Here is a 427,179-nt window from a genome sequence, read left to right on the forward strand (position 1 = left end):
ATTCTGGTGTGGTGGTGGGATTTGGCGACTTTTGGCTAAATCATGTAATTTGAGGCCAGTCGTGGCGCAGGGGCACAAACATGTCTGCAAGACCAACGGTTTGTGGGTTAGATTTCCACTCGATGAATTGCTCTTCTATACGCAATACCTATAGAATTTGGCGACAAGTGGGAACGGCGGTGTCTTATTTTCAATAGTATGCCTCAGCACTAGGTTCCCAGTTCGGCACTAGGAAGAAAATAAATGATAATAAAGGAAAGTCTATAATTAAGTTAACTTTAGAAAAAAATAAGAAATTGATTCTTTTATGAATCATTAATAAAAATTAAAAAAAAATTCCGTCGTGGTGCAGCGGCATAGCTTCTAACTGAAAAAAAAAGTTAAAGTGGCGTTGAGTTTCGCCAATTTAATATTTTTACAAAACCTTATAATTAATTAATTAATTAATTCATAGGTACTGTATACAATATCTCCCACATACTCGTACATAGTACAATGTCTCGTAATACATTTATTGTAGGCCGTCGTGGGCACTTGTGTGAGACTGTAACGCTATGGTTGTGGATTCAATCTCCACTCGAGGGAATAAATTATTATTTATATTTTATTTTTTTTGCTCTGGCACCAAGGCAAAAGCCCGGCGAGGAGTACTGTCGTTCAACATGCAATAATTCGAATAATTCGGTGGAAAATGGGGAACGGAGTGTCTTACCACTAGGTTCCCTCTGCCTACCCTGCTGTATGCGGGATATAGCATGAAGCTATTTTTTTATTTTACTTTATATTTATTATACTACTTAGCTACTCGTACCTAATAATTATAAACAATTTCCATAGTCTACATAAAGCTCTACTAAAGCTCTAGAGTCCGGTCTTATTGAATTTAAAACTTTTCAGACTACCCATAATATTATTGTAAATTTGAAACTGAATCTCTTTGTGTTGAAAGTGTGATTACAATTAAAAAATGAAACAACTTTTCTTTTATTAATAAAAGATTATGAATTTAAAGTCAAGTTAAAAAAAGAAATCTTTTTTTAATTTTTAACTTTGACTTTCAATAAGTCATGTTATTTCTGCATAGCAGGATATAAAGAGGGAACCTAGTGCCATTCGTGCCATAAATTCTACTGACTTTCCGAAACATTTGATTTGAACAGCGGAATTCAACGCAGCGCCTTGTCTACCAGAAATAAAAATAATTTCTCTAAATTAAAACAGAATACAACCATTTCCTTTACAGACTGCTACCACTTTTATACGTAATATTATAACTAAACTAGCGACCCCCTTGCGGCTTCGCCCGCTTTTACTACTGGATTATTCATATAATGTATGTTTGCAAAGCACTTAAGATAATGTGAAAATTAATTAAACTCTAATGCAACCCGCATTTTCGTAGTTCCAATAAGGATTTTCCGATTGTTTTACTCGGCAAGGATTTTTTAGTAGGTATCGTAATTTTAAATCTGTACTACTAATCTTTTCAAGTACTTATTAAAATATATTTAAATGACTATTTTTAGATAGTTAAATGACTATTTTTAAACGGAAGAAATTATAAACAAAAACCTACCTACTAATAACTACTACAAAAAATATGAAACCAAATATATCGCGCTGAAATACATAATACATTCAACTCCAATTATCCAATACGTGCAAACGCATCTAAATCTTCGTTGCTATGCCTCTACAGCGGGCGGGTTTTATTTTTCGAGCTTGTGGTTAATGCTGAAGAGGGTATTCTGTCCCTGATGAAAAGCAAGCACTACGTGGCTGCCTGTGAGGAAAATTAAATAGAATGCATCGGCCGGGAATCGAACCCGGGCCCGCGTGGCAGGCGAGCATTCTACCACGGAACCACCGATGACTGCTCATGACGCGCTTGTATAAGCAAAACGTCGCGGGGCGCGTTTCGCAGCAAGGATGTTTTGATATTGTAACAACTTCTAAAGTACTTATTAAAATGAAAAAAACAGTAAAAGACAGTTTTGTTCTACATTAAATGGCCAACGTAACTAATATACTTATTTATATGCTGAGAGTAAGGGATAAGTAAAACTTAAGTCGGCACAGCTGATGAGTCAACGGCGTGATGTGTCAACAATTAAATGCGTTTTTCTCTAAAACTATTCGCAATTTCGAAATAGTGTAAAAAAGCAAATTTTATCTTCGTTTAACGTACAAAATTAATAAAGTATTTTAAAGGATAAGGATTAATACCATTATGGAAAAATATCCCTCACAATAAAAAATATATTGAAATTACTATTTTTAGACAGAAATATGATCACTACACGTTATCCTTAAAAGATAAAAATATGCTCTCGCTGACTTTTTTGTAGATCTTATTAAGAGGAACAATACTCCAGTACATTTTTTTCATGTAGTACTTACCATTAAAGCAGCGCATGCGCGAAAGTGTCTCAATGGGTAGGACTTTAGACACATTTATCGTATTTATGTTAATTTACATAAGAATGTACAAATAATAAACTATATATAAACCTTCCCTGAGAAATACTCGACCTAATGGTGAAAACCGCATAAAAATCCGTTGGGTGGTTTAGAAGAAGAAGAGTTAGAAAGTTCAGACAGACACGAAAAGCGACTTTGTTTTATAAGATATAGGATAGGATAATATTAATCTATATATATAAAATCGAAAGGTCACTCACTCATCACGAAATCTCAGAAACTACATGAGCTAGGTATCTCAAATTTTGCATAGGAGTTACTTATAGGACGTAGGTGCTCGCTAAGACGGGAATTTGCAATATTCGACTTCTAAGGGGTTGTTTTTGGGGTCAAAAGTTTGTATGAAACTTCGTTACTACAAATGCTAGGAGTCTCAAATTTTGCATAGACGTCACTAGGACGTAGTCATGGAGACAGAAATTAATAATAACATAGTTCATGTGGGTGTAACCGCGAGCGGGCCGCTAGTTAAAAATAAAAGTCAAATATTCAGATAATATTATAATATAAAATAATTACAATTCAGGCTACCTTGGTAAATACGTTGTTAGATCCCTTGGCAGGTGTTTTAACAAATTAAGCAATTAAGGAACCTTCCCCCCCTCACTACCCCTTCTGCCCCACTCCCTGAACTCAATTTAGATATTTCTGAACGTACCCTTCTGTAAATTAGATGTGAACCTTTTTATGAACCATTGCTTTGGAAACCGTTTGCGTATGTAATGACATTTCTTTTATGATTAGGCTTCTTGCTAACTGATAGGTATTTTTTTAAATATTTAATTTCTGTATTGTTAGATTCTTATTTTAGCTTCACGATGCCGCCGCACGCCGCGTATATAGCAGGTGAGATAGGCGGTGGGAGACCAGGTACGTTTTCCACTTTCCACCGTGGGGGGCAATGCGTATTGACTATGATTATTGATTGATTCGACGCCGCGATTACCTCATAAGGTACTAGAACGAGACCATTCGGAAAAATAACTTATTTCTCGAGGCTAGTCATGGCGCATGGGCCAAGGGTGTGACTGTTAGCATGACAGGTTGTGGGTTCGATTCGTATTCAAGAAAAATTAAATATTTAATATTCCTCGATCCGGTGTCGCGGCAAAGCTCGGCGTTGAGTTCCGCGACTCAAAACGCTAGCCTGCCTCTGCCTAGCGGGATACAGCGTGAAACTAAAAAAAACTAATTTCTTTAACTGGCATTTAAATGATCGTCACGTCACCAAACACCTTTATCATTGAATACAAAAATGCTATTTATATCCTTGGTTTTGTTCGTGTATCCCTAATTTAGATGAATTAAGCATCTTCTGCTTAATTTAACCGGTCCGGATAAACGAAATGAGCATTTTGTTGACAAGCTTTGTATTTATCTTTGTTCATGTGTAAATATAATTCTTGGGGTAAAGTCTTGGGTTTGAATTTTTATGAAATGTGCGTATTGGTTTAACAAACTTAGTGTTAAGACACTCTCCATTTTCTTGGAAAATGGAGTCCATTTTCTTTCCAAAACATAGCTGCACCGCTCGTGTGTTCGATTCCCTCTAATACGAAGATTATCATGAATTACTTTCATTTTCACGTTTTAATAATAAGACAAAAAGCTGCGTTGAGTTTCGCCTCTCATCACGGGACATTTCAAAAATCGGGCGGAACTTGAGAAACGGAAACAGAGGGAACCTAATGTTAAGATGAGCAATTGAACATCTCAACACTAGGTTCCCTCCGTCTAACCTGCTATAAGCGGAATACAGCGTGAAGCCATCCACTAATATAAGACCTATATACAAAGCTCAATGACTACCAGTTCAACTAAACGTCACAAGTTGCCGTCTCCTCTCGACTCCGTTACAAATAGTAGGCAATTGTAGGCGGGATTTGCTGAATCATGAGACTGTCGTAATCGCGAACAACCGGCCGATCAGAAAACAAAGGTGTTTCGGTACAACGTTTAATGGAAGTGACTGTCTATTTTATTTTGTAGGGTTATAGTTGGGATTTTATATATTTTATTTTATTATTGTTTTGGCGGAGTCTAGTGTTTAAAGTGCGGCGTTTAGTTCCGTTACTCAATATTTAATTTCAAGAAATGTAGTGCCTTAAACACTGCGTACTACCAGTGTCTTAAAATTAGGTTTCTAATTTTACTATAATCAGGATATAATCAGTGTTCAGATTTTACTTAAAGCTGGTGGAGCTTATTCCTGTACTTTATTTTTTTTTTACAAACATACAAAAATATTGTTTTTTACTTGGATAAAATAAAGAGAAAAAAATTGTAATATTTCCCTTTTGTTCACATTTCTTATACAAAAATAATATTCGAATACTCGTACATAATAGACTAAAAATCCCTCGTTACGACGCTCTTGAAATATAATAGAAAACAAAGCCTACAAAAAAACAGTTACTCTGAAAAATATTTAAATATATATTTAAGGTTAGGGTTAAGGTTAATGGCGTATCATTCGAGTTGTTTGTACGGTAAAGAGCATCAAGAATATGACACTACTGTGGAACTAACTTCGGAATGGAAATGTCCGCTATGCAAGTCCAAAAAGAAAAATATTTCTTCTGATAATACTCCTATAAAAGTGAGACCTGGAACCAAATATAAGGAAGATTCTAACATAACCAAGAGATCGAACAAGCGGTTAGCAAGCTCTTCCCCTCGCAGTGAAGAACCTGGTTCGCAAGTTACTGCAGAAAATATGCAGCATATTATCGAAGAAATTATGGATTCTCACAAAATCGAACTAGTTACGGAAATAACAAACTCAATGAAAAGCCTACTCTCTGAAGAATTACAATCGGCACGTGAGAAGTTTACAGATATGAAGAATTCTATAATTTTTTTAAGCAATCAGTACGAAGATCTTCTCAAGGAACATAAGTCAACCTTAAATACGCTTAAAACATTACAAGAGGAAAATAGCACAATGCACTCGACTGTAAAAAAATTAAGTTACCGAATTGACTTAATGGAACAGCATGCACGTTTAAATAATATTGAAGTACAATGTGTCCCAGAAAACCGACAAGAAAGCATTATAGAGATAGTCACTAAATTAGGTAGTGCAGTGGGTTGTAATATTACGGAAGATACAATAGCAGCATGTAGCCGGGTTGCAAAGTCTAATCGATCCAGCAATCGCCCCCGTTCTATAGTTGTTCAGTTGACATCTCAAAAAATTAGAGACCGCTTATTGGCAGCTTGTATAAAATATAATAAATCGCATTCCACGGATAAACTGAATACATCTCATATTGATATCAAAGGACATAAACAAGCTATTTATGTAGTTGAACATCTGTCACCCACAAATAAGGCATTACATGCTGCTGCAAGGGTAAAATCTAAGCAAATTAATTATAAATATGTATGGGTCAGAAGCGGAAAAATTTATATGAGAAAAGATGATAGCTCAGAGTTTAAAGTAATAAAAAGTTTTGATTATTTAGAAAAAATAAATTAGAATTAATTGTGTTAGTGTAATTCAAATAGATAATTTGCTTAAAATTCTCGTCAATAACAATTTATTATCAAAATGTTCGTGGTTTACGAACAAAAACAAAAGATTTTTATTGTAATTTATTGTGTGTGAACGCTGATATAATTGTGCTTACGGAAACCTGGTTAAATGAAACTGTTTGTAGTAATATGTTGTTTGGGAATAATTATAATGTTTTTAGGAGAGATCGGATGATTGATAGTAATTCTAAAAAGAAAGACGGAGGTGGTGTCTTGATTGCTGTAAAAAAACATATTTCTTCTAAAAATATGATTGAATGGCAAAGCAATTGCGAAGATTTGTGGGTTGTTATAAATACACCTATAAATAATAAACTTTGTCATATGGTTTTATCTGTAGTATATTTACCACCTCCAGTAAATAAAGCGTTACTCGAGACTTTTTTGGCTAATTATAATAGAGTATCTGAAATCCATAATCTTTACACTTGCCTTGTTGGAGATTTTAATCTCAATAACATAAACTGGAGTACATCTAACACTCACTACATTCAACCGATCTCTTCAATTTGCCAATCTTTAGTGGACTTCTGTGCAATGAATAACTTACGACAGTGTAACAATGTAATGAATTGCTCAAATAAAATTCTTGATCTTGTGTTAACTGATATACCAAACTGTAATGTGACAGAATCAATTGACGTTTTATGTAAGAGTGATCCATTGCACCCACCAATTGAATTTAAAGTAAACACAGAAACATCAGATAGACTAACAATTAATACAAATCTCAAACGATTAAATTTTTATAAGGCTGACTATGGTTCTATAAATAAATATTTAGCGGATATAGATTGGCATACGGAATTTTATAAATGTGAATGTATTGATGAAATGGTGTTAACATTTTGCAACATACTAAAAAAATCTATTGACATGTTTGTACCTTTATCTAAGAATAAATGTAATAAATTCCCGGTTTGGCTTCCTAAAAAATTTATTAGACGTCTAAATGAAAAAATAAAAATAAAAGAACGATATAAAATATATAATAATCCTATGGATGAACTAACTCTGAGATTGCTTAGCAGACGTTGCCAGAAATTAGCTTCTGAATCATTTCAGACGTACATTCAAAACACTGAACAAAGTATAAAAAAAAATCCTAAATACTTTTTCAATTTTGTGAAAAATTCTCAAAAACATCAGAGTACATATCCAGCTACTTTAAGTAACGGCAAACGGCAACGGGGAAGATTCTTGTAATCTCTTTGCTCAATATTTTGCATCTGTTTGTAATTCTCCTTCAGGTTCCAACGATATTAATGCAATTAGAAATGTTTATTCTGTTCAAAAAAATAATACCCCATTATCTTATGTAGAAATTTGCGAAAAACATATACTTGATAAGCTCAAAACACTTGATATTTCTAAAGGAGCTGGATCAGATAATATTCCTTCTATATTTATTGTTGAGTGCGCGAGTAATCTTTCATTGCCACTTTATTACTTATATAATGAGTCGCTTAGGTCTGGAGTATTTCCTGTGAAGTGGAAAGAAGCTAAAGTCGTTCCTGTGCATAAGCAGGAAGATGAAACTATGGTCAAAAATTATCGACCGATATCAATACTGTCGCACTTTGCGAAGGTATTTGAGGATCTTATCTATCCTATTATCAATTCCCACTTTAAACCTTCCTTGATAGATCAACAACACGGATTTGTAAAAGGTAGATCAACTATCACAAATCCTGTTACTTTCACCGATTCTGTAATTCAAGCGATTGATGAGCGATTACAAATAGATGCAATTTATACTGATTTGAGCAAGGCATTCGATCGTGTGCCGCATGATATTTTATTAAAAAAACTGGCCGCCTATGGTGTTATGGGTCCATTAATAAAGTGGTTTTCATCATACTTAAAACATCGTTCTTTTTATGTTGTATTAAACGGATATAAATCAAATATTCAAGTATGCTTATCAGGAGTACCTCAAGGTTCCCATTTGGGTCCTACTCTTTTCAATATTTTCATAAACGATATTATAGTGTGTTTTCAGAACTCAAGTCCGTATATATTTGCTGATGATGTTAAATTTATTAGAGCCGTAGGAACATTGGAGGACTCAATTTTACTTCAAGAGGATATTGACCGCCTAGTTGAATGGTGCAATGATAATGGCATGAGCGTAAATGCAGCTAAATGTAGACACATAAAATTCACACGTAATGCACGATCTGTTCCTTCATTTTACTCCATTAAAGAAATTATACTTGAAGAGGTCACAACATTAAAGGACTTAGGCGTAGTCTTAGATTCAAAACTAACTTTCTTGCCACATATTGAACAGACGATAAAAAAAGCATCCAAAAAGTTATGGTTTGTAATACGCATGTCAAAAAATTTTCTCAAACCAAACACTAAAATTATTTTATATAATAGTCTCATAAAAAGTATTTTAGAATATGGCAGTGTAGTGTGGCGACCACATTATGCTACACATATTTTGAGACTGGAACGTCTTCAAAAGCGTTTTTTGTGGAATCTGTCATTTTCTACAGGAAACGTTAAAAAGTTAACTTCGTACAGCGAGAGGTTAAAATATTTTAAAATGATATCACTGGACAATCGTAGAACTTTATTAGATATTCGCTTTATTTATAAAATATTAAACAATTGTATCGACTGTCGTCAATTGTTAAGTAGCTTTAATTTCAAAGTCCCTCGTTGCTATCCTAGGTCTAAAATTGCACCACTATCTATCCCATTTCGTCGCACTGTACTCGGTTCAAATTCAGCAATTCCTCGTTTGAGCAAACTTCTTAACGACTAGAGTATGGTTGCGGATGTATTTTATGATTCGATAAATAAATTTCACAATAATATCTTGAAAAATCTCAAATAATTTTCATTAACTAGTAGGTAGCACTTAAACTGCATACAAATTGATTAGAATTTATATTTTTATAAACATTAGATTTAAGTAAAACAATTATGTGATTGCATGCTGTGTTTACCTTTATATAGTTGTACAATTAAGTTCTTTTTTTTTTTGTATTGCATGTGTTAGTATTATAAGTATCATTGTAACAACTGCTGGTGAACCTTTTACAAATAAAATAAAAAAAAAAAAAAAGGTTTTTATATAATATATCACCTTACAGTGCATCTTAACTTTACATCCATGTAATCTTGAAGGTAGAATTGGAAATCACTTAGTCGACTATTGGAGAGCCATCGTACTCCTTTGAACTAGAAATACGAAGAGATATAGTGCGTTGTATTCTAGTATCGAGGGCTCAGCCAGCTGAACTAAATAGGTCAGTTAGGGGGAAAATTGCCGTACCTATATTATATAAGTTACTTTTTTAGAAAATGGTCAAAAATGGGATTTGAAGCCGCGTCTCATGGAAAACGTCTAAGGGTTTTGACTACAAAGTTGTACGTTCCTGATTCCTGGCGTTAATCAATATTAAATTAAATTAAAATTTTTAAATCTTAAACTTTTTACAGATTTTACGTAATTAAATTAGTACTGGTTTATTTACAAAAGTAAATCGCGCGACAAGCTTTAATGTTCATATAAATTGTGTATAATGAGGTTATGTGTTGATTGTTAAAATTTAAAAGAAAAATGTTATTTTCTCCTTTTTAAATCGTTGAAATAAAAGTTTTTTCTAAAAAAGATTTTTTTCTTTTAATTTATATATCTTAGAGTCCAAGTAACAAATTTGCGGGTGAAGATTAGTAATTTTAATAAAATAACAAAACCAAATAATTTCTATAAAAAAATGTAATTCAAGCTTTATAATAGAAAGAAAGTGAACAATTTAATTTATTGGTAAATAATAAAGTTTCGAGTTCGTTTTAATGGATATTGAGAAATATTAATGTTATTAGACGCCCGCCGCCGTGGCGCATTAAGGCGTCGTCCAACTACCAACGGGGAGGTTGTAGGTTTGATTTATACTTGTAGAATTTTTTTTGGCACATGAAACCTGGAAACCTAGCGTTAAGACAGTTTCGTTCCCCACTTTCCGGTGAATTCTGGAGGCGGAATTCATTGCATGTTGAGTGGCGGCACTCAACGCCGTATTTTGCTTCATCACTAGAGCAAAATATTGAAATATTTCGTTATTCCAAGTGGGAATCGAACCCACAACCGTCGTGTTTACAGTCGATTTTCCTCCACGATGACAGCTTCGGCCTTTCTCCTTACGAGATAAGGCGAAAAATTACAATAAAGCTATATATAGGTACATGCCACAGTAACAAAAAACTTTTATATCTCGAAAAATCAACTCCACAATTAAATTTATAGGCAAATAATAAAGTTTGAACCTCGTTTTAATGGATATTGAGTAATATTAGTATTGATTAACTCGATTGAAATCAATCTTCATCAAAGTTCTTAACGTCAGTGAAGCTCTCATTTGGAACTTTTTGTTACTTACTTTCTTTGTTTAAAAACAAAGTTGGTTAATTAAGGGTCCCTCTTTAAATAAATCGAATTTTATTAAGTGTTTGACGGTTTTAGATGGTTTTGTTTTATTGTATTTATATTAAATTTATTTGATTTTTAGTTAAGCTTTTGTCGTTTACTAATTGTTAAAATTGTTAAGTTAAGTGGGAATGGAATCCACAACCGTCAAGCTGTGGCGGCCTTCAAATTATTTATTTTTACTGATATCGTAAAAAAGCAATTAAAAGCTCAATTTCTGAACTAAGCAAGGATTTAAAATCAAGAACTATGACGTCGATATATGTAAACATATGCCAACGATGTTGCGCCAATGAATGAAAATTATAAAACAAATGAATAGATTTAAAATGAATGACATCATTGTTTTGAGTATAAAGAATATTTGAGTATAAACGTAGAAGTAAAAAGAATATGGGGCCAAATCTTTCACTTTCTAACTTCTGTCAATAAATAAAGCATATTCACTTTTTTTGTCACATAGCTAAGTTGAAAAACGAAATTTAACGCCGTGTTTACCTACGGTACGAAAAAAAAGAAATTAAATATCATCATTCAATCATCGCTCACAATCTCCCATAACAATGATTCTCTCTCTACATAATGAGACTTCATAGAATAAAAATCTACTCAAAAACTCTACATATCACATTTTAAGCTACGAAAATTAAATTTCACCGCTACCGTTGCTCCAGCTACCTACCTACGTAGCTAGTGTCAACATAATTCTCAAAACAACCAAACATCGATCGTACAGCACCAGAACCAGGTACGGTTAGTTAATGAAGTTTATGAAAGTTGTGAAAGTTGTGACGGTGGAGTGTAATTAATAACTTCACTTATTATATATGATAGGTAGTCTTTTATTTGGATGAGAAGTAGATATTGTTTTGTGTGGAGATAAAAGATTTTGTGTTGAGTATTGTTTTGTTTTTTTTTTCAGCTTCACTCTGTATACTGCACAAGGCAGGGTAGGTAAAGGGAACCTGGGGATCTAGTGTTAAGATACTCCATATCTTTTATGACACTTCCGTTCACCAGAAAGCCTCCAAAATTCGGTGGAAAGCGGGAAACGGAAATGTCTTTATCAGAACTTATCACAAGGCTCCTAGGTTCTCTCTGCCTTCCCTGCTATGTTCAGGATACAGCGTAAAGCTATAATAATAGTTTCATGTGACTCGAACAAGTAAAAAAAGTAGGCAGGAAAACATGGCTTTAACACACACCATTCTCCACTTTCTGTTCGATTTCGAGACATTGCGAGTTGAGTGACGGAACTCACTGCCGCACTTCTCTGTTATCAAGCGCATATTTGCTGTTTTTTTTATTATCGATTCAATATTTACTCACAAATATATATTAAAATAATATATGTATTTGTATCTATGTACACGTATATAAAATACAAAATCTAACAATCAAAGGAATTGATCGCAAATCCAGGTACAGTCAGCTAATGAAGTTTCAGAAAGTTGTGTCTGTCACAACCGTGTAATATAATTAATAGCTCTGCGCTTCAACCCCCCCCCCCCCTGAAATTCCGTTATGTTCAACTTGGTACCTACAGTTTTTTTTAGTATATGGTATATATTAAATATTGAACATTAAATAATATAATCTAATCTTTAAATATATACATTTTTATATTTTTATATCTTCACTCTGGTATCCACGAATTCGCCGCAAAGTAGAGGACAGTATATGACTGGGGAACAGATATTCTTGTAACTAGTTCCCAGGCTCCTGGTGGCTCCTCCCACTCTCTGCTAAGTGTGGGACACATCATAAAGCTAAAGCTAAAGCTAAATATTATTACTACACTAAGATTAATACGTTATACCGTAATAGGAAAGTATTCATTATCGTGCAAAACTCAACTAGAGTTAAAAAGTGTTTGTTGCAGTTCATGACAATTTTATATTAGCTTAGAATTATTAAAAACCGCGAACAAAAGGCGGCGCGGCATTGGATTTCACTACTAAGCATGGAATGTCTTAAAATTAGGGGAGAGTCTCACTTTAAGACATTCCGTCGAGTGGTACCAAACCAAAGAAATAAAATTATTCATTCTTCCGAGGCCACAACCGTCGTGTCAACGTTCAGACGCCATGACAGACACAAGAAATCTTACGGGAAAACAAGTTCTATTGTCTATATGTCATTTTAATTTTATTTTACTTTATTACAGCCAATAGCTATATATAAATTTTCATACTAAAATACGTATGCCACCTATCCAGAGACCAATACCGGTAACGGACAGATTTATCTAGTCCCAAGTGGAACACTATCGCCCTAGTGTACACCAAATGACAAACTTCCGAAGCGTCAGCAAATCCGTATTTGTATTGGAATCGCCCGATAAGTCTAGCGACTGGTTGAATGATTTACAATTTAGATTGATATTCTATATATAATTAATTGGATTAATTTAATTATTTATTTGAATTAGTTTCTTGTATAAAAAATATTATATTTTTTAAATTGAAAGAAGAATATCAAAATGATTATTATGGAGATTATCATTTAATGCATAATTAATTATGTTATATGTTATACTTATATAAGTAAATGTGGATGTAAATTTACTTGTTACGCTTTCACGCCAAAACGATTTAACCGATTTTCATAAAACTTTGTACAACAATTTTTAGCAAGAAGATATTAGCAAGGACTTTTTATTAAAAAAATATATATTTATTAAAAAATATCGTTTGCTATAAAATAAGTCATAGCGAGCAAAGCCACGTTTGAGTCTCTAGAAAAATTATATAACTATAACAGTTACTTTTTGAAGCTTTAAGTTTCTATTGTGATGTAATGTTTATAAATTATATATTAAAGTTGTGCACAAGAAATATTGTTGACTAGGTAAATAGGATCTATGTTCTACTGAATATAAAAAAACTTAACAATTTTTTCTATTTACGTTACTTTAATATAACTTAGAAAATAGGACTATAAACTATAAATTTTATTTATTTTATTTATTTACTAAATGTTATATACATATATGTAGCAAACTTTATAAATTATATATTATGAAAAACACAATTACATTTTAAATATACAGTAAATTAGCACTTTACCATTAAATTTAGTTTCAGAAATACCTGTAAATCGAGTGTTTCCAAGATTGATGCCACCAACTTCGTTACCCCCTAAAGCTATCACGGCCTAACAAAACATATTTTAAATTACCCCGAGTGTTCTTGGAGCAAGCACGCTAATCCCCCAAAATAACTCCTTCAAAATCTACCGACCGTTTTACTAGTCCCATTGTGTAAACGTAAACGTTATTCTAGTGGTATTCTTATTGTTATTAAATATTTTTTTAAGTCGTGGCGCAGAGAAACAGGATCTTTTTTTATTTGTTTTTTTTAAGGAAAAAAGATAAGACAAATGAGCGTACGGGCTACCTGATGGTAAGTCATCACCGCCGCCCACGACCCCGTGTGACACCAAAGGAGCTACAGGTACGGTGCCGACTGCTAAGGTGGAGATAGGCGCACTTCGTGAAGGCACCCAGGTCGTATCGACCTGGAACCACGGCCGCAGGTAGACCATTCCGCAGTTGGGTGGCGCGTGGAAGGAAGTTTCTACGAAGCAGTCTCACAGTAGTGGAGTGACACGTATTCAGGTGATGTGAATGGTATTTGAGCTTGTGACATACTGTGCGGTTAGAAAATTCGGTATTGGTTCCCTAGAACACTCCAAATTATGAATGTGGTAGATCATTGGGTCCCCAACGATTCCAACGGCTCTATGCTCGACCAAATAGGTCCAGCTGATACTGAGGTACACCAGCCCATATGAGGCGTCTCTTTTTTTTATATACACGTCTTTTTTTTAAATTATGAAACCGTACCCATTACCGTGTAGAACAATGGGAACACTCATCAAGTTTCAATTAAGCCTACTCATTCGTCCTCGGCTTTATAAGCCTACGATCCTGTAAACGCCTTGTAGATTCCTCTCACTAAATAGTGATGCTAGTATTTCATTTATATTTTACTGTATTATTTATATTAATAGGAAATAAATAAACAAAGGTACATATATCATTTTTACGCCCATGTATATTGTTAATATTAATCAAATGGAACGTGCATTTAAACCTGACGGCCCTTTTTAGCTTTTTTTTTTATAAATTGCTGTATCCCAGGTTCCCAGGTTTCCCTATCCTGCTGTGTGCAGGATAGGGAAAGGGAACCTAATGTTACGACACTGCGTTTCTTCAATTTTCCAATTCTTCCATTTTCCACTGAATTCTTTCGGCATTGCGTGTTGAGTGGCATTGGCTAAAATAGATCTTGATTAAACCAAAGGGAAGAGGCTATCGTGGCGCAAAGGTACAGTTGCGCAACGGTAAATGCAATGTTTGTGAAATCGATTCCCACTCGACAAAATTAACTATTTTAATTGCCATTCCCTGGTAACAACCCTCTGCCGACCCTGCAATATTCAGAATACGGCGTGAATCTAAAAAAGCTCTCTTTTTACGCCAAATGGAAATAAAAAATATAGCAAAACTCTATTAAAAACTCTTTACTGCTACTGAAAACGTTAGACGCAGTTACACAGTTAACTTTGACAAACGCAGCATTTCCAAAAGCACTTATTTTTGTTCTTCTTATTTTTGTGGAAGTGAAAAGCTAGTCTGGCGGGTTAAAGGACGATATAATTTTTCTGTAAATATTGTATGGGGGATGATTCAGAAAGTTCGTAAATAAATAAATGAAAAAACACCAACGCTAAACGAGTGGCGAATGTTTTTAGTATTTAATGGTATATTTTAGACCAGATAATATAAGAATAATCAGTTTAAATTATGAAATAAAGTTATAAATAATAATTAGTGACGATTACAAAAAGGTATAAATTTTTTAACATAACATAATTTAATCGTAGCACTCGAACCATTAAGCCATACATCAAACTATGTCGAAATTGTTATACTTTTCTTTAAAAAGAACTTATTTTTTTACCTTCACATAATGTCAACGATATACATTTTCAAGTGCAGAGACGGCCTTCATACATGTTCTTCATTATGCAAAATAGAGAAAAACTAGTGGTAATACGTCCATTCTCAACTATTTATTCTGGATACATTATATAACACCTAGTTTATCAGACTGATACATCAAATATTCTTTTTTGGCATAGGTAGAGGGAACCTGGGAACCCAGTCCCTTTCCCTTTCCATTATGACACTTCCGTTCTCCACTTCTCACCGTAATCTGAAGACATTGGGAGGAACTATCGTTATTTCTATATATATGTACATCACTAGTCAAATAGATTATAGGCTTTACTTAGTTTGTAGTGCGTATAAATGGATTTTGGAATTACTTATGCCTGTATAATATTGAGTATGTAATGAGGTCGATCGAATTTCTTAATTTATGTATGCCGACGTAGGTAGAGGTACTATTATAGATTTGTTGTTGTTAATATTAAACAAAAATAGTTTATTTTGAGGCCAGTCGTGGCGTAGGGCACAAGCATGCGGCTGTAAATGCGTCAGGTTATGGGTTCGATTCTCCTCCGAGGAATGAAATATTTAATATATACATTTCCTCGCTCTGGTAACGAGGCAAAGCGCGGCGTTGAGTTTCGCAAATCAACACGCAATGCTGTACAGCTCAGTGAAAAGTGTCTAAATATCTAATTTCTTTTGCCAGGAGGAAAAAGCTTGAAACTAAGCTGAAAAGCATCTTTTCTGTCTGAGTGTTTTCTTTCAACTACTTTAATTTCCAAACAAAAATGTTCACAACATTTACTAAAATATATAGTCAGTTCCTCTATTAAAATTCGCACAGAATCAATTTGTTAAATATCGTACAGTCGAATATTCCAATATTTTCAGTTCAAATATATTTTTTCCAACTACCCACATATATACATACATATAAAAAAAAATATTTGATTTTTGTTAAAACTCCGAATGCATTGTTATAGATTTTGAAAAGCAAATAAAATACTTCTGAAACGCTAACAAAGGATGGATTTGTGAATTTTGCGAAATATCTCGCGCTGTATTGAATATATGAACTTTGAAATACGTTACGTGGGAAAACCTGTAAGTGGTAAATTGGGAGGCCTATTCTTGATATTTCATGAAGTTTTATATTATGATGTACATACAGAGGTTATATTTTAAATATTTTATTTATTTTTTTCTTGATTTTATAAGGCCATCGTAACGCAGCGGCACTGTGTCTTACTGGTAACACGATGTTAGTAGGTCCGATTTCCATTTGGATTTTTTAAATTTCATCGTCCTGGTGAAACACTCATCTCAATACAGAAGTATGTGAAAAGTGAGGAACGTAATGTCTTAAAGCTAAATTTTATTGCGTATCCTGATATACGCAGGATACGGCGGTAAGTTATGATGTTATGGTGAAATTTAATTATTGAATATAACGTAACTCTATTCTACATTTTTCAATCAAAAAAAGACAAAACTGTTTGCGCCTACGATGCAAAATTCAAAAGGTAAGTGATAGTTGTGACCTACTTTAATCAGAAGTAGCCTCTTTACTTTTTTGTGGTACTCCACAGAGAGGATCTTTTTTCAAATATGAGGTTAATTCCGTTAGATCTCCTGACTCAGTGCCCCTGAGTGAGAATCGAACTTACAACGATCGCGTTAACATTCAAACGCTGTGTCACTATTCTATATTTTTAATAAAATTTATAGTTAAATTTCAGTATTATATATATTTCAGTTCTATATTTTTAATAAAATTTATAGAATAGTTCCTCAGCGCATAGGGCGCTAAGCGGCTTAGACGGTCGGCATTGAATCGTATTATGACTAGATATCTGTGTAGTGCTTTTATATAAATACTTCTATGTTAAGCTCTTATATGGCATTGGTAAGCTTTTGATATATCTTATTATATATCTTTTCGCAGTATCCAGCCCACAGAGGAAGCTTGAGAGCTTGTGGAGGAGGAGTATCTTACTTCTTTCCCATTAAGATACTTCCATTTCCCAAATATATTTAATTTCATTTCCACAAATAGTAATCGAACCCACAAACTGACACATTTACATTCACACTTTTGTGCTCCTGCGCCACTGGCCGTGACATAAAATGATATCTTCATAATTTACAGGCCGTTGTGGCGCAGCGTCACATAATTGACTATAAGCGCGACGGTTGTAAGTTCGATTTCCATTCGAGGAATTGATTATTTTTATTTATTTAATCAAGTAACAAGATAAAATCGTTGAGTTTCTACACTCAACTCGCAGTGTCTCAAATATTACGTGGATATAGAGGATCGTTCCTCTAAGTGAGAAGCTACTAAAAGTTTATTTTTATAACTAGACGTAAAGTTCATAATAATTTTTTTCATGTTCATAGTAATTTTTAAAATTAGACGTAAACTAATTTTTTATTAGTGTTTTTTCTCTGCAATTTTTTTTTCTGCAAAAATTAATAAATAAATACATATACATATATAGACAAATTGATACATTTCCATTCCAAATCATTGAACTAACAAGATATATGCGTAAAACTACTGTAGGAAAAACAAAGGCCCTAGAGACCGTAAAGAACTATCGTATCTAAAGTTTGACACTTTGAATTACCGAACGTTACGCCGTAACTCGAGGTGGATTTAAGGGAGAAGTTTATTTTCATACACACATATATATTTCTATACTGATATTACAATGTAGAAGAGTTCGTTTGGTTGAACACACTTATCTCAAGAACTACTGATTGAAATTCAAAAAATATTTTTGTCTTAGATAGTTCATTTATTAAGTAATTTTGTGGTTTGTGGGTTCGATTCAGGAATATTTAATATCACCCTGGTAACAAAGCAAAGCGCGGCATTGATTTCGAGAATTTGGCGAAAAGTGGAGAACGGAAGTATCTTAATGGAAACAAATGTGCTACGTGCGGGATTCAGCGTAAATCTAAAAAAAGACATCATTACAAAAAACCGACAGAATTCTAACCACATAAAAAATAAATAAAATTCAAAACATGCATACAATACAAAATTCTCATACTATAAAGTGTAAACCCAGTACGTAAACGTTTTTATTGGCATCCCCCACTCTCCTTTGAGAATTTGAGTAAAAACGGATATCGAATATCGCTTACAAATAAATATCTCTAGAGTATTGCACATTTCGCTTCAGATTATTGTACGACGATCTTTTTAACGAAATTCTGTATATTTGTTTCTTTAAGGATATTTTAAAAAGAGGCTGTGAATTTAGTAGAGGCTGCCTGCAATCCGTTTAAGTGGCATTTAAGGCATAACATATATAATCTTATTATACGAAGAAATAGAAAACAGAGTGTCTTAACATGATGTTTCCTCTGTCTACCCTGCTACATGCGAAAGGCAGACTAACAGCGTGAAACTGAAAAAAAATAATGATATGATAGATGCATATTTTTCAATACAGACAGCTTTTAATGATTCAGTATATTGTGCTAAATACATCGTCATCGATGGTCAAGAAAAAATAAAGAACTGTCCCTTATATTAGGGTTGTGAGTCTATAAAACACATTCCAAAAGCACATCCCTACACATACTCTAAAGAACAGTGCAAATTTATTTTTACTACACTAGTAGACCCCGAAGTGAGTATAATAAAGAAACAACATAAAAAACAGGTAAAAATGGCTAAAAAAGAAGAAAACACGATATTAGTCCCATGTTATTCTTAAAAGCATCGTTGCATTAAAAAGGGACGGCAAGGAAAATCACAATACCATTATTTTCAGCAATTTGTTCCCTACGGAACCAAGAATTAATATAACTTCCGTCTGCCACATCTGACGTGTAATCGTAGGGTAAACACACAGAAGGTGTTCGTTTTGGAAATGTCATCAATTATTTTAAGCTATTCTACTCGTATATTAAGGTAATCCGTAATTGATCCATTGAATATATAATTGAATCGATCCATCATTATTGAATTGATTCATAATTATGCTTAAAATTTTTGACTGTAAACGGTTGTGGGTTCCATTTCCATTCAGGGATATGAACAAATTTATAAATAATTCATATTACCACGCTTTGGGGAGCGAAATTTTATCGAGCTACGGGAAAAATTAAAAGGAGTCAATATAAAATAAAATAATATCGGAAAAATATGAAAAAGATAAAGGTTTTGTGATTTTATGTATAGTTTTTTTTCTTATAATAATAATTTGATAAATAAAATAATAATAATTATTAATATTGTTTATTGTTTGCTATTTTGTTTTTGTAATTAACAATGGAAATGGATTGGGCACTTTCTTAAAATAAGCCAAAAAGCTAATTTTTTTTTATTAGCTATCTAATATCCTACGATAAAATAAAAATACTTGAAATGAGAAATTTTTCTCTTTGAATTGAAATCATGAAATGATATCCATAATGTTTGCTTAATAGTCAGGCATTCATAACTGAACCACAACTGCATCAATTTTATGTATTGATGCAATTCAATATAGAATATAAAATTAAAATATAAATCCCCATAATATAATTTCTTTAGTTTCAAGTTATATAACACATATAGCAGAGTAGGCAGAGGGAACCTAGTGCTAAGACAATCCCTCCTCATTTTTTGCCCAATTTTCTACTCATTGCGTGTTATATGGCAGAACTCCACACCAAGCTTTAAAGCTTGTTAAAACGTAGCTAAGAAAAAAAATCATTATATGAATTTTAGTCTATAACACTTCACTAGGATCAAACCTCTAAGTGTAGGGTAAAAACGCCAATTATGGACGCTCGGTGATTGACGTCGACCCGCAAAGTACTTTGCGCTGTCCGGGGAAAATGTTTTCGTTGCAAACCCCTTCTACAGCGAGGGAACGATTACTGTAGTTTATGTCTCTATTATTGTACGTTTACTTTCGTCACTATAGTTTTGGACGTGTAGATTCGTGTATAGAGGGTGAGGACGAAGGTAGCGGGATCGATTCATTGTTTGAGTAGATATTTGAATGATGAACATTTATTTTTATGAACATGTATTTAAGTGTTATTTCAGAATTTAAAACGATATGTGAAATCGGTGAAAAAATATTTAGAAAATTTGATCAGTACAATCCTTTCACAATTTTCAATTTGAAATATAATTTTTTTTCTGTAATAGTTTTTCAATTGAAAAAGAATTTTGAATATGCAAGAAAGTTTTTGAAAATTTAGTTTATACTATTTAGGATTGAAATGTTGAAAGAAAGTTTCTTATTTAAAAGTTCTGTCATTTTTGAAGCTAGAGCTTCTTCTAGTTCTTCTATTTGACATATTTTTTGTTCAACTGGCAAGCTTGAGACCTACGTCATTACTAAAAAACTGAACTTTATGACAACGAAAACGCAGACTTACATTTGTCATTCGTTCTTTTGGTTCAAATTGTATTTCGCGTATAGCATGTTAAGCAGATGGAAGCTGGGAACTTACTGTTACGATACTCTGTTACCATTTATACACTTTCGTTCCCCACTTTCCGCCGAATTCTGAAGGCAAACGTGTTCAGTGGCGGAACACAACGCTGAAGGAGGTGAAAATATTAAATCTTTCATTTACTCGAGTAGGAAGAGTGAAGGGAACCTAATTTTAATTCACTCTACTTCCCAATTTTTGACATATTGCTTTTTTAATGTCGAGACTACACGCCGCGTTTCAGCTAAGGAAGTAAATGATAATAATGTATTAATTATTATTAACATCCTTCTGATATATTGAATAGGATATAAAAAGCTATAAAATCCACCACAAAGACATCCACCGTTGTGTATGTCTTTTCGTAATGTATGTTTTATTATGTGTGTTATTTAGTGCAATAAAGAATCTTATATAAAAATAAAGAAAACTTTTGTTCAAACCGAAAATAAACATTACGTATAAAATAATTAGACAGTTAGTTAGTTAATCATTTAGGTACAAAATAGACCCTACTCTATTATGTATAGCATATGCACATATTATATATATAGAAAATCCGTAAATTGCTAAATTGATTTAGCTGACCCCTACAGCCTAGCTAGTACCGCCGTAGGGCAACCGAAGGGGACGCCGGGGTCGTTTGTTAGACATGTCAAAGTGTAACGTAAAAAATTAATTAAAAAATCGCTCGCGGGTCGCATACGAGTACGTTGTAAGAGGTAACTTGTTAACAAAATATAAATATCACTTGTATTGAAAGAGATTTGAATACGTTTTTACTAATTATTATTTGAAATTTCTGATGTTAAATTAAGATTTTAAAAGGTAGAATGATCCTGTATAAATAAAGATACATTATACACTTTTTTATCATTCACGCTGTATCCTGCACTTAGCAGGATAGGCAGGGGGAACCTGGAAGAATAATGTTAAGACACTAGACTCTACTCACTCTACTCTCTATCTAGACTAAGCGAATATATACTTAGTTCCAGTAGGTTCCGATTCCTAGTATACAAGGAAACTTAATTTTTTCAGTTCTTAGCTTACGGCAACTTTCACAAAAAAAACTTTTCCAAATAACAAATGTAACCAGCTCATATATAAAATATAATAATAGTAAGTCAAATTAAGCGGCACTACGTGGTACGGAACGCCTAATAACTTACACTAGCTGCTATATACTCGTACGTGTCAAAATGACAGACAGAGGGCGAATTTTAAACTTGTCAAAATTACACAAGCTGTCGCGAACCACGTTTGTTTGGGGGGTGTATTCTGTTAATTATTGTTGAAATTATAATATTTAACCGATTGTGGATAAGAGTATTATTAGATTGATAGATTGCTGATAACTGGTTGACTGCCATTTTATTATTATTATGCTCGCTTTTGGCTGCGGCTTCGATCATGTTGGGAAATTAAGTAACTAAACCTTTTATTCTTTATATTCATATTAAGATTAGCGTATTCAATCAATCTAACTCTTGTACTAGGATGTATTGGATTCATAATTCAAATAGATTTTTCATAATCAATTACCTTTTGTTAAGTTATCGATGAATATAAACCTAACAGCGGCAGTTGAGAGAGATGGTAACAAACTGGTTCTAATATAAAATGAGTCAATCTATCTTAAGATAGATTAAGACATCTTTTATCATCAAACACTTCCGTCTTCCACTTTCTGCCGAATTCTAGAGACAATGCATATTGAGTAGCGGAACTCAACGCCGCATTTTATTCTATAAAAAGAAAAATATAACATTTACCATTAATATCGAAATATGCTAGAAAATAAATAAGATATATGACAAATAAGAGTCCCTCCCAGAATAAGTCCGCTTGGAAGCCAGCCAGTGACATCAAGATGATCCCAAGTTATTCAGAACAAGTCTCGAAGCACCTGTGAAGAAACAGTCGAGAATATTAATGTGGAAATTTGAGTGTTTACCTACTTCATATGATCTATGATGTGTTAAATGCTTAATCATCTTCTTCATTTTCTGTAATTTTAGGCTTAACTAGTAATCTTGCCTTTGTAGAGTGATATAGTTTTAAAGTTAAAGTATCCATATAAAGTGGTTATTGTGTGATGACTATAGATTCAATTCTAGCTGAACAGAATGAATATCATTTCTCCATTTTGTTAGAGACTGCTCTGGTAAAGTCTGGTCTGGTAAAGAAGAGTAATTTGCATACTTTTACCAATAAATGTCGGTGGAATAAATGGGACATTGACTTCCTTTGTCCATACTACTGCGTATATTATTCTAGTGGAAAGCAGAGAATATTAGGTTATTAATATAATTTATTTTCACAATTACAATACCACGAACTACTGCAAAATGTTCGTAACTTCGGGATATAGATATAATATTAGTATACACGATTAATCCGGTGAAAGATTTTCATTTAAAAATCATTAATAGAGATAACTCTCTATCGACCTGCTATATGCGGAATATAGAGCGAAGCGAAAAAAATGTAGTTCAAGCAGAAGTAGGCTGTAGGCTTGAAGGGCAGGTTATTTTTATTTTTAGCTCAGTTTTTCATTTTCCAGGTGAAATGAAATATATAATCTGTAAGTGATGGAACTCAACGCTTCGCTTAGTTTTACCACAGTGAGCAAATAAAATTATTCGTTGCTTCCACTGAGGTCCGAATTCACAACTATCGCGTTAATAATAAGACTTTAATCCATTGCGTCACGATGTACTCGAGTTTTAGAAGATATATTCAAAAATATATACTATATACGAGTATATATAAAAAACCTTTTACTTAATACATACTATGACCCACATTGTTAAGTTATAATGTAAAGCAACAATGGCCGTAGAAGCGGACTCTTTTCAAAATATGCGACAGCGACATTTTAGCCTCGAAGGGGGCGAATTCTGAAAACTTTTTGATTAATTACATTTCGCTCGGAGGAAATACAGCGTTCAGGTGAATGCTAGATATGATAGACCTATAAATGTGTAGACACGAATTATTTTTATTTTCTTTCTAAATATCTTTTTCAGCTTTACGCCTTATATATTCATAGCACGTTTATACAACACGTTAAGCAGAAATAACTTATTACTAAGACACTCCGTTTCTTACTATTTTTTTTGTGCAACACAAACGACCATGTCGCCTTTTATCTTACCGCGGTGCAATCACATCACAATATATCAAGAAAGCTTATTATTAAGCATGTTGTTACATTCGGTGTAAAGTAATTGTAGATACTTTTTCTGACATAATTACGTGTTTTATAAAAAAATGTTTAAATATTTTTTTAAATAATGTATCAATGTCATATATATATTATATTTAAATATTTATATTCTAAACATTACGGGGGAGTTGCGCTGTTGTGGCGTAGGAATGTGTTCTCGTCGGTTTGTGTAGTGAATTGTGTAAGTACGAGGCTATGTGCGGTTAAGTGTCAAGTACGTGATTATACTGTGTTATTTTTCTCTGTTTATATGCCAGTTGACTGTCCGCAGAATATAACGGAATTCACTGAATGTTTGAGTGAAATGAATGCAATAATTGAAGACTGTAGTGTTAATATAGTTTTTATGTTAGGTGATTTTAATGCCCATCCCAACGAATTATTTTTTAATGAATTAACACATTTTTGTAAGGAGCAGTATTGGGATTGTGTCGATTATGAGATGTTATCAAGTAGTAACCCCAACACTTATACCTATACTAGTGATATTAACGGGTCATCGCGTTGGCTAGACCACTGCGTTGTAACTAAGTTTGCTAAAAACTATATTATAAGTATTAATATTTTGAACGAGGTATCGTGGTCTGATCATTACCCTTTGGAGGTTATTTGTAGTTTAAACATACCAACTTTGTTAGATAAGTCTTTGCAGTCAAAGGCAGAAAATAATAAAATAATATGGGGTCATAGGGATAACAATCAGATTAAACTTTTTACAGAACTATGTAATAAGAGATTAAGGTTAATAGAATTACCGGAAGAAATGAGGGAGTGTTGTGATAATATTTGTAATGATTCTAACCATAACATAGTGATTAATAAATTATATAGAGATATAATTAGTATATTGCAGGAGGCAGCTATAGCCAGTTACAAAACAGTTGTAAACAATAAGAAAAAATATGTTACAGGGTGGAACAAACATGTAAGGCAATTTCATGTAGCGGCTCGGCAATGCTTTCAGTCTTGGGTATGGGCGGGTAAGCCAACCTATGGAATGTTTTATGAAAAAATGCATTACGCGCGTAAGGCCTTTAAAAATAAACTTAAATGGTGTCAGGATAAAGAACAGCAAATTAAAATGGATATACTGGCAACAGCATATAAAACTAAGAACTTCGGTAAATTTTGGCGCTTTACTAATGGACTGAATGCACGGCCGAGTCGGGCCGTCGAGGTGGGGGGAGTTAGTGGCTTTAAAAATATAGCGAATATGTTTAGGAATGAATTTGCAATAAAACCAAATAATGTCTTATGTAAGAGTGACACTAAAGACACCGTGAACAGTGATAAAGACTTGTTTATTTTTACTCTTAATGAGATTAATAAAGTATTGCAGGGTTCTAAAAGGGGAAAATCACCAGGTCACGATGGCTTGAGTATTGAGCATTTGAGGTACGCTGGTGTACATCTCCCCAGTGTCCTCAAGTTATTGTATAATCTCTGTTGTAGACATAGATATCTCCCAGATGATATGTTACGGACAGTTGTAGTACCTATTATGAAAAATAGAACAGGTGACGCGGCAGATAGGGCGAATTACAGGCCGATATCTTTGGCCACAATCACTGCTAAGGTGCTGGACGGTCTGCTTGATGCTCGTTTAAATAAATCACTTAAATTACACGATGCACAATTTGGTTTTAGGCCTAAACTTTCAACTGAAAGTGCGATATTGTGCCTCAAGCAGACAGTTCAGTACTATACTGAGCGGAAAACGCCAGTATTTGCCTGTTTTTTGGACCTGTCTAAAGCTTTCGATCTCGTACCATATGAAATATAGTGGAAGAAGTTGAAATCACGCTCTAGTCTAAATTCTCACTTAATTGACCTATTTAAATATTGGTATAATAATCAGACAAATATAGTTAAGTGGGGTAATGCGTTTAGTGACCCGTACAAATTGAAGTGTGGGGTAAGACAGGGGGGCCTTACATCACCTAGGCTATTTAATTTGTACATAGACCCACTAATTGAGAAACTGAACAGAGCTGGAGTAGGGTGTTCAGTCGATGGCATTTCCATGAACAATATAAGTTATGCGGATGATATGGTTTTATTGAGTCCGTCAGTCAGCGGGCTTAAAAAATTACTGAAAATTTGTGAAGAATGGGCGGAGGTGAATGGGCTCAGGTACAATAGTAAAAAGAGCGTCTTTCTTTTGTTTAGAGGAAATATAAAAAATACTAATTATAAGTCAAATTTCGAATTAAATGGTGTTCCGCTTAAGCAAGTACCTGAGTACAAATACCTCGGCCACATTGTAACCGAACGTCTGATTGACGATATTGATATGGAGCGGGAGCGCAGGGCGTTGTCAGTTAGAGGAAACATGTTAGCGCGTAGATTCACACATTGTACATTACAAGTAAAGTTAGCCCTATTTCGAGCCTACTGCCAATCTTTTTACACTTGCAGCCTGTGGTCTAACTTTACTCGGCGAAGCTACAACGCCTTGCGTGTCCAGTACAACAATGTGCTGAGGGCGGTGCTAGGGAGGCCTCGTCATTGCAGTGCGTCAATGATGTTTGCAGAGGCAGGTGTTGATGATTTTTACGCAATCATTCGGAAGCGGGTCGCTTCTGTAATAGGTAGATTCACGAGCAGCACTAACACTCTCCTCAGCACATTGGCATGTAAAATGGAAGGCCCGCTATGGAGGCACTGGAATAATATCCATGTTAATACAAACAAAACTATAAATAATAAATAATATCAATTACTAACGTAGATTAAGCAAATGTATACTAACAAAATTTTATATGGATTATGGATGTCCGAAATAAAGATTTATTATTATTATTATTATTATTATTATATTTATATACTAAACATTATATAAATTTATTTCAAAAAGTTTTTGTTTTTACTAAACATTAAAAAAATCTGTTTTAAAAACATTTTTAAAGTGTTATTCTACATTCCAAGAGGCACGAGTTCGAGTCCCACTACAATCAAATTTTTATACGTTTTCTAAATAAGTATTTTCTAAATAAATGCATACTTAATATAAAATTATATATTTTTGTATTTAGAAATAAACTTCATAATATATCATATCTATAACATTTTGTGGTCTTCATTGTAAGTGTGGCGCGAGACTTTCGAGTTTATTACCTGACATGTTTGAAATACCAGTTTTATTGCTAAAAGGGAGAGTTTCAGCAAGTATTTTCTATCTATATACATTTAAACATCGTTCTTGACTTTGTGATATCTAATCGACATGCTTAAAATATTCACTTTAGGTACAACCTTTTGCTGGTTATATGTAAATTTAAGTAAAACTTGTAGGTATGTACGTATTTCTCGATTATACGATACAGGGTGCTTACATAATCAATCTGTCAGATATGAATTTAAAAACCCTGACCGTGACTGTCGTAACTCAACTCTCGACTCTCAACAGAGTGAAAAAAAATAACTCCCTTCACAAGCAATTTAACTATAACCATTACCACGAGCGGTAATCAAACCCACAACTGGTGCATCTACTGTAACTATTGTAATCAGACACTATATTATTATTTTATTATACTACATAATAGAAAAAATAATTATATAACACTCTATAAGAGACTATAGTGTAGACATAAAAATTATGTTTCGTTACAATGCCTTTACAATCTAAGGTTGTGTTTACACTGATTGTACTTGGCGCTGCTCCAACGCAATAAAGCTCACTGAGCTTTCATTTTGACTTCAAAGGATAAATTAGACGTTGAAACACGTATTCTTTCTGTATAATATAACAAGTGATAAAGAATATCTTCAAGTTATTTCAGCGTCAGTCTGTAAACGTTCGTGGATCGTTGTGGGTTCGATTTTCGTTAAGAATAATAAATCACTTTCATGTCTTCGCTCACAACACGCAATGTCTCAAAAATTAGGCGTGGGGAATAGAGTGATTTAACACTAGGCTCTCTCTGCCTACTGCGCTTTTTACTAGATACAACTAAAACCTAAAAAAATTATTATTTCAAAGAACAGACATTTCTGTTAATACATTTTTTTTCATTTAGTTTACTCTTTAGTTGTAGAGTTGACGTATTTTATTGGTTTTAGATTTGTATAAAGTAAATAAATCAAATAGGTTAGTATAAGGGCTAATCCAAGTTGCATCAAAATCGGTTCATCTGTTTTATTTTTATGGGTGTCTACATATTTCTGGAAAGGACAATGTAAAATACAGATATACCTAGCAATCTAAAGATGTTTGAAGTCAGTTTAATTTCTTAAATTATCTCGATTACAAAAATTAAAAAATTATATGAAACATTTACTAAATAATACGAGGCAGTTCCATAACTGCCTCCAGACTCCATAGTCTACTGCTGTCGGTTCTATCGCCACTCGGAGAAACGATTAATATAAGGTATTTCCATTTCGCCACACTGATGGACATAACACGGTGTTCAGCTCCACCACTTAACATATAATGTCCCCTAGGTTTCCATTAGGTTCCCTTTGCCTACCCTGCTATTCGGACAGTGTATCCATTATTCCAAAACTTATTCATAGAAAACAACCGTTAGAAATCTTTTAAAGCACAATATTTTCTACAATCTCACATAAAATAAGAACAAAAGGGTTAAAGATGAAATAAGTAAATAATAAATAACTACATATACTTACAGACACTATATATATGTATGTATGTATGTACATGTGTTACAGGCAAAAGTTGTAAGTAGGACTGCCGCTTGGCTGTAGTCCAAGGCAATATAGCTGTATGTAGAGATAACTGAATGTTAACACTTTTACTTATTGAAATATTGTTGAAGAATAATACGGGAAACTGTTATACGGGACAAATGTTATTTATTAGAGGATGTATGTTTTTTATTACTTTCACGCTATTGCCCGTACACAGCAGGATAGGCAGTGGAAATATAGTGTTAAGCTCATAGTGTTAAAAAGCTGTTTACACAATACACATACACAAAACCAACGAGTAATTTTAAAATTTGTGTCTGTTTATCTGTTTGTCTGGGCTAATGTCCGGAACAGTTCAACCGATTCTTATATGTAGATCTAACAGCGAAAGACAGAGGATGTTGTGGAGCAATATATATGCTATTATTTATCTCATAATTCCTGTCGGATCTGGATTGATGAACACTCTATGTTTTGAATTTCTGCGGAGAGTGGAGAAAAGAGTGTTTTGAAACTAGATTTTCCCTGTAATCTTGTTAGAGCGTTAAGTTGAAGTTTATTATTCTTAACTACTTTTTAAGTATCATAAGCTTTATACCAAGAAAAGCTTTGTGTAAAGAAAAGTTTTCGAACTTTCAGTTTTGTAAAGGTAGAGCTAGTTAGATGTCAGATCCATACATGTTCTTTGTTTATGACGATGTTTATTTTAAATTTAATTTGATAATATTACACCAATTTCCAAACATAGCTTGTTTGGCAGAATTCGACGCTGTTCTTTGTATTTTAACTAGAGCGTAGAAATGAAAATGATTCATTCCCCTTAATAAGAATCGAATATAAAACCCTCATATTTTATCAAAATTCTACAATTTTTCTATATAACCACCATTACACCAAGTTTAAACATTGTTAACTATATCTGTCGTATAGCCGGTAAGCTGGTAGTATTTTCAAAGGAAAATAAACCGGGATAAAGCTAAATAAGTACGGAGAGTGCTTTGCTGAGATTTCTTTTAATCTCGGCACCGAGTTCTAAATTGCCGACATCAATCTCGACTGTTTCTTTTCTACTGTACCTACGTACCTACCTACGAGTATGTTCATTGTTTTTTCTAAGGCACCGCTAATATTGTTTTAAGTAAGAGTTTAATTAAGTTATCTAGCTTAGCTAAATTTAGTGTTTTAATTTATTATTGTTGAAAGAATAAATATCTTCCGCAGCGTTGAGTTCCGACACTTAAAAGGTAGTGTTTCGAATTTGGACGCGAAGCTGGGAATGCTGCTTAACACTAGCTTTTCTTTGGTCTCCTATCATATGCGGGATAAAGCGTGTATCTAAGAAAAAATTAAATTATTAATTGTACTGAAAAGTGATCAGAACATTCTTCTTTAAAATTAATCAACTTAATTGATATATAACCATTGTGTGAGATTAAAAAATATGTATATAATTATATATATAAATACCAGTACATTAGTAGAGAAGATTTGTCTAACAATGATTACCCTTGGATCCAATCGATTATCGTAATGACAATTTACTAAGTAAATGATGGCGATGGAGGCCCTGGAGGCTCAGCTGGACACCGACTCTTAAGCACGTTGGTAATGGCTTCATTTCCCAATGGAGGGAGATAAATTATTTACATTTCTCCGCAATGGTGAGAAAAAATACGACGTCGAGTTTTATCACTAAAAATAGATATATGAAAAAACGACGAAAATGAGGAATGGAGTGGTTTAAACTCAATTTTTTTCTTTTTCTACCCTGCTATATTCGAGATAAAGTAAAAAAATCTTTGTTTTTCTTAAAATACACTTTAAAAAAACACAAAACAAATCAATAACAATACATAATATATATCAAAGGATTTTCAACCATACTTTATTATAAAAAAAGTACACACCACTTCAAAAACACTAACCTATCTCAACAAAACAATATGAAGTATCATAAAACCACAATACACCTATATTTACTAAGTAAAGTACATAATTATTAACGGATTCTTAATTTTATAGGTATATTTGAGATCCCTCCGTTTGGGTCCCGATGCTTGGTTTGTATAAGGGGTGATATAAAGAGTGGCGGAACACGTGAAGTTATCCCTCGAAACTACCCCTGTAGTACAGTAGTGCCTAGGGATGCTCTAGGGTAAAATGGGCATAGAGTATAAATTTAGGAGAAATTTATAGAATTTACATTTGTGTTTTTTTTTCTTTCTCTATTCCGAGTTTAACACAAGAGGTATAAGAAAACTAGTGTTAAGAACTTAAGATATTTCCACAATTTTTGCCCAAGTTTTGAAAGTGATGAGTGGCGGAACTCAACGCAGTGAATTGTGTTGATGTCAGAATGAGAACATGAAAATAATTTGTTCTCCTAGTGAGAAAACAAGCCTCCAGCTGCTATAGCTTAAAGCTGCCCCGTGATGACCGCATTTTTTAATATCTTGTGGAGTAAGGACGTATCTTATCGTGCTTGTCGGTTAAAAGTGTATATTTTATTCAATTCCGCAAGAAAGCAGAATATATTGCTTGATTCATATTTCTTTTATTTTTGCATATCATGTCATCATAGTAGTTAAAAATATTATGAGTCTTAGGAAATTTTATCATGATGCATCTTTCGTATCTTATCGCACTTTGGTTGGTAGTTAACTGGTGGCAAAGTAGCAAGTCACACTCAGCTCTCCACTTTCTGCCAATTTGGAGACATTTATGGACGGGGTAAACCAACATCGCTATTTATCTCACCAAGTTATAAAATAAAAAATGTGGTAATTGACATATCTTGCTAATAATAAAATATCATTGTAAACTATAAGATTTTAAACAATACTATATATAAATGACCTCTCGGAGACAAACCCAATAGTCGTATTAACTAAACACTTTTCTTATAATCACCATCACAAAGTACTTTCCCCTTGACTGCCTATTTGCAATGAACAAAGTTTACAGCTCCAAATTCGCTTATTTCCAGTTTTACTCAGTATTTTTTCTACCTCTTGAAACATCTGTTGGTCATAGAACGTACGTGCCTTCGATACTTTATATTTAGAAGGCAGACTCGTGACTTTTCTTCAGCTTTTAACGAAATCTTTTCAGAAATTTATATTTTCGAATTGAGTATATGCACATTTTCCAGATTCTCGCTGTACACCGTATCCAGCAGGGTAGGTAGAGGAACCTTGTGTGCACTCCGTCCTCTAATTTCTACCGAATTTTCGAGACATTGCGTGTTGAGTGGCAGAACTTAATGCTGCGCTTTACTTCGACACCGGAGCGAAGAAACGAAAAGAATAAATATTTAATTTCCTCAAATGGAAATCGAACCTACAACCTGTTGCATTTACAATCACACGCTTGTGCACCTGCGCCAAAATTAGCTTCGTTAAAAATAATGAAAGCCTATTAATATTCTATTACAGCGTGTTAAGTTTCGGCTCTCCACACACATGTCTATCCTGCTATATGCGGGATATAGCGTGCGGGATACAGAAAAAATATAATTTTATTATACAAGAACAGATAGTCTAAAAATTGTTACATGTAAAATTTTTTCGTACCTTCCATAACATCTGTAGGTCATACTTCGAACGTGTTTATGATACTTTTTATTACATTTTTTTATGTGTTTGATGTAATTTTTTTATTTTCTCTTAAAATCATTATTTTATTTAAAATTACAAAATGCAGTATAACTTTCTTTAGATTTAAATAGTATTCTTAACACGATTACATTAGGTCGATTTATAAATTTTTAACTAAATAATAAAATCTAAGAAATTGTATTTGACCCAATTAAAAAAGAATCATAAAAATTAACAGTTTGACAAAGCTAGATCCAATAATATAGTATAATCGAGTTCATCTGATGATGGACAGTAAGAATCTTTTTCTAAAGCGGCAAAGTGTCGCAACGTTGACTATAGGTTGGGGTTTATTTTACGCTTCAGAGCGATATATGCTTTTTTTAGCAGCGGCGTAGAGTTCCACCACTCCACGGGTAAAGTCTGGAATTCGGGAAGTGGAGCGACAAGTCAAATATGCTGTTCTTATATGATTTATATGATAAATCTATAAATTATTGTAACTATCTTTTCATAAAGTTATTTTTTTTTAACTTCACGCTGTAACCCGCACGCAGCAAGGTAGGCAGAGGGAATTTTGTATGAACTCCGTTCCCCATTTTTGGACCAATTCTAGAGACATTGCGTGTTGAGTGGCGGAACTTAACGCCACGCTTTACCTCGTAAACATATATTAGTTGGTAAAGAAAACGTAACTTTAGGTCACTCTGTTCTCCACACCTATTTTTAAAACGAAACTAATTTATTGAAACATTGTTTCATTTAATTTCTAAAAAACTTGTAGTTACATTGCAGTCTCGCTGATCAGAAGCGGAATAATTAAATCAATTTATATTTTTACGCGAATAAGCTACAGGGGAACTCCACGTTAACGGGTACAATTGCTAACGAAATCTGTTTTTAATAATTATATTTTATCTTTAAAATATTAATTAACAAAAACAGTTTAAAAGCTTGCTCTCCTGATTTTTTATACTGTGTTGTATTTGACAAATCAATCTCTTTCATTTAATATCCGTGTTTTACCTTTAGTTAACCTATATATAAAAGTGGTGCAAAAATTGATATTCCACAATTTTTTGTGACTGCCATTTTGGATTAACAATGCTTTTGATTATAATGTTATTTCATTGTCAACTGAACCGAGGCCCTAATCAAAAGGGTGTGACTGTTGTTATGGGTTCGATTCCCATTCGAGGAAATGAAATATTTACTTATTTATATTTGCATTTCTCCTCTCTGGTGTCGAAGCAAAGCGCGGCGTTGAGTTCTGCCACTCAACACGCAATGCCTCTAGAATTCGGCAGTAAATGAGGTACGGAGTGTCTTAGCACTGGTCCCCTTTGTCTATCCTGCTGTGTGCGGGATACAGCGTGAAGCTGATTTATTTTATTTATTTATTTATTTTATGTATTCCAGCGGTATAACAGTGTCATGAGACTCGATAAATTGAATGCTTCACACAGAAACGAACCTGTGACCAAAAACAAGCAAAAAAATTGCCATTTAAAACTATAATAACATAAACAGGTGAATTTTAATTTTCTCACCGACCATACAGAGGGGAGGCCAGACGTCAGTTATCGATTATTCGAGAGCGAACAGTCATAGCATTGCGTTTACTTCCTTTAAAATTATATATCTTATTACTTAAAGCATAAAGCTCAAATTGGTACATCAAAAACTTAAATCTCACCTTACTTGTCTTAAAAATACAATCAAAATACAGCTTTAATACCAACAATTAGAGTTTAAAATTGATAATTAATAAATTTTATGTCGCGATGATACGACGGTAGTTTCCAAAGGCTTTCGTTTCAGTAAATGCAGTTTCCAAACTTGTGTTACGGTTTGTACTGATGGGGGCTATTGAAAGTCCACTCGATTACGCATGGGATCAATTTGATTTATATATTAAATGTAATATCAATGTTATATTAGGCGTAGTAAGTGTAACTGTAAACGCAACAGGTTCGATTCCCACTTTTCCCATTTTTTTTTAGTTCACGCTACAGCATGATAAACATCTTTTTTTTTGCTTTCACATCATCATTAATCAACATTGGCGGAACTCTGCCGCGTTGAGTTCCTAAAAGAAACACTATCACACATTCCACAAACAAGTAAACTCATACAGCGAAACCAGATTACACCAATTCCATTACACCCATTGTATACATAATACATCCATTATAATGAAGACTTGGAGGTCGCGGGATTACAACTAGACTCAATATCAACCTTTGATCTGAACCAACACGTACACATTCATTAATTTAGTTAAGCGTGGCTTTAGTAAATGTAAGTATAGATATATGTACCTATGCCAATTAATATATATGTTACTAATATAATATATTGTTTTGGAGACCCACTGTGTTCCGTACAGAGCAGGGTAGGCAGAGAGAACCTAGTGCTTAGACACTCCGTTCGCCATTTTCCGACGAATTCTGGAGGCGTCGCGTCGTGCGTCGAGTGGTAGAACTTAATATTGCGCTTTATGTAATGTGTGTAATGTGGAGGACATTAGAGCAAAGAAATTAATATTCCTCGAGCGGGAATCGAACCCACAATTGTCACGATTACAGGCGCGCGCTTGTGCCCCTGCGCCACGAAGGCCACAGGTTCATGGTTTTATGGTTTTATAGAAATTCCGCAAACACGGAGATCAGATAGCGTGCGACGAAATGAGTTGACAGAGCAATATCACTAATTGAGGGTAGCGCTATCGAAATTCACCATCGGCTTTCAAAAACGTTTAATATAGATAAAATACAGATAGTAATTGAAAGTTTTCATTTTGCTAAATATTTTTTTATTATTATTATTTGTTTTAGTACGAACTGTATAACGTTTAAATATATAGGCTGCGGTTGTGCTTTCGATTCCTGCTAGGGAGAATGGACATTTTTTTTTGTTTTTAGCTTCACGCTGTATCACGCACAAAGTAGGATCCCAGGGGGAATTTGGAAAACCTAGATTTAAGACATTTTGGTCCCATTAGGACACTTCCATTCTCCATTTTCCACTGAATTCTGGCTGCGACACTAGAGTTGCTCGTTAACAGTCACACACTTTTGCCTCTGCGCTACCACTGGCCTATACGGTTAGGCGGGGAAAAGCAGCTACTTTTTTTTGAACACAATTATATAAACAGAAGAACAAACATCTAAACAACATATCCCATAACTAAATTCCCGCTATAATATAATATATTATACATACATACATACATATTATAGTCAATATTTGGCAATTAGAACTCAGACAGAGATCTCCAATTACTCTTGAGTATCGGTGCAGTCGTGTGCACTAATAAGAGGCTTGATTGTATTGTACTACCTAACCATACCTAACTATAAATATTTAATAGAAATTATTGAATGTTGAAGCCAGTTGCAATCTGGGGCATAAGGGTGCGACTGTAAACGTGGCAGGTTTTGGGTTTGATTCCCAGCTTCACGCTGTATCCCGCAAGTAGCAGGGTAGACAGAAAGAGCCTAGTGTAAGACATTTCGATCCCCACCTTCCACTGAATTAAAGCTAAATCTTGCTCATACTCACAAAAAATACAGTTTATACTCCGTTCCCGTTATGATTGCGTGTTAAATGGCGGAAATTAACACTGCGGTTTGCCTCATTACCAGAGCTAGAAAACAAAATTATAAAATATTTGTTCCCCGAGTGGTCACTGGGCTCAAAACTCACTTACCCACTTATATTAATATAGTTAATATAAAAATACTATTTTATATGAAAACAGGAGCAAAATATGCCTCCTTTTAGGTACAATACAATATAAAAAGTATTTTCGACACAATACCGTGATAAAAGTTTGATAGTTTCTCTTAAGATCCCCGACAGATAGAACACGCACCGAACTATTGGAAAATATATATTTAAGTTATATGTACCTACGTATGTGCGTTTTATACACTAGTCCTTTATCGATGGCTTTTTGTTCTTTTTATTTTATGTTGATATAACTATTTAATCGTCGGTTGTAGGTTCGAACTCCACTTCTTGCGGAACTAAACGCCATATTTTTTGTTACCTTTGTTTGTATGGTGTTAAGTTCCGCTGCTCACTGTGATAATGGACAAAAAGTAGTATAAACACTTCCTGAACCTGAATGGAAGAATTGAATCTGATTGAAAATCAGTAAGATTAGTAGCAGGATACCTATTCTGCTACTTTAAGTAATTGTCATTTTTGTGATATGATCGTGGAGCAGAGGCACAAGTGTGTGTGACTGTAACGACAGGTCGTGGGTTCTATTCCCACTCGAGGAAATTAAATATTTAATAATTTTATTACTTCTCTCTGGTGTCGAAGCTCACCACTCAATGAATACAAATGCTGTTTTCTATGTATATTTATTTAGTACTACGCTTATTTTTCATAGGAGCGCCATCTATGAATTATTCTATAAACTGCTGCAGTGATTATGCTCTATAAGAAGAAAGTGCAGTACATAAACCCATAACAAGATGTCTCTTAACATCTGTATATATAAAAAAATGTAAATAATTGAATGGAAGTAAATAAATAAAAGTAATACGACTAAAACAATGACTTTTAATTTTTATTTTTTTATTTGTCCGTTTTTCTGTGCGTTTGTACACGTAAATTTCAGAAACTATTTAATCCATTTAAATTTTGTATTTAAGGAAACTTTCCTTAACATTTTGCGTTACTTTTATTTTGGGAATAGAACCCAAAACCGCCGTGCTTGCAGCAAAAATATATATTATATACACCGTGAGAAGCCGGGGCATATCGTTAGAGAAAAATAATTTGCTTATTTAGCACAAATTATAAGCAAACCACGTATTCTTTTGAATACATTCAGTGCAGGACGCGCTATGAATGACTTGCTTGAACTTTTCTCTACTTTCTAGATTTAATATAAAATACCTACTTGCATACAGTCACGTCGCTTATACTCGAAGTTTGCCTTATAAGGATATTTTGAGTGAAAGTCATAATTTCTATTATGCTCCTAGTGTTAAGACACTCCACTCTCCATTTTCCGCTCGAGTTTCAAATTGCGTGTTGAATGGCGAAATTTAACGCCGCACTACAGCGGAATAGCGAAACTATTTTTTTTTTATTTATTTCATTTCTTTCTTCTTCGCTGTTCCACATGACGCCCTCACTAGAAAAAATATTTGAAACAAAAACGTTTCCTCATCAAAGAATCGAACCGACAACCATCAATACACCATTCACTCAATATACTATAACGTATATCATTTTATGAGATAGTTAACAAACAATTAGTATTATAAACAAGTGTTTACTTTCCCGCCTTGTTCAATATTAATCAATTAATTCAACTATCGCACGCATATTGTAGAGATATGTTTACAATGAAATATATAATTTGGAGCTGTCTGTCTGTAAAACACGACGCGTGTAGGTTCGATTCCTATTTGGGGGAAATGATTTTTTTCTTTTTTTTGGGTGGTAGTATTTTAAAACAACAAGATTTTAAAACTAGGTTTGCCTGGTATGCCTACCTTGTAAAATGTGAGATACAGTGTGGAATGTCATAAAATACAGTGTTTATTCACTATATTTTCTAAGAAACAATAATATTGACAATGTAACACTGGCACTATTTCTCACATATTGTTTTCCAATGAACCGTCTCACAGTATTGATATGCATTTCAAATTACATCTTTTTATTACTATTTGTATTGTACAAATAAGTAGATTGATAATAAGTTTTCTTTTCAATTGTTGTTTATAAGAATAAATGTTGATATAACGCCTTTACTAATGTTACAGGTTCGAAATTTAATGTGAATAGAATTAATGAATATTTTCAGGGTTCCGTAAGAGGAAAAGATTAAATTCTTATATCATTTTGTTGTTCGGTTTTCAATACAATTTTTCTCAAAATCGTTTGGTAGAATTAATTAAATTCGTCGCGTAGTTAAAATCTATAGAGAACTTCCCGTAGGTCAAAATTATAATATTTGGCAAAAATGAGAGCTTACTGTATTAGTAAAGAAAAAAATCGAAATATGGGAATTTATTGGGATGTCACAGAAGCAATTATTATAAACGTCACATATCAATCATGAAATTAATACGGAATACTCGGTGCGTGAGTCCGACTTGCACTATGTATAAGAATAAATTGCGACAGGTTGTGGATTCGATTTCCACTGGAGGAAATAAAATAATATTTTTATTTCTTCGCCCTGGTGTAGAGGCAAAGCGCAGCGTTAAGTTCTGTCACTCAATACGCAATGGCTGTAGAACTCGGTGGAAGATGGGAGTGTCTTAACTCTACATTCCCTCTGCCTATCTTACTGTGTAAAGCTAAAATAATATTACAACACAAGTGAAAACAAAAAGTCGTTAGTTTCTTACGATCACATTATATCACTACATATATCATAATTTGTTTCGCTTTTCTGTACGGTCTTTTGCTAATATTGCATAAACACAATGAAGTGGTGGAAATAAGAAACATATCGTCGGCTTACAGCGTAAACCTGCTAAATCCATTTTTTGACGTTTTATACTCGAAATTTGACCTGTATTTTATTTCACATTAGCAACACAAACGCGGCTTCGCTCGCTTAAAGTTATTATTATATTATAGACAAATTATACAAAATCTATACATAAATTGTAGCTTATGTGTTTTTCTGATGTACATATTATATACTGTAAAGTTTCATCTAAATCTGTTCAGTAGTTTTTGCAGGAAGATGAAACAAACTTCCATCCTCACAAACTTTCATATTTACTATTTTACTAATATTTTAGTAGAAAGAAGGATAATAGAGAATACAAATCAATATTCAAAATTGTGAAAACCTGATTTTTTGTCTCTCCTAAAAATTTGTTTAATTGACTTTAGCCCTTTAGCAGATTTACAGTCTAAGCCGACTATGTTTTTTTTAATTTAAAATCACGGCGCAGTTGTGTGCACTGTTTTGTATAACTATAGATATGGTAGTAACAAGTTCGATATAAACTCAAAAAAAAATCATATTTTATTAGAGAACGCCACCGCCCCGATTTCTACATAGTACCTCTTTCTCGTCGTCTACTATCATCCATCTCTTCATACACATCCTCCGGGAGTCATTATGGTCCTTTTACGTGACCTTCCTCTAGTATCTTTGATATTGTATTTCCGAAGGTCGACCGAGGTCTCTCCTTTCCTTTTTTACTTCTTTGATGCTTATATTAAAGTTATTTCCATTTGCCCGCTCTGGTAAGACAACACCTTCAATTTTAATTTTTGATGGGTGATACTCAACAGTGCCCCGAAATTGGGCGTAATGAGGAGATATGAAAGTCGAGGGTTCAAGTCTGGCGTGGGAAAATATTTAATTACTATAGCTTACGTTGCGTCGGTCTTAATTTTGAAAGACAAAGTTAATAAATTAATTTGACAAGGATTAATTGAAAGTAGATTGAATCGCTGATAAACTTTTTTATTACTTTATTTAATTATTTTATTTTTGCATGAGTGTTTTAGCTACTTAAATTTAACTTAATTCTTGTCAATAAAAAAAATAGTTAAAACCAAAAAAACTGTATTTTAATATAATGAAAAAATCTTAATATTTTTTTCTTTTACAGCTTCACATTCACACACATCCCGCATATACTACGGTAAGCAGACGAAACCGTGTGTTAAAACACTCTGATCCCATTAAGACACTTCCGATTCCAACTTTCTGCCAAATTCCGGAAGCATTACGTGTTGAGCGGAACTCAACGCCGCGTTTTGCCACCTTACCAGAGCGAGGAAAATGAGAACATTAAATATTTCACTTCCTTGAGTGGGAATAGAACCCACAAACTTCCACGTTTACCACGACTAACTTCAAATATTTTAACATTCCAAAAACTGAACACCAACACCGGTAGCAAGTCCTCAATCAGAGCAAACACCATGAAATTGATCAAAACGAGAATTTACAGAAGTTTACTTTTACTTGCAATATTGTAAAGATTTTCTTAGTAGATTACGCTCCAAGAACATTTTATATAGCGTTTATAGCGTCGTCTTAATACGTTGTCGTGTGCTATGACGGACGGACGTATTGAAAAAATATTTTTATATATACATTGTATATAGATATTTCTATAAGAATCTTTTTTTTCGTAGTGTCTGTGCAGTGTTTGATTTTCTATGGAAAATAGTGAATTTTGATATCATGTAAGTTAAACAGATTCTATACGTTTTTTTAATAATGAAAATTTGAAATTATAGTTTTTATAAAATAAAAATAGATATTATATTTTATAATATTAGTAAAGTTTAATATTTAATTAAGTATATTCTATAAAAATATATATATAAACTAGCGGAAGCGCGCAGCTTCGCTTGCTTATTGCTTAGGGGTGAATTAAAATAAACCACGAAACTTATGTTCAATGAAATATTTTTAAGAGTCTAAATTAAAAATTTTATAATAATCGGTGGCGTTTTAAAGATTTTTCCATACAAACTTTCAACCCCTTATTTGCACCCTTAGGGGAAGAATTCTAGAAAACCATGAAACATGTGTTCAATTAAATACTTTTAAGAGTCTGAATTTCAAATTTTATAAAAATTGGTGCCGATTTTTAAAAAATTGTATACAAACTTTCAACCCCTTATTTGCACCCTTAGGGGGAGAATTCTAGAAAACGATGAAACACGTATTCAGTTAAATACTTTTAAAAAATCTAAATTTAAAATTTTATAAAAATCGGTGCTGATTTAATTTTTTTTCCATACAAACTTTGAACCCCTATTTTACCCCTTTAGGGTAAAAATTTTTCAAAATCCCTTCTTAGTGGATGTCCAGATTACGAAAGTAAATATCTGTCCAAATTTCACGTTTCTACGCACAGCGGTTACGGCTGTGCGTGCGTCTTACCTCAGTCAGTGAGGACAAGTCCTTTTATATATATATAGAATAGATAATAGAATAGAACAAAAAACGGTTTGTCATATGTAGGTACACTATGTTTGTTTACCTCTACAAATCTGCCTCTTTTTGCGTTGATTATAGTTTGGGGGTACTCGCTCATTTACCAGCATGGTGGCGAGTATTTATTCCAACCTTTTCCCTTTTTAATATCATATATGTTTTTTTATAAAGCGAATAAAAATTTAAAATTAACAGATTTGAACCTACATCTCTTGTATATTTTCGAAGTTTCGTTCAGATTGTTATACGTTTTCAAAAAAAATATTTTTTTTATTCAAGTAAAATAAAACTTTAAAGTAGTTTAGTCGGATTCGAATTTATAACTAAATCCTTTAGTTTTCACACGTTCCAAGTTCCACTGGAATTGCACACTGCACTATAAGAATATTAATTTATTTTAACTCTTACCTTCTGGTTTAGGTGGTAAACTTGTAAGGCTTAAAAATGTATAGTGTTAAGTCACCTTGTAATTAACATTTAATTACATATGGAAACATAATAATAGGTTTATGTTTAACTTACAATAAATTGGTACATTAGTGTTTTCGAAAATATTAAAAAATAATATTTCACCAGATTTCTTTCTTTTAGTATTTTAGTATGTAACGTCTTCAATATATCTAGCAAATATACGCTAAATTTATAATACAATATAAGAATATCTGTTTGTTCGCATATATCTCGAGAACTAAACAAAATCTGTTTAAACTTTCACTGTTTTCGCCTACGTGCTTGACGTTAAGGTAATTTACTTGTAAAAAAGCTTAAAAAATCTAAGCTGTAGTACAACCGTGGTGGACGTATCGTTTTTTGAACTTTTTTTTAGCTTTTCTCATAGTGTTTTCTTTTTGGAAAATTTTACTTAATATAATAAAAGTAAAAATGTCCTCTCTACATTTGGTGATTATGGTTTCCCATGGTATTCCCACTCATCGATTTATAAATAAACAAATGCATAAAAGCTATAGTAGCGCAATGGCACAAGGGCTCTATTGTAAACGTGACGGTTGTGTGCACGATTCTCAATCGAGAGAATGAGATATAAAATACTTTGCTCTCTCTCAAAAAAAATGGCACTGGGTTCCTCAATTCAACAAGCAATGCCTCAAGATTCGGCAGAGAGGGAGGAACGGGAGTGTCTGAATAGGAACGGAGTGTCTTAACACTAGGCTACCAGGTTTTTCTCTGTTTTGTGCTGTAATAAGCACAGTGGCTACAGTGTTAATAAGCAAATATATTTTAATTTTTATTTGTTTCCCAGCTCTTATGACGGAAAGAGCTGGGTTGGGTACCACCATTCAACATGCTATTATTTAAAAAATAAGCTAAAGCTTAATAAAAAAATATTAATCGTAAAACTCGTAAAACAAAAATACATCAACATATAAAAAAGCATGTTAAGAAAATCATATTTTTTTGCGTGGTGGGTTGAAATCTTTCGCAACACTTTCTTCATATAAATCTGTCATTGTATAACAAGTCACTTTCATTTGCACGAACATTATTTATGGTGCGATTGTTCTGTATAATTTAATTTTGCCTATAAATTTGAATAACCTATTGTTTAAACTGTCTTTTACTTACGTCTTACGTTTACTTAAGTTTTTTTATTTCTGCAACTTGCAATGCTATCAGATTTCAGCGGAAAGTGGAAAACGGAGTGTCTTAACATTAGGCCCCCTCTGCTTATCCTGCTGTGTGCGGGATACAACGTGAATAAGTGAATTGCAATTAAATCTGTAAAGCCGTTTCTGAGATTAGCTTCAGCAAATGCACAGACAAACGTATTCTCGCGTAACGTATTTTTTTTTTCGCGGGTAGGAGGTCAAAAAGTCTATATCATTTTTTCTCCATTCTATAATACTTTTTTTTATTTATTTGGAAATAACAGTTTTTAAAGTGAATTTGCAAAAGGAAATGATTCAGTAAGTTGTAATACCCACTAGCTAGTGTTATTTTCCTTTAAAAGAAACATATAGTTGTTTTTTTCGAGTGTTATAGTTTCGACTACCACTACTGTGTAATATGAAAGGAATAAAAGACTCACTTATTGCTATGAACGAGATGTTCAACATGAAGATGAACGAGTTCCAAAACGAGTTGCACAAATCGTCGTCTCCTATCACGGCATCTTCTCTGGCGGTCGATTTTAATAACTTTAAGAGTTTCCCTCTCTCTGCACTGAATACCCTGCAGCGGCAGGTGGAACTTATCAGCCACGAAATGGATCGTCAGGAGATGCGTCGACGGAAGAAAATGTTGCTGTTCCATGGAGTCGCAGAAGAAAAATCAGAAGATCTTTTAGATAAAGTAGTCACTGTTATAGGTGATAGTTTAGACCTAACCGATTTTTTAAGCTCCAGTATAAAGTCATCGTATCGGCTAGGACATTCTTCAAAGAAACTTCGCCCCGTTGTCGTCAAATTTATGGATATTGCTACGCGGAATAAAGTTTGGTGTGCCAAAACCAAATTGAAAGGTACTGGTGTTACACAATCAGAATTTCTCACAAATCCTCGACATACGGCGTTTCTTGAGGCAAGAAAGCGCTTCGGTGTTACCAAGTGCTGGACAAGAGACGGTAACATTCACGTAATAAAACCCGACGGAGCAAAGCACAAAATTGAATATTTGTCGGAACTGGAGAGCTTATCTGGCTCCAAACCACCACAAAACACAGTCCCCGTAAATAAAACTGCACATAAAATAGCAACTGCACGTCCGAAACGACTTGTCAAGAAATAATAACTATTTGTTTACATCTGTTACCTACTAATTTTAAGTATAATTGCTAACCTTCTATTTTTTATATATATATTTTTATACTACCCACATGTTCTAATTAATAACATTGTTACTAAAATAACAGTTTGGTTTTTATAGGGCTTTCATTTTTGTACAAACTAATTGTACGAATCTTTAAAAATTTGAGATAATTATTATGTTATCGTTTTTTAATCAGATTATTTTTGATGTTATTATTGTATAGTATATATATATTGTATATTTTAATATAATTCTTCTGGCAACTGGCAGGTGGGTTAAGAAACAGAGAAAAAGAAACTTGTTAATTTTTATTTTATATACATTTATAAATTTATTTATATTAATTACTTACCTATTATATACTTATAAGTACATTACAACTTTTATATTATATAACAAACTTATAATTTAGATTTTATCGCATTGTATATAGTAGTATTTTTATTTATTTATTTATTTATTTATTTATTATTATTATTTTTTTTTTTACATATATACCTGTTACTATATATATTTTTTGTCTATATTAATAAGATTTCATTATCGTTATTTAAATGTCTGAAACCTCCCCTGATACAAATCCTTTTCTCTCTTCTTCTTCTGTTTCAGAAGATTTATTTAACAACAGTTATCAAAGCATTCCTTCTTTAAATGAGTGTCTGAATTTTCATCTTTCTCCTTTTCCAAAAAATCTAAATGTGGTTCACATAAATGCACAGAGTATTCCAGCTCATTATCCTGATCTTCTGTCCTCTTTTGAAAATACTAATGCGCACGCCATATTAATTTCAGAATCATGGTTAAAGCCCTGTCTGCCATCAATAGCTTACTCGTTACCTGGATTTCATCTGATTCGAAATGATCGCACAGGGCGCACTGGTGGGGGTGTTGCAATTTATCTCCGCTCTCATATACCATTTACAGTTCTCGACTACTCTCATTATAATGCAAGTGACGCCGCTAGACCTGAACATCTTTTTATTGAACTGTCGTTTACACATACAAAAATTCTTCTGGGTGTGTACTATAGCCCGTCACTTACTGTGGATTATTTCGAATCTCTTGAAGTTCTGCTTGAAAAACTGAGTCCTTCATATGAGCACTCAGTTATCATGGGAGATTTTAACACATGTCTGCTGAGAAATAATAGCCGATCGGATCGGTTAAAGGCCGTTGTGAATAGTGTTAATATGCACATTCTGCCTCTATCCTCTACTCACTCATTTCCTAACTGTACTCCTTCTCTTTTAGATTTAATCTTAGTCTCTTCCATTGATCATGTTGAAATACATGGTCAATGCAATGCCACTGCATTCTCGTATCATGACCTCATCTTTCTGTCTTATAAAGTTAAGCCACCCAAAGCAAAATCAAGAATTCTTCTCCAGCGTAACTTTGCGAGTATGGATTTAGAACATTTGCGAGAAGATGCTACAAAAATTGATTGGAACATAGTCTACAAAGAAAGTACTGTAGAGCATCAGGTGTGTGCTTTCAATTCACTTATAATCCAACTGTACGATAAACATGCACCTATTAGACCTGTACGTGTTAAGCATCTACCAGCTCCCTGGCTTACAGAGGACATAAAAAAATTACAACAAAAGAAAATTATTGCCAAAGCTAAATACAAAAACAACTCTTCAGACAGTAACCGTGAGAAATATCCTAAGGCTCGGAATCGTTGTAACATGGTGTGTAGGGATAGTCAACGACGCTATATCCATAAATCTGTTGTTGAAGACAACACAGAAAAAATCTGGAAATTTCTCAAGACACTTAGAGTTGGGAAGGCAAAGCAGTACACCAATCCTTGTAATAATTATCTGAACAAATTAAATAAACATTTCTCCCCTTCTGTTACAATTGATGTAACCACTAAATTAAGTTCCCAAAATCAAATTCGTGCCTTGCCCACTCCTACTAACCTGTTCTTACCGAAATTTTCAACCTTTCCATAAACACCAGTACCTTTCCTCCAGCTTGGAAAGAAGCCCAATTAACTCCATTGCCTAAAAACCGCAATCCTTCCTCCATGTCAGATTACCGGCCTATTTCAATTTTACCATTCCTTTCAAAAATCAAACAATTTAGTAAATATCTGGTAAGCAATAACCTACTTAATTCCTTACAGTCCGGCTTTAGCCCTGGTCATAGCACGACTACTGCACTAGTTAACGTATCAGATGATATTCGTTCAGGTATAGATAATCATCAAGTTACCTTACTGATTTTGCTCGATTTTAGTAACGTCTTTAATACCATAGATTTTGATATTCTATTGTCAATGATGTATTCTCTTAACATATCTCCTAAAGTGATTGATTGGTTTCACTCTTACTTGTATGGTCGCAAGCAACGTATCCGAATTCAGGATTCCTATTCTGAATGGACCTCGGTGCGTGCTGGTGTTCCGCAAGGTGGCGTGTTGTCTCCTCTCTTATTTTCTCTTTTTATTAACTATTTCTGTCACAATCTTGCTTCTCCCTACCATCTTTACGCTGACGATCTTCAAATTTATCGTCAATGTCCGTTGCATAATCTTCCGAATACTATAACAGTATTATCTCAAGAACTCACTAATATTTCTACACGAAGCAAATCATTAGGCTTAATTATAAATCCTAAGAAAACGCAAGCTATTATAATAGGTAGTCCAAGGCTTATTTGTCAAATCACATTTAACGATTTACCTGATATATTGCTTGACGGAGTAATAATTCCTTTTACTGAGAAAGTTAAGAATTTAGGAATTATATTCGACCAACATCTATCTTGGAAGCCACAAATCTGTGAAGTAAGCAGGAAAGTTTTTTCAGCTGTCGCATCACTACGTCGATTACGTAACTTTCTACCCATCCCTACTAAAGTTGCGCTGGCACAATCACTCCTACTACCAATTCTTCATTATGCCGATTGTTGTTACCTTGACCTAAAGGAGGAGCAATTAAATAAACTCGAGCGTCTCCAAAACGTCTGCGTAAGGTTCATCTTTGGACTCCGCAAATACGATCATATTTCCGAATTTCGAAAAAAGCTCAAGTGGCTCCCTATTCGATTTCGCCGGAATACTCATGTTCTTTGTCTTCTGTATAACGTTCTGTTTAATCCATCTTCCCCTTCATACCACAAAGAACGATTTAAGTTTTTATGTGAATCACATAATTTCTCCCTCCGCTCCCAATACACATTATCTCTTAAAATCCCTTACCACTCTTCTTCCTTCTTCACAAATTCCTTTTCTGTTAAATCTGTTCGCTTGTGGAACTCTTTACCCGTTAAAATAAGGCAATCTCGAACTTTAATGACCTTTAAAAAAAGGCTGAAGGAATATTATTTGACACTTTGAGAATCTTAAGTATAGTTGACAAATTTAATTTAATTAATACGTTTACTGTTCCCACAAAATCTTATTATATATGTATATGTGTTTGTATGTATGTATGTGTATGTATAAGTGTATGTATGTATGTATATGTGTATATATTTGCCCATTTATATATTTTATTTGGTACTTAGATTTATTTAGTACACCCCTCCTAATTTAATGAATGCTCTCCTCTATCCAAAGGTTGCCTGGGAGAGATTGCTGGCTTAGCAATAAGGCCGCCTATCGTGCTGTTTCTTGTATCATTATAAACATATTTGTAATTAATTATTTGATGTGCAATAAAGAATATTTTACTTTTACTTTTACTTTACGTATAAAATTTATCATTGTTTTAGGTTCTATTACATTGAAAAATGCCCCCAATAATACTTTTTCTTATCAATTTTGATTTTAATATAAGAGAGTCTTCTTCTTCCCAATGTGCCTCTCCAACTAGTGAAGGTTGGCAGTCAACTTCGCATACTTAGTCCTGTCCCTAGCCAAATTAATCAAATCTACGGCGTTTTTAATTCCAGTCCATTCCTTGATGTTCCTTAGCCATGACTTTCTTCTACCACCGGTTTTCCTTTTCCCAGAAACTTTAATAAGAGAGTACGAGACACAGAGTAAGCTAAAACAAGTGTTTACATAGAATATTCTCTCCCAATATAAGCACGGTAATAAAATTTCGTTTCACGCTCATAACAGTGCCTTTATAGGCACTTATTAATAATCGTGTTAGTTATTTTTTTTATTACACTGTATAATAAACCTAGTTATGTAATATATCCGTTTTATTTTATTTGAAAAGCACAAGTTCAATTTCCGGTTAACGCAATATGTGAGTTATTAAGTAGTAAATTTATTAAAAAAAGCAGCTTCACGCATTTCTCCGCGAAACCACGGTCAGGACGGAAACCTAGTGTTAAGATTTTAAGTTCTCTGTCTTTACTGTTTTTTTAAGACTTTCCGTATACAGTCCACGCCGAGCTGTTTTTACCAGAACGGGAAAATAAAAATAATTGTAATGCGCCTAATTAAAAATATAAACATCTCGTTTACAGTCATAGTTTCAACCACGACGATTTCGAAAATAATAAAATAAAATCGTTAGTGTTATAAAAAATATATTTATTAAATATAAAAATTTGGATAATACCGTTTAAAATGAAACTAAATGGTTGAGGTAATGGTGTAGAAAGTAAGAAACGGGAATGAAGTGTATTAATACGGGGTGCTCTGCCCTCTTCTCATTATATGTGCGAGATCAAGCGGGAAGCTAAAAAAATAATTTAATGCCACTTTTGTTTGAATATAATATTCTATTTTTACACAATAAGCGATTTAAAAAAGGCACAGGTTCGAGTCCCGAGTGTTAAAAAAAAATTACGCTTTCTAAAATATTTTTCTATGTTTAGTGTGGAAGTAACAAATTAAAGATTTTAAAAATATGTAACACATCAATCATCATCAAGTTTTTCCTCAAATTTCTGTTAACTTTCTTTACAAAAACATTATTTCTCTCCATAGCCATGCAGTGTGTACGGAAAGCGACCGGTTAGTTTTCCTGTTTCCGTTATACATTGCCTTATATACGAAAAATGAATTTATTATTAGAATTAGAAATACTTGCGTACTGTCTAAGTAGTATAATGTACTATTGTGTAGTTGAGGACACCTATTAATGTAGTTTAGTTAGTTTCATCTGTTTATCTGTGTATTTCTGCATGCTAAATTCAGAAACGGCTTAACCAATTTAAATACAGTTTTCACTTTTGGATTTTAAAAAACTTCCCACAACATTTAGTAGCTGGTTTATTTACATGAGTTCATAAATAAAAAAGTTACCTATATCAATATAAAATATTTTGTTTGACACAATTATTACAGATTATTTTTTATTGAATTCACTGGAACATTAGTTTTCAATGGATGGATATTGTTTTTAATATAATTCAAAATGGTTAATAAATAATTGTGTAGTTCAAGCGGGAGAAGCCGCAAGCGGGTAAATAAATATTCTCTGTAAAGAACCCACACCGATCGCGTTTATAGTCACGACTGTGTCAGAGGTACAGTTTTCACTGACATTCAAACAAAACAAAAAAAAAACAATGTTCTACCGTCAGTGTCTCAGAGATTAAGTGTTGTCGTTCCAACTCGAGGATTTCGCGTCAGATTTTTATCATAATAACAGTAATCGAGAACATAGGACCGACCTGGTTTACATTTACATATGTGATGTATGTATGTTTGTTAGGTATTACGCGTTTCTCAAAAATAGATATTTATATAGGCTTCGATAGAAATAAATGGTAATAGTATAAATAAAATATTACATTATATTAATAAGTACGCACCAGCCAGGGGGAACTGACAAAGGAAACCGATAATGCTGCGTTCACTTCCGCAACTTCTCCCCACGGAATTTGGGTGCAACAAAATATCTTGACTTTCTAAGTCCCTACATTGATAAGGAAATTCAAGCTTGAAAAATTGAAATCAAAGAAAACCAGGTAGAGATACATATACCTACCTAGTATTTGTAGTAGTAAATTGTTCTATAACATCTTACTACTATATACAACTACATCGATTTGATTGTTCCACAGAACTCTCTCCGTTAACCTTCTCACCTTATGAACTCTTATTGTGTGTTATTTGCAGTTTCAAGGACAGTTTTCCATGGAAAAAGCTAAGCTACGTAGTAATATTTATCTTATTTTTATGTATTTTCCACATTTTTAAAGTAAAAAAAATGTATTTAGATATTATAGTATAATTGGGAAATTATTGCAATAAAGTAAATATGGCGGAACTTAACGCTGCATTTCTTAGTAGGGCAGAGAAATTATAATAAATCTTTGTCCAAGTAGTAGTATCTGTACACAGTAGGTAAGTTAAGTAATAAAAAAAAAGAATCATAGTATGAAATGCAAGTCACTTCAAATTGTTAATTCATTAACCAATATAAAATCGAATGACATGCATATTGTAAGCTGATACCTACTCTATAATTAGAAATAATGATATAAGAATTATACAATCCGGCATTTCTTCTTACGATACGGTCATTACATAGCTTTTATTGAAAGAATTAGGTAACTAGTAGAAAAGACTTATGTGAAATATCGACATTGTGATGCACAGCTGGATTTGTCTTGGACGGTTTCTAGGAGCTTGCGGTTCAAATCCAGCTTTGTTTAAAATATTTTGAGAAAAAAAATTTTTTTAGGGAAAACCCTAAGTGTGGATAAGCACATTAAAAATGTTAAAATATGTTTAAAGTGTGAAATTTGTAATTTCAATTAATTTTATTATTATACTAGCGGACGCGCGCAGCTTCGCTAGCTTATTTAGGGATGAATTCTAATAAACTAAATTTCGAAAACGTCTAAATTTCAAATTTTATAAAAATCGGTGGCGGTTTGAAGATTTTTCCATACAAACTTTCAACCCCTTATTTGCATCCTTAGGGGGTGAATTCTAGAAAACCATGAAACATAAGTTCAATTAAATAATTTTTAAGAGTCTAAATATCAAATTTTATAAAAATTGGTGGCGATTTAAGAATTTTCCCATACAAACTTACAACCCCTTATTTGCACCCTTAGGGGGTAAATTCTAGAAAACCATGAAACATATGTGCAATTAAATACGTTTAAGAGTCTGAATTTCAAATTTTATGAAAATTGGTGATGATTTAAAAAAAACCTATACAAACTTTCAACCCCTTATTTGCTCCCTTAGGGGGAGAATTCTAGAAAATGATGAAACACGTATTCAATTAAATACTTTTAAAAATCTAAATTTCAAATTTTATAAAAATCTGTGCCGATTTAAATTTTTTTCCATACAAACTTTGAACCTCTATTTCACCCCTTTAGGGTTACAATTTTTCAAAATCCCTTCTTAGTGGATGTCCAGATTACGAAAGTAAACTTTTGTCCAAATTTCACGTTTCTACTATCAGCGGTTACGACTGTGCGTGCGTCTTACCTCAGTCAGTGAGGACAAGTCCTTTTATATATATAGATTACTAAGTTAAATTTGAAATTCTTAATATAATTTCATTTCTTCGCTCTTGTAATGAGGCAAATTGCGAAATATTCTAAGTATCCAACGTAACTCTGACCGCAAGTACGATGTGCTAGATCGAAACGATTAACGTAAGTTATACAATACAGCCTCAAATAGAATTAATCGATAAATAAACAATTCATAATAAAAAATATTTAAACCAGAATATTATTTTTATTATTAAATATTTATTATAGATTAAATATAGTTTATACGAAATTATAGTAAGATTTATTAAATTTAGAATTTTCAAAGTGCATACAATACAAATTTAAACCAAAGTAATAAATAAATCATTTATACATAATAAACACCGATCATTATATAGAAATGAAACTCGACTTACACCTTTTATTTCCATGAAACGCTAACATTATTGCAATATTGAATCTGAAGTCTTAAATCAATTTTGTGATGAACTATAAAATTAAAATTTTAGTTTTAATTCTTTTTTTTGGACAGAAATGTCCAAAAAAAATATTGGACACAAATGTCCAATTTTTGGGCAATTGCCTTTCAAGTGCGGAACTCAACGCCACGCTTTGCCTCGACAACAGAGAAAAGAAACGCGTTTAGTGACACACGCTTGTGCTGTGCCACAACTAGCCTCATAATGTGTAGACTTATAGCTATTTTCTACTTAAAGTTAAGTATGAAATCATCAGCTGACCTCTACCCTCTCACATTCACCTCTCAATCCAACCACAATGGAACAAGATAAAAACTGTAATTTCGCTACACTGTATGCAATTTATATTATTATTGAAGAAGCTTATAATAATCTAATTATGTATAAACAATGGGAGAATATAGGTAGGTAGTCTTTTGGCTACTTTCGTTATTTAGTTTGAAAGTAAAAGTATTTTAAGCATTTTTATAAACAAATATTACTTATGTCCATTTCGACAAAAATATGAGGCCGAAAAGACCTCACCAGCATAGCTATTTTTTTTTTAAATAGATGAACATGTTAAAAGGCATTTATCTTTTTTAAATAAGAACAAAATATCTTAATTTCCTCCGTGGTTAATATACCAAATAATTGAACAAGTTCATGAAGTTCATATAAAATGTATGGCAAAATGATAATTACTTTATAACGGCGAAGGAAGCGATCGTGACTTAAAACATCGTGATGAGCTTGAACTAAATACTAAAAACAAAAATGAGTTAAGCGTTTCGTGGCCTCGATGGTTAAAACTAACTACAATTATATGAAAGAAAAGTAAAAGTTCAAAATATGTGACTCAAAATTATTAGTTAAATTTATTGTAGTTCTATGTAGCTGCCTACGGCAGTAGGACCTAGTGTTAAGGTCTAGTGTTAAGTTACGCGCTTTGTTACCGGGGCAATGAAAATAAATAATTCTGAGTGGGAACACTTAACTGTAGTGCTTATAGTAAACGCTATAGAAGGACTTGAACCTGAACTTCCCTGTAAGAAAAAACGATTTACCCTGCTCATAGCAGGGTAGGCAGAAAGAAATAAGGGTTAGGCTCCTATTAAGACACTTCCGTTCTTACCTTTCCACCAAAATTTTGAGTATTGAGACATTGAGTATTGAGTGACGGTACTCAAAGCCACGCTTTGCAAGTTTTACATTACCAGATAAGCTTACTATTAGCATTTACCAACTGCATCACAACGGTGCTGATGATAATAAATCAAATTATCCATGATTACCGTTTACCGTACAAAAGTACAACCGTGACATATCGTTTGAAAGTGAAACTTTTCTTTTGCAGATCACTATATACAAGAAAATATACAAATTAACCAGTTTTCTAACTTTTACTTCGAGATAAGCTTCGAAGCTAATACATGCAATTAGAGAAGAATTTTCTCATTAGCTCAAGAAATTAAAAATAAATCAAGAGGCAATGGACTCGACGAACTGTAACGAAAGTGAAGGAGACATGATGAAGAACCGAAACTAACGAGGAGGGTGTCAAAGCAGTCGATATCGAACGCGTTAATGTAATTTACGTGTACATCGATCGAAGGATTGAGGAATTATGTTACTAGGTGAGTGTTAACGATAATGATACGTGTAGCGGTACAGAATATTATAATGTATGAAAAACTGTGATTAATATTATATTAGTACAGATTTTCTATTAGTTTTTGTTGATGGGTCATATCCTGATATTATAGCATAGGTAAATTAGATATTTTTTATATGTATGGATGTTATTAAGCCAGTCGTGGCGCAGAGGCATAAGCTTGCGATTGTAAGCGCGACAGATTGTGAGTTCGATTCCCAGTCGAGGGAATGAATAAGTAATATTTTTTATTTCCTTCGTAATTCGGTGGAAAGTGCGGAATAAAGTGTTTTAATTGAGAACGGAGAGTCTTACCATAAATATTTTTTTACTTTTTAAATAGTGGTTTTAAATATTTTAATTCTTCAGCCCATATGGATTTTAAATCCTTGACATGTCTTCACAAGTATATATTTTTACTAATTAATATACATGTTTTTTTAAAGTTTTCTTTAATTTAATATTATGTAACTTATACAAAAATATAAGTAAGCGCCATCTAGTGAAATATATAATTACTTAAAACATAGACAGCGCCATCTTCATTTTTAATCATGATTTCATTATCTAGTTCCTATTGTACAGCATAGATGGCGCGTTCACCTTGTTTACTGAATCAAATTATTGCTTTTCTGTTTATCTTTGAACGCTAGTATAGAACAGTAATTATTGGTAACTTTGTGCGATTTTATGTTCAAAATTGGGTGACTTTTTTTTCACATTGTATCCCGCATATATTACTGTAGACAGAAAAAACATACTGTTTAATAGTAATTTAATTTAATAGCCGGTGGAGGTGAAGGTTTCATAGAAGCTTATAGAATGGCCTACACAAGGCAGTGTTTGCAGGTCGATATGATATGGGTACCTTCAAAAAACCCGTCTACTCAAAGGCTGGCAACGCATCTGTAGCTCCTCTGGTGCTGCACGGCAGGTGACCCGTACGCTCGTTTGCCTTGATTTTTGCATAAAAAAAATTACCATATGAAGCTAAATAAAAAGAAATTTGAACTTATATCGTAATTACTCTGTCACGTCCCATTTACACTACGATGACGTCAAAGAAATCAAATCTTCGTAGTGGCGCAACTATGCGACGGTTTTGGGTTTGATTTTCACTTAAGGGAATATTAAATATTTCATATATTCATATTTATTATATTAATATATATTAATATTTCATATTTAATATTCTCATTTCCTCGCTCAAGTAAATAGGTAAAGCGTGACAAGTGAATTAACCAGTCACCACCCAGTGCCTCGAAAATTCGGCGGGAAGTAGTAAAACTGTAAGAGTGATAGAACAATTTACAATCGTGATATACCATTTATATAAAGGATTTGTTTAAATTGTTACTTAGAGGTCAATGACCGCTAAACATTGAATTGATAAACAAAGAAAGTGACGCGTTATTTTTCTTCCTTAATTATATATATATTCTTTATTGCACATGTAAGAAAAAAGTAAGAAAACAGTTAAAAAGATATGTTTATTCATATTGTGTGTCACGCGTTGTAATAAATATTTACTTTTTTTAGCTTCACGCTGTATCCCGCACGTAGCAGGGTAGGCAGAAGCCACCCGGGACACTTTCCGCCGAACTTTGGAGGCTTTACGTGTCGAGTGGTCCACCACTTAAGTGTTGAGTTCCAACTCAACGCCGTGCTTTACCTCGTTACCAACAGGGCGAGGAAATGAAAATATTAAACATATCATTCCCCCGAGTGGGAATCGAACCCAGAACTGTCACGTTTACATTCGCTCGCATGTAAACATGACAGTTTTGCGTTTTGTCGCCTCTTGCGCCACGGCAGCTTATGACATGTGTCCAACGTGTCATAGCAGGATAGTGGTCGAGAGGCATTGGTTATAACTTCAATACTCACTTGGGGATGATTAATTTTTTAAAATTATTTTTGTTATCAATATTTTTGGTAGGAAGCTGATGGGCGCACTTGATGAAATATTTCTTAATAATGAATTATAATCGGAAACTTTTATACTATGCAGATATAATATTATTATAATTAAAAACTTAAGTACATTAAATATCACATTTTCCAATTGGTGGAGTTCTGTGCACAAATAAAGTGTCACCGTACAATTTTTCGGAAAGTGGAAAACGGCATTGACTTGATAGGAATAGGGAATCTTCACACTATGTTCCCAGATTCCCTCTACCTACCCCGCTATATTTACGAGATACAGCATCGCAACTACCAAAGCTAGAAAGCTAGCTGAGTATAGAGGGTGGACAGAAGGAATGTCGTGTTGAGACACTCCGTTCCCATTAAGACAATTCTGTTCCCCAGTTGTCGTTCAATTTTCAAATCTTTATTCGAGTAGAGTAACGCACCTCCACGACAATTTTTGTTTACCAGAGCGATCAAATATAAATAATCTATTATCCCTAATGGGAATCGAACCCACTAACGTCGCTTGTACAGTCACACCTCTGCCTTAATCAAAAATCTTATCATATAAATAAACTTATCGTATCGTAATATACTCGTATAAGTAAAACAAGTACCGCATCGGAAGTAGTCCGATATACCGTTGGTCGTAGAAGCTGACAGTTGAATCGTGTACCTTGTGTCCAACGCGTGTGTGCACCAACGGGTTTTTGTAACGGTAAGTTAGAAATTGTTTTGATTTAAATTATCTTTTTTTATTTGGGAAATTTATAATTTTATGAAAATGGTTAATATCGAGGAGTATAGGAAATGAGGAGAGTTAAAAAGAATATTTTATACGGTACCAATAAAAATACATTTTATATTTACATTAGGTATTTAATAACCTAATGTTCCGTTACAAAAATGACATAGGTAACTATTTCCAAAGCAATTCAATATGTACTAGTTCAATATCCAAAAAATATAGTACGTAGTATATTACGGTAAAGAGTGTAAAGCTATTTTACAATATTATACATAACTACATACAGTTTTTTGCTACATTTTGAATAAGATTTGATAATAAAATACATAGGCAGTCGTTAAAATACATTTAGACTTAAGTAAAATATTAATAAAATAATCATTGGTAACAAGGTAAAGCATATTTTGATATATATTAATTTAAAAAAATACGTGTTTTGTTATCCTCCTACGGTATATGTTAAGGTCTGTTTAAAATGCAATTTATCGAATTCGGTGCTAAAATTTAAAAAAAAACTAAAAAGTTCAAATACTATAACAAACTTTGCATTTCCATACATTCGACTCTACCTCTTTTATAAGTATAAGTCTCCTACTAATATTCTAAATCAACTTAAACCTTCCAGAGGAGGGTATGTAACTATGTAAGCTGTGATAGCTAGAACTAGAAGAGATTTCTCTAAACCCAATTACTATAACATGACTCATTTCTTACTTATTCAGTTTGAATTTCAAGTACTTTATATATTACGAATAGATAATTTAATATACATATTTAAATAAAATTGAAGTGTCTCTCTAAGATTTCAAAATTGTTTTTCCAAATGCACACAATTACTTACAAATTACGGAAAAGCTGAACCGATTTTCATGGGACTAACAAGGGAATATAGAGCAAAATATAGGTTATATATTATTACGGAACTCCCACTGGATATATTATATATCTATAAATAAATAATAATATAAAAAATAAATAAGCCTTTTATTCGGATATAACAGAATATACAATTAACTAGTTGTTTCACTACTACAATATAGATTCTAATACAATATAATATTTATTAAAATTATTCGTATATTTGATCCTTTTTCATTTTCTGTAAATCCGTTTGCCAGTTAGCAAAGGCCTCCTCCAACCTACTCCATTCTATTCTATCTTTAGCTACTCTGCTCCATGTTGTGCCTGCGACCTGCCTAATATCATCGTCCCATCTTTTGTGTTGTTTACCTCTCTTCCTTTTGCCGTCCCTTGGGTACCATTGTGTTACTGTTTTAGTCCACTTTTCGTTTCCTCTAATTATATGTCCCGACCACTTCCATTTTAATCTTTTTATTTTTAATGTTACGTCTTGTACCTTGGACTTACTCCTAATGTTTATGCTCCTTATTCTGTCTTTCCTCTTTACTCCAAGCATGCTTCTTTCCATTGCTCTTTGGCAATAAGCAACTTTGTTGATTACGTTTCTTGTTATAGCCCACGTTTGGCTTCCGTATGTTAATATTGGCAAGATGCAGACATTGAATAATTTGCTTTTTGTTGCTATATGGAAATTTTTGTCCTTCATTACTTCCTTTAGGCCCCAGTACCTTCGCCAACTGTCTATCCTTCTTTCGATTTCTTTATTTATGTTTTCTGTGGGTGATATCAGCTGTCCAAGGTATATATATTCCTCAACATAACTAATTTGTGACTCTCCTACATTTATGCTGCTTTTGTATCCATTAGTCATTGCTTTTGTTTTTTCAGAATTCAATTTTAATCCTACTTTCTCACTCTCAGATGCTAAATCATTTAACATTCTGTTTAGGTCTTCTGGTGTTTTCGCGAATAACACAATATCATCGGCAAATCTTAAGTGTGTTAGATTGCGGCCATCTATGTTTAGGCCTAGATTGTCCCACTAGATAGATAGATATATAATAATCCTCTCTCTATTATATATCTAGGTAGATGCAAAATAATCAAACGAATAATAAAACGACTTTTTATACGATAATTATTGCGAGCAAAATCAAGTCAAATCATAATACTCGTATAATGTTTTAGTCTTTGTAATTCTAATGTAATTTGTTATATTTTTAATTATGTTTGCTTTTGTAAACCGAACTTCAACTAGGATGATTAATTACATATTACATATACATACTCGTATGTACTAGCTGATTTCAGTATAATATTTGATTAATATTATAGTTTTTGTTTTTTAAAAAACTGCATTACAAATGTTAGATATACCAAATACAAATACAATAATAATAACACTTTGAAAAAATAATATATATGGTAGCACGTTATATAATTATTTTTTAAAAAGCCCAGGCTCAAATCCCACCACGTTCAAATTCCTCTTGCAATGCAAATACCTCGCTCTGGTATCAAAACAAAGCATGGCGGCCATACAAAACGTTTCGAAAATTTGGGTGATACGTGAAGAACACCTTCTAATGTCTTAACACTTGATTCCCTCTGCTACACACGGGATAATGCGTGAATCCAACAAGAGCATATTGCATTACACAAAATGGCAAAAGTAGGTGAAAGTGGCATCTCTAATGAATGTAGGTCTGTGGTCAGTGTTGTGTTTCCCGATATTAGGGTTACTTTCGCTCTGTCTTAGCTTATACACATCTTGGTAGAGAAAACAGCAGCCGGTGCCGAACTATCGACTATTCAAAGTTTTCATATATTGCTCTAGTTTTAAAAACAATTTTGTTTTAATATCTACAGTATTATTTAATTAATTATTAATAATGAACGATTAAAGAGGCCGTCGTGACGGCATAGCCAATTCTAATTTAAGTAATGGTCGTTGGTTCGATTCCCACTCGAGGGAACGAATTAATTTCAATTTCTCGCTTTGCTTACAAGACAAAGTGCGGTGTTAAGTTCTGTCAATCTACCAAACATTATATATGGGACAAAAAAATATTGGTTAAGTGCGAGTCTAATTTTTTAAGGTATGAAACTCTAAAAATGGTCAGAAAATAGTTGATTCACGAAGTGATTTGTCACTTAGTCCTCTATAGTTACCTAACAAATGTATTAAGATAAATCAATATGAATCAGGTCACTCAACTAGGTTATAGAACAAAGTGGGCATTTAAGGCTATGTTCTACATTCCATACAATTCGTGAAGCAACGGGACCAGACATTATGACATTAAAACAATTGATTCCTATACTAAATTAGTCTTATGAACTTTCATTTGTTGATTGTCATGGTACAGTGGTTATTGGTTTAACAATAAAGGTGTTGGGTTCTTGTCTCGAATGTTTGTTGAGAAATGAGCAAAAATTCTTCCACTTATTAAACTATTCTATATTCTTTATTGCACTAATAATAGTAATTCATAGATAATGGAATATATTATTCAGTAATTTCATTTACAACAGGGGATTATCTCTAGACGAGTTCTCTTCCACCCAATCTGTGTAGGTAAATAAGTACAAAATTGCGAAAAAGACAAAACAGTGTAGTGAAAATAAAAATCCCATCAAAAACATAAATGTAAAATGAAAGCCAAGTTCTGTAATAAAATGTATGCTTTCAGCGATAAAAGAAGTGAGATGTAAATGTATGCCAAGTTCAATGGTCAGTCCTGAAATTTATTTTTAACAGTATAAAATATTTTATAACAACTGAAAATGCCCATTCTTCTTACAACTTGGAGACTTTATTTATGTGTAATATCTGACTTGGCTAGTTTTCATATGAATTTACAATAGAATCTGAATAGAATAGAATAGAATTTGAATACATTCATTAATTTCGATGTAAATTAATTTTAAAACTAGCCAAGTCAGATACTACACATAAATAAAGTCTTCAAGTTGTAAGAAGAATGGGCATTTTCAGTTGTTATAAAATATTTTATATTGTTAAAAATAAATTTCAGGACTGACCATTGAACTTGGCATACATTTACATCTCACTTCTTTTATCGCTGAAAGCATACATTTTATTACAGAACTTGGCTTTCATTTTACATTTATGTTTTTGATGGGATATGCTTTACTACAAATATTTATAGAAATCATGAAGTAAAAGTAAGAAAAAACCCTTGAAAGACCTTGCTTTCTCCGCTTCAATACCCGTTCGATTTACCCGCTGCAGTGATAATAAAATATTTTAAGGAAAAACAAGTAATTTATTACATAACACGATTTACGATAGTGCTCCCTCATAATTATATAATTTCTTCGAGTTCACACTATTTGTACAGACTGACCACTGCCTACCCTGTTACGTGCGGGATACAGCGTGAGGCTAGGTCTTATCATTTCCCTGAGCGTAGATCGAACCCAAAATCATCGTGCTTACAATCAGACATTACTTTACTGCACCACGATAGCCTTCCCCTATCTATACATAGTAGATATATATAGTAAATGGCCACACGGTCGTCCCAATATATCACTAAACAATAAAAGCTATAAATTTTGCAAGGCAATATTTTTCGTAACGTGACAGGAAGGAGTTTTGTTACCGGGCTTTACACGTTTTAACGGTGAATTTTCAGCTGTTATCATACGATTTAAGAACATTTAAAGATATTTTGAATAACTTTATAAAAAAAAAAATTAGAATAGGAAAATCATAACATATTTCAATATTTATATATTTATTGTAAAAGTAAATTATTTTTTTATTTACACATTCTTTTATAATGTTGTCTTTTATGTATTATCTATTGTCTGATTTAAAAATAAACTTTTCCAAATTTTCAAGGCATTGCGTGTTGTGCAGTGAAACTCAACGCCGCGTTTTGCCTCTCTACCAATAATTGATTTCCCGAAATGGAAATCGAACTCACAATCGTCGTGGTTACAGCCACACGCTTCTACGTTTCATTCGAATATATTGGTCACGAATGAAAGGTTAAATACATTAGTAATTTAAATATCCCATCAAAAACATAAATGTAAAATGAAAGCCAAGTTCAGTAATAAAACATATGCTTTCAGCGATAAAAGAAGTGAGATGTAAATGTATGCCAAGTTCAATGGTCAGTCCTGAAATTAATTTTAACAATATAAAATATTTTATAACAACTGTAAATGCCCATTCTTCTTACAACTTGGAGACTTTATTTATGTGTAATATCTGACTTGGCTAGTTTTCTTATGAATTTACAATAGAATCTGAGTAGAATACAATTTGAATACATTCATTTATATCGATGTAAATTAATTTGAAAACTAGCCAAGTCAGATATTACACATAAATAAAGTCTCCAAGTTGTAAGAAGAATGGGCATTTACAGTTGTTATAAAATATTTTATATTGTTAAAATTAATTTCAGGACTGACCATTGAACTTGGCATACATTTACATCTCACTTCTTTTATCGCTGAAAGCATATGTTTTATTACTGAACTTGGCTTTCATTTTACATTTATGTTTTTGATGGGATATCATTACTTTTTGTACAGAAATCATAAGTAGAAAGGTTTATAATGTAATCAAAATCAAAATATTCTTTATTCAATTTGGCCATTACAAGTACTTTTCCTATAGGAAGCTACTACGGCAAGAAACTCAAGAGTTGCTCTTTTTAAAACATAGTTTAGAGTAAGGGCTTCATAGGACATTTCTGTTCGCCGAATAAACCAAGTAGGACACCATTGTGATAATACACTTCTATCTATATCTATATATATAAAAGGACTTGTTCTCACTGACTGAGGTAAGACGCACGCACAGCCGTAGCCGCTGTGCGTAGGAACGTGAAATTTGGACAGATATTTACTTTCGTAATCTGGATATCCACTAAGAAGGGATTTTGAAAAATTTTTACCCTAAAGGGGTGAAATAGGGGTTCAAAGTTTGTATAGAAAAAAAATTAAATCGGCACCGATTTTTATGAAATTTGAAATTTAGATTTTTAAAAGTATTAAATTGAACACGTGTTTCATCGTTTTCCAGAATTCTCCCTCTAAGGGTGCAAATAAGGGGTTGAAAGTTTGTATAGATTTTTTTTTAACCGGCACCAATTTTTATAAAATTTGAAATTCAGACTCTTAAGAGTATTTAATTGAACACATGTTTCATGGTTTTCTAGAATTCTTCCCCTAAGGGTGCCAATAAGGGGTTGAAAGTTTGTATGGAAAAATCTTTTAAACGCCACCGATTATTATAAAATTTTTAATTTATACTCTTAAAAATATTTAATTGAACATGTGTTTCATGGTTTTCTAGAATTCACCCCCTAAGGGTGCAAATAAGGGGTTGAAAGTTTGTATGGAAAAATCTTTAAATCGCCACCGATTTTTATAAAATTTGAAATTTACTCTTAAAAATATTTCATTGAACATAAGTTTCGTGGTTTATTTTAAATCATCCCCTAGGGGTGTAAATAAGGGGTTAAAATTTTATATAGAAAAATCTTTAAATCGCCACTGATTTTTATAAAATTTGAAATTGAGACTCTTAAAAATATTTTATTGAACACGTGTTTCAAAGTTTATTAGAATTCACCCCTAAGCAATAAGCAAGCGAAGCTGCGCGCGTCCGCTAGTACTGTACAAATCTACTGCAGCCTTTATTTCGGAAGTAGCTCCGTACGTAGTTAAGCAAAGCATGTCTTCTTTAGAAGAGTAAGGATTCCCGTTTCGAGCGCTAGTGTAGATACTTAAATCATTCCAGTTACGACATACGTACTCTACTATAGTCTCGCGCAATTTATTAGTTTGTTGTATATCAATACGCTCAAACGAAGAATATGCAATAGCATGGAAGAGACAGCTCCCATCGGGAGGCATTGGAACAATTCGGTGTAAGTTCTTGTTTCAACCACAAGCAATTCTATTGAACGACTCATTGTTCAACATGTCTTGGAAAAAATATAAACAATAAGTTTATTAAGTGCTGACGGTACCAATCTGAATTGATATGATCCCAAGGTCGACTCCGTTCTCTGCCGTTTTCACAAGTGTTCCTAAAACCAGTAAAATCATGAAACTCAGGCCAAAAAAACCATTAAAATATGAGCGGCTTCGTACAATAAAATATATCTAATATAATTAGATATTTACTTTTTTATTATGGTCAATAATATTATGTTTTATTACTCTTAAGACGATATTTAATTATATATGAAAATAGATTATATTTATCTATGAATCTCGACTATAGTTTTTATTTTGTTGATTAAATGACAGTTGTCAAATTTGAAAGTAATGAATGTATGCTGCGTTTAGAAATCTGATATATTAATTAATATTTTTTTCTAATTTTATTATTTTGTTGGAATAACTCAACACGCAATGCCTCCAGAGTTCGATGGAAAGAGGGGAACTGAGTGTCTTAACAGTAGGTTCCCTCTCTCTACCCCGCTATGTGTGGGATACATCGTAAAGCGGATTTATTTATTTTTTATTATTTTGTTTAAGTAATTTTTAATTTTCTCTTTTTTTCTCTTATTTTTTTTATTAACAATTACTTAAATTTTTACTGTTAATAATTACTTTATAATTACTTCTGTTAAGATAGCTGGTAGGCTGACAATATATCAAATTAAAAATAAAATCAGCTTCACGCTGTATCCCGCACACAGCAGAGTAGACAGAGGGAACCTAGTGTTAATACACTCAGTAACCCCACTTTCCATCGAATTCTGGAGGCATTGCGTGTTGAGTCGCGGAACTCTCCGCCGCGCCTTGCCTCGACACCAGAGCGAAGAAATGGAAATATAAGTTTAAATAAATATTTCATTTCCTCGAGTGGGAATCGAACTCACTACCAGTCGGTTTAACAGTCACACTTTGTGCCCCTGTGCCACGACTGACCTTACAGATAGTATATTATTCTTAAATTTTATATGTATTTCTATCAATATAATTATTTTTTTTATATTTATTTTTTAGTGTATTTTTTTTCGGTTTTAGGGTTCTGTACCTCGAAAGCAATAAAACAGAACCCTTATAGGATCTTATATAGGACTTAGTACTTAAATATTGTAATAATAATTTAATATCAAATACGTTAATCGACTATGCAAATACTCTTAGTATAATAAGTACTAAAACATATGCTTAAATTATAATAAATAATAATGAAGGATGTTAATCCATTTATTATATTTTTATAGTTTTACGTGAAGCCCTTGAAGTCCACATGATGGCAGGCTTTGTCAGGACATAAATTAGAGGCATTTTCAGCTACAAATGGAGACATATCTTATCTTAAAATATACTTGAAAGCATCGTGTTGTTTTAGATGGCTTACGTAAGTAATAGTGAAGTTAGTCTACAAAACAAATAAAATATTTACTAACGTGTGACATAAATAAAAGCAAATACATATAAATAATGCATTGCTCTTATTTTGTTGGCAGGCGCTACACTATAAGTAAATGTTCCTAATTGAATCTATTTATTGAAAAATTATAAGAAAATGTTAAAAAAATACTAGTTTCGGATTTTTTCCTTTACATACACCCAATTACTTAACCGGATGCTAAATTTCACCATTCCAGGTCATCTGGAACTTGGTTAACATTAAGGTCTATAGGTCAGTCACCCCCCTAAAAATTAACGATTTTTGGACGTCATTATCTAAATAACTGTTTGAGCTGTGTTTATGAAATTTTATGCACGTATACAGGTAGGGGGTCTAAATATTTGAGCCAAATATGACAGCTTTAAATGGAATAGTTTTTGAGTTACGAATAGGTAAAAAGTGGCTTCAAATGGTTCGTGTAAAATAACACACGGTGCTGCTCGCCAGTTTTGTTTGTAAAAAAACTTGGCTACGCGCGGCCGCGCGTTTTAAATTTAAATAAAAAGGCAGGTACATAAATAAACATAAATACAATATACATATTGATTCTTTCTAGAGAAATACAGAAATACAGAAATACAATACAGTAAGTCGTTAGTGTCAAAATATAAAAAAATTGCTTCGTTGTCCTCCAAATAATTTTATTTTTTATTATTGAAACGGCCGAAGCGAACTTTAATAAAAATAATTTAAATATTATTTTCACCCGAGCTGGGATTGAACACACGACCTCGACGATTACAAGCAAGCGCAATCCTCCTCTACCGTAGCTTCTATAATGTTCACATACATTTTGTAACACAGTAATAATATTTCGAAGGAAATAAATAAAGCGTAACATAGGACTCTATCATTACAATGGTAACCGCCCATACAGTGACATAAGCTGGAAAGCGTTTCCGTGGATCGCTCTGTTATTACTGTGACAACACACGTGTTTGCTAACCCCAAAGTACTTGGAGGTAAATAAATATGTATACTAGTCGCCGCCCGCAACTTTGTTTCATTAAGTTTCTTTGATTAGAATTGCTGAGATTTCCCAGTAATCTAATATTTGTCTTGGGAATGACTCACTTCTCTTTTGGATATATTTTAGTTTAACTTATTAAAAACGATTATTGATAAAATTAAAAGAAAAAAAAACAGGAAAAATCTTGTAAGTTAAGAACGTAGAGTATAAGAATTTCAAGAAATCGTCTTTCAGTGCTACCCTATACTCCCTAATATACTTGCATATCAAATTCCAATTTTTTAAGTTAATTTTCTAAGAGTATTTTAGTCTGTGGGTGGGGAAGCACCAAATCCTTAGAATGATACTTAAGAATGTTGCAATTTGAGTTCTCTATTGCAATAAAATGGACTGTAAACATAGGTTCTTGAAGGTACACACAGTATAAATAACGAAGTATTCAACAAAAAAATAATAAGGTTAAATAAAAAAGTAACTTTTAAATTCTTTTTTACTAAAAATTATCTTCATCAATTGCCCCCGATGTAGCGTAAAAACGACAGAAAAATTAAAATTGATAACCACTTAAATTTAAGGCGGATTGGCCTGTTATTTATATCTTATTTTATTTTAAAACATTAAATATAAATTTCTTAGTACAGAATATTTCTTATGTCAAGAATAATACACGTTTGTTTATAGTATACAGAAATATATAATAATGAGTTTTAGGGTCCCTCTTTTAGCAAACTAAGCTAGGAGAACTTAATGTTAAGACACTGTTTTCCTCTTTTGCAATTCGCTTTGTCTAACTAATCAGGAAATTGAAGATAATATAAGTGCAATGGGAAAAGAAGGCACGACCACGCCATGATTACAACAAAAATTACACACAATTATCCTAAAACTAAGAAATAAATAAACTAAAATACCCTTAAATAAACTTAAAACATTTAAAAGATAAAAGATTTTTTATTGAAAAACGCTCTCGCAGCATCTTATGAATTGAACCCAAGATATGCCGACCATGACCATTATGTTAATCATATAACTGGAGACGCGCGCATCGGAATGCGTTCTCATTTCTACTCGATCCGCTGGTTTTCCATGTACAGAAAAGGCAAACTATATTAGGTTTGCCGTGTTAAGCTTAAATTTAATGTATATTTTGATGTTGAGGAAGTTCTTAAAGAATTTTGTTTAATAGAATCTTTATTTGATGCTGAAGAATAGATGTCAATCATAAAAATAAATGTAGTAAAGGTATTGAAATAGGGAATGAAATATGTATTCTTTTTTATTTCTTCTCTCTGATGACGAGAAAAAGCGCAGTGTTGAATTCAACTACTCCGCCCGGCATAGGGAATCTGGGAGCCTAGTGTTAAAGCACTCTGTTCCTATTAAGACACTTCTATTCTTCAGTTTCCATCGAATTCTGTAGGCAATGCATGTTGCGCAGTGGAATTCACCACCTTAAAATTTAATATAATTTGTTTTCTAATAAGACCATGTTTAGTTTAACTATTTTTTTTTGTTTAATATTTTTAAAGCCTTGTCGCTTTTAAGATTATATACTAAAAATATTACATTAGTAAGAGAAACAATATGATATGTTCAAAGAAACTGAACGAAAGTCCATAAAAGTAAAAGTAGGTTGCTGCTAAAAGGATATCTTATAAGAACTTAATGAACCTAATGTAATGAATCATCAGCAAGTTCAGTTAATTCAATTAGATTTGATTCTTTTCAAAAATAAACTAGAGTTTCTAAATTTTAGTTTCATTGTTCTAATTATATATTTTTCATATCTGTTTTAATTATTAGCGGTGGTACTCAACGCCGCACTTCATTTTACAAAACAAGGATTACCTCAGTCTTTTTTAAGCTTCACGCTGTGAAGGTAAGCGGAGAACGTAAGTTTCTTAATTGCAACGGAGTGTTCCTGTTTCAGAGGAACTCCTAGTTTGCAGAGGCCTACCCTGCTAAGATACAGCGTTAGGCTATGAAAGAAGCTTTTTAGCAAGCAAAATCCCTTAGGCTGTGAATGGGGATCAGAAAAGAGACATACAAAATCGTCACGGTTTTTAATATTACCAAATCTTACAAATCTGCCCCTGCTTTCTGAATATCCCATATTGTTGCTGTATTTTTATTTAACATAAAAATAGAAGTGGATATTGATTGATGGTTCGCATACCAAATTTTCAAAAATACAAGTGAAAAAATTGGCACATTTAACATTCTGTTGACTTTTCATATAAAAGAGTTCAACGATATCATATATTTGTGAGTTTTTTTGTTTTTATGTATTTAATTTGTCTCTAAGATACTTCTACTTTTTATATAACATAATGATATTAAATTAATAAACTTAATTAGAATTAGATTTAAATATTATAAATGATTTACATTGATTTTTCTTCACAATTTCCGTAATAATCCTTAATATAATAAAGCGATGCCTCTGCCAGCTCTTCTTTAGTAAGTCTTTGGGTAATACAAAAATAAGATATTTTACACATATCTAATATTAAAATATTTCTTTTCGTTCTTCCTGACCAATTTTTAGACATTGCGTATTGCGTGCGCTCAAGCCATACATAAAATTTTCTTAAATATTTTTATTTATTGAATTAATATTAAATTAGTATTAAAATTAAATTAATAAAGTTTTATAAAAGTGGCATAAATATTTGGTAAAGACCTCTAAATCGGAGACTGCAAACTAGTTTCGTTATTCGGTCAGTAATGTTATTCCGGTTTCGGTCAGGGCCGTTAGGTCGTTAGCCTTTCCGTAACGAAATGTCACGATAACGTAAAAAATGTTTAAGATGAAAAATAAAAAACGACAAGACGTTACACGTTGTTTTCTGTCCCCATTTTAAGTGTCTTATCTGGTACTAGAAATTTTAATATATTAAAAGATATAATTGTAAGTACGTATATAAAAATTGATATGCTATGCCTACGATACTATGTGCTAGGATACAGGTAAAGCTAAAAAACGTTCAGATAGAGTTACCTGACTGTAATACAGTGGGCCTGGGTTGAATTTCCACTCGGAAGAATAACTTTTAAATGACTATCATTCTTTTTAAAAAAAAATCTAAGCACAATGAATTTAAATATTTAATACTTTATGTACTAAAACTAAAAAGCTTTGTTCTAAACAAAAAATAAAAAAACTTTTATTAACAAAGCTTAATGTGGTGACGCATACCACTAGGTAGGCATTATGCGCAAATGAAAGTCTTCCCAACCACAAAAGTGAGTTTGTTGAATAACAATATTTGATTTTCATATTCTCATCAACCACAATATTTTTAAGTAAATATTTATATTTTTATGAGAAAGGCTTGAGCAGGAGAGTCTTTAAACGCGACGGTTGTGGGTTTGACTCCCACTCGAAGGAATAAATTATGTTCTGAAATGAAATAGTTATGGTCGAAAGCCAGGCGTAGCGTTCCACTACTATCCTATACGTCTCATATCTCTTATACTATCCTATAAGTATACATATACTATACGTCTCGAAACTTGGACGGAAAGTGAGGAACGAAGTGTCTTAACGGAGTGATTTAAATCTATCTAAATGCTACACGATGCTGAGACAAGTGGACATACTGAGACACGTGGATCGTATGTTTTGGTATTTTTTCTAAATTGTACGCTATATATTTTTCTTTTCTTACTTAAACTTTAAAAATAATTATATTTCAAATTCAAATAATTTTATTCAAAATAAAGAGCTACATGTTTCATTTTTTGTACGTCAAATAATTTACAACGTTGTTAATACAGGAAGTTATGAATATTACTCGTTATAACGGAATATCATACGACGTTAATTAGATAACGGTTTCAGTTTACCTATTCGAAAGGTTTATATATTATATGTTTTTTTATAATTCCCGTTGTGGACAACGGTATAAAACACTAATGTATAAATATAAAGACATTTCTTAAAAAATATTTTGATATGGCCATTTTATTTCTGAAGCCGTGTCTAAACACAGATCCCCTTTCGTCTACCTGCAATACGTCGTACGTACGTATGCGTATGGTATACGTACGTACGAAAACCGTCAAACTGTAATATCTATATAACTTCACTAATATCCATATTTTTATTATTCGCTCTGGTAACGAAGCAAAGAGCGGCGTTGAGTTTCGTTACTAAACGCGCAATGCCCCAGAATTCAGCGGAAATTGGGGAACGAAAGAGTCTAAATGGGAACGTTCACTCTCTCTGCAGTGATATGTGTGGGATGCAGCGGAAGTTATAAATTAAAAAAATATATACACGTATACATTGCGTGCAACACATAATATCGTTTGGAGAACTACGTGCAAAACGATACCTACTATTATATTTAATTTATTTTTTAATAAGGAAATAAAAAAGAGTGCTAATATGTTTTTTCTTTTGATTTCAGGTACAGTTCGTGACGTCAAAAATGTCGCGGCAAAAAAGTGATAGTGTAAAGTGGACTCTAGTTTTAGTGTTAGTTTTATTTGCTCAGCTTATATATACGCGACCTCAAATCGAATCAACTACTTTAGAAGTTAATGTTGACATCGATAAATCAACCGATGTCACACCAAGGTATAGTTATAAGCATAGTAATGTTAGTTTTCAATTACCCTTTGAGTATATTTTAAGGTTAAACAACATAAACAATTTAAGTAGGACATCTTTAGTCGATAATATATCTTTAGAGAGTGCTAACAATTTAAATGTATCCTTTATTAACCCAAAATTAAGAACAAGTCGTGTTATACGTAAAATAAGTAAAATTAGGTTAAATCATGCCACACAAAACAATCTAAAACATACAAATTACCATAACGAACTTTTTCCTATAAAAAATGCAAATAAGCCCGTAATTAAAAAGGTTGTTACGAAATGGACGGACAATACAAAGTATGATGACTCAGACATTTCCCACGACACTACTATATCAGAAGAAAGGGAAAGTACTTTAGTAAATACATTAACAAGTGTAAATATACCGTATAGTACTAGTACTGAAATGCATGATGACTCTACAGAAAATACTAAAAACTTATTGTATACACAGTCAAATAATAAACAATACACTGTTACATACAGTAAGCCCCAACCACAATATGAAGAATCTCATATATATTCTTCTAATGTTCACATAGCAGATCCTTATGTAACACGTCCAAATTATGTCTTTACAACACCTAGGCCGACACCTATTATAACAAATGTTGGATACCCAAAGCCTTGGCCTGACCACATTAATTACCAACCCAATAAAAGGCCTAATAAAAAACCTATAAAAGCTAATAAACCAAAAGACCCACCCAGTTACCACAGCGTTAATAACTTCTCCCCATATCCCTCAAATACTTTTGATGTAACAACATTTCCACCTGTAATGGGTTACACAGACAGAATAGTCATTAGACCTGAACAATATAGCGGTTCCTCTGACGATTGTCCTACTATATTTGTAACTCTTAATAATACTTTTCAAGGTCAAGGCAAGGAAGCTTGTCCTGACCTTAACATAGCTGTCAACACTAATGTTGTAAACAAAAATGTTGTAGTTGAGTCTGAGGAAGATACAGATACAACTTTAACTGATGTTTTTGGCTTACCGCTAGATGATTCTAGTAGTGATGAAGTACCGGCTGACTATGAAGAATCACAAGAAAATGATGAGCAAACTGAAGATGTTTCCAATGAAGAATTGGAATTATCAAATTATAATGCTGCTAACAATGTAGAAGCAGAATCAGCAGAACCAGCTAATTTTGCTTCTCCTACTTCTGCACTATCCACATACACAAAACCAGGTCGACCAAATGATGACGATGATATTTTTTCCTCTGTTATAGAGTTCTTTAAGCCCGCTATTAGCGTATTTAGTTGGCTAGCAGCTATCAATCCGTTCAGTTTTAGTGCTTTATCGTTTATTTTAACCCCAATTATTTTATTATTTGCTGGTGCTTCAGGTTTAGCAGCTCTGTTTACACCGTGGGCCTTTTCTGCTAGAGAATTACCAGAATATCAGATTTATAAGCCGTACTGGGAATGGGACGATTACAACAAAGCTTGGTATTTAAATTCTTTTCCTAATAATAGAAAATGGCAGCCAAGTATGAGAAGCGTTATGGATAATCACAGCGTTTACTTTCAGTTTCCATGGTTTGATGTTGTAGCAAATCTATTAAAGTCAATAACCAAGAACCTAAACGTTCACAGAAGAAATTATAATAATAATAATCACAAAAATCGGAAGAAAAAAAAGAAATGAAATTATAAATTTGTACACACACTTTTTAAAAAATCTCATAATTTTGTGATAAAATAACATAAAGGCGTCGAGATAGATTTGGATTTTGAATCAATCTCATTAAAGCGTGTATTTTATATAGGTAATCGAATATTATCTATCGGCGATTTGTTTATGTATATTGTATATACATATTTATAATGTAGATGTTTCTCTGGTCTGTCACAAATGGATGGACAGATCTATTATTTTTTTACTCACCCCGACAATAGGAGATACCTAATCATGAAAGTTATGTTTCGGAGGACTTTAAATTAATAACATTTTTCTCTTGCTCTTTATTAGTAATAAATTTATTTTCATTTCATAGAGTTCATGTTAAAGAAAAATGGCAAAATACAAAATGATTACTTTCGAAATGCATATAGCAGAGTAATATTTGTTGTTTTTTTTGAGCGTCAACTATATCCCGGACATAGCAGGATAAGCACATAATACACATGAAGCACATAAGACACTCCATTCTCATTTCTGAGTGGCGGAACTCAACGCCGCGCTTTGCCTCGAAAAAAAAAATATATATATTTTACTTCCTCGAGTGGCAATTGAAACCCACAACCAGTCGCGTTTATGGACACATTTTGTGCCCTTGCGCCATGATTGGCCTTCATAAAGCGAAATAATTTTTATGATATATTTAATTTGTATATTAAATATTCTTCCCAAATCGCAATATTTTCACCTTTTTTAACTTTACAGTCCCAATTACTAATCGTATAAGTAAACTTTAAAAGTATTATACCCATATGGTATAGGATGAAGACTTTACCTTATTTAAAAAAATAAACATTAGTTGTAATTTTACATTGACACTTTTATTCTTATAAAATTCAAACATATTACTAAAGTATATTTTTTTCTAAAGTAATGTTGCAGATAAAAATATGGTAATATTTTTGGCTGTTTCTTTAGAACTGTAACAACTGTACATAAATTATCTTATATTAAATGCTTAAATCTTAAGTTCTCATAATGAAAGAAAATGAAAATTTTCATTTTTTTTCATAAAATTCAAATTCATTCATAATATTCACATCATAACATATTATATTTTTATATCTATTACATTTTTTTTATATATAATATATTAATTAAATGAAGTAATATTTGTGATATTCTTAGGAGCTTTGTACATATATAATGAAGCATATAATTACAAGTTCAATTTATTTATTTTTTAATAAAGTATTGAATAAATAAAACATTTGTTTCATTTTGAAGGTTTCCTTTAATTGATTTCATAAAAACAGCAAAGATATCCTTACATAATATATAACAACCTCTAAACTATTTTTTTTTAAATTTCAGTATCAACGAGGGTCATGAAAAGAAAAATGATATGCCAACAAACGAAAATACTGCTAGAGACGTCAAGAATAAGTTACCAATAATTGGAGAATCTATTAAAAAAGTTGCAACACAATTACTAGACAAAAATAACCAAACTCATACAATTGCAGCGGTGCCAGACATCAGAATACCACCAAAATTAAAAACGCAGATCGCTCAGAAACAAAAGATTAAAACTAGAAAGGACGACAGCAATGAATCAGTAGAAAATTCGCATGCAGGTGTCGCAGTACCAGTCACGATGGAAGAATTGGAATTAGAAAACAGAGAAGCGTCAAATGAGTCTTCAACAACTAAAGAAGGAATATCTACTTGGATATTATTAAGCAATCCTGTCAACAAAGATAACGATTCTGTTTCAACGGAACCAACAAAGATAGAAGAAACTCAAAAGAAACAAAAACCAGTAGTAAGCAAAAATAAAACGAAAAAGCCACAAAACAAAATATCAAACCCAAAACGACCGATTATTGGCAGCACAAACAAAGCTGACTTAATAGCTGGAGGTTCAGCAATAAACGAAAATGTTTATAATAAAATTAAGGATACTGTACTTTCTAACGTTCAAAAAAATAAAAATTCTGCTACTCGTACAAGTACAGTTAGTACAACCACTTTAGCGCCATCAACTGAAGCACTTACTACAAAGCCACTAGTTTCTGTCACCCCCGTTGTAAAATCAACATCGAAACCAGCCAAGAAAAATAATAAAAATAAAGTTAAAGTAAGTACTACAACAACTTCAGTAGCTCCAGTTTTTAGTGAGTCAGCGCTGTTGCCCGCAGAACCTAAGGAACAAGAAATTGAGTTAGAAATTAGTACACCTGCTACGACAACTAAAAAACCTAAAAGATCATCAAACAAAAAGAAAACGAAAACAAAGAAACGCAAAACCACGAAACCCGTCGCTGAAAGTTCAACAGAAACATCAGTTTCAACAGAAGTCAAAACTGCAAACAAAACTGCCAATAAAACAAAAGTAAATAAGACTACAAAGAAACCAAATACCGGTACGGGGCCATTTACTACACAAATATACAATTACCTTTCTAGAGAAGTAATGCCGTCAGTCGGTGTCGGAGTCATAGGACTGGCTGGTCTTGTAGGTATTGCCAGTTACTTTTTGTATCCTTTCGCTACACCAGTAAGGCGTACTATTGAAGTCGATAAAAAGGACGATATTTACAGGCATAATGCCGAGGAATACGCAAGTGAAGGTAATGGACAACCTGAAGAAGAAATGCTTGGAACTGTCCTTGCTGGTATGCCTATACATTCAAAGCAAAAATTCAATCCTTACGCCGGCCAAACAGCTTACATAAACAGATATCAGCCAGCCAAAAAAGATCAAGATATAAGATATCGTCAAGTAGCTAACAATTATGATCCAAATCGTAATGTGCATTATCCTCAACAAAAGACAGGTATAGCACATGGTGCTGTATATCCTGAACCTATTAATTATAATCGCTACCAGTATGAAACTCGTCATGCATACACGACAGAAAAGAAATATGAAAAACCTCAAACGTATACACCTTATCCTGCTGTGGAACCTATATATGCAGCTCCTCAAACAGGACCTTCTGCTATATCGTCATATGGAAGTGACATGTCAAGCTCTGTAGTATATGGTGTAAAACCTTCCGGAGACGCTGATTTCAAACCTGTATACCCGTATGATACTCAATTTTATGGTGAATCAACTAGTAGCCCTGTGACTTATTCCCCTACATCGATGTACTTAGGTTCAAATAGTGAGGCAGAAGAAGCGGAAAACGACAAATATTCAGATGAAACTAATACTGACCTTAGAACAGCTGATAATAAATTCGTAGTAGGAAATGTACCAAAGGAATTAACTGAATCAGCAACGCCAGTAGTAGTACCTGAGCATGGACCAAGGAAATTAAGTAGAAGACGCAGAAATGTACTTCGCAAACGGAGTGTCGTTGGTTCAATTGAAGAAATTCTGAAAGCAGCTAGAGAAAATAAAGACAACGAGATTTTTATAAGCAATGAAATTGACGATGGATTATTTGGACCAATATCACCCTCGCCTGTAGAAATGATAGCATTAAAAAAAGATGACGCAACAACACCCGAAACGAAGAATGTTTTCACTGTTTACGCTGTATCAGTAGATCCAAGTAAGGAAGAACAAACAGATGTATCAAGTACAATAAAAAATGAAGTTATTGAAAGTATTTCAACTCTCCCAATAGATGACAAGAAACAAAACACAGAAACTGACATGTCCAACGAATTAGATGTAACCACTAAATCTTTTAAAGTTTACGAAGTGTTCCCAACAACAAAATTGGAGGAAGAATATAGTCCTTTGATAGTTGATAGCAATTCCAAGGATTCCACAGTTAAAAACGTGAAAACAGAAACTACAACTGAAGCCAAGTCTGAAACAACGCCATCTATTCCATTTGTACCACATCGACCGAAGCCAACGTATGCACCAGAAGTTATTACATACCCTCCATTAACAAATGGTGGTATATTCGACTTTATTAAAAGACTGGTTGAATTCAAATACAGATTGGGCTTGAGCATCTTGCAAAGTACATCGGAATCTTTAAGTAGATATTTACGTAATTTAGATGATAAATTGGTGAACTAATTATAGAAAATATGATACTCACATTTTGAAAATCGTAATTATTAGGGAAATAATAAGCTAAGTCTAGAATGTTTTCCCCAAAATAGAGAAAATTTTAAATATCACTAAAGTAAAAAAAAAAACTCTATACGTTAGTGTTCCGTACACTTTAAAATAGTTTTCGGAAGGCTTTTAAGCAATGCTCTCTTTTATACTGAAAACGGCAGATTTTAAACTATATTAACGATATTAATAGACAGATAAGGTTATGTTACTGAAATATTCTACATATAGTAAAGTTATTTCGTAAAAAAATGCATTTAATGGGTTATATTAAGTTTAAATAAATATAATATATACTTTCAGAACTTTTTCCTCGAACTTTTGAGGGCGATGTACTGAATCTATATTGTGATATGGAGATTTTATATATAAGAAAAAGAGTATTTTTTTATATTAGACTTACTATTTGCATATAAAAAGTAAGTTTTATAAGATACATTTGAGCAATATTAATGAAGATTATTTTAAACCAAGTATGTTTGTTATGTCTATTGTATTACATGATATTTTATAGTTCGAAAGTAATTTTAATTCTTTCTGTGTAATTTTTGAATAAAATCGAAAACTCATAAGAAATGAAAAATCATGAGACTTAATAAAATTTTTGTAAAGGATTTTTTGAAATTGTCTTCATTAATATACAATAAGTTCTATAGTTAATACATATAACTGTAACGTGTAAATATTAAAAGTATAGATTTTTTAATATGAAGATGTTTTATTTACTCTTATATTGCTGACAAATTTGACAGTGCAACATATCCGCTTAATTCATTTAAGCTATCTGAGCGGCGTAATGTTTGACTATAAATGATGACGACGTTTATGGGTGTTGATTCGACTCAAAACTCTTTTTCGGCACTACAGCAGTGTATGCTGTATGCCGGATATCGCTTATAGTAAGTTTATAGTGACTAACATTGTGGTTTTGAGGAATTGTCTTCCAACGGCACATAATTATGAGAAAATTATTCATAAACTATATTTTAGGTTTTGTCAGTAACGACATCTGTAAAGCCTTTTGGGAATTTGCATGTTTTGATTCTTGATTTGAGTTTAGACAATGTCATTATTTTTCATTAAGCACTTATAGATGGCGCTGTAGATGAAACAATTTTGTTTTATTTTATTTTTTTTAACTGTCCTTTTTGAATTCAACTCTGCATTTCAATGAAAAAGATTTTTTATAGCTTCACGTAGTATCCTGCATAAAGCAGGATAGGCAGGGGGAACGTAGTGTCTAGAGGTAGACACTATTATATAGCTATTAATATTTTATATTATTTATACTACAATATTTCAATAGATGACGCTGTTTGGTAAATAGCAAACATTACCGTGCTGCAAAATCGACTGGTTATGGGTTCGATCCCCACTCGAAGAAATGAAATATTTATTTAAATTTATATTTTTATTTCTTCTCTCTGGTGTCGAGACAAAGAGTTCTATTCAGACAGAGGCTTCATCATTGTACCAACTGGATGATATATTATATTGCATACGTCTCGTTATTTTGCAACCGTATCATATTGTTTCTTATATAATAAAAGTCACAAGTCGACCTAATGAAATATTAAATTAAAAATAAATAAATTTAATTATTTTTAGCTCTATCCCGCACACAGCAGAGTAGGCACCGTTAGCCTAGTGTTAAGATACTCCGTTCCCCATTTTCCGTTGAATATTTCGAGGCATTGCGTGTTGAGTGGCGAAACTACGGGCCTTGGTGCCACAGCGAAGAAATGAAAATATTAATAAATAATAATTCATTCCTTCAAATCGGGATCAAACCCACAACCGCCCGTGTTAACGTCACACCCACACACCACAGTTAAAAATATACTTATGCATAAAAATATATATAAAGTAAGTAAATCCGACGTTGCCTCGACTTGAAGTAACACCGTGTACCGTGGGAGCTCTTTAGCAGTGCCCTAAGGGATAAAAGGGTTTTTATGCATAGGACAGTGATGCGCACATCCGACGGGCACGTTTACTAATTTCACTTTATTTAAGAATTTTCATGTTTAAATATACTTTGTTGGGGTGTTTTTTTTTCCAGCTTCACGCTTTATCCCGCATATAGCAGGCTATGAAAATTCAACCTGCAGGCTATGAAAGTTAAAATTTGTGAGGATGGATGTTCCACTTTAACACAAAAACTACAGAACAGATATAAATGAATATCAAATAGGCTACAATTTATGTAAAGATTTTGTATAATTCAACTATACTGTAAACGTTTAAGCGGGCGAAGTCGCGAGAGGGTCGCTACTATATAATACTATGTATAATAATACTGATTTTCCTCCACATTTACTGTAATGTCCTCAAGGAAGTGACCTTTTCAGTAATTTCACATTGTAATTTCGTTTCATCCCCATACAGAAGTAAAGTAAAGGTAACAAACCACTCATTCCCAAGTAAAGTAGTTAAGAAGACCGCAAGTGATTTGGAATACGGAAACAAAGGCTGTTACAGGATTAATGTTGATAGCGTATACTATTGTAGATGTATATATTTTATAGTATAAATGGGGAAGGAATAGAATTTTTGTGAGTATTTCCGTTATTAGTGTTAATTGCGTGAAATTAAATCTGCTTCGATTCTCATTCTGGGAAATAAATTATATTCATTTCCGCTATCTTATAAGACAAAAAGCGGTGTCATCATTAATGTAATTCATTCGAATGGCAGAGAACGGAGTGTCTTAGCGGTCCCTGCTATATGCGTGATAAAGCGTGATGCTCTGCGTGAATCACTTCATGTAGCCTATTACAACTTTATGTAAAGCTATAATGTCAAACCCTTTATTTAAACCGAACAATAGGCCTTCATTTAAATGCTTCACTGCGATTTCGTTTTCGTTTTTGAATGAATTTACGCGAACGTATTTTGTAATTTTAATTGTGAATGTAATGAGAATATTTTAATAAAAGTTAATGAATACAATGGCTAAAGGGTATATTTCCTTGAAAACATTTTATTTCGTGGTATTGGTAGGAGGAGGCTCTGGTGGCTAGTGGGTAAGCGTGTGACTGTAAACGCGACGTCTGTGGGTTTTACATCCACTCATGCTTTCTTTTATATTTTCATTTCTTCGCTTGCTATCACAGGCCAAGTGTTTAGTTTTGCCAAGACGCAATCCCTCGATAATTCAATTCAATTTTTCAACTTCTCGAAATGACGGGAAATGTAAAAAGCATGTGAATACTAATTTCTCTCTTTTCTCTACTGTTTGGGAGATGCATGAAGCTAAAACAACAGAGGGAACTTAGAATTAAGACACTCCTCATGCAACACTCAACTTTAGAGACATAGGGTAGGCAGAGTTAAGGCACTCCAAACAAAACCCTGAGCAGGGAATCAAACCCATAACCGTCGCATTTACAGTCAGACGCTATGGTCTTATATAAAGTAAAATTATAAAAGCAACCTACATTTATAGATTAAAAAAGAACAAGGTTGATTTTTTTGAATCAGTTTTTCAAAAATCATTATTTAATGTAACTGATTTCGTCGTATTTATATGAGAGTGAGGTAAATATTCAACATCCGGTATACTTATTCAAATAAAGGAACTCAAATAGCAATATTTATTTGCAAAAAGAGTAAATTTAATAATATTTTACTTGTTATTTAATATTAAAATGTCGGTTAGGGGTAATATTTCACATACATACATACACATACACACGCACGTACGAGTAAAATTCGATAACAATCCAACCACAATGACTTCAAGTAGTGAAGACAATGAAATCCGCATTGACGGATGCGGATTTATGGACGCAACATTAGATTTTTATTGAACAGAATTTCAATGGAGTAGCTTAGTATAGTTTAGTATATAGTTTTTTTCAGCTTTACGTTTTTTCTCGCAAATGAGTGAAGGGTAAGTCTTTGTAACTTAATGCGCTTTGTCTTATCAGAGCAGAAATAATTCATTGTCTCGAGTGAAGAAAGGATACAAAACTATTGAGTTAACAGTCAAAAGCTGTTAAATTCTGCCACTACTTATTTTCACGACAGGTTGTGGATTCGATAACCACTCGAGGAAATGAAATATTTAATATTTTTGTTTCCTCACTCTAGATTCACAGATTCCCTCTTCCTAACCTGCTATGTTAGCGTGAAGCTAAAAAAATATTTGAATTCCAATGTCAACAGATTTCAATGTCGAATACATTGAAATTTTAGCATTAACTTGAAAGTTGTATAAAAAAGTACATATACAGGTGGCAATTGTTTTTAAAATATTATATAAGATTTTACAATTACCGTTCCAGCAGAGAAGTGTGATCGAAAAAAAAATATCTACAAATAAAAAAAAATAGCGACTCCATTCATCTCCACACAGAGCTTACGGGACATTACTCTCGACGGGCACCATTCGATAATATTCCCATTTTATTTTATTAAATCCCGAACCCTCCTTTCCGGTCCAGTGGAGCCCTTTCAAGCCCTTTTGAGGATTTTGACACGTTATTTGTTGACTTCGCGATATCTATCATTAAAATTCACGGTCGTTGACCCTGATTTATTTTACTTGTTACTTAAATTGCACTTATTACTTGTGTTGAGGCGGTTGTGGCTACGTGGTCGACGGTTCGACGACAACTAGGGGGGAGGAATTATCTTTTCATCGTTCTATAATTCAATAAGAGTGAGTTGTTGAGTTTTGTCACTCAACGACAATTCTGCGAAAGTTGGGAAACGGAGGGTCTTTGGTATATAGTATTCTTCGTTTGTGAGCGAGGGGAACCGGCACCAGCACAAGCTCGTCAAGCATTGCACCAGAGACGTGAGTGTCGTACGACGTGATGTCATAGTGTGTTAGTGGTTAATGTCTCTTCGTGCAGTATACTCTCCTACCTTTAATCCCCCTGTTCGTTTGAGTTTTATTTACAAATTCAGATTGATATTCTATTTAGCATTTAGCTTAATTGGTCAAGGTGAAAATTGGAAAACACAGTGTCCCTAAGGTTCTTAAATTTTTAAAATATTTTTTGTTATTTTCAGTGAATTTGATTAGACTAATGATAACAACAAATAAATATAATTTATAGTTAGCCAAAAAAAATATCTTTTTGCTTCTTCGTTAACAGACATCTTATCAAATCTAAAAAAATATATAGGTTTGAAATTCTCGTTTCTATACAAGTTACACGTACATTCTCGTATAATGGTATACATAAGTGTCATTTCATTACTTTTATCTCAAAGTAACGAGAACACAAAAAACAACGTAATACAATATAGTAGTGTTTTTGTATAACATTTTGAAACGATTCAAAGCTTTATGTTTGTATAGGGCCAAATGAAAAAGATTATTAGTTCGATTAATTTTTAAATGTCGTTCAATTGTTTTTTTTAATGATTTTTTCATAAAATTTCGCCACATTATATAGCAGACCGCGGCGTTGAAGGAACAGAGTTTTAGCACGAGGTTCCCAGGTTCCTTCTGTCTACCCTGCTATGTGCGCGATACAGCGTGAAGTTGAAAAAAAGAAAAAGCCACGTCTCAAATTCGGAAGCACGGAGTGTCCCTCTGCCTACCCTGCTATATGCGAGATAAGGTGGAAAATAATATTTTTTGCAGTACAATTTATTTCGTACACATTTATGTACATAATACATAAAACTCGACTAATTCCGTGTATTTTCGCATTTAAAAGATAACGCCTGCACAAGCATTAATTCATTAACATTTTAATTCATTTTACAGAAATAATGTGTTTTTATCCTCTTTGAAGGGATAAACACTTCTCTTGTGCACATAATGAAATGAAAGTACACATTTAAATATAACTTTGCTATTTTATCGATTTGTTATGTTTTATATGATAACATCTTGAAGTATCGGTGTATGTACATGTGAGATATATAAAAATAATGTTAAATTTTAGTTTATTTGTCTGTGCGTTTGTTTACGCTTATCTTAAAGACAGTTTGACCAATTGAAGTGTAGATTTCATTGTTACATTATGGCAAGCTTTTTTAACATTTATCTTATTGTTTCAAACATAAAAAAGTTACATAAACATATGTTCACACTCAACACACAATTTCTCCAAAATAAGTGGGGAAGAAAAGTCTCTTAATAGCAGTAAAGTGTCTTGTAACTAAAAAAAAATTGTAGCACAAATGGGAAAACCTTGAAAACGGAAGAAAAAACCTTTATTTCATACAATAATTACACTCAAAAGTACACAGCTAACAAAAGTAAGTAATAAAGCGATCAAATCAAGTTAGTTTCATACTAAAATTCAACATTACATACAAATCTTTTCGCCCGTCATACTCTATTAAATATTTAAATTAAGTTCTTTGTAAAAATCCAAGGGAACCTTTCATATTCTCCTGTTTTGTTTTTACTTCCCAGAATAACATGTGTAACGACTTTAATTTTGTTTAAACAGCTTTACCGCGGCTGAAATTTATTATGTAGTGCTGAAATCTGCGGCTACTCCATACCTTAGTTTTACTTGAGTTTTTACATCATGAAATTTGATGGTAAATTTTTGATATGGACGCAATGGTGCCGTCGTGTTGTGAGTGGTGTTTAATAATGAGAGTTACAGATTCGAGTTTAATTTAAATAATGTTTATGTATATATATGTAGAAGGAAGAGATTAGAACAAATATTATATTATCTTAGATGTTTAATGATTAGCTTTAATATTATTATCTGTAGCAACTGTTTATAATATGACTAGCTGTGTTCATTCAATTGTAGAATTACGATTGGCTGAGTTATGATTGTTAGACTCCTATATGACTTTTATTAGACCAGTGAGGTAATTTGACCAATAACGCGGAGGCTTATTTTTTGAGTAGAGTCGTGACGTGTGAGGGTGAAGTTCGATTTTAAAATAAGGAGGAAGTTGACGATCGTAGAATAATTTAGTCTTCTGATGTTATGACGATTGTGAAATGATTTAGTCTTCTGATGTTTTGGAGAAAGGAAGGACTAGTGACGAGTGTCACGAATCTGCTGCGTTATTCCTGCTTGCATTAACTCACAATGGAGCCCACAGGTCCAATAAGAGTCATTTGCAAGCAATCTCCTACATATATATAATGATATAGGTAATGTAACCATTTTTAAAGTAGTGAAATCTTCAACTGACAAGTTCAAAACATCAATAAAAAAACACAACAGAAACAAACCCACGACCATCAAATATTTAACTTACTTAACCACTACAGCTTTCCTTTATGCAAGCAAATGAAACTTTTGATTGAGATATTTATTGAAGTGAGAGTAAACACTACATAAATAAGTTAGATGAGTTTGTCTTTCGACTTGCCGTCTTTGTACACAGTCTTTGAGAGATCCAAATCAATTTACCTGTCGGTTGGTCGGCCAGAGCTGTGCTAAGGAACGGTATGATATTCCTATAACTTTAGAATGGAATTCGCTTTCTCAACAATGTTAAATAGTTATAATAAAAATCGAAGTCAGTAATATGTAAATGTGGGTATTTGTAAAATAATCGTTCCCCACTTTCCGCAGATTTCCGGAATACAACGGGAAGCTGATTTAATTCAATATTTATTTTTTATTTATATTTTTTGTATCAATATTAAATGTCTACTGATTGTTAGAAGTAGTTCCTTAAATTGAGCTTCATTCTCGTAAATAGTATTTACTTTCATGCAGGAATTTTTAATGAAAATATTGACTATATCATTTACTCGAGTGGGGATCAAACCCACAATCTGTGGTAGCGCCACGACTGGCCTTAATAATATATTCTTATTCTGAATCTCTTCAATATGCACTTTATAATTTATAGGTCGCGGTCAAACGCACTAGCTTACTGATTAATGTATTAGACAAATTGATTTAGGACAAACACAGTCAGTTACATTGAATAGTAATGACATCAATATTGAATTACATAGTTAAGTATTTATTGAGTCGTGGGTTCGATTCTTTTTTACGTTCTATATCTTAAATAGCAGGGTAGGCAGAGATGACCATTATTCACCCCGTTTCCCTCTGTCCGTTTAATTTTGAAGACGTAACCCGTTGAGTTCAGTCACCGTCGCGATACAAAACATTAAGACATTATCATAGGGGAGCGAAATGCCTAGGTTCCCTCTGCCTCCTCATCTATGAAGTTGATAAAAATTAAAAAGATTCCATGACTAATCATTTTAGGAAATTGTTGCATACTTCACTAACATTAATTATTTTTTCTAAGTACTTACGCACAATAGGTGTTAAATGTGACCAGGAACTATTAGAACCCCCAGTCAAGAATCGAACTAACAACTACAGTTAAACATTTTTAAATAAACCCAACAGACCGGTACATTTTAATTGGCCAAACAATCGTTATTCTAATGTCATTTAGTCATATGTTCACACAAAATTTTAGTAGCCATTCCCAACTAGGGTTGTGTTTATGGTCCATACAACTATTTACGGTTCCCGCTATAGTGTTACATGGATAAATAAAATTAATTGCTCATGCCATTTTATTGATAGAATATGTGATTTTATTTCGTTTTGTCCATTATTTGATCGTTAGCAAGTAATTATTGTATGGATTATTATCTATTTTTGGTCATTGTGGCGCAGTGGGAACTTGTGAGTTTGTATTCCATTGGGGTGCTTATTTTCATTTCTCTACTTTGGTAGGTTAACAAACGCACAGCTTATCAGTAATTTATTAATTTAACATTTTTTCAACTTCACTCTGTATCCCACACATAGAATGGTAGGCAAAGAGAACTTAGCGCCCTATTCTAGGTATCGACACCAGGGCCGGTATTGAGTTTCATCACTCTACACGTAAAGAGTAGTCTATTTAGCGGTAAATGGAAGACAGAGTATCTTAGCATTAACGTTCCCTCTACCTACCCTCTTATATTTTGAGATAAATAACTAAGGCAACCTATAAAGGTTTCATTTTTTCTCTTGACGTAAAGCCCTAAAATTAATAAAAAACGTCCTTCATATATAAAAAAATATATTTTAAATTTTAATTCTCATAAAACAAATTCATAATTTAACTAAGATTGCAAGCATATCGCCATAATACGAAAGTGTTAAAGTGCGAGGATCCCGTAATGCACGTAATATCTCTGAAGCCACAAAGTTGCGAACTTTACTGCATTGTAATAAGATTAAGTTGGTTCGTGGCCTCGATCACGTGGTATTGGTTGGGGAACAGAAAACGATTTTCTGTTCCAAAGTTACTGTTTTAAATACTTTTAACTTTTCACGCCATAGTTATAAAAGAAGATATGATTTCAAAAAGTGCAAAAACGTCATTGTTTAGTTAGGTATTACTTATGTACTTTTTATCTTCACTCTTTGTCCTGTATATATAAAATTACACAGTAGGGTAGACACAGAGAACCTAGTGCTAAAACACTCCGTTCCCAACTTTCTGCCGAATTCTGGAGGCATTACGTGTTAAGGACAGAACTCAACGCAAGTGGATAGAGTGACATTGATAGATATAATAAATATAATTGATTGCTTCACATTCGTCCTTTTCAGATTTGAACCCACAACCGTGTTTAAACAAACTATATGTCACATATACTATATATCTGTACATATATTAATATATAATTTATAGTCTCACACAATCAATTCATCAATGTCTTATACCAATCTCGTCATACATTACAGTATGAATTAACATACTAACAGTCTCCCCATAATAACGCGTCTACAAGAGATAATACGTTGAGGTCTATTCAATCGGGCCTACGGCCTTTACTCGTGCACCGAGCCGTGTTTCAATTTACGTTATTTAACCAGTTACGATCGTTTCTCGATATAGTTTAGTGTAGGAAGATGGAGATAGTGAAGGTATAAAGCAGCTTCTCTCTTTTTGCCGTATATCAAGCTAGGGGAAATCAAGTGTTAAGAGACTTCGGTTTCTACCTTCCACTCAATTTTTGAGTTGAACACGAGTGGTATAGCGCGTGGTATTGAGTCCACCTCAATGCCGCGCTTTTACTGGATTGGGTAAATTAATATAAATAATATCAAATTTACAATAAATTAACATTATAAAATAAAAGAAGTATGTAAAATGTATTATTCGGTGGTTCAGTTGGATTTCTGTGCGTTGGATATGTGTTTATATTCTGAAGTGTTGATACGTTAGTGTACGTAAGTGTATACGTAAGTGTTGGTACTTATCTAAAGTAATATTATTTCAATTCAAATAAAAAAGTTAATTTTGTGTTATATAATTTATATATTACCTCGGAAGAATTGAGAATATTTCATACTCAACTTTTACTTATTTCCATGTGACGACATGAGCGAAGCCACAGAAAAAAGCGAATAAAATTATGTTATATAGGCAAAGATACAAAGTTTATAGTTTAAAAAGAAAAAAATATAATAAAAACAAAAAATGTGTTTATGTTCACAATAATACATTTACATGAACATTGAACAATGCTGTTAGTATCGGATTTGGTATTAGCAATTAACAGTGCTATTGACAGTAACAGCGTCAAATGAAATGGTAAAATGACATCAGTTTTTTGTTTATTTTTAAGGATTAATTATATTATTATATTGACGTTTTATTGTATTTTTAATGAATTTTAATAAAATAATAGAAAACTAAAATGATCAATCAAAAGTTTACACAAATACATACTACAACAACTACGGTTTACCATATTTGAATCGAGTTCAATTAGTACAAAACGCCCCATAATTCGTACTGTCGGTCAAACCCTTATCTTGACTGACATGTCCCTAAGTAGTCCTCCAAATTGCCCTTTTGGGAGTTGACCGTTCAGGAGTCGTGGAACCTTTCTATGTAATTTGAATTGCCTCCACGCTAGCGATAAAACTGATTTGCTAATTAAATGTTTGTGACATGTGATCGGTTGGGATCTCTTTAGAATATATGTTTTTTTGTACTGATTTTTGTGAATCTGGCAAGACTTTGTTCGTACATGCATTTTATGTTTTTGATAGAGATTCAAGGTTTACCCCGCATATAGCAAGTAGTAGTAGCATAGTGCTCAAACACTCAGTTCCTCATTTTTAGCTTACTGAAAGTTCAGTTTCGGAAAATTAAGTAAGTCCAGATATAAGCGAGGAAATCAAAATAATTAATTCACCCGAGTTTAAATTGAACACACAGCCATAGCGTACAGCCAGATGCTACGCTACGACGGTCTCTGTGATAGAGATGATTAGATATATAAAAACAATATTTTTATATTTATTTTCCCATATTTTCATTTTTTTGGGACCTTTCTTGTCCGTCTCCCTCGACTATCTACCCTACTGGGTAAAAAGAGAAAACTTAATATTAAGACTACTAAAAACTGAAAACATGGCAGGAAAATGAAATATGTAATTTTTTCATTTCCTCGCTCTGGTAATGGGTAGATCGCAGTATTGAACTCTGTCACTCAACACGCAACGACTCCTGAATTTGGGAAAAAGTGGGGAACTGAAGTGTCTTAATAGAAACAGAACATCTTAATAAAAGATACCCAGGTTCCCTCTGCCTCCCCTGCTATGTGTGAGATACAGCGTAAAGCTAAAAAATGTTAAAACTTAATAATATAACAGTCTACTGGTAGAAATCTTTCTTGGTCCAATTTAAAACATCCAAATATCTTTTCCAATCCAGTAACCTTTCCAGTAACGTTTTCAAAGTGACCGGACATTACACATACTATTTACCTAATATTACTTTACTAGGAAATTTCAAAACCATTAAATGCACTAGTTCAGGTCTCCCATGAATTATCACATTGATTAGACAGGTATTATTTCACTATTATATCGCACCAAGTTAATGAGAATTCGATAGTCGTGGTAATACCGCCTAAATTAATGAATATGCTTATAGAAATACACTTATATTTACTGATACAAAAGCATGTGTTCAATCTCCCTTTAGAATTGAATTAAGATTTTTCTTAATTCAATTCTATTCTTTCTTTTTCTACAAGCCAAGATTTTTTTATGATTCGCAAGGCTTTTTATCTTTGGCTGGTTACTTGTCTATTAAATACCCTTTCATTACTGATATGAGCGTTTCCACAACGAAAGATTTTTTTCTTTCAAAAATACACTGTACATATTATGTATGATTAAACCTGCCATTAATTTTATTTTTGTACAATTTGTATTCTTTCCATTTACTCTTTTAGCTGGGATGAATCCTACCAACTTTTCAAATGTCAGCTCATGTAAATCACTATAATTATCTAAATATCCTATGCCATATATCCACACTAAAATACTCTCTCATGTGAATCTCGTTAGGCTATTAACAACGTTTCACCCATCTAGCGAACTGTACGTGGCGATTTGAATAAATTTAGTGTTAAAATAGCCCATCACTCGTTATTCTGCCGAAGGGTTTGCCTCATTGCCCCCATTCCGCTCTGCGAAGCATAATAATTTATTCAAGATTTTAATTCGATGGCCCACCAACGCCAATAGTAGGAGCAAATATAAATTGATATTATTGGAACAATCTGTACGTTTGTTAATTTGGATTTTCTATTGTTGTTTGTTCTAAATTAGAAAGATAAAGAATAAAATGGTGATAGTTTGTTTGATATTTTGGATAGTTCCAATTTTGTACAATATTCTATTGTAATATCATGGAGCTGAAATTATCGCTTAGTAGAACACTTAGTTTAAATAGTATACACTAGACACACATTCTTCTATTAGATACATCTTAAGTTAATGTTATCATCATATTTTAACAAGTCGACTGGACCATCCTGTTATATTGGTAATCTCTTCTCTCATTCTTTTGAAATTGGTTAAAGAGCAGGTGTATCTGTTAACAAGGAAAGTCACTCAGAAGAAATTATTTTCTCCATATATTATTACATCTCTGTAGGCAAAATATTCTCTTTTCATTACTCTGTATGAAACGCTTGAATTTCATAAGCATTAAGTGAACTAAACCGTGTAATTTAGGCTAAAATTTATACTTTGAATACGTCGCGTCGAGCCAAATTTTGTCCTCAAAATCCTCTGAAACATCATACTGTTTGATGTTTAGACAGTTTGTTTTGTAAAAACGGTTTACAAAACAAAAAATTTACCAGATTGGGTGAAGGTTTTTGGTATTTTTTTAGCTTCATGGTTTATCTTGCATGTTATGGGGTAGGCAGAGAATATAGAATTGAGGCACTCCGCTCTCCACTTTCTGCCGCAATTAAAGACTGTAAGGTGAGTGATAAACTTTAACATCGTGATATTCCTTGTTGTCCCAGAGAACCTAATGTTAAGGCAATCCGTTCCCATTGAGACACTTTTGTTCTAACTTTCTGCCGAATCCTGGAGCCATTGCGTGTTGAGTAGCCGAACAACTCAACAAGCAATGCCACATAACGCCGCACTAAAATAATATGTAATAAATTATAAGCAAAAAATCATTTTTAGAAAAAGCTTTTATTTAAATGCTCTAAAAAGAAGAAAATAAAATTTGTCTTTTAAATTTTAACTATCAACTCATAACCTCATTGTACACAATTTATATGATCATAAAAGCTTGTCGCGCGATTTACTTGTGTAACTAAACTAGTGCTAATTTAATTATGTAAAATCTGCTAAGATTCAATTTTTAAAGTTTCAATTTAATTAAATATTGATTAACGCGACAAGCTTTTATGATCATATAAATTGTGTACAATGAGGTTATGAGTTGATAGTTAAAATTTAAAAGACAAATTTTATTTTCTTCTTTTTAGAGCATTTAAATAAAAGCTTTTTCTAAAAATGATTTTTTGCTTATAATTTATTTTTTACTTTTTAGTTACCACTGGCTAGGTTTCTCACACTAGAGACATGTACCACGATTCCTCTTCTATGGTTAGGAATGCTGTTGGCGACACTAGACCCTTCCCGATTACAGTGGGGGTTCACCAGGGCTCGACTCTTAGTCCGTTCTTATTCAATGTAGTGCAGCCTCCATGGCTGATGATGTATGCCGACGACATAGCACTCATTGACGAGAACCGACTGACGCTGGAGCGTAAAGTGAACCTCTGGAAGGGTACGCTTGAGAATGGCGGTCTTAAACTAAATGTGTCGAAGACCGAGTACATGGCCTGCGGGAGCCCGGACTCGAGCACGATCCTTATAGGTCCTGAGCCAGCCGTTAAGTCAGAAAAGTTCAGGTACCTTGGATCCGTTATGCATGAGTCTGGAGGCATCGATCACGATGTCCATGGCCGGATAAGTGCTGCCTGGGCCATATACAAGAGGACTGATATACAAGAGCATCATACGACCGGTTCTTTTATACGGGAGCGAATGTTGGCCAGTACTATCTCGGCACACCCAGGAGCTTCACGTCACGGAAATGAAGATACTGAGGTGGATGTGCGGCGTAACGCGGTCTGACCGCATACACATACATATAACACATTCGTTCGAGGTAGTCTTGGGGTCCGTCACGTAGCGGATAAGCTCCAAGAGCGCCGCCTGAGATGGTTTGGCCACGTTACGCGCCAGTCTAAGAACTAAGTCGGATGCAAGTGCCTTGCTATATCAGTTCCTGGAGTGAGACCTCCTGGACGCCCAAGGAAGCGCTGGTTGGATGTCGTGATGCCGGATATGAGAGCCAATGGTCTAACCACTGAGGACGCTAAAGACCGCGTAAAGTGGAGTTGGTTGAGTAGGAGCCTTCCTACTATTGTCAGGGTCCCGGCTATTGCCAGGGTCTGCCTAGACCCTGGCAATAGCCGGGATTAATGCCAGGAGGAAGAAAGTTTTTCATACTAGATGTCATATTATTTTTCTAATTATTCTCGGCAAACCCTTTCATTTGATACCCGTATTCCAGATGTGCATAAATAATAACTATTCCGCCATCTTAGATGTTCCGCCATATTGGATTTAGAAAAATGTCACATTTTTCGAGTTACTCTCAACGAGCCCTTTCAATAGATATTCATATTGTAGAAGTAGACTAAAATTACTACTGACTATTCGGCTATCTTGGATGGTCCGCCATATTGGATTTAGAATGACGTTAGATTATTTTTCGAGTTGCTCTCAATGAGCCCTTTCATTTGATATCCATATTGCAGAATTGCAATAATAATAACTATTCGTTCATCTTGGATGGTCCCCCATATTGGATTTAGAATGACCTCACATTATTTCCCAAGTTGCTCTCAAGAAGCCCTTTCATTTTATACCCATATTATAGAAGTGCATTAAATATAACTATTCCGCCATCTTGGATGGTCCGCCTTATTAGATTTAGAATGACGTCACATCATTTTTCAAGTTGCTCCTAAGAAGCCCTTTCATTTGATACCCGTAATATACAAGTGCATCAAAAATAACTATTCTGTTACTTTGGATGGTTCGCCATATTGGATTCAGAATGACGTTACAGTATTTTTCCAGTTACTCTCAACAAGCCCTTTCATTTGATACCCATATTATAGAAGTTCATGAAATATAACTATTCCGCCATCCTGGATGGTCCGCCATATTGTATTTAGAATGAAGTCACAAACCTTATCGTGCATTGTCATCCAAACCAATCGTGTATACAAAATTTCAGCTCAATCGTACGAACATACCTTTCATTATATGAAATCACAAAAAACTTGAATCGTGTCGATTCTATTGGATTTCAAGTGATGTCACATTATTTTTCTAATAGTTCTCGGCAAGATCTTTCATTTGATACCCATATTGCAGAACTGCATAAATAATATCTATTCCGCCATCTTAGATGTTCCGCCATATTGGATTTAGTATAACGTCACATTATTTTTAGAGTTACGGTCAACGACCCATTTCATTTAATATCTTTATTGTAGAAGTAGACCAAATAGATACTCGGCTATCTTCAATATCCTCCTTATGGGATTTAGAATGACATCACATTATTTTACGAGTTGCTCTCAACGAGCTCTTTCATTTGATACCCATATTGTAGAAGTACATTAAAAATAACTATTCCGCCATCTTGCATGGTCCGCCATATTAGATTTAGAATGACGTCACATATTTTATCGTGCATTGTCATCCAAAGTAAACGTGCATACAAAATTTCAGCTCAATCGGTTGACTATATCTACTTCAAAATTGAGCTCTAAGATTTCACCCGAACCCACATACATACATTGCAAGTTAAATAAAAGCTTTTAAAAACTTTTATTTATCCATAAATGGGTATCATTTATTTAAGCTATTTTTATTTTGCTTAAAATATAAAAATATTATCCATAAACTAAATATAATAAGCATATTAAATTTCACATATAAAATTAAAGTTAACAGAAAATAAACCCGCGTCTCTTGGATATGTTCCAAGTACTGAAGCCAACTAAGCTATAGGTTCACATTGAATGAACGTGTAGAGTGAACGCGGGCGAGTTATTTAAGACCATCTATCTAAATAGACAATTTATCCCTTATGTTTTCACTCTTACAGTACTCTTCACGCCATATCCCGCAGCAGGGTAATCTTGACACTGGATTCCTCAAATCACAGTATCGACTGTTTGTGTGTCTGAACTCGCCACGCTTTATTTTCTTGTCTTATATGCTTGTTACAACTTATCGCTGCTAGCGTCTCCGTAGGGAGATTTTTACAATCTTCCACTTGCCAATTTCCTCTTAGAAACCGGTTTCCGAGAAGCACGAGTTCATATCCCGCTACATTAATTTTTTATACGTTCTCTAAAAAGATTTTTTCTTTCCTAAGTGTGGAATAATAAATATAATACTTTAAAAATGTAAAAGAATATTTAATATTAGCATTCTCTCTCTCCAAATGATTATTTAAGAAATTATTTTTGTTAAATAATACACTGTTTATATTTAAATGTAGGTAACCTAACAAAAAACCTGAAATTAAGGTTCATTTGAGGTTTATTCGGTAAAGTTCTAAGTAGGCCACGTCTACATCAAAATTCATTTCTCAAAGACCTCTAAAGTAACATTTTTTTTATTTCGACTACTGTGATTGCCATTTCATATCCGTAGTTACACAAATCAATGCTAAATGAGAACTTCAGTGAGCGGTAAAATTGCCAGTCCATTACATCTCTTCATGTCTGAATTGAAATTAATTTGAGAACTATTTAAAATATTATATTTTAGCATAAACTGTTTGCGTATTTCACTAAATGTTTTAATGTAATGTTATTAAATATATTAGATTTTTGTAGTTAGGTCTTGCGTTTTCGGAATTTTTCAATGGATGTCTAACTAAGAAATCGTTCGCGGAGATTAACACTGCATTCTGATTACTATAACAAAAAGTACGTAAACTATGTCATAATTAAAAAAGGTAATTTTCTTATCAATTACTAGTTACACAAATATTTCTGCAATTTACAGTCTGTAAATCACCGCAGGTCATCAAAAAGGACAAAAAAATTAAATGTAAAGAAAAAAAGAAGAACGTGTTTTGGTGGCTTGGTCACTACAAGAGAATGACTTATAAAATAATGATAATAGTGACTGCTAAGAGTGGCAGAGGGAACCTCACCTTGAAAGAAGGTTTCACTGCACTCTCTCTGGCTACTCCGCTAGAGCCTCAAGCCAAAATAAAGAGATAGATCACTACATCAAAAAACAAAAACCTTAAGCACAATTCAATATTCACCTGCACCAACACTAATTCCATTCTAAAAGGCGAACTAATTATATCAGTCAACACAGGATGAAAGGGACTCCAAAAGATTCGCTAACTCAATACATTTCCAGATGATTACGTCTTTATCCAACCTGATTAGCCGTAGCCGTACAAAACGTGCCCAATATATAATATAAGATTTCTCCCCCTATAGTTCTCTTGTCAATTATATGACATTATTTCTTTTAACGCATTACTGAGTTCCCTATCGTTCGTGAAACAATTTTACGGTTGCGTTGCTAGCGTTGTAAGAGATTTTGAATTTATTTGTGAGTAGCTTTTCATTTTGTATCGACATTATGGAGTTTTTACCTTCTCACCCGTATTTAGCAGGGTAGGTAGATGGAATCTAGTGTTGAAACACTCCGTTTTACATTTTCGGCCCAATTTTTGAGGCATTATGTGTTGAGTGGAGGAACTAAACGGTATCCTTTGTCTAGAAAGAAACGAAAGTAATTCATTTCCGTTTGTTAGAATCGACACAATGCAGTGTTGGTACCGACGTGTAACGACTACGACGACGACCAAATTATTATGGGATTCCTAATATAAATAAATATTTATATTAAATACAAATTATTAAAAAAAACAACCATAAAATTAGATAAACAATCAAGAAAAAGGACAACACAAACTTCCACCACAATCTGTACAAAACGGAAATTTGACAAAGGCTTCTCTCACTCATTCAAACAATAAATATTTCTTAGATTTAACAAATGATGAGAAATTCACTGAAATTCGGTACAATCTCATACCCTACCGAGCCCGACTTCGATCAGAATTGCAAATCTGACACTAAATTTACAAAGAATACAAGGAAATTATGCGGGACGTTTCCAACCGTGGCTTTTGTATCCGATAGAGCGACATCATGATTATATTAATTAAAGGAAAACTTTTGGACCTTTTCGTTTTGGATGGATGTTTGAGGCCGTCGTGACCCTATGGCACATTCGTGTAAATTCGACGGTTGTAGGTTCGATACCCGATCAGTGAAATTAATTATTATTTATTTATATTTTGCGGCGTTGAGTTTCTTCACTCAACAGGCAATATCTCGAAAATTCAGCGGGAACGGAGTGTCTTAACACTAGATTCCCTATGCCTATGCTACTATATGCGGGATACAGCGTGAAGTTTTTTGGATATAAGTGATAAATATTTTATAATATGTATTTTTTGTAGATTCACGTTGACGTGACGTTGACTTCGCCACTCAACACGCAATGCCTTGAATATACGGCTGAAAGTGGGGAACTGAAGTGCCTTCCCAGGTTCCCGTTGCCTACTCTATTGTTTTAGACATTAACACTATTTTCTTCTACAAAATCACATAACACTATTTAGTTTCACAGTTGGATAAGCACTATGAATTGTATTCGCGAGGGCTTGGCCTTGGTATCGCGATCTTGACAAATTGACCCCATCTGTCTGCCGCTATCGCTTCCTAATAGACCATACTTTGTAGAGGCGATATAAAGAACTATTTTTTATGAATCCGAGTGTTTTATTTTGTTAGATTTATATATGTTTTTTGTAGCGCAATTTGTAGTTATAATGGTTTCTGTTTTACTTTTTGACGGATTTTAACTTGTGTTAATTTTCTTGTAATAAGAGTGAAATCCAAAATTGTGTGTATTGTTAATGTAACTAAATTTTCTTTGTATTAATTAGTCACATTAATATTTTTCGTGAATTATTAATCAATTAAGTCTAAACTTATTTTCTTCCAAATTACTAATAGTGATTTAAATTAAATTATTTGAAAGTAGACTTTAAAATAAATATAGCTTTTAATTTAACTTCTAATAAACTTGTCATAACTAACAAAGAATAAGTAATAAGCAAAGTACATCAAAAATTTAATTTGAAGTTTAAAACTAACGTATTAGTGAATATATATACGTCTCAGATGAAAGCGATGGTTAGTCTCATTCACTAACAGAATTAGTAGCAAAGTTAGTCACTTTGTTTATATTTCTAAGTTTAGAACTATCATCAGTTCATTTCTAGAACTTATTTCAAAGACAGTATTAGCAGGATTATTTTAAATTTTATTTGCTAGTGAGAGAAGCTCGATTTGTGAATGCAAGCATTAATTTGCTGCTTAAAAAGGATTTAAATATACATAATCACATGGTTCGCAGGTCCCAGAAACAGCTGTGTACTCCACCTCCTTCACGATGGACCCAGCATCGCCATGTCAGCCCGCGGAATGCTAAGGAGTTTATTCTTGATAGAAAACCTGAAAATCTTTACACATTATACCAATAGGATTAGCAGAGTAATTAGAAAGAAAGGAAAATTATTTCTTATACTACCTAACTAGTGAACTATGTAGTTAAATACAATAAACTTTGATTTTGTACCCGCTTTTGTAACATCTGTACGTTTAATATATTTTGGAAACTGAAGAACAATTTTTATTTTAAACATATCTGGCTATTTCAAATAAATTGGGGTAATCTAGGTTCCCTCTGATTACACTGCTATGTGCGAGGAGGTAAAAAAATATCTTGCTAGTCAAATTTTACATGTAGCTTCACATACGTTTCTTATTTTGTGCCTAATCTTCGTTAATAATTTTAACTAATACCATAGCGAGAAAATGAAGGCAGTTCATTCCGCCCTGTGTAAATCGAACCCACAATTGTCACATTTACAACCAGAAGCAGTGCCACATCTACTCAACGGCCTTTATCAATTATACTCTATCAATAATCATTTGAATGTGTAAATTAGAATAAAGTTTCACAATAATTTTAACATCAATACAAGAAATCCAGAATTTTTTGGGTCTAAGTCTAAAAATGGCCTCGAAAGCTCCCGTTTGTCTTCGTTCTTATCGCTTAAAGTACTTTCAACTTTATACCATTGTTATTAGATATACTTTCCTATAATTCGTTTCTAACTAAAAACTTTGTTTTCACACACATTGATGTATGTAATAAAATGAATTTTAACTTTATAGATATAAGGTTCAAATTTGAATGTTCTAGTCTAGGATATAACTTCACAGTACCGGGTGGTCGACCGTTGACAGATGGCAACACAGCGAGGCTCTTTCTTGCCTTGTTTCCTTCGTCCCTAACTAGATTTAGCTAAATGAATGCTGTGACTTCGTTTATAGAGCGCGAGTGAGATGGTACATGTATTTAGTAGTGGAATTAGATAGGTTGTTTGGAATTGTGGTGTTATAATGTTGGTATTTGTAGCACGCTGTATCCCGTTTATAGTAGGGTTGGCAGAGGGACCCTTCTACAGGGATCGTCCAATTTTCATAATATTGTGTGTTGAGTTGCGGATTTCAACGCCGAACAACAGTTAACCTTGAGTGCAAGCACTCACACATTACGTGTTGAATAGAACTAAACGCCGCGATATGGCTTATTACTAAATATTTTTGATCAATTGATTAAAATTCAATAAATAATACTGTTATTTTAGCTTCACATTGTAGTTATCCAGCATATAGCAAAGTAGCAAAATTAACTTTAACCCAATTTGAGGGAGATTACAATATGGTTAATGGTGGAACTAAACGCCACGTCATTGTTACCAGAGCGAAGAAATTTAACAAATAAATCTCGCAAAAGATAATCGAACTCACAACCGTCGCGTTTACAGCCATATAATAAACCACTGCGCCACGTCAGTCTCGAGGAATACTTCTGAAGGCCAATTCAACCGTACCTACACTTTTGAAGATAGATTGGTCACTTTCAAGAGATTTCAATTCAAGTCTTTCTCATTACTGGAAAGATTTATAGCTCTAGGCGCCATATTTTTTGTATTTTCCCACCAAAATCTTATATCTTCATTTTGTATTCTCAATTTACAAGATTTTAAAATTGAATCGTTCTTTTATGTGTAACATTTTTATTTTATTCCTTATACTAACATAAATAATGAAATGATAAGGTAATTCCCTTTCCTTGTCTATTAAAAGCATTCAATATTAAATAACGTAACTTAACGCTAAATTTTCCACGCCCAGACAAGAAAAAAAGACAGTTTTACAAACACTATCTTGAAGATGATGCACAAGATTTATATGACCGTGTATATAATCAGACACTCAGCAAGGCGGCGTAACTTTGAAATATAACCCAAAAACAAAAGCTTACCTACAAAAACTTGGAGAAACGCTAGCCCTTTTCTTATCCGTTTCTATGACATATGTTGTTATTCTGATATTTTATGGGTGGAAAGAGGCCATCACATATCATGGCCCATCGAGTTATGAGAGTATAAATCAAGACCCAAAGAAAATATTCTGCGAACGTGACTATAACACTATAACAGTAGAATAGTAGTGATTATTCTCTATAATTGATATGTTTTTTCTTCTGTTTAGAGGAAAACAAGTTCATTTAATTAAAAGTGGTCTCGCCAGCCACTAAGCCGGGGCTGCGGTTTTTAGCCCGATAAGTAAGTAGGAGATCTATTTGATAAGAGACGGTATTTCTTATGGATAGATTATGGTGGGCGGTGGTGGAAAAAATGTAAAATTGTTTGTATTTCTAACAATTTTAAAGTATAGAAGAAATATATATTTTTTTAGAAAAGCTATGAAGAATGTAATAGCGGTATTTGAACCCGCACCTCTCGGAAACTGTCCAAGTTCTCTTACGTGGTAAGTTACATAGATAAGCTACGTTCTTATCAAACTTATTATATGTTAACAACAAAAATAAGTTATTGTCAGACCACTCGGACGATTTCCAAGAGATTTAAAAACAGGAACAGAGGAAATGAAAATATTAAAAAATCTTTTCCTCGAGTAGGAACCAAACCCACAACCTGTCGCGTCTACACTCTCAAGTTTGTGCCATTGCCCAAACTGGCCTCAATATTGATAAAATTTGGAAAAAAAATAATTCGATTTTAGACATTGCACGTTGAATAGAGGAACTCAACGCCGTGCTTCGTTTTGATAACAAGACGAGGCGGCGTTGAGTTCTCTGATGAGCAAGTAATTAAAAAAAAATAACCTGATTGGGAATCGAATATATAACCCTTACATTTAGCATTAAGAAATATAAAGAAAAAAAAACCGAACCGCTCCATACTTGTAATTGGGACACAGATCGTAATCACCGACAACTTTCTGGGCGTCTCACTATTGATACTTAATGACAAACGATCGTTCCCAACGAACGTTTGAATAAAAACAATTTCTTTTGGAGACGAAAATAAAATCCGTCCGAGTCTTAGCGGCGTTCCGCGTGAGGCTCTCGTGTAATCTTAGGAAATTGTCGGGATATTTATAAATTACAGTGATTTTCCGATTCTGGGTATTGTGTTTGTCTAATATTTTGTTTTTGTCGCTTTTGAGGACCGAGCTTTTTGCTTATCCATACCTATATTATAAATTCGAAAGTAACTCTGTCTGTCTGTCTGTTATGTCCGTCTTTTACGCAATCAGGCCCAAACCGCTAATTTAATTGTGATAAAATACTCATATAGAGATACTTGAGGGTCTCGGGATGAACATAGGATACTTTTTTTTCATATCTGTAATATTTTCAATATATACCAATATATTAAAATACTCATTAATTTGACATGCAATTTATTCGACCATGTTAATAACAACCGTCGCTATGCGACCGTTGCTAAGCAACGACTTGCAAAGCTTGTTGTTAGAAAACATGACCCAAAATGACCTTTCTTAACGCATCTCTCTATTGAAAATTGAAAGTAATTTCATAAATATATTTAATAAATATCCGTATAGTTCAAGCGGGCATAGCCGCGTTCGGGTCCACTAGTTACGCTATATATTAGGTAATACTTCTTAGCTCAAACTATTTATTCGAATTATTTTCTTACCTTTCCCGTAACTATATATTTACTAGCGGACGCGCGCAGCTTCGCTTGCGTATTTAAGGGTGAATTCTAATAACCCATGAAACATATGTTCAATTAAATATTTTTAAGAGTCTAAATATCAAATGTTGTAAAAATTGGTGGCGATTTAAGATTTTTCCCATACAAACTTTCAACCCCTTATTTGCACTCTTAGGGAGTAAATTCTAGAAAACCATGAAACATGTGTTTAATTATATACATTTAAGAGTCTGAATTTAAAATTTTATAAAAATTGGTGATGATTTAAAAAAAACCTATACAAACCTTCAACCCCTTATTTGCATCCTTAGGCGAAGAATTCTAGAAAACGATGAAACACGTGTTCAATTAAATACTTTTAAAAATCTAAATTTCAAATTTTATAAAAATCGGTGCCGATTAAAATTTTTTTCCATACAAACTTTGAACCCCTATTTCACCCCTTTAGGGTTCAAATTTTTCAAAATCCCTTCTTAGTGGATGTCCAGATTACGAAAGTAAACTTTTGTCCAAATTTCTCGTTTCTACCATCAGCGGTTAAGGCTGTGCGTGCGTCTTACCTCAGTCAGTGAGGACAAGTCCTTTTATATATATAGATTACATTCTTTACATTGGGCGTGGATAGTCTACTCAATATCACGATTTTCTTATGGATATTTTCTATATATTTTAGAGATACGGAAATTTAATTTGCTGTCATTGTGTGGGCACCTAGTGTAATACTTCGTTCCCCACTTTCCGCCGAATTCTGGAGGCATTAAGTGTTAAGTGGCAGGATTCAATGCCGCGTTTTGTCTCGAAATCTGACCGAAGAAATGAAAATATCAATTGAAATAAATATTTCATTTTCTCGAGTAGAGATCCAGCTCACAATCAGTCGCGTTTATAGTCATGCCGATGGCCTCAATTATATTATGCAGTACGACCTTATGTTAAAGTTCAGTTTATTTTATTTAAACTAAACTTATTACAGCTAACATCAAATCAGAGGGTGTGATATCTAAAAAATAAATCGTATATTTCCCCCCAAAATAGACGGCATTCAACGTTTGCATTCACATTTTATCAGATTTCTTCATCAATACCAATACAACAAATTTAATTTCTTGTGAGCGACATGGGAGTGAAATATTAGAGTAGAATTTTATATTCTATTGGATATGGCATCGATTGTAAGTTGGGTAAATCCTAAAGAAAGATGATACAAGGTTAATAAATTGTATCTCTCTCTCTTTTTTACATGTTATTTTAGGTCAACCTGTATTCGTAAAACTTTACAATAAAAGCTAGGAGACTAATTTTAACCCCCTTGTAATAATTGTATCATCTTGAAATATATTTTTTTTAGCTTAGGTCACAATACAATAATATGATATCGTTTACCTGGTCTGATGATGAAGCCAGGATCTGAAACTCCCTAACATAATTTAATATTCATCTAAACACAAATAAGAAAAAATATATATCTAATTTTGTTACGTTTGAAATTCGGAAAAACTCATAGGACTTCTGTTTCTCAGTCTGTATAAGGAATTTTTTCACACTCCACGAAGGAAATTTAATATATTCCTGTATATTTCAAAAGAACCTGGTATCTAATTTAAGAGGGGAAGTAATAAATAGTATAATAAATGTTTATTTGTATTCTCAAATATATTTACAAATGATTCTACTTGGGTCTGAATACAGTTGGAAATATTAGAAATTTGCTTTATTCTAAAGGATGTTTTAATATTTATTTATTCTTTTGAGGTATTCATGGAGCAGCAGCACTGTGTGGCATTGTGGGTTCGATTCCTACTCGGAGTAAAGAATTAAGTTGAGCGGTGCATGGGGAACGGAATCTCTTAACACGAGTTAGTATTTTTCTTTTTACGTATATGCGCGATATAGCGCGATGCTTAAAAATAGTTAGTGGATTTATAGCGGAAATGGAGAAATACAGTTTCAGGTCACTAAGTAGTGATCAAACACTTTATTTTTAAAATATTGTATTGTATATGTTTAATATAACAGATATCATAATTTAAACCTATAAACATCACTTTCATTAAGATTCAATAGTAAAAAAATAATCACACATAAACAAAGTCACACACTTTAAATAGTTAATATGTAAATATTCCGCGATCTTCAAAAGCTAGCAATTTAAAAATGTCGAGACAGGTGTATTTGGATAATCAAAAAGTCGTCTGCTACAAAATTGCTATAAAACGGTGGCAAAATTTCATCGTAAGATGTGGAAATTCTAACCATATAGACTGCTGGGTTTCAGTGTACGTCATATTTTTATACGATACGACTTTCTTTTTTTTTTATATAATCGTATTCATTACTTTACACCTCTGCCTCTGCTTACCTTGCTAACACAGGGTAGGCAGAGGGAAGTAAGTAGGTAGTAGCCTGAGATCAATCTTGAGAACGATCTCATAGTTGAGAGCAGCTTATTAATACTGGCTTTAGTGTTAAGACCTTTCGTCATCCACTTTTTGTGTTGTGGGAAGAACTAATGTCAAGAAAGTAAGAAATTCAAGTAATCTTACCAGAGCTACAAAATAAAAACACTTTGTCACCAAGGCCTGACTTATTTAATTAATTCGCATTATACGAATGGCCCATTTATTCAATCTCTCAGTTGAACTACTAAATAAACTTTATACTTTTCGATATTTGCCATACATACTTGTAATATCGAAAACGATATCTTATAGTATATCTTATATTGGAAGGAAGATTCGTTTAGAAACCAATATAAAATGCTCGAAAATCTGATCTTATCAGTGGGTGGTTTACTGACAATCAGTTAATAGAATGTGACTAGATAGAAGAACGCTAACGATAGTGTACTTACTTAATAAATATTAATAAATAAAATAAAGTAAAAAAAACGCGATGGATTCGATTCGCACTCGGAGGAATGATATTTAAATTATTTTCATATTCCTGCTCAGTCAAAAGAAAAATATCATAATTCAAAAAGTATCTGTAACGACCCTGAGAACGGAATGTCCACACCAAGTTCCCAGGTTCCCTCTGCCTACCCCGGTTTATACTGGATATAGCGCGAAGCTTAAAATGAAATTATGTGTGATTAAATCGTCAATAGAAATATTTCTTATTGAAAATCGAAAGTGGGTGGATGATACTAAAGAAAAAATGGTTTTAAAATATTTATATCTAGCTACGTCACCAGTAACTTGATAGTAGCCTCACGGATGTCCATAATAATATTAGCGTCATTCACAATTTGCAATTTTATGTATATATAGAATTGCATTAGATCTTATTCACTTTCATTATATCTATTTGTATCGGTGATTTAATATCAGCTTAAAGTCCGCGCGCGTCCGCTTTTGTATCAGTTAAAGGCTAATAAATAATGAACGGGTAATGTCAATCTATACTAATACTGTAAAAAGTAAAAACTGTAAAAAGTTTGTAAGGATAATCGCGCGAATCTCGAAAACAATTCGCATTGAAGTTTTTTTGTATTTTTTCATTTATTTACATAATTTCGATGTGTTTCACAGCTGCCAATACCTGCCAAAATATTATTGTGCCTCTCTCTATACACAATTCTTTATTTCCATTCGACCACGTACACATATGTATGTATGTAGAATATGGGGAATGGAGTGCCTTAACACTAGGTTCCCTCTGCCTAACCTGCTGTGTGCGGGATACAGCGTGAAGCTCATTGATTTGTTTACTATCCAAATAAAAACTACTTAAATAATTACAAAATTCTGCGGTTTCTAACAAAACAAAATATATTATTTTTGTTAGTAATAAAAGCCAAAGGTCGAAATCTAAACTATTACCTTTGAACCGAACCTACGATTTAAATTGGATAAACTTTGATAGAATTTCTTGAATTTTGGTTTATTGAAACGCTTCATTTCGCTTATCAGTCACCTTTTAACAGTGGAATAGTTATTTCTAACCTTTTATCAGATCTCCACTCGGTCTCGTCTGAAAACTTTTTTAATATAGAAAATGTATAAGATACTTGTTGTAATACAGATTCTTGTATGATACTCGCTATCTTGATTATTGAAACTATTCTAGTTGATTCAATATAAAAATGGCTTTGCTGAGCCCATCGTGGCGCAGCGGCACTTGACTGTTTGTGACGTTATGGGATCAAATTCTGCTCGATGAATTAATTATCTTCATGTTCCTGCTCAGGTAACAAGACAAGAGCGGCGTTGAGTTCTGCCACTCAAAACGCAATATTCTTGCGTATAGTTCATAATTTTTGAAAAATTATCAGAAAGTTGAGCCCAGGATGCATAACACTAAATTTTCTCTACCTATCCTTCTAACTTCGTGGAACAATTGCACCACGAAGATCTAATACTACATACATACATACAATACATATTATATAAATAAATATGAATTCTATTTTGAGTTAGCTATCATCCCTTCCCAAAATTGAGACCAAATAATACGTAAAACGTCAAATTATCCTAAACCTTCGACAGTTCAAAGCAAACAGCCTACATAAGCACTTTGTCACACATCGGGTCCCAAGACCTTATAGAAAGTTAAGACTTGTCTCCAAACAAAATGTCTAAATAAATTGCCATACATGGATTTATCCAAAATAGCCTTTATCCAATTGATTCAAGACCCTCAAGTCGAAATTTTAAACGCAATTACAAAGCTTGCATTTCTAATTTCTGTACAAATTTCTGGATTCATTCGAAAAAGTATCGGAAATTCAAATATATGTTTTAAATCTAGGTAATAAGATCTATATTGTTATTTAGTGACTGTATTGTAGGTCTAGTGTTAACTATGAACGTTCGAATCCGTTTGAAACCCAATTTACATGTAAATCATTGAAGTCGCTTCAGATCAACTTTGTTGAAGAGTTAGGACGTGTTAAGGCACTGCTGTAATGGATTGCTTTTAGTTGACGCGTGATGGTCGAAACAATTGATTGTTAAATACTGGGTTGTATGGATGGTATTTGTAAATGTAGGTTTTTTGGCGCCAGATATTTTTTTTTGTTTTTCTATGAAGTTATATATGTAGTAGAATAGTTTCCAAAAAGCAAATTAAAAAACATATTTTCTTTTTTTTCTGCATAGCTGTAAAAGCAGAGGGAAAGAGGAAGAAAGGAATGAAAAGAGGTTTTAAGATACTATTCTCCACTTATTTTTAAGATAGCGTGTTGAGTATCGGAACTCAACGCCCCGTTTTGAGTATTTCTTTTCTTCGGAGTATCTTTTCTAAGATTTTTACATTAAGAAAAAATATATATTAAAACATTTGTACGTAGAAACTTTATTACCAATGTGAATATAAATGTATAGCGAATGAAGTAAATAGAACTGTCAGAGCTCGCTAATTAGTCCAATACTTGTGAATACTGTATAGATGAGGGCGTCGAGGTCGTGGCACATTTTATGGACTTTAAACTGATAGATTTCTTAGTTTGAAAATTTTACACTATACTATAATTATTAAGTATATTCATTTTAAATATAGATATAGAGGCCCGTCGTGGCGCAGAGGTGCAAAGCGTGACTGTAAATAAGACTGGTTGTAGGTTCGATACCTTCGATAATTTTAATTAGATTTAAATGTTTCAAGAACCAGACTGACATAATCTTAAAATATTTAAAGGGTAACTACCGCAATGGGGTTCGTCTCGAATTGGAAACATATTTACGTTCATATTATCTGACTTATTCAAAAGTAGTTTTTAGTTAGTTATTATTTGATTATGATTAAAAAGGAATAGTTCAACTTTAGTTTTGATCATATCTGTCCCAGTTTATGTGAAACATACAAGAACAGATAAGTGACACGAGCACAAGTACCTCGAAGACAAACTTAAATCCAAACTGCTTCACGCTACACTTTTGCTTTATTCACACGTCGCGGTTTAAAAGCTCACGTTCGTTAACTATTTGTATTAAGTTCTACAATTTAATAAGAAAATCAAAACTTTGACTTTTTATTTTTCTTATGGATTATAAACATAAATACTGGCCCTGAGTGGGAATTGAACTCCCAACTCTATACTCAGAATATCCAATACCTTTCCAAAACACAACGCACAAACAGCCTGGAACAGCTATTTATGCGACGCAAATTAATTAGGCAGCTGTGTTTTGTAATCAAAATAGACTGGAAAGTACGCACCGATATCAAATTCAACAACGATGTTTGATCAAACGCTACTACATATTTGCTTAGGACATCAAACGCAATCAAACATTTACTTTTAGCTACAAATATTTATGTTGAATGAATGTTTTAAGGCATTTTCTGTCTTTTTCTTCTCTTTTTTTTGCAGATTCTGAGTAAGTTAGTTTTTGTATTGGTTTTAAAAAGTTTTTGGGGAGCGTAGAGATTTTGGGTTGCTATCGTAAGAAAGGATCTATAAACTGATTTTGTACAAATTTATATTCATGATCCTAACTGCTGTATTCTTAAAAACACAAGAGTTTTTCTGCTTTCTTATCATACTTGAATTTAAAATTAGGCATACTTACATATGCATAATAATTGTAGCGATCAAAAAAATTGTGGCCGTAACGTTAAATAACACATTTTAGCACTATAAAAATTATAATTCCAATAGAAACAACTCTGGCGTTGCAAGAGCTGAGTTTTGAAGGTTCGCGCATTTGATGCTGGCAAAAGGTCTTTCACTGAGCTGAGTTACATGATCCTGCAACATCTCCATTAAGATGGAGACATTTCCAATGGCTTTTACTGGATCCTTCGGATTCATCCCCATATATCTATCCCTATATACCTATCTATATATAGTATAGTATAGTATACCTACTAAACTTGTGAAAAATGCCAATGGCAAAAAAATACACTTCCTAACCACATCTAATTATTTCAATATAATATATTTATGTAATTATACACATATTACACAAAAAACATTTAATATTCGCAGGGTTCAAATGACTCCAGGGTGACAAACCGCCTTTCAGGGAAATCAACGTCTTGATTTACAAAATCACGTCGCATCCTAAGTAAACTAGTGTGTGGACTGAATAAACACAGAATAGTTTGGATTTCAATTTCGCTTCGATGATATTTGTATATATATTATACTATTGTCGTACGGCGATTAACCGCGAATTTTGATTGTTTGTGCAACAATTGGTTTTATATATTAAAATTTTATTATTCAAATTCAAAATATTCTTTATTCAAATAGACTATTATAAGTACTTTTGAATTGTCGAATAGCACTATTCAGTTAATTAACCTTATTTTATTGGCCAAGGCTAAGTTCAGGCGAAATTGGGGAACGGAATGTCTCAACACTAGGTTACCAGGTTCCCTAATTGGTGCAAGATACACCGAGAAGCTAAAACAACAAAAGATAAATTAATGTAAAAATTACTAATAAGTTTCCAAAACACGAAAAAAATACGTATTTCCTCACAGTTTTTCTACTTATCCCTACAAACCCTTATCTCTAGTACCAACACTTACATTACCAAAGTTAAATAAGACTGTAACAAGGATATAATATTATATAAGAAATTATATCACATATTGCAGAATGCTATTAAAACTTTAGTAGTAATTTATTTTTCGGCCCAAGCGGTAACTTTTAATGATGTTAGCCGAGTATTTTGTGTTACGTAGGAATTTGTGACCGAATAATCTTTTTCCTTATAATTTTCTAGGATATTTACATCGGTGTGGATAAAAAACTATAAGTTTTTTAGCTTCTTGATTATTATTTAGTTTTACAAAAATAAAATTACCAGTTGTCCCCAATCGTAGAAATTGCTAAAAAGTCGACAATTTTCGACTACTTTTCAACAGTCCGAAACAATTTAAGTAATTGCAATTACAATATAAAAAGTTAAGTAAATATAAACTATTTACTTAACTGTTCATAGTACAGATTTGTTCTTAAAAAGTTCACACAACAGTTGGGAGTTGTAAAATTAAAATGATATCATAAGGTCCGCTGAACTAAACGGAGCATGTTTAACTTTTTTAATTTAAAACTTTTGTTCATACTTTCCAATCATAAAAATCATGTTAAAGAATTAATATGATATTTTTTATATTTAATTTGGAGAGTCACGCCGTTGTGACGCAGTGTCTGTTTATAAGCGCGGTTATTGTGGATTCAATTTTGGTTCGATTCGATTATTTGATTGTAAAGATGATATGCTTCAATCAAGTATTCGTATATAGCTGATCTAAGATAATATGTTAATTTTATTGCTTTTTTAGTAGTTTATGGTTATCACTTAAAGTCTTATATATATGTCTCGATATGTCTTTAAAATATTATCACCGACTATACGAGTATTCCAGGATAGGGATATTACATTATAATATCTCAGTCTAGTTTACCTCCGGCGTCGTACGTCGACGGTTATTAATTTCAAATATTATTTATATTATAATACTTCAGTCGTGGCGCAGGAACACAAGCGTGTATCTTTGAGAGTGACAAGTTGTGAGTTCGATTTCCACTCAAGGAAATGAAATTCATTTCTTCGCTCACGTGTTTACCTCAGCGTTTAGTGCCCCGTTCACTCTGGCTTCCTACTAGGGATACAGCGTGAAGCTAATTTAAGTTAACTCATTTGATTATATTTCAATAAATTCAAATATCCCTTTAATGGATATAAAAAATATATCGCTTTTATATCTTAACCGTTCTTCTTTTGAAATGTAACTGATGTTTGATCTAACCCAAATCCAACACGAAAAGAACAATTGCGTCGCAAGTAATTTTTTTACCAAATGATTAAAAAAAATAATACTTCAGAAAAAAATCTTCCAGTTCCTGTGTACCTAAGGCCTAAATAAAAAACCCGGTCAAGTGCGAATCGGCGAGTGCCTACTAAGGACCCGTAAGTAGAGATTGTATATCAAGTAAGGAAGGAATAAGTAAGAAAGTACCAACAACTTTAAAAAAATATGCAGCTATATTGTATGAAATTACTACATATTTAAGTTTCTTTGTATAAGTTTGTTGTTTTCTAATTATATCCATAAAAAATCGAATTATCAGATTTTGTTTTTTATTTTTATTGTAAGTACTAGCTCCTTGCGATACTTCATAATTCTAGGTTAAAAACGAAGCACCTGCAGGATTGCAGACATTTAATATAATTTTTAGGTTGGTTGACCTCTACATGAAATTCATTAAAAATATTTCAACAGACCGACAACGTTTATATTATATTTTTTAAGATACGAATCCTTAAAAATTAAGTGTTTCAAAGAATTTGCCAGAGATTCTCTCACTCAATCTTTGTTTGAATACAACCTATCTGTAGATGCCTTTGTAGATTTAACAAAAGTGACCTAAATTCAATTTGTGCCTATTGTACTCTTGATTGCCACTCAGACTGTATTTTTTTTCTTAAGTTTAGCTATTATATAACAAATAAATGTAAATTCACGAGATTTTTACTGTAATTTAATATAATCATCTTTATAAATTATATTTATATATATTTTTTCTTATTATATTTTCCAGATACATTTGGAATAATATATAAAAAAAGCATACGCTTTTCTACACCAAGTCCTACAAGATGTGAATTGATTGAAACTATACTCATTATATTAGTTTTCTAGTATCCTCCACTATTGAAATCCTGGCTTCATCGTCAGATCAGCAGGGTGATACATTGTTTTTTCACCAACACTATAACAAAACTGGCAGGTTTCATGATGATATAATTATTAACTTCTATAACTGGGTCAAAATCATTTGCATACATTTTATTACATAGTTATGAGTGAAAGTCATTAGAAAATGTTACAATTTTAAGTGGAGTGAGTTGAGTTGACATACTATTGATGATACGGAAAATATTATATTAAATGAATGTAAATTGAATGTAATGAAAATATTAATATTTATAAAATCGTTTAGTTACTTAAAAGGCAAATATTTTATATATACTAGAGACACTTAGATACTAACATCTTTCGGCCTTTCTCGCTATATTCGAGCTAAAGCATTAAGTTAAAAAAATGCATACAATTAACATTTTTTTTACCAAAAATTATAATAATTACTGCTGTATTCATATTACTTTTAATATTTCTGTGAACTCAAACTTTATATTACTTTTAATGTTGATTCAGCAAATTTACAATGCAGTAATTTAAAGTTTAATAAATCACTGTTTAGTTTGGCCAGGTCAGGTTACCTGGGGAGCTTCGTAATCAAGGTCCAGCCGCAATCCACCAACTTTTAGCCTTTATTTTTCACGTATTTTAGTGAAAGGATTCTTGCGAACGTTTCATTTCCACATTCTATAGCAATTTGTACGTAATTGAGATTGAAATTTTAATTTTGAAAATAAAATTTTGTGGGTTGTCGTTAATTAAATGACACTTTTGTTTGTTTAATTGTTTTTATAGGTTCGAATCTTTATGTGTATGTGCTCAAATTTAACGATATTTTAATTGTGGTGTGGTATTTAGCGGAAAATGGGGAACGGAAATGCCTAAAAGAGAAATGGATTCAGCGTGAAGATAAAAAAGAGTAAATACAAATAGCTAAACTAAAACACAAAATCCTAAACCTTCTAAACTATGACAGTCGTTACGTACAAACGTAAATAAAATAAAATGCACTAGACTAGTGAAGTTAAATTCTTTCACAGTGAACTAATATTTGCACCGGAACATTGTAAAATTACGTCTCAAAGTCGATGTCTCCATTTGTGAGAGACGAGGGAAAAATTGGTCAAAGTGTGAACCGTACCTTTATATAAGGTTCAGTAGGTATTTTTTTATTTTTATAGGCTTTTTACGTGTATTTTTTTCGAATAAGGTATTTTATTTAGGTCTGTTAAAATGACGTAATATTATTCTTCCGCTTGTTATTGTAGCCAATTATACGTAATTTTCATATAAAGTTACAAACTTTTCCATTTATAATACTGTAGGCCGCATATATCAGAGCAGGCAAAAGACCGAAAGTTAATATCTTAACAAAAGCATTCTCAATGATTTCCCCATTTTCGACAAATTTTCCAAAATTTTTACGGAAACCAAAATAAAATGTTAGTTTACCGTTTACAGTCCACGGAAATTATGTAGCCTTAAAGGCCTCAACTCACATAAGATAAAGCATTACCATTGATGGATAGATCTTTCCTGTGGACAATGGATCCCTAAATAGAAACGTTCCAATTTACTGAATGACACTATCAGGGGAATAGTTTTATTTAAGCAACTCTTTCTACTGACAGATGCATAGAAATTAATTTTGCAAAGAAATTGTATTAAAATTCTTTCTTTCTTCTAATAAAGATGTTGTTATAAAATTTTGCGAGTCGTGCGACTGTAAGCGTGACTGGTTGTGGTGTGATTCCCACACGAGGAACCACTCATCACACAATGACTTCAGAATTCGGCAGAATGTGTTGAACGGAAGCGTTTTAACGGGAATGTAGTGTCTTAACACTGGGTTTCTGGGTGCCTACTCTGCTATATGCCTACGGTATGTAAAAACTTTGTATCAAAACACTCCGTTCTCTACCTTTCCAGCAGGACTCAAAGCTATAGTCCTAACGGAGTAGCCAGCAAGAATAGGACGCCAATAGCACTATCAGCGATACAGTCTTCTCGAAAGTCAATCGAGATCTCCGCCTCTCTTACGACTCTTTTTTCATTTTTTCTATCGTTTTAACCATTCTTTCTTCACTCATTAAAATATTTTTTTAGGAAAAATGGCACTTTGTGTGTGCCAACAACAGAATTTACTCTGACAAATACAATATTTTTATTTAAAGTTGTAAAGTTTAAAAAACAATGTTTTATTTCTTCGGCTCCATACAAATGAAAATATTTGTTCGTTTACAATTTCAAAATAGAAATATGACTTTTTCACCAAAAGCTCGGGAAAATAGGAAAAACACTAACAAAAAAACTTTAAAAAATATATAGCTGCTCTAACACCGGGAAAACAAAGGAGTAAAAATACACGAAGGTATGATAAAACATATAGATGAATATGTACGTACTATAATATTAACGAAGCCAGTCGTGGTGCTGGGACATAAGCCCGCGACTGCTGTGGCTGTGGGTTCGAATCCCACTCAGGGAAATAAAATCCATATATATAAAAATCAATTGCTGTTCGTTTGTCTCTCCAAAACTCGAGAACGACCGGGCCTATTTCGCTGAATTAGTTTCAAAATAATAATCCAAATAAAATTATTTTTTATAACTTTATAATATTAGTATAGAAATATAAATAATAGTGTAATTAGCGTAGATTTGAAACAAACAAACCATGTAGGATAAAATTATATGAGACCATGTTTATTCCATTCAAATGCCCTCGCCTTTGCAATGGTCAGAAACCATCCAATTTATATAATGAATAGAATCACGTGAGTTAAATGAAATGTATGGGCGTGTGGCCGGCACAGAAGGATACCACATTAGTAACATACTGTATATTTATACAGCTAATTGATTTTTGTTTATATTTGTTGGTTTTTTTTTTAATTTATGTGAATGATATAAATGAAAAAACGTAGTGTTCTCTGTTATATGTACATTTGGCCCAATATTAACCTACTGTCCCATTTTGGCCCACTTTTTTTTATTTTGGGGGTTAAGTAGTACCCAATGCCACAATTTATATAACCAAACTTAGGAAAAGTAAATAATAAATAAAATTATAAATTTGAAATCTAGCGTTATAAAGTACCTAGATTAGCGTTAGCCTATGTAGCGTTGTTTCTGTTGTTGTTGTTTTGATATTTTAACTTCCCCGCGTTGGTAATGAGGCAAAGCACATCGTTGAATTTCGCTACTCAACACGCAATGCTTTCAGAATTTAGTAAGTAAGGCACGGAAGTGTCTTAATGGGAACAGAATGTCTGAACACTAGGTTCCTAGATTACTTACTTATTGTATGCGGCATATAGAGTGAGGCTAAATTTGTTTTTATTTACTTATTATGGTAACAAGACAAAACGTGACTATGAGTTCCTTTACTAGTCTCAATTTTAAAGGGCGAACCTTCTGTTAAGACACAGACAGGTTCCCTCACGACACAACAGAAGGTTCCCTCTACCAACTTTAATATATGTGTGTAACTAAAATTAATTAAAAAATGACACTAGCTCCAAACAGGAGAGGAGAGGAGAGGTAGATCGTATACACTATAGTGTACTTCGTCGAACGGTCAAAAAATATTTATTATTCCATGCTTATGTCACTTATAAAGATTCCCCGACAGTGCCTATTGAATTTATTCATTCGCTTGATTGTAAATTGAAAATGGATCTGCAATGCAAATTGGATCTCGAATCTGAAGATAACGGAATTATATTGTTGGTAAAACGGATTTTTTTTGGAAATTTTATTTCACTATTAAAAAACCTTTAAGGTATTTTTTTGGGGTGTCCATAAGATTATTTAAGATTATTATACTACTTTTTTTGTTATATTTATAACGAAAGAATTGAGTAACGAACTGGTAAAATCATTAAGTTGAAAGTGAACCATCGCCCACGTGGTGGAATACAATCATACATTAGATTTTTGGGTCATTCCGCTTTGCAATGTTGGCAAGAAGAACCAAGTGTGAAGACCCTTCGTTTACCATTTTCCGTCCGAACCTAATATACTGTCTCAAAAAAAGAGAGAAAAGAGATTGAACCCATAACCACCGCGTTTACAATCAGAAGCAATACTGCAACTCCACCTTGGCCACATAACTATTTCATATATTTATTTAATATACTCATAAGAAAGAGCGTCGTGGCTTAGGGCACTAACTTGTAGGTTCAATATCCGTTCGGGGAAATGAAATGTTACGAGAAATGTCTTAACAGACACAGAAGATCTCTATATCCTATTGTATGCTTGATATAGATTAAAGCTAAAAAATAATTAATAATAATTTTCATTTAATTTTTTCTCTTCTTGCAATGTAGTCTGGACCAGACGTCAGCCGTTGTCTGTCCACGTAATTTCGTTATAGTGATGTGTTGCATACGTAATTGAAACTGGGTGGAACAAGATCAAATTGACTTTTTCTTAGAATTTTCTATGGAATTAAAGTTATAACGAGGAGCCCCATTTAATTGATACCTAGCAAATCTTGGGCACTGTTCCTCCCCTGCTAGGTGAAGATGGAAGACAGTGAAATCTTGATATTTTAAGCAGTTTTTTCTTATATTAGTATTACAAAACAAAACCTCAACATATAATAATATTTTTTTTCTTCATTTTCACGCTGCATTTCTCAGATAGCAGGGATGAGATACTTTCGTTTCTGTTGAATTCTGGAGGTATTGCGTGTCGAGTGGCGCAACTCAACACCGCCCTTTGTCTCGACCCCACATCAAAGATATAAAAATATTAAATATTTAATTTTTTCCAGTGGGATCGAATCCACAACTGGTCACGTTTACACGCACCTACGCTAAAACTGGCATCACACACAATTCACTTACAAATATTAGGTCATATAACTAAATTGATATTAAAAGGCCAACAGCCTAAGGGAAGATTTTTAATAAAAATATTATATAAATTAATGAACCCATTTAAATGCAAAAACAATATTTTCATATCGTTGAGGCGGACGTGGATAACGTATGAATCACACAATTTCATTGTATACTTAGGTTTTACCGGGTCTTATTAATAAATAGATTTATATTTGAAAGCTTTATTTTACATAGTATATTAATATTCAATATTTCTTGTAATAAAAGTATTTTTTTATTGAAATATATATTTTTGATCGGGTTGCCCCATACTCAACTACATGTAGGCAGAGAGGGAAGCTTTTTTTTTTTTCATTAAGACACTCTGTTCTTCACTTCCGAAGAAGTTTCAAGGCATTGTGTGTCGAGTAGTGAAAACACAACGCCGCGCTCTGCCCGTTTAAAATGAAAATATTAAATATTTCATTCCCCCGAGTGGGAATGGAACCTGTAACCAACGTATCTACAACCAAACGCTTGTGCCACTGCGCTACGCTAGTTAGTGCGTATGTATTTAGTGACAGATAAAGTTAGAGCGAAATTATTTTTGATCCACTTTAGGAATAACCAAAACGGAGAAGGGGAGACGAGTTGGGCCATTACAAACCTGACTGGTGCTCAATAGCGCGAAATAGACCAGAGTGGAAGAAGTGGAAAAAAGTGGGCAAAAAAAGGAATAAGTAGAAAAAATATTATTAGAATGGAAAAGCTATCCCTTATTTTATTTAACTACCAAAATTTAAAAAAAGTCTCATGTATAACTAACATACCAAAACCATAAACCCATTCCTAGCTTTAGACAGTGCTTGATAAGTCCCAAATGCCAGAGATACGACGCGACAGTTGAGTTACTTCAGCTTGTTATTCGTGCGACACATCAAATAGACTTGGTGATTGTGTTCGCCTGCTATTGCCTTTTGAGATTGACGATAGTCCCTTGGCTTATACGTATATATTGTATGCATATTGTATATTTGTATATTATATATACATATATATAAAATATGCTTAGTTGGTTATATTTAATTGGCGTCGTACGTCTGACTGTAAATATAATGGTTGGGAGTTCTATTCACGTTCAGTGGAATGATAATATTTAAGTTGTTTTCAGCTCCTCGCTCTGGTAGCACCATCAAAAGCTGGGCAAGAAGAGACTGCGATCTGCATCGCGTTGGACACTCTTACGATAAATCCTTGGAATTCTATGTAGCTTCTTTTCCACACTATTTCTTATGCCCAACTTATGAGAAAGACATCTTCACCAGAGGCAAAAAAATAGAGTAAGGCTTTGGAGCTGGAATTTCCTTAATATACGGTATAGTGATAATTAAACTAATGATCGTCATTTGTACCGCAAATAGCGCGGCACTACTTCTGACTGTTTATTGACTGGAATGAAACTATTGCTATTTTATGTTTAGCCTGTCTATTTATATACAGGATGTAGCTCGATCGACGGATCAACGATGGTTTATGTGTAGGTGACTTCAATACCTATCCATTTCATCCCCATATACGTTCAGCAATTTTTAGTGGTTAAGCAGATATTTGGGAATTTGTATTTTTTTGGAAACAACCAGGATTCTTGAACAAAATTAGCAAATGCTGCCCAACTATTGGTTGAAAAAATTGAGAGCAGCTCAGTAATGGGCCTATCGTATCATATTACATATATTATTTATATATTTATTATAACTTTAATTTAAATTTATTATAAATTTATTATAACAAGGCAAAACGCGGCGTTGAGTTCTACCATTCAACACTCAATGCTTTAATAGTTTAGTGAATAGTGGGTAATGGAAGTGGTAAGAGTGAGTGATAAAATACTCCGTTTCTATTGAGTAACGGAGTGTCTTAGCATTAGTTCCCAGGTTCCCTCTGTCTACACTACTATATGCGGGAAGCGGTTAAGGAAATCAAATGAATTTATCACAGATTCCTCCTATCACAACAAATGATGATACTTAGTTTATTTAGGCGTTGCCTTCTTCTTGCAAATTGAATTCGTTCCCTTTTAATTTATTATTATAAGTCCATTTGATTTTGTTTCCATTGAAAATGATAATTTATTACAAACTCTGTTGTAAAAGGTTAATTGACTTTTATTTACATTACTTATTATGAATTGAGACCGCCGTGGCGCAGTAGCACAAAGCCTAATTTTAAAGCAACGGTTTTGGGTTTGATATTTAAAATATTTTCAATTCCTCTCTCTGGCAGCAACAGAGGTCTTAACATTAGTAAGTTCTCTTTGCCTAATCTAAATGCGTGGAAAATCGTAAAGTTAATTTTTGTTAATTTATAGTTTTAGTCCTTATAACCTCCAAAACGATAAATTACTATCAGATTTCTAATAAGTGCAATTGTCGCAACATAACTACTGGTGGAATTAAACGCTGTATTTTATCAGAAGAATACTCGGATAGATAGCAAAGAATTGACTTTTAACCATCGCACTTCAATGCTAATAGTTTATTATCTACCTTTTAGGTTCTCTTTGTATCTCGCACTTAGCACGGTATATCTTCTGCCAAGGATGGAACCTGGGAACCTATTGTTACCCTGTTTATATTAAGACATTTCAACTTCTACAGTAACAATAAATTAGTATTCAATATCCAATAACTAGTATAACAGCAACACCACTAATAATGTATCTAAATTAGAAATTCCGAACAGGCACTATGAGACACTCGACGCTCGCTGGCAATAAATTCACGATTATCTGTCAATTCGTAATTATTACGCGGATATACATATTAATGAAGTGTGAATTGGTTTGATTTGCATAAACCTATCGAGTTACTTAGATTAATCTGTGCTTTACACGGAGTTATGTGTTTTTTATGTGTTAGTGCACACAGTTAAGTATATTGTGTTTGGTGGAATGTGGTATTTTTAGGAACTAAAAATTCGAATTGATTTTTTTTTTCTATGTTTAAAAGTCCGTTTTTAATACTAGATTCTTTTGTTCCCTCTGCTTATACTGCTTTGTGAGGGATGCAGCGTGAACCTAACAAAAAAAGAATAGTCTGTTTATCGAAAGTGGCTATAGGTTATATTAAATTACGTTAATCGTTACTTGCAGTAAAACTAAATTTAATTTGGATATTATCCAATAAAGGTTCTCTTCTCGGTGCTGAAATCTGCCACACTACAAGCAATATTTGAGATAAAATTGGGTGAAAATAGAAAATGGAATGTCTTAGCATTTAGTTCGCTCTGCCTATCCTCCTTCGCGGAAAGAGGATAAAGCTGTTTAGTATTTATATGAAATATATTCAAAATATATTCGCGACTTGTTCACAAAGCGTAACCTCACTTTACTGATTAAACATCAACACTGTTACCGAATTAATTGTCTTGTTTTCTTTGTAGGCGATCATTTGCAATTCAAATCCGGCGGCGTCTTGTCCAAGCTTGTTGGGACGTATTCATGGCCTTACCCTTAAGTGATCTATCTGGGGTTCTGAGACATTTGAATTGTTCCCTTATAGCTCAGTGGTAATAAATATTATATAATATTTACCTATTTACCTACCTATAAAATATTGCATGTGTATAGGGGTAGGTAAGCATTGTGGGTAGCTTAATATTTTTATTTACTCGCTCTACGCAACTCGCAAAGCATGGTGTTGACATACGCCAATACACGCAATGCCTATGGAATTCTTCGAGTTAATGGAAACGGAGTATCTTAACACTAGGTTCCCAGGTTCCCTCTGCCTATCCTTCTATGTGCGAACAGCGCAGATTTAAATCCATTTTTCAATGCTGTACTTTGCAAAATTTCCCTTAACATTTACTGTTTAATTTATTTAAATTGGTTTATTTTGTATCGACAAAATTACTACAATTTTAATTGTAAATTCATTTTAGTAATGAAATAATGTGTAGTTCAAGCGGGCGAAGCCGCGAGCGGGTCGCTATTATTATTTTAAATGTATAACTTATAAGACAAAAGTTTATACCGTCACGGTGGCGTCTTTTTTGGTTATTTCTAGATTCGTATTAACGAGGTCCATTATCTTTGATCTTTTACGATATGCCAAATAGAGTCTAGACAGGTCTTCGTATCATAATTTTAAGTAGCCAATTGAATATTGTGATTGAATATTATAACTTATGACTTTTATAAATAAATAAATAAATTTCTAGAATTCTAGAGTTTCTTTTTCGAAAATATATTTCTAGAGACTGTCCTTGTATAGCGTTTGCTTGAAAAGAAAATATATTTATTTCCTCGCGCTAGTAACACATATAAAGCGCGGTGTTGACTTACGCCATTCAAAATGAAAGATATCGAAAATTGGGTAGTAAATGGGAAACGTGTATCTCCTATTGATAGGTCTCTAAATGAAGGACAGAATCTACGAGCTGCTATTTAGCTTCAGGCTATATCGCGCAAAGTCCTCAAGACATTTTGTTCTCCACCTTACCCTTGAAGTCGGATTATTGTGTGTTGTTTAGCGGAACTCAACGCCACACTTGTAAAAACGAGCAAGATGGCTTCATAAAAAGTTAAATATTTAAAATTACATATAAATATTAATACATGCATGCACATACTAAACTCGCGAATAAGCGAAGTACAGCGACTAAATTTAAAGTTACCAACAAACTTAACTTGTGTTATACTTTCTTGATTTATATTTCTAGAAATATAGTTTGAAGTGACTGTAAAATTTCTCGATTTACGACTATTTTGAGTTTTATATCGTCATATAAGTAAGGCTTCAGTTTTAAGTACGGCAAGAATTTTATAGTTCATATACTTATTGTACCTATATACTCGTATAAATTATGAAATATTTGCAATAAATAATGCTATTCATTGACTTTGACTTTGTAATTTTGGTAAATGTAGTACGTTTAATACTCACGAGGCGGTCGAGGTCAGTTTTTTACGTAGATAGACAAAGAATAAAAATCAAATCAAAATCAACTTCAAGCTGTCTCCCGCACACAGCTGGATAGGCAGAGGGAACCTAGTGTTAAGACACTCCGTTCACCACTTTCTGGAGGCATTGCGTGTTGAATGGCGGAACTCCACGCCGCTGTTATAGACAAAGATGTTTAATAAAATATATAACAGTAACGGACGCGCCCAGCTTCGCCTGCTTATTTGCACCCTTAGGAGGTGAATTATAATAAATCATGAAACACATGTTCAATTAAATATTTTTAAGAGTCAGAATTACATTTTTTTTTAAAAATCGGTTCCGGTTTACAAAAAAGTCCATACAAACTTTCAACTCCTATTTCATCCCTTCTTAGTTGTCCAGATTACGAAAATAAAAATCTGTCCAAACGTTCACGTTTCTACCATCAGCGGTTACGATCACACCAATTATCTACTACTATGAAATTTAAAATTGGCTAAAACAGATAATATAACAAATTCATAATCATTTCATTCACCAGCATTTGATAGATTATTACCATTCATATCAATTGGGATAATTGAACTAAAATGCGTACAATTTGGAATTTCTATTGCAATCAATTTTCAATTTCAATCGAAGTTTTAGATATATCTATGATCTATAAGTCTTCTGCACCATAGATATATTTTCCAAGTTTTCGCCTCTAAAAAGTTAATAAATCCTTTATGGGTCTAAGTATACGTGTATATAATAAAATTCCGCAGTGTATTCTTAATTTGCCACTAACAAAATTTAAAATATCTGTAAAAAAAATTCTAACAAGTAAAGCTTATTACACTGTTCAAGAATATTTAGAGGATAAAGATGTATGGAATTAATGTCTATTGAATGTCAGGCAGGATAGCTGCCAGCTAATGTAATAGTAAATAATAATATAATAATATACCATTGACTTTAAAAAGAGCAACTGTTGAGTTTCTTGCCGGCTCTTCTCAGCAGAACTGCCTTCCGAACCGGTGGTAGCTTTTTGTTGACATGTACATTCGACGATTCAAAATTGCTTATAAATTTTATTTGAATAAAGAATATTTTGAATTTGAATTTGAATATAAATCAATTTCTTTAGATATTTGTACCTAAGTGTCCCCCTGTCTGGGATTCCAGTCTACAACCATCGCGGACAGCATGGCGTGTTCCACTGCACCATGACGTACTCTTGTCTAATTCAGTAACAACATTTTTCATTTTTATATAGAGTTAATAAACATAGGCATACTTTCTACGAGTGAATAAAGTTATCGATATTTTGAGCACCTCTCATTTCGAAATTCTAACTGAATTTGTTTTTCAATAGTTGAACTGTAGGTGCGAACCCAATTTCGTATGCAAATAATTTCTATATATATAAGAGTTTAGTAGGAAAATATTGATATTTTTATATACTTAAGTGGCTCATAGTATTTGTGGATATCAATTTGTTAAATTTAATTTCAATAATATTTTAAGTTTTACAAATAAAAAAAGTAAATCGAAATTTTCAAGTACGAATTAAAAATGTCACGAATGTCAGATACTGTATCTTGCCTCCAGAATTCGGAGGAATTGTCTTAATGGGAGCGCAGTCTCTTAAGATTAGGTTCCCAGGTTCCCTGTGCCTACCATGTCATGGATACAGCATGAAGCTAAAAACAATGTTATCTATAAAGCTCAGTAACATTAATCAATATCTCATTAAATTGAAACAAAATTAAAACTCCAGAACATTTTTTTACAAAACTCATAAAAGTTACTTTTCATATTATGGAATGATCGAAAGTTCGATCACTATTACAAAAATACACCTGCATATACGGCGAAAGTTTCGCGAACTTTTAATAGGTGCCCATCGAAACTATGTTTCGGGAAAACATAATTGTCGCCTCGGGTTTTTGAAATTTATGAACATAATATATAAATTATGTATGAAATATTTATGAAAATATAAATTATTTTCTTATGTAATCTAGAGGATATTGTATTAATTTGTATGACTGTAAACGCAATGGCTGTAGTAAAATTAATTACCATCATTTTTTTTCACATTCGCGTTCTACACATACTTTACTACTATAAACATACATACATTATCTAATATTTTTTAACCGACTTCTGTAAGAAAAGGAGGTTATGAATTCGACTGTATTTTTTTTTTTTTTAATTTTTTTTTTAATTTTTTTTTTATGTTTGTTACCTCATAACTTTTAACTGGGTGGACCGATTTTGATAATTTTTTTTTTATTTGAAAGGTATAGCTTCCCGAATGGTCCCATTTTTTTTTGGTCCATGTCTGAAAATGGTACCCATGAGAAAATCACATAAGTCTGAAATTTGCATTATGCATGTGCGCGACTAATAGCCGAATAACTCAATGTCGCGCCAACCGATTTTGATGATTCTTTTTTTATTTGAAGGGATACACTTCAAGTATAATTTGGTGAAAGTTTGGTTAGGTTTCGATTATGGAATCCGGAGAAAATTGAGAAAGTTTGTTTTTTTTCGTCAAAAATTAATTATACAGTAATAGTTACAAGCAAAAACTTTTTAAATTGATGTCAGAAGTGAGATTCCTGATCGTTGCATTTCTTTTCAACCAATCTCAAAAAAGAGGATGTTCTCATTTTCAACCAACTTCAAAAAAGGGAGATTCCGAATTCACCCGAATACTTTTTATGTTTGTTCTTGTCAATAGGTATATTATATATAGGTATATATATGTATTTTTATTTAGTCATATAGGTATTTTTGGTAAAAATGTAACTTTGCACAAAAATAATAGCTAATTAAATGAAGTTTTACATAGAACAATCACAACCACTCGTTGACAACCACTACCACCACCATCACCACTCGTTCATGAAGCATCATTTTAAGATCTACCCATCACTAAAAATCGTAAAATAAATTAATTTTTAACAAAAACAAAAACCGACTTCTAACAACGAACTAAAAAGTGAAAAATAATTATATAAAGGTTTTATAATTTTGAAGTCGGTGCCAAGCTAATGCTACAACACCCTCACTACAATATCTAATTACTAAGCCTGTTTGTTCTACTTGGCACCGACTTCAAAATTATAAAATCTTTATATAATTATTTTTCACTTTTTAGTTCGTTGTTAGAAGTCGGTTTTTGTTTTTGTTAAAAATTAATTTTTTATTAAGCTCTTCATCACAATTCGAGATTACATTACGTATGGAATGCGGTACTTAACGCCGCTTTTAGTCTTACCCCACTAGAATCAACTATCATGGCATATACTGTCCCAGACTGTTCTATTCCTCTTGACGATTATAATAGAATATACTATAAGACAATTGAATAAAAATATACCGGATTTCAACCTGTCAATTTAGCTTATCAATAGACAAACGCTATATAAAGATAATTCTGTTCAATATTGATTTCGTTATTTATATGCAACTTAACAAATCCTTTTAAAACCTTTTAAGCTTAACAGAAAAATATGTTTTGTGCTTTTCATTTCCTTTTTTTGCGCTCAAAATCCATTCAGTCCATTTTAAAAATCTTTTAAGGATTATTTTCCTTGTTATTTAAGATAAACAAACGAAAAACGGAGTACCGTCTGTACTGAGGCCGGATTGATGCAGCCTTACAAGGGTGTGACTGTAACGAGACGGTTGTGGGTTCGATTCCCACTCGAGGAAATGAAATATTTATTTACATTTTCATTTTTTCGTCTCCAGAATTCGGCAGGAAGTGGGGAACGGAGTATCTTAACATTAGGTTCCCTCTGCCTACCATGCTGTCTGCATCACTGGCTGTGTGTGTGATACAGCATGAAGCTGATTTTCATTTATAAGAAACCAAGCTATCAATATCCGTATTCTACGCTAGGAATAAAGCAGGAAGCTACATATGAGTAAAGCTACATTACTTATGTAGGGTAGGTATATTCTATATAAGCAATGATCAAAGACTTAGGATTTTAATATAGTTTAGGAAAGCGCATCTCTTAGGCTTTACTCTCAAAGCAAAATTCTATTAACTTAATGAAATTTTATTTTAAGCCAGCTATTAGCTCTAAATCGGCTTCGCCAGGATGGTAGAATGGTTGCTACCATCTACCACTAAGAACTAAATATGATACATGGCTGATCGAAGTGCTTGTAAGTTAGATCGCAGGTACAGTGGGTTATATTACGTGATATAATATAGCCTTTGTTGGCCTTTCTTGACGACTGAGAACTACGTCTCCCAATTAACACAAAAAAAATTTGAAACTGTAGTTTCTGAGATTAACACATTAAGCCTAATAAACTCTTCCGATTTTTAACATAAGTATACTTAAAAAGACAGCGGGAATCCGCTGGATTCAAAGGGCGCAGGACCGGACGGAGGGGCGAGAATTGTGGGAGGCCTATGTCCAGTAGTGGACGTTGAAAGGCTGATGGATGGATGGATACTGAACTGTTATATTCTTGATGTAAATAACAGCTTATTTAGTTTTCCAAATAAAATACGATCGTCTTGTGATTTTCACCAGATATTTGGGGAATATGTATTTAAAAAAAAGAAATTCTTTAAAAAAGGATGGCAAATACAGGCCGACTGTTACGTTAAATAGCCACACATAATAGTTCGAAACAAACATAGTTTTATGGTCTCAAAAATACCCAAAGACTCTAGCGAAAAAATATATGAGTGATTTAGTCAGTTCTTAAAAAAAAAACATAATTAATATAAAACTTACTATAGCATCAGTAAAGTTTAAAAGTCGAGTGACCCAGTACTTAGTCGACACTTCAGAAATCCAGCGAGCGAGGTTTTCGTGAGACTGCAAGTTAAACTCGGGTCACCTTTGAGAATGGTGAGTGTTAAAATTTAAAATTTTCAAAGTACCAACCAACCTACCTATGCAGGGAAATAAAATGTCAAAGTTGCATTTATAACTTTACACAATTTATGAGATTCCAGTTCCAGTTGGATTTGATTTCTTGTTAGTGTAAAGAATTGTTTTTAGGTAGAGTTTTAGTTAGAAAGCTATCATATGGCTATCACTAAACATTCTGCTATGACACTAATTTATAATAATGCATACTTGCTTCGATATGAATAAAAATAACAATAATTTGTAATGTAATTCAAATATAATTTAAATATAGTATATTTTTTAAATATATTAATTTTTTTTTGATACTTGAGAGGATCAAACCCACGACCATCGCGTAGTCACACGCCGTCTCCGCGCAATGATGTCGTCAATCATTAAAATAATTATATAAATGATAGATAGCCCATGTATACATTGACTATCCATATGTAATTATGTATATACACTATGCAACGCAAAATTTTTTTCTATTCAAATAATTTATTCCAATAGCTGTTGAGATTAATATCAAGTAAGTCTTGGTCTTAAGGAAAGTTTTTTCATTGATTCGATTCCCACTCGAAGAAATTAAATATTGAATATTTTCATTTCTTCGTTCTAGTAACGAATCGAAGCGCGGCGTTGAGTTCGGTCAATCAACTCGCAATGTTTCCAGAAAGCGACGGTAAGTAGGTAAGATAAGTGTCTTAATAGAAACGGAGTGACTCTGCACTAGGTTCCCAGGTTTCCAGTGTCTACTTTGTCATATGCGGGATACAGCATGAAGTTAAATAATAAAAAAGTAAATGGTCACAATTTTACATTATATAATACAAAAGAGACCTTCCATCACAGAAATTAAATAAATGTCAAACCTTTCAGATTTCTAGGGAGAATATGTAGAATTTGTCAATCAGTTGGCGTATTCAATGGCCGCGTTTTATTAATACCCGAATCTCCATCGAATCTCCTCTAATCTTAAGCCGTAAAAAATCTTTTGAAAATGTAGCTTCGCAATTTCGGTTTTTACGTAAAAGAAAACGGCCAAGTGCGAGTTCTATTCGTCAATTGAATGTTCCGTACAAATTTCATGATTGCAGGTCGTGACCTGACAAACTTATGTTTTCGGGTGTATGTACGTATTTTGTACGAAATTAATTACGATTATAAATTTGCAGTGTGATTTCTGTGATTTATATAATATTTTTTTCAATATATTTTTCGCCATAATTTATATTCGTTGACTAAGAAAGCTTAATTTTTCTATGCTCTAGTATAAACCTGAATATATGATATTAATTTCAACATGACACCTCCACGCGATATAAAGTAAAATGGTCCTTATAGTAAGAGAGACAGTTGGACAACAAGTGATTCTATTAGGGTTCCGTTTTTTCTTTTGAGGTACGGAACCCGAGAAAGCCAAGATTCTACGTTTAAATCGTTTTAAGATGATTTATGTTGGAAATTCAAGGTAAGGTGACTATAACATGTTTTTTGTCGAGGTAATTTTGATTTGTTTGTTTATTTTCTGGGTGGAATGGAATGGGATTAAATGAAAAATACTGTCCCCATTTTTATTTGCTGTAATCTTTCTTTATTTTTTTCTAAATGTGAGTGTTTGATTATATAAATAAAGTATACGTAGTTGTAATATTCGTTAATTTCAGTTTCATGATTCAATTTTCTCAGTTTTATGCCGCATATTAGGCTTCCTTGGCCTATCCTGCTATATGCAGGATAGGCCAAGGAAACCTAATGTTAACGTACTCTATTCCACATTTACCACCCAATTTTTGCTTGTTGAGTGGCGTAACTCAACGCCGCCCTTGATCTCTATCTTCAGAACGAGGAAATGATAAATATTAATCCTTCCGAGTAGGAAACGAAAACACAGCCGTCGCGTTTACAGTAAAAAAATAAAATCGACACAAAATATACTTGTCCATTTTCGAAAATCAAACAAAAGATGCACGATCCATACATACGTACATACATATGTATATAAAAAACAATATAATTGAAATTCACATATATTGTTACAACTGATATTATAAATGAAGAGGCAAATAACGATGATGCATCGAGACTCTTACCGACATGTTTCTTTTCAAAATATAACATTATTATGTATATTATTTTTATGAAATTTTAAAATTCAGTCAATTGTTGTATCGAAAATGACGAATATTTTTGTAATTGTTACTATATGTATGTATATATATGTATACTTTTAAGGCCAATCGTGACGCAGGGGTTGAAGCGTGCGACTGTAAGCGCCACTGGTTGTGGATTCGATTTCTACTCAAAGGAATGAATAGTTGTTTATTAGTATTTAATTTCTTCGTTCTTGCACCAGAGAAAAGCGCGGCGTTGAGTTACACCACTAAACACGCAATGTCTCAAAAAAATTACGGAAAGTGGGAAAAGGAGTATCTGAACAAGTCTCTTCCCTATGCTTACCTTGCCATAAAAAAGATTATGACTTGACTAAGATTCGAACCTACAATCAACACTTACAACTTTCCATACAAATAACAGTTAATAAAGAATAAATTCAATTACATTTTATCTACTTTAGTATTAATTACAGTTAGCACACTAGTGACCCGATAGCACTCTAGAGAGTGATTTAGATACGACGAAACCTTTTTAAAAGTAATCGACTTCGAATTATTTAACTTCACTCTGTTTGAACTGACTAGTATTGTTTGATTGTCTAATTTAGTTTGTTTATAGCTTGATTTACCCTAATGTTGCTTAGAATTATTATTCTTCAGATTTTTTGACTATTTCTCGTCTGGCTGTCAGCTTGTTGTTTTTAGGTTTGAATCCCTTTCGGAAAGGAACCGAGGTATGTAAATATAGTTTTACAATATATATTTTACTTTATTTTCACAGTTAATAAGAATAAAGAGTGCCTTAATGGGAACGGTGTATATTACGATTAGGTTCCCAGATTCCCTCTGCCTACCCTGATATTCCCGAGATACAGAGTGAAGCTAAAAAGTATAAGACAACATTGCTTTATAAGATGCAATAAATGTTATCGATTCTTAGGATGGGCAGATTTTTTAATATTAGTATTCTTATCTGTATAGTAAGCAGAGTGACATACCACCTTGCTACTTACAAAATATTAGCATCAGCATAAATTTGATTTTCAATTCAAAATTAATAGCAAAGACACCTCTTACTCTCATATATAAAGAAAATACAGTAAAAAATAAAGAATCACTAATATTTACCGACTATCTTTATATTTATACACATTTTAATTAATTATATTTAACAAGAACGAATGAATGAATGAAACAAAATCGTTACGTTACGACATTTCACAATAGTCCTCCAGAGGGCAATTCTACATTGGTTGAGAGGTTTTTAAAAGTAATTGACTTTTGAGATATTGCCTTTAGGAATTATTTGTGTTTGTGTTTTCGTTTGAATAACTTATTTTAAGTACTAAGGCTAAAATTATTAATTATTTCTATGATATGTGATATACAGTAAAGTGTATATGTGTGTATTATTATGTATGCTTATATTAGTCTACAGTTAGCGCTAAGCTGAGCTTTGCATTTGTGTGAGTGTACATACATATATAGTGTAGATGTGACGTAGCTGGCAAGCGCAGTAGGTACATGTTTTGCTTGGCCTAAGTTTGTTAATACTGATTTTTGCGTGACAAATTTTATTTTTGGGTTCGATTTATTATTAGTGTAAGATAAGTAATAATTTGGTCCAATGAATATACAAAAATGTAAAAATATATGAAACCAGGAAGATTAAAAAAAATACAATAAAATACGAGCGATAATATACGCGCCATAATAACCTTTCTTATTTCCTTTACAACATTGTAGGGGTATTGCACAAGTATTATTATATTCCACAACATCTATAAAAGAATTATAAACAGATAAAATAATTATATCAAATATAATACATATTTAGTAGGAGAAAACACTTTAGTAAAAGATATAACAGAACTATAGTTAACAGCTAACTCGAGACAACAATATAAAGCAGAAAGAATAAATACGCTATAAAGTTCTCGTTGGGAGACTCTTAGCCATAAAACCTCCATTGTCATCATGTACAATTACAAAACACGAGGAAAAAATGTGAAATCTAAAATGTATTTGTCCTCATTTTAAACATCGTCGTCGTCGGCCTTTGTTCAATAGTGTGCCAGTATGAAATCTAGATTTTAGTGTAAAGTGATGTTGATGGAACTTGGTGAATTTTTTTGCTTGAAGGTAGGGTAATTATTGTAACTAGGGTTTTGTGAAATATCTGAAAGCTAAAAATGAAAATTTTTCGAATATTGAAATGAAATGGAAAAATATTGCTTAAAAATGTTAAATTTGTTAGTTTGATAATACGGGTATATAAACATAATATTTATATAATTGGAATAAATATATATTTTTTTACCTTCCCGGTGCATCCCGCAAGGTACGCAGAGGAAACTTATGTTTAGACAGTCGGTTCTCCATTTTCCGCCGAATTTTCTGATTTCAACGGAGCGCTTTACTTTTGGTTACCAGAGCTAAAAAAATAATATATTAATAAATAATAATTTATTCTTCTCAGTTGGAATCAAATCCAAAATATGCTGGCGTTGAGAATATAAAAGATAAATACAAAAAGCTGACAAAATCCACATATTGCAAAATAAGGGTGTGCCTATTAATTTTTAACTATTTCGTTCATAATAATAAAACGTTACTGTGTCAGCCCCTATTAAGCTTGGTAAGCAATTTCATATGACATAATGGACCGATGTTAACTAACCCGAACTCTTGCTGAATAATCAATTTGATTGATTCCTTTATAAATGTTTATTTTGTTTGCTGATGGACGTTGTTGAGGCCGTTGTGGTTCAGTGGGGTAGAGTCGGATAATACAAAACGCAATGGAGATAGTTGTAGGTTCGATGACCATCTAGGGGAATGAATTACTTTGTTTTTCCGTAAAAATAAACCAAAGTGTTCTGTCCACCATTGAACCTGCTGTCTTGAATTTAAGCACACTTGTTTTTCTTTTGGATTATGTTGGTAGTTCTTATACGGAAGGATGAATTATTTTCATATTATCGTTCTTTTTTAAATTAAACAAAGAGTGTTGAATTGCGACACGTAAACAAAACTTACCCTAATTTCACTCAGTTCGCGCCGAATTCGAAACACTACCTACGGAATTGCAAAACTAAACGCCACATTTTTTACCAGAGCGAAGAAAAGGAAAAATATAGAAAATAAATAATTAATCGAATCCACAACCACAAAAAAAATACAACACATATAAAAAAAAAACCCAAATCCACTCAAATCGCATCCACGCCAACGTCTCTACAATCCCAAGCCTAATAATAGAGTCGATGAACACTAAATGCTAGAATGGTCCTTACTTTGTAATCGATACCTGCACCAATAAGCTGCTTTTACCCACTTTGACTTTGAAATTATCCACGATTATTGACAATTGACTACCATTGACAGATATTCTGATGAGAATTCTGTATGAAGCAAATAATGCACTATTTCAATCTAAACGGAAAATGAAATGATTGGAAATACTAGGTTTCATATTTGTTATAAAAGTAGAACATGTCTAATAGGTGCTTTGGATTTAACGAGAGGGTTGTATTTGATTCCCACTCGAAGGAAAAAATAGCTATAAGTGAGGAATGAAAGCGTAACTTACTGAAAAGAAAAAAATACTGTTAAACTTTGCGTTAACAACCTTTACAGCCTGCTCTATATGAATGCGAGAAGAAGCTAAAAATATCCAAAATTTAAACTTCCTCTCGTTAAAGTTGGACAAATAAAGATAATAATCTTATATCAGTTTACAAATTGATTTCTTACTTCCATACACATTTGTACCTATATTTATTTGTGAAAATAGAAAAAACGAAAATGAGTAAAAGATCGTAACAAGTAAAAATGCGCAATGTTGACACTGGAGTTGGATTGGGGGAATATTACCCAAGTACACATTAAGGGCACCCGGGGCGAATAATTTATTCATTTCTTTGTAACATACAAACATACATATAAAAAATGGTATATTAGTCATATGTTATTCGTTTCTCATGTTTGATTTATATTTAAGTAACATAATAACCGTCTTGGTGCAGAGACTCACTTGCGACTGTCAGCACGAGTGTTGTGGGTTCGATTCCGATTCGGGGAATAAAATGTTTAATATTTTTATTTCCTTGCTCTAGTAACGAGACAAAATGCTGCGTTGAGTTTCGCCACTCAACTTGTAAAGCCTCAAGAATTCGGCGGAAAGCTTAGCCTTAATGAGATCGGAGTGTCTTTACACTATTTAATAGTTCCCATAATGATAAGAAAAAGCATAATAAGACTGGAGTTAAGTTCCCTCATCAAGATGTAAAATCTAAGAATCTTTAAAAGTATGTACGTCATTTAATATGTTTTCTAAAAAAATGTATTTTTCTTTACCTAATGTGCAAGTGTTTACCTAATGTGCAATGTGCAAGTACTCTACTTCAAATTTTTTTTTTAGTTTTATTATTTTTCAGCTTATTTTTTTATGAGAACAGGTATCTGTCCATCTGTGTTACCTTGTAAAGGAACTAAAACCCCTAAGTATTTTTCACCCCTCGGTTAAAAGTATAAAGTATTCCCTTAGGATCTTTAAGAGACTGCTTAAAAGTGAGTATTATGAAAGTTTAGTTTCTTGGGGACTCAAAGTTGCGCCTATTGTTTACACAGAAGAATTACTGAAAGCTATTGTTGTGCGTTATTTACAGTGTTAAAGAGGAAACCTAATGCCATTTTTTTTTAAGAAAATATTTTTTATTCCCTTTCATGCTAAATCCCTCCTCCTACCTACATACCTCTAGAATTACCCTGCCCTGATACATTAGCAGGGCTGATTATATTGTGTGTTGAGTGGCGGTATTTAACGCCGTGCTTTGCCTCGTTGCCAGAGCGAGAAAATAATTTTTAATATTAAAAAAAATTCTCGAGTGGGAATCGAATCCACAATCTATAGTGTATGTATCAATTCACACTCTTGTGTCCATAAAATACTATGAAAGCATTGAGTTCCCCACTTTCCACCGAATATTCGAGAACGAATATTCCACAATCTTTGTCGTTTACAATCTGCAATTGGCCTTTTCTAATAATTAATAATTATCCATAGTACTTTTTATTTTTATTTATTTTATTTTATTATAATTATTTATTATTCTTTGACCAATGTACTTACCGTACGTACTCAACATATAAAGGCCATCCTAGATTTGGGTGCTCATTTAATTGCGGCGTAGACAGAGGAACATAGCGACACCTATATACATTAAATGATAATTCGTAGACGCGTAGAGTCATTTGTGGTTTGTGGTTTAATGGTAGTGGATATTTTATGAGAGACTGTTGTGGCTTATTGGGCAGTACCTCATGTATATGAAGTGATTTTCGGTTCGATATTCGCTTAGGGGAATTAATATTTATAATTGATTTCAGTTTCTCTACTCTAGTAGGATTGACAGAGGAAAATTAATGCTAAGACACATTATGTGTTGAGTGGCGGTACTCATCGCTAAGCAATATCTTGTTATTAGAGCGATAAAACGAGAATATAAATTTATTCATTTCAGAAATTTCAGAATCAAACACACAACTATGGTGCTTACTTGGTTGACACTATGCCACTGCGTCGTGACGGCTTTGGCGCATTTTATTTAACAGAATAAATTGTACTGTGACTTTTATGCAATCGTACGTGTATGCTCTAATATATAAATAGTGCTAAGTATCTCATTAATTAAAATATTCACTGCATTGAATATCAAATATTTTTATTTTCACACAAATATAAATAGCATAAGAAAGTTTTTGAATAGTAAAAATGTAAAAATAAGAAACTTCCTTTATAGGAAGAAATGGTACATGGTGATGACATTTTATAGTTCTCATTGCACAAGATCGTAGGGTCTACGAGTGTCTCTATATGGAGCATCTATAACACGATTTAAGAAAAAAAATGTAAAATTGAAATAAGTCAATACAAAACCCTTAAAAAATAAAAAAAACTTACTCACTTAATATATTGTCAATGTTATACCAAAAAATATTCACTTTAAAACACAAATTTGCTTACATTACAAGAATTGGCAGAATAAAATACATCTATGTATTGTATTTTATATAAAACTTGAAAATTTTAAAAAACTACTTTACTTACGTTATAGTAAGATTGGCCAGTATTGTACATTTCAAAGTTTTTAATGCACAAGTTGACAGGGTGTCTCTCCGTAGAGCTTCAGTCGCTCTGTAGACGCCGAGAGGGTAGCGTCTCGCTCGCGAGTTCGTGCTGTCGTAGTAACGTAATGTTTTTGTGAGTGTTTTTTTTCGATTTAAAAGGATGCTATTGGATTAAAGGTATTTATTTATATTTTTGTTATTTTTAGTATAGATTTGTGTTGTAAATTTTGGCAGGTTTTCATTTTTGTTTAGTGTTCTTTTTTAAGTTTAGTAATTACTGTGTTATAAGATTATATACGTCAAAAATAAGCTTAATATTTAAATTGTTTCGTATATTTCACAAAAAACATTATATTAGATAGTAATACATAAAAATATTTTTAACTATTAAAATTATTCAAGATTTCATTCATCATTTTTCTTTGAAACCAAATTTAATACTTTCAGTAAGAATTAAATACTTTTACTTCATATTTCTATTTTAATTTATCTAATAAACAAATAAATATAAGAATAAATAACAATTTTGATGTATAATCAATGTAAATGGTAAGCATATTGTTGATTGATTCGTTAATTACCTTTACCTTGCCTGTTTTCATTTGGCAGTAATTATAGCGTTTTCACGATATCGAAATAACGTTTCGTACAATTTTATTCGTATTTTAATTATATTTTCAATAATAGCGAAATTGAAACTTGTATTTCTCTCGTTTTATTTAATAACTTAGAATCAAAGATGATTAAGAATATTAGTTATTCATTATTTTATTATTTAATTGAAATTTTGGATAATTTGCTATTTGTTTATTATCCTATTTTTAAAAAAAAATGATTTATATAATGAAGAATCTTGCAAAAACTTACTTTAGTTAATTTTATCATACATAATAACTATTAAGCAAACAATATTGCGTTTATAAAATATTAATAACTAGTGGCCGCGCGCAGCTTCGCCTACTTATTTGCACCTTAGGGGGATAATTCTAGAAAACCATGAAACATGTGTTCAATTAAATACTTTTAAGAGTCTAAGTTTCAAATTTTATAAAAATCAGTGGCCATTTAAAGATTTTTCCATACAAACTTTCAACCCCTTATTTGCACCCTTATGGAAATAATTCTAGAAAACCATGAAACACGTGATCAATTAAATACTTTTAAGAGTCTGAATTTCAAAATTTATAAGAATCGGTGACGATTTAATTTTTTTTCCATACAAACTTTGAGCCCCTATTTTACCCCTTTAGGGTTAAAATTTTTCAAAATCCCTTCTTAGTGGATGTCCAGATTACGAAAGTAAACATCTGTCCAAATTTCACGTTTCTACGCACAGCGGTTACGGCTGTGCGTGCGTCTTACCTCAGTCAGTGAGGACAAGTCCTTTTATATATATAGATTAGAGAAAACTGTTTTATTTCAAAAGGAAAATAAACAAATTTGAATTATTAGAAAACTTATAATGAATATATTTCTATATTGCTTATTATAATTCAACACAATATTGTTATTTTAATTATTAACTTCGCTCTGGTGTCTAGGCAAAGCGCGGCGTTGATTTCACCCACTCAACACATAATGCCTCCAGAATTCGGCGGAAAGTGAAGAACGGAGTGTATTGACACTAGATTCCCTCTGCGTACCCTGCAGTGTGCGGGATACAGCGTGAAGCTAAAAACAATACAACTAAAGAATTTGAACTAAAAAAATTCTATTGTACAAAATAGCCTACATCTGTCAAGTATGATAAAGCTTTAGAAATCGACTAAGTAGTTCTAGATATTACTATGAACAAACAAATAACTTATTTACTGCTTTTTATTACGTTTTTAACTTTATTAATATACTATTTTAAATATTGAGAAAGAAATGATGGTTGAAATTTAATTCGTAGAATGGAGAATTTTATGCTTCGCGCGTTTGTCGTAGCGGCGTACAGTGTAAAGGTTCATGTAGCAAACAAACAAATACTTTTTTCTTTTGTTTTTTTTTTTGTTTAACTTTTAACAAATATTAAATATTTGAAGTATTTCGAAGGACATGATATTTCATGATTGCATAGAAAAAATCAATCTCCACTTTCTGTTTTTGAATCACAAAACTTATTCTCTTTATTGGGAATCGAATTTACAACCGTCGCCTCTCACTGTGACTTTATGTAATGTCGACGTACATTTTTTTTGCTTCACGCTGTATCCCGCAGATAGCTGGGCAGCAGAATTTAGTGCTAAGACACTCCGTTTTTAAATTTTCCGTCAAATTTCCAAACCATTGCGTGTTGGGTGGCGGACCCAACGATGCGCTTAGCCTTGTCAGGGCCACTCCCCCTTTTTCCCGCTCAGCAGGGTAAGCAGATAGTAATTAGTCCTAAAACACTTCGTTTCTCATTTTAATCTGACACCAAAAACCCAGAATAAAGAATATGTCCATATATTTTTTACTTTTACACATAAAAGAAGAGTGTATTTAATCGATCATTCCGTTCCATTGAAGTATAAATAAACTCCTCCAGTTTACACGCGTTTGTGTGAATATTGTTAAAAGTGTCAATTGAAGCTTTTTTATTTAAAATGTTTGAATTTATCAGTGGATTTTTTCTTTTATACGACTAGAATGGGTTAATGCTGAATCAATACTAATAATAAAACCCCAGCGGCGCAGCATCAGATTTTACACGCGACGTTTATAGGTTCGACTCCAACCAAGAGGAATGAAACTGGTAACGAGGCAAGGCGCAGTGTTGAGTTCTGCCACTTTTACCGTTCTCTACCGCCACTGCCAATGCCTCAGGAATAAGGCGGAAAGAGAGAAACAGAAGAGACTTAAAACCAGATCCCAGGTTTTCTCTGCCTACCCTTTTATGTGCAAATACAGCCTGAAGCTATAAAAAATGAATTAACGAATTCTGGAGGCATTGCGTGTTGAGCGGCAGAACTTAACGCCGCGCTTGGACTCGTTACCAGAATGAGGAACACTAAATATTTGATTTCTCCTAGTTGAAATTAAATTCACAGCCTGTCGCCTCCGTATCTACTGCCTGCTTTGTATAAACATATATTTGTATATGTATATCTAAATATTTTAACATAATTACTTTGACTTAGGGTATCCTAATGTTCACTTATCCATCACGCCACATCTCCATATAAGTGGAAATCCACTTTAAACTTTCCTAAACGTAAATTACAATTTGTTTGTAGATGCTATCAAAAATGAAGGGTGAAGAGGCAATTTAACCAGAAGGTTGTAGCCGATTGATATCTTAACACTTTTCAGGCAAGATTTGGGTTATTTAATCAACCGTTAAAGTTGTCGATTGGTAGTTAAGCAGAATAGAAGTAATTAAAAAAAACTTAACTTCACGCTTTATTCCTAGCGGGATAGTCAGAGAGAACGGAGCGCCAAACGCTACGGTCTCTACATACCTCTTTCGCCTCGTCCACTGTCATCAACCTCTTCATACATGCCCTCCGGGGGGTCCTCATGCTTTTTACGTGACCTTCCTCCAGTATCTTTGATACTGTGTTTTCGAAGGTCAACCGAGGTCTTTTTGCCATTCTTTCATTACTTATTAAAAATATATTACAATAATGTCAAAATTTAATGACTTTTTATGTTTTTAAAAATACAAAAGTTGTATAAATATAAGATACATAGTTGCAATAAAATTGCAACAAAATAATTTTATTATTGTATAGGCTGAAATTTTAGCTTTCAATAAGTGGATATTGTCTTTAAAGTATTATCTAAATAATAGTAATAATTAATAATAATGAAGCTCTAGCCGGCGAAGCCGCGAGCGGAACGACAGTACTAAATATAAGTGATTATGTCGGTTAAACAATTTCACTTACAAAGTATAAGACTTAATATCTATTTTGATAAACGAATAAAAGATAGTTTACCTTATTAATTGAATAAAACTTTTAAAATGCTAAAAATTTAAGCTCTCTCTCTCTCTCTCTCTCTCAATATATAATTATATTCTGATATACATATGCATATGTAGGTATTAATACTACGTCCATTACCGTAGCAATTGATGCAACCGCACATTAACATGCTTTAGTGTGTTTCTCTGAAGACTTCTGAGAATGAAGGAAATGATTATTTAAGTTCTAATTACAGAACAGAGTCCAACTGTAAACAGTCGTAGGTATGATTCCCACTCCAGAAAATAAATTATTACCTAACCTAGTGTTAAGACACTACGTTCTCAGAAACACACTTCCGTTCCTGCATTTTCCGTTAAATCCTGAAGGCGCAATGGCGGAATAGCCTGAGTGGCGGAACTCAACGTCGCGCTTTGTCTCTTTACCAGAGCTAGGAAATAAAATTAGAGAGACAATTTGAAGAAACATCTAATAATATTTAATTCAAGTCAATTTTATTTATGAACGTGCAGCGTTAGGTTCCGCCACTCTATATTTTCTCTTGATTCCTAAACAATAAGTCCTTTACAAAAAGCTTGAAATGTGTGAAATACGAATGCTTTAAAATAAAAAAAACAACATATTTTACAGCTTCACTTTAAAGTAGACAGTGTCTAGATACTTCTCAACCGTACCCTCAAGTGTACTTCCAAGGCGTCTGACTTAAAATGTTTTTAATTTTACATTTTAGCGGTGCTAAAACATTTTTTTCTGGACAACTTTCTTTATTTTATAGTTTGTGGTACTCTAATAAGTTTTAAAAGATAGATAAAAAACTTTTTTTGACTGGAAATTTGTTTAAGTTGACAACACTATTTTTTTAAACTGTGTAACAAATATCTGTCGTGAAAAACTATATGATTAAAAAATAAATTTTTAATCATAACGTTTGTTGTACTATCCAGACTGTAGTTCATTTTATTATGGTTTCTATGGTAAGGATAGAAAAATATTTAAGAAAACGTATATAAAACTGAAAGTACATTTCCTAAAATATTATTCGAAGATAAAATAAAAACAAACGAAACGACTAATCAATTAAAAACCTTAAAAATATCGCAAAATTTTCATATTATTTTTCAACTGTAAACGCTGGAGTTTACAAGCTTTGTAAATTAAATTATTCAGCAAAATCTTGTTTTAATCAAAGGGTTAAAAATCGTGAATATCGATATTCATCGGGGCCGAGATTCCTGAAGTGTGAGAATCGATGTTTTGGCGTGCGAGTAATTGCTCTGATGGAAACTAATGGGGCGGTGACCTGAGGCTTTCAGCTTTTATACTTAGACCTTTTTTGAAATATAGTATTATTTATAGAAAAAAATAATATATTATTATATGTTTATATATTTTTCCTTTTATTCTCTAATGGTGCACCGTCCGGTTGTAAACACAATGGATGTATATTGAATTTATATTCAGAGGAAGAGCTATTTTTATCGCTTGATCTGGTGTTAAGACAAATAACAGCGTTATGTTACGCTATTCAACACGTAATCTATCAAAGATTGAGTGAAAAGTAGAGAATGGAATGCATTAATACTAAGTTTCTTTGCGGACTACAACGTGGAGCTAAAAGAAAATTTATATTATATTCCAAATAAGAAAATACTTTATTAATTTATTACTCACCCCGAGTGGAAATCGAACCCAAAAACGTATGTAACTTTAGTTACACGCTTGTGCCCTTGCACCTTGACGACCTTAACCATCTAATATAATTTTATTAACTTTACGTTTAACATTAAGTAATTTGATCCTCCGAGCTAGAATTGAATCCACGAACATCGCGTTAATAGTCAAAAACTATGCTGCTTACTTACAATAAAACAAAATTACGTACAAATATATCAAATGTAACTCTAACTACACTCTTCATCTACAGTACCAGGATGGGGTACTATTACCAAAATTTATCTACAAGGAAAACGTGCGATACCGTCGTCTCAGCACACCCTACGACAGATGCGACTCCACTTTGCTAATCTTCCAAATCCTTATTGCTTTTTATTGAACTTGGAAGATAACTCTCCAAATTCATTACGAATAATCTTTATAATAATGCACTTTTTCTATAACTTTCTTTAGGGTAGAGTCCTTTTAAAACGAATTATTTTCATTATTCTAGCTCTGGTTACGTTCTCGCGTGGCGTTGAATTCCGCCTTTCCTCTGTACTGCATTAAACAAGATAAATAGAGACGATCTAGTGTTATGACACTACGTTCACACATATAAAATTTTTATTTTATCTTAAGACTTTCGATATTTTATAAAATACAAAATTTAAGTAAAGATCGAAATTGAACCCACAACTCATCATATTTGCAGTCAGATAGGGTCCCAACAAGCTAGTAAAATAAAATATTTGAAATATAAACATTTCCACGACTGGATATCGTACCCAAAACCACGGCGTCTACAGATAGGTGCTTCCTAACTACACCACTGTGGCGTTAATGCACTTTTTGTGTACTCTTAAAAGGTTTTCTAATTGATTCTTTTATAGAAAACAAAGACAAAGTAAACTGTAAAAGTAAGACTTTATGTTGGTCGTTTAGCTCGTTGTTTTAAATAAAAATAGTCTAAGATTCTTTTATTAATTAAAATTAATATAAGAATAGCGATGCCTTAGTTCAAAGGAATGGTTTTAAATTATGAAAAAAATCTTGTAATTTCTGCATTTAATATTTGAATTGTATAGGACAATAATAATTTAACATTATTTAATAAGATTATGTATTCAATAGAAATAGGTTTATTATTCAATAGAAATAGAATTTATTATTCCATAGAAAATAAGGGGAAATTTCTCTTCTAGTTCTCTTGAGTTTTGGTTTAATTGACTTATACATGACATTACTTAGCTTCTGCACGTAACGTAAGTGAATTCGTAATTCAAGAACTTCTAAAAAAATTGACATTGCTATGAAAATTTAATTCAAAATGTTATTATTACACAATTCGATAAAAATCGAGAGATTTTGCGTTGAGTGCTGGAACTTAACGCTGCGTTTAATCTTATTAGAGCGCGGAAATTAAAGTAGTTTATTCCCCCAAGTAGGAATCGAACTCAAAAGCGTCGTGCTTCTATTGCTGGGCAGCCTTAACAAATATTCTTTCAATATTAGAATTAGAGCAATCAGCGTAAATTTAATTTATTTTGAATAACAAACAGTACATAATTATATATTACACAATAAAAATAAAACGGATAATTCTAATTTAACCGGTCCAGTAATTAATTCATTGAAATATAGTTATTTTTGTTTAATATACATAGTTAAGTACATACATATTATAATAAATAGTAATTAGTTATTTTAATTACAGAATTCGACAGAGTTGTGTATTTCCTGCATGCTATTATTATTAAGCTGCTTAAGCTCAGTAGGATGGCGTTTGATTATAAATGAGACGATTGTGAATTCGATACTTGCTCAGGGGAAAGATTTTTTGTAGCATCACGCTGTATACCGTACGTAGCAGAGTAGGCAGAAGAAGCCTAGTGTTAAAATACTCTGTTTCCGTTTCCTATTTTTCATCGAACTCTGAAGATATCGTTTCGTTTTTCTCATACTTTAAAATAAATGGAATTGACGAAAATGTAATGATATAATTCTATTGCTTATTGTCGTCCATTTTAAATATACTCATGTATCCCTAGGAGGCAAAATGAAGATCGACGTGCTGCTCTAAATGTAACGTGGCTACAAAAAAGAAAATGTGAATGGCTCTGGCTAATCTATCAACGCTACTAGAGAAATAACGGATTGAGTTAAAAATTGTCGAAAAGGTAATATGTACTTTTCGACGTCAAATCTGTATTATTATTTAATATAGATTTTTGTAATTATTGGGTATACTAACTACAATATGACTTAACGCCTGCTTTGCCAGGGCGATGAAATGAAAATAATAAATATTTCTTTTAATCTAGTGGGAATCGAATCCATGAACTGTCGCGTTTACAATTGCACGCTGGTGCCTCTGCGCAATGACGGCCTACGTACGTATACGTACTACCTCATTTTTTTTGCATATCATAATATATTTTTAGCAAACATTTCTATATGAGAAAAAGAAAAACAAAATAGCACCTGGATATAAAAAAACACTAACCTAACTTTAGTTTCCAAGTAACAACTAAATCTGTTCCACTAATTCAATTATACCAGCGCCTAACTTTTTCCTAATTGAAACGAATCGATCTTGTTCTCTTGAAAAGGGAAAAATAGGTAATTTTTCGTCGTTTTCATCACATTTCAAAGGGCCGAAGAGTAATGCTCGGTAAATGAAGGAATTATGTACCTACAATTGTTTTTTTCGACGTCATTTTGTTTTGTTCTCGTACAAATTAGATCTATTGTTGAAATATAAAAGTGTGCTTAAATTTCTGGTATTATATTGCCCATAATAATAGCATTTTGTTTCATACATGTTTGACATGCAAGGTCTTGAAAATTTGACACTATATAGGAAAAGAAGTGACTTAACATTAAGTTCTCTCCGCCTACCGTGTTATTTAGGTGAAGCTAAAAAGTTATTTGTCTTATTCTCACTGCTACTTATCAGACTATATTTTGAGGCACTGCGCTTTTGCTTTGATACCAGAACTAAGAAATGAAAATATCAATCAAAATTATTTCATTCCCTCGAGTGGGAATCGAATTCACAACCGTCGCGTTACAGTTCTTAAATATTTATTTTCTTATATTTTAGATACTTGTTGTTAAGACGGTGAATTATCGGTGAAAATTTCAACTATCAAGATTCATGAGATACAGCCTGGTTACAGACAGACATGAAGACACACGGGCCGACAGCGGAATCTTTGTAATAGGATCACGTTTAACCCACTGGTTACGGAGCTCTCAAAGTCATCGGAAAACTGCACAGCATTGTCGACTGCAAATGATAAAAGCTTTACGCTTTTTCCTTTATAACAACGTAGACGGAGGGAAAGTAGAGTTAAGACATACTGTTTGCCATTTACCGTCCAATTCGAAACGCTTTTACCAGAGTGTAAAAACGAAAATATATATATATTTTTTTTTTATTCCCTCGAGTAGCAATCGAACTCACAACCATAGCGTTACAGTCACACTCTGCACCGCTACACCACAACAGCTAAAAGAAGCAATTTATATTTAAAATTTATTACATTTACTTATACTTGAACGTTCGCACAAAAAATTAACTATTTATCACCCATTAACTAGATTTATTATTTTATTATTCTCAAAAGCTCTCGCTACGAAATAATATTAAATATAATGTATGTACTGCAACGCGCTATGCAATGTAAACTGTTTTAAAACGGTTGTTAAAATCTATGGAGGTAGAGTCACCTTTCATTTTGTCTTATCGTTTTGAAATAACTGAGTTTTATAGTTATTGAACAACTATTTTTTTAAACTTCACACTGTATCTCGCAGATATGAGGGTAGGCAGATGGAATCTGGGAACCTAGAGTTAAGACACTTTGTTTCCTTTTAAGATATCTTTCCTTCCACATTTCTCGTCGAATTCTGGATACATTATGTGTTGAGTAGCGGCACTCAACGCCGCGTAATGCCTCTTCACCAGAGCGAAGAAATTAAAACATTAAACATTTTATTGCCCTGAAAGGAAATCGAACTCACAGCCGTCGTACTTACAGTCGCACTCTTGTACAACTGCGCCACAACGGTAAAAGAACTAACTCTTAATATAGTCTGTGTACAAAATAAATATGAAGAAATTTTTGAATTGAAAGGTAAAAAATAGCAAGGTAAAAGAAGAAATGTAATGTTAATACACTCCGTTACTCACTTAAATATTTTCTGTTTTTTTTATTTTATTATACCTAAATATTCTATTCCAAAAATGTATAGAATTTAACAATACGTTCCAAGAAAGTGTTCCAAGAGTTTCCTATTACCAGATTTTAATCTAACAAAAATGTTTATATGCCAAAGGATTTATGAAGTATACGACTCTAGAAGATAGCGCAACTTGAGAATAACGTGTTTTCTAGGCTATTATTCGAAATAGAAATGAAAATAAAAAATAAAATTCTTATTTTTTATATTAATGGAGTAATTTATTAACTTTCAACTTGCAGAAGAAAGATGTCAGTTAAAAGATTTGTTTTAGCGTGTAACTGTAAAAATGATTGTTTGTAGGTTCGATTTCTTCTCGAGAGAATTAATCATGTCTCGAAAATAGGGCGGAGAGTTGGTTGTGTGGAGTGCCTTAACACCAGTATCTCTCTGACCACCTTACTATATATATCCTGGATACAGCATGAAGTACAAGAAAGATATAAATATGCATAAATTTTATTTATCCAATACCCATAAAAAAAATATATTCAATCTTTAAATAGAAAACCGCCACTTACATATCAAATCTCACTAAGTAAACTCGAAGCAGGAAGGCGACAGTGCTTAAGACATTTTTGTTTAAAGCCAGCCACTTAAGTGTATAGAGAATGACTATATAAGTAACGGCACGTGTACAAAATGGAAAACAGAACCGGGGGTGATGTTTAATTTATAATTTATTATGCTCTACAAATAAGGGGTAGGGGTTAATTTTAAATTGGTTTTAGGTTAGCCCAACTTCTGTAGATAGCAGTGAAAGGAAAGAATATCTAGTGTTTCGACTCTCCGTACTCCACTTTTACCTTTTGATCTACGGGACCCTAAAAACAATAATTATAATCTAAAATCGTCGTATTAATTTATTTTAAGGCTATATAACTAGAAACAACTGTCATATAAACCTAATATATAGAAAGGCCCAAGGCCAATTCATAATCAAAATCGACTACCGCTTAGTACGCAAGACTAACGCATTAAGGATACGATAATGTCGGCTCGTAACAGTTTACTATGAACGTAATCGACGCCGTCGACTTAACTGGCTATACTGTAGATATTTGTTACATTAGTAGGGGTGTTTCGATATCTTCATTAAATAGAATATGTAAAATAGCTTTTCTTAGACTATGGTTGTTCTTTGACGTTTTTCTTATTGAAGTTTTGAAGAAAATAGCTAAGAAATTAATAAAATAAAATATATTTCACTTAGTTGTAAATGGTTAAGCGTGATAGTTGTTTTTTCAAATATTTTTTTAGCGTCACATTGTATCCCACGAGTGGGAATCGAACCCACAGCCTGTCGCGCTTAGTCGCACATTTGTGCCCCTGCACCACGATATGGCTCAATCCCTCCTTTAGGGTATTATAATATATTTATTTATTGTCAAGCTTACGTTATTAGTACGTAGCAACTATTAAAAAAATAACAATAAATAATTTTATACGTCTGGCACGTGTCTGTCTGATAATAATTGAAAGATCATTTCCCAACATGAGGATTGAAGAAAAATATCTGTAGTTATTTCTCTCGTTTTTTTGGAATTACAATTTAACTGCATTGAGTTACGCTACTCAAGTCACAATTCCTCCTATAAAGTAGGAGAGTAGAGAGAAATCGTCTCAATTATTATAGTGCCAGGAAAGAAATGGTGTTATACATGTTCTAGAATTAAAATTTAAACACAAATAATACAAAGAAAGGCCGTTGTTTCGCAGTGGTATAATGTATGACGGTATACGCGACAGTAGCGAATTTGATTCCCACTTGGGGGAATAAATTATTTACATTTACTCGCTTTGGTACCTAATCAAAGCATGACGTTTAGTTTCTTCACCCAACACGCAATTACTCTAAAATTTGACGAACAGTGAAGACCGTAGTGTTTAACATTAGTTTCCTGTTCATACTGCTATATGTGGAATATAGCTAAAAGCATTTTTTTTCAAGAAAAACAAACAAAATCAAAAAGTAAAAACATATAATCAATTAATATATTATCAACAACTAATTCCCCTACCAAAGCAACGGCGAGGGTATTTTAATAGTGTATTAGGGTACATTAGTTTACGTCTTAACTACATTCTTTTGTATGGTCCTTACATGGGGTCTTTACGGAAATTGTCATGGGGAGAATACAATTTGCCTGACATATGCAGTTCGTGTATTAATTGACTTAGTTTGTGCTTGAGCGTGATTTCGAGGGGTCTGCCAAGATTTTTTTTGAGTTGTGCTATTATTGTATGACTAGTGGACGCGCGCAGTTTCGCTTACGTCTTTAAGGGTGAATTCTAATAACCCATGAAACATGTGTTCAATGAAATATTTTTAAGAGTCTAAATTTCAAATTTTATAAAAATCGGTGGCGATTTAAAGATTTTTCCATACAAACTTTCAACCCCTTATTGCACCCTTAGGGGGTAAATTCTAGAAAACCATGAAATATATGTTTAATTAAATATTTTTAAGAGTCTAAATATGAAATTATATAAAAATCGGTGGCGATTTAAGAATTTTCCCATACAAACTTTCAACCCCTTATTTGCATCCTTAGGGGGTGAGTTCTAGAAAACCATGAAACACGTGTTCAATTAAATACTTTTAAAAGTCTGAATTTCAAATTTTATAAGAATCGGTGCCGATTTAAATTTTTTTCCATACTAACTTTCAACCCCTATTTCGCCCCTTTAGGGTTAAAATTTTCCAAAATCCCTTCTTAGTGGATGTCCAGATTACGAAAGTAAACATCTGTCCAAATTTCACGTTTCTACCATCAGCGGTTACGGCTGTGCGCGCGTCTTACCTCAGTCAGTGAGGACAAGTCCACAAGTTTTATATATATAGATTATAATATGTTTTTAGCTTCACGCCGTATCCCGCAAATTGCGGGATAGAAAACCTAGTGGTAAGATACTTCATTTCCTAATTTTCACACAATTTTCAAACATACCAGACCTAATACATCTTTTACTCATATTAATAGTTACATCATCAATAACCTTTGTCCTTTATTAAAAAATTCTAAAAAGTTCTCAAGCAACCACCACCTGTATATATATATATAGCTAACCCTCATTTTGTATTGAAATTTATCACCCATCTAACCAAAATTATGTGGGCAAGTTTTCTTTAATAAAACAATTACCTCACCTTATCTCAGAACTTCTAGTATTAATATTCTTTCGCGCCCTCCCTTAATATATTCACTTTCTCTTTATAAATTAACATTGTAAATAAACAAAATTGCAAAAACAAGTTATGAAGCCGTAATAGCTGGAAGTTTAGGCAGTTTAACAATTTTAAAGTGTTTTATTACTGTATTATGGTTTATTATTGTAGCAGAATAACCTTACGTAGTTCGTGTATTGAAAATACTTAATATTTCGTGTTGAAAATAGGTTTTCTCGTCCTATTACGTTAAGCTAAGAAAATATAGTCACATAAATATTAATAAAAGTAATATATCAAAGTAAAAAGTTCCTCAACTCAACACACAATGCCTTCAGAATTCAGCGGAAAGTGAAGTCATGGAATATCTTAACACTAAGTTCCCTGGTTCTTTGTGTTTACTCTGCTATGTTTGAGATACATACAAGGCAAAGAAATGGTTATAAAATATATGGATAAATAAATCTGGTACACAAAGAGCGGAGTGGCGAACAGAATGTTTAAGCACAAAATACTGTCTTGTTTTTGTTGTTTTAAAAAATATTATATATATGAAAAAAAAAAAAAAAAAACTTTTTGAATATTATCACGAGTATCATTTATTTTATTTTAAGGAAAATTGAAGAATTCCGTAGTATGAGACAACATTTTTAACAAATGCCAAAAATTGTCCTTTAATTTTGTAAATGAATGATCATTTACTTTATTTATACTTCTTTAGTAATAGAGATAGAGATTAAAAGCTTAAATATTTTCACAATACCTGGCTCATATCATCAACTTTGTTAATTACTTAGTAAATCCTAAACAAATAAACGGATGCCGGTAAATACATGTAAATTGTTCACTGTGGCTAATGTCACCTTCGATTTAAAGTTGGTAAAAGGTAAAATAGTAAAGGATAGTATTTGTTTACTTAGACATAGTATGTGTTTTATTTATTAAGTGAAAATTATACTGAATGTTTTTAGTTGGAAACCAAACAATCCTGTATACGACAGGGATAAAGAGTGAAGCTTAAAAATAGTTAATTTAAATTTGAATTTAAGTGTCACAACACTAACTTCTCTATTTCAAGTGCTTTAGATAAAAAAATAATAAATTAAACCATTTTCTCAAAGTAAATTATAGAATTAAATTTTTCCACAAAGACTAATTGTAACGTCAAGTTGAGATAATTTAGTTATAACTGCCTTTGTTACTACTATAGCGCATACAATAAGTTGGTTTAGTTGCTTGAAATTCCCAGACGGTTCTAAAATTATGTTTGTCATTCTATCTTCTGAGACAATGGTTTTTATCTATTATTATTGTATAAGACATCTTTAATGAGAAATCTATCATTAAATATTTCATATTTTTATTTCTGCACAATGATCTCGAGGGGAATGAATTATCTTAACATTAGGTTCCCAGGTTCCTTCTTGTAATATGAGGCTTAACTTCCTTCACCAAATCGACGACATACTATTTCATATATTAAACATTTATTAAAGTATAAGCAAAGGAATCATCTAAAGGCGTTAATGGATAACGGTAACTAGAATTCAAATAAGAGGTAGATTTGGTAGGGTCTAACGAGGCATTTTGTAAATTCGTCATCTAAACAAAATCTAGCGATTATGATCTTTATTTCCACTCAATATAGGCTATAATGGAATAAAATATATTTCCATTAAGGAAATAGCAGAGTGCGCTTACTAATTATAACGATTTGTTTTATCCTTTCCGTAGATAGTAAATGTTCATAATAAGGAGTGGTCGTTATTTTTATTATAATGGTATAAATGGAAAATTGTCTTTTTTTCTTTAATTTTCTATATTTTTTTTTTAGTTTCACGCAGTATTTCACATTAGGAGGGTAGGCAGAGGGAAGCTAGAGTTAAGACACTACGTTCCTCACATTTTATTGAATTTTTCGAAGCATTACATTTTGAGTGGCAAAACTGAACGCTAGGCTTTTGCCTCGGTGCCAGAGCGAAGAAGGGAAAATATTAACAAACAATAATTTATTCCGCTGATTGGGGATCAAACCCACAACCGTCACGTAAGAGTCACACCCTTGTGCACCTGCTCTATGACTGCCTTGTTTATACTGTTCTCTACAGACAAATTAAAACAAATCTTTTTAACCTTAGTGTGAAAAATACTTTTCAAATATCTAATGTCTAATAAATATTATTATTAAGAATTTTTATAGACACTAACATTATGAAAATACCAGCGAGACATTATAGGCCTCTCATATTCCTTAGAAATTATATAAACAATAAAGGTTAGGTCAATAGCCCAACCAATTTCCATTGTTATAGGCTTTGGTCCTTCGAGCACTCCTTATATGACGCCTATTCTTATAGTTTTCTTTGAAAATATTGTTATTAGTATTATTATAACTTTCCTTTATTACATTCGATAAGGATAAAATACTATAAATATATGTATGTAATGTTTCTTAAATATCTATAATGTTTCAATAGATAAAAATTGATTCTACGTAGGTAATATTTTTGTTAGCCTTACGCTGTATCCCGCAGGAAGCCAGGAAGGTAGACAGAGGTATTGTATGTTGAGTGGCGAAACTCTACGCCGCGCTATGCCCCAACACTAGAGCGAAGAAAGGAATATAATAAATATTTTTATTTCTAGAAATCGAACCCACTACTTGTCGTGTTTATACTCACACTTTGTACCCATGCCAATGGCCTCGAACCGATATAGCTAGTTTGAAAATATTATGTTTTTACTAAAAAAAGCTCTAATAAATTTTAATTAATCGTTCAACATGAAGGAATTTTGGAGTAAAAATAAACACGAAAATTTAAGAATATACTTGATTGAAAAAATAAAGGATAGCTTAATAAATAATAGCTTCACCCTTTTACCTGTACATGTTCTTTGTGTTACACTCTTCTCCGTTTACCACCCACTTGTGAGACAACGTGTATCGATTAGCGAAACTAAACGCCGCAGATTATCTTGTTTACCTGGTGAAAAATTGTATTTATGTGTTCTAACCTGACGAATGAATTAAAGATGAATTTAGGTCGTAGGTTCCGAGAGTAGATTCTCTTGTTGACAAACCGCGAGGATGAGTTATGCTACTGAAAAATAAGACGAAGGAATTAAACTGAGTCCTAGGTCCTTCCTGTTTACGAAGATCCTTCCTGTTTCACTAGTAAAAGCATTAAACTTTTTCAATTTCTACAAACATCACATTAATTCAATTAATTAATTAACCAATTAATGATTACTTAACGTATTACTGTCGTTTCCAATCCATATCACAACAGCCGCACACACCATAAATAAAAATGCACGTCGAACGAAAATCCACTGGAGCTGTTCAATAAATCACTTAATTCGTTAAAAAACCGTCGAAGCCTCTTTATTATTCAAGACGCAAATACGTTATAGATTTTTCGCGTTATTCCTTTATATTTTAAGACGTTAATTCGTTAAATTGATTTGTTTTTTTTTTGTAAATTTATATTTAATGTATGTGTTTGTATAATTTTGATGAAATAAGATTGAGATTAGGTTTTAGATTTGTTTTTTTTTATTGTGAAATGGAAATTATAATAATGTTAAAACACTCTGTTCTCATTAAGATACTTTTGTTACCCACTATCCGCCGAATTCTCGGGGTATTGCGTGATGAATGGCGGAACTCAACGCAGTGCTTTGCCTTATCATGTACTAGAAGTTAGAATGGTTATACCTAGATGTATATTAGGTAGAAAGGTAACGAAACTTAACGCCGCATTTTGTCCAGAAAAACACAAAATGTTACCCTTGAATGAAGTGATTCTTTAAATCTATATATATAAAATCGAAAGGTCACTCACTCATCACGAAATCTCAGAAACTACAAGTGCAAGGAATCTTAAATTTTGCATAGGAGTTACTTATAGGACGTAGGTGCTCGCTAAGACGGGAATTTGCAATATTCGACTTCTAAGGGGTTGTTTTTGGGGTTGAAAGTTTGTATGAAACTTCGTTACTACAAATGCTAGGAGCCTCAAATTTTGCATAGACGTCACTAGGACGTAGTCATTGAGACAGAAATTAATAATAACATAGGTCACGCGGGTAAAACCGCGAGCGGGCCGCTAGTATTGAATAAACGTATTAAGAAAACGTATAAAAAATTAAACGTAGCGGGATTTAAAGCCGCGGCTCTTAGAAACTAAGACAGACCACAGGCACTTGCCACTTGCTTTACTCAAAGAGAGTTGATTGTTGAGAAACAATTTTAAAATCAAGTTTTAAACCAATCTATCTATCGATTATCGATAAGGTTCTTTATTTTTTCTTAGTAAAATACAACTTGGTCTCTAAAATTGGCTTAGTAGATTATCTAAAAGGTATTTCAAGTTCTTAAGCCGGTAATAAAATGCGACGTTTGGGGGAAAAAGTCGTATGTCAGTTGGTGTCAGGAGTGACTTAATTTGGAGGAAGACAAGTTTTTCACTTTTGCCATCCCCCTAAATAAATGATGAAGTTGCTTTACAAATTTTATATATTAGTTTATTTATGACAGCTAATATTTCATTCTCCCGAGTGGGAATCGAACTCACTACCGTCGCGTTTACAGATTTTACACATTTAAATTTAGTTTACAGATTTAAATTCTGAAAATAAAAATGGTATGGCCTTTGATTTCACAGCCTTTTGTCAAACAAAAAATTGAGATCTATTTTGAAACAATGGAATTTCTACAATAGATTTTTTTACTTGAAAATATTCATATATCAATAACTTTTAAACTTTCAAAACATTGGTACTATAGAGAGTTGTCAAATATCAACAACATATATATTTATATAATATTAGTGCCCCACCCACGGCTTTGCTCGCTTCAACTAGTATCTATGCTGTTTAAACGGAATAAATTCTAATTGACATATTTCATAAAAAAAGTTTAATTACGAGTACCTATCAGAGCTAGCGCGTTAAGCGTGATTTTTCTCTATATTCCAAGGAAAGTCTTATAGAAATCAGTTTAGCTATTCCGAAGATAAGCCCGAACAGGCAAAAATAGACAGACAGACAAAAAACTAACATAATTTATTTTTCTTATAGAAAAACATATTTAATATTTGAAATGACAGACACTTGAATTGTATTTGTATAATATATAGAAGATAGGATATGAAAATTTATACTAAAAATATATTCTGTTATACTCTACGGGAAGAACATTTGAACTGTCCAACATATCCACGTCTGGCGGAAAAATTAAAGTTTCCAAGCAAAAGTTAAACCTATTGTTGTCTTCATTCTCTCTCTTTAAAATTCCTTTTCATAAGCTCGATCGTATGAGCTTTGTTGTACGAATTCGACTTATGACAATTTGTGCATACGTTGTTTTGACTTTTTGATATTATATTATTGTTTTTGTTTAAGTTGAGCTTTGACAAGCTTTGAATATTATTTTTCACATTGTTTCCCGAATATAGCAAGGTGGCCTGAGGGAACCTTGTGTTAAGACATGTTTGTATATATTTTCGCATTTGGAATTTGAATACAATAACCTCTTTAATCCTATTTATCTCAGCATATTTGTATTTCATGAAATAAAATAAAATTTTATAAAATCCAACTAACTAATGTGTTTGTTTGTACAAACATTTTATCGTATATACCTCTACTACTATACAAATAGTAGAAATAAAAGAAAAGTAACTGGAAAAGACAATCTAGATACGATGTTGTGCCAACATGTTTTGCTGACTGTTAATCGTCGCTTTGTATCTTTCTTGTTTTTACATTTCTACACTTTTTTTGTGGACGGTGTATTTGAAAATTGAAGCTATATTTTAATAAACTATAGCAATACACAAGCGTGTGGCATAGCAATGCATAAGTCTGATAGGTTGTGGATTCGATTCCCACTTAAATACATAAAATATTTATTATTTTCATTTTTTAACGCAATTTGGCGAAACGTAGGGAACGAAGGTTGAGCTTTATGGGAACGGAGCTACTACTCACTCACTTATCTCAGGAACTTATTTTTGTTATTTAATAGTTTTTTCGAGTTTAAATATTTGATTACGTAGACAGATAGATTTTAGAAAATAACAGCTTATTCTTCATGTTTGTTTCCAAAACAATACGCAATTCGCTTTTGGGAGCGTAACTTAACGCCTTTGTTTCCATTATAACTAGAAAATTTGAATATGAAATTATTACTTATGTATCAATACATATTATAAGACGAAATTAATTTAAATTTTTCTTTTCGCTTTGTATTTAACAATAATTTCAATACAGTCGTCTGGCCCTTAACTTAAGCAATTAAAGTTGTCCAAACAAAATGGTGTAAGATGTATGACAACAGTATATTTATATAACGCTCTAAGAAGCAAAAAAACGTCAACACTTTTGAACATTCTCTTATTACATTCAATGTAATATTTTTTGGTTTTGTATTACTACAATTTTTTTTAGCTTTATTTAGCCGTATTTCGCACATTGCAGGGTAAGAAGAGGGAACTAGGGAACCTAGTAATATGACATTGTGTTCCCATTAAGAGATTTCTTTTCCAGACTTTGCGTGGTGAGTAGCGCAACTCAACGCCGCGCTTTGCCTGGTTATCAGAGAGGGGAAATTAAATGATGAAATATGTAATTTAATTTCGTCGAGTGAACTGAATCGAATCTACAACCTATTACGTAGACATATGCACACTTGTACAATCTCTTAATAAATATTACCACTTGTACAATTATAAAGTAACAAGTGACAAGACACACTATATAGTTTAAACCAACTAAAAAACCATTAGCGTGTGCATCTCGGTATGCCCGACGTAAATTATCACTTATAATTTATTTAATTTAATTTAAAGTATTTAATATTAAAATTGTTTAACTAGAGAGAAGTTTAGTTTATTACCTAAGTTTTATATACTCGTATATTTTATTACTATCTATTCTATCCTGCATGTAACGACAATTAAAGGCTTGTCGTTGTATACAATATAGATATAGTGAAGCTCAAAAACATAAAATACACGTTACACATAAATATCCCAACTTTTTTGAAAGTTTTATCAAATTTCTTTAAAATATGAAAAAAAAACTCACCCTATTTCCGGTTCACGGCAAGCAAGGACGCATAGACAAAATGCTGAGCTCTTACCGTTATTTAAATGTCATCGCGTCCTTCACACTCCGTTGGAACGAAGGTTGCTCTCAAGCTGCACTCTAAAGATTTATGACAACCAAAATGGGTGTATGTTTTTTTTATAAGTATTAAATATTTTTTTTAGTTTCTTTTTGTATTACGCATCGCATAAGAGAAGAGTGAACCTAGTGTAGTGGTGACGTGGAAATAAAAATAATTTACTCTCTTAACGAGAATCGAATCTATAACCGTCATCTTTAGAGTCAGACGCAGTGCCGCTCTGATACAACGGCCTTATATACGTATTAGGTGTTTAATTAATTATAAACATGTGGAAAATTTAAAGAACTCCCAATTTATTTTTTATAATAATTAAGATTTGTTGTTTAGATGAATTTAACGCAGTAATTTATATAAGTAGTTTTTCCCTAATTTTGCTTTATTAACCAGTGCCTTTTTCCAGTGACAACTTAGTGTCAAACCACTCTGTTTTCTATTTCTAACAGGTTGTACTATACTGAAAAAAAGTAATGCAGAATTTGAACTCGAAATCAATCCCCAAATTAATTATCTTAAACATTTAATCCACCCTTAACTATATAACAAATTTAATCCTGAACATCACACATCCACATACATACATCGCATTGAATGCAAACAGAATGTCTTAACATTAAGTTTGGACGACCGAAGTGAAGTTCGAGAAGTTCATTAATACAGCGAGATCTTGTCCATGTTAGTATGGAAAGCAAATAACTTAAATTCACTGTGAATAATTAAGATTTACATACGTTTTCATATATAAGACTGCTAAATTATTTGGCGGTAAATGGCTAATGGAAGTATCTTAACAGTAGAATCTAAGGTGGGGACCCTTGCTGCTTCTTCTTCTATGTGCGGGATACAGCGTGTTTTAAAGGCTGCCGTAGCGCAGTTTACAGCGCTTGACTGTTAATACGATGGTTAAAGTTCGATCCCCGTTCGGGGATATTTAAATTATTTTCCCCACTTTGATAGTTTGTCTGCCACGACACGGCACTTAACACGCTACGACTAAAAAAAATACATAACATACAGTTTGAAGCTGCAAAAGAAAGAAAATTTTATGCTTTTACCAATATGACATAATAAACATTATCACAGTTTTTGGGCTTGAAAAAGTATGAAAAAATATGTAGTGGATTGAATTTCCACCTTAAAAGTCTCTCAAAAAATTTCCGGAATCAAACCCACAATTACACTGCCTTAAACCATTGGAGCCTTAACCATCAAATATCATATAACATACCAAAAGCACTGTAACGGTATACCAACACTGTAAATAAACCTTTACGCATTCTAACCACGATTTGATAACTTAATTCATAGCATTGGATTATGTGGGAATGCTCTAACAGGGATATTATAAAATTATATATTGTATAGAATAGAATAGATGTAGAATACAATAGTATGAAATAACGGGACTGAGGTTAAATAGATTATAGTTTATGTTTCAAATTGTTGTGTTTATTAAATAATTAATGATTTAAATTAGTAAATTTCAGAGTAATTGATGTCAGTAACGGCGCAAAAAGCGCAAAGGCACTATAGACGTGGTAGGTTGTGGTTTGATTCCGACTCATGGAAATGTAATGTTTATTATTTTCATTTCTTCGCTGAAAGGTGTGAAAGTGGGGAGTTCCACCGTTCAACACGCAATGCCTTTAATATTCGATGGGAAGTGGGGATTAGAAGTGTCTTAATGGGAACCGAGTGTTCCCGCTACGTACGTTAGTAAATACGGAAGATATACCTACGACACAAAAATAAACATTTTCAATTCGAACTCGTACTTAGATCTTTAGTTTTTATAATATTAGTATAGAAGAATAGATATTAAATTTACAAAAGACCTAATCACATTAATATTAGAAACTGACTTAATTACCCAACTTTATATTTATACAAAGTTATATATAAATTTAGGGCACTTTCAACATTGTTTTCTCATTTGCGAAAATTCGAACTTCTAAGAGCTCTTGCCGAGCCAATTGTTGTTTCGAATTCGCTACTTTTTTAATCACGGCCAGATCCGTTTTATTAACTTTGCGCTATTGGATAGTGCTTGTGTCGAAGTTTTATATCCAACATTCTGGAGGACTTAGAATATATTTTTAGGGTTCCGTTGCTTAATAGGAAAAAACGGAACTATTCTAGTAGTCCATTTGTCAAGACCATTTATTTTAAGATTGCGTGGAGGTATTAAGCTGAAGTTAAGATCAAATATTCCTTTATATAACTAATATTGATATTATAAACTTGAATGAAAATTCATGAAAGGAACCTAACAACTATTATTGAATACCTATTCAACGATACTCCACTTGACATAGTTCTACGATTTTTATTTAATTTTCATAATTATGTTGAAAGGCCGATAAAGATATTTCCCTCCTTTGCATCCCACAGTCGGGTTAAAAGAAACCTTAAAATGTCTCATAAATTGTATAATTATACAAAATCGAACGTGTAATTTCCGATGCGGAAGAAACTGATGAAGGAATTTAAATGGCAATTTCTTACCGAAAATTCAACTTTTTTGATTTAACTGAGTAATCTGAACAGAATTCTTTGAAGGATAACGCGGTCTTTATAATCCGTGATCTTTAATCTACTATATTGATTAAATGAAATTTGTAGGCTTATGTTTTTTCACTAACAAGGAACTTGGAAAATGATGATTCCATAAATTGATCTTTCCATCGTGGTGGTGAATAATTGCGCGATCTTTTAGCTTCGATGTTCTCAATCACAATTAGTTTTTCAAGGCGGTCGTCACTTCTGCAGATTGTGTGGCTGAAATAAGACAATACGCGTTGTGAGAATATAGTGTACAAGAGAGTTTTTACTTGGAGCTGCATCAGAATCAATCCATTAGTGCTATTCGCAGCCCAGGGTATCAAAGGCATAGATATTCAGCACCTCACTCACGAATGCCTCAATTCTTTGTGTTTCTCTTGCCAGGATATCTCCAAGTGGCACGAATTCCATACGATAAGACTAATGTTATTTACATATGATAATATTATCGTTTGGATACAGAAATGTGAGAAAAATTGGGTTGATATAAAAATAATTAAAAAAATATTATTTCCCCGCCCTTCATTAACGACAGCTATGGAGCGGTCGTTATGTGTTGATATGAAAATATTGTAAATATTGAATTATGTAAAAAACTCTTAGTTAACTTTAAATATACATATCAATAAATATGGAATAGCGATCTCAGATTTAATCACCATCCATGGTAAAAAAACAGAACGTTAAGTTTCTGCCTTATTTTTAAAAAGCAGAATGCTCTCTTTCTTCTCTGTCTGTATAAAAAGTAAGCATAGTGCCTTCCATGGGCATAGGAATAGTTGGCTTGTGCTCACCCCAGAAATTTTGCTGATAAAAATTAAACCTGAAAGGAGAAAAACTACATTACAGGTATACATACACATGTGTTCTAAGGTAAATTCCACGCCCTACAAAATATGTCTACATACACTCCTACCCAAATACCATTTCTACCTTATAAGTAAAAGAATTATAATTAAGATAATCCAAACAGGCAGCAGGTACCAATGTATATAGAATTCATTACTTATTTGAACAAGCTTGCAACTTGCATGGAATTTAATTAGCAGTTAGTTGTTTATCATTGCTTATGTTAGAATGCCCAGTATGTATTTACCTTTGACTGTGCTAAATACACAAACACACATATTAGTAATTTCATTGAAATATTTATTTAGAGACTGCAAGGCTTTATCTCAGCTCGCTTCCCAGTCCCCACTGGCTTCGCCCGCTGCAATTATAAAACAAAGTCATTATAGGATATTTCTTATATTACAACACTGACGACAGTGATTAATTACACATGCTACTCTTGATATTGTTATACAAATCTTTTAATGAAAAATTATAATGAAGAAAGATACTCTGTTCCCATTAACACTAGAAGTGCCGAAGATTGAGACCCCCCTAGAACCGCCGTCGTGACAAATTTGTCCCATTCTACTTATTATGTTGATTGTTGGTATAATACAAAAAAAATATTATTAAAATAAATCGTAAAGTATGTAGACCATCTTTAATAATCAATTCTTATTATTTAACAAACATAAAAGTACCAAAAAACAAAACACAAAGAAAGAATCAAATATTTCAAATACGTTCTAAGGTCGTCACAACTAACTGAATAACTCTTACAAAATTATAAGTTATTGAAATTAGTTAATATTATTATTAGGCCAAGTAATGCATTAATATATTCTTCATCAGTGATACATCACAGATGATGATGATGATGATGAACATTGCGTGGTAATGCCTCCAGAATTTGGCGGAAAATGCCAGCGGAGTGCATAGCACTAGGTTCCCAGGTTCCCTCTACCTACCCTACAATTGTCTACATTTGGTATCGAGTGTTTTTTCTGAAATTCAAGCCTAGCTTAGTCATCCTTTCATCTGATACCTCACTTGAACTAGCGGCAAAATTTAGTATTGACACCAATTTTACCCCACTTTTCAGGCTATTATTTTTTAAGATTTATACATAAATGTATAGTTTTCAGATTTTTTCTTGTACTTGTACTACATGTAGATGCTAGCTGCCAAATTTCATAATTCTAAGTTCACTGAAAGTACCTTATTAATTTGATTCCCTTTATAGTGTCGAAATACACGTTTTTTACTATGTAAATGGTCATATCTTTTTTTAAGGGCGCTTTTTCAGGAAATTAAGGGACTGTAGATCGTCATATAGTTGATATTCATATACTCATATGAATATCAACTCGATTTCTCCAAGCATTCCTGAAATAAAGGCACAGACAGACGGATGGACAAAAAAATGATCTTATAAGGGTTTTTTTTCCTTAAAAGCTACAGAACCCTAAAAACTTAGGCATTGACTGCTAAACCTACTATTCAATTTTTTCCGCCCCCGCATCGCCCTTTCACCTCCACCTCGTCCCCGAGGCAGGAAAACATGTCAAATTATACCCTCAAATAACAAAATAATAATGGCGGGACAAAAATGACCCAGCGGCAGTTCTAGGTAAATCTAATTTTTTTTCAAAAAGTATGACTGCTATAAAATTATTTATATCTTTAATTAAATAAAGGTGTAAAATTGGTAATAGTAAAAAAATTTCATCTACATAAATTAACAAATAAAAAAGTTATATACAATCAAACTTGCGTTTGGGTCAAAAATGGGACGGGGGCGCTTCTAGTGTTAAGACAATTCTGTTCCCCACTTTTCTCTGAATTCGGGAGGTATTGACGGAACTCAAGGTCGCTTTTCTTTATTACCAAAAATATTATTTGTTTCATTTCCTGGAATGCGAATCGAACCCACGACCTGCCGCGTTTACAGTCGTAGGCATGTACCTCTGCGCCACGAGTATCCTCTTTATATATTCTTTTTTTACCTTAAAAAACCAAACTTAGACAAAATCGCGATCAGAACTTAATTGAGTCATAAAGTTAAATGTTCAAATAAATTTGTCATATTTTGTACTCAGCAAGGTATTTTCTCCTAGAAGCAACGTCAAACACCTTTATACAGCTTTCTATTTGAACCCAACTCCGAATTCCAGCCATAAATTTTGATGAATTCGAAGAAAATATTAATAATACGACAGTTAGTTAATTTAATATTCTAAATGGCGTTTTCGTGGTACAATTAGTCGTTTATTTGATGCTGATATCTGCAGAAAATCATTGTAATATCCAATTTTCGCCGAATTGTTAACGATATGAAAATATAAAATATTTCATTTCTTCTTCTTCTTCTTCTTCTTCATCAGTTTCTTCTTCTTTCATTGAACCCACAACTGTCGCGTTCATAGTCGATGGCCTTATGTACCGCGCCACGACCGCCTAATTATTAATTTTCTATTCCGTCTTAGAATTGAACCCGCAAATTACGTTTCAGTGAAACACTGTAGAACGTTCATCTTAAACGAATATTATTTTTTAACATTAACCATACATAGTTGGCTAATATTTACAAAAAAAAAAAGAAAAACTCCATACAAACGTAATCAAACAAATCTATTGTTACGAATAAAAGTTCCAGTTACGGTAACTCACTTACTTCATATAAAATGAAAGTTTAAAGTACCTCTTTGCATTTCGATATTGCTTATTATACTCGGTCGATTGGCTCTTGTATATATGTAGAATATTATACATTCGAATTCGAATTAAATTTGGTGTATTATTTGGTTCTACCGGAGAAATTATTATTTTCATTTCTCTACCTATAGTGAGACGGAGCGCGGGGTTGAGTTCCGTCACTAAGCACTTAATGTTTTAAACACTTGGTGCACTCTGCGGAATATGAGTCTTATATAAAATTTAGTTCTGTAATTATTATTTATCTTCACGCTGTATTCTGTAGCAGGGTGGGCAGAAAGAACCTAGTAATGGAACATTCCGTTTCTTTAAGAAATTCTTTTCTCCATTTTCCACCAAATCCTTGAAACATTGCTTGCGAGTTGCATTGTTTAGTGGCAGAACTTAAAACTTTACCTCGTTACTACAGCGAGGAAATGAAAATATTAAATTTCCTCGGATGAGAATCAAACCCACAATTGTCACGTTAACAGATGCTCCATAATGGCCTCTCTTATATTATTATCTCCATACATGTAACTCCAATTAATTTCATATGCCCAGTAATTAACTTAGTTTAAGTCTAATAACATAATCACTCAGAAGTTTCTAATAATTGAAACGTAAGATAGATTTACCCTCTAATTCGAGTAGATTGATTTATTGTATTGGTTTTCTAAGGTTATGGATAGAAAATGAACGCTATTTTAGCGCAATTGGGATATCTTTCAATTAATTTAGTAATTGTGGGTTCAAATTTCATTCACTGAATATTATTTATGTACATTTAAACTAGACAGTTTCGTCTTTTCATCGTTATAATGCTACAAAAATAATACTTGCACAACATTTTTGTATTCTATTATTATGTTTTCTTATTCAAAGTTATTTTTACCCTACTTTTTAGAAAATATATGAAAATTTAAATTATAGATAGTAATAAAATAACTTACAAGAGAACAGCCAAAGGGAGCCAAAAGAAAATAATTCATCCCTTGAATGAGAATCGAACCCTTGACCGTCAATCGCACGTATAGTAACACCATTTTTCATTATATAAGAAGTAAGTCTAGACTTTCTTTGTCTGGTACTTTTAGATAGTCATGTAACTGAAAAACTTTTGTAACCTATTTAAAACTTGAGATAGCATGCATGGCTTGGACATGGGGCAAATCGAATTTCTTCGTTGGATTATTTATTTTTGTAGTCACTTTCTATTTTTTTACAATACATCTACATATATAATGCCATTTTTTTAATTTCCCGGTTTATCTCGCATACAAGGGTTGACAGAGAGTAGACACCGTGTGTACACACTCCGTTTTTCATAGCGTGCTGAGAGACGGAACTTAACACCCAGAATATACTAATAAGAGCAAAGCAACGAGAATATTTTAAAATTTTGAAACAAGTGAGAGTCGGACTAACACGTGAAGGGTTATGTACCATTATCTACAAAAAAATACATTTGTTGTACAGGAGCCCTCTCAGGAGGACGCAATGTCTCCAGAGTTCGGCGGAAAGTGGGGAACGGAATGTCTTAACACGAGTTTCCCTCTGCCTATCCTGCTGTATGCTGAAAGCAGCGTGAAGCTGACATGACGAAAGCACATTTTTAAAGTAATCATAGAGAAAAAATATATTTTATACATAATAACCACAACCAATTTTGAAGACGCCAACGCCGCCCTTTGCCTTGTTACCGGAGGGAAAATATTAAAGTTAATCATTCCCCCGAGTGGAAATTGAACCTACAACCGTCTTGTTCACAGTCAGCCGATGTTCCACTGAGTCATGACGGCGTTTAACATATAATTATATTCAAATTGAAAAATATCTATAAAATAAATAATCAAATAAATATATCATTTACTAGGAAAATGTTTCTAAAATGCAGATGGGCGTCGAAATCTGATGCATCTATTTGGTATCAACTTAATATATGTGGGTATTTCTCCAAGCTTCCTCTGAACTGAACTCGGTTGGAACCAAAATACTTTATAAATTTAACTTTGAAAAGACAATATATATTTTCACGCATTTCTTGTATCTTTAAGTTATTGGAAATGTGAAGAGTTTTAGATAGGAAATCATTGTATTCCCATTTATTTCGTATGTAGGGAGTTTTATATAAACGAGCAGAAACCGGCATGTCTTTGAATGAAAATGAACGAATGAAGTGAAGTTATATATTTTTTAGTGTCACGTGTATCCCGCATATAGCAGCGAGGCCGAGGGCATTAGTGTTAAGACACTATGTTCCACATTTTCCGCCAAATTCTGGAGGCATTGAGTGTTGAGTGGCGGAACTAAACGCCGTGCCATCAGAGTGATGAAATACTAATATTATATATTTTATTCCTTCGAGTGGAGATCGAACCCAGCACCTCTGCGCCACGACTGTCCTCAATTTTATTCACATTTACATTATTTTTTGAACCAATAAAAGTGTAATGAATGGAGGTATATTATTTATTCTTCACAGACGGAAGCAATGCATTACTTGTGTACCTACATATTTACGACCGTCTGCCTTCGTTTTGATTTAGAGAAAAAATTCAAGAAATACAAGAAAATAGTATCTATATTAGTAAGGCCATCATGGCGAAGTGAGAAATAGTGTGAATTTAAACGTGGGTTCGATACTTTCTCGTTGCAAATAATCATGTTTATATTCCTCTTTAGTAAAAAATGTACAGTGTTGAATTCCATGACTCAACAAGCAATGCAAAGTATAAAAACGGAATGTCTTATTATTGGTTTCTCTCCACCCACTCACCAATATTAAAAAAGATAAGAAAATGATATCTTTATTATAAAAGTAGAAGATTTTCTTGATTTTATTTATATAATAGTGTATGTATATTGTTAGATTTCCGTTCAGTTACTTCCGATGAGAGAATGGAATATTTGTATTATAAGTATATTAGATTTATTTTATTATTTTTACGGATTTCTATAATGGAATATAGTGTATCTGTTTGTTTTTTTAGCTTAACATCGTATTCTGTATAAGGCAAGGCAAGTAGAACTGCCTCAGTGTTAAAACGCGATCGTTGCAGGTTCGAGTCCCGCTCGGGTGAATGAATGATTTTCTTCGTCCTGGTGACCAGGCAAAGTGCAACTTTAAGTTACGACAAAATTTCTAAAAGTGTCTTAATAGGAATTGTTTTGGTAGAATAGATTCCCAGATTTCCTCTGTCTTCTCTGTTATTTGCGAGATACAGCGAGAAGCTCTGGTATCACGACATAAGTGTGTGCGTGGGATATGGAGTCTCTTAACACCAGGTTCTCTCTGTCTATCCTTATAAATATAAAACATAAATTTTCTATATAATTACTTAAAAATATAGTGCTTATATAGAACCATAGCGGCAAGCATAAAGTATTTTGTACAATATTTTTTACTCTGATATGAATAAAATAATAAACTGTCTTGTATAACAAGTGTTAGTACCTATGATATATGTTGGAGACAGTGATGTATTGGATTATAAGATACGCGTTGATATATTACACTTTTTGCAAATAAAAATAAATTTAAGTTTTTATATTATGTTGTAAAAAAAATTAAAAACATGTTTTTCTACACCAATTTATACAAATGCTCGGAAAGTAGAATATGCTCGGAACTCCTCGGAACAGTTCCACTATTCAGGTCCTGGCTCCATCATCACACCAGCTTGTTGATACCGTAATATTATATGGTCACTTAAGCTACATATAACTGTCAAATTTCATGATCTCAATTATTACAAGTGGTTTAAAATTATTTTTTTAGATTTTATTACATACTTAGTTGTTAAAGCTTGACCTAATGAATGCGTGTTAAAAAGTGAGGTAACCATTTACCTCTGAAATAGAGAATGTAGTAATTAAGCACAAGATTTTTCTGTTATATTTTTGTAATATTTTTGATTGTTTTTTTCCTTGGATTTTGTTAGTCCGGCTTTGTGCTTCGTCACTGAACAACCAATGTCTTGAAAGTTAAGCATAACTAGGTGATCTCTGCTTATTGTAGGCAAAACGAGATAAAGAGAGACGAGAGAGGCTACTAAAAAATATGCCTAAGTAAAATCGTATAATACATAATATTTATTTCAAAACTATAGGTTAGAACCCGGTTCTAAAACGATTGAAATGTGAAATGGAACTCTGGCACGGACGTCTCTTGTTCAAAGGCACGCTTTGCAAATACTTCAGAGTTCTGGCATATTATGCGACGCGTTTTGAGCAATTTGCATAAAATAAATATACTAATATATAAGGCCGTAGTAGAGGAATGGCATGAGCGAGTGGCTCAAAACCGGCCGTGGATTCGATTCCCGCTCTCAATTAATTATTTTAATACTTTCATTACCTAGCTCTGGTAGTAAGGCCAAGTTTCGCCACTCACCTGTGGCCTGTGGGAAATGGAGTTTATCTAGTTTTAAAGTGTGGTTTTAGATTTCGTCATACGTAATGTTATTAAAATAAGTTTTTTCTGCCTTTGATTTTAAATATTTTTTTAGGAGATTGTTGACTCTGGCAACAAGACAAAGAGCAGTGTTGACTTCTGCCTTTCAACACATAGTGTGTCGATAATAATTGGACGGTGCGTCGGAAAACGGAATGTCTTAACACTTCATTACCCTCTACTTTCCTCGTGGGATACACCGTGAATCTAAAGAATATACTAAATGTACCTAATGAATAACTAATAGACTAAACGTAAATATATCCTGCGACGACAGAGTGCCTTTTGAAAACCTTCTATATGGTAATAAATTTCATTCATCGCCATCCAATCGATTTGATTGGTAAATATTTTCTTAGAGAAAATCCACTTAAAAGCAATTATCTAGCTTATTCTCGCATCATGATAAATTGGTTTTATAATTTTATAAAATTCAAGTTCTTATAAAATAGAAAATTATAGTTGTTTCTATTAAAAATATGTATTTTCAAAGTTTAAAAAGGTATAATGTCAGTAAATATTCTTTAATCAGTTTTTTTTGTTTATAATTTAAGTATGGAATATTTTAAAATTTTATTTTAATGGATAAATTTGTTTTGTTCTTACGAATCAGTGAATTTTATTTGTGGGTTCGATTTACATATTTTAGGGTAAATATTATTTCTTTATTTTTAGTTGCACCATATCCTACAGGTAACATCTTCTTCTAGCCTATCTTGGTACATTACAGTGTAAAACAAAAAAAAAGCCACACCCATATATACTTATTTATAATATTTCCCTATTTTCACTCAATATTGAAGTTTATATACGGAAGCTATTGAACGTTAGTTTATAGGCTTTCCTATCGATGCCGAGGGTACAGTTAGTTCTGCTCAAACGCATCTCGTTGTATTTCTTACTTGACTTGTAGTTGACAAATGTTGGTTCCTTCCTTTCTCTAAAATACTCAGAATTGTTTATAGTAGCTTGGAGGAATTCTTGTCTACTTTACTAGAAGTTGTTGCTTCGATTTTGTGTTTAGTGTTTTTTATAGAATTTACTTTGAAAGTTCTTTTTACTTTTGTCTTTTTTTCTGTTTTATGCTGTATCTTGCATATAGAGGGGTATGCAGAGAAAATTAAAAAATTAAAACCAATTTTAAAACATTACGTGATTAGTGGTGGATTTTAACTCCGCACTTATTTGATAAATCCAATGCGGCGTTAATCTCCGGTATAACAACCGTTACGTTTGCTGCTCCATACATGATCATACATCCATATCTCTGACTAGACAATCGACATTTTCTTAAATATCAACTACGAGTACAATAAAAAAATATATAAAATAAAAATAACAATTTATTGAAGCAAGGAAAATCTGTATCATTAATTAGAGATAGACAAAAAATAAATAGCGCGAGGAACGCCTCTCTCAATGAGAACTTCAAAGTTCAAAACAAAACGCTGGCCAAAGCCGCACTCACCGCCGAGTGTACCTTCTGAAACCTTTAGATTCATAAAGGGATTTGCTCTCAATGAATCTTGCCGTTTTTCTCAAGATTTTTTTCCACAGAAAGTTATTTGAGCGAATCGCTTTAGATCTTTTATTATGTTTTGAGGCCACTCGTAGTCCAACGGCACGAGTGTGTGACTGTAAACGCGACTGGTTGTAGGTTCGATCCTTACTCGAAAAAATAAAAATATTTATTTAAATTTATTATACCTACTTTTATTTCTTCACGAGGGAAAGCGCAGTGTTGAGTTTCGCCACTTATACATATATATATATAAAATCGAAAGGTCACTCACTCATCACGAAATCTCAGAAACTACAAGTGCTAGGAATCTCAAATTTTGCATAGGAGTTACTTACTTATAGGACGTAGGTGCACGCTAAGACGGGAATTTGTAATATTCGACTTCTAAGGGGTTATTTTTGGGGTCGAAAGTTTGTATGAAACTTCGTTACTACAAATTCTAGGAATAACAAATTTTGCATAGACGTCACTAGGACGTAGTCATGGAGACAGAAATTAATAATAACATAGTTCACGCGGGTGCAACCGCGAGCGGGCCGCTAGTAGTGTATAAAATATAAAAGTACAGATTTAATATCTCTAACCTACATCTATATATATAAAATCGAAAGGTCACTCACTCATCACGAAATCTCAGTAACTACATGTGCTAGGAATCTGAAATTTTGCATATGAGTTATTAATAGGACGTAGGTGCTCGCTAAGAAGGGAATTTGTAATATTCGACTTCTAAGGGGTTGTTTTTGGGGTTGAAAGTTTGTATGAAACTTCGTTACTACAAATGCTAGAAGTCTCAAATTTTGCATTTACGTCACTTATAGAACGTAGGTACTCATGGAGACAGGAATTAATAATAACGTAGTTCACGCAGGCGAAGCAGCGGGCGGGCCGCTAGTTTCTTTATAAACTCAATATCCAAAATATAAACTACGGGTACATATATTGAAATTGACTCCGGGCAGCAAGTCGTTCCGCCACCCGGCTAAACCCTTTGTTTTCCTTTCGTACCGGGTGTTAAGTACTGAAATCCAAAGCTGCGCTTTATCTTACCTAGAACTAAGATAAATTTTGGACTTTATTGAAAACTTAATTTTAAAATACCATTCAGTCTAGATCTGATTGTTTTGTTTTGTATTTTATTTAAGACATTTTTTTTATAATTATAATAAGAAAAATTAATGCCCTAAAACAAATTGACGCCATTGTGACTCAATGGCATAAGCGTGTGATTGTAAACGCGGCGGTTGTCGATTCGATCCCTACTCGGAGGAATAAATTACTATTTAGCAAGGCAGAACTAACGTTGAATTCCACCGCTGCTGTGAGGAAATTAAAAAATGGGAAATGGATTATTTATTTTTATTTACACTAGGTTCCCTCTATCTACCCGACTGACTTCAAGAAAAACCTACTAACAAATAAATTACCTAAAATAACACAAATATTTCAATAAAAAACCATTAGAAAACGACACTGAAGGCCACACTGGGTACCAATTCAATTACGTGAAATGTGTTTGGATGTGAAAGGTATCGTTGTAATAATTGAATTTGACAAGTCTACTTTGAGTCTGATTAATCACATTACATTCCTTGCGTTCCTTTCGATATTCGGTTCCGGACGAGGAAAGAGAAAAAAATTGCCAAATTTTTCTACTGTTTGCCTTTAAATGATGATTCGATCTAATTTGATGTCATTCTTGGCACAGTGCGGGTATTTTTTTTTCATATAGTTGAGTGTAGGTTCATATTACATACCATCATCATCATCATCATCATCATCAGCCTGTCCTCGTCCACTGCTGGACATAGGCCTCTCCAATGGAACGCCACTGAGCTCGATCTTCAGCTCTTCGCATCCAGCCTCTGCCTGCTACTTTGCGAATATCGTCACCCCAATATTATATATATGCTAAATTAAATAAGGCCGTGTATAAGCGCGACGGTCGTGTGATCGATTCCCACTCAAGAGATTCGATTATTTACGTTTTCCTCTGTTTGATGACAAAACGAAGGTCGGCATTGAATTCCGCCGCTCAACATGCAAGCTATAGAAAATTTGTATACATTTAGGTATTTGATACACGCCCGCTGGCGTCGATTGGACCGGTAAGGAGTTGTAATATTTACTCCTACCCTCTTGTCGACGGCATATTTTATAACTAACAGTCGATGTTTGCCACTCGATGCGCTTTCTATGCGCTCTGTTGTTTTCTCAGTTATTTCTTAATATTATTGTTATTAACGTGTTCTGTTTTATATATGTGTTTGTGGTAGACTTTTGTATAAATTATATAGTGATTTACTATACTCGTATGTACATTTAAAGTGGTGTCGAATATACTCAGTGTAAAACGTGAGTAGACTTTTTTATTATTCACCATCAATACTACATCCTCAAAAACAGAATTTTTATTTAAGATATCGGTCCTTTTTTAATATACATGTATAAGTTTAATGAAACTTAAAAAGAGGTTAAAAAGGACACAATTCTTATTATTAATTCTCAAGTAGCTTTTACCTACGGCTACGCCATCGTATACAAATGGTAATAACTAAGACAAAAATATTTTTTCAATTCGGATCAGTACTTCCTGAGTTTAGCGTGTTAAAAACAAACAAACTCTTTTCCTTTATAATATTGTATAATATAAATTCGATATATAAAAATAGAACAAAACATTTTAGTTAACTGACATTTCATACACGACCTAGTTCGAAAACATGAAAAAAGTTGATCGAAACAGAAAAAAATATCTTACAATATTCTCGTTACACACTATATCATAAAAGTTTGTCTAGTAATACTTTATTTCAAACATATTTTATATTGAAAATGATTAAAAAAAGTAATATAAAAATATGTTTCTGTATTGCAAATTTTTATGGCTCGTTTAATAAGAAAAGCTAATTTTATGGATCACTTAAGATATTTTTATATTGTTTTTAATCTATACTTTCTATTATAAAATACTGGCCTAAATTGAAAAATTGTGATTATAATAAATTATAAGCAAAAAATCATTTTTAGAAAAAGCTTTTATTTAAAAGCCCTAAAAAGGAGAAAATAAAATTTGTCTTTTAAATTTTAACTATCAACTCATAACCTCATTGTACACAATTTATATGATCATAAAAGCTTGTCGCGCGATTTACTTGTGTAACTAAACTAGTGCTAATTTAATTATGTAAAATCTGCTAAGTTTCAATTTTTAAAGTTTCAATTTAATTAAATATTGATTAACGCGACAAGCTTTTATGATCATATAAATTGTGTACAATGAGGTTATGAGTTGATAGTTAAAATTTAAAAGACAAATTTTATTTTCTCCTTTTTAGGGCTTTTAAATAAAAGCTTTTTCTAAAAATGATTTTTTGCTTATAATTTATTTTTTACTTTTTAGTTACCACTGGCTAGGTTTCTCACACTAGAGACATGTACCACGATTCCTCTTCTATGGTTAGGAATGCTGTTGGCGACACTAGACTCTTCCCGATTACAGTGGAGGTTCACCAGGGCTCGACTCTTAGTCCGTTCTTATTCAATGTAGTGCAGCCTCCATGGCTGATGATGTATGCCGACGACATAGCACTCATTGACGAGAACCGACTGACGCTGGAGCGTAAAGTGAACCTCTGGAAGGGTACGCCTGAGAACGGCGGTCTTAAACTAAATGTGTCAAAGACCGAGTACATGGCCTGCGGGAGCCCGGACTCGAACACGATCCTTTTAAGTCCTGAGCCAAGCGTTAAGTCAGAAAAGTTCAGGTACCTTGGATCCGTTATGCACGAGTCTGGAGGCATCGATCACGATGTCCATGGCCGGATAAGTGCTGCCTGGGCCAAATGGCGGGAGGTCACTGGTGTGGTCTGTGACCGAAGAAAACCACCAAGCTCAAGGGACTGATATACAAGAGCATCATACGACCGGTTCTTTTATATGGCAGCGAATGTTGACCAGCACTATCTCGGCACACTCAGGAGCTTCACGTCACGGAAATGAAGATGCTGAGGTGGATGTGCGGCGTAACGCGGTCTGACCGCATACGCAACACATTCGTTCGAGGTAGTCTTGGGGTCCGTGACTTAGCGGATAAGCTCCAAGAGCGCCGCCTGAGATGGTTTGGCCACGTTACGCGCCCGTCTAAGAACTATGTCGGATGCAAGTGCCTTGCTATATCAGTTCCTGGAGTGAGACCTCCTGGACGCCCAAGGAAGCGCTGGTTGGATGTCGTGATGCCGGATATGAGAGCCAATGGTCTAACCACCGAGGACGCAAAAGACCGCGCAAAGTGGAGTAGGTTGAGTAGGAAGGCAGACCCTGGCAATAGCCGGGATTAATGCCAGGAGGAAGAAGGTTTCTCACACTAGATGTCATATTATTTTTCTAATTATTCTCGGCAAGCCCTTTCATTTGATACCCGTATTGCAGATGTGCATAAATAATAACTATTTCGCCATCTTAGATGTTCCGCCATATTGGATTTAGAAAAACGTCACATTTTTCGAGTTACTCTCAACGAGCCCTTTCAATAGATATCCATATTGTAGAAATAGACTAAAATTAACTATTCGGCTATTTTGGATGGTCCGCCATATTGGATTTAGAATGACGTTAGATTATTTTTCGAGTTGCTCTCAATGAGCCCTTTCATTTGATATCCATATTGCAGAATTGCAAAAATAATAACTATTCGTTCATCTTGGATGGTCCGCCTTATTAGATTTAGAATGACGTCACATAATTTTTCAAGTTGCTCTTAAGAAGCCCTTTCATTTGATACCCGTAATGTACAAGTGCATCAAAAATAACTATTCTGTTACTTTGGATAGTTCGCCATATTGGATTTAGAATGACGTTACACTATTTTTCCAGTTACTCTCAACAAGCCCTTTCATTTGATACCCATATTATAGAAGTTCATGAAATATAACTATTCCGCCATCCTGGATGGTCCGCCATATTGTATTTAGAATGAAGTCACAAACCTTATCGTGCATTGTCATCCAAACCAAACGTGTATACAAAATTTCAGCTCAATCGTACGAACATTGTATGAAAGCACAAAAAACTTGAATCGTGTTAATTCTATTGGATTTCAAGTGATGTCACATTATTTTTCTAATTGTTTTCGGCAAGATCTTTTATTTGATACCCATATTGCAGAAGTGCATAAATAATAACTATTGCGCCATCTTAGATGTTCCGCCATATTGGATTTAGTATAACGTCACATTATTTTTAGAGTTACGGTCAACGACACATTTCATTTAATATCTATATTTTAGAAGTAGACCAAATAGATACTCGGCTATCTTCGATTTCCTCCTTATGGGATTTAGAGTGACATCACATTATTTTTCGAGTTGCTCTCAACGAGTCCTTTCATTTGATACCCATATTGTAGAAGTACATTAAAAATAACAATTCCGCCATCTTGCACGGTCCACCATATTACATTTAGAATGACGTCACATATTTTATCGTGCATTGTCATCCAAAGTAAACGTGTTTACAAAATTTCAGCTCAATCGGTTGACGATATCTACTTCAAAATTGAGCTCTAAGATTTCACCCGAACCCACATACATACATTGCAAGTTAAATAAAAGCTTTTAAAAAACTATTTGTGTTATTTAGTCCATTTCTCATTATAATTGTATCGATATAACCCACGGTACTCTAATGTAATGGCAAATATTTTATTATAATATTAGCTAATACGGAAACTTAGTGTTTAGACTCTCCATTCCTCATTAAGACTTTTCCATTTCATTCCTCACATTCCGCAATATTCTTGAGGGTTGCATGCTGAGAGACGGAACTCAACGGCGCATTTCATTAATAATTGGAAATATTAAAAACTTCATTACCCCGATTGGAATTCGAACTCACAATCACTTGTACTCACAAGCTTGTATATTGTATAAGCCCCTGCGTCAACACGGCCTTCATTTTTCTTAATTCTGAATCTTATACGAATAAAGCCGAAGAGAAGCATACTTAGCTATATTAATATTGACATTTTGAGGATAACAGTAATAAATACCATTTACAATGATAAATATATAGTATTGATAGATACTGAGTGTTTCGATTATTTATACTTTTTAGGGTTCCGTATCTCAAAAGGTAAAAACGGAACCCTTATAGAATTACTTGAAAACTGAAATTGGTACGGAATTCTCAATTGGTGAATCCAACTCGCCCTTAGCCGATTTTTTTTTGCTCATATCTTTGTACTTATACATAATGAAAAAAATGAGGATAATCGATAGGTTATTGTACACATAAATAGGGTTAATTTAAAACTTCCATCAATTTTTCCAGTAACATACTCATATTAAAACAAAACGTGAACGTTCAACGAACAAACGTTTAATTCAAAGAATAATTTCCAACATATGTTGTGCCACGGTAATAAGCCCTATATGCGTAATCGCGGTTACAAATTACGGAATTACAATCGTAATTACAACGAATCGTTGTAATTTCCTGAATTAGTTAGAAGTATTTATACTTATTTTATTTTGGATTTACGGAACTTCCACATTTAGTAAGGTAGGGGGATTAAACCTATTTTATGCCCAATTTCGAGACATTTCATGTTGAACAGGGGAATCTAAAGTAATTAATGTAATTACTATAATATAATTATAGTTAATTCTGGAAATATTGCGTTTGAACACGCAATGCTTCCAGAATTCGGTGGAAGGTGGGGAACGGAGTGTCGTAACACTAAGTTCCCTCTGCCTACCCTACCGAGTGCGGGATACAGTGTGAAAGTGATTTTTTTTTTTATTTTAAAATTAATGTTTTAAGCGAGTTAGACACTACTCCCACTGTGCCAAGACGTTCCTATTTTCCGCTTCTATTTTCGAGGCATTGCTTATTGAATCGGAATTCAACGTCGCGCTGTCGTGATACCAGAGCGATAAAACGTAAATAATTAATTCCTTCGAGCAGGAGTCAAACCCACAAAAGTAGCATTTACAATTACACGCCTGTGCCTTTGAGTCACAACGGCATTCTCCAGTATTTAGATATCTTTAAAAAAACTTTTTAGTTTCCGCATTCAAAGGCAGTCAACCCTTTACGCTTTGGTACAGCTCTCTCTCTAAATCTGCTGTCTATCCGTCTGTCACTGACTACATTTGAAAGGTATTTAGGTAGACATCTATTTGAAAAGCGACTGAACCGATTTGGATTTGTTTTTAGTTCAATTACTTTATGTTATAGATTGCTGTAGGATACTTTTAAAATTGCGAAGGATTTTTTTATTTTTGGTATTTATAAGTGGCATGTTCAAAATTCTTTCTAGTATACTTATTAGGGTAAAATTGTGAAAATTTTATTTTCAGAATAAATTGAAGTGAGTTCTCTATTTCTAGGAACGCTAAAGTAAGTAAGCATCATATGTGGCATCTTTTTTGGCTGCACACTGTCCTGCTCATATCAAGGTCTCACTGATGATGGAACTCTTCAGAAGTTACTAGCCAACCCTAATAGAATATGCTCGAAGCATAACATCTAGAAAACTTTGCAGAAATTTGAGAATGGAATATCTTTTTTCTGCCTACCCTGCTATTTGCAAAATACAGCGTGAAAAGTAAAAAAAAAAGAAAATAACATCTAAGATAACAAAACCTTATGACATAAAAAAATTGATATTTTCTTAAATAAAAATCATATAAAATCTTTAACAACGCACAAAACAACTTAAATTCCAATTCAATTCCCTGCATCCTTCATAAACAAATTATAATAAGTTGCGTACATATCGTGAAAAGTTTTAATAATACCAGCTAAAATACATTTCATTATATTTTTCCTTTTCTCCGCCTAATCCAGCTTTGCGAAGACATTGAATTATTTTATTTTGACGTCATCCTTAGAAAATTGAAGTTAAGTCGTGTTTTTGTATTAAAAAAAGTTTTCCTTGGGATTCTTTTGTCAAGTTATTATTCATGTATCCTTTCCTTGTAGAGTGAAAAGAAATAATATTTTTTATTGCAATTTTTAATTGAAATAGCCCACGTGTAGATTCTGTAAGGACCATTGAACGTCAACAGCAATATCAGTCCATAAGAAAAAAAATCTCAAAAGATAAGATGAGATAAGATAACGTTTTAGTGTTTTTACGTATGGTTCTTTTAGTTTTTACAGAGACACTGGGTGGAGTTTTTAAAGAATAAAAAAAATAACACTAGGTTCCAAGGTTCCCTCTGCCTACCTTCTGTGGAGGATACTGTGTAAAACTAAAATAGAAAGAACCTACATATAAATATAACAAGTATTGACGTATGAAACGTCGTAGCTAAGTGAAGATACATGTTTTGCAAATAAAAGATCTATTATACTGTTATACTTTATGAAGTGCCGGCTACTGCTGCTCTACGTTTGATATATCAGTGGAGTAGAAAATCAAATATTACTTTCCTAGAGCTTTGCCCTGTTTTTTATATTAAAATAGAACTTTATTTCTTTGTAATATGACCATCGTAGCGCAGTTGGTTTGCGTATAATTGAAGGACTACATTCAAATCCACTAAGGTTTTTTCTATCATCCTATATCTTATAAAACAAAGTCGCTTTTCGTGTCTGTCTGTTGTTTCTAACTCTTCTTCTTCTAAACCACCCAACGGATTTTGATGCGGTCTTCACCATTAAGTCGGGTGTTTTTCGTAGAAGGTTTTTATTATATAGTTTATTATTTGTACATTCTTATGTAAATTAACATAAATACGATAAATGTGTATAAAGTCCTACCCGTTGAGACACTTTCGCGCATGCGCTGCTCTAATGGTAAGTACTACATGAAAAAAATGTATTGGAGTATTGTTCCTCTTAATAAGATCTACAAAAAAGTCCGCGAGAGCATATTCGTGTCTTTCAAGAATAACGTGTAGTGATCATATTTCTGTCTAAAAATAATAATTTCAATATATTTTTTATTGTGAGGGATATTTTTCTATAATGGTATTAATCTTTATCCTTTAAAATACTTTATAAATTTTCTACGTTAAACGAAGATAAAATTTGCTTTTTACAATATTTCGAAATTGCGAATAGTTTTACAGAAAAACGCATTTAATTGTTGACACATCCCGCCGTTGACACATCAGCTGTATGTTACTCAAGTTTCCCTTATCCCTTACTCTCAGCATATAAATAAGTACATTAGTTACGTTGGCTATTTAATGTAGACCAAAACTGTCTTTTACTGTTTTTCATTTTAATAAGTACTTTAGAAGTTGTTACAATATCAAAAAAATCCTTGCTGCGAAACGGCTCGCCACTCGCCATGCGTCCGCCGTGCCCGCCTGCCTTACACGCATCGGTGGTTCTGTGGTAGAATGCTGGCCTGCCACGCGGGCGGCCCGGGTTCGATTCCCGGCCCATGCATTCTATTCAATTTTCCTCACAGGCAGCCACGTCGTGCTTGCTTTTCATCAGGGACAGAGTACCCTCTTCCCTACCCAACCGATGTCGCTGTAAAAGCCAATAGGGCTAACAGCATTAACCACTAGCTCAGAAAAAAAAACCCGCCTGCCTCTATAGCAACGAAGATTTAGATGCGTTTGCACGTATTGGATAATTGGAGTTGAATGTATTATTTAAGCGCGATATATTTGTTTTCATATTTGTTGTAGTAGTTATTAATAGGTAGGTTTTTGTTAATAATTTCTGCTGTTTAAAAATTTAAATATCTAAAAATAGTGATAAACATAAAAACATAAAAAACTCTTTATTTCACACCATATTAAACATATTTAACAAAAACAAAAAAGAAATCGTACAAAAAATAAATGTGAAAGGGCGGCCTTATCACTAAAAGTGATCTCTTCCAGGCAACCTAATCTTAGAGGAATCAATTTAAAAGACAGGGCATGGTGCGATCAAACATATATATATATATATATATTTATACACCTGCATAAATACTATCTATAGTGATTTAAATATATTAAATATATTATAAAGATTGGTAGCACAGATTTAAAATTAAAGTACTAAAAAATCCTTGCTGATTAACGGTTCGTCGCCCACCACGCGTCCCCCCGTGCCCCGCAACATTTTGCTTATAATAGTGGATCCGCCGCACCCGCCTGGCTTCTTTCCCCCGGGCATGGAACGAGGGCCTGCTCATTATACTGCTAAGGGATACCGATCTATAATCCTCCTCAGCATGGTCGCCAAGCTGTTCGAGAAGTTATTTCTCTCACTTCACCAGTCGCACATCCACCCAAGAAGCGAGCAGTTTGGCGAGCGGGTATACCACTCTGGGTAAACTATGCAACAGTGATCAACCGAGAGAGAGTGTGAGTGTACAATAGCAGTCTTCCTTGACGTAGCACGCGTATTCGACCGCGTCTGGCACTCGGGCTTATTTCATAAAGTGCTCAGAGCGGGCACCCCCCAGCACGTCACGCATGTCTTTGCCGTTCTGCTTTGTAAGTGACAGGACATTTTGCGTGAGAGTTGAGAGTGCGGGGTCTAGCAGTGACCCGATCGCTGCCGTTGTCCCAGTCAGAATTTTGTCACCTGCTCTCTACGCACTATACACTGATGACATCACAATGCCCTAGCGAGTATTACTCAACGAGGAATCCTGCAGGTAGTACAGAATCTCACCCTCCGGCGAGTGACGCAGGCACCATACTACGTGAACACCACGCGCCACTCACCGTAACCCACCCTAGGTAGAAACCCTAGAAGTACACATTAGTCGTCTCGCGTCCAACGTATTCCATTGCGCTGATGTATCGGCTGATCTGCACCTAAGGAGCATCCCTCCGCATAGCCGGCCGCCCGAGGTCAGACGTCTTGACTTTGGTCGTTTAATCTAGGTCTCCCTCAGGAAACCGAGGGTCCAATTCCAACCCCCCCTCCCCCGCATCCCCTTCCATGTGTCTACTCTAAAGCAGGTTTTCGTCTGAGACCGCGGTCAGAGAACCAAGACCCTGATAGTTGATTAAGTTTTCTGTTGTTTGTGTTATTATTTGTGTTTATTTTAAGACAATCGGAAAATCCTTATTGGAACTAACAAAATGCGGGTTGCAGTAGGGTTTCAGTAATTTTCACATTATCTTAAGTGCTTTGCAAACACATACATTATATGAGTAATTCAATAGTTAAAGCGGGCGAAGCCGCGAGTGGGTCGCTAGTCTATTACATAAAACTTTTTTGGTAGTGTGTGTGACAGACTAGCATGTAGTTTCATTGGGAAGTAAAGGAGTGCATTAAGATAATTTTTTTCTGAAATTCTGACGAAAGCGGTAGACACTTGAAAATTATTTTACATTTTATATATTTCAACATATTATCAACGTTATACTGTAACAAAATTGAAATATTTATCTGCGTTTCATCGTAATTACAATTGTTGTGGGTTCAATTCACTGTCATTGGGTAAAAAGTAGGAAACAGAGTGCCTTAACACTTAATTTCCTTTGTTTACCCTACCAAATTCAGAATACAGCGTGAAGCCGAAATATGGTAAATTTATAAAATAAAGCTTTCACTTACGTTATTGGGAAATTTGCTATAAAAAACTACTCCAAATATGTGACACAAGTAAGTATTTTTCTATCAAAATGGCTCACAAGAAGCTTAGTTTCGCTTCTGTGTCACAAACTATCTATGTGCCAAATTTCACGATCGATTGAAGGCTCGAAGCGTGAAGTCTTACAATTTAGAATACGTACGTTATATATTGTACAAAAAATGTTCCCGATGTAGACGGTAATATTTTTAGCAAACTTTAAATAATAATAATAACGTTTACTTCCGCTACTAAACACGTAATATTGTGGCGGAACTGAACGCCGCATTTTGCTTCAGTATCAGAGCGAGGTACCTAATGAAAATGTAAAATTTTTGGCCACCTTGCTTGCTTATACTAAAGAAATTACCTAAACTGCAAGAACTGCTAAGACCTTTGGAATTACATAAAAGTTACATCCATATAACATAGCGTAAGAAACATAACAGTTATTCACTTGTTACTATCGAGTGAAGTTCAAAATTAACTTACACGCTCGACTCGCTAAAGTTCCTCTAAATAAGTTAAAATTTTGAATTAATAGCAATATGGAAATAGTTGTGACTTCAATTGGAAAAGGAAACAACTTTTGGGAAACTGTTTAGCAACTGAAGTTCTGTGTGAGTCTTAAATGTTTCTTTATCATAACTTTCGTATAGAGGCGGTACTAGTGTAGCGTCATAGTAAATGTGACGGTTATGGGTTCGATTCTTACTCCATTTATTATTTCCAATTTTTCGCCCTGATATATAGACGCGGCGTTGAGCGAGCAGTATGTAGAAAATTGAAAATAGGTACAGCATTTACAGCTACAGGTTTCCTCAATAACACTAAAATATACATATAGATCTACACTCTATAATATGTATTTTATCAGCTTCACCATGTATCCCGCATACAGCAGGGTAGGCAGAGAGAACCTAGTGTTAGGACACTCCGGTCCCCATTTTCCGCCGTATTCTGGAGGAATGCGTGTTGAGTAGCAAAACTCAACTCCGCCTTTGAATGGACTTTCGACACTCGTATTCAGAGCGAAGAAATGGAAATGTAAATTTAAATAATTATTATATTTCCTTGAATCGGGGTCGAACCCACATCCAGTGATGTCTGTGAACTTAGCAGAGCATTGTCCAGCAGATCAAAAAAAAATGGAGTTCTCTTCGCATGCACCTGAGTTCTATAGTTCCTGATAGGTTTTATAAATAGTTCTGCCGTTTTTACCCCTGAAAAAGTTATGTAAAAAAATGATCTGCTGACTTCCCGTAGCAGATCATTTTTTTGCAAATAAAAATCGGGGCGAGATCTGCACTCATAGGGATGAATAAAATAGTTCCTGATAATTTTTAACAATAGTTCTGTTAATTTCACGAAGAAAAAAATTTTTAAACAGAAAAAAAGAACGTTCGTTTCGAAAATAGTTCGAAAGGTAAAGTAATTTTTAAAATTAATAAAATGATACTCAGACGCGAGAACTCTTTATTTTACAATAAAATATAAGTAGTTCTACGATATTTAGCCTGAAAGAAAACCAGAACTCTGAAAAAACTGCCAGCAGAGCATAGTTTAATGTATGAAATATTGAAAAATGTCTATTTTAAGTCTTCATATGTAAAAGTACTAAATATTTTTTTTTGAAAGTGTTCAGACACGGGAACTCTTGGATTTCTAACAGAATATGAGTTATTCTATTATACAAAGCCAATTACAAAACTAGAACTCCTGTAAAAATGCCAGCAGAGCATAGTTGAAGATTGAATTTGTTGAAAAATATCAAATTAATTTGTTGAGATGCAAAAATATTTTTTAAAAATATGAATATCTTGCTCAGAAGCGAGAACTCTTCATTTTTCAACAGAATACAGGTAGTTCTACGATATTTAGCCTGAATGAAAACCAGAACTCTAAAAAAACTGCCAGCAGAGCATAGTTGATTGTATGAAATATTGAAAAATGTCCATTTCAACTCTTCATATGTAAAAGTACTAAATAATTTATTTCTGAATGTGCTCAAACACGAGAACTCTTGTATTTCTAACAGAATATGAGTTGTTCTATTATAAAAAGCCAATTACAAAACTAGAACTCCTGTAAAAATGCCAGCAGAGCATAGTAGAAAATTCGATTTGTTGAAAAATATCAAATTAACTTGTTGCGACGAAAAATATTTTTTAAAAATATGAATATCTTGCTCAGAAGCGAGAACTCTTCATTTTTCAACAGAATACAGGTAGTTCTACGATATTTAGCCTGAATGAAAACCAGAACTCTGAAAAAACTGCCAGCAGAGAATAGTTGATTGTATGAAATGTAGAAAAATGACATTTTAACTCTACATATGTTAAAGTACTAAATATTTTTTTTTGAAAGTGTTCAGACACGGGAACTCTTGGATTTCTAACAGAATATGAGTTATTCTATTATACAAAGTCAATTACAAAACTAGAACTCCTGTAAAAATGCCAGCAGAGCATAGTTGAAAATTCGATTTGTTGAAAAATATCAAATTAACTTGTTGCGACGAAAAATATTTTTTAAAACTATGAATATCTTGCTCAGAAGCGAGAACTCTTCATTTTTCAACAGAATACAGGTAGTTCTACGATATTTAGCCTAAAAAAAACCAGAACTCTAAAAAAACTGCCAGCAGAGCATAGTTGATTGTATGAAATATTGAAAAATGTCCATTTCAACTCTTCATATGTAAAAGTACTAAATAATTTATTTCTGAATGTGCTCAAACACGATAACTCTTGTATTTCTAACAGAATATGAGTTGTTCTATTATAAAAAGCCAATTACAAAACTAGAACTCCTGTAAAAATGCCAGCAGAGCATAGTAGAAAATTCGATTTGTTGAAAAATATCAAATTAACTTGTTGCGACGAAAAATATTTTTTAAAACTATGAATATCTTGCTCAGAAGCGAGAACTCTTCATTTTTCAACAGAATACAGGTAGTTCTACTATATTTAGCCTGAATGAAAACCAGAACTCTGAAAAAACTGCCAGCAGAGCATAGTTGATTGTATGAAATGTAGAAAAATGACAATTTTAACTCTACATATGTTAAAGTACTAAATATTTTTTTTTGAAAGTGTTCAGACACGGGAACTCTTGGATTTCTAACAGAATATGAGTTATTCTATTATACAAAGTTAATTACAAAACTAGAACTCCTGTAAAAATGCCAGCAGAGCATAGTTGAAGATTGAATTTGTTGAAAAATATCAAATTAATTTGTTGAGATGCAAAAATATTTTTTAAAAATATGAATATCTTGCTCAGAAGCGAGAACTCTTTATTTTTCAACAGAATACAGGTAGTTTTACGATATTTAGCCTGAATGAAAACCAGAACTCTGAAAAAACTGCCAGCAGAGAATAGTTGATTGTATGAAATGTAGAAAAATGACATTTTAACTCTACATATGTTAAAGTACTAAATATTTTTTTTGAAAGTGTTCAGACACGGGAACTCTTGGATTTCTAACAGAATATGAGTTGTTCTATTATAAAAAGCCAATTACAAAACTAGAACTCCTGTAAAAATGCCAGCAGAGCATAGTAGAAAATTCGATTTGTTGAAAAATATCAAATTAACTTGTTGCGACGAAAAATATTTTTTAAAACTATGAATATCTTGCTCAGAAGCGAGAACTCTTCATTTTTCAACAGAATACAGGTAGTTCTACTATATTTAGCCTGAATGAAAACCAGAACTCTGAAAAAACTGCCAGCAGAGCATAGTTGATTGTATGAAATATTGAAAAATGTCCATTTCAACTCTTCATATGTAAAAGTACTAAATAATTTATTTCTGAATGTGCTCAAACACGAGAACTCTTGTATTTTTAACAGAATATGAGTTGTTCTATTATAAAAAGCCAATTACAAAACTAGAACTCCTGTAAAAATGCCAGCAGAGCATAGTAGAAAATTCGATTTGTTGAAAAATATCAAATTAACTTGTTGCGACGAAAAATATTTTTTAAAAATATGAATATCTTGCTCAGAAGCGAGAACTCTTCATTTTTCAACAGAATACAGGTAGTTCTACGATATTTAGCCTGAATGAAAACCAGAACTCTGAAAAAACTGCCAGCAGAGCATAGTTGATTGTATGAAATGTAGAAAAATGACAATTTTAACTCTACATATGTTAAAGTACTAAATATTTTTTTTTGAAAGTGTTCAGACACGGGAACTCTTAAGTTTCTATTAGAATATGAGTAGTTCTATTATACAAAGCCAATTATAAAACTTGAACTCCTGTAAAAATGCCAGAAGAGCATACCTAAATATTCAATTTGTCGAAAAATATCAAATTAATTATTTAAGACGAATATATATTTTTTTAAAAAATGAATATTGTGCTCAGGCTAAATATCGTAGAACTACTTATATTCTAATGAAAAATGACGAGTTCTTGGTTCTGAGCAAGATATTAATATTTTTAACAAATATTTTTCGTCGCAACAAGTTAATTTGATATTTTTCAATAAATTCAATCTTCAACTATGCTCTGCTGGCATTTTTACAGGAGTTCTAGTTTTGTAATTGACTTTGTATAATAGAATAACTCATATTCTGTTAGAAATCCAAGAGTTCCCGTGTCTGAACACTTTCAAAAAAAAATATTTAGTACTTTAACATATGTAGAGTTAAAATTGTCATTTTTCTACATTTCATACAATCAACTATGCTCTGCTGGCAGTTTTTTCAGAGTTCTGGTTTTCATTCAGGCTAAATATCGTAGAACTACCTGTATTCTGTTGAAAAATGAAGAGTTCTCGCTTCTGAGCAAGATATTCATATTTTTAAAAAATATTTTTCGTCGCAACAAGTTAATTTGATATTTTTCAACAAATCGAATTTTCTACTATGCTCTGCTGGCATTTTTACAGGAGTTCTAGTTTTGTAATTGGCTTTTTATAATAGAACAACTCATATTCTGTTAAAAATACAAGAGTTCTCGTGTTTGAGCACATTCAGAAATAAATTATTTAGTACTTTTACATATGAAGAGTTGAAATGGACATTTTTCAATATTTCATACAATCAACTATGCTCTGCTGGCAGTTTTTTCAGAGTTCTGGTTTTCTTTTAGGCTAAATATCGTAGAACTACTTGTATTATGTTGAAAAATGAAGAGTTCTCGCTTCTGAGCAAGATATTAATATTTTTAAAAAATATTTTTCGTCGCAACAAGTTAATTAGATATTTTTCAACAAATCGAATTTTCAACTATGCTCTGCTGGCATTTTTACAGGAGTTCTAGTTTTGTAATTGACTTTGTATAATAGAATAACTCATATTCTGTTAGAAATCCAAGAGTTCCCGTGTCTGAACACTTTCAAAAAAAAATATTTAGTACTTTAACATATGTAGAGTTAAAATTGTCATTTTTCTACATTTCATACAATCAACTATGCTCTGCTGGCAGTTTTTTCAGAGTTCTGGTTTTCATTCAGGCTATATATCGTAGAACTACCTGTATTCTGTTGAAAAATGAAGAGTTCTCGCTTCTGAGCAAGATATTCATATTTTTAAAAAATATTTTTCGTCGCAACAAGTTAATTTGATATTTTTCAACAAATCGAATTTTCTACTATGCTCTGCTGGCATTTTTACAGGAGTTCTAGTTTTGTACTTGGCTTTTTATAATAGAACAACTCATATTCTGTTAGAAATACAAGAGTTCTTGTGTTTGAGCACATTCAGAAATAAATTATTTAGTACTTTTACATATGAAGAGTTGAAATGGACATTTTTCAATATTTCATACAATCAACTATGCTCTGCTGGCAGTTTTTTCAGAGTTCTGGTTTTCTTTTAGGCTAAATATCGTAGAACTACCTGTATTATGTTGAAAAATGAAGAGTTCTCGCTTCTGAGCAAGATATTAATATTTTTAAAAAATATTTTTGCATCTCAACAAATTAATTTGATATTTTTCAACAAATTCAATCTTCAACTATGCTCTGCTGGCATTTTTACAGGAGTTCTAGTTTTGTAATTGACTTTGTATAATAGAATAACTCATATTCTGTTAGAAATCCAAGAGTTCCTGTGTCTGAACACTTTCTAAAAAAAATATTTAGTACTTTAACATATGTAGAGTTAAAATGTCATTTTTCTACATTTCATACAATCAACTATTCTCTGCTGGCAGTTTTTTCAGAGTTCTGGTTTTCATTCAGGCTAAATATCGTAGAACTACCTGTATTCTGTTGAAAAATGAAGAGTTCTCGCTTCTGAGCAAGATATTCATATTTTTAAAAAATATTTTTGCATCTCAACAAATTAATTTGATATTTTTCAACAAATTCAATCTTCAACTATGCTCTGCTGGCATTTTTACAGGAGTTCTAGTTTTGTAATTGGCTTTTTATAATAGAACAACTCATGTTCTGTTAAAAATACAAGAGTTCTCGTGTTTGAGCACATTCAGAAATAAATTATTTAGTATTTTTACATATGAAGAGTTGAAATGGACATTTTTCAATATCTCATACAATCAACTATGCTCTGCTGGCAGTTTTTTCAGAGTTCTGGTTTTCTTTTAGGCTAAATATCGTAGAACTACCTGTATTATGTTGAAAAATGAAGAGTTCTCGCTTCTGAGCAAGATATTCATATTTTTAAAAAATATTTTTCGTCGCAACAAGTTAATTTGATATTTTTCAACAAATCGAATTTTCTACTATGCTCTGCTGGCATTTTTACAGGAGTTCTAGTTTTGTAATTGGCTTTTTATAATAGAACAACTCATATTCTATTAGAAATACAAGAGTTCTCGTGTTTGAGCACATTCAGAAATAAATTATTTAGTACCTTTACATATGAAGAGTTGAAATGGACATTTTTCAATATTTCATCTAATCAACTATGCTCTGCTGGCAGTTTTTTCAGAGTTCTGGTTTTCTTTCAGGCTAAATATCGTAGAACTACCTGTATTCTGTTGAAAAATGAAGAGTTCTCGCTTCTGAGCAAGATATTCATATTTTTAAAAAATATTTTTGCATCTCAACAAATTAATTTGATATTTTTCAACAAATCTAATTTTCAACTATGCTCTGCTGGCATTTTTACAGGAGTTCTAGTTTTGTAATTGGCTTTGTATAATAGAATAACTCATATTCTAATAGAAACTTAAGAGTTCCCGTGTTTGAGCACATTCAGAAATAAATTATTTAGTACTTTTACATATGAAGAGTTAAAATGGACATTTTTCAATATTTCATACAATCAACTATGCTCTGCTGGCAGTTTTTTCAGAGTTCTGGTTTTCTTTCAGGCTAAATATCGTAGAACTACTTATAATCTATTTAAAAATGAAGAGTTCTCGCGTCTGAATATCATTTTATTAATTTTAAAAATTACTTTACCTTTTGAACTATTTTCGAAACGAACGTTCTTTTTTTCTTTTTAAAAATTTTTTTCTTCGTGAAATTAACAGAACTATTGTTAAAAATTATCAGGAACTATTTTATTCATCCCTATGAGTGCAGATCTCGTCCCGATTTTTATTTGCAAAAAAATGATCTGCCAAGGGAAGTTAGCAGATCATTTTTTTACATAACTTTTTCAGGGGTAAAAACGACAGAACTATTTATAAAACCTATCAGGAACTATAGAACTCAGGTGCATGCGAAGAGAACTCCATTTTTTTTTTGATCTGCTGGACAATGCTCTGCTAAGTTCACAGACATCATCCAGTGCCTCTGCGCCACGGCCAGCCCCATGTATTTTAGTTCGTTTACATATTTGTTTACCATGGTGAAAAATTTCAGCCGTACCCATATTTCGCTGAGCAAAAGATACACGGTTCGTTAACCAAATTAAATTCTGAAAATCGATGTATGTAAACTTAATTGATCTTGAATTTCAATTTCAAAAAAATCATAACTGAAAATAATATTCCGTAAACATAAAATAAGTAGAACTTGTGTTTTTTATTCTAAATTTAATATTAGAAAATTGTATGAATGTTGTAACTTTCTTCGAACTTTCGGCCATCGTCTGGTATTAGGACCGCGTCTAGCTGTGGGTTCGAATCTCACTCTGGGGAATTTATTATTTTTGTTTCTACCTATTTTTGTTAGCGTAGTTCGTATGTTTTGAATAATCGAATTAAATAATCGAGTTCGAATCCCGGATGAATATTCTAAAAAACCGCTAACGCTATTCTCTCTATATAGTTATACTACATGTACAAAATAATATTTTTTTTCATTAAATTATTATAATACAAAATTAAATGGCTATATTCAACATATAGCAAAGGTAGGCACAGGGAACTTAGTGTGAGGCCATTCGATTAAGACTTTTTAAGAGTTAAGACAGATCTCAACGCCGTGCTTGTCACAGGAAATGAAAGTAATTCAGTCCCCCGAGTAGTAATCGAACCCAGATCCCTCCGGTTTATACTCAGCCGTATTATAATTATAAATAATAATATATTAATTTGAAAGCACTAACTAACACAAACTAACATAAGCTGTATTGAGACTTGAGTAGACCAGACAAAGTTGGTCTTTGGAGTAGGTGACTTCGAGTACTAAATTGATATTGGGCCGTACTCCCACCCACTTGTTTAACGAATATAATATCTACGATCAATTGATTTTCTGAATGTTTAGGTAAATATTGTATTAGCTTCAGGCCGTATCCTGCGTACAGATTCCCTAGGTTCCCTAAAGAACCTAGTGGCATGACATGCCCTTCCGAAATCACCGTCTACTTTACGAAAAGGTGGCGAGCAAGAGCTGGTTCCTAATAACTAACAGACAAATAATGCAACCTACATTTTTCTGTATCTTTGAAATGTCCAAATATAGCAGCTTATTGTTAATTTCTTCTCTTCCCGTCCATGCTTTTAATAACGTTTCACGCTTTATCTACAATACCAATAAATCTATGGAATACATTTTAACGAACGTTTTAAATACATATTTGTGGAGCTCAACGCTGCGAGGAAATTAATATAATAATATTCAAACTTAAACTACAAACAATTTTCAGATTTGGCATTTTCATTTCTATTTAAATAGGTTATGTCAGTTGTTTTTGAAACTCCTCTACAGAGGCTAATACTGGGTTGAGCAACGTTCCTTTAACCAAGAACTTCAAAGAAATGAATGCAGATTATGCAAATTAAAGGAGTAGGTACTTTTAATAAAGTGAAATACGCGAAAATTATTCTTCCGCGTGATTTTCTAGTTTTAATTGAATATTATTAAAAATAGCGTAATTAATGTGGATGTCCTTGTGGCTTAGTATTTAAATAACCTATATTTAAATGGGATTACTCTTTTTTAAATAATTTTTAAGCTAAACTAATTTAAAGCTTTTTAGTGGAAACTTTATTGGCAAATGTAATATAGATATGTAGTATGCTAAAAAGTATTGTTAAAGCTGTTTGTTTCCCAATTTAAAATAAATAAATAAAAATAAAATAAATAAAAAAAATAAAAACATTATTTTTAAGTTAGGAAGGATTTCAAATCCGAATTTTCCGGCCGAATCCGCCAATCAACACGCAATACCGACGCGTTAAGAAGGTACGCAGAAGGAACCTAGTGTTAATCATTCGACAATGATTAACACTAGGTTCCTTCTGCGTACCCTGCTGTATGCAGGATACTGGCTGGAAAAAACACAAAAAAAAAACCACGTATATATAAAATTTTATATATTTAACGTGATATCAGTACAACAATATATTAAAATATTGTTTGTGATATAGAAACTAACTTGATAGTTAGAAATTGCAACTTATTTCATATTCATAAAGTGAGTTTAAACTTTTGTATTATAACAATGTTATTGTTAGTTCTTGTATTAGAAAGTATAATACATACATATTCTTTCTCCTTAATATTTATGTTTTATAGCTTCACGCTTCATTCCGCAAACACCAGAGTAGGCAGAGGGAGTCTGGGAACCTAGTGTTAAGAGACTCCGTTCCCATTAAGACACTTCCGTTCTCCATTTTCCAGCGAAATGTGGAGGTATTGGAGGAACTCAACGCTCGCTCGGCGCCAGACAGAAGAAATGAAAATATTAAACCCCTAGTAGCGCACTGTCTTCAATTTAATATATTAAAACACCAATAGAATGAAAACAAGAAAAACATATAATTATATATTATATTTCAACTTTTCAACATATCATAATTTTAATGGAATTCTAAAACACGAGCTTTCAGTTACATGTCCAATGCAGCGTCGCACGTAAAAGATTTAAATCTACACGTGATGTCAACTTCCATATAGAGACGAGTGTGTAGTATGACTTGTACTAGATCGCACGTTTTGAGATGACATTTTGATAATTGTATTTTTTTAACACTTTCACGCTCTTCCCCGTATAGCAGGATAACGAGGGTTAAATTGTCTCTCCTAGTGTTTAGACACTCCGTTGCTCATTTTCGAAATTTTCGAGACAATGCGTAGGAGGAGGTGGAAATTAATGCTTTGTTTTATCAGAGTAAGGGAGTGAAATTAAATTAAATATCTTAAATATCTTTTTTCAGTATAATAAACCAAATCTCAAAATAAACCTACCTTCTATACAAGGAAACACATAATGTAAATTAAATATGTTCATATACTGGATAAGAGTACAATTCTTTCGCGTATGTGTTTTTTTACGAGCGGCCATAATTTATGAATAAGACCATTTCTATATTTATGTTCGTGGAAAAAAACATTTTCTGTTTTACGCCTTTGAAAGCGATGGGCGACTCATCTTGCTTATTGCGATTGAAGATCGGTCCAGTTTCAGCTTTCAGGTCTAGTTGACTAAATAAATGTGAACGTGGAGCTCAAATCTCGTGAGGGGAAATTTAATAATAATAAAAATAAGAAGACGTCCTGGCGCAGGGGCACAAGCGTACGACATGTACGAGACGCGACGGTTATGGGTTGAATTCCAACTCGAGGAATTAAGTATTTCATATTTAAATTTTCTCAGTCTGTTAAAATACGGGGAATAATAATAATAGAAGGGATATAGCGCGCAGGAGAATAGACATAGGCATGTAGCAGAATAGTCAGAGAAAAACAAATATCAAAACTCCGTTATGCCTTTTACATTCATTTCTAAGACTCTATGTATTGGGTCTGGGTGACTCTATGGTTTAAAGACTGCACTCAACGCCGTACTTTGTATTATCAAAGCAGAGAAACGAAAAAAAATCCCCTAAATGAGTATTGAACCCACAATCCATGTCCGATCGCAATACGGTGACTCTATACATAGATACTTACAATTATAGTAGGATTATTTATCTACTACTTTTGACTTTATTTAGACGTTCGTGCCGGCAAAAGTTATGATATTTTATTTCAATATTAGTTGTTTAGTGTTTTTTCCAAACTTTTCAAATATTATAGTTTCTTCAGTGACCCAATTATTTGAAATCTAATTAAAACTTAACAACACGATTCTATTCCGTTACGGTGTTTATTTCTATAAAATATTTTTGCCTTTTTTTAAATGGAATATAAATAGAAGAATAGCTTTCAGTTTTCACGTTATTTGTGTATACAATTTTATTTATTTTCACTCTAGCCTTATGTAAATGAAACCAACTCAATCCTTATATTTACATATGTATACGAATAATAAAATAAATATTAAAAAGTTGAGACCATTTATTATATAACAGTTATGGCACAGGGGTGTTTAACTGTAAACGCTATGAGGACATTGAATATTTAATATTTTCTTTTCCTCGTTCTGGCAACGAGGTAAAAGCGCGGCGTTCTGCCACTCAGCATGCAATTCCTACGGAATGCGGAGAAAAATATGAAACGGAGTCTTTTAACACTAATTCCCCGGGTTTCTTAAGTCTATCCTGTTATGTTCGGGCAAAAACGTAACGCTAGAAAAATAGTTTGTAGTTGTTAGATTCAATTTTATCAAATAATTGTCGTTGTCGTATTTCAACCATCGTGTTTCAGTTTCATCAGAATTTTTCTTAAATAAAACCAAACTGTTTTTATTAATTCAAAATTTCAGTCCAACACACCAGATTTACTAGAGCAAGATGTATAATATTATAAATTCTTAAACAACCAATCCGTCTTGGAGAGCCTTAAAGCATTTTGCAGCTCTCTCCTCATTTACTTCTCTCAATTTTACTCTTCTAAAATATAGAGGTAAATTTATAACACGTTTTAAAGGTGTGCTGATGGTACCTCTTAGAAGGGTTCACGAAATATATTAGATACTCAGGTGTATTATTTTATATATTTACATATCTTTGTTAACAATGTAGCTGTTACTATTACTTGTTGAATTTTGTATAATATTGTAATGTTCTCTGTAGTTAATGCAGTTGAACTGCATTAACTACAGAGAAGGCAGAGGGAACCTGGGAACCTAGTATTAGGAAACTCAACGCCACCTCGATTAGCCCCGTTACCAAAGTGAGGAAATGAAAATATTGAATATATTTCTTCGAGTTTCTATATTTATGTTTGAATGTGAGATTCGAATCGTGCCCTGCGCCATGGACCTTGCGATTGCTATAATGAGTGAAAGCTTTATTGTAATTCTTTTTTCGGATTGTACAGGATTTTCGTGAATTCGTGATTTGTAAGAATGTTTCGTGATAGTTGTCAATTAAAATTCTATATTTCAAAAAATGAAGAAATAGTAAAAATATTTTGTAAAGTAAAATGAAGTGGTAACAGGAAGGAGTAGTACTCGGTTGACCTTCAAGAACATAATATCGAAGATACTGGATGAAGGTCACGTGCTACAGGATCATCTAGTGAGCATATATAAAGTGGTCCGTGACAGTTTAGTGGCGATTGGCACTCCTTTCTCTCTGGGTAGGTACCTCGCTGGGGATAACACGTAAAGCTGAAAAAAATATTTTATAAAAATATCGATATTTTAATAAACAACTATACAGCCTAACTATCCAAACCAAGCCATCAGCAATCAAAGCCATTATATGAATGGGAAGTGTAGACCTCGATTTGCCAAACAAAAGTCACTAAAAACATCGAATACTAAAAAATAACCACTAATATCTAGAAAATAGAAACCTAAATATCTTTTTGACAGCACCGATTGCTCCAGTTTAATGAAAACGAGAATTATATTTCGCTTGCAATTGTATAATATCTTTATTTTTAGATCAACCATTCGATACAATATGATATAAAATATTTCGTGCTGTCGGTAGCTCTGAGAGCTTTATTGTGAGCTTTGTCGCGTCTATATTAAACGAAAGAATTCTTTGGAGTCAATTTCGTTCCCAGTGGACATTTTTTATAATATTATTTATTTTTTAATGTGAATTATTAAATAACTTTTAGTAGCAAAATGTCAAATACGGTTGACAAAAAAATATTGGATGTTTTTTTCTATGATGTTTCCGCCACTCAACACCCAAGACCTCAATGATTCGGTGGAAAGTTCCCTACTTTCCACCGAATCATTGAGGTGCGGATGTGTCTTAATGAGAACGAAATTTATCTTAACACTCACCAAACCAAACCAACACCAAATTCTCTTTGTCTACCTTGCTATGTGTCTTATTATAATTCTTCTGGGTGTAGTACACCGGTGGCTTCCGCCAAGAAACCGTTGAGTTCCACCACTCAACACGAAATATTATGAAGATTTAGCGAAGTGTCCTAACACTAAGTTATTACGGGATAGAGCGTAAAACTGCTATAAGTGAACATTACTAGCCAATGTATTCAAAAATGTAAAAACTAAATTTAAAACAGAAATAACAGTCAAACCACGACTGTGCCACAGTTTCAAAAATATAAAAAGCGATTTAGGTGATACAACGAGTGGTTTTAGTGTAAATCCCGTAGTCGAGTCCCAATAAAACACAAACAGACGATTAATGTAGCCTATCCAGGTCTACTGCGTGTTCAACGTAGTAGTGGACATGTAACCTATATAAGTATAAATGACTTTGGTCGCAAAGAGATAAATTTTTACATGTAAACCAAAAGTATATAATTTGGTGCTTTCCTAGTCCAGTACGACAGCATCGAGTAGTAAGCTTGGAGGTTGAACGTTCAATTTCCGCTCAGGGAATTGATTTCTTATTTCCTTGCTCTATCTGTATAACTAGATAAATATATTTATTCCATACGGAATATCTCAAAAGTAAAATGGAAAGGGGGAATGGAGTGCCACTCTTGCATTTCTCTTTAAATCATAATTAAATTAATATTTAGATAGCTTTTATGTAAGGAGAATAGTTTTTTAACTAATATAACCCTTCCATATGTATATATTCCTTGAATCAACATGTAGCGCTTTCCCGACAGTCGAATGGAAATAATAAAAAGTCGTCTATGACACATACTAATTGTCTGAGGTAACTGCCCGCAGGTACAGCGGGTTACATCGAAACGATTAGGGTGATGTACGAGTAGTATAACCTATTATTTTTTTGTTTTAACTGTTAGAAGGTGGAGAATGGAGTGAATAATTTCTAGGATCTTTCAATATGAAGGCGAGCTGCCTCTAGTAAAAATATATTTTTAATAATAATATGATTTTTTAAGTCTGTAGGCTTTTAAAATTCTTTCCTTATTTTCAAAATTCACCCAGCCTCCCAGCTCAGCTGTTGGACCTGTAATGCAAAATCAAATTGTGAAAACTAAAAAACAAGACCAAAATTCATTTCGTACAAAACTTTGTTTTTGGCAGAGGCGTGCACGGGATGAGAGTAAGCCATCCGTCTCTTTTGTAGCAGAAATACCGAAAGATTAGGTTTTTCTAGTTTTTTCACTTTGAACTGACTTGATTGCGATTTGGATATAAAATATTGAATGTTTCATTTGAGTGCAGTTAAATATTTTTTGTGTTACATAAATTATCTTATTCTGAATTAGTCATTTTAGTTTTCATTTTCTCCATTGGTAGGTATGAATTCCAATTACAAGTTACCTAATTTTTGAAATATATGGAGTGTCTTAACACTAACACTACTTAATATAGATTAAATTTGTAGTGTTAATACACTACAGTCCCATTAAGACACTCTAAATAATAAATGTTTAAATATGTTAAGTATACTTATGCCAAAATTCAGTATAGTCGGAAATGGATCTAAATTAATACTGACCAGATTTCTATGCGGAATAATCAATAATAAAATAAGCCAGTATTCCTTCTCCTTCCTGTTCTTGACCTAACAGTTAAGTGAAAGCCTCTTAAGATGTTAGTAGAAGCTTTTGGCTATCGAATCGTTAACTGTAAATACTGTTAGTGCATTCGGAAAAGTTTAGGATTTCTTGATTTTTTTGTATGTAAATATTTAAACCATAAAAAAACTTAGGGTAAACCTGACCGTAGTAGATTCGATTTCTACTCAGAGGGTTTTAATTTTGGACAAAACGTGGATGACGGAGTATCTTGACACTGAAACTTCCTATTTAATCTCTTGATAAAGTCTGAAGTTAATAAAATAGCAGTCACTTCCCAATAACAATCAACAAATACCTGGCATTGAATCTACGCCTTTCAACTTAAAATTCAAGCTATTCAACTAACCACTGTGCCAAATGTTCATAACAAAAGTAAGTATAAACTCCCTGAAACTGACTGTAAAAATATAGATAACCTTATAATATGAAAGCAACCGGCAGGAGCACCTCCTAACTAAATGCAAATTTGCCCCAAAAAGAATTGTTAAAAATTTTTCAAACTAAATAGTTTTGTTTTAACTGAGCTCCAGGAACCAGCTGCCGTATTTTTTTTCTTTCACATTTCATAATAATTTTTGAAATCTCAAGTTCTATTTATTTTCAAATATATTTTGTAAGGAAAAAAATATTAAGTTTTACAACATACTCGTACTGTGTGTAAGGTTACTAATTTACATTCTATTTTGTGGATCTCATTTATTTATATATTTTTTACTTCACGCTTAATCACACAGCAGAGCATATAATTTAGGGATTTTTGACTTTTGTTCTCCGCACTCCATCTAAATGAGATCTTCAGGTCTCAAAACTAGGATTCCTTTGCCTACCTTGCTGTAAGCGGAATAGAGCGTGAAGCTGAAAACGTGAAGTGAAAAAAAATGCCAAAAACTTTCACTTTGCCCTCTGGAGAGGAAACACAGTTTGAAAAATATAAAATTATCTAATTCCCATGAAACTAAGTTTAATAAATAAATTTTGTTTGTTTTTTTTTTCCACTGAACGAGCTCCCATAGGACGGTAGTTGGGGGACTCTCGTTAAGTGAATTGGACGACAAGTGGATAGTGTACAGTTTTTAACATCCGACTAATATTATAAATGTAAAAGTTTGCGTATTTTAGAGAGTCTGTCTCTCAGTTGTCAGATACTGAGTAGTTTGAAGGGATTTTGGTTTTATATGTCTACTAGCGGACGCGCGCAGCTTCGCCTGCTCATTTTCATCCTTAGAGGTAAATTCTAAAAAATGATGAAATACGTGTTCAATGAAATATTTTTAAGAGTCTGAATTTCAAATTTCATAAAAATCGGTGCAGATTTAATTTTTTTTCATACAAACTTACAACCCCTATTTCACCCCTTTAGGGTTAACATTTTTCAAAATCCCTTCTTAGTGGATGTCCAGATTACGAAAGTAAACATCTGTCCAAATTTCACGTTTCTACGCGCAGCGGTTACGGCTGTGCGTGCGTCTTACCTCAGTCAGTGAGGACAAGTCCTTTTATATATATATCTATTATATTTAAGTTAAATGTGAATAGCTTTATTGATATTATATTACATTAACATTTAAAAAATATAATTCCCACGCTGCATCCGCGCCACGGGGAGAATGATGAAGAAGGTGTTCAGGGAATTTGGACACGTCGAAAGAAGTGTGATGAAAGAATGGCTAAAAATATTTATGAACCAAAAATGTGATGAGACAGTTGGTACCACAGTTATGATGAGATTGAAGGAAGGTCACGTAAAACTCACGAGGACCTCCGGAGGCCATGAAAGAAGAAGTTGATGACAAGAACATGAATGAACAAGGCGTAAGAAGTATGTAGACACAGTAGAGTTTAGAGCTCCGTTCTGTCTGGTACGGTATACCCCGCTGTAAAGCCCAGTATAAAGTTAACAGTGCTTGCGCTCGTTACTAATTAAATTCCTGTAACCCAAATTCAAGCTTCGTCGAAATACGAAATTTATAATAACTTCGCAAATATAAGTTTGACGCAGGTCATTACGTAGTACTTGCGTGCTACTGTAAAAGCGACAGGTTTTGAGTTCGATTCTCATTTGAGGAAGTGAAATATTTTATATCTTCGCTCTGAGAATGAGGTAAAAGTGTGGCGTTGAGGTCCGCTACTGAAAGAACGTCTGATGGTTGTAAGTTGGACTCTCATTAAAGCCTACCCTGCTATATGCAGGATGCAGAGTGAAGCTAAAAAAATAGATGATCTTCTAAAGGCTATTTGATTATTATAAAAAGCACAACTTCAAGAAAAATGAAACAAGAAAACTTTAATACATAATTTAACTGAACTTCACAAATTCATATTCAACTGAACGAACGCAAACACGTGTTCGCTGTTCGTAATGGTAGCGTTTTATATATGAGCCTGAGTTTTTATAGTTAAGAAGAATACTGCATTAAAAAAAAATATTTTCAGGCAGTTTCATGCTATATTCCGCACAAAGCTAGATAGGCAAAGGGTCCCTAGTATTAGGACACTTCGTTCCTATTAAAACACTTCCGTTGCCCACTATCTGACGATTTTTAGAGGCATTGTGTGTCCAGGATGACGAAATGAAGATATTAAATATTTCATACCCTCGAATAGTTTATAATCACATGGTTGGGACTCTGCACCATAAATCAATAAAAAATGTATTTAAAAAAAAAACCCAAGCGGAAATCAATGCCACAACCACGAAACGTACAACAAACCCTTTACCTTTACCTTTGTCACGAAAGCTTAAAAAATATTTTCAATACATTTAACTCTGTTTTATTTAATAGCGCTTCATAGCATCTATAGAAAAGTTAGAGTAAGTAGGTAGCACTCCAGTATAAAAGTTGACTCGCTTGACGAGTATTTACAATGTAAAGGCAAGCGAGTGAGCTTATTACTATACTTTAGTACAGTAACTACTGCGAATAAACTAATTAAAAAAATATTTTTTTAGTTAATATTTTATATATCACTTGGTAATCTGTTGTGATGATTCGAAAACTTAAAGTAGAATTGATTTCTCGTATTTTTTGCCGTTACAGCGTGATGCTATTCCCGCTGTATCCCGTGGAAGCAGGATAGGCAGAGGAAATCTAGTTTTAAGACACTACCCACATCACTTTCCACATATTTTTTTATGACAATCCGTGTTGAGTGGTGGAGTCTCGACTTGTCTTGGTAGCAGAGAAAAGTAATGATAATATTTTTTTACATTTTTAAAGTGTTATTCCACTGTTAGGAAAGGAAAATACTTTTTAGAAAACATATCAAAATTTGAACGTAGCGGGTAGTTCAAATTTTGATTTGATAAAAAGTAATGAGATTTTTTTTTTCACCGAATCGAATACGTAGGAATTGAGCTTGTAGCCGCCGCGCTTACTATTAGATGCTGTGCCGCTACGCTACGACGACCTCAATGAATAAAATTAATATAAACAATATTCTTTAGATGTGACCAATTGAAAACTACCCGAGAAAGTTTTAAGTGAACCCATTCTTTCTTTTCCTACTGTACCCGAAGAAAAATGTTCGGTTTTTTGAAATTAAGTTTACTTAGGATTCTAGCATTTTAATTATGCGGCGGAGACGAAACTTTTCAAGGCGCTTCGATGGAAAAATCTTGCACTTTAAAATTTTCTCAGTACTTCATCACTGAATAGTTTTTAAAAGTTACAGATTAATGTGAGATCTTAATTCAATAGTTACGTTATTGGTTCTGGGTTTCCTTTTACATAGTGAAATAGAGTTTATTTTAATAAATTAAAAGTATATTTTTTTACTTATAGCGGTGGGCATAATGAACTAAATTAATAACTTATTTTTTCCTTGGCATTAGTAAAAAGAACCAAAAAAACTAAGTTTTCATACGCTCATATTGAATCCATAACCTTCTCGATTTCAATGAAACATTTCCGCTACACCACGATACCGTCGATTCAAACTTAATTTAAAAAAAAACTGAACATTTTTCTTCTTAAACAAGTAGAAAGAAAGAATAGTTTTCACTTAAAACTTTGGCCAGTTTTCATTTGGTTAGGTCTAAAACATAGAAGTCTAATTAAACAAAGTCACTCTTTTTAGTACTAACTATAACGACACTAGAAGTTTGCCAAATCGAGTTACACTAATTGTCCTAATGGGACGCCCGAACTATATAAAACTTTTATTTTTAACAGTCCACGTTTTGAAACTATAGTAGTTTGATTGAATCGTTTAATTTCCGAGTTGCTGAGTGGAAGTCTTTTGTGTTTAGTTTTATATATATTTTTTTTACTCTTTTCTTACGCTGTAGCTCGCACATAGCGTGGTAGGCATAGGGAACCCGGAAACCTAGTATTAAGGCACTTCAATTCCAGACTTTCTTTTACATTTTTCAAATTAAAATGCTACCGTCTATGCTTTAACAGGATTATAAAAAATATAAAATTACGGCGTCAGTTTAACTTACTAAATATGGGATACAGCGTGAAGCTGAATGGAAAGGACGTCATGTATTAAATTTAATATGATAAATTAAATATCCATATTTTTCATATATTGCAAATTAATATATTATTTTACGTGTCATTACTAATATTATAGATCTGAAGAGCTTATTCGGTTGAACAGTCTCCAGAATTCAGCAGAATCATATTATTTTAAATTATATAATAAACTAGTGGGCCTGGACGCGGCTACGCCCGCGGAAATATAAGCCTAAATAATTAAAATAAGTTAAATAATAATAAGTGGAGATTTATTATTAGAAAAAATATCTGAGTAACCGAAATGAACAAACAAAAGATATTTTAAGTGTATAACATCGGTATAGATAACCGAACTGAGATAAATCTATACTAATATAATAAAGCGGAAGAGTTTGTTTGTTTGTTTGTTTGAACGCTAAGATCTCTGGATCTACTGGATCGATTTACTTTGTTTTTGTTTTGTATGAAAGCTGCATTCTTCAGAAGTGCTATAGGCTATATAACATTACATTACACCTATATACCAATAAATTAAAATACTTTTTAATTTGACATGCAATTTATTCTGTCATGTTAATAACAACCGTCGACGCTACGCGACCGCGTTCCTTACCGCGTCATTTTGATATTCATCCTTATGAAAATAAATATAATAGTCACTTTTAGCATTTTATCTAGATTGAAATTATATTTCTGTAGAAATTATATTCTTATATTTCAAGCAGGCGTAGCCGCGTCCGGGTCCGCTAGTTAATTATAAGCAGCAAATAATTACATAAAAATTAACAGTAATTCGAAAATATATAAAAATTTACAAAACCATCAAAGTCATCTTACCGTTCGCGTCGATCATACTATACCACTCGTAGGCTAGGTGATTTCGAATCAGTGACATCTCCTTAATTATTTACTAGAATGTTATACAGTAAACTATAATTTCCATCTAGATGAAATGCTAGAAGTGACTATTATATTTATTTTCATAAGGATGAATATTAAATTGTAGAAATCATCTAATTCTTGTTAATGTATACAAATCTATATCGGCGCGCGCCATGTATGCATTAAGCAACTCACTTTGGGTGACGTTTTCTTAAAACATCAAACCTTGCAAGCTGTTGTTTAGCAACGCGTAGCGACGATTGTTATTTTCATGGCGGAATAAATTGCATGTCAAATTGATTATTTTAATATATTGGTATATATCGAAAATATTACAAATATGAAAAAAAAAGTATCCTATGTTCATCCCGGGACCCTCAAGTATCTCTATGTGAGTATTTTATAACAATTAAATTAGCGGTTTGGCCCTGATTGCGTAAAAGACAGACAGACAGACAGACAGAGTTACTTTCGAATTTATCATATAGGTATAGATGGATATAATTATAATATTGTTATGAATTATAGTTATTATTAAGCCACTAATTCAAATTATGAAAATATCTCGTCCTCCACAACGCCAGGAAATACGCCTCAGCGTGAAACATCGTGAGAAAATTTGCAGGTTTCGAAGTTCTTGCCGTTAAGCTTCAAATTTACTTTCATAATTATAAATTCTTTGCTTAGTACCGTTGGAGTAAATAAATATAGCATTTTAACATGGTTTTTAATTGTATTTGATAGCATAGCATCGACGGTTAGAAGCGACGGTTGCGGATTCAAGTTCCACACGACGAACTGTATTTTAATTTCTTCGCTATGGTAACAAGAAAGGAAGGATGTTGATGGCGCTTCATCATTTGACACACACTACCTCGAAAATTGAGCTGAAAATGGGAAGCACCCTCTATATAATACCTTATAAATTGTTGAACCTATCAAAATTTGAAGCTACATACTTTAAAGGACAAAGGAATTCATTAAATTCTTCTTAAAAGTTCCCTTGAGCAACAAACCATGTTCAGAGAGTACGCACTAGACTATACAAAAAAAAGATAACTTTTTTATAGGTTCGGACCTCAGTCATTAGTTTATTTTCTTTGGATTTCGATATAGTGTTAGGACACTCTGTTTCCATTTTCCACCAAATTCTGGACTCACAAGCATTCACAGTTGTGTCCCTGCACCACGACCAGCCTACAATAAACATATAATTGTCACAAATTAATAAACCTGTGACCTATTTAACAAAAACCTTTTCATTATTCCACCCAAGCAATCACAAACGTAGAACTGTAAAAAGTGGCAAAATAAAATACAATAAGTAATAAGCCCAGAGATGACTAAGTTCCACTTTTTCAAATCGCAGAGTTCTATTTTACGTGAAATGTAGGTTGCGAGCATTGAACGATCACAATATAGCGCTAAGAGCTAGGAAACAATTCATTCGTAACACTTTATTACATGTGCCTTTTGAATGTGCTTTCAAATCTGGGCTGTAAACGTTCAGAAACTTGATTTTTTCTATAGTAATTTTGTAACACATTTGTCGATGTCAATATCAAAGATAGAAGAAGTGACATTGGAATATGAGTCGTTCGATACATATATAGTTTGATATATAACAGGGTAGGTAAAGGGATAATATTATTAACACTTAGTTGCTCACGTTTTCTACAATTTTCAAAGAAATTATGTCTTGTTATCAAAGACATAGATCTGAAAAATAATTGCATCGAGTGTGAATCGAACTTACAACCGTCGTACAACCGTCACATCATGACATTTTTACCCTCATTTGAATAAAGACATAAAGCTATAAAAATAATAATAATAAAAAAATATATAAATGTCAAATTTATACAGAATTTTAGTCTAAATAAATCTTATGAATCACACTATTGCCAGTTAAACGAAGACAGCCCAGTCTGGCACTTGATCCTACAGTTAAGCGATAACCTCTTGAGATATTAGCATAGGCTTGTCTGTATTAAACTATTAACTGGGACAACTATTGGTGCAACGATCGCTACATCGACACCTAAGATTGTAATATCTCATTAAGACATTATCTAAATGAATATTGGATATTACTTACAATATTATTTAAATTATATTAGCTTTACGCTGTATCCCACACACAGCAGGGTAGGCAGAGGGAACCTAGTGTTAACCTTACACTACGTTCCCCAGTTTCTGCCGAATTCTAGAGGGAAAAAGCGTGTTGAGTGGCAGAACTCAACGCCGCGTTTTGCCTCGACACCAGAGCGAAGAAATGGAAATATAAACGTAAATAAATATTTCTCTTCCTCGAGTGGGGATTGAACCCACAACCGCGTATTATTTATGTTCTTGAATAAGAATCAATTCTTATAAGTAAGGGAACTGAAATTGATTGTAAGTATGAATGAGTACTATTGTGACACTTTTTCTTACAAAAAAGTAGCTTCACGCTTTTTCCCGCATAGGAAGCAGACAGAACCTACTGTTAAAAGACTCTGTTTTCAACTTTCGGGAAACGGCCCTGAGCTCCACCACTCAACACGGAATATCTTAAGATTAAATCTTAAAATTAGGGGTGCGTGGGAAAGAAAGTATATTAAAGCGTGAACAAGAAAAAATAAAAGAACAGAAATTACGTACATGTTATTATAGCAACACAGACAAAGTCACCGTCGTCTCTAGTACAGATACAAAACATATTGATCAAACATAATAAGGCCCTTATTTATCTCATAGATTTCAATTTATAAGAAATTCCTCGACGATATTAGTCGATTAATATTTCCTTTCAGCGATGTTACATCAGCTAAAAAGAGAATTGTGCTCCTTTGTCCGGTTTTGACAATGTCCCGTACTAATATTAAAAGCTTTATAACAAATCGGTTGTTGTAAATACATAAAATAATTCTATAATTGTGTATATTTATCTTTTTTATTACCGGTCAATTTCCTTCGTGTGTTTTCCATACAACGTGACATTGGCGAAATGAATTGTGCTCAACTGGCACGCTCGAAACGCCATATATCGAGAAATCAATCAATCTACATAAAATAAATTAATTTTTAACAAAAACAAAAACCGACTTCTAACAACGAACTAAAAAGTGAAAAATAATTTTACAAAGATTTTATAATTTCGAAGTCGGTGTCAAGCTAATGCTACACCTTTACTACAATATCTAATTACTAAGCCTGTTTGTTTTACTTGGCACCGACTTCAAAATTATAAAATCTTTATAAAATTATTTTTCACTTTTTAGTTCGTTGGTAGAAGTCGGTTTTTCCTTTTTGTTAAAAATTAATTTATTTTATGATTTTAAGTGATGGGTAGATCTTCAAATGATGCTTCTTAAACGAGTGTTGATGGTGGTGGTAGTGGTTCTCAACGAGTGGTTGTGATTGTCTTATGTAAAACTTCATTTAATTAGGTATTATTTTTGTGCAAAGTTACATTTTGGTATATTGACAAGAACATGCATAAAAAGTATTCGGGCGAATTGGGAATCTCCCTTCTTTGAAGTTGGTTGAAAATGAGAACATCCTCTTTTTTGAGGTTGGTTGAAAAGAAATGTAACGATCAGGAATCTCACTTCTGACATCGAGTTAAAAAGTTTTTGCTTGTAACTATTACAGTATAATCAATTTTTTTACCAAAAAAAAACAAACTTTCTCAATTTTCACCGGATTCCATAATCGGAACCTAACCAAACTTTCACCAAATTATCCTTGAAGTATATCCTTTCAAATAAAAAAAGAATCATTAAAATCGGTTGGCGCGACATTGAGTTATTCGTCTATTTGTCGCGCACATATCTAATGCAAATTTAAGACTTATGTGATTTTCTCATGGATACCATTGTCAGACATGAACAAAAAAAAAAATAGGACCATTCGGGAAGCTTCACCTTTCAAATAAAAAAAAATATATAAAAATCGGTTCACAGAGTCAAAAGTTATGAGGTAACAAACATAAAAAAAAAATACAGTCCAATTGATAACCTCCTTTTCTTACAGAAAACACGGTTTTGCTAAGCTAAGAAATGTAATTATTTATACTAATAAATATAACTTATTTTAAAAAAACTATAATTACATACTTAAATTATTTTGTACTATTTGGTTCATTTGTTTAAAAAATTAGGTTAGTAGTAATTAGTGCGTAATGTCTTAACACTAGCCTCCTCTCTGTCACATGCGGGATAGGTTTGTACCTACCGTGAACCTATAAAAATATAATATAAATTAATTTTTAACAAAAACAAAAACCGACTTCTAACAACGAACTAAAAAGTGAAAAATAATTATACAAAGATTTTATAATTTTGAAGTCGGTGCCAAGTAAAACAAACAGGCTTAGTAATTAAATATTGTAGTAAAGGTGTTGTAGCATTAGTTTGACACCGACTTCAAAATTATAAAATCTTTGTATAATTATTTTTCACTTTTTAGTTCGTTGTTAGAAGTCGGTTTTTGTTTTTGTTAAAAATTAATTTATTTTACGATTTTTAGTGATGGGTAGATCTTAAAATGATGCTTCTTAAACGAGTGGTGATGGTGGTGGTAGTGGTTGTCAACGAGTGGTTGTGGTTATCCTATGTAAAACTTTATTTAATTAGGTATTATTTTTGTGCAAAGTTACATTTTGGTATATTGACAAGAACATACATAAAAAGTATTCGGGCAAATTGAAAATCTCCCTTTTTTGAAGTTGGTTGAAAATGAGAACATCCTCTTTTTTGAGGTTGGTTGAAAAGAAATGCAACGATCAGGAATCTCACCTCTGACATCAATTTAAAAAGTTTTTGCTTGTAACTATTACAGTATAATCAATTTTTTGCCAAACTTTCTAAATTTTCACCAGATCCGATAATCGGAACCTAATCAAACTTTCACCAAATTAAACCTTGAAGTGTATCCTTTCAAATAAAAAAAGAATCATCAAAATCGGTGCGACATTGAGTTATACGTCTATTTGTCGCGCACATACCTAATGCAAATTTAAGTCTTATGTGAATTTCTCATAGATACCATTGTCAGATATGGACCAAAAAAAAATGGGACCATTCGGGAAGCTTCACCTTTCAAACAAAAAAAAATTTTCAAAATCGGTTCACCCAGTCAAAAGTTATGAGGTAACAAACATAAAAAAAAAAAAAAAAAAAAAAAAAAAAAAAAAAAGAAAAAAAAAAAAATACAGTCGAATTGATAACCTCCTTTTCTTACAGAAGTCGGTTAAAAATATGATCCGTCTTTTCATTTGTTTTTTTTTATATCTATTGACTCTGGAAAGTTATGAAAATTTTAGTGCTTCCTTTATAAAATTGAAAGGATCTTAAGAAATGGTAATTCGCAGAACCTCAACTTTGCTCTAGTTATCTTAATTCTACAGAGCTGCAGTTTTAATTTCTTCAATTTAATATTGTAATATATTATAATCAGTGAATTTTCACTATTTAATTTAAATGAAGAAATCTATATTTTTTTCGTATAAAAATAGATAGCGATAAATTATTCTCTATTGAAATTTTACGTTACGATTGGATCCTGAAATTGGAACCCCCAGTTGCCAAATCCGACTCGCACTTGACCGATGTTTTTGTTCATATAAAAGGTAGCTAATATTAAATTACTTCGCAAAGCGATGCATTTATGTATTTTACTGATTTTGTTTATCTGCATTTCGCAGTGCAGGTGCAAAAGTTAGTATTTTACACGTTTACTAGACTCGAATGCTACAACCAAAGCTGCATCTCATCTAAGTAAGCTCAAGAAACATATATGTAACGTATTTGTTGATACAAAATGTGAATATAATAAAAATATTCTTAAAATAATTTTGCATCTATTTAAACTGGTTCTTTATAGCTTCAAGCCGTATTCCACATTAAGTAGAGTTCATTGAGAGAACCTAGAGTTGAGACACTCGATTCCTCGTGACAATTTTTAGTCATATTTAAAAAAAACGCCTTATGGATGCGGCGTTTTTCCCAATTTCAACACAGAATGCTTTCGTATTTAATTCGGCGGCAAGTGGGGATCGAAAGTATTTAAATGAGAACGGAGTACCTTAAGGTTCCAAGGTTCCCTCTGCCTATTATGTGCGGGATACAAAAAAACTGTAAAAGTTACATTCTAATATTAGGCAACGTACGCAACACTGACGGCTTACCCTAAATATCCTCTTAGCACTACATCCTGTAGTGCAATAATAATTCATAACCTATACGCTGGCAGAGAGCCCAATACCTATCAAATTCAGTTAAGTATTTATTGTTAGCATCGCTTATGTGTACGTATGGGTTGGCGTTTTCTTAACATATTGGTTTACTCTTATATGTTTATTTTATGATAATGTTTGTAAATAAGTTTTTTTATTATTATATAAAAAATGGTAGCTTTTTAGGACAACGTGTGCTGTAAAGACAATGGTCATTGATTCGATTCCCGTTCAGATGAATGAATTTATTTCATTTTCTCGCTCTGGTAAGAAGACAAAACGCGGCGTTAAGTGCAATTCGACACGCAATGCCTTCATGATTAGGCTGGAAGAGGGGAATGGAAACTTTATAACATAAGGTTCCCAAGTTCCCTCTGTCTACCTAATTATATTCGGCATATAACGTGAAGCAAAAAAGAACACCAATTATTAATATAATATATTAGATATACAATATACATATGTATAACGTCATATTGCCAAAAGTCACGTCTCCACGTACCTATAAGCTTACAAGAAAGAAACGGGGTTTTCTATAGTAAGTATTGTTACTTTAAAATATATGTAGGTCGCCTTTAGCCCCGAGTACGGTAGTAAGAGGTATCGAAACGTTTCATAGCAGCAAGAAAAAAATATTAGCCAATATCGACGTAATGGGGATGAAAAGGTCAAAGTCTGTATGAAAATCTTTTACGGGTTAAACTGTCAATCTATTTAAAAATACGGAACCTTTATTCAAATGAATATTATAAATATATATTAATAAAAATAATACTATTTATTTCGCAAAAAAAGGTAAAAATTAACTTTTTTTATTTAATCAAAAATGCCTGAGAATTCATGTCAATTTTTGCCATATAGCGTGCTGAGCCGTGCCTTGTTACGTAGACAGAACTAGAAAATGTACATAATTTAAATAGAACTAACCATTTCTCCAAGTCGGTATCGAACCGAAGAGGTCGCTATTACAGTCAGACGATGATAACAATAAATTTAGATAATATTCTTCACGCTGTATCCTCATAGCAGGGCAGACAGAGGGAACCTTAACGTTCCCATTAACATACGTCGTTCTCCATTCTTCGCCGACTTTTTAATGCATCAACGTCACACTTCGCCTCGTTATCAGAGCGAGGAAATGTAGATATGAGATATTTCATTCTCTCAAGTGGTAATCGAACTTACAACTAATATATTTTTTCTATTTAAAAAAACTACGTATCTAATATAATAAAATGCACACAAGCTTACTATCACTAAATAATCCCTTATAATTTAAAACACTAAAATATCCTTTAAAAAGGATAAGCATGACAAAATTACTATCGAACTTTGAAGGGTTAATGTTACAAAGGACCTAGTGTTTTCATTTACAAAATGTGCGGTTTACTTCGCGGTTAGTACGGTTTTACTATCCAGTTGAACATGTAAGGCTATGTCACTGATTAACTGACTAGGAAGAGTTCCGTCGTGGCTTAGTGGGGCCGCTTCTGATTATAAAATTGGGGTTGTAGATTCCATTGTCATTATAGGAAATGATTATTTTAATATTTATATTTTTGTTCCGTAAGAAATAGTACGGTATTGGTTTTAGCCATTAAAGCATTAACGCATTATCTTCATGCTTCTTGAGAGAGATGGACGGATATGAGGGATAGAGCGTGAAGATAATAAAATAATGTTTTGTATTCTTTTGAATTAGATTTATTTTTTCTATGGTTTTAATCATGAAATTGTTAAGTTTTTTAATGTGTATTTCTCGCTAACCTAGCGTCACCTCTAACCTCTATATAATTAAATATTATAATATAAGTTTTTGAAGTTTTTCTTTAAATTACATTGCAAAAGTAATTAAATAGTGTATTAATAAAGTTTTTTTTAAAAAAGTAAAATATATTCCCCATTCATAAAAATATTCCATGTTCAAATCAGTTCAGAATTATGTTTTTCTCAATTCCTCGAATGTCTGAGACTCTGCTTTGAAAGAGAGCCTGAAGATAACCTTAAATGATAAAGTTTCAAAGTAAATAACATCTTGGAATTTTCTTATACTGAAAATAAACTTTATAGATAACTTTATAATAAATATTTATTTATTTATATTAATTTTAAGTTAATATAGGGCACGTCACGGTGTAGAAGCACAGGTTGTGGGTGGCGAGGTTCCCCTCTCAAGGAAATGAAATATCTAATATTTTTTCGCTTTGGTGTCGATTCAAAGCGCGGCGTTGAGTTTCGCCACTCAACACTTAATGCCTCCACAATTCTGCGGACAATAGTAAACGAAGTGTTTTAACACTAGGTTGTGCTGGGTACATGCATGCATGCAGCTGCTTTTGCAGCATGAAGCTGATTTATTTTTTTTTAATTATTTTTTTTCACTACATTCACCAAAATTCCCTTTTCCATTTTATCATGCGTTTCTTTAATGCTTAGTATCAGATATGAAATAACATAGTATAATGTTTTAACTTTAGCATGAAGTTATTATTGTATTGAACGTGAATTCGATTTCGATTTCGATGAATGATATCTATATATATTTACATTTTATATTTCCTTATAATATAGCATATACACAGCTTAGGAAGTGTAGGGGAGGATTAAAAGAGGATTTCTCGAAATTCCCCTCCATTTTTTTTCCTTTTTCCATTTTACGTTTAAAAATCCACTGAAAAAAGTTGCAGGCAAGGAATACTCTAGATACAAGAATATTTTTATAAGCCCGCACTGGATATTAAAGCTTTAAAAATTTGATGTAATAATTTAGTATTGAATACAATATATTATTTGAATGTTGTCTTTTCTCAGATATAAAGCCAAAGACTTATGCATAGAAAGATAACTGAAAGTCGTTTCCATATTTCTTTGATAAAATTGAAGGCACCATTCGTATACTTTTAGATTTCTTTACAAAAACTAGAATCTTGAGCATGAAATATCTAGTACTGGTCTTTACAAAATGTTATAAGAGACGGTCATGTTTCTCAAATTTCGTGTTTTTAGTTTTTTAAAATATAAAATTAAATAAAGTTAATAATAGACAACTCATTCCAATCTTTATTTCATATAATTAACCACTATTCAACCATTTCCAACACAAATTTGCGACACAATCAACAATCACAACAAAAGAAACTATTACAATTAACACAAAGAAAATAGACACGAAACCGCGAACTTCTCTAGAACAGTTAAAAGCGAAACATACAGTACTCGAAACTCGCTTTCATTATTCCATTACCAGCATTGTGTTCTAAGAGAGTGGAGAGATAAAAGGAAACTTTTTTCTCAAACAACAAGCCGGCTTCCTCGGTCTAATAGTCGGAATAAATTTGATAAAACTTTTGGTAGAGTCCTCGAGTAGTTTATTTTGGCTTTTACTAAACTAATATCTAACGTTGAGACTCTTCAAAGTTTGTACGTCGTCACATTAAGAAATGGTTCTATTATCATTGTTGGTGGTGTTTTCTAAGTAAACAATATAATATAATGTTTTTTTTAGCTTTACGCTGTATTTTCGACATAACAGGGTAGGCAGTGGGAACCTGGGAACTAGCCAACATATGCCGAAACACTCAACGCACAATACCTTCAGTGGAAACCTTGCGAACACAGTGAAGAAATGAAAATATTAAATATTTAATTTCCTCGAGTGGGAATCGCATCCACATCCTATTGCATTTACAGTTGCACGATCTTAGCGCCACGACTGGCCTCAATGGCTTGGCTTAGATTGTGACCAAGGCGAAGAAATAAATATAATTATTTCCCCCATATGGCAATCGAACCCACAATTATTACGCTTACAGCCAAACGCTCTTCTGCAACACGACGGCCTTGAAAATTCTTCGAAAAAAACAACATTAAAACAAATTTAAAACGACAAATGTTCTTACAAGACTTAATTTGCAATATCGGATAGATTGCTATAAAGAAGAAGTCCTGAGGAACATTCCTTTAGGCAATTAGGTATGCGTGGGAGGCAATTTAAATTGTAAGATATGGCGAAGATCGTGATAACATTATGAGAAAATTGCACACTTTATTCAAATTTATACAGAATTTAGCGATGAAAAGAAAACGTTTATTTAATTTTTAAACTTTCTACTCGTTTTAGTGATATTCGATACTTGCATAAGTTAGATATACAAGAGAATCCTGTATATAGTTACTGTCATTTTTAATACACAATGTATATGCTTTAATACAGTGAGGTAGAGGGAAATTATCCCTCAGTCCCTCCCTTACAGTCTGTAGCTGTACATATATGTTAAAGTATAATTCTATCATCATTCAAACACAACACTATCACGAATGATGAATCAGTATGGCAATAATAAAAACAATGTAAATTTTTTAGAAAACGTTTTAAAATTTTAACATAGCGGGATTTAAACCCGCGCCTCTTGGACAGTTTCCAGGAGGTTCAAGTTTTTTTTTTTTTATATGGAATAGGCTTGCGTTTGACCGCATCAAGTCTGGTGAGCGTTGATGCGGTCTACGGTGGTGCACGCTTGCCTAGAAGATACCTTTTTATACTGATAACAAACATACTAAGAATAACTATAGTTTAAAAATAACTTTTTAAACTAAATCTATAACCTGCACATCCCGCAAGTAAACTAGACACATATTTGAAGATGCACCTGTGTTTCAGTTCACGCTGAACACCCACAAATTGCATAGCGCTCCACAGTTTGGAATATTTTTAAGTTATAATAAATCTAAAATGTTGGAAGATTTGTGTTTAATTTTGTATATAAGTTGACTACGGTAGTAAATGACTGTTATAACTGTAAACCCGAAAGTTGTGGGTTCGAATACGAACTTTTTCAGCTTGAGAATAAAATACTAATCTAATTATTTTTGTTTACAGTTTCTTCATCGCAATTCTTCATTGAAATTTTCATGTAAGTACGCAACATTTTAAAAGTTTTAGACAGTAAAATCCTTAACCTTATGAATTTGGTTTTAACTTTGAATAATACTTAATTCTAGGATCCTATTATACTAACACTATAAATGTGAAAGTTTGTGAAGATAAATGTGAATATCAGGTTATCTTTGTAAAATCTTATAGTACATTTCAAAGTTCTAAAAATTAACATATCTGTGATGTCGATTACTAACGTTTGTACGGTTATCTAATACTTATCTTTAGGCCACTACGATGTAGTGAGATAGCGTCTGACTATAAATTAAATGGTTGTACTCGTAGGTTCAATTTTTACGCGGACGAATAAATTATTTAAATTTATTCCCTGGTTAGAAAAATGCTACACAGCGTTTAGTTCCGTCACTCAATACGGAATGACTCGAAGTGTACGAAGAACGAAGTGTCCTAACTGATCTCTCTTCCAAAAAAAAATATTGTAATATTTATATAGCTGAGGTCAAATAAAAAAATTAAAATAAAAAATGTTTCATACTTTAGGAAAGAGTTTTATGGTCCCAATTTCCTCTTATCTACCCTGGTATGTAAGAGCTATGTACGGGATACAGCGTGAAGTAATAGACTAAATTATTATTATTTATCTAAAAGAAATTTATAGAAAAATTTAATTTAAATCCTTAGCGATCAGTTCTCCAACTCGTTTCCTTCACACAAACGAGCAACAAATTACGTTATATCCAAATTAGATTTCCTTACCCCTTAGGGTCTTATAATCTGCACAAAGACAAGTCCAGAAATAATGTCAGATTCTATACGCTCCTGTGAATTCTTCATTCATTAAGATGAACGATTCGAGGCTGGCTTTTATTTAAATTTCAATTTGGTAATTTAATAATGTTAATATTTATATGGCAGGTATTGTAAGTTTTATGGTTGGTTTTTTCTGTAATTTTTCATAATTTATTTTTTTGAAGAACTAGTTATTTTTAACTTATTTAATAAATAAATGATTTCGATTTATATTATTATTTATGTTTAAGATGAAATATAGTATGGATTGAATTATACACTATATGTGATCAAAGTAAAAAATAGATTGTCACTTATAGAGTAAAATAAGCAAATATGAATTTACTTTTTATAGTCAATTAGCGGACGCGCGCAGCTTCGCCCGCTGATTTGCACCCTTAGGAGTGAATTAAAATAAACCACGAAACATGTGTTCAATGAAATATTTTTAAGAGTCTAAATTTCAAATTTTATAAAAATCGGTGGCGATTTAAAGATTTTTCCATACAAACTTTCACCCCTTATTAGCACCCTTAGGGGGTAAATTCTAAAAAACCGTGAAACACGTGTTCAATTAAATACTTTTAAAAATCTAAATTTCAAATTTTATAAAAATCGGTGCCGATTTAATTTTTTTTCCATACAAACTGTCAACCCCTATTTTACCCCTTTAGGGTTAAAATTTTTCAAAATCCCTTCTTAGTGGATGTCCAGATTACGAAAGTAAACATCTGTCCAAATTCCACGTTTCTACGCACAGCGGTTACGGCTGTGCGTGCGTCTTACCTCAGTCAGTGAGGACAAGTCCTTTTATATATATAGATAATGAAGCTCTGATTATATAATTATTATGTTGTGATTATAGGTTAGATTCTAACTCAGAACAAGGAGAAAATGTCTCAGAAGGGCTTAATATAAATAGTGTTTTAACATATATATGCTATAAATCGCAAAAGATCGTGCAAAGTGGAGTAGTTTGACGAGGAAGGCAGACCCTGGCAATAGCCGGGATTAATGCCAGGAAGAAGAAGATGCTATATTTCGAATACAGCATAAAACTGAAAAAAAAAACGATTCAACATTCATAATTACCAACATAAGACAATACAAACTGACCAATACCAAAGTTATTATCAAAAACAACGCATCCAACGTAAAACGTCCTATCCGAATTAATCTTCTTAACTTAATACAGACCGCACTACCGCCGCCACGAGGCCTCGACTAGACGGAAAACACATAAATGAATGGCCTCACGTCTAAACAAGAAGGCAATTTAGTATTCTGACGTAGAATTAAACGGATCTCTCTCCCTGCTATTCAATTTGTTGCGAATCTCTTTTAATGTCTGGGGCTAATGTTCATAATATGTTTTTATGTTATGCTTATACAAGTTTTATCTGCGGATTCGTTCGTGTAGTGAAATGGCAAATAATTTACACACTTTTAAAATCTCATGTAGTATTATCAATGTCCGAGGTAACTGTAACCAACTAACATTATGATCCTAGTGTTAAAACACTGCGTTCTCCATTTTTTGCCAAATTCTGGAAGTATTGCGTGCTAAGTGGAACTTAACGCCAACTGAAATATTAAATACTTCATTTCCACAAATGGCAACCCAACCTAAAACAATTGCGCTTACAGTGCTAACTCTGCACTTAAAATCATTTCATTTTTTTAAATAAAATAATAAAAAAATCTTTTTTCTTATATAATATTTCTTTGGAGAAATATTTATTTCTAAAATAATAAAACATAAGTTCACGATGCACTGTTCCTACTCTGTCAATAAAACTACCCTCCACCAGTGTACAGGAATTATTATATTCCGATCGTTACTGTGAAGGCTTGCACAAACGACGTTTTACGATCAAAAGCAAAAGCGCTGGTTAAACTTAGCTCAAAGCGGAAATTTTATATTTTAAAGACTAGCTAGCTACATATAAAAGATTTTACCAAATATATCGGCATTTTTTTTTAAATACTTTTTACTTATATATTATATTGTGTATGTTTTTAATTTTAAAATTAGAAATATAATAAATAACATCACGCTGTATACCTCAAACAGCAAGGTAGGCACGCCTTGTCTGTTAGCAGAACGAGAAAATGAGAATAATTCTTGCACACGTGGAAATCGAACCCATAATAGTTTCGCTTACAACGAAACAGCGTGCCGGGTTAAATTATTTTCTAAAATAAAGTTCTTTTTTCTTCTAAACAAATTTTTGACACATAAGTTCCGCCTAAGTCTGGAGACATTAAGTGTTGAGTGGTGGAACTTAGCGCCGCGTTTTGCTTTGCTTTTCGCGAAACTAAACCTCGAATTCGATAATATAGTATCTTCATTAAACGCAAGTTTGCCTAGACATAGTTAAGAAATTAGTTTGAGAAGATATAATATAATTTAAACTTAATACATATAAAATAAACATCAGTAATAGTTTGAAATCGCATATAGACATGAGTCGCAGTATACAGTTATTCCAGAATAACAATACAAGAAAAGCAAATTTACTCTCTATTCCGCATAGCGGAGTAGACAGAGGGAAGAGGGGAAGAGGGAGGGAACCTAGTGTTAACATATTCCCTTTTATCCTAATTTAAGGAATTACGTGATTAACGCCTACCACGTCAAGACATTCCGTTTCGTACTTTCCGCCGTGATGTCTTTAATATTTAACATATAAGGGTTAAATATCATGATATGATTGATATCAAACTTTACTTAAAAGTCAATCGAAATGGATATTGAGTATGAAATATTCACATGCAATTGTAATACAACGCTCTGTAACTTTATATTCAAAAATAGTTGGAGCCTCACAAAATATTAATGATTGAAACGAAATGTTAGTTTCATTGGAATTTAGAAATTTAAATGAAATATCGTTTTAGATGCAACGAAAATCGGAAAAAATCTGCATCCGGTGGAAAATTTAGAGCAAGTGGTTCATTCGCACGGTGGGATGGTTGATTTGTGTGAAATACTTAATTGTTATTTATGTTTCTTTGCTATAGTTGGATAAATAATATCTTTAGAATATATTATACATATAATAAAGCTCATTTTGGCTGAATAATAATATTACTGAAAGCACAATAATTTTTTCCGTATACACTGACACAAATATAGCGAGGGAGTAAAAATATTTAATTCCCTCGCTCTGGTAATGAAGTAAAGCATGATGTTGAATTCCGCCAAAGGGCTCAAAGTGAGGAAGCTTCTTAATGGGTACAGAGTGAAAAAAAAATAGTTTACAATATTTCAAATACAAATAAACATAAACCTTTATTTCAAAACTAAACACAAAACAAAAGAAAAAACCAGAAACAAGAAAGAACAAAAATTAAAAACCCCAGTGCGTAGCAACTCCAAACCGGTTGTATCCAGTAAATACCGGATATATCCAGAACTCCGCCATATTTCGTGCCTCGCCGTCGACGTCCCAACGAAATTTAATTCCAAGGCACCTCGCGCTTAGTTGGAGCTCAAAGAACATCTCGTACCGCACACGAGTGTACCTGTACCTGTACACAGGTACAGACCTGTGGCAATTTTAAAAGACAAACCACGTTGTTTAACATGATTAACGTAAAACGATATTTTTGTTTTATATCGCCAAGCCGTGAGCTTTTCTAGTGTGGATGATGAAACCGAAAACTGGTAGTGGTAAATAAAATTTCTTTTAGACTTTATATTTTGTGGGTAGTTTTCAATTTGTTGTTATTTTTATGTTTACGCGTTTTTTTTTCGTTTTATGCGTAGTTTGATATAATATAAGTTTTTGGACTGTGAACGTGGTTTTGGATTCAATTCTCACTCGAGGACATATTCGCGTATAGTTTTCATTTTCTTGTTCTGGTAAAATAAGTGGTGTATGAGAAAGATATTATCTTAATATTAACAGTATCTTATTAAGTACTAAAAAACAAACCTCAAATGAGAATCGAATTAAAACGGACTGGTAGAAATATTTCCCGATAATATTAAAATTTTCCCCACAGTGGTAATCGAACCCATAACACGAAAGCAGTCTTGCCCTTGTGCCGCGACTGTTTTATAATTTAATTTAACTTTTATTCGCATTATTTTCATTCATTGCAAATAAACGGCATCAGAATACGACATTGATTAAGTATGGAGTTGTGGAAACTTCTTCCTCTAACTCCGGCGATACGATACGTTACCGTATCGAGGTAAGGTGAGTTTTATTTTTCTTTAATTTAACTAGTTGCTTCAAGCTATACCATATTAATATAAGGGTTTTTATTAAATCAGATGTTTTATTTTTGGGGAAGATGTAATATTATCTTAACATTAAACATATATTTTTTATATAGATCGGTTCATGTGACGATCGTGGGTTTGATCCTCACTCGGGGTATTTAATTTTTTTTTGTCGCTTCTTCTGTCTGATAGACTAACCGCGGCGTTGAATTCTGCTACGCAACGCAATTTCTCGAAACTTGGGATTGGGATAACGAGGAACGGCGTGCACCCTTATGCTCATTAAGAAGCGTGGAGACTCTTTTTTTTTAAATAAAAAAAACTACAGATAGATTTTAAAATATCATTTTGAAATCAAAAAATATAATCTATAAAGAAACATTTCATACAGAGAAGGTACAGTGCAAAAAATGTATCACTATCCTTCAAAGACGATTATTTTTACTTTATCTAAAACTTTCATCGAGCGAATCGTACTAGGGTGGGTGAGCGAAGCGACCAGCAAAAGTTTTTTCACAAATATAAATATATTCTTAATTAAATTTGGAACCATAACTCGCCATTCCGTCATCATGGCGGTTTGATTTTATTTACTATTCAAAATTCGTCGTTAAGTTTCTTCACTCAACATTAGGTAGAAAGTTGAGAAGAGAGTGTATATATCAGACTCTGCTATATGCGGGAATCAATGCGTGAATCAATGCTTACCACAATAATTAAAATTAATATAAAAGTAAAGTTCTAAAAGAATATTTCATTCGGCATATATATTACGGAATTGTACGACGGCAATGATCGCATGCCCGAAGAAATACACATTTCCGTATAAATGTAGGACGGTTTAGCTTAAGCTGGGATTTTCTTATAAGTACTCGGAGTAAATTCGTTCTGTCAGTAATGGTTTTTTATTTTATTATTTTATATTTAATTTTATTAAAACTATTATTTAAAGTATCTACTTTAATTTTAAAAACTTTAAAAAAATATATAAGTTTAATAGTTTCTATTATTTGCTAATTTAACTAGACGTCGCCTATAACATGGTTTGCAAGGGCTTTAAGACATAAAATGGATAATCTCGTTTTTCCGTTGGTCGTAGAAATTTTAAGAAATCCTGCTTTACACTCCCTAAATTACCTAAATGCTAATTTCAACTTTGCTCGTACAGTTGTTCTATTTGTAATTTCTCTGTTCTCTGATTTTTTTGAGCTTTAAGAGATCGTTAGCTTAAATATTCGACATTGATTTCAACCTGATAACCCCACGCGATCTCTACAGAACCCAAAAAGCAAATTTTTAATCCGTATATGTTACAAAAGTAAAATAAAAGACAATTCAAGAATACACAGCAACGAGCATGATCTTACATCTCAGATCTTACAATTAAACGTCTTTAGTCCAAACCTAAGTAAAAACGTCTAATTGAATTTAAAATAAAAAGCCAGGATTAAAGGATTTGTAGCGCGTGGCGTCAGTGTTTGGTTTCATTTGAGTCTCTTATATACTTTGTTCGTTTTGTTCCTTCCAACTTTCAGTTTGGATGCGGAAATACTGAAATTTTAAAGTTTTAAGTAAAATTGTGTATATATTATTTTTTATACTTAAATTTTTGTATTATTTTTTTAATTTTTTGGTAGTATAAAAGTTTGTGAATTAGCTTTAATAACAAGAAAAAGAGAGAAGTTGAGTTTCGCCACTCGTCTCGTCTCTAAAATTGAGCAGAAAGTAAAGAATTTTATAACCTAATTAGAAATATTTTCTACAATAAAATTTAAAACTGCAACTATAAAATAAAATCAAATACTCTAAAATACACCAAAACGGCGATAAACCACGTTATTGTTATAAGTAACGTGGTTTTATATATAATATATTAATAATATTAATACTAATAGTATAAGTAGTAAGTACTACTTACAGCCTCAATTAGTCAGTTTCCAAGATAGTGTCACATAATTAGACACATATTTAGCTTTGTTATTGGATATGCTATTGAATGAACGTATTGATTTGTTTTGATTATCCGAACATACCGATCTCAAATATTTACTCAATAATAGTGGAATACTGTACACATGTTATATTTATGTTAATATGATAGTACCTATGTACATACATACATATGTATGTCAGTTTAATATGTAGTTATGATACGTACTATTCCGTTTTGAGCTGAGAGTATTCGAAATTTGAATTGTTTGGTTAAAATAATAAGCTTTTTAGTTTGAAAACTGTATCATGTTAGACAAAAGTTTGTGTCACATTGATAAAGTTGGTGTGAACTCAAATGTTAGGACGTCTGAGCTTTTAAGAGAAGTAAGCAATTTTATAAACTTTAAAAGATAAGATAAGCTATAAAAGATAACCTCAATAAAGATATTAAGAAAAAAAACATATCTAAGTTGATTAATTTTATTTTTTTAACTTCACACTGCATTCCGCACGAAGATGCATAGACATAAGTAACCTGGGAACCTAGTGTTAAGAGACTCTGTTCTTAATAAGATATTTCTTTCAGGCTTTGCAGCACAAATGATGCTACAAACAAAATCCTATTATCCTATAACTTACACCAAGCGTAGCAGACGCCTCTACGATTTGTAGATTAACGTTCACTTGATATATATAGGCAGGGGCTTCAGCTTTGTGGTTTTTAATTACATTTTCATACAAACATAGACATACATACATACATACATACAAACGTACGTCCCGTCTTTTATTAGATTGTATCTCCACCGTAAAAGAGAATTGTAATCATAGTTCTAGGTAGTATTGTCGATTTGGGAATAAAAGCAATTAGATTTTTTAACGAGTTCTCTCTCACATTGTCTTGTGTGGAATGCAACGTGTGAATAGATTAGTTGTGTGTTTTTGGTATTCTGAATTTCATGTTTATGTAATCAAATTAGCTTCACTCTATATCCAGCACGCTGCAGGGGAGGCAGAAGGAACCTATATTGATGAGGCTGAGGGAACCTTGTGTTAAAATATTTCATGTTTCGAACGATTTTCGAGACATTATGTGTTGAATGGCAGAATTTAATGCCTAGCGTTGTTTCGTTGGTAAAAGGAGGACGTTATTTCCAACGAATAAGAATCGGCACATTATTAAAATGAATTACTTATACTTGCCTTTTATTTAATTAAAAATATATTATTAAGAATAATAATAATATATCAGTTAACTTGGTAATTATCCTGGTGGTTAAATGATTAAGCCAAATCCTATATATTAGAATTCTGCAGAATTTATTAGTAAGCCATTCTAGATCTCATATTATAATTTATTGATCCAAGCAAATTCTATAGCTTATAGAAGCGTGTTTTTTATTTTTTTCATACATAAGTACTTACGTTTCATCTTTTATTAGACTGTATCTCCAATGAAAAAGACTACATTAACACTATTGTTGATTTGGGAATAAAAGTAATTAGATTTTTAACAAGTTTTTCTCACGTTGTCTTGTATTTCTTTAGGGATTTTGCATGTGAAATGGAATTTGAGCTACAGAAATAGATTGGTAGCTAGTACGTTTTTAACTATCATTGTGGGTTCAATTAATTATTTATTAATGTTTAATATTTTGAATTTATAACGAAATTGTATCAACTAAGTACCGATCAAATAGCAATAAAAAAGCAGCTTCACCTGTATTTCGCTTATAACAAAGTAGACGGACGGCACCTAATGTTAGACATTCAGTTGACAGCATTTAGACATGGGAATCGAACCCATAATTTTTACAATTAGACAACACGCCTTGAATAGAATGACTAATATCTAATAATTTATTTAGTAATTATAATTGTTTTTAAATGAAGAGCCATATAGATTTAAATATATAAATATAACATAAATTACATAATTATATGAGTATGTATTAATAATTATGATGCACGATGGTTCTATGACTTGTAAGTAAAACTGTTTTTATTATATGTACCTGTCAGTGGAATACTTACGTAATTTTTTTTTTCGTAATTAGTTATTCGTCTGGAAACAAGACAAATCGCGGCGTTGAGTTCCACCAGTCAACACGCCATGTCTCGAAAATTAGACGGTACATTTGACGGTACTTTCTAGATGCGGGGACAAATTATAATCTAACCTACATTTTTATCTTAAAAATTATAACCATATTTAATTTCATAATATTATTATAAAATTAAAATTAAGTAAACTAATTTAAGATTTTGAATAATGTTTCTATGAAACGAAATCTGTAAGGACTGGATTATATTGAATTACCAAGTTTGAAGAGAACAACTTTATTTTTGTTATATAATTATTTTATTATTCGTAGTTTTTGGTTACTTATTTAATGGTAATATATTTTTTTTTAGGTTTGTTCTGTATATACTAAATCTATGTATATTTTCTATTTATGGAAATCTTCCGTTTCTGAGTGACAGTCAACGCACCTTTATGATTTTTCTCAAGTTTTATTTTAATCAAGCTACTAGAGTAAGTATAGAAACAGGCCAGTTACTTTATATAAGTACAATCAGATCCCTTAACTCGAAACCAATTTCTTTCAAATCTCATAAATATTAAGTGAAATATGAATAAAAAACTTCACAGATTATTACATACGAGTATACTCGCACGTGGATTTTATTCATATTAACTTTTCCAATATATCATCTCAATCTCTCTGTAGAATTTATTTATAAGTAGAAAGAAAACAGTATTATATGAACATTTACAAGGTTTTCAAATGAGCAAATATTTTAATCTTACTCTAAACGCAATGTTTCCAATTTGGGCGGAAAGCGGAGAATTCAGTGACCCTATACTATTTTTTCCACCAAAGCAAAAAAATATATAATAAACAGTATCCAAGTCCACCTAGCCAAGTATTTTTAAATGTATTCAAATGTTTCCCAGTATTCTTTGAGTCGACTTCCTTAACATAACCTCGTTTATTCTGACACAAAAAGAAAATATAATACAATGGTAGCCAAATTTGAATTTTGAATGTCAATTTAAAATAATAAGATGTTATAAGTAAGTAGGTAGAGGAAGCCTGGCTCCAAATAAAAGCTGCTAAGCCTTTGGAGTTGGTTTCGAAAAAATCATAGTATAATGAAGAAGGGAAATTATTTAAAAAAATATAATACAAACTTAATTAAATATGTTTAATATAATTTTTATGCGTATTTGAGCAAATATTGGCAATTATTTTCATTTAGCTGTTTTGATAAGATACTGAATGTCTCGAATAAGACATTACTAGGTATCCTCTGGTTATCGCAGGATAGATGCACATACCCTCAAATTGTAGTCCAAAATTACCGTGTACAGTCAAAAACTGGTCAGCTCTAAATTTCAAAAATATTTTACACTCAAAATACATGTAAAGTTTTATGTAAATAAAAACAATTTGGATTATTCCCCAGATTTATAAAAGAAATGAATTAAGTAACATCGCAGAGTCGGTGTGATAATCCCTTACAAAGTACACCTTGTTCTACTTAAGCAAATAATGTAAAATACAACATTATTCATTCCAAGTAATTTATTCTTTTGTGAAATCCTGAAACAAAAAAAATCCAGTCAAAAACACAGGATTTTAATATGAATATTTATATCATTATGTCTCTGTCAAAGTAAATGGGTCAATAAGGTATGTAAATCTCTCCTTTGTGTACCGGAACTATGTGGACTGCAGTTTTAGTCGAGAAATAAGGTGCTTTGTTGGTATAGTAGTTATTATTGTATAGTTGAGACCGTCATGGTGCAGTGGCTCAGTGGTTGACTGTATATACGATGATTGTGGGTTCGGTTTATTATTGAGAAAATTATTTTAATTGCATCGCTCTGGTAACAGTAACTTTAACAGACATCTCTTTACAAATATCAGCTAAGATAATTATTAATTTATTCCTTGACTGTTAGTAATTATATTTATATTTTGAATTCAAACGTACAATCATTAGCTAGCATTATAAATAGACCTAGTTTGACATAGAAATTAAACAGAACTAAAATTCAAAAACCCTACACTACCTAAGCTATCAGCTTAGATTGCAAAATAAAACTGTAATTATTCCAACAATTGCCAGTTACGGTTGTTAGAAAATGATTTTCTACCTTTTAAAATTTAAATGGTAGAAAATCATTTCCTAACAACCGTCAGTAAAAGACCAACTAAAAATATCTCCATAGAAAATTCTATACAATCCGTTTAAGTTGTTAGCATTCATTGTTTAACTGTTATCCATCAACGAGGCTTCGGTAGAAAATTGCGATCGAACGTTGAAATGAAACGGAAATGTCAAATCAATCTGAGAACAATGTTGCCAGGTCGAACTGTGTGTTGGGTAGAAATAGAAAATTAAAGGATTATGTAATACATTTTTTAATATTTTTTTATTGGCTTCAGTATATAGCAGGGTAGGCAGAGGGAACCTAATGCTAAAATTTGTTCTCCATGTACAATGTATTTTATAAGACGATGTATATTTATCGATATAATCAATATAGTAAGGCCGTCGTGGCGTAGTGATACAGCTCTTGTCTTGAAACGCGACGGTTTTGATGTCAATTCCTAAGGAGAAATTTATTTTTTTAATAGTTTCGCAAAAAGAAGCAAGGCGCCAGCTACTCAACACGCAACGTGTCGAAAATTGTGAGCAAATTAGGGGACGGAGTGTTCTAACACTACGTTAAAAAGAAAGACCAAATAACGTGACATTGCCAAAGTGATTAGTTCTCAACTGGCACGCTCGGAATACCATAAACTAAGAACAAAATAGTACACAAAGATCAAATAATACACGAGTTATCGTCACACAAACATACATAAAGATCCTTCTTTTATTTCAAATAAAAAAAAGATACTATATATCTTTTCCAGTAAAAAAAAACAGTAAAACAAAATTATTACACTCTATCTCGAACTTAGGGGTTAAGTAATTTAGGTCCACGATTGCTGTAAAAAACACTAAAAGTAACGAATAAAAAATAACGGCTTATAAAGAAACCGTGAACGATTCTGTCTATTTATTTATTTAACGTGTATATAGTCGCTCGAAGTGGATTTTATTGAAATTTTCTTTGCTTATGCAAATTTGGAAATTGAATTTTTAGTGTTATTTGTATAAATTGAGAAATATAAAATTTTTGTTGGTAATTTTGCAAGGTGAATTTTGTATTTTTTAATATTATGTTTATTTGATATTAAGCAATGTCTTCATTGAAGTTAGCGTGACAGTAGGGCATTGCCGTTAACACTACGGTTGTGGGTTCGATTTCTATTCAGAGATCTCTATTTATTCTGAAATGGACGTGTACTCATGATAACGGAGTATTTGAGCACTAGGTTCCTAGGTTCCCTCTTCCTACAATAGTATATGCGTGATGCAGCATGGAGCTCAACAAATAAACTATCCATCACTCAAAACCCATTGTTTTGGCAAACGCAATCATTTCGGGTGCAATTTAGAAAACGAAATATCTTATCACTGGCTTTCTGTTTACCTTCCTGGATGCGAGATGGAGCGTGAAGCCTTAAAAAATATTTTCATCTAAATAAGAAAGATTTAGATCAACTCAATTTATGCCCATTTAAAGGCACAATTTAGTGTACCAATATGCGGAATTATATTAACATCGTAAATTTTCAAGTCAATGTTCTTAAAAAAATCACATTTTTTTTATAACTCCACTCTAAATTATTATAATTATATTACACCAAGCAAAGCAAGCGCACTTCAGGCATATTATATCGATTATCATAAAATATTTTATATAGCATATTTTTTTTATGATAGAATAAATTCCTTAAAAATCGTAGTTCAGTCCCTATAAACACTAGCGATCCGCCCGCGACTTCGCTCGCTTGAACTACATAATTATTAATCTCTCGTCTGAATTACTTTTTCGAGGCCGTCATGACGCTGTGTCATCACGACCAAATAAACACTAAATATTAAGGGAAGGTTGTTATTAAAATAGTGAGTGTAGTGACAACTGTATTTGAATCAAAAAGGCTATTCCCGAGATTAGCATACCCAAACGCAAAGACAAACAAATAAATATTTTAAAAATCAGTCTTATGGATTCTACGAGTATTTACATTGGTAAAATGCCCCTAATAATGGGTTCCAATCCGACCGCGGTACCGCCAGGACGTCTCAATGTCCGCTTGGCATCGCTTTCGCAATCACCAAAATCAAAAAAAACCCAAAAACCAAAAACCAATCCACGCACGCGCGCACTCTCGGCCACGCCATCCTGCAACACCAAGAAGACGAAGAGGACCAATCGGCGTCGTTTTGTTCGGCGAGCGGCGATCTCCGTTGTTTTGTGTAGTGCAGTGTAGTGTGTTAGTGTCCATAGGATTTCACCTGGATTCCATACCCACGTGAGTACTTTTACACAGTGTTAGCTTAAGCTAGGTACTCACCCCGGCCCCACCAGGCCGAGACATTAGGTCAAAGTAGGCACACACCCCTCGCCACGGCGGGGGGTCAATTATTTCCCCAAAATGGTCCGCGTAGACGCGAATAATTTGCTGAGTTACGTCGCGCAACATCTCCCCGACGCGCTTAACGCCATCAAAAATTATGTAGATAACGAGACGATCGCTCAGTCGCCTGAGCTCATTGAACAGATGGAGGACGAACCGGTGGAGGTCGACGCCGGCTCGGACGAGGATGAGGCTTCCGCAAATGACGCGGAGTCCGAGTCCGAGTCTGAGGCGGCGGAGGCCTCCTCATCGTCCTCCTCGTCCTCTGAGTCCTCGGCCGACGAGGAAGAAACTCCCGGTGTGGAGGATAATGACGGTTTCGAGACCGTCAAATCAAAATCGGCCAAACGGAAGGCCCGTAGATCATTAGGTTCTCCGCCAACAACCCCAGCCAAACGCGCCGCGCGCGCAGAAAATACCCCCTCCCCGCGGTCCTCACCCCCGCGTAGGTCTAGGGACAACGCGCAGGTAGTCAAAAAGGGTGCGCAGTTAGACAAGACTGACATTACAACAAAGACAAAGACAAGCAATGATAATAATAGTTCGATCCCCGCGTCCAACTCTGGCGACGGTTCGGTACCGTTACCGGCTGGCGTCCGTAGGGACAGGTTACCTCCCCCGATAATAGTTCAGGAAAAGAAAGCGTGGGACAATTTACAACTATGGATGTTGTCCGCTAAAGTGCAGTTCAATTCTGCCAGATCCACAGCGCAGGGAGTTAGGATTCAGGTGTTAACACCTAAAGACCACAGGGTCCTTACGACCCACCTTAGGAATTCAAAGATAGGGTTCCATTCATACGCTCTGGAGGACGAGCGTCAATTACGTGTAGTCCTCAAGGGTATCCCATCCGAATTAGAGACAGAGTCAGTTTTCAGGGACTTAAAATCCCAAAATCTTCCAGTTAGAGCAGTCCACCGTATGTACAATCAGTACACTAAGAAAAGCTACGACATGGTCCTAGCTGTCCTAGACCGTAGCCCTGAGGGCAAACAAATTTTCAATATAAAATCCATCTGCTCGCTCACGGGCATCACTATAGATAAGCCATGGTCTCGTGGCATTCCCGGGCAGTGTCACCGCTGCCAGCTCTATGGGCATTCCGCCAAAAACTGTCACGCAAAACCCAGGTGCGTGAAGTGTTTAGAGAGTCACGCTACTGCTGACTGTCCGCGCAAGGTCCCAGACCCGGCCGTACCTCCCAGCTGTGTCTTGTGTGAGACCCAAGGGCACCCCGCAAATTACCGCGGATGCCCTAAGGCCCCACGCAGGTCCGGCGGAAAGGGCGGCAGGACGCATAAGGCTTCGATGCCTTCCCGTCCAGCGCAAAACCCGTCCGGCCCTCAGCCAAAACTCCAACCAGCCCCTCTTCCTTCCACCAATGCGTGGAAAAAACCTCTACCAGAGACCCAAGCCGCCAAGGCCTCCAATCCCAAACCCAAGCCCTCCAGGGCCACTTCCTCTGCCCGACAGCCCCGTGGGGAGGTAACAGAACAGGATAGGATCGAAGACGCGATCGACATTGCGACCAGCTTTTTAGATATACTAGATAAAGACGAATTATTGGCCTTCGCGAAAGGCTTAGTAGACTCAAACGGCGATCCTAAAAGTCGACTTCAAGTAATTAAGCTCAACAGAAAGCTTATAGCCAAATTACTACTTGTCAATGCTCAAACTTCCAATGGCGGTCAATAATAATTTTAGAATCAACCCGCCCGATTTAAGACTCGCGCGAGTCAAGCCGCGTTCTCTCAACATAGGTTATTTTAACGCTAACGGTCTCAATACGCAAATGGGGCTAGTCCGCGATTTTGTTACAAACCGACAACTCGACTTATTTCTAGTTCAGGAAACGTTCCTTAGAAATTGCAATAGGGATCCCAAGATAGCCAATTACCGCACTATTCGTAACGACAGAGACGGCGCCAAAGGCGGCACCGTCATATTTTACAGAAAGACGCTTCACGTCATACCGCTCGATCCGCCGCCGACGCTCACTAACATCGAAGTTTCGGTCTGTAAGGTTCACATGACTGGACATCCACCCACTATTATAGCTTCCGCCTATCTCTCTCCATCAAAGAGTTTACTTAGAAGCGACCTACAGACACTACTAGACATGGGGGACTCGGTTATCATAGCCGGGGACCTTAACTGTAAAAGTACCAGGTGGAATTGCAACTCCACAAACAGAGGAGGAATCGAACTCGAAAATATCTATGACCTGACCACCTCTCGCTTTGAGATAATAGCCCCCCTCACTCCCACTAGATTTGGGCCCCGGGGCCGACCTTCAATTCTCGACATAGCCATCCTGCAGGGCGTCTCTCTCAGGCTGCGCTCTATCGAGGTAATACCAGAGTTAGACTCAGACCATAGACCTGTAATAGTTAAATTAGGACCCGATTGTCCTCCAGTTCTTCCTAAAACCACCATCACCGACTGGTCTAAGTTCGCGGAGCGCCTAGGCAATCCCGACACGGAACCGACAGACGACATACCTGACAGATTCGACTCGGTGGAAGTAGTCGAGGCGGAAATTAACCAACTTACTGACAGACTGGGTAGCACTCTCGACGAGTGTTCTAGGGAAATTCCAAGTAATCCAGAAGGACATTTTAAGATCCCGCGAGATCTCAGAAAGCTTATGAGACGTAAAAACATCGCCAATAGGGCGCACGATTCATTTCCGTCGCCGGCTAACCGCGCTAAACTCTGGAGGCTCCAAAGACAGGTTCGAGCCCGGTTCGAGGACCTCAGAGACGAATCTTGGGATCATAGGTTATCAGAGCTTACGCCATCGCACGTAGCGTTCTGGCAATTAACTAAATCATTCAAAAACGACACCGTAGTCGAATTACCGCCGTTAATCCGTCCGGACGGAACACTAGCCTCAGACGATCTCGAAAAGGCCGAATGCCTAGCGGATAACCTAGAAAGTCAATGCTCCCCCTCGGAACAACCGTGTGATCCAATTCACGTCGCCGCGGTGGACACACAGGTCGAAACGTGGGCACCGTTGCCACCAGCGGGCGAACCTATAAGACCGACCTCTGTCGAAGAGGTACAAGACATTATAAAGCGCCTTAAGCCAAAGAAAGCCCCAGGATCCGATCGCATCTCGAATAAGATCCTTAAAATTCTTCCCATTCACATTCTAACGCTTCTCGTTGCTATTTTCAACACTCTTTTAAAAGAGTGCTCATTCCCAGACCAATGGAAAGAGGCAATAGTCATAGGTATTCACAAGCCTAAGAAACCTCGCACATCCCCGTCCAGTTATCGCCCCATAAGCCTTCTCAGTTCAATGGGCAAAATATACGAACGTATCCTCCTCACTCGTCTCCAAGCCGCAATCGTGGCCAATGACATAATCCCCCCCGAACAATTCGGCTTTAGAGCCAAACACTCCAGCATACACCAGGTACACCGCCTCACGGAATTCCTGTTATCCCGAGCCAAATTAATGCCATCAGCGGCAATCTTCTTAGACATTGCAAAAGCGTTTGATAAAGTCTGGCACAATGGCTTGATTTACAAGTTACAAAAGACTAACGTACCTGACAGACTCGTGCACATCATTCGAGACTACTTATCAAACCGCTCATTTAGATATAGGGTAGAAGGCACCCTTTCCTCCAGTAGGCCAGTTAGAGCTGGAGTCCCTCAGGGCTCCATACTATCCCCGCTTCTGTACAATCTGTACACTCACGACATCCCCAAAACCCCAGGTACAAACCTAGCCCTTTTCGCAGATGACACCGCCGTCTATACGTCCGGCCGTGTATCAGTCTGCATAGCTAACAGACTCCAAAAGTCCATGGACCGCATAGGTCAGTGGCTATTTCAATGGCGCATAGAGGTCAATCCCGATAAAAGTAACATTATTTACTTCCCCCTTCGTAGGACAGACTACCTGCCACATGTTCGCCTTTTAGGCAAAATAATTCCCGAGGCCAAACAGGCCAAATACTTAGGTGTCATTCTCGACAGTCAACTGTCCTTTAAAGCCCACATTACTTATGTTCGCCGCAAAGCGGCCTACGTCCTAAGTTGTTTGTATCCACTCATTTGTGCTAAAAGCAAACTCTCACTTAGAAATAAAATCCGACTCTATAAATCATGCGTCAGACCCATCTTCGCCTACGCCTGTGTCGTTTTCGCACAGACAGATCTTAACCGTTTACAAGTAATCCAAAACCGCTTCTTACGTAACACTACCGGTGCCCCGTGGTACATGCGTAATACCGATCTCCATAGAGACGTCAAATTAGATTCAGTAAAAGAGCACTGTCGCAAGCTCTCTAGTAGTTATTTCACTAAAGCCGAATCGCATCCGAATCCGCTGGTGGTAAACTCGTGTAATTACGCCAAACGTCGCCCGTGGGATCGCCGTCGACCCCGGGATATCTTAACCGATGATGCTGACCCCATCACTAAAGCGAACGACCCTAAATTTGTAGGTAGGGCCACACACAATCGCACACATACACGCTACGCACACCGTCCCCGCCGGTGGAGACGAGGTCCCAGCTTTACTGTGGCCCAATCGCGCCTCGGCGCGAGAGGAGCCCGCAATCAATAATCCAATAGGGCATCAAAAGCCCTCCCCAGTAGGCTTTGGTCGAACCGATCGAAGCAAAGCCCCCCACTACGAACGGTGTTCGCAAGTCGCGGTCCGAGTCTCAAAGGAGACGCCCTTGCGCCACTGTGTTCTCTTTTGTTGGCACCTTCCACGGTAGCCATGCCAAGGTCAGAGCTCGTCTAGCTCGGCCTCCCCAAGTCCGGTGACGCTGTAGAGGCCGATATGGCCAACAGCATACTGCTCAATCGAAAAACGAACCCTAATAATAGTATTTCTCATATATTTTGCATGTACTGACAGCGATGTTTAAGTTTCTTCAATCTGGTGTCGAGGCAGAGCGCGGCGTTGAGTTGCGCCATATACGGACTGCTACATGCGGGATATAACATGAAGCTGAAAAAAAATAGATATATATGTAATATATATAAATATTAACAACACAATTTTACGGTAGAAGAAACTCACTAAATTTTACAGCGAATTCGTTATTAATAGCCAATATGTTCCACTAGCTCCGTCCCCCGGCTTTCATTAACATAACTCATTTCAGAGCAGCCACAATATTGTGCTTTGTAAGCATCGTAAAATTTACGCTGAGTTTATTAAAGAAATATTACGGAATAAGCGTTGCTTTCAAATTTAATACTAGCTTTTGATTTTGGTTTTGTTCGTATTTATTATTTTTTTCAGCTTCACGTTGTATCACGCAGAAGGAGTTTAGTTGAGACGAATTCTGGACGCATTGCGTGTTACGCGGTGGAATTCAACGCCGAACTTTGTCTTGATGCCAGAGCGAAGAAATGAAAATATTAAATATTTCATTTCCTCGGCAGGGGATCGAACCCACAACCTGTCGCGTTTACTGTTACATGCCCACTGCACTACGTTTTCCATTAATTGAATAATAAATGTGGAATAATTATGTTAATAGGGATAAATCTTTACGTGATAATCAATACTAATAAAAATTAAAAAACCGGACAAGTGCGAGTCGCCAACCGAGATATAGGTTTAATTTTTTTTCCTGAACTAGTACTATCTGTAGATGCTAGCTGCCAAATTTCACAATTCTAGATGAATTTGAAGTAACCTATTAATTTTGATTCCCTGTATAGTACCAAAATACATGTTTATTGCTATTTAAGTGCATCTCATTTTGTACAAAATAAACTTTGTTCGTAGTGGTGCTATGAGGGTTATCTTTTTGTTTTTTTTTAGTACGGAACCCGAGAAAGAATAGTGTTTATAATTTTTTGTCACCCAGTTATCTTTTTTTTTACAATTAAAAAAGATTAAGTAATCTATCAAAACCCAATATCAATATTTTGGTATTTCGATTTCCAGTATCAATTTTAGTACAAATAGAATTTGCTACAAACTTGGAATGCAAATCTGCTGAGAGAGTCAGCCTTGAGTTGTCCACAACCGGACCGTAATTCCAAGGCATAAGATTTTGTGTGAATTGCTAAAATATATCTGGTACAAACGATATTTCAACTGATTCAAACCAAAAATCTGTGAGATCTATTAATCTTTAGAAATAATTAATTTAAACAATGATTTAATGGTTTTCCTTATCGTAATTATATGCATTTTTTGATAATCCACTTTCAGCCCAAAAACAGGCCACTTTTTACCGAAACCCTTCATGTTTAAATAATAATTTTCTTCAGCGGAATTCGAACTTATTACTTTTAACTCCACAATAAGGCACTGATATATAGCGGGACGATAACGACAGCCTATCTTTGAACACTTAGAGTTTCCGATTCTTAATAGTCAATTACTTTAGTTACGCTAAAGCATAATTGCAGCGTTGAGTTACGTCATTTAATACGCAATATCTTAAAATTGGACGAAAAATAAACAATGGAATATTAATAATTTCTCAATATTCTTACAACTACCCAAGATGGTCCCAAAAATTTTACCCACATTTTCATTAATTACTATTAGAATCTTTCATTAATCGTAGATGTGACGCGGCCTCGCTCTTTAATTCTGGCTATTTTGCTTATCCGACGTATTTCTTGGCGCCATTTGTTAATGTCACTGTGAAATGTGACTTTGCGAAAAAACCTCACGATGTATTTTTAATATCAGATGAGGTTAGATTCTGTAATCATAAAAGATGTTCGAAATTTGCTGAAATAATGTTAAATTTGTTTTTTTTTCGTCGAAAGCAGATGTTTTAGATTGTTCTTTGAATATTTTGGTTTGCTTTTCACATTTTGTAGGATAACCGTGTCACTGTATATGCGACGGTTGTGGATTCGATTCCTACTCGTGGAAATTAAATATTTGATATTTTTGAATTAGGTTCTCCCCCTCAACACGCAATGCTTCAAGAATTCGGAATTTTTTTCTCATCAGACCACAGGCATGAAGTATTTCAATGCAATCATAACGAACAAGTAACCATCGCAATCAAATATTACTATTGAAAAGCTGTTAGATCAAAGTCATAAAAACATTTAAATTGCTTCTAAGAATAAAACGTAATCGACTTAGCATCTGTTAGATGATGTACTAGAATTTCAACAATCTTAGTAGTTTTGTTTCACACTATATATATATTTCCCATATAGCAAAAAAATCCATACATATTTTCAATATAATAAATCATTTATTACTGTCACGGAAGGAAGTCATTTGGTTACGCAAATATTCGACTTGTATCTGACGTTGACAAAGTGCTACTAATCCCGGTGGATACTAGCATAATTAATGAAATATATCGTTTGCTTCTATACCCATATATCTTTATACGATCAGTTTCATTGTATTATATGATATATCTTTCGATTTTGATTCGTAATGAGAGAGAATCAAGTGTTCAGACACTCTGTTCTCCTCTTACCGGTTGGATTTGGTACATTTTGTGTTAAGTGACAGAAATTAAGTTTGAGTGGTAATTGAATCTACAACTCTCGTGTTTAAAATAATATGATGTACCGCTATGCTATGTAGATTTCTCTCTCTCTCTCTCTCTCTCTCTCTCTCCATGCAGTAAAGTAGTTCTAAATCTTAAATTTATTTCTATATTTCAAACCATGTAAGGAGCTGAAGGAATTCCCCTGACGTTTATTGCTAACTTCAAGTCAAACGAGTGCTCGACAGTTTTATATATGCACGATATTTTATGTATTACAAGCAAGAATAATAAATCAAACTTTTAGAAATAGTAATATTTTTAGAAATATTCGTTTAGAGATAACGAGAAAAGAAGGCCAAGCTTTTCTCACCAGAGCAGGAAAAATAGCTTAAGTATAATTGATGGCCCGAGTGGAAATCAAATTCACAACCATTGAGTTTACACAGACACTGTGCCACTACGCTATAATATGGTAATCGTATGTTTTTAAATCTATTTATTACCTTCCCTCTATGCGGAATTCAGCATGCCCTGTTTCGTATTTTACGACAAATTTTCGACATGGCCTATTGAGTCAACGTAACTCAACACCGCATTTTGTGTTATTGCCAGAGCAGCAGAACGAAAATAAATTATTTTCTTGAGTGGGAATCGAATACAAAACCGTCGCGTTAACACTTAAATGCTGTGCCAATGCGTAATGACGAAATTAACTGTATAATTTATTAACATAGTTAAAATTTAAACCAAAAATATAATAAATTATAATTAAAACACCAAAATGTAACATATTATTTACGTTAAAGTACAGTACGTAGTGACCACTGAGTTTTGCACGCGTCGCTGGGTTAAGGACGATGCGTGACCTGACCGGCAGTGCTTAAATAAACCTGTACACTAGGGTGCTACTACGAAAAAACGAAAATTATTGCAGAAAAAAAATATTTAACTTTTTTTAGCGTTAGTAAGTAGTAGGAGCAGAGTGTTTTAACACTATGTTTCCAGGTTCAGCTTGTCTACACTACTACGACAAAAATTAAAGGCCTGTCGTGGCCCAAGATCATAAGCTTTGACAGATCGTGGGCTCGATTCCCACTCAAGTAAATTAAATATTAAATATTTTATATTCGCTTACGCTTTGATAACGACCACTCAATAATTACGTATACATTTGTGCCTTCAAAATTTTTGTAGAAAGTAGGGAACGTGTCTTAATAGGAACAGAGTGTCATAACACGAGGATTCCAGGTTCCTGGGAACCTTACCCACGTTCCATCTGCCTACGATGAAACTAAGTTAATAGTAGATAAAAGTAGCGACTTTTCAAGAAAAATCTCTCCATCTACCCTACTAAAATAAAGTAAAAACATTTTTTCAGCCTTTTAAAACTTCTTATTGTCTCTCACAGATTTATAACAAAAACCTTAACTCCAACCTTTTCCGTCTGTATATTTCAATAAGGCTCGTACAATAGAATCGTCAGAGGTAACGAAATGATTTTGTTTATAGGCCATTAATGAATTTGGTACGAAACGAACCGATTGCTTGCTCAGATGCTCCCGAATTTGTAGGGCCATCGGAAATTAAATGCCAATATTCTTTGTTCGGTTTAACTGAATTAATTAATGTGTTTTTTTTGTTTTGTTTTAATTTGTTTTGTTTTGTTTTGTTTTGTCATTTATGTTTTTAATTAGAGTTCTAATTGTGGAATTGTTTTTCTTTGACATATTTTTGCATAGCAGCGTATGACTATGAACGTGAAGGTTGTAGCTTCCATTCTCTCAATACACAACGCTTCCAGAATCTGGCTGAAGTATCTTAACGGGAACGGAATGTCTTAACACTAGGTTACTTAGGGACTAGTCACTAAACGCAGGGTACATTGTGTAGGTAAGAGCTATCTATATAGCTATACTAGCGGACGCGCGCAGCTTCGCTTGCGTAATTAGGGGTGAATTCTAATAAACCACTATGTGTATATACACAATATGTGTTCAATGAAATATTTTTAAGAGTCTAAATTAAAAAAATTATAATAATCGGTGGCGTTTTAAAGATTTTTTCATACAAACTTTCAACCCCTTATTTGCACCCTTAAGGGAAGAATTCTAGAAAACCATTAAACATGTGTTCAATTAAATACTTTTAAGAGTCTGAATTTACAATTTTATAAAAATCGGTGCCGATTTAAATTTATTTCCATACAAACTTTCAACCCCTATTTCGCCCCTTTAGGGTTGAAATTTTTCAAAATCCCTTCTTAGTGGATGTCCAGATTACAAAAGTAAACATCTGTCCAAATTTCAACGCAACGTTGTTTCTACGCACAGCGGTTACGGCTGTGCGTGCGTCTTACCTCAGTCAGTGAGGACAAGTCCTTTTATATATATAGATAATATTGCAGGTAGAGTGACGAAAATCAACGCGGCCATTATCTTTCTTTAACTATTTTTTTATACATAAATATCACGTATACAAACCTCAAAAAGTTTCAGAATCGACAATAATAGTTCAACAACGACTCGTATATATGAATATTTCTCAAAGTTTGATACTATGATTGAGTGTTTCATGAATATTGTATGAAAGACGGCGTACTCTTCAAAACTTAACTTGTCTAGTGTCGGCCTATTAACTTGTTGTTAGGGCTATTACTTAAACTATTACACAAATTAAGGCCTCTGTAGCGCAGTGGCATTGTCTGACTAAAATACAAAGGTTGTAGATTTGATTTTCACTAAAGGGAATTGAATTATGTCATTTACTCACTCCTGTGCTGTGAAACGAAATGTTTTAAAAGTGTCTTCCCTCTGCCTAGCAAGCTATAAACGAGATATAGCGTGAAGCTGGAATATAAATTTAATTTGGTGTCTACAAATAAATGTATGTATCATAAATATATCAAGATAGGCAAAAACAACCTAGTTTTAAAATATAAAATACTTTTTTCTACATAGCATTCTAAATCATAATCGAACCTACTATTAGTTCACCAATATTCCTCGGTGGAAATGAACTTAAAAGGCATATATGCCTTTGCTGAATCATATTCAATTACTAATAGAAGCTTAACGGACGCAGTAAATGAATGCCATCGATTTAAATGCTTTTACTACTCAATATGTTCGTACATATTTGTATGTATACATCGATTTTTAATATAGAATTCTGCGATTTAACTGAATATAGGACAATTGAATTATATAATTTTGTTATATATATTTAGTATTGTAAAACTAAAGAATGTGAGTATGGTTAAACGTGCAATTGTCAGGAACTATAGATTACAATTAAAAAAGAAAGCTACATTCCAAAACATTAAACGTTCCAAAATAGATTATCGTGGCACTGGGTAACAGTGGTTGATTAGGAACAGTATCAATAGAGCTTTGACTCTCATTCGGAGACAGAGATTATCGTATTTAAATTGTGTTTAGTTCTCATCACTAATATTTTTTTATCCTAACTATATGCTTTATATGGAAAAATTTGAAAAACCGCAAAGTTCAAAAAATATATTTAACAAACAAATCATTAAATTTCATAATATTACAAAAATCATAATAGCACAGATTTTCTTTGTCCTTTTTATTTCTTTTTTCATAATCCCTTCCGTGGAAAGAGTATTAAGCACAAAAACATAATATAATGGACATTTTTCATTACAATTTACTTCAAATATAACAATATAGGCTTTCTTATTCCCGTTGCTAATTTCAAATTTCATTTCTTTCTTAATAATGTTTTTAGCTTGTTTTTAGTACTCGTATATTTTTAACAATAGTCTATATCATTTATATGTGAGGCCTATCGTAGCGCAGGGGCACAAGTGCGCGACTAGGGGAAATAAAATATTTAATATTTTTATGTTTTCGCTTTGGTAACGAAGCAAAGTGCGTTGAGTTACGCCACACAGTATTCTTTCAGACTTTGGTGAAGTAGGGAATAGAAGTGTCTTAGTGGGAACGGAGTGTTTTAACAGGTTCCCTCTGCCTACTCATGCGGGATACGTGAAGCTAACAATGCCATCATCGTGCAAGTGACAATCTGTCTAACCTCAATAGAAAAATTATGTTTAGTATGAATCTTTCCCGCACCGTTTGTCTCTGAATAAGAAATAAAGAAGATTAAAGTTTTTTTAGTATCCCGCACTAAACAGGGTATAGGGAATTGGGGAAACTAGTGTTAAGGAACTCCGTTCCTATAGGGTCACTTCCGTTCTCAACTTTCCACATAAGTCCCAGTGACTGACGTGCGTTTTGAGTGGCGGAACTCTACACCACGCCTTGTTACTAATATTAAACATTTCATATACACGAGTGGGCATCGAACCTAAACCTGACGCGTTTACAGTCACTCTCTTGTGACTACGTTACAACTGGGCTCTTAAATTTATTGCTAACTTTATAAAATCTTATTAAAGAAACAATATGGAAAAATATTTGGAGAAGAACCCACAAAGTAAGTTGAGTAAATTAAGATATTGCTACGCTCATTGTACTCTCTAATAAATTAATAATCTTTATGAAAGTAAGTTTGTTTGTTTTATACGAAGTTATGCGGAAATTGATTTTATTTCGTTTACTCTAAGTCTATATATATATATATATATATAATAAATATTATTATTTTAATATTTAATATTTGTTTTATTCAAATCGAACGCCGAAAATAAAAAAAAATACTAATATAATATGGTTGCAAAAATGCACTTTTATTAATTTGGTTGAAACATTAGCTTTACAATAAATAAAGATTTTTAGCTATGTTAATAAGGGACTAACAAGCAACGCACAAACGATTACAGGGCTTGAAAGTAGAAATTTGGCAAGTACGAGTATGTGGTAAATTTGGCAATTCCTACACTAACATGAAAAAACGAGGTTTTCCATTTTATTTATTTAATAAAATCCAAGGCAATTAAAGTTGCGGGCGGCAGCTAGTACTTAATAAGCTTTTAAACATCGAAAGTAAATTTCAACATCTTCGCCACTTCGATATCGATAAGCTGTAGATTCTATTGGGAAAATGGATCGACAGAGATTCAGGGCTGTAACGGTGATGGATGGACCGCTAGCTATTCATAAGGTTATTAGTTTGGGTGAATTATAGCTGTGTCTCTAAGTACTGATAAATTAATTTACTTGGCGTTCTGGTTTGTGGTATTATGTTTTATATGAGATTTTGTATACCTGGTTCCAATGTTAAATCTAAAATATTACCAATTTACGTGGGATTGTAAGGGCGATGGTTGCGAGTTTGACAGTATTTTCATTTCCACGCTCTGGTAAACTGAATAAAAGCGGCGTTAAACTCCGTCAATCAATGTATCGATAACGGAATGCCTCTTGAATAAGTTTCCAATTTTTCAACGCTACGCTTTGCCTCGCCATCGGAACGAAGAAATGAAAATGTTAAATATTTTAATTCTTCGAATCCACAACCAGCTACCTTGTACCCATACCCTCTCTGGAGTATCTACACCAAAACAAACCATTAATATTACTATAAAATATATACTAATTCAGAATTATAATTAACTTCTTCTTACTCTAATTAGTATATAATAAAATATATAAATATAATTACTTATCCCGTAAACCTCTAGCAACTTTTGAAGCCGTAACTGTCGTCAGTTTCAAATTTGCCGAGTTTTAATGCTCTTTGAATCAACTTAACTGTAATTTGGAGTGTCCATTAGGAAGTTGACAAATGTTCCTCCCGTTTTATGTCTTATGTTTGTTGTCTTTTGAAGGTTGGTTGGTGTAGTGGATTTGTTAAAAGATTAATCTTATCTTTATCTATTAGGAAAGATCACATACACTTCGGCTTTATATTGAGCCCAGTCGTGGTGCAGAGACACAAGTGTGTTGCAAGAGTTGCAAGTTCAATTCCTTTTTTAAGTTAATTATTATTACTATGGTTATTTTTTTTTGTCACTCCGGTAACACAACTAAAGGCCGCGTTAAGATCCACTACTCTATACGCAATGTTTCCGAAATTGAGTGAGAAAGAGGGTAACGGGGTGTCGTAACATTAGGTTCCCTCTGTCTATCCTGCTATATCTAAGGAGTAACAGCGAGCTAATAAATATATAAATGTGGTGTTAAAATTTTATCCGTATAGAAAGTTATCCCAAAGGCAAATAAGTTCCACTTATCGTTTGCAATTTTGAGTTTGTAATTTAGTGCATTTGCTAAGAACCCGAATGTGGGTCGCATAAAAAAGGCTTGGAAGGTTTCCAAAGGAGACTTCTAGTCTGTAGTGGAAAAAAAAATCTCTATTTGCGGTCGAGTTATTTGAAACTGTGTGATTAAATAATTAAGTATAAATAATTAAGTAAGCGTTTTTTTTTATAACGCACTTATAGTGACTTCTTATATCAGAACGATTTACAGAAACTTCAAGAACCAATGATTTTATGACAGTATGCCTCCTTCTTCCTAAATTCTGTTACATTTTCTTTTAGTTCCGTACATAACAGGATAGGCACAGGCCATCTGGGAACTAAGTATTTAGGCACTCCGTTCCCATTAAGACACCGTCCGTCCCCCACTTTCCGCCAAATTCTCGAGGTAATGCACGTTGAGTGGTGGAAGTCAACGCCGCTTTGCCGACTAGGAATCGAACCCACAACTACCGTGTCTTCAATCGCACGCTTGTGCTTATTCGCAACAATGACCTATATTACTAGATTAATATAGATATCACTCAAAATCATTCAATTTATAACAACTATTAGACTTTAGGAGATTGCAATACTGTCGTCAAAGTACATTGCGTGAATCGCGTGAAAATTAGATTTCAAATACAACAAAGACAAGTAATAAATCACGGAGAGCTCTCAAAGTATAAAACATTTGTTATCCTAAATTGAAATTTAAAAGTCATTTATCACCGTTCAAATAAAAGTTGACATTGAGGACCCTTCACACAATTTCCAATTCTTCTATCTATTCTGTTCCTAGTTGATGCTTTGGTTTGTCGCATATTGGTTATAAACTATTATTTATTAAAATTTTGATGAAGAGTAACGATGGCTTAGTGGTCAGAGCGCTTGGACGATTTCCAAGTGGCGCAGGTTCAAATCCGTCTACCTTCAAATTTTTATACTTTTCTCATAAAGTAAGTATTATTATATTGGTTTTGAAGAGAAACTAACTACTACTACTTGATTTTAACTATGCAGTCTCTTATTGTGTCCCATTATCTCTTTTTTACTATACAATCTCATTCATTTCATTTAGAAAACTTGGATGGTTAACCTGAATGGTTCTTTTCCTTGTTTCTTACGCATAACGTCAATTTGGTGTAGATAATAAAAAATATTATAAATTTTTTATTGTCACTCTTAAGAGATACTTGATATATGACTGTTTGGACATGATGTGAGTGTGGACTTCGATTCCCATTTGGAGAAAGATATTTATATTGAAAATTTTGACAAAATTTAATATTGGAATCCTTTACTAAGTATGTAATATTTGTATTCAGTTTATTAAGGGTTTAGTGAATATCACCAGAAAGTTCATCAAATATTACTAAAAATAGCAATAACACTAAAATTACTGAAGAAAATTTTCCTCTACTAGCAATCCAGCTACCAGTTGAATATTTGTGATGATTTTCCCATAGAATTATCTATATTGACAGTGACACAAATTTCATGAAACGTCGGCTCTGACTTTAATCAATCAAATTATTTATAAATGTTAATTAAAATGCATTTTTTGTTGCTTAAATAGGATTCAATTTTTTTTACAAAATTTCAAATAATTTTAAATTGTTATTTGTTTTTTATTATTTATACTAAAAATAGAGGCTGTCGTGGTGCAATGGGACATCGTCTAACTGTAAACCTACTGAGTAAGAGTAGTGGATTCGATCCCCATTCGGGGGAATAATTATATTTATAACTCTGCGACAGCGGCGAATTTACACGTAAAGTCACTAAAATTCGAAGGAAACTCAAGGGTCGTTACACTAGACTATTATGCGGGCTGTTCTCTTTCTATTTATTCAATTTTTAAATTTCATTCCTTCTGTTGGGTTCCTTCTGCCTACACTACTACGTGCACGATACAGTAATCCCGCACATAGCAGGGTATGTAGAACGAACTTGGGAACGAAGTGTTTATACACTCCGTTCCAATTAGGACCTTACGTTCCGCACTTTCCGCTAAATTGTGGAGGTAGTGAATGTTAATGTGAGTGAAAAATATTTAAAATTTACTTTTCTCGACTGTGTCTTTTACATACACAAGAAAACAACATAATCAAAGGATTTATTATGTTATTCATAAACAGGGCCCAAAAACGTCAACACTAATACATAAATCAAAAGTTGTAAAGGAATAAAATTTTATCATACCGCTCTTCAGTCTCTTGGAATTTATTATGCAACTTGTTTACTTTGAGATGATATTGCGGAAGGGTTTAGTCGCATTCGGAGTTTGGATCCAATGAAAGCTTCATATTTTCTTGTTTGATGTATGTATGTATGTTTGTATTACATTTTTGTTGTTATTATATTGAGGTCCCTGAGCTGAAGATCGAGCTCAGTGGCGTGCCATTGGAAAGGCCCTTGTCCAGCAGTGGACGAGGACAGGCTGATGATGATGAGGATGATGATGATGATATTGAGGTCAGTCGTAGCGCAGGGGCACAACTGTATGACTGTAAATAGGATATGTGTTCGTTTCGCACTCGAGAAAATGAAATATTTAATATTTTTGGTTCTACGCTCTGGTGTCAAGGCAAAAGTGCAGGATGCCACATGCAATGCATCCAGAATTCGTCGGAAAATGTGAACGAACTGAATACTAGGCTCTTTCTGCCTATCCTCTTAAATACGAGATCCAGCATGAATTTAAAAAATGTATATAGTAAGTATATCGTCTGCTATGCATGAATTTAAAAAATGTATATAGTAGGTATATAGTAAGTATATCGATAGGGAAAAATGGAGGCAATTAGGGGAGGCCTTTGCCAATAGGCATACAGACGTAAAATAACGTTAGAAGTGTACATTTTTTTAAATTACTGCTGCAAAATTTGTTATTTTTTCTTTTTGTATTTATATATAAATGTTTAAAAGTGTAGCATGATTGTAATGTCTGAATAAAGAGGCTATTATTATTATTATTATTATATAGTAAGTAAAAAAATCGTGGTATAATTAATGAACTCATTCTTAAGAAATTTATTACCAACATAGTTAAAAAGAGAGTTCTTAGTCCGCAACATAACATATAGTTATTTATAGAAAAAAATACAGACATACAACTGTAGTTTATGTCATATAAAATGAGTACATATGTCCGGAAGATTAAATTTGTTAACTCTTATAAATTATACTTCCCGTTGACACCAATCTTGAAATTGGTACGGAACCCTTTGTATGCGATTCGATTCACTTTTGTTCGCTTTTTACTAAATAACACAATAAAAACAAACACATATTATTCATGTGTAAAATAAAACAAACGTCCTTCACTTCTCTGACAGAAGTATACAATCAATCACCTTTCTTGGTCTTACCGATCGATCACTCAGCTACAAAGTGCAGACGGCAATCATACTCTTAGAATAAGTTTAGATAAATAATTAGTTCTTATTAATTTGTTTTCGTGTAATATTTATTATTTGATTTATAATATATATCTTGAGGCCGCCTTGGCGCAGCGGCACAAGGATGGGACTGTAACGCGACGGTTGTGGGTTCGATCCCCACTTGAGGAAGTGAAATATTGCACTGGTGTCGAGACAAAGTGCGGCGTTGAGTTCTGCCACCTAGCACGAAATGGCTCCAGGATTCGGCCGGAAGTGCAGAACGGAGTGTCTTAAGACTAGGTTCCCTCTGCCTACCCTGTTGTGTGCGAAGTGAAGCTGGTTTTTATTTAAATAATTTTTTTCACGCTGTATCACGCATATAACATCGTAGGCAGACGAAACCCGGTGTTATGACAATACATCACCTACTTTCCGCCGAATTCTTAAGGCATTACGTGTTGAGTGGCGGAATTTAACCCCGAACTTTTATCAGAGCGAATAAATGAAAATTAAACGAAGATGATTAAAACATTACTTCTAAATTAACAATCATTCACTCAACAAAATACACTAAAATTAATCAAAATATCATTCACTTTCAACTGAAAATTAAATACAAAAACAGGTTCCCAAAGCGAACAATACAATATTCGGTCGTATTTAATTCCCAAAATACATCTTATTAACGTAAGTAAAAGCACAGCTGTTGATCACGGTAAGCTTTCCGCTTGACGGATTGCTTAAGATTAACAAGTACTCAACTCGTCTCAACCCGTCCCGCCTCGTCTCGTACCCGTTCATATTGTGAATGGTGATGGAATAAATATATTTTTTGAAAATAATCAATATTATAAAATGTTGAAAAATTTTATTGTTTGGATTTTATTCGTATTAAGAAGAAAAGGCACAAACGTGCGACAGTAAACGCAACAGATCGTGAGTTTGATTCCCACTTAAAGAATTACAGTTTTAATATTTTTCTTTCGTCGCTCTGGTAACGAGGTGAATCACGGTGTTGAGATACACCTCCAGAATTAGCAGAAATGGGTAAGCCGAAGTGTCTTAATCAGAACGGAGTTTGTTAACATTAGGTTCCTAAGGTCCCTTTGCCTACCAAAAAGGTAAAAAAACTTATCGAATTGTATTAGCATCATAATATGAACGAATTCCCTTATAAAGCAAAAGGAACAATTTCAAACAGGAAGGAGAATTCATAAATGTATGTATGTAATTAACAACGAGATTAAAACGTATACTTTTGCTACGCACGCTTTACGTATTGTTTGTGTAGCTTTCGAGAAAACGACATGTTATTTAGAAGATTTATTATATTATTTATGTTTATTATACAGAGGCCAGGCCAGGCCAGGCGCAGCTCAAACGGGAGTTAAACGAGATAGATTGTGGGTTCGAATCCCACTCGAGGAAATTAAGTATTTAAGGTTTTTCATTTCTTACTCTGGTAACAAGGTAAAATGCGGCGTTGAGATCTGCCAACACGCTATACTGCTAGAATTTGGCGGAAAGTGGGAAACGGAAGTATTTTAATGGCAAAGGAGTGGTAATACTAGGTTCTTACGTGCGGGATACAGCGTGAAGCGCTATAACGTCGTGAAAGCACAAGTAATTTGAAGTCCCTTAATAAAAAGGTTTCATTGTTTAGCTTAGAGAAACACAGGCAATACATAGAAAAGAAAATTTTAATAGCATCTTCATAGAACTAAATGTTTTAATACTACTCTCAATTTGCCTTATCCCAATACATACTCATAAAAACTTAAAAATATTAACAAGAAACAGAATTGAACCCACTATCATACTCTACAAGCAATAGATCTCCAAGCATAAGTTAATTTTACCAATTCCAAAATATTTTTAAAGTTACCTTTAGCAATTTATCAGAATGTATTTTATTCGTATCGCAACGTAAACTACAATTATGCGGCTTTCGCAGTTTCCTCTGTTACGCCAGCGGACGCATCTATAATTTTTACTGTGAAAATATTACTACCGACTTGTTTCGTGGTATTTTTGAAAGTATATTAAAATAATTTGGTTATTTTATATTTTATATTACAAATAAGGAACGGTACAGCGTCTGTCTGTTGCGGATTCGATTCCTACTCAGGGGATTGGTTTATTTTCATTTTTAATTAACTTTAAGTTATTCTATAATACAAATGTATTTATTTATTAATCTTTACCTACTTTTGTTACAGGCCTGCTGGGATAACACAATTCATGATAGATTTCGAAAGAAAAAATATTGACGGTAAGTTTTTAATGTAGAAGTATATAAATAAATATATTCCTAAACAAACTCTGATCCTTACTTTCCGTCAATTTTTTGAGACATTGTGTTGATATGCGGAACTAAACGCTACGCTTTGTCTAGGTACCAGTACAAACGAAATTAATAAATTCACACGTAAGAATCGAACCCAGAACCGCCGCGTTTACAGATCAAACCTTACATTACCTATACCTGCTCTACAATTTCATTCAACTCTCACGTTTCAAAATTAGGCCAAACTATGAAATAGGTATCCGATATCTGTAGCTTATCAACCTTTAACTTACAGAGTATGGAAGTCCTTACATCTTGTTAGATAGTTGATTATATATAAGTTTAATTATCCAAGCGGTTTGCTCGAGATGTTTTCAATATATCTTGGCTTCTGAGATTCAATTTTGTTAATATTACTAGTTTCATGTAATTGATATATGTATATTGAAGCTTTCATGGCGCAGGGATAACGGCCTGTGTGTAAACGTGACGGGTTGTGTGTTCGATTCCCAGTCGAAGAAATTATATTTAATATTTTCGGTCTTCGCTCTCGTGTCAAGGTAAAGCGCGGCGTTGAGTTCTGCCACTCAAAACGTAACTTTTGCAGAATTCCGGGGATACTGGAGAACAGGAGTGGAGTGTTTTAACACAATGTTCCCAGTTTTCCTCTGCATTTGCCGTCTCCCACTTTCCACCGAATTATGAACCCGTTGCAACTTGAATGGCGGAACTCACGCGCTATGCTTCATTACCAGAGCGAAGAAATGAAAAAATTAAATATTAATACGAGATTAATTCATCTACTTTGCACTAAGCTAAAGCAAATTACTTACTCATAAGTCCATATTGCGAAACCTTCTCGTAATCACAGAATATTACATCGTATAGACAAGAAACGTCCCAATTCTAATTAAAAATCATGTATTTATCTTGTCAAAGGATAACATAACTATGTATATTTAATATATATATATATATATATATATATATATATATATATATATATATATATATATATATATACACATACATTTTCACACATTAAACGGAAAACTTAAAATTAAAATTACACTTTTTTTGAACTTTGTACTACTTTCTGTCTCTGTTCTACTGATCATTAAGCATTACTTCTGAGTTATTAAATACTTTAATTATAATATTTTCTCCAATTTTCCAATAGATTTTATTCACTGTATTTCTAACCTTACACAATAATTAAGTGTTAGTAGATGAACACAGCCCTTCGCACTTCATGTAAAAAAACCGGGCTTATTGTTTTTATAAAAAAATCTAAGGCTATCTAAGGCACAGGGCACAAGCGTGCGACTGTGAACGAGAAAGGTTTAGGTTTGATTCTCACTGCAGGAATAAATATTTGATATTTTGATTTACTCGCTCTGGTAACGAGGGTAAAAGTTGAATCCCACTACTTAATACACAATCACTCCAGAATTCTATGGAAAGTGGGCAACAAAATTACCTTAACATTAGGGTATCAGGTCCTCTAGGGTGAAGCTACCTAAAAATATAAACTAAAACATACAAGAAAAGTATACAAAAATTAACTTCAACATCAGAACTACCGCACTAACCGACTACATACCACGCAATCAAACGCTAACGTCAATATGAAACTAAAAAACAACTAGGGCTGCTGTTTTCGCAAACACCATTGAAATGGCAGAGGCGGGCTCGCGACAACTGACAAGTGGATAAAAAAAATATTTCCCTGCAAAACAATGTGGTAAAACCGCGTTCACGCTCTCCTAGTTTTTGACACCTGTAAAAATATGTGTTTCACGTCGTTTTGTGCGTGTTTTGTGGAGAGCTTCAGTTTTTTTTAGGTTCATGCTTCTATCACGTATGCAGCGGAAAAGGCAGAGAAAAACTAGTGTTAAGACACTACGCTGCCCTTGTGTTGTCTTTTAGTCTGAATCAAGCTCACAATGTTTCGCATTTTCTCTCACTCGATGAGATGTTTTTTTTTTTATTTCCTCACTCTGGCACAACCAGACAAAGTACGGCGTTGAGTTCCACCGTTCCAAGTCTTAAACACTAGATTCTCAGGTTTACTAAAAAAAAATACAAATAAAAAACCTAATTGCCACACAAACGAAATTGTTATATCTTCAATCTCCAAAGTAAAAAAAATAGGTAAACAAAAAACAGTCTACACAGTGCTTCATAAGCAAAATCGTAAACAAGTATCACGGATAAAAGTGAGAAGTTCCTTTTATTTATTTCGCGCTCCTAAAATAAGGTCAGGCAAGAGGCGTAAAAGAAGGACACTTCTAACAAAGGGGCCTAATTAAAAGTATTTTGTAAATATGTCAACAGTTCTTAAGCCACCGAAAATGATGAGGGCAAGTGAAATATAATAATTTTGCGTATTCAAAACAAGATGATATCTCTAGTGTTTTTACCTTATTTGATAAATAAGTAATAAAATACAAGCTGTTAAATATTGAAGTTTTTGAAAATATAATTTAAATTCTGAAAATTTAAGTGTGATATTTTTATAAATGAGAAATGATGGAAAACATAAGCAAAGTAATAATTTTTAGCCCTAATTTCAATCGAAATAATATCCACCCGTAAAACATAACAAAATAATCCAAAAATATAAAGAAAACCAGATTTACATAAAAACAAACAACTATTATCCCTACTCCATATAATAAGGTAAGGTTCATAATATGACTAGCTGCCAGCACTACAGTAGGCAGAACAGAAAATCTCACAGGAACTGTTTTAATTACACTTTACTTCATCACTCGACTCCCTGACCTCATATTCGTATGAAATACCTCACATGTTTAAAACAAGCTACAAAAGGAACAAAAAATGTAGAATATGATTTAATTATACACTGTTATGGTAGTTTTAGTTAGCAAAAATAAGATGTTCTGGCGCATTCTTTTTTTATTGTTTCTTTTTTATCTTCGCAGTGTATCCATGAGAAATAAGGAATGCTAATGCCACGGACCCTACGTACCTCGTTTGTCTCGTCCACTATCATCAATCTCATCCTGCATGCATCCTTGCATGTGGTCCTTGAATGTTTTATTCCAAAATCAACCTATGTCTCTCTTTGCCTCACTAACCAGTCATTCTTGCTTTATAAGTTTTTTTTCATGTTTTCCTTTTTTTTTCATTATTTTGTCAGTCATTCTCTCCACTTGCGCAAATTACCTGAATACGTTCTTCATTCTCACTGTGATATCATCGCTAGTACCTTCCATTCCATGTATCTCTTCATTGTGGTTTCGTTCAGCTAAACTGAGTCAGGATAGCTAACGAAGAGATTGCTTCTTCACAGCATTCCATTTTTTTTATTATTTTTATGCCACCACACACCTCACTTCGACAGGTATAACACCAGCTATGCACACAGTGTGCGGCCAAACGACCAGTGCTGACGGTTCCCTGTCACACATGTAAATGTGGCTCATGACTTCAGTGGCATACCTAACGACGTTCCATATGTTACCGGGCCTAAGAAATGAAGACAATTTAAATATAATGATTGCACCAAGTGCAAATCGATGGTACGTGAAAATCAAAGATTGCTCCACTGCTGCTGAAATTAGGTCACTGAAATAAAGCAAAAAAACACTATTTCCTCACTTCATACTCTCATTATTCTTTATTTTCAAACCATATATTATAAGGAAGCAAAATTCCATCTAAATCTTAATATAACGAAAAGGGTCGTCAAGTTCGTGACTAACCTCCTACTGTACTCATAAATCAATTAAATAGTTATGCTAGTTCATACAACATTATATTCGTATTTAATGTTTGGCGCAAGAACTGTTACATATACATTTGTATGGGCCATACGTGCCAAAATACATCTTCATATCTTAGCGTTTTGGGTAATAAATAAAATGTACTGCAGTTAGCGTTTTTAATAAATTAACATACTGAAATTCAATGGTTCAACGCCATTAAAGTAGAATAGAAATAATTTCTAATAAATTTGGTAGTTGAAGGATCGAATTCACGTAATGTCTCTCTCTGGCTCTTAAAGGAGAGTTTTAATACTAAGTTTCCGCTGCCTAACCTGCTATTATGGGGGATACAGCGTGAAAAAAAAATACGACCCTAAATCTTGAAGTGTTTTGTCACTATATCCTCTTTTATAAACCTTAAAACAAACACTATACAACAAACTAAAAAAAACGTAACAATTTAAACCTATTCAAAATTAAAATGCCTATAAAAACTGTAATTTCCTTTGTGCTTTAGAATTCAGTTAGTGCATGTTCAAAGACAAATACGTCAGCAGGTTTTAGCTTTAGAGGCGCGTTGATTGCGCGGTCGCCATTGTTAATCCTGCCCACGGTATTGTTGCCCTGAATGTGAATAGAACACTGTACTTTTGTACCAACCGAGAATAGACGGAAATTAGATTGTGTGACGCTGTGGTGGTGTGTGGTGGTTTTTGGATTGTAGTTTTGTAGTTATGCTTGTTCAAAGTGTTTGTTGTAAGTAATCTAATTTGGAAATTTTAAGTAAAAAAAAAAATCAGCTTCACGCTGTATCCCGCACACAGCAGGATAGGCAGAAGGAACCTAGTGTTAAGACACTCCGTTCCCCACTTTCTGCCGAATTCTGGAGGTTTTGCGTGTTGAGTGGCAGAACTTAACGTCACGCTTTACCTTAACACCAGAGCGAAGAAATGGAAATATAAACGTTAATAAATATTTCGCTTCCTCGAGTGGGCATCGAACCCACAACCGTCGCGTTACAGTCACAACCTTGTGCCGCTGCGCCAGGACGGCCTCAAATTTTAAGTAAATTTTTCGTATTTGGAAATTGAGCGGAAAGGGAAGATCAAAGTGTGTTAATACTAGGTTTTTGTTTGCTTTAATTCCTATATAAAGGATAAAAGGAGAAGCTGAAAGAAAAATACACACTAAATATCTTCATAGATTAACACAAAGTAAAGAAAAAAATATCAAAACAACAAGATTTCACCTGCTGAACTTGAAAATATATAAAACTTATTTTCGTCCACATCTTCATTAGCATAGACTGTGTGACGTCAATTGTAAAATCTTGTTTTTCCCAGTCCCGTTGGAATTTCAGAATATCCTCTCCTAGTGCTCCTCTATACTGCCCGAGGACTCTGTATAACAAATTTCAGCGTTTAACACCGCACACCGCTAGTCATATAATAACAAGAAATAACATCAATAAAGGAAATAGTATCACAAAATATCAAATGTATATTGGTGTGAATTCCTAAGTAATTGTGTTCCCTACGAATAACTCACGACAATAAGCCCGGAACAATAAGTCATAGCGTGTGAACAGTTTCAACAAATAACATATGTATTGTACTCGATAGAGATACTCTATGTCATTTTATATGGGAATTACGTTACTTGTATAATTTATGTTTTACTACTAAATTAAGCCTCACATTGAATAATATTAACATGGTAGTTCTAGGTTCGATTTTCACTCGAGGGTATGTGTATTTTCCAGGATAGTCTTGGACTTTGAAAAGACTGGCTTTGAACAGACTTATTCATGTAATAATATTTTAGATTTTTTTCTGGGTTTGATAAAATTTCTGGAGAGGGCGGTATTTCGCACGTCGCGAGGCCAGAAAGAGAGAAAAGAGACCACTTACCGATCTCCACTTCCGCTGGAGTTCGTTATACTGTGAATTGAATGAGACAGAGTAAGAAAATGCTCATAATTTACAAACCAGAATGGGAATCAAATCTAAAACCACCACTCTTACAGTTCAACTTATGTAATATATCTAAAAATAGTAAAATATAGTATAATCATTACAGTATTTTTTGTGAAAAACCGTTTGCATACGATATTTCAGCGTTAACGCCCCGCTAGCGTCTTTACGTTACCGAATATGAAAGTGTTCTTACTCAGCAAAAACCTTTCTACTGCCGCGTTGAAAGAAAACTCGTACTGTAATATCATATAGCATTGTTGTTTAAGAGTTTATAATATATTTTTCAGCTGCACACTGCACACACACCTCATAGCAGGTTAGGCAAAGGGAACCTTATCTTAACCCCACCTTCTCACTTTCCTACGAACTCTGGAGTGCTGAGTGGCGTAACTCAACACCGCGCTTTGCCTCGACACCAGAGCGAGAAAATGAAAAGAAATTCCTTTAGGATCGTCGTCTCATTTTTTAGTTTCTTTTAATTTTTTTATAGTCATATTTTTGTATACATAAAAAAAAAAATCTTGTAATAGAGTAATAAAATAACTTTTACTAAAACCCTGGTAACTTTTAAATCGCACATTGTTTACTGCCGGCAAAATTGTGTCAATAAAATTGTTATGTTGAGTCGTAAATTTTTTGTTAACATTGACTTAGTGATCCACTAATAAATCTACGTAGAACAAATATTGTTAGTGCACTGAAATATAGTGAAATATTTATAGTTTTTCATACTATATGAAACCGGCGGCACATCGTCTGACTGAAATGGTTGTGGGTTCAATTCCTACTGAATTTATGGGAAATGAAACATTGGGGAACGACAAGAACGGAGTGTCTTAACTCTAAGTTCCCTCGGTCTACCATTCTATAAGCTTGTTCAGTGTGAATCTAAAATAATTAGGAACTCACAATTATAGCGTATACAAAATGATTTCTCATTGAAGTACCAAAACATAAAAGTAATATTTTTTAAGCAATGTTTTCTTATTAGACTCGACTAGATGTTTGTCAAGGTATTTATCTTTATGACAATAACACATATACAAATATTTTATTAAGGCTATGTGGTATTTTTATGTTACATAAACTGAAAGAGGCCAATCGTGACGAAGAAACTCAAGCGTGAGACTGTAAACCCGATAGGTCCGTTCGATTCCCACTCGAGGAAATGAAATATTCAATACTTTCATTTTCTCGCTATGGTAACGAAGCCAAGCGTGGTGTTAAGTTACGCCACTCAACACACAATTCCCTGTAAACTCTGCTGTATGTATAATAACACAATCTTACTACTTTAACTCGTATCTGTTTTAGTTTTTAGTCTTCTTTAAATACGTGTGATGTACAAAATTAATGTCGTAGGTTATCTAGGGTAACCTGGTCTATAAGTACACAGCCGATAAGAGTACGCTTCCCAAATATTCGTGAAGTTGTTTACAATGCGCGGTTTATCCCAGCTATGTAAGGAAGTGCTGTGCGAAAAAAAAAATTCGAAGGAAAACATAGAAACATTACGTAAGTTTTAAGATTTTTACGATTTTTAACGTTGAATATTTTTACCATTTTAAAAGTGTTATTGACACCAAAATGCAATTATTTCGTAAAATCGGAGTAAACTATGAAGTATTCAAAGGCAATGCCTAAAACATGCGGCCAGAGTAATGGCGGTTGTCGCCAAGAGATGGCAATAAACTTCGCTTCTTTACGATTTGGCTATAATGTGTATGAGTAATCAGTTGTGCATCTTATAAGAGTATGCGTGTACTTTTACATGCGCAATACAAATTTCCCAATCAGCTAATAATGTACCAGAACCTGTGCCTTTGGCAGAATCACGTGACGAACCCTGAACGTCATTTGCCACAAGTACCTTTGACAGAATCGAATGAAGCACACATTTTCCAACTGGCTAATGTGTCGCAACAAAACGTTGAGCATAATGACTATTTTTTAGGCAATTCTCCGCAGTCTTCGTGCTCACAAAATTTTACACCCATTCAACCGTTAATTGAGACAGATCTCATACACCAACTCAACTCAACTCTCTGTGTCACGAAAAGTAGTGAAATAAGTGTTTTACCACTAGAACCCCCCTCTAAGTAATAGTGTAAGAAAGTGCAAATATGGTTTAGTATAATATAAATATTATTTTAAACATTGTTGACATGAAAAATATGAGTGTAGCGGGGATATATGTCTGAGCTAGTTAAGAAATGGCTGCGGCATTAGAATGGATGTTACGAAAATACTTGACTTAGAACGAGTTGTGATAATAAATTGTAATGTGAGTGCCATCTATCAAAATTTGTAGAAAATACAGAAAAAAATAACAAGATTTTTTTAAATCTACCCACAAAATGTAAAAAAAAATATTATAAAAAAAGATCTCGATCTCAACGTCAAAATTTATTCCCAAACTGTATGAGTTTTAGAAATTCGACATTGAGAAACGCAATAAAGAATACAATTTTGAAACAGTTCAGCAAAATTGTAGAATTTGATCGAAATAAATCTGTTTTGTCTCGTACCCTATCCTGGATTTAGGTACCGAAGGAATTTAGGAAAATACCTTACTTCAGTCTATTTCATTCTTGCATTGAATCCGTTTGCATATTCGTTCTAAGATGACCTTTTATACTTATTCTATTCTTGGATCAAACGAAGCTCGAAGATTCACGTTATTAAAGTCGCTACATTACTCGCTCTATCTTTATTATATTCTTTAAGAGATTTTACTATGTGAAGATAGTATATTTTTAGAGCTTCATGCTGTATCCCGCATACCTCTGGCAGGGTAGACAGAGGGAACCTGGGAACCTAGTGTTAAGAGACTTACGTTCTCTATATTTCACAGAATTCCGGTGGCTTTGCGTGTTGAGTGGCAGAACTCAACGCCGCCGTCAAAATAAAATAAAACCCGACTGAGGATCGAATCTACAACCAATAAATGTAATCAGTCATCGACTACACTATTATTAATTACAAAAATTTAAAAATTAATATAGTTAATAAGCTATTTTACGAAGAAGCCTTATAAAAATTAAATATTAAGTCCCAAAGACATAAAAAATGTACCATAATTAATAGTTCAGAAAAGCAAGGAGTAGTTTCTTTGAAAGAAATGAAAAAGATTCACTAAGAACTTACCATATAAAGGTTAGTGAATGAACGCGAAGTATTCTACAGTAATAAAACGAAAGGCTTTTCTCTTAATTACTTTCATAAGATATCTATAATGTTTTAATTTTAAAGGATTCTTTTAAATTGTGTTGGGATTCTTCAGCTGTAGCTGATGATAGCATATTTTTTTTACTTTCGAGGAGCTTTTCCTGGACACTAGAGCTAAAATATTAAATATTCAATTTCAACGCATGGAAATCAAACTCACATCCCATCACGTCATGTTATCCTGGGCTCTAAAATATTTGATATATCATAATACGGTTTCAAATTGAAATTCTACGCAAGAAATAGATCATTTCCTGAAAATGCTAAAAAGTTTATAGTTCCACAAACAACAGGTATATCGCTAATTTGGTGCAACAATGACATAATTGCACTTATAAAACTATGTATATAGTTAAATAATATATCAATGTATATGAAAAGACAATTTTCAAGAATAGATTGTATTGCGATGAATCTGTCAACATATCAAAAACATTATACTAAATCATAAAGTATGAAATATATTTATAAAAGCGATGTAATAGGTTCGATGCCTACTTTAGACAATAACTTATGTTCACCCTGCTCATATAGGTAGGAATGGAGAACGGAGTGTCGTTATAATAAATTCTGCCTACGTCCGTACAAAAGCGGGAACCTGAAAAAAAAATTTTATGCATTGCAACTGCATCCAATTAATCTTGATTTTTTTATTATTTATTCTGATTTATATTCATAGTGCAGTAAATGAAGTAGCTATCTGTCAAGGGAAATATTTAGTTCAGTGGCTTTGTTGTCCAAAGCGTAAATGTTGATTGGTTTTAGTTAATTACAAGTGTTTGTTCGTGTATTGTAAACAAATATATTGTTCGTTAGAATATCATGAATATTTTGACCAAAATTTGTAGTTTTAGAGGATTTTTTGGTATATACATTTTAGATATGTGTTATATTTGCAAAGGCCATCATGGTACAGTGAGATTGCTGTTCAAATGTAAGTGCGGTAGTTACGGGTTCAATATCTACTAGATTACTATTAAAAACCATATTTATAAATAAATTACCATCGATTTTGTTTCAAACGAGGATTTAATTGAGGAGCGAAACTTAAGAGCAAAACATAAAGTCAATGTTTCTCTCTGTCTAGTTAGTCAAATAACAATGTTAGGTCCCACTAAAGACAAAATGTTTAGACTTGGCCAGAAAATTACAAAAAAGCCGTGTTTAACCGATCATCGATGCTCACTCGAGGGAGAGAATTATTTTTATTTCTTTGCTCTAGTAACAAGACAAAACGCAGCGTTAAGTTCCACTAATCAACACATAATATATCGAAAATTGGGTAGTACGTTGGAAATGAAGTTTTTAACAGTAGGTCCCCAGGTCATTCATTCTCTATTCTGCTAAAATATAAAAAATAACTTAAATTTCGGAAGAAAATCTACTAGTTTATAATCAAAATCATCATGAATTAAGTATAAATCCTTGTGGTAGAATCCCAACCAAAACCGGCGCTTCTCAGGTCAAGTTGGCTCTTAGATAGAAAACTCTGCATTTGACATTTTATTTGCGGATAGCGCTTTGTATGTACGTCTTTTACGATGGAGAAATATTTTTTTTAACCAACCCCTGTTGGTGAATGCATTTCGTTAAAATCTATTTTTTATCCTGATCATAGCAAAGTAGATGCAGAGTACCTGGGAACCTAGTGCTAAAACACTCCGTTCTCACTAACTTAATGCTAAGAAACGTTCTTCACTTTCCGCCGAATTTTCGAGGCCTTTGCCTCGTAACCAGAGCGCTGCGCTGTAATGATAATTAATATTCAAATAAATATTTCATATGATTGTTTAAATACATTAATATTTAGAATGTATAAATTAAATCAACTTCATGCTGTATCCCGCACACAGCAGGGTAGGCAGAGGGAACCTAGTGTTAAGACACTCCATTCTCCACTGTCTGCCGAATTCTGGTGACATTTCGTGTTAAATGGTGAACTCAACGCCGCGCTTTTGCCTCTGACACCAGAACGAAGAAATAAAAATAAATAAAAAAATCATTTCCTCAAGTGGAGATTGAATCCAAAAACAGTCGCGATTACAATCACACTTTGAGCCCATGCTATACGACTGGACTTATTTTTTATTTATTTTACGTCTTAAAATTCGCGAAAACTAGTCTAATAAAAAACTAACTTACAATAAATGTAAAACATATTTCTAATATATATTCGCAATGCAATTCACGAGCTGTAAAATTTTAAACTTTTAAAAGTATTTGGTGTGTGTAAGACAATCACTTTGTAAGGATCTGGGAGGTGGCCAAAGACCCCTGTTGGTGAATGCATTTCGTTAAAATCTATTTTTTATCCTGATCATAGCAAAGTAGATGCAGAGTACCTGGGAACCTAGTGCTAAAACACTCCGTTCTCACTAACTTAATGCTAAGAAACGTTCTTCACTTTCCGCCGAATTTTCGAGGCCTTTGCCTCGTAACCAGAGCGCTGCGCTGTAATGATAATTAATATTCAAATAAATATTTCATATGATTGTTTAAATACATTAATATTTAGAATGTATAAATTAAATCAACTTCATGCTGTATCCCGCACACAGCAGGGTAGGCAGAGGGAACCTAGTGTTAAGACACTCCATTCTCCACTGTCTGCCGAATTCTGGTGACATTTCGTGTTAAATGGTGAACTCAACGCCGCGCTTTTGCCTCTGACACCAGAACGAAGAAATAAAAATAAATAAAAAAATCATTTCCTCAAGTGGAGATTGAATCCAAAAACAGTCGCGATTACAATCACACTTTGAGCCCATGCTATACGACTGGACTTATTTTTTATTTATTTTACGTCTTAAAATTCGCGAAAACTAGTCTAATAAAAAACTAACTTACAATAAATGTAAAACATATTTCTAATATATATTCGCAATGCAATTCACGAGCTGTAAAATTTTAAACTTTTAAAAGTATTTGGTGTGTGTAAGACAATCACTTTGTAAGGATCTGGGAGGTGGCCAAAGACACCTGAGTGTGATGTTTGGATGGAAACCATTCTGTTGTATTGTTTCCTTATAGTACTTAACAGTTATTTATATTATTTTATTTAGACAAATGTGTTCGAATCCCACCCACTCAAGGACATGAAATATTTAATATATTATTTATCGTTCCTACCTTTGGTGACAAGCTAAAGCACGGCATTGATTTTCACCACTCAACACTTTACATCTCAGGTCGAAAGGTCTCGTAAAAAGATAAAAAAATAATAAAAAAATAATTTATTGTATAAAATATAACCACGAAGCCAATAAGTTTTCGTATAGTTCGATTATTCCATTTTAATTGTAAAAACTATGAAAACAAACGTTTGTGCCTAAATATTACGTAATTAGAGTATATTCAAAACAAAAAATAAAACACGGAGCTGTGTGAGCTCTGTTGTACGACAATTTGAATAATTAAGAGATATTTATTTAAACCGTGTTTACAATTGAACCAATTTAGTGGGAATAAAATGAATTTGTTTTAAAAGTTACAGGAGGCTTTTTATGTTTTTTGCGTAGTAATATTTTAATAAGCTTAGTTCGTGATGTATTAGATTTTTTTTAGTTTTTATTTAGCTTTACGCTGTATCCCGCTTATAGGAAAGCAGAGGGAACCTAGTGGTAAGACGCTCTGCTACTTACTTTACGCCCAATTTTCGAGATATTGATATTGAACTGACTGGATCAAAATAAACTCAGTTCAAATTCAGTTTCTTATATTTTAGTACATATTTACAAAGTTGCAGGGCGATATTTTAAAAACTTAGATATAAACGTAATGTGTATCTTTTAATTTAAATATTTGAAGCTTCACTGTGTTTCCCACAAATTTCAGGATAGGCAGAGAGAACTTAGAACCTAGTGTTAAGAGACTCTGTTCCCATTAAGACACTTCCGATTTCAACCTTTCGGCGAAATCCGGAGACATTGCGTGTTGAATGAGACCACGTCATTCACTTGTTACCAGAGCGAGGTAACGGTAATATTTAATATCTCATCGAGTGAGAATTGAACGTACTATCAGTCCTTAGAGTCGTACGCAACTATTAATTATCAATAGGTTCCTATCAAGAACGAAAATCAGATAAAATTTATATTTTAAAAGCTTAAACAAGGTTCCCCAGCTTTTAAGCAAGGAACCCAAAAAGCTGCCTACAGCTATAAAGCAATTGTAACAATTATCATTGATTTATTTCAATCGTCCACCTACATTCATCGGCAAGATCACGTACGGACTAACTGAACGGTATTTTACGAGTATATTGTTTCAGACGTCATTTGCACGTTCTTTTAACATATCATTTTTATGTCACTGTATTTCTTTTTTCTCTTATATTTTTAATAAACGTAACGTGTCGTATCTCATTGTGTAGTATTGTGAGAAATTATTGTAAAAAATATATATCTATTTCTGATCGAGCGTTGTGGGACAGCTTCCGTAAGCGCGACGGTCGTGAGTTTGATTTTAATTCGAGAGAATGAAATATTTTCTTCGATCTGGTAACGAGAGAAAGTTGTGTTCTACTATTCATCAAGTAGTGCCTCCAGAATTAAATAGAAAATGGGAAACGGAGTGTCTGAACACTAGGTTCCCTCTGCCAACCCAGCCGTGTGCCAACAACGTAAAGTTGATTTTTCTACGTATTCATAGCAAGGAGAATATAATATAATTATAACTAGCGACCCCCTTGCGGCTTCGCCCGCTTTTACTACTGGATTATTCATATAATGTATGTTTGCAAAGCACTTAAGATAGTGTGAAAATTAATTAAACCCTAATGCAACCCGCATTTTCGTAGTTTCAATAAGGATTTTCCAATTGTTTTACACAGCAAGGATTTTTAGTAGGTACCGTAATTTTAAATCTGTGCTACTAATCTTTTTAAGTACTTATTAAAATATATTTAAATGACTATTTTTAGATAGTTAAATGACTATTTTTAAATGGAAAAAATTATAAACAAAAGCCTACCTACTAATAACTACAACAAAAAATATGAAACCAAATATATCGCGCTGAAATAATACATTCAACTCCAATTATCCAATACGTGCAAACGCATCTAAATCTTTGTTGCTATGCCTCTATAGCGGGCGGGTTTTGTTTTTTCGAGCTTGTGGTTAATGCTGAAGTGGGTATTCTGTCCCTGATGAAAGGCAAGCACTACGTGGCTGCCTGTGAGGAATATTAAATAGAATGCATTGGCCGGGAATCGAAGCCGGGCTGCCAGCGAGGCAGGCGAGCATTCTACCACTGAACCACCGATGACTGCTCATGACGCGCTTGTACAAGCAAAACGTCGCGGGGCGCGTTTCGCAGCAAGGATGTTTTGACATTGTAACAACTTCTAAAGTACTTATTAAAATGAAAAAACAGTAAAAGACAGTTTTGATCTACATTAAATGGCCAACGTAACTAATATACTTATTTATATGCTGAGAGTAAGGACTAAGTGAAACTTGACTCGATACAGCTGTTGTGTCAACGGCGGGATGTGTCAACAATTAAATGCGGTTTTCTCTAAAACTATTCGCAATTTCGAAATAGGGTAAAAAGCAAATTTTATCTTCGTTTAACGTAGAAAATTAATAAAGTATTTTAAAGGATAAGGATTAATACCATTATGGAAAAATATCCCTCACAGTAAAAAATATATTGAAATTACTATTTTTAGACAGAAATATGATCACTACACGTTATCCTTAAAAGATAAAAATATGCTGTCGCGGACTTTTTTGTAGATCTTTTTAAGATGAATAATTAATAATAACTCCAGTACATTATTTTCATGTAGTACTTACCATTAGAGCAGCGCATGCGCGAAAGTGTCAACGGGTAGGACTTTATACACATTTATCGTATTTATGTTAATTTACATAAGAATGTACAAATAATAAACTATATATAAACCTTTTACGAAAAATACTCGACCTAATGGTGAAAACCGCAACAAAATCCGTTGGGTGGTTTAGAAGAAGAAGAGTTAGAAACAATAGACAGACACGAAAAGCGACTTTGTTTTATAAGATATAGGATAATACTAAATTTGATTTTATCGTTTCCTATTCTCTTTATGCAAACATTAATACAATATAGAATATTGATATAATTATCGATATATGTAGGTACATAGAGAGCAACTGTATTTATTTGAAATATAGCATTGCAAGCGGACCGGAAATACAAATTTTATTGAAACATAGATTCTTACTGTGTTCGTTTAACTTGTATTTAAAATATGGAAAAATAAAATATAAAATTAAAAATTTGCTCAATTTGTTTAGTGTCAGAACAGTGAAATGAACATTGCGTAATCACATCAATTCCCGACCCAGATAACAAGTTAAAACGCGGCGTTAATCTCCGCCAATCAATCAAGTCTCAAAAATAAGTAGTATCTTAACATTAGGTTTTCTCTGCCTAACATAGCATAGAATTACTTCTATTATTATTGTTTTAAAAGTTAACTTATCTTCTAAATTTAAACTAAATATATATATTATCAATCAATCTCCAACTCCCTTATCATTCTCAGTTGACTTACAGCCTCTACAAAACGAATTGCACCATAAATTTAAGTAAGTGTCGCAGCGAAACGTGCAATGAATGCATTTTTAAAATAAACAATTGCAAATTTTTCCGCGGTCTCTACCAACTGTGTTCAGATTAAAGAATTATGTACTTATTTGGCTTTTTAGCTTAAAGCCTCGTTGTATCACAATAAAATTATGAATTTCATTTTAAATATTTTTCGTTGGGATTTTTAAAATAATATTTTTATTATTGTTTTTAATTATAGTTCTGCGTGCGTGTTTTATATGATTTGAGGTCAGTGATGGACCAGGACCAGGTTGTGAGTTTGATTCCCACTTGGGGAATGAATACATCAATCTCTTTGCTAAAGAAAGAGTGCTGCTGAAACAAATGTTTTTTTTAGCTTCACGCTGTATTCAACATATAGCAGTGTATGCAAATGGAACGTGAGGAGTTATCAATACATTCCATTATCACTGCGATATGTATTGCGTGTTGAGTGGCGGAACTCAACGCCGCGCTTTGCATTGTTATCAAGCGAGTGAACGCCATGATTGGCCTTTAATAACAAATATTTATAAGGCATTAAAATACTAACATCGAGGTGTTATTCGAATATGTAGTCTACACGATGGTTGGTTTCGAAACAGACGAGGGAAAAATATAAAAAAAAGCAGGAATTCCAGGCTTTGATTACTCTATTGTCAATGTGACGCCTTTGTTCAGCTATGAGAAATCTTTCACTGAATATAAGGATGCAAGTTCGATATTTACTTACGTAAAAAAATGATACATGTATTTGTAATATAATAATAACCTATGTAAATCAAAAATTGTCAGTCGTGGCGTAGGGGCCGAAGCGTCCGGATGAAAGTGCAATAGATTATGGGTTTGGCACGCTCAAAACGCCATATATCAAGAATTCAATTCAATTAGGTTGTGGGTTCGATATCTACTTGAGGAAATGAAATATTTAATATTTTCACTTTATCGTGTAAAGAGGCAAATCACGGCGTTGAGTTCCGCAAATCAACGCGCCATGCCTCCAGAATTTGCAGGACATTGGGGAATGGACGTGGTTTAATGTGAACGGAGTGCCTTAATTCTAGGTTCCCATGTTCATGTTCAAACTTTTCAAACATGCCACAAAGGAATAAATTTAAAATATTCATTATTCTTTTTCCAAGTGAAAAATAATTTTCTCATATTTAACAACCGCTGTTATTAAATTATTATGACGCTTTAAAATTATTCAGATAATAATGTTTATAGCTTAATAAAAAATACAGCTTTTGCAATCTGTAGTTTCTGTACTGGTGAAAAGTGAGAAACGATAATTATGATTATATCAATAACTAAACATTGGTAACCATCAGAAGAGATGTCTATGACACTTTGGATATTCTAGAGGTCTAAGTTAACCTTTTTCAATAGATTAATTACCGGTACAAAAATAATTTTTCATTCTAACTAGTACTTCATGAGATGAGATCAACAAACTGTTGATCTTTTTTTAACATTAGTACTGAAAAATAATGAAATAAATGTAGTAAATCTAACTTTAATCAAAATGGCATAAACATATAAAAAAAAAACTGTATAGTGGGTTGTGGTTTCGATTCCCACTCAAGGAAGTGAAATATATCTTCACTCTGGTGTCGAGGCAAAGCGCGGCGCTGAGTTCTGCCACTCAACGCGCAATGCCTCCAGAATTACGCAGAAAGTAGGGGACGGAGTGTCTTAACACTATGTTCCCTCTGCCTACCCTGCTGTATGCGGGAAGATAATATATATAAAAAATAATAAACGAAAAATCTAATTACAAATATATTAAACGTTATTTTAATATCAATATTAGACTAATTAATTATTATTATTTGAAAGTTATTTAAATGTAAATATCATTAAAATTTTCTGATAGAAGTACATACCAATAGATAATAAAAAAAAATATATTTTTTGGTATATAACAAAATTATATTGAATGTTAAAAAATATAATTTTACCATTATTCCTGCATAGCATAGTCACCCCCTCTTTGTTTTCCCTTATTACTAAAATCTGGACAATTTACATAAAATGGAAAAAATAAAAATAAAAAAAGGTACTTATAATTTGTATATTTATATTTTTCTGTATACGTATACAAGAAAATAACATAATTAGATTGCAGCACCAACCGTCGTATGAGTGACAGCAATATATTTTTCTCAGAGACTCTCATAACGTATTTAGAGACGGGGGTTAAATTTCCGGTGCCGGGATCAAGACCGGAACCCGTGACCTCTGACTCGTGACACATGCCTTTATTTGGGATGACCCGCGAAAACTCGATGACGCTTTGATATATAAAGGTATGGAACGTAATGGAATTTTGCTGATGCTATACCGTCCTTACATTTTTGGTTGAAAGCCACGAATGTTATAGGAGTGTTGTGAGATTATGAATACTTTTCATTGTTTTTTTTGGTAAACTTTTGGATAGAAGATGGTTTTTTCATTTATAATTTTTTATAGTATAAATTTGTATTAGAAACCCTCGATTGAGGAGTAAATTTGTATCTAAATTATAATTGTTAGTTATTTTAGGTCGTGTTGCAGGTGAATTGGAAAAGTAGTGTCTAGCTAAAACATAATAATTGTGGATTTAGATTAGATTTATTTAAATCATTAAAATTTTATCAGTCTACTAAAACATTCATGCTATAAATATATTTGTTTCTATAACGAATAGAAAATATAGAACTGAATCTCAATACTCTCTTTACCCTTGCTGTATGCGGAATATGCGTTTACATCAAGAAAAAAGGTCACATGAGCTTCACGTTACGTTTACATTGCTCTCAGAATTAATTATCAAAGAAAACACCGCTTTTTTTCTTCTTTCTTACTTAAAACTAGCTTGTGTATTTGCAGGTGTAAATCTAAAACTTCTAACTTTAAGAGTCCGTTCACATAATGCCTCGCAGTGAATAGCAAAACTTCATAGGATATTTCGCCTTTGAATCCACCTCCACCTGCAAGTAAGACAATGGCTTTCTCAACTTCTAAATTTTAACGTATTCTCTGTTTATATATTTTATTTTCTTTATTGTTACTTATTGTATTATTAGGACAAGTGAAATAGTGATAAGATTTAAAATGTATCAAAAATCTAAGCATTTGAGTTTGAGTCACACTGGAAACGCATCGATTGTAGGTTGATTCCCACTCGAAACGATATATTATTTTAATTTCCTGACTCTAATAATTGCCACTCAACAAGCAATGACTCAAAAATTAAATAGTAACTGCCACATATAGATTACGGTGCGAAACTAAAACATTTAAATAAATAAGAAATTAATTAAAAACAATCTTCTTCATAACGTCCGATAAGAATCGAACCTGGAATATCCAAAACAAGTAACAAAACCACACAATATAAACCTATTCACAGCTTTCTCCTGAAGTCCCATCACATGAGCTTATCAGACTAACACTTAAGTCGTCTCCCGCCATCAATATGCAAAGCACTTAACGGTAGTCTACAATGGCGATTTTGACTTCCCTGACTTCCCTGGCTTTGCAGCACTTACGATGTGTTCTAATTGAACCATTCGTGTGTTATAAGTTATAAGATGAATAGATTTGTATGTGTTTGAATGACAATAATAAAAAGTTGAAGCCGTCGTGGCCCAGTGGATTCGATTTACACCTGAGGAAATTAATTATTAATTATTAGTTGTTACATGCTTACATTTTTTCGCTCTTGTAACAAGAGAAAGCGCGGCGTTGAGCTACGCAATATATAGCGTAATGATAAAAAAACAAAATATATATTTAATATTTAAATTTACGTCTATTAATATATCTGTTAGATTTCTTGTATTGTTTATTGCGTACTTTGAAAGCGTACGTCAGAGGAAACGTATTTATTTTTTTATTTTTCATTATTTGATCATTATCAGTTCAAATATATATTTAGAAAATTAAACAGAAAATATGTATTAATCAAGATTTCAGTACACATATACAGTAACATTATAATACAAACTTTTGTTGTTGTTCTTTCACAGAGTTTATATTGAATTTGGAATTGGAGGAAACTAAACACAAGAATTTTCAGTTTATTCACTGTAAACAAGGATTTGAAATATTTCGGTAGAGTTACTTGGAATCGTTATTAATATTTCGGACAGAATGTAAATAAAATTATGAATTAATATGAAGTTTCTTAATAAATTTAATACGGAAATTAATATACTCGTATTTATAGGATTCTCTAACTTAATAATAAAACATTTATGTCTTAGGTACCTACTACTATTACCACAGAATACATTAAGCTCGTTTTTAGTACATTTTGAGGGAAAATGAATCATTTAACAGAAATAATAATTACAAGCTTATATTTGTAGTCAATATCATACAAAATGTGTACACGCGCCCGCAAATTTAAGTTTGTCAACCTTTATAAATAGTACTTTCCGTTGACCTACAATTTAGATATTGGTACGGAACCCTCGGTGGGAAAATGTGGCTTGCATTTGACAGGTTTTATTTTATTTATTCTAAAAAGGTTATAAATTCAGACAGAAAGTGAAGATCGGAATTTCTTGACAGTTTAATTTAAGTCGGATTACCCTGCTATATGCCTTCTAAAATAGTATATTAGTTAAAGAGTGAACTGTCTACGTACAAACTATGTCTCCCTAACACTAAAATGGTCAACTATTCAAATAAAACATTCAAATCTGCCAACTTATATTAACTTTCTCCAAGTCCACGTCACGTCAGCTTGCAAGAGAATTATATACTCATATTTCCCCGCATTTTTCATGTTTAACTTCGAACAACTTCTTTGAATTAGCGCGTTTCGCGACATTTTTATCACGTTTTCGAGTTTTAAGCTGTTTATGATCGTTTTAGCTGAGTTTCAAGAATTTCTGTAGAGTCATCGTTGTGTGACTCGGAAATTTTCGCTTTCGTATTACGTGACTTTTACATGTATGAAGTTATTATGTAGAATGGTTTGTTGAGATTAATTATGTGAAAATAATTACTTATAGCCATATTAGAGAATGAAGTGTTCCGACACTAGTCTTTCTTAGTATTGTTGCAAATTTTCGAGAATAAAGTAGTTGTAAGTTGGATTCCCACTTTAGTAACAAAGTGAGGCAAAGCGTTCAACACGCAATACCTCAAGAATGCGGCAGAAAATGGGAACAAAAGTATATTTCATTGAAATTTTATTAATTAACCAAATTATTTACCATATAAATCCTTTAAAATATTATTATACCATACACTTAGTAGTTGCTTTGGCTCTGCGTAGAGACGTCTCGTCGCTGTGCGTTCTCTATCGCATTTATCATGGTGCGTGTTCTGAAGAACTGTTTGACCTGTTACCTGCCGCCAAATTTTTAACCGCACAGCACGTCACAGACTTAAATATCATCCACAACATCTGGATGCGTGGCACTCCACTACTGTGCGGTTTCGTAGGAATTTCCTTCCACGCGCCACCGAACTGTGGAATAGCCTACCCGCGGCAGTGTTTCCAGGTCGGTACGATATGGGTACCTTCGAAAAGCGCGTCTATCTCCACCTCAAAGGCCACCTGTAGCTCCTCTGGTGCTGCACGGGGTCGTGGGCGGCGGTGATCACCATCAGGTGACCCGAACGCTCGTTTGCCTTGTCCTTTTTCCATAAAAAAAAAAAAAAAGTTGCGAAAACCAAAAATATATAATACACTGTTCACAAAATGTTCATTTTGAATATATTTCACAAAGGATCAACAAAAAACAATAAACTGCTATATTATGCATTACTCGTACCAATAAAATTATTATTTGTGGTTAGCAGAACTTACATAGGATTAATTTATAACTTTTAATTACTCAATTCGTTTTAAATGATGTTTGCTGAAAAGTAAGTTTTTACCATTAATTGGCAAACACTGGTTTTAATTTTATTATTTTCGTATCTGAAGAGATATTATTGTAGGCCTATTTTGAGGAATACTATGTCAGCTCAGAAATGCAAAAAAAAATCCCGAGCGACGAACATTAACAACTATATGATACTGTGACGTCAATAGCAATTGAACCCACGAATATCTAGATCTAGATATCTAGATCCAGTCATACAAATCTAGACATCTACATCCATCTAGATCTAAACAAAATTTAGATTAAGCTAATAGAAACACCAAATAACCCTTTGAAATGCATCCAACAGGGTTAAGACGTACAAAGATCACATACATAGGTTGAAAATCAAAGTACTTACTTTCAGTATGTAAGTAAGTTTGTTCATGAATAAATTTCGCAGGTTGTTTTGTTCGTTCGAGTGCTTCCCTTTGCTAGACCGGCTGCGATTGTTGACACGCGCTCATCGCCTTGGTCCTGGGAACTCGGTGATGTACTTAATAAGGTGAAAAGTATTCATGGTTAATGAATCTTTCTTTGAAATACGTTAAATATGCTTGTTTTCTCGTATATATCTTGGTTATATTTGAGAGTTGAATTGAGAGTGATTAATTTCTTGGTTATTTTTTATGTTTTTACATGACATGTTTCGAAGTGTTGCGTGCTAGGCTGTGAAACTTAACGCCACGCTTTGATTTCAGGGCAGGACTCTTCATTGAAAAAAGTTTTCAAAGATTTTCCTATTTTCCATACTAGGCAAGTGTAAAAGGAAGTTTATACTATTACCTGTACAAACACACAAAGTAAGAATAAAAAGTGGGTCGTGTTAATCATGTCATGTGAAGCATGTGGAGTTTAAAGAAATAGAGCTGTTTGCACGCGGTAAGGGGATTTTCAAATACATTTTTATACACAACCCCAAGGGAAGTTAGTGATTTTTAAGAAAATTCTTTCTGTATTTTGGTTGGGATAGAAAAATGTTGTGATTGTATATCGATACAATCAACCAACACTCTGTGTTTTGTGATTGTTGGAAATAAAATAACTAAAAATCTATACTAATATAATAAAGCGGAAGAGTTTGTTTGTTTGAACGCTAAGATCTCTGGATCTACTGGTCCGATTTACATTGTTTTTGTTTTGTGTGAAAGCTGCATTCTTCAGAAGTGCTATAGGCTATATAACATTACATTATACATATAAACTAATATATTTTAAAGTACTTTCTAATTTGACAAGCAATTTATTCTGCCATGTTAATAACAACCGTCGCGTCGCTACGCAACCGTTACCGCGACATTTTGATATTAAAATAAATATAATAGTCACTTCTAGCATTTCATCTAGATTGAAATTATAGTTTACTGTATAACATTCTAATAAATCATTAAGGAGATGTCACTGATTCGAAATGACCTAGCCTACGGGCGACATAGTATGACTATGACCTACGCGAAAATATTCTTATAGTTCAAGCAGGCGTAGCCGCGTCCGGGTCCTAGTGGATCCGTGGTGAGATTTTCATGTAATTATTAAAGAAACGGTAAGAAAATGAAGTGGTTTCCTACTAGGTGCATCTGTTATTTTATCTTTTTCTCAGTTTCACGCTATCCTGCACATTGCAGGGTAGACATAGAGAATCTGAGAACCTATTGTTAAGACACTCCGTTTCCATAATGAAATTCCCACTCTTCGCTTTCACGGAATTCATCGAATGGCAAAACTCTACGCCATGCTTTCTCTTGTTACTACGTGAAAGTGGTTATAATTTTTACTCGGATATTCTCGGAAATTGAACCCACAACCATCGCTCAATCAACATTTATTTATTATATTTGCTTTCTTATCTTCTCCAAACAGAGAAGTGACAAAAAAGACACTACAACTTAACTTGAAACATTTAAGAGACAAAGCTTACTAAAAGTCCTTAAATTTATGAATACTATTAGAATATACTCCAAATTCCGTCGTTGAACTCTACGTGTTATCTATGCTTATAATCTTTAGTGAAACTTTGACTCTATTTCATAGAAATAAAGTCTTATTTTGACTGAATAAGTTAACGGTATGGTCTTAATTGCTCTACGTATGCATATAAGTTGTATAATAAAAATGTCTCACTTTGAAGTTGTTTAAATACTTACTTAGGTTTTGTTTCTTGGTGCTTTTTTAACTCTTATATATGTTAATTATTATAAAATATTTTAAGTAAAATAAGTCATTTTCGAAGCATTGCATGAAAAAGAGAAAAAAATGAAGAATGGAAAGTCTTAACTCTAGATTTCTTCTGCCTGAAGTAGGCATATTTTATATTTTCATTTTCATCGCTCTGGTAATGGTTAGTGTGGCATTAAGTTCGCCACTAAACATACAACAGTGTCTCCAGAATTATTATATTACAGGAAAGTAAAGAAAGAAAGTGTTTTAATGGGAATCGTGTCTTATTACACAGGATAGACAGAGAGAATCAATCACAAATTTAAATTTTGTTATAAAAACTATTTCAAAACATATTAACTAAAGCTTAAATATAAATTTAATTAAAAATTTACTTTATGGTTCTACATACGAGTATATATGAAGGTTGACCAATAAACTTCTGTACATTTTAAAATTTTTCACTGTGACTAAACGAGGCATAGTAGACTCAACCGGAGCCGCGTTCGCTTGTAATTGCTGACCTATTGTAGGACTTTGATGGCACAATCCGACTATTACTTTCGGCCATTACTTTTCGTTTTATTAAAAAAGATTGTGGATTATTTACTCGAGATCGCGTTTTATTTGTATTGTATATTATTAGTTATTAATAAGCACATTGCACGCACAAGTTAAGACACTCCAGTGCTGAATTCGGGAGGTATTGCATATTGAGTGGTGGAACTCAACGCCGTTATTTGCCTCGACACCAAAGCGAAGAAATAGAATTATAAATGTAAATAAATATTTTATTTCCTCGAGTGAGCATCGAACCCACAATCGTCGCGTTACAGTCACACACTTGTGCCGCTGCGCTGCTCCACTAAGGCCTCATTAAAACAAATTATTCAGCTTTATAATATTAGTAGTAGATGTAAATATTTTTTTAGCTTTATATTGTATCTTGTGTAGCAGGGTTATCAATCAATGGAAATCCAAGGTTAAAATACTTCGTTCTTCACATTCCGCCAAATTTCATGCTTTTTGTCTTGTTACAATAGAGACGAAAAAAAAATCTTTCTTCTGCGTGGGAAGAGAACCCACGATCGTCACCTTTGCTTTACTTTCTAGGGAAGCTGGTTATAATAAGATGAATGGAATCTACAATTTTAGCCTACCATTTATAGTCTTTTACATTACTATATTAGTACTTCCTTTAGCAATTTCATATTTTTTGTGGGTTTTTTTATAGGGTAATCGAGTCTTAATGGATTGAATTGATTGCGCTTCTTCGAGGCTTAATTTTAATTCGAGGATAAACTCCTTTTCAATTCAATTTATACATACATTTCTGTACATTTCTGTTGAATAAAATTAGTAATAAGATATAATTTTTGCTTCAAGAAACTTTCTTTACAATATGAAAAAAAAAAATGAGTTTTCTAGTTACGTGCCATACTACAACCAGTTTCTTTTTTCATCTTCTGCTCATAAAGAGTACTCAAAGGGAACCTGAGAGATTAGCATTAAGAAACTCCGTATCCATTAAGACATCCTCATTTTGCACCAAATTCATAAGGACAAAGTACTTTATACATTTTAAAAAGCGTACAAAACTACAGCCACTAGCATAATTTTAACATGAAATGTGAATAACCAGAGAAGGAAAACAAAAATAAATATATAAGAGAGTAGAATAAAATTGAGCCAATTAAAAGAGTTTGTAGTAGAAAAGAGACTGTAGACGCGAATGTTTATGGTTCGATCCCAATTCGGGGAGTAAATATTTTCTTCTATATACTTCCGCTCTGGTAAATAAGCAACGGCGTTTAGTTCCACCGATCAACATACAACACGTAATATTAAACGAGAAAGTTTATTCATATATGTAAGTTCAATAGCTGCGTTAATTAAAGCTGGGGTCGTACAATTGGTTTCTCAGTGCTCGTATAGTCTTACTTTGACACGGTTTAAGTTAACCTAATTACGTTCACCTTATAAGCCACTCTGCATGCTGCACTTAGAGACGTCAATTACTATATAACTGACGTTAAGTAGAAACACAGATTGTTTTTAGGTCAAGGTAGGTAGAGGAAACCTATTGCCAAGATACTCCGTTTTCCATTTCCACCCAATTTTAGAGAAGGCATGCCACTCAACACGTAATGCCTCCAGAATTCGGCGGAAAATGGGGAACAAAGTGTCTTAACACGAGGTTTCCTCTGTCCATCCTGCTGTGTGCAGGATACAGCGTAAAGCTGATTTAATTTTAATGTTAGAAATTGATTGATTGATTTTATCCGTCGCAGTTATTACCTAGGACCTAGCTTGAGATCCTAGAGTAAAATCGATGTGTGCGTTTGAGTTTATTATTTCAAAATTTAAAATAAATAAAAATATTCAAAACAAATTGTTCCAACCTAAAGAATTTCCAATACTAAAATTAAAACACTAATGGATATTAAAACCAGAACAAACAAAACATTTAAAACAACAACGGCTCTAGCGTGAATCGTATCGAGATCAATCACGGCGGTAATTGTTGTGACTGACACGCAGTTAAGGCAGCGTGAAAATTATTAAATATTGTATGTTGTATTGTATACAATTTTGTATTGAAAATGATGATGTGGCTTATAGCTTCTCGCGTTTTCTTATAGCTGGGTAAGCATATAAAACCTAGTGGTACTCCAAGCAAGAAAATAGAGAATAATGTCTTAACATTACCCGTTCCTTCTGGCTTCTCTGTTATATGCGGGTTAAAACGTAAATCTTTTAAAAAAAGAAGCAATATAGAAGACTGATAGACTCATATCGATATTTTCTCTGTCTACTATTATATAAAATTAATAAATACGGGCTATATATTAATTCCTAATCAGTATTAATTTGTAGATGCCTGTGAAGGTGACGGTTGTAAGGTGACGGCGAGTTCCGGGCTCTGGTAAAGGTAAAGCGCAGCGTTGAGTTTCGCCACGTAACATGCAATGTCTGAAAAATTCGGTGAGATCGAATAGTTAGGAATGGAAGTGTCTTAATGGGACGTTTTTCTGCCGAATACTGAAGGAATTGCGTGTTAAGTGGCGAGTACCAAAACGTGATTGTACTTTTAGCTATAAGTACATTTTATTCATAGACTAATAAGAAAAAAAAATACAAAAACTAAAAAATAACTCCAAAAAATATTATAATATAGACGAAACACTTTTACATCACCGTAACAAGTCATCAGAGAGTAAAAATTGAGTGCATACCATGAAATAGCGGGATACACACGCTAATTTTATTTTGCCGGCAAACCGACGCGGGCTCGGATACTATAAAAAAAATACGACAAAAAAAATAGTTTGGAAACTCAATCGAGTTCCTTTGAATATGTATGTATGCTGTAACCATTGTGTTTTGCACCGTGAAACTTAAAATTTATATACCTTTGTATATTTATAACTGAAAGGTGAAATATTTATAGTTATTTACGTCAACCTTGTTATGTTGAATTATTATTGTCGATCACCGAACCGAAACGTCTGTTAGTGGCTTCGCCCGCTTAAAGTGCTATTTAGTCATTTAATAACGATCTTATACAAAATATATACAAATTGCAGTCTACGTACAATTTCGATGTATAAACTATTGTATATTACTGCAAAGTGTTATTTACATCTATTAATTCGTTTTTACGTGAAAGTGGAACCAACATATATCCTCATAAACTTTCACTAATATTAATAGGCAGCTTAAGCGGAAAGTTTTTTCTAGTATAAACTCTGACTTTATAAGAAAGAAACGTAGTGTTACGACACTCCGTTGTTATCGAGATTGCCTATTGAGTTGTGAAACTTATCGCCACGCTTCATTTATCTGCATTCAAAAATGAAAATAAATTTAATACAACCATCCGAACCATATACCGACCGAAAATATATACCGACCAACGTCGGTATAATTTTCTCGAAATAGAAAGTGAATATAGTATAAATTATTCTTATTTCTTCTCATTGAAGTATAAAAACGTTGAATACCGCCACTCAACACGCATAATTTTGAAAATTGCTCGAAATGTGGTCTGTTTATTTGTATATGCAGCAAAGGGTTAAGCTATATTGTTAACTAACTGGATAAAGAAAAATACTGTATTTATAAAAATAATTTCAAAAATCTGGAATTTCAATAACGTCTTAAGCCGGAAATAAATCCACGACTATCGTACATAGAATTTTGCAGTCTCTGCAACAGCATAGTGAAAATAATTCATTATTTCATATAAAAGTTTCGTTATGTTATGAAAGTTAATGATTGATAGCTAATTTTACAACAAACTCTAAGTTACCAAATTAGATTTACTTTTTGCTACGCGGAATAACACGCGACGTTGGTTTTATAGCTAATTCCTGTTTCTTACATGAAATATTTATTTATTGTATACTCTTATATCAGCGTGGTATTAGTCAGCTTTTTTTTCAGCTTCACGCTGTATCCCGCACACAGCAGGGTAGGCAGAGGGAACCTAGTGGTAAGACACTCCGTTCCCCACTTTCTGCCGAATTTTGGAGGCATTGTGTTGAGTGACCGGACTCAACGCCGTGCTTTGCTTCGACACCAGAGCGAAGAAATGGAAATATAAATTTAAATAAATATTTTCTTTCCTCGAATCAGGATCGAACCCACAATCAGTCGATATTGCAGCACATTTTGTGTGCACCGCAACCCACCTCGAGTTGTTTATGTCATTTAATACATAATTTCTGGAAAATTGGACAAAAAATCGAAAAGAGTAAGTTTTACACTAAATTGCTTCTGCCTACCCTGTTATATGCGCAAAAAACCATGAAGCTAAAAAAATATATTCTTGTAGTTTATTTTTAGGAAAATCCGCAGTTAATCCATTTTGAGCGAATCAAAAAATACTCTAACTCGGAACACAACCCCCAACCACCTTCAAAGCCAGGCTGCTGGTTTTTTAGACATTTGCAAATTGAATATATCGATTTCGATGCCATTCTAGCTACAAAGAGTTATAGACACGCCGACTATCTGCGAATGACGTTTTTTTAATTGAGCTCTCTTCTTTTGTTTTTGATCAGGCACAGCCAGTGCTGTGGTTATGGAACTGTTGATCTGCAATTTTATAATAGCCTTCTCCTCGTTTTATACGACTGGGGATTTTCATTTAACATAAAAAAAGGTTTTATCATAAAAAATAAAATTATTTGTATTAATATTAACATTTTTTATTTTAAGTTTCATTCGATAATTTGGAATATTTTGTTTTTGGAAACTTATAAAAAAGTTAAGGTGCTAGTATTTGTACCTGCGACTCCTTGAAACCGTCCAATAGCTCTGGCCACTAAGCAATACGTTGTCATCAAGCTATGTCGTAATCCTTAAACGCTTGTTACAACTTATTTATGTCATCTCTGAAGTTCTCTGTGTTTGTTTTATATACTGACTTTTCGCTATAATGTTCTGTGGGAGTTGTGTAACATATTAGGTTATTTTCTCTGGAACGTGTGAAATTTGTGTGCTTAAATTTTCTGTTTTCAGTATAATTTATTAGATTTTTTATATTTTAAATTATACCGAGGCCATCGTAGCGCAGTGCTCAAGCGTGTGGCTCACGACGACGTTTGTGGGTTCGATTCCTACTCCAGAAGAGGGCACTTGAAATGCATCTAATTCCTGTAAAAAGTAGAAAATATAATGTCCCCACACTGGATTTTTTGTGCTTACGCTAAACGTTAAGACAGAAAAAACGATAAACCGAAATATTTTACCTATTATTAGAAACGATACATGATTACGTTCAATCTATAAATACACATTGTAGGTCACTGTATTATGCACATAGCAGAGTACGCAAAGGGAACCTGAGAACTTAGTGTTAAGACACTCCGTTCCCATTAACACACTAACGTTCCCAACCTAACAGAATCCAATTCAACAGAAAATTAAATCAAAAACCCTCCACAATCAAAAGCAAAATCGTCACGTCATCGTCAGTTCAACCCGACATATTCTAGTCACTGTCGCAATCAGTCAATGACATTACACTGCATGTCGTACGACCGCAGAATGGTCACCTTGTCAATACCACTAACAGTTACAAGATAATAGCTATGTAATCGATGGATCCAGTGGAAATTATAGCTTGCTATAGCTTTAGGTTAGCTTCATCTTATTGAAATTACGGATTTAGTATGTAATATGGTTGTGTTCTTAATATAGTCGTGACTGAAATGGGTTAGATGATCATTATAGACTTCTATAGGGTATATAGCTTATGTAGGTATTCTATTCGTTGTATGAAATAGGTCTTGCGTTGATATATGGGATGGGGAAGTCGGGGCGTAATGGGTAATTCGTTTCGAGAGAATGGATTATTGTCGAATCTACGACTATCGCATACAATTACGCACTTCATGAATGTTTTTTGATAGCACCAAACATCGTAAAATACAATAGCATTAACAACATAAAAAATCAGGTCACCTAGAAACTACTTGTCAGATGAAAAAAATATTTTGTACTCTAAGCGTATTAATCTTACACACACATATTCGTACAAACATAATACACACAAGTATAATTAAATCACACAGTTTTTTTCTCATTCATTTTCCGACATTCAGTCACCGTCGCGTAGAATAGAATAGGCGATGAAAATCGAAATGCTAAAATGTCACCTTTTATCTGCACAATTTTTTCCTTACAAAGAAGGCTTTGCTACAATTAGGGGAGTGGAAGAGCGTTTCATTTTAAATGTGGTAGTTACGGGATCAATTCCCACTCAGGAAAGTAATTCAGTGCAAATCGTGAGACTGTAACAGGACGTTCATACGTTCGACTCCCACTCGAGGGAATAAATTATTATTAATAACTAATGTTTTCATTTCTTTGCTCTGGTACCATGGCAAAAAGCGAAGTATTGAGTTCCTGCACTCAACACACAATGCCTCGAAAATTTGGGAATTGAGTCTTAACACTAGGCTCCCTTTGTCTATCCCAACCCAAAATATAACTCTTATCCACATATATTTTTCCCTTACAAAGAAATATATATTTTGCACGACATTCAAATATGTTTATGTAATCGTTTATTATACGTTAGCCTAGTTTTTGAGGCTGCGCCGTTGTTACGCACCGGAAGTGGGACAGTAATAATCGTCATATATAACTTTTTTGTGGATCACAGCTGAAATGGAAGTTATTTTGTTTGTAAGATGTAATTTTGGTTAGACAATGGGCCCATTGTTAATGGATAGTGGATTCAAAAAGACATATACTCCTAGTATCAAAGAAGTTTTGTCGAATTTTGGTAAGCATATTGTGAACTCTAAGACAGTTGTAGCACAGTACCACAGTTGCACAGTGTCGTATTGAATTAGGTTCGAAAAAAAATGGTATAAAGGATATTGAAAACTAGTAAAAGAAAAATATAATAACTTAATATTCTTATCTCTAAAATCAATAATATTACGTAAATAAATAATTTACTAGAATTTATTTACTCAGGGAAGACCTACATAATAATAAATATTTTTATTCTTTCCCTTTAATTAGAAAAAGATTGCCGTATTTTACTACCTGACATAAATTTTCTGCTAATATTAGCAAAAAATGTATAAAGAAATATCCTAACTCTTAACGTCTAAAACCAATAATAACAGAAAAATAAATAATATACACGCATACTACCAAATATTTTCTTCACAGACGACGATGTAGAAATCTCTAAGGAACATCTCAAAGCGTGAATTGATTTATTTTATTACAGAATCCCACCCATAAGTAGGATAATCGTAAAAATACGTAGACAAAATAATCTTACTTTGCCTTATAAATTTAAGACTGTTTGTGATGTGGATTACTGTTCTATCGCAATTTGGTGGTAAGCGGGAAATATATTTTGTAGATTCTTATTTATTAGCTTCACGATGTATCACGCATATTGCAGGGTAGGTGGATTGAGTTTAGTGAGTGTTTTTGGAGACATTGAGAGTGTGGAGTGGTAGAACGCTGCACTTTTTCTCGTCACCAGAACAAGTTTCTTTCAAGACCGTGTAAAAAAATTGTATTATGATGATACCTCATTATTCATGACATACTATTTATATTCATGATGGCTGTCAGTTTGACTTTTCTATAAATTTTAAATATTTTAATTGGTTCGCTCTGATCGGCTAGAAAAATATCGGCATTAAGTTTTATCACCTAACATTTTAGAGATAGTCCTCTTAATATGCATAAACGGAACATGAAACATAGTGTCTGAACACTAACTGTCCAAACAAAAACATTAATATGTGAAGGTAAGAAAACAAGATAACACCCTTTATTTTACTACATATTTTTTCACTGTTTATGATGTTTATAACTCCAAGTCCTATCACCTCTCGGTAGTGAGTGCGAAGTACACTTGTATTTATTTACGATCCACCATTTGCCCCCATAATATCTTTATTTTTCTCTCCGAGTGTCGTTGCGTAAGCGCTTGGATATAAGAAAACCGATTTCTGCGTTTCTCTAACTCGATTATGATTCCATTTGCTCGCTCTTTACGTTTTGGTAAGAGTTTATTTGATCGGTGATTTTTCGATACATTTTTTTCTTATATTGATTGACTTTTGTAAAAGTATTTAGAGATAGGCACATAGAAGGGAGAGAATCTAGGAACCTAATTAAGACCCTTACCCACTTGGCGTTGCATATTCAGTGGAGGTAAACCTCATTACGAGAGTGAGGAAATCAAAATATTTAATATATAATTTCCTCGGATGGGAATCAAACTCACAACCTGTCGCATTAACAGTCGCATACTCGTGCCCCTGTGCCACAAATTGTACAATTGTTGTTTAATTTAAGAACAAAAAACATGGTTTCAACAATGCTGCCAATTTCATCTGGCAATCAGAGAAAGATTTCATTTAAAAAGTGTATTATTTCCGTTGAATGTACAGTCCCTAAGATATCTAATTATGCGTCTCTATGCCGGAGGTCTCTTATCATTTCTTTTCTTGGAGTCGCGCTCAATTTCTTTTCGGAATACATTTCAATTAATCTTGCTTTCTTTTGATTGCTTCATTGGTTTTTTCAGACTAGAGCACTAAAATTTATATGAATTTTCTCGTTTTTGCGTTATTTACTTATTTCGAGACGATTACGATTATGAGAAGTCAAAATCCATATTTATATGACAAGTAAAAACTATTACAAATTTATAATTGTACTTCATTTCGTACAAAAGTACAGTAAAAACTGAATACGTCCGCAAACTTAAGCTTGTGTACACTTATAAATGTTACTTCCCGTTGCCCCTACAACATTGATAAACTTAGAAAATATGTGCAGAACAGTTATTTAATTGAGAGCAAAAATTAGACCACTACCACTTCTTGTAAACAAGGAGAACCACCAACAACCCAACCCCAAACCTAATACAAATTAAATAGCTTTCGGGTGTAGAATAAATGTATTGATATTTTGTATTTATATGTAGAAACTAGTGGACCCGGACGCGGCTACGCCTGCTTGAACTATAAGAATATTTTCGCGTCGGTCATACTCATACTATGCCGCCCGAAGGCTAGGTGATTTCGAATCAGTGACATCTCTTTAATTATTTATTAGAATGTTGTACAGTAAACTATAATTTCAACCTAGATAAAATCCTAAGAGTGACTATTATATTTATTTTCATAAGGATGAATATCAAAATGTCGCGGTAACGGTTGCGTAGCGACGCGACGGTTGTTATTAACATGGCATGGTTGTTAATAAATTGCATGTCAAATTAGAAAGTACTTTAAAATATATTAGTTTATATGTGTTATGTAATGTTATATAGCCTATAGCACTTCTGAAGAATGCAGCTTTCATACAAAACAAAAACATAGTAAATCGGACCAGTAGATTCAGAGATCTTAGCGTTCAAACAAACAAACAAACAAACTCTTCCGCTTTATTATATTACTAGTGGACCCGGACGCGGCTACGCCTGCTTCAACTATAAGAATATTTATTAAATATATTCATTAAATTATTTTCAATTTTCAATAGAATTAGTAAGAAAATATAAGCTTCAATAATCAAAAAGAATAATAAGTAGATACACATTATTAGAAAAAGTTATCTGAGTTATTGAAATTAACCAACAAAAGGATTAAAAGTAACTAAAGGATAGATATTCTTAATATTAGAAAAAGTACCTAAAGTTTTCCGTGCGTGCGTACATAGATATCGACTCTACGAAATAACTAAACATTTCTCTCTATTAAGCAGGATAATTTTAGCGGGCAATATCAAGTAAAATAAGAAGAGAACCAAAGTGTAGCTTAAATTAATTATATACAGCAAATAATTACATAAACATTTACAATAGTTCGAAAATGTATGAAAATTTATAAAACCGTCAACGTCATCTGCCCGTTCGCGTCGGTCATACTGTGCCGCCCGCTAGGTGGCTAGGTCATTTGGAATCAGTGACATCTCCTTAATTATTTATTAGTATGTTATATAGTAAACTATAATTTCAATCTAGATAAAATGTTAATAGTGACTATTATATTTATTTTCATAAGGATGAATATCAAAATGTCGCAGTAACGGTTGCGTAGCGACGCGACGGTTGTTATTAACATGGCAGAATAAATTGCATGTCAAATTAGAAAGTACTTTAAAATATATTAGTATATATGTGTAATGTAATGTTATATAGCCTATAGCACTTCTGAAGAATGCAGCTTTCATACAAAACAAAAACAATGTAAATCGGACCAGTAGATCCAGAGATCTTAGCGTTCAAACAAACAAACAAACAAACAAACAAACAAACAAACAAACAAACAAACAAACAAACAAACTCTTCCGCTTTATTATATTAGTATAGACTAGTGGACCCGGACGCGGCTACGCCTGCTTCAATTATAAGAATATTTATTAAATATATTCATGAAATTATTTTCAATTCTCAATAGAATTAGTAAGAAAATATAAGCTCAAATAATCAAAAAGAATAATAAGTAGATACACATTATTAGAAAAAAATATCTGAGTTATTGAAATGAACTAACAAAAGGATTAAAAGTAACTAAAGGATAGGTATTCTTAATATTAGAAAAAGTACCTAAAGTTTTCCGTACGTGCGTACATAGATATCGACTCTACGAAATAACTAAACATTTCTCTCTATTAAGTAGGATAATTTTAGCGGGCAATATCAAATAAAATAAGAAGAGAATCAAAGTGTATTTTAAATTAATTATAAACAACAAATAAAGTTCGAAAATGTATGAAAATTTATAAAACCGTCAACGTCATCTGCCCGTTCGCGTCGGTCATACTGTGCCGCCCGCTAGGTGGCTAGGTCTTTTGGAATCAGTGACATCTCCTTAATTATTTATTAGTATGTTATACAGTAAACTATAATTTCAATCTAGATAAAATGCTAAAAGTGACTATTATATTTATTTTCATAAGGATGAATATAAAAACGTCGCGGTAGCGGTCGCGTAGCAACGACGGTTGTTATTAACATAATAAACTGCATGTCAAATTAAAATGTACTTTAAAATATATTAGTATATATGTGTAATGTAATGTTATATAGCCTATAGCACTTCTGAAGAATGCAGCTTTCATATAAAACAAAAACAATGAAAATCGGACCAGTAGATCCAGAGATCTTAGCGTTCAAACAAACAAACAAACAAACAAACAAACAAACAAACAAACAAACAAACAAACAAACAAACTCTTCCGCTTTATTATATTAGTATAGATATAGTATAGATAAACACCGATACCAAATTGACGTCAACAATTTGTATATACATTAGTAGGCAGTGAAAGTACAAAACATGCTTGTATCAAAGGTATTGATCAAATGAATCCCACTGACAAATGATTGTCGTAAAACAGCAGATGACTGTTTTATTGCGTTTTCAATACAAAAGCGAATCGTTGAGGTATCTAATGGCCGGTAATTCTTTTAATGGCACCGAGGTGGAACTGGAATCGACGTTTTGCAGCGCCTTCCTTAGTTTTTTGACTTTTTATTCCGTTGTTATTGGTTTTACTTTGCAATTCTTGGCTTCTCCTTGAAAAAATGTACGTAGCTATAATTTTTTTTAATAAATTGTAAGAGACTTTGTTTTTAAGGGCTGGAATCCTTACTAAAGGTACTATTCTTATACCGATATGGTAATCGAAGAATCGACATGACATACAGGCAAAATCCTATAAATAATGACCAGAAGAGTGGAATGGTTTATCGAGAGAACCTAGTATAGGTGACTGCACTATATTTAGTCTGTTCAGACATCTTGTATTAGATAATGGAACACAACACCACCCTTTTTTAATACAGATATTTTTCTAAGAAGCAGTTGTGATTACTTTACATATTACGTACATACATTTATGGGATAACGTTAAAATTAAATTACACAAAGTATTACTTATTTATAATTGAATCCAAAATACCTTTTCCTATTTAGCAAGTAATAAACAACGTTCATAACAATTTTTCTAGCAGGTTAGCTACGTTAAAGCAACATTACTGTCCAAAAACGCTGATATTTCCTCAGCAAAAATATATGTACATCGTAAATATAAATAAATGGCACATTCAGGGGACCCTTCCTAAGCCAGTGGAATAGAGTACCAAGTAGTTAGGTAGGATGAGACAAATCTTTACTTATGTAAAGTATTGGAATAATCGTATTTGAGGTAATTGTACGGATAGTATGAGATTGTTCTGAGATGTAGAAGATGGATGATTAAATAAATTTGTTCTACCTGTTACTAGCTTACTAATATTAGGTATATATCTCCCTCTCTCTCTCTCTCTGGTATCTTCTGGACGTCTGGAGGCGAATTGTGGTGCAACGGCATAGTATCTGAGTCTTAACATGTCGGTAATTCGTATTGACGTGACGGGTTCGATTCCTACTTCGGCAATGATTTAATTTCATCGTTTAGATTTGTTTGAGCTTCATGCTTTATTCCGCGCTGATTGCTATTGCAGATAGGCTAGCCCTTCTAGCCCTACTTGGGAACATCCTAAACTTAACTCCTGTTAAAACATTTCTGTTTTCTCTACTTCCAATAACACACTTAGATAATAAGACAATACGAAGGGTTAAAGATCGACATTAAACACGCATTGTCTCAAATTCTTTAAAAATGCCTGCCATATGTGAAATAAAGCGTGAAATTGAAAACAAAATAAAATATAGAATCTTTTCATATAAACTCGTATCTAATTAACACATCAGCCCAGTTCCATTAATCACTTCCGCCTTCACAACTTAATCAGACCCGCTCCCGCACCTTTTCATTATCACGTTCTATAGAATATTCTGATTGAATGAAACTTGGCTATTATTAATTCTTATATATTAGAAATCCATATATTAAGTAAGTATGCTTGTCTGCTATTATATTTTTGTTCTTCTGCTTTTAATATGACGATGTGTGTTTGTATATTTGTTTTGTTTTACAAGTGTTTTCGATCGAATGCAGATAGATGATTCTTAGTATTCTCAGAGCTAATATATTCATATATGTATGTACATATATACATCATTTCTTCACTATCCTTTTCTATTTATTTTATATCTCAACTATATCTCATAAACTCATACAACTATAAGCAAATTTCCAATCCCAAGATACATTTAAACAACAAGATAGCACTTCTTGGGATGATACAATGAAAAATAAAGGCGAAATAACTTTATCTGGTGCCGAAATGATTGTTTTCAAGCAATTTGAAGGGGTGTTTGTATTATGGGCACTGTTCGGTGTGATAAGCGGTTTTGCTTAAAGTCCATTCCATACTGGATGATTTAAGGGAATTTACCAAGAATAATATGGGACATAGTACCTAATTTGAAATTATGTGTGGTGTCTGATGACACCTTAATGTTTAATTACTAAATGCTTAGGAATGAGTTTAAATATAAAAAAAAGTAGTTTTAAATTAAGTTCTATATACAATCAGTTTTTAATATTAAGAGTAGAGAAAGGTGAGCCGATTTATAGATTATTCTTTAAAAATATTAGAGAGTGAATAGGATTACTAAGATTTACTTTTCAAATTCACGCTGTATCCTACATATAGCAGGGTAAGCACAGGGAGCCTAGTGCTAACAATCTCTGCTCCCCATTTTCCGCCAAATTTTAGAAGTATCTCGTATTGGTTGACGGAATTCAACGCCACGAGTTGCGCCGACACCAGAGCGAATTCTCTCAATTTTACATTATAATGTGTACACAGACAAAATTGCGAACAACTATTAGTACATAGTAATAAATATATTTCGTAAGCTTCGCTTCGCTCAACTCGTTAGTATAGATAAACAAGCAGTATAAAACCAAAGAGCATTGTCTTACAAGGCGTTAACTACGTTATAAAGATGTGATACACTGTAATTTATTATCATAATAAAGACAGGCAGAAGTGCCTATAATAAAATGTTAACTGCATTCCGAGAGTTCAGCAAATCTAATTTTATTAAGGGTTTACGATGGTATATCATATAAATTACGTGAGAATATCTTTTGCGGAATAACTTTGCATGTATTACGTTCTCAACTTGGTAAGGTTATGAACTTAGACCTCAGACCTAAAGACTTTTTTAGCTTACTGCTAAGATAAGAAAAGGGTAGATTTTTCTATACTTCTTTTTCCTTTCTTTCCTTCTCATTTTACTGACTGAATGCTACGTCTGTAGAAAAGAGCCAAAAGCGATCGCAGCGTAGCGGCAGAACGTGGCGTTCTGGGTTTGATTTTCATTCGGCAAGAGTTATTTTTATTTTATCGCTCTGCTAACATGAAAAGACGCGGCGTTAAACTCGGCCACACAACATGCATTGTTTCGAAAATTGGGCAGTGCGTTGAGAAGGGAGGTTCTTAACATTGAGTTCTTTCACTCGACATGCAAATTTTAATGACTGGAAAGTAGAGCAAAAGTAGAGAACGGGGTACGAGCTCATGACAAAAATACATACGGAAAATAATGAAAAAACTATATCTAAGAGACATTGAAAATTATATGAAAATGTTTTTCTTTAATTTTCGTACTATGTAGGATGCGAGGAACTTTCAGGAAATGATAACAATATCTAATAATAGGTTAATTCATTTCTCCTTTTTCAGCAGCTGAGACGTTTTTTGCTCGGCTATTATTTTTTTAGGGTTCCGTTCCTTAAAAGATGGACAGAACTCTTTTAGAATCACTTTATGATCGATCTTTATATCTCTCTGTTTGTTTAAGCCCGGCAAATTAACTTTTCTATATCCATGAGACATAATCTATCAAGCATACTTTTATTTTTATTAATGCATAATTCTCTTATAAAATAATATTTTCCATAAATATATGCATAAAATAACTAATCAACGGCCATCGCGCAGAATAAAAAATTAATTGCAGCGATAAAAAATTTCAATACAAATTATTCACGAACGTCATTTAAGTTTCATAATTACTTGCATTCTTAAGAAAATAAATCATAGACTGTGGGTATTGAAGCAAACCTTAATTAACGAAGACTAATTGTTCGGGCAAATTGTTTTTTAATTGGCCATCAGCAAAAACACTGTAGATATTTACTGTATAGAGAGACCTAATATGACCTTTTGGTATAATTATGTTTTTGAAGGTGGCAAGTTCATTTTCCAAGTGCAACATTCATTTATGTTGTCTACATATTTTTTTCAGTTATTATCAGGTTTTTTTTGTTTTACTATGTTTATAAACATGATCTTCTCCAAGGATTGGCTTCAGATCATAGTACTCCTTAACGGTAAATAGCAAATGATTAAATTAGATTATTATATGATTTTAATTAGAACAATAGAGGGTTACTTTAATTATTGTTCAGAAAGTAGAACGAAGTTTTTCACTTTAGTCAAAACTTTGAATAAATACTGTAATTTATTCATTAAAATAAAAAACAGACAGAGAGATTTTAATACTAACAATATAAAAATATAATAATTCTAATATGAACCGTTCAAATGTTAATTCACATACATACATCAATCGATCATTTCCATCATTGAGTCATTAATCACGTGTAGTCAGTGCGTCCGAATTGATAATGTTACGTTAAAAATGATGAATTGCCCCATTTTTAATAATGGAAACAATACAAATAAATGTTATAGGTATATAAAATGGATATTTCAACGTTTACAAAATTTTACGTATTTATATTGTAAATTTTTATTTTTATTTTTTTTTTATTTTAAGTTGGGAAACAAACAGCATTTTACAGTACTTTTTAGTATAATACATATCCATATTCCAACTGCCAATAAAGTTTCCACTTATACATAAAACATGGAGTGAATATGTTGCTAATTAACAATTAAAAATTAAATTTACTGTCTAAAGAGAAAAAAAAAAAAAACAAAGATTTTTACGAATGAAAGGTTAAGGTTTACATTAGGTTAGGATTTACAGAATTTTGAATTTTGTCAATGATCTTACATGAAAACTGCATCAAACTACTATGAAAAATGTCAATATCACTAAAGCAATTATTGTATGCCCTACAAGATCTTAGTATAAAACAATTTTGGGCATAATTGGTTTTTCGAGCAGAAATGTAAAAGGTGTCCCTAGATCTGGCACTAAAAGTTGGACATTTTATGTGAATATTACTTAGCAGATAATTGGAATCTATAAGATTGTGTAACAATTTATACAAAAAAATTTGATCTCTATATCCTCTTCGTTTTTTTAATGATAGTATATTTAGGTTATGAGAGTTATCTAATTTAAATTTGTAAAGTAATCGCCGTATAAATTTATTTTGGACACTTTCAATTGCAAATACATATTTATCATACTGTGGGTTCCAGACTGGCGAGGCATACTCTAAGTAAGGTCTAACATATGAATTATACAAAAGCTTAAATGTATGTATGTTCTTAAAATCACTCCCCTGTCTAAATATAAAACCGAGCATTTTATATGCTTTTCCTATAATATTCGCAATATGTTTGTCGAATAAAAGACCGGCGTCCAATAATACACCAAGGTCCTTAACAATGGAGACTCTTTTTATTTTCCTGTTGCGAATCAGATAATCAAATAGAATGGGAGATTTCTTTCTACAAAAACTAATTACACAACATTTGTCAAGATTTAGAGATAATTGATTAGACGCGCAGTATTTATCAAAATTGACTAGATCCTCCTGCAGTTTAGTGCAATCCTCTTGATCTCTTATAATTTTGAAAATTTTTGCATCATCGGCATAAAGAAGTATCTTAGAATGTTCAAAAGATTGTATAATATCATTGATAAAAATGTTAAAAAGAAGAGGTCCAAGATGGGAACCCTGTGGTACACCAGAAGTAATAGGCACAAAACTAGAAGTAAAGCCCCTCACAGCAACAGCTTGAGTTCTATCTCGGAGATAAGACTCAAGCCATCTTAGAAGATCACCATGTATACCAGCTTGTTTAATTTTGTCAATTAACAAAGAATGTGAAATTTTGTCGAATGCTTTCGAAAAGTCAGTATAGATAACATCGACTTGATACCCACTATTCATAGCGTAGAGGACTTCAACTAGAAACTCACAGAGGTTAGTTTCTGTGGAGCGTTTGTTTATAAAACCATGTTGTTGCGGGATTAGTTGAGGACGTATAAGAGGAAATAGATTATCGTAAATAATTTTTTCTAATAATTTGGGAATAACAGAAAGTTTTGATATTCCACGATAATTTTTAACATTTTGCTTATCACCACTTTTATAGACTGGGACAATAATAGACCTTTTCCAAATATGAGGCAAAGACCCCGATTGTAAAGATTTTGAAAACAATATGTGTAATGGAACAGAGATTTCAGAACTGCAACATTTTAAAAATATAGGATGTAATTTATCAGGCCCAGAACCTTTAGAAAGGTCAAGTTTCAAAAGATACTTTTTTATGATCTCACGAGTAATACTGACATTATTTATAGAAAGATTATTCTCCGAAGCACAATTAGTTTCCCCAACTACAATTCTTGTATTAACTTCAAACACAGATTGGAAGTAAGAGTTGAAAGTGTTGGCAATAGCCTGGCCATCAGAGGAGATTTGATCGTTAAAAACCATGCTGTCAGGAATACAATCATTCACTCGTTTTGACTTGACAAAGGACCAAAATTGTTTTGAACTGTAACGAATATTGCTTTCAGCTTTATCAATAAACCGAACATAGCATTCCAACTCCATATGTTTTGTCTCATGCCGTAGATCAGAAAATATTTTATAGTCACTACTTCTGCCGTAAATCTTCCATTTCCTATGCAATTTAAGTTTTTTATTTACTAGTTTTATTAAACGTCTAGAGTACCAAGCTGGAAATTTGTTATTGCTGTATACAGTTTTAGTTGGAACTAATTTGTCAACAACATTATTTATTAAAAGGTAAAATCTATCAACTGCGTCCGAGACATTGTGAGAAGAGAGTTGTTGGACCCAATTAATTTTATTTAATTCAGAGTTAATGGCCTCATAGTCGGCATCATGGAAACGATGTACAATGCGTGGAGGCTCTCTCAATAATTTGTGAGGGACACCTTCCTCCACACTTATTAAAAGAGTTGGATGATGGCCATCTTCAGGTAGTGATAATGGGTCAGTCCTCGCAACAACACAAGCGGAATTGGATAAAATGAGATCCAATAGCCTATTATACTTATTAAAAATGGAATTGTATTGTCTCCATCCGGTGATTGACATGAATGCGAACAATTGTAAGATTAGGTTATTGTCAGAGGGATTCTGAATAGCGAGGTGCTCATCAGACTGTAACAACCACCTTGCTTCGCTAATATTGAAGTCACCTAATATAATAAAGTTATCGCTGCGGTTATTAAAATAAAGGTCCGACATGTGTTCAAAGAAAATCGCTTCAGAGTCGCGTTGTTTCGGATTTTGGGGGAAATAACAGCAAAATAGGTGGAACTTTTTACGATATGAGCCTTGCCCAAGAATCAAACTAAGGCTCGTTATATCAGCATCAGGTAATTGAGGGGGCGCGCTGGGGTGTTGAATATCAATAAATGCGGCTCCTTGCCGGATAGCAATGAGAGTACCACCTCCTCTCTTTACTCCTAAGCGTGTGTAGTCCCGATCATTTCGGTATACAATATAACGGGGGTCAAAGAGTTCCTTATCACAAATTCCGTCTAACAGCCACGACTCCGTTAAACAGACTACGTCATAATTATTGTTTAGCAAGCTATGATAAAATTGTTCAGTTTTAGTACGAAGTCCCCTGACATTTTGATAGAATATATTAAGAGCCATAATAATGTGAAAAATAATTATATAAAAACAAAGGTATAATAATTATGTTTAAATTTGAATATAGCAATAAAAATAATAAAGGACATATCACATTAATTGACTGAGTATAATTGCAGTAAACCAACGAAACGCAAGAATAAAGATGAAAATAATTATAATAGCCCAAATAGAGACACCTTAACACTTCCATAAAGCAACAATTGTAAATAAAATAAAAACTAATTAACAAAATAACACAAACACAATAATCGTATATCAATATCACTATAGTTCTTACGAGATTTTTTTTAAACAGTCATTAGAAGAGATATGGATAACCGGAGAATTATGTGTTTTACGGACCATAACAGTACAATTTCGGACCCAGCAATACATGTACCCTTTCTCCTTACTTCTGCGCCTAGCATTATTCAGTAAAGCCTTATTATATGTAGATAGGTGGTCATTGACATATATGGGATTATTTATGCCGGTGAAGCCCACGTCAGACGCAAGTAGTCCCTTCAGCTTGCGTATTGATGAGAGAAAGTCGTCTTTTTTATAACGCGACTGCATTTTCAAAATAATTGGACGGGGTTTACCGTCAGTAGTATCATTCTTTACTGCTACTCTTGTTACAAAGTCCACATCCGTATCAACATTAATAGGAAAGCCGCTTTTAGATGCTAATGTTTTAACAATCTGGATTAAGTTTTCGCCTTTCTTATACGGCACTCCGTTAATTTGAATGTTAGAACGACGAACCCATTGGTCACTTCTAATGGAGTTTTCCGACAATTCTTTAATCTTTAGCTTCAAATCATCGACTTCGGTACAATAGTTATTTAATTTAGACAGTTGTAGGTCAAAATCGTTCATCTGCTCCGTTAGACAATTGACAGAGGACTCAATATGAGCAATTTTTGAAGACCAGGTATTAACAGCCTCAGAGAGATTTCGAAGTTCCTCAGTGACGGAACATTTAAATGATTCCACAATGGCATGAAGGTTATTGAAACGGTCATCAAAATAAGTGATAATTGATTTCAAACCACTATCTTGCAGTAACTGTAATTGAGGTTGAGTGGACTCCAAGGCGATACAGCTTGAACCTGCAGCGGGCAATCCAGGACTAATATTAGTGCTGCCTTTCTTAGTAGGCTTACAGGCAGGACATTTCCATTTGGCCTTGTTCATAGGCAGCATTTTTTTAAAATCAATGTCTTTTAAACTGGCACAGGAGTAATGAAAAAATCCCAAACAGGCCGTGCATTTGATTGAGTCCTCAATCTTTAAAAAATCAGAACACAATTTACATTCCATAATGCAACGAATAGCACGTTTATTTGCTTTATAACTACGCGTACGCGTTTGTAGTAAACACCTTTCACTTGACCTTGAACTCGTTAACGAACGAACGTTAAAAATAGAATCTTTGATATGATAGTTTAATATATTCACATTTCTTCTATATATAATGAATATTACAGGCTACGCACTATAAATTGGATATAGTAAACAAATTCACTCCCGATAAATAACTTTTTCCACCGTTTAATAAATATAAGCGGCACGACTGTAGATAACGCGTGAGCTCAGCGGACGACGGATGATTTACTAGGTATAATAGAGAAACCTCTATATAGCGTACATACTTTGAAGTCGGCATTAGTAGAATCATTTAATTAGGTAAAGAGAGAGTAGAATTGAGATCAGCGTGAATGCACATTGAAAATTGTCCCTTAAACATACACGTTGTTTACCAAAAGTTAAGAAATAAAAATAGCTGTAAAATAAATCGAACCCATTACCGTCGCCTTTATAGTCAGACGTTATCATATCGTCATATTAACTATTTTAAGGTAAAATATATTACAAAAATGCAGTTTTTATGATTTACAATATAAATAACGTCCCAAGAGTTGAACATTTTGAAAAAATCTCCATATCAGGTCCATCATGACATCATTACAATAGTATTTACATAATCTTTTCCTTTGAACGGTATCGAAGGAATAAATCAAAATGAATTCTATTTCAAAGTATTAAAGTAGAAAATGCTGTCTTATAAATTTATCTTCAGTATATTTGGTTTAAGCATTCAGTATTGAAGATAATGACTGTATCGCGGTATGTTTGAGGTATTCTGTTAAATTTCATGGATTTATACCAATTTCGGGTATTTCTCAATGATTGTAAAATATATTTATAAACAAAATGTGCATTTTTATTGGTAGTTTTTATAATAGGTATTTGGTTATAGGTGTAGTAATAAATAGAATTTTATACGAAAAAAAAAATGACTGAGATCACAACATTCATCTAAAGCTGGTACTTTAAAAAAAACACTATATCCATAATAAAGAAAAAGTTTCCACAGTAAGGTAGGTAGAGGGAACCTAATGTTAGAACACTCGCAATGTTTTCGAAACACTGTATGTTGCGGAACCCAACGCCACTGTTGATCTAACAGAGCAGGTACACAAACTATTTTAAATTAAGTGATTCCCCCGAATGGACATTGAATCCACAATCATCATGTTTGTATTTACACGCTGTCTTACTTCACGACGAAGGTGTATATAAAAATTAACGGTAATATACAGAATTAATAGAAATTTATACTGCTTTTCCATATTATCCTCGTGTAAGATAAATTTTAGTATGAAAAATGTATATATAGTAAGCAACAAGCTAACTACCTAACTCAAATACGAAACTGTCACTAAACAAAAACTTGCGCTGTTTGCAATTTTTCCGTTATATTTATTAAGGAAAAATATTGATAGGAACTTCTGTATGTAGTTTTTTGTTTTTTTTATGTATATAATAATAACTAAAACTAGAGGTAGAAAGGCCAGTTGAGGTTGTAAACGCGACAGGTTGTGGGTTCGATCCCACTTAAAGAAATGTAATACTTGTTATTTCCAGTTACGTCACTCTAGTGTTGAGGCAAACCGCAGCGTTGAGTTCCGCCACTAATTAGATATTAATTCTGTCTCGGCTGAGAATTGTATTAAAATGCTAAATTATCTATGATTAGGTACTGTATTTTCTCTTGTGTACTGTATTTTCTCTTGTACCCCACACCTAACAGGGCAGGCAGACTAGCTTAGGAACCCATAACTATAAGTAAACATTAAAAAAAATCTAAATAAGCTATCAAAACCATAACACTCTCCCAAAAATGTAATTTCTATTCCATATAAACTTTCCCTTTAACTCCCCTCCATAACCTCCGAATATCAAAATGAAATATATAATACCCAAGCAAATCTACTTTTTGCCAGTAATCATATAAAAAATATCGATCATTTAAAACTCCAATGTGCGGGACCCCTAATTCACCATTAGCCAGAAATGACGAGGGTACTGATGCCTCAGCAGTTGAGAGTGGATAACGGTTATTATCAATGGCACTGACAAGCTTAGGAAAAATATATGAAATGCTAAGAACGGCATCTTAATATGTCGGAAGTTGCTTAAAATATACGAATAAATAATTTAGTTTTTCATATTTTTTGCACTATTACGTGGATAGAGAATGATAATAGATTTTCTTTTCGTTATTCGTGAGTTCGATTCTCATATATCTTGTACGGGATACGAATCAAATTTACTTAATAACATACAAATATCTTTTAAAGATGCTTAATAATTTTTCAGAATACTGTACAATATTAAATATAAACAAAAAAATATTTTAAATAGTTTCACATTTGTATTCTTTTTAATAGTACATGTTTTAGCTCAACGACGATTCAAATACACAACTATCATATTCTGTTAGATCGTTATCAATGAAGAACGATAACAAAGAAAGGAAGAAATTCTTCATTCAGTATATTCCTTATTACTATGTCACTAAAATGTCACTAAATATGTATATTAGAAATTTCTTTTTTCAATCCAAAAACATAATTTAATAATATTAAATGAATAACTGAATAAATCATACAATTCCAACTCTAATAAAGCAACATCAACAAAACAATATGTAAAATAAACTACCACATACATACATATAAAACATACATACTGTAAACAGTGTAACAATTGAATTAGTTCTAAGCTTCAACTTTGATTTGACTTAGACTGTGCAAATTTTGAATTTCCCTGGCTCTCGCGCTCCCATACAAAATTAGAACTTATAACTCTATATAAAGATCTTTATTTGTATGAGTCATACAAAGTGGGTGGTATGAAGTGGAAATGAAAGGTAGATGTTTGCACTTTCTTGAACCGTCACAATCTTATGTTACATTGTAAAGGACTTCTTGATCTAGTGTATGAAGTTTCATGCATATCGTGTTTCAACGTGTTTGATTTAACAAAAGTTATTTTATTAAATTTTACTTCTCTCTATAAGTTCATATAGAAATACTCAAACATTAAAAAATCCCAATTTGCACCAGCATTTCCTGAGATTAGTGCTTTTTAACAAATATTCTTGTCGATATAGTTTAACTTCACAATTCAGAATTAATTTAAATATTATACTACTATTTAGTAGTATAATATTTAAATTAATTCAGAATCGCAGAGTAAATGTTTAAATGGGCAATCGTATCGATTTAGGACAGGGTAAAATACGTAACAGGGTAGATGCAGACTACCTAGAGACAAGACCCCATGACACCGTTTCCACCAGAAACGAAACATTTTATGGTGAAAATGAACATCGCATTTCATTTTGCTGAATAAAAACAATAGAATTGAAAGCATTTTGGTGGTCCGACTGAACATCCCATTGCATCGTATTAGCCTCGATAAAATAAAATATATAACACAATTTTATAGAACCGCAAATTACTTAAATATTACCTCAAATTATTAAATACAACCGTTGGCCATTTTATATATAGATATTTGAAACAAAATTCTTTCAAATTTAAAACCCCAAAACATTGTATAAATTCAATGGGTACTGTCGAAAAGTAAAATACGAGTATATATATTTTATACGAATGTTTTTTACAGTGTATTACTTCAGGAAACAAATGAAATTATGTTATATACAAATAATGTACATTATAGAGACCGGAGTGGCTCAGAGGCACTATCATGCGACTGCAAACCTGAAGGTTGTGTCTTCGATTCCCACTCGGCGGAACGAAATATTTAATATTTTTATTTCTTCGCTTTGGTAAAGAGGCAAAATCTAAGGTGCAAAATCTAAGCACGCAATGCCTTGAGAATTTGGCAGAAAATAGGGAGAGGCAGTGTCTTAATTAGAATCGCGTGTCCTAACACTAGGTTCCCAGGTTCCCTGTACACAGAGATTTTTTTTGTATTGTGTATTCGTTATTCGCTTGCAGGATTTAATTATTTTCATTTTCTCGGTTTTCTAATAAATAAAATTTCGGTGTTAAATACTGCTACTCAACAAGCGTTGAATGATTGTCGTAACATAGAAAATGGAGAGTCTTAACACTAGGTTCCCTCGCATAACCTGCCATGCGGTAATATATCGCGAACCTACTAGTTGAAAAGTTGAAAAGTTGAAAAGTTTGTTCTATTATTTTCATAACATTATTTTTTCTTTACAGATCTTACTGTGACCAGAGAGGATATTATCCTGTCAATGCTTAAAGGTACCTTTTGAATTTTTATATAAGCCTGGTTTTTGAAATTTGCAACGAATATAATTCCAATATTAAAATTACGCCTACAGTTTCCGCGTTCTGTCAATTCTGGAGATTGAAAATACCAATACCGTGATTCGTAGAGGCAGATACGAAGCTTGTGGATTGAATCTACACTACACATTTTCAAAAAAATATCGTAATATCGTAAAATTACGGCTTTTAGTTCCAGTACTCAACGCTTGGTTCCCAGGTTCCCTCTACCTACTCTGCTATATGCGGAATACAAAAAAAAGAAAAAATATTAAATATCTAGTAAATTTCACTTAAATAAGAAAAACATTAATTATTAAAAATATTTAGATGATGATTTTCATTAAAAATACAATTTTTCACTATACCATGTTGCAAATGGTGTTCACCAAGATAAACGATTCGAGCTAGTCGTTAGCATTTTTCGTAGCTTACTCTCAAAAAGTGAGGAACATACTGTAATTACACTGTAACGTTGTACGAACGTCGCGTCAAGGGAAAAGTATAGAGATGTCGCGCCGTATGAAGAACGAATATTTGTGGACATTATTTATATTGGGACGTGCTTACAATGAGCATGGCACGGTGAAAATTTATTTTTCTTTCGCGATTTTAAAGGCTTTTCGTATTATGTAGTCTACAATCAAGCAGAAATCTAAATGATAATAATAGTTTTTCAAATAAGAACTGAACCCACAGCCATGTGTATAATAATAAAGGCCAGACTTGCTAAAATGATAATATAACTCTTATATCGTTTTTTAGTTAATTTTTTTTTTAAATTTTGTTTATAATTTTTTAATTCTTTTTTTTTTTAAAAGCTACATCCACGGGCGCATAGTTGCCCGTGCCTTTTTTTATGTTAAGAAAGTTCTTTTAATGTGGCGTACTTAATTTTGGGACAATTTAAACTGTACTTATATCTAGAGCTTATACTAAAGGGGTTGGATACGACCCCAACTGACAATTTTTTTTTTTTTTTTAACATATATTATTATAGTACATTACATATATAATTGTCTTTTATATAATTATTTTATACATGTATATAGGTGTGGAATTTTAGATTTGGCCTGGCTTATGCAGAACGCCTTCCTTAAGTTTTTTGATCAGTGCTTCTATCACCCTATCGTCTCTTTGTGACATTGCTCCTTTTAGGTTCGCCTCCACCACCTCCGTAAATGAAGCGCCCACCGCTCGGCTCTTATATCGTTTAAAATCAATCATATTTATCAAGCACTAAAAGTAGACAGCCATTAAATATTTTTTATATTTAACAAATTATGTATCTATAGCTAAATTATTTCTCAGGCTAGGAAATCTGTAGAAATTATTAAAAAAAAATTCACAACATTTAACTCAGTGTACCACAAGCCTAACTATACCTGAGCAAACTCATCGCGGTCTAACAAACGGCACCTTAGCTCGCGAGTGAAACACTCTCGGCAAATGAGTGTTCTTTCAAACCCGGCTTATTTACGTACGTTACGCGTTTACGTGTCTATACTTATAGCATAGTAGTTGGGAGAAACGTTGTTTTTACCTTTCCTTTGAAATTTTTCTACCCCAAGACAGTGTTTTATGAATCTGTAGGTAGGTTTGTATGTAAAGAAATATAGAAAAATAATATATTTGGGAAGGTTTGTCTTAATATTTAAAGAGAGTGAAATTTTGATGCAGTCTTAATATTAAATTTCTTCTTCTGTATGTGGAAGAAATAGTGAAACTTCTCTAACATCTTATTCTTTAAAGGAAGAATAGAGTATAAATAGAGCAAAAAGATGCTCTATATTTATGAGTATTTTAGCTTTAATGGTGTAATATTTTATTAAAATATTATTTAATATTTTCACTTTGCTTACTATGAAAATGAGCCTAAGCGCAGCGTTGAGTTGCGCATCCCACAATTGCTTTAGAATCCGGAGGAATGCTGGGTTTCCAGGTTCCCTCTGGCTATCCTGCTATGTAGAGGATACAACGTGAAAGTAAGACAAAGAAAATATATTGTGCGCTAGTATGTTTAATAACTAAAATAAAATAGAAACGAATTCTTATTCCACTGGTGAAAACAAATATTTATAATATTATATTGGTGTTTTATAAATAGAGAGCGGAGAATGAAATCACTTACCTCTCCCAGATTCTGCCTTAAATAAACCAAATATATGAAAATTAAATTTTATAGTCGTGTAATACTATGTAGGTAGAGCAGAATTATAATCGTATTACATTAGTATGTAAATTATTAGGTACTTACTTGCATTTACATATATTATCGACATAGTAATATTAGAGTTGGTGGTACTGTACGTAATGAGTGCTTGTTTGTTTAGGTTCGAATCCAATTCCGTCAAAATAATATACTGACAAAGTAGGAGTTATTTTTAGAAAGAAAAAACCGATTGAAATCTTTCGATTTTCTTATTATAATCATATTTGTTCCCAAGATAACATTTGTACACATCTAGCTATATTTATTGTCTCTAATCAAGTAAAATACGCCCAAATATTTGAAGTCTGACATAACGCTGGTGCATAAACGTGCGACATTAAACGTAACAGGTTGTAAGTTCGATTCTCACTCCATGAAAATAAACATTTTTTTTTTATTCTTCTTGTTTTGGTAACGAAGTTAAACGCGGCATTGGGTTCCGCCACTCAACTCGAAATGCCTCCAGAATGTGGCTGAAAGCTGGGAATACAGCGTAAAGCTAAAAAAGTTATTATATTTGAGATTTATAATGTGTGAGTGTTAACGAGATAGTGTGACAGGGAAGATTCATGCATTACTTCGGTCTGGAAACACTAGTTACGGCACCAGTATTTTCTCCAATTTGGGCGGAAAGTCAAGAAATCAGTATCTTTACTCTCCTTTTTCTCCCAGTTTCATCTGCTTTATAGAAAAAAATGAAGTGGTCGTTATATTTACATATTTCCAATATAAATGAACTGACTCCAGTCACTTTATGTGTAGTAAAATAAAAGTTTTCACTATAAAAACTTTACAATAATAAAAATAGAGTGAAAATTGCAACGGATCTAAAGTTTCGGTGGAGATATAGTGTCAAAGTTTGTATGTCATAAGTTTGATGGAACTATCACGTTTTATTATAACTGTTCTTCCTTCCTTCTTTATATTCTAGCTGTCTATTCGGTATTTTGCTTTTGTTTTGTTTGTGGGTGTGAATTTGATTGATGAATTGCCACACTCAGAGAATAGAATTAGAGCTTAATGTTCATTAATTGGGGCCGTTAACACAGCGTGTACAGCGTCTGACTGTTAACGCGATTTTAATTTTCATTTAAGACAATTAATTATTTTTGTTTCTCCTATATAACAAGTGGAGAGTCTTATCATTAGGGTTTCTCTGTCTAATCAGTGATAACATGGGTACAGCATGCTATAGAATTTTTTATATTTGTAATGATTTAATGATTATTCAGTGACATGTTCCCATAATTGAATAGTGCATGGTACTGAAAAATAATTAAATCGCTACAAATACAAACTACAAATATATACGAGTATATACACATATCTACCGGTTTGACACCTTTTTTGTTTACAGGTCTTTATATTGAGTCAAAGGGAACAAAGGGCTTAAAAGCGTTGCACGTAAAAAAACCTATCAACCTTTTTTTTACTTTTTCAGGTAGCGATGTGCATACAAAATGTTTAGATGGAATATATGTATATTTTAAATAATTTTTAAAAAATTCTACTCTCGAAAGGTCCTCATCGAATAGGTTGAGTTCGATTCCTACTCGAGCAAACTTAGTTAAGCTAACATTAATTAGTTTTCAGGTAAAAAATAAATAAATCGAAAACACATATTAAATTAAAACATACTTTAAAAACATAAAGTTATCTAAACCTAAATTTACATGTAAATTTTAGTGTGTAAATTCGTCGGTGCGGACTGGCTACAGTCCAGCTTAAGGTGCTATTTGGGTCGTTCATTAAGATGCGGCCTTGTAAGCCTTGTAAACGGCTGAGAGGTGATGCTTAAGTTGATAATGTATAGTGCATATATTTTTGGTCTAGATATATTATTTCGGAATTAGTAAATTAGTTATTTCAATTAGTCTGGAAATAGTTTGGTTTAAATCCATTTATTTTAAAACATGAATTTTTTTGCGGTGACGATTTTTTTCTAATTACCCTGCTACGTGCGGGATACAGCGTGAAGTTATACTTAAAAAGCTAAAAGTTTTTAAAATTCAATAGACGCGATTATTGTTGGTTTTAAAGGGGCAAAAAAGGGCAGAAAAACGCAGTGTTTTCACACTCTTTTATCCATTCATGCGACATAACCCGAGAAGCCAAAAAAAATACAAATTTTATCTACTCATTATGTAGGTTTTCATTATATTTTATACACAAAGAATACTGTGTATTCTTTCCATAAAGATATACAAAAGAAATTGAAACATACTCGTATTTCGAGGAAAAATATTATATTTAACATTTGAACTTTAAAAAAAGCTCATGAAAAATGGATATACGTTCATACCAATTACATGTTAGCTTAGTAACAAAAACATTTTATTTGTCAAAAATATTAGAATATGTTGAATTTTTTATTGAATGTGTATCGGTGTATAAATAAAACAATTAACCACTGTTTTGTATTGAAAAATAATTTTTGTTTTGGATAGTTTTATCGAGGTCTGCTATAGATTTGGTAATATATATAACGTTAATCGTGATTAGTTAGAGGATATCTTGGACAATGGAAGTTTCAATGCGCAAACTAAAATGGTTCTAAGAACATACTCTTGGGTCACCAAGTAATTCTCACCAACAACGATGGGTACCTGTACTATCCAATGCTAAGAAGTTTCTTTTGTTGTAAAATCACGGTTAAATATTTATATTTATAATTTAAGATTTGGCTTTTGGCATCTTCTTATGTTTTTTCTGAATACATGAAAAATAAAGAACATAAAGATAATAAGAAAATGTTAATAAAATTTATATTACAATACAAAAAAAAAAATAAAGCTTTTCTCTTATATTTAAAATTATAAGCTTAATGAAATGTTACTTACTTCTTAATTTACTTATTTGAACTGGCACCATATGGACACTGTCCAAACACTATATAGTACCTATCTAAGCAGCATGAATACACTATCAGTATCTAAATTCACAAACAAGCTTCCTTTTATTGCTAGATTAATAATAAATAATCAAACCTATTACCTCTAATTATTCATATTTTTTTTTCTTAATCCCGCATATAGCAGTGTAACGAGAATGTAGTGTCGCGGTGCTTCGCTTTCTGCTTACTTCGAAACATTGCGTATTGATTAGTAAAGCAAAACGCCGTACTTTATCTTACCATAACGCAGAAATGTAACGAATTGAATCCCCCGAGCGGGAATTGAACTCACAACCATCGCACACACACAAAAATCAAATTATCAACTTAATAACACATTATATAATTATAATTTAAACAAATTTAAATAGATTAAATCGTACCACCCAGTATATTAAGATAGCGCCCAACTTAGCAATTACCCTAGATTAAACAGCGATAAGCAGGAAATATTAACATAAATTCTAACTACTGTATGTCTCGTGATAAACAAGGATAATTAGTAAAATCTCTGCACGGATCCTTGTTAACACTAGCCACAATTATATATGAATAACTAATATTAAAGTTATTGTATTAAACTTCTATGATTTTTTTTTTAAGTGTCTATTATAAATTGGGGAAAGGTAATTTGTTTTTCTTATATTTTTTTTCAGCTTCACGCTATATCGTGCTTATAGCAGTGTAGGCAGAGGCTAGCTAGTTAAGACACTCCGTTCTCCACTTTGCACCCACAATATTTCATATTAGGCGTTTAGTAGTAATATTTCTATGAAAATAAACCATTTAGTGTTCCGAATGTAGTAATTTTCAGTGTGCCGTTCCTCAAAATAGAAACAGAAGTCTCGCAAGGGATCTTACAGTACAAATAAAAAAGACCCGAAAAAATATAACTATAAACATAAGAAAAAGTATAGTTTTTATTTACCTAAAACGACGAAATCAGTATGAAAACCCCAATGGATAAGACCGTCGCTTTGGCCAGTTTCTCTATCTACAGTGTAATTTCCAAAACGAAAAGATTAAACGAATGTAAAAAAGTACAACACGTCTAAGATAACTTCAGAGGCAACAGATTTCTTCTTAATGGACACTGCATAGTGCATAAAGTATTATCATATACAAACATTATTATATTAGGTAACTTTAAACCATCTCTTGATAGCATCTCTAGTGCAACCATTAACTGTTTACAAGATCTAGACTTCACATGCTGTAAATTTATATTTCATTTATTATATAAAAAGTGCCCTGGCGCAAGGGCATAAATGTGGCAACTATAAATGCGAAGGTCGTGGGTTTGATTATCATTCGGGGGAATAAACATTTTATATTTTCATTTTCTCGCTCTGGTAATGAGGCAAAGAGCGATGTTGATTTTCGTAACTCTACACGAAATGTCTCAAGAATTCGACGGAAAATGTATAACGAGGAAGGAGGTAGATAGAAGAGAGAGATAGAATGGGACCACACGGGAAGATTTCAAATACAAGAAGAATAATCAAAACCTAGTCGAAAGGTCTGAGGTAAAAAACATAAAAAAAAAACATTTAAATTGAGAACTTTCTTCTCTTATTTAAAATTCGGTTAAAAACAGTCACATTTATAGTTTGTACACACACTACATATAGTACAACGCTAGAACTTCTAGTAACATCAAGTATTATGGAACGCTGAAGTCGAACGCAGTAAAGCAAATATCAGTTGAATAACGAGGAACTCCAGTGATCCTCATAAAATATGGAATTGGTCGTTTGTATGTTATATCTTAAGCTTGGTCTAGGTATTTCTGTAAACTGATCTTTTATAATAATTGAGGTTATAAGAAATAATTGAGAACAGTACTGGATAAGTAGTGGATTCGTTTCTTATTCGAAGAAATTAAACTTTTTTTTTTGTTCTGGTGTCGAGGTAAGGCGTGACGTTGAATTTCGCCACTCAACACGTGATGCCACTAGTATTCGGCAGAAAGTGAGGAAAGAGTGTCTTAACACCAGGTTCCCTCTGCCTACCCTGCTGCGTGTACGATAGAGTCTGAAGATGATTTATTTATTATTATTTCTTTCTTATTCGCCAGATATTTTACTTGAAAACTGATTTAGCAGTAGCTAGAGGCCGTCTACGCCAGAACATTTGATTGTGGGTTCGATTCCTACTCGTTTCGAATTATTTTCTATTCTCCGCTCTGATAACAAGACAACGTACGACGTTTGATGGGGACTTGTTAGTTTTGTCTATTGTACAGCGACGATTGTGGTTTCACAATTTACACTGCGAATGAAACCGGAAACATAAGGAAGTTTCACACAAAACGAACCAAACAAACACACATATCAATAGAGTATTTTGCATAATTTTCCAGTTATTGTGGCCTCGTAATACACTGCCGTTTGTGCGTATCCAATTTCCGCCCTGAAAACACGGTAAATATATATTTAAAGTTAGAGAAAAAAATTATGAATTTTCACATTCATTATGAACTATGGAATCGAAACAAAGAAAAATATTTATTATCTATTTTCAATATAATATATATATATATATATATATATATAAAGTATTGATGAATACGATTCAGTGGAGTGAGTTTTGGTTGTGTGAGTTTATATGAGAAAATAATAGGTAGATATTTTTTAGAGCTCTTAATGTTCGTATATATTACAATAAAAATATAATTATTTACTTTTGTATTATATTATTAATTATTATTTATGTAATGTTTTTTGTATGAATGTTGAAATGCTTTACTTTTTCAATTATTTTTTTTTTATTCATTTTCGTTTCGACACATTGTAAGTTGTAGTAACTGAACATCGCGCTTCATCTTATTACCAGATCGAGGAAATGAAAGTTATTAATTCCCCTCGAGAGAAAATCGAACCGACAGGCGTCGCATTTAAAAATGTTTGGATTTTTCAAAATATGCAACGGATTTTCGTGGCGCAGTGGCACAAGCGTGTGACTGCAAGCGCGACTGTTATGGGTTCAATCCCCACTCGGAGGATTAAAAATTATTATTTAATAATATTTTAATTTCTTTGCTCTCGTTACAAGGCAAAGCGTGGCGTTGAGTTCCGTCACTCAACACGCAATGTCTGAAAATTCGGGGGAAAATGGGGAAAGGACTGTCTTAACACTAAGTTCCCTGTGCCTGCCCAGCTATATGCGGATACAGGGTGAATTTGAAAACAAATCAGTATACGACCTGGTGTAAGCGCAGGCGAAGCCGCAAGTAAAACACTAGCTTTATATATTTTAGTATGAGTTGTATATGCAAAAAAAAATCTGAACCCAGTTGATGATACTTCTTGCACACTTACAGTGTTAGTTAAATGTATCAAAATTTTGCATACAAATTGCACGAGCATATTACAAAGAGGCTTATGTCAGAACAAGATGTAATAGAAATGTTCTCAATTGTAATGTTTGGTCAATAGTTTTAACAGTTCAGTGAGTTTTAAAGGTATGCTGGTTATTAAGACAGGTATAATACAGTATGTTCAAATGAGCTCAAATATATTATACTTATCTCGACACAAGTTATTAACACTTAAGAGCTATAATGTGTTGTGTTAAAACATCTTAGTTATTAAAAGTAACAAAATTATTAATATCAAGACTGCGTATTAAACGTTTTCTGTCCACTAAAGCAAGGAAATGAAAATTTTAAAAGTTATCTTTCATTATTTACAAAACTGTATAAGCTATAAACATCAATTTCTAAGTTCAGCTTACTTCGCCCGAAGCTCGTAAATAATGCTTCGGATCCGTAATATCCGAAGACCATACCTCAAAATGAAGGTGCTTACGAATGTATCATGATTAAATCGATGCCAGAATACGCTATTGTTTTTATATAACTAAGGTTTTTTTAAATAAATATACCTTCTTTTCTCTCTCTTCTTTGTAACCAGTTATTGATTTATTTTTACATTTTTAAAGTGTTATTTCACATTTAGAAAAAGAAAAATAAATTTCCTAAATAAGTAATAGTTGATTTGTTACATTGAAATATCTATTTAAAATGTATATTTTCTTTGCTCTCGTTTCGAGGCAACGCGTCGCGTTAAGTTCCGCCAATCAACACGCAATGCTTCCAGAATTCGGCGGAATGTAGGGACCGAAGTGTCCTTACACTTAGGTTCCCTTTGCTGGATATAAAATTACGATAAATATAAATACAATTTGTTTTATAGGTATTTATGTATTAACCCTAGAGATAAAGGCTCAAAGCGTCCAGCCTAAATATAAAAAGGTAATGTTTATATTTAAATTATTTTCATATTCTGTCTGAGGAGACATAACGCGGCGTTAAATTTCGCAACCTTGCTAAAAAAAAGATAAATCACCACCTCCTCCTACAATATATTAAAAGTAAAGAAAAAATAATTCTTATCAGGTATAATATCTGAGTTCAATATATTCAATCACTTCCTGTTTGCTCTATATTGATCACTTCTGTGTTTGACGTTTGCGGTTTGCGGTGAATTAAATTTTAATTTGTTCGTCCTCGGAATAACCTTTTCTTATTTTTTCATTCGTACATACAGTACTGATATAAATTATATTTCTTTTCCCAATATTAACTTTACATATATAAATTTATCTTATAATACGAAAAAGATATGCCAATAAGAAGCGCACAAACATATGCATATGGGCGTGGCCTTCTCTAGAATATATGACAAATATAATCTTATAATTCCACTCTATATCTCGTATATAGCAGAGTAGGCAGAGGGTGTGTTAAGACACTGGCACTGCGTGTTGAGCTTGCACTCGACGCTGTTAGTCTCTTGAGCGAAGAAATAAAAATAAAAAATGAAATGATGAAAATCGAATCCACAACCGTCACGTTACTAAAGAAATAAAAAAAAATACTAAAATTACCTGGATTGGTGAACGGGCATTATTTTATTATAACTACTGTATGTGTACTAAAAGACAAATTAACAGCCGTTCGTGCGTAAACGTTACTCAATTAAAATTACAAAGGAACCCAAACTTGATATTACTGATAAATGATAATATGTTTAACATTATTTAATTAATTCCGAATGAATTATTATATGTTAAACTTCAAACAAGTGGCCCCTACAATTTCATATGAGCGTTTTTCGGGAAATTAAGGGACTGAAACATAGTGAGATCAAGAGTCAAGATTTTATTAACAGATTCTCTTGACAGACGGACGAACAGGGAAGAGATCTTTTAAGGGTGATCTTTTTTCTTGAGAGGTATGAAACCCTAAAAAAATACAATAATAATAAAAATGGCAATGTATCGTACAAAATAAAAATGTTATGATTATGCAATTAGTTTGAATAATCTAAACACCTTCACGCTGTTTCCCTCATGCGCTGTATGATGCGTGAAAATATTAAATATTTTATTTTCTAGAACGGAAATCGAACTTTTAACCTGCCCCGTTTACGGTTGTGTCCCTGCACCAGGAATGGCCTCATTAGATTAGAATAATTCGATGCTAAATTTAAATAAACACACACAGTGTATGTTGTTTGCGTTGCAAAATGGCATTAAAACGTAAAATAAATACATTTGAAGCACTTTATTTATTAAAAAGTTTATTTTTTTCCAATACACATAACGAAAAATTCCAATTATTGTCATTAAAACGTTAAAAAACAGTAACACTCAATCCAAATTCTACCAAACTGCAAAATGCGCTGCCTCAGCCCATATGTTTCTTGGAATAAAACATGAAATAAGCCCTTCTTTGCAATTCTGATAGAAGCAGGTACCCGAAAATAAATTTTGTCGTAATCATTCGCACCGAAAAAATCACTTAAATCAAGGAACCTTTGTTTCATAGTCTTGTTTCAGTGATTGTTAGGGCTGTAGGTTCAAACCTATCCGTGGTATATATGTCTACGACGTGTTCCATGTATGATAAATCACGCTGCATCCTGTAAATAACAAAATTAGCGAAAGATTTAATAACATTCTGTTATCCAATTTCAGTCTAAATTGGACACGTTGTGTTGTCCCGAATGGGAATCAAACCCAGAACCATCGCGATTACAAGCGGACGTAGTCCCACAGCATCACGATGGCCTCAATGTGAAGTATAAGTTAAGAAATTTCCAGTGGATTCTGAAAGGCATCTGTGTATCTGATGGGGTAATGTTCTGTTATGAAAAGTTCTTTTTGACTTCCTGCTTTAATATTTGTAAGTTATATTTCTTGGTTTTACTTAAGGATTTAGGTACTTATTTGTTAGCTTCACTCTGTATCCTGCACGTTGCAAATAAGGTATTTAGAGTTGAGACACTCTGTCTCCATTGAGGCGTTTCGGAAAGAGGAGAGAGTAACGGAACTTAACTTTGCGCTTTGTCTCGCTACCATACCGAGGAAATTTACGCTCCTCCACCACCTTAATACTTTACTGTCTTAATCTATACTAATATAATAAAGCGGAAGAGTTTGTTTGTTTGTTTGTTTGTTTGTTTGTTTGTTTGTTTGTTTGTTTGTTTGTTTGAACGCTAAGATCTCTGGATCTACTGGTCCGATTTTCATTGTTTTTGTTTTGTATGAAAGCTGCATTCTTCAGAAGTGCTATAGGCTATATAACATTACATTACACATATAAACTAATATATTTTAAAGTACTTTCTAATTTGACATGCAATTTATTCTGCCATGTTAATAACAACCGTCGCGTCGCTACGCAACCGTTACCGCGACATTTTGATATTCATCCTTATGAATAGTCACTCTTAACATTTTATCTAGATTGAAATTATAGTTTACTGTATAGCATTCTAATAAATAATTAAGGAGATGTCACTGATTCCAAATGGCCTAGCCTTCGGGCGGCACAGTATGACGAACGCGAACGGGCAGATGACGTTGACGGTTTTATAAATTTTCATACATTTTCGAACTATTGTTAATGTTTATGTAATTATTTGCTGTTTATAATTAATTTAAGCTGCACTTTGGTTCTCTTCTTATTTTATTTGATATTGCCCGCTAAAATTATCCTATTTAATAGAGAGAAATATTTAGTTATTTCGTAGAGTCGATATCTATGTACGCACGCACGGAAAAGTTTAGGTACTTTTTCTAATATTAAGAATACCTATCCTTTAGTTACTTTTAATCCTTTTGTTGGTTCATTTCAATAACTCAGATAATTTTTTGTAATAATATGTCTCTACTTATTATTGTTTTTGATTATTTAAGCTTATCTTTTCTTACTAATTCTATTGAAAATTGAAAATAATTTCATGAATATATTTAATAAATATTCTTATAGTTGAAGCAGGCGTAGCCGCGTCCGGGTCCACTAGTCTATTTATATAAATCAGTTACTGAATGACGGATAGAAAACGCATACATGAAACTGGTGGATTTTAAAAGTTGACCCATGTTGATTACGGAGTTACGGAGTTTAGAGCATTAAGAAAGAAATAAAATTCCTAGGAAAATGTAAAAAGAACAGGATTTTCCATTTTACGTCTTACAGTCCACGGAAAGTTGCAAACGGTGACGAGTATACACTAGTATACTTAGTTGACCTAGTGGTAAATTACTTTCGTATTTATTTCTATTGATAACCTGAGTAATAAATATGACGATTTTATATATCACGAGCTGTCGCCAGCAACAACCTTTGTATGGATTTTACGACCCTAAAACGTAAAATTCCGTTTCCTCCCGTCTCGTCGTCTACGTAGGAATTTCCAAAAATCCTTTATAGGAATACTTGAAAGTATGGTCATGTTTGGTTAAGACAGAATATGCGGTAAGCCAGTCGGTACTCAACCTCTATTTACGCTAACAATGTACTTGTAAATATTAATAAATGTTTTTTTGTTTATTTTTTTTGCTTCACGCTGTATCCCTCATATAGCAGGATAGGCATAGAGAACATAGTGTTAAGTCTCCGTCGCTCACTTTCGGCCAAAATCTCGAGGAATTGCGTGTTGAGTGGCGAACTCAACGCCGCGCGCCGCGCTTTGCATCGACATCAGAGCGAAGAAATTAAAATATTAAACACTAGCAGACCCGCGAACTTCGTATCGCCTAATAGTCGATTTTTTTTTAAATATGTATTCTGCTATTAGCGACACCGGGTCAGCTAGTAAGATAAAAAAAATAAAAACTTAAATCATTTTTAATTCTTATAATATTCATTAAAAATGATAACAAAAATAACAATTTCTGATATCTTATTATGATGCCGACTTATTATATTTTATTTTATTTTTACTTATTCTAAATTCAGTTTCATTTTCATTGTAGTACTTTATGGTACACGTTATTTTTTGCTTGGTTTTCTGGGGTGTAAACAAACAGAGCAGATGGTTTTCCAACACAGGAACAGGCAACATACAATAGACCATGCGAGAAACATGAGTTTTCTATATTAATACCACAAACACTTAATAACTGCCCCTGGGATTTGTTTATAGTCATTGCGAAAGCAAACCGTACTGGAAACTGTAGTCTTTTAAGCTCGAATGGTATGTCAGTCGAAATCATTGGGATCCTTTATACTTCCATCCTTTATACTTTCCTTTCAATATGATTGCTTCTATTACGTTATTCATTATTTTTTTATCGCTAATCGTGTGCCGTTACAAAGTTTCAGTTGGTTAATATTTCGCGACATTATAACTACACATCCAAGCTTTAATTCGAGGTTGTGAGGCGGCAATCCTGGCAAATCAAGTGAATTTAAAAATTCCGGTGGATAGTTCACGATATCATCTTCTTAGTTGCCGTATCAACTGACTTATGTGTCCTTATTTTGCCAGGAATGCCATCTTGAAAATTTATATTTAATTCATTTACATCAGTGTGTTTGGCAGCCAGTAAAGCTCTTTCGCTCAACCAATTATGGAATAAAAAATCAGCAACATTTCAGCAACATTTGGAAGCACTTTATGAATGAGTTCATCTTTTGATTACGTTGACTGACAAAAACTATCAGGAAAGGTGTTGCAGCCAGTCGCGGTGCCATTACCAATATCAATGAGTTGTTTAGAGAATATGTCTCCAGATTGATCATTTTGCAACATGACACGCATATTCTTACTTAAATGTAATACCTTGGTATGTTTCCACAATTTGGAGGACTTTAAACATGAATTCAGTTCATCAGCTTGCATTGAACGTGGAACCACAGGCAATCCTCCTCCTGATAATAAAATCATTGCGCCACCAAATTGACTGGCAAACTGAGTTTTTACAATAACCTTACAATATTGGCAAACTGAGTTCATAGGTCCAATAGCAACACAGCTGTAGGCACTGCTGGCATCAATTGATATATCGTAGCAAAAAGCAGCTCGATTCAAATTTGCATTATTATCAGTCAACTATCGGGCTCACGGACATTGCAATCTTCACGTTCTGGGCAGTACGATTAGATTCTTCTGCCACCACTTCTGCTATCCACCGCCTTAGTGGCATATTTAGTAAGTCACAAATACACAACACTTTATTTATATTATAGAAATTTGTGGCTTTTAGATTTAGTAATATAGACGCACAATGAGACGTTTACATTTCAAATGACATCTTACCATAGAAATATTGACAAATGTTGACATTAATAGACTGAGATCCCAGGGCCCCCAGACCTACATCATATTAGCAAAGCTGAAATTTTGAGGATTGATAGTCTAATATGTACTTAAGACTGATACTCTCTAACTTAAAAAACCTTCAGAGATAGTGCCAACTTAAAGCACACTTCCAATTGCGTTAAAGTAGAAAGTCTCTTTTTTTCATTTATTTTTGTACCACACAAGAGAGAACATGGGAGAAAAAATGTGTACAATGGATAACTTATCTCTAATAGAGATCTCTACCAGAAACCCTTGAATGTAGGGGATGTTGAAAAGAAATGATTCGGGTGCGGTATTTTAATATAATGTTAATAATAATAATAAACCTACATACAAATATACATAATATTAATCAATATCACTATACCTACATAAATATATACAATGACATAAAAGAGTTGAAACAGAAAAAAAAATAATAAAAAAAAGACAAAGCGACTACTAAAGATTCTAATTGAGATTAAGAAAATGTTGTTTTAATTTGATTTTAAAAGTATTTAGAGGTGGATTGCCTGACAGTATAGAGTTAGGTAGTGAGTTCCATAAGCGCACTGCTAGAACTGTGAAGGATTTTTCATAGAAAGAGGTATTAAATATAGGGCACTCAAGTTTTCTTAGAGTTACACATAAGTGTACAGTTTGAAAACGCTCCCTTAAGTAAGGAAGAGAGTTTTTATATATGTTTTAAAGTAAAAAATGTATATTTCATATTCTTTCACGTGGACCTATACTTCTGCCAGACGTCCTAAAGGTTCTTTAACCCTTAACTGCTCGCACGAAGAAAATCACTTAACTGCTCGCACGGGGTCCGTGGTGACCCCAATTTGTATGGATAAAATTTGATGATTCCTTTTTTTTAATGAAACAAGCGAATAGTAATTATGAAAGTCCTTTATTTAATCTATAAGACATAAAAACCACAACTTAAAATAAAATCTTCTGAGGCATAAAAATAACTAAAATATAAACTTCTACAATAAGGAACATTTTTGGCACAACATGAGATCATGCATTAAAATTTCATGAATATTTAGGAACTATGGCAATAATCGTTATTGCAGTTTTAGCAGTAAACAATGAAGTGCTCATTACACAAAAACTTTTTGCCTTAACTGCATTTTGTGGATACTTTTCGGTCACTCTTTTTTATGCACCGCACCGCCCACGCCCACGCCCAGCACCGCCCACGTTTAGTGGTAGGTGGAGGAGGTGGAGTTTCCAAACCATGTACTTCTAATAGCCGCGTGGTTCAACGTTTTTGATGACTTTCATCAAGTTCCATTGCAAGTTGTCGCAAGAATGTTTGAAAACTGAGGAATAAAAAAAAGTCCTATGTAAATAACATATTTGTACGAAAAATACAAAAAAAAAAATTCTAAACCAGTAAAACGATAGAAATTATCATTCACTATAATATTTCATTCAAAGTTATATCAATATCTAATTAAAAACAATAGAATATAAAAAGCTTACCTTTCTCAAAAAAGTTACGTAAGTACTCGCACGGGGTCACGGCTCAGGAGAGCAGAGGCTTAGCCTTCACCTGCAGCGGCCTAAACGGTACTAAAATATGTTCTTTAGCGCATATTAAGAGACTAGCGGGCGCGCGGGGAGGTTCCAACCGTTGCAAGTGCATTTTTTCGATATGCGAAAGTGCTTTGACCCCATGCGAGCAGTTAAGGGTTAAAATTGGGGCAAATTACATTAAAGTAAATCTAAAACTTAAAATACATTATTTACGGACTATTTCAAGACCCCTCATAAGCAACCAGATCAATCCGATGGCTTCATCATTTTCCCACAAAGAGATATACCGTTATTTTTCGCTACATCTGAAAGGATTCCATTTTCAAGTTAGTGAGTAAGCATACTGCCGTAACTACATGTAAGACTAATAGTCCTCAAAATTTCAGCTTTGCTAAAATGACGTCGGTCTGGCGGCTCTGGGATCTTGGGCTGTAATATTTATACGATAGTAACGTCACTCAATTGTTTTGCCTTTCATGAATCCAGCTACTAACATTTAAAGTTTATAGTAGGGTATTAAAGTCCAAATTGACTTTTAAGTATTAATACGGATCTTTTGTATGGGAATATAGAAAAGTGTTGTTTTTAGAACCTTTCTGGCAATTTTTTTAAGTTTTCTCTCCGTTAGAACCATCCTCGTACTTCATGGAATATTATAAAAAAAATATTAGCGAAATCGGTTCAGGTGCTCTCGAGATTTGCGCTTAGCAACACATTCAGAGATTAATATTTCGTATATTTTTTTGTTATTATAAAATTATTTTTGCCTCGTTCCAAGTGAAGTAATGAAAATATTAAATATTTCATTTCTTCGAGTAGGAACCGAACCCAGAACCTGTCGTGTATATAATCGCGTGCTAGTGCCACTGCGCCACAACGGGCCTCAAAATTATAAAATGTAAATTTTTTTTTCTGTGATACACATATATGTTACTAATTTATGGATTTTTTTAAAATTTTTATATTAATCTATATATATAAAAGGACTTGTCCTCACTGACTGAGGTAAGACGCACGCACAGCCTTAACCGCTGTGCGTAGAAACGTGGAATTTGGACAAAAGTTTACTTTCGTAATCTGGACATCCACTAAGAAGGGATTTTGAAAAATTTTAACCCTAAAGGGGTGAAATAGGGGTTCAAAGTTTGTATGGAAAAAAAATTAAATCGGCACCGATTTTTATAAAATTTGAAATTTAGATTTTTAAAAGTATTTAATTGGACACGTGTTTCATCGTTTTCTAGAATTCTCCCCCTATGGGTGCAAATAAGGGGTTGAAAGTTTGTATAGGTTTTTTTTAAATCGTCACCAATTTTTATAAAATTTGAAATTCAGACTCTTAAACGTATATAATTAAACACATGTTTCATGGTTTTCTAGAATTCACCCCCTAAGGGTGCAAATAAGGGGTTGAATATTTGTATGGGAAAATTCTTAAATCGCCACCAATTTTTATAAAATTTGATATTTAGACACTTAAAAATATTTAATTGAACATATGTTTCATGGTTTTCTAGAATTTACCCCCTAAGGGTGCAAATAAGGGGTTGAAAGTTTGTATGGGAAAATTCTTAAATCGCCACCGATTTTTATAAAATTTGATATTTAGACTCTTAAAAATATTTCATTGAACACATGTTTCATGCGTTATTAGAATTCACCCTTAAATACGCAAGCGAAGCTGCGCGCGTCCGCTAGTTGTATATATTTACTTAAATTTCTATTATTTGGTGTTGAACCATTTTAAATAATAATTATGGTATTAAAAAACGTCAAAACAAATGTTTATTACGTAGAACAATTTATTTTAAGGTGACTTATTATGCCTTATAAAGTTTATCTGGGTGACTGGGGTTCCACATTAGATCCAATTTTTTTTATAGCCTATATGTAGGCGAAGACTAATAGCTATTCAATAAAAGAAGTTTCATTTAAATCCGTCCAGTAATTTTTGAGTTAAAGAGTCACAACAGACAGACAGACAAGAATTCCAAAAATTATATTTTTACCTTCTATTAGTTGTATTAAGTCCCCCTGAAGTGTTTTTTTTAGTTTATATTCAATGTACAGATTTTACCCCCCCTTACAGTTTTATTATATATATATATATAGATATATATAGATATAGATTTCATTTCTTCAATAGGGAACCGAAGTCATACCACGACCAGCCTCAAGATAAAGAACTTACTATATATATTTTTAAATTATTCTTAAAATATATATCTTGATCTACCGTCCTCCAAACGTGAAAAGGCAAAAACATTTCAAAATTCACCAGTATACAGCACAGCACTTTATTTTATTTCATCCCGGCGTCACTTACTATTTATTTTAGGCAAAGTAAGTGATGTGCTTCGTTGCATAACATCTCTTATTTTTTGCTACATTTCGCAAATAGCTACCTAGTGCTAAAACATTCTGTTTCTTATTTTTCGTCTAATTTCTGAGATATTGAGGTCTGAGTGGTGAAATCAATGGCGCGTTTTGTCATTTTACCAGAGCGAAATGAAAATAATTCATTCCCATAAATGGGAATCGAATGCACGACCGTCATATTTACAGTCACGCTGTGAGGACAAGACGACGAAGCGTAGCGTTGAGTTCCTCTACTCAACACGCAATGCCTCGATAATCAGGTAGTGTTTTAACACTAGCCTCCCTCTGTCTGTCTCTATATGTAAGATTTATCGTGAAACTAAAAAAAACCAAATTAAAACAATAGAATCAAATACCAATATGCAAAAACCCCAAACCTATAACAGGAAAGACCATTTTGTCTTTGACTTGAAAGATTTATCTGAGAACTAGGGAAAAATTGGCAATCTTATTTAAAACTTCCCACACTACACGAAAGGACCCAGAAGTTTATCGGTCCACTTTTATAACTTTGTTTCTGTGAAAATATTTTTTTTCCTTTTGTGGTCATCCGCAGGTAAGAGGCGGAATGAAAGTGGCATATATCTTTCTTGCTCCAGTGCTCTCGACGAAAATATCGTGAGAGAAAAAAAAGAAGTTTTCGGTATCGTTAGAAATAGGGTAAATGGTAAACAAGTTTTTTGCCAAGCTTATTTAATTATCCGTGACGAGGTTATTTTATTTTATTTAAGAGAAGCTGTTTGGTACTTCTTTTGGATGGAACTTAGGAATTCTTTTAAACGTCGAGTTGGATGGAATTTATATTAAAATTATGAATGGTATGATTGTAGTTATAAAATCGTAGATGCTATTTCATTTTGCTTTTGATTTGAGTTTTAACACTAAACCCCTTATAAGGAAAAATCTGCTTTTAAAACAATCTCGTCTCTAAATCTCGCCCAATTTTTAAAACATTGCATGTTGAGTGTATGAAATCAACACTGCCTTTTATCTTTTATTTTTGTTATAGCGAGGAAATGAAAATAATTAATTCGCCTTAGTGGGACTCGAACCCACTACCCCACCCCAGCCATGATGGCAAATAAACCATGTAACTTATAATAAAAGAAAGAAAGAGCGTTTCCTCATTAACTTGACAATAAGTCTCCGTATTCACATATTTTTCATTACTTTCTTAATTTTCTCATATATCATTCAAGAAAATAAGTACTCTATACAAAAGCAAGAAACATAATGGGAAAGGACAAAACAAAGTTGTGAATACGGAACCTGCTCCTAGCGACGCGACGTCGCGTTATTTATGCTTTTAATATATAAATTAATTAATACTTGATATAAAGAACACTGGTGAAGCTTATGAAATTTTGTGAAAGAAAGCCATTTTAATGGTTTATTTTTTTATAGAAAATATAGTTTAAATAGTGTATCTTTGTCAGTCATCAGCTTTTCATATTATGTTGTATTTTCCTTTTCTGGCTCTGGTAACAAGGAAGCGTGATCTTGAGGGTCACTACTCAAGACGCAATGTATCGAATCACTTTCCGAGATATTGCATATATGAGTGGCGGAACTCAACGCAGTGCTATCGTGTTACCAGAGCTTGTTACCCTATGTGGAAAACGTACTCACAACCACAATTATTTTCAAATATATGAAAACAAACGTAAATTTCTGAATCAATATTAATTAGTGGCTGAAATTATTTTAATTAACTTAAATTGCAAGGTTCGTTGTATAATTAAATTTAAAATTATAATCGGTAGATAATTATATCATGGTGAAACTGAGTAATCTGATTGTTCGATAGTGGTTGTGGATTCGATTCTTGTTTAAAGTAATTGTAATTGAGTTTAAAACAACACAGCTGTATTTTACCAGTTACTAGTCGTTTTCTTTTTCGCTTTGTATCTTAATAGCAAGGTAGACAATGCCGTCGTCACTTTTAGCCTAATCCTATAATCCTTGAAAATAATTCGGTTCCCGCGAATGCAAATCCAATCCATAACCAATAAGTTAACAGTCAAACACTTTTCTTCGAAAACATAAAAATTTGTACGTACCTACTTGGATCATTTTTTGTTACACTACCCCACTATAACCTCTAACTAAAGTTTCTAAGCGCACGATCAATTTAAAAATCTTCAACGAAATTTATAAAAGAGGGTGTCTTATATAGGTTAAGCTGGCTCACATGTAATTTATTAAATCCTTAGTATATATACATAAGTACTGGATGTATGTACGTCGGTACTTGTATACAGCAAGCTATATGGGCAGGTCTGGCTCGAGTCCAAGGAGGCTGAATTAGAAGTATCATATATCACAGAGATCAGGATGATTCAAAAGTTTTTCTTTAAACTTTGGAAAATTTACCACCATAGATTTATTATTTGTCATAAATTTTTTTGAGAGATCTTTTATTTTTTTATAAAATTATACTATACTTTGTTATGATATAGGTGATAATTATAAACGAAACGAACGTAAATTGATGATTCATAATTAAATTGATGATTCATAATTTTATATTCTTAATGCTTCACATTCCGTTCTCCGCTCTCCGTCGCTGTATGTCGAGTGATAAACTCAATGAAGCGTTTTACTTTGCAAAAGCAAGGAAATGAAATTGAATTACTTCCTCGAGTGGGGCCGAACTCATGTTTACAATTGCGTTTCCAGCAAGTGTTGTTCCACTGTGCCATAATGGTCTTAATTTTAATATAATAATATTTTTTATAATAACACAGTTTAAAATACTCGTACATATTAAAAGGATATGAATCCACTCGAACGAACATTGATTTTGTGGTTTCGTATCCCACTTCTTAGCATATTTCAAATAGAAAATTTTAAAGACTTTTTTATTTTTCTATTTATAGGCTATAAACGCGTAAACATCTAACACAAAATATATTAAAAATACATATATATATAAAATCTACAAGAATTTCATTTAGCATTCTCACATTTGAAGCTAAAATGTGATAAACTGATATATTGCCACCTAATATTGTATACATTCTTATAACTCGGAAATTGTGGCGAACTTTAATATCACTGTGAAAAATATATTGGAGTTACTCTGTTCTAATATGTATTATAAAGCTGGAGAGTTTGTTTGTTTGAATTCACTAATGTCAGGAACAACTAGTTTTATTCGAATTTTTGATTATTTTTGTTTTAGATATTTATCGATAAAAACGTTATATTACATTTAAAAAAAAAATAGTATGAAATAATAAGTGTCTTTCTTTTCAATGTGTTAATAATATTCCTATTTAAACACCTCATTCCTTTACCTTTTTTTCATTTTCTACGTGGGATATTATTTTTTATTGTATTGTAAATAAGAATATTAATTTTGTGAAGTTCCACCGTAGACGAAAATGAAATCCACTTATTTTTCAATCTGAATCTTATTATTAATTTTTGTAGGCCCTTTATGGAAATTGTCGTTTTATTAAACCACTCATTCGGGTTTATTATGGATATTAATATTTTTGTATAGGTCTTGAATGGTTTTGCTTCATTTTATTAGATCATTATTTAAAATTTATTTTATATGAAAAATATTTTATTTTACCGACTGAATGCACGGATTTCAAATTGTTCATTGAGAATATTTATAATTACTGTGTTAAGTTCTGTTACTCAACAAGCCATGTCACGGAAATAAGGCAGAAAATAAGGAACGGAATGTCTTGCCTGAAGTTTCGCGCTTTTTCTCTCATAGCACAGGGTAGGTAGAGGAAAGACACTCCGTTCCCCATTTTCCGTCGACTTTTTGATCGTCGGAACTCAACGCTGCGCTTAGTCTGTTTACCAGAGCGAGGAAATAAAAATATTAAATCATTCATTCAACCAAGTGGAAATCCAAACCACAACCATTGCGTTCACAGTCATACACACGCTGTGCCACAACGGGCCAGCCAAAGTTATAGATAAAGTTGTAAAAAGAGTTAAGATTTTAAACTTAGTATACGAAAAACTATAAGTTCATAATATTTGAAACGGAAAAGAACCCCAATACCTTTAGTAAAACAATCAATCACTATCTACTAGACCAAAAGGTTATTCGCTTCGGAAACACCATGCTACGGGTATCTACAGCAACACCGCTAGGGAAATGTAACGTTCATAGAAATGATCATATCAGAAAAATTGTTTCGAAATAAAACACACTCAAAGTGATTCCCAGAAGCAGATATACTATTTTACTTTAAAAAAATCATATATTTTATTTGTACTTAACCTTGACATATGACGTAAATAAAGTAATTAAAAATATTCTTTATAAGTCGTTTAATTTTTTTAATATTATTCCATATAAAAAAATTTACAAGAGTATAGAGTTGCTAGTGAAGCGTAACTACGCTATATGCCAATTTTTTTCTATTTTTTTAACCCATTTTAATATATCTTTTTTATTATTAAATCGGCATGTTACTGCCGTTAACTCGGAGGCCAGTGGTGTTGTTGACTGTAAACGCGACTGGTTGTGAGTTCGATCCCCACTTGAGAAAATGAAATATTTATTTTAATTTGTATTTTCATTTCTTCAGTCTGGTGTCGAAGCAAAGCGCGGCGTTGAGTTCCGCCACAATGCTTCCAGAATTCGGTGGAAAATGGGGGACGGAGAGTCTTAAGGTTCCCTCTGCCTACCCTGCTCTACTCTGTAACTTAGTAACTGTGTGATGAACCCAGTCTTGAATTTTTATAAATATATAATATCTAAAGTAACAGAACGGAACGGATAATGAGTCTGTCATAGGTCAACTAGTCGACCTATCTCTTAACCTACAAAAATCTTATAACGGTACTTCATTTGAAAGTTGCGTAAAACGGGTAAAGCTCAGCAGTTATGTAAAAATTAAATTAGTAAAAGAAAAAAGTACGTTATTAAATAGTTTCGATAAGTAAGCTTGGCGTGGCGCACAAGTTCTATTCCCACTCGAGGATATGAAATATTTTAATTTTTTCACTCTGGTATCGGGGCCAAGCGCGGCGTTGAAATCCGCTACTCAACACGCAATGGTTCCAATATTCGGCGGAAAATGGAGAAGTGTGAAGATACTCTGTTTCCATTAAAATACTTTTAAATACTCTTTTAATACTTTTAAAATACTCTTTTCACCACCTTAGGGTAGAAATTAATGGAGGTATTGCGTGATGTGTGAAGGAGATCGCTTTACCCCGTTATCAGAAATGAGAAATTAAATAATTAAATATTTGATTTCATCGAGTAGGAATCAAACCCACAACCCAGATAGACCTCCTGAACGCCAAGGAAGTGATGGCTGAATATTGTGATATAGGATGAGAGACCTAAAGAGCTCATCATTGTGGATTTTGAAGACAAAACTAATTCCTAATTTAGAGACTTCTTGAAAAGGCTGACCACTTGCTTCACAATTTCCATTATCTATATATATAAAAGGACTTGTCCTCACTGACTGAGGTAAGACGCGCGCACAGCCGTAACCGCTGTGCGTAAAAACGTGAAATTTGGACAGATGTTTACTTTCGTAATCTGGACATCCACTAAGAAGGGAATTTGAAATATTTTAACCTTAAAGGGGTGAAATAGGGGTTCAAAGTTTGTATGGAAAAAAATTTAAATCGGCACCGATTTTTATAAAATTTGAATTTTAGATTTTTAAAAGTATTTAATTTAACACATGTTTCATGGTTTTCTAGAATTCACCCCTTAAGGGTGAAAATAAGGGGTTGAAAGTTTGTATGGAAAAATCTTTAAATCGCCACCGATTTTTATGAAATTTGAAATTTAGACTCTTTAAAATATTTCATTGAACACATGTTTCATGGGTTATTAGAATTCACCCTTAAAAACGCAAGCGAAGCTGCGCGCGTCCGCTAGTGTAATTATATAATTCAATAAAAATTACTCTCATTGCAAACTTAGTAGACAAAGAAGAATATCAGATCAAAATAGATTAAATATATTCCAGGAAAGTAGAAATCTTTTTACAAAAAAACTACATTATTTTATACTAAATTTAATTCAACTAAAGTACTTAGATACAGCATCTGCCTCTCACGACCTATTTACATCTGACCTGCTTTTTAGATTTTTTTTTCTTATTTTTGGCCATACTTAGCTATAGTGCATAGACTTTGTTTTGTTTACAATTTCTTGAGTGTTTTCTGAAGTATTTTCGTTATATTAAAAGGAAATATTATTATTCTTATCTACTTTTATATGGACCGTTTATTTTGAAAGTGGTGTAAGTCCATTTTTGAGAAAAATGAGATATCACGTAATTCATGCTTAATTTAATGTAATGTTTTTATATATAACTAGTCCGTGTTTAATTTCTCAAAAAAAAACATTTTTTGAACAACTGAAAATCGGTCGATATATGAAATTGCATAATCATCGACATACTAACCTTTAATTTTCTTGAAACAAAAGAAAATGGACTTACACCACTATCAAAATAAACGGTCCATATAATATTACTTATATTGTATAGTGACATAAGTCTACAGAGTGTGAAGACACTTAGAATTTGAATGTGGTCGATTTAATTGTTATACAATTTAAGTATAACAAAAATAGGTTATGTATAAAGTTCATCTAGCTCATCTGCTTCTTAAGCATTGTAACAAATCAATATATATAGCCTTAGTAATAATAATATTATAATTCATCTTTTTAAAATAATTTTAACTATTCAAAGTAATATTAGATTCTTGTTAATTTTATTCCAAAACAATAACGATAGACTTAAAAAGTGAAAAAAAGAACTATCAGAACGATTTGAATAACGAGAAAGAAAGTACCAAATTCTTAAATTTCAACCACAAACATTTATAGCGGCTGCGAAGACAAAGGAATTAGAATCACAGCAAGTTACAAAGGCAGTCCTTTAAAAATCTGTTTGCTCGGTAAAGAGTTGGAAAAAAAGTTGGAAAAGCGAGATTTTGCAGCTCAGAGCGATATTGGAGTGTCATCATACACCTACTGCATCTGATTAATGGAAACTGACATAAATTACGGCAAAAATTAGGAATTAAAATTCTATTCAATTTGTTTCCCTTTGAAAAGTTCTGGTGTTTGTAAACTGTGTGATAATGGAGTAGATGGTGAAAGCGACGCCTTTGTAGTTTAGTTGGTAAGTATGTGACACTCGGTGTTTACGAAGGTTGTGGATTTGAATGGCATTTTGGGTGAGGTATATACAGCAATATTGTTCCTACAGACTGTTTTCATTTCTTTTTAAAAGGGAAACAACTTAATTACAGCAATTTGTCAATAGGATTTAGATTCTCCCTGTAACCTAAAAATATCCAATTGAAAAAATGCTAATCCTATTGAAATATATGCGATATAGGATAAGTGAAGAACCTAGTGTTATTATGTATAGTTCTAAGTCTAGCTGAAGCCTAGATATTTGACATTTGTAGTTAAATATTTCAATTAAATTCAACTCAATATCTACCTCCATTCAATCTTGAAAACATAGCCTGGACAGACAGCCAGATGGACATACGACGAAATTATCCTATAATAGTTTTATTGGAACCCTAAAAGGTACTTTAATCTTTAATATAAACGATGTCGCTTTGTGGTTTTAACATATCACCGTAGCGTGTGATAGGCAGCGTCAAATAAATGTAAACGTAAAGAGCCTTCACTAAAACAAAATAAAATGTCACAAGGGATTTATGTTAAGTAGTTTTTCGTATTAAATAAGATTGCTTTTTGTGTTAGTTTAGTAGCAGTTATATGGTTTCTGACTGTATACGTGATGGTTGTGGGTTCGTTTTCTACTTGGGAAAGCACATTTTAATTTTCTTTTTTTTGCTTTAGTCATCGCAGCTTAAGCAGAGGGAATCAGGGAACCTAGTACTAAGAGACTCCGTTGCACATTAACATTTCCGTTCCTCACTTTTTCGAGAAATAAAATTTCTAATATTTTCATTTCATCATTCTGCTGTCGAGGTAAAGCACGGCGTTGAGTTCTGCTACTCAACACACAAATTTCAAGAATTCGGTGGAAAGCGGGAAACGAAAGTGTTTTAATGGGATCGGTAACAAAGCGTCTTAACATTAGATTCTCTGCCTATCACGCTATCTGCGGGAAACAGCATGAATATGAATGCATGAAACTAAATATTTGTTTTTTTTAGTTCCATACTATATCTAAACAAATTCACACAAAACATACCAACCCAATTAAAATACATTGTAAGAATAACCAAACACGTCTTACAAAGATGCCTCTAAATAAAGCAAAAGCGGTCTTAATGTATGAGAGCTCTACGTCAGGCCAGAGGCTTCTGCCGTGACATGTCACTGTCAAGTCAGGAACACTACAAAGAATGTTTCCACCGTTGCGACACTTGTGGGAAAAATATGCTGCTTTCACTGTGTTTGAATTTACGCAGTACATAGCTTTGTTTTGTGTATATAATAACTGTATATAGTATAACCGAAGTAATATATTAGTTAAAATAAAGTAAAAAAACACGTTTTTCGAGACCAATTGCTATGGAATGTGCTCGGAGCTATAAATTATGAATGCTGTGAAGCGTTCTATTATCCAGGTCCTGGTTCCAACATCAGAACATCTTCTTTGTTGTATTACCACTAAAGCAACGTATAACTGCTATGTTTCGTGATGATTATGATTTCATGGAGATTCATGATTTGTATGTGTTCTGTACAAAATCACATAGTTGCAAGTCGATTAATAAAATTTTCACATTTTTCGGGATAAATTTAGAAAAAATAAATTTTCGCTTTTTCCCGCCGAGCAGGGTAAACCGGTTGAATCCAGTGCCAAGACACTCCGTCCTCCTAGTTCTCCCCCTTCTCGTTGGCTCGCAACGCCTCACTCTTTCTTGTCAGGGTGGTCAAAATAAATTATTAATTCCCCCAAGTAAGTTATTATTTTAAATAATGTTTAGCATTAATAATGTTTAGCATTTCATATTCTCTAGAAAACCCTTAAATTAAAATATTTATTTCATATCATTTATTTTTTTAGCTTAGCGCTGTATCCCGCACAATGTAGAGACATACAAGGAAGAGGGTACTTAGGCACCTAGTGTTTAAACACTCCATTCCCAATAAGATACTTCCGTATAATAATAATTTATACTATACATTTATAAGACAAGTTGTCAATGCTACGTTCCATACAACCTTCTAAGATCTCTTTGTACTAACTTTGGCTGGTTCCATTCAAATAGGCTTTTGAGGAATGCAAATGGTAATAGTATCGGTTGACGTGGTTCCTCCGTTACCATTGCTTATTGTACTATGGACTTCGCAAGTTTGAAGTTCGTATCATATTCCTTTGAGGAAGTTTATATAAGCTCAATTAGTAGTGTCTGTTGTGGTGGTTAGTGAATTTGGTTTCTAAGATCGAGGTTGTGTTGTTTGTGTTTATTTAGGGTTTCTATTTTTTTATAAATTATTAGTTGCTTATTGAGGCTTTCGTAGTGCAGAGGCACTAGCGTGTTACTGTAAGGACGATGGTTATGGGTTCGAGTTCCATTCTAGGAAATGAAATGTTAAACATTTTTATTTTCTCACCGTGGTATTAAGTTCCGCCATACAATACGCATTGCCTACAAAATTCAGAGGAATGTGGGGAACGTTAGTGTCCTAATGGTACCAGAGTGTCCTAACATCTCAGGTTCCCTCTGCCTACCCTGCTGTAGGAAGACAGTGTGAAGATAAGTAAACAATGACCCATCATTGCATCTTTTGAGAACTTTTTCTTTAATTTATATCATTTCCTGCTCTAAGCTCTGCACGTGAACAAGCAACGATAGAAAGTGGAGAAGGGAGTATCTTAGCAGTTAGGATACAGCGTGACGCTAAACAAATATATGATTTGTCACAACTGAACTGAACCCACTACAACTATCTTTTAATTTTTTATTCGCCGACCACCGCCGCGTGAGGTCGTGTGCTGGACCGCGCCGCCGCGCCGCTATTGTAGTGACGACAAATACTTACTTTTATTATGATATACACGAGAAAGTAATTTTACAGTTGTACAAAAATATGAGTAACTTTTACACAGTCGTGGTAGTTGAGTAAACATTGAAGTGCCGACCGCCGCAGTTCGTGTGAAAATTACATACTTCGAAGTGATAAGTGTTAAAAGCGGGTATTACTAGAAATTTTTGCGACCATATGTTTTCACTTATTCTTGTACCTTGGACTTTTGATTATTATAATACGCAAGAATGAACTCCACGAACCAAAAATGTTCCAGCTGCACAAAAAAAATATTAAAAAAAGAATTTCTGAAATGCATAACATGTAAGGAAGTATATGATTTAGAATGTGCGAATGTTAGCCAAAAAAATTTTGGCTTAATGGATCATAAAGAACAATGGAAGTGTCCAGACTGCTCAAATAGAGGGCTTAAAGTAGGAAACATAAGTACGCCGACATTTACTACAGAAAGTAGGAATGTAACTCATCGAGCAAGAACTACTCGGGTAAATAGCCCAAGTACAAGCCAGAAGGACCCTGACCATAACATGATGGAAGAGTTAAAATGTTATATGGCAAACTTAATTCGAAACAGCATGGACAGCGTCACAGAGGCCATAAATGGTCTCACAAACACCATACGGGATCAGAATATTCGTATCGAGCAATTAGAGGCAAGAGTTTGTTTACTCGAAAATAAAAAGGAGCAATCGTGTGATATCACTGCTCTCAAAAGTATCATAGAACAACTTAAAGGAGATATTTCTGATCGGGATCAGCGTATGTTATCTAATGACGTCGAAGTAGCAGGATGCCCGGAAACGCCCGCGGAGAACTGTGTTCACCTCATCCTCTCCGTTGCAAAAAAAATAGGCGTAGATCTAGATGAAAAAGATATTGTTAGTGCTCATCGGGCTGGTCCGGAGAGGTCGACCAGTGCAAATTCAGCAAATAGCGCCGGGCGCGCGCGGCCACGCCCTCTAGTCGTGTGTCTCGCTCGCAGAGCTCTGCGCGATGCAATGCTGCGCGCAGCTTGCGTGAGACGCAATCTTACGACGGAGGGCCTAAACCTACTTGGACAGACAAACTCCATATATGTTAACGAACGGCTTACAAAACACAATCGGCTCATATTTTATAAAGCGCGCTCTTTGGCTCGCGAGCATCAATACAAATATGTGTGGACTAGAGATGGAAAGATTTTTGTATGTCAGGCTCAGGGGAAGTTAAGACATCGCTTGCGCACAGAAGAGGATATTCTTAGGGTTTTTGATAAAAATTGTGTTGGATCATAAACTTAGCCAAAATTATTTAATTGTTATATGTTTAAACTTTTTTATTCATTATGTTTACATGTTTAAGTTAATTGTTTTTAAGTTAAGTTTTCCGTTCATAATATCATCAAATTCATATCAAGTATACTTTCCATTCACACACAATACCACACACCACATTCATAACTACACAATAAAATTTTCTAAATATGTGCATATATACACTGTTCTACTTTGCCTACTGACGTTTTATTTTTTCCTTTGTTTCTGGACAATTTTAATTATATTTTGGAAATATTTTTGCAATGACTAGTGGCAGAAAATATCTTTTGCGACTAGGGCTGCTAAATGCAAGATCTCTCAATACTGGTACTGATGAACTATTTGTAACTGTACAAAAATACACCCCTGACATTTTAGCTATCAATGAGACCTGGCTGAAAGCTGATGAAGAGAGTCTGGCACCAGTGTTGCCCGACTACAAGTTTCTACATAAAGCTCGTCAAGGTAAGAAAGGTGGAGGTGTAGGTTTCTATATTAGACAAGGCATAAATTTTCATACACATCCTCATCCGGATTCAATACTTGAACAATTTTGGCTAGAAGTTCGACTGTCAGGAGTCGTTTTGGCAATTGGCACTGCATACAGACCCGAAACTGTGAAAGTCAGTGATGCATTGGATGGTATAAGTGAATCGTTAAACGTCATGGCCCACTGTGACCATACTTGTATTCTAGGCGATCTGAATATCGACATCAATCGAACGGAGACTAGCATTGCAAGAGAATTAGGGGATTTTTGTAAGCAACATAACCTAGGGCAGCTAGTTAAAGAACCAACGAGAATAACTGAAACATCAAGAACCATCTTAGACGTAGTAATGACAGATATCATATCAAGATGTCGTGGGGTTCAAGTTGTACATAATCCATGTCTTAGTGACCATGCTATGATATTAGTCGATCTTGACATAAAAAAGCCGAATCTAATTAGACAAATTAAATTTAAACGTAAACTTAGCGACATAAACTTGGAACAGTTTAAATACGATTTAAAATCTATTCCTTGGCATTTAATTACCGCTTCTAATAATGTCGATATTATGGTGGAAATGTTCAATAATTACTTGTTATGCTTATTTGACATCCACGCACCAATGCAAAAAGTTATATGTAAAAATACACCAAAACCATGGATCACAAACATGATTAAATTTATGATGACTCTACGTGACAAAGCTCTAGTGAAAGCACACGCGAAGAAAAATGATTCATCGATAAAATACTATCGCGACTTAAAAAATCTTGTTACCTCTGCAACAGATAGGGAAAAGAGAGCCTTTATTAATAGTTATATAAATGACACATTGCATCAGCCAATGATAATGTGGCACAACTTAAAAAATACAGTGATGCCTAACAAAAATGCAATAATTAATATTCCTGATCACATTAATGACCCGGATAAAATCAATGCTCATTTTCTCGATCTTCCACCTATTAATGACTGTGATATAGAAGGGGCAGGTGTTCCTGCAATTAATTCCAGCGCACTGTTCAATATAAAAACAACAACACAATCAGAGGTACTTAAAATAATAAATAACATTAAAACTAAGGCAATAGGTCATGATGATTTAAATATAGAAATGATAAAACTCACCTTAGATGTCACTTTGCCTATTATCACTGATATCATCAACAAATCGATAGAAACTCTAGCGTACCCAACATCTTGGAAACGTGCTCTGATCAGGCCTATTCCTAAAAAGCACTGTGTTGAACAGCTTAAAGACCTTCGCCCAATATCAATCCTACCTGTTTTGTCAAAGGTTCTAGAAAGAACAATACTGAATCAAATGTTAACCTTTTTAGATGCCAACAATATTATACCTAAATTTCAATCCGGATTTCGCAGATGCCATGGCACCGAAACAGCCCTTCTAAATATTACTGACGATATAAGCGAAGCTTCAGACAAGGGTCTGAGTACAATTATGATCCTGCTGGACTATTCACGCGCTTTTGACTGCCTCCTCCCAGAGCTACTCTTAGGCAAGTTGGAATGCTATGGTTTTTCAAAGGAAACCTGCCAGTGGTTTAGGACATTTTTATTAAATAGAGAACAAATGGTCGTTACTGATGGTAATGACGGGCAAAGAAGATATTCTGCTTTGACAACAGTTCAGCGTGGGGTACCCCAAGGGTCCTTATTAAGTCCTATACTATTTTCGTTATTCACAGCAGATCTACCAAACCACATACATTTCTGCAAACACCATCTGTATGCTGACGATACCCAACTATATTACTCTTTTAAAGTTGAAGATACCAAGAATGCCATCCAGAACATAAATGAGGATTTATGTTCTGGATGGCATTCTGGATGTCAACAAAAAATTCACTATTCCTAAATCCATCTAAGTCACAATTGCTACTATTGGGCACTAAGAAGCAAGTGGAAAGGCTTACAACAGTTAGAGGAAAGATAAAAATTAACGACACGGCGATTGAACTCGTGAAAACCGCTCGCAACCTTGGCTTAATAATAGATCCTCAACAGAAGTACATCGAGCACATCAACACCAAGATTAGCAATGCATTTTTTAAACTTAAAACCTTGTATAAAATCAGATCCTATATAAGAGAGGACCTTCGACTCAAACTTGTGGATTCACTTGTCCTTTCCCTCTTTAATTACTGCAGTTCTGTCTTCAGTACTAGAATAAACTCGTACACGCTAAAGGCTATTCAACGGGTTCAAAACGCTTGTATCAGGTTTTGCTATAACGTGCCACGAAGAGAACACATAACACCCTATCTAAACCGCAAGGGTATACTAAATATGAGTGCAAGAATGGAGGTGCAATACGCGTCTCTTATTCAAAGGGTTCTGTGGAATAAAAAGCCACAGTACTTATTTGAAAAGCTCACCTGGGCTAGTGATGGTAACAGAAGCAGTTAACGGCCAGTTAACCGGAACCTATTGAATATACCCCCACATTACACATCCCGCTATCGCGGATGTTTTAAGTTTTCTGCAGCAAGAATTTGGAATGACCTACCGCCTCCCCTAAGAGTTAAAATTAGTGCAGCTAATTTTAAGAATAAATACAAAAGCGCACTACTAAAACGGCAACTTGATGCAGAAAATCATAACACGGATAAAAAGAGCTTAAAATATTATTTCTAGGCCTGAAATTTCAAACTAGTATACTAGTATTATTGATGTATGATTTATTCTCCTTATTAAAACTTATTTATTTATTCCAAACCGGATGTAAAGGTGTATATAGGCACAAATAAGAACACACACACATACACGCACGCACACACGCACACACGCACACACACAAACACACACACACACTCACGCACATACACACACGCGCACACCCATGAACGATACCTTAATTCTATTCTTATTATTTTTCTTTTTTGTGAGAGTCTGTTTGTCCGTGATCCAAGGTGTAACTGAAAAACAGCGATGCTTGAGAGTAAAAACTCAAGCATCATTTAGCTGAGTTATACCTTTTGCCATAATGTTCTTTTGTTAAATTGTTAATTTGTTTGTTAAATGTGTATATGTTGTTTATGGCAATAAATGTTTTTATTATTATTATTATTATTATTAATTTCAGGTTAATTCTCATCTCCACCGTACATCCATGTCAATTTATTACAATATCACAAGATATACGATAACACGACAAACTCCATGTTCTTGGTTCAATTTGCTTACATAAACTAATTAAGATTAATCGAGGTGTTATGTTTCAATTAGTACTAACTTTAATATGAAATTTATATTTTATAAGAGAATTATCTATATATATAAAAGGACTTGTCCTCACTGACTGAGGTAAGACGCACGCACAGCCGTAACCGCTGTGCGTAGAAACGTCAAATTTGGACAGATGTTTACTTTCGTAATCTGGACATCCACTAAGAAGGGATTTTGAAAAATTTTAACCCTAAAGGGGTGAAACAGGGGTTCAAAGTTTGTATGGAAAAAAAATTAAATCGGCACCGATTTTAGTAAAATTTGAAATTTAGATTTTTAAAAGTATTTAATTGAACACATGTTTCATCGTTTTCTAAAAGTCTCCCCCTAAGGGTGCAAATAAGGGGTTGAAAGTTTGTATAGGTTTTTTTAAATCGTCACCAATTTTTATAAAATTTGAAATTCAGACTCTTAAACGTATATAAATAAACACATGTTTCATGGTTTTCTAGAAATCACCCCCTAAGGGTGCAAATAAGGGGTTGAAAGTTTGTATGGGAAAATTCTTAAATCGCCACCGATTTTTATAAAATTTGATATTTAGACTCTTAAAAATATTTAATTGAACATATGTTTCATGGTTTTCTAAAATTTACCCCCTAAGGGTGCAAATAAGGGATTGAAAGTTTGTATGGAAAAATCTTTAAATCGCCACCGATTTTTATAAAATTTGAAATTTAGACTCTTCAAAATATATCATTGAACACATGTTTCATGGATTATTAGAATTCACCCTTAAATACGCAAGCGAAGCTGCGCGCGTCCGCTAGTCTATACATATAAATAAAGTTGAAATGTCTCTGTGATTTCAAGTAAGCGTGTTTTTTATATCGTCTGTCTGTCTTTCTGCTTGTTCGGACTAATATCCGGAATCGCTGAACTGATTTTTATGGGACTAACACTAAAAACGCTAACATATTCAACCGAGTTTACTCACACATTATTATGAAAGAAAAATCATTCTTCAGCACGAGTGAGAATAGTACCCTCAACTATTGCATTAACAGTCGGACAATCTCCCACTGTGCTATGAGAGTCTTTCTTTGTAATAATTGTAAAACTTGAAAATATATTTAGTTCTTTATTTTCTTATTTAGGCTAAAGCTGTATCACTAAATTCGTTCTTCAACTATTATTTTATGGTCACGCAAGTTATAACCACAACCGACATATAAACAATGCCTATAAAGTAACTTTATGCGGTAACTTTTTATGGTTGGGAACCGAACTATTATAGATAGGTACCTCGTACTCGTGTTATATCTGTATGAATCGTTAAGATATTTTATATTCTTACTTTTACTTTTAACGGTATTTTTTATAACATTTTGTAGGTTGTAAATGAAATACAAAATGGCTGTAAATTCGGATAGACTCGATTCCTACTAAAATTAAATTTTTAATATTTTTATTTTTATTTGCTTTGGTGTCGAGGTAACGTGCGGTGTTGAGTTCCGCCACTCAAATGCTTTAATAATTCAGTAGAAATTCTGGGTTGTATATAACAGCATTGCGGAATACAATGTGAAGTTAGAAACAATTATAAGAAATTGTAAATATATAAAGATAAAATAATTTAAATAAAATCGCGAGCACTGTAATAATAATTTCTTATATTAAGGAAAATAAGGAGTAATATAATTAAATATAAAAATAACAAAACGCGAAATATCTTTACACTTCCTTAAGAAATGTTTACAGGTATTTAATTTATATTAAAAGCTCTGTAAGGAGAAGGTTATCAATTTGACTGTATTTTTCCAAATTCTATTTACAATAATTTATAGAATTTTGTTCAAAACTTGTATTACATAACTAAATATAAACATTCCAAAAGATCCGTACACGTCGCTCTGCATCGCTTTATACTCTACCTAATATCCGAAAATATCCCAAAATGACAAGAAAAGATGACAAACAGCCTTATACGAGTACGTCCCCAAACCCGAGATTTTTGAATAAAATTGGAGCGCATTCACTTTTTAACATGGAATTATGACTTTTAACCCCATTAGAATAAATTTTAGAATCGTTTGATCTCTGACATTTGCTTTTCGACACGTTTTGAATGCTCACATGCGGTGGAAATGTAACAATTTTAACTGGGGTTTAGTACGATTGTGTTTTCATTGCTAAGGTTTTATATTTTGCGTATAATTATACTGTTTAATTAAAAGGGTGTGAAATTTATTTTCATCCTTTTGGTCGATTTTTGTTAAGAATTTTGTTTTATATAGCTTTTAAATGTTGGTACTTAGGTTCTGTGTTAAAATTTGAAATAGGCCGATTCGTTTTATATAGGTTGACAATTTGATGTCTGTCAACACCTATGCTAATGCTCCTAGAATTAGGCGAAAAGTGGTTCCCTCTGCCTATCTAAAAATATAAGCTAAAAATATTGTTTTAGTTAAAAATACTTTGTTTTAGTTCGCCATTTTGCTATTATATTTATTTATAAAGATTGTACCTGTTATTATTTCATATTATTAAAGAAAATTATTTCTACTAGCCTATAAAATTAATACCTTATTTCAAACCCTTCACTATTAAAGGTAGTTTACCAAAATGTCAAAAACTAAAATATTTTAGATATTGATATTGCCTGTATTAAAAATCAAATCTACTACCTTCAACTTGAAACTTAGAACCACTAACACACCGAACGACTAAAACCAATATAAATAGCATATATGAGTTCACAAAGTTTATAACTGCTATTCGTATTTCCAAGGAACTTAAATAAAACATAACATGTAGCGAAACTTATCTAATAAAAACATTAATATTTCTTTGTCAATTTCAACCCCTTTTGTGAAACTACCCTATGAGTCACATGGTCACTGGGCAAGTGGGACAACAGTATATAGTGTTATTTTATGCAAGAATGCATTTCGGCCTAATCTTGCCTGTATTCGAGGGTATTTAGGCTTGAGTGTCAGTCATGTCAGGATAAGCTTTAAGGAAAATGATGACAGAGTTCATATTATATTATTTATAATAGCATAGATATATAAATTTACTTCCATATAGTCTTAAAGCTATAAGTTTAGATTTTTAAATAATCATAAGCATTTATAACTACGGCGTTGAGTTACGCAAGAATCACTCACGCGTGAATCTTAAGTTAATATATACGTTGCGTTTTTGGTTTCGCTATATATTCAATGTTGATTGTAGTATAGTTGTAAGGTGTCCAAATAAAAATTAAATGATAGGCAATTTGTTTAATATTATTTCTATGAGTATGAGTATGGTGGTATACCTAATTAAGACACTTTCGTTCCCCAATTTCCACCGAATTCTGGAGGCATTGCGAGCACGCACCGCCACTCAACACGAGTGGCGATACTCAACGCCTTGCTTTACCTCGTTACCAACGAGATGAAATGAAAATATTTAATATTTAATTTCCTCGAATAGGAATCGAATCCATATACCACGATTGGTCTCCAAATATTCCTGGTCTAAAATAAAAAAAAAGAACTAACCAAAAACTTATTTCATAAATTCCAAAGACTTAACCACTTAGTTCAGTCACGCACTCGCATTAAATGAAATCTGTATGTGAAGTAACTATCTCAGTCACATATTCCCGTATCTGTCATAAAGATGTCTTGCACAAAAATATGATATGGCGTTAACCAGAAACATGGCTGGCTTCTGTGTGAGTTATGGGCATACGTGTTATTATTGATAACGGTTAAGCGTTGTCTATAATGATTTGTTGTAATTAATGTTAAAAATATTTAATGAATAGAATTATTTTTGGGTGGGTTTGATGCCCAGTCGATGTAATGAAATATTTAATATTTTCATTTGTTTTGCTCGCTGTAATATATTACACCTGGTCCTTAGGTTCCTTCTGCTTACCCAGCGTAAAATTAAAATGTTAAATTACAATTTTCACTTAAGGTGCTTTTTTATATCGAACCTTAATTACAACCTACTCTCTTTACTTTAATTATTCACATTGTTAAATCTTAAATATCAACTTATGAGATTTGAACTAACTACAATATTGAGTTAACAACCAAGTGCGGCGTTGATTTCCTCCACTCACACAAACAGTGAAAAGAAAATTGAAAAATAGTGTGTTTTGACACTACCTGCCCTAGTTCTCCCTACCTATCCTACTATATAAGAAAAAAACAACCTAAATCTACAAAAATATAGTCCAATTTTCATAATTATATCTCTCATTTAAAATTTAATTAGCACCACTAAGAGACCAGCGTGGGTTACTTGCCACTCGCAGTCACAGCTATTTGTTGAGTGCTCCAAGTGTTTTGAGTGGAACTGAAGTCTAGAACTGTCAAGTACTTGCATTGTTTGATGTGAACGAGCCCTTAGGCACGAAAAAGGTCACGTAGAAAAGTATTTAAATTATATGCCTTACATTGTAAATTTAGTTAGAAATTTTAGGATGTTTAATTTTTTTTAGATTTACGTTGTATCCCGCACAGAGCAGAGTAGGGAGAGGGAACGTAGTGTCAAGACCTCTGTTTCATAATTTTCATCGAATTCTAAAGACATTGCGTATTGCGTGGCGGAACTCAACGCCGCGCTTTGTCCCACTCACCAAACATCAGACACCAGAGAGAAGAAATGAAAATATTAAATATTTCAAATTTGAGTCGGTATCGAAGGGGCATAAGCTGACTGACTGTATTTATTAATATTTTAATTTCTTTTCTCTGATACCAAAGCAAAAACATGACGTTGAGTTCGGCCATTCAACCTGCAATGCCTCGAAAATTCGGTGGGAAGTGCGAAACGGAGTGGCTTAACACTAAGTTTTCCTTGCATTTTATATAAAAGGCCATCAAAGGCACGTTTTTGGAGTATAATCCTGAAATTTCCATTATGAGATCTGCAAACGATAATTTATACATTTATACATTTTCTAATTTATGTTCTCAATAAACATAATAAATAAATCATACAATCGTACTCGAAAATTTGCTATTCCACATCAAAAACAAGTGCCAAAGGATGTATTTGAGTAAATATCAACATAAATTCATCTTAAATATGAAAAATATTCCGAGCCATCAAAAGACGCGCCTTCAAACGGTATACAAATAACATTCATTCTCGATCTTGCGAGAGATAGGCAATCTTGAAAGGATATATAAGCCAATTTTACGTGTACGACGTGATCAAGGACTTTAGTCTAAATTATCGCGCGAGTTGAGAATATTTGTTGAAATAAATGTTTTGGGGACCTTGTGGCACGGTTGTAAATTAGTAGGTTCAAAATTTGCTACATAATACATTTTTGTGTAGTTGTGTAAATAACTCGCTTAAAAATTATGGCAACATTTAGGCTTCGATCTCTTTCATCCTTTAAAATCTGATAAGATGAAGTAGAACTATTATAACTTTTACTTTTATTTTTATATTGGAGATTTCTTTAGGAGGCTATAAGCTTAGTGACGATGATAAATGTATATTAAATCCAGGTATCATACTTAAATCTAGATATTTAAATACAATCAATAAATTATAGCGGGGTAAGCAAAGGGAATCTGGGAACATAACTGCTTCAAAACACTGTTCCCTATTAAGACACTGCCGTTTCTCACTTTCCGAATTCTCGAGGCATTGTTTGTTGCGTAGGGGAACCTAACGCCACGGTTTGCCTCGTTATTAGAACGAGGAAATGACAATATATCCGAACCTATGACCGTCACGTTACGACAGCTCAGAAAGATCGTTTCGGCAAATTATATTTATATTTATAGTTTATAGAAGTTGTTGTTTGTAACATCTATTATTACAAAATTACCTTTACTTACTCTTAAAATAAAACGAAATCCAAACAGCACTGAAAAGAAAATACCTCATTAAATAATCATATAACAAACTACTAATCTAATTACGATTTTCCACCAGCAGCTTCCAATGAGATCCGAAGATAAATTTCAAAGTGAATTCAAAGTTAATTTTTAAAAATCCCCACTACCGGTATTGAAACGTAGCCCCAATGTAATTAACTTAGCTAACAATGTGCTTAATAGCATCGAAAACATTGTGAACTAATACGCGGTCTTTAGGGATAACGTTCGATTAAAATAGATAGAGATTTTCTCTAATAACTAATGACTCTCCTGATGTAGAGATGCTGTAATGTTTTAGCTGGGTAATGGAATGTGGCTGAATTTTTAGGTCAATTTTAGATTTTTAAGTTTGAATTAAAATTAAAACTATGACTTGAGTAAAATAAATATTATGTAGTAGGAAGTAAAAATAACAGTGATGTGCAATGATTTTCATTACAGATACCTGTTGTGAAAGTTATTAGTAATCGATTAAATACGACAAGTGATTTTTTTCCAGCTTCATGCTGCACCTGGGAAGTTAGGAACCTAGGATAAAGACACCTACACCATTAGAATACTCCCATTCCTCACTTCACACACCGCCGAATTCCGGAGGTGTGTTGTTGCTGCACTTTTCCTCGTGCCTTTCCAATGCGAAGAAAAAACAAAGCGGAAATTGAACCCAGAACCGCCGCATATATTATCAAAGTCAAAGTCAAAGTCAAAATCAAAATATCTTTATTCCATAAAAATGCTCAACATTTACTTGGACATGTCATAAAGTAGAAAAAAAATGCAAAATAAAATAACCAAAAAAAAAAAAATGTGCAATTTTGACTTGAAAAAAGCCCGTTCAAATGGTTGAGCTCATGAGAAGATACAGGCAAAGAAACTCATGGCCACTCTTTTTAAATGCCAACATTTGTTACAAATTACAATTAACAATTTTAACTTAGAAATAGAGCAACTCATTTCCAAACATCTTTATCGCGAACATAATCTTTAACAGAGTAATATGTTTTATGGCAGAGCCTGTGCTTTACCACTTTTTTAAATTTGTTCAGTGATAAATTAACCACGTCGTTTGGAAGTTTGTTATAAAAGAGTATACTTTGACCTACGAATGAGTGAGACACTTTATGGAGCCTAGAGAAGGGCACAGCAAGCTTATTTTTATTTCTTAAATTATGTTGATGGAGGTCACTGTTTTTATTAAATTTATTAATATTTTTATGCACATATACTAAGTTATCATAATTATGACCATCGAATATATTATAATGAATACTATTAACTACAATTATAAGGAATCTTAAAAAACTTATATAAAAGTAATTAAAACAGTACAAAGATTGACATATAAAGTTTTATTTGAAGTAAGCTTTGCTTCGGTCTATTTGGAGCCGACAAAAAGTCACCAGAGCGTTACGGCAGGAAGTACATCTGCGACCGTTTGTCGGAAACAACGGTTATATGGTGGCCTGAAGAAGTCTAATAGTTTCATATTGTACTGAAAAATACATATTACGTATTTTAACTTTTTTTAGCCTGCTACCCTGCTAGTAGGCAGAGAAAACCTGGTAACCCTGGTAAAAGTGATAAGACACTCCGTTCCCATTTTTCTGAATAAAAATCCACTTCATAACCAATCTTATATGAAGTAATATTATTATATCAAGAAAACTTCTACCTATCTAGACAACAAACTAACATACTAAAATATACATACAAACTTAACTGTCACAGAGAGACAGACAGACAGACATAAATCCCAGTATATTATTATACAAGCTTAGAAGCCGCGATACAAAATATTAAAATGTTCTCATATTTTTTACATCTCATCTTGCATTTCTTTCATTGTATACAGACCGCCGGAAGCGTTCCGCGCAAACCTCTTACAGCGTCTTACGTATTGTAATAAGCCTTTGTGTGTATGTATTTATGTATGTGTCGAGTTTTTGTGTATCGAGATATTATGTTAGTTGTTTTGAATGTACATTTTAATTTAAATTGTATTTTTTTTCAGCTTCACTCAATGCATGGTATTCCTCACTTTTTCCGAATTTTCTAGGCATTGCGTGTTGAGTGGTGTTAGCAGAGGAAAGAGTCTTTTGTCACTATTCTCTCTGCCTATATTACTATGTGCGATAAATATGAAAATAATATATAGTATCTTTCACGAAGACACCTCCAACCAGCTTACAGCTTCCTGCTGTCACGTTGCAGTGGCACAGAAACCGACTAGATGCGACATTAGTAGCTTCGATCAATCGAAATGAATTATTTCTTTTTCATCGCTCTGGTAACGAAGTAGGGCGACGAGTTTCGCCACTCGACACGCGTTATCTCGAAAATTGTACAGAGAGTGACAATAGAGTTTCTTAACACTAAGTTCCCTCTATCTACCTTGCAATATGCGGGGTACGGTGTGAAGCTAAAAAAATATCTATTTTTTACACATTTGAGGCCTATCGTTGCACAGAGTATAACGAGGCAAAGCGGAGTTGAGTTCCACAACTCAACACATAATATTTCCAGAATTTTGCGGAAAGTGGGGAAAATGTCTTAATAGGAACAGAGTGTCTTATCACTAGGCTCCCTCTGCCCACCCTGCTATGTGCGGAGTATTTCAAATACAAAATTTAAAAAAGATTTTGACTAAATAAAATATATGTATCACAATCGAGACGTAAGCAACTCTGTGTATTTTGTAAGCTTATGAATATATATTACTAGCGGACGCGCGCAGCTTCGCTTGCGTATTTAAGGGTGAATTCTAATAACCCATGAAACATGTGTTCAATAAAATATTTTTAAGAGTCTAAATTTCAAATTGTATAAAAATCGGTGGCGATTTAAAGATTTTTCCATACAAACTTTCAACCCCTTACTTGCACCCTTAGGGGGTGAATTCTAGAAAACCATGAAACATGTGTTTAATTATATACGTTTAAGAGTCTGAATTTCAAATTTTATAAAAATTGGTGACGATTTTAAAAAAACCTATACAAACTTTCAACCCCTTATTTGCACCCTTAGGGGGAGAATTCTAGAAAACGATGAAACACGTGTTCAATTAAATACTTTTAAAAATCTAAATTTCAAATTTTATAAAAATCAGTGCCGATTTAAATTTTTTTTTATACAATCTTTGAACCCCTATTTCACCCCTTTAGGGTTAAAATTTTTCAAAATCCCTTCTTAGTGGATGTCCAGATTACGAAAGTAAACATCTGTCCAAATTTAACGTTTCTATGCACAGCGGTTACGGCTGTGCGTGCGTCTTACCTCAGTCAGTGAGGACAAGTCCTTTTATATATATAGATTACCATGAGGGTAGCGGTAAATAGGTTACGTGAAGCTTTGAAGACATAATTGAGTTAGTCGTTTGGAAATGACTTAGTTATTTTTATCTCTAAAGATATAATTTTATGTGTGTGTGGTTTTTTTATGTGTATAGTTCTAGTAACTTCTAAATGTAGGAGAGTTAAAATAAAATTGAGTTTATTGTGATTCACTTTAGAATCTTCAGTAGATTTTTATTGTTTACAAAAGAAACCAAAAGGTTTGCCGATGGATAAAATAAAGCTAGCAGTGATTAGTTGTAAGAAGATTTATATAAATTACAATTAATATTATAATTATAATGTTTGGAGTTAAAATCAATTGAATATTTGTTTCATATATGAGATTTACTTTAAGTAGTGTTGCCAGTGCTAAACGGAATATGGAAGTTTTTAATCCTATCATTTTCAAATTTATAATTTATATAACTGAGACCGTCGTGACGCAGAGACAGAAGTACGCGATTATAAACGCAACGGGCTCGGGAGTTCATTCGAAAGGATTTGGTAAAATTCAGGAAAACGGCATTTCCCATTTCTCATCTGAAAATCAACACAAAAATTGTAGCAAAGATTTAAGTTCTTCTGTTAAGAGTGGAGTCATGTCATATCACTCACTCCCCAATTTCCACGTAATATTCGAAACATTGTGTTTGAGTGGTGTCTTGACAGTTCCGAGTAAAAAGAAGTGTTTTAACACTAATTGTTGACAAGTCAAAAGTATAAAGATTTATTTTAATTCTAACCCGTAGTTCCTCATTGGTATAGCTAATGCACTCTTGGTTTACGATCCTTACTCCTAGCATTATGACTGGTTTTATTTTCATTCGGTTAGTCCTCAGAGTGCTTAACGTTTTATTATCCACTTGGAGTTGTATCTTCGAAATGAATAAAAGTAATTTTATTGGTTAAAATCTGATTTGGTTTTGTAATATGTCTTCAAGTCTTTTTCTATTTTTCTGACACCTTTAAAAAGATTCTTTGCTTCCACTATTTTAACATTTTAATGTATTTTTGCTATAATTTATTTAAATTCATGATTTTGCGACTTTATACTTGTGTAAACTTAAATTGTGAAATAGATTTTCGGCTGTTGAATTATAAAAATACAATGGAAGTGATTATAATGAGAATTGTGAATACATAAGAAAACCCGGCGTTCAGTTCTGCCACTCAACACGTAATCACAAAATCACTAAACTTACGTAGAGGGTGGGGAACGGAGTGTCTTTACAATAGGTTCCCTTTACCTGGTCCGGTTCCGGTTCTCGCTATACACGATATATACGGTGAAACCAACATAAATTACTTATCTAACATAATCCTAATCATTATTAGAAAATATTTAAAATTATTTTTTTTTTTTTATAATAATAAGTAAATTCAATACAAATAACTAGTTTAAATGCTAATTAAGTTGCAACAAAACCCAATGTTTGAGGGATGAAGATTTGAACGGCTTTGTGGTGTATTTTAACCCCTCAGTGAATTGAATCAATTATGCTAAACTAAAGGCGTTGAGTGATAGTATCAATGTAATGTGATCAAACCTACCCTATGTTGTACTACTGCCATTTTAGGTATAGAGGGATACAAGCGCGCGCTCTAGTAACGAGAGACTATAAACGGGGTTGTGGGTTTGATTCCTACTCGAGACATGAAATATTGAATATTTTATTTCTTGCTCTGGTAACAAGGCAAAGCGCGGCGTTGAGTCCCGCCACTCAACATGTAATGTCTCTAGAATTCAGCGGAAAGTAGTGAAGGCAAGTATTTCAATGGGTAAGGAGTGACTTAACACTAGGTTTCTACGTTCCCTATGTAGGATACAGCGTAAAGCTTTTTTTTTAAATAATAATAAAATTAGTAATTAATTATAAACTTAATTAACATTAACAACTTATTCTAGAGTACGAGTTCAAAATAACTATAGAGTTAAAAATTATATAAAGCAGGTCACACACCTGAAAGTAAAAGTAAACAAATAAAAATATATGAAAAACGAAATATTGAAAAATATTGTTGACTACAAAGAGATACTAACTATACCTTCAATATAAATCATCATCATATTTAATATGGTTTTATTGGGTCAATTTGTATGAAATTAGTTTGTTGGTTTTGGTTGGTTGGTTTGTTGGTTTTCGATTTGATTCTGATTCGGACAAATTAAATATATAATATTTTCATCTCCTCGCTCTAGTAACGAGACAGGCAGGCAGGCGAAACAGATCTTAGTGCCAAGACATTCTGAACACCACACATATAAAAATACACAAAAAAAACTTTGAAAAAGATATAAAATACGTAAAACAATGTAAAAAAGGCCCTTACATCTGTCCTGACCTTACCATAACTACATTTAAACTTTCCCGATTCATTTCCTTGCTCGGGTGCCGGACGCCGCGCCGTGTCGTTATAATGTGTGGGAGGGCGATACGTGGCTTACTGGTTACCTTGTATAGGGCATTATTGTAGTATAACTGCGTATAACTAGTGTTTAGTGTCGAATGGAAATTACACCACCTGGCGCAAGTCACATGGCATATGACACATGACACATACCCGAGGTGACACTGACCTCAGATAAGGTGAGCTAGTTCGAATTGATTCTTCCTCCATGAGGCGGTTGTGGTACAAGGGTACAACCGTGCGACTGTAAGGGCGATTGTGAGTTCAATTCCCACTCAGAATAATTAAATATTTAATTAACATGTATCTATAATAAATAAAAACCTTTGTCGATAAATTTACTATCAATTTACTTATAAATTCCATAAACACATGCGGTGTTTGTGGGTTTGATTCCCACTCACGCAATATTTTATTCATTTCAACATTTAATATCATGAAAATTTGACAGAAAGTTATATTCAAATACAGTGTAAAGATAAAAAAATTACAATTTCCTATACCAAAATTACAATCTCATACATCCAAGATCAAAAAGCCCCAAAAGATTCGATATCCGGCTGAAAAATTTACTTTTGTAATTTACTTATCTACAAGTAGCTTTGCTTGTAATAACCCTAATATCCGGTGGAGTCAACATAAAGTATTTGCCAATCAAACTCGCTGGGGGTCGCGTCGGGGTCGTAAAACATGATCTTTATTATTGGGGTTTAAGAGCAACATAAGTGAGATGTAGAGATAGTGGATATGGCTAACGCTTTTTTAAGAAACGTGTTTAAATTTGAACGTGCAAGTGTTTCGATCGTTCTGCCATACGTTCTTATTTAACTACGTCGAATGTTAAAAAATGTATAACAATTCCGACGTAGCTGGACAAGGGCGTATGGCTTAGTGGCCAGAGCGCTTGGATGGTATTCAGACGGTGTCCACAAGGCGCAGGTTCACTTTCTACTACTTTTCCTCATCTTTCAAATAACATAAAAATGCTAGAAAACTATTTAAGCTTCTTTTTTCTTCTGTTTTTTTTTACTTCTTCCTTATCATCACGGACATGTTATCTTATGTAAATTTTTTCTTAACTAATTAGCTTTTGCTTATGTTTTTACTTTAAAAATCTGGCCAAGTAAGTGTCGGTTGTTACTTATTATTATAGTTAGTATTTATTGTATGTATAGCGGCAACAGAAATAAATACATCATCTGTGAAATTTTAACTATCTGACAATCACAGTTCATGAGACAGCCTAGTCAAAGATGGATAGACAGCCTTGGTAATATGGATTTATTTTTTGGGTACGGAACCATAATAAAATAAAACAAAATTAACATCTAGAAGCACTGTACATGGAACATTGTACGTGAATAGATTTTCCGGGGCATACTATTTTATAAACTCTAGGGACCGCATAGGTGTTCGCTATGATGAGAGGGAGCTGATGTATTGGGGGTATAAAAAAGAAACTTGCTTAGTATTCCTGAAAACACGCTTCGTCTAAGAAATTGAATAGTAAATAAATATTTTGTACTAAAATGTGATGATAGTTTTTTTTTACCTATAGACATTTTATTGATATTAGGATACGCTATCTCTAAATTGAACAGAAGTGGAAAACGAAATGCAGGAGTGTTTTTTTTATTTCAAGCATATTACGTACTACGAGTTGAAAGTGTTCAAAATTATTAGTAGGTTGTGTAGTGACTGCGTCTTCCTGTGAAATTGACCTTTGTGGGTTTGATTCCCATTCGAGGAAATAAGTAGGTAATTTACATTATCTCGGCGTTGAACACCGTCACACACCATGTTTCTAAAATTGGGCCAAAAGTATAATAATCTAAAAAAGCGTCCCTTTATATCAAAATCTCTCAACCAGTCCTAAATAATTGAAAGCCATATATCTAACCTTCAAACATATTTTTCCAACTTTTATATAAATTATGTTACAATATAAGAAAAATATATAACTTATGACACATTATATAAATTCTCTATACGATGACAAAAAGTCGTATTGGGCTTGGAAATCATCCAAATGTAGAGCCATGTCCACTCAGCTAAAATCAATTTTTATATTAGAAGCTATTACTATAATAGTTTAATATAGACTACGTGACTACGGCTCAGTTTTACGATACTCTCGTATAAAATTGATATAAGAATGTTATAAAATATTCTCAGGATGATTTTTAAATTTTTATTTCTTTTATGACTAGGAGTGATGGAGAATTTTTGAGAATAGTTTACTCTGGTTGTGAGTTGAAATTCCACTTAAAGCAAAATATTTGTAATATAAAATCTTTTCTTTCTTAAATAACGCAGAAAGAATGAATTTTAAAATGTAAGTAAATTAATTACTATTTAGCTTGATTTTTTGCTGTACTTCGCCTAGAATATGGTAGGTAAAGGAAATATGTTGTTAAGTCACTGATATCTAATTTTTGAGACATTATAATATTATGTTGTTCTTTTGTTATCATAGCGATGAAATTTAAAAAAAAAATCTCCCGGGTGAGAATCGACCTTCAAATCCGTCACGCTTACGATCTGACTCAGTATAGTGTCATCAATATAGTGACAAAATAATACCTGTATTGTATAATATTACAATACGGTACTATTTACTTATATATAATTAATAGTAAATAGTTATATAATAATTGATGGATATAGTCCTATTGCCATACAAACATGAATGATCATTCAACTTCAATGGTCCTACTACAGCCCTATGTAGGGCTGGCTTAAGCAATATTTGCCCTACTGATACAATGCTCACACATTTGCGCCCTATTTCCGGTTGCAGTGTGGTCGTGTGTCACGTAGTAATATGGTTTATTTGTGGTATTATATTAATTTGAGGTATTTGTATCGTATTAAAATATTTAATATAATAATTCTATAAAGATTTAGCCACCATTGTAGAGGTGTATTGGAACACAATGTTTGTGGGTTCGATACCCACCCCAGAAATAATTATTTGTCTTCTGTGCCAAGATTTATTGGCGTTGAGTTTCGCCACTTAATATGTAAATTTTTAAATTCAATTGAGAGAGAGTTATTTATGACTTGATCTGCCCTTCTAAGTATGGGATACAGTTAAAGTTTAGGGTAATACTTAATATAAATTTTCCATCGAGCTGTAATCGAACCTACAAGCATCACTTGTATAGTTGGACATATTAATTACGTTACGGTGCTATTATAATAATTCTATAATAAAAATTGAATAACTAATAAGACTCTTTTGAATACCGTAGCGTGTCTAAAGCTCTTCAAAAACATCTCAACAATTTAAAGTGTTTCGCGTTTTTACTAACGTTCGTCTCACGTGTTTGTTGCTAATAAATTTTTCGTACTAAAATTTAAAATAATTATATCTTTAAATTTGAATTTTATATATAAATGGGTCATACACAAATCATGACCTAAATGTGTACGAAAAAAAAGTGAAATATTTTTTCAAAATCACTCTCATTTAATTCTTCTAGACTAACCTAATACAGGAAAAATATGAGACCAGATCATTATTTAAAGTATAAACTATTATATATAAGTGCTACATGTATTAGTTTGGTTTCCTACTTCTAATAATAATCGTATTGGTTAATAACGTCCTTGATTACTATGTGACATGAATATTATCACGAAAAAAATTAAAAAATCTAGTAAATGTCAGATTCATACAGCAGATTCCTTCAGTCTTAAAAATGTAAGGTAATATATAGAATAAAAATATAATTTCTTACAATTACTGAGTAGCAAGTATATTAATCTATGTTTTCTTATCATTATTTGTTTGTTCATAATAGTTTCAGTTATTTTCTACATAACTCAACGGAACTAAACGCAAAATCTTTATTTAAACAATGAATAAATTGATAAACAATGTTAACGTAACGATAATGATACTGTAACAAATACTAGCCTCTTAAAACAATAAGAAAGAGTCCTAATCAAACTAAACAATATCTACTCAATAATGAATGGCCAACAACTATATTGAAAGAAAATTGATAAAATTAAGTTTTCTTCGTCATTTTCAAAAAACTCTTTGTTTCTTAATCAGATCTTGAAGTAAGTGATCATGTCTCAAATTTGTAGAAATAGAACAGATAGATGTTGTCTTAAATTGTAGCGACTGATAATCAACGAGTGGTAAAGAAAGTACAACTTTATTTACACACTTAGGTGTAAATAAAGTTGTATTTTTAATCCACCAAAATGGATTGGTTGAACTTTTGATCCATATTTACAATAGTAATTTTTACAGAATAATAATAATAAGCCCGCAGGGCAGCTTGTGGCGAGCTGTTGGGGAGTGGCGACCCCACGGACCTGAGTCCTCCGGAGGGGAGTTGTAATCTATCCCCCGCCTCTGGCTTGCCTTTATTGGCCGGCAGAGTGGAGCGCAAGAGCAATATGCTCGAAAGGGTGGAAATGTTCAAACGTAATGCGTAATAACGGGGAATCCCACTCACGAGCTCCTCGTGATGGTGCTGCTTCTCTCTACACCCTTAGCCGACCATCCCGATGTTGCGCCCGAGGTATTACGCCGCTTTGTGGGAGCCCATCTAGTGAGAGGCGAGTCACCGTCCACCAACCATTCAATTTGAGACTATTGTAAAGGCGGACGTCCGGTAGTCTCATCCAGTAGCCAGTCTATCCAAATTCCATTCCATAGTCCTAGTTTAGATTTCCATATTTTCCATAGTTCCTACGCATTAACCGGCGACTATCTCTGGGCAATTACCTGTAGTTGCCCAGCGATGGATCCCGGCTGATGCGTCACAGTAAAACATTTGTATCTTTTCTTAAGGGCCTCTACGTGTTGGACCTGTGTCCCCAGGCAAGCCTTCCAAAGGACCGGGTTCTTCTGGACCCGTGAATCTTAAAAGAGAAACATAATAATAATAATATTTATATTTAAAAATGTAAAATTGATTCGCTTATTTAATAAAAGTATATTCTGTGATAATATTTATTAAATTAATATTTCATACATAACAATAGCAACTTTAATCGGTAATAACTACAGAAGTATTGACTGTGTCGCAGTTATTAGCTCCCGCCTCGCAGCCGGTGATGATTCAGAAGCTAATATGTAAATCATCTGCTGGTGATGATGATCAATGTTGATCAATGTTTTGTTTTATAGATATAATGGCACATTATTAGTTAATAATAGCATCTTGTTTAGCTCTACTTGTCTCACGTTTTCGTTTTTTCTTCTTTTCATTGCTTTAGTGAACCCCAGATCTATTTGAATAGGGCAATGTGGCTTGAACAATGTAAAAAAGCTAGCTAAGCTAAGATTTCGTTATTTAACTTACAATGCTTGACACTTGTAAAATGCTATATGCTTAGTATAATCTGAAACATTAGTCTACATTTAATTTTTCAAGATATATACGATATATTGATTTTATTTTGGTCATTATAAAATAGCAAAAAAACTTTTAGTTTAGTTTTACAAGCGCAAGCATAAACAAATAAACAAAAAAATTATTTTGACATTACAACATATATTTTTATTATTAATACTATTTTATGTGGACATACATCTTTCCTGTGCACACCTAAAGAAACAGAAAATATGTCTACAGAAAAGATTTTCCAATCGAAAATCAGCACGGGTCTTTAGTTTTCAAGGATAGAGAAATGGCAAGTGAGATTTCAAAAATACTCCTTTAAAGCCATTGTGCCTATATAATTACAAATATAAGTAGCACATACTTACCAAAATACACTAAAAATAGGAAAGACTCACTGATCTTTTACAAAATGAACAAAATACACGATTCTTTTAATTGGAATATAAAAATACATATCCGTCTTGAGTAATGGGTGTAAGCAAATTATAGCTGTCTAATATTACCAAATTAAAACATATTACATTTATGGTAACTTTAGTAGACATTAGTAGACATCACAGAAAAGAGTCATATACATGTAACGGCTAGTTTATTAGAAATTATAGTAAAAAGGCTGAAGCATATTTTGGAAATTATCAATAAAAAATTTACTCAAGTATATTCTACGCTGAAAATATGTGTGATTTCGATGACACGGGCGTAATAACAAAATTACATATTTTTGAAACTATCAACTACGAATCTGAATATTCCACAGAAGGGGACAAATGATGGAATTTGAATTTTTTTCTTTATATATTTTTTTAAATTTTGATGTGTAGACTATCCACTTATCATAAGAGGGTAGGCATAGTCAAATTTAGAATGAAAAATCGTTCTATTTTCTTTTATTTATTATTGCTATTGTAACATAACACTCATATAAGTATGACCCAAATATTACATTTTAATTTTTATTTAAGTAAAATAATAAGTAACATTTGGCCCTCGCTCTGGTAGATAAATCGCGGCATGGAGATATTACGTATATACATTACTAGCGGACGCGCGCAGCTTCGCTTGCGTATTTAAGGGGGAATTCTAACAACCCATGAAACATGTGTTCAATTAAATATTTTTAAGAGTCTAAATATCCAATTTTATAAAAATCGGTGGCGATTTAAGAATTTTCCCATACAAACTTTCAACCCCCTATTTGCACCCTTATGGGGTGAATTCTAGAAAACCATGAAACATGTGTTTAATTATATAAGTTTAAGAGTCTCAATTTCAAATTTTATAAAAATTAGTGACGATTTAAAAAAAACCTATACAATCTTTCAACCCCTTATATGCACCCTTAGGGGGAGAATTCTAGAAAACGATGAAACACGTGTTCAATTAAATACTTTTAAAAATCTAAATTTCAAATTTTATAAAAATCGGTGCCGATTTAAATTTTTTTCCATACAAACTTTGAACCCCTATTTCACCCCTTTAGGGTTAAAATTTTTCAAAATCCCTTCTTAGTGGATGTCCAGATTATAAAAGTAAACATCTGTCCAAATTTCACGTTTCTACGCACAGCGGTTACGGCTGTCGGCGCGTCTTACCTCAGTCAGTGAGGACAAGTCCTTTTATATATCCTATATCTTATAAAACAAAGTCGCTTTTCGTGTCTGTCTGAACTTTCTAACTCTTCTTCTTCTAAACCACCCAACGGATTTTTATACGGTTTTCACCATTAGGTCGAGTATTTCTCAGGGAAGGTTTATATATAGTTTATTATTTGTACATTCTTATGTAAATTAACATAAATACGATAAATGTGTCTAAAGTCCTACCCGTTGAGACACTTTCGCGCATGCGCTGCTTTAATGGTAAGTACTACATGAAAATAATGTACTGGAGTATTGTTCCTCTTAATACGATCTACAAAAAAGTCCGCGAGAGCATATTTTTATCTTTTAAGAATAACGTGTAGTGATCATATTTCTGTCTAAAAATAATAATTTCAATATATTTTTTATTGTGAGGGATATTTTTCCATAATGGTATTAATCCTTATCCTTTAAAATACTTTGTTAATTTTCTACGCTAAACGAAGATAAAATTTGCTTTTTAAACTATTTCGAAATTGCGAATAGTTTTAGAGAAAAACGCATTTAATTGTTGACACATCACGCCGTTGACTCATCAGCTGTGCCGACTCAAGTTTTACTTATCCCTTACTCTCAGCATATAAATAAGTATATTAGTTACGTTGGCCATTTAATGTAGATCAAAACTGTATTTTACTGTTTTTTCATTTTAATAAGTACTTTAGAAGTTGTTACAATATCAAAACATCCTTGCTGCGAAACGCGCCTCGCGACGTTTTGCTTATACAAGGGCGTCATGAGCAGTCATCGGTGGTTCAGTGGTAGAATGCTCGCCTGCCACGCGGGTGGCTCGGGTTCGATTCCCGGCCAATGCATTCTATTTAATTTTCCTCACAGGCAGCCACGTAGTGCTAGCTTTTCATCAGGGACAGAATACCCTCTTCAGCATTAACCACAAGCTCGAAAAAAAAACCCGCCCGCTATAGAGGCATAGCAACGAAGATTTAGATGCGTTTGAACGTATTGGATAATTGGAGTTGAATGTATTATTTCAGTACGATATATTTGTTTTCATATTTTTTGTAGTAGTTATTAGTAGGTAGTCTTTTGTTTATAATTTATTCCGTTTAAAAAAAGTCATTTAACTATCTAAAAATAGTCATTTAAATATATTTTAATAAGTACTTGAAAAGATTAGTAGCACAGATTTAAAATTACGATACCTACTAAAAAATCCTTGCCGAGTAAAACAATTGGAAAATCCTTATTGAAACTACGAAAATGCGGGTCGCATTAGAGTTTAATTAATTTTCACATTATCTTAAGTGCTTTGCAAACATACATTATATGAATAATCCAGTAGTAAAAGCGGGCGAAGCCGCAAGGGGGTCGCTAGTATAGATTATATAATTCATGTTCGGTGTCAGACTCAACACACAATATATCTAAAATTGATGAACCGAAGGATGACGGAAAGTGTATTTAAGTGTCTTATCACTAGAAAACTACAAAAGTAAAGTTGTATCATATTTTAAAATATGTTAGTTAAATGGGTAACGGAAATGTCTTAACGGGAACGGAGTATATTAACACCAGGTTACCAGGTTTCTTCTTGATGCTAAAAAATATGTTTAATTATAATAAAAAAAATAAGAAATTTTAAGTTTAATATAATACCAAACTCTAACGTATATTTAAATAGCCAAGTTTATTTAGTAATAAAATTATAAAGGTACTTACATAGTAATTAGTGGAGGGATAAACATTTTGTACTTTGAAATTTGTTACAAAATTGTAATCGTCCCTAGAAGTTTGAGACTTAATTTTCATTACTTTAACAACTTGAAGTCTATTTTGAAATAAAGAAGACCATTGTACTATAGTTGTAATTTTAATTAAGTACAATTTTTTCTTTACTTTTTGTCCTATTAATGTAAAAATATTTTTAATGAATATAAAGAATATTATTTTATTTTCTTAGTTAGACGGACATTCTAATCGGTTAAATGCGATTTTAACTAACAGATAGGATAATTTAAGAGGAGGTTTCATATGTATATAGTCTTAGATTAAGATTAAAATATGAAATATTTATAAAAAAATATGTTTGTGTGCTTACTTATGAAAATTATTTTTTCGCCGCAATCTCCCGAAAATTGGACGAGAAATAGGGGACAACGTGTCTTAACACTAAGTTATTTCTGCCTACCTTGATATCGGGTTAGAAGTGGAATGTAACGAAATAGTCAAATTCGTATTCGTAGTATTTTGGATTTTTTTGGATTAGGTTTTGGATCGGTGAGTGACAAACCACTCTATGTTCTAGTTATTGCTTATTTAGAGTCGTGTATGCTTAATATATGGCAGAATCTAATATCTGAATCCAATGAGGTACTTTACTTTGACTGTACCTAGAAACGCTTATATTTTAATACATCAACATTTCCCAGAAACTTATTTGAAATTACGACTGTATGTTTATAATGCGTCTTAATGATTTCAGAGTAAGGGTATTAATTAGGTACCTGTACAATTAATACGTCAATTTACACACAAATATGTTTTGAGAATTTGTATATAAATATTATTATTTATATGAAGATATTTTTACTTTTTTTGCAAGAGTACTAAAGAAACCTGTGGTAAATAATTTTATTGATCTCCAAATAGAAACATTACATGTTATTTAAATAGTCTCAATTAATAAATCAATTGAGATTAAAAAAATGTTAATATTGTTCGGTGTTAATAATATTCGAGCTCATGAAAAAATACATTTCGATGGAATTGGAGTTTAAAGAATATAAGTAGGTTCTTTATATATTCAGGCCATTCTTAGCGCAGGGGTACCAGGTTCCCTCTACCTGCACTGCTGTGTGCGTCATACAGCGGGTAGCTGCTTTATATTTCAAATATCTTTAAATTTTGATTGAAAGTAATTTATTGATCAGACCCTTGAAAATTCCAATATCGTAGTTTTATGAGAACACATCTGGTGGTTGTAGTACAATAATTAGCATATCCGTGGCAAAATGTATTGAAGAAAAATGTAAACAACTTTCAATTGATCTCTACATTGAAAAACATCACAACATAATTCAATAGCCCCCGTTTTGAATCGTATCGTTTATTGTATATATTCACAACGCGTCCGATCCTTTCGTAAGTTGGCTTGAATAATTCGGCATTTATGGTCATCGATATTTGTATGAAATAAGTTTTGATGGTTGACTTTTCATACATAATACTCGTTTGTATGTAGGTGTTTTGTTAGTACAAAAGATTTAAATAAATAACATACAATTACTGTTATACAATGCTTATTTTATATTTTTTTTGAAATAGATACAATCAATCTGGGTAACTTTTCTAGATATGAGGAATATTATATACTAGAGAGTTCAAGAGTGGTTTTGTTTTATTAGTGCTCTCATAATACTTTTCACCAACTTCAGTATTAATTCTAAAATCGTCGTCAAATATGTAGAACTCAGACTAGACAGCTCAGAACTCAGTAGATACAATATCATTATATTTATTTTTTTACCATATCAGATGGCAATTCATTTAGCCCGTCGTTAGTGGTGCTAACGTAACATTATCTTAAAAGAATAAAGTTCCACATTTCTATAAGTACATACGTAATAGCAATTCTATTTCAAATATATTACAATAACATTTTCATTTCATTGCTTAGAAAAGTATTTCTAAAAGGTTGTAAGTATTAAAGATTTAAATAAATATTACAATGCCATTTGAAGATAAATGCGGTAGTTGTGGATTCGATTGTCATTGGGAAATGATTGCACTTAAAATTATCTTCATTTCCATGCTATGGTAGACAAACTGCAGCTTATATTCGGTTGAAAAACATACATTGCAGTGTCTAGACACTATTCTCTGTATAATCCCTGTATCACAGGAAAATATTATAAAAAAAAATGTAGATGATAATTTATTTTAATGGGAACGAATCGTCTTAGCACTAGGTTTCCATGTTCCCTCTGCCTTCTCTGCTATGTGCAGGATAAAACTAAAGCTACATATAGGTAAAATAAATAAAAAAATAAACAATTTTCTCGATACACTTTACCTACACTATATTCAGATTGAATTTCTTCGAAGGATGATCTATTTCCGTTCAGGATGCTTAGGGTTATAAATAACGGATCCTTTTCGGGTATCATCACTTTTTGTCGGAGTTGACGAAAATTCTTTGCGATTTTTAGATGAAAGAGTTGACATTTTTGAGTAAAAATAATTTAAATCTAATATAAAAAGTATGTTAGAATGTTATTTGCCTGTTTAAATTTGTATCCTGGGCTTATAATAGGAAATTCTAACATAACATAAATTTCTTTTTATATATTAATTCTATCTAAGAATTACCCGCGTGCTGTTTAATAAAAAAATATTTAGTAGTGATTAGTCACTTATAACTTCTAATTACAACATGCATTTGTATTAAAACCCATAACTTTCAATTATTGTAAAAAAAATTCGCAAATTACAAACAAATATTTTTGTATGTATCAGTTAATTTTTCTATCCACAGGTACTATAATAGCTTACTATGAATTTAAAAAAATATCGACAAATTTATATCATATCCACAAACGCTAGTACATCCCTATAATTCAATTGAATATCACTGAAGTGAGGGGATGATTTATTTCTGTCCGGATGATTTGGGACATAAATATAGGATGGACATCATGTGTTTCTGTCAATGTGGCTAAGTGTTCAAGAAATTTATTGTTTTAATATAGTATTGACACCAGCGTGACACGAACACCGGCATGGCACTGGGACAGACTCAGAATGTAAACGTGACTTTTGTGGGTTCGATTTTCACTCGAAGGAATGATTATTATTAATTAATTTTTATTTTTGTGGAATGCCACGGTCAATGAAGCGCCAAAACCCGGCATTAACTGATGCGATGCGCAGAAGGAAAAAGCTAACATACCGTCAAGCCTGCCTGCCGTTGGTGACGTGACTCTCCTATACTACTTACTTCAGTTGCGATTCAACACACCACAGATACTGGCGTAAACCTACTCTAAGCCGTAGTGATGCATTTAAAATATAAGTGTTTATCGAAAAAAAATGATAGTGTTTCAACACTACGAATATTTTGCTGTCCACAAAATGTTCAAAATAATGCGTGCAGAGAGGCTCAAATTCACAACTATCGTGCATGCCGTACGCTTTTACAATCAACTTTAAAACAAAGACATTTTAAAAATACTTGTTTCAACATAATTCAGGTAACTTGAAGCTAATAAGTACGATTTGGCTTACGTACTAACTAGAGGAGATTTGTAAGAACTTTTTGATGGATCTTAAACTATGATTTGGGGCACTCTCCTTGGCACAGATTACAGAACATGCTGCCAGAGGATGCACTTTTCTGAATTATTATATTATGAAAACTTAAAATTATGTAGCTCATGTGTGATTTATGTTTAGAGAACTGTAATTATTTGCGGGTTTGAATACGGTAGTTAGGTCTTTCATTTAAGGAAGAAATTATTATTTTTTGTCAGGATTATTTAGCTTAAACCAGACGCTCGAGTCTGTCATTAAACATATGTACATATAACACTTCAGAATCGAATTAAAAACAAAATGACTTCCAGAAATCCACAAACTAAAGAAAACATATGAAGCTCTTATTTTGGTCATTTAAAAAGAAACATCTATAATTTTCCGTATCTATATTTCCTGTCTTTTCATTGTTTATGTAAATAAACAATATGCAAAGAAGATCCTAAGGTTGGCACAAATTAAACGCGTTTTTCTTTTAAAAAAATGTAAAAAATTCTAGAAGCTTAAATATAATTAATAATTCGCGCATTCCTTAACATCTCATGTCACAAATCTATTCGAAGGTCGTATACGAAATTTATGCCTACGAGTATGTCCTAGGGCAATTTAAATATTTCATCTTCAAGGCAATCCGATTTGAATATGCTAAGCTGACAAAACTGCCGTCAGCTATCATTCACAGATAGGATGATAGTGGAGCTCTAAAACGCATGCGGTCATCCTTTAGCAAGGCTCGCTGGCCGAGTCCATACATTTTCAGTATAAAAGAAACTTTATTGAAATATTCTGAATAAGATTTTATCTATTTCTGGGTACATTTACGTACTTGAGTAGATACTCTATAGAATTAGTCATATTTTTTTGTTTACTTCTCTCTTATCTTGCATTTTAAGCGAGAAGGGAAAATGTAGTTGGTAATATTTATATTTCCAAACTCTAAATTACACAAGGCCTTAGTACTAATATTATAAACATTTCGTTCTCCGTTCTCGGAGTGTCTAGGCACTAGCTTTTCTTTGAAGGTGAAGTAAATATAAGTATTGAAACTCAATGAAAAATAATCAAAAACAATTCGCAGTGGTATTCAAATATACTTATACATACAGAAGTGCAAACAAATCTTAACACATATTTCTTATATATTATGATAAGCAAACAAAATCTAACGTTAGGACACTCCTTTCTCTATTTTCTACTCAAACAAAATCACATTCAAAAAATTAAATCATTGCATTCACCGATATCTACAACAAAGACATCGAAAAGGCATAATGATAGGAGAAAACAGAAACTAATATTTCAGACACAAAATAGCAATGATTATACAATGTAACAGAACACCGGTGAAATTATTCAAAGATTAAGTCCACATCACATCGGCTCATAAGATTTCTCTTCGGTAATAACGTAGTACATTTGTAAGCTTAGAATTAGTTTTAATACGATGTGCCATCTAAATTACAAAATTTGTGTCTTCTATTGCTATCCTTTGGTTAATTTATGGATAAGGCGCTCGTTAAATTGCAATGGGATGGACTAAGTTTGTTTGTTTTAAACTATTCGTGTTTTCGGTCTATAAATTGTGATAGTTTTTTTGGTTTTCTTTATAGTGATTTAGTGACCAGTCACTATATTTTGCACGTGTGATAATACTGGGTAGTACTAAGCTCACTGGTCCTCCTCGTAATTCTTGCTCGCTTGTTTATGTGTATTTTTATTAGGCTTTAGCCCGCGGCAGCTTATGAAAGAATAACTTGAAGTATTGCCTACAACAATGACTAATATACATATGGAAGCTCTCTAATTTCTCGCGTTCTCATGATTATTTTCATTATTACTCTGCTCCTATTGGTCGTGGTGTGATTTGTCTGGCACAAAATTATGAGCATAAATGTTACCCTAATTCAAATTTGAACTCACAACCTTCAAATTAAACACTACCACTGCCCGATAGGTATTCTCCATCACGTAAAGCAAAATTTTATTGCATCCACCAAGCAAACTGACCTATCTCCATTCTGTTTGAATAGAACGTACACAACACTCATAGCTCAATATAATACGGGCGGCTGTATCAACCAATATGCGGTACACAAACAAGGGATTGGCAAGTGCCGCGACGTCACGTGCCAAGCATTAACTTCTTGTTACGATCAAGTGGTTGTTCAGATTTTAGGACTTTTTGATAATTTTGGAGAGAGACCATCGGGGCGCAAGAGCACAAGCGTGCAACTGTTAATGCTATTGTTATGGATTCGATTCACACTCGAGGGAATGAAATATTTAATATTTTAATTTTTTTCTTCTGGTAACCAGAATAAGAATTCGGCGGGAATGTGGGAAACATAAATGTATGAATGACAAATAGTGTTTTATTACTTAATTCCCTCTACCTATTTTGCTATAGACGGGATAGAAGCTTAAAAAAAGTAAAAAAAACCTAAAGCTGCTTGTTGTAATTGAAATATATTTTACTTTACTATACATATCTTAGGGTACGACAATGAAATCTTAGTTCTAAGGTGCTCTTAGTGTTCCTGTAACTCTACACCGTGTTATAAAATACCATTAAAGATTAGATTTTGTTATAGTTTTAACATTTCATATTTACGAAACAGCTTAAAAGTACCGAATCACTTCATATTGAAACAAAAATAATATTTGTAAATAAGAATATAACATGAAACCTAAAACATAAAAACCTAAACCTTTACGGTTTATAAAACACAATTCAACTGACTTAACAAGTAATTTTTGAACCAATTTCTTAAACATACCAACCAATCGTTTCCCATGGTTTTTTTTTAATCTCTTACTTACCCCATTTTGGCATTCGACCCGGTCATCCTTGCCAGAACTATCACGACATAATTTTTATTATGTATTGCATTTTTATTGTAATACCTAATATACGTTATGGTTTCACAATTTTACTTCTACAATCCAGTTCTATCTGGAGGATTTCCAAATACCTAATTGAAAACTTACTACTTGTTGTAAGATTGATAGTATTACTTGTGACGTTGTTATTACCTTGAATTGATTATTCTAGTATGTGATAATAGGCTCAGCGGCTTCACACTGCATTTAGTAGGTTAGTGGGAGTGTACAAAATCTATTTTTTGTGATTTTTGTTTGCCTACGATACTTTTGCCTATATATGACGAAGCCGTAATGGCGCAGCAGCACAGCGTAAACGAGACCGCTGTAAGCTCCATAGGTTCAACCACTTGGTGGGTAAATTGTCTTTATTTCCTCGATCTAGTAGAAATATAAAGAACGGTGTTCATTTCCGCTTAACACTTAATATTTGTGAAAATTGGGTAGAAGGTGGGGATCGCAGTGCAGGTCCCCTTTATCTTTGAAAAAAAATATTTATAGCTATGACTTTTGTATTTCGATCATTCGTTTAAATATAATACGGCTGACTGAATATAAATAAATACATATGTGTGATTAAATATAATAAATGTGCACAAATTCATTGAGTCTCTAATTAATTTTATGTCTGTCTATTATTGCAAATGCCCTAATTTTGGACCTATTAAATGGATTTTGGTCGCTTTGGCATGAATTTTCAATTTATTTCAATTCGCGGTTTGTAATTTGTAAAACAAATTAAAGGTTTTGTAGTTGACTAATTTGTTTATGGTTTAATTACTTTCACATGTATTATGAATCGTGTGTGTAATAGGCGTAATTTGTTATTATGACGTTAGATATGGCTGAAATGTTTCGATTTATATTTACTTGTATATTTTTCAATATTATTATATCATAAATAAAATATATAAAATATCTTCTAATGGTCAAACAATTGCCACATACGAGTAGTGTGGGAATCTTTCCATGTTATGCGACGTATCTAACAAGTTGGTGTTCCTTGCTTGATACGACATCAGTTCTTGGTTCTTCTTCCAACAGTATGCGTTATATACATATATTTTATGCAAACGAAGTTGAAAAGAAAGTTGTTATAATATAATGTGCTAAGAAGAAAGAAACAAACGTAAACATTGTCCCTATATTACAAATTACCTATTCAAAACATTAGCAAAGCTTAGATCATATAATAGTCCTTCCATAGTACACTATTTAAATCCTATTTTCCCAGCTGGGTCGTTCCATTTTACTATAATTTAGTTAAATAACGTTGTATTGGATATCCGAGCGTTGCTGTGTGAACCAATCTAGTTATTGGAGATGAAGTGTTTATTCTACACTAATAATTTGGAATATTAAAATTGAACTTAATTACTTTGCTCTTTTTACGTTTTGTTTGTAACATTGTTCAAGCATTTCGTAAGCAGCTTTGGAAACATAATATTAAAAATATCATTATATTTCAAATACAGCATGTTTATAAATCGGATTACACTTATTACGCTCTTCTCGAATGGCCGTTTCTTGCTTGTTCATATAAAAATAAAGCAAAGTTAATTCTCGTCTAAATACAATTTGTGTTCTGTATACATACATGTTGTTTTATTTTTTTTTCAGGTTCATGTTTTTCGCGCTTAAGGCAGGGTGGGCGGAGAATCCAGTGCTTAAACACTGGTTTCTCGAATTTTCAATGTTTTGTTTTATCTATTTTGACAAGACAAGCGCGGCGTTGATATCCGCCACTTAAATAACTATATCATATATTCGGGTGGAATTCGGTTTTATTTAAATCCGGCCCAGTAGTTCAGAAGATATGCGTGTACATACAAACTGACACACAATCAAATAATTACTAAAGATAACTATGTTAAGCCTCCCATATTGATTTACAAACACAAGTTTTATACTTTTCTATTATAGTATAGAAGAAGATAAGCCCTTTTAAAATATATCTATTTTTGTAATGTTTTTTTGACTTACATCCTTTTACTTTTGCATACAAAACAAAATTAATTTTAAAGTTTTCCTACGGTATTCTAAAAGTAACGAGAAATACCGAGAATAACTGTAGCCCGTTATTCTGCCTTACTACATCTTGGATTAAATGTTGTAATCCTTTGTGAAATTGCAGATATAAGGTTAAAAATATATTTATAATGTTCAAATCATTTATAAAGTGTAAGCTTGGAAAGTTACCGAATTCTGAAGGCATTGCATGTTGAATGGCGGAATTCAACGCCGTGATTTGCTTCAATACCTGAGCGAAGAAATGAAAATATAAATTTAAATGTCAAAAAATTGATCTCCTCGAGTAGGGATCGAACCCACAACCAGGTTCCGAGGTTCCCTCTATTGCCTATGTGCGTAGCGGTATAGCGTGAAGCTGAATTAATATATGCAAGTCTTTATACACAGATTGAATTAACAGCAAATTTAAAGAAAGTAAACTAAAAATATTATCATGTTCACGAATATTAATTTTTCACGAACTTGCTTTTATAAAATATGATTCTATAAAGTTCTGGACTGAATAAAATAGCTTAGAAAAGGCTCAACTAATTTTATCGCATGATTTAATTTTGCAATTTGTATTAATTGGTCCAATCGAAAATTAAAATTGGAATCGCAAATAATGTATTTTATATATAAATTTTTGTGATAAAATTTTTTACTGAAGCTAAAGTAAAATTATTATTATTATTTTACTTTAAAAAAATATCTATGTAATCTGTATTTATGCTGTAAATATGTATTTTATTCACGACTTCGTGTCGCGGCTGGTTTGCTTAGCATAGGTGAAATCCCAGTCCGCTCGACGGCCGCAAGCCGAGGTTCGAGTCCCGCAGGGGGCGCCCTTACAGTCGTCGACTTCCTCACAGGCAGCCACTTAATAAAACAACATAACACTGTCATCTATGCTGACATTACTGACACAAATCTTTAATTTGGTGCACTTAATTTGAAAACCCCTGAAATTCAGGTAACCCTATTCCTATAAATTATCTATCAGATTGAGTTATCAGCAAAGTTGGGTGGTAGGGGCCTCGTTTTGTAGAAAATTCATTAAACCTTGTCGAATTTACACGCGGGCCTCGCTCGGAATCTAAATGTGGGGTCGGCAGAAAGTTTTCGTGGTTGAATGTAATTTTGAATTAATTATTGTTATAGCATATTATATGGTTTATAGATACTATAGTTTATGTATATGTTTTTATTGATACTAAGTATATAAAATAAAATGTTAATAGATCTATGGCCGAGTTAGTAATTCCATCTATATTAGAGGAAGAGTTGGTATTTCAGAATTGAATGTCACAACCAGAACATAGTATTGTGCTCCCATGGCCAAAAGATTTCGGTTTGCAAAGAAAAAGGAAGTCAAACATATAAATTAATATTATTTTAATATATTATGACTACGAGAAAATTTGTTTTATTTGAAACCAGTCTTGATAAGTGAGAGTTTGTCAACACGACAGGTTGTGAGATAGATTTCCATTTGAAGCAATGAAATTGTTAATATTTTTATTTCTTCGCTAAAAGTAACAAAGCAGCCAACAGTTTCGTCATTCAACACGTAGTGCCTTCAGTATCGTAGAGGGAATGGAATATTTTAACACTAGGTTCCCAGGTTTCCTCTGCCTACCCTGCTGTATGCTGCGGGTTACAGTATAAAGCTACAAAAAAAAATATACACGTATTTGAAGAATAAAGGAGTCTAAGCTAAATCGACCGAAAATAATTTTGTATTTCATTTTATCAATAATATTCGTTATTAAAATACTTTCCGACGAAAACTGTAAACAGATTGGCTCATATGTAAACGTAATAATATTAATTAAAATTGTTTCTTTTTCTTCAATATTTCAACATTTTAGAGGCAAAATAATATAGTCAAGCTTTAAATGAAATCTTTCGAAATATTAATGTTCGTTATTGCAATACTGTTTTTATTCTTTTCAGTTTCACTTTGCAATTCCGCAAGGTAGGCTGAGGGAGCCTAAAATTAAGACAGACCGCTCACAACTGGCCGCTTCTAGTCGTTGCTTTGCAGTTGAGTGGTGGAACTCAGTCCTGCACTTTGCCTCGATACCAGAGCGAAGAAATTAAAATATTAAATATCTCATTTTCTGGAGTGGGAATCGAATCCACAACGTTGCATTTATTTATATGCTTGTGCCCCTGCTCCACGACTGACTTTTTTAATATTTCGTTCGTTTTCGTTAGTCACAAATATTACTTGGAAAATATAATTAAGAGTAGGTACTATTCAATATGTTTCTTTAATCAAATTCATTTCAATTTATGTTTAACTTACTTCAAAAAGGTAAAGTTATCAATTCGCCTATCTTTTTCTGCTAAATAAAAAAATAAAGAAGAATTACGAACTAAAGAAAATTTAATTATAAAAATCCCTTAACTGGAATTACTAAATTAATTTTGTATTTATTTGTAATAGTTAAATTAACTTTGGCCTAAAATAATTAAATTATTATTTTCTATATTTTACTGTGTGCATTTACATATAGCTCACTTTACTGCTTACTATTATATTACTATTATTATTAAAACTATATATAGATGAAAAATTTGCAGCTTTAAGTTTTCCCCCTCCTAGAAGGCAACATATAAGATATATCTTATCATTAGGTTTCCGTTGCCTGCTATGAGAGGGAAAACATATACCGTTCCCTAATATCCCCTTTATTTTCGAGACGTCGACGTTGACGTAACTCAACGCCGCGTTTCGAATCTACATCCAGCGAGCTAAATCAAATTCAAGTCAACAGCTCAGAACGACAAGATTCACTTTTACGGCACTCACTCGGATTATGTACGTTTCCATTAATATACATTAAATTAAGAGTGTCCCCGCAATTTTCCGTAAACCCTCAAAGGGATTAAGAACATATGTTATTTACATACGAATATAGTATTTCGGTGCAAATTGTAACGTTACATATAAAAATGTAGGCTCTATTGAAATTTCACTGCCAATAATTAATCTGTGAATATTTTAACCGTTTTCATTTAAATAAAATATTTTATTCATTTAGTTTGTGATTGAACGCTTAGTGGTGATTATGATGTGTATTGGTGGAGCAAAATTATGTTAATAGTTATTTACAAGTTTAATGTTTATTGAGAAAATTCGAAAAATTGTTGAATTGTAGATCCTATAAAAATTTGATTGTCAAATTATCATAATTATAGCAGGCAAAGTTTAAAAACTCTTTTCTCCATTTTCCGATCAATTTTCGATAACTATAGTACGAGAAAATGAAAATAATTAATTACCCACAGTGGGAATCGAACCCACTACCGTCACGCTTACTGTCAAGCATTATGCCGCTGTGCCGTGACGGTTTTTCCCAGTGTTTTGTTAAAATGTAAAAATACTTTAAAACTGTATAAACTTAAGAACTGTGAACTTTATACATTCTTTCCAAAAAAAATATTGACAGACAGACCGACAGACAAATTATAAACCAGACCAAAGAAAAAAATTAAAAGACCACGTGACCGCGCGATACATTGGACAACTAAACAAACAACTTAAGCAAATATAAAACTTATATCAATACCAGTACATCAGTAAAACATGAAACACTTTTTAAATTCCAACTAAAAGTCAACATTTTAGAAGGAACTGCCTCCAATCGTAGCCAGTACGTGAATAAATCAAACCCTTACCCAACCTTAATCGTTTCTTAAATAATATCAGAGACACTCTATCTCCCTCTAAATGGACCATTGGGAATATAAAAGTTGAGACAAAAAATGTCAAGCTTTAGGTTTTGGCGTTAAATCTTGATAAAAGGGCACAAAGGTCCCCGAGATAGAAAGATTTATTGTCGCAAACGTTTCGTATAGATAAATTCTTTTGAATAAGAACTGTAGTTATTATTACGTTGGCAATGTATTTGTCAGTGGGAAATGATTTATTGGACCGGCTGAATATGTTTTACAAGTTGTTCCTGGATGGAGCTTGGTGAAATTTGTTTTTGAGGAAAAATGTTTATGACTAGAGACTAGTCGTGTCGTAAAGGCATGAGCTTGCAACAAGCGTGTAAAAGCGACAGGTTATGAGTTCAATTCTGACTCGAGGATCTGAAATATTTAATATTTTCAATTCCTCGCTCTGGTAAGAAGACAAAATGAGACGAAATGATAAGTTCCACCGTTCAACAATGCCTCCAGAATTCGGAGGAAAATGCAATGAAATAGAAATGTCTTAATGGGCACTGAGTGTAGTAACTCTAAGTTCTCAGGTTTCCTTTGTCTACCCTGCTATGTGCAGGATACTCATTTTATATTAAATGTATAGTACATTTCATACAAAATTTATAAGTTTGTAATACTTATTTAGAAATTGTATAAAAAATTTAATGTAGAGTGGGGTTTCAACCCGTGCCTCTTGAAACCAACCAATTATTATTTACGTGTATTGTAAGTTTTCAGTTCAAGTCAAATTTCTTAGTGTTTTTTGTAGCTTCAAGCTTTTTCCCGCATTAGGAAGAAGGAACTGTCAAGGCATTCCGTTTTAAATTTAATTCTATAATTGGAGACATTCTGTGATGAGTGGCAGAACTCAGATGTGCTTCAGGGCGAGAAAAAAAAGATAATTAATTTCCCCGTGTTTTCAGTCAGAGTATATTACTAAAATATAATTTAAAAAAACACAAATTTTAAAATGTATAGCACACTAAAGCCTGATTAGAGATATACACAACTTCCATAGACTTTTTAATTATGTGACGATGATGAATACCTCATTATAAATTTAATAACTGTCTCTCTTGAACGTAGCTTATGAAGAATAAAATGCGATCATAAATATGAATAACTAAATAATTATATAAAATTTTTAAGATCTGTATCGATGCTTTTAAAAATGCAATAATTTTAATTAAAATATCAAGCAATATTTTTAATTAAAATATCATATAGAATAATTTAATTGCAGCTTTAGGTTTTGCAGGTTATAAGAAAAAAAAGAAAGGATAGGAAGGGACTTGGATATTTGATATTAGTTTCAGCTTGATACCTTCACGCGATTTCGAGATAAATGGACTTGACAGACTAAAAACGGAACCCTTATAAGATAACAATTTATCACATTGTATATTTACCAAAATAGCATTTTTAGACCATAAATATAACATTTTGGTAAGCGTGATCTTTGTGAGTTCAATCCACACTAGGAAGTGATTAAATTAATAGCTAAGCTTGACCAAACGTGACATGGAGTTTCATCACTCAACACAAAAAAAAATAAAAATTGGGAGTATACTTGGAAACGGAGTGCTTAAACACTAAGTTCATTCTGTCTAGACAGTAAAGTGTGAAGCTATATTTCTGATTTGAGTAAAAAAATCCCTACAGAAACGATTTTGACCAAATAAAGTAACGAAAACGTAAAATTTCGTTCTCAGATCAATACTACTTACATAATGTAAGGTGAACTTAAGACTGAGCTTAGTGCTTAGAATTCCAGATAAAAATTCCTCCGTTCTCACACATTTGAATAAAAACTTAGCAAATATTACGGTGTTCTGTTACTGAAATAACTTGACTTGAGCTTTCACATAGAACTTTTGCTAAGCATGTTTCACATCAAAACTTATTTTTAATTATGTTATACTTCTGAATTTAAAGAAAAATCATTAAATACGGATTTATCAAGATATTAAAGAAATTATTCTATTATTTTTTTTATAAAATAATATGAATGTTAAAAAAATAAAACAAATTAATGGCTTTCTTTTCAAAAATTAGTCTCAAAATATGTTTCAATTCAATTGCCTTATGCACATTTATGTCTTTACATGATCGGCAATTGAAGGATTACTTCTTCGAATGAATATTGTAGAAAAAAAACCAAGTTTTCTATAAATTACCCAATACTCAAAAAAATCATACACAAATAAATAATAAATATTTTTTTTAAAACGAAAAAATCCACATATAGGGGTGGCAAATAAATCTTTTTCATTGTTAATCCGGCCAGCGGCATCAGATAGTGTGACGCGCCTTACGACCCGCTTTGAATTTCAAATTTATAAACGCATGTTTCACAACCCTTATCTGAGGCTACGTTCTGGATATTACAGAAGCTAATAACTTTTATGTATACGTCTTTGTGGAGTAACCTTTGTGATGTTGGTGATTAGGTTTATGTATTCATATATTATTATTCTAATATTTTTTTGAATTATTTTATAGAAAACGTGTAAAATATTGAAACCGCGTCTCGAGGAAGGGAACGTCCAGGCACTGTTACAAGTCAATATCTAAATTTACATATTAATAATAGTAGTATTTCTTATAAATTACTGGATTTCCGCTCACGTCATTTTCATATAGAAATAACCAAGAGAAACTCATTTCATTTTTCAAAAAAATTTTATAGGCTCGTTGAATGATGAAAATGACGAAAACCAAATGATTGCTTCTGACTTATATTCTGACTGCGTTTCTTATCCAGGAGAATGAATTGTTTTCATTTTCTCGCTCTGGTACTTAGATGGTGCACAGAGCGGCGTTGAGTTACACCATTAACACGTAATCTCTTAAAAATTAACCTGTGCCTAGGGAATAGAGTATCTTAACACCAGATTCTCCTCTTTCTATCCTGCTAGATACAGTCTGATATAAAAACCTTTTAAACGTCCTCCGAGCGGGAACCGAACCCATAACCTTCGCATATACTGCGCCATAATAGCTTCAAAACTATATTTTAATTACGATAGTAATAACATGAAATGTCGAACGTTGAGTGCCACTCATCACTCTAGTATCGCTTACTTTAATAACAAATTCTGTAAACCAAACATTATAAAGTATTTAATTATTTATGTTAATGTGGCTTTTGAATGAAATTAATTAACAAACATTAACAAATACAACTATGTTTTATAAAATACTAGTTCTGTTAACGTTTACTAAGGACTGTTAACGCGACGGGTTGTGGATTCGATTCCCACTCGAGGGAATAAAATATTTAATAGATTTATTCCATTCCTTCCTGTAGTAACGAGGCAAAAAGCGACGTTAAGTTTTGCCCCTCAGCACACGCTTCCAAAATTCGGTGGAAAGGTAAACGGAAGTGTCTTAATAGAAATGGAGTATCTTATCACTATTTTCTCAGGGTTCCTCTGCCTACCTTGCTATATGCGGTATACAGCATGAAGCTAAAAAAGAAAGAACATTTTTTCATATTATATTACTATATTAAAATCCATAAATTTACATAATATATTATGATACAATGCCGCAACATAGATTATTTCAAAATCAATACTTAATATTTATTGGCAATAAATTTGGATCGGTAATCCTGTTTGCGCACATCAGTAATAAACCAGACCTGTTCAGGCACTATAATAGTACAGTAGTTAAGTATTAGAGTAAAAAGGTTAGGTTTACGTTGAAAACTTGAGGAGTCCATATAATGACAAGATGTGAATATAAGGTGAAGGACTAACTAACGCTCACGCTATGTACGACACATAGCAAGGCAGGCAGAGGAAATTTAGTGTTGAGCGGCGATACTCAACGCCGTGCTTTGCCTCGCCAGGGTGAAGATCTGAAAATTTTAATTATTTAATTTCCTTCACTGGGAATCGAACCCACGACCTGTCGGGTTTACAGTCACATGCATGTGCTCCTGTGCCACGACTGGCCTCATTCAAACAATGAAGTATTTGCTCTATTTTATAAAAATTAGACGCAATCACAAACTATTGATATACGTGGAAACGGATATGTCTAACGAGGAACGGAGTTAAATACCACTAGGTTCCAAGGTTCCCTCTGCCCACCCTGGCAATGTGCGATGCGATTATAGAGATTAAAATTAAATTTAACAATAATTCTGTCTGTGTATTTTGTATATTTTTGACGAAACGTGATTGTTTTGAATTAAGAACGAAGTGTGGGAGACATTTCTCTTATCTCTTGGAAGATTTATAAAATTTATTTTTTTATTAGGATTTATTATCCTAATAAAAAAAAAATATATATTTAACCAATATATTTTTTTGCAATAGCAAAAAAATATTGTGGTTGTAATTCCTACTCGAGCAAATTTCTAATAATTTAATTTCTTCGCCCCGAATAGAAAAAAATAGAATAGATCTACGCAAATAGAATAGATCTTTGAACAGAAGCAGGAACCAATACTTACTGCTCTCTATTCACTCGCATAATATTTGCTTCATCAGTGCTTATATAGGTATATTGTAAAAATAAAAATTATTGTATATTGGTTTCACTGTAATGACATGTCCATCAATGTTTTTGATTTCGGCTCTTGTCCTCGTATTAATGAGCTTAATCAAAGTAATTATTGGCAATCACGACGGAACAGCAGCGTCGAGGAGTTCTTTAATAATTAACTCGCTGTGAGAGGCACAAAAGTGGAACTACCCTCTTATTTCATTTTATTACATACATACCTTGAAATATGTACTTTGCAAGTAGGTCAAATATATATTTTTTTAATAAATAATTGCATTCAGTCCAATCTTTCGGAAAAGTTATATTTAATTACAAATATACGAATGTATGAACAAAAAGCTACCTATTTTTTTAATTCTTTTACACTTAATTTTTTTTTCAGCTTCACGTATCCTGGAAATATCAGGGGGTAGGTTGACGGAACCTAGTGTTAAGACACTCAATTTCTCGTTGTAAACCGGTCGAGGCATTGCGTGCTGAATGGCGGAACTCAACGCTGCGCTCTACCTCTGCACCATTGCAAAGTAATTAAAATAATACATTTCCCGAGTGGCAATCGAACCCACAACCGTTGCGTCTACAGTCACACGCTTCTACCATTGCGCTACATCGGCCTCATGCAGACATTTAAATAACAGAACGTATTTGGGAATCGGCCATCAGCCGTTGAACTTCACACTTGCCGTTGTTTTTTATTTAAACGCTTACGTAAACAGTTTGTCAATTTTAACACTTGTATTTATTTGTTTCAGATAAATGAAAATGGAGCGACGAATAGCGAAGATATTTTGCACTTTAATTATATTTTCGATACTGAGTGAAATGACGGTCGCTGTACAAGTCCGGGACAACAACAAGCGGCGTTCCAAAGAAAAATCTGGTGGTTTCCAAAAAAATATATGCGACATCACCGACCGAGACTCAAAAGTGCATTGCTACTGCGAGAATACGAGAGAACCTAGAAACGCTACAAAAGCTGAATGCTGGGTGTTCAACGGCGGTATACCTCGTGACGACCTCATTTGGCAAAGTTTCGCATCGCAACCGACTTTACAAACTTTGTCTTTTAACGTTCGCGTCGATGGCGCGCTCGGCTACGTGCCGACCAAAGCGCTTCAATACTTACAAAGACTTAAATCTATAAATATTAAATACGGCAACATTGTGGACGTCAGATCTTATGCATTTGCCAATCTGACCGGCTTAAAAGAGGCGACGCTCTCGCAAAATCAAATAGAAACACTGCAGCAATATGCATTCGCACACCTTCCCAACTTAACTGTCGTAAATTTAGAGGAGAATATGATCCTGGAGATTGGAAGGGATTCCTTTTTCGATGTACCGAAATTACAAAAGCTAATATTCACCAAGAATAATATTTCGACAATTAGCAACGGTGCCTTTCAGCACGCCTTCAACCTTGTTGAGCTAGATTTAAATAAGAACAATATATTTAACTTGAATCGCCATACTTTTGACGGATTGGCCAACTTAAGGAGATTGGATCTGAGGCGTAACCGTATTTACAACTTGACGGAATTTACATTCGCCGAGCTCTGGAACTTACAAGAGTTGCTTTTGGGGAAGAATGATTTAAAATATATATCGGAGAGAGCATTTGATGGTTTATCCCAACTGCAAAAGTTGTCCCTAGATGATAATAAACTGGCATCTCTCCCCTCCGGTCTGTTCGAGGGTGTGAGGGGACTGAGCTCGCTAGACTTACGCTCAAACGAGCTGCACGCCTTAACTTTCGACAACATCAAACCCATATTGGATAATTTGAAGCCTTTAGGCAGCAATTTGCTACTTGAAGGTAACAATGAATATTTAATACTCACTTTTAGTGTCATGATAATCTCAAAGAACATTTTGAATTTCTAACGAGAAGAAATAGACATTTCGGCAACTCAAATTTACTTAGTGGGTTCTTATTGTACCGCCGGGCGTTTTATGTCGTATAGAACTATCTTTGGGATTATCGTGCTCGTCCTTGGTAAAGTTTCTTAGCGAGAAATATCCAGTGCAGTTCTCTTTAATAGAGACACGAGGTTTACATGTAAATGATTCTGTTTTGCGCGCGACTCGCAAAATGTTGGAATGTTAATGATCGTTTCTAATGAAATTTGTTGAGTGCACTTTGTTTTTAAATATATTTAAAATTTGGTTTAATTTCGTGAAAAATGATAGATGTTTTAATAGTATAACTATAAAATTGCTAAGCAGATTTAAGTATGGTTAGTATTTTTGTAGTGAAAGTTAAACAATAGCTATAAATATTTCATACAATAATTGAAACTAATTTTGGCTCGGTGGCACAAGTGTTCGACTGTAAGAGTGACAAGTTGCGGGTTTATTTCCCACTGAAGGAAATGAAATGCTTAATACTTTAATTTCCTTATTCTGGTAACGAGGCAAAATGTGGCATTTAGATGTTCCTCGCAATATGCAATAGTTCCCTCTGCCCTCTTTGTTATGAGCAGCTTTGGTACAACGGAAACTAAATAAATGATAAGTAAATATTGTATTTGATGACCGTCGTCGTGCGATTGACTGTTTGACTGTCAAGGAATGGTTGTGGGTTTAATTCCTACAATTGAGAAGAATTATTTCCATTTCTGCGTTCTCTCTTCAAAATTAGACGATAAACGGGAAACGCATTGTTCCCTACTATAAACGGGTATCTCGTTTATAATAGGGAACAATAAATAATATAAGGTAAAAATAAGAATAATATTTAATTTAGTTTCCTGTCTATTTCCACAGAAAACAACTTCGTATGCGACTGTAGATTAAAATGGATGCATTCCTTAAGAAACGAAACGAAAAGTCAAAACACTAAAGATTCCTTAGAAGGTGTCACTTGCAAAATGGATCCACCGATAGTCAGCTCAGCGTACAACAAAATGCCCGATGAAAACATAGAAAAAATTGCACAAAAAATCTCCCTAGACTCATTTACAAAAACAAATTCCACGAGCAAGAAACTAGACGAATTAAAAGATATGTCAAACGACTTAAGCTCCAAGAGACCAGCTAAGAGAAATGTATTAAAAATTCCTCCAGAAACACTACCCTGTCCCGTAGAAACTAAGAAAACAACTGAAATACCTTATATAATAGATCACGTTATACCAATTCAGAATGAAATGAAGACATTTAGGTTCCAAGAGATGAATGCCGCGAACAAGGCGTCTTTTGTATACCATCTAGTATTATGGAGTGTTTGCTTTGTGTTTTTCTTCACTTAGGTTGTTAGATTCTACCAAGATGGACACTATTGTAAGGGAGAAACAGACTATTTTAAATTTAAATGCTGATTATGTAAATGCAATTTGAGCTTTTCGTATAATATAATAACTTTTTAGGTTATTAGAAAAAAAAATTAACAGTTTATTCGATTGTATAACATATTTTTTTCATTTACTACATTTATTTTGTGGTTAATACTAATATATATTTTAGTCATTATTAATAATATTTAAAAGGAGAGAGGATCTTGGACAGTGGAGGGGAGGGTTAATATGTATTTTAATGACTCTTAACTCACTCTCTGTTACTCTAACCCACTCTTTTGTCGCACATCCCAGGAATTGCTGTGAGCTCCTCCCACAGCACCCACACCTTGAATTAATGAAATGTTAAGGAATTTCTTCTATTTTGCTTAATTAGAAAAAAATATGAATAATATAAATTACTTGACTAATATAATCTACTGAACAGTCAGTATCTGTTCTAAAAAAAATAAGAGGCATATTTGTTATATCCATTATCATTTTTCCATTTAAAGTGCATATGTATACAATAAAATTAAATTACGAGTATTATATTTGTGCTAACAAAGCTCGTTGGAAACTAAACAGATTTTAGATACATATATGATTTGAAAATATAATAATACCTACCTAATATTTTAAATATAAAAAAAAATAAACTACAATTTTGACTAATTATTTTACTGTTCAGGTAATTCATAATTACAATTAATTATTTTAATATTAGTATGACAGTGTATAAGCATGTTCGTGTTATTTCAAATTCGAATTATTTTAAAAATTTCAAGAGTGTCATTATTATTTCTAAAAAAATCTCTTTAACTAACAAAATAAACTATTTACTCTTCTATTTTAGCAGCACCAGCTCAAATTGCATTTAAATTAAGGCTACTTAAGTAATTTTAAGCGAGCACAGTTCTAAATAATAAATTGTAATATACTATACACACAATAAATGTTGTAAATTATTCAAGTCTAGTCATAAATGCATAGTTGTAATTCTTTTATATAACTTTGTATTTATAATTTAGAGTTAATTTAATTTTTTAATTAATATTTTTAAGTTTATTTATAAATAATGCTATGTCGAGGTAATTTACTTTAAGCTGTTTTTAAGAATATTTGATAAAAAAATATGTTATGGGTTCAATCCCGCTTTGGGTATGCTTATATAATAAATGTTTTCACTTTAAACGGTTTTGGGTTCGATTGCCAGTCGGGAGAATGAAATATTTTTATTTCCTCGCCCTGCGGACAAAGCGTGTAAATTTAGCAGATTAACGTAGTGTTACATAACTTTCTCTCTGTCTAACTTGCTACGTGCGAGTAGTGTGAAGCTGCTAAAAAATAATCTATCAACGCAACGCTTTTACTAAGACCATAGATTAAAAAAATATAAACATTCATCCGAGAAGGGAAAGAACCCCCAATTGTCTTTATTCACAGTTCTGTGCTGTAACATTTCATTATGTAATAATAATAGTAAGAGTAAGCTGAAATGTGAAAATACTTAATGTCTATGAATGTGGGTATGGGTACCGAGAATTGTTAATAATTATTATATCATCATCATATTTGTCAAAATAAAATTACCATTAAATAGAAAGATATCTTTTAACTTTAAAATAATATAACAACTTTTATATATTATTTAGTATTTTTAAGCTGAATTTTAAATTAAAATTGTATTTAAAAGTATGAGGCTGTCGTGGAATCCCCCTGAAAATAATGACTATATTTAAATTATTTTCGTTTCTTCGCTCTGGTAAACGAATCGCGGCGTTGAGTGCTGCAAAACAACACGCAATATCCCAAAAATTAGGTGGATATTGTCTTAACACTAGTTTTCCTTTGTCTACTTTGTTGCGCGGCATAATGCATGAGGCTTACTTCTAAATCACTGTGTAATTATCGCTAGCAATAAGTTTTGTTGTAATTTTTGTATTTTAGTTAGATTTTCGTGAACATTGTATAAAACATTTTAACCTTACATTTTTTGTATGAGTAAATAAATATCTGTGTAATTTTTTTAAGTATCTATATCCTTTTATTTAACCTTCTATTAGACGAACCAACCAATAAACAAAAAGAAAAGGCTTTAATATATTTATAATGTAACAACTTGTAGTGGGCTCGAACCCCACCTATGTAGATAATTATAATTGACTAGCGGACGCGCGCAGCTTCGCTTGCTTATTTAGGGGTGAATTCTAATAAACCACGAAACGTGTTCATTGAAATATTTTTAAGAGTCTAAATTTCAAATTTTATAATAATCGGTGGCGTTTTAAAGATTTTTCCATATAAACTTTCAACCCTTTATTTGCACCCTTAAGGGATGAATTCTAGAAAACCATGAAACACATGTTCAATTAAATATTTTTAAGAGTCTAAATTTCAAATTTTATAATAAGCGGTGGCGTTTTAAAGATTTTTCCATACAAACTTTCAACCCCATATTTGCACCCTTAGGGGGAGAATTCTAGAAAACGATGAAACACGTATTCAATTAAATACTTTTAAAAATCTATATTTCAAATTTTATAAAAATCAGTGCAGATTTAATTTTTTTTCCATACAAACTTTCCACCCCTATTTCACCCCTTTAGGGTTAAAAATTTTCAAAATCCCTTCTTAGTGGATGTCCAGATTACGAAAGTAAACATCTGTCAAAATTTCACGTTCCTACCGTTAGCGGTTACGGCTGTGTGTGCGTCTTACCTCAGTCAGTGAGGACAAGTCCTTTTATATATATAGATAATGCCAAAACTAGTCAATCAGTGTTACATTTACAGATATCCTTAAATATACATTTATTAAATGAAACAAAAAAAAATAATAACAATAATCAATTGAATAAATATCTGCCGATCGTAGATAGCAACATCAATAGAGTTCGATTCCCACTCGAGTTAATTAAATATTTAATATTTTCATGTCTTCGCTCTAGTGTCAAGGCAAAGCGCTGAATTGAGTTCCACCACTCAAAGCACAATGCCTTCAGAATTAAGCAGAAGATGGGAAGCGGAGTGTCTTAACACTAGATTCCTTCACCTACCATACTATATGCGGGATACAGCGTGACTAAAAAAAATTGAATTATCTAATATGAAATGATAATTTCATACTAGAAACACGTTATAAATTAATCAATCTACATAAAAACCATAGGATTTACCATAATAAAGGGTTGTGGGTTCAATGCCCAGTTGGAAGAATACAGGCCAAAATGGAAGCATAATATTAACTAAATAAATAAATAAGACCCCTTAATCTACGTAATGTGTACCGCGAATCACTATCATCACTCGAAACCATCTCATTCCATTTTGAAGATATATAAGCTGAGCAATAAATTTTATTGAAGCCTAAGATTAGGGAGAAAATCTTAATCGGTCCTTGAGATAGTGGGAAGTATTTTAAGATGGGCTAGAGTTGCGTAGTAGGACAGTTTTTAATTGTAGATAAAATGGTTGCAGGTTTGATTTCTATTAGTTTCTTTTACCCGTTCTTATAAGGCGAAGTGTAGGGTTAGGTTCCGTTAATCAATAAATAAAGTTTCTAAAAATGGGAGAAATTGGAGTACGGAATGTCTCGACTTTTTAAAAATTATTTTCTACTCTTGAATAATCTTTGTGATTTAATAATAAATAACTGAGTAATTTAAAACGCGCGGCCGCGCGTAGCCAAGTTTTTTTACAAGCAAAACTGGCGAGCAGCACCGTGTGTTATTTTACACGAACCATTTGAAGCCACTTTTTACCTATTCGTAACTCAAAAACTATTCCATCTAAAGCTGTCATATTTGGCTCAAATATTTAGACCCCCTACCTGTATACGTGCATAAAATTTCATAAACACAGCTCAAATAGTTATTTAGATAATGACGTCCAAAAATCGTTAATTTTTAGGGGGGTGACTGACCTATAGACCTTAATGTTAACCAAGTTCCAGATGACCTGGAATGGTGAAATTTAGCATCCGGTTAAGTAATTGGGTGTATGTAAAGGAAAAAATCCGAAACTAGTATTTTTTTAACATTTTCTTATAATTTTTCAATAAATAGATTCAATTAGGAACATTTACTTATAGTGTAGCGCCTGCCAACAAAATAAGAGCAATGCATTATTTATATATATTTGCTTTTATTTATGTCACACGTTAGTAAATATTTTATTTGTTTTGTAGTCTAACTTCACTATTACTTACGTAAGCCATCTAAAACAACACGATGCTTTCAAGTATATTTTAAGATAAAATATGTCTCCATTTGTAGCTGAAAATGCCTTTAATTTATGTCCTGACAAAGCCTGCCATCATGTGGACTTCAAGGGCTTCACGTAAAAATATAAAAATATAATAAATGGATTAACATCCTTCATTATTATTTATTATAATTTAAACATATGTTTTAGTACTTATTATACTAAGAGTATTTGCATAGTCGATTAACGTATTTGATATTAAATTATTATTACAATATTTAAGTACTAAGTCCTATATAAGATCCTATAAGGGTTCTGTTTTATTGCTTTCGAGGTACAGAACCCTAAAACAGAAAAAAAATACACTAAAAAATAAATATAAAAAAAATAATTATATTGATAGAAATATATATAAAATTTAAGAATAATATACTATCTGTAAGGTCAGTCGTGGCACAGGGGCACAAAGTGTGACTGTAAAACCTGACTAGTTGTGAGTTCGATTCCCACTCGAGGAAATGAAATATTTATTTAAACTTATATTTCCATTTCTTCGCTCTGGTGTCGAGGCAAGGCGCGGCGGAGAGTTCCGCGACTCAACACGCAATGCCTCCAGAATTCAATGGAAAGTGGGGTTACTGAGTGTATTAACACTAGGTTCCCTCTGTCTACTCTGCTGTGTGCGGGATACAGCGTGAAGCTGATTTTATTTTTAATTTGATATATTGTCAGCCTACCAGCTATCTTAACAGAAGTTATTATAAAGTAATTATTAACAGTAAAAATTTAAGTAATTGTTAATAAAAAAAATAAGAGAAAAAAAGAGAAAATTAAAAATTACTTAAACAAAATAATAAAAATAAATAAATCCGCTTTACGATGTATCCCACACATAGCGGGGTAGAGAGAGGGAACCTACTGTTAAGACACTCAGTTTCCCTCTTTCCATCGAACTCTGGAGGCATTGCGTGTTGAGTTATTCCAACAAAATAATAAAATTAGAAAAAAATATTAATTAATATATCAGATTTCTAAACGCAGCATACATTCATTACTTTCAAATCTGACAACTGTCATTTAATCAACAAAATAAAAACTATAGTCGAGATTCATAGATAAATATAATCTATTTTCATATATAATTAAATATCGTCTTAAGAGTAATAAAACATAATATTATTGACCATAATAAAAAAGTAAATATCTAATTATATTAGATATATTTTATTGTACGAAGCCGCTCATATTTTAATGGTTTTTTTGGCCTGAGTTTCATGATTTTACTGGTTTTAGGAACACTTGTGAAAACGGCAGAGAACGGAGTCGACCTTGGGATCATATCAATTCAGATTGGTACCGTCAGCACTTAATAAACTTATTGTTTATATTTTTTCCAAGACATGTTGAACAATGAGTCGTTCAATAGAATTGCTTGTGGGTGAAACAAGAACTTACACCGAATTGTTCCAATGCCTCCCGATGGGAGCTGTCTCTTCCATGCTATTGCATATTCTTCGTTTGAGCGTATTGATATACAACAAACTAATAAATTGCGCGAGACTATAGTAGAGTACGTATGTCGTAACTGGAATGATTTAAGTATCTACACTAGCGCTCGAAACGGGAATCCTTACTCTTCTAAAGAAGACATGCTTTGCTTAACTACGTACGGAGCTACTTCCGAAATAAAGGCTGCAGTAGATTTGTACAGTACTAGCGGACGCGCGCAGCTTCGCTTGCTTATTGCTTAGGGGTGAATTCTAATAAACTTTGAAACACGTGTTCAATAAAATATTTTTAAGAGTCTCAATTTCAAATTTTATAAAAATCAGTGGCGATTTAAAGATTTTTCTATATAAAATTTTAACCCCTTATTTACACCCCTAGGGGATGAATTAAAATAAACCACGAAACTTATGTTCAATGAAATATTTTTAAGAGTCTAAATTTCAAATTTTATAAAAATCGGTGGCGATTTAAAGATTTTTCCATACAAACTTTCAACCCCTTATTTGCACCGTTAGGGGGTGAATTCTAGAAAACCATGAAACACATATTCAATTAAATATTTTTAAGAGTATAAATTAAAAATTTTATAATAATCGGTGGCGTTTAAAAGATTTTTCCATACAAACTTTCAACCCCTTATTGGCACCCTTAGGGGAAGAATTCTAGAAAACCATGAAACATGTGTTCAATTAAATACTTTTAAGAGTCTGAATTTCAAATTTTATAAAAATTGGTGCCGATTTAAAAAAAAATCTATACAAACTTTCAACCCCTTATTTGCACCCTTAGAGGGAGAATTCTGGAAAACGATGAAACACGTGTTCAATTTAATACTTTTAAAAATCTAAATTTCAAATTTCATAAAAATCGGTGCCGATTTAATTTTTTTTCCATACAAACTTTGAACCCCTATTTCACCCCTTTAGGGTAAAATCCCTTCCTAGTGGATATCCAGATTACGAAAGTAAATATCTGTCCAAATTTCACGTTCCTACGCACAGCGGCTACGGCTGTGCGTGCGTCTTACCTCAGTCAGTGAGAACAAGTCCTTTTATATATATAGATATAGATAGAAGTGTATTATCACAATGGTGTCCTACTTGGTTTATTCGGCGAACAGAAATGTCCTATGAAGCCCTTACGCTAAACTATGTTTTAAAAAGAGCAACTCTTGAGTTTCTTGCTATAGTAGCTTCCTATAGGAAAAGTACTTGTAATGGCCAAATTGAATAAACAATATTTTGATTTTGATTACATTATAAACCTTTCTACTTATGATTTCTGTACAAAAAGTAATGATATCCCATCAAAAACATAAATGTAAAATGAAAGCCAAGTTCAGTAATAAAACATATACTTTCAGCGATAAAAGAAGTGAGATGTAAATGTATGCCAAGTTCAATGGTCAGTCCTGAAATTAATTTTAACAATATAAAATATTTTATAACAACTGAAAATGTCCATTCTTCTTACAACTTGGAGACTTTATTTATGTGTAATATCTGACTTGGCCAGTTTTCAAATTAATTTACATCGATATAAATAAATGTATTCAAATTCTATTCTATTCAGATTCTATTGTAAATTTATATGAAAACTGGCCAAGTCAGATATTACACATAAATAAAGTCTCCAAGTTGTAAGAAGAATGGACATTTTCAGTTGTTATAAAATATTTTATATTGTTAAAATTAATTTCAGGACTGACCATTGAACTTGGCATACATTTACATCTCACTTCTTTTATCGCTGAAAGTATATGTTTTATTACTGAACTTGGCTTTCATTTTACATTTATGTTTTTGATGGGATAAGTATTTCATAGAGAAATTAGGTCACAAATCCCATTCTCTGAGCTCCTAACCCTGCAATGCTATGGGCGCGGTGAATCCATGGAATGCTAAGTAGCTTCTTCTCTGTGAGAGACACATATATCACATTTACATTTTTTTAACCATCCTAATTATAGAATGGTAGACAGTGGGAACCCAATGTTAAGAACGCCCAGTTTTCGAGACTTGCACGACTTCAAATCGTATCGTCGACCTCGACCCTGGTACCAGAGCCAGGAAAATCTTTATATGTAAATGTGAAATATTTTTTTACATTAAGTGAAAATCGAACCTACAATAGCTGCGTCATTACGTCCTATTATAAATAAACATTTACTCAATATATCTATATTTTTTTATTTTCACGCTGCAATCGGCATGTCCGGGCTCTCCTATCCAGAATTCGAGACATTACGTGTAGAGTGGTGGATCTTAACGCTGCCTTCTCTTGCCAAAACAGTAAAATAATATACAAATATATATTAATTTAATATATATTTGCGGTAGCATCAAAAAGTTTATACCAACACCAGCAATAGCACTCACTATAACATCTGTTAGTAACTTGACTCGTGGTTTGGTCTGAACTATTCGACTCGTGCATACTTTGTAGTTGAACCTAAATAGATGAAATTGATTTCAGCTGTACAGAATTACTGTAATTGTTTACTGGTTTTAATTAAGTTCGTGTATTGAATTTGGAGATGAGATGAATATTTGTAATTTTTTTCATATTCAAGAAAATAAGAAGAGAAGATAAGACATAGATAAGATAAGATATAAGAATAGCATTCTAATATCATAAGTTCCAATTAAGCTTTAAGAATATTTATTAGGTATATATATAAATAGGTTGCTTAGGTTGCCTCTGCCTACACTCCTATATGCTGGATAAAGCGTAATTGTAAAAGCGTAAACGTAAAAGTACGCAATCTCTCGAGAATTGGGCGGAAAGTGGGGAACGGAGTGTCTTATCACTAGTTTTTGAAGATCTCTCCGTCTACCGTTCTAAGTGCGGGATACACCGAGAATCTAATAAAAAAAAACAAATGGTTTACACATCCATACGTTACTTCAATCCTCTTGCAACCCTTAAGGAGTGAAATCCCATTAAGTTAAAGTAAAGTGCTATATAAATTGGGGAAGGGGATGACGAATTTGGATGCATTAGAGGGCAATAATCCGTGTAAATTATATATATTGAAATGTATCTTTAATGCAGTTGCTTGCACGTTTTAGTAAGATTCTAAATTCTTTAATTAATTATTTGTGAAAGTACCTACAAGCAAAGTTAGTATCGATATTTATAAATATAAACTTTGAAACGATTATGGGGACGTGGGTCTAATAGTAAATGTCATGTGTTGGGTGACCGTTCCAGGGAGTTTTCTTTTCTTCGATCTGGTAACAAACTAAAGGAACAGCGTTCAACTCCGGCACTTCAAAACCAAAAAGTCAATTTATTTAAAAGTGTAACTGAAAATAAAACTTGCTCATAAATTCCATTTCCTTGCTCTCTCTTCTATTTAATTTTGCACTTACTCGCTCTGATGACGAAGATAGGTTCGGCGTTAACTTTCGCCACTCAACACACAATTCTTAATTCGGCGGAAAGAAGGGGACGAAAATGTCTTAAAGGAAACGGAGTGTCTATACTATAACACTATGTTCTCATATTCTCTCTGCCTACCTTGGTATGAGCGGAATATAGAGACAAGATCAACAAAAAGAAATAAAATAAATTCTACGACGCTAATGAAGATATTTCAATGCAAGTCATATTACACTGCACTCATAACCTTGAAATATGTGTTAAAGTTTATATTTCGCCAACTATTATTGTAGTTCAAAGTAGAAACTTTTGTTTGTACGTTGCTGTTATACAGCTGAATATCAGACGTGGTGTTTGAAATAACTTGGATGAGCTTTCTAATGTATACCTTCGTCTTCAAAGTGATATTTCACTATTCAGGAAAGGTGAGTGATTTAACACCACAAAACTCTTCAAGATACTTTCGCTCGTATTTTTACGTCGAATTTTAACGTTTTAAGTGGCAGGACTCTACGCTGCGCCATGCATCGTTATCAGAAAGAGAAAACGAAAATATTAAATATCTAATTCTATTATTAGAGTGGGAATCGAACACAAAACCGTCGCGTTACACTTATGGCCCTGCTCCACTATGGCCTCAACCTATAATAAAATTAAAGAATAAACAAACGAAGCGTAAAATTTAAATATTATTTTATACAATATTCAAGCAAATACTAATACCGCGTAAGTATTCATATTTTTTTCGCCATCTAGCGACAAAAAATGTAACTAATATCTCCCAGTATTACACTGCTATGTTATTATCTTAGCTATAATGAGGTTGCTTCAAATTTATAAGACGGTGGTACGAAATAAAAAAGTTAACTAGGTTGCGTGAAATGCGCCTTTTAAAAATAAATACTATTTTGTATGTAAATGTATAAAAATGGTTAAATTACCATAATAATAATTTCTTACTATGCTTCTTATTTTTAATATGCTTTTATTATATATATATCCCATCAAAAACATAAATGTAAAATGAAAGCCAAGTTCAGTAATAAAACATATACTTTCAGCGATAAAAGAAGTGAGATGTAAATGTATGCCAAGTTCAATGGTCAGTCCTGAAATTAATTTTAACAATATAAAATATTTTATAACAACTGAAAATGTCCATTCTTCTTACAACTTGGAGACTTTATTTATGTGTAATATCTGACTTGGCCAGTTTTCATATAAATTTACAATAGAATCTGAATAGAATAGAATTTGAATACATTTATTTATATCGATGTAAATTAATTTGAAAACTGGCCAAGTCAGATATTACACATAAATAAAGTCTCCAAGTTGTAAGAAGAATGGACATTTTCAGTTGTTATAAAATATTTTATATTGTTAAAATTAATTTCAGGACTGACCATTGAACTTGGCATACATTTACATCTCACTTCTTTTATCGCTGAAAGTATATGTTTTATTACTGAACTTGGCTTTCATTTTACATTTATGTTTTTGATGGGATATCATTACTTTTTGTACAGAAATCATAAGTAGAAAGGTTTATAATGTAATCAAAATCAAAATATTCTTTATTCAATTTGGCCATTACAAGTACTTTTCCTATAGGAAGCTACTATAGCAAGAAACTCAAGAGTTGCTCTTTTTAAAACATAGTTTAGAGTAAGGGCTTCATAGGACATTTCTGTTCGCCGAATAAACCAAGTAGGACACCATTGTGATAATACACTTCTATCTATATCTATATATATAAAAGGACTTGTTCTCACTGACTGAGGTAAGACGCACGCACAGCCGTAGCCGCTGTGCGTAGGAACGTGAAATTTGGACAGATATTTACTTTCGTAATCTGGATATCCACTAAGAAGGGATTTTGAAAAATTTTTACCCTAAAAGGGGTGAAATAGGGGTTCAAAGTTTGTATGGAAAAAAAATTAAATCGGCACCGATTTTTATGAAATTTGAAATTTAGATTTTTAAAAGTATTAAATTGAACACGTGTTTCATCGTTTTCCAGAATTCTCCCTCTAAGGGTGCAAATAAGGGGTTGAAAGTTTGTATGGAAAAATCTTTAAATCGCCACCGATTTTTATAAAATTTGAAATTTAGACTCTTAAAAATATTTCATTGAACATAAGTTTCGTGGTTTATTTTAATTCATCCCCTAGGGGTGTAAATAAGGGGTTAAAATTTTATATAGAAAAATCTTTAAATCGCCACTGATTTTTATAAAATTTGAAATTGAGACTCTTAAAAATATTTTATTGAACACGTGTTTCAAAGTTTATTAGAATTCAACCCTAAGCAATAAGCAAGCGAAGCTGCGCGCGTCCGCTAGTACTGTACAAATCTACTGCAGCCTTTATTTCGGAAGTAGCTCCGTACGTAGTTAAGCAAAGCATGTCTTCTTTAGAAGAGTAAGGATTCCCGTTTCGAGCGCTAGTGTAGATACTTAAATCATTCCAGTTACGACATACGTACTCTACTATAGTCTCGCGCAATTTATTAGTTTGTTGTATATCAATACGCTCAAACGAAGAATATGCAATAGCATGGAAGAGACAGCTCCCATCGGGAGGCATTGGAACAATTCGGTGTAAGTTCTTGTTTCAACTACAAGCAATTCTATTGAACGACTCATTGTTCAACATGTCTTGGAAAAAATATAAACAATAAGTTTATTAAGTGCTGACGGTACCAATCTGAATTGATATGATCCCAAGGTCGACTTCGTTCTCTGCCGTTTTCACAAGTGTTCCTAAAACCAGTAAAATCATGAAACTCAGGCCCAAAAAACCATTAAAATATGAGCGGCTTCGTACAATAAAATATATCTAATATAATTAGATATTTACTTTTTTATTATGGTCAATAATATTATGTTTTATTACTCTTAACACGATATTTAATTATATATGAAAATAGATTATATTTATCTATGAATCTCGACTATAGTTTTTATTTTGTTGATTAAATGACAGTTGTCAGATTTGAAAGTAATGAATGTATGCTGCGTTTAGAAATCTGATATATTTATTAATATTTTTTTCTAATTTTATTATTTTGTTGGAATAACTCAACACGCAATGCCTCCAGAGTTCGATGGAAAGAGGGGAACTGAGTGTCTTAACAGTAGGTTCCCTCTCTCTACCCCGCTATGTGTGGGATACATCGTAAAGCGGATTTATTTATTTTTATTATTTTGTTTAAGTAATTTTTAATTTTCTCTTTTTTTCTCTTATTTTTTTTATTAACAATTACTTAAATTTTTACTGTTAATAATTACTTTATAATAACTTCTGTTAAGATAGCTGATAGGCTGACAATATATCAAATTAAAAATAAAATCAGCTTCACGCTGTATCCCGCACACAGCAGAGTAGACAGAGGGAACCTAGTGTTAATACACTCAGTAACCCCACTTTCCATCGAATTCTGGAGGCATTGCGTGTTGAGTCGCGGAACTCTCCGCCGCGCCTTGCCTCGACACCAGAGCGAAGAAATGGAAATATAAGTTTAAATAAATATTTCATTTCCTCGAGTGGGAATCGAACTCACTACCAGTCGGTTTAACAGTCACACTTTGTGCCCCTGTGCCACGACTGACATTACAGATAGTATATTATTCTTAAATTTTATATATATTTCTATCAATATAATTATTTTTTTTATATTTATTTTTTAGTGTATTTTTTTTCTGTTTTAGGGTTCTGTACCTCGAAAGCAATAAAACAGAACCCTTATAGGATCTTATATAGGACTTAGTACTTAAATATTGTAATAATAATTTAATATCAAATACGTTAATCGACTATGCAAATACTCTTAGTATAATAAGTACTAAAACATATGTTTAAATTATAATAAATAATAATGAAGGATGTTAATCCATTTATTATATTTTTATATTTTTACGTGAAGCCCTTGAAGTCCACATGATGGCAGGCTTTGTCAGGACATAAATTAAAGGCATTTTCAGCTACAAATGGAGACATATCTTATCTTAAAATATACTTGAAAGCATCGTGTTGTTTTAGATGGCTTACGTAAGTAATAGTGAAGTTAGTCTACAAAACAAATAAAATATTTACTAACGTGTGACATAAATAAAAGCAAATATATATAAATAATGCATTGCTCTTATTTTGTTGGCAGGCGCTACACTATAAGTAAATGTTCCTAATTGAATCTATTTATTGAAAAATTATAAGAAAATGTTAAAAAAATACTAGTTTCGGATTTTTTCCTTTACATACACCCAATTACTTAACCGGATGCTAAATTTCACCATTCCAGGTCATCTGGAACTTGGTTAACATTAAGGTCTATAGGTCAGTCACCCCCCTAAAAATTAACGATTTTTGGACGTCATTATCTAAATAACTATTTGAGCTGTGTTTATGAAATTTTATGCACGTATACAGGTAGGGGGTCTAAATATTTGAGCCAAATATGACAGCTTTAGATGGAATAGTTTTTGAGTTACGAATAGGTAAAAAGTGGCTTCAAATGGTTCGTGTAAAATAACACACGGTGCTGCTCGCCAGTTTTGTTTGTAAAAAAACTTGGCTACGCGCGGCCGCGCGTTTTAAATAACTTAGTTATTATATAATACAATCTAAGAATCTGAATTACACGTATTTCTAATTGTTATATCATCATGAAACTTAACAATTATATTTATGTAGATTAGGTGACAATACAATATGGTGCAGTCGAGCTGGTCTGATGGTGGAATTAAAAGATGGCTGATAGAACCTTAGACTGCCTAATAGTAAAGACATCGAATATGTGCTCATTACATTCGCCGTATTAATGTAGATAGCAAGCAGGTAGGTTGTGAATTTGATTCTCAGTCGAGGAAATGACATATTTAATGTTTTCATTTCCTCGCTCCACCATTCAACACGCAATACCTTCAGAATTTGGTGGAAAGTGGGAAAAAGAAGTGTCTAAATGGAACGGAGTGTCCTAACACTAAATTCCCATGTTCTCTCTGCCTAACCTGCTTAATCAAGATGCAGCGTGAAGCTACATTACCAAGTAATACCGTGTTTTATAGCTAACTATTTACCGCCAGCAACTGTTTTTTTTTTTCTCGAACATGTGGATAATGCTGTTAGCCCTATTGGCTTTTACAGCGACACCGGTTGGGTAAAAAAGAGGGTACTCTGTCCCTGAACCCCCAGCAACTAAGTTGGCATTAAACATAAAAATTTCAATCCTCTCTCTAATGTATGACATACATACATACATAATCTAATGAAGGTGCAAACCCACTTTTAGATTTTTAGCATTCATCTAATAAGATGGAACTGCACAAATGAAACGCTTATTAAACTGGGATAATAAGACGGTGGGTATACTCGTACTCGCGCAAACGAAGCCGGTGATGAGCCTTTGCTTTATGAGATAGTGGTGTTATATCATCGATATGGCATAACGAAGGAATATGGTTCTATTTTGAAATATTTATTCATTAAATTAATTGAGGCAAGCGTTTGACTGTAAGCGTGATGGTTGTGGGCTCGATTCCCATTCACGGGAATGGTTTATTTTTATTATAACGCTCGGGCATGGCGTTAAATTTTGTCTCTAACAATGGATGGATAATGCGCACCATCAGCCTACCCTGCTGGGCGTTTGGTTCATAATAAATGTACATTTTAATATACTGGATGGTGTGGTTTATCGAATTACACCGAGAAAACATTACAAATTCAAAATATATTCTTGAATAATTTATTTATACCAATTTATTTATCTGATTTTACTGACTCATATAAAATATATCAAAATTCTATTAGGTATATCGATTTCCATAGCCAATAAAAATTTAATCTTGAACAGCAAAGTGTATATATTAGTACTTTGACTTTCCTTTCTAAAATAATACCGTAAATAATAATATAATACGTGATTGGAATTCGATTATCGACAAATCTCAGCCCTATACGAATGGTACCAAATACTGCATTGATTTAATTGTAGATGGAAATAAAGGCTTATGGGGCATAAAATAAGGCTTAAATTCCTTTAAACGATTCATTTATTAAAATGAACGGACGATGGAGACAAGTGAACTAGATTAGTATTAAAAGAAATTGATATGTATTTAGAGATTTTATAATTGAATGAATACGTTCATTATTGACTCTATCGTGGCGTAGTTATGAAATACGTGACTATAAGAGACGGGTGTGGGTTCAGTTCTATTTGTGGGCGTGTTTACATTAAAAGTTTTTTGCTTTTCCGGTTTTTATAGTACCACCTAAAATACTACTAAGTTGAAAGATATAGCACATTCAAAAAAAATACCTAATGCTAAGTCACTCCGTTTTTGAATATTTGGAGAATTGAGACATTGACTGGAATGATCAATCTAATGCATTTTGTATTACTAGACAAGGAAACGAGGCCAGCCATCGCGCAGCACAAGCGTATATGCAAGCAAGCAAGTGACTGTAAACACAACAGGTTGTGGGTTCTCGAGGAAATTAAATATTTAATATTATCGTTACTCCGCTCTGCGCTATTCGCAAAAGCGCGGCGTTGAGTTCCGCCACTCAACACGCAATGCCTCCAGAATTCGGCGGAAAATGGAGATCGGAGTGTGTTAACACTATGTTTCCTCTGCCTACAGCGTCAAGTTGATTAATTTGATTACTTCGCTCTGGTGTCGAGGCAAAGCGCGGCCTTGAGTCCTGCTACTAATCGCGCAATACCTCTAGAATTCGGTGAAAATATGGGGACCGGAGGGAATCTTATTACTAGACTACCTCTGCCTACCCTGTCATATACGGGATACAGCGGGAACCTGAAAAAAAAATACATTGTTTATGCAATTGCTTTTTGAGTGAATTTGACTGTACAACCCTGGCGTTTACAACCATATTATACAAATAACTATACTTATTAAATAGAAATAGAAGGAAAAGTAAATCCTAGTTTTCATTAATGCTATAATAATAACCCATGCAATTAACTTAGGGCCATTGTGCCGCCAGTTCTTTATTTGAGCACCGAACAATACGCTTCCTCAATATACAGCGATATTGGTTACTGTATCGAATACGTAACGGCATTGCCTATGAAGAGAATAATATAGCTTTTAACCGACAAAGATGAAGGAAGTACTTTTTTATGTGTAATATATACTGTGTATTGAAAATATATTTTTAATTTAATATTTTACTGTACATTCAAAAATAAAATACAGCAAAAAGAAATGAATAACGAAAAGAACAGTAAAAAGTCAAAAACAGTCATTACTCTTATTTCTTTCGCTGCATAAAAGATACCCAGTAATAAATAGTAAGCTGAAAAATATCAAAAAAACTGAATTATAGTTATTTTAACAATTTGCGCGGCTGGATGCGAAGAGCTGAAGATCAAGCTCAGTGGCGTGCCATTGGAGAGGCCTATGTCCAGCAGTGGACGAGGACAGGCTGATGATGATGATGATGATGATGATGATGATGATCAACAATTTTAAAGCGTTGCATTATAAAGAAAATGAACTATTTAGCGATAGTAGAAGTTTGTAAAATCTCCTTACAAAGATTAGCAACAAAAATACGTTATAATAAACGTATACCGTCATAGCGCAGAGGCACAATAGTGCGACTGTAATCGTGACAGTAGTGGGTTCGATTCATACTCGGGGGAATGAAATTATATTTTCATTTCATCGCTCTGGTAACGAGGAGAAGTGCGGCGTTAAGTTGCGCTATTCAACACGCAATTTTATATATACCTAATAGCTACATATCCTAATTAGTTATAAACATAACATTTTAGTATTCCCCATCAAAGTACAATCGTGTGACCGCAATAATCTCTATTTATTAACGAGGCATAGGTAGTAAGTAGGTAGGGACTGACCACTACGCGGGATTACCGTATAATGAGATAACTTTCTTATGAGACTTGAGTTCGAGTAATCTTTAGATATCAGATGTTGGAAGACATGGACGAGCTTTTATATTTTTTTCCATAATTATAGACTTTTGAAAGGATATTAGAAACTTTTAAAAAAAAGTATAAAAATTTCACCTAGAAACATTTTCAAGAGGATCGTATTCAAATCCCGCTAGTAATTTTTAGTTTCATGCTATATTTCACACATAGCAGGGTAGGTAGAGGGAACCTGAACAAAAATATCCCCGTTCGCCACTTTTCACGAAATTCTTGAAACATTGGGCAGAGTGGCGGAACTCTACGCCACTCTTTACCTCGTTACCAGAGCAAAGAAATTAAAATATTAAATGCTTAATATTATAAGCTCAAGTAAAATTCAAAAATAAATTATAAAGTTTAAATTATCTACAAACAACAAGTAAAAGAGTATGAAACTTATGTAAATAGAAGATAACACTTTACGTAAGTATGTTTCGAATAAGTGGAGCTCGAATTCAGCAAATCCTTCTTCGTATTCACTTTGAAAGCTTGATCAGTACAGCATTCGTTAACTCCTAAGAATAATTAGCTTTCAGCTTCGAGAGTATAGAGCAAATTCATAATTTGAATTTTGTACTTTATTTTTTTTACTAACACGAGGTTGTCGTGGCGCAGCGGCACAATGGTATGACAGTAACGCGACGGTTCTGGGATCGATTCCCACTCGAGGAAGTGAAATATTTATTTACGTTTATATTTCCATTTCTTCGCTCTGGTGTTGAAGCAAAGCGCGGTGTTGAGTTCTGCCACTCAACAAAATATACTTAACTGTATTTGAATATGAATATCAAGCTTTATACTAACAAACACAACCATGTGGGATTCAATCAACATTTAATTAAAATAACTCTCATACATTATGAAATAAGATACTTCAGCTAATGAATTACCAAGTACAGTGTAATTAACTGGTAAAAGTATCGGAATTAACACTTCTATAGCATCTAAGAGAACAATTAAATCGTAAATAATGTGTAAAATATTTTTGTAAAGAATAATATTAACTTAATCAAGAAATAAAAAATAGTTGGAGAAACTAAAAACATGCTTTTTTCAGCAGAACACATTAATGAGACGAATGTAATGAGCACAAACTCGATATGCTTAGATCCAAGGTTCCATCAGCTATCTTCTAATTCCATGATCAGATCAGCCTAGGTATTATAATATTGTACTATCTTCTCATCCACATTTTTTGGACAAGCGTGAAACTGTAAACACATCAGGTTGTGCCGCCTGTTCAATGCCTCCAGAATTCCATGGAAAGTGGGAAACGGAACTGTCTTAAAGGGAACAGAATTTCCCCCACAAGACAAGTAGATCTTACTACGAATTTGGATCTTTCAGTCTACCCTGAAAAAACCAAAATAAAATGTAAAGATAAAAAAAAACACCATATCCAAATAATTATTATCACTTTTTCCAAGAAAGTATCGCCCCACGAGGAAAGTTTAGTGGAACGTGTGTCGCCAGGAATTACTGTTTTTTTTTTCATGTTTTATTACAGTTATTTTTTTTCTTCTTTCTCCACCGACAAAAATATTTTTGTTCATAAAAGTACTAATTGTTTGATTTATCAATACACACATTACATTATACATACATTTTTTTTTCCGCGCAGCAAAAGAAAACAATAATTAAGAGGGAACTCAATATTAAGACATTTAACACACACTTAAAAAATAAATAATCTCTCTAGTCGCAAAAAAAAATATTTGCATAAAATAATCGCTATAAATTCGATGGAAAATGGGGAACGGAGCGTTTTAACACTATGTTCCCTCTGCTCACCTGATGTTTGCGGGATACAGTGTGAAGCTGATTTTATTATTTTACTTTCTATCCTCACATGAATCAAATCCCCAAACGCTAAAAACTAACATTTATTATGAAACATCGTAGTAAAGTATCGAAAACTGCTAACAAGGTGTCAAAGTAATTGCTAAGTTAACAAATCTAATGAACACGTTGCGTCGTGAGAGGACCGAATATAACTTTGTTATTGAACTATTATCAGCCGTGTTCTTTGTGAAGTTTGCGCTTTTATAGTAATTAAATTATGAATCAACTAAAAATAAATTTGTGATATAAAAATAATAAAAAATATAAGAAAAGTAGTATGTTCCTATTAAATATTTAGTATTAAAATTTTCTCGCTCTGATAACGAGGCAAACCGAAAATTTGAGTTCCACCTCTCAACAAGCAATGCCTTCAGAATTCAGCGGAAAGCGGGAAACAGAGTGTCTTAACACTAGGTCTCTGTCTACTCTGCTAAGTGCGGGTCTCATTTTTTTCGCGTAGCATGGTAGACAATTGAAAGCTAATATAAAAACGCTCCACTTTGATCTTTCTGTCCATTTTCTATCAACCCGTTATGTCTGCCATAGCAGGAAATATGAAATTAAAATTTTAACTATATCATTCCGCCGACTAGGAATCAAATCCACAACCATCGCATTTACACTCACACGCTTGTGCCCCTGCGCCAAGACGGCCTCATATATTATTTTTCATTCAAAATTATAAAAAAAAAACAACTTTGACATACTAAAGCTAATATAAGTACATTACATTGACTTTCATCAGTCATACACAAAGCAATAAGAATCGAACCAGCACGGCCCTGTAATCACGATTGTGCTGCGTCGCCTTTATACCACAAGTTAACTCGTATAGCGCTGTATTGTTGGGAAATGTACGTTTACAAGTATATGGTACGATACGATATCTCTAAGATTTTATTGTTTAAAAGAGGAACTTTCACGCTGTATGCTGCACACAGCCTGCCCTAGGGAAAGGTAACCCTAGTGTCAAAACATTCCGTTTCCCATTTTTCGCTGAATTCTAGAGGCATTGCGTGTTGGGTGGTGAAACTCAACACTACACTTTGCCTCGACACCAGAGCGACGAAAAGACTCTGTGTTCCCATTAGGACACTGTTTTTCCCCACTACAGCAAAATTTTGGAGGCATTACGTGTTGAGTAACGAAATTTTGTGATTAAAAAGTTAACTAATGATAGGGATTAATGAGTTAATTATATTTATTTAAATCAAATTTATGCCCTAAATGATATTGAAATTTTTGATTGTTAGTTTTTTTTTATTTTATCACTCCTCGATCACGACTGGCTTCAATTATGAACTCAAAAAATCTGCATCACGCTGTAACCCGCATACAACAGGGTAAGCTGAAGGAACCTACATGATATTTTCCTTTTAAATTAAATCAGTTTCCCGTACACAGCGCGGTAGGCAGAGGGTACCTAGTGTTAAGACACTCCGTTCCCCACTTTCTGGCGTATTCCGGAAGCATTGCGTGTTGAGTGAAGAAATGGAAATGTAAATAAATATTTCACAAACTCGAGTGGGGATCGAATCCACAATCGTCGCTTTACAGTCACACCCTTGTCGCCGGTCGCTGCGCCACAACGGCCTCTACGAAGCTAACTACGAAATTTCATAGTTAACTTCGTAGTTTTACTTTTAACTAAAAGAAAACTATCGTATCGTAGACTTTCAACACCATCCAAGGCACAGCTGCGGTTAGAGCGTGTAATACTGGCAGTGGAGCGCTATCAAAACATAACAACAGATAAGAGTGCTCTATCTCTTTGTTGCTCATCGCACAATACCATTCACAGCCTTAATAATGTTAACTTGAGACGTTATTGCATATAAAATCCTAATCTGAATATATTGTTAGAATTTTGATGGATTATTGACTTTATTTTGTTATTTATTGGTGGCTTTATTGGTGGCTTTACCTATATAATTACTTCTCGTTGAATAAAATATTTTTTAATTGTAGGAGATAGCTCGGATCGCTGTTACGGTAGGTTAAAGGTCATATCCTATATCTTATAAAACAAAGTCGCTTTTCGTGTCTGTCTGAACTTTCTAACTCTTCTTCTTCTAAACCACCCAACGGATTTTTATGCGGTTTTCACCATTAGGTCGAGTATTTCTCAGGGAAGGTTTATATATAGTTTATTATTTGTACATTCTTATGTAAATTAACATAAATACGTTAAATATGTCTAAAGTCCTACCCGTTGAGACACTTTCGCGCATGCGCTGCTTTAATGGCAAGTACTACATGAAAATAATGTACTGGAGTATTGTTCCTCTTAATAAGATCTACAAAAAAGTCCGCGAGAGCATATTTTTATCTTTTAAGGATAACGTGTAGTGATAGTGATTTCAATATATTTTTTATTGTGAGGGATATTTTTCCATAAATTATAAATTATTAGATAAATTTTCTTTTTACAACATTTCGAAATTGCGAATAGTTTTAGAGAAAAACGCATTTAATTGTTGACACATCCCGCCGTTGACACATCAGCTGTATGTTACTCAAGTTTCACTTATCCCTTACTCTCAGCATATAAATAAGTATATTAGTTACGTTGGCCATTTAATGTAGATCAAAACTGTCTTTTACTGTTTTTTCATTTTAATAAGTACTTTAGAAGTTGTTACAATATCAAAATCCTTGCTGCGAAACGCGTCCCGCGACGTTTTGCTTATACAAGCGCGTCATGAGCAGTCATCGGTGGTTCAGTGGTAGAATGCTCGCCTGCCACGCGGGCGTCCTGGCTTCGATTCCCGGCCAATGCATTCTATTTAATTTTCCTCACAGGCAGCCACGTAGTGCTTGCTTTTCATCAGGGACAGAATACCCTCTTCAGCATTAACCACAAGCTCGAAAAAAAAAACCCGCCTGCCTTTATAGCAACGAAGATTTAGATGCGTTTGAACGTATTGGATAATTGGAGTTGAATGTATTATTTCAGCGCGATATATTTGGTTTCATATTTTTTGTAGTAGTTATTAGTAGGTAGGCTTTTGTTTATAATTTATTCCGTTTAAAAATAGCCATTTAACTATCTAAAAATAGTCATTTAAATATATTTTAATAAGTACTTGAAAAGATTAGTAGCACAGATTTAAAATTACGGTACCTACTAAAAAATCCTTGCCGAGTAAAACAATTGGAAAATCCTTATTGAAACTACGAAAATGCGGGTTGCATTAGGGCTTAATTAATTTTCACATTATCTTAAGTGCTTTGCAAACATACATTATATGAATAATCCAGTAGTAAAAGCGGGCGAAGCCGCAAGGGGGTCGCTAGTCTATATATATAAAAGGACTTGTCCTCACTGACTGAGGTAAGACGTACGCACAGCCGTAACCGCTGATGGCAGAAACGTGAGACTTGGACAGATGTTTACTTTTGTAATCTGGACATCCACTAAGAAGGGATTTTGGAAAACTTTAACCCTAAAGGGGGGAAATAGGGGTTGAAAGTTTGTATGGAAAAATTTTTAAATCGGCACCGACTTTTATAAAATTTGAAATTTAGATTTTTTTAAATATTTTATTGAATACGTTTTTGGTCGTTTTCTAGAATTCTCCCCCTAAGGGCGCAAATAAGGGGTTGAAAGTTTGTATGGAAAAATCTTTAAAACGCCACCGATTATTATAAAATTTTAAATTTAGACTCTTAAAAATATTTAATTGAACATGTGTTTCATGATTTTTTAGAATTCACCTTCTAAGGGTGCAAATAAGGGGTTGAAAAATCTTTAAATCGCCACCGATTTTTATAAAATTTTAAATTTAGACTCTCAAAAATATTTCATTGAACACATATTTCGTGGTTTATTAAAATTCACCTCTAATTACGCAAGCGAAGCTGCGCGCGTCCGCTAGTATAATATAATTATGTATATAATGTCTGTATAATGTCGTTTTTATTTTGTGTTGTATAGTCCTCGATAACTGGACTTTACAGCACAAAATAAAAACAATTTCTACGTCTAGTTGAAAACGTAGTGTTAACTAGGTTCTCAGGCTCTTTCTGTCTGCTATGTGCTGGATACAGCATAAAGCTAAAAACACAAACAAAAAAAACCGTAGGTAATGGATTAGCGCGTTTAACTCTTTAGCTATATAACATTAGTAGGAATAGACTATAGATATTGTTTAAGAATATATATATTTTTTAATTATTTTTTTGTCTTCACACCTGTATCACATCTGTATATTTATATTCAATTTGCCAATCTTGGCATGTGCGGGATACACCACGAAATTGAAGAAAATATATTCGTATATTATATTAAATACAATATTCATTCACCCAGATCAATTAAATAAATTTAAATTAAAGTACTATTTAAGTAGTAATTATTCATTAAATTTACATTTTGATACGGTATCAACATGCATTTATTCAATACAAAGTCAATATATGCATAAAATAAATATACAAAACATGTTGGAATCGGTGATTTATTAATGAGGCTTACATATTTAATAGGAACGACGTATTGCTGTTGAATTATTACTTTTGCAGATTCTAGTTAACGAATTCAAATCTTCGTGATTCTTGTGAGTGGGTGATAAAAATTTATTTCTTTTATTTCCTTACTATAGTAACAGAATAATAAGACGAGGCAATAAGCTATGTCTTGAAAATTGAGCAGAAAGGGAGGAATGGAGGAGTGGGCAGAGAAAGCCTTATGTTGCTATGCCTACCTCTCCATTCCTTTATTCCTTCCTTAAAAAAGAAAAAAAGGTTCAATATGAGTACATAACATATATTTAATTAATTTATAAATAAAATATTCTTATTTATTATATTAGTTTGTAAATGATGTGCAAAAGTATAATAACTTACAACTAACTAACTTAAATGATTATTTAAATTGCAAAAAGTTCCGCTCCATTTACATTTTAAAACTGACCATGGGAAATTAGTTTCACTGGTAATTTTCCGTGTAAACATATTATTGTTCTATGTAATTTTATTATGCACTAGCAGACCCGCGAACTTCGTATCGCCTAACAGTCGATTCATTTTTTTTTAATATGTATTCTGCTATTCGGACAACCGGGTCAGCTAGTAAGATAAAAAAAATAAAGAAAGTTAACATGTTAACAATTATATAATGTCAAAAAAAACTTAAATCACTTAAAAACTCTTGTAATATTCATTAAAAATAACAATATCTTATGATAACTATTTATTATATTTTATTTCATTTTTACTTATTCTAAATTCAGTTTCATTTTCATTGTAGTACTTTATGGTACACGTTATTTTTTGTTTGGTTATCTGGCGCGTAAGCAAACAGAGCAGATGGTTTTCCAACACGGCAACAGGCAACATACAACAGACCATGCGAGAAACATGAGTTTTCTATATTAATACCACAAGCACTTAATAACTGCCCCTGGGATTTGTTTATAGTCATTGCGAAATCAAGCCGTACTGGAAACTGCAGTCTTTGAAGCTCAAATGGTATGTCAGTCGAAATCATTGGGATGCGGGGTATCAAAAAATCTTCTCCTTTATACATTCCTTTTAATATGATTGTTTCTATTATATTATTCATATTTTTTTTTTGTTAGTTGGTTGATATTTCTACACACCCAAGCTTTAATTGAAGGCTGCGAGGCGGCAATCCTGGCGCATCAAGTGAGTTTAAAAATTCCGGTGTTCTTTCGCTCAACCAATCATGGAATAAATAATTTTCAGCAACATTTGAAAACACTTTATGAATGAGTGCATCTTTTGATTATGTTAACTGACAGAAACTATCAGGAAAGGTGATGCAGCCAGTCAGCCCATCTATAGGAAGTTTGCCATTACCAATATCAATGAGTTGTGTTGAGAATATGTTTCCAGATTGATCATTTAGCAACATGACACGCAAATTCCTGCTTAAATGTAATACCTTGACATGTTTCCACAATTTAGTGGACTTTAAACATGAATTTAGTTCATCAGCTTGCATTGAAAGTGGAACCACTGATAATCCTCCTCCTGATGATAAAATCATTACGCCACCAAATTGATTTTTGGTGGTTTCGTTGATCTTTGATATTTCTATCTAAATTCAACTGTCAAAACAAATTCAAGTGTTTAGTAAGTGATATAGTAGATGACATAGCATCTCATAATCAAAATATTTCAATTACCTGTAATGACATTTATCATCTTGATTGGGAAATCATAGCCATCTTCACCTTGCCAAAATATAATGGGATATTGCAGTGCATCATATGAGCGATGTGTTTCCTTAATTCGTTGTAATCGTTTATTTCACGTGACTCCAAATTTTTTCCAATTACAACAATGTCAACTTCATCGACAATAGGTGCATTAAAACATAGCACTTTTGAAAAATATAATTAGTTAATTGTATTCGTGAAATAAATTTTGTAATTGTTCAACTATTGACCTTTTCACTGAATTGTTACGTGCACAACGTAGGTTGATTTCTTGTGGAGAATTTTTCATAAAATAAATTTGCTAAGACTTGTAGTCGCTATCTGGTACTGATAACAAAAAACCTGCTCTATGATATATTTGACCTTATAACTGTTGAGGGAAAAAATATATTATATAGTTATGATTTACTATTATATTTACCGTATTATATTACTGTACTATTATATTACATACAACTGCAGATACTATGACAAAACTTAAAAATTGGCATTAAATTTTCCCAAACTGCTTTTGTTACTCCAAAAGAAGTCATTTGAAAGCAGTCGTATTGTTGAATATTTTTTAAGAAGTGTATATGGAGAATGCTCCTATTCCTAAAACCAATGAGTACAATGGCTCTGGAGGTGGAAGTTATGGTATCAATTTACACAACACACACCATTGGCTTTATTTTACAATAACAATTTTTAAATTTCAATTTTTACAATAACCTTACAATATTGGCAAACTGAGTTCATAGGTCCAATAGCAACACAGCTGTAGGCACTGCTGACATCAATTGATATATCGTAACAAAAAGCAGCTCGATTCAAACTTGCACCATTATCAGACAACTGTCGTTCTTCACTGGTCTGTCTCAACCGAACTTTTTCACGTTCATTGCAATCTTCACGTTCTGGGCAGTACGATTAGATTCTTCTGCCTAAATTTGTCCACCGCCTTATAGAAGGCATATTTAGTAAGTCACAAATAACAACACTTTATTAATTTTATAAAATTAGTGGCTTTTAGATTTAATAATGTAGATGCACATTTACAGCAAAGAGACGTTTACATTTCAAGTGACATTTTACCATAGAAATATTGACAAATATTGACATTAAAAGACTGAGATCCCATGGCCCCCAGACCTACATCATTTTAGCAAAGCTGAAATTTTGAGGATCGATAATCTAATATGTAGTTAAGACTGTATGCATACTCTCTAACTTAAAAAAACCTTCAGAGATAGTGCCAACTTAAAGCACACTTTCCGTTACATTAAAATAGAAATTCTAGAAATATGTTTTAAAGTAAAAAATGTATATTTCACACTTTCACGTGGACTTTTACTTCTGCCAAACTTCCTAAAGGTTCTTTAAAATTGGGGTAAATTACATTAAACTAAATCTAATATTTTAAATATATTATTTACGGACTATTTAAAGATCCCTCATATATAACCAGATCAATCCGATGGCTTCATCATTTGCCCAGAAAGAGATATACCGTTATTTTTTGCTACCTTTTAAAGGATCCTATTTTCAAGTTAGAGAGTAAGCATATAATATGTAAGCATATGTCTTAACTACGTGTAAGACTAATAGTCCTCCAAATTTCAGCTTTGCTAAAATGACGTCGGTCTGGCGGCTCTGGGATCTGGAGCTATAATATTTATACGACACTAACGTCACTCAATTGTTTTGCCTTCCCGGAATCCAGCGACTAACATTTAAACTTTATAGTACGGTATTAAAGTCCAAATTGACTTTTAAGTATTAATACGGATCTTTTGTATGGGAATGTAGAAAAGTGTTGTTTTTAGATCTTTTCTGGCAATTTTTTAAAGTTGGATCCTTTTTTTTTTATTTCAACAGAAAATGCTCATCACGCTGAATAACTTTTCTTAAAGCGTTGTATTGATATCTCTTATAGATTAGGCGGGCTGCTAGGGGATCACATCAGGTATTCGGGCTATCAAAATAAATTATAGCCTATATGTAGGCGAAGACTAATGGCTATGCAACAAAAGAAGTTTCATTTAAATCCGTCCAGTAGTTTTTGCGTTAAAAAGCCACAACAGACAGACAGACAGACAAGAATTCCAAAAATCATATTTTTACCTTCTATTACTTGTATTAAGTCCCCCTGAAGTGTTTTTTTTAGTTTATATTCAATGTACAGATTTTACCCCCTTTACAGTTTTATTATATATATAGATATAGATAAGTAATGATATTTGAGTTTTTACATATTTTCACTACTTTTATTATATTTTCACGCTTCACGTTATATTTACCATGTAGAATTAACAGTGATCTAGAATCAAAGCACTCCGTTCTCCACTCTCAGATATGGCTCTCTCATTCAGATATGGCGTGTTGAGTGATGTCACTTAACGCCACATGTGCAGCAAAAAAAGTCTATTAAGTTTATAGATTTCTCCAAAAATGACGAATGCAGTCAGAGATTTGCACTTAGTCGATGCAATCATTATTTTCACTAGATTTACTAAAAAAAAGTTCATTATCAACAAAAAATTTGTCACAATGAACGGCAGTAACTGTCTCAATAATTGAGCATCGTTAAAGGCATTCATTAAAACAAAAAATGAAATGAGGAGAGAAATTGAAGCTTTGAACAATGCTTTGTGAATAGCAACCGCGCGTATACCACACATTGTATTCATACAATAACTAATTGTGTGTTAGGCTTTTTGTCTAAAGTGATTATAACTAAATTTTTTTAATCACTATTTTTCACGATTTTTGGTCGAGAGAGGCAAGTTTATGTTAGGATAAATGGAGAGTAATGTGGGGAACGTAATGATGCTTGAGAACCTTAAAGAAATCGAAAGACGTGAACCATTATGAACGTTTTTTTAAGTTTTTTCTAGCATAGCAGGGCTGCAAGCTGTGATACGCATAGTGCTGAGACACTGTTTATTCAGTTTTTTCTTTTTTCACCGTTCTCTGTCTTTTCAACTTAAATCGAATTTCAGTATTTTTGACCTGTAGTACCGTTTCATATTTTGAGTGAGTGTGAGTGAGACTCGAATTCGCAACTGTCGTGTTTACAGTCGAACGCTTGGACCGCTGCGCCACGACTGACTTCATTATATTTAGACATATTATTATAATTAGCACAACCAATTTGTCGTTAAAAGTTAATATCAAGCATAGATAACAACCGTTTCAGTAAGTTAATCCCAATGCACCAAGCAACTAACATTTAATGCGTCTATTTAAGTTAACTAGAACTTATACACAGAAGGAGCTGATAAGTGAAAAGATGTAGCGGTAACCTATTTTGTTATTATTTTCAATAAAAATATTAATTTTTATATATTTATATGGCGCGCCACCACCACCTTACGGAAACTTTAATTCTATTATGTTTTAACTAAACTCATTCAAGTCGTGTTTTTCACTGAAAAATAGAATTTTTATAAAAAATAATAATTTTAAATATAGTTTCTTAATATTTTAATTAAAATTTTTAAAACCTAACTGAATGAATGAATGAACTGAAACATAAAACCAAACTGAATGTGGATAACGAAGCATCTTAACTCTAAGGTCCTTCCGAATGCACTGCTATATGCGGGATAACAGTTGAATCTAAAAAAAATAAAAAAATATTTAAAAATGAATCTCGCTATCACTTATAACTTGCACCAAAGACTTAACGGGGAGACCAGTCATTAACTGTGTTACGGGATGGGTAAAAATTTTTTTTTCTTGTTGCACTACCCACTAAGCGAGTGTCGGGACCGGTGTTTTCTTTCAAAAAAGTTAATAGCCTATTTCAAACGACGTTTAATCTTTTTACTTTACTTTTATGATCGGTTGTGAATTTTGAAACATTCTTCATTTTCCTTGGCATAGTGATTAGTGTGTAAATTTTAATTTAATATTTTAAAGCGTATTAATATATTTTTTATTAAAAAAGTTATTGCTTATTATTATCTTTGTATTTTTTTTATAATATCCATATTATATATGCATGTAAGCAATGGGATGAAAATGGACCTTTGAACCAGCGACTCAGTGGAAGTTAATTTGACTGGTCACTTTTGGCAAGCATTGGAAGGGCCTTCACCTGCGAATGAGGTCCCCGCAAACCAATAGTAGCCTAAATAAATACTGAATATATACATATATTCTTATTTGTCGCATTATAAATTTAATTTTGAAAGTAATTGAAGAATCCTTCAAGTAAACTACTTTAAAGCATATTATAAGTTACATGTTTCTTAATAAAATCTAAACTTTCTAAGAGACCGAGCTCTTATCGTAATAAGCTTGCGTATTTTCCGTACATTTAAATCTATATTCAATTCAGATATACAATATTATGTTCAAGTGGTTATTAAAAGTTTATGGGAGTGAAATGCACGTGAATTCACATAGGTTAGGTACCTATGTGAATTCACCTACTTTAAATTTTTAGTTTCATAACGTAACAATATGTTTAAAATATACACTTTAAACCTTTGTCATATGAGAATCGCGAATTTGCTTATATTCTTAATATTATCAAGTAAAGGCAGGTATTATATTAAAGCACAATTCTTACTGTTACTTATGCTGAACCCTTTTAAAAAGAACTAGGATGTCAACGGTCTTTCGTCATTCGTCTTCTGTATTCCGTCTTCAGTCCTCCAGTCTTCCCTCATCAATCTTCTGTCATCATCTTCCGTTATTAGTCATTCCTTAAGACGTGAAATCACTACCGAACACAAAGTTTATGTTTCTGTACTGTTTTTCCCAAAATAAAGAATTTATTATTATTATTATTATTTATTAAATATGATTGTATATTATTACTCTATAATAATATATAATTATACTTCAAGTATCCTTAGTGTTAGTTAGTTAGATAGATATTGGATACTCATATACGGTTAATTTCATAGTGCTATATAGAATATAAAAAGCGCTTTGCCTCGACACCAGAGCAAAGAATATAAAAAGTTCTATTAAAGAGAACGTTGTTACGTACCTAAAAAGAAAATCTATGTACATTTGAATAATTCAAACTAAAATATCGATGTAATTACAGCACCAGACCAAAAGTAAGTAAAGTAAAAAGTATGCCAAAGCCAAAGTAGTCTGCCACGATCTGCTCTAACACGATTATAACTCCACTCCCATACATCATGGTATAGCTTTGGCCAATTCCGTAAAATTCCAGAACCTCAGGAGCCACAAGAACCAGTGCAGTCTGGTAAATTGTTTTCGTCTGACGGTCATCGTGATTTATGGACACTACCAATTAGCTACCCAAGTGCTTTTATATATCACTCTTACAATTTTCTACACTTTTGGGTGAAAGCTTTTTAGTAAATACGATACGATTTGTGTACGAATCGTTGCGAGATTTTAGTTGATTTCAGCTGAGTGTTTTGCGCTGGTTCTCCTCAGATTTCAGGCAATAATTTTAGTAAACTGGTGGTAACTTCATATTGTGAACGTTTTTTTGTAAATTTGACTTTGCCTATAGCATTTCCTTACTCTAAAAATGAGCAAAATAAAAAATGTATGCAACATATTAAATAGGTTTTGAAAAGATATATTATATGAAATATAATAATATATATAAAATCTACTTATATTCTTATTTCATGTACACTTTAATATGTAAGTAAATAAAATATATTAAAAAAATGTGATCGTTGACTGTAAAGTTACATCCTTTTACCCAAAATGTGGTCACTCTCTATAACGTATGTGATTTTTGATTTCGACGGAAATGCACTAACTTTCTGTGTTTTGGAAGCTTTGTAAATGTAAATTGAATTAAAGCTTAGTTTGTTGAACTGGATTTACTAAATGTGTAACGCTAAATGAAATGCAAGTAAATTAATTATGAAAAAGGGAAAAATCATTCTGTTTTCTTCACATATACACCGGGTAGATACATATAAGAAGCCATCGAAGGGCAATGAGGCATCATGTAACTGAAACAATGTTAGTAAGTTCGATCCCCACTTGGGGGAATAAATTTTAATTTCCTTGCTCTGGTACATAAAGTGAGTTCCGTCACTCAAACGCGGATTAGGGCAGAAAGCTCAGAACGAAGTAGTAAGTCATAACACTAAGTTAACTGTGCCTACCTTGATGTAGGAAATTAAAAAAAACATTTTCTCGAGTGAGAATCGAACCCACAATCTGTCTGTCGTGTTTACAGTTACAGTCCGCCCGCGCTACGATTGGCCTCAAACAATCATTGTTAAATCTTCAATTTTAAAGTTCATAGTAAAATATTACCTACCATCAAAACGGATTTACGAAGGAGCTCGTGTGCTTCGAAGGCTGAAAGACGAACGATAAACTTTTAAGTTATTGTCATATTACATATGAAATCTTTACTCAGAATATAATACGATATTTCTACTAAAGTAATATATCTTTTACGCCATTTTGGCGGAGTAGAACAACTCCTGACTGTACACCCGATGTTTGATTTTTATTCGGAGGAATGATTACATAAATTTATTTTTTTATAACTTCATGCTGTTTCCCACACATAGAACGGTAGCCTCGGGCTAAGGCAATCCGTTTTAACAAACACTTCCTCTCTACTTTCCGTCGAATTGCAATCTATTTTTCTAATCGTTTATTTTGATGTAATTGTTGATGTCAATTTTAATGTTTTTTTTTGTAATATATGTATTAGCTAGTCAAACCCATAAGAGATGAGGGCAGTCATGGCGCAGTAGCGTAAATGTGTGACTGTCACACGACGGTTGTGCAGTCGATCCCCACTTGAGGCAATGAAATACACATTTATTTAAATATTTCTTATCATAATTATCTTCGTTCTAATAATCTAAGGTCTTGAAAAATTGGCAAATGGAGAACGGAGTGTATTAACACTAAATTTCCTTTGTGTACCCTGCTGTATCCGGAATGCAGCGTGAAGCTGATAAAAAAAATCATATTAATATAGAGCCAAAAACAAAAGGAATAATGGAAAGTTAACAAAAACAGGATATAACCGTTCAATATAAATAATTATGTATTCATTCATTAAATATAACAAAATATTTACTTTTAAAAATAATTCGTTTAAACATCCTCCACTCTTTCATCGCTATTACATACCGCAACGTACTGAACGTAAAACAATAAATATATTTGTATGGTAAACGTAAAATATATATCTTAACTGGAGTTTGTTTTTAATTTCCATAATAAATTTAACTCGATATTTATGAAATTTATGTATTTAATTATTATTATTATTATTGTGGCGTTGAATAGTTGTGGGTTCAATCCTTATTCAGGGACTGTTTTTGATTAAAATAGTTTGTGTTTTCTCTATAAGAAAGCGCTCTTTATCTCTCTTTCTCTTTCTTCCTCTTAATTTTGTCTGTAAAATTTGTAAACTATTAGTGACTGAGAAAAGATTTCCTAAATTTCTTACGGGTATTGATAAAAATGAGATTTTACGTTTTACAGCCTACGCATACGAACAATGATAATACCATTTTTATATTGTTATTTTCAAAGTAGGCATTTCAAAGGTATAATACAATACATACATTATAAGATAAGCCCAAAATTTAAATTCTAACACTCCATAACGTCCGAGGGCCTATTGTTTATATTATTCAATAAAAACTCAAAAAAAAACTCGAAGAATAATGCTGCATAAATTTTGAATAAAGTGGGGTAAAGGGGGTTTTATTTCCATTGTTGTTTAAATTTTTAAGCCGTAGGTCATAATATAACGATTAATCATAATTTCGTTATCGCCATTTTAGATTTTTCCACCATTTAATACGTAAATGGTTTGTGAACAAAAAGAATGGATTTTTTAAATTGTTTCTACGATTAAACAAAAACTCACGTTATATTTTACCTATATTATGTTAGATAATTTCGGGAAACCCTTGCTTATACTGAGTATTGTGTTTGTTCTCAGAATGGAGTAAACATTTCAATTCAATGTTTGATTTGCTTTTTCGTTAATTAAAGAACATCCATTTGTTTTCCTTGTTTACGTTATTTATAAGTAAATTGTTTTATTACTATGAAACTTTATTTTGTTGGTGCGATTTTTTAATGTTCTTTTTATTATTTTATTTAGCGTCAACATGTAGAGAAACCGTCTCTACTCTCTAGTCTTACTGCAACGTAGGGTCACGCTACGCTAAGACACTCCATTCCCTATTTTCATAGCGGAATTCAACGTCTCCACCTCCTCCACACCAGACTAAAAAAAAATTCATATCCTAGTGTGAGAATCGAATCTACAACCAATAGCGCTTACGTCGCTCAGGAGTAAAGATTTTGTTATATTTCCCATTTGAAGTTACTATTTTCTCATATCCTTACTGTGGTAAGCCACATTAGTTCCAAAAATAATTGTAAACAACATTAATAATATAAAAAATAAATTTTCCAATAATCACATTAAATAAATAAATTAAATACATTCAGAATATTCTAATTTCTACCCAATTAGATTCTACACGCTCGTCAGCGGAATCCAGTCGTAAAGCCAAGGAATTACATATCCCGCATATAGCAGGGTATTCAAATAGAACACTAAGACACACCGTTCCCAACTTTGAGCTAAATTTTGAAAATAATTAAATACATCCAGTAGAAACAGCACCTACCAACCTTCGCGCTTAGTTACATGATATGTGAATCTGGGGACCTAGTGTTAAAACACTCCGTTCTCATTAAAATATTTCCGTCCATCACTTTCCTCTGAATTCTGAAGTTGTTCCCTCATCACAAGAGCGAGGGAATGACAATATAAAGTACAATGACAGCCCCAACCGTATAACAACTAGGTGTTATATAACGAACCATATCATTTTTATATTCAAATGAAATATATCCAGGATTAGAGCTCGGTGAATTAATTAACCAACTTCCAACAATGGTTATACGCCCACAGGGTTACCAAACAATGGGGGAATGCATTGAGATGAAATAATACGACAACTTTGCTTGGCATTTTCGTGTACCTATATGTATTTCATTTACTTATTAAGCATATATGTAATATAGCCAAAATATTAGGTCAAGCTTGTATAGTATTTATTGGACAAGAAAAGTTTTTTTGAGTCTTATTGGACTCATATGTTGTATTTGATGTCAATTTTGTCACTTAACTCTATATAGTAATTATTATATAGGTAAATGTAATAAAAAACAATTAAATATGAAAAACAACATAAAAACCTATAATAGTTCTGAAGTTATAACATATAGGGTATAACACTATATTTTTATTAACTCCAGTATAAAAGGGATATTACGGGGAGGTTGTTACACAAATTAAGTCTTCATAAAGTTCTTACACGGCCTTTCCGTAATTATATTTTACGAGCGAAGGGTTAAGGGCGAGTTACTGTATAATGCAACGCGAACCCTTTTTATTTATTTGTTGGATGAAATTGGACGCAAATCACTAAAGTAATTGCTATCAGGTAGTTTAATGGTATATTAAAAAACATGGTTATGGGTTTGATTCTCTCTCGGGGGTATTAATTGTTTTCATTTCCTCGCTCTGACATCAAGACTAAGGGACACGCAAAGATTCGAAAATTTTGCGGAAGTTAAGAAGTGAAAATCTAAATGTAGTATATTAATATTAGGTTCTTCTTATCTAAGCTGCTGGAGAAGAATTAAAAGTACAACGCAACAAATGGTTTACCAGATCGAGGAAGTTAATTTGTTTTTAATATAAATCATGCCCTGAGAGTGGATCGATCCATAACTGTCATATTTACAGTCAGACTCTGCCTCACCATGCCTCCATGGAAGCTTTGTTTTCTTTGGCCACTTGCAAGATTACAGGTTTGAGCAGTCTAAAAAAAAACAATTAAGCCAGTATCATTTAACAAAACATAGACAATAAATACAGCAAGCATTTTCAAGAGCAAATATTAATAGAGAAATTTTGAAACCAGTATTGCATTTTAAAAATAGTTTATTGCTTCATATCTCTGTTCCCAGTCTTCATAAATACAATCAATACTGATATAAACTTACTTTTGAACACAGCCGCTATCATAAAAGCTTGCTTACACAGGAATAAACAATGATTTGTTAGGTTTTTTTTTACTTTTACGTATACGTTACAAAGATATGGGGCCATTCATGGCGTACAAATGACTGTATATGATAGTTGTGGGTTCGATTCCCACTCAAGAGAAACGAATTTTGTTTAGCTTAAGAGAACTAAAATAACAAAGAAAAGAAACTATTAAACATATCGTTCCCTGAAGTGGGAATAGAACCCATAATTCGAGGCAGTATTCTCAAATCATCTTATATAAAAACTAAAACTTTACTACAGATAAATACAAAATTACAAAAGACACGCCTGTTAAACGACACAGAAAGTTGTTATTGCGGGCATCAGCGTTTTCGTCCCCAACTCATTTCGGCCTCGTAAAATTTTACATTATATTTTATGTAATGAATTAAGTGAAACCAATATTGTTTATACAGATATTTTCAATTGATTCTATAAAATCAATTGTTGAGAAGTATTAATATATGCAAAGGATTGCTTCTAATGGATGCAAAGGATGGCAAAGGGGACCTAGTAATAAGATACTCCGTTGCTCACACATCGCCCAATTTCCGAGTACCTAATGTGTTTAGAGTTGCAGAATGCTTCGAGAGCCTGGACAAAAACTCTACGAACTCTCTCTCTGACTCTATGAATTTGTAATGTAAAAACTAAACTAAAATTTAATACGAAAAAGTATAATTTTAGTGTAAAAATCAATTATAATCATTAAAACATAATTTAAACTATAAAACAATATATATTTTCCAATCTATATGTATCCGTGCCGAGCTAACACGGTACAGCTACAGCATGCAATGACACTATTTTACATACGCCTCACATGTCATGTACAGTTGAGTAGCCCCATCTAAATTGCGTGAGTGTATTGTTACACGCGCTTAGCTTGTAACTATAGTATATAATGAAAATTGACTGGCTTAGATTTATAGTGTTTCAATTTAAATGGGTTTTATGGGGGGAATGTGGAGAATGGAGGGGTTTAATTGAGGAAATTTGAGGCGTAAAGAGAGTATCAAACGGTTGCGATGGTTGTGGATACGATTTTTATTTCCATTTAATATTTATTGTCAGTTTATTTTTTATTCGAAAAAAAAAATAAACACATTCACAATACTTCCCTATATAAGCCAGAAAAAGAAATGAATACCAAATTATATAAACACTACCCGAATCGAACCGAAACGAATCCACAACTGCATTCTAACAAATTTTAATAAAATAATATGAAATATTAAAATAAGACAATACAATCGCGGGTTTTGCGCACGCAAAACTACTAAATCAATCTTCATGCAGTTCAGAACTAGGTCGGAGCATACCGATGCAATTCGAACATATAAATCAACTGGATATGACATTGCTTATAATATATTTTTCAGCACCACTGAGGTCGTCATGGCGCAGGTTATGAGTTCGATACCCAGTCGGAGAAGTAAAAGAAGTTAAAGTTATTTCATATTTTTCCTCGCTCTGGTAATAAAGCGACACTCAATGGTTCGAGAATTCAGCGGAAAATGGGAAACGGAAGCGTCTTAATGGGTACGGAGTGTCTTAACACTAGGTTCTCAGGTTCCCTCTGCCTACGCTGATGCCTTTTAGCATGGTACACAGAGAGAATCTACACTAGATTCTCTCAAAACAATCATTTTGCGCTTTGATTTTCCAGAGCGATTTAGTCAAAGTAGTTCATTTCCCGACTAGCAGTCATACCCACAATCGCATTTACATCGGGAATGAATCAATATTATCGTTTCTCCTCTCTCTCTCTCTGTGTGATAATAACTGACACACAATGTCTCGAACATTACAACTGCTATAGAGCATACAGCGCGAATTTAAAAAAAAATTAAAAATTTTATAGTTTTACCCTAGTGGAACAGTTAGTGTCATTATAATTGTAGTATAGTTTAATTAGTTAGAGCTCTTGGACAGTTTCCAAGGAGCATACGTTCAAATTCAGCTACATCTACTGCTAATACAGACTAACATTATACGATATTTAGACTTATACAAAGCATGAATAATAATTTAAAATTTTATAATATTGTTATCTAATAATCGTAGTTAGAGATATGATTGTGTCAAGGCATTTTGTTCTCCGTTTTCCATCCAAATTAAAGGCATTATTAATGGTAAAGCTCAACGTTTAGGTTTGTTCTAATCAGGTCTCCCTACTTTGCCCACCAGAAATACATATTTATGTTTTGAACTTTTGAATTGAACCCAACGTGGGCATACGCAGGTGAATGTAACTGCGGGGTGACGTGGGTTCGATTAACACTCAAGGGAATTAAATATTAAATATTTTTATTTTCCTCAAACTCAAAACTCAACACGTGATTTCTTGAGAATTAATAGGAAAATAGAAAACGGAAGTCTCTTAATGGGAATGGAGTATCTTAACACTAGTTTCCCATGTGTGGGATACCTAAAGCGTGAAGCTAAAAAAATTACAACTTAAAATCATATCTAGACTTCATAACTCCTTATAGTTCTTCCAGTGATGCGTTCGTCACCAGCTGTCCAGTTAGATTAATGAATAAGCGCATAGACACCACTGAAAAATCGCTTTTAAGCTCACTCGAGTGTGTGACTCGCACGGACTCGGATTACGCTACAAAATTGAATCGAGAAATTTGTGAAAAAACATAACAAAAATTCCACCACTCAAACTGATTTTTCATAGAACATTGGATTAATCTGAAATATTTTTGGTATTTTTTCTCTAACATTTTGTTTTAGCATTAGTCTTTCTTTTTTATTAAAGTTATCGATTTAATGACGATTGTTTTAAAATATCGATTTTTGACTTATTATAAGTTTTGATTAAATAAATAATTTTGATTTTTCTTATATGAAGGTATAAGTACGATATGTATACCTTATCGCCATCTAAATATTTATGTTAAAAGTTATATAGTACTACTATAGTTCGTGGGATAATAGGGAGATGGCGTTGTACAGTATATAAAGAAATTCTTTATATCTTTGCACGTAAATTTAAGTTGGTTGATGTTATTGTTATTTTAATGATTTTGACAATTTTTCATTTCATATAATGAGTTAAATGGGTGTTGTTTAAGAAATAAGTTTTGAAAAAACATTAATTTTAGTAGAGAATAGTAGTAAAGTATAGTAGTAAGTAAGTAGTTAGGGAATTAAACTTAGTCTTTGATGTACGCGCAATATTTATATATTAATTAATACAATTAAAAAAAACATTGTAAAATATTTACAAAAATAAGTCATTAGAAAATTGTAACATTTCATTTTTAGTATTTGTTTTGATTATATTTGTTTAGTCAACTTTAAAAAAAACAGAAAAAATATTGAACTAAGACCGTCATGGCATGCGGCACAACGTCTGACTGTTAACGCGACAATTGTGGATTCGATTCCCACTCGGAGTACTAAATTATCTTAAATTCACAATTGAGTTTTGCCACTCCACCCGCAATATCTCGAAAACTGGGCCGTGCGTGATCTAAGATCTAATTCATATAAATGTAATAATAAACAAAATGTTCAAATAATTAATATACTCGTATCTCACTAGCTAAACTCATAAAAAAAATAAAGATAAAAAAGAGAAATATATTCATACATAGGTACATAAACCATATATAGGCTATAGACTTTAACGTGTGGGATATAAAGTTATTTGTTTACGCTTTTGGGTATTTTACGATCTGACGCTGCTCCTTTCTAGTTTTAAGACCAATAGACAGCTTTGTATTCAAGATGAGAGGATATTCGATCATCGACCTCAACATGTAGATTGGGGTGGGCCAAAATAAATATTTAATTTATTAAATCATTGTATTTTCGTAAAAAAATATTAGATTAATTGTTTATATTCGTAAAAAATATTTATATTAATTATCCCGCTTTAGTAAGATGTAATAAAAAAATGTTTATCTAACAAAATTTCGAAATTTTCAATAAAAACAATAAAATAAATGCAATTTTCAAAATCACGAATTAAAATTTCAACAACGTTCAATAATCATTAGGGCGGTTCGGTTTGAAATTAAACAGTATTTCACCGTAATCGCCTAAGCGATATCGTTTAATCGGCGAAACCATGAATAAGGAGTTTTATATAAAATCTTTGGTGAATTAAATTTCAATTTTATTATTATAATGGTAAGATTCAAATTCTTCTATATATGCGTATATAATATTTTATGCGTTACTATAAATATTTACGTCACTTTAGATATAAGGAACTTGGAATCAATTTAATTTTCTTAGAAATGTCTACATATAAATAAAATTAAAGTGTTTTTCACGTGAATGAATTTTGAAATTTTTATGTCTGTCTGTCATTCGGTTTGTCTACATTTAAATAATTAACTATTTGGAGTGGAAATCGAACCTACAACCTGTCGCATTGCTACGAACTTGTGCTACGATTGTGCTACGAACTCTAGCTCTTCAGATTTGTAATAGATATAGACATAGAAAAAATTAAAAATAAACCTAGTATATTACATTAGTGAATCCTTTAACTTTAATAATTTCTATTTTTGCCTCAAAATCGTTATTCTCTCAGTCTACGGAATATTGAAATGCAATAATCATTCGTCGCTGAGTACTGTCTAGGGACGTGCACTGTCAATTTGTCCGACAGCGCTACGACGACGTCCGAGAGAATATCGCTACGAAAATGCAAGATGCATTCCGTATTAGATGTAATTAGTTTGTGAATAGAATTATTTGGTTTGTGTTATTTTGTCTAATATTTCCTAATAGCTGCTTAAGTTGTTCCTTTACTATTTTTTAGGGTTCTGTCATTTCTGTACCTCAAAATTTAAAAAAGACACGATATTATTAATAATTATATAGTAATATCACTTTGTTTTCCCTTTGTCCTTTTCTTAAGATTAGGAACACTCCATTTTGAATTACAATCATTTTTTCTGTGGTCTTTTTATCTGGTCTTTCCTGTTTCTTTATTTCACGTATTTTTGCATATAGTATTCTAGTACTCTTTGTACTGATATATGCGAAAATTAATGTAATAGCGTTCCATCTTTCTATTTTCCATCCAATTTTTAGATATTGCGTGTTACTTGCGAAGCTTAACGCCGTACAAAGCAAAGAAAATAATTTAATTGCTCTCAACTATTACGTGGATATTTTTGATAATATATCGAAATATAATTTATATTTTAATACTAACTTTAACATACGCAATCTATTCACATATTGTACCTCTATAAAGTTAATAACATTTATGAATACATTTGAAATTTAGCTCCACCAACTTTAAGTAGGACTTTACTTGTCAATTTCTCTATTAATAAGGGAAATTTGAAACTATTTACTCCAATAGCTCTCTACAGCATGTTTCAGTATTTAGCGCGGCTGGGGCTTAGTATTTCACGGGACAAGTTCCATTCAAACATTTCTAATGAAATTTTGTAAATATAATACAGTTAAACATTATAATATTGTAATTCTAGCTGTTTACTGCGGCTTTGCCCGCGTGATTAAATAGAAATAATTAAGACTACGAGCTGTTTTTGTAATATTTGTTATTTTATTCCATTTCTAGGCCAGTCCATTACTGATGATGATAACATGAATTTACAGTCGCAAGCTTATTAGATTGTCTTAGGAGAGTCACTACTTTTAATGTTAATAATTACTTCAAAAACAGCTAAACTTAATGTCAGCAAGCACAAATAATCTGCCTATTTAAATTTTCCTAATAACAATAATCAATTTATATGAAAATCCATTATATTTCATAAATCACGGAATTACCAAGTGTCCTGGAGTATCAGCGAATTCGCTTAGTAGAGCCACGGTTGATTAGGAACAATAAAACTCTTAACAAATTCTAACCAAAACAATGGAAATACAATATAAATAGCTGACACTAAGTAAATATACTGTAAATCTCAAGGTTTATTGGATATAGCTATGCTATGTTATAAATGAAATTTAAAAAAGTCAGCTGCATGCTGTTTCCCGCACACAGCAGGATGGGCAGAGGGTACATAGTGTTAAGACACTCCGTTTCCCACTTTCCGCCGAATACCAAAAGTATTGTGTGATGAGTAACGGAAGTCAATGCGCTTTATAGCCAACCTTTTACGATTAGTAAATTATACTATTCTTTAGAACATAAAAATACTCATAAAATATGTACTTAAGACTCTTTTGTTACTGTGTGACTGACAGACAAAGCGTAATTCAAAGTACTGTTTGTTTCGATAAAGTTTGAAATGTTTCTATAAATTAATTTATCCTGTAGATTATTTATTACTAAATGGCGATTTTTCGAAATTATAACGGTAACGGACAAAAATGTATTTTCTGTTTTAGCTTTACGCTGTATCCCGCGCATAGTGTACTGCAGGCAGACGAAACCTAGGGACTCCGTTACCATTAAGCCACTTTTATATCCCATCGTCCGCCGTCCGTCCGAATTCTGAAGGCATTGCGTGTTGGGTGGTGGAACTTAACGCCGCGCTTTACCATGTTACCAGAACGAGAAAAATATGTACTAATAGACTTGACCGAGTGGGGATCAAACCCATAAACATTGATATAGCCTAAATATAACACAGTAGCCATTTTATATCAACGCTTAACTCACTATACAATCAAACTTAAACCTTAAACGAACAACTGAAACTTTATAAAGGCTTTAAACTTTTGATGGAATTGGACATCTTTAATGAATATTTGTGAATTTAAATAATTTTATATTGATATTTCTGAAACTTTTACAATTTTGCTTTTTTCCTTTGTGATATAAATCAGACGTAATAATTTCGCCTGGAAGGGTGATTTGTAGGTTTGATGAGAGGTTAGAGGTGTAGATATGGTAATGGACGTTTATTTTGGTCAAAAAAGTAATAATTTCTTTCTACCCTCATTTTTTTATTAAAATAATATTTTGAATATTGAGTGGCTGAAAGGAATATTAATACGTGTTATTTAAGTATATCTGGGATATTTTTTATACATGTTAATTTGCAATGTTAAACTGAAATTTTAAATAATTAAAAATATTTTTCTAATTTTTTTGGAATTATAGAAAAAAATCTTAGTTTTCCCTTAGACGATCGATTTAAATTTCGTCTTTTATATAAGTTTTTTAATTTATGCGTACAAATTTCATTATAAATTTATTTTTACACTGTATTCCACATAGTGGAGTAAGAAGAGAAAAATCGTTCACATCATTTCGCTCTCTCTCTGAATTCAAAATATTACGTACTTACTTACGACCGATTGGCCAAGCCAACCAACCAATTGGTTAGCCAAGCAACTAAGTCTTATTAGAATTTTGTATAGCGAATAAAATTTACAACACCAAAAATTTTCTATAATATTTTTTCAGGCCGTCGCATCGTGGCGCATTTTAACGAGGCAAAGTTACCACGTTGATTTCCACCGCTTAACACGCAATGCCTTTACAAATCGACGGAAAATGGGGAACAGAGTGTTTTAACACTAGGTTTCCCATGTTCCCTCTGCCTACTGTGAAGCTGAATATAAATCTTACCTTGTCATTGTAACTTTTTGAAATCAAAACCTTGAATTAATAAATACACCTTCTATAAATATATATACGAGTATACTTTTGTGTATAAATACAATTTTAAACAAAAGAATAAAGTTTGTATATTTACTGTCACATTTACAGAGACTGTTTGTTTTCTTTGATGCCAAGCCACTGGTTCCAGCGGAAATAACATCTGTTCCCAAATGAAGTATGGTTAAATATTCAGTACATTTACAGCGGGCAAAGTTTCGTTAATGCACATCGACATCTATATTTTAAACTCTTTTGTTATGCTGCACATCGATCATTGTGCGTATACAAGAAATATCAGAAAACAATTTTATAAAATTATTATATGAAAAGTTTGAGACTAATAGAATTTTAGATTTACGTATCTTACATAATTATGTATGTATGTAGAAATGATCACAATCTTTCGACGTGTGTCAGAAGTCTGGATAGTAGGATGTTTTTACATATGCTACTTTGGAGGACAGAGCATGGATCTAAAGATGTGCAAAACGTTAAGCTATGTATAACTTTTTAAAATTTCTATGGAGGTGAAAGGCGGAGTAGAATTCCCTTGCAAAATTTGAAATGGGAAATAGCGTTCCCATTATGACACTTCCGTTCCCCACTTTCCGCCAAAGTCCAGAGATATTGTGAAGATATGGAAATTTGAAATAATTTATTTCCCCGATTAGGGAATCGACTCCCCACATCGACACCCACAATCATCGTGTTTATAGTGGCTTGCGACGTAAGACGTAAGAGATTAGCCCTTACTAATGTTTCAAGATTCAATTGCTTATAAAATAATTATTTCTATTTTTTTACAATTTCAATACATTTGAAACTCTGTAAAATTGTAATAATTATTTACTCTGTGCCATATAGCAATCAGGAATAATAAAAGCTTTGTGTGTTGTGGTATAGTGTTTCATTGTGAATTCAACATTTTTTTTACTAGTAAAAGTTTATTGGGTTTTTTTATTTTAAATATATTACAAAGTAGCTAAAAAATATTGCCTATAAATTGAAGGATTTTAGCATTTTGTCTAAAATGTTGTGTTAACATTATTTAAAAATAATTGTTTCAGATTTTTGATTAACCATTAAAGTTTTTTTTTAACTTTTCAAGAATTAAAATATTTAATATATTATTATTTTATATATAAGTATTCTGCAACAGCTCTCATCGCCAGTATCATGACACTGAAGTCCGAAATCCATAATCACGTGAAAGTAGAAAATATCTCACAATTTGTACCGGCCATCCGACCCAATTCCGACGATCACATCACGAATGATGGATACCTCTCGTTAGAGAAATCTAGACCTGAGGTGACCATGAAGCTGTTTATTTTTTATATAAAAATATATTATTATACATTATATTTGAAATTTTATGATTGTAATACACCGAAGCTTGTTCATGCTTAATAAAACTTTTCGAATTTTGTAAGACAATGTACTGTATTTAAGTTACTCCACTCAATATACTGTATATCTTAAGTAGGCGGATCAATATAATTATCTTAATTTCTGTGCCTGTTTTCTAGTGAAAGGTAAAATAATAAAGATGAGAGTGATTCTTCAACTCCCATATTTATTTTTTTTCTTTTCTTATTGTAAGTTTTTAGCTGAAAATTTGATTTTGGTCTATATTTATTGTGGATCGCACAAAATGAATTAAAAGTGGGCCACCGAACCACAACTTGCCAAAATTTGTTTCTTCATTACTATGTTTATTACGTAAATTATTAATTTACTCTTATTATACAATAATTGAAGCCGTAGTAGTACAGTTGCACAGCTTCTGATTGTAAAAGTGACGGTGCTGGGTTCAATTCCCACTCAAGAGAAATAATTATTTTCATTCCTTCCATCCAAAATCCAATTTCATCAAAAATCCATTTCCATCCAAAATCCAATCGAAAATTGAGTAGAAATTGGGGAAACAGTATCTTTAACCTAGATTCCCTCTGCCTAAAATGCTAGTTTTTTTATCCTAAAATAAAATATATCATAGCCACTCTATTTGGGCAACGCTCGTCCGACGATTATCCCGACCGAAAAAGTATCCTTAACCTTTGAGTGTCCATCGTTATATTGATAGATGCGGTCGGACAACGTTACTTTTTATTTTTCAGATCCGGTTTAAGATAAATAGGCGGGAGTTGAAAAGAAAAATTACGTTTCGTAGTGTTCAGACGTTTATACGAAGTCTTAATGACGGGTTGGAATTAATATAATTGATATATACTAATGTACACGTTTAAAAGATAATGATTTTAAAGTTTTATTTAGATATTTTTTTCACAAAATACGGTTTAAAGTGTATCTTTTCTTGCACAATCACTGAGAGACAAAGAGGTAAAACGAGGCATTTAGTTCAAATTGGAAACTCTCTGCCTACTCAAACATGACAAAGCGTTAAGCTCACAAAAATAAAGAAACTATATGAAATATATACACATTTCTAATGGATAAAAATGAAAATAGTGGGGTTGTGGTGACGCAGGCGCCCAAGCGTGCAACTGTAAAAGCGATGATTGTGGGTTTCATTCCTATTGGGGTAAAGCATTTAATATATTATTTAATATATTCCCCACTCTGGTAACGAGCCAAAGCGCCTAAAGCCTTGACTCCGCTTCTCAACACGCAAATTGGAACGGAAGTACCTTTACACTAGTTGCCAGGTTCCTTCTACCTACTCTGCTAAAAAAAACAAAAATATGTTATCACAGACACTACCTTACCAATTTACAGAAGGCTTATCCCAATCGATCAAATGGGCTTTGCTATAGACATACCAACATAAAAGCTTGCCTGTCATTCGGTTGCATCTCTAAAATAAAAAGAATCTACGGATCTCTGTAAAGGAAAGAGGTATTTCTGTTTGACATCGCTTTTTGACGTATATGAACTGAATTCTAGTTGAATAATAGAAGCCTAGAAAATACTAGGAAATAAAAAAATTAAAATATTTTGCTTTATATTAGAATCATTCAGGCATGAATGTGATGATTCTCGATTTAAATCGGATTTAGATATTTATTCCATACAATTTTTTTCACTTTGACACCTTTTACCGCATAGCAGGGTAGGTAAAGAAAACACCATTCTCCATAATCCACCCAATTTTCGAAACATTGCGTGCACAGAATGGCGGAGCTAAACGTCGCGCTTTGCTTATCATTAAAAATTTAAATAAGGACATTCCCCTTGTGTGAAAATCGAATCCACAAATATCACGTTTACAGACAAGATGCTACACTGGGCCACAACAGCCTTACTTAATTTATTATAGTAAAAATTAGTCTTACTAATAATATAAATAATTATGCTCATAAAAATGTATAAGGATTCGGCAGCAGGTGGCGCTGGGAACTAATAAGTAAATAATTATGAATAAACCCCATCCGCTTCCGGTCGTTTATTAAAATGGTAATGCCAACATACGGACTAACGATATTAGTTTCAGCTTTGGTTAAAATATAACGTAGATTAAAAATATTTTTATAAGATTTTTTAAATAAATTATATTTTCATCGTGTTACATGATTTTAAAAGGAAGGACGGAAGTTCATTTGGATGTTTATCATTAAATAATTAATTTACTCATATAATAACTGAATCCGTAATGGCGAAGTTACACAGCTTCTGACTGTGAACGGGACGGTTGTGGATTCGATTCTCACTGGAGGAAATAAATTAGTTTATTTTTCCTCGCTTTGGTAAAAAGACAAACCGCGTCTTATAAAGCGTCTTATAAACCACAATGTCTCAAAAATTGAAGATATAATTATGAGATTTCTTATACTACTCTGCTGTAGGATATGCGTGAAGCAGGAAAAAAGTAATTTTATATTTTCGTTTAAAACTAAAATTTAGATTTGAACCCACATATATTTGAATAAAAAAAAATTAAAAATAAAATATATTGTTACATTTTAATCAGACTAATATACTTTTGCTGTAAGCCACATCGCACATTGCTCTAACAATTCGGCGTACTGAAAAGTTGAAACTACGTTCGTTATACGCGTTATTTATGAACCAGTTTCCCAGAAATTAAGAACTAAAACTTTTAATGGCTGTAAAATATATATTATTTTTCTCTTAACTGTTTATTTTAGTCGAAAATAGCTGGAAATAATTTCGACTATTTTAGTTGTAAGCAAGTTGGTTGCGGGTTCGATTAGTGGTTCGGTGGTTAGACGAGTCTGTGTATGAATTTCGCCAATCAATCGTCGATCGTCTTGCTCAAGGAAATGATTTTATTTATTTTCATTTCTTCACTCATAGAGAAATGTAATAAAATTGACGATTTTTTAAGTTATTATCTAAATAACTATTTGAGCGGCGTTGAGTTACGCCTGTCAATACGCAATGCCTTCTGAATTCGGCGGAAAGTGGGAAACGGAATGTCTTAACAGTAGGTTCCCTCTGTCTACCTGCATAGTGTGTGGAATACAACGCGAAGCTGAATAATATCATAAAAATATAAATTTTAATAAATATTTCATTTTCTCGAGTGGGGATCGAAACCACGAGCTGCCGCGTTTACAGTTACACTAGTGCTGCTACGCCACGACTGGCCTCTATAAAGAACATAACATATTAATTACGTACTGATATAAAGTTTCGAATAAAATTGCATTTGCAGATAGACAATAAATAAAATTAACAAGTAAAATAATTTTTGTGTCCACGAGCGGAACGAATGGAATTAAATACTTACATGAAAGTTTAAATTTACCTCAAGTTTGCTGTATTTATAGTATATTTATTATTTTTTTAGAGTTCCGTACCTCAAAAAGAGAAAAAGATTTATTTTTAAGTTAGAAACGTTGAGTATATAGAATCTATACATATCGGAACCGGCTTAAAAAGAGAAGAGGTTCTCAGTTCGACTGGGCGTTTTGTTTGTATATTTGTTACGTAATTACTCCGCAAATTATTTATGAATAGCTTTCGATTGATTTCTGAAACTAGACTGTAGAAACAAGTGTGGAGAACAAGTCCCTTCTACCTACCCTTCTATATGTGGAACACCACGTAAAAAAGCACACCTAAATAAAACAACATATATTTATAGTCACAGGATCATTCCTAATCTATTCGGAAATCTTAATTCTCTACGATATTATCTTCATATATACATACAAACATAACAAACATCTAAATTCAAATTTCCAACATGGACATCCAAACTTATGCCAAAAATGTAACATTTAAGACAAAATCAAAGAAGGCAAGAAGAGCAAAAATTGAATTGCACGAAACTAGGCAGCATAAATCCTACACCCTTGTCAGGTTTCCAGATAAGTGGCCGAACTTCTTTACCGTTCCAACGCTTGTTTTATCTTAGGAAAGCATCACGTAAATTTTTCTAATCTCGTCCACTATTCCTTCTGTACTAGATACGTCGGTTTTCCTAATTGAAATGTGAAATTACTTTTAAAATTGGTTATTTGGTTTGTTTTTTTATTAGTACTGTTTCTGAATTAGTTAGATATATAGTCAAACTAGCGACCCCCTTGCGGCTTCGCCCGCTTTTACTACTGGATTATTCATATAATGTATGTTTGCAAAGCACTTAAGATAATGTGAAAATTAATTAAACCCTAATGCAACCCGCATTTTCGTAGTTTCAATAAGGATTTTACAATTGTTTTACACAGCAAGGATTTTTAGTAGGTACCGTAATTTTAAATCTGTGCTACTAATATTTTCAAGTACTTATTAAAATATATTTAAATGACTATTTTTAGATAGTTAAATGAGTATTTTTAAACGGAAGAAATTATAAGCAAAAACCTACCTACTAATAACGACTACAAAAAATATGAAACCAAATATATCGCGCTGAAATAATACATTCAACTTGAATTATCCAATACGTGCAAACGCATCTAAGTCTTCGTTGCTATAGAGGCAGGCGGGTTTTTTTTTCGAGCTTGTGGTTATTCTGAAGAGGGTATTCTGTCCCTGATGAAAAGCAAGCACGACGTGGCTGCCTGTGAGGAAAATTAAATAGAATGCATCGGCCGGGAATCGAACCCGGGCCACCCGCGTGTCAGGCGAGCATTCTACCACTGAACCACCGATGCATGTAAGGCAGGCGGGCGCGGCGGACGCATGGCGAGTGGCGAGCCGTTTCGCAGCCAGGATTTTTTGATATTGTAACAACTTCTAAAGTACTTATTAAAATGAAAAGTTGCGGGTTTGATTTTCCACTCAAAATTAATAACAAAATTATTTTCGTTTATTCGATCTGGATAGACACAAGATTAGATTCTAAGTTCCACGTATACATCCAAAAATGCTAGAAATATAAAGGAAATCTTTCTTTATTTCTCTTTTATTTTTCTTATCACAATCATTATCTTTATATATAAAAGGACTTGTCCTCAATGACTGAGGTAAGACGCACGCACAGCCGTAACCGCTGATGGTAGAAACGTGAAGTTTGGACAGATGTTTACTTTCGTAATCTGGACATCCACTAAGACGGGATTTTGAAAAATTTTAACCCTAAAGGGGCGAAATAGGGGTTGAAAATTTGTATGGAAAAAAAATTAAATCGGCACCGGTATTTATAAAATTTGAAATTCAGACTCCTAAAAGTATTTAATTGAACACATGTTTCATGGTTTTCTAGAATTTTTCCCCTAAGGGTGCAAATAAGGGGTTGAAAGTTTGTATGGAAAAATCTTTAAAACGCCACCGATTATTATAAAATTTGAAATTTAGACTCTTAAAAATATTTCATTGAACACATGTTTTATGGTTTATTAGAATTCACCCCCAAAATAAGTAAGCGAATCTGCGCGCGTCCGCTTGTATATTAAATGCATTAACAAACAAAAGTATAACGTAGTGTCATATCACTACCTATATACATAAATATAATAACTTTATCATAAAATTTAAACTTTTAGGATTCTTCATCTACTTATTAAAATGCAAACGTCACTTTGTTTATGATTCTCATACGCTTGCTTATAAATAGTTTGATTAAAGCTTAATCTCCTACTTTGCATACATTAACATAGTGCACGGTGCATCACTGGCTAAGAACAAAGGCAAATCTTATAGATAGAGTCAAATATACTCGTAAAAATATTAGGAAATCAATCGGTCGGTTTTTGGTTCGATTCCCATGGAATGGAGGGAATGAAATATTTAATATTTTCATTCTCTCATTCTGTTGAGTTTCGACACTCAATAGGGTATCCATCGGGATTTAAAGTAGAAAAAGATAGTGTCTTAATGTCAACGGAGTGTCTTAATATCAGGTTCCTTGGTTCCTACCCTGCTATTTGCGGAATACAGCGTAAAGCTAAATAAAAAAAGACGTTTCAAAATAAGAGTATATTAGTTTAGGTTAGGTTTTTTTTTATATGTTACTCATAATGGCGGACTATCTATGCCGGATTTATATTTTTTTATATTACTACATATCTCACGGATTATGCGGATGGACAAATGAAATGCAATAAGCAGAAAAGTGGGTAGCGATTTGTGTCTTTTTGCCCCTTTTTAAGTATTTACAATGATGGAATCAATCCTACAATTTCTTTTATAATTTTGAAAAAGAAGTATCTTTAACCCCCTCATTATGCTGAGTGGATTTAAATGAAACTCATAAACTATTTATTTTTCAATTTCATGCTGTATCCCGTCCACTGAAGAATAGGTAAAGGGAACCTAGTGTTAAGAACTCGGTTCCCCATACATCTGATTAATCGTGTATATTTAAACTTAATGCATTTTTTGAAAACCTGACGTCCTGAATGATCTGCACTACTCCGTGGTCATGAGAAGACCAAATGTGTCCAAGCGTGCCTCTTCAAGTGGCAATTATAATGTGTAAAAATTACGAAAAAAAAAATTATCCTAATTGATAATCGAGCCCACGACCATCGCCTAAATAATCAGAAAAAATGTCAATGTATTTCAATAACGAAACTATATAAAAAATACGTAACATTTTTATATATATATAAAAAAAATATTTGTCATAGTTTATTAAGTTATAAGCTAAAAAGAGGCACCGAACTACAAACGTTGGCCTCACATGACTTTCTGTAGTGTTTCAGATTAACATGAAAATTGAATCAGCTGGTCTAGTGAACTTGCTACAAAGCTTTGCTACTTCGGATAAACTAAAAAGGTTTTTTTTGTTTTTTTATTCTGTTCTTTTATTTCGTAAATGAATAAATTGAGATATGTACATGTATTTTATTTGACATATACATATGTCTAGATGAAAACAATATATCCCATCAAAAACATAAATGTATAATGAAAGCCAAGTTTTGTAATAAAACGTATGCTTTCAGCGATAAAAGAAGTGAGATGTAAATGTATGCCAAGTTCAATGGTCAGTCCTGAAATTTATTTTTAACAATATAAAATATTTTATAACAACTGAAAATGCCCATTCTTCTTACAACTTGGAGACTTCATTTATGTGTAATATCTGACTTGGCTAGTTTTCATATGAATTTACAATATAATCTGAATAGAATAGAATTTGAATACATTCATTTATATCGATGTAAATTCATTTGAAAACTAGCCAAGTCAGATATTACACATAGATAAAGTCTCCAAGTTGTAAGAAGAATGGGCATTTTCAGTTGTTATAAAATATTTTATATTGTTAAAAATAAATTTCAGGACTGACCATTGAACTTGGCATACATTTACATCTCACTTCTTTTATCGCTGAAAGCATACGTTTTATTACAAAACTTGGCTTTCATTTTACATTTATGTTTTTGATGGGATATCATTACTTTTTGTTCAGAAATTATAAGTAGGAAGATTCATAATGTAATCAAAATCAAAATATTCTTTATTCAATTTGCCCATTACAATTATTTTTCCTATAGGAAGCTACTACGGCAAGAAACTCAAGAGTTGCTCTTTTTAAAAGATAGTTTAGAGTAAGCGCTTCATAGGACATTTCTCTTCGCCGAATAAACCAAGTAGGACACCATTGTGGTAATACACTTCTATCTTAATATTGTACAAATCTACTGCAGCCTTTATTACGGAAATAGCTCCGTACGTAGTTAAGCAAAGCATGTCTTCTTTAGAAGAGTAAGGATTCCCGTTTCGAGCGCTAGTGTAGATACTTAAATCATTCCAGTTACGACATACGTACTCTACTATAGTCTCGTGCAATTTATTAGTTTGTTGTATATCAATACGCTCAAACAAAGAATATGCAATAGCATGGAACAGACAGCTCCCATCGGGAGGCATTGGAACAATTCGGTGTAAGTTCTTGTTTCAACCACAAGCAATTCTATTGAACGACTCATTATTCAACATGTCTTGGAAAAAATATAAACAATAAGTTTATTAACCCTAGATAGATAACCTACGTCGAATCGACGTAATCGATTTTGAAAAATTGATATAACTCGTTTGTTTTTCGCGTCACTAAACTGGCCGTTCCTGTCAACTCATTTGGCCATCGGAGCTTGCAGGACACACCCGTATCCCTCCGGTAAGTGCAATACTTTCGTCAATATTTACCTACCTTACGTCGAAATGACGTATGGTTATCTTTAGTGTTAGTTTTTAGATTTTTAGGAAAATGTGTTATTAAGACTTTTTTCAGAATAAATGTACTTATTTTTTTACTTGTTACAGCTCACGACTAAAAAAAACATCATGTAGTCACATAATCGTATAAACGATGCAAAAATCAGTCGGTTGTTGCATGAAACGAGCGATGCAGAGATTCAGGGGTCGGACAGTGAAACTGAAGACAATTTATTAAAATATGAAATACAGAGTGATCCTGTAGACTATGAGGTGAGTGGTCCATCAGTAGTAGACACATTGCATACTGAAGATGTGTCTGAAAATAACCCTGAAACTCCTGAAAGTGCTTCGGCAAATATGCCGATTGTCATGCCACAGCGTCAACCTCTTCGAGGCAAAACGATCATCGTTGGACAGCCACTAAAGGCAGAACAAGTGGAAGAATATCATCTGCTAATATTATACGGACGTCAAAGGGTCCCACTCGGACGAATAAATGCCCTTATGAGCCTTTAGAATGTTTCAGTACATTTATTATTGATGACATTGTGGAGGAGATAAAAAAATGGACCAACGCAGAAATCCAACTGAAGATTGAAAACCCTGATGTAAAAGCCACCTCCCACAGAACTCGAAGGTGTAACTGAGCTAAAGATAAGAAAATATTGTGCCTTTTGTCCATCAAACATTAGAAGGATGACAAAGACTATGTGCGGCAACTGTCATGGCAAATCCCATTTGTGGAGAGCACAAGTCCAGCGCCTGTCCTAAGTGCCTTTGAGACGAAGATTAATAAAAAAATATATTTATTTAGGTTTTTAATATTATATAGTTTATAAAAAAAATATTTTAAAAAGTTTATATCTCAAATTATAAAACTGACGGAGAGATTCCTAAATGTTTAAGTTTTATAAAGTAAAAAGTACCTCCTTTTGTTCTTTTTTTATTTTTTCTAATTAAAATATAAATAAACTCTAATGTTTTTTATTTATACACAACAAAATTACATACATTAAGATATAATATCATATTCATAAACCTAGGATATACATAATCCAAAATATGCTCACTTAAACATTCGCACGTTGAATCGACGTTTGGTTATCTTTAGTGTAAAGTGCAATATAGTTATCTATTTAGGATTAAGTGCTGACGGTACCAATCTGAATTGATATGATCCCAAGGTCGACTTCGTTCTCTGCCGTTTTCACAAGTGTTCCTAAAACCAGTAAAATCATGAAACCCAGGCCAAAAAAACCATTAAAATATGAGCGCCTTCGTACAATAAAATATATCTATATATATAAAAAGACTTGTCCTCACTGACTGAGGTAAGACGCACGCACAGCCATAACCACTGTGCGTAGAAATGTGAAATTTGGACAGATGTTTACTTTCGTAATCTGGACATCCACTAAGAAGGGATTTTGAAAAATTTTAACCTTAAAGGGGAGAAATAGGGGTTGAAAGTTTGTATGGAAAAATTTTTAAATCGGCACCGATTTTTATAAAGTTTTAAATTTAGATTTTTAAAAGTATTTAATTGAACACGTATTTCATCGTTTTCTAGAATTCTCTCCCTAAGGGTGCAAATAAGGGGTTGAAAGTTTGTATAGATTTTTTTTAAATCGCCACCGATTTTCATAAAATTTGAAATTTAGACTCTTAAAAATATTTCATTGAACACATGTTTCATGGTTTATTAGAATTCACCCCTAAATAAGCTAGCGAAGCTGCGCGCGTCCGCTAGTCTAATATAATTAGATATTTACTTTTTTATTATGATCAATAATATTATGTTTTATTACTCTTAAGACGATATTTAATTATATATGAAAATAGATTATATTTATCTATGAATCTCGATAGTTTTTATTTTGTTGATTAAATGACAGTTGTCAGATTAGAAAGTAATTAATGTATGCTGTTTAGAAATCTGATATAATAATTATTATTTTTTTCTAATTTTATTATTTTGTTGGAATAACTCAACACGCAATGCCTCCAGAGTTCGAAGGAAAGAGGGGAACTGAGTGTCTTAACACTAGGTTCCCTCTGTCTACCCCGCTATGTGTGGGATACATCGTAAAGGAGATTTATTTATTTTTTATTATTTTGTTTAAGTAATTTTTAATTTTCTCTTTTTTTCTCTTATTTTTTTTATTAACGATTACTTAAATTTTTACTGTTAATAATTACTTTATAATTACTTCCGTTAAGATAGCTGGTAGGCTGACAATATATCAAAATAAAAATAAAACCAGCTTCACGCTGTATCCCGCACACAGCAGAGTAGACAGAGAGAATCTAGTGTTAAGACACTCAGTAACTCCACTTTCCATCGAATTCTGGAGGCATTGCGTGTTGAGTGGCGGAACTCTACGCCGCGCTTTGCCTTGGTGGAAATATAATTTTAAATAAATATTTCAATTCCTCGAGTGGGAATCGAACTCACAACCAGTCTGTTTTACAGACACACTTTGTGCCCCGGTGCCACGACTGACCTTACAGATAGTATATTATTATTAAATTTTATATATATTTCTATCAATATAATTATTTTTTTTTATATTTATATTTTAGTGTATTTTTTTTCTGTTTTAGGGTTCTGTACCTCGAAAGCAATAAAACAGAACCCTTATAGGATCTTATATAGGACTTAGTACTTAAATATTGTAATAATAATTTAATATCAAATACGTTAATCGACTATGCAAATACTCTTAGTATAATAAGTACTAAAACATATGTTTAAATTATAATAAATAATAATTAAGGATGTTAATCCATTTATTATTTATATACATAAAAGGACTTGTCCTCACTGACTGAGGTAAGACGCGCGCACAGCCGTAACCGCTGTGCGTAGAAACGTAAAGTTTGGACAGACGTTTACTTTCGTAATCTGGACATCCACTAAGAAGGGATTTTGAAAAATTTTAACTCTAAAGGGGTGAAATAGGGGTTGAAAGTTTGTATGGTTTTTTTTTAAATCGGCACCGATTTTTATAAAATTTGAAATTTAGACTTTTAAAAGTATTTAATTGAATACGTATTTCATAGTTTTCTAGAATTCTCCCGCTAAGGGTGCAAATAAGGGGTTGAAAGTTTGTATCGATTTTTTTTAATCGGCACCAATTTTTATAAAATTTGAAATTCAGACTCTTAAAAATATTTAATTGAACACACGTTTCATGGTTTTCTAGAATTCAACCCCTAAAGGTGCAAATAAGGGGTTGAAAGTTTGTATGGAAAAATCTTCAAATCGCCACCGATTTTTATAAAATTTGAAATTTCGACTCTTAAAAATATTTCATTGAACACATGTTTTATGGTTTATTAGAATTCACCCCTAAATAAGCTAGCGAAGCTGCGCGCGTCCGCTAGTATTTTTATATGTTTACGTGAAGCCCTTGAAGTCCACATGACGACAGGCTTTCTCAGGACATAAATTAGAGTCATTTTCAGCTACAAATGGAGACATATCTTATATTAGAATATACTTAAAAGCATCGTGTTGTTTTAGATGGCTTACGTAAGTAATAGTGAAGTTAGTCTACAAAACAAATAAAATATTTACTAACGTGTGACATAAATAAAAGCAAATATGTATAAATAATGCATTGCTCTTATTTTGTCGGCAGGCGCTACACTATAAGTAAATGTTCCTAATTGAATCTATTTATTGAAAAATTATAAGAAAATGTTAGAAAAATACTAGATTCGGATTTTTTCCTTTACATACACCCAATTACTTAACCGGATGCTAAATTTCACCATTCCAGGTCATCTGGAACTTGGTTAACATTAAGGTTAACATTATCTAAATAACTGTTTGAGCTGTGTTTATGAAATTTAATGCACGTATACAGGTAGGGGGTCTAAATATTTGAGCCAAATATGACAGCTTTAGATAGAATAGTTTTTGAGTTACTAATAGGTAAAAAGTGGCTTCAAATGGTTCGTGTAAAATAACACACGGTGCTGCTCGCTAGTTTTGTTTGTAAAAAAACTTGGCCACGCGCTCCGCGCGTTTTAGATAGTATAAGTATAGCAGAGTAAATTAATATTAAGTTACACCTTTGTGTTGAGTGGCGGAATTCTACACCGCGCCTAGAATCTTATTCGCAGATCAAAAAATTGCGTTCAATTATATGCGTATAGATTTTTGTAAAAAAAATAACATTTTATCATTTTTTTTTGATAAAAATAATAAAATATAAATATAAAATAAAATAAAGTATAACATACTCCCTATATGTCCAGTCGTAAAACAGATATACAACATATTTCACTTCACTTAAAATCCTTACCCTTTTCATAGTATCGATGACCTTTGCTGACGTACGTGTCGTCTGATATAAGGGCGTCTTGCTAAAAATAAACTTTTCCAAGACCACTCTGAAGCTTTTGGGATAGTGATGTTATTATATTTTTCTAGAATTTTAAACTAAATTAAATTTCCCATTTTCCGCCGAATTCTGGAGGCATTGCTTGTGAAGTGGCGGGTCTCAACGCCGCGCTTAGCCTCGACACTAGAGCTAAGAAATCATTCTATTTCTTATTATCAATTAATAATAAAGTATTATTAATTTGTAAATCAGGAATGAGTCATCACGTGTTTTAGGAGAATGGGAACACTAGCCTCGTTGTTGTCGTTGTCGTTTTATAAAAATGATAAATACTTTGTAAACAAAAATCTAAATTATGAATACTAAAATTGTTTCTGAATTTACTAGTTCGGGAAACTTTTGCATTTATATAAGCGAAGAAAACCATAAGTATTTACTAGTTAATAGCGATATTAAGGTAAATCCGTTCAGGAAGTCTTTGGTATCTTAGTAAGAGTAGTAAGTACTTAGAGCCATCAGGGAAATTTATTTTGCTCCCGAGCGTATCGGCCGTTTAAGCCTTATCGTCGTAAAGTATAACCACCACTAAGGTAATTGCTATTTCCGGACAGTATATTTTGAGGGAAAAGTTAATAGTTTCATTTTATACACATTTTGCTCTACTTAGGTAGAAAATAGCATTTCTTACACAAATTGCAAATGAATTATCACCTGTATTAATTGATTTACTGCGAAAAAGCCAATGATTCTTCGTTTTTTCAACATTGTACCCGTTACAAACATCCATAAATATAGTATCTACTAATATTTTTATTCAATTTTGCCTTTTGTCTCTTAGTAGGATAGGCTAAAACAACCTAGAGTCAGCTACTCCGTTTTCCGTTTTCTTCGTGAATTTAAGACACTACTTAGTAATTAAATAACCTCATTGTTACATATTCCTTTAAAAGAAATACATGAAATTTAAAAAAACCTCACAACCAAAGATATATTATTAGTGATGTAACAACAGAGAAAGTCTCTAAAATTATATTATTAATATTTTTACATTACATTCAATACAAAAACACTTTTAATAAAATCTCAGAACAAATCTCTTCATCTTCCATCTATTAAAAATTATTTTCATATTTAGATTCTCATTTTCATTGAACAGTTTTTGTTTTATTGTAAAATGTATGATTCAAGTGGGCACAATCCTTAGAGTACTTACTGCGAAGACTATTTTTAAGTGCAAGAAGAGGAAAATTTATTACCTAAATAAATTCTAGTTTAGTTTTTTTAACTTAGCAATAACCATAGCAGAGTAGGCAGAGGGGACCTGGGAACCTAAGATTAAAACACTCTGTCCCTATTATGACACTACCGTTCCACTTTCCGACGAATTCTGGAGGCATTACGTGTTGAGTGAACGAATACAACGCAACGGCGCGCTTTGCCTCGTTGTCAGAGAGAAGAAATAAATAAATATTTCATTTCCTCGAGTGGGGATCGAACCCACAACTAGTCGCGTTTATTGTGGAAAGCTTGTACCCCTGCACCACAACTGATGTGTACCTATAAATATAATAAAATAACAAATATAACTAACTACCAAATTTAAGTTAATTGAATAGCAATAGAATTATTCGTTTTTGTATACAACTTGTTAGTATTTTGCAGGCAATTTGTCAGTACTTGCCAACCGTTAACTTTCGGGTGCTTGATGAAAACAATTAAACGAACGAACCAACTCTGCAGTGAATCAACGGTTGCTAACTATGTTGAGATGCAACTATACAGGTATATTTGTATGGAATCCAGATTTCATTCTACGCATTCTATTTTGCAATTTTACCTAGTGTCAAAACACTCAGAAAATAATTTATTTCTCGGAGTAGTAACTTTGATCCGAATGTTCAAAACGAATAATTTACACTTAATCCTTTTCTCTGTTCTGATTCAGGGAACAATATTTCGAAAATAAAGTCTTCATTCCTATCTAGGGAACGTAGTGTTCTAACAATATAATGATTTATCCGTCTTCCCAATCCGCTATATACAGAATACAAGGTAAAGTTAAAAAAGTAAATAATTGCACTTTTATATAATATACGAGTAGATAATGTGTTCGTTCTGCAGACTTTTGAAATTAAATTATTTTAAAGATCAGATTTATTTTAAACTTTTTTTATGTGTCGAATAAGTAAAAGTAAGATATGTAATATTATGTTCTTTGTATTTGCAACGGAATGTCATAAATACTAAATTTGCTTCTATGGGGGAAAATTTGAAGTTTCTTAGTTAATTAATTCGTCGTTGAGTTTCAACTATCCAAAATGGAATTCCTCGAATTCGGGCAAAAACGAAGAACAGGGTCTTCGCACTCTGGATACCTCCCTTTGTCTAATCTACTAAGGGGAAAGATGCGAGTTTTCTTATCAATTAAAAGTATAAGCGACTAAATAATATACATAGGGGAGAGCGGGGCCAAAAGTTCCGATTTTTTTTTAACCTCAAATATTGCTACGAATACTTGATTTCAGTATTTATACAATATAATCAAAATCAACTTACATATCTAGACTTGCAATTAAAACAGTAATTTGGGGTATTCTTTGTAAGACTTTTTTGTTATGAATTTTTTTATGACTGAAGTCGGAAAGTAACAACTTACCCCGAGTTGGGGCAAGTTGTTAACAGGCCGGGGTAAATTGTTACCATATTTTTTAAAGCTATTATTTGCAAAATAAAAAACAATAAATAATCGAACAAAGCCTGTTTATTTAAGGAATAATCAACAGTATCATAATAATCACCAGACGCAAAAGCAAATCTTTTTTAACCGAATTCTGTAAGAAAAGGAGATTATCAATTCGACTGTTTCTTTTTTTTATGTATGTTACTTCATAACTTTTGATTAGGTGAACCGATTTTGATGATTTTTTTTTATTTGAAAGGTAGTGCTTCCCATGTGGGAACAAATTTTTATTTGGTTTATTTTTGACAATGGTATCTATGAGAAAATCACATAAGTATTAAATTTGTATTGGTACGTGTGCGACAAAATGACGAATTACTCAATATCACGCCAACCGATTCTAATGATTCTTTTCCTATTTGCAATTTGATGATTTTTTTTATTTGAAAGGTAGTGCTTCCCATGTGGGAACAAATTTTTATTTGGTTTATTTTTGACAATGGTATCTATGAGAAAATCACATAAGTATTAAATTTGTATTGGTACGTGTGCGACAAAATGACGAATTACTCAATATCACGCCAACCGATTCTAATGATTCTTTTCCTATTTGCAAGGATACACTTCAAGGATAGTTTGATGAAAGTTTGGTTAGGTTCTGATTATAAAATCCGGTCAAAATTGAGAAAAATTGTTTTTATTTTGGTAAATATTAATTATACTAGAATAGTTACAAGGGAAAACTTTGTTAAAATTATTGTCAGAAGTAAGATTCCCCATCGTTGCATTTCTTTTCAACCAACCTCAAAAAAGAAGTTTTCATCTTTAACCGACTTCAAAAAAGGGAGAGGTTCCCAATTGGCCCGAATATTTTTTATGTATTTTCTTGTTAATATACCAAAATGTTAGTTTCCACAAAAATAATACCTAATTGAGTCAAGTTTTACGTATCACAACAGATGCCACTCGTTACCAACCTCTACCACCACAACCAACACTCGTTCAAGAAGTATCCTTTTAAGGTTACTTATCACTTAAAATCGTAAAAGAATTAATTTTGAACAAAAAAAAACTGAACCGAAAAACAACGGAACTAAAAAGTATAAGATAATTTTACATAAAATAAAACTTATTTTGATTTTGTTAAACCAAAATAATAAACAAAAATTTTATACCTTTAGGTTTTCGCACTTAATATGTATATGTAATTCTTTGCTAACAGTTTTTATCTTATTCCTGCAATCTTTGAAAACTACATCCGCTGCTTTTTGCATCAACTCATATGACACATAACCTCGAGTTAATTTCCGAGCATAAGTCCGCATGTTACTAAATTACAATATTTTTTTGTATGAAAAATTACAATATGTATTTACATCCCATTATTCGTACAAATGAATTGGCGAAAGTTTTTCGTCACAACAACAGGTCACAACATGCCCCAAAAAAAGGGAACATCTAGCCCCAAAAACACGTGTTGAAAAAAAATTAAATATAAATAAGATATAGAAAACATAAATAATTTACAAATAGTGTTCCGAAATAGTAGGTAATATAATGTAAAAAAAAACACTAACATACTCGAGGCTAATCGTTAAATTGGTGAGACAGACCAAAAATTTGAAATGCAAAAATATTTACAAACGTGCACCAACGACACCCGTGTGCTATTCCATTGGGTTCGGGTGCCACTGGATTGTTCAATATGCTGGCCATGGGTGCGCTATCACATTGCATTTCACTATATGTTTACTAAATATTCCTATCACTTTTCTCCGCGAAATTATTTCCATCGGAACAACTTACCTCGGTAACTTTTAGCCCCGCATTAAATTGTGGAAATTACATAGGGGAGCTATGTAATTTCCACAATTTAATTAAAACCTAAATAAAAGTCATCATACATTACTAATTTCAATGAACGTTTTCTATAGAGCATTTATTGCTGTGTGCGCAGAATATCTGTGATTTATTACTGCACTGCTTGATAGGTGGAATATACGTAATATCGGGAAATCTGAATGTGTCAGCATTAGATATAATTGCAGAAACAACTTGGATCGAAAAATGGAGAATAATTGAGAGAGTTTTTAATTTCTATTTAAAGTCTAAAAAAATAGTACTATTTCTTTAGACTTTAAATAGAAATTATAGAAATTAAAAATAGTACTATTTCTTATCGTGATGAGGATAATTCAAAAGAAACCGATTTCTTTGTTTTTGAAAGGGACTTCTTTTTCCAAAAAGCAAAAATATTAAATTATTATTTTCTTTTTCTGTCTTTGTTTTATGTATTTAGTAATCATCTTTTGATGTCCTAATTTTTTGTCTGACACCAACTTCAATAATAATAGATTTTAACGAAAGGTAGTTTTAAGCTTATTACTTTTGAATTTACTTTTCTTTAACTTTATTAAAATTATAATAATCCAAAACTTATGTTTTCTTTAAGTTTTTGTATATAAATATAGTTTCCAAGTCACTTTATTTTTCAAAAAAAATATTAAGTTACATAACCCTTACATTTTAGTAATTATATACTGAGAAGCCCCCAGCCACCGATATACCAACCGATTAACGAACTCCCAAATTATTATATATATTGAATTAGTCACGTCGTCTATTGAATTTAGACCCAGGCGGGGAATTTTGAAATGTAATTGAGGAAAGTCATCAAATACAGCCGCCGGCTGCGCGACCCCTGCACGCGAGTGTTAGCTATTTAAAGTTATTACTCAAATATATAGAAATACTAGCGACCCCCTTGCGGCTTCGCCCGCTTTTACTACTGGACTATTCATATAATGTATGTTTGCAAAGCACTTAAGATAATGTGAAAATCAATTAAACTCTAATGCAACCCGCATTTTCGTAGTTTCCAATTGTTTTACTCGGTAAGGATTTTCCAATTGTTTTACTCGGCAAGGATTTTTTAGTAGGTACCGTAATTTTAAATCTGTGCTACTAATATTTTCAAGTACTTATTAAAATATATTTAAATGACTATTTTTAGATAGTTAAATGACTATTTTTAAACGGAAGAAATTATAAACAAAAATCTACCTACTAATAACTACTACAAAAAATATGAAACCAAATATATCGCGCTGAAATAATACATTCAACTCCAATTATCCAATACGTGCAAACGCATCTAAATCTTCGTTGCTATAGAGGCAGGCGGGCTTTTTTTTTCGAGCTTGTGGTTAATGCTTAAGAGGGTATTCTGTCCCTGATGAAAAGCAAGCACTACGTGGCTGCCTGTGAGGAAAATTAAATAGAATGCATTGGCTGGGAATCGAACCCGGGCCGCCCGCGTGGCAGGCGAGCATTCTACCACTGAACCACCGATGACTGCTCATGACGCGCTTGTATAAGCAAAACGTCGCGGGGCGCGTTTCGCAGCAAGGATGTTTTGATATTGTAACAACTTCTAAAGTACTTATTAAAATGAAAAACAGTAAAAGACAGTTTTGATCTACATTAAATGGCCAACGTAACTAATATACTTATTTATATGCTGAGAGTAAGGTATAAGTAAAACTTGAGTCGGCACAGCTGATGAGTCAACGGCGTGATGTGTCAACAATTAAATGCGTTTTTCTCTAAAACTATTCGCAATTTCGAAATAGTGTAAACAGCAAATTTTATCTTCGTTTAACGTAGAAAATTAATAGAGTATTTTAAAGGATAAGGATTAATACCATTATGGAAAAATATCCCTCACAATAAAAAATATATTGAAATTACTATTTTTAGACAGAAATATGATCACTACACGTTATCCTTAAAAGATAAAAATATGCTGTCGCGGACTTTTTTGTAGATCTTATTAAAAGGAACAATACTCCAGTACATTATTTTCATGTAGTACTTACCATTAAAGCACATTTATCGTATTTATGTTAATTTACATAAGAATGTACAAATAATAAACTATATATAAACCTTCCCTGAGAAATACTCGACCTAATGGTGAAAACCGCATAAAAATCCGTTGGGTGGTTTAGAAGAAGAAGAGTTAGAAAGTTCAGACAGACACGAAAAGCGACTTTGTTTTATAAGATATAGAATATTTATAAATGTAGTGTTATTAATTAAGGTCGGTTTAATTCCTTCTGGAATCGTTCATTTCTTCGTACTGGTAAGATGACAAAGCGCAGAGAATTATTTTATAATATAGTAGACGGACAATAAAGTGAATCAACAATATACGAGTAAAACGGAACCCTTAAGGTTTTATTTTTTTTCTTTTAGGATAAGGAACCCTAAAAAGTTCCAAATCCATGCTAAACTGACAGCTATAAACGTTAAAATTACAATTTGACATAAATTGTTTTCCAAATGAAATTTCGAACGAATTTAGCGCCTGTTAACAATATTAATCCACCCTTTAGCGTTTGTTAAACTTTGCGTAATAGGATAGGCAAGGGTGGATTTGTACCATTGGCCATTTCGTGATTTCCTTTTGTAGATAAACAAGTAATAAATAAACTAGCATAATGGAAATTTTACTTGTAATTTTATTATAGTGTACTTTTTATCTCTCCGTCCAAATTCAAAGTGAACCTCAACATAATTTTATTTTAGACTGGATATTTTTTTTTTAGCTTCACGCTTGTATCCCGCACATGGTAGGGCAGGCACAGGAAATCTATTAACCTAATTTTACGACGCATTTCTTAAAGCAATCTCTATGTAAAATAAAATTATCAGTAGATGGAAGATATAATATGAGAAATGCTAATGTTCCGCCGAATTGGGAAAAAGAACTTCAGTGTCTTTGCGTATTGAGACTTATATATTCATAAAAAAATATATAAATATCTTATACGAGTAGGTAAGATACCATTTCAATCATTTTACTATTACTTAGCGAGTCACGTATACGTGGATACGTAAAAAAGATATAAAAGCAACGAAATGTAGCTTGTATGTGTATTATCTTATATTTGTGGTTGATGGTTTTACATTAAAACACATCCTATATCTTATAAAACAAAGTCGCTTTTTGTGTCTGTCTGAACTTTCTAACTCTTCTTCTTCTTAACCACCCAACGGATTTGGATGCGGTTTTCACCATTAGGTCGAGTATTTCTCAGGGAAGGTTTATATATAGTTTATTATTTGTACATTCTTATGTAAATTAACATAAATACGATAAATGTGTATAAAGTCCTACCCGCTGAGACATTTTGGCGCATGCGCTGCTTTAATGGTAAATACTACATGAAAAAAATGTACTGGAGTATTGTTCCTCTTAATAAGATCTACAAAAAAGTTCGCGACAGCATATTTTTATCTTTTAAGGATAACGTGTAGTGATCATATTTCTGTTTAAAAATAGTAATTTCAATATATTTTTTATTGTGAGGGATATTTTTCCATAATGGTATTAATCCTTATCCTTTAAAATACTTTATTAAATTTCTACGTTAAACGAAGATAAAATTTGCTTTTTAAACTATTTCGAAATTGCGAATAGTTTTAGAGAAAAACGCATTTAATTATTG

At 33.0% G+C, this 427,179-nt stretch overlaps 6 protein-coding genes and 1 non-coding gene across 10 annotated transcripts; 5 read left to right on the forward strand and 2 right to left on the reverse strand.

Moving 5' to 3' along the window:
• Positions 1-4,942: 4,942 nt before the first annotated feature.
• On the forward strand, positions 4,943-7,225 carry LOC146530649 (uncharacterized). The gene has a single exon (XM_085199496.1). It carries the CDS (start codon positions 4,943-4,945, stop codon positions 5,960-5,962), a length of 1,020 nt encoding a protein of 339 aa, XP_085055622.1. The 3' UTR covers positions 5,963-7,225.
• Positions 7,226-26,152: 18,927 nt separating this feature from the next.
• Positions 26,153-26,914, forward strand: LOC146530650 (uncharacterized). The gene has a single exon (XM_085199501.1). The coding sequence runs from the start codon at positions 26,153-26,155 to the stop codon at positions 26,813-26,815; it is 663 nt and encodes a 220-aa protein (XP_085055627.1). The 3' UTR covers positions 26,816-26,914.
• A 16,421-nt stretch (positions 26,915-43,335) lies between these two features.
• Positions 43,336-44,070, forward strand: LOC146530651 (uncharacterized). The gene has a single exon (XM_085199703.1). The coding sequence runs from the start codon at positions 43,336-43,338 to the stop codon at positions 44,053-44,055; it is 720 nt and encodes a 239-aa protein (XP_085055829.1). The 3' UTR covers positions 44,056-44,070.
• A 9,315-nt stretch (positions 44,071-53,385) lies between these two features.
• LOC146530652 (uncharacterized) lies at positions 53,386-76,478 on the forward strand. Of its 2 annotated transcripts, none has more exons than XM_085199234.1 (3): positions 53,386-53,551; positions 69,900-70,069; positions 73,101-76,478. In XM_085199234.1, the coding sequence occupies exons 2-3, from the start codon at positions 69,921-69,923 to the stop codon at positions 75,772-75,774; spliced, it is 2,823 nt and encodes a 940-aa protein (XP_085055360.1). In that variant the 5' UTR covers positions 53,386-53,551; positions 69,900-69,920; the 3' UTR covers positions 75,775-76,478. The 2 variants fall into 2 exon arrangements, with proteins under 2 accessions (XP_085055360.1, XP_085055361.1); XM_085199235.1 differs by lacking the exon at positions 53,386-53,551 and adding an exon at positions 56,141-56,200.
• Positions 76,479-131,892: 55,414 nt separating this feature from the next.
• Con (leucine rich repeat protein connectin) lies at positions 131,893-364,434 on the forward strand. 3 transcript variants are annotated; one of them, XM_085199296.1, is made up of 5 exons: positions 131,893-131,999; positions 207,231-207,264; positions 288,422-288,466; positions 359,876-360,939; positions 361,890-364,434. In XM_085199296.1, the coding sequence occupies exons 4-5, from the start codon at positions 359,880-359,882 to the stop codon at positions 362,372-362,374; spliced, it is 1,545 nt and encodes a 514-aa protein (XP_085055422.1). In that variant the 5' UTR covers positions 131,893-131,999; positions 207,231-207,264; positions 288,422-288,466; positions 359,876-359,879; the 3' UTR covers positions 362,375-364,434. The 3 variants fall into 3 exon arrangements, with proteins under 3 accessions (XP_085055422.1, XP_085055424.1, XP_085055421.1); XM_085199298.1 differs by lacking the exon at positions 131,893-131,999 and adding an exon at positions 166,212-166,400; XM_085199295.1 differs by lacking the exons at positions 131,893-131,999; positions 207,231-207,264 and adding an exon at positions 239,980-240,032.
• On the reverse strand, positions 283,031-284,301 carry LOC146530654 (uncharacterized). The gene has a single exon (XM_085199204.1). The coding sequence runs from the start codon at positions 284,193-284,195 to the stop codon at positions 283,167-283,169; it is 1,029 nt and encodes a 342-aa protein (XP_085055330.1). The 5' UTR covers positions 284,196-284,301; the 3' UTR covers positions 283,031-283,166.
• Positions 364,435-411,109: 46,675 nt separating the features above from the next.
• Positions 411,110-411,180, reverse strand: TRNAV-GAC (transfer RNA valine (anticodon GAC)). Its single transcript has one exon. It is a non-coding gene; the product is annotated as a tRNA-Val (tRNA).
• Positions 411,181-427,179: the final 15,999 nt, after the last annotated feature.

The sequence above is a fragment of the Heliconius melpomene genome, chromosome 16 (genome assembly GCF_056956725.1).
Source record: "Heliconius melpomene rosina isolate 202511_hmr_F chromosome 16, ASM5695672v1, whole genome shotgun sequence".
NCBI classification, from domain to species: domain Eukaryota; kingdom Metazoa; phylum Arthropoda; class Insecta; order Lepidoptera; family Nymphalidae; genus Heliconius; species Heliconius melpomene.

Bases quoted from the DNA above. Each gene is read 5' to 3' on its own strand.
- LOC146530654 (XM_085199204.1), bottom strand. From the start codon at position 284,195: ATGGAATGTAAATTGTGTTCTGATTTTTTAAAGATTGAGGACTCAATC.
- LOC146530650 (XM_085199501.1), top strand. From the start codon at position 26,153: ATGGTTTTATTGAGTCCGTCAGTCAGCGGGCTTAAAAAATTACTGAAA.
- Con (XM_085199296.1), top strand. From the start codon at position 359,880: ATGAAAATGGAGCGACGAATAGCGAAGATATTTTGCACTTTAATTATA. The intron at 360,940-361,889 runs GTAACAATGAAT...CTATTTCCACAG, and splicing joins CAGCAATTTGCTACTTGAAG to AAAACAACTTCGTATGCGAC.
- LOC146530652 (XM_085199234.1), top strand. From the start codon at position 69,921: ATGTCGCGGCAAAAAAGTGATAGTGTAAAGTGGACTCTAGTTTTAGTG. The intron at 70,070-73,100 runs GTATAGTTATAA...TTTAAATTTCAG, and splicing joins TCAACCGATGTCACACCAAG to TATCAACGAGGGTCATGAAA.
- LOC146530649 (XM_085199496.1), top strand. From the start codon at position 4,943: ATGGCGTATCATTCGAGTTGTTTGTACGGTAAAGAGCATCAAGAATAT.
- LOC146530651 (XM_085199703.1), top strand. From the start codon at position 43,336: ATGAAAGGAATAAAAGACTCACTTATTGCTATGAACGAGATGTTCAAC.